Consider the following 544,927-nt stretch of genomic DNA (forward strand, 5'->3'; position numbering starts at 1 on the left):
CTTCTGCTAATCAAGACTGTTTCGAAAGTAACTGATGCCTCAGCACTCGCCTACATCCTGCCTGCCTGTAACTTACTGATTGTGCCTACTCATGGTAAGAGTTATTTACACATAAGCGTACAGCATGTACACCACTGCTCCCTATCCAGACTCTTCACTGGTGGTGTTCTTGCCGTTTCATTTTGTTTGTGAAGCTCTCGCCCAGTTTGTGCTGCCCACTTGATTATCTTTTTTTAATCCTATTGTACCTGCACAACTGTGCCATGTACATATAATTCACCTAAACGTTCTATATTGTAATTCACCCAGGATAATGGATTCATTATCACCATGGATTGTGCAAAACATATAAATATGTACGCTTATTAATCTGAAGCCTTAATTTTTGTCTTCTTTCCTTGCTTGTTACACTATTCTGTCTAGGATAAAATAGTTTAGCACGCTCATGGGTGCAAAGTTTCTACTGTCCTAGTGAGAGACTGACAGAAATGCTCACTGCATGTATTCAGTATTGACTACGAACAAGTAAAGTTGTTTACTTTACTTACTAAAACACAACGTTTCGGCTGTGGGCCTTCTTCGGGTGTGAAGACTTCAAAGCCGAAACATTGAGTTTCTTTTCTTCTCTTTTCAGCATGGAATAAAACTCCACTTGTTCCTTGAAATGTGAACACACTTGCTGTTAGTAGCACTACAGCTAATGATGATGGCACATTTTTTCTGTAACTGGGGGTCGCGTCGCGTGTTAAGTTGCCCGTGAGAATCTTTGGCCCGACAAAAAAAAATGAAAAAACAATTAGGCAGCTATTGCAAAAAACACCATCTTCATTTCAGAAAAAAGATAAATCATAAGGGCAAAAGCCACCTGTGTACAATCATTTTTTCTGCCTTTCATCTTTTGAGAATACTTCTTTTAATGTGTTGAGTAATTGCAAACTGTGCAACAAGGCAAAGAAGGCACATCTTCTGCTCTCATTTGCTCTTCATTTCACTTACCTGATACAGCAAACACCCCTGTCAGACAGCCATGCTTAGTTTAATATCTGAGTCTGGCTTGTAGAGAAACTTCTTCTACGTATCTTGACCACTTTGCACAACCTGTGTAAAAGCTGTTTTTATATATCACAGCCGAGGGCATGCTTGATGTCTTTCTCTTCCAGTCTGACCACCCTCAGCACTTTTTAAAAATGAATCAGGGAAGACTTTCTTGTATGGCTCCTGTTTTCTCTTTATCATCGTTTCTGATGACACCACACAGGGCTGCATTTAATTCTTTCCGACAGGCTGTCAACAGTATTTATCACTGCTGGCAATTTAGCTTTGGAGTTGGTATTAAAAGGAGGGCTAAAGGCCCTTAAAGCAAATTAAAACAACCATTGCATTTAAATCGGGAGAGTAGACTCAGGACCAAACCAGGATAAGCACAGCCGCGTCGGCACACTTCTGAATACCAGGACAAGACAAGTTTAGATGTGTTAATATTGGCAGCAGGTTAAGACTACTAAACAAGTACAGTGCTCACTGTCCTAGCCCACAGGTCCGCAGCCAGAATTGTCAGCCAATCGTTTTCCACTTTGCTTACTTGTGTAACCTGCACATTAGGCTAACCATAACACTTTCGTACGAGAATAACTTTGAAATAGCCTATACGGAAATAAATTCTAACCTCATCAATAAGGTTGGAGCTGCTTGTTAAAAGTAGTATTTCTCTTTCCTTGGTGGGAAACAGACAAAAGACAGGATAGTTGATAACTATCTTTATATCATACAAAAACACTTACCTACTGGAACATCAATGGCCTTTCACTTGAGTCTGCTATTATCTGTACCCGATAAAACACTTATGTCACCAATTAAAACGATTCTCTCCTTTACTATACAATATTCTGTATAACATAAAATGATAATGGTTTTAATCATGTAAAAATATTTATTATGCCGTTTTCTTAATTCAAGATATGACCAGAGTTGTTTCTTCAAAAATGTTTTTAATATTTGTTTAAACAATTGAACTAAAAGACAAATGAAATAGCCATTTATGTTTGTCCAAAAAATGTTTCGGTTGTTATATATGGATTTTCTTATAAACCTATCATAGATACGTACTGACAATAAACCATTTAATAAACAATCATTTTTCTAGATATCGTAGAAAAAAATGCTAAAACACTAGAAAGTTCAAAGTTAAGGTCACACAAACCTGTTTAAAGAATTCTGACTTTTGGGGGATGTGGATACTACCAATACACTCGATTTACTGCTAATACTACTTATGTGTTTTCTACTTTGTTGGATGTTTCAGTAAATGAGCAGGATTGCAGATTACTGTGGCTGCAGTGCACAGGGCCAGTGCTTTTTAAACAGAGTAAAGGACAGAACCTTTCAAGGGTCCAAAACACAAATCGCGACACTATTATAGTAAAGTGTCTGCCTTTGACACCCAGCGTCTCGGTAGTGCAGCTCAGGCAGATACGTGCTGCTCCCCCAGAGCTGGCTATATGGACAGAGAAAAAAGACACTGTTACATAAGAGGATTGTGACAGAGAAGCATGGTGCATGTCAGTTCACCACTAATACACATTGTGTACCACGAGTTCTAAAGGTCACACATTCATCATTTGCTGCTAAGACTTCTCAGGACTGTGAATGTTTCCACCCCACTAGTACATTAATTATTGCATGCAGTGTACATTAGTTTACATTCACAATATAATGGTCAAACTCGAGGCCAAACTAAGTCATTGCTTAGGTTTTTTACAGATCAGAAGGAGACCTAGTTAGCAGATGGTTAAATATAACAAATGAAATGAATGAGTGCCTTGAGACTAAAAAAAGCACTGTGGTCAGTACTGTTCAAGAAGATGTGGTGTTATTGCAGTTTATAAAAGTAATGCGGTCAATCTGATTCTAAAGAAATTCATTCTACCAATGTTTCACAGGAAGATCAAGGTCAAGCCTTTGAGTAGAATTTCCGTATGGTTACATTGGTGAATATTGGTATTTTACAGGTGAAGATTATGTACAGCCTGTTCTTGTTTAGGAGACCGAGTAGAGTAACTGGGAAAAGTGATCCAGTACCTAAAACATAAAAGGATGCCTTGATGCTGCCTGGACCTTTCACTCCGATGTAGGTTGTGTACGTGTGTGGATTTTCAAACCAGGGTCCATTTGTACAAGTGAGCTCCTTCATTAGATTGAATTCAGTGTCATGTTGAGTACTGGCAATTGCAGAGACTGGGGTTAAAGTGATTGGGGAGCCCCAAAGCATTCATTGTTACTACAGTCCGGAACAAACAAAAAAGTGATGCATTAGGCATCATTCGAGTGAGGACTCTTAGTGCACTGTGTTGATGTCAGCTTGCCAACCATTCAGCAACTAAGTATAAAACTTTGTTGGTGGTCTGCTTTGCCGATTCAATAGGAGCAAAAATAGAAAACCATGGCAAACCAGACAGACTCTCCTCCTTGTTGTTATCAGTGATTGTAGTGCAGGGGTCTCAAAGGATACAGTGGAACAGGTTTTCTAGGGCCTGCTTAAATCATTAACAGCTTAAGGACGTAAAGAGAAGGGTTAAACAGGTTCGCATTGGTTTATCGTTTTATAAGGGGTAGAAAACCAGGATTGTATTTCTCAACAGGTTGAGGGACCCTTGCTGTATTGTGTTTAGGTTATGTTAGGAGTTCTCACAATCTTCCAGTATGACCGCTACATTGCATTATCTTCTCAAAGGAGTTACAAACAGATGAATAAAGAAAAAAAAAACACGGTCTAACCAAGGATGATGTGTACCCTAAGAAATATAGCTCTCACAAGCTGCAGCCTGTTCATTTTCACTGCCATTTTTGGAGGAACACCACTGCATTCCAGAGTAACTATGGAGGCAGATTTGTAGCAGAACTGCCTATTTCTCTGAGACACCCCCTGATGCAGAATGACGATACCCAGGGCTCAGGTGTTCCACACAATAAAATTGCAGGAACACCTAAGTCTGAAATGGTTTTGTGCAAATTGACCTTCTGCTATGCACAATGACTTTGGATTTTAAATATAAAACACAAAAAATATATGAACGGGTGATGAAAACATAACCCATGAACTATACCTCTCTGATTATCAAAGTATTCAGTGGTTAAGAATATTGAAATAATGAAAAGGACAGCAAAGCTCCAATGAAAAGTTCATAGTTAAGATATAACAGTGTTAAGCACTTTCTTTCAAAGGCAGTCAGTCTTCTCCATGTCTAATTAAACATTTTTAAAGGAGGAAATACTTCTGATTTAATTAGCAAAATCACTTCTTGGTGTTTTTTGGTCACTTTTCATAGCTAGATCTGCATATTTCAATAGTCACTACTGCAAATCTGTAATAAATTTAGGGGGTTGCTTATTTTTTTACTACATTTGTCATGTATGTCTTTATATTTCCAACGAGAAAATAGTACAGTGCATAGGATTGTTTAGACTTGATATTATTGATTGGGAGCTGGATGGATTGGTTTGGGACACATCTGGGTAGATGCTTAATGTGGACTCTCATGATTACTTATGACCCTGACCTTGTCTCTTTCCCAAATGCTTAATGATGTTTTCTAATTGATAGATTTGTGTGCATAAGCAGCATTGTGAGGAGGCATTGTGAGAAGGGCAGGGCAGAAATCCAAATCCTGGAGGATGGCAGGCAAATGTTTCACCATGTTTACACAAGTTTATTTTGAAAGCTGATTGTAATGAATTGATTCAATTCATCTGTATTCCGCATAATATACCCACCACAGCTGGGCACGTGCATAGAAGCTGGCTGCCTCTTACACTCATGTGATATAGATATTTTTACTGTTTTTTATCATTCACTCCCCTGGGTATGTTTTTGTCTGTCTTCCACGCAATTCTGAAAAAGTGAAGGTTTGTTTGTTTTGTACCATGTGCCTCATTTTGAAATCTCATAGCTAGGGTTCAGGTTTGCTACATCTAAGATTCAGCCAGTCAAAAGTGAACATCCAACTATTTTCTAACCACTTTATCCAATTCAGGGTTGCAGGGGAGCTTGAGCCTATCCTGGCCAGCAATGGGCAAAAGGCATGGTACACCCTGGGCAAGACACCAGTCCATCACAGGGCACCAACACAAACACGAGGGCCAGTTTTTCCAGAAGCTAAATTACCTACCAGTTCGTTTTTTGGCTGTGGGAGGAAACCAGAGCACCCATAGGAAACCCACGAAAACACAGGGAGAACATACAAACTCTACAACAAGTCCTGAATTGAACCCAGGGCCACTGCACTGTGAGGCAGAAATGCTAACCACTGCGACACTTTGCCACCCACAAATGTATTTACTAAATGCATTTAATTTTTTATTTTCACTACATTAAGTCCTGTGGGAGGTCACTCGAATTCTCTTACTTCATTGTAGATTTCAATTAAAAAAGTTTTTTCTATATACAGTACATTGTTTTATGTGCATTTAGAATTTCCTTGTTCTTTATAAACCATTGCAGACACAGCTTTTGGCATGCCTTGTGCTAAAAGGTATTTCACAATTATTTCTTTTGTTAAAAAAATATGGTTTAAAGAGTTTTAATTATCAGTTCTGCAGACTCTATTTCTATGACATTATGGATCATAATAGTCTTCAATATGATTCGTGAGTATAAACCAGTGCTCTATATTTTTAAATAACAATGGTAGGTTTGTGTCATAAACAAGCAGTGCATTTTTAGTAATTATTTTAGATTAATGTTGTTTAAGATTACGTTTTTCAGTTTTTCTAACTGCAATTGTAAATTCAGCCATTTTCTAACCACTTCATTTCAAAAAGCCGATAAAGCCGGAGTCTATCCTGGCAAGCAACGGGCACAAGGCAAGATACACCCTGGACAGGACGCCAGTCCATTGCCAGGCAGACATACATGCATGCATTCACACCAAAAGTGAACTAACCTCCCAGTATATGTTTGGACTGTGGGAGGAAACCTGAGCATGCAGAGCAAATGGACACAAACACGGGAAGTTCATACAGACTATACAGTACATATGCAGATAGCATCCCCAGCCCAGAATTGAGCTCAGAGCTCCTGTGCTGTGTGATTGCCATTCCAACCATTGTACCATCATGCCACCTGCAATTGTAAATCATTGATCAATATTCCCCATTGCACTTAAATATTTTAGTGCAATCTAGATTTGTAGAGAAAAAAGGAATTTGACCCCCTAGGGTTTTGGCTCAGGGATTAGTAGCACAGTGCAGATGGTTTAATTTAATCAATATGATCTCCAAAAGTGGTCAAACAAACATGGTCAAGGATGACCTATAGATATGATCAGCTTTTACAGAGGAACCCACCAGTGCTTTTATGATCTCACTCTGTTCATGTTTGGAGATTTGGACAAATGAATCTATCTTTTACGCTATATTCAAATTTGATGGTGCTCAGCTGCCCACTAAACATAGAAAGTTGAAAGCTCCTTAGTGGAGAAACCTCTTATAAGTTCCTTTCCATGAATAGCATACCTAAAGATACTTAACGAAAATCCTTCTGAGGTATTTAATACTAAATGAGTAATTACTTGAGAGCTAAAGCAACTCTTTCTCTCCCACCAAGCTTCAGATCAGCATAGTCGCCCCAGGACTCTGACAGAGATATACAGCACAGTGCATTTTAGCTTGCTAAGGAGAGTACAATCAAAAGCAGCCAAAATGTGTGACATGGGAGGACTAGATAACTTGATAGCCAACACTGCTTACCTGCAAGCCCGGAAAAGTGGGGATGGTGACACAAAGGAGATGCAAAAAAGGCGGAGGAGCCTGTCTCTTCCCAAGCCCGAGCAGTGTGTGGAGCTGCGGCAGAAGACTGAGATTAATTTTGAAAACCTGTGTGAGCAGCAACCCATAGGGAAAAAGTTATTCCGGCAGTTTACAGCAACCGTTCCTGAGTACCAGGTGGCTATCGATTTCTTGGATGAGCTCAATAACTGGGATCTGGCAGAGAGCACCTCCAAAGACAACCTCCGCCAAAACATCACCACCAGCTTCCTTAAGCCAGACTCCAAAAACTTCATTGCCTACCTGTGTGCAGAGTTGGCCGAGAAGTGCAAAAACGTCACCGAGAAAGATTTTGAAGAAGTCATGGAAAAGGCCAAAGAGGAGACAAGAAACTTCCTCAAGGGAAAAGCATTTGACGAATATCAAAACAGCCCCTTCTTTGAAAGGTTTCTGCGGTGGAAAGTGTTTGAACGCCAGCCCATCACAGAGAAATACTTCTATGAGTTTAGGATTCTGGGAAAAGGTGGTTTTGGTGAGGTAATGATGGTCTATCTTTGTTATCCGCTGTACTTTACACCTTGCACTATCTGCAATATGAAATTCTGGTCTGATGTTTCTTACAAATGACAAATTTTCTACAGATTGCATGTTTCACAGCCAGTGAGTCCTAAATGTATCCCCTTGGGTAGTGGAGAAATTTCCATTTATGATACTCATTGGCAACAATAGATTTTTGTTAAATGCCAAAACATAGAAAGAAGATACTAATTATAATGTAACCTGAAATAAAAGGGCTACTGTATTTCAGGAAATAAATACTCCTGATGTTGGGACCACGTTTCTTTTTCTTTCTTCTGCAGGTCTGTGCTATTCAGGTCAAAGTGTCAGGGCAAATGTATGCCTGTAAGAAACTGGACAAGAAAAGGCTGAAAAAGAAAAAGGGGGAGAAGATGGCACTTCTAGAGAAGGAGATTCTGGAGAAAGTCAACAGCCTCTTCATTGTCAAACTGGCGTACGCGTATGAAACCAAAAGCCACCTGTGTCTAGTGATGAGTCTTATGAATGGAGGGGATCTGAAATACCACATCTACAATATCGGAGAGAGAGGCATAGAGATGAACCGAGCCATCTACTACACAGCCCAGATAACCTGTGGGATCCTGCACCTTCACTCCATAAACATCGTGTACAGGGATATGAAACCAGAAAACGTGCTCTTGGATGACAACGGCCAGTGCAGATTATCTGATTTAGGTCTGGCAGTGGAAATTAAAGAAGGAAAATCAATCAATCAGAAGGTAAGTAGAGAGCAGGCTTCACTCACTCCGACAGTCATCAGTATCAATCTACTTTACTCTTAATGCCAAAGGATTTGTCCTCACTGAGGGCCTTACTAATGGGCACTTCATTACACAACAGATGTGTGCTTACTTATTTTTCATTCTATTTATAGGCTTAAGCCCTTATATATATTTCACTTTTAATGCAATATTTCACTCTTACATATTTTCATTTTCAAATGAGGCTATAGCCTAAACATAGTTTGGTGATGAAGCTGAATGTTTTTGTTTTACAGTAAATTGTGATTTTGAAGATAAAACTGCTAAAACGTAATCTGATTGTGCTGCTCTTGTGTTAACTGGAAAAGGATACAGATTAAACCTACTAAACCATCTTTCCATCCCTAGAGGAACTAGAATTTTTATTTCATTAGTGAATGGTATTGCCCTGCCATACTGTACATTAACTGATACAAATTAAAACTGACAAATGTACTGTATACTCCCACAGCATTAGTACCTGAAGAGCTACTTTACCGTGGTTTTCTGGGCTGCCACACAGATAAAGGATGAAGCTGCTCGACAGGAATGTGCTTTAGTAAATTACATGAGATTACTTTCTTCAGGATAATTAAATTGCTATTGAACATAAACATATACAGTAGAAGTACAAGCACTTCTGCTTCACACATTCACGTAATCAACAGACTACACCCCTCACCAGCTGTGTCATTATGGTTAGAACACTGAAAAGGAAACAATGTTTTTGACAGTTAATCTAATTATCTAATGCTCTCCTATAGCCCAAGCCAAGCAAGTACGACATTGCTGGCTTTGTGAACATAATCTTCTTTAGCAGGCATTGCCTAAATCTGTTTCAATCAGATAATCGTAAAAGCAGGACCTTCATTGTAGTTAGTCTAACTCAAACCAGTTACATTTCTTTAATTAAATCCTAAAGCAATTTAGATTTTCTCTGATGAAATATAAATTTGAGTCATGGTGAAGTAATAAGGCCCTTAACAGCACTTTGCGGCGTCATCTTCTGTAGACGTGCTGCTCTCTTTAGACGGATGAAGATGGGCTCAAACAGACAGGAATCCCTCTAGGAGAATCTGATGCACTCACTGTTGGAAATTGGAGCTCTTTTGCCAATCCCCAGATGTGACCAATCAGTGAGCCCAAATGACACCACACACAGTGGAAAGTGAGGACATTGCAGTCCTTGGCTGGGTCTGAACCCCAGGTAGAGGGAAGAGATATATCTGTTTCTGCTTTGTCAAAGCAGACTACTTGCTTGCCAAAGCTACAGTGACATGGTTCATTCCCCATTCACTACAGTACCACAGCTCTGGCACACTTGGCCAGTCTCTACACAAGAACCCCACGGAGCTATATTGATGGTCCTTCTGTTTTACATTTGTTATCATGACAGAACGTATCCATCCAGTATGTACAGTATGTAATTCTCAGTAATCTCTTGAACAAAGTCCTCAATAATGAAAGATGCACAAGCTGAAAGGCACCCAGCAAATAAAATGCCCTAATCTTTTTTTATTTTTACACAACTTCCTCTTTATTTTTAATGGAGTAGGCTGGCACCAATGGATATATGGCCCCAGAGATCCTGAAGGAAGAAGATTACACCTATTCTGTGGACTGGTTCGCCCTGGGCTGCAGTATTTATGAGATGGTGGCAGGCCGGACTCCTTTTAAAGACTTCAAGGAGAAAATGAACAAGGACGAAGTCAAGAGGAGGACCCTGGAGGAGGAGGTGAAGTATGACCACCCCAAGTTCGATGAGCTCACCAAGGACATATGTAAACAGTTTCTAATGAAGAAAATTGAGGACCGCTTAGGATGCAGGTATGTGCCCTGGAGCCAAAATGGGTGTTTTCCTAAGTTTACTTAACCATCTGATATGTGCATATGTGCAATTCAAATTTTATGTGGCTGAAAAAAAAAGAAATTACTCTTTAAGATGATGAAGATTATGTGGTTTTCATATAAAAACTCACTAACCTCTAAAGCAGATTGAATAGCAGAAGTATTTGACCCACTCTCTGAAAAGTATTGAGTGGGGACGTAGCTCTTAATATTTAGTTATTGATTTTTTTCCAACTTTATAGGGCAATACTTACGTATGTAGAGGGGCTTACTTTTTTACATTACATTTTACACATACTGTATGCTGTCTTTTAGTGCTTCTGGTAAGTAATTTGCCATTTAGAGCTGCCCAGATACCAGCTTGTCTTGGGTGAAGGTACGTGTATTGCAATTGGGGAAGGAGGAGTAGGGGAGTGGGAGAAGATGGGAGAGCTTGTTCCCACTGTGTTCCTGAGGATGAGGAGTTGCTTCTGCCACCCTGGCTTGAGCAAGAGGAGGAAGACTGTAGGCTTTGATGGAACATGAGGAGGCCAGAACCTGAAGTTGGAACTATCTGAAATCCCCTAGCTTGAAGACAGTGATGTCCAAGAGCTGCACCAGGTACCCTAACCAGAAGCATGTCAACCTTAAACCTGGCTTACGCCCACAAGTGGAAACTATGTGGAAGTGCTTTTTAAACCTAGAAAAAGGAGGCACTTCTTTAACTGAAGGGTTGGGGTGTGGGAGTCTGGAACAAACTACGCAGACATGCTGTTGAAGGCCAATGTTGTTGAAGAAATGGCTGGAAGAGATCCTTGAATCAGTTCACCTCTAACTACCAAATGGGCATAATGGGCCAGTGGCATCATCCTCTTGTTTGAACCCGTTCTTATGCTCACTGTGGCCAGCTCACCCCGTTTCCCTGAAGCTGGGAGCCCCTCTCTGTGACGTGGAATGTGAACGCTGGCGGCAGCTCCCACTCGCTCTCACTCATTCTTTCAGCCTGTGCTCCCCCTGCTGGTGTAGTGGTGTAGCTGCAGCAGGGCTCCCCTCACTGGAGCAACAGTCATACAGTACCTCGGCATCATCCTCTTGCAGGGGGGTGGCAACTTCTCCTCCTTCTTCTCATGCCCCTCTTCAAGACTGGGGGCATCTTTGTTTTCTGCCTCCAATCTTCCTCAGGCCAAAGTAGCAGTAGCAACTCCTCTTCCTCCCTTTCTCTCCCAGCGTCTGAAGCAAGGCAACCCTAAACTGTTAAAAAGTCAATTCTTAGAACCAATTAACATTTTTTTGATTTCCCACCTATCAATTACTTTAAAACACTGAAAGAATTAAAGTGGTAATGCTCCATTCTCAAATATGCATGACTGTCCTTCTGCACTAAGCTTTATTTTAAATAAGCTGAATTCAGACATCATAGTGCTCCTGGTTTTACAGAAAGCCAGGTATACTACACCTGTAGGTATACTTTATAATACTTGAATACAAGCCAGGCAACTCATACTTACAATAAGTGTTAGGAAATTATTTTATAAAGTATCTTAAATCAGTTGCAATTTCTTGACTCTGAAACTTCTGTAATCTGTAGTGCAGTGTGGGTCAAGAGGCGTAAAGATTAGTGAAGATTCTCTTCGTGTGTGGTGCAATCACAAAACAATCAAACTGAATTTCTGAACGAGATTCACAAATTGTGAAGTTTTTCGTTTTCTCTTTCAAGTGACAATACGTTATCTCTTTCGCAGTGAACAATGCAAAACATCTGTGAATAAATTCTTGATTTATTTTATTCTTCAGAGGGACACATGATGATCCAAGGAAGCACGCATGGTTTAAGTCTATTGTCTTCCAGCGTCTGGAAGCTGGGCTCATTGACCCGCCCTTTGTGCCAGACCCCTCTGTTGTGTACGCAAAGGAGATCGGAGACATTGCAGACTTCTCCGAAATCCGGGGGATAGAGTTTGACGACAAGGATAAGAAGTTCTTCAAGAGGTTTGCCACTGGGGCAGTTTCAATCCCCTGGCAGGAGGAAATGATAGAAACGGGACTGTTTGACGAGCTCAATGATCCCAGCAGGAAGGAGTCGGCCGCAGGAATAAATAGCGAATCCAGGTCAGGTGTCTGCGCACTTCTCTGAAAGACGTAACGTCAGGAACACACAAAAACGTATCACAGCACTATGTCTCCTCTGGGTTATCTAAAGACTCTGATTAGAATTTAATCAGGCCTGTCTCCTGAGTCTGCCTGGATGGACCCTAAACAAATGCGCAAGGGACTTGTCTAAAGGTGAAACGGGAGCGCCACTTGAGAGCAATGCCCATGAACAGAAAGCCTGCGGAAAGCTTCCAGATGCTGTGTGTTGTGTAGTTCACGAGTCTAACAGCAGAGGGAGACAGAATCTGTGTGTTCTTAATGCTAAAATGCGAAACAAAATGTGGACTCTGAAATGCAGGCACTGCTTTGCAACTCCTTGATGCTCTGTTTGATCTCAATCTCAGATGCTGAAATCTGATAATACACAGCCTGCTCCTGGATAGATGGGCTCTCTGCTCCCTAAAAAGTTAAACTCAATGCAAATATGCTGATAAATGTATGGTATTGGTATGGCATTGTACTGATGATTCAGAAGTGTAGTGCAATGCCAAGACTATACCTGTTATTTTTAACAAAAAGCAATACAGAACTGGAATTTGGTAATTTTATGTTTATGTTTGAAAATGGAATACTTAGAAAATCTTCACCTTCTTCACCATCTTCAACAGTGGTATTTACTAATTTACAAAGTATATCAAATACCACGTTCATTTGAAAATGATAGATCCTGCTTAGAAACCCATGGAACTCCATCCATGGAGCAGTATATACTGTACTGTATATATAAAATAATTGTCCATACCCTTTTTCTGAAATATCTTAATGAACTAGAAAACTATTAACTAACTAGTTTAATGAACTAGAAAAGGTTCCTCACTTGCAGTTATGTGTTTAATAAACACATTACACTTAAGATAAGATTAGATCACTTTTTTAGCCGTATACAATTTCTTGCATTAGGAATTTGTCTTTTCACATACCCCAGCTTGCTCTCCATGAGACACACAGGCAGGGAGAGAGAAGCTTAGGGGCAGGGCACAAGGTCAGCCATTTATACGGCACCCCCAAAGCAGTTGGGGTTAAGGGCCTTGCTCAGGGGCCCAATAGAGTAGGATTCCTGTGCCGGCTGTGGGATTTGAACTTGCAACTTTCTAGCCACAGGTGCAGATCCTTAGCCACAGTGCCACCGCTCTTAAATTACTAAATGGAGAATACAATTTTTGGAGATGGAGACCGTCAGTGTTTACTGTATGTCTACAAATGTATTAATGTTTTAACATATTTAATGCCATTCATTTTATGTGTATTCATGCACCAAGTTATAAATGACAGCTGTACAGTTTTCAGGTATTTAAAATCTGTGTGTGGTTTCCATTCACATTTGAATATTATTAACTTCATGAACGATGAGTTAAAGCACTAGCTCAAGAGCAGGCTGAGCTCTAAGGTCCCGGGTTTGAGCCTGGTCATGCCACTCGCTGACTTTAACCAGGATTCCCCAAGCAGTGACCGAACAACTGTCCCCAGAGGTAGGGTAGGGATTAGTCAGCCAGGTCTCTCCTGGCTCTTGGCCAACCAGCGACCCAAGTGACTTCCTGGGTGCCTACAGGCACATGGTGCTGTCAGTGATGGTATCCCTCTCCTCCAGTAGGAGCTGAAGCTCCTGCATGGGGCTGGGTTACTTGTGAGTTATAAAAGACAAGTGACTGGAAAGTGAACAGGTCAGAGAGTCTCTCTACACTTCTTCATTCTCCTGTGTGTGGAGACAGGGTTTGCAGCTCTGAGCTGAGACTGAAACCACAAATTTATAAAGTGTCTTTTTTACACATTTTTACAACTGACTGTGTGGAATATGCGTAAGCAAAATGTATGGTCTCTGCTCAGCTTATATTGCACTACATTTGTAGACCAGATTAAAGTGAAGCTTGAAAACCTGTCCAAGCTCTGCTCTTGAAGATTTTCTAATGAAGCATGTGTACACATGTACAAACATACACACATTCTGCAGATCAACATTAAATACCTACAGTGTAATTGTGTATGACGAATACTGTTCATAAACCTTTTACTAATTTTCAGACAGTGGTTTTCTGTGGTGTTGAACCAGAAAATTCTGATCAAGTGTAATGGGGCTACTGATCTCTGTTTTGGAAGGAGAGGGTGACTTATTGTATATCAAGAAGTTTGGGATCATTTGTACTGAAAAGTTCCATACAAATACAAAGGATTCTTCTCATCATAAGAGTTAAAACATTGCAAAATTTCTCAAATTTCTAGAATCAAATATTTTTCAGTTGAATTTTTTAGAACTATTTCTCAATTTTGTAACTGTTTTATTCTTCACATTTTATTTTTTAAATAAGAAACACAGTCATAACTGTAGCTCAGGACATAGCGAAGTGGTAGGAATAAACATCTACAATCAGTCAAACTTGGCAAAAACCAATATTTGCAAATCATATCCATTGCTAAATTCTGGAAAAACATACCAGAATCGCTTTACAAAAATAATTTTAAAAAGGTATGTGCTCTTTCCCAAGATTAGTACTACATTGTGTCTTAGAACCAATTAATCACAAATTCCTGGTACATATGCTTGGAGCATTTTCCTGCTTTGTGAACTATATGTATGCATTAAATATTGAAATACAGTACTTACCTAAATTAGTCCTGCAATGAGGTGACACAGTGGCGCAGTGGTTTGTATTGGTGCCTTAAAGCACTGGGGCACTGGTTTAATTCTGGACCTGGGGTGCTATCTGTGTGGAGTTTGTATGTTCTCACTGTGTTCATGTGGGCTTCTGAAGGCAAACTGGTAGGTTAATTGGCTTCTGGGAAAACACTCCAGTGTGAACGTCTGCGTGTCTGTGTCTGTGTGTGGCCTGAGATTGACTGGAGTCCCATCCAGGTTGTATCAGGCCTTGCGTCCGTTGCTTGCCAGGATAGGCTCCGGCTCCTCTGCGACACTTAATTGGAAGAAGCTGTTAGAACATGGATAGATGGATGGTCCCACACTGGAAATCTCCCAGATGGATTCTGTATTTCAGGGCTGGAGGAATAGATTTCTAAAAATAACTTGGGGGTCCTTTTGAATGAAAAGCACTATATGAAGTGCAATAAATGAAATGAATTATTGGAACTCTCACACGGTATTGATGTCGTATTACTAATTTCACATGCTGCTGATAAAACCTGTAAACTACCAGAACAACTTCATTCTGCTGGCTAAAAGGTTTTATGGACAAAACAATTTCGTGAGGTAATGTAATTATCACAGAATTATTCTACAAATCTTTAACTCTCTTCAACTATTTCTATCTAAATATTTTACTTATGGAACCGGTAAATGTACTTTTGAAGAATATAACTGCTAGTTTTTTGATGGATATATTCTCAGCATCGTGGAGCAGCAGTTAGCATTGCTTCCTCGCAGTACTGGTGTTCCTGGGGTACCCTCTGTGGATGTTCTCCCTGTGTTCATGTGGGTTTCCTCCAGGTGTTCTGTGTTTTTCTCACAGTCCAAATACATACCGGTAAGTTAACTGCCTTCCAGGAACACTGGCCCTTGTGCGAGAGTGCACACGTTTGTGCCCCGTCCAGGGTGTGTCCTTTTTGCCTGTTCAGACTCCGGCTCCCCTGTGACCTTCTACTGGATAAAGAAAACAGATAAGTGAATATTCTCAGCATATTTTCAAAGTGCACATTGAGATAAGGTAGTGGTTAAGGAATATCCGTATTTGCAGGACTGTGTCCTGAGAGGTGCCTGCTACATTGTCCTGGTCTTCACTTGTCTTGAGGAGCTAATCACAAGGTTTCCTGTTTATCCGCAAAGCCTTTGTTTCAGGCTTTATTAACTGCTCTACATAACTGTATTAGTCCTGTATCAGCAAGACCCCCTCCATGACATTTGCTCTGTATAACCTCAGAAAGGAGAAGGAGGAGCACAAGTGTGCAGTCTGAGTGGTACAGTCCAGCTGTATTATCTGTAGTCTAACATGCCACAAAACTATTGTTACTCCCTGTGAAACATTGCTCTGTACTCAATCTACACAAGAAATGCTACATCAATATAATTAAAACCTGCAAACCATCTGTGAGGGGGATACTAGCAGAGTTTTACCGGGACTTTTGAAGTCCATTACTAAAGCTGTGTACAATTTCTGAAGTCTCCTCTGAATGTTTTGTAGATTAGAAAGTATTTTTCCTATACCCAAAGAGCTGTGGGTGTATGCAACAAACTACGCAGCCATGTTATTGAAGCTGATTCCATGGGATCAATGGAGAAAAGACTGGACAATATATACAGAGACATGAGATACTAACGCTGAAATGAGCGACAGGGGTCCAAAGGCCCCCTGAAGTTTGCAGACTCTGCTATGTTCTTGTCACTCTACAAACTCTGCTAGCTCTAAACAGTGTTATATTGTCTATCACTTTAACCCCCGTCTCTGCTTCATTCGTTACAAATCCTCGCTCCAACAATGCATCTCATTCCTTATGGCAAAGACATGTAGGACGCATGCATTATTCATGCATGAATTGAGTTCTAAATAATTAACCCTACACCTTATTATTGTTCATATGTAATGATACACTATAATTTACATATATGTAACAAAATATGTATACATTAGAGAGTAAATGCACACTGTTTAGGAGGTTTCCCCTTTGGTAGGTTGTTAATACCGGAAAAGTTATTACAGGACTATTTTACAGCATAGTTGATCCAAGTGAAACTACTGCTTATGTCTGTTTTTAAACATTTCCGAAAGTAAGATCCCTGAAACAGAGACCGACGGAAAGCTGAGGCCTCATATGTTTAAGAAGACCAGTGAATTGGTTAGGTTAAGACGTACAGGAGCTGCTTCTTTTAGTATTCTTGTTACATCATTTAGTATTCTTGCTACACTTGCTGTATCAGCTGCAGAAGTGGGAAAACGCTATCTTTTGTTACTGCCGACATGCAGGGTCTTTGGAAAAACATTGATTCTTATTTTCTGTACAAACAAGTGCAGGATATTCTGACATTTCTCATCATTCGTTGTTCATAATACTTTTGTTTCTGTGGCAGGAAATATTTACATTTTCGGCCCTTTGTTTCACTCTATTGTTATGTGGCTATATAGGAAGATGTGCCAGGGAGCTTTTGACCTGGCTGACAACAAATTCAGCAACTCTGCAATTCCACATCACTCACAGTCCAAATGACTGCTAACAGCTAGAGATTTGTGGCTTTCTTATAAAGGAGACACGGAATCTGCTTAAAGTTGATATACAATTAAGAGAAATTAAAAATATTGTAAAAGTAGTATAAATAACTTTATAGGGAAACTTAATTAGTAGTTTGTAATAATTCAGTGCTCAGCAATATGCAGTTAGTGCCGGGTGCATTCTCTTCTAAAATCCCAAATGAAGAAGAAATGTACAGTAGTATGCTAAACACATAATTGTTTTGCCTTTTCATCTTCAGTGGAATAATGAAAGCTGCTATTCTAATGATGCAGTAGCTATGGAAACAGGGATTGCCTAGCCTGTGGCAGTTTCAGGAATTCCTGGAGATGACCCTATGTGATCATTAAGATGGAATGTTTTCCCTTTTTACAGTATTCCACTGCAGAAAAGAAAGGGAATCCCAGAGGATTCCCTTCACATTCATGCAAACCAACACTGTTATCACAAAGAAGAAGACATTTCAGAATGTGTTCTGCTTTAATTAAGTTTCTCCCATGAATTCATATGGGTCTAAACAGCTGAATATTTTTTAAATATCTTTTTAGCAATTTCATTGCATGGTATACTTAGGACGACCCTTCCTTTGCATTAGTAGTGAAACTAGCTGTTCAGGAATGGAATTATATTGATTTTTCAAATGAAGATGCTGGGTAAGCGCTACTAATTCAAAGAAAAAATAGCAAAACTAGTTTCAAATGTCATTATTAACGACTGGTTATTCTAGTAACTGCATTATCAGAATAAAAACTTTGAGTAGGTGTCTGCTTTAACTTTCCCTGTCCAACCAATAGCATCTCAGAACCAATAGCATGTACACTACGTGCTGATATCCTAGGTTTGAACTCTTCAGTTCTTTCCTTTACAACTATCTTCTTTAATTAGCGGCTTATGGAGTTATAAAAAAGTAATTGAGGTGTGAACGAATTATTAGGATTATCAAAGACATTTAAAAAACCTTTTAACGGATGGGAGAAACGACTGCGTGAATTGAATTGAATCCCCCTTTTAATTGTAGTTTTTAAATGTCTTTCTCCAGCAAAATCCAAACCACGAGTAACTGCCGAATGGTTCATTCTTTTCAAAGAAGAACGAGAAGCCAAGCCACAAAATTATAGTTTTACTACGGTCACTCCAGAAATCTCAAGCTTATACACGACTGTGTGTCTGTCTGCATTATGCGGTGAATGCTGAGGAGGGGTGGGGTGAAAAGTCTCTATAAGGCTAGCCTAGAACTGTGTCTCAACAAAATGCTCCTTGTAATTCTTTCAGACAAGATATGTACACTGTAGCTAAGCCTGGAATTTCTCTCCTGAATGAAAGGGGAAGATCCTGTAGAAGCTGCTCTTGTACAGTACAAGTGGTTCAAGCCCCCAGTGTAGTGTCTCGGATTTCTCTACATGTGACTTCAGAAGGCGCCAAAGGACATAAAGCTACCAAGTCTTTACAACGACCTTTCAATTCCCATCTTCTCCCTTAGATGGACATGCGGTCTTCTGCTACTATTTTACAGAACAGCGATAACTGTAACTAATCACGGGGTGTTGGTATGATCTGTGTATTAAGAGCACAGAAATGCTTACTGTAGAAACAAGATGTTGACTCAAAATCCCTACTTAATAATCTTCTAAATACAGCCCCAAAACACTAGGCCGTTAAACTTGTATATAACCTGGTATGTTGTGTTTTTGGAATCCAAAAATAATCAAGAGACAAAGCGGGGTCATCTTGTTAGAAGGTATGTCGTGTCTAACGTCACAAGCCTCTTTATCTCCAGAAACACGCACTGTACGGTCAAACGCCGATTTGGGGGCATAACCAACAATTGCGTATCTTGAGAGAACAGTTTTCATCTGTCTGAACGCACACGACTACAGTTCTGCTACCAGTTTACAATGTTATTATTAATAATAAATATTTCTCTCACGCAATGAATACGGGGGGAAAAAATGAGAAACAACCTGCAAAGTCGACATTACTTTATTTGAACAATACAATAAAATATGGGGACAGCAATGTAAAAAGATACATAGTGCATGCCCTTCTGGGTGACTGCATTCAACGAAGTGTATTTAATCATTGTCTATTGTATTGCAGTTTTTCGGGTCCATACAATGTTAAGACTGGATTTCGGTCGTGCCTCCACTTTACCTTGTGCTATTTCAAAATCATGTTTCAGAAACTGAGAGGAGGGGGGAATCGCGGCTGAGTTACGGAAACCGATTCTGGCTTCATACATTTACCGATCAAATTTGTCCTGGAATTTGTGGAGAGCGGCAGCATTGCGCTTGCGCTGCCTTTCCTCCAACTCCCTCCCTCAAAGCAGCCCAGCTCTGACTTGGTTCGCTGCTGCGGTGAGGCTGTGGACTTGGGGACAACAGCGGAGCTGCGCCTGTTAAAAAACGTCAGAGAATCTTATTATAAAACATCCCCACTACACAGGCGCCCCCATCATTCGTAATCACACATACACGCTTTATTTCGCTACACTTCATTGACAGCGTTCCCTTTGTAAAACCAAGCCCAGCCATGTCGAACAAGGAGGAGAAGCCCGCAGAACAGAACCAGTCCACCTGGAAGGATTTTATCTACAATCCGCGGAGTGGAGAGTTTATGGGTCGCACCGCCAGCAGCTGGGGTAAGGACCAGACTTTGGGGAAGCTAAAGAATAACGGGAAACGATGATGCATGTGCATAAAAGCGAAATAAATCCTGTATTCCTGCTTTTCTTAACTGTCGCCTCAAAATTCTTCGCTCTTTTTTCCCCGTTTTCGTCATTCATTCATTTCTGACACGGGTAAATACATAGGACGATACTTAAAAATTGAACTGTGCTACGTATTTAGCTTGCAGTTTTGAAATATATGCGGTAATAAATACGTATTTTGCCCCCTTTCGGTCCCCTAGAGATGCATAGAAATTACGTTTTCATTTTCCCCCCTTGGGGAAAATAGCCGTCTCTGGCAGCAGAGACAGCTATAGCTATTCTAGCAATAGATGCTGTTCATTGCAGTTCTTAGTTTTTTAAGTAATATGATCATTAAAACAATTAATGTCTCTAGGGAACGATGTTACGTTTCACATTCCTTCTGTCTTACCTATGCTGTCTTAATTTGTATCCAGATCAGGAAAGCTGGGTGGAATGCATGGTTCGACAGCGTTTATTGAACAGGAATTACATTATTGTGCCGCCGTGAAGTTCAAAATGTACTGTAGGCTATGATTTTATAAAGGCACCACTCTTCATTCTAAAATGGTATTGAAAACACCTGTGAGTAGTCACGTTCTTACAAAAAGATTACTAATCAGCCTCGGTGTTGAGAATTAACACAGTTGTTACCATTATAAATGTGTTGATGAGACATTAATCGAATAGTGACTACCAGGCCAAGGAAAACCGTCGAGGTAGATTTTTTCCCCCCACCTCGTAAAAGGACGACAGTCGGTCCTTTCATCAGTTATAAGTTGAAAAGATTTCTATTCGTCGGTGGCTTTTATTTTAAAATAATGCAAAGCAAATACATGGAATACGGTACAGTACAACGCAGTAGTGAAATACAGTCATTTTTTATCGATTTGTCTTGTGAATCGGCTGTTATCAAGGAATGGGTGATTGAAATATGTTAAACACAATCCTTAATCAGTTTTATAGGTATCGAATTCAGTGACTGTTTTGCCATTTACAAAAATAAACACCGTAAACTCTGAATATTGTCTTCTTTTCCTTGATAGATTTCCTTGTAGATATCCAGATTCCAAAGAACGGTATTTATTTTTTCTTGAAGAACCGAACTACTTCTACTTGATCAAAGGTTCTACACTAGTCACAGGAATTCCTTAGCAATGCCTGCTGCTGGGGCGCTCTCAAAGCTTGTCTTGAGATATCGTGACCGTTCGGAAAGACTTGCTTTTTGCGTTTGCCAGCCTCCTTCTGCTGTCAGTCTGAAGCCACAGCTGTGACGTGGGCTCCATATCCATTTGAAATTTAAATGAGATCTCTGGATCCCACTGTTTGCAGAGGAAATTTCCACTTCTCCGATCGCCTTGGGATTCCAACTACATTCAGTGCAATTAGCGACGAGCGATCAGCAAAGCTGAAACCATATTTTGTGGCACCTCACGGTTACTGTTGAGGTTTCTGATAGCATCGTTGTTTAATTATTCCAAGTGAGCTCTTTGCTTTATTAGGAAAGGAATGGGTAGAAATCATTCCGATGTTAACATGCTAAGGCCATTGCAGTGCGACGTTGTAAAATAAAGATTGATGCAGATAAGATACTGTATATGTTTCGAATTCTGAGTTACAGTTCCTGTGAGTTAGTCTGAATTGACGTCCCATTGCGGTTAGATGTGTTTTGTATTTCTTTATTTTACTCCGTCAACTGATAACTTGACAATCCTACTTATAATGGCGACTCGGAGACCCTTTTTGCAGCAGGGCATTTTCTCGAGTAGTCGTTGAGTGAAGTACCTTGCAAAAGTACATAGCAACAAGGTTTGAACCTGTGACCACTATTCTAAGCAGCTGTTATCTGTTCAAATAGATTTTCTTTAAAAGTGAGATCCTCATTATTTCAAGACCACTTCCCTTTCCCCCTGCAGAATTCTCAATGGGGCTGGTACCACAGTGCTTGTTAAGAGGCATGCTGTGGTTCTTACATAGTACACATTGTGAATATTCTTGTCTTAAGATTTGGTTTGGAAAGGAAGAGAGGAATTGTAACAACTGCCTTTAGCACATGGCTCGGATGTAATGCTATCTGCGTAAAGATGGTTACCCCCAAACGAAATGTCAGTGTGGATACATTCTTCACCAAGGATAAGCTCAAAAAATGAAGAGGCAGTCAGACCAGACTACTGCTACAGGGGAAAAAGTACAGTAGCAGTATATTCTAGTATTTTTCCATGACATTTAGATGCCTTTCTTGAAACAAGTAACGTACAAGGGCAAGACCCTAAGCAAAAGAATGGGAAAACCAGAAAGGAGATAGATGAAACCAAAAGATATAAATAGTTAACAGTGTTTGCCTAGGACAATTTAAGCCATGATTGTTATCGACAACAACCGTCTTGCATTGTTTTGACATGTATAAAACACATACAGTATATGTCTTGAAACATTTTCAAACTGTGTAGCTTCATGAACTGGCATCAAATCAAAGTAGATTGCACATGGAGGATTTCATAAACAGGGAGTATTATACCAGGCATGGGATTTACCACAGGGTATTACATGACTGAAAAGAGCAGTAACTCCAAATAGGTGCAGTCATGTGTCAATGATGCACTTCTTTCACACAACACAATAACCCAGTTATGTGGCATTATCAATGCAAAATGATGGTCTTTTTTTCTTAGTTCCGCTTAATAGACATTGAAGTACTGTAGAAATTAGGATGATATTTTGCTTAGGAGAGAATCAGAATCTTACATTTGAATTGTCTGCTGTAAAACTGTAGAAAGACCAAGTCTGTCTTCTATGATGGTGTTGTACCTTGGGGTTTCAAATGCTGAGGGTGTGACCCAAATTAGGTAATATGAGCATTGAAACATATCAGAATCATACCATTGAAATGACAAATTAACATAAAGGGAAGAAGTGCTGAAAAGATGTAAATGGAAACAAAAGGAAGACTTATATTTAGATAGGAGGTTTATAGAACTGTAAATTTAGCCTTTTACAAATCAAAAATACAGTTTCTACATAATTTCTATAGAACATATTAGAAATTTTGTACTTCTTATTGTTCTTTGCAGTGTTTAGTGCTAAGACTGTTTATGAAAGGCAGTTAGCTATAACAGCAAAAGTGTTTTAAAGGTGTATTCTAAGCTCCAACTCGGTGTTCTTTAAGCTATACGTATGTGTTTATGTGACTGAAGACCACCTCTTTCTAAAACAACACAAGCTAGCAAGTGTCCAGATTCATGAATGACAACTCTATTTTTTTAGAGGTTAAATTTAAGGTTGTGTCATTTACATTCAAGTGCTAAAACATTAAGAACACCAGTCAATTTAATAAATTCTCTTGTTTGGAAGGCAGCTTATGGGTCACATGAGACAATAATCTCCTTTCCTAACCTGAACTATCCCACCCCTCTGTCCTACTGAAAATGGTGAAGTAGGTTTTCCTTATACAGTATCTTACATTGCATTGAAGATGGAAAGCAGGAGACATGACTGTACAGAAAGGGTCATGGGGTTATGGAACAAGACACTCAGCCATCATTCAAGAAATGACTACATGACGTCCACGCATAAATCAGCTACTAACTACCAAATGGCCAGATAACAGGCAAGATGGGCCCAATGGCCTCCTCTCGCTTGTAACCTTTCTTGTTTTCTTAAGACTACTTAAGACTACACTACTGTGTAATGTAAGACATGTAGGAATTGTAGGGCAATTATTCCTTCACATTCTTGGCCTCTCAAGTAAGTTATCAGGCTACAGATATTTCAGAACCTTGTAGGCCGCACACCACAACCTCTTCACGATATTCTGAAGGACAAACATTCTGTGGGCATTCCTAATACTTTGGCCAGTGCACAGGTGTGAAATGTACCCTGTAGCACTCACATGCGTTGCCCTTAGTACAGTTATGAGATATGTTGAAGGCCAAACTGCATTTAGTTGAATGCTCAGTTTTTGCTTTTTTTTAGGGATAATTGACGTATTTCATTATGATCACCGTACAGTCAAAAATAATTTCTGAACTGAATGATTTTCAGCATGGACATTGCACTATAAAGAGAAATTGGTATAATGCCATAAGTTAGACAGTAACACAAGCAATGCAAGATACCACACTTTTAGCAAATAAAACAGTATGATACATTATACTATACTAGATTCGCAGCTGGTGTTAGTGATCATTATATTCTCTGTTAATATGAAATAGGTCTTATAGAACATTATAATAACATTTCCTAACCTTTCTGTGAAGCCCTGTATCATGACTTGTTAAACAGAAAGCTTTAAGAGCAGAAAGGTCTGTTTCTTTACACATTATTCTTCTTGTTCTAATGTGGACTGGGATTTTATCAAGCCTTAATATTTTTACCAGCCCTCCATTTTAGGATTTTGCTTGATAGTTTATCCAGTTATTTTAGTTTTATTTTCACACATCTCTTACTGCCTGAATGCTTTTAGCAAAAGTGGGTAATGTAGTTAACGTACAGTAGAAGTCAAATGTAGTACATTTGCATGCAGTAAAGTGAAGTCTTGGCTTAAGAGACAGGGACAACTGTACATTACTGACTGTAACTGGAGATAAGGCATTCCTTTATCTTAAAACCCAGGCAAAATGCTTTTCCAAAACAGGAGAGACAAAACCATTGCTTTTTTATACTGTAAGTGAGCAGAATGATTAAAAGATTAAAAAAACACACACAAGGATTCCCCTTTTCATTTTCAGTTATGTATTTTCCAATACAAATGCGAATCTGAAGTATTCTGAAGCATGGTATAGTATTATGAATCCACAGATAGCAGATTACAACATCAGTGTCTAATTTAGGCAGTAGTATTGCAGCCAATGAAATTTCCAGGTAGAATGAACAGCTGGGTAGTGCACAAGCAGTTAAGGCCTACTTCTGTAATGTCTGAAAATGAATTCCACCCAGCTTGCTCTTCATCATCTAATACTGTTTACTTCAGTCTCTGATATTTTTAACTTTGATCTTCATCCAATTAGTGTCTGGTACTGTAGAAAAACATTTAATTTTAAATTGAACTTATCTCAGGCTTCTGTGAGCATTTTGTGACTATAAAACCATGTGTGTATTGTCTTGTTAGGTAGCTGAAAAAAGTGTGTTTTTGTGAATATGGTCTTGATGCTATTTTCTGAAGAAAATGAATTTTGTTTTAGAATTTCAACATAAAAACTTGAATCTTAGGAATAAACCCTTTAATCTTAAATATCAAAGCCACAGACTCCATCTCCTGTGAGTTGCAAATGATTAGAAGGCATTGTTATGTTTTTTTGTTGGCGACAGCATCACATATAAGAGGTAATACACAGATATTTATGAAATAGTTTTTTATATTTTTTATATTTAGATTTTTAAAGGATTCTGGGAATAATGGCCCTGCTGTGAGTGTGTCTGCCCTGCGGTAGACTGGCTTCCAGTCCAGGGTGTACCCTGCCTTGCTGCTGTAGCTTGCTGGGGTAGGCTCAGGCTCCCCCAGGGCCCTGAATTGGAGAAAGTGGTTAGAAAATAGTGGAAGATGGAAAAATATTTTTCCTCACTAATATATAACTTGCTTGGTGTAACGACTTCATTCACAGATATAGTCAAACACAGAAATAAATTCAGTTTAGTATAAGCAACTTTGAACAGTTCCTGCAATGGCTGTAGATTGATAAATCTTCAGGCCCAGAGCCCTTTCCCCTGAGGTTGAAGATTTTTCCATGTTTCAGGTTTTCTGAGAGGATGGAGACAGGTTGTATATTTTGCACTCTGTCCAGTTTGGAATGGATAATGATTTGATCGCTTGCAGGCTCATGGCAAGTGCTGTTGTATTGCACGAAGGAAATGAGGAAGTACAGACAGGCTTCTCTAGCCCATCGTTTCATCATTTCACACACTAGGGGCTCCACAGCCACATGCAGGAGGCTCAGGCCTGCCTGGAGGACAGGCGCATCCCTTGCTAACTGCTAGCCCCTGGCAAGCCACAAGGGTCGCTGTTTCGGCGCGAGATCCCAACCCTACTCCCACCAGAGCTGAGCGAGATGTGCTCCACAAAACCCAGTCCCTCTCACATCACGTGACGTGAAAAGCCTCACATTAGAGTTTTTTCTACAAATAAAGGAGTCACTGTGTCCAAGAATTCCTGGGGCTCCAGAAGGGCTCATCCAGTAAAACTGGTCACACATGTGGCTTGAGCTCAGTCTGCGATGACATCAGTTGACAAATCTGGCTGGGATTCCTCACACGAGGCCACCTAATAGAGGTCTCACCGGGTCCTCCTAGTTTTCAGTGAACACACAGCTACTGTGGAGCGGTCTTCTGACTTGCAGTGCCATCTGCCGGAATCACTCAGGACTTCAGGTGAATGGCAAAATGGTACCTAGGTTAGGACTTGAGGCTACAAAGAATAGACTGTACTGACAGGTTTCATTGGTGAAGGTTTGTTTACTGAGTTGTTAATGAGTGTTTTATACCAAAAAAGCCTTTTCAACAGAATATATAGCAATATGCCTGCTTGATATTTAAAATTGACCAGGGAGATTCATAGTGTATTGTTAATGTGTGTTGATATGTGTCAGGTGTGCTAGAAAGATACCTCGTGTTTTGATTTATCTAATAAGCAGTTGCTAAGAGGTAAAGCATGACTTTTACACAACGTAGCATTTGCAAACGTGCTTGAGTTCTGGCTGCATTGTGTAACTCACGACAGCTTGCCTGAGAATAGCCCACGCCTAAATGTTTCATGAAATAATGAATTGCGCGGAAAGGAGGATAGAAGTCCAGGATCTAATAATGAGTAAGACTGGTATGAAAATTGTACATTCCACCATTCCTCTGTTCACCTTTCTGGAAATCAATGGAACAGCAGGCTGTTCAGACTCACATCTCCCACTGCGGAAAAATCTATAGCTTTCTAATCCTACAGGGGAAAAAAAGCCTCTCTAGGCATTCTTTGTGCTGTAACAAAACTGTCCTCCCCCACTTGCTATTTATAGCCACGGTTTACCGTGGAGACTGTAAGAAATGAAAAACGCATCTATAATTAAACTCTCTTTCTCTGAAAAGGCCAACACTTCATGGCTGTCACGTGAGAACAAAGTGTTTCCTCTAGATAATATTATCCTTGTTCTTCAAGTGTCTTTCCTTGGTAACACGGAGAAGGCTGATCGTAATAGCAGTGGACTAAAAGAAGTTTCCATCCATCCATTATCAGATGGCTGTTTATTCCTGGTGAGGGTCATTTGGAGACTATCCCAAAAGCTTAGGCATAAGACAGGACAGCACCCTGGACTGGACAGCCCATTGCAGGGCACTTGTACAAACAATCACGCGTGGACAATATAGAAACACCATTTCACCTTGCTAGCACATCTGGGGAGTAAACGTGAGCACCTGGAGAAACTCCACCCAGAAAGCACTCCAGGCAAGAATTGACTTCAGGACCAAACAGCTTCATCATGGTATCATGCCACCCTAAATGAAGTTCGTTGTTTATTTTGTCTGAAAATATGCTGTGCTCTGATATTTTTCAATCTGTTTAGTGTGTAGATATCACCATGGTGGAAAAAATGTGATATTCAAACACACAGGATGGATCCCAAGATTATATTGAGGACAGTATTTTGAAACGGTTGAAGAGCTGACAAATGAGAATGTGAGTTTTCAGTATTAATACCATTTCTGAGACGGCTGCATACGTGTCACTAGATGTGAATTAGCTTTTCAAGCTGAAGGACTTGTCATAATATTGTGCTTGCATGGGTGCCTTCCTACAAAGGCATTCCTGAGAGCATGTCATTGGAATGTTTTTGTTGTTTTTTAAATAATCCATTACATGTAAATGGTTGCACAAAAAGCATTTGGAATGTGACACACAACCATGTTTTGATTCTGCCAGCCAAAATCTCATATTGTCATCTTGGTTAAAGCGAGTTGGATGGTCGTGTTGGCTGTGTGTATCTAGAGGGTGTGGATGTGTCATTGCCTGTCTCCCCTGTGCCTTTCACGGGAATTCTTTTCCATTCTCAGACATTCTCTTCATTACAGAGATATACAGTAACAAAACAGCCAGGGGACAGGAGTGACTGGTGAGTTTAATGAAGATGACTTTAATAAAAATGGATCAAAAATGTAGATGTAAATTCTGGTTGCATGCAAAGCTGGCGGGTCTGTTCGTGTCACAGTTTTGTGACGGCTGTGCCATGCACATTCCATGGGACGATGGATTTGGGTGTGTGCACGAACAGGAACATAGGGAACAAGCTGCACTGGATAATAACAGTACAAACTGTTGATTTGTACTGCTTGTGGCTGCCATTCATGGCCTTGGTGGTTTTTCTGAAACCTTTGGTATGTGCAGTCTTACCCCTGGTATCGTTTCCATCATGCACAGATTTCCTGATGCAGTTGTTTAAATAGAATAGCTTTCAAAGCATCCTGCTGTACATGTGTGGAGACTGTCCGTTGCGTGAGAAAACTGTTTTTTTTGTGAACTTTGGTTACTGAACTTGGCCAACCTCTACATCTAAATGCCGAATGAAAAACGGGATTCTTTTCATTTGGAACATCTCGGATTTTTCAAGGTCGTGGTACCGCCTAACTTTCCTTTACAATGGAAACAGTATCTACATGAACTCCTAGTTAGAAGAAATGGGAATCTAATAGGTGCTAAAGCCCTCTTTGTGAGTTTTGTAGGCTTTTTTGAGGAGGAGGGAACCAAGGAATACTATATGTTTACTACCACCTACACACATTCATCGCATGTCACCCATCCCCACGATGTGAACTAGTTCTCTTGTTGTAGCTCCGAGGCAGGCCTCTGGTTTCTGCAATGACACTCCTGTGCATATGAGCTCGTATTGGATTATATGCTAGAATGAACACCTGCAGAGATTTACATTCAAGTACAACACAGTCTTGTGTAGACGAAAGATTGTTCTCATTCTGTCCCTTCTAATTGTGAGAGACTTCTAAAATGCTGTTAGAAGAGTGAGCTTCACACAGAATTATGCTGCTGATTAAAACCCAAAGTGTTATATGCCTCTCTGTGTGAAGTGCTTAGACATGCGATAGAATATATATTTTCCTCTTTGCCCTTGTTTTACATGCTTTTGAATGTCCAGATACAAATTCTCCAAATTCTAATACCGAGACCTTCTTTGCATTCTGAATCACCTTGCCTCTGATGTGAATTTCACGCTGCCCAGTAGGCAAGTTATGATAGAAGCTATGATAGAGCAAATCTAAGGTGGCGGCATGTTTAAACATTGAGGTGTCCGGATTTGTCACTGAATGAGCAAAAAAGAGGGTCTATTAAGGCTTTATTTGTTTGTGGCAAATACTGTGAAGGAAGTAAATAAACATTACTACTATGTGTATGTTACAGTCTGGTAAAGAAGTTAAGATGATCAAGCTTGTGGCCAGAAAATGCATTACAGTGCAACAGCTCTCTTTTTATTCTTATCACAGAATTTGTCTATTTTACAAATAGGCAGGACCCTGGTGGCTTCACAGCACGACGTCGGATATAGACTCGTTCATCTGGGTTATTGTGTTACACTCATGGTTCCTCTCTCTCCGAGACGGGCTCTGTCACCGAGCCCTGGCGTGCAGTCTCTCACCGGCCTCTCTGGCTGCCTCACACCCCTGCTGAAAAGGAGCACAGGTTTAAACAGGGAGGATCCCAGCTGTCAGGTTTAGATCAGGATATTAAAGACTGACAGCTGGTTCCTCCTACAGTAGATGGTGATAAGGCTGATACGGTACACCTTTTACTCAGTAGGTTGTGTTTTCAAATTCTTTATCTGGGATTAATTCTTTCCTAACCACTGTTTGGGAGTTATATCTACTCAACTTGGAGTAATACAGGGTATTCACCTTTTAAATGTTTTCCTCACAATACAGTATGTATGTTTCTGCTATGCTGCACTTGGTATGCCTTGAATGTCCTTGGACCTTCAGACAATGAGTGAACCGCAGTATACCATTGTAGACATTCTTTAGACACATTTACTGTCATATACTGTAGATTGGGATTCCCATGGGCCAGGGTAATAAAAAGTAGTTAAGCCAAAGGAAACCGTAGCAAAACTAAGAAAAAGAAACATGATGCAGGTTTGAAAACACTGTCATGAATTTACTTGTATAGCTTTTTATGCATCCAGGACTATGGGATTTAATAAAAGCCTGCACGGACAACCCCCCCAAAAAAACACAGCATAAGGAACATTGCATTTTTTATTTAATCTGTACTGTATAATTGAATATTACCACAACTGGGAGAGAGTTCATCACATTCATTTGTACTGTGGCTTGTGATGACATTTAGAAACAGGGCAGGAATTAAAAGGGAGACAAATGATGATTGTACATGTAATCAGATAACATTTGTTATTTTCAACACCAGCGTGTCTTTTTAATCATGGGCGGGACTCAAAGTAATTTATTCTCTCTTTCTCTTCCCCAGCGCTGATCCTTCTCTTCTATCTAGTCTTCTATGGTTTCCTAGCCGGGCTGTTCACACTCACTATGTGGGTTATGCTTCAGACATTGGATGACTACACTCCAAAGTACCGCGACAGAGTCTCTAATCCAGGTAATGTCTCTTGCACTGTACATGACACAGAACATGCTGGAATGAATGCAGATGTTTTTAATGACCTCTTCACTAAAGCTGCAGAAAGTGATTATTTACCTTTTCAGGGCAGTTTGAATCTAACCAATAGAACATGAATAGTGGGTACAAATGAAAAATGATTGATTTGGGGGAAGGTTTGTATTTTCATTTGGATTTTATTGTCAGGTTCTTGTGTGACGCAACCTTACAGGTAACAGCTGTTAATTTTAGAAGGTGTTTAAGCTGAATTGTGTCCAATGAAACAAACCTGCAAAATTAACCTTTTTTTGCACATAGTGATGTATTGACCATTGCAGAGCTGAGTACTTTTAGCTGCAATCAGAACTTTCAATTAAATGTTTTGGCTGCTACAAGAGATACCTCTATTAGGCATCATCTAGCAAGATCACCATATGCAAACAGGGAACATGTCATGTCATTTGCCAAACCGCTTTATACCCCACTGTGTTGTGGGAATCCAGAGCCTACCCAGCAAGCAATGAGCGCAAGGCAGGGCATCGCAGGGCAAGTGCAAGCCAATCATACATGGGGACAATTTGGAGGCTCCAGTAAAGGCTGAGGGAGGAAATTTGGCTCGGACACCGGGATAACTCCCTGCTCTTATCGAGAAATGCCCGGGGATCTTTAATGACCACTGAGAGTCAGGACCTCGGTTTAACTTCTCATCCGAAAGACAGTGCCCATCTGTATTGTGTCCCCGCCACTATACCGGGGCATTAGGACCCCCGCTGGTCCCACTAACACCACTTCCAGCAGCAACCATAGCTTCCCAGGAGGTCTCCCATGCAGGTACTGGCCAGGCTCAACCCTGCTCAGCTTCAGTGGGTAGCCAGTTTAGAGCTGCAGGGTGATATGGCTGCTGGCTAACAGGGAACATCCCTGTTTTATTTAGAATAATAGACAACCAAAACAATATTTTCTGTAACTTATCATGAATGGCCATTGAGTCGGTTCAAAGCTGTTCCTGCAGCTGTTAAGTGTAAATCACCTCAGTCTGTGTCATGCCACCTTCTAGAAAACACCATCTGAATAGTGAAATTATCATTTCATTCAACTCTGTCTTTCAATGTTAAGCCTATCCCTACAGTCCGTATCTAAAGAATATTGACTCTTCATTTGATATTTTTGATTCCCAACTACTGAGCTGTAAATTTAATTTCTTAGCAAGACTTTCAGTTCTTTATTCAATGGATCCACAGTTGTTTTGTTTCCCTATATTAAGGAGCTGATCGTCACAAAGACCTGTATTGGTAGGCACTGTAAAGTTTCATATTGTTTGAACATGAGAGCCAAAAAGGGGTTTTAAGGACAGGATTAGCAGGTTCTGTGTATCACGTAACAGGGCTCCAAGCAGACCTTGCTGAAAGGCTCAGAGCTCTTTGCCGTGCGAAGACCCTTTCATTGTGCCGCAGTGGTGTGATGTCCCACAGTAGGCCTCTGTCACATTTCAGGCCTAACAAGGCGACGCAGTGGGAGTCTCTTGCTCTGGGGGCCATGGAAACAAGTTCCAACTTGCAAGGGAGAAATCGTCACAGTGTGAAAAACAAAAAAAAAAAGGGTAAAGGGGCTAGCAATTTACAGATGGGAAGAAAAAAAGGCCCTTTCGAACTGAACCGCCTTCGAGAGGAGATAGTTGGTTGATCGCTAGAGAATATATCATGCTTTTGCACTTGCACTTGCACTGCTTTGGTCTTGGAGTCATCGTGAAATACAGCTTTGCCTGTTGTTACTCCCAGACTGAGAATTCCTGTCATCTGATGCTACAAGCTTGGCGCAGGCCTGGCTCTCCGCTGTGATTCAGACATTGCTGCCATGCAGTGATTCACACATGTTAATGAGTCCCGGACTGAGTGGACTAGATGTTTGAAGAAAAGCAACTGTAGGCAACATAATAATATGCCTGCAAGTGCACAAGGGATGTCAGTGGGGCTTCTTGCACTGACATAACAGCAGTTTTAAATGGCCAGCATGTCTTGCAAGGAAAACTTTTTAAATCAGTGTCTATTACAGTGCAACACTCCTTTTTACTTTCCTAGTAGATCAGTTTAGAATCCTGCTCAACAGTGATCTTATTTGGGATAGTAGCTTTCCATTTGACATGATCGTTAAAGAAATTGTTAGGAAGATGACAGTTTATTTTGTAGCATGTGTACTGACATTATATTGAGCAGGCAATCATTATGCTGATGAACATTTGTCATCTGTAGGGGTTTATGTGAAAGTCACAGTCACAGTTTAATAGCACGTGTAGCACCAATGAAAGCAATTAAGATGCATTTGTGATGCTGTATTGTAATTACACCAGGTTGCTGTTCCTGTATTGTGGGTTTCTGTCCCGTTTCTCTCACAGGGCCTGGGCAAGCATGTGCCTGTTCACTGGTCTCTGAGCTCTAGGTGTCACACATCCTCTCATTTTGATCTTGCAAGTAAGCTGCTGTTACACGGGCAGCATGAAGACATGTGTTGTCCTGTTGTAATGTTGTCATGTGAGGCTGAGCCTGCAGGGAAGTGGAGTTCTGTAGTGACTCCTGGCCAGACCACACTTTAGTTGCATGTAAACAGCAATTAGCATTTAGTTCCAAACATCTGCACCACAATCGCATAGCCATCAGGGTAGTCTACAAAAAACCCTGATTCGTCGCTAAAGAGTGAAGTGTCTGTTTTGTCTGAAGTGACAAAATCCAGCCTCAAAAGGGACATTGTTCTCATGCTAAGTAGGGCATGTTGGTTCCTTTCTTTCTGTGTTTTTCTCTCTTTATTTCTGCTAAGTTGAATCACATCGTCACCTGTTTCCAATTAACTCTGTCACTAATGAGATGAGTAAGCGCTTGTATCACGGTCAGTCATCTAATCTATTCATCAAAATGAAGCCAAAATATTAAAACAATTTCTAGAATCTGTATAATTTATTTATTCATGTTTTACTAAGAAAACTAGAGTGATTTTTTTTAATACTCCGTATACAGTTTAGTTTACAAATGTTAAGATGAGAGACCTAAATCTGTTACTTCTGGCCACACGTTGGACATTTGTCTGTTGGCTCTTGACTGTTATTCCATACAGTCTTTGTGTTGTTCAAGCACCTGTAAGAAAACAGTTTTACCCAGATCAAGATGCAGTTTAATAAAAACTAAAATAGCGATAAATCATCTGATGCTTGTAAGCAAAGTGTTCTGTCAGTATTAGTGAGTGTATTTATAAGAACTGCTTCTGTAAAGGTACTAAGAACTAGGGCTTTGTTTTTACTTTTCATTTGAAAGATGTGGAAAGATGAAAGATGAAGTACTACAGACATATCAAGACAATTTTACCACAATTTTTTAAATTCATGACAATATTTTACATTTGTTTCCTTCACTACCAGTGAGCACACAGGAATGGTACTGAGAAACAATAAAAACAGAACAAATGGGATTTGGAACCAGTGACATGGTATATAGCCATAATAAGAATGTTAAATAGATGTGTACAGTAACTTATGTTCAAACATATTTTCTTTTCTCTGATTTAACGATACATGAATGTTGTCTGGTGGCTTGGTGCCGCAGTGGTTAGTATTGCTACCTCTCAGCGCTGGGGGCCTGGGTTTCTCCTGCTCACTCCTGCTGCTGGCACATAAAGGCAGCTGCATGTGGCCCATGTGGGAGCTGTACTTCAAAGGTGCATGAAGTGGCCCACAAGCCAATATGTGTACATGTAAGATGAAAAGCACAAAGATTTACACAATAAAACTTAATTATAATAATAATAATTGCTTACACTTATATAGTGCTTTTCTGGACACTCCACTCAAAGCTCTTTACAGGTAATGGGGACTCCCCTCCACCATCACCACCTATGTGCAGCCCCCCATGATGCGACTGCAGCCATAGTGCGCCTTAACGCTCACCACACATCAGATATCAGTGGGGAGGAGAACAGAGTCATGAAGCCAATTCATAAATGGGGATTATTAGGAGGCCATGATTTAAATGCCAATGGGAATGTGGCCAGGACGCCAGGGTTACACCCCTACTCTTTTCGAGAAACGTCCTGGGATTTTTAATGACCACAGAGAGTCAGGACCTCAGTTTTACATCTCATCCGAAGGACAGCACCTTTTTACAGTATAGTGTCCCAGTCACTGTACTGGGGCATTAGGACCCACATGGACTGCTGGGTGAACATCCCCTGCTGGCCCCATTAACACCTCTTCCAGCAGCAACCCAGCAACAACAGTTTTTCCCAGGAAGTCTCCCATCCAGGTACTGACCAGGCTCACACCTGCTCAGCTTCAGTGGGTTGCCAGTTGTGAGTTGCAGAGTGATATGGCTGCTGGCATTTTAACAAAGTTTAATATCTTGCCACCTATATAGTGAGGTAGCTGCAATTAAACTATATGGCTTTCGAATACATGTTTTTCCTGAAAAATGAAAACTACGGCCTTTGCTTTGTAGCTGACGATATGTCTGTAGAAATTACACAGGAAGTCTTTGTGTCATTTTTACCTCGCCCTCCCCTGTGGCTTTTGAGCCAGTCCCATCACAAAGAATCTCAGGCATGCTTTGACTGGAGTTGGCTTATGGGAAGTCATTTAACACAGGGGGCTCTCTGGATCAGTGATAGTGCTTTGTATCTGACAGCTCTTCAGAGTGATGGTGTCACCTACGTGTTAACTTAAGCACCATGAGGTGAAACTAGAAAAACAAACATACTCCGCTACCTGCAAAATCACTTAGAGGTTCCTCCAGTTTCTCCTTAGGACATTATTTGTTGCAGTGGGAAAAACTGGACTGTCTTCTTGAAATTATTGCTAAGGATATATCCTTCATCTCTTTAATTATCCAGAGGGGTTGCCTTTTGTAAAATTTATGGATAATCTGTTTTGGTAAAGAGACATGTTGCTTGCACAATATATATATAAAGATGAATTACAGTATAAGCCCCTGCTGTAAACATCAGTTAAGTGGGTTTAATTGAAAATGACAAGGCACAAATTTATAAACACTTCTAGGAAAACAAACACAAAGAACTTTATCTGAAGCACCACATCTGTGTGCATGTTCAGTGATTAAGACATGCCGTTCGTTGTATAGTGTCCTGTGGAATGGACTCATAGTCTTTTCATTCACATAGAGTATTTTTGAGTTGTGTGGGTCTGACCTATTTTTTATTTTTACTGTTTCCCTTTTAATTTGTAAGTGGTTAATATATCCATGGGCTAAGCATCAAAGCACATTGAGAGACAAAACATGCATCTTGAAACCAGTGTCTGTGAAGTGTATTCACAGTGTATTTGAATCAGTCTGGATTCTTTACTATTATTTGTTACCATTGTTCTAACTTTTCTACAGCTTTTATGTCTTGCAAAAATATTTTTTCCTTTAAATATAGAACAGTGAAAATGACAAAATGCCTTTTCTTGTTTTTCATAAGGACAAGGAAAATGGACTGTAAAGATGCATACATCTTTGTAATTTCCTATAAACAGAAAATGGGTGGTGATCGATAAGTATTGCAAATCTTAACACATGCATTTCCCCCTTTTAAAACTTGAGTAAAAGAGTAATTTATTTGCAAATGGTGTAAATACATCATTTACAATTATGTATTTTTTTTCAGGTTTGGTTATAAGGCCAAGAGAAATGGATATATTTTTTAACAGATCAGATCCTTTAAACTATCGCCAATATGTCCAGCATCTTGAATCATTCTTACAGCGTAAGTGATCATTCATAGTCTTCTGTTTTTCTCCTTTAAATTCACATTGAATAGGTTCTGTTTTTTAATTGAAATTAAAGATCATTTGCCCTTTGTCGGTAAGGAAATATTCTGTATTTTATGCACATTACTAATTTTTCTTTAGTGTCTATTTTCTGGTTTTTGAAAACAAGTGCATAGCTTTCATTGTTTTTTAACACCTCTAATGTGTAAAATGATGTGTAAAATAATTTAGTTTTAAGATGCAAATGAAACAACCAGCAGGGTTTTTCTCAGATGTTAGGCAAAAGTTTGTAATTAACAGTCATTCTTCTTTATTCTGGTCCTGTTATGAAAGTAATCATACATATTCAAATATCAGTAATAATTAAGTCTTAAAGATAGACATTACCTTAATTACTCTTAAAAACTTGATATTTCTCTTTCACACAAGACAAAATTCATTTGTGATGCAGGAGACAAATGTTGGTCCTTGGACGTACATTATGAAAAGGCACCTTAGATTAAAAAAACACCTGCAATCAACCCGATATTTGCATAATACAGCTTACTGCCTAATTAAAGTGTGTGGTCTTTTGTTTAATTTCCAGAGTATAATGATACAGAACAGGACAAAAATGTTGTCTGTACACCTGGGGTTTATTTTGACCAGGATGACATGGAAACTCAGAAGAAAGTGTGCCAGTTTAAGCGTAGTTCCCTGGGCCTTTGCTCTGGACTGCCGGACACCACCTTTGGGTATGCAGAAGGGAAACCTTGCGTACTGGTGAAAATGAACAGAGTGAGTACCACTGCCCTCCATGGTTCCCTGTCAGCCGTGAGTCTATGACACTGCACCGCGCTGCGGTTTTATAGGCGTCTTCTAGTAGTGGCTAAAGAATAAATCAGTTCACTTACTGAAATGAAGTTGGTTAGAAGGAAAACCTGTTCACCAGCATTATCATTACGTTCATGGGCATCGTAATGATCAATATGAGAACATGTTAAAAAGTAAAAGAAGAAACCCAGGGATGTTTGTCAGATGTTTGTTAGGAGCTGATAAAGAGAATCGCTCTGAGTTAAAGAAACTCAGATGAGATTTTCAGAAGGACTTCAAGCCATCAGTAGCGGGTGCAAGACATTAAAACGCATTTGAGAGTGCTTCATGTTTGAACCGAGGAGCATACTGATCTGTATTTAAACATACCTTTAAACATACCTTTATGCATTTATGAACAGACAGACAATGGTGAACAGACTTGTCCTTTCCAGAAACCACTTTACTACGAGTATTCGAGAAACGTTCGTGGGGCCTGATGTTTTTTAAAGTTTGGATTCACCATTGACTTTTTGCTACCGTTGGGTGGTTTTTGGCTCGGTTCGTGGCTGTGAATTCTGCAGCCTGCAGCCACACAGAGGGAGAATGAGGGAGTGGAGGGAGACGGTGCCGACCTGCCCACTTCCCAGTCACTCGTCTGTTGATACTGTATGTACTGGAGGTTGAGTCCTGCCTGATGGAGAGGCCTGGCCCTTACGTGCTGTATCACCAGCATCTGAGAGGCCCCAGGGGGCACTGTATTGCTAAGTGCCAAGAAAGTCCTGACTCACAAATCACAACCCTTCCTTTGGCGGCACCTAGTATGTAGTGAGCTACTGTTTGGGGAGTCCTGGTCACAGCTGGCCAGTGACGTGACCCAGATTCGTACCCTTGACCACAAACCTTAACCAAATACAAGCGCCGTTACCAGCTGAGCCCCACGAAGGCACCTGATTAATTTTAAACTAACAAAAAGCACAAACATGATGGATTGATGATTTAATTTCTTTTTCAGATTATTGGACTTAAGCCACGAGGGAGTCCTTTCATAAATTGCACTGCTAAGGTAAGTGACTTTGAAAAATCTTGCCGTGGATTTTTTTTTTAATCACGAAGGCATTTATGGCTTCCTGCACAGTAACGCATGAATATTTGGAACTATATTCTAAGAAATTGCAGTAGGCATTAATATGGAACTTGTGTACATCCATAAATGTACACAAGTTTCTTTTTTCACTTATACCTAAGCAAAGGAGCTTAAGATAAGCACCAGCTGACTGTATTCCTCTTTAGATGAAAGTTTTGTAAAACATTGTCTACAGACTTTGAAACAAAAATTGTTTAAACATTAAGTAAAATCGGTATCTTACTATCCAATCTTGTAACCCGTAAAAAAGAACTGCTGGTATGAATATTAATGTGCCCATCATTTGAAATGATCAACATTATGTTCTTTAAAATCATATAACAATAAAAATGGTTTATGTTTTTATATTTAGTATCTTCAAGATCTGTAATCCATATGTGAGGCTGAGGACTGTTTTTTGTGATCAGTTTGACTTAATAGAAAATAGCAGCTGACAGTTTTACTGCACCAGCACCACTGTATTCATTTAATGTGAAAAGAAGTTACTGTCATTTTTTGCAATCCGAATGCCTATGATTAATCTCTAATCAGGCAGACCTTTATGTATATCCAAATATGATTATTATTTCCAGATTGATTTGAGTAAATAAACAATCCCAGGGAACAAGGTATTGTGAATTATTGGATATATCATATGTACAGTCATTTTACATTACAGTTTTGTTTTCAACAGATGATAAAATGATATGCTGTCTCCTGAGCAAATAGATTACCTGGTCTGAGTAAATTACACATCATAGAACTGTTGAGAAAATATGGCAAAATCCATTTAGAGTATCATTGCATTACTTTGCACAAGCTGCTGGTACTGTAATTGGATTTCAGTCAATCAGATGGAAGATAGTGTCAGGCCATGAGTGTGGGCTGGGCGATAGCCAGATATGAACCCAATGGAATGTGTGTGGCTCATTTATCGCTTTTCCTATTGGAAACTGGGAGATAACTCAATCTTTCACTGGGACTCCAATGAATTAGCTCTTTATCAGGTATGGGCTCTGCTAATCACAGGGTTAGAACTCTTTATATTCAGAGAAATGTGAATCACTAGACAGCTAAACCTCACCATACAAAAACACTTAACCTACTCTTTTTTTTTATGCGTGCTAATGCAAAGCAAATGCACTGTACAACATGTGGAGATTTTGAAAAAAAGTGGATTTAAATGTTTGTTTTTTTTATATTAGAAGGTAATTGTTTTGTGTTCTAATTTCTTGTCACACTACTTTTCGTCTTGTGTGTTTTCATGTGTTTGTTGTTTTATTTCTCTTCATGCTGCAAATAGAGCCTTAGCCAGTAGTAAGACTGGTGGGTATGAGGCAAGTGCCATGTGTTCCCCTGGATTTTCCTGGGATTTCCTTAAAGACTTTCCTCCAGCTATGCAATCTCCGCAGTGCTTTCGTAGTCCCTGTGTAATGCAGTGCATTTTTGTTTAAGCTTTAAACAAGCATTCATACTTTATATATTGTATACCTTCAAAACCAAAGCAAATTGAGATGAGTTTTTTTTTATTTAATTTGAGGAGTTGATTGACAGAGGTGTTACCATCTTGTAGCCTGACCTCAGCTGATTTCAGAATATATATACACATATGATAGATATAGCAGTGCTGGGCCTGGCCAGTAATGGGAAGGGAGACCTCTAAGGAGAGCTGTTGTGCTGCTGAAATTGGTGTTGGGAGACCAGTAGGTGGGGATCTTCCCTGTAGAACAGAATTTTTAAACCGATGTCCCAGTATGGAGACAAGAGACCCTGTGCTGTCCTTTCAATAAGACATAAAACCAACATCTGAGCCATTATAGAGCTCATGGCACTGTTCATAAGAGTAGGCTTATACAATCGTGCCACCCTAAAGTGCACCTTTAATTAATTGATGAGGCAATTTCTCTCTTCTTCACCAGATCTGCTGCATAGTGGGGCTGCTGGCGCATAACGGCAGCCGAACATCACCCACATGGGTGCTGCACTTCAGTGGTGATGAAGGTCTCCTCTTATGAATTAATTAGCTTTCTGATTGCAACTTTCAGATGTTCATACAAGAGATTCATTTCATGGGAAGATTTTGTGTTAGAAATAGATTTTTAAGTCTGTGGCACATTGCGAATTGCAATGATTTTGAAGGTATACAATAAATGTCCCTTGCTGTTTCGTCCATTTTCTTCAGAAAACAAATCTAAAACTGCATTTTTTTGCTGTCTCTGTGTTTAAAGATTTTTTTTTCTTTCGTCTTAGTTGTCTTGCCTTTTGTGCTCATTCCAAAACCCATTGTTAATTTAGAGGAGAAGAATACTGCCTAGTTAATTAAGAATCGTCTTTTCTACAGGAGAACAGTCCTGGAAAGCTAGGGGGATTTAGTTCATAACAGGATGACTCATCAACATCAGTTTCTTTTTCTAACTGCACTTTTGTATGGAAATGGCTGCTGCTCTCTACAGGGTTAGCTTTGTACTCTGCTCTCCATGCTGACCTACATTTCAAGCCTCGAATTTCCATGCTGGCTCCAAGTGGGTTTCTTGCATAGACAGCCATGGCAATGGTGAGGACAGGGCGTGCAGAAATCTCGGCTCCAAAAGTGTAGGGAGGGTGACGATTCTCTTCCGTAGGATCTGGCACCTCTCACCAGCGGCTGTTCAGCTATCTGTCGTACAGCTTTCGTCTGCATTATTCCCCACAGCTGAGCTGTAGCGTCTCCTACTGCCATGGGGCCAGCATATTTAAGAAACAAGTGGAAGGAATGTAGGAATATAAATAAAAAACAAACAAGTCCTTTGACTTCTTTAAGGGGGGATCGATGGAGTTTCTGTTTGCTCTTTGACGTGCCTTTTACTGTGTTACTTCATCTTGGCTTAACTGGCAGCTGAGCCAAAGTGGAGTAAATAAATATGTCACTTTGCATCAGTTCTGTATTTTTCCTGATGTATAACCAGCATAATACAACTCGTGACAGGAGCTTGAGTCCATGTTTACAAATGGAAATGCCTCGTGAATGGTGGCTTGGGTTATATTTCCACGTTATAACTGCGTGGCTCATTGTGATAATGTATATGAAATTACATTAAGATGACTGTTAAATATAATACAGAAGCATCATCTGCATTCAGATGCTCTTAAGATGTCAAAAGATCAAATCCAATTCAAAATTATCATTCAGAAGTAACATTGTCCTTTACTTTGTCAGATGCCAAATAGACACAGTTGATCTTCAGCGAGTTTATAGTCTTGTGTATCTAATAATAATAACAATTGCTTACAGTTATATAGTGCTTTTCTGGACACTCCACTCAAAGCGCTTTACAGGTAACGGGGACTCCCCTCCACCACCACCATCTAGTACGTGTTAGGTGAATCTCTATAATGGTCTAAATTAAAACAATGTTTTGGCAGATTGCTTGTCCATTCTATGAAAATGAGAGACAAACACTACTAGTTCTTCAAAGGAATTGTCTTATTTTGGTTAACGTCAAAGCATTTAAATTGGGATTAAGAACTCAGAGAAAAATGTAGGGCTTTAGTTCTCTACATTCCTGATTTCAACAAAATCTGATTAAATGTTTCTCCTAGATTTTTCTGCTATGAATCTCTGTGAGCAGATTACATAATATAGTTAACCACTGTAAATTAATACACTCAGCAGGCAAAGTGATTTGTATAAATAATTCTATATTTGTTCTATGACAGCAATCATTAATCTTCAAATTAGGATTCCTGATGTGTCTGATCTACTTATAAATATAACCAGTGCTGCAAACTAATTTTTTTTTTTTTTTGTTTACTTCAATGCAGAAAGAAAACAGTCTTCAAATGAACTATTTTCCTGTTGAAGGGAAATTTGACTTAATGTACTTTCCTTATTATGGAAAGAAAGCTCATGTAAGTACCCACGCAGGGATTCTTTTTCTGTAAGTGAAAAATGATCTTTATTGTGCAGCATTGATATGACATTGCCGCACTCGTTATAATAGGAAAAAAAACACATTTTGAATCGCACCCAGGTTAATTGAAGAGCACCAGTCCATTTCAGTGACGTATTTCCAAAAACTAAATGAGCGAATCATTTTTGTGGGGTTTTTTCCCTTAGGAAAACTATGTGCAGCCTCTGGTGGCTGTGAAACTCAACCTGACAGGCAGCGACTACAATAAAGAACTGTCCGTGGAGTGCAAGATTGAGGGCTCAGACCTGAGGAATGACGACGAACGTGACAAATTCCTGGGCCGGGTGACCTTCAGGGTGAAGGTCACCGAATAGCGGGTGCAGGAGGCGCGCACGATGCCAACTTTGTGTTGTCACTTAATTTGAATCAGCTGGACCTGCCATTTTGGGACACAAGACCACTTTGTACAAGGGGGTTGGAGCTAGGTGGCATTCATGGTAGCATGATGGTGTGCTTCCAGATCTTAGTTTTAAACCCCTAATGTGTCGCTGCCCACTTTGCCCCTGCCTGCCTCTGTCAAGATCCCCACCCTACCCCACCCCTTCAAGCCCTCTGACCTCTTCACTCCTGCAGTCTGAACAGAACATGAACAGATTAAGACATCGTGCCATACTAGGGACCTGTAAATAGCTGTATTTCAAGCATTTAATTAATGTGGTCTTTTTTCCTTATTGTGATGTGGATTTTATCCCCTGTGAGTGTTGCTTTTTTGTGCTGTTTCTATGTACATATTTAATGGATTAAACACTGGTTTAAAGGTCATGTCACACCATGCCAGACCATTTTAAGGAATCAAAAGACACAAAAAAGATACAATATTCAAACTGAAGCCGGCCAGACTTTTAAAGTGATTTTTTTTTAACCTCTGCAAAAATCATGATTGATGCAGATTCCTTAAAACCTGTATGGAAGAGACCAAGAGAATCTTGAAATAAAGGTGATTTTAAACAAATGTTTTCGTCCATGTTGTAAACATTATTTTAAGACTCTCAAAAGACGAAGAGGTTGGAGGACCCACTTTTCCTGTACCATATTATTGGTGATTTGAACTCTTGCATTTATAATAGAAAACCAAATGGTTACAATTATTTTTAATTATAGGGTAAGACTAAGAATACATGTAAGATGCATTGTTGCTAAGGAGTGTATGCATGGAGACAGAAACTGCCTCTATTGAGCAAATTCATTAAAGGAGAAACAATGTGCCACCGAGGGCTCATCCTCCCAATCTTGATCGATCTAAGCCTAGAAATCAGATAATGTTTCTCCAATTCATCCATTCATTTTCATTATGCCAACACTGCTGATGAGGCTCATGACTCTTTACAGAATGCAAAGTAAATTAGAGCAGATTGCTATTGCTAAAATACATGATATCCAGTATTGAAGACCTAATGGGATTTTGTGTGCCTATTGGAATTATTAGTTTTGCTACTTCCAATTAATGAGCCATGTAGAAAAAAAGTGAGTGAGACAACAGTTGTCCTATAACATGATATTAATATGCAATATTAGTCCTATATGTTGATTAAAATATAACCGATCACTTTTGAGATATGTAACAGGACATTACAGTACCAGAGGCTGTGTAATACAAGTTATAGACTTTGAATAATTCATCATGCTGACTTGATAATATTCTGAAGATTTAGCCTACCCACAAAATATTTTATATTCAAACACAGGGCTGCCCACTGTTATTACAGTCTGGGTTATTTGGTGTCAACACAAACTGCAGTACAAAGCAGACAGAATGGGCCTAAATTCCTGTATACTAATTAAATCAGAGGCTGAACACATGATCATTCTTGAACAAAGAACAATAGAATTCTGTCTCAGAGTGAGAAAATCAACCTTCTGTTGAGGTGGTGGACCCTAGTATGTGCTGAGCAGGGAAGGAGTTTAACATTTTTTTCTTTACCTCCAGAGATGTGGGCTTCAGTTGGCTCAGCTCTTAAGTGAAATTAGTTTATTGTTCAAATTTAGGTTAGTGGTCAGAATACCCCAAGCAAAACAAAGAGCAAGGGACATTGCACACACACACACCTACTCCCTTGAACATGACAACTGCCACTGGGATGGGTAGGTCCCAAATTCTGCTAAATAGCTTTAACATTTTGAGTTTTTGACAAAAATGCAAGGGTGTATGTGTCGATAAGTGTTGAAATCCGTTCATGTCAAAATCTTGTTGATGTAGTGAACCGCAAAGATCACCTTCTCTACGAGTGATTCACCTTTCATGGTGTGACTTTCGAGTACATTTTAGCTTCATGACATCTTTTTCAAGTTCTACTCTCATTTAAGCAGCTTTACATGCTCGGGTATCTCTTGAGACCAGTCAGAATTCCTCTGATTTAAGCAGTCTTTAAAGTTTTTCAGACTTTTCCCTTCCCCCCTGTAATCATTTGTATTGTTCTATTCACTGGACTCATCTCAGAAGTCAATGATATGTTTAACTGTAATAGGCACTCATAGGAATCTAGATTAATTCTGCTACAATCTTGAGATCTTGAGATTGTACTATATTATTTATGATCAGCTATCTTTTATTTTTTTACATTTGCCACTGTCATTTCTCCTCAGATGTAATTTGGCAATTTCCTCCCGTTATTATTTAATGCATTACTTACCTTATGCATTACAAGCTACACTTAGAAGCTACTGACCTTATGTCCAATGTAAATGGGTCTATTAAGTATGCAAGGTATCACAGTATAACACATTATGCTGCATTACATAAATTAAATACTCAATTGCACATTTATTTCAGATGCCTTATTACTCTCAACGCTCAACAAATGATTTATAAGAGGACAACAGAATTAAAAGAATATTAAAAGAAAAAAAGAAACCCCAGTTACCTTAAACTTCCTGCACATTTTCATCAGATGAGGTGGCATGTGTGGGTCAAAGATTGAGCCATTCTATCAAATATTAAAATAACTTGTGCTGAAGGAAGACTGCCATTTTGCAGTTTTTACATTCACTTATTTGTTAAACATTACTTTAAGTGTTAACATGAAACGACTATGCAACTGTGTATGTATTTAATGCTAATACAGATAGTGAAGAATAATAAATCTAACTCGAGTTAAGTGATCCCTGTCATATTAAGTGACAATAAAAAACAACAATACGTGTTATATTATAACTGAACTGACATTTCAGTTATCGATACGCTGGACTGCATAAAAATCTAATGCTCAAGAACACAATTATTGTACAGACCTATACATGTACAGACACTTGTTTCTAATATAAGCTGTGTGCCCTGATTCTGACAAGTCAAAATTTCTGAGGTTTCTGAAGACACGGCTGTGTTTTTATACGACGTAAAAAGTCTTTCTAGAAATTGCTATTTTCAGAAGGAATTTTTTTATGTTTAATGACGACTGCTGATCTAGTGAAGAACCAATAGATTTTACTCAACAGACAACCAAAAACCTTTACGAAGACAATGTTTTCTTTGAGAACATTACAGTGCAATAGGAAAAGGTGACTATCGGGTGACACAATCTGACATTTCCAGCTTCCAAGAAAGCTTAGTTGATGCTTCATTTCCTATCGTTCATTCCACCAAATACAGCACTGTACTTTCTGACTTAATTCTTCTGGGGTTGGTGGTTTTGAAAACGTCTCATACATATTCAAATATGCAATGCTGCTTCCACAGTGCCCTGTGGGCGAGCCGGCCCTCAAAGTAGTTTTCATCCCCGGGCATTTCTGAAATTCGGAGAGTGAGGGAGTGCCAGACGAACGCGGAATGGCAGGTGTGGGTAAATCTCAACACATGCCAGGGCCGAATTACTTGTCAAGGCCGTAGACCAGTTTCAGAAGAGCTGCAACATATCATGTTCGTAAAGAGTTCTCTGCAGCACAGAGCACAACAACTCACCACAGTTCCGTTTTTTGACTGTACCTTTATTTGCTTTGTACAATCTGGATTTCTATTTTCTGGCGACCCCACTGTGAAAGCAGGATGCACACAGAAAGGAACTATGTCAAGGCCACCAAGGTGGATAATGATGAGGAAGAAAGCCCTTGTCTGGCCTGAGATGGCATCCACCAGAGGCCTAACTCTCGCAGAGCAATGAAAAAAAACCTTTGTATTTCAGTATAGTACATGTCCTTATATAGAAAAAAATGCTAAAAAAAAATGTGCCAAAAAAAAACCAGTGGGGTACTATTTACAAAGCATTTCAAGACAATGATGTTTTCTTTCCTACTGAAGCTACAGTCGTGTAATGTACATGAAAGAGAAACAGGTGAAAGACAAGATTAGATTCAAGCCAAGACAAGAACAGCCTGACTTTTCTTTTCACAATGGAAAATTAAAACCACGACTGGTCAGTGAGGAGCTAGACCGCAGTTACAAATTCTTGATCAGTCCTCGGAAGCCATTGAACATCCATAAATGACATGAAAAACACTTCAAATTAGTCTTTTGAACAGTTCTCCACAGTTAAGTTAAAACAACCCATTTAGGTTAAATGAGAAAAGACTGGGCCACATTATTATAAGATTATCATAGCTCAGATATTCCTCCACCTAAAGTTGTAAAGACATGAATCTTCATTTATAAAACTGTATTGAGGAGCACTGCATACAGCAGTAACGCTAAATACAAAAACAGCTTGAACCCAAATATATATACACACATATACACACATATATATAAACGGCATATACAAAAATGAGGAAACTAACACCTTTTTTATTCCTGAAAGTGTGAATTCATGTATTTATGATGAAATATTTTTTTTTAGAAACAAAAAGGTTGTGGTAAAATAGGAAATGTATATATGAAAAATCCTCAGAAGACTCAAATCTGTTATCACCATAAAAGAAGTTAAAGGCCAATAAAAGGATGTGTTTGTGAGCACAGCTGTCAGAACCGCCCTGACACTGAAATGATGTTTCTCTCTTGGCTGAATAATTACAGGGTCATACCCCAGCACCAGCAAGATGTATTAATCTATTAACCCACAGAAATACTGTAAAAGACGCAGAAAGAAAAATGGAGTTTGTTAACTGCCACTGAAGACGATATGTTCAGGGAAGAAAGAGCTCTCTTCAAAGCTTTTCTACAGCTTAGCAGTTTCTGAAAATGTGTTACCTAGGATGTACAGTGATCAAAGAAATGGACAACGTTAAAAAGTAAGATCAGCATTAATCAGCATAAAAATATAACTGAATATTATGGAACAGAATTTACTTGTGACATAATGCAGATTCCTTAAGAAAAAAAAATACTGTTTCATTCAAAAGCAGTGTGGATTGATTTTAGAAGATTGATTTATGATACGGTCTTGTAGCTACGTGGAATTATTCCCTGTTGAGATCGCCCCTTCTACCGCTATTTTCTCCCCCTTTTCTATTCTCCTATTTGATCAGGTGGAGATTGGCATTTCTTATCTTTCCTCACACATCACGTGGTATGCCTTCGCATTCTGCAGAAAAAAGGATGGACAAGGCACGAGAGGGAAACCCAAACTACAGAAACCAGGGGAAAACGGAACAAAGTCTTGTGTCCCGGAGCTTGGCGAGCTCCTCATTCCGGGGAGGAAGCGTCGTTCTCTTCTTCCTCCTCGTTGAAGGAGCAGGGCGTCTCCCCGCGCGACTCCGAGCAGTGCGAGGCGGTGGCGCTGCTGCACCGGCGACTGCGGCGGCTCAGGCAGTGGGCGGTGGTCAAGGCCACTTCCGTGTCCACGCACAGCGCTGGATAGGAGCTGGGAGGCCAAGAAACGCCAGAGTCACAGAGAGAACACTTTTAGAAATTCGCTCCACTCCACTGAGCTTCGCTCAACACTGAATTATAGATAGCAGGTGTTCCAAATCATCCGAAACACTGAAGCCGAGCACAGGCCACTGGGGTCACCACGGCTTATTACTCTTCTCGATGTCGAGAGACTTATCACTTTTACTCACACTTGCTTTTAAAAGATCCCAGCATCTCTGGCTCCACAACGTCTTCCTAATTTATTCCATTAGACGATAACTCTTCTGTAAAACTCTTGCGAGTATCAGTGCAAACCGCTCTTACTATACAGTATGTTATCACCAGTTATGTCTTCTTGTTTAGCTCCCTGAACTTATTTTGAAATAACTGTTGGGGGTCGCCCTTATTTCATCCCTTTAACGTGATCGAATCTCCCCTCAGCATTCCTTTACTGAAACTGAAAATTTCCTTCAACCTGTCTTTATGGCTGGACTTTCGCTATGTGTTCTGTAGTCTTCGTTCGGATATGAAACAGGCAAAAAAAAAGCAATTAACGCGAAATGACATAATAAGTACTGATGCCAACACTGAACCACATACTATAAAATTTTACAAAAAAAGGGGTTTATGTACAGAAGTACAATTCATAGCAACTAAAAAAAAATTCTTTTCATTTTGAATTAATCAGAAAACCTTAAGAGTCAAACAGTGTTTGTGCTTCAACGGGATTATTCAAAAACTGTTTGAAGACTCACCCTATATGAGCTAAGGACATATTGCTTGTGGTATCCAGAGGGGGGTGAGGCTGATCAGTGCTGCTGGTGCAATGATCCTGGTCTAGCCAGGAAGGGCCCTTACCCATGGCTGTTGGAAAGAGCAGATCTGGGTTATACAGGATACAGCTGAGCTTTTCGCCTTAAATCCTGAGTGTTGGAAGGTGAAATACCACCCTGGTGTGATGTTTTGAATGACCTTATAAGGCCTGAAATGCCACAAACTAACACAGTCAATACTAACTGAACCCTTCAGTTGAAACGCTGCTAATTCTTGGCAGCCTGTCGAATACAAATTGACCTCACCTATACGTCAACTTCCCCATTTTGAGGGTGAGATCCAGGTGGACTTTACTAAGGATTATGAGCCTATTAAGTAACTAAATGATGTGCACTAAAAAAAAAGTTTAATGTATTTGTCTCAATATACAATCTGGTAAAAATAAGGGTAGTCTGGTCATTTCACAGTGGTTTCTGTTCCCTTTAAATTGAATCTTTTCAGTTTGTTATGGCAATATGCATAATGATAAAAAATATAGGCTTTCACTATAACTTTTCATGTCTTCTCATGTCCTGTACTAGGCAACTCTCCCTCCTTAACTGTTTACTGCTTTTATCACTTATTCTATCTGCATGAAAAAAAGATAAGGTGTAAACATTCTCTTGGCAAACAAAATTGTACGGTTGTAAAGATGCTTTACAAATAATTTATTGTCTGACACCCGAAGAAGGCTCCACAGCTGAAACACTTTTTCTTTTCTTCTCTTTTCAGCATGGAATAAACCTCTACTTGTTTCTTTGCAGCCTACGCATGCTGACGCAGCTCCCTACTTGACTAATTGATGCTTGGCATTTTTCTGAACAAACCCAGGGCTTCTATGCTGAAAATGGCAGGGTTAACAGTGATGAAACCGAAATCCACCTTCTGGTTCCATTTCAATCAGACTCCCTCTGGCTCTTCTGAAATTGACCCCTACAGGGACACTGGCCCACATCCAGGCTCTCACTCTCCGAACAGCACCTCCTGTAGTGCCTCTGTAAACCTCCAATGCTTAAGACCCTCTTTAAGCACAAGGTTCAGCTGTCCCACAGACCTTTGCCTCTGAATTGTGATATGCAAAACTTTGTTTTGAATTAGATGCTAGATGGGGCGGGAAGCTAGAAGACAGTGGGCTGTTTCTGGAATAAATAACCTCATCTTGAAAGTAATCTTGCTATAAAACTACAATAGTAAGAACAATTCCCCACTGTAGATATTTCTACAATGCAGAAACGTTCCCTAATTGTCACCTCCCTACTACTGGCCTCAAAATACTGCTGCCTCTTTTAATGGGCCTGTTTTCTAGCAGGGGATTTAAAAGCGGATTTTCAGGAACCGCCAAATAAAAGGCAAGTACAGTAACTCACTGTAAGCGATAAATACAATCAACACTGTGTGAGTGGAGAAAAACCCAAAAGGGCTTAACTTGAATGTTAATTAAGTACGTGTTGCTAATGGTGACCATGGCAACCACAAGAAACGCCTCTGCATACTACTAGTCCCCATCAGTGATATTCAGGAGCTGGTCCAAAGGAGATCTGAGGCTGATTTATGAGGCCAGGTGACACCTCATGCCTTTGTAACACCCAAAAGCAGAAGGGCAGTTCTTAAACTGTTTCCCAGCAGGCCATAAAGTCGTCAGCCAACTGGAGAAAGTCTCCTGTTCTTTAAACAGAGAAAACCCTTTAAACAGAGGGTTAAGGATGCTGTGAAATTGAGACTTTACAGGGATCAGCTTTAGAAAAGTTCAATTTAAACACGACATTTTGTTTAGAGGCCGATTCAAAATCAATTGTTAGTTCTAAAGGCCTACCTGTAACGTAACTTTCCAAAGGCTTTGGCACCAAGGACTTTGCCAGTTTTATGTTCTCTGGGGTGCATTTCCCACTCTCCAGGCCCAAAGACATTCCCATCCGTTTGAGCACTTCAATGTCATCGTGGATCTCGAAGGTGTTATCAAAGTTGAAGAGGTATTCACACCTAGAGGGCCATATTGAAGACACATTAAGGAATGGAGACTCTTGTTCTCCACCGGACTTAAAAAGAGCAATGACGAACTGGAGGAGAAAACAACATCCTGATACCAGAAAGATGCTTTTATGTCTTATGTATGTATAGAAATTAAGGTCTATTTGCATCCCTTTAAGCATCTGCATGAATTATTTCTTAACCTCCACAAACCCAAGAAATACATGCAACATTTATGCACTTACATAATCTTTACTTAAACGTATAAATTATACACAAGTTATGTGCATTATAAAGCTGGGTGATGGAATTTTTTTGTGTGTGTCAAGAAGGAACTGTAAAAAGTGGCGTCTTCTCACTTGTCACTGGAGATGCTGCAGTCTATGACTGTGCGCACACTGGTGTTGAGGATGATGAAGGGCAGCTGGATGATGGAGTTGGCTGGGGGAGGACACTGGCTCTGCTCCTCTGCCCGCTGATTCCGCTGCACCAGGTTTTTAAAAGCTATTTGCTGCACAAGAGTAAGACCGAGACAGCTGGGAGGTGAGCAACAGTGAGCAGGGGGTGTTCAGAGCAGTCTACTTCTTTCACACCCTGAGCATTTTTTAGTCCTGTAGGGGCAGCACTCTTATTATGCATACGCTTTATATTTTAGATTTGGTTTATGCGTTTTGATTCCTGGATCCTGACCTGTTCAGCAGAATGATACTGACCTTCTCTAAGATAACTGTGCTCCTTAGCAAGCCACTCTGCCTGTCTGACCGTGGGTTAGAAGCGGCTTGCAGCTTTATGAGATGAAATCGAATTTGAAGAAGTCCACTGAAAGAAGTAAATCTCATCTCTTGACAATGCTGCATAGGCATATTGCATGTTACTTTACATGATCTCAACAAGCCTATGCTCACCGTTTCAATATCAAATGCAAATGGATTACATTTAAAAAGACGAGCCAAAGGAGCTACATGGAAAAAAAAAACTTTTTTTGTTTACTGTAATGGTCTTTCCTATATTATGTATGTGCGTCTCTGGGAAAGAAAGTTTCATTGAGAAATGAAGAGTGTGACAAGGTCCCTGAATTTGAGAGTACTTTCTCACAGGCTGGTGGGATTTAAGATGCACTGTCCCAGTTGGGGTTAAAAGTTTAACTGTTCATATGGTAATCAGCAGCCTGTTCCATTCAGCAGCCTTCTGAATCTCCCAGCTGAAGTGCTTAAGCTTCATGCTTTGTGTTAAAAGGTACCTGCAAAATCAACTCCTGCAGCTGGGCTCTCTTCTGCTTTATCCGTTCTATCCTTTTCTGTTTCTCCAGCTGAAAAACATCAGAAACCATTGACATGCATGTAGTTACAAACACATAATGTACGAAGCCGATTGTTTGTAAGAATTGGTTAGCTAGAAAGCAGCATTTCAGCAGAGTTTAATCAGTTCATCCCAAGGATTAAAAAAATGCCATCTTTCTGAAGGATCAGAGTGATTATTTGAAGGTGTGAGGCAGTCGGTCTGCAGAGCTAATCTCCCCAGCGGAGCAGCCTGCTCTCTCAAGACGACAGAGAGCTCGTGAGGAACGTGGCTCTTGCTCTGGGGAGCTGGACTGCAGATGTGAAGCTGTGCCAGATGTACTTAAGATCACCCTGCTAGTCAGGAAGAAGAATGTTCCACACAAATCCAGATGCCACCACATACCAGGGTCTAAATGGCATTTTTTACAGAAGGATGCAAGCTAAGATTCTGTATCAAGACATACAAAAAATCGTATTACATACGAATGTCCCTACATCCAGTTTGATTGAATATATCTGTCCTAAATACTTAATTCTAAATAGCATACTATTATTGTAACATACTGCTAAAATATTTCTCATGGAAACTGTCAAAACTGGTTCAGAGATTGTGAGCATAATTTATGGACATGGACGTTTTTTCCCCTCAGTCAAATGTCTGCCTAGCAACACACTACAAGCTAGAAATGCAAATGTTCTCAATATGCTGTAACAATTTTAAAACTGATCTTGTGGGATGAATATATACGTAGCGTTAGGTTACGTTACAGGTAGGCCTTTTGAACTAGCAAATGATTTTGAGGTCAGTAAGCCTCACCTCCAGATTCTGACATTCCTGAGCGGAATTGGTTGGAAGCCCAATCCACTTGATTTCCTTCTTTTCTTTTGAGATGATGTTCATCGCCATCAGAACATTCAGGGCGTCGTAGACCCGGCGTCTAATATTCTTCTGATCGTACACCTGCTGGAAAAACCAGAGCGAAGCGCATTAATTCAACTAGCATGCATTAATTCATATAAGGAAAATACAATTTCTCAAGCCATTCATTTCAACTATGATACCCAATCAGTAGGAAACATAGAGATGCTTATTGTATTTCAAAACTTATTAACTCCCCAGTTTATTTCCTGTATCAACAAAAATTTACAAATCCCAAAACATCCTGCATTTCAAGCCACTAATGCTGTACTAATCTGTGCAATTCTGAACAAGATTCAGTGTAAATTTCTTCAGCCACTGGATAGTGGATATTTTATCAAATTTTAAGGAATGCTGGTTGAAAATTTTACAAATCTTATGCAGTGGTGAAACTGTAGTCATTAAAAAAGCATGCACACATAAAGATCTACTGTAGATCTCATTAGCAGATGTCAAGTTGCCTGAAAGCCACTGTAGATAAATTACAAAGCTCAGAAACAGCATATTATCCCACCTATTGTAAATCTTTTTTTAATTATAATTTAAACATTCCGCGGAGAATAATCAGATTAATTATCCACCGAGCTATTTCAGTCATCCTGTCAGAAATAATACTGGAAAGTATTTGTTGGGGGCTTTCCAGAATTTTGTAGGGAGCTCAATAACTGAATCAGTTAACCCTTTCTTTCACAAGAACTATAATTCCCACACAGTGAATACATAATCATTTTGATTTAAAACATTTATAACTTTTTTACTTTTACAATACTGCTACAAAAGCTGTCTAAAAATGCACCTTTCAGATCAGAGATGTGGTTTAAACTACATACAACAAAACACCCCAGCCAGTTTAGCATGGGTCCTTAAACCAACTGCAGAAGATTTCAGAAAAACAGCCAATTCAATTAAGCCTTAATTGGACTAATTTAATCCTCCTGCACAGATATAAAGCTGCTGGTGCCTTTAAGGAGACCTACAAAAGAAAATCAAGCAGGACTTGGTGAGTCCTGTGGTGAAACATCTTTGAAACCCATACAACTGGCCAGAATTTCATAATAAACGTAATGCCCAGTGGATAATTAATCTGATTATTCTGTAGAATGCAGAATTTATCATTCTGTAGAATGATAAAGGCTGAAGCCTAAAGCCGCTTACAGAATCTGCAGCCATCAGACTGCTGGAGTCGGCGAACTCTGTCACAAGCTCGTCTGCCACCTCGTTGTAAGACGTCGTGCCCTTCTTCTGCACCTTCTCACACACCTTCATGGAGAAATGCCGGAGTCCTTTCCCATTCTTGTCACCCTTTCTTAGTCGTTTACTGAATAGAACAGGAATGGGGGGGGGGGGATAAGTCGGTGAAACCTGTTTTATTGTAGTCTTTACCTTTTCACATCCAGCATCCAGGGTTACCACAGGCATGTACCCATACTTGCAGTGCCAAGTAAAAAACACTCTTCAATCGATTGTCATCTGGTTTTCAGCTATTTGGATACTTTATGTGTATTGGTGAACAGCAAAACTACGGTGGCTTGTAGGTTACCCACAAGCACCTCTCATCTTTAAATATTACTAAAAGCTACATCGGCATTAAACCTCCTAATAATACATTCTGATAATGTTGCTTTCACTTTTTCTAAACCCACCCCTGGAGTCTGGAATCGCCAAATGTTTCTTGGCTCAGAACAGTGTCTCTTGTATGGCACGGAGACCTCTTTTAGCCTGACAATCGTGTTGCCCCTCAGTGCCTTACAGGAGAGTTAGCGCAGATTGGATGAGTGGCACATCTCTCAATGATGTCAGCACCACCTAATTTTGTGCTGCCATAATGCTATGTAGAAAAATTGTTTTAAGATGCACCTCTCAACCAATTTCACTAAATCAAGTCATTCAAAACAGCTGTAGCTTTAGGACTGAAACCTTTAAATGCATTAAAGTTGGCCATGCAACTAATTAATTGAAATCTCACTGTATATGGTGCTGCGGAAAAAACGGGTATGAAAAATGTACAAAACAGGCGAGAAAAGCAGCTTAAAGAAAACTGTTTAAAAAAACTCTTTGGAATGAAACAGCAAAGTACAGAAAACTCCAGTATATATATTTCTGTTCATATACATAAACTTATACTTACATATATACACTAATCGCATTTTAAAATGATTCAGAAAATATAATCTCTGGACTGACTTGTACACGCAGTCACCTTCATTGATCACATTTCAATATTAATTAAAATTTGCCGTCTCTGGATAACAGTTATTCTAATCAGTGTTCATGAATATTTAACCTGAGATTGGTGCACTAAAAACGGTACTTACACCCTCCATGAAACAACTGAACTACAGAATGTCATGTCATGCCCACACACAATACTCAAGAGTATTTAACTGTGTGCTTCAGATTGTCTCCAGTGAGAAACCCTGCTACAAAAAGTTAAGCTGCATAAAATGGAATTTTTCTACCTCCTGTATTTAGAAACACAGAAAAAATACAGATCAAAAAGATTTTCAAATGCGGGATGAAATACACTGTTTAGCCAGAAAAGTGTTGCAGAATTGCTCTAAATAGACATTACGTCACGTAGAAGCTGGGAACTCGGTGACAAGAGCTGATCAGGAGATTTCAGAGCAAGGTCACCAAATAATTTAATGAGAACTCTGTCTGAGTTGACAGGCACCCTACATGTACACTCAACACAAGCACAAAAAAAAGAATGAACTTTTTTTTTTAAAAAGATACAACCACTATTCCCGAAATCACAGCATAGTAGTTTTAGTAGCTTTTCAGTACGACTTGGTAGAAAACGTTATGTAACAGGTCAACCCATGATTTATTACAAGCAGCAAAAAAACATACATATATACATAACCAGCACCCGCGGTCACCCCTCAGAGAGATGGATGGAGAAAGGGTCTGCCTTAGTTGGTAGGTGACAGGCAAAGCTTTCCAGTTGTCAGAAAGAATTAGTTCCAGATTCCCAGGCTGGAAAAACTTGGAACTAATGAATGAGGGCAAGCCAAAAACAGAGACTGCGTACAAGGCAGCGTAGGCTGAAGAAGATACAGCTCAGCGTATAGTATAGAACTGCCATGAGGAATAAAAATAGAAACAACAGCAGCAAAAAGCTGTAACAGCAAAACCTTGGCACCATTCTTCAACGTAGTGAAATGTTGAATCATTTTGGCATGTTGGCTTTTCTCTAAAGAAATATGAGCTTTAACTCTGGGGGTTGGCGATTGGTTAGTAGACCGGGGTGGGTTCTGGGATTGCACAGCTGGTTTTAATTTGCATACCCTTATGTATGGAAATTTCCAAGCACCAGGGTGTGCAAAGGTTTATTAGCTTTGCAACCATTTATCTGCCATGGCTGTCTTTTTAGGCATGTTTAAGATGTATTTTCTTTTGCATCTGAATATTTTTTCTACATCTTTTGGTGAAAGAAACTTTTCTTGAAAGGTGCCGTGTGAAATAACTTTGGGGAAAACATTTCAGTCATTGCAGACAGTGAAGAAAGAGAAACGGAGAGGTTATAGCAGAAACTGGAAAAGACAGTGATAACTACATACTCAAATGGGTGAGCTTTGTCTAAAAGTCTAGACTGTACCACTAAATGGACAATCAACCTGTCTTACACTAAATGGATTGAAAATCTCACAAAAAGCACAAAGCACGATCCTCCTAAGATATTAACTACATATTCTACACAGGTATTCCCCCCCTTTGGCATAATGCAGCTATAGAGTCCACAAACATATGAAAATGATCAAATGAAACCAATATCTTTGTTTTAGATGCTTTTGACATTTTGGGTTGGGGTCTTAACAAAAGCACTTAAAAGTCAGGCTGATATTTGCAGCCTGTTATTTGCATTGAAATTTGGAAGCAGCATTGCATGGACTGCCAAACACACAAAGCTTAACCTGAGTCTTCCACGAGTGGCCATAAGGGACTCAAATGAAAAGAAAACTAAAAGACAGGACACCTTGTCTTGAGTCCCTGCCTTTCTGAAAACAGCAAATCTACTGTCACCCCAGGTAGTGTGAAGAAGGGGAAATGCATAAAGGAAATTTGACAGTCGCTCCCTTCCTTCTGAGCACAAAGCGCCAACTGGCTCATCTGCTGCAGGGGGCCTCTGTGTCTCTAGCCCGTGTGAGCACGAGAGAGAAAATGCTTGCTGAGAGAAAGGGAAGCACATGAAATATGGAAAAGCAGCAGCTGAGCTGAAAAGCAGAGAATACGCCAAGGGCTGTCCATAAGCAAAGAGCGCATCACTCTTAATTATTTACACGAAAGTCAAGGAGGGAGGAAACAGGAAAAGCAACCCTGGAAAACAGGCCGACGTTAAATTTTTCATGAGGCTCAGTACTTGCCTGCTTCTGAAAGGCTGGCTATATAGAACACATACCTGAAACCGCAACAGCAGGAGAGATGTATTTGAAAACAGGGGGCAGACAAATGTAGGGAGCTACTTTGTTTAAAGAAGTGTGCAGCAGAAGGTCTGAAAATAGAATGTCTTGTGGAAAACAGAAGTGTTCTGTTAGGGGAAAAAACTTCAAACAGAGCAAGGGTTGAAAAGCAAAGCTCTTTACTTGACATGCTGCTTCTTTTTATAAGTGAATAAATGCTACACAAGATAAAAAATAAGATTTCCAAAACTAAAATCAAGTGGTCCTTGGGTTAATGATATGAAACAAAGTAAGAATCAAGGGCATCATTAATACAATAATGTTTATTAATTTTGAGATGCATTATAAATATGTTCAATTTTAGCATATTAAACCAAGCCTTATACTGTAGGTGAATAAATACTGTGATTTTATTCCTCTTAATTTACACTGAGTAAAATATAATCTGGCTGTGTTTTGAGCCTTCTATGTCTAAAAGGTGATGGCAATAAAATAGAAATTATATCTCTGTTAGAGATGATTTTTTTTTTGGGTCACTTCAACCCCCAACAGCAGCACTGTATAGCATGTGCACTTGCCCTGAAACAGACTTACAACAGGGCTGTGTACTCGCACTATTTCTCTTGGACCCGTCTCTTCTCTGTTCTTGTGCAGTTTGTACTTCCATCACTGTATTTCATTTCCTAGTTCTCATCTTTAACAAACTTCATTAGCTGCTCGGATCTGCGGCACCCGTAGCCTCATCTTAGTTACAGTAGGTGAACATCTAGATTTTAAAACAGGATTTTAAACAATCATAGGTGGGAGTTTTTTAAACAAAAAAAGTTTAAAATCCCTCAGACCCAAAATAATACATCTGACTCTTTTACATCTCCATGCGCAGATGCCACGAAGCCATAAAAACGTGGCTTTATTTAAGGTTGTTCCCCAGTTATTTTAAAAAATGTCTTGTGTAGAAACTGAAACACTGAAATTTGCCTTTTCCCTTTTCAGGTGAGAAGGAAAACTCAAAGTTTCTGTTAATCCTGAATTCAGACCACATTCGCGACCATTGTTTCGTACCACGATGGACCATTTTACAGTACAACCAATTAAATGTTTTTCTTCTTTTTAACCCGGGCCTGATGCCTGACTAGAGGAATTCAGTCCTCAATAAGCCTCACATCAAAGCGCGGTCACCAGCTGAACAAAGACCAGCTTGGCTTGTGTTGCTAGGGTACTCTTGGCCTAACACACTCCAACTCTTCGCCCGTCTCAGGCTGCAGTGGGTAAGGCTAAGCCACGCTTAAAGCCAGACATTACTTCCTTCAAAAGTGCGAGAAAGAATGCAGTGCTCTTTTTAAAATATGTAATTCAACAAAAATCAATCCAAGATGTGTTGTATTATAAAGATACCAAGATTAAAAAAAACATGATAAGTGATAAAGATTTAGATCATTTTTGATCCTCTTGATAATTTTTCTCCAGGAGCTCATGATTTTTTCTCATGACACCGGTGCAGGGGGTTCAACGTTGCACCTCCAGCACTGGTTCTGTATGTGCAGCCGGGTGAGATGTTAAAAGACGAGTGGCTCAAAGGTGGGCTACCCACATTTCCTTAGCACCCCATTGAGAGAGACTGAGACGGCCAAGATGTTAACCATGCACCGGAAAAAAACGGCAAGTCCAAATCAGATGTATTTATTTCGCCAAAAAATATACTCTATGCTTTTAAAAAAAGAGAAAAGAGGGGAACATATTAGTCTAATGAGGTCACAACTTCATACAGCTCTCTTTTGTGATTAGACACCCCAGGGAGTGAACGAACTAATAATTACATTTAACAAATCCTACATTCAAAACAGAACAGAACGTCACAACATATTTCCAGACACCTCCATAATCTTTAAGGAAATTGCAGAAATGTGCAACCAAATTATTAGTGGAGGAATAAATTATTGCTCAGATGTAATGAGTGACTACCGGTTGTCTATGATTATGACTTCTTACTGCGTCAGACTGTGGAAGGAGAAGACCAAACCACAGACACTTCCTATTTTTGACCCAGATCACGGATTACTAACCTCAGGCTGGGATCACCACAAACATCTTAAACCTGCTTACACAACCTCTCCAAAATACACAGTGAGTAAAAAACACATTTTATATTTCAGACTGTTACAAGCCACTCACCTGTCTGAAAAGTCAGATTCCACATCATGCGTCCGTTTTCTGGCCCTAAAAGTAGATAAATACATTTATTCAAAATACAACGGAGATACAAATAAACATAAAAAAAACTATAAAGTGAAAACCTTTGGACCTGTGTCACAAGAAGTTGCTTTTATTCCCCGTGTCAATCAAAATTGTTAGTGAAGGAGAAAAATATGGCAGGTTTGGAGCTTCAATGTTATTATCCTCCAGCTGGGAATTCAACAATTAACCTAAACGTATGTTGTTTACACTGACAAAGTGTAAGGGGAGCCAAATATAACTAACAATGTCTTAAATTGTACTTTCCCACTAGTTTTAATTCTGTTATGGATCAGAACAGCAGGTCAGCCAGCCTAATGAATAGCGGATGTTTCTTAATGGGGGCAGTGAAGATTAAATCAGAGGGTTTGCAGTGGGGGAGAACCCCATTCAAGCAATATGAACACTTCAAAGGTAAGGCAACGCTTCTTCATTCACAAATAAGCAAATGGCTGTGAATTCAAAGACTGATGTTTTATTAAATTAAATCTCAGCATACTTACTTGTGCATGAGTTAGAAAACAGAATGAGGTCAACTAAAAGTTCGGAATTTTTAACAGAAAAATACTGAGAGCAAAATACAGAAACATCAGCCCTGTTTAGGATTAACGAGATTTTAATGTCCGGTGACATACCATGGAAAATCTTTTCTGCTTACATGTGCCACAGCAGGATTCTTCCCCTAATTGCAGGGCACAAGCTCTAGAGTGATATGCTCCTTGACGTACCTGAAGTTTTCAAGTTACAACACATAGCTTTTGCTGACTGCAGGTACAGTAAGAAACCCATTCTTTCTCTTTTCCTGCTGACAGTAGCAGCTGTCCTTTTCTTCCTGTAGATTTCCTTAATGCTTCTAGGGCATGTCATCCACATTTTTTTAAATCTCTTTAATTCAGACTGCCTCCTCCCAGACCTATGTATACACAGTCTAAATAACTTCTAAATTTACTTGTACTGGGGCACTTTGACCACAAAGAAGGGGTCGCCGATTTCAACGAGCATAAAACATTCACTACGTATCCACAGATGATTGTTTTTAGATTTTAGTAACTACACTGTATGATCACTTACACAGATGAGCAACTAACAGCTCACCTGGACAGTCTCGGACAGCCGGAAAATTCTTTTTCAGTATGCGAGGTGTGGTTAAGGCTGGCCATTTCCGTGGCAGTAGTAAACTGTACATTTCAGTCGAGAATAACAGCGCTTGTTTTCTGATCTGAGATCACGCGAAGTGCAAATTCTCACACAAGCATCCACAACGCGAGCCTCGTCTTGCACTGCAGTTTCATCTGCTCCATCCACAATAATAATAATAATAATAATAATAATAATAATAATAATAATAATTGCTTACACTTATATAGCGCTTTTCTGGACACTCCACTCAAAGCGCTTTACAGGTAATGGGGACTCCCCTCCACCACCACCAATGTGCAGCATCCACCTGGATGATGCGACGGCAGCCATAGTGCGCCAGAACGCTCACCACACATCAGCTATCAGTGGGGAGGAGAGCAGAGTAATGTAGCCAATTCATAGATGGGGATTGACAATGACCCGAAGAACGGCCCTGACCTGGCTGGTGAAAAGGGGTTGTCAAAGGGCATTTCCTGGAGTGACAAGATGCCTCCATGAAAGCAGGGAGCTGGCTGGCTGGCTTTGGGGGGTTAGGGGGGGGGGGAGGGGATGGCTGAAGAATTAGCAGAGCTCAAAAAAGGTCTGTCTTCTGTTGCTCCACAAGAACAGGTGATGTCTCTGCGAACGTTCCCAGTCTAAATAAGCTTCATCTTTTTGTTTGCATCGAATAATGATTCTCACTATCAATCACAGGGGAGTGGCCCTTTTAGCACGCCCAAGGAGCGCAAAGAGTAAAGGCACGTACAGTAACTCGGCTTATTTAAGGAACGAATGCTTCTAGGGAGGATTTGTAGAGTCGTGCGGTCCGCTGTGAGGGCTGTGGGACGGAAGACAGCAGAGCCACTCACCCTGAAGCCCATTCCGTCGAGTCCGTCAGCCGGCTCTGGGTGACCATTGCGGGCGTGTGGGGGAACGGACTCCCGATGAGGATGCTCCCTGAGTTAGGTACTCGCTGAGGCGTGCTTATGATCTGCAAAATCCAAGAAAACTCAAGGGATCAAAACGGGAAGAAAAAATGCCTCCCACAGTTCAGCAAAATAACTGGGAAACATTTTCAATCGCCTTCTGACAGAAGCACAGACTTCTCTTTAAAAAGGCCGCGTGTGCTAACACGAAGATCAGAGCCCCTTCCAGTTTATTCACAACACACAGCTGTGTCAGGGGCTCTTTTCTGACAGGGCTCTAGCAGGGAGATTCGAGTTCGTATGTAACAGTTTAATCACGTACACCAGGGACTCTAAGGAGTATTTTGCTGGGGAGAAGGTGCTTCACCAGGCGGTGTTTTTTAAAAGGAAAAAACAAAACTTTACAATAATACATTAAAACTCAATTAAAATTTCAGGTTGAGTCAGTTGATTAGACAAGGCAAAGCACTGAACATCAAGTAATACTTTGCCACCACCTCCGTCTGGATACATATATCTTCCTGCCACCAAAGCGCACTCACTGGCCCCACACACAGGAGGGCAGATTCACACTCCGCTCCTGGCCGCTGCAGCCAGCACCCACAGCGTGCGGTAAAGCAGATTGTGGAAGTGCAGTGGTTGACTGATTTAACCTCTTACATAAGGAGGTGTAAGTTCATCAGCCACTAATGTCATTTCATGTTGCTTAACAGCTTAGTTATAGCTCAAAGGATTTAATTTGGATTAGCACATCATGTCTGCATGTAGGCAATGCTGTCTAGCAGTTAGAAATAGCCAGGGCCTGTACACGTTCTCCACTCCGGTTTTACCTAATAAATCTGTTCTAACATTAAGGTTGTTAAGTTATACAAATGCAGGAGGGGACCTGCTTTATTTGAAGAATACTGCCGGAAGTGTACTTATGTAGCCCCGATCATCAAGAACATCAGGAAGATGAGTGGATGTGGAATCCAGACTCTCCTTTGTACAGAAGCCCTTCTGTGTCTTAATTTGCCAGTCTTGACGGTTTTGAAAAGCTCAGTGCATGGTGCTCATTTTTGTTGCTTAGAAACAGGATAAGAAAAAAAATACCCAGCTATTTAATGCGTTCTGTAGCTTGGGATTTTACATGGTCTGTAAAATAGCTTTGAATAACTTAAATCCGAGGACTCACACTTGACATTTCACTTAAAGGGATTCTAAAATAACTCAGATTTTTGGGCTAACCAAATCACTGAGGCCCTATTGAACAATGCCGTAGCCGAGATTTTCATTGAAAATATACATTCAACCACAACACCTTCATATGCATATCTTTTTTTATTTATAAAATTAGCATGTACATTAGAACAAATTAAAAATGAAGAGGCAATTTTGCAGGTCCAGCACATTTTGGTGGGTAGGATCTAATTGAACCAAGGATGTAATCCAGTTGATTCTTGAAATAAGCCAATGTATCAAGTTCAACAACATGGCTGCTTAGCTTGTTCCATACTCCCACAACCCTTTGCATAAAGTAGTGCTTCCTGTTCTCAATTCTAAATGCTTCTCCACATAGTTTTCCCTTGTTGACATCTACTGCGCTGATTTTCTCAATGCCTTTGAGAAGTTTAAATGCTTTTATCTGGCCCCCTCATTGTGTTCTGTGATCAAGACTAAAAAGGTTTAGTTCCTTCAGTCAGTGCAGGGCATTCCTTTAAGTGCCAGAATGCAACCAGTTGCTTTTCTCTGCACTGATTCCATAGCGGCTATATCTATTCTATAATGTGGTGACCAAAGGTATACACAATATTTACTGAGGCCTTACTAGTACTATACAGTATTTCTGCATGATAAAATTTTAACATAACTTCACTTGATTTAAAATCTACTGTAAGATGACCAGGGGAAGGGTCATTCATAACAGGTCTTTTCGGAATAACCTACTTAATATACTCGATATAGACCTAAGCAAAATGGCCGCCAAGAAGAATCAGCTGACCCGTATATGGAAAGGGTCTACCCTGAGAAACAATGAGACACAGCTGAGCCTCATCAGGAACCGAAATATAAATGCCCCGGAGGCAGTGAACAGGGCGGAAGCCGATAAGGTGAATGCAGTTCGGAGGAAGAGAGAGGAAACAGGATTGTGTTAAAGACTGGATTAAAGAATAACGGACTACTGAAAGGAGATACGGTTTATGGTTTTCGGATTGCGGATTGTGGATAGGATACTGCGCGGATTGGTGTTATTACGGATTTTGGAACTCGGATCGGATCAGGATTAAGAGAACGAATTACGGACTGGATTTGGAAGATAACGTTGCTTTTAAGTCCTGAAAGGCCCTCTCTTCCATTTCTGTCCATTTTATTTTTTCAGGACAGCTTTTTTTTGTCAAGTCATGAAGAGGGGCATATAGCCAGCCACTGTCCTAGCCGGTCTGAACCCAGGCAAGAGGACACCAGAGATGAAGCAAGGTGTGACTACCTCATGAAGTGATCCAACACCACTGTTTCTATCACTTGTCCTGAATTTAGTTCTTCAGGCTGAAGCCATTTCGTTGCCAGATATAACAGGTCAAACATTTGAGATCTAGTGGGCTTGTCCATTTGATATTTCCAGTTATAGAACCGGACTGCTTGTATCGCCATTGTTACCCCTAATCCCGCCAAGATCTCCCCTTTTAAAGTCGCATAGTTCTCAGAGTAGACCCTTTCCATATACGGGTCAGCTGATTCTTCTTGGCGGCCATTTTGCTTAGGTCTATATCGAGTACATTAAGTAGGTCATTCTGAAAATATCTGTTATGAATGACCCTTCCCCTTGTCATCTAACACTACACTATACAGTTTAACATTTTGTTTGCCTCTTCATTGCATCTCCACACTGTCTGTAAATAAACAAAACAACATGGAGACTTTAAGTCATTTTCATAAGAAGTCTCTACTTCATATTTTGCATTACGTTTACATTTAAGGAACATTTAAGAAATATGGCCAGCAGCCATATCACTCGGCAACTCACAACTGGCAACCCACCGAAGCTAAGCAGGTGTGAGCCTGGTCAGTACCTGGATGGAAGACCTCCTAGGAAAAACTAAGGTTGCATCTATGAATTGGCTTCATTACTCTGCTCTCCTCCCCATTGATAACTGATGTGTGGTGAGCATTCTGGCGCACTATGGCTGCCGTCGCATCATCCAGGTGGATGCTGCACATTGGTGGTGGTGGAGGGGATCCCCATTACCTGTAAAGCGCTTTGAGTAGAGTGTCCAGAAAAGCGCTATATAAGTGTAAGCAATTAATTAATTAACACACACAGGATTATAAAGGAAAGAAAAGAGGCACAGAAGAAGGCTTCACAGCCGAAATGTTGTCTCTCTCCTTTTTTCCTTACAGCATGGAATAAACCTTGACCTGTTCCTCTGCAGCCTACACATGATGACACACTTCCAACTTCCTAGTTTTCATTTATACTCCTGTACAAACCCCTGCACTTCATAATGTATACATTAAATATCATCTGCCAGGTGTATGCCCTGGCTTGCATTTTATTCAGAAGTTTTTGAATTTTATCAGCTTCTTCTATTGTATTTGCTTATCCTACTATGTTCTTCTGTATCATCTGCAAACATGACTAGTTTACTAACTGTACCAAAATAATAGACCACTGATGTAAATTAGGAATAAAACTGGTCCTGGTAAAGATCCCTGTGGTACTCCACTAATTACATCACCCCTTCACATTTGGCCTTTAACTGTACTCCTTTTTGCTATTTATTAAACAATTCTCAATATATCTGCACATTTCTCTACTACTAGTAAAAACTACTACCTGTAATTAAGAATTTATCTTTTCTGAGAACTTCATTAGAAGACATCTTAAAATCTAAATACACCACATTATAATTTCTGTGTGTATCTATTACTATTGTTGGTTGTTCAAAGAACTCTCAAAGTGGTCAAGCACAATCTGCCATTTCAAATTCAATTATAGGTTGACTATTTCTTAGAATATTATGTCCAAAGAAGGAATCCCCTACCTTAGTTCTAATAACTGTTTCCATAACATTACATGTAACAAACGTCAGTCAAATGGGTCTGTTAATTACTTCGGTCATTTTTTTCTCTCTTTTAATGGATGGACTCCACCTCTGTGCCTCTATTTTGAGCGACTGCTGGAAGAGCTAGACCAGTGGCCTCTCAATAACATCATTCATTGCCTTGAGCACAACTGGTAAGATACCATCAGGCCCTGGAGATTCATTAATCTTGATTGCATCTAGTAACCGAAACACTTCTGTCTCTTATATGCAAACACTACTTAATAAAAAAATGTGTCATTCTCTTGCTCTAGTTTCAATTCCTAAACCTGAACACTTTTTTGGATATATAGTGCTACATATCCACCTCTTCTGTGTTTCCTGTCTATCTGAACGAGTGTTTATCCCTCAGTGTTACAATCATATCCATCACTTCAGGTTAGCCATGTTTCTGTGACCCCAATTATATCATAATTGTTTGCTGATGTGGTAGCTAAGGTATAAGCATTTAATTTAATCCCTTGTTGTGCCCAGCACTACTTCCTTTTGGATTTTCTTTGGCTTCTCTGCCCTTCCATTCCAGGCTATGTGTCTTTTTCTGTTTTTTTTCTGGATCTTTCCGTCACGGAGACTGGTGTAATTAGGTGTAATCACTCACATTTGTACAGACGGCCTTTGTCAGGGAAAAGGTTCCCAGTAGCCAAATAAGCTGAAGCCACACAATGTCCTCACCCATGTGTCGACGGATTAACATGTTTAACCGTTTACCTTTGCCCAGATTTGGTAGGATTCCTGGGAACTCAACTGATTTAGTCCTGTTCTCTAGCTTGTTGCCAAGTTATTTGAATTTGCTCTGGAGAGAAAGCTTGCAGTTTATACCAATGTCATTTGTGCCCATATGGACGACAACAACTGGGTCATTGACTGCCCTAGTCTAACCAGGAGCCTGCTGACTATAGATGATATTGAGCACCTTAGCTGCAGGGAGAAATGAGAGCACTGTTGTCTCACGGTCTCTGGTGCGCGACTCAGTTACTGTATTCCAGAGAATATAGTCTCCAACAACCATCAATTTTCTTTTTGGATTCTTAGTTGTACTGACATTAGTTGTCATCGAGGCCAGTGACTAAGATTTTGGGTCAGGTCCTGGGGTGAGCTACAGTAGATGTGTCTGGTGTCTGTTTTTTCTACATGCTGTGCTAAGGAGTAAAGTATCTCACCTAATCCATGGTGAGAACTTGTTGTTCTGCAGAGTAAGGTGAAATATACCTGTATACCACCTTTCCGTTAAAAAAACCTCAGTCTTTGGCTTTGACTGCTGTTGTTTGCCTCTAGAATGAAAACCAAGCACCAATACTTTGACCTATCCCCATTTCTCCTGTAAGTGTCAAAATAATATATTCAGGATAGGCTCACACAAACCTGTACACATGCATTTAAACAATTAATTACTAATATACATGTACACTAATGTATGTGTACATAAACAGTATACAGATATAGAAAAAATGTATATTAAAATAACTTTAACTGTATGTCTACAGTACGCAGGGTAAAAGCTGAGAACTGAGAGCAAAGGGCTGCTCATCCTCTGGATCCCATTGCAAGGACAGCTCTGAAAAGCCAGTCACACTTAGTTGAAGTGGGATGTATCTGATGTAGTGAGCTAAACAAATGAATTGCTCAAGCTGGAATTGCACCCAGGACCCCCAGAACTGTGAGCCATCAATGTCAACTAACATGCCCCTATCGTATGTGGGTGTTTATGTATAAACTGTACTCAGTATAGTTTACACATACAGTACATTGTTAGGCTTTTGTACAGGATTGTCTGATATACACACAGAAACATGTCTGCTTTGAATATCAAGCTTTTCTGGAAACATGCAGACAGGCAGATACTGGAGAAGTCTACCTAAACACCACCCCCTGTGTCCAGAGTATTGCAAGAAAGACTCTGCTCATTAAAGTGCCTGTATCCAGGTCAGCATTTCCCATTCTAAAACTGAAGCAGAGGAACCGAGCAACGGCTTCAGGGATGCGACAGAGTATCCGATTATTCACATCACGAAGGAAGAAAACAGAAGACTGTGCACATAATACAATTAACAGCAAACCACCCTGTTTTTTTATTTTTACAGCCACGAGGTGAAAATTTACAGGGTGTAAAAGGACTGATAGTATTCCTGGCAGATTGAATGAAGAGAAGAGCCTAGGAGGAGAACAGTGACTTGGAACAACTGCAGTGAGACTGATTGCACAGTGCCACCATGTTTGCGTCTACATAAATAAATAATTATGGGATCATAAAGTATATGAAGGGTTTTACAGGCATGATTTAGAAAATTCCAGGAATTTAAATATACTGTCCATCATGGCTTGTTATGTTCTATTAAAAACACGTCTGGCCTCGGGTTAAGTTGTTTTGCTGTGTATAGCAGCGTAATGGAGCACACAGGCCATCACTTGAGGTTATATGTCAAAATCGAGAATTTAACAATCCCAGCTGCACATATAGGCCAGGATAATGACAGTGAAGCCAAGTCCCTTTCTGTGCACACTACAGACTAGTCTTCATTCAGCAAAGGTTATGTCAAAATTCTCTTTGCACAAACGGTTCAGGCAACAGACCAAAGCCATCTTTTCTCTGAGGTGAACTGTCAAAGTACTGCTTCTGTGCAGCAGGGGTAATGTACTTACAGGTTCCCTACAGGTGATGTGATCACTCTGTATGAAAGAACACAACAACCTGGCTAAAACCACTTCCCAAACATTTCTCTTTAAATATGCCAAGATTGCTTCATCCAGGAATCTGCAGACTGTTTTCGGTCTTTCAGTTATGAATGATGTGGACAAGGGCTACTCGTGTAACTAGCAGATGTCAATGAATGACGTTGCTGCTAAAAAAAATTAAACCGGCTGTCCGAACACAGGGTTATATAATAAAGCCATTTCCAGGAAAAAACTATAAATGAAAAGATATAATATTGTATAATATCTAACATGTATATGTTTATATAATGTTTGTACAAATATGGCTTATTTAGGCTTGACAGACCCATGTTGAGTAAAGACTCTTCCTATGAAGCACATGAATAATTTAAAGTAAATAATTTTAGAAAATGCATCAAACCTTACTTAAAACATTCTGTAAAACACACTTTTTATGCCTTTTTTAAAAGATTAAGTCAAAGATTTATTTTCAGCACAACAATATTTGAAACCACTAGATTCAAAATCGTTGATAATAGTGAGAAAAATGGTAAAACTAAGAAACAAATGGCAAGACAACCCACCAAATAATAACATTAAGCATGCAAGCAATTTAAATTGTAGTATGCTTTTTTAACAAATTATAATAATGTATTTTAAATGTAAGATAAAGCTGCGGACAATACAATTTTCAGACATGCGGCAAGAAATGAGTTCAATAAGAAAACTCTTGTGTGTCATTCTATTATTTGGGCGGAGACAAGGAAGGTTGCCGGTTCAAATCCCGCGGCCAGCATAGGAATCCTACTCCATTGGGCCCCTGAGCAAGGCCCTAAACCCCAGCTGCTCCAGGGGCACCATATAAATGGCTGACCCTGCGCTCTGACCCCCAGCTTCTCTCCCTGCCTGTGTGTCTCATGGAGAGCAAGCTGAGGCATGCGAAAAGACTAATTCCTAAAGCAAGAAACTGTATATGGCCAATAAAGTGATCTTATCTTTAGTGATAATGAGGTGAAAACAGATAAATTATATTAATTATCTGAAAGGACTAATTTATCCACAACTTCTACAAGTAAACAAAATATTTTGAAGTAACAGGTCATAAAAACAAGATGTCACTGGAAAATGAAAAAAATTAAACGTTATCATCTTAGGTACCCAGTGTGAATAACGCTACCATGCTCTCAAGTCCCATGCTGCCACCTGCTGTTACGTTTTCTGAACTACAGCACCACCTTGTTATTGTCAACAATAATACACAATGTATACAAGAATTAATACTATACACTGAATTTTCCTGAGCGTAAATACGATTGTTAGCTTCAAAAGTGAAAAGATTCAATATCGCTAATTTTATATAGTAATTACTGCAATATACTGAATCTTCCTGAGAGAACTGTGAAATACTCTTTAGCTTCCCCAGTGAAAGAACTTCCATTTTTCCAATCCTTCAGCATGTTAGACAAAAAAAAATCTAAAACAGAAAAGAGGTGATTCTATGCTTTTGCCATCCCCAAGGATCCTAAGAACTTAAAAATGGAGATAAATCTGCTGATTAAAATTAAAGAAACATTAATCATGCCTCATGTGACAAATGAGCCACTGGATCCACAGCTTCTATTTTTGGTAAATTGGCGAGTATGCTCGACAGAGCATGCTATCTGAGGCTGTGGGAAAAGCCCTTGAGAGGAATTATGATTCACTCTGCAAGGGAGAAAACTGAATTTTATAAATCAAGCAGAATGTATGTACACACATTTATTTTTACCCCCGTGCCTGAATGGAATATACCATGCAGGGAATGTTACATCAAGCCAAATTATACTCCGAACAATGTCAGGTCTGTTGAGTGAGTCGAGTGATCCCAACATTAAGAACGTGACATTTATTTACATTTTTCCTTGTCTTTGGTCATCAGCTACCAAAGCTGTCAGTGTGAAGCTTGTGCACATCAGTTTCTTTGCAATAATCCTCAAGACTTGGAGAGGGGGAGAGACAGTGTCACGAGCAGAAAGGTCACAAACTCTCCTTGAAACTGATGTTGTCAATGGAAAAATTGTCAATGGAAATCGATCAGTGACAATACAGGGCCATCCATTAAGAAACAATCAATTAATTAAGCAATTATCAACACAGCTAAAAAATGGCTGTAAGACTACTTCACGTAATTCTCCTTGAACCAGGTTAATTTTAAGTAATTCATTATTATTCTTACTGACAGGTTCTAAAAAAGATGAAGAGAAGGCATCACCAACATTACTCTATTACTGCCATGCTTTCTAATTCTAAAATTTCACCAGAAACAACATAGAGCCTACATTTGATTAAGTATATCCCATTATCACAGGAGGGGAAAGCATTCAACAGAATATTCTAAAGAAAATTAAATGCACTTTCACACTGTTTAAATAGCAATTCTTTTGTTGGTTTCAAACTGTAGCAACTATGTTTAGATTTTTTTTGCAGAAACAATATAAATAAAGATATTAAATCAACTACTATTCCACTATTAATGCAAAATGTGACCTAGGTGTTATAGTATTACAGTACCCTGTGCTTCCAATAGACACCTTGCTATTATGAAGGGGGCTCAATAAGGAACAGTCATCACTGTCAACTACTTAAATTCACACATTATTTACACTTCATAAAGCCGTGAGTTCCTGTATACCAAAGGTGCCAGCACTTGTGTCTGGGCTTGAAGGTTCGAAAATGAGTTCCCACAAACAACCATTACAAAAAAATGATGTTTTATGGTTTATTAAAGTGGCCTCTTAAAATATCTAATATCAATAGCTCCTTGAATAATGTTTCCAGACTTCCAAATTAATACTTACCATTTGGGGTCCCACATTCACGTTTATTGGTCCTAAAGTGATCTTTGATGAGGGACTGAAATTAGAAGCAGCTACCACTGAAATATCACCTGAAAGAAACAATAGAAACTATTAATAACCAGAAGCAGGGGAAGTGGTGGGGATGGGGGGGGTGGTCGTGAAGAAGTCAAAGAAAGATCACTGTTCCATGTCTTCCTGGCCTTTCTAATTGCAGAAGAAACAGTTGGAATATAACATCAGGAAAGAAACTATAAAAAGAAGAAAGAGAGATATCGGTTGATACCCAAAATTGTGTGCTTTGATCACTATCGACACGTTAAGCCTGTGCCTCTAGTCTGTCTGATGTGTGAAGAATTTGACACCTTCATTCTAGTAAAGTCGAACGTGCAAATCTCTGGCTTTGTCTTTGTGATGTCACGTGGGAAAATCCGTCCTAGGGATACAAGCCTTATTTGAAAAAGCATCCTAAGTATCAAATATCATACAATCACACAATTCATATAGATTAAAATGTGAAATGTGTTTCTAAATGTGCACAATCACATTTGTGATTCTTCCAAGTATGCCCGGGGAACACCGGGCATACTTGGCTTTCAAAACAAATACATTTTTGCTTAAAAGACATACAGTAGCACTAGTACTGTATAAATGGGTTTGCTGCCAAAGAACTAAACTGAAGGCAGTATCTGAAATTCATGATTGGAGTTCAATCGACTAATAGACATTTTACATTCTAACAGCTTTGATGCATCACTCACTGTAGCTTATTTTATATTAATAATTCTAATATTTACACTGCTGTGTAAACTGTAAGGCTATCAGGAGTTACAAACTCTATGGTACAAGCAACAACTATTTACACAAAGCCTCCACTAATGATTTCTACTATGATATTAATTTTGGTATTCATGGAGCTTAGTTTGAGTTGTGAAGAAACAAACTGACTCTAATTCACTTGTTTTACCACAAAATACATCTTAATCACGATAAACTGTTAACATATAACACAATGGCTACAAGATCCATAGAAGATCACCACTGTATTTGTGTGCAAGACAGAGAGTAACGACACGAGTTCTGAGTTCGCAGAGTGAAAATAATAACCTTACTGAATTGTGTCATATTCCTTACGATCAAGGTACCACAAGACATAATAATAAAAGTAATAATATACAAATAAAAAATAATTTGCAAAAGCTCGAAGTTAACATCAAAGATTATGCAACTTCCTCAAAAAATATATTCTTTGTCTTTGTTACCACTAGATCTTTATATTTAGCTTGCAGTCTATTAAAGTTCCAAGGTAACTGAATTTTATTTTCTGAAGGACATTTCATTCTGTGAGAGAGCAAAGAAAGGTCAAAGGATATTTATACTAAAAAGGGAATGGGACTGTTTAATTTTATGATGAAGTGCTCATCTGCCCCTACTTCCAACACCCTCTGAGGGATATTGAGATTAAATGTATTTTGCGCATGTCTAATTTAGTCCATTATCTTCATTATTTTCTAGAAAGAATGTAAAACAAACCAAGCACATGTTGCCTTTATACCCCTGCTGCACAATATTGATAAATTTGATTTACTTGATCAATTGAAATGCTTGGATCATCCACCTTGTCTTTCATAGAACAAAATCAAGCTTTGTGTGCAGACCAAATTGTATGGAACAAAATAATATCAAACGATGGGTTACGCATTTCAGAAAATATTTATTATTCAAACCAAGAACCACAATGAAGGTTAAGATTTCTAGCTTCACATTTTGAAGTTAATTTTGAAGAGAAATCCACCCACACCTAAAAATCTAACACCGTGTCAACTATTGCCTACACGGCATGTTCAGTGCAACAGATGCTTAAGTGAAAGGCTTAGTATTGTTGGAATCTGAACAACTGCAGTCAGCCTTCTGTATTACTCATTCACTCTGTGTTGGCACATGACAAATGACATTGATGAGTTCATGAAAGTGGAGTTCAAGCTGGAAAAAAAGCTATGGTGGTCTGTTTGAAAAATAGCTTGGCCGGCACTACATTTTTATGGTGAAAGTGTGTTTCTAGTTGGTTGGAGGAGAGCAGTTCAAGTTCAGGGTTCTGTACTGAAGCACTGAAGTGATTTTTCCTTCCGATGGACACTTGCCACACAGTTCCACCCTCAATGGGATTTGCAGTGCACAGAAACTTCCTTTTTTATCCTGAAGCTAAAAAGAACAGCTGTCTTAAAATGTTCCGCATGGCCTTAAGGAGAAAGCTATAAAAATCTAAAGGCAAACTAGCTAACAAATCAGTCAGCAGGTTTTCCGTTTTGTTTTTTTGGTGAGCTGAGTTTCTTAAATCTCCTTTTCGGGTCAGTCTTATCTAGAATAATGCTACGTCCAAGAGTTAAGAAAAAGTGTTTGCTGCCAGGAGGTTCCTGGTTCTTCAGCTGTTGCTGACTCACTGAATATTGCCATAAGCAAGTTACTTCACCTCCTTGTGGTCTGCCTTTCACGACAGCCATCAAAACAAAGTCCTACAGTAGCTGCTGATGCATTGTTCACCCTCTAGGCTCTGCAAACTACTTTAAGAGAAATTAGCTGATGATTATTTCCCAGTATTTCCCCATTACATACAACACATAGGAGTCTTGCAGGAATGAGAGGAGGTCTCCATCTACAGACACGCACATACTCACAAAATAACCAGTTTTCTTAGACTATCTAATACAGAAGAGGAAACTTCTGTAGACACCAAGGTAAAATTAGATCGATAGCTTGGGGCAAAGGAATTTTATAAAATCTACACTGACAGTTATATATCAAATGGGTGATTGCACTGGTCTGACTAAGGTAAAAACAATAAAAAAGTAAGGGGAATGCCATGGATATTTAAAAAAGAATGATGGGATATGGTGATGAAAACAGTCAAAAACTGGGTTAACCAGCATACAAAGACTGAATGTGTTTACTGAGAGAGAGATACTGTACATGGGGGTTGTTACTGGGAAAACTAGCTTTTCAGAATAGGATGCCAGCTGGTAGTGTAAGACAAAGACACTACAACAGCTTAACACCTCATCACCAAAGTCTTTCCTGCCAGACCACAAGAAAACGTTACACTGAGCCATGCTACAGCCTAGCCAGATGTTGTAAAACAAAACATCAAGAAGTCGAAACCTAAAAGGTTCTAAGTGCATCTTAATGAGAAGAGGAGGGAATATCCATGAAGGAAGGTTCTGCTTCTCAATAAAAAGCATTCTACAATTTCTATTGTTCTATTTTTCAGGTTAATCTCAAGTCACATCTGTTTTATAAATTATCTGCAATATCGATCTGAAGTTTTATGTATCATGTTGGTACAGTCCCACAAAGAAAGAGATCATAGCTGGGAACTTACGGAGGGTTACAGAGGCTTTGAGATACTGGTTATATCAAAAGAAATGGATCTTTGAAGAAATGGAAACAGGACTCTGGAAAAAAAAAATGTTTAGCAAGACGTTGTCACAATGTTATTGATAGGCCTTGAAATCAAATGTAAATGAGGTCTATATAGGCAATGAATAATAATTCACATATTGGTTCCATCAAAATCAAAATATAGGTTCTCAAATCCAAGGAAAAAAACAGTGAATTCCAGAGGGCCTCCAGGTTTTTTTCCTTGGGTTTGAGAACCCATAAGTTCTGTGAAAAACCGACAAACAATAACCTGTTTGCCTTGTCATAGCCCTCATTCTGCAGGAACTGGCAGAACACCCTGTTCAAACTATGAGAGTTCATCCCCATTCCCTGGATGAAAGACAAAACCCATTGGGACATACATGGAAACGACGTGCTGATACTATGTGCCTTGTCCTTTATGCAGTCCCTTATGAGAATGGAAGCGCCTCAAATTCTAGCAAAATTCCTTCACTGTAACTCATCAAAACAACTGGAATCACTGCCAATAATCCCGAGGGCAAACCAAAGACTGCTCTTTGGAACATCACGATGGGCCAGACTGTTCAGCAAACCCAGAGTGCTGCAGCAACACTTATACTCTGGACTTTTCCAGGCAGTACATCACTAGTACAATGGTAGGCTCTACCCCAAGCAGCACACAGTAAATGGTGCCACCCACACTCCTGCAGTGAGCCCGACAGAGAGCCATAAAGCATTGGAATGCACAGCCTCTTCATGAACAAACAATGGCTCAACTTAATTAGAATACAGCTGACCACAGTTCCACTGCACACACTTGCAGACTGGCAGGCAGCGCATGGCATGCCTTCATCAAAAAGAAACACAGGGCAACTCATGTTGAGAGGAGGCAGGTGAAATGTTGCTGCTTTTTACAAGTGTCCTTCTTTATATAAAAAGAGCCTAGCCTACTACAGGTGGCAAGGCTTTAAGATCAGAAGTTTTATTTACACTACACATGGGCCAAAATAAAAATGAAATAGAAAAGCCAAGCAACAAACAACTTATTAAACTCCCAGAAAAGGCAAACACAGGGAATCTTTCCTATGTGGAAATGTAGTAAAGGTTTAGTGTAGGTTACATTTGGACTATTGGACTTCCAGCTTAACTTTTTTTAGAAAAAGTCCTCTTACTATTTATCCTAAAAGGAGAAGAGGCAGAACAAAATTGTTTTCAATGCAAAATATAAGACATATCATCAACATTTTGGTTAAGATGTATAGCTATATGTATTTGACTTTATTTGTCTCATAATCAATATTCATTATAATTGGGAGCCACAATCTTACATCTTTTAACTTTGTTCTACTGTTCAACTTTCAGAAGGTATACCACTTCCAGAATATGATCCTCAGCTTTTTACTGCACAAGAAATATTGGGGAAAAAACACTTTCCTTTTGCAGCAGAGAGAAAGAAAGTGACTCATCTTTTTAAATGAAGTGCTGTTTTTTTTGCAATTATTTTAGCAACAAAGTAAGCTAACTTTGCCCCTCCCCCCCGACAGCATGCAGTTTGTCTCACAGAAACTTCAGAATGGTACAGACCTTACCATGACACACACTTAAAAGAAATCTTGAAGTGTCAAAACAGCCCAGAAGTGACTGGAAATTGGCAGAGAAAATGCAAAGTGATAATCAGGATGGTAAAAAAACAGCTTTCATTTACCTGAACTGAGAAAGCATGCCCCTCACTCACTGCAGCAGCAACCAGACTCTCTCCTGTCTTTGTTACCATTCAATGGAAACTTGAGACTTAGTCAGACATCAAAAGCAGAGCACAGAGGACATTAATCGGCTACCCAAACAAAGTCTGAACAAACACCATTCACAAAGCCCTCCCTTAAGATCAATGTCTCCACAGTTTCACTGTTCTGCCTGCTTCAACACAGCCAGAGGAATGCAGATTTAATGTGTCCAGTGAGAGGATGGAACCTCATGTTGTTTCTTCTATTGCTTGCTTTGGCCTGGCTATGCTGAAGGTAGAGCAGCACTCTTGAAAACAAGCAGGATACTGTACTGTGGTACTTTCAATAAGCCTGAGAGCATGCCTGCAAACTTAAGAGACTTTAAGACAGCCTGATCAAGCACTAATATACCGTTTAATTTAATTACCCTTAAATTTTTTGTATAGTTGTACTTTTAGAAAAAAAACCACAAACTGATAAATGTTAAAATACTTGAATATAATTATTCATTACTGATATCAATGTGATATGAATGATTTCATTTAAAATTAAACAGAATGCTGAACTGAAAGAGATGAACACAGAATGAGAACGGAACCCCACAGTAATAAAATTCAGTTTCTGTAGGTAAAGAAACTATCGCTTTTAATGCACTGGAAACGTTTTTTAATAAGATACGGTAGATCATCACACTGACAGAGCAAATGCCGGCTGCACGCAAAATGCTTCACACTAATACCGCAAAACCTAGACGTGGATTTTTAATTTCCTGGGCATTCATGTAGTACTAGGCATTTTGGCAAGAGATAAAAATGAAGACCTGCATGTGACAGGCCAGGCAGGCATGCACACTGAGGCAACACCAGGCCCCAGCACAGATAGAAATCTTATCCCTCAAGACATGTGCAGCTTTTTCACACACCCAGCTCTGAAGCCCACTTTTCTAGTACGAAGAAGAAACTGCAGCAGGCACATTTTGTTACAGACAAATGAATTAATTTACATACATTACAGATATTTCAGGCCAGCTGTCATTTCATATTATGTGGCATTTGTTTTACATATTAAATGAAGTGCAGTGTGGAGCCCATTTCAACACAAAGTTTATAAAGAAACATTGCTTTTTTTTTTCTTGTTAAATTTAAAGGGTACAAAATTCTGTGTGCCTAAAAAAGCCCTTTGAAACAAAGGGGTAAAAAGGAATTAGAGCAGCACAGAAATCTAATTTTCACCCAAAACTGCTCCATCGCACATCAGGATCAGAGAAGTGAGCAGCAGATTAACTAATAATACTAAAGTATTCCAGGGTCAGTCTCAACTGGTTTGTCAGCTCAAAGATCAGTCTCAGTTGGTTTGTCTGCTTTGGTAAACAGACTGAACTTGCAAAAGAAAAACTAAAGCATCCACTGTGCAGTTTAAAAGTGTAAATGAAAGAAGAAAACCAGGTCAACCTTACATAAATAAGTAGTCATTGACAATTGGACTGCTACATATTGCTATAATAAAACATCTTATACACACAAGTTAACCTTGGACATTTTTCAAGACTACAAACCTGTAATATGAGCCAGTGGCCAGCCCTGTATCCTGGTTTCCATTGGTAATTTGTAAGCATACAGCACAGCTCATATCACAGTGTCAGCAAGACAATCAAATATGTAAGTTAAGGCATCACCATATACTGTACACCAGTCAAATACAAAATACAACTCAGACTTAGTATACAGACTATTAAGTGATTAAAGTGTCAGACGTGTACAGTGTACAGAAAGTGAATAGAAATATACTGTAGAAATGTAGTCTTCACTTTGTATTTGGTGTTACTGTTCTTAATACTAATAAAGCTGATTCACCAGGCTCATATCAAACCCAGGATCATTACAGCTGTAAAACACCAGTGCTAACCACCATGTCATCACACAAGCTGAGGTTCCAGAAGCTGCAACTCATGACACAACACTGTATTGCACACACATGCCAGGAACATAGCCTGTACATGCGAATAGCCTGACACTGAGATATAGAGCTGTACCTGCAGCGAATATTTTATTCTGGCACACTGTTATTGTTTTAAGTGACAAAGCAGACAAATATTGCCTTCCAATTTTTTGCCTAAAAATAGTAAAAGAATTCACCCTTTACATCACATTTTTAGTGATCATGATTTTAACTGCTATTTCCACAATCACAAATTGATGCAGGTTACCCAGCTTTAAAAATGTAACCCATGCTAAACTTCATACTCGTATACTCGTCCTCGCATAACTGCCCTTTTGAAAAGTTAACAAGTTTATCACTTCTGGCACGGACAGCAAAAAGTGTTTCTCCCGACACTGCCCACACCGGCCAAAACAGGCTACTCTGCTGAACCTCAGGGCTGGCCATTATGGGTAACCAACTACGACTGCTCAGACTACTGCTCACATGTATGTACAGTACTATCACACAGGCTTCGCCACACTAATAAAGAAGAAATCCAAAGAAGGACTTCCAGTACAGTACTCCACAATATGAGAATTCAAATAATACACATTCATTTTTAAATTATCTCTAGTTAAAATTGACTCAACCCACACTACAACAATTTTGTTTTACCTCCTCACAGAGGAAGCGAAATCTGAACACAATAGCTACCTAAAATGAAAACTTGTGGAACTGATCACTGGGCACACAGATCGGCAAAACACGAAATACAACATTCATTTTAGAGTTTGTTCCTTTTTATTATCGAACAGTAAATATGCTGCCTTCGGCCTTCAACGTCTTTTTGTACCCATCACTGCAATTTGCCTTAGGGATATACAGCAGACCCGACACAGTATTAAACAACCACACTCAATTACTACTTACTTCTGACAAGGTTCTGATTCGCGTTCAAAAAGGCTTTCATGTCTCCACTGATGCCTGGAGCTCCAACCTAAACAAAACAGTAAAAAGAAAGCATTTCACATGAACCCTGAGGCAATGCACCGTGACTGGAGAAGTACAAATATCTTGAGGTTGTGTTATGTACTTGCTACATTGCACGTGTTTAACCTAAGAAGGAAACTGCAGTCAATGGTGTAACACAAAATTGCACTGGTTACCAATCAAAACGATTTTTACATCTGATGATGTATTTCTGAAATGCTTTAGTCATGGCCAGGGCTGTTCTTTCAGGCTGCCAACTCTTGCTGCCACATGAAGGCTGGGGATAAGACTGCTGGCGCAAGCACAGTTCTTTCTGGAGGAAAAGGCCGACACACAAAAAACAGCACCAAAAACACAGCAGCTCGACCTGCCTGGGGATGACAAAGGCTGGGCTTTCCCAGGCCTGAAGCTGGCTGTTAACTGCTAGCTTCCAGGAGACAGAAAAACACAGGAGTGTCTATAGGGCTTTCCCTTCTCACAGCAAAGCAGGCAGTTAATTAGTGGAGGGCTTTGCAAGCTCTATACTGTACACAGGAAACACAGAGGAAAGCCTATTGCCTAAAATATATATATATATGCAAATACCATGCAGTGACAGTCACTTGCAATGGTATCAGGGGCACTCTATCGCGTTGCAAATTCATTACAGTTTGCCTCCCAATTGTTGTTCAATAAAGCTGGAAAAGGAGTTTTCCTTTCAGAAATTACGTGGAGTGGTCAAGAGAGGCATTTACCAGTTACAGTATATCTTCAACTGGTCTGAATGAGGGGTAAGGGCAACCAGGTAAAAAAAAAAAGCTATGTTCTAGCGCTCTCCAGTGGCACTGTAGTTCAAGACCAATTGCTTGGGTGTTGCCAGTTCCGGGGGTACGTCACTGTCATTAGCTGGCTGTGACAGGGATTCCCCCAAGCTTAGGCTCTCGACTGGCTGAGTGACCCCGGGACTTGCAAGGAGCCTGCGAGTTGCAGTGTGGTCAGCGAGAAGCACATCGGTCTTCCAGGCAGTGACAGTTTTCTTGTAGTGCCTATGAAGCTCTCCCTACGTCAAATGTTGAACATCTCAACAGAGTGCACCTTGGGAGAACATGCATGAACCTATATCCCTCCAACATTGGTACAAAGACACTCAGCAGTGTGACAACCTTCACCAAGTATTTGAGAGTCCAAACCAGAGGGTATATAACCGAAAAATAACTTCCAATAAATCCATATATGGCTCAAATTTTTTTTTAGCACATCTGTACCAAGGTTCAGCACTGACTGGAGGAGAGGAGGCCCTTCATTGACATGAAGTCATGCCGGCAAGTCCTCAGGAAGCCACAGGGATCACTGTGGTACCAAGAGCTGAGACGGCCCTAGCTGACTATGACTACTGGCTGGCTCACCCTAAGCTGGTCAATGCTACTAAGGCATTCCTGGTCATAGTCTACTGTGACCTAAGCCAGACATGAACTCATGATCAAGGAGCATCACCTGCACTTGGGTGGTTGACCCTCTTGGGAGGCCCAAGCCATTCTTCTTTTGACCTGCTCAACAGGTACATCCCTCACTGGAATCCACATCTCTCACTGAAATCCTCATCCCTCACTGGAATCCTCATCCCTCACTGAAATCCTCGTGCATCAAGTTTGAAAGATAAGGAAATAAAGCTTCCAGAAATTTAACAAATCATGAAAAACACCCTGGACACCCACACAGAATGGTGAACTCTTTCCTTATTCTCGCAACCAATATTCACTCACAGTAAAACGTCTTGCTCCAGTGGCCAGTACAGCATTTTAAAATATAAAAAAAAATATTTTACTTACTGCATTTGCCATGATATCCAATTTCCAATTCATCTTCTTGTAATCAATTCAAAGATAAGAAACTTTACAGCGTTGATGACCCCTATGTAAAACAAAGTGGTATAGATATCAGTTAATTGAAAATGCACTGTACATATACAAGCAGAATGTATACTAGGGCTGTGCAACTCTGGTCCTTCAGGGAAACACGATTTACTGGTTTTCATTCCATCCCTCATCCTAATTACCTAGTGGAGCTAATTATTTGAATAAGAAGTCAGATCAACTGTTTTTTTAGTGTCAGTCTGTTGCTATTTGAAAGTTGGTAACACATTCTGTCAGGGGCAGGATTTCCCATTCTCGGTTTATAAATTGAGTCTGAAAAATACTGCAGTGATGTGAGAAGCTGAAAGGGGGAAAGAAATAAAATTAGCTACATTTATGACAAAAGAGGCGAAGGGTTATTTTCTGCAGCTCGTCTGGAGGCTCTCCCATCCTCTCCTCTCCCCTGACACATGAACAATTTTCAGTTTCCTTACAGAAGAATGGAACGTCTGTCCCTTCACATCTCAACATCAATCTGACGCAGAGTGAGGAAGCACCGAAGAGAATATTGTATTGTGTTGCTTGAACTAGGGGCATTTCCCATTTAAAAATAACCAATAGTGAAATGTATAAAAACTGTAGAATAAATCATTACAGATCCTTTAAAATTTAGTACAACTTCTCCAGATCTACAACACTCTAGTTATTGCTCCATTATTACAGCTGCATGGTGAGAGATATTTTTTTTTCAATCTGTTTGCAAAGCTAAAAAAAGAAGGGCTTGTTTAAAACTTCATCACAACTTGTGTTTTAAACGCAAGCTTGATGGTCACAAAGAAATTAACAGTGAATCATCAACATTAAAAAATGATTATTAAAAATGCTGTCTTTATTGTTATCCCATTAACATTCGTGCATTGAATGCCCTAGATAATCCATAAAAGAGACAGCTGGAGTTCCTTAAGAATTTAATATGCAGGAGCTGAATTCAATAGATCAATGGCTTTGAAAACTTCCACAGAATGTTGATGGTGTTCCGAGTATAAGGAGAAAACAGAATAAACATACTTCTAGAAGCTACAATTGGCACAGTTAAAGATTATTTTACACCCTGTTCTCAAATTTTAACCAATGTTTGAACTGGATATTATTAATCAGACCTAAATTTTCATCATAAATATAATTAAATCTGCTTGTGGCATGCAAGACTACTCTACTACCTATTCACCAATGCAAAAATACAGACATACAAACTGTACTGACAGCAAAAGCTGAAAAGTATGTGCTAGTCATTTTTGTAATTCAAAGCATCAGAGAAATTAAAACTAAAAAAACCCATTCCTTATCAGAATTAAAGGAGGCTATATTCCAAACAGCCTAGACAAATAATTTTTAATTTAAAACACCTGAAAAAAACTAGCTTTGACTCATTCTGATGTACTGACACTGAATATAAACATGTGATGCATGATAAAACAGTGCTGTTTCATCACACGTCATGTATGAGACATGTGACCCACGCAGAACACATCTCTAATCTCCAGTGAAATGAAGGGCACTGACCTGGAATGCACAATGCTGAGTTAACAACTACACAATGCTCTCAGTGCTCCCACTAAAGAGGCACTGCTAACAACTGTGGTCTTCATCTCACTTTGTGGACAGTCCTCTTGACAAAAGCTGAGGAAACCACACACACTGACCTCACCATCTGCCATGACCTCCACTTGCTGTGGCTCAGGGAGACAAGCAGATGGTCTGGAGTCTACCACGAGGCTCTGCTCCTCTCGTTACAAATCACCACTGCCTCCAAATCATTGTTCACTCCACACAAAGCAAACAGTGCAGTGCCCTCAAATGAAAAGCCCTTCTCAGTTACCAGCCCATCTAAAAGGAACCTGCTTTATTAAAGCAATTTGAACTAACGCATACACATAAGACAAACAACTTTTAGCATTTCTGCCACGTGCTCACTTTAGAATAGTTTTTAAACTGAAAGAGCTTTAGGCATAACAATAAAAGTATTAATGTTGAGTCAGTGCAGGGAAAGTAATATGGATCAGAAAACTCAAACTGAACTAGAGCAGAAGCCCAGTGAACGACAACCCCCCCCTGCAAACACTTAAGATATTCCCTGCAATTCACTGGTCAGTAATGGAACAGGAATCCTCAATCTTATCAACTCCATCCAACATACAAGCAAGAAAACGATCAGATTTTAGTGTCCCTGACAAGCAATAGAAAAGACTGACAGGCGCATGTCCTAAGAAAAGTGCTATCTGATGAATGTCAGTAGTGTTTATTTCGACTGCCAGAACAACATGTGGGGATAAGACTTGAAATGAGGATGTTCCTAACTAATGAGACAAAACCCCGTAGCAGATTCCCACGGGTTACAGCGGTGAGGCGAAACCTGAATGTTGAGAGCAAAATGGAAAAGAGGAGAAGTCCCACATCTCTGATTGTTTCAACACTCTCTGCATGAGGTCTAGAGGAATTGCATAAGAATACAAAATTAAACGCATGTAGGTTTAAAAGAAAGAAATGAAAGCTACAAGGGTGTCTGGAAAGAAAAAGCCCTGGGCTTGAGTCTGGGTTCCAGTTTTTGGGCCTACACCAGCCAAGAGTGAACTATCAGAAGTACCACAGTGAGTTACCTACCAAGGAGTGACACACTGCTTGAAGCAAAAGGGACAGTCTATAAACACTGACTCAATTATACATGGAAAGGAAAAAGGAGATAATTAGTTCTCCTTAAACAGGGAAAACATTGTTTTATTTCAGCCAGTGTGATCACTGCTGTTTTCACAATGAGCAAAGCTACTGTAGCTCACTGAACTGTCGAGAAATGCTGAAATGGCCGTCCAATTGCTTTTCCACAGGTAAGGATCTTAGACTATGCACAAAGGTTTTACCACAGATCCCTCAGAACGGCGATCCTTTATGTCATCCACTCTCGTACTTAAGAGGCATGCGCCGTGTGTGATAGAGGCAATCAGAACATGGAGAGAACCACTCTGAAAACAATTCAACACTCTGATAACAACTCTGGTCTTTTACAGTTCGAAGTGTATGACTGCAGCAGCTGATGCTGAACTTTCATATTCCCAACCCCACCATTATTTGCTGAAATGCAGGATAGCAAATATCTTAAGACACCTGTCACACACACCACCCCTTCACCCCAGGAGGGTCTCAGTTTTCACAGCCTTGCCACTAAGAGATTATTACTTTAAGCCGTTTGTACAAGCACAACAGATGTCCACCACAAGTATGACAGCTTGTTGTTCTGCACTATGCAAAAACACCAACGAAGCAGCTCTAACAGTCCTGCCTCAACAAATGTAGGTTTAGATTCCCACTTTTCTTCCTGCCAGATATGACATTGTTTGCCATATGCTGTTCAAGTACAATCCATACCTTACAAGGATCTTTGTCCTGAAAAAGTTCTGGTCTCGTAAGGCTGTACTAAATGAAGTGTGGGAACTAAGAAAGGATTTTGAGTGTGTGTGGTTACTTCTTTATCTCACTCTGAGGGACTTCACTGCCTGCACATCTCTGTGAGAAAGCAAGTCTGTGTAAGGCCACTTCTCCAATCTACCATATAATAAAACACTGACGCAACATGAGCTCCTACACTGTATCTCCTTTTAGGACGTTTAATGCAGCCTGAAAGCACCGGAAGAGATCCAATCTTAGCTGCAGGGTGGACATTAAAAAAGGCTTTCATTAAAAAATTACAGAATTCAAATTACAGAAACTCTAAAGGATGAGGCAGTCTTCTAAATGAAGTAAAAAATTCAGAGCAAAAAAAAAAAGGAAGATGATCTCTAAGGCAGAAATAATTCCTTTTTCAGTAAGTGATTCAACCTTAGAGGGTTGTGGTGAGCCAGAGCCTAACCCCATCAGAGCAAGGCTTTAGGTGGGGCTACATCCTGGATGGGACAACAGTTCATCGCAGAGCGCACACATTCACACAGGGAAGCCGTTAGAGACACCCGCTAAGCAAGACAGCTTGAGGGAGGAAACCGGAGGTTCTGGTGAAAAAAAAAAAGGACACGGATAAAACATGCAAACTCCACACAGAAGGTCCCATAGGCCAGATCTGAACCCAGGGCCAAGACCTAAGATTCACTGACACTGACATCACAGTGCTGCCCCCTGCCATCCATAGTACTCACGTCTTTTTAGTGTATGCTTTTAATAAAGAGCGGAAAATGTAAAAGATACCTGTGATTACTGGGTAGAATATTTGGGCTTAACGCTTTTGTGAATAATCTTTTTGTAATCTTTAGGTATCACGCTGGACGAGTTAGGGGTTGCCCACTTTAGATCACGAGTTAACGGAATTGGAAGATGAAAAAGGGACGGCTAATCAGTCCGTTTAAAAATGACAGCAGTTCTGAAACATGAAGGGAGAAATCAAATTCAGCAGAACACACTAAGTCAGAAGCAAGTGAGCAGATGTACAATACTGCCTGGAACTGGACGACTATTCAAAAGGAGGCTCTCTGGCATGAGTGATGTTGATCCCAAAGAGGAATTTGTAGAAGATGGCTGGAATAACTTACTCGGAAATCATACAGGGCCGGTACACTGCGCATGCAAAGCAGGGTGTTAACCATTTTCTGCATTTTTACTCTTGCAAAAATAGCCCAATTCGTCTTGTACAGAATTGGCATTTGATGTTTCCTGTACTGCTCGCGAATTAGTTTGCATCACAAAACTGTACTAAGTTGGACGTAATATATTAATATAATATAGCATTTGCAACATAAAATAAATACTGCACACGGCATTCCAATTATGTACATTTATGTCAATGAAAGCTTGCACATCAGACAATTTAATTACAAACATCTTAGCGTTACTGTAGTATAAACATATTAAACCCTTCACCGTCGGATTATTTGATATTTGTCAAATCCAGAAAGAAATACTAACAGTTAAAGAAAGCAACGATTTTAAAAAGCATAAGTCAAATATACTTACCATTTTGTTTTTTGTAGAAGAATTCACAGTCAAGGGCAAACTTTAGTTTCGTTTTCAGTATGTGCGATTTCTTAACCGCATTCATCGGTCGACTAAAATTCTTATAAACTAAATAAGCTAAAAATGTGCACAAAGTGATGTGTACGATTCGACACTCAAAGCGAGCTTTAGACCTTAGAATACGAGCTTTAAATTCTACGAAGAGATAAACTCGCTTTCAAATCAAGTGATATACAGTACTGTAGGTCGCTAGACTGTAAAGTTGCAATTTTGGAAAGACTACAGTCTAAAGTGCAGAAAATAGACTTCAATAAAAAATCTCGAGCACAACTTGATTTTTGCAGCTTCCGACATCCAAGCAATTTCCAGTGAATCGATGCGCTGTAGTATCCTACCCTGCGGGCTGTGTCTTTCGGGAGTTTTTTGTTTGCTTGTTGTAATGATCAGCTCAGCCTTTTTTAAAAGAAATACACCGCAGCTTAAAACTACCGAAAGGCGCCAGGCTGGTTGCTATCCTGACGCTAGGCGTCTTGCGGGTGTTGCGCGAAATTGCCCCCCGCACAGTTTTGAAAGTGGGGGTGAACGTCAATGGTCTTTGCCCGAGTTGCACTAACAGAAGGGAAACAAGCTGCAAAGCAACTGTCGTCCGCTTCCTGTCAGAACAGACTCCGCACACAAGCTTGGCGGCGGCTGCAGCTGTTCGCTCTGATTGGACACGCATGTCTGTGATGCTCGACACCAGATGAAAGGAGATTGGACAACCGCCCCCCTCCTTACCGGAGCTGTCATCGGGCTTTTTACAAAGAGGACAGGCCGATATGTAAACAGTACGGATCTAAGAAACCCATCATTTTGATATATTTCTTGTTAATGAATTAGATATTCATATTTCAGGATGTCTTTTATATCATTTAAAGAAACCTAAACTTTAGGGGACACCTCAAAGTACTTTATGAGACTTCTGGAAATATCCTTGCAAATATGTGAACGGTAATTTACTCTCCGATCCCTTACAGTTCAGATTTGTATGCCTGTAAATCATTGAAAGAGATATCAAAATAGTTTGTTTCCATTTTGCACCAACAAACAGGGAGTCGTTCCAACTTATCTCTAAATGATTAGTCATCTCTGCATATGCTGGTATCTTTAAAAACGAAAACAAAGGAAATGTGTCTGAGATACCTCAAATTATAATAATGATAATTAATGATTTATCTAGACTTAATAAAGGGGTGTCCGTTTTTGTTCACTGTAACCCTTCACGTAAGAGACATGGGGAAAGAATATCTTTATTTCGTGCGCAGGACAGATCGTGCAAGCAAGAAAAGTAGTGGGGATGACATTACGTAAATCTCTACTGCACGACCATCAGGGTTGTGCTTTTACTTCATCTACATCGTTGAGAATGGTTTGGTCACGAGGTATATCTTCTTCGCACGACATTATTATCTCACAGTCACGACATAAGAAGTCGTGCGTCAGAGAAAAAAAAATATTCCCCCTTTTCGCCTCCTAGGCTCCATAAAATAATAACAGTTCATCTAATTAAATGAGAAGGAAGCCTTCCCAGTATTCCGTGTCTTAACAGCAGAGACTTCTCTGTTGCAGGGTTTCTCCAACCAAGAGACTGGACTAAATGCGTCTTAACCTGGAACTACTGCTTATAAATGTTTTCAAATTCAGAGTAAGGTCATGTAGAGGGATTTTGTAGACTTCCGTTTGATTAGATTTTTACATTGGGGGACCTCATCAGGAAAAACGTCTTGTTCATCGGTTATGCAGCCAGAAAAATGTAGAAATCCCACCTTTGTTGTACCCTACACAAACCAGCACCTTCAGAAACACTGTTGTATAAAGGCCCACCCACAGACTTTTACAATTTTACAAAGGTATAACCTCCAGAGATAAAGCCACTGGGTTGCAATAAAGCCAATTTGGGAATTTCAACATTCAAGTTCTTGGATTCTATGTGGCCTATTGCAGTTATTTGCTCTCCAAGACAGATAATCTACCCTTTTACTCCCCATTCCCTCCAAGTTTGGATGAAGAGCACAATTCAATTCCATACCTGCTGTACCAGTGAACATTTGGACATGGTGTTGGTAAGGGACACCAGGGACAATTTGGGAATATTTATTTTCAATGGCTTTGGTATGGTGAAATAACACACACAATAAATCTGTGAATGGTGCAAGTTAAAGTAGTTCTGTTCATTATACGATTGACATTGAAGTAAAGACCTTAGTTTTCTTTGATGATGATCTTGGAAAGCTAAAATCACCTTTTAATATACTGCAGACCTGAAAGGGACTCATTGCCTATTCTAGAAAGGTTGCTTAAAGATGTTGCAGCATCCTTCGTTTATAATGTGAGTGAAAATAATTTTCAAAGCAAACAGCTTAAATTAAACTCAACAACCAGTTTCAAGATCTTTAAAATTGCATTTTGTCCCTGCCAGGACATTCCTGCTTCAAAAGGTTGGGTGATACATAGTGTATTCAACTAACTTGCACAGTTATGATGCAAACATGGAACCAACAACAGAATCATATTAGCTCTAATGCAAAGACAGTACACACGGATAGTTTATGTTGAGGTACAGCTATTCTGTGCTTTGGTGATGGTGTTGATTTTAAAGTGTCTGTGCATAACACTTCACCATCACCGCCTGTTAGTTAAACAGAGAAGGGTGTGCATGTGTGTGTAGGTATGAGGGTAGGGTGGGGCACATTCCATTTTCATGCCAGTTCATGTAAGTGGTATGCAGTGGTGTATACCAGGGTTTGACTTTCCAGCATACAAAAGTGAGGTCTGGTACTGTACCTATCTAGTTTACTTCACCACAATTCTGTTAGTAATGGCTGATTTCTTAAACCAACCAGTAGACGTGCTGGGATTGGGGCCTATCGGGCCTGGCACAGAGTCCGACTAATCTAAGTCATAAAAACTTAATGCCAAGTTCGATACTCTGTAAATTATGCATCCCTTTTCAGTAACACTCTAGATTAGGAGTTCTATTTCTAAATATTTTATAATTGAAACATAATAACAACATTAAGTCAGCAAACTTTGATCATTTCCAAACTTTAGTTTAGATTAATTACGTTTGTAAAAAAAAACCTACTTCTGATTACACCCCTAGGATTAGAGGTGTGTAATTTAAGAACTCTTTATAAAATCATTAAATACATGTTAATAGACCTTTAGTACAGAGAGTTAAACTTAAGTGAGACCCTTTAGAAAGTATCACTTATAACTCCTAAACCAAACAAATAATTGACCATCTATTTTCTAACTGGTTAATCCAATTCAGGGTTGTGGGGTGAGCCAGAGCCTATCACTGCAAACAGCAGGTGCAAGGCCAGGTCACCCTAGATGGGATCTGGGTAACGAATCCATCGCAGGTTACTAAAGTTTCCTTTAACCATTTATATACTGTATGAGAACAAACTGACTTTAGTCCATAAATGTACAATTTGTCAGTAAAGGTGAATTCCTAACAGCTTATTAATACTCTGTTAATGCTCTCTTGATATAGTAAAGATGATGAAAATGTATAATACATGAAATTTGCAACTTCTTATCTGAATTTCACTCGTCAGTACTGTTTTTTCCCCTCTGCGAAAATCATGGACAAACTGTTCACTCCAAAGTTAATGAGTAAGACAGGTCACATGCCAAAGGTTTGCCCATGAGGAAAATCAGACACTTTGTTATAAATCATAAAACAGAGCAAAATAATTATTAACACAACCTGAAAGACACCGTTTGTACAATCTAATTAACAAACAGTGCTATGTGATATGAACAAGAATACTGGAGTAAACCTCCATGCCTCAATGTAGTCAAAACAGAACACAATCTTATACAGAGGTCATTTATAATTACTTTAAATATACAGTATATTAATGGTTTTAATGCATAAAGTCTTGATGATGTCATATTTTAGCAGCTGTAGAAAACAAAAACAATTTGAAATACATTTCTACAGTGATGTAATCAGGTAGCAACCCCTCTCCCCCAAATTAAATGACATTAACCTTGCTATACAAGATTGTCATTTCTATAAAAACTGAAGCCTCCAGAAATTTGGGATCATAAAGTAATAGTCATGGCAAATACAAGTCTTGATGTTAGTGAAAAAACAGCAAAATGCAGTACAGAGGTAGTACTATAAAAGTGCAGTTTAAAAATGCATGATTTGGAATTAAAAAACATTCAATTTCAAAATTAAACATGTAAATACTCCAGTTAAAAATATGCTATTTTTAAAAAGGAGTACATTTTCACAGTTTAATTATACCCAGTGTTTGTGTTCAATTAGATCCTGTAAACATTGAATTTATTATTTAACAAATTCTAGGAAATGGATGGTTATACATATTGGCACATAAGCCTGAGCCTGAAATAAAATGCATCTATAAACTGCTCTATAACAGACAATACCTTTGGTGAGACAAAGAGCAAAGACAACTACTACTATAGCGAAGGAAGAAGAAAAAGCAGCCCATGAAATAATATCTCCTCTGTGTGTGGCAGCTGCCCCTCTTTCACAAGCAAAGCAGTATTCCAGCCTGTTACAACCTGTTGGACAAGTTCAGGAAGCTGCCGTTTGAAAGTTATGCATATTTCCCTCATCAAAACAATAAACAAAGCAGTTTGGTTTAGATACTATGCATCTAATGCACCCAGCTCTGTAAACCTCAGAAATACAAAAAGGCACACTTCCAGATTAAGGACCAAGAAAGACCCACACTTCTACACAGGAACAGAAGAGACTGCTTTCCACAGGGAGGTATACAGAGTGAAAATGTGTTTTTTTTAAATTAAATGACAGCACAGACCTGACATTAACTCATCGGGAAAGTGCAGGCCTCATTTTGGCCAGTAAGTCACAGTTAAAAATCATTTTTGATCATCATTAAAGAGAGAAGCATTTGGAATTATTATGACACCTAATTTCTGCATAAATATAAAAATACATCATATTACCTACAGTATATTAGGCAAAAGGGCAAATCTTTCTGTTAAGGACTAGCTGGTCTGTTTACATTCAAAAGGGATACTCATTCTTCATATCACTCCCATTAACAAATACATTGCAAAGAGTGTATAGTTAGTTATGCTCCCCAATATAAAAGTAACGCAGATCAGAACAGGTCGAGAAAATAAACAGGATATGTAAAGAAAATATGTTGACGTCTTTTGAATCAGCCATGAAATAAAGCTTTTATAACTTACTTTTTTGTTCGCATGAAATCATGTACCCTGGCATTCTTCAGAAGAGCTTCATGTAATATTCCCTTGTAATCACTCAATACATAATCTTTTTACACCCAATGTATTGTAATACTTGGGAACCTTCATGAGAATAATACATATTGAATCATTTTACTTTAATGCCCGCAGTAAAATCATGCAGCAGCACATTTTGTTTTGGTGATAGGTTTGTTCTGTGGCCTGATACCTTGAACAAGGTGTTGTGACAGGCTCTGTCAGGAATTTGACAGGAATTAATTTGTAGGACAGCTTAATATCTGTACCCCACGCCCTGCCAGTTCAGGTCTGGACGATATCATTAGCTGATTGTGACAGGGATTCTCCAAGAGGTGATGCATAACTGAGCAAGTCCTAGAGTGTCTGGCCATGTACAAGTCCACTCGGTTTGTCTCATAAAAGTGCCCAGCAAAAACTCCTCCGTCCATCATCAGGAAGCTGTTCTCATCCAGATGATAGCCATGGAAAGCCAGAGCCTATTCTAGCAGCCTAGAAGGCAGGACAGAGAGAGATGAACCTCTCTCCCCCTGCAGTGGATCCCTGTCTATCACAGGTCCACAGATAAAGCAACTGTTTAGAATAGTCTATCAAATCTAGCCAGTGTGTGTTTGGCAAGTGGAAGGGACCTGCAGCACTCCGCAAAACCCCACATGGCCACATGAGAACATGCAAGCTCCACACAGACAGATGATCCAGGTCCCTGGAGCTGCGAGGACAGCAGCATTACTGTAATTAACTGCCACCCCCCCGTTACCCCATCACTTCTCCAACCAACGCTAACTCTCTTGTTAAGGCACTGTTGAACATGCACTCTGAAACACAGCGGATGGCTCTGACATGTTCATGCTGGAAGTAAAGCACACAAACAGCCTTCATTCCAGCACATGCTGGCAAGAGGAATGTAGAAGAAAACCTGAGCTGATTAACAATTGGAGGTTCCAAACTGGGGGAGTTGGGGTGGGCGTGAATGAAATTAACAAATGACTAAGGCTTTTTTTAGGAAGGAATATTAAACTAAGATTAGTGGTCATCAGGTGCCAAAGGCTGAGGTTGTCTCATCTGTGGATTTAAGTTCCAAGTTGATTATAGACTTAAAACCGAAGGCTCCCCGGTTATTAATTATCGTTTGCTGTACCAGTGCATTGATCGCATCAGAGCTTTCTCCCAGTTTTCCATGATGGGATTATAGTCCTGAGAAACATTCCGAGGGACAAAGACCTTTTCCAAGCATTTCAGATTCTTCAAGTCTTCCTTGCTCTTCCAGAAACCTTGAAAGAACAAGAAACATTTTTGTAAAATTATTCCTGACAATTATTCCTGACTCCCTCTTGCAAGTAATTTCCAAGATTGCATTCTGTATTACCCCTAGAAGGAAACATCAAACCTTTCCAAGCTTTAATAGTTTTTAATACGTTTGAAATAGCAAAACTAAGTGACGGTTTCACTCTGCTCAGTTCCAAAATGGACTTGGAGAGGATTTTCTTGTGAAAATGTTCCTATTCAGGGTCTATTCAGCCATAGGCGCATGGCAGGGTACACCCTGGATGGGACACCAGTCCACTGCAGGGCACACACAGACACAGACATTCACACCAGGGTGATTCTTCCAGAAGCAATTAACCTGCTAGTATGTTTTTTCAGACTGTGGTAGGTCCAGTTTCCTAAGAGGAAACCCACACCAACGAGAGGGGAACATATAAACTCCATGCAGATAGCACGCCAGGTCCAATATTAAACCCAGGGCCCCAGCGCTGCGAGGCAGAAATGCTAACCACTGTGCCACCGTTTTACAGTACTGTTAAACTTATTTTCACCTGACGATGATGCCCTTTGCTTTGTAGGGGGGTGAAAACTGTACGGTGAGCTGTGGTATGTACTTTTCTGGAATAACAGAAACCGTGGGAAATGACAAATTACAGAATGTAGAAATGTAGCCTTTTTTATTCTGTGTCACATAAGCTCCCCACATACCAATTCCAAGCCCGGCAATGTATGCGGCCCCGAGACTGGACATATCGATGTGTCTGGGCCTGCCAATCTTCTTGCAAATGAGGTCTGCTGTCAGCTGTATGATAAAGTTGTTGCTGGACACACCTCCGTCCACCCTGTGAGAATGGAGTAAACTGGGCTGATTAAAGGAGCTGATCTTTAGGACGGCTGAGGAAGAGAAGAACAACTCTGGACAGCGGTTCAGAGAGGTCATCCTCCAGAAGCCTCAGGCATTACAAAACAACAGCAGCAGCTTTACGAAGAACAAATAATAATAATCCTTACACTTATATAATGCTTTTCTGGACACTCCACTCAAAGCGCTTTACAGGTAAGGGGGCCTCCCCTCCACCACCACCAATGTGCAGCCCCACCTGGATGACGCGACGGCAGCTGTAGTGCTCCAGTACACTTCTAACACATCAGATATCAGTGGGGAGGAGAACAGAGTGATGAACCCAGGTTATAGATGGGGATTATTATGAGGCCATGACTGGCAAAGTCCAGGTGGAAATTCGGCCAGGATGCTGGAATAACACCCCTATTCAGTTCGAGAAACACCCTGGGATTTTTAATGGCCACAGAGAGTCAGAACCTCGATTTTACATCTCATCTGAAGGACGGCGTCTTTTTACAGTATAGTGTCACCATCACTATACTGGGGCATTAGGAAACACACAGACTACAGATGTGCAATATTTAAAATGAAATATTTTACAAATTATACCAGAAAAACATTGTAAAACATATAGCCAATACTTTTGATCAACTTTTTTATCCATTGAGCTTCTTGTTCATAACAGCTATGAAGAAAGGAATGCATTTGGGTGAGTCACAGCATACTCTTTATGAATATTTTCTTAACATTTTCAGTAAGTTCCTACTTATACTTTAGTATATCCTATGGTTGTTGTGGTTCTTTTCTTTGGTTTGCTAATAAAATAAGTATACTAGTTAATATTATACTTAATATTATATTTATTATTAACAATATGAATTCTGTGCACCTGGGAAGCACATCTCATTATTATGGATTTCAAAGAGCCACTACACTCCAGCAACCCCTCTATACAGCACATCAGGTAGATACATAACTTCACCAATTTAAGAGGAAACTTTAGGAGGACTAAATTGCACAAACAGATGGACACCGTGGGTTAACACACTCCCCCTTTGGAAAAGTGCCTTAAAGACTTCAAGAAGTCAGGATCTAATTTTAACATCTTATCTGAAGGATGATCCCTCCTACAGCACTGTCTTGGCCACACTGAGACATTGGCTTGGAATTTGTGATCCAGAGGGAAGAGTGCCACCTACTGGTGAGGTGCACATTTAGAATTTAAGATCCAGTTTTAATGTTACTGTAAAATATGTACATACTGTATGTTTAATCTACAGGTACAGATTTGGTCTCGATACTAGATTAAAAAAAGATATATGATTGGAAAATTGGAAAGGAAAACAGGAAAACTGGGAGGGATTTACTAAGACCATAATGTAAGAGTGACATGGTACAGTTATAATTACTTATAAGACAAAAAAATACCTTATATTTGTAATTGGAATGTGCATCTCTTGTAGCATAACATCATAGAGTTGCTTGTTCCTAAAGACAAAATGTTTTGTTGACATTAGACACAGAACAAGGCAAATCTGCAGAAAACACACGTTGCAAGATCACATCATTGGTGGAGGAACCAAAAAGGAAAGTTGTTCTATTTTTGACGATGAGTTAAAGATTAAATTTTGCTCATTTTAAGCTTAATTTTTAATTCTTAACCCATTTGCAGTTTTGAGCAGTTGGTTGTTGCAACCTAGCATGGAAACACACACACATCCCACCTTTAGCGCAGTTTGAAAATGCAAAGGTCATCTCACCTGAAGGCTATGGATTCCAGTATAGCTCGGACGAGATGGCTTTTAGTTGTTGACGGTTTCAAGCCCATGAAAGAGGCACATGCTTTGGGGTCGTTAATGGGAGCCTGAAAACAGCCCAACAGAAAATTCTAAATATGTAATTAAATGTATATTGGATCTCTCTTTTTAGTGGTAACATTTACAAAAGCAAAATCAAATGAACGATTAAAGAAACTTATAAGGCACAGATACATGAAGCAATAAAAGCAGGAGGAAGAGAAGAATTTGTCATACTAAGTCATGTGTTCTGTCCACCCCTGTACTAAAAACACTGCCCAATCTTCTGCTTTTAGAGGCAACCCTGAGTCAGTCCAGTGTAATACTGCCAAAAATGCAGATTAAAACTGCTTCTGTTGTTTCCACTACGGGGCCCTTCTGCTGAGTCTTACCTGCAAGCCACTGAAGGATGGAACAAAACACACTCCGTCAGAGTCCTCTACACTGTTTGCCATTGCGTCTGTTGCCGTCACATCAGAGAACAGCTCTGCGGAAATCATTTTTTGTCATTAACTGGCCTCAATCAAACACATTTATGCTGCTATTTTTCTATACGGTAAATCCTTTCTAGTTTGAAATGATCAGTTGTTAGTCGGCTTGGTTTGCTGTATCAGGAAACCCAGCACCTGTGGGTATACACTCCTTCGACACACCCACGTCAATGCCATCTGCCACTTGACAAGTGGTGAGCTTTGCCATGCATAGCACCAACTGGAGGGGTGATGCATTTCTCATTGACAGAAATGCAAACTGCAGGCATCTCAGATCACAGTTATGTGCCAATGAAAAACAATTCAGTTCCACCCAAGGCCACAATCTGAGCAATCCCAGTTACCATCAAATAATGGCATAACCTGGGTTTTAACCAACAATGTCTGGATAACACAATCCAGCAATCCCAATAAACCCATCCCAGCCTTGCTTTATATTTAAAAAATGAAATAAGTGTATACTGATGGAATTCAGAGCTAGAATGAATTACAATACCAGAGAAATTTCAGCACTTCTTACCCAGCTCTAGTGCCCATTTAATGGCACTTCCTGTGTCGGCTGCATTTCCCTCAGCTAAATAGATCAATTCTGGGCCAATTTTCCAACCCACTAATGGATACAGTCCTGAACAGAAACAGAGATGAAAGATGTCAAACAGGTTTAAGAAGGAACAGGCAACAACTTGGTACAATTCAGAGAATGGCTGCACTTTTGAATTCCTGTAACACACGCAGTCAGACCTCAGAATGCAAGTTATGCCTATGCCTCAGCTGCATAATACAGAGAAAAAACAAAGCGTTGTGAGAAAAATATGTTCTCACTGAGGGACAGGCAATGCTCCCGAGAATCTATATGCTCACTGTAACTGGGCGGCTCCTGTACCTACACCTGGAGGGACAAAGCTAACACAGGTCTGGTACTGTAATTACCACTGGAGCTACAGCTGTTACACGTGTCGACAGCGGTTCTTTAATCACCACCATTGAGAGCTGCTGCTTTGCTACCTCTACACTGTGACTCTTTCTCATTTCAGCAGTCACATGGCAACTCGTGAGATAACATTGCCCAACCCTGCTGAAAACTGAACTAAAGCTGGACCACAGACTTCTCGGTTAGCGTGCTTTAATGATCTTACAACGCTGCCTTGAAAAAAAGGGACTGAAGACTACTGCAGAAGAAGAATTCATTCGCATTATTTTGGGAATTGACTGAAAGTTAAAGCCCCACATGGCTTTTAAGTAACAAGTGTTAGACAGGTTATTTTTTCATTCATTTGTGTGCTTAAATTTCTATTTTCCCCCCAAGGGTATCTTTTCGCAGTCAGCATAACAAGTTAATTGCATTTTACAAGCCCCATTACACAAAGGCCTAAACAAAGTGTCTAGTTGAAAACAACTAGAAAGTTCTGGAAAATCCTCCTCTGAGTTTACCAGCCATGGAGGCATGAGGCTTGTTCCCAGTGTTGATGTCCATAAATGTTCCTGTTCCCATGGTGATCTTCACATCACCTCTGTCAAAACAGCATTCACCGAACATCGCAGCCTGTTGATCTGCCACCTAGAAAATACTCGCGCATTAGGTTTTAAAACGACCAAGAAATTATCAGAGATTTTCTTTTTGAATCTGAGGGGCCACTTCATTTTGCCCTCTATTTAAGAAATGTAAAACCCTCTTCAATTTTTGTTCTATCAAACCATTAAATTAGCCAGAAAAGGTCAATTTCCTTGACGTCAGAAGAATGAAAACTAAATGCTGTAAACTGAATATTTTTTCTCTGCATTCTGCTCTGAAAACAAGAAATACCTGAGCTGGTCCCCCTCCCCAGTTAAAACACAAATCCCCAAAAAAGTTTTGTATATATTTTTTAGAGATCCATACTCACAATAGACATTATAGGTATTGGAACACCAAAGATGCTGGGATCAGCTGAGCCGAATCTGTGACTGAGGGAAGAGAAAGATTAGTTCTACTCACGACTAATTTTACATGCAAGAACTTCAAAAATACTGAAGCTTCAGCATTAGAAATTTCTGTGGGTTATTTGCAAAAAATTTTTTCACTGAATAGTACTTGAAATTGTATCTGGGCAGAAATCTAACTGAAGTCTGTTTAGCATTTATGGTAGGGCTTTTTTGCATTGTACAATTAAATTAATTTAATCTCTTCTTTACCGTTACGCCCCTTGTTCCCCTCATACAAGCAAGTTGTTATTGTAATGGACGCCGTTTAAAAAGGAAGTTCCCATCACTGACACTGAAGCTTCAAGAACTGAATTGTACTCCTACCCAGTATTCTCGACGGTGGGGAAGATGGAGACCGGCAAGGAAACGAGAGAGCAGAGAAAGCGACTCCAGCACATCTGAAAGCAAAACACACCTCCTCGGTCAGAACTGCGTATCTCAGTGACTTGCAACATGGAGCAAAGGGCAAGCATCTGTCCCTTTGAATAAAGACATTCAGAAAGCTTCTTACCTGATAAGAATCAAACATTCCTGTGCTACTTGCATTGGAATAATCTGTAGCATGAACAGCACCTAAAGTTGAAATACAAATGGATTCAACATATTAAAATAGTACTGGAAGTAACTGGCACTGTTTTAATTCTCGGTATGTGAAAATCCACATTTAAAAGGATGGCAGTGTCACAGGCATTTCTTTCATTTCTGGACTACAGTAATTCAGCATATTTTACAAACAAGTTTTGAATGCTACTTGGAACTGGTCTCCTTGCACTAGCATGCAATGCTTGGAGCTGTGTTACACACACATATGAAAGAAAGCTTTCTTTCAATTGTTTTACCTTACAAAAAGTACTCAAATTAAGATTTTCAGCTCTTTTCCTTCCCAAACAGAATTTGTTCTTAATTGTATTAAGTTATATAAATCCAGTATAATTTGCCGTATTTGTAGCCTGTACCAAACCAGGCTAGAAGAGAATATGGGTGTGAAAACCAAAAATGTTCTTTTAATAAAAAGTTCAAATGCATTTCATTTATCTTAGTTTGAACATTTTGAAGGGGCTCTTTGTGGCAAAAGATGATCTGCTTTTTCTCTATCCATGAAGTCAGAAAATTGTCCTTCTGAGCTATATGCGTATGCTTAGATTTCACAAAGAGGTTTCCCAGACAAAGGGACAGTACAAAGATGAACAATTGTGTCCAGCTGCAGAGCCGCCGTGATTCTCTGCATGACTTCAGCTCACCTTTGGTAAGTCTGTACAGCAGCCAGGTGTCAATTGTCCCAAAGAAGCAATCGTCTTCTTCAACGGCTTCTTGTAACTAAGTAAAAATCACCAAACAAGAGTAAGGCACTTTTTTCTTTCCATCAAGTGTAAATACATTTATCTGGGCATTGGAATGCAGGACCTAAGGCAGATGACGACTGTAATGAAATGTATGTACGTAGCACACCCAGGGGATTCAGAGTTTCATCTCATGCAGTTTGGTCTTCGTGCTATCCATTTTACTTCCTCTGGAAATACACTCACTGTAGCTAGCGCAGTCCTGGTCTGACCGGTTTTGCTTCTCACCTCTTTTATGTTTTGGAGAACCCAGGCCAAGCGGAATGTGACGTGTTGTGTAGAAAACACGACAAGGCTTGCAGCCAGGAAACGCTTCTGCCTGGTGAGGAAGTGTAACATTTTCGTCACCCCATGGACTGCCTGGATACAGAACACACACAAGCAGTGTCACTCACTGATTTCATAGACCACAAAAGGGATGCTAAAAAATATGCATTATACACCATGCAAGCTGGGGTCTTAGGTTTTAGACTTTAAAGCTCGTTAAAAGAAACCATTCTTTTAGGATGCGTCAGCTTGTCATTGCAATCCTGGGGCAACCTGATTATCAGTTTATCTGTAAATAAATTCTGACTGATTTCTGGCGATTGGTTTTCCCTCATGTGAGTTTTTGTATCCACAGTATTTGTAAGCATTTTGGCTGGGTTCTGGCTGGGGATGCAAGAAATATTTAGGCTTCCTCATGTTCATTAGTATTGTCTGGCATGAAAACTGCTGTTTTTTGAAGGATTTTCCTTTGTTCATAAATACTGAGAAATGTCTGGGATAAGTTTATTTTTTTAATTAAATGGGTTATTCTGTCATGTTGGTACTGAAGGTTTTTTTTTCAAATTTCCTTATGTTTTGCCTTGGGATGTTATTTTTTATAAGTGTCATGGATGTGTGCTGCATTACGCAATTCATAGAATAATATTTATAGTACAGTATATAGGACAAATGGACTGCTTGTTCCTAGGTTTGCGTTGAACATAATTCTACCACTTCTGAAGATTGTCCTGATGGTATGCTAAACAAGCAGTCTTGTGATAGCTTTACTAATTAACATTTGTTTTCATAGTTTTTACGTTTTATATGTTGACTAATAAGTGGCAGAATAGAAAAAAATGCTTTCCAGTGCCATGAACAAAATTAAAATCAACACTGCTTCTAAAAGAAACTTAAAATCTTTGCGTCATTATTTACTTGGCCATACAGTTCTCATGGCAACACCTTGGCTAGCATTTTATATTCTGTGGAAAATGGTATTTGATAACCATGTCGGGAGTATGACAAAAAAATAAAAATCAGTTAATTTAACCTTATTTACTCACTACCTTTTCACACTGACACTCTGACCTGGGTCTTGGCTTGAACTTAGAAAGTTTCTGCTAGAATGAAACCACATAAATGGCGCTGTAACCAGTCTGTAACCTAGCTTGGGCAAGAAAAGGACATGATGTGCGCTTGTAAGCGGCTCACAGGACACACACACCCACGCCACAATTAAGGCACCACTTCCTCAAAAGAGCTTCCACGCTTTTTTAAATGCTGTAGAAATGGCACTGAGCAAGGCAGTTATCTCTGCTCTTCAATATTCAGGCTTGATGAAGGCACCTAAAATGTTTGAGTATGTACGTATACATCAGCTAAGGCAGGGTTTCAAAGACTACCGGTTGGTTGCAAGGCCTTGACTTTGCACAATGTCTTGAAATGTATTGCTCCTTCTGGCGTGTGGACTATCTTACTGCCTCAATGAACGGACTGTAGGTCAGAGGTTCCCAACTTAGGTTCTGAAGCACCGCAGTGTCTTCTGATTTTATGTTCCAAATGAGTTCCAAGTTACCTGTGGAAACTAATGAATTTAATCAGATTACCTGTTCAGATTTTTGGTTTATTTTTTAAATTCGCTAGTCATAATCCTCAGTTTGAAAAATGCCCATCAAACTGTATTGTTTCCAACACCCATTGCGGGTATCAGCAACCTATGGCACAGGTGCCGTTATTGGTGCGCAAAGGGATTTTTAACGGCATCTGCAGTGAAAGCGGCACATGCCGTGTAAGTCTAATTAGCCATGAAAAAAAAAACTATAAAAGCTATGCTTGATTTTTCTGTAATCATGTAGAACATGCTACCCAATGAAAGCTTGTTGGTGTAGAAAAAATGATTCACTTGGTTTATTTGCTACATTCTTTTTGGCGGGGTTAGCCTATTATTTTCTCAAGAAAGCTCAAAATCCATTTTTCACACTTAAGTTTAAAATCAAACATTTTGAACAAAATGGTGGTTGTTAAAAAGCAAAATTAGATGTTGGCTCAATTCAGCCCTTCTAGAGAGATGAATATGGATTTGTTCAACATAAAGACGATGCTGTTTATATTCTATGTTACTTATAGAGCTCAAAGTTCTGGGATCTGCAAAATGAAAATAATCACAGTGCCGCTATCATGCAAAGGGACAAGTAAAGGTTTATTCGGCTGTGGAGCCTTCTTCTGATGTGCCTCTATCATGACCTCAGCATTAATCAAATTTAACTTGTAAAGAAAGGACACATGGAAATGACTCAAGAAATGTGCTTTTGTCTCTCATTCCTCAGTGACCTAAATGTGTCAGGGAACACATCTGAATGAAGGAATTTCTAATACCAATTCAATCCTGTTGTCTTCTTCAGAATGAGCAGTGAATCACAAACCAGAAGACACAAGTGGAATTCAACACTGATAACTTCACAAAGGGGCACTTCTTTACACCAAGGGTGGTAGGAGAATATTGAAGCTGATACCCTCGGTTCCCTCACGAAACAGCTGGATAATATGTATGAATTTCATGCCAATTACCAAGTGGGCTGGACAGGGCAAATTGCCTCCTCATGTTTGTAACTGTTCTGATGTTATAATTAAAAATCACATTCAACGATTTAAGAACAAATTTAAAAGTATGACCCAAATAGGAAACTGAATTAAATATATGACGAAGACCCTGGAGAGAACACAACTCAGAGTCACTACAATTTAGCTGAAGCACGTGACACGGGGTTTCTGACCTCGATCAGGTGGAACCTGGGAAGAGAATATCAGTGCGAGAAAGACTGTAGAGAAATGATACATCCTGCTGAGCTTCTTAGGTGTTCTTCCTAGTAACGCAGTTACACGCACCTTCATAACATAAGACTGGTTCCACATCCTGACGAGTTCCGTGGCCCTCATGTCTTGCCAGGTGATAAAATTGTGAAATGGCACTCCCGTTTTCCTGCAAAATCCCATTGGAAAGCTTCAGACAGGTTAAAGCCCGTGCTTGTGGTCTACGCAGGCTTAGCATCACAACTTGGCAGTGATGTTGAGAAACAAGAAAACAGGAAAGAAGTACAGGCATGAGAAGAGGTGCCTCACACCCTAAGGCTGGAAGAGTGTACCTTGGTACTGGGTACCAAGTGTACTTGGGAGTTTCCGTCTACTTGGAGTTAACCTCTACTTCTTCCTTTCCAGAAGACTTTCGATATTCTAATGTAACAGGCTCATTGAAGTATATACTTAATATGAATAATGTAATTATATTGAAAATATACAGTGGTGTGAAAAAGTGTTTGCCCCCTTGCTGATTTCTTATTTTTTTGCATGTTTGTCACACTGAAATGTTCCAGATCATCAAACAAATTGAAATATTAGACAAAGATAACACAAGTAAACACAAAATGCAGTTTTTAAATGAAGGTTTTTATTATTAAGGGGAAAAAAAAATCCAAACCTACATGTGTAAAAAAGTGATTGCCCCCTAAACCTAATAACCGGTTGGGCCACCCTAAGCAGCAACAACTGCAATCAAGTGTTTGCGATAACTGGCAATGAGTCTTTTACAGCACTGTGGAGGAATTTTGGCCCACTCATCTTTGCAGAATTGTTGTAATTCAGCCACATTGGAGGGTTATCGAGCCTTAACCGCTTTTTTAAGGTCATGCCACAACATCTCAATTGGATTCAGGTCAGGACTTTGACTAGACCACTCCAAAGTCTTCATTTTGTTTTTAAGCCATTCAGAGGTGGACTTGCTGGTGTGTTTTGGATCATTGTCCTGCTGCAGAACCCAAGTGCGCTTCAGCTTGAGGTCACGAACAGATGGCCGGACATTCTCCTTCAGGATTTTTTGGTAGACACCAGAATTCATGGTTCCATTTACCACAGCAAGTTTTCCAGGTCCTGAAGCAGCAAAACAGCCCCAGACCATCACACTACCACCACCATATTTTACTGTTGGTATGATGTTCCTTTTCTGAAATGCTGTGTTACTTTTATGCCAGATGTAATGGGACACACACCTTCCAAAAAGTTCAACTTTTTTCTCGTTAGTCCACAGAGTATTTTCCCAAAAGTCTTGGGGATCATCAAGATGTTTTCTGGCAAAACTGAGACGAGCCTTTATGTTCTTTTTGCTCAGCAGTGGTTTTCGTCTTGGAACTCTGCCATGCAGGCCATTTTTGCCCAGTCTCTTTCTTATGGTGGTGTCATGAAAACTGACATTAACTGAGGCAAGTGAAGCCTGCAGTTTTTTGGATGTTGTCATCGCTGCGCTCTTGGGGTAATTTTGATCAGCCAGCCACTCCTGGGAAGGTTCACCACTGTTCCATGTTTTCGCCATTTGTGGATAACGGCTCTCACTTTGGTTCGTTGGAGTCCCAAAGCTTTAGAAATGGCTTTATAACCTTTTCCAGACTGATAAATCTCAATTACTCTGTTTCTCATTTGTTCCTGAATTTCTTTGGATCGCAGCATGATGTCTAGCTTTTGAGGATCTTTTGGTCTACTTCACTTTGTCAGGCAGGTCCTATTTAAGTGATTTCTTGATTGAGAACAGGTGTGGCAGTAATCAGGCCTGGGTGTGGCTAGAGAAATTGAACTCAGCTTTCCAAAGATGTGATAAACCACAGTTGATTTATGTTTTAACAGGGGGGGCAATCACTTTTTCACACAGGGCCATGTAGGTTTGGATTTTTTTCCCCTTAATAATAAAAACCTTCATTTAAAAACTGCATTTTGTGTTTACATGTGTTATCTTTGTCTAATATTTCAATTTGTTTGATGATCTGGAACATTTCAGTGTGACAAACATGCAAAAAAATGCAAACACTTTTTCACACCACTGTATTTGCATTTCACAAGATGTTGCACTAATCTAGCTTAATCCTGGAACTTCCCTAACATCTGGTGTTTAAGTGATAGACAGGTCTTATTCTGTCTGATGCTCCTATATGACTGTAACAGACCTCCCCCTCAGACTGTAGTGTGATAGGGAAATCTGTACCTATAGGACTCACCGATGCAGGGTAACCGAATATGGGCCCCAACCTTGTCCAACTAGTATCAGTGGAAACCCACACACATTCAAACCTGTTTGGCCAGTCCTCCAAATACCGTCTATTTATTTTACCAGTGGCTGACAAGGCCACGACTGAATCTGTTATTCAGCACTCAGTTTTATATTAATCTGAATTGGTTCTTTTTTGTTTTAGGACTGTGTGAAATTTCACCCTGGCATTTTCATAATTCTCTTCAACTAACTGCTGAACAGACACCCCCTCTGTTTCTCTGAATGGCTTTTATGGGAGAGGCTGTGCACAGGTGCAGCTAATTCCCAGATTCCCTCGTGCAAATCCAGTGTAAGGAACATCTCATCGCTGCCCCTCCCCCCCCCCCCCAGGTTCCCTCCTCTTTCCACTAATTCACTCTTCTCTCTCTTTTCTCAATTTCCCCCATGTGCCTTCACTCTTCTCTTTCTGTCTGCTCCCCTCTGTCCTTGCTGTCCTTTTGTTGTTGAAAATCAAACATACAGTACTACATTGGATACAGAAATGTACATTCGTATATGTGTAAAAATGTGTATGATTTTTGGGAAAACTCTAAATCAAATACGAGTAAGAGTGGGCAGAATCAGATGAAGAGCATGTTGAAGTTAAGACTAGGAATTGTAAGAAGTGTTGATTATAGGAAGCAAAGCTTTATATATATCATTACCCTTAAAGTTCTTGGTCTACAGTAGTTCTGCCTTCTTGTTTGTTGATAAACAAGCTTCAAATTTAAAAGCCCAAAACATCAACATATTAACAAAATACATTCAGCAACTATGCAACTATTTAGAACACAGGCAGCACGGTGGTGCACTGGTCATCACCGCTGTCTTATAAAGTTGGGCCCTGGATTCTACCTGTGTGGAGTTTGTATGTCCCATCCGCCCTGGGATTTACGTCTTATTCGAAGGACGATACCTCTTTATAGAATAGTGTTCCCGTCACTATACTGGGGCATTAGAACCCACACAGACCACAGGGTGAGGTCTTCCAGCAGGAGGTCTCCCATTGAGGTACTGGCCAGGCTCAGACATGCTGAGCTTCAGCGGGCTACCAGTTGTGAGCGGCAGGGTGATGTACTGTAGCTGCTGGCTGCCCTGTGGGTCAGGTGAGGAGGGTCTGACAAGAGTTTCTGAGCTGTTGGCAAATACAGCAGCAGCCTCTGCAGCCTCCCACGTGCTGCAGCCGGGGATGGGGGGGAGACGGGCAGGTCGGTGGAACCTGCCCACACTTGCTCACTCTCTGTTGTGTGAGGCTCGCATTGTTCACGAGCTGTGAAAAACACGTGACTAGTTAACCCAAGGTCTGGTGGTTATACACATAGAAAAATATCTAATTTGACTGCTGTCATGAAGTCAAGTGGATTTCAGTGAGAGATCGCTGTAGTTTTCAACAACAAACCCAGCAATGTCTCGCTTTCCCAAAGGAGACCCTCATTCCACGAGTGACCAAGCGACCAGTGGCTTCCGCATGGCCCTCGTCGTGACGCGCTTTTTTACACTACCTGCTCCATGTGGTGAAGGTCGCTCTCTGTGTCGAAATCCCCAGGGCTGAGATCTGACTCATCTGTAAACCTGCATCTACACAGGGAGAGCAAAAAAATGGCGTGCACTCAGAAAAAAGATAAAACCAACCAGAAGCCCTTCCCCTCAGGTATGCATCTAAAGGTATCATCGAGGAGGATGCTGCACATTGGTGGTGGTGGAAGAGAGTCCCCGTTACCTGTAATGCGCTTTGAGTGGAGTGTCCAGAAAAGCGTTATCTAAGTGTAAGCAATTATTATTAATATTATTATAAAGGAACCACGTGCAACAGTGGTCCTGAAACAGGGGTGGGTGTTAAGTTACTGTATGTTTCTCAGGGTGAGTTGTTAAGAGAATGGCACTAACTGTCCACAGCTCCTTGTACCACAGCGACAAACTGCTCCCAGAGCTCCTCAGGTTCCATCTCCACCCATCCGGGATTGGGGTAAAGAAGGCTGACCTGCAAAAGGGGAAAAGGAGACGGCACGATAATAACAAAAAAAAAATGCAGGAAGGAGATGAAACGGAGTAGCGTATAGATTTTTCTTTTGAAATCCAATTCCTTCTATTTCAACACAGCTTGGGAACTCGCCTACATCCAACAGAATCCGGGTCTCCCATTCTCACAAAGCGTTTTATTCCCGGTAAACAGAGCGGATTTATAGGATTACGCCCTATAAACTGGGCAAAACACCAGGGCAGAATAATGTATCCCCATGTAGCAAATGACTAAGTCTGTATAGACCCTTAATTATTTAAATCTATGTAGAATTGCTGTGCTAGCGGCTTTGTATTGTGAAGTTTTAACAACCGATCACAAACTTTAAATCAAATGCTCTGCCAACTTCTAAGGACCACTGACTAGGACCTCCTCTAAAAGAACAACTTCAGAAATACATAGATGACACAGCATCGGCACTAGTCATTAAACAACTCTTTAATTTATTTTGCTCAGATGCAATATACAACGCAATAAACGGGAATTTCTTCTTCAAAGTTACAACAGTTTTTAACCAAATTACAAAACATATGTCATTTTGCAGCGTTTAATCAGCTCGTTTTATGTAGCAATAATTTCCGGAATGTTATTAATTCATATTGTGGCTAGAAGTGTCTTGAATTGTCATCTTAAAATGAGGACGTAAATGTATGAGGGCATTAAAAGTCCCTCAGTTAACAGACTGCGCTGTAGTCTGTGTTTTGGAATGCAGTAAGAGAGACTTTTCCACCTCCATTTTCGTAATTCTCAAAACTAGAACTTCTTGTAATGCCTGTTTCGAGAATTGAATGGGCCAATCTATTGCGATGAATGTTCCCTCACCACTTTCATAGTATGGCGTTTACAAAGCAACATCCATTTAATTTGCTTTAATACACATGAACATGAAAGAGTGACTACCGGTGCCTCCAGCTAAAAACTCATGAAACAACCAAAGCATTTTACCTTTTTCCTGCAGGAACCTTGTATGTGCGCTTTTTTGTCGTAGACATGCCCTCGGATAGTCGTTGTACCCACATCCACTGAAAGAACGTACATTTCCTTCTTAAAACCGTTTCTTTGAGATCCCATTCTGCTTCATATATTGCAATAAATCGTTTACATCGCCGCAGAACAATCGGAAACGTCTCAGAGGTCTGACCAGCGAAACAACCTGTGAATCCCAGTTCTCACTGGCATGCGTTTCAGTGTTTTACTTCTCCAGCGTCTCTCTATTTTGCCAGTTTTCCATACAAAAGTCATGTCTTGAACATAGTCTCTTTACATAAACCCATGAAAACAAATAATCTTAAAATTTGACAGAGCAAAGCTCGATGCATAGATTCTCCACCATCTGCTGTAGAACGTAATCTTTCAGGAAACGTCAAATCCCAATTGCACTTGGCTTCAAATATTTTTCCAACCTTTAGTCCTTTTACAGCCCCGTTGACCCACTATTGATACCCTCTCGAGCTTCGAATCAACCCCTCCTTCCATCCAACAGGCCGAAGTCCTTAAGGTCCGATTTCGAGATTTATTTCTTGCTTTTGGATTCCTCCGTCAAAACACTGTATGCACGGCAAGTTACACTTTCCACTTTCACAACAGCGCTTCCTACAACTCCCTCCCATTTTCTTACCACGCTTTCTTTCCAAATATCATCATCAAAGCATTTAAAACGATCGTCATGCGACAATGAATCCAAAAGCTGAAGAAATATGAATTTGCACGTATTTAATACTCGAGCATCTTTCTGTTACTACAGTCCGCTGCGGGCTTTGTGGGTTAAATGAAGTTAGCGAGACGTCACGGATCAGTCGATAAATGGGAGGGGACATTTCTTAAAGGCAAGATACCGTTTTTTAGATTTGAAGATGCATGTATTGCTAGTAAAAGCGGAAAAAATATGCCCAACTTTAAATTGAAATTATTTAGAATCCACGGAAAAATACTATTTATCCACCTTTGGTTTCTGAGAATTGTTAATGAGCGACGTGAATTAAGCTGGAATGTTCTAAAGAACTGTATAATATTCCTGGGAAAGAATTAGGTTTAAAACAGGAGCTCAATATGTTTTGTTAAACCATAATTATTCTTAAATAACGAACTTAAGATACATCTTTGGTACAGGTGTAGCTATCATTATATTTATATTTTCATGCTTTCCCTGAGTTTAATTGCTGTTCTCTTGAGGAAAAAGAGATGAAGTCAAAGGATTTCCTATAAACCAATATTGTGAACACAAAGCTGAAGTCCGTATCAATATTTAGGAAATGGGATACTTCTGGAGAAACACACAACAACTGAAAAGGTGCCAATGTTAAATTTCAAAATACCTATCATATCGGAAAGAGAAAGGTGTCAGTTCAGAAAACAAGCCTTGAGCTGTTTTCCCTTTTGAACTCGACCGTGTCCTATTGAACAGTGGGGTTATGAGTGTACCCATGTTATCTCTGTTATGTACTTATCTCTATTCTGTATTTTTTCTCATTACTTCTGGAGCTTGTGAACCAAAACTGTATTCACCACATGAATGCGTAAAAGAATAATTTTCCTTAACTTTTTTCAGTGCTGTTTTTAAAGGTCAACATTTCTCTTTAGTTTTTCTACAGTGGCATTCATATTTCACGGTATATTAAAAAAATACTCTCACCGAACTGTTAAAAGAAACTGAAGCACTCGGCATAAATTTTGAAAATACACCCATCATAAAAATCTGCATCTATTAGAGCCGACCCTCTTCATATAGGCACAAACAAACGTGCAAATTACGACTAGCCCACCACAAACTACAATAATTGAAAAGGGGATGCATTCTTAACTTTCACCGTAAGGCTAAATGAACTATTTTCTCCCTTTTTAGAAGTCAACGCAAAAAGGTTGCAGAAAAGCCACTGATGATACTAATCTAAGAGTTGCTAAAATTCATTTAAATGTATGTTTACTTCTGTCTTAGAAAAAGTGATTTTCAATTGTTACAAGTGGGAAAAATAACGAATGGTAAAATTGCAATAGCGCTCATGTGCAAATACACGAGGGTCATTGAAGGTGATAAAACCTACCAATATCTCATCTATGAAATCTTTATTTTTTAATCAAACAAAATGAGTAACAAAAGATTGGTAACTTTGATGTACATTAAATTCCAATGGAAAGTGCTTTGTTACCATATTTTATTAACATACGATTTACATAGATTTTATTTAGAAATGCACATCTCAAAACAGGAATCCCTGCCTTTTCTGGACTGTGCATTCCCTAAAGCAGCATTTATTTTAGGAGGTGAAGAGTACTGGTGCAGAAATCTAAAGCAAAAACAAAAAACTTCTCCGCAACAAAAGAAGTTTAAAGAAATCATTTCATAAGAATATTTTAAAAACATATTCCAAATATAATTCATTGCCTCTATCACACACAAAGGATTTTAAAATGACCAATTACAAAATTGGGATTTTATTAAAAACAGGAGGCATTCAAAAAACTCTCCCAGTTTTACTCCAGCGTGATATTAAAAATGACAGCATTTAACATACACGATAAAAATAATGATAAACTACTGAAAGCAATATGTAAGCATAATTAAATTTGGTTATGGGTTAAGATAGAGGGCACAGGGAAACTAAACCAAACACTTCTTAATGCACACCTTGTATGAACCATGTCTGAACCTTTCCTTTTAATACATTAAGGAAACGTTTCTTTACAATTACACATGCAGATTGCGACAGAGAAGGGGAGACCCTAATGCTTCCTGTTCCTGCTATACATATGTCTAAACAAAATTCTGAATTTAAGTTACGTCTGAGACCAACTGATCAACAGCGATCAAGTTTCTGTCAGCTTATTTTTTTATACAGACCTAGCCATGACTCCTCACTTGGATGAGCCAAACGAACACACGTCCACTTAAAATAAAAACTTTAAAAGTCAGACCATGAGGAGAAATCTTTAACTGAAGATGGTAACTGTCATTTTGCCAGTATTGCCTTAACATTATTAAGGGTTAATCTTGTACAGTGCCATTTAAAATCTTATTGCACTGGGAGAGTAAATAATAAAACAGATATTGTAAAAATCAGTAACAGTACACACAGCTGGTGACCTGGTGCAAAAAGAGACCACTTCTAAAATATTGTTCTTTTTGCTGCCCTGAATCAAATAAAGCGTACTACAAAGAAAAGTGAATGGCTTGTAAATAGAAAGTCATACAAATAATATAGAGCTTTTGTCAAAATAGCCTGGGTGGAGTTCATTTTTCTTCCTCTTGGATAGAATGAAGATTTGTGAAAGATCAATTCAGGTGCTTGAAATTCTCAGTCAGAAACCTTAGCTGCATCGAAGTTTACAGCCAGTTTCCTAGGTTTCCGTTTTGCAGAAGAGCCGGTAGCCTGGGGATTGGGGTTCTGTTTCAGGGTAGAGGAAGTGGATCTTTCTTGGGGCTCCTGGGAGGTTTGAGGGGTCTGACTAGGCGTCACAGTGGCAGGTGGAGCCGTGATCCGCTGGAAAGAAGTGTCACACGCTTCAGGTTTGACGGTCTGCTCGCTCTTCTGAGATCTTACGTACTGAGAGTTGTAATACTCCCTGGCTTCAAGATTCTTCTTGCCGGCGGCTCTTTTCTTAGTGACCTGGAAAAGAACATTGCATCATGGTTTCAGAGAAGCGGGGGAAACCTGTATCGGGGTCATTAAATCTGATAGTGGCGTGTGTAGCAGCTAGAGATTTAAAAGAAAAAAAAACCAATGTGAAAGTCCAAAACATCTTTCCAGGCACAGATCTTTTCTCCATTTTGGTTTTGCACTTTGTTATGGTTGACACTTACTGTTTGCACTTAATTTACAGTGCATTTACAGTTTCATTATTATTTAAATTTTCATGCATACATAAACAACCAACCATCCTTAAGGTTAATCGTTTTTCAAAGAGCATTTCTAGTCACGTTTATCTGTGGGTTCGCATGACCATAAAGTGCGATTTAGTCAACAACACAACTGCTATTTACTGCTTTGTCTATTTACTAAGAGGCCGAGGTCTTTAGTAGCGCCACGATAAGACTGAAAAACCTGTTAACTCAAAAATTAATGCAAACCCCAACACTTCAGAATTACATTATTTAATGAAGACAAGTCTAATTGGTTTCCAGACTCGGTGACTGAAGAGAAATCCTTCTGCCATATTCTACCTGAAGTGGCACAAACTGGTTATGTGTCCCAATGGGAACGGCAGGAGCTGGTGGTCTTGCCCCAGGATACGTGCCCTGATAGAAGGCTTGCCCCTGCATCTGAACCGGAGCCCCCCAGTGCAGGGGTCCGTATCCATGAGCAGGAGGATGCATCAACAGATTCCCTAAAAAGAGTCGTTTTAAACAGCCATTAGCAGCGACCACATAAACCAGGTGTTGCACAAGACTCTATAACAGATCGGCACCTTTGACTCCAAGAAAATTCTAAGTGATGTTTTAGCTTGTATATATTAACCTGAAAAAATCGTTTTAATCCTGTACAAATTGATCCAACTAGAAATCTGCTGGTAATTCTGTTACAAACATGTAAGTAATTTATAAAGCTGTGGATGCCAGAGAAGAAAAACTACACTATAATTACTTTCTAGCAGTCTTAAAAAATAACAAAAAACAGGTCTACTTCCCTGTCGATGATGTTGCCCTTGTGTAAAAAACAAAATGTTGGTTTGGAGTGCTCATTAATACACCAGTCCAAGCGTCACAATCTTGCAATGGACTGGGCAAATACCACAGGAGTCCATCCCTATGGCCCATGTTTACTATCCTGCAAAGCAGTCCCTGTAAACACATTTCCTGGAACACTATAATATACTGTAGGTGTTATACCAGGAAAGGACTGCGATCCTGCAGGTCAGGACTGCTGATCTCATCCAGTGAATATGCAAGCACACCACTCTCTTGCATAATGCAATTGCTGGCACCACAATACAGCAATTTTCCCAAAACAGATGAGTTGTCCAAACTCAGACATTTACTTAGTACAACATGGTGAAAAACAAATACTTCTAACTCAGTACTTCACCTTTCCTACAGAACTGCAGAACTTGCCCAGTGAATACAATGCCAAACGTGCATAGTACAATCTTACTAAAACAGAAAGGGTACAAAGTCCTAGGACACTGCAGAGCCCCATATGAACACACACTCACCTGGGGGCTGGCCGAACACAGAGTGAACAGGTCCAGATGGGAGAGTTGCTCTCATCTGTTGCATACCGGAGAACATGGGCTGTGCCAAAGGGAAACCTGAACCAACAGAGTTCTAGATGGAGGAAGAGAACAAAAAACAAAAATCACATAATTAAGAGGCTCAGTCTGATTCACTCTCAGTTGCTTTGTACAGTGATAATGAAGGATTATCAGTAGAAACAGAAGCAGTTTTAACATTTTAACAGCAGCTATACTAGAATGCGCAAACCCCAAAAAATTAATAATTTGTGGTCTGAAAGAAATTCTACACTTTTTTACTATCACAAATGGATATAGTTTAACAGGTCAGGATAGCAGCATGAAACCTCCCACCCACCTACACTTCATCCCTTTTGAAGTTCATTGTTTCCCACTTTTCTTAACTGCGTGCAAATTTTATGAAATTCTCTTCTCTTACCAGTCGTTGCAAGGCAAACAAGGCCGCTTTTTCCTTGGCTTCGCTTTCAGACTGACACTGAGGCCCATGTACAAGAAGCCCATTAGACAGCTTCACCTGACAGATTGTCATTCCCTGAGAGAGAAATAATACAGCTGTTACACAGACCTGTCAAGAGAGTCATTTCAAGAAAGTGTATAAAAGTAAAAACAGCACATAACAAATTAAAAAAATATATATATACTTTAATGCAATAGTTATTTGGAACCCCATTTCTGCTGATAATATTCCAGTAGGATTTCATGCTGTAGTGTAGTAACATTTGCTTGACAAATTGTTAGATCACACTATTACATTTCACATACAAAAAGCTCAATGTTTTCTATTAATGCTAAGTGCTTTATTTCTAATTTTCCACAAATATGCACGGCATATCCTGCAGTTAGGAAACTGAATTAATCTAGAAACTGAATAAACTATGTACTGCACATTCAAATGACGCCTACAGAAAATTAAACAAATACTTCTGTCGTATCTTAAAGAAATGTAAGGTTAGTTTCAAAACATCCCAGCCCCTTAAAACAGTGTCCTGAAGCTCCAGAGCCTTTCTTACTCAAAGAAAACCTTAACCTGTTGTTGGTAGAGCAGGGAGAACACATTCACTTTGTTTTTAAAGGAAATGTTTTAGTCTCTTGGCCAAAACTATCATCATTACTGGTAAAACGTCAGGGTCCAGTTGTCTTAGTGACTTAATCCCTGACTCCAGATATAAAGGAGCTGACAGTGTTTGCTAAAAAGACAGTCTTATTTCACCTGTGGTGTTCTGAGGAAGGCGAACTCTGGCACTGACATTCCCAAGCCCAGACAAATGCGGGAGAGCTCAGAGGCCACAGTAGGAATCAGGGGCTGATGAGGAGGCAGGCACTGTCCGGGCTTATCTGCTCCAGGGCCATGCTGTGCAACACCAGGGACATTTGGCTTGTTGATGTGTGCAGCTGTGAACAACAGCACATATACAAATTGATACTTTATTTAGCTATGTAAAAATATATGCTACATAAGCCATTTAAGATCATGGCTCATATGTGTATATCAACTCTGAGGTAGAACCCCAGCTCATTCTAATGAATGAAAAGAATGGTTATCTGAAAGATTGCAGGTTATACCTAGCTTTTTACTTGGCCTCCTCCTAGGCTGGTAGCTGGTAGTGGTGGCTGAGGCTACAGGCTCAACGGGTGAGGGCTTGACCTTCTCAGAATCAGCAGAGCTGGAGCCGTCAATCTTTAACATCTCCTTCAGCATCAGCGTTCCCTTCTGCAAAAGGAAACATGACATTTCCTCTCACATCTGTGTCTTTCATAGCAATTTACTTACTGCAGAGGCCCTGAGGTGCCACACGTCTCAATTTCCTGGAGAAACGTTCCCACTTACCATTGCAAATGATTGTGGAGACAGAGGCTCTTCAGTGGTGTGGATCTGGTCTTTGGTCTGAGATGGCAGAGTCCCACCTCCTTTGGAGATCTTCAAATTAGCTATTAACTCTTCAAATTCAGTAGAAACCTGGCATAAATTACATCAATTAGCTCCTGCAAGAACAGTATATTACATATACGCTATTTCAGTTTGCCTTTGTCCTTGCACTCAGATAGGGAAGTTTTATCTTTACCTTATTTGAAGTGTCCTGTGAAGAGCTGTGTGGCTGAGCTGAATCCACTGCATTAAAGTCTTCGTTCCTTTTCAAGACTCGTATACTTGCTTTTGTTCTACCAGCACCAGATGAAACCTGAAAAACAGTTATAATAACATACTGTTGCTATGCAGCTGGTTTATGGCATCTTCTCTCCTAACCAATGGTAGATTTGGATTGACTAGTAAAATGTTATGACTTTGAAAACACTGGAGCTATAAAACTAATTAATTATTCTAATTTATTTTAAATGGTAATACACATTTTACATCCATTCTGGAGGAATGGAGATTGCCTGAAATTTATATAAATTCAGCATAGCACATTATATAACATAGTACAGTGTTTTATTGCTTACAATATACACAGTTAAGGCATAGAAAGGTATGTCCTATTAAAGGCCCTGTTATGAATTCTAGTGGATGAATATAAAAATACTGGGATCAAATTAAATTAATGTGGGGTGTATGGCTTGATAAAATCAATTTTCCCCACCACATTCCATCTCATGACAAACTGACAACATTCATTCATTTGCCATTTGCACTGTGGTCCTGGGGCAAGTGTCTGATGAGTGTTTAATAGTGGTAAAATGCTATCTGACAAATTCTGAAAGCCCAGGGACAAACTGTCTACCCTACTTACTGACAACTGCCTAAACAAAACTCTTTTTGAACACAGTTTTTAAAGCAGGGATTTGGAAGTATGTTCCAAAAGTATCCAAGGTAGGGTTAGGGTTAGTGTTGGAACAACACCTACACATCTTCTAATGCATTTGCTGTGCTTTAGGATGTATTTCCAAGAAAGCAACACAGTGCGCCAATGTAACACCACTCCAGAAAACATAACTTATAAAAAATTACAAATTGAAATAGTCAAATACGTAGAAACAAAAACAGGAAAAATAGCAAATACAGAAAAAGCTACAACCGAATTACAAAAAACAAAGTCTTTGGTGGGGCAGGCATTTGGCAAATTTAATCTAAGATCAATTATAATGCAAAGTGTTCCAAACAGGTAGTAGAAAGATACACGTTTCATACTGTATATGTGATTCTGAGCTGCAGGGCATGATCTGGGTTCTTATATCAGCTCTGCTATGTCCTAATTAAAAATGTGGGGAAGCAAAAGAAAAAAGCACAATGCCTGGGTATGTAGCAAAAGGTGTGAAATTTAAGCCCAGGCATGTTCTACTCAAGCCTCACAAAGGACAAATAAGACCATTTACAATACCGTTTGCAGCTTTTATAGAACTGCAACAAAAATGATTTCTGGTCTCAGGGGACTGTCATATACAAACAGGTCAAGAGAGTTCTCACAAAGGAGTCTGAGTGAAGGTCAGATCAAAATTAAAGTATATAAGATCAAGAGAATCAACAAGGGACTATTTCATACTCAGCAGTGAAACAAGAACACACTTTAAGACAAAGCATTATGCTTTTTTACACAAGGCATTGTAGTTTCTCTGACATACAAGCCTAGTGGTTGAGGGCTCTTTTAAAAAAAGTCAGATAAAATTTTAGATTCACTGTTACTAAAGTGGTAAAGGAGCTAGGTTTTTCTAAATTACTTCATCATGTTTGCAACCTTTCTTATGTTATTACAGGACGTAATTGGGAGCATGTGTGCCAACAACAGAACTTTGATTAAGGATGAATTTGAAATGCTCTGTCCAATGAGCAAATGAAAGAAATTCTTCAATTTAACATACCTGATAAATTCATCTTTAGCCGCCCACCCATAAAATGTATATTCATAAAGAAGATCACTAAACTAAGAAATGTAAAAGCCCCAAAAACTGAAGAATGAATTCGCTAGGTGCTGCATCTACCAACAGTTAAATATTTATAGATATTTTTCTGCTTACAGGTTTGTTCTGAGCTCTGGAGGCTTGCTGTGTGTCATTTCGCTGGTTGCGGTCTTCCTCCTTTGTCCTCCTAGCCTGTCCCTGCTGGTGAAGGCCGTCATCTCTTTGTCTGTGCTGCCCCTTTACAGCAGCCTGGCTCTGGGATCCTGCTCCCCAGCCTGACTTAGTGGGCTAAAACACACAACCACACCCACCATCACTTCCAACACAAACTCCTACTAACAAGAGCTTTACAAGCAGTGAAAAGTCAGAATCGTTTTCATTGTCTAGGATTACACATCACTGACCCAATACTCAACAGTTGCTTGACATGCAACATGAGTAACCAACAAATCAAAACAAATCTCAAAAGACAGGAGGGTTGCAGAAATAAAGTTACTCATGATACACAAACATACCTAAACCCTTATTTTTACACTATGATGGTAAGGAGCACAATTCTAATCTTGAAAAAGGAAGCACTTAAATACATCTAACAACCCTATAAACAAATGCAAGCGCTAAATCATCAAGAAAAATGTACTTCTTCAATAGTTGGTTTTAAATTTTATACAGCCAAAATACTGTCACAGAAATCTGAAGCGTGTCAGTGCTTGGTAGATGCTGGAACATAAATGCAATAATCATAAAACTGAACTTCAGTTCACCAAACTGCGGTTTCTGCAAATGTTTAAATTCCAAGCAAGGAACCTCTGTTCTACAACACTAAGGAGACAAAATACAACTGAACTGAAAATGAAAGAAGAGAGCAGGAGCCGCCCAGCTGGCTTACCGAGTTCTGCCAGAGCGCGGGGGGATTCTGTGGTGCTCCAGAGCCCTGCAGTGACTGCCACACACTCGAGAACTCGTCCTCCTTGGCATGGCTCTGAGGACAGGAACCAACAGTCATTTATTCACACGACGCCTTTACACACCAGGGGACATTCATTCAAAACAAAATAACAGAGCAGGAAACATTACACAAACATTCACCAACAAAATGCACCCAGCAACAATTATAATATAATAACAAAATTATTTTTTGGGGGCGCTCACCCTGCGGTCCATGTGGGTCCTAATGCCCCAGTATAGTGACGGGGACGCTATACTGTAAACAGGCGCCGTCCTTCGGATGAGACGTAAAACCGAGGTCCTGACTCTCTGTGGTCATTAAAAATCCCAGGGGGTTTCTCATAAAGAGTAGGGGTGTAACCTTGGCGTCCTGGCCAAATTTCCCATTGGCCCTTACCAATCATGGCCTCCTAATAATCCCCCTCTATGAATTGGCTTCATTACTCTCTGCTCTCCTCCCCACTGATAGCTGGTGTGTGGTGAGTGTTCTGGCGCACTATGGCTGCCGTCGCATCATCCAGGTGGATGCTGCACATTGGTGGTGGTGGAGGGGAGTCCCCATTACCTGTAAAGCGCTTTGAGTGGAGTGTCCAGAAAAGCGCTATATAAGTGTAAGCAATTATTATTATTATTATTATAAAATGTGAATTGTGAGTTTTTAGAACGTAAATCACACTATGGCATATGTCCAATTTTTCCGCCTCTACCAATGCATCCACCTGCACCCAGTCAAAAGAGCACAGGGGTTACAAGGTAAAACACAATGGCCAGGGATTTTTTTTCTTTTAAATTAAGGGGATAAATCCTAAACCAAGCATCCATAATTAAAGGGAAAACAAACTATATGTATATTGACTTGAAGTGGACTACCTTCTGAGTGTTTTTCTGATTGAACGTCTTCTGAGAATGCCAGTTCCCCTGATTGTCCGCCCTGAGATTGTACACCTGCCTCCCGTTTAGTTGCTAACAAGAAATGGAAAAATGATGTGAAGACAAAAAGCCAAAGACCACTGCCTTTTACATCTCTTCACCATGTACGACAGTTTTCAATTACAATTTACATCAATTTCCCTTCGGGATCAATAAAGTCTTATCTATCTTTCCTTACCTGCGTGGGTACAAAAGGAGAGCAGGGGGAGTGATTGAGGCCTCCGATCTGCACTTTGTGAGGGTTAAGTGAAGAAGCAGGAAAGTAGGAGTTTTGGTGGGAAGCAGATGCTGGCTGGGGTTTCACAATGGCAGTCAGTTTCTGAGCACCATATTCCAGGCGAATGCCATGTGTCAGGTTGATTAAGGCACTTGGTGGAAGCCTATAGCCCTTTCCTGAAGAGCATCTAGGGGTATGAAAAAATAGAGCAAGATTTTACACAGGAACAATCACAATCATTTCACCCTAAACACCACCAGAATTCATTTTCAACAGTCAGAGGTCATAGGTTTAAGACCACTGTATCAGAATATACAACGTTCATCTAATATCCAACTTACGGCCTCCCCTTTAACCTCAATCACCTTTATTTTTGGACATAAACACAGCATTCATTTCTGAGGAACAAACCTTATTGTTAGGCCTCCTACAAATTCTTCATCAAAGACCACTTCATACAGGATTTCATCTTCTCTATCAGCTGTAGATGGATACAAAAACATTAAAAACGTAAGAAAAACATACATTTAAAAAATGTCCATCCTGACTTGCATTTTGCTTTCCCACAAAGATGGAACTTAAATTGTTCATCTGCACTTCCACCTCCTCATTTCATGATACATACAGGAGATAAAAAGTTCATTTATGCTGTGGTCTGCTATTCAAATGACTTTCTCCTATCCATCCAAAAAATCTAAATACAGTCAATTTCAAATGTTAGCCCTGCTAACATCAAACCTCTTCTTACTGTTCTTTATATTTAAATGTCCTGACTGGCATATAAGCAGAAACACAAACTCCTGACATTATCACTATGGATATTGTCCCATCAATACCAATCAATTTTCTTGAGTCACAAGATTTAAGGACAAAGAAACAATGTTATTACATTTTCCACCGGTCATCATTCAGAAATATTCATAAAAAGCAGGAATTCTGCATTCTGAAAGCTTCCCAGAATGTCCCAATTCACGATGTATAGTAAGACAAGGTCTTAAGAAACTACTTGCTAAATTAAAAGAACACTTTAAAATCGATTAACTCATCTGAACTATGACTGATTATCACCTGAAAATTTCAGGCACTACTTCTCATTAAAGTCCCACAGATGTGGGTTATAATATTTACAATTGGATAGTAAAAAAAAGCCTGAAACAGGTGCTTTGCTAGGTTATTTGATAACTCCTGCAGAGGGCAGGAGTCAACCATGCCTCCTTAATGTCACCATTTCTGCAGTCCCCTTTAAGTGATAGTAAGACGGTTTCATAGGAATTGAATTAAAGGTGATAGGAAATGTATATAACAAGCATTTTGGAGAGCATCTCTTTACCTCCTTTGATTCCAATGACAGTTCCTCTAAGTCCGAGGGGGACAGAGAAGTTCTCCCTGACATTGACAACGCGGTCAAACAGATGATAATCTGCATCTTTGTCGGGAATGATTCCATGTTGCTGCTCCAATGGCTGCCAGAGAACAGAAAAGCCTTGGTCACACTGGAGACACGTATTGAGAGCAACAGGCCATAAAGAACTGTCGCTGCCCTCATGGATACACAGCAAACATACTGGGGACACACTGCTTATACTGTATGTCACCAGGCTGAGAGCTCTTATTAAAGAAATAATAAAAACCATTATGATGAAAAATGATTAAAAAATGATGAAAGGTTAATTTGATTTACACTCAAGAAGGTTTGGACTCATTTTTAGAATAGGGAGATAGGTTCCCATTCACTTTGTAGCATCCTGAATTATAGAGAAATTTAACTGAATGACATTTATTGTTTGGCTTAGAAGGCACATTTTTCTCTTCCTGTTGGTCTGTGTAGGTGTAGGATTTCAATACTTGTTAGCAGGCTAGGGATCTCTGGTTGGTCAGGATATAGGCCCCGGAGACACCTTGTTTGTAAATAATGTAACTTGTATTTTGCATGTTTATGTTGCCTGTTATTTCGTGTGTTTGTTGTCATACTGACCGCTAGCGTATATTCTTGGAGAAATCTTTACAACTTGAGGTTATGACTTTTTTTGCTTATTGACTAGCCTGCTTGCTAGTTGTAATAATATACCTTAAATGTCAGATTTTATTTGATAATTTTATTACAGCAGCTAAGTGATTTGATTTAAACGTTGGTCAGTACCTGGATGGGAGACCTCCTGGGAAAAACTAAGGTTGCTGCTGGAAGTGGCGTTAGTGGGGCCAGTAGGGGGCGCTCAGACAGTGGTCTATGCCGGTCCTAATGCCCCAGTATAGTGATGGGGACACTATACTGTAAAAAGGTGCCGTCCTTCGGATGAGACGTAAAACCGAGGTTCTGATTCCCAGGGTGTTTCTCGAAAAGAGTAGGAGTGTAACCCCAGTGTCCTGACCAAATTTCCCATTGGCCCTTACCAATCATTGCCTCCTAATAATCCCCATCTATAAATTGGCTTCATCACTCTCTTCTCCTCCCCACTAATAGCTGATGTGTGGTGAGCGTTCTGGCACACCAGGGCGCCGATGCACCATCCAGGTGGGGCTGCACACTGGTGGTGGTGGAGAAGATCTCCATTACCTCTAAAGCGCTTTGATTGTAGTGTCCAGAAAAGTGCTATATAAGTGTAACCAGTTATTATTAATTAAAGGCAAAAGAAGGGGAATTAGCACTTGGGCATGCTGTGATTTATGGACTTTTGAACATTTATTCTTCAGATAAAATGAAAAACTATCCACGCACAAAAATGCCTTGAATAATCGGTTGAAGAGTAAAACTTACTCTGTACAAAAGATGTGGCTTCACAGTGACTCGTACTTTCTTGGTGCTCCTTTTTTGCTGCAAAACAGAAAATGTAGTGAGAATGGGGGGAAAACATTTTCACATGAAAACTGTGACCCTAATTTTGCTAAAACAATTTCTAACTCACTAAGTACAGTAAGTGATGGTATATTAGCACTTTGAAGTGCAGCACTCTGGTTAATTATGCTGTGTTAAGTCAACTGTTCTGCATTACCTTGCACTTGTCCACCTCCTCTTCAATCTTCTCCACAATCGCAGTGTCCAGGATCTGGAGATCACAGGAAGCACGCGAAGAGGAGCTCACTGGATGAGTCTTCAGCCAAGATGTTATTTCCTGAACTTTCTCAGCTCTGGTTTTGAAATTTGAAAGATGTAAGGTAATTACAGCAGCCATATCACCCGGCAACTCACAACTGGCAACCCACTGAAGCTAAGCAGGTGTGAGCCTGGTCAGTACCTGGATGGGAGACCTCATGGGAAAAACTAAGGTTGCTGCTGGAAGAGGTGTTAGTTCAACACCTAAACAGGGGGCGCTCACCCTGCGGTCCATGTGGGTCCTAATGCCCCAGTATAGTGACGGGGACACTATACTGTAAACAGGCGCCGTCCTTCGGATGAGCCGTAAAACCGAGGTCCTGACTCTCTGTGGTCATTAAAAATCCCAGGGTGTTTCTCGAAAAGAGTAGGGGTGTAACCCCGGCGTCCTGGCCAAATTTCCCATTGGCCCTTACCAATCATGGCCTCCTAATAATCCCCATCTATGAATTGGCTACATTACTCTGCTCTCCTCCCCACTGATAGCTGATGTGTGGTGAGCGTTCTGGCGCACTATGGCTGCCGTAGCATCATCCAGGTGGATGCTGCACATTGGTGGTGGTGGAGGGGAGTCCCCATTACCTGTAAAGCGCTTTGAGTGGAGTGTCCAGAAAAGCGCTATATAAGTGTAAGCAATAAATTAATTAAAATTAATTCCATTTAGTTATCCACACCATAGTGATTCTGATGACTTTTTAGCTTGCAGCTTCTGTTCTTTTTGCATTTGATGTTACTTGCATTAGCTCTGGAATTTCATGTCCTTTCACGTGACCTGAATTTGGACTCAGTAATTAACCAACATAGCTCACTGCTACAAACCTCTACCAGACCAGATAGATGGACAACGTTTTACTACGCTGCACAGTCAAGCCATCATATTACGCCTACTGCAAGCTGACTCCATCAAAGGTTTGGCAAACAAAAGGAGGACAGATGCAGAATTGTCTGATAACCTGCACGATCACAGATTACGTGGCAAGCAGAAACTTGAGAATACCTGGCCAGTTACAAACCCAGCCAGAACAAACAGCACATGGCCACTTCTGCAGTGCTACCTAGGGAAGCATGGTTAGTAGGTTAACGACATTACTCTGGAACCTCTGAACTACAGGACCCAGCATGCACTCCAAATGAGCAATTGGACTGACCGCAATTACAATGCAGGAGCTCAAGCAGAAATGTAGGAAAGAACGGTAAATTCTAACCATACCCATTTTCATCTTCTCCAGGCCAGACATCATCTTCATAAAAGACATCTTCATGGCTATTTCTTGAAACATAGCTGAAAATCTCAGAAAACCTAAAATGCACATAAAAAGCAGAGACATGTTTTTCAATAATAAAAGTGCAGGACTAAAATCAAATGTTAAAATCCTGAAAGTACATTTAATCGTGGCAATAGAATTTAACTGGTTACAAACCTTTCCAGATACTCTGCAAGAAGTTCTTCCACAGCAACAGAATACAGCCATTCATTCCCAGATTTTTTTGTGTACCCCGGCACCTCTTCATTTTTCTTATTGAATTTCAGATTGAGCCCTACATTGACTTTCTGCTCTCCATGTGGGCTAAAGAAAAAGTATAAGCACAATAATTGGTCAAATATATGGATGAATACATCACATTTCTCAATGTCAAGGAAAAATGTCATAACCAGGGCTTCAAGCAATCTTAATTATAAGCTTCTCCAATGAGTATCGGCAAAAACGGATTGGCTTTCTTGGCTGTTGTTGCCAAATGTCTTTATTTTACATCACAACACACGATCGAGGGGTCAGTTGTGGTTCTCAAATAATTTTGTCACATATCAGCTTGATAAAAAATGTTGCTACAGAAAAAGGGGTTTTGCGTTGCCCGTCTCATCTCATGCAACGTTTTGGCTGTGGAGCCTTCACCTGAAGTACTTTATACACCCGGTGTATAAAGATAAAAGGTAGAAAAATTAATAGCTTACTTTTGTTTGGAACCTCTTCCAATAAATATACTTCCCGAAAACCTAGAGACAAGGTATGTGGTTATTCCGAGTCGACTAGCCAAAACATAGCCAGGGCTGTACTTCACTGAGTATTTCTGAGAAAAAAAAAGAACAACAAAACAAAGAGAAAAATATTAAAAAAGGAATCTGCTTCACAAATGTAAAATTACCACCTCTGCACATCTTTGAAGATTAGTACTAACTGGTCTCTTAGCTTTTGTACTCAGCATTAGAACTTTGTTCAAATTGCACTTACGTGCTGATTGTGTATTAAGGCATCCAGCTGAGGTTCACAGGGAACAGTGAAGAGAACCCTGAACCGACCTTCACTGATGACATCGGAGGAATCCAGTACCTGTAAGTGATCATACAAAGGGACTGATCTATCACAACAGTGCAGGTGAATTTATTATACAGGCACGGCTACCCACAAAAACAAGTTTGAAGCTCTGCTGTTGAACTTCTCTCCAAAGTACCTTCATTGTAATTAGAGCCATTTATGAATGCTCTGGGGATCCAAACAAAGGTCAAAGATGACCATTTTACATGTACAAAAATACTGGGGATATTAAAATACATAACTTTTATGTTCAATGGGATCTGCCAGTTAAGTTTTTTTTTTCAAATCTATTTCAAACTGAAAGGATGCCTGCAATACCAACCTCGCCCACTGAGCCATAGTAGGGATTTCCCAGCATGAATACTGTAGTTCCAGGAGTGAAAAGCTCTTCCAATGTTTTAAAACAAGAGACAGAGGAATCGAAGGTTTTAAGATCCTGTTGAATAAAAAACACAAAGCAAATATATTTAAAAACCTTTTCCCCACAAGAATTCACAACTAAAATGTTTTTTTGATTACCAATTTGACAATTTAAAAGAACTAAATCTCTTCAGTCATGGACAGACAAGAAGTGAAGTCTTCCAAATCCTGAAATATGTGGTCAAAATTCACCCCGTGTATTTCTTCAGCACCAACAGTGAAAAACTAACCCCAGGACACAGGTGGAAACTACAATTTACAATTGAGAATATGTGGGAGTCTCAAACAAGCCACCCAGCCACATCCATGCAGTGGATACTATCGAAACCCTCAAGAAATGGATGAATGAGTTCAGTAATTCAATTAGGTTCAAGCAACCAGAAGGGATGGAAAGGCTTCCTCTTGTTTACAATCACATATTCCTTCAATATTTTTAAGTCAAATTTTATTGGAATTTTATTCCATTGCATTCTTTCAAGATTTAAACAATTTCTTAAAATTGAGACATTACCTGAACAATTGTTTGATAAGCAAATGGAATTATCTGCTTGGCCCACTGTTTCTCCAGGTGAACTCCACCTTTCTGATCTAAGACATATTTGCGTCCAGTCATTAACTGGCCGTAGAGCAACACAGCAGTCTCATTTATAATGATGCCCTTTCTTCTGTTGTAGCTGTGGATGAAAGCAATAGGATTTCATTTAACCCATCAAAAATACACAGAATTCATGGTAAATATAAAAGCTTTTAGATATTTCTTCTGATTACAGTTATTACAGAAAATAATCAGTCTTGATGGTAGTATGAATACATTACGTACAACTCTACAATGCTTTGTACTTCTTTCAGCCATATGCTTTGTTCTTTGTCACTCAAGTAAACCACTTTTGTTGGTGGCACCGTTTTGCCTGAATAAAGTTTCTGTACACCAGGGGGCTCTTCCAAATAAAATCTGAAATAAAGAAGTTAGATTCAGAGAAAAAAGTGTCATTTGTTTGAAAGGTACAGACACAACTGTACTCAAATTTCTTAGCTAACACTGAACATCTGCTACCCAATATACAGTAGGTACGAAAGTCTATCAAACGTGAAGAGCTTTTTTACCTTTAAATCAGTATTTTATTTATAAAAGACTCTTCCAATATAAACCTTCTACTTCACAGAGAAAAAAAGTAAGTTGCAGATGCCTAATTCTTTATAAAGGAGCTCCTGACCTAGAAGGACGCACACAAAAGTGGTCTCAATTATTTTCAAAACATTCAGGTTTGAAGTTCAGATCTTCCAACGCTTTCCAAGTAATCTTACTTTGTTTCTCCATCGGACACGGCAACAATCCGAGCTTCTTCCAAATGAGGCCAGTTCACAAAGACTGATTTGTCCAGCACCGATGATGCAACATCAGCACATTCCTAAGGGGTTAAATGGACACAACAGAGCTCACTTAAAACTGACGCCTTGGATCCTAAGAAAATAAAGAGTGCCCAGATGAATGGGGACATATCTCTTAAGCGTCTTCCATTCTGTAGTTTTGATTTTTTTTCGGTTCCCCAGACAAGAGTCTACCCTTCGCAGGACACTGGACAGTCCTCCAGCACTAAGTGTCATCTCTAAACACTCACGGGCTCAACATTATCCTCCGGGATGATCTCCAGAATCATGTTTTCCCCTCGACTGCTCTGCTGAAACACTTGCACACCATTCTTCTTTTTGTAAAACTGAGGAAATAAGTAAAGCATTGCCCATTAATCTTAATACTGTACGTACACATATACAGCACATATAAACTGCACATACATTTTCGGCAGATCTTGCACTGGATTTTTTTGATTGGCCATTCCAATGACATTTCCTTTTATAATCTCCCATTTCAGCGTCACAAATCATTCATCAACATGGTTCATCAACATCCAGCAGATTTCAGCCAAGCCCTCCGTCACTTCCTGTGCAGTCTTGGTTATAAGTCATCTAATGACCCCCAACAGCTTTCTTTACTGCTTTAGCCAGTAAGGCCATTTAGCCTTTGCAAACTGCTGAATCACTGACTCACCTTGTGTCTGATGTGCTTTAGTGTGGGGAAGCCACAGAAATACAGAGCACCAGGGTCCACTTTACGACGCGTGTAGCTGGGATCTACACGCCAGGCATCCATGGAAATTAATTCATGCCTGGAAACAAACATTTATATTTATTTAAAAGTACAGCAGACCTGAGTACAGGAAACAAAGGTAAGGGTTCCAATAAATCGCAACAAAAAAAAACTCATCCTGAACAAGAAACACAAACTGTGGGCTCCTTTGGTTCAGTTAGCAAATACTAGCTTATTCAACTCAGTGGTGATTGGTACTCAGGTTCATACCAATAAATGTCAACAAAGAAGAAAAACTGGAAAACTACCTCAAGACACAGCACGAGATTAGCTTTACTTTTTCAAAAATGGATTAAAGCAATAATTAAGTTTAATTTTATTACTAGGTTTTCTATTACCATCATAAACTCATCAGATTTTTTTCCCCACAGATGGGTAAAAAACACCCTGGAGTATCTATCTGCTCTCTGGCACAGTTTTTATGTCTCTTAAACAATGCAATGATCTGTCGATTCAAAAAGTATCTTATCTATATACTTCTGAGTAAGAAATGAATTACCTGACGTGGCATTTTACGATGTCAGGAAATTTGCCAGGTAACGGTGAAGGGTATTGGAAATCCGTGTCTTTGTCATACCAGTACACAGCACACTCGCTGTGGCAATTTCTCTCCTGCTCACTTTTTGTCAGGAACGCGTTATAGGGCTCCATTGCTGACAGCAAACGTTTCTGGAAAACATTGCATTTGTTTTGTTATTCTATCGTAGTAGAGCAGCATTCGGCACAAAGATGAGCACAAACTAGGCCAACCGCCTTAAGAACAAAGCTGTTGTGTTACAGGCTGACAGACACAGTTACCATCTTCAAAAAATATCTGCGTACTTGCTGGATTTCAACATGAAGAAGTTTTACAAAATTACATTATTTGTATCTGAACTTCATCTAATACATTCGTAGGAAAAAATGTCACAGCTAAAAAAATAAAAATATACAAAAACAACGTTCAAAAAGTAATGAAACTACAATATAAGAGGCAGTTAACACTTTTAGGGTGCTTACATTCATTACAGAAACGTGGCTTATTTGAAAGTTTATTTCTTAAGAGGTGCACAGAGAAACAATTCTCTTTTTTTTCTTGGTCAGAGGACAAATGAGTTGAATCGGGCCTGATCACTATAAACATGAATTTACAGCACTAAAACAAACTTATTGTTCCCAGTAAATCAATGCAGAAAATCTACTGAATTGTACTACAAATAAATGATCTGTAGCGGGAAAGAGATCCCCCGATACTTTTTGCCAACAGTTCAGCAGAGGTCAAAAGTGTGCATGAAGGTTAACAGGAGGTCCAAGAGCCTCAGGTTGTCATGCATGACATGACTGCCTATATCAAGACCTAAGAGCTGGTGAAAAGGAACATCTAGATGAATGAGGTTACCCAGAGGTTGGCATCTGGCTTTGGAATAGTTTCAGAAATTATTCACACATATGTTGAATGCATGTGCAAGATACAGGTGACTGCCAAAATAAAGGAAGCGCCAACATAAAGTGGCATTAGGCCACCACGTACCACCAGACCAGCTTCACCTCTTCACAGCTTCAGATATAGATTCTACAAGTGTCTGGAACTCTATTGGAGAAATTCCATCTTTTGGTGTTTGGTTAGTTGTGGTGGGAAATGCTGCTCAAGCGCCACTTTAGAATCCCCTAAGTGCTCAAATAGGTTGAGATCTGGTGACTGGAACTGCCATAGCACATGGTTTACACTGTCTTCATACTCATCTAACCATTCAGTGACCACTCTTGCCCTGTGAATGGGGACATTGTCTTCCTGGAAGATTCCACTTCCACCAGGATAGACATTCTACACCACAGGATGAACATGATCACTCAGAATGGCTTTGTATTTATTGGCACGTGCCTTGCCCTTTGATCAGCTGAGTGGACCTAAACCACTGCAGGAAAATGCTCCCCACACCTTAAGAGAGCCGCCAGAACCCTTCGCTGCAGTCAACAAGCACTCGAGCCTGTAGGCTTCTTCTGGCATACGTTGTGGAGAGCAGGATGAAAGACAACTCATTTGACCATATGACTTTTTTTCCACTGCTTAGTAGGCCACTGCCTGTGTTCTTTGCACCTGTGTACTGGTAAAAGTGCATTTTTAGGTGTAATAAGGGGTTTATGCACTGCAACCCAACCACAGCATACAGTGGTGCTAGAAAGCCTATGAACTTTCTGAATTTCTGCATAAATTCGACCTAAAATGTGATCAGATCTTCATCTTAGTCAAAACAAATAGATAAAGAGAACCCAATAAAACAAATAACACACAAAAGAATGTACTTTTTCATTCATTTATTGATCAAAATGATCCAACATTAAATGTATTTGTTGGAAAAAGTATGTGAACCTCTAGAATTATCAGTTCAGTTAAGGGGATCAGGAGTGTCAATCAATGTGATGACAATCAGGTGTGAGCTTGGGTGGCTCTGCCCTATTAAAAAAACATAAACCTGAGTCTTCACTACCAAAGTCTGGTCTTCACCATACAGGTTTGTGAATGCATGCCATGCCTCGATCAAAGGAGATTTCTGAGGACCTCAGAAAAAGACTTGTCTATGCTCATCAGGCTGGAAAAGGTTACAAAAAGACTTTGGACTTCACCAATCCACTGTCAGGCAGATAGTGTACAAATGAAGAAAATTATACACCATTGTAACTCCCCAGGAGTGGTCGTCCAACAAAATCACTCCAAGAGCAAGGCATATAATATTCCGGGAGATCACAAAGAACCCCAGGGTAATGTCTAAGGATCTGTAGGTCTCTCTTACACTGGCTACCGAGTCCACCGTCAGGCAAACACTGAACAAGAATAGTTTTCATGGGAGGATAGCAAGGAGGAAGCCACTACTCTCCAAGAAGAACATTGCTGCCTGTTTAAAGTTCGCTAAAGACCACTTGGATAAGCCAGAAGACTACTGGAAGAATGTTCTGTGGACGGATGAGTTGAAAATATAACTTTTTGGCATAAATAAGAAACGTTATGTTTGGCAAAAACCAAACGCTGCATTCCAACATAAGAACCTCACCCCAGCTGTGAAACACGGTGGTGGCAGTATCATGGTTTGGGGCTGTTTCGCAGCCACGGGACCAGGATGGCTTGCCATCATCGACGGAACTATGAATTCTGGATTGTACCAGCAAATTCTAGAGGAGAATGTCAGAGCATCCATCCGTGAACTGAAATTCAACAGAAGGTGGGTCTTGCAGCAAGACAACGACCCTAAACACACAAGTCAGGCTACCAAAGAATGGTTGAAGCAGAAGACATTTTGCGTTTTGGAATGGCCGAGTCAAAGTCCAGACCTTAATCCAATAGAAATATTGTGGCAGGACCTGAAGCAGGGAGTTCATGCAAGATAGCCCATCAACATCACCGAGTCAAAGCAGTTCTATAAGGAGGAATGGGCCAAAGTTCCTCCAAGCCGATGTGCAGGACTGATCAACAGTTACCGGAAACGTTTGGTTGAAGTCACTGCTGCTCAAGGGGGTCACACCAGTTATTGTAAGCATAGGTTCACATAATTTTTCCGTCAAAAAAGACATTTAAAGTTGGATCATTTTGATCAATAAATGAATGAAAAAGTATATCCTTTTGTGTGTTGTTTGTTTTATTGGGTTCTCGTTATCTATTTGTTTTCCAAAGGGTTCACAAACTTTCTAGCACCACTGTACCTCTCTGCGAAGTACTCGACAGACTGTACCTGATGCAACTGCCTGTTCATGCCTTAGATTGACATTTACAGGCAAATGATTCAGACTTACTCATCTGTTTTGACTTGCATCTCGAACCAATGCACAGGCATCACGGTCAAGGATTATGCACTTTTGGCCACAGTTAACCATACTTTAATTATGTCTTTCCCTCGGACCTCCATGCCAACATCACTTTAGCTGCAGTTCCTCATGAAACATCAGCAAGTTGAGTTTTGTCACTGAAGCTCCTGCCAAATGTCCTGCAACAATCACTCCTCTCTCAAAGTCACCGAGATATTTTCTTCTAGCCATGATAGCCAACATAATGGGCAATCGGGCCTGCCCAGCATTTTTATACATGACCTAAGCATAATGGGATGTTGCTTAATAAACTCACAAACCACACCTGGGTGGAACCACCTGCTTTCAATATACTTTGTACCCCTCATTTACTCAAGTGTTTCCTTTATTTTGGCAGCTACCTGTTTGCGCTCATAAACCTAGGTGGTCAGGTTTTACCCTAGTGAAATGACATCAGCTCCAAAAACCATTAGTGAAGATCCATGCCGTCAATTTTCATGGTTTACAGCTCATATAAATTCACTGCCATGTGCATGAGACCAAAATAATGCTCATGCTAGTCCCATCACCCACTGGACTCTAAAAATCTAACAGTGTTTTTCATATTCAAAATGAGTGCTGGTGATTCAGTACATGCCACCAAACTTCTAGATGGGGATACACCAGCTTATGACCATGCACCTGGGGCCCTTGTCGCTCAAGGATGTACAAATACAATTTTAATCTGATGAATCGCCCACCCAACAGACCTGCCCTGATACCAAATTATAACAATTTCCAAAATACAAAAGCTCACCCGGGCAATATGAAGCCTAAAGATAATGAGAGCCTTGAGACTCCACCAAGGCTAGAGATGCATTTTTAATTAAAACTGACAGCTGTATGATTAGAAATAAGCGTGTTATGCGATGCAATGTGTTTTTTTTCTAAGTTAAGTAAAGCCTTATTTAGGAATACATTTACCTCATCGATGAATGGAATCAGAACAACGGCCTCCCATTCTTGTTGTTTACCATTCAGGTCAGTTTTGAAATCAAGTGGATAGTATTCTATAATTGCAGATCCTTCTGATGTCATTAAATGCTGCAAGAGGGAAGAAAAACTCTTTTTATACATCATTCACAGATATGTATTTTTACAGCATTAAGAACACATCTGTGGAACTGCACCAAGTTACACCTGTAATCCAAGTTTAAAAAATCACAAACCCGGTAGCACTCTGGCAGCAGGTCTTTACTGGCAGCTGGAAGGACAGCAAGCAGCTGTTCAAATGGCATAAAAGGCTTTGCCATCTCAAACCGCATCTCCAATTTGCTGATGTTACGGATATCAGACAGGAAAGGAGCATAGTGGTAAGGATAGTACCTAAAATAAGGAGGAGACAAAAGTAAGAGTATGCATTAATGAAGTGCAACATGGTTTATTAGAAACAAATCAGTCATTTATGCCTGCTAAAAGCAGACGTCCTTTACTAATTCAAGTTTAAATCAATTGGTGCATATACCAATCTTTTCCCTTGGCACTCTGAAGGAAAAACACGTGCTCCACAATTCTGACTTCAGAAGTGTCCAAACAACAATACGTCTCACAAACTGCCAGTGAAACTCCAATTCATTTTCAGCTTCTTCCTCATCAGCCAATCGATTGCCTATGAGCTTGAGTGATGCCCTGCCTCCAACAGCCTCCTAAGTACTACACACACTATTCAGCAATTGCACTGCACCTTCTCTGGTGATATTCACACCCAAAACAATGAGAAACAGAAAACCTCTGTATTAACAAATATATGCATATACTTTAATCAAATATTGTAATAATGTTTTATTATAATCTAATTACCATTTAGGTAATTTCCTCATTGTTCTGAAGATTCACTTTGTGTTTTTTTAAATATTCTAATTGCAATAGAGACCCCCTCAATAAAAGCTTTCATTTGTATCCTCGTTCTTTTGCATAGGACGTATTACTCAGGCATCTGCTGAAAGGATGAAGCTCTCATCGAGAAGATCACATTGATTTATAATCTTAAAAATGTATAAAAATAGAATGCTGAGAAGGTTACATGATTACTGAAGCCTTACCAACTCCAAGACTGAACTCCATGGTAATAGTAGTGCAAGATCCATTGTATTGCTCTGACATAACACTCTGCCTGACCAGCCAGGAATTCACTAGGAAAGAAAAACAGTGGTAACATCTTGCATCTACACATGACCCTCAAACAACTAATTTTTCAAAAACAAAAGCAGCTCCAATTAAGAATGCAGTGACAGATATCTGTAAATCTTTTCCAGAAATTAGCTCTTAAATTAGTATAATTTATGTTAAAACTTCTTATCAGCAATTTAAAGCCACAATGATCACGTTTACAATTATTTAGGAGCTCCCTCACAAAGCGATCGTTGTAGCACAAAGCAAACATGACTTACTCCGATACTACTTCCACTTCCATTTTGGTCATGTAATACGTTCTTTTGTACTGTCTGAATTCTGTCTCAAACATGTCATCATCTTCACCGTCCTCTTCAACGCAATCTAAGGTTAAAGCAACAGGAGGACATGCTAAAAGATGTTTATTTATATTAGGCACAAAGTGTAATTCGATTATGTGTCTTGTCACGGGGATTTACCTTTGGTAGGGAGCCCTTCAGTGTCTTTATTCTCATCCAGAGCAGCTAAACACAGGGAGTCCTCCAGCATCTTAACACGTATAATACAAGAACTCGTGAGCATACAGTCAGTGATAATTGCAATACACAAACAAACACCCTGAAAAATGTAGGTAACATTTAAGACCTTCAACTTTACAATTCACTTTACAAATTTTTACATATTTATTTACAACTGTTTATATAAATGGTCACGATTTATCATATTTTTTCATTCTATTCCCAGAAAACTCCGACTATAGCAATATAAAAAAGTAATATAAACTAGGAATGTCTAGGTTTTCTCACCAATTATGTTAACTGCATAACCAGACATATTTCTATTAAAGACAAAAGTACTTTAATATAAAGTAATGGGACCAAAATTAAACTTTGGCCATCAAAGAAGAGAGAACCACTGGTATGTAGTAGTTTTTCAGAAATGAAATTCAACTGCCAAATCAGTCAAGAGTGAAAAATGGGTCTACACTGCTATGTTCTTGGTATAATGTAGTTCTATGTACCAACCCAAGTTGGAATTGCCAACAGTGTCTCAATGCACGACCTCATTCCTTGTGCCCAAAGGGAAGAATAAGGCACTGCGAGCAGGCCCCTCTGGCAAGATATTGAGCCAATGATACACTACAAAATCAGGAGGCCCAGCTCTGGTTGGAGGAGAGGCATGTCCCCTCATGAAAGTGAGGGACATCACGGAGGTCACCGGGAACTGAGAAGGATTAGTGTGGTCAGAAGTCTACCTGGGAAGTGCCATTCTGGGCATCCTAGTCACAGTCGTGATGTAATTTCTTGATGAAGGTTTGTTCTTGTTAAAACACCGTGGGTCACAGTCACGGAAACAGTGCACACCAGGGCCAGGCTTAAATGGGAAAATGAACATATAAGATAACTGCAGTTGAATTAGGAATATTCTCCTACCTTGTTTCTCTTTCCTTCACGACTCTTGGCTTCTTCTGCCGCTATACCTGCTGCCTCGTTTAGGTACTTATTCCCCACCTTGCTTTCAAACCACTTCAGATCCACAAAAACTTCACTGAAATGTTCACGGTCAAACTGATTATAGGAGAAGAAGAACATAAGGTTACAGGAGAAATCAATTTAAACTTGCTCTGTTGGTTGTTAATAGCTAACCAGGCTCAGCATCCTAACCCACTCAGCAGTACTACCCCAAAAATATCCTATTCCAATCTAAAGTGTGTTTTCAAAAAGAGTTGGCTACACTCCTCCTTGCTCACAATAAAAGCCTAGAAAACAAAATGTTTTCAAGAAAACTACACATTTATTTTTTACATTGGTTTACACAGATATTTCCCAATGCAGTTATCAATATATGCAAATAAATCTCGTAAAACACTCAAGATTCATTTTCAACGGTCATTTTTCCCCCCTTAATTTGAGAATTTCACTTCAAGAACATTTTGATGATAATGTTCATGGCACAAAATTATTTTGGTGGATAGCTTTGTCTCAAATTAAATGATGTGTTACCTCAGATAGCTTTTCAAGGTACTTCTCAAAGTTGGCAAGGTTTAGGTTTCCATTTTCATTAATGTAGCCTGATGAGAAACAAAAAAGTCAAATAACCTGACAAAAACATTCCTTTGTTTTCGGCTATAGGTAAAAAACAATACTGTTTCAACACACATACTGTTCATGAGGCAAATGGATCAATCTTATCGAAATAGTAACAAAATAGTCCAATTGTTTTGATTCAGTTATTAAGGGTATTTTTTCAAGGTTGTTAAGGCCCTGTTGAAAGCTGAAAAGAACAGACTGTGCAAGGGACACAGAAGATACGCGGCCAACTTTAAAATAATGCAAAACAATTATTTGTTAAGTAGACTCAGTAACTTCAGTCATTATCAAGTAATGAAACATCAGCATGCAAAAATGAAAGCGCCTGCTTACAGAATAAATGAAGCTAAATGCTTTATTCTATGACAATCTGCTTCAGCAAATTGGGTTAGAAAGACTTTCGATTACATCTGGTCGTTCATATATGCTTACCTCCTAGTTTTGGCAAAACACTAATGTAGGTTCTATAGAGCAGAGGCAGTGCATCATGGTTGATGTGCAAGTGAGGTAGATGAGGTATAAAATCATTGCCCACCAAGAAACCCATCAATATCCAGTCATCAATTATCCGCTCAAGGTTGTACTCAAAAGATATTTTGTCCTTCAAAAGAGTGCATAAACCAATATTAAAGGAGGTCTGAAGAATTTAGCACAACAGAAAATAAAAGAAGGTATAGTAGCACAAAACTTCAAAGGTTGCCACAATAGATTGCATCTGATACTTTGGTATTTAAGAACATTCATAACATTTAATTCCATGTTCTTATGTAGTTTGTCACATTCAAAAACTTCACACAGATACACACAATGAATAAGACCTGTTTTTCACCAGTTTAAACTTAACGATTAACTAAAAATAGTTTTTCACAATCATATAATTAATGCAGAGATGCATAAGCCAGCAGCCATATCACCCTGCAACTCACAACTGGCAACCCACTGAAGCTAAGCAGGTGTGAGCCTGGTCAGTACCTGGATGGGAGACCTCCTGGGAAAAACTAAGGTTGCTGCTGGAAGAGGTGTCAGTGGGGCCACCAGGGGTCGCTCACCCTGCGGTCCATGTGGGTCCTAATTCCCCAGTATAGTGATGGGGACAATATACCCTAAACAGGCGCCGTCCTTCGGATGAGATGTAAAACCGAGGTCCTGACTCTCTGTGGTCATTAAAAATCCCAGGGCGTTTCTCGAAAAGAGTAGGGGTGTAACCCCGGCGTCCTGGCCAAATTTCCCATTGGCCCTAACCCTAACCTCCTAATAACCCCCCTCTATGAATTGGCTACATTACTCTCTGCTCTCCTCCCCACTGATAGCTGATGTGTGGTGAGTGTTCTGGCGCACTATGGCTGCCGTCACATCATCCAGGTGGATGCTGCACATTGGTGGTGGTGGAGGGGAGTCCCCATTACCTGTAAAGTGCTTTGAGTGGAGTGTCCAGAAAAGCGCTATATAAGTGTAAGCAATTATTAATTAATTATTATAAGAGAAAGCACTGCAACAGTTTACAACTTTATTCAAATTTATTAACTAACTGTGGTCTCAAAGCCTGTGACTCGTGCAGGCCACTGTTTTTTTCTAAAGCCACGTATTTCTTTTAATTTCCCAAAAGGAATTACAAGGCTCCAGACTGGAACCTGTGACCCCATCTATCTTATATTAAAAATTGATTTTACAATGGCCACCACAGACACACATTTTAAGACGTAAAGCTCAGTTGAAATATTCTAAAACTGAAAAGGGATAACAGCATATGAGAACAGTGACAGCATGCAAGAGATAATGAAAACATCTCTCTGATACAGTTGGGTCTGCAACCACATCTGTCATTTACCTATTCCTAACCCCTGTTCCAAGAGGAGGATACAAACAGTTAATTCACATGCCATAGCACATGAAAGGTACTGACGTAACTGATATATTAGCAGTGTTATTAGATATATTATCTTGAACTTGGAAAATGTTCAAGATAAAAAATCCTTGCCTTTTCGCCCCAAAAGATCCCAAAGCATTTTACACATCATGAGGTGATACACTTCACGCACCACAGATGTGTACCATCTACCTCTCTGATGCAAGGCAGCATCGCTACATTCCAGACCAGTTGAGGAATTAAGAAATTACTTCACCAGTTAAATTAAAGGGAGGCCTTCAGGTAGGCCAGACTGGAGTAAACGACTCACCCCTGTGAACAGCGCCATGGGATTTTATTTTAAGTAGCCAGGACTTTGGTTTAACGTCTCATCAAAAGGACAACTGATCAATATAATTGTAAACTGGTTTGGAATATTCTGGCCAAATGGATGGATTTAGACCCTGCCTTGTTTACCCTCCATACTTATGAGACCAGAATACAGAGTGGCAAGACTGCTGTCAAAGATATCCTTAAATAAACTTTTGCAATTCCAGTTTCCAATAAAAAAAATAAATGAAGCTCTTCTAAATATGGTATGGAAATGCATCACAACGAGCAACCAATATTTTAAAATAATATACTGTAATAATATACTGGAAATGTATATTTCCAAGGTGAAAATAGCAGTCTGCTTTGCCTAATGAGTTTATTATTACTTACTCGCAGCTCTGAAAATTCATAGTCGATGTACTCTCTCATCAGGGACAAGTGCAACAAGTGAAATGTTGTCTCTTCAGGTGTACTTATTCTGTATAAAACAAAACACGCATAAGTGTCAAAAAGAGAAGGAGCAACATGAAATTCAAATAATAAATGGCACTGACTTATGCACTTGCCTTTTCTGTGACTTTTTACCACCAAAACGAACTTCTTCTCTCAAAAGAGAGAAGTGAGGTTCATGGCTTGTCAACCCAAGCATTATCTACATGGAAGAAGAAAAAAGAAAATGATATAAATATTTAGCCAGCAGGTAAGAAAAAGTTACTTTAATTCTACTGGAAACTTTATTATTATTTTGCTCTGACATTTCATAACAGCTCTTAGGTTTACATTTTGGGAAGACCTTATACTACAATCTCAGTCTGTTAATGAGGGAGGTTTAGTGACGGCTAAAGGTACTCATGATAGTTTTATTAGCATCCTAAAATTATTTAATAAGCACTTTTATAACGAAAGTTGTTCAATCCCGTAGTTCAATTTTTTTTAAAGGCAACACCTTTAAATGCTTAAAAGTCATGTACAATCAAATGAAATGCATGCATTTTTCAAACTAAAAAATACATACCAGATCAGCATCCAAACCATAAAGACAGTGCCTGGTATTGGGGTCATGGTCTGGCCTGGCATTTTCTGACCGAATGAATTCCATGATTTTGTGTTCTCCTTCTCCAGGTGTCTGTAAAGTAAATAAATAGCAGATTTGTGATCATAATACCTAGCATGGAAAACTCTCGAGACTGCAGAAGTACACCGGAACATAAATCACATCATGTATCGAATAACTCTGTTTTTATATTTAATTATATACCTCATGACCGGAGAGGTAAACTCGCACCCCCTGCCATGATTTTTCTGTAGATATTTTGTTATGCACAAAATACTCCAGCTGCTCCTGGAGTCTGGCCATAAATTCTGTTCCTGAAAAAAAAAAGAGAAAAGGCATTTGAGGGGTACAGTACAAACATGTCAGAAAACAAGGCAAAAGATTAGCGAGGTGTCAACATAGCCCCAGCTGTGTAGTAGCTACCTGGAGTAATGCAGTTGGAGTCAAATCTAGCCTCTGTAGGAAGAACTTCTCCTTTCTCTAGGGCCTTCTTAATTTTATCTTCAGCTTCTTTTGCTGACCTTCAAATAAAACAAAAAAATAAAAACACTGCCCACAAAGTATCAACCTCCCAGACAGACTACCTTTGAATCCGTGATACACGAAACAAACCGTGTTGTTACCTAAAGCGCCTTCCGCGCTGTTGGTTCATTTTTGCGCGAGGAGCCACTCCATCCACGGCCATGAAGAAGACCTTTCTCGGCTTAATGATACGAAACAGCACTTCCAGATAGTGAAAAATGTCGGCAAATATTTTCTCTTCTGAGATTCGGAAGTGCACGTCTTCATCATTGGGGTGGGAGCACTGATGAATAATGCCATTCATGTCCAAGTACAGGTTGTCAAATTCAGGAATCTGAAGCAAGGGACAGAAACAGACTGCCTTCAGCCTCTACCGGGCAATAAAGCAACATTAAGTCGGTCGCCTGCGCCTCAAAGTGAACTGCAACAATGTCGCTGTTTCGGCTGTAAAGTCTACGAGAGTGCGCTCTTAAATGAAGCTTTAAATATAAAAACTAATTTACAATATTTCCCAAAGCAAAATAAACCAACGTGTTAGCCGCCCTGGATAGAAGCTAAAAATAATAAATACATAGAAAAGGCGACCTCTGTAACGAGAGAAAGAGATAAGAAGATCGTTTAGATGTATTGACTACAAATGCAACTTATGAGGATTATTACTGGTTCTGTTCGCAGCAACAGGACAAAATTACATATTGAGCATGTTTTTACAAATCAAGTAAAACTGCTGTTGTCAGGGAGATACTAAAACCAAAATGTCTTATCTTTATTGTATCTACTGTATTCAATTGCAGATGTTTCCGCTCATAAAACAACTTTAAAAAACAATTGCTTCTTAATGACAACAGTCATTTATGCGGTCTAAAATAAACAGAAAATGAAAACTAATACTGAAGCTCAATTATTTTATAGAAAAAATAAACAGACAGAGCTATGCAATTAAATCAGAATCAGAAGGAAGGGTTGTATGGTGTAACTCGTAAGGCCTATATATTCTTACCTGATGTTCCTTAACAACTTCACTCAAACAAGGGTATCTCTCCGAAATCCATCGGTAAAATTTCGGTACACCCATCCTTACCACAACCTCGTCCCGAGAGATTTAAAAAAAATGAATTGCAGTGTTGCAGTAAAAGTTTATATTCCTACGGAGGCCAGTTTTTATTTTTGCTTCTATGCCAGCGGGGAAGTGCGGACGGTCAATTCGAAATTGCTGTGACGTAAGACTGATATGGATACAGTACAATGCTAAAATAACAATTCATCAATTTCCACTAAAAGACTTGTAACGAAATTTCAATTTTTTCCTAATCTTTCGCCAAGATTAAATAAAGCAAGTGCTTTTTGTTCAAACGTTAAATTGTTTCCCTTTCTTATTATTTGTGCGACAAATAATCAGTCCCGGACTGCTTCGACTCACAGTAAAGGTTCCTATTGACTTTAAAACTGTCAATTACTGCCGTTGTGAGATTGTTAAATCTGCGGCGGCGGAGGAATAATAAATAAAAGTAATAAAACCAGTGCTAAATAAAATAAAATAAATATTAAGGTCATATTTAATCAAACACGGTGGATTAACACTCCTTAAAACCGCAGACGACAATACAGTGGCTAGAATTGTCCACATTAGGACAAATAAAACTGCTGATGCGTGTCAGATGATGGGGTAAAGTAAGGCATTCAACAGAGAATCTAGAAAATCTAGAACCCCTTAGAATTCTAACCCATGTTAGAATGACAAAGGGCAACACCTGCACTATTCCGGAAAAGACGGCTCAACCTCGCCATCTCATCAAAAAGATTGTGTGATACTGTTCGGTTAACTGAAAGTGAACTTTATTACACATACTTTGACCAATTGGGCTAGTATTTTGCCCGCACCAGTTCAACACAACGATGCCGAGTGATTAGCGATTTAACTGTATTTTTGTTCGTGATTGAAGTTTTGCCATGTTCAACAAAGTGGATGTCAGTTGAATAGTGACTTTTTAGTGTTTCTGTTAAAGGAACGCGGATGTCAGTTGAATGATGACTTTTTAAAGAATGTTTCTGTTAAATGAATTAAAATTATAGTAACACTATACCTAAAGCTCATCTCGGTAATGCATTTTGAGATAAAAATTTAAGATTCCTTTTTAGTATTTCATTTTTGGACCTTCACTGGAGAATAGAAAATCTGTTACATAACTGGAATAAGAAGGCCAGAATTAAACTGCACTTAGTCAAACGTCGTGTCTGTATAATAACAGAACTTATCCAGGAGATACGGGATATTTCATGAAGTCCTTCAAAAAATGATGAGGGGGAAATTCATTCAGGAAGGCTTTGGAGGGACAAAAAAGAACAGGTTTTCGGTAAATAAAATCAAAAGATAATGTTACTTTTCTGCTAAAAGATTTTTTAAACATGTACATCTCTCAAGAAGTTCACCACAAGAATCCAAGACAGTGTTTACAACTTGTTGAGATTTTTCAATGTCTCTCTGAGCTACAGTATGTCTCAAACCCAGGCAATACTTCAAAAGAAAGAGCTAAAGATCTTAGTTAAGAAATCAGATCTGAAATTAAGGGAGGTGCTTTGAAAATTTTTATAGAACTCTTTTATTATTGTGGTTATAATGTAACACGTGAATTTACATAACAGAAATAATGTCAATAATTTCCAAACAGATTTGAACACCGCAAAGAAATGAACACGCCAGTAGAAACATAAATGTTTTTAATAAAAGAAAGTGAGGAATGAATTTGCCCTGAATAATAAGTGCTTATTTGAGACACCAAACATGGTCACAGGTAGGGAGCCCAGCCCAGGTACATGAGACAAAGCAGTTTCTCATTTGTGGCTTCATCGATGAGGTAGTGAACATGGCCTTCAATGGATAAGGGCAAACCCATCACCTTGTTCCTGTTCTTGATAACCCCCTGCAGCCTCTGCTCTATATCAAGGACATGGGTCTTCGCCTACAGAAAACAAAGAGCAAATGTCAACAGTGCAGGTATTTCCAAGATGCTACCACTCGACAATTCTGTCAGAGAAAGTTCAGTTTTGCTGTGTACAGGAAATACAATAGACAATTCAGTGATTGCGTTTGACACCTGTCAAATTCATTCACCCTGGCTTGAAACAGGAATTCAGAATACAACATCACATCACAGTTGTCTGTGAAACGGCATACCTTTTCATTAAGGATTTCTCCGGATTCATTGACGTGGGCTTTTGTACCTCCCTTAACAGGTTTACTCCACTCCACCAACGGATCATGAAGGAAGGTCTTCAAGACACTAAGAAGTTGGAAAGAAACGAGCACAAAGTTCAAATACTGTACCTCATGAAAGGAGATTACTCAATGTGTGTAAACCCACAGAGGGAGGAGGTTCCTACCTCATTAATGGCTCCCTCTGATCCCGCATTAGTCGGAGGGTGACCTCACAGGCTTGGCGGAACAGACCCTCAGTTCCCATGGGGCCCATGGCGTGAACCATATTCTGTGTCAGTCTAAAAGGCACTACTTCTGGGACTTCAAATGTTTCACCCTATCACGGAAAAGAAAAGGCTCAAAATTCCCTGCATGCACAAAATGAGCACCTAAAACACGGTTATTCATTGATGTCATTCCTTTTTTCCTTATTGTATAGGGGTTCCCAACCTCCCAATAAGGACAAGCAACATTAGCAGTAAATCAGATTGAAACAGAGAATATAAATTATTCCCTGAAATATATTAGCTGAAAGAAACTGGTCTTAATAACACCTTAAAAACCTTTATAACAAACCTATGCAAAGGACCTATGTCTTTAAGGCCTTTGAAGGGTTTAATAATAGAGGAATATGGCTCAGGTGTCACCACTTGATTGTAACAGAATTCCAATTGGAACATACTTCACAAATGAGGGGAGACCATATAGCTCGGTTGGTTTTCTATCACTAGGGGGTTTGAGGATGTTTTGGTGAAAGAAACTTCGGTACTATCTTTGACAGCCCATCTGGGTAGTTTGTTGCAGATGTCTAGCGTATGCACTCCATTTTAAAAGCAATTCCCTTATTTTGTCTGTGCAGCATTCAGAGGTTGAAGTCATGAGCCAAGTCTTACAAGGCAGGTGCCAGATTGGGCGGGTATATGATAAAAACACACCTGAGGTAATATGCGCACACACCTTATTAAAGAGACAGTTGAAGTCCACATGCACACATTCTCCTGTTAAAGAGTCAAACAGGATGTTTTCTCCATGTCGATCCCCAAGTCCCAGGATGTAGCCCACCATTGACATCACAGCAATGGAGCGGCAATATGCAGATCTACTGCTGTACCTGCAACGAGACACCGTTCCAGGAACTTGCGTTACATTAAAGTGATACGGTTTCCCTCAAATTGTTTGAACAATTTAAACAGATGGAATGGTACAAACCATGAAGTAGGATCAGGGAACGTTCTAAGGAACCACTCATAAAAGACTGGAGGGTGTCGGGGAACGAGAACGTTTTTGTGCAGTTTCAATTTTTCCATAAAGGGGGCAGATTTTGGCAACATGTACTTGCGTAACTCCTTTCCACTTAAGTAAATGCCTGAGGAAAAGCAGATCATTAAAATATTTAAGTGAGAAAGAAGAAAATAAGTTAAGGTGAAAGTCTATCATCATTCACATGGGTACTAATAAACTGCAAAATCATATATGTCATAATATGAAGACCATAAAGATTTTCAAGTCTAAATGTCAATGGTGGTTTACTCATTAGTTTCTCTTCTCAATACATATTTCAGAATTTCCCCTTTAAAAATGTTTGACTGACAGATATTGTTTAAAATGAGATAATTTTCCTGACACACCCAAATGCCTTTTTTTCAATTCTAGCTTCAGAATAAAATATTTTCTCTTCCCATTTAGTCCCATCTAACTATATAACAATGTAAATATGCAACCATCTAACCATGCACCATGTAATAGCATGACTTTTTAAAATAGTGTTATGTTACACAGATCTAATCATATACACAAACATCACAGTGTTATGTACAGGTTATTGATGCAAACTGACTTCTGAAATTATAAGTGTATTCCATGAATTGGCACAATTATAGTCTGCATTTATTTTAAATCACTTACAGTATGTGTCAGTTTCCACAATCTAAATTTAAGCATCACTTTTGATTTGCATTACTTCTGAAATAACACATGACTGAGCACGTTCTCACTAATGCCTTTTGATTAAGACTTTTTGCGCTTGTTTTTGTCCTTGTTTAATACCACTAATAGACAATTAGTGAATAGACTTCAGTGAATTTAATTTAAGTTTGTGTACATCCACAAATAACACCTACTTTATTTGTAGGTGTACTGTACAGTATATTTACTGCCTTCTTATGAATACTGCCTTCTTCAGCAAACAACAGCTTTTCATATGATTCAAATTTAAAATTGCAACAGTTTAGAAATGAATGACATGCACCTTTTTCTTTGTACAATTTGTTGAGGATGTGCCTCAGCCCTGCTGTATTGTTCACCCACTCAATAATCCCACATTCCTCGTTCAAGGGGATGACAGCATAGGTCCTGATGTGCAGCTCTCTCCTCCTGGACTCTGCATCTTTCCTCAGACACTGTAACACAGGGGTCGTGTTTTGAAAAAATCAGCTTACATTTCCCAGCCGTAAACACACATTTTCTGCTTAGAGAAAATTAATCAACAGCTTTAGAAACAAGCATGCTTACTTCTATACCTCTTTGACAAATTCTATCTATAATACAGTTCACGCAGGATAATATGCAAGCCAATTCTTATCATCAGTGTTACATACTTTAAATGCTGAACACAGAGAAATTTGCAGTGAAATTTGTATAAAAAGTGCACGTATTTATATATTTTTCTGGCCTCCTTTGTTATCAGTGTTAACAATGAGAAAGTAAATCAAACCAGTTATTTAATCAAGAAGCTCTTGACTGAAGTGAAATATTACAGACACTACTAGTCCAATAACAAAGGCTGACTGAATCAATTTTGCCAAATCCTGCCCAACCTTGTTAATGAGGCAATTGAACTCCATAAGCCTGCAGTCCTTCCTCAGATCATCTTTGGGTTTGCACATCATTGTGTAGAACTTCCCATCTGAGCCTTTCAGTGAGATCTTCTTTGGCTTCTGGAGAGAGGCCAGGATCTCGACCTACGGGGAGCAGAAACATTTGTACACCCCATTTAAAAAAATTGCAACGTTAAAAGCATAAATGAGGGTGGCACAGTGGCACAGCGTATAGTATTGATGCCTCATAGCACTGGATCCTGGGTTGAGTTCCTGCGGTGCTATCTGTGTGGAGTTTGTATATTCACGTGGGTTTCGTCTGGGTGCTCCGTTTTCCTTCCATGATCTAAAGACCTACCGGTATAATTGGCTTCTGGAAAAATGAACCCAGGTGTGAGTGTGTGCATGTTTGTGTCAGTGTGTGCCCTGTAATGGACCAGCATCTGTCCAGGGTGTATCCCTCTTTGCACCTGTTGCTCACTGGGATAGGCTCCAGCTCCTATGTGACCCTGAATTGGATGAAGCAGCTGGAAAATAGATGGATGGAAAAGTGTAAATGAATTTAGGACCAGCATAGCCACAGGAGAAGGGGGAGAAAGCCACTTCACTGAATTCGTCTGTGGTTTAAGAAAACTGGACTGGAGCGCAGGTGGTCCCGACTCTCTCCTACCCTTCTACCCTTACCGTATCATCGAAGCCTGCAAGGTACACCCAGTGGCCGGGGAAAGGGTCATGTTCTGCGTTGGCCCCAGCAGTCGATGGCAGAGTGGGCATCATCACAGACTGTAGCGGAATAAGGATCTCGCTGAACGTGGGCTCCTCCACCAGCCTCTTCAGCATTTTGAAGTGGATGCCCATGCTGAGGGTGGTGCTGTTGCCATCAACCTGAAACACAGCAGAAGGACATCTTCTTCATTCTGACCCACCTCACACATGGGGGGGGGGGAGCCACGAGATGCTGAATAGCCATCACTGGATAAAAGCATACGGACAGTGGATGACAACTGGGGAAAAACATAGTGGTCTGCTTGTTCACTTTACACAGTAGTAGTTATTCACAAGACCCAGACAAAAGCAGTAGTAATTATCAACATTTGTACTCGGACTGCTAACACTGTTGTATGACTACAGTGAGGAAGACCAGACAGGATTCTAAATGATAAAAGGACGATACCGGTTTGTTGCTTAGCTCCACCAGTTTGTCAGTCAGCTTAGTGGCATCTTCTATAAATTTCTCCAGGGAGTCCTTCAAGACAATCGCCTTTCTGAAGATTTCTTTGCATCTGGTGACACGCATTGGAAAAGAAGACTGCGAAAGAGAAACGGGGACGTTTATGTGAAACACAGTGAAACAATGTGGGCTTTGATTTGTTTTTGACCACTTCACTAACCTTAGAAACCGCAGTCATCATCCACATGGCCTGCTGTGGGTAAGCCAGAAACACTTTGACAATGATGTCCAACAGCACCGTGAAGACGTCGTTATTGGAGTGGCAGATGCGGGAAATCAGCTGAGAGAAGGCAGTCAGAAACTGGTACGGTGCCAGTTTCTTGGTGTGTTCTGTGATCACCGAGTTAATCTGTGCGAGTTCGGAGCACATTTGGTTGCGGTCGGCACGGCCAGCTGCTCAAAAGAAACCAAACACCTTGTCAAATATATTAAAAAAATACATTACAGGTCTGTAGCTACCCAGTAACTGTTACAGCGTACAGCTTTAGAGTAAGAGTAACAATCTTACCTTTCACCCATTCGGAAACCTTTGCACCGAAGTCTAGCCATAGGGAAAGCATTCTTGGCATTGCTTGGTAGATGTACTGATTCCCGAACTGCAAAGCCCTGCAACACAGCAGTTAGATTGGAGAAAGCAATGCATGAATTTATTTTCTGTTGCAGTGTATGTTTGTTATCCACAGTAATTTTCCTCATTAAGCAGAGACTTTTGTTTTGTTCTCGGCATGAAGAATGGGATATTCTGGGACAAAGTCAGACCGCCCTGAATACGTCCGTAATAACCTCTATACATAAAGAGGAAGGAAAATTCTTCAGTTGTATTTACCTGTAGAACGTTATTTTCTGAAAAGACTGTCAGTCCCAATGCAGGGAGGATCCAAGGTACACTTTAAAAGCTAGCTACTTACTTGCCAAAAAAGGTGACAATGTAACGTATCACATTTCCTTGCTTCTCCATTTTGTTGTCTGTAATCATTGGCATCAGTTTATCGTAGTATTTCGCCAGATAGAAATTCCCATCTTCCCATTCTGGCAAAAGAGTGGTAACATCCTAGAACAGGTAGAATAAATATCACTACACAACTGACTGTTTCCTTATTCCTTTTCTGCAAAGCTAGAAACAAGGCAAAAGAGCAACAATCAACTTGGCATAAGAATGGGAATCACAAGTAGTATCATATGTTGTATATAAAAGCGGCTTCACAAAATGAAATTACTCTTTAGCTATTAATAGCTACTTCAGATTATTAATGTTGTATTTCATCCATAAGAATGAATACTAAAAGGATGTCAGCCAGTAAAAATTAAATAAATTTAAACTGATGTCATCTGTAAATGTTGCCAATACCAAAGGTTCAAACCTTTGCTTGTAATCTGTTATGAATTACTGAAGATCAGAATCTACAATTTGCTGTTACTTTGAGATGCTTCCCAGCATTTTCTATTACCTTAAATACTTTCATAATTGCATTGCTTTCGAAGTTGGCCGTTTCCTCCATGAACCGTCCCACCAGAAGCATTGCCTTGCCCTTGATCTGTGTGCTTTTTGAATCAAGCGCTGATTCATCGTCACCTTCAGGAAAACACTGCTGTACTCCCTTCTGCAAAACGATCAGGGCTAGATGGACATCACCCTACAATGAAATATAAACTTGCTAAAGAATCTGTAACCTGGACGCCAGTCCATCTCAGAGCACACACAGTAACAGACATGCACGCACTCACAGCAGGGCCAGTTTTCCCAGAAGCCAATTTTTACCTACCAGGATGTTTTTGGACTGTGAGAGGAAACCACAAGTCCACAAGTTAATGACTAATAATCCAGTACCTGGCGTTAGGTTTTCATTGTGGAAAACATAATCCCTTCCTAACATGAACCTTTCATCATGTACAGTGCCTTGCGAAAGTAATTGGCCCCCTTGAACTTTTCAACCTTTTGCCACATTTCAGGCTTCAAACATAAAGATATAATTTTTTTATTTTATGTGAAGAATCACCAACAAGTGGGACACAATTGTGAAGTGGAACAAAATCTATTGGATTTTTGAAACTTTTTTAACTAATAAAAAAATGAAAAGTGGGGCGTGCAAAATTATTCGGCCCCCTTGCGTTAATACTTTGTAGAGCCACCTTTTGCTGCGATTACAGCTGCAAGTCGCTTGGGGTATGTCTCTATCAGTTTTGCACATCGAGAGACTGAAATTCTTGCCCATTCTTCCTTGCAAAACAGCTCGAGCTCAGTGAGGTTGGATGGAGAGCGTTTGTGAACAGCAGTTTTCAGCTCTTTCCACAGATTCTCGATTGGATTCAGGTCTGGACTTTGACTTGGCCATTCAAACACCTGGATACGTTTATTTGTGAACCATTCCTTTGTAGATTTTGCTGTATGTTTGGGATCATTGTCTTGTTGGAAGATAAATCTCCGTCCCAGTTTCAGGTCTTTTGCAGACTCCAACAGGTTTTCATCCAGAATGGTCCTGTATTTGGCTGCATCCATCTTCCCCTCAATTTTAACCATCTTCCCTGTCCCTGCTGAAGAAAAGCAGGCCCAAACCATGATGCTGCCACCACCATGTTTGACAGTGGGGATGGTGTGTTGAGGGTGATGAGCTGTGTTGCTTTTACGCCAAACATATCGTTTTGCATTGTGGCCAAAAAGTTCGATTTTGGTTTCATCTGACCAGAGCACCTTCTTCCACATGTTTGGGGTGTCTCCCAGGTGGCTTGTGGCAAACTTTAGACGAGACTTTTTATGGATATCTTTGAGAAATGGCTTTCTTCTTGCCACTCTTCCATAAAGGCCAGATTTGTGCAGTGTAAGACTGATTGTTGTCCTATGGACAGACTCTCCCACCTCAGCTGTAGTTCTCTGCAGTTCATCCAGAGTGATCATGGGCCTCTTGGCTGCATCTCTGATCAGTCTTCTGCTTGTCTGAGCTGAAAGTTTAGAGGGACGGCCAGGTCTTGGTAGATTTGCAGTGGTCTGATACTCCTTCCATTTCAAGATGATCGCTTGCACAGTGCTCCTTGGGATGTTTGAAGCTTGGGAAATCTTTTTGTCTTTTTGTTTTGTAAAGTTTTGCTTTAAACTTCTCCACAACAGTATTACGGACCTGCCTGGTGTGTTCCTTGGTCTTCATGATGCTCTCTGCGCTTTCAACAGAACCTTGAGACTATCACAGAGCAGGTGCATTTATACAGAGACTTGATTACACACAGGTGGATTCTATTTATCACCATCAGTCATTTAGGACAACATTGGATCATTCAGAGATCCTCGCTGAACTTCTGGAGTGAGTTTGCTGCACTGAAAGTAAAGGGGCCGAATAATTTTGCACGCCCCACTTTTCATTTTTTTATTAGTTAAAAAAGTTTCAAAAATCCAATAGATTTTGTTCCACTTCACAATTGTGTCCCACTTGTTGGTGATTCTTCACATAAAATAAAAAAATTATATCTTTATGTTTGAAGCCTGAAATGTGGCAAAAGGTTGAAAAGTTCAAGGGGGCCGAATACTTTCGCAAGGCACTGTATGTGGTTGATAACCCAGAAATAAATTATTTCTTAAATAATGGAGCAAACTGTTCTTTTCTGAAGATGTGTAAGTCAGGTAATATTCAGTTTACCTTGGACCAATGACATTTTGCTTTCTCCATGTAGAACTCTGATAGTCTAGAGTGTTCAGCATTGAGGAGAGCATTGTAGGCCGTCTGGTGACGCCCTGCTTTCCTGGCCACTCGGGCGCTCTGTAGCCAGCACTCTCCTACCAGTTCCTCATAACCGCGCCTGTAAAAAAAAAGGGTACATACTGTACTGCCATTGAGTTAATTTAATCACATTATATTGCATTGGCATACCACATACACTGCAATAGGAAAGCATTAATATAAAAACACCAGTGTTGTGCAATTTATTTTAAGAGAAACAGAGATTAGAGGCAGTGTGCAGGATAGTATTAGCGCAAAACGTACTGCTTATTGAAGCTGAGCAGGGCTCGACGCAGAGCAATGATTGGCTCCTTGGCCCGGAAGGAATTCTGGGTCATCTCCAGACGGGCCTGCCAGTTGAGTGTGTGATCCTTCTGCTTGGAACTGTCTTTCTGCTGCTCCATGAAAGCATGCTCCAGTTCACACAGCATATGTAACCTGTTTAAGAAAAAAAAGTCTACCTAAATTAACTCTTTGCTTCTGTTCTTTGATGTTACAAAGGACTGTCTCCAACCACTTTTTTTCAAACACCAAAATCACTCTAGCAATCAGTTCATTAAACAGTTTCATAATGTTCTAAAATGTTTAAATGTCACCTGAGCCACAGTACCTAATAATATACTCGTATCCCCTCTGATACGTCCCGCATTCAAAGCTTGCTGCAGACAATGGAACAACCTGCTCTCTTCTGACTATTTTGAGCTTTTCATAAAATGTTTCAGCATCCTGTTTTTTGGCTGCAAGCAACAACTGACCAAATCTCACACTCCAAGTGCTGGATTTCTGATCTGGAAAGAAAAAATACAACTAATCAGAACAACTGATTATAGAACTGATAAAACATGACAACATATTACAGCACGGTTTATGCATCCCTGTAGTCCATGATGATATTTTTTTTTAGCTTATAAGTTACTTGCAAATATCAGTCTTGGCTCATCTTACCTGAAGCCAGATAATCCTCCAGCAAATCCCACTGTGTTAGTTTCCAGGCTGCTTCAACTCTGTATTGGTTCAGCTCAGACTTCCACTGAGGTCTAAAAGCAAAAGTCAAATTTTTCTGCAATAGTTCATTTTTCAATGCGTACAGTTTCTTACTTCAAGGCATGCAATGCTCTTGGTTACGCATGTTAAATTGCAGTCGGTAAAAACAAGATTTGTTACCAAGGACATAATGTCACATTACAATGTGAATAAATGACTTATTTTTATGGTTACCTGTTAGCAAGCACTCCATTGACTTGAGTAATAGCTGTAGATAGCTGCCCCAGTCCAAGCATAGACTTCATTACCCCATGATAATGAACTATCTGCAAAAAAGGAACAGAACTTAGTAAAAACATTTTAAATGGTGTCTTTTGAGCTGTTTTTTATACAAATTATACAAATCAAAAACATTTTGTCTAAACTGTATCATGCTTTATGACTGTCTTTGACACTTAATCCTGTTGCTTTAGCTCAGCCATAAGCACCATCATCATTAAACATGCCTATCCCAAATTTCACACAATTCTGTTGCTGTATGTGCTGAAAAAGCAACCAGCAGAAGGATAAACACAAGAAAAGAAAGTAATTTGATACACAACCCTTGAGAAGACATTTACTGGATTATTTCATGATCAAACTGGTCCAACTACAAAATGCAAAACTATTCATGCAGGTAGATAAAACAAACTATAAATACAGTACATGATGGGAAACTGAGCTAGAAGAATCTCTTAGCTCTTTGTGTAGGAAAAGTAAATGATGTGTCAACACAATGAGGCAAAGTAATTAAAAAGATAAACAAAATGTTAAGTTAAAATCATATTTAATCAAGAGACGTTACGTTAAAAATCTATAAAGTGTCACATTTAGAATATTATGTATAATTTTGGTCACCCATGTTATGAAAAAGATTTTACTGCTCCGCCATCAGTCCAGAGAACAGCAAACGGATAAATTCCAGGGCTTAATCAAATGTCCTACACTGACAGGCTGAAAGAGCCGCACCTTTTTAGTCCTGAACAGAGAAGATTACAGGGGACTAGATTCAAGTATTCCAACCCTCAAGGACACTGTTAAAATACCCCATCCAGCGAATTTCTTCAGAATAAACAATTAAAAAGGAGCCGGAGGGCACAAGTGGAAACTACATGCAAATGCATTTAAAACTGTGAACAAGAGGCTCTTCTTTACCGAAAGTGTCATGGGAGTAAACTACCCAGCCACAAGTCAATACCCAGTCACCTTTTAAAAAAAAGCTGTATGAGATCTTTGGATCAATCAACTACTCACGACCAACCAGTCTAGATGGGCTGATTGGTCTCCTCTCGTTTTGAAGTGTTCTTCTGTTCTATTCTGAGGCAGTGCAGGAAGAAACAGTTCCTACCTGGTCCGGCTCCAGCTGAATTGCTCTGTCGTAGCAGGCAGTGGCATCATGCAGGAGCCCGATGCTCTCGTGCTCGAGAATCTGCTCTCTCAGAGAAGGCTCCTCTTTCCGAAGGGCATTCACTCCTCTCACCCCGTCAGGCTCATGCATAGCTGCATAGAGTGTCTGACCAATGGCCCAGCAGAAGAAAAGAACGTGAATTAATGTGAATTAACCCGATACCCTAGAACTGTTAAAGATACACAAGGACTATATGCTCAGAACAATTACCTGCTAGCAATCAAATAAGCACTATGGCCTAGGTGGCCTCCTATCATTTGTGAGCTTTACAAAGCAAGATCCTGAACTGGCAAAAAGATCAAACTTACTTAGATGTAAAAAATCCCCAACATGTCCATGTTTGTGATATACAGTGGTCACATAATTCATTCTATTGTATTTTACCTGCAGGAAGGTAAGATGATTGTGTATATTTTCCTTCTTCTCGATGATGAAGGACTCGAAGTACATGACAGCCCGAGTGTAGGCTTTTGAGCGGAAAGCAGCTTTAGCCAGGACGTCCTGAGGTATACGGTTTAAGAAGGAAACCACATTCTCATACTCTCGGTTCTCTGTGTCAGACACTGGAGGAGGGTGTAAAAAGAGATGTTCAAGGTAATCTGATAACCAGCTTTGTAGGAATTTTCAAGGCTTTGAACAGCTGACCATAAATGTCAGGATACAGTTTGGGGGAAAAGTAAACATCAGAGTGATCAGTGTTGGAAAAAGAAATAAAAAGTTTTAGATTTGTACCACGAATGTTTATCAGAAGAGAAAAGCACAGATACTTTCACAATGTCTTTTCCCTGTTGTTTTTTCCAAGGATAAAAAATTAACAAATAAATACACATGAAAGAAGCTTCCAAAGATTAGGATCGTCGCAAGAGCAGGAAGGACAGAAGTGGACTCACCACTTAGCTGTCCATGGTCTCTGCTGGAATGTCCAGCAGACTTTTTGGGGTTCAGAGCCTGGGACTTGTGTCTGGCCCATTGTGTGAGGTGGTCAAGCATGGAGAACACTGTCTGAGTGCTCAGCTGACTTAACCCCGAATCATTCTCCTGCAGCTGGGCAATGCGAGAATCACCTTCATCCAGAACTGCCATTATTTCATCATACACCTTAAAAAACACAGAGAAGAAGTCACCAAGTGCAGATACCTGTATTAGATGTATTCTGAGGCCAGACAGGGAAAGTGCAAAGCAGAACACCATTTCAGGCGAGAAAATTCAGAAAGTTTAAGAGAAAGATAAGAGATGCTATGATTTTAATGCAAGTCTGCTCAAGGTTTCTGCTAAACCAGTAAAGGCAACAGACTTCAAGTTGAGACTGAACTACATGGCCTAGATTGGAGTTCAAGTATGGGTCATGTCGTTAGCTGACCAGTGCGATTCCCGAAGAAGAACCATACAATTGGCAACGTACTGCAAAGGTAGGGTTGTGATTAGTCAGCCAGAGTACTTGGGACTGTCCTGCAAAGCACAGCTCCTGTGATTTGCTGTGTGCCTATTGGCTTCCAGTGATTTTAATTAGAAAGTGGCATCCTCTCCAATCTGTGCTTCCTCTCCTGTGAGGTACTGTACAACATGTCAAATAATCAATGGACATGCACATGATCATTTTGTGCCTTGCATGTGTGCAATACCCTGTGTTACTTCTGTCCCTATGAGATGTCAAAGCAAGGTGGCCTTTGACAGTAAGAAAGGGAGGCAGTGCTTTCAAGAACCTTGAAGAGCTAGACACATGGTCTCTCGTCATACCTCCTGCTGCTCCTCCTGCGAGCACTGCAGAAGCACGTACACCAATATGTGTGGAAGGAGGTATATGGTCATTGTGTAGTCATACTTGATCACATAACCGCAACAACTGAAAATCTTGCTTGCACGTCCATGCTTGATCTGCAAGCAAAAACAGTCCATAGTTAATTGCAAAAAATCTGTCAATTACGATATTAGACAAAATGAATATAGCACCATACATGTTAAGATGCCAATTTATTTTTCACAGAAATCTCCACATGTAATCACTAGCACAAATAAAATGTAGATGTTCTAAAAGCAAGGGTCACAAAGTGAAAAATACCTAGTAGCCACTGATCCAAGTTTTAAACCTGGAATTTTATGTTGCACAGACAAAGACTGGCTGCAAATTTTGTAAATACAAACTCCAGTCTGGGATTCAGCTGGATGCTCCTACTGAGACTAAAAACTCCAAATGGATGTTTTAGGGGCAAGGCCTTAGTCTTTCATCCATTTTCACATGTTAAACACAGATGAAAGTGTGCCAATTGTGTCCAGATTCACAGCACAGCAGATCTATACATTCATAATGTAGAATAAGGAATCCTTTGCAACTCCACAGCCACCTGGTGATGTTATAGGCACGAGGAAAATGAAAACCAATGGCTGCAAAAGATGAATGTATTTTCCTCTTCGATTACACATAGCTTGAGGCAATGTTATGAATAACCACACACGGTGGACTCACTGGCATCAGACACTGATGACTTTCTGTAACGATTCTCAGAGAAAACAAAATCTCAACCATCAAAGGGAAAGATTTGGTGTCATTTGTGGTAGTTTCATGGCCTTTATTATTATTTTTATTACATTGAAGATCTTATTTGAATATTTATGTGCATAACTGAAAAAAAAAACAATTCGAGTTTCAAATCATGATCTACACAATCCGTCCTTAATATATTAACTTATGAACGCATTCAACCAGCAAACCCTGTATGTTGCCTCACCTTTGATATCAGATAATCTGCCCATGTCGCAGACCACTGTGCAAAGCTGTTCCCACGCTTACTTAAGTAGATAGGCTTGTCCAATTTGAATTTCAGCTCCTTCTCACAACCTTTATATCTGCAAATTCAAACAATTTACAAATAGGAAGTGCAGTTCAGTCCTTCTATACAGACACATGAGTCAGTCAGACCAATATCTAAAAACAGCAACGTTGTAAAGACCTGGTGTTGAGATGTGGTTCCAATATTTCTTGAACCTGCTCTGGAAAACGCCTCCAGAGTCTTCTTCCTGGACTGTCACTTGCACCTTCTTGGCATTCATATATGGCAAGGAGCTCCTGCAAAAACATTTCCAATACTTGAGAAGGAATGAAAACTCTGGACTGGAGAGTCCCGATACAGCCATTGCAGTCTTTGCTTTAATCTCACTTGAGCTTTTGACTGCTGAGATCTTAAAAAATCCTGGCAAGGTGAAACAAAGGCCACTGTAACTCTCTGGTTGTAAACTGCACAATGTAAAATAATTTGACAACCAAGAAGTTATTGTTGTGTTTCTTTTTCTTCCATGAATTACCTGCATAGCGTAGGCTGCTGCGTCCTGGGCCTCAGATTCACCTGATTTTGCAAGAAAGAAACCAGTCAGGTCTCTCAGCAGCTCAAAAGCAAAATTGGGATCATCCACTCCACTCTGCAACAGTGAAAACATAATAGGTAAATGCTGTGATAAACACTAACTTTGCACTGTTAAACATGAAAATAACTCAGTCTTTTAAGAGTCTTACAATTTATGTTGTCATGTAATATCTATTATTTACTTTGCTATGGTCTTTAAAAAAAAATAAATAAACGCATTTCTCCCTTCAGATCTAAGAGTTAAAAATGACATTTTGCACTCTGGTACAGCATTACAGTACCACGAAGGTGGAGCCCTTGCGCTGCGTCTCGGCGGTAGACAGGTCCAGGCGCCCGGGGTCGATGGCCCCGAGCTCCCCCAGGCACTCCCCGCACAGCAGCTGGGCCTGCGGGCAGACATCCTGGCAGCTCCTCAGCAGCACCGTCACCAGCGAGGAGATGATGGGCTCCACCGTCTCGCTGTCCATCACGTACTTCAGCAGCTTCTCCTGTTGGGCAACGCCAGCGCGGCGAACAGCGGCGGGTCAGGCTCCGTTCGTTTGACAAGCAAAGAGGAAGCACTGTTTCACACAGGTTTACCCGACTTACACAATAATGTTTCTTTAGTAGCCCTATACAATTTCTTGCATTAGGAATTCGTCTTTTCGCATACCCCAGCTTTTCTCCATGGAGACCCAGACACACAGACAGGGAGAGAAGCTTGGGGTCAGAGTGCAGGGTCTGCCATTGTACGGCGCCCCTAGAGCAGTTAGTATTAAGGGCCTTGCTCAGGGGCCCAACAGAGTAGGATTCCTCTGCCGGCCGCGGGATTTGAACCGGCAACCTTCCAGTCACAGGCCCCATTACACTCACCATATTTTTTTGGGGGGAACAAAATTAAACTCAGCTGGCCATTACCTGGTTCTTGTACATCATCTCCTTCAGACTGGTGAGAGCGTGAATGCGCACATCAACATTTTCATGCTGGATGGCTCTCATAGAGAGTTTAAGAGCAGTCTGCAAGTCTGTACTCTTTAAGGTTTGCTGAAAAAAGATGCAGTAACACATTCATTTTCTGTACTGTGCCGTAAAAGAAACTTTAACTGAAGTATTACGGTTTTATTCGAATAGCTACCTATATAGGTGACAATCACTAACCTCCCTGTAGTCCTGTAGAACTTTATGGATCTCTTTCAATTCCGGATGGTCGGGCAAAAAATATATCTCATGCAGAAAATCTTGTACCTCATCCCTATTGGAGCAAAAAGGTGAAAGGTACAAGGAGCAGCATTCTCAGGGTGATAAACATTGTAAGTCTTATAAATGTAGAAATGTAACAGAAAATCAAAATGATTCTCTTCTCAACCTTTTGAGCAGTTTCCTGACTTCATATACTTTTGCATGCCAGGAATTCTGCTATATTGGACAGAAGAATATATATAAATTGATAGAAAAATGTACTATGATGCATTATCTCAAACAGGTAAAGCTCAAACTGCATGCTAAGATTATTTTAAAGTGCACACTCTCACAAAAAGTAGGTGTCCACACAATTGACTCCATATGACGTACCTGTTTTCAACAATAAGATAATGAAGTATTACAGCTGCCTCTTTGGGCTGAATGGGGATGAGAGGCAGCAGAGCCACAATCACGTGGCTGAGAAGAGGTCCCAAATAGGACTTTTCCAAGCAGTGGACAAAGCAGTCCCAGGACCTCAGAAGGGAAACGACAAAATATGATAAAACACATTTCCTACTATGAAAAAGCACTAAGAATTCATTTTTAATTAGTGCCTGTGACTTGTAAATAACAGGACAAGAGATGAATAATGGAGCATTAGATCTTTTCTTTGCATGTTTCAGAGGAAGGTTGATACAGCACACAAAATTACTATTAACCACATCAAATGCAATGTACACTAATATACTCTTTGGTGTCAAGAGTAAGCTTAAGAAAGTAATAGTGTGTAGTAGTGTAAGCTTAAGAAACAATAATAACATTTTACAGATTTAAATATCACAAAGTCTTACTGGCAACAGAGCTCTGGAAAATCATCTTTGTATCTCAGGCCTGTCCTCAGAGTGGTCATCATCTTCACCCTCACTGAGCCAATGTGCTTGGGCCCCATCAGCTTCATCAATGCCACCAAACTCTTTAAAGCCTGGACAAGTGACCACACGCATTTTGTTAGAAGGAGCTACAATTCAGCACTCACATATATTAAGGCTCCAGAGCACAGAAGTCATTATGTTCCAAGAAAATTATTTTTATTCATATATAATTTGGCTAGACATGGGCTAACACCCTTACTCTTTTCAAGAAATGACCTGGAATTTTGAATGACCACAGAGAGTCAGGACCATGTCTCATCAAAGGACAGTGCCTTTCTACAGCATAGTGTCCCCATCACTATACTGGGGTATTAGGACCCACACAGATGTCGGGTTGAGTGCCCCCTACTGGCCCCACTAATATCTCTTCCAGCAGCAACCTTAGCTTTCACAGGCTAACACCTGCTTTGCATCAGTGGGTTGCACTCTCTGAAGAGACTGTACCTGAACATTTCCCCATTAATATACTTGCCAAGCTGTATATGTACTGTATTTGTACAATAATTAGAAAATACATTAACATTTTAGAGTACAGTGTCTCTATATACAGTATGTATTCACAATAGTGTCACCTCTATAGCGTATACAGTATGTATTTACAATATTTTTCTTTCTTTAGTTGCACTTAAAAGTTTCACTTTTATTAGGTCTTATAGGCTGTTGCAGATGAAATATGAAACTGGAAACACATTAAATTTCCACAAATTCTAAACATCCACCCTGACCAGTGTACAGCTGTACGTACCATCTTCTTCTTCACATTCTCCCCCAGATTGGACCTCAGTAGCTGTCTGTTGAAGAAGGCCAGGATGCCCAACAGCTTGGGCTGTAAATAGTCTGCCTGCACAGGAGACAGATTAACATATTAAAAAAAGACCATAAAAGAAACGTGAAGTCCCAACAGACTGAGAAAGTCTGAGAAATGCCAAAGCAAAATCTACCTGTGCAGTGCTTGTGTATTGGACTGTATTTTATTGCTGTCCTGTTTTTTTTCTGTTCTCTTTCACTTCATTTCTTTTTGGGAGGGGGAGATCACGAGAGCAATTCAATCCCTTTGTGCTGACGAAGGACAAAAGCAAGTTGACCTCTGCCCCAAGATAAAATATGAAGTGCTAACCAGTAATCAGGGATTCATCTAATCTTAATAATAAAACTCCTCAAGTTTATTCCGAAAATGCTCCTTTAAACGACGTACGGGTGTGTAAACTGCATTTTGCTTACTTGAGAAATGCTGTGAAGTACGTTCACAGGTTAGACGATGGCTATTAAAACGTCTGACTGCGGTTCCATGTAAACTTTAAGAGCCTGCGGGGTTTCGCAGCCCCTTTCACCCTCAGGTTTACCATAAGCTCCGCTGTGGTAATATCCCGTGGTCCCTGGTAGGGGTCATCACTGGAGGCGAAGGAGGCCAGGATAGCCAGTCCATTGAAGACCTGCTGGTAGTGGTCCCCAAGCCGCAGCAGCAACTCGTTGTGCAGACCCTGGAAATCCTGTCTCAGCAGACTTCCCAGCTCTATCTCCGTCTCGTTCTTCAACACAAGGAGGAGCAGCGCTGTGACTGCCAGCCACTTTCACTTTCAGTCTGATGCGATTTAAATTGTCTGACTTAAACACGTTACATAACAGTAAAACCCAAACCAACATTAGCCATATTTCCATGAAGGCGGAGGCATTTGAAAAATCCAATGGACTTCAATGCTAGAGGCACCATTCAAAATGAGAAAACTCATTTAAAAATCAGCTGAGCGGATGCCGTTACCTTGAGATAGTGGAAAGCCCGTTCCAGCTCGTCCTTAGCACAGGAACAGACCAGGTGGGAGAAGATGAACTTGAAGTTGTTGATGAGGATCTCCCTGCGGTTGACCTTCAGCTGCTTGGCGATGGTGCGGATCAGCGCGGAGGCCGTCAGACTGGCTTTGGCAGCCAGGTAAGGCAGCAGCTCCTGCACTGTGTCCTGCAAGAACAGAGCTGCCTCAGATCGCCAGTATACAAGAAATACAAACCGGTGCCGCAGACATACTGCAAAGAAAGGAAAACCATCTACAGCTACTTTAATTTAAAAAAAAACACTATTTTCCACGGATTAAAACTTTAATCTGAGAATAACTTCTTCGTTGCATAACATTCTCTAACATACTAATGAAACTCTTTGTAGAATGAGTGTATAATCAGAATAAAACCCTGTATATTATATAAGTTTAGTGGGTCACTCCCTAACAAGTTCCTTACAGAGCAGCTCCTGGGAAAGTGGATTAGCCAACTACTTAGAATGTTCAGTAAATGTATTAAAACATGTTCAATCATGTCAAACTAGAAAAGGGTCACCAGTAACCAAAGAATAACAAGCCACTATTCACTTACACTGAGGAAGTGATTGAGATCAGGGAAGTCAAACACATGGGCCACCTGAGAGAGGATGTCAAGAGCCAGCTCTCTCTGACGGGAGGCCTCTTGCTGCAGAGACTCGCTGCTCTGGTCCGGTGTGCTGCTGAGAGCTGTTGCATGTCTGGAGTGCAGAGACTCCACCAGGAACTGCCAACACAGGAGAGGAAAGATATTGTTGTGTCTTTAAAATCCACTGCAGGGGTCTCCAACCCTGAGGCTGGTGGGAACCAATTCAATTAGAGGTCGTCCTACATCACCTGCTATTTAATTATTAGGAACACTTACTTAAGCAATTAATCAACTATTGTTTCAATGAAGTGAACATTGATCTTTGAGGGGTGATATTCTGGTTTTTGTTCTAACTGATCTCTAAATTACTTAACTGAACATACCACCTGTTTAATTGATCATGGCTAGCTTATTCCAGGCTTTTAGAAATTGACCATTTAAAGGCTATCTATTGAACTGAAGTGGGACTCACCAGGACCAGGGATGGAGACCCCTGCTCCAATCATAAAAATGTTTTCAAAAGAAACAGCTTTCAGGAAAGCATAACACGGCAATCGATCATTCAGTAACATGAAGTGCTCTGTTTCAGTATCTGCAAAACCCATCTCCAAATAAACCTTGGTTTCCATCATGCTGCAGTAGTAAAGAAGCAATAAAGTAGCTACATTCAACACTTGAATGTGAGCTCATATGTTCTCAAGACCTTACCTTGCAGACAGGGTTTTGGTATTGCCTGAAGAAGAGCTTGAGCTTCAGGCCCTTGGAGGCAGCCAGGGCTCTGATCTCAGTGTATGCCATCAGCGAGATGAGAGTGGACTTGGACAAGAGGCAATGCAGGAGATGCAGTAAAGCAAAAGATACAAGATCTCCTTTGGCAGCTCTGCAACACACCAACAGAATAACATAGCGTGTTTAAAATTACACAGACCACCGGCATGTTTAAATCTGATGTCTTCTTACCCAGTTGTCTGAGCAAAAGGTCAATCGCATTGTGAACAAAACTGAGAATCCTGCAAGGACGTGGGGTGGTTTATATTGGCAAACTGCGCTTTTAACAGCTTTCGAACTCTTCCGTTTTGAAACATTAAAATGGGGGAAACCAAGCTGCCAGCCCACGTCTTCGATTCACTCACTTAAAACGAAATATATCTGAATACTACACTCAATTAGTAGTGCTCTCCTTTAACAAAGGGAAACAAAAAATACCTTCCGATTTCTCCCGTGGTGAATATCAGCGTTTTCTTCAAATCATTATTTCTTGAAGTTTTGGAGTTTGTATAAGCTTCTTTTATTTGGGATACAAGCAGCTAAAATTAAAACATATTGAAGTCAGTCATGAACATTAATGAGCTGATAACGAGCAATGTCATGCAATGTTGTCCAGCCAAGCCACATACACCAGTTTCTTGTTTTACTTTTAAGGAAAGCAGGACTTCAATTACAAATAAATGTCTTCTCACAACCCAACATATTTAAGATTACTTTAAGGCTATGAAAGTTTCTTTTTAACTGCTGTCAAATAAAGTAAATTTTTAAGCACATTAGGCCCAACTAGATCATACTATGCGATACACAGCAGGGGTCTGTATTCTCCTGCTTTTCCAATTTGTATAACCTTTCAGCAATGTTTAAAAATCAATATTTTAAAACCGTTCAAAAAGCCAAATGAATTTACCTCTTTGAGACAGCCCTCGCTGGACCAGGATTCCAACATGTATTTGATTTTTTTAGCAAACAGCATCCTAACCTCTTCCTCTGGATCCTGTATAAGGTTGACAAGAGCGCTTAGGAGGGCCTTTGTGTCCGGATCGCAGTTTCCGAGGTTCACATGCCTGCACAGGTGGGGAATGTTTTCTGTAAAAGCTGAATGGGGGGGAAAAAAAATTGACCCACACCGCCAGAAAACATACTAGCACAGGAGAAGAAAAGAAAACAGAATTCCGAGTAAATATAACTTTAAAAGCTACTGTACCAATTCATCTAAAACATACCTAACGAGTCATAACTTTTACTAGAAAAACTAACAGACCACTGAAATCAACTGCTCCAGAAATCATCAGCCCTCAGAGTGGGGCAGTGTTGTCCATGATGAGCATTTATTGGCAACACCTTTTGAGGTAACTCCAGTAAATGGGTGAACAAGTAGAGGATGCACACATGAATATTTTTAACATCCCGGAAACATTTTGTAACAAGCTGAGAAACAGCTATATTCCACAAACCTAATTTCACTGTACTGTCCATCTCAGGCTTCAGAAGTGCTGGGAATGGAGTGAAAATGGAAGCACTGATTGTGGTCACGTTCCTGGAATGGGCCGAGTTCATAGTAATGCAGCTACAGAGGAGGGTCTGGCCAGTGGGTTCCTTATGCGGGATCCTGAGCTGTGATGCTTCTGAAAGACAGCATGCCAGATGGCCAGTGATTCCAGCCAGTTCTTTCTTCACCAGTACGGAGTTATCCTGGAGTTTACTTCTGCACCAGAAACAAATCAGAAATGATTAATTGGAAACAAACACACAGTTTTGGCTTGTCAAATCAGGATAATCACTGCAATTTCACCCTAAAGTGTTTTTATTTTTAAAAAACAAGGCATTGCATGATATCTAGATCTAGTGCTTTTGAAATGATAATACATACAGCAAAACCTCATGTATGAGGCTATATGACTTCATGCCCAGGTGATGGAGCAGGAAAGGAAATCCTTTCACTGCACTGGCACGGACATCATCACTTTTACTTTGCAGGGCCCAGCGGTACACTGATGACCTCCAGTCACTACATGTCTTCTTCGGCAGTAAAGACAACAGATACACACAATGTGCCTGTGCCTGAAATGCTGTAAAAAAAGTTCAAAATTAATTCAATACTTGTAAAGAATATTTACACCTAGGGTATTTCCAACAGGAGCTTAACCAGATAAGGTTGTTGATTGGAGAGCCTGTTAAGATAAAATGAGATAAGATCACTTTATTGGCCATATACAATTTCTTGTACTAGGAATTTGTCTTTTCACATACCCCAGCTTGCTCTCCATGAGACATACAGACAGGGAGAGAAGCTTGGGGTCAGAGCGCAGGGTCAGCCATTTATGGCCATTTATACAGCGCCCCCGGAACAGTTGGGGTTAAAGGCCTTGCTCAGGGGCCCAATGGAGTAGGATTCCTCTGCTGGCCACGGGATACGAACCGGCAACCTTCTAGCCACAGGCGCAGATCCTTAGCCACAGAGCCACCGCCCTTATTAAGACCTCGTCCAGAGTTCTCTTGTTTGAGTTTGGATTACATCATTCAGCATGGTTGCATGCAAGTGATGGGATACAGTTTTCTGCAGTTGGGTCACCTAGAGTGTCCTGGCTTGCCATGTTGCCAGCGAGAGATGTAGACTGCCCTGTAGCTCCGCTAAGTGATACTAACTCTCCCACGGCATGGTTTTGCTGAATGGAAAATGAATGGTATATAGCTCTGACTGAGCACATTTCAGATGAGAAGCATACAGTCTTCGTCCCTTCCATTAGGACACGCAGATAGCAGTGGAAAGCCGAGCTAAATAGCTAAGTAATAAAATGAGATCCCAAATCTCTAGTAAATTGAGACAGAATTTCGCATTTCAAAATTAAAAAAAGAAAGGTCTATATCAAGATTCATTTAAAAAAATCCATTCATTGAACTACTTTACACAGTGTTTATTCAGGCAACAAAATTCAACTCGTAACCGTAACTTCTTTCAGAGCATTACGAAATCCCTTAATTCTTGAGAAAAAATCGCAAAACAAAACTACCCACTGCACTCACAAAAACTGCTGGACAGCTTCTGACTTAAGCCAATGAGGTTGGAGGAAAAGCCCGCTGATTGAAATACAGGCTGTGCGGAGTACTCCCATATCCATGGCAATGACAGCAGAGCGCAGAGGCTCTTATAAAGACCCCCGTCACCCTGGCTGCTCACTACAATACAAGAACAAAGGATGGAAACGTTATTTCATTGTATTTAGAGCAGGCATTTTGAGAGCGAAGAATGAAGAGAATTACAGCTAAAAGTCTGGGCGCCCTCATAGGCTCTAAAATGACTTTTCATTGTTTGAAGATAGTAAAAAAAAAAACATTGTAGTAAAAGTATGAAAATCCCTCTCTTGCACTAATACATCTTCGTAATCTTTCAGCGGTAATAGGCCAAACTGGGCTCTGTTACTGTACCATTCATGTAGAGGATGGCGTCAATGATCTGTACAACTCTGTCTGCTGCCAGCCCCAGTTCATCTGAACTGCTGGCACCTCCCAGCATGGCCCTGCAAGCCTCTACAACCTGGAACATCATCTTAGGATGGACCCAGATCAGTTGTGCTTTAGATGATGGATTGAGAGTCCCCGACGTCGCACTGCTGTAGCCGTTGGCCTTCGCACCTCTGTAAAACACGGACACACATGCAGATAATTACTGAGCCAGTTAGTTAGTAGTAGTTAGTATTCGCTGATGTTTCATTAAACTTTTAAGTAATTCAGGTAAATAACTGATACAGACACATAAACGAAATAGGGAGATCTTTCATTTTGTCAATTCAAATTTGTATCGCACCCCTATCTCTGACTCCAAAGGAGTTTTACACAGAAACCTGATATTGGACTGGGGCCCAGCCATCAAATCATAGCACGGGGGCACAAGACAATCTGCTCTTCACAAATCACCTCGAGTTTCATTGCATGCTTTTGCATGGAAAGTCTAGGAAATGGACTCCTGCTACCTTCCCCAGCTGCAAGCCGATTTACAAGTGTCCAGTGTACCTGATTGCGGTGTGAGAGAAGCAGTGACAAGAGCAAAGGGCAGCCAGATGTAGTATGACAGCTACGCCCTCCAAGGTGCTGAGTGGGTCGGGTCTGGACTGGTCCTTCAGTAAGGATACCATTGCCACCAGCTTTCTGTCAATGGCAGCCCAGATCTCGCTCTTCCCCTTCATCTCCACCAGGTCACAGCTGAGCACAGACACAAACATCAGAACACGGCAAGTGGTACTAAAAGCAGCAAGACAATCAGATCCTCATCCAAGTGAGATTACAGTATGTCACTAATACATGCATTCCTCAAATACATGACTCCTGAATAGTGTAGTCCTTGGCTTAGCAAGTTGTAGTTTTTGAGTTTATTAAACGGCACATTGATTCAATGACTTGGAAGGACCCATACATCAGTCTACGTTTCACTCATCTAATACCCCACTGTGTACTATAAGCTAAACTGTGCCAAACCCACCACCACAGGACCACTGCTTGCATTTCAAACAACACCTGTTGGACCAGTGGGTTTCAGCATTGTTCAAGAGGACACTTCTGGTTTTCATTCCCAGAGAGCTCCCAGGTCTGAAATTCATTTTTCAGGTAAAAAGAATGAAAAAGGTCAAAGTTCTCACTTCAGTTTTAGTCCAGTCCTGACAAATAAGAGCTCAGCTGGAACAAAGACCAAAAGATAGGTGTCCTCCAGTATTAAACAAACTTTGATCAGAGATACAGTAATTATATCAAAACATATAGTTGGAATACTATAGAAACTTACAGAGACTGCTAGCCTATTCTGTACTTAGCTTCAAGCCAACAGAAAGTTTATAAATGCTGTATTAGTAGAACAAATGAGTGTTTTACACAAAACAATAGCTATAATCACATTAAGTACAATACCAACAGACTATGGGATACAAATTCTGAATTTTTGTATTCATGATGGGCTTATTAGATTCCATACTTGAATCACGCATTTGTAATAATGGATAAAAACCTTAACACTACTGTATCTGACTGTGTCCTTTTGATTCTAATGATTCTTGCAGGTTGCGAAAGGATACTTTTAATTATTTTCATCACAGATAAACCCTGAAGTAGCCAACATCTGAATGTCTGCTTTTTTCACCGCAGATTAAGAAACCAAAAAACAACTGATGGAGATTCACAGTTGTGGGTATTTACCATAAAAGGGCTTCTTTCTGAAGGACTGACAATAGGATGTAATTATCAAAGTAAATAAAAGCAACACTAAAACAGTGGAGCTGTCTTACACCAGTGAATTGTGGGGATTTTTGGCAGGTAGTGGAGAAAATGATAAGCATGGCCTCTTGGCTGGTTTCTCACTGCCGCTTTGACAATTTTCATCCGAGTCAGAAGAGGCGTACTGGTTTTCCAAAACAGTGTTCATTTCCTCCATCTTCAATGCGACATACAAATAGCTCACCAGGAACTGAACAAAGTACACAATAGAAAATAAGAATTAATATGCTTTATTTTGTCAAATATCAAATTACCCCCTCCCTAACATCTGTTTAACCCTCCTATGGAAAAAAACAGGTTGAGCTGTCTACCTCTATCTGAAAACTCCTTCATCAACTACAGGGCAGTTTTCACTACCCCCTAGGTTTGTGGTACATAGGCAGGGATGTAAGGAAATTGTAATCCAGAATTAGGACTGAAAACATATTTCTCTTACTTTGAATTACCCTGTACATTATTTGTAGATTCATTTAATGTAAAAACTCTGAATACAACAACATTTCAAGCAGTGAAGGCATAGTTTAAAAAAGAAAACCAAGTTGCCAAAGTTAGGGAATTGTGCTTTATCCTGCTTTAAAAAATGTGAAAAACAAGTCACCATTCACAGCTTTACGTATTAATGATAAATGATGGACATTTTAAAGTACTGAATTTCATTTACTTGGAGTAACGCACCTATGTATTCTAACGTAGTTCAGGTGGGTAGCTGCGTCAGCATGCGTAGGCTGCAAAGGAACAAGTTATAGGTTTATTCCATGCTGAAAAAAAGAAGAAAGAGAACACAACGTTTCGGCCGTGGAGCCTTCTTCAGGTGTGCCTTCTTCAGCACACCTGAAGAAGGCTCCACGGCCGAAACGTTGTGTCCTCTTTCTTCTTTTTTTCAGCATGGAATAAACCTATAACTTGTTCCTATGTATTCTAACACCCACACAAAAATGTACACATGCAAAGTGTGACATTCTAACTTGCTGAAATATATAAGCAGGATCAAAAAGTCAAATTACAAACAGTGCCTCACTAACCTCCTGGTGCCTCCGAGCTCCAATCATCTCGATCAGGGTTTTGCAGATGTCATGAACGCGTTCTTTTCTGATCTGCTCTGCCGACTCGTATCCAGGGGGAACAAACTCCAGAACGAACCGAAATATTTCGAGGAACGCCGTCTGGATTTCCTCCGACTCAAACCTTTCCAGCAGCCCGTTCACAACGAGCTCGTGGAGCTTCTCCAACACCACGTTCAGGTAAACCCGCTCTAGCTTTCGGTACGTCTCCGGTTCGTGTACAAACACTAACCGGGTCAGCCTGGCAAACTGCTTCTCAAACAGCTTCAAGGCCGATTTGTCAGCCGTACTGAAGGAATGCAACACCTGGAGAAAAGCCGCGAAGAAAAAATGTGCGTTTTCTTCGGGGAAACCACCGAGCTCCACAACGCGAGAGATCAGTTCCATGGCTCCCCCCTTTAATTTAGGGCTTCCATACTGCATAACAGAACAGCTCAGCTCCCAAATAATGCTGACCTCTCTTCTAAAAAAAAAGCCATGAAGGATGTCTGCCAGAACGGTGAGCACGGTGCCTTCGAGCATTTCAGCAGAAATCACTGATGACAGCTGAAAGACTGTAGGCGTCAAATAGGTGGCGCAACCTTCTGGGATCACTGAAAATCTCTCAATAGCAAAAGGCCACATAGGAGGCTTTCTGCCGCAAGTACTTCGTGCATTTCGCTTATTCAAACAAATCAGATCCTGGAGAAGCGCTAAAAGTTCCTTTGACAACATTCCAAATATAACAGGGCATTTAACTTTAAACAGTTGCAGTAAAGAACAGATGACGCTGGCTATCTTCTGATGCAAGGTCTCACACTTAGGGGCTGCAGCAATCCTCAGAAGTCGAGTAATAATCCACTTACTGAAATCTTTAAAACAAAAAGAGAACACTGACTGAAACCACAGAAATCACCGAACTGTAGTTTCATTTAACACAAAAATAGCTGCAGCTAAACTTTACTGTCACGTGTTTTCAATTACAGACATACTGGAAGTACAGGAACTCAAATCTGGCTGTCTGAACCCTGGAATTCACAGGATGTCTTAATCACTTCTTAATTAAGTAAATGAGTGTTCAATATATCCAGAAGCAGCAAATCAAAGAAGTGCAGTTTAACCAGCACTGTTAACTGCCATCAATAAGTAAGTGACTTTATTGGGTGGAGATAGAGGGGACCAATGATGATGTCTGTGACAATACATTCCAAGGTTCATTCTTTTTGACATTAAAGTTAATATATTCATTCCAACAAAACACAAAACTCACCATTGGAACTGTTTTCCATATCCTTGAATTGGCAGGCAGGGTTTCCAAACATCAGTGGGGATGACTTTATGATGTGTTGTATGAAGTCAAGCAACATCATGCAGGCGGTCTGTGGAACATTCTTTTTTGTCAATTCTAAGGCAACTGAAAGAAGAAAGGTTGTACGATTACTCATTAAATTGTATTGTTTCCTTCTTCTATTAATTTAAATGGCTAATGATGCTGCAGGGATCTTATGTTTTGAACACTGTAACGTGTTCCTCAGGATTTAAACTCTAATGTGCAAAAATGAGTGCAGTGCAGGAGGTTTAAAGAACTGAGCTTCAGAGCAAAGACAATGTTTGTGTGACTTGACCTCTGAATTATTGGAATAAAAGAGTTATTGTTACAATTAAACTAACAGTATCTGCTGATTACTTTAAAGATTCATTAAAGGATTTTTTGCGATTTTACATTTTTTATACTTCAATCCGAAATAAAAGTCAACTGACAAATCTCATTATCTAACGCAGACAGGATGTATTTCTGCAACAAAAAATTAGAAGAGGGTATTTTTGGGATTAGCACCTCATCTTAGGTCCTCAACATGATTTTAGACTGGAGTGACCTCGGTGTGGAATTTGCATGTTCTCCACAAACCCACACTGCTTTTTGCCAGCGGCTCCAGTTTCCTCTCATCTTCCAAAGACCTGCTGCTTTGTTGTCACAGGGTACACAAGCACAGGAACAATTCAAATGCACCATTTTAGGTAGGTGCCTCTAAATTGTCCCCAAGTATGTGGACTGTACAACTATCTGGCGACCTATCCAAGAGTTAGATCCGGCTTTGCTTCAGAGACAGCTGACACTAGCCAGGAACGAGAAATATTTTCTGAAAAACTTCAATAACTATATTTTCGATTTTTAACACTTTCAGGATTTTAAAACGGAAAGCTACGTGCGTGTTGTTTAACCTAATGAGGAGGCAAACACATTTTCCACTTACCCAGATTTACGTCTGTCAATATCCTGTCAATAAACTGGCAGAGTATTTGTCTGGGTTTCTGGACAACACTGTTGTACTCCTCCGGGGGAGCGCTACAGACAAAAAGAAGCATAATTTATTTATTAGCTAAAATACGTGGCTCGTTAAAAAGGATTGTCATATAATGCAGTGTATAAACTAAAAACCAGGTAGTTCACGAAGTTAAAGTTATTTTGTTAGACGTCAGATCTCACAGAATTAACTATATTTCCAAGATGAGTTAAGAACACTTACCTCCCAAGTTCCTGCAAAGCAGGAATCATGGCTGCCATTTCTAAGCCTTGGTCCATCTTTGGTTTTTTTTAATAATGTACATTCAAAGTGGACGTAGATATATTGTCTGCACTCTTTTGTACATTAAGTCAGCAGCATTTCATGACCACACGCATATCTCAAAACTTTCGCTCCCTCGCTGTAACGCAGCGGTACGGCATCCAGCGAGGGACAAATGTCTTCCCAGCAAGAGCAGAAGTGAACTTGAAGCAGTCGTCTGGGACACAAAGCGTGTGAGTTCCGTGTGAGCTCGCATAAGCTTAAACCTAAAACTGTGCAATTTTTGGCTTGTTTTAAGCAGCTTTAGATCATGACTGGCAAGTGGAAAAATGTTAGCCTGCTAAAAAGTAACGGACTGATCTGTTTTATTTCGAAGGCACCGAGAGAGCTGTGGCATTTTGTTTTATCATTAAACGTCATACTACCACAACATTCTTACTTTCACCGATACCTGCATCATTGGTATACTGTACAGTTCTTTACTAATATGATCCACAGACATGACAGATAAAAAATAACATTTTATATTTAAGAGAATGCATACAAAATACTGCAGTAGGTTTTATAGGCTGAATCATTTGCATACCTGTATACAGTATGAGTACAAACATTTCAAACTAAATGTAACACACATTCCTACAAACAAGTCTTGTTATGTGTTTCTCATCAAACATTTATAACCCTAATGTCCTTAGGATGACACTTTAAACCAAGGTCCTGACTAATTCTGGTCAACACATTGTACTGTTAGTAAGAGCTGGAGTGTTAAAACCGGGGTCTCAAGCTGAATTCCTCTCTGGGCTTCCTCATTCTAATTTACTCCAACAAGTGCAGCTAGTCTGGGCAGAATGGCTGCCGTACATCACCCAGGTTCTGGGTGGTGGGAAGTCGTAAGAGTCTTATACACATTATCCAGCCGCGTTGCTGAAGCCGACACCCTAGCTTCTTTCATAAACTGCTGGATCAGATCCCTGACTAACCACAGACTGAATGGCCTCTTCTTATTTGTAACCTATCTTGTGTCCTTAGGTCAGTGCTGTAATTCAGTAGTCGATGAGGACGTGGAAATCAATGAATAACAGATCAGTGGGTGGTTAGTGTCACACAACGTCCTCATGTTTTGTTTCTTATGTCTCTTACGTGTCTAATATGCTTCAGGAAACATGACAAGTGCAGCAGAGAACTGACATGGACCTGAGTTGTGCTGATATTTAAGTGTACTGTCAGAGTCATGTATTTTTTAAAATGCAAATAACTGAGGCAAAGACCGTGTATATAACCAGTAGGAGTGGTGTATGATCATAACTTTGATGTAGAGTTCCTGGTTGTAATTAATTAACATTTCTTCACGCTTTGATAAAAAGCAGGTTGTTAGAATAGTTGCCTACACAACTGAAAGAAAAGTTTACCTTATAAGGATACTGATTTTGATGACAGGATAACTACTAACCTTTGAAACCCTTTAGCATGTACTTCACATTCTGTTTAGTATTGCACTAATCAAGCAATATGAAATTACTGAGATTGTCTAACATTTTCTCTTAATATCTTAACAGTCCACTTGTTTTACTTTGTTTTGAGTTTCAGTTGTCTTTGTGTTTGCCCAGGCCCATATGTGAATACAGTCATATCACTTTTCAGTTACTTGGTTTCTCAACTGGCCAACAGGTGTCTTTTCTTTCAGACATTTGCAGTACTGTATATTGCTGAATCTGTGGGAGGAGGTGTCGTCTTCTTAACAAACATTTAGGCTTCTGCAGAATATGCAGAGACAGAATGATCCTTCAAATTATGGATTTTGTCATTGTCAGCTGTCCATGCCCTATCTCAGTATGCAATGGAGCACATTTATTGATCATTTAAGCCACTTAATTTTACCTTTTGCTGCATGTTAGAAACCCACGTGGATTATGACAGTGTTCCTGTACAGACAGTAAAAGAGCATTTTCTATTTTTTACCCACAGTCCTTTCCATTCTAATCAGTGAGAGACAGAGTATATACCTGTTGTTTGGACACGTGTACAGAGCATAAAGTATACACATGTTTCTGTTTAGTAGGTTAGTTAGGAAGAATCCACAGAGAAATGATTAAGTCTTTACAAAGATGTTTAAAAAGTGGTCACTAATAAATCAAGAAGGAAATCTAAAATGCTTCAGTGCAAATGTTTGGAGTTATCAAATAGAAAATGTTGTGGTTTGGAAAATAACATGTATACTTCACATTTTAATGTAACTCTTTATTAGTTTATGCATTTCTGTAGACAATTCCATTAACTGACATCAATGCAATGTCTACCACACCTTTGTTAATTTAAAATACATCTGATAGTGTTTTCTTATTCTGTGGGAAATTAAGTATCACATCATTATTAAACACCAACTGTTAAGGCAACTTCACCTAAGACCAGGTGCACTATGCAAATATACTGAATTGTACATTTAGTTTTTTCAATCGCTGGCGATAAGTCCTAATAGTGGATCAGAGATAAATAATTTGACATTGCATCAACCAATTCAACAGGTAACTAAGTGCTAGCTGATATTACAAAATGCTTTATTGCTGACCAGAGAGTAGAAATATTAAGCACAAATATAAAAATATTATTAGCTCAGAAAATGAAAACAACATTCAGACATTGGATTATAGCCACCGTTGTAATACTGTACATCAACTTTCTTCCAAATAGGTTATCAGCCTAAATGTTATTATGTTGTTTTATGGCCTATGGTGTAAAATGGATTATTTTACTTATGAAATTCATGACTTGATCCATAAGTTATGTTTAGTATGTTGCCAGAATATTGGGATACCAGAAATATTTGAAATTATAGGCAGGAATGTACATTAGTAGCAAAGCCCATTGATGCATTGAAAGAATATATCTAGCCATCCATCCTTTTCCTCACCTCTTTGTCCAATACTGTGTCCTGGGGGAGCCGAGTCATATTGCAATCTCCCAGATTTCCACATCTTTATCTTTTCACAAAACAATCACATGGCCATAGCTATGACAAAACTATTGAGACAGTCAGATCATGATAGCCTCCTTGGCTGGGTTTCTTTCTTGTTCCTGTGAGATTAGTGATATAGCCATGTGATGGCTTACAAGGGTGATATACAGTAGCAGCAGCACTCATCCTGTGGTCTGTGTGGGTCCTGATACCCCAGTATAGTTATGGGGACTATATTGTGCCTGCTTTTTACACTCTACTGTAAAATGGCGTTCTCCTTTGGATAAAACATAAAACCAAGGTCCTAACTCCCTGTGGTGGTTAAAAATCCTAGACACTTTTCGAAAAAAGTAGGAGTGTTACCCTGGCCAAATTTTCCCCTGGATTTTACTTATCATGGCCTCCCAATGATCCCGATCTTATTGGGAGGATTGGATCCACCAGGATCATCCTGGTGGCGATACACATTGGTGGTGGAGGGGAGTCCCCATTACCTGTAAATTGTTTGCAGTGAAGTGTCCAGAAAAAAAGGGTAAGGATTATTATTAGTAGTAGTAATAGGAGTAGTAGTAGTGGGAGAACAGACTTGATTTCTGATACATACATGATGTGTTTCAATTGGCTGGAGTAATACAGTGCAGTGTGCCTGTCCGATGTTGATCTTCTCTTGAAAAGCACAGAAAGGTGGCTCTGTGAGAGACTCATGGGCAGGTCTTCATGCCAGGTGTCAATCTGTCAGACTCTGTCCACAGTTACAGTAAGTCTTGGCACTTTTATATATACAGTGTAGTCTCTTCACCTTCAGAGAAGTGAATGAGGCATGGGTTGTGTATCCATGGAATGTGTTCAGCATAAGCTTGTGGACTAAACCAAGTGGCTAGTCTGTGAAAACTATTTTACCTACATTAATTGTGCTGGGGAAGGAAGAGAATTTCTGTAATTCCTATAATAGGAATTCCTATAATAGGAAATCACAGTATGTTCCAAACAAATTAATTGAAAACAGTGACAAATGGTGTTGTGTTTTATGTTTCATTCAAGAAATATAATTATGTAGTACTACTTTATATTAGGGGATGCAAATAATACTTTATATGCACATACGAAGGTGATGCAAATGCGTATGGAAGTATTTTGTATTTATTATATTTTATTTATGCATGCATTTTTGTATTTGTATTTATTCATTGTATTTTATTTGGATTTGGATGCGTTTTGAGGTATTTGGATTCAAAACATGCCATGTACAGTAAATATTTCTGCTGAATTTATGTGTTAATGGCTCCATCAGGGCCACAAATGGCCAAAGGCAGAGGAAACATTTGGTGTGCATTGTGTGATTATACTGTATTCTGAAGGGAAGCCGTAGGTAACTGATCTGCTCCACAACCAATTAATAATGCATGCTGTCTATAAAGTTTACTACCAGCATCAAATAGCCAAAACCTTCAGTACTTCTTTTCAAAAAGTGAACTTGCTCAGGATTAAATAACCGAGCACATGCACAGCTACTTTGGTGTTTAGCAAGAGCCAGAAAGAAAAAGCTTGTTCATTGAATTAGATGATTTCAAAGGGATTGCTAACGAGGAGGTTGTGGCAGCTATGCTGTGCCTGTACAAGCTAGAGTTGCCAAGATAAGATGCCATATTCCAGTCCTTTGTTCCTGAAACACAAGCAAGACCTCAATGCTCTTTAAAGACCTATTCACGGACTTTAACTTTTTGGTAAGCAGATTTTTTTGTAAGCACTTAAAAGAAAAACATGTACTGAACGATGTTATCTGGTTTTCCATGTTCTTTCTTCCTTTTATCTGTCACCTTACAAACCTAAAATAACACCAACAAAGACAAAATTCTAATCTGTATCAAGTGGTGAATTGCACAAAGTTGTAATTAAAGCTGCTAAAGCCGATTTCTAACAGCGATATCCTTAGCTGAACTTTGGTGTTTAAAATTTGGCTTGTACAGGTCACATCATACAGTATGAACTAACCTATCTGTGTGTAATTGTTTTTCTGATAAGATAAGAGAGTAAAGTGGCCAGCTGAAGTTTTAATAGTTTCTTTCCTTTTGCATCATAAGCCTATATTAGCAATTGTTTGACCACAAGGCTCTTTGTGTGTGTGTTCATAATTGTTTGCGTTCTCTTAAAATGTTCCTATGGTAGTTAATTCTGTTTCACTTTCTCCATTTTGCATTAGATTTATTGTCTGTGACTTCTGTTAATTGTCCTTAAATGTCCTTATTTTTTCAGATCTTATTCTGTGCATTGGTTGTGCTGTAATTCATGCTATTTAATTTGAACTGTATTCCCAAAGCAGCGTGGTGCATTGTTCACACAACAAGTGTGTGTTTGTCTTTCTTTAGTGTCGTATAAGGTTACATTTTTTTTTCTTTAAATAGAACAATGGTGGACAAGTAGTGCTTCTACTTATGAATTATGGATTATGAAGAGAAAGGTTTTTTATTTTAGTTTCTCTTCATTTTCACTCAAAGCAGAAGTGGAAAACTTTTATGCTCAGATCAAGAGCACATTACAGCAGGGGTACAGCTCTGGTCCCAGAGAAGCCAGTGCAGCTGCCTGTAGCAAAAGTAAGAAGGGGTTGGTTCCCCACACCGTGAAAACGCATACAGAGCCATCTTATTGTGTCAAGTAGGTTTAATACTATAGATGGACTTTAAATCAACATATGTGGAACAATTTAATTGTCACTGGCTCACCATGTGATGAGAGCTTCTTTAGAAATAAATTTGAATATCTTTCAGTATCTGTGGATTTTGATAGATTAGTTGCTCAATAATATATACAGTACTGTAGTTATAGGGGTTGTCTTTCTTTAGAAATAGCTGATTTGGGGTGATCTATAAAACCTCCTGGATTAGAGCCATGGATTCCGGTTCACACATCACCACAATAACTTGAGACTTGAATGTTGGATTTAAGTTTCTTGGAAAACACTTACTACTTTGATGGAACAATAAATCTAGCCAAGAATAGAGTTTGACTCTAGGGCTGGCCTGTCTTTAGCTTGAAACTTTGGTGTGATCCTGTTCTGAGCTTCTGGCTCTAGTTTGGCCTAACATGTTCTATAGCTAAATACAGTAACTAAGAATACTCTTAATACAAGTGCAGACAAAAACTCAAAGTAGGCTCCAGATACCACTCAAGTTGCATAAGATATCCTACTTTAAACATCTCAATTGAAAGTTTTTTTTTAACTGATTGTATGCTCTTCCAAAAAATATTTTCTTTGGTGCTAATACATCACATAAGTTTCTAAACATAACTTAACAGAAGGAAATAATTAAACAACAACATCCATTCTCAGTTATGTATGTAAAAATGGTCAGTAAATGGCACATGTACTGTATATGCTTTTGTCATATTTAGTGTTTACCTGAATTAAAATACACATAGAGGAAATGAAGAAGCATCAAAAATGAGCCAGATATATCCTTTTTTCTCTTAGTTAATCTTTCCAGTTTCAGAATCCAGCACCATCTAGTGCTCGTCTAGAAGACAATACACCTCTGCAGTAGTGGAGGTGAGATATTGTAAATCATGATTCTCTAAAACAGCCATTCATTTTCTGAACTGTTTTTCCAGTAAGGATCTGAGCCCATCCCAGCAAGCAACAGGCACAAGGCGGGATACGCCCTGGATAGGACACCAGTCCATCACAGGGCACGTAGGGACAGAAACACCAGGGCCAAATTTCCCAGAAACCAATTAAACTACCAGCATGTCTTTGGATTGTGGGAGGAACCCAGAGCACCTGGAGGAAACCCACACAAGCACAGGGAGAACATACAAACTCCACGCACATAGCAGCCCGGGTGCGCAATTAATCCAAGGGCCCCAGCGCTCTGAGACAGAGCTGATAACCACTATGTCACAATACCTCCCGAATCTCTGGAACAGTTATATTAAAATTTAAATGAACAAGTGTAGTCTCATTCTTGGGCATTTCATGTCAGGAAAGTTTGTGTTTTTCTGTCTATTAATCAGCTTACTTTACTATTGTGGGTAAGAGTGTAGACTCTTTATTTGCTTCTGCAGACTGCCAGAACACATGATTTCAATGTGCAGTAAACGGTGCCCTTTAAAGCTGTACCGTGGCAGACCCTGCTGACTTAGCGTTAAAAGTTAACTCTTATGACTCCTGCGCTGTTAATGGTGTGTCAGTGCCACACCTCCAAGGTCCAGCGGGACAAAGTTCCTCCCCCTCTCCTGCCTGGCACCGTACCTTCCTGATCAGCAGGCTGATTTAGCGCAGCTCTCTCAGGAGTCGCAGCTAATCCCTCGCCCACTGATTCCCTGCTTTGCTCTATGTAATCTGGACTTTCTTGTCTCTGGATGTTAATTGGGATCACCAAACAGAACTAGAAGGAAGAAATCATCCCTCACTGTGTAGGAAAGTGGTGTTGCCTGCCGTGGCTTTCTCTGAATACCAAGGGTATGTATGAAAGTTGTGCTTCTGCTGATCATTTCACACACCGTTTCACCTGACGCTCTGTTCTTACTGTGCAGATGTTATGGGCTATCAGCATCCATAAATCAGGGGAATAACCGAGATTTCATGATTGATTAGGTCAAGGCAAGTGAACGAACCATGAAACGTCTTCCAGGCTGCATTCCCTGAAAGATTAGCATTATTGTGTCCTTTGTAACGTCAGTTTCAGTTCTTGTTCTATGGCAAACAAAAGCGAAGTTCAGCAGTAAGATAAGACAGTGGAGTGGCACCAAAAAAGTGAATCAAAGTACATTTTTATGGCTCTCTTTCTCTTTCTCTTTCAAGTGGAAAGTCATCTGAAACTTTTGTTTTCTGTAAGCAAGTGTAAATTCACACTGAAATCCTACATGCAGTTTAACTCAATACACTAACTCAGGAACTCAGGAAACTGTGGAAATAAACAATTCAGGTCCCCTTTGTGATAGTTGAATAATTTATTTTATAATCTTTACAAATATTTTTTTTAAATGTTAATCTCAGTGGATAAACAGCATAATAATTTATTGTCTGTAAGAAAAGCAAACAAGAACATAATCTGATTTTGTTTGGCAAAACCTATTGCAGTCACTCCCTATGAGATGTGTTTTTCAATTCATGTGCCAAAGACAATTTTTTCCACCACAAACTTCCATCTCCATTTCACATTGTGGTTGTTTATTGAACTCATTGCAATTTTCTGCTTCAGGATTATTAAACGGTGAGGGAAACACTTGGGCTGCTGGAAGATGGAGAACAATGTAACACAAATCTCACGGGAGGACCTGGAGGAATTAAGAGAAGCTTTCAATAAGATAGGTGTGTTAGCTACTGTATTAGAATACTGAAAGCCAGAATACTGGATAAAAAACACAGGCTTGTCAGTACCTTATAATTTTCACTGTTCATTTGCAGTAATATCTTTGTGCATCACATAATTGCTGAATTTACTGCTGTTCAGGAGAGGATATCGAACCTTCCTTAGCACAGTTGCACAGATGTATTTCTTAGTTTGCTTTTCTTGAATCTAAATAGCCATCTATTCATTGGCGAAGAACATCAGCTGTTGCACCGTAACCAATGTATTTTTTTGCTGCCTTTGTCTTTGACTTCAAACATGTCAATATATGCAACCTTATGTGCTATATTTCCTCCACAGACATTGATAACAGCGGCTATGTCAGTGACTTTGAACTCCAGGAGTTGTTCAAAGAAGCCAGGTTCTCTCTTCCAGGGTTCAAAGTTCGAGAAATTGTGGAGAAAATGATGGGGGCTGGGGACCACAATAAGGATGATAGGTTATCTTTTGAAGAGTTTGTATCGGTAATCTCTTTTTAATTGTTCTCCATTTTGTAGTGCAGTGTCTTCTGTTGTATTCCTTGTAGCTTTCTTACTCATAGCTATTGTGGTGCATGGTGCTACAGTATGTATAAGATTAATAGATTGCCAGCAGCCATATCACCCTGCAACTCACAACTGGCAACCCACTGAAGCTAAGCAGGTGTTAGTGGGGCCAGCAGGGGGCGCTCACCCTGCGGTCTGTGTGGGTCCTAATGCCCCAGGATAGTGACGGGGACACTATACTGTAAACAGGCGCCGTCCTTCAGATGAGACGTAAAACCGAGGTCCTGACTCTCTGTGGTCATTAAAAATCCCAGGGCGCTTCTCGAAAAGAGTAGGAGTGTAACCCCCGTGTCCTGGCCAAATTTCCAATTGGCCTTACCAATCATGGCCTCCTAATAATCCCCCTCTATGAATTGGCTACATTACGCTGCTTAGGGAGTTTTAAACTTAAAATTTGACAGGCCTTCTGATTCTGTGTTTCTTTTCATTTTCAAACTAATTTTCTTGCTGAAACAAAGTTCTAGAACATGACTGTGAGAGGTAAGACTCTCCTCTCTTAGTCCACTGCAGTGCTCAGAGGCTGTGAGTAACATAAGAAACATAAGAACTGTTACAAACGGGAAGAGGCCATATAGCCCATCTAAACTCCTCAGTAGTTAGTAGCTAATTGATCTAAGATTCTCATTGTGCTGCTTATTGGAAGACATAATGCAGTGATTCCCTGTGAGATGTGTTTTTTTTTTTCAAATTACAGTATGTGCCAAAACTATTTTTTTCCCACTAGCATCAGAACACAACACAGAATGCACAATCTTAAGTTTACTGAGGTAGCACTACCAATATCTTTCACATAGTATCTTGGAAATGTGTCTACAAGACTTCTTCTGATATGTGCTCAACATTTAGGCAAAAGAAAATGGTAAAATCCTGTCTAATATGTTGATATGTGAAAGTAAAAATTGCTCAAATATCTATTGCATTGACTTTTGTCATTCTTGTTTTTCACACAGATCTACCAGGAGCTTAAAAGCAAAGAGGTCAGAGAGTCATTTCGTAAAGCCATTAACAAAAAGGATGGAATTAGGTCATTTGGAGGGACCTCTGGTATATCCAGTGAAGGAACACAACACTCGTATTCTGGTAATGACGAGTGAAGAGTGCAAATTTGCTTATGTCTGCGTGTGGGTGTTTGAGTTAAATGCAAGGTCAAGCATGAAGAAGTGTTTCTGGAGTAACCTGTAATTGAGAGCTGAGGTGGAAAAAGTCATTAGGTTGCACCGTGTCATTTGTTACCATTGGAATAATGATGTCCCTTGGGTCTGCTCGTACACTGAATTCAAAGTCATTTTCCTCTGTAGTGTTCTCCTGTGGATTTTTCCAATAGGTTCATTTCATGGTGTGTGATACTTTGTTTTCATATTATCCAGTATTTACAGCATGACCATGCTGATTTTTACTCATGGTCTTTTTTCTTTTAGATGAAGAAAAAGTTGCCTTTGTGAATTGGATTAACAAAGCTTTGGCAGATGATCCAGATTGCAAACATTTATTGCCTATGGACCCAGAAAATGAGAGTCTTTTTAAGTCTGTGAGGGATGGCATACTTCTTTGGTAATTATACCAGAAATGTTCATACTAAAATAACTTACAGTATAAACCATGTGTAACATAATGAGCACTGGAAACTTACACTTCAAATACGCATGCTGTTTATGAGAGAGATTAGTCTTCCTTGTGTTCCATCTTCTTGTACCTTAAAATCCTTTGAAAAAATTAAAGATGATTTATGATCGCTTCCTGGTGGCATCTCTAAAAATATTATAATTCCATGGTATTAAATTCTCTGTACATTAGGGTCAGCGGAGACCGAATTCTTTGTCCAATTGCATTGTACTAAATTATAGAACCTTCTTGACTATTTTAATCTTTTTCTCATATCAGACATAATATCAAGGTTTATCATTTATACTTTTCACTGCACTTAAGTATTATGGTGTTCTCCTTTTAGCAAAATGATAAACTTTTCTCAACCTGATACCATTGATGAGAGGGTTATAAATATGAAGAAACTAACAACATTTACCATTACTGTAAGTATTCAGTTTCACAATCTTGGATAATATAATTTTATCCTAACAATTGAACACACATTAATCTTTTAAATATGTCACTTTTTAAATATGTACAGTTTTACAAATGTACAGTATCTGTTAAATAAGGCATAAACAGATACAGTGACTCTATTATTACTGCATTCTACTGTATTTCAACTTAATTAATATGTAAACTATGCAAATTGATGTGTTTGCTCATTCTCCATTCTCCATACCTTTACTGATATAATTTCATCTCTTTTTCTGCTATTAATATATCATTCATTGTCCCACACCAACCAGACTGTGCTCTAGTTTCATCTGGGCAGTGAATTAAAGAACCCCCATTTGTGTTACAGGAAAATTTGGTACTCGCTTTGAATTCAGCTTCTGCCATTGGCTGTACTGTGGTCAATATTGATGCCCAGGACCTGATGGCAGGAAAACCTCACTTGGCGCTGGGTCTTCTGTGGCAGATAATCAAAATTGGCCTGTTTGCTGACATCGAGATATCCAGAAATGAAGGTGAGGCCAGTTTTTTCCTGGCTCATTCACAGTAATTAGGAACACAACTACTCTCGATCAGACCTTCTGAATACCAGACAGAAGAGGCAGCTTGGGAAAATTACCATATGTTTATCAGCAGGTCTCATTAGTCACTTGCTAATGACTAATGTTGGGGGGTGACATCATCAGACCCATTGCCTGTCCGCTCAGTGCCCCATCACTGCCTGACGGGGGCGCTACAATAGCACGCCACTATGTGTATTTAGAAGGGATGTCATTGAGTAAAAACTCTAATATTTTGGTCCAGTCATGTTGGACGTGGCAATCTGTCTCATCCATACCTCTGCTTGTCCCCAGCTCTCATTGCTCTGCTGGGAGAGGGAGAGGAGCTGGACCAATTGCTGTCCATGTCCCCAGAGGAGCTGCTCCTGCGCTGGTTTAACTACCACCTGGCCAATGCTGGCTGGGAACCCATCAGAAACTTCAGCGATGACATCAAGGTGCTGCCTGCAGGCTTTTGAACTGATTCCACTTCCAGCTCTTTAATTGTCTAGGACTGGCAAGGACTCACACTTTGTCTCTTCTTTTTCACTTTTTCTAAGAAAAAAGATACATAAAAAGTCTGTTTTGTATTCTTGAACTCCTCCGTTGTTCTCCTCTTATGTGTGTTGAATTTTGTCACCTTCAGCTTGTGCTTTTGTCTCTCTCTAGCCATCTTTCTGTCTGTTAGGAAAAAATTGTCCCCCCTCCACCAGTGAAAATATATACATACTTAGCACTTAACCAGGAGTGATCTAGGGCTTTGGAATCAACTAACCTGATTTAATGTACCTTATCAGTCTTGTCCTTCCTTTCAGATTCAGCACATTGCACTCAGCAACTAGGTTCACTTAAGTGTAAGTTGTTTCACATAACAGTACCGTGTTAGTTAGTGTGAAATATATTATTCTTTAGAAATTGTCAGTTTGCTATAAAAATGCTTCTCCCATTTAGTCATCAGCAGAGCCAACCTGTGGTTTATCTTGTCTTTGTCAACTAGTGTGCATGTGTATTTTAGGATTCCAAAGCCTACTTTCACCTACTGAATCAAATAGCACCCAAAGGAAACCATGACGATGAAATCAGGATTGATATTGACATGTCGGGATTTAATGTAAGTGAAGGAAGAATATTTTTCATATGTATCGACAATGTATCGCAGTGAAATATGTAATCTCCTAATAAACTAAACCACAGAAAGAAAACAGGAGACTATAATAATTCAGGAGACTTTTGACTTAGGTGATTTGACACCAGTCCTTGGTGCAGAGAGTACTCTTTGCCTTTGTTGTTTCAGTTCTGTGCTGGAACATACATGATACTACAATAAATTCACCTTGGTCAAGTTCCACAAGTATTAACTCCTCAATTCTCTTAATCAATCCACTTAATGCCTCCACTGGATAAATGTAATATTTTAGGAGGATGTAAAGAAGCTCTCATTGTGATACTTTCATTTGCTAGACTTGGGAGAGTGTTTAGTCTAGGTGAAGGAGGTGGAAGGAATAGTAGAAGATAGTGCAGTGATTAGGGAGCTCTCTGACGCAGCAAATACTGCTCCTTACAAGCAGATTGACTGAGATTGACTGAGAACTGTTATGTATATAACAAAACAGGGTGCCTTTTTGGACTATAGGTGCAGGTGTGGTATGTGATTCTCTTTAGTTAGCTCCCCTGTATCTGAAACAATTACCCTGTCTGTTCCAGAATATACAGCTGCTTAGGGAGCAAATCTTGCCAGGGGATATAACGACATGTCCCACCACACACTATGTCCATTTTCTGAAGTTCACAGTGGACAATGTGTGTGGTGGATGTGTACTGTATCTTTATCACTTTTTCTTCTGCCAGTGCACAGTAAATAGATGGGTGGCTGGATACTGTACATTGTAAAGAAGCCTTTACTATTGATAAGTAATTGTTGATATGCTCAACAATCTTAGAACGTAACATACGACTAATAAGACATTTAAGACTAACTTTAACCAACAGCATTATGCAAAATCACTTTTTAAAAAAAGACAATAGGCCAGCCAAGCATCCATATCATTTTATGGAAGGAAGGAATCGGAAATAAAATTTCAGGGGGAAAACCATACATGTCATGTCATTTGCCAAACCACTTTAAACCACACGGTGTTGCGGGAAGCCAGAACCTAACCAGCAAGCAACAAGCTCAAGGCAGGGTACGCCCTGGAAAGAGCGCCAGTCCATCACAGGGCAAGTGCAAGCCAATCATACATGGGGACAATTTTGGAGGCCACAGTAAAGGGGGAAATTTGGCCTTTGACAACGGGATAACTCCCTGCTCTTATCGAGAAAGAAAACCATACATATTAAACAGAATTCACATATATTTATTAAGAGTATTTTTATCACATAATTGTAATGTATTTGGAAAAAAATATACACAACTTGAATCTGAAACCGTTTGCATATGTAAAAAAATCTCCTCCCTCCCTTCTCCCTTACCCTGTCAACACGCAGTTCAAAAATAAAAATAATAATTGCTTACACTTATATAGCGCTTTTCTGGACACTCCACTCAAAGCGCTTTACAGGTAATGGGGACCCCCCTCCACCACCACCAATGTTCAGCATCCACAGTAAATAATCTGAAAGATTGATTGGAAGGCAGGTTCACTGCCACATTCTGACAGGGTCACCTGCTGTAACTCTTTTCTTCCCTTCAGGAGAGAGATGAGACTCAGAGGGCAGAGCTCATGCTTCAGCAGGCAGCCAGGCTGGACTGCAGACAGTTCGTCACCCCAGCAGACGTCGTTAATGGGAACCAAAAGCTTAACATGGCCTTTGTGGCCAACCTGTTCAACACCCACCCTGCTCTAAACAAGCCACTCAACAGCGGCATCGATTATACTTTGTTGGAAGGTAGGGGGATCCAACCATTCACACTACAATGGTCTATTTCTGCTAACTTTTGTTTCTCAGACGTTTCCTGTCATAACACAGCAAACCACAAGAGGTCACACACCACTAGATTAACCTGCACATTAAACCCTCCTTTACAGTACTGTATGTAAACGTAAAGAAAACCAAGAGCATTTTGCTGCAAAGGATAGATTTCTTTCTGCTCAGATTCTTGTTCTTAAATGATTACCACCTGATTGAGCTGTCTTGTGTGCTTGAATGCTGCATGCCCATTGGAGTTTCAAACAGCCCCTCTGATTGAGAAAATCATTCCTGATAAAATAAAGGGATGCAGATTACTTTTGGCAGGCTATTAAAACTGGACTGTTTAACTCGACTGCTGTTAAGATTATGTGCATGAAAAGTACTATGCCATTAGATACTGCATGTTGTTGCAAAGTAGTTTTCTGTAAGGAAACTAAGTCTTTACAGCTTTTTCAAAGTCTTCATAGCTTTTAAAGTCCTGAGTCTAGCTGTAGTGGTATGTTGACATAGACCATATGTTTTAGAATGACTTTTCAAGTGGAGCTCAGTGATATTGGTTTTCATGTTTGCAGAAGTAGAGAGTTTGTCCAATAGCTCAAATGTATTTGTTTGTCTTTGTTTTTTACCTTGTGCTTTACATCTCCAGAGCTGACCCCTCCCATTGTAGGTACTGTGTTTAGTCGTGGTCTGAACTGATCTTCTCTTCTACTCCTCTTTTCCTTTTCCATTACTATTTTCACAGAGTGAAACCCCATTGGTAGCACAGAGGTAACTCCAAACTGTTAAGGTTTAGGGTTAATATCATGTAAGCATCTAATATTATTTCCAATTTGTCAGGAAAACATACTCTTTGCTCACTGATGGGATATTTCTGATTGGATACTCTGTATACTCTAAGCTTTTACACTTAAGTGTTATTATGTTGGCACTATATAATATACTTAGAGCTATTTTGCAGCTCAAGATGTCAAATTAATATGGTAGTAGATAAACATGCTGTACTGACTGCCAAATAGAGCTTACTGTGTCACATCTATCTTACAGCAGAGGCTGAGACATTTTAGGTTGTTGTTAATGAATCTTAAACTTCCATCATCACTGAGTGGCTCTTCAGTAAAAGATTTGCAAACATCACATTCAGTATACACGGACCTGCCAAAAATGTAAGAGAAGGCTTGTGTATGTGTAGTGCTGTATAATCACTACACTGCCATGGGAAACATCAGAGGTTGCCTTGAAATGCTCCCTAATAATGCTCACACAGACCATTTTGCAAAATAATTATAATTTTACTTTACCGTGACTATATCAATATACAAAATACCAAAAGCTGATGACCATACTGTATATCTTTCCCTTTAGCATGTTAACATGAGATTTCTGAAGCCTGGTGATTTTAGTTTGAAGAAAGTCCTGTTTTCTTTTAGGTTTGTACTAAGCATGAAACAAGGACGTTTTGTATTTTCTGTGTGAGTTGTGGAAACAAGCCGGCCTCTTCTATGACTCAGTTATATCTTGCTCTTGCAGATATTCCACTGCTGTTCTTAATTGGTTTGTACCAGCAAGGGTAAAGGCTCATTAAATATCAATTGAGGCTGTAGTTCTGCTAATCTGCAAAGAGTTCACCATACAGAGAACTTCAAGTGTGGGGTTTTAATAAATAGCCAAGGACTATTTGAAGCTTTGAAGCACTATTCTTTAAAAGTCCTTGTCAACACAGGACTGTTCTTTATGCATGTGCACATTCATCTCTCAAACAGTTAGCAAAGGTACTGTAGGTCAAGGCATGTCATCCCACAAGTGTGCTTTGCAATCTACTTCAGATACTTTATTTCATCAGCCAGTCACGTATACTCTCATGGGTATAATAATTTTTATTGCATGCCCTGGAACATTTTGTTGCTTTAAAAAGGATATTGATTTCTGGTCTGATTTTATTTGATGATGTTCCCGGCATCAATTGTGTGTCAACCACAATCTCTTTATCACACCCTGGCATGGGTTTTAAAAAGACGACTACAGTATGTGATACTGTAATTCAGAATTCAAGTAAACTGCAAATCACAACAGCATAACAAGTCCTTATACAAACTAAAAATATGTATTTCTGTAATAGATATGCTAAATGCGGAATTACAAATGAAAGGTGTACACTTATTAGCTCGTTTTTTTATTAGCACAATTAATGTAAAAGAATTACAGAATTTAGATACTTATTATAATTTGAAAGACACATGGGCATGTAAAATAGAAACTGAAGTCTTTCTTAAAAAAGACATCTGCATTTGTTTTAGATTTGTTTTAATGTCTTACTTTGTACTTACAATTTTAGAATGTGCTTGTGTGCTCTATACTGTAAATTATTAACGTGGTCAGGTGTTGAAACATTGTCATCTAGAGGTGAAAATTATAATCAGGATTCCCCAACCTATTTTTATGGTTACTTTCTTTGGCTCTCTAATTGAGGGCACATCACATCCTTTTGTAATTTGTAATGCCCATCCCTGCATCATGGTATACAGCTGCATACGGAAAGATTGTTTTCTTAACACCAGTGGAGGTCAAACACAGAGAACTGGAGGTCTTTAAAATAACAGCTGTTTCAGAGAGCATATCAGGTTAAACCACAAATCTTACCTTTATTTAATTCCTACGGGCCTTAGTTATAATACATCTTCTTTAATGAAACCTTGCTTTAGTAGTGTTAAGTTCACATGACTAGAACATCAAATATCTGCAAAACATACTCCATCTAAAAGCAATGGATTGAAGACTCAAAGCAAGCAGTGGACAGTAGCTGTCCTGGAGAAAAATGCATGTAACAGACCTGTGTATGTTACACTCCAGGTTTCTTGCTGTAGCTACATTTGGTGAACCTTCCCAGTTGAGACACATATGAATTTGCTTTGAAGCTCTACAAAAGTAGTACCATTTTCCAACCACATAAAAACACACAACATACATTTGAAGAGAAAGAAAATAAAGGCAGTGACTGAAAATGAGGCAGGACGTGCTAAATTGTTCAGAAACAAGGCCAATACAGTTAAACTCAATTTCAGTCCTGTGGAAAAAAAGAACATTCCCTCTTTCCTATAGTACAATGAATATCAAAGTACTGTTATCAAATATTTCAGTAGGTGAAGCATAACAAGTTTTCACCTGGTATAATACACAAATACACAGTTTGTCAAATCAAAGGCTAAGAAGGCCAAAATGTAACAGAAATTGCTAGCAGGAACAACCGACTTTGATTTGCTCTGGCCTAGCATTCTTCGAGCATTCAGTTTTTCTTTACTCGATGAGCCCACTCCATTCTGAATGTAATACTTGGTGTGTGTCATCGCAGGGGAGACGAGAGAGGAAAGAACATTCCGGAACTGGATGAATTCCTTAGGGGTGAGCCCCCATGTCAACCACCTGTATCGGTATGTTATTGCTCTTCTTACAAGCATGAATAAGTCACACATTTATTCATATACAGTATATAGCAGAGGTGTTGACACACTAAATTATCTAACCGCCCATTGCTGTGTCTGCAATGTTTCCTGACACATCGCAGCGATCTCACGGATGCCTTAGTGATCCTCCAGCTCTATGAAAAAATCGAGATTCCTATGGACCTGCGCAAAGTGAACAGGCCTCCTTACCCTGCGATAGGAAGCCATATGAGAAAGGTGGGCACAGAACTAAGCTAAGTGAGCCATTACCTCTTAACTGCTTTCCATACCTTTTCTCTCCAGATCTGCAGGTCTTTAAAATTACAGCTGTTTCAGGGAGCACACCAAGATCATTTACTAATCTTCCTATGGGCCTTGGGCCTTCCTTTGGGTCTAATGCATCATGTGGTTAATACAACTTTTACATATTTTAACTCCTTTCCTTGATACTGATTGTGTGAACAGTATACATTTTGAATTTGTCTATCCTGCACTGGCTGTTACAAACAGTTGATGCTTAACATATTAATTCTACTTATTTCCTGGTTTGAGTGCAATGGCCGATAATAAGAGGAGGCCTTCTTATGATATGAGATGTTATTTTTTAATGTTATGTTTGGCAGGAGAAGCCATTGATCTTTGAAAGCACATTAGAAAAGGCTTACAACTCGCCTCCTTGTTCTGAGTTAATGTAGTTAATTCTGTCCAGAATCCAAGACCTGTAACGATACATGTTGAAACTGTAGAGCTACTAGAAAAGAAAACATGTTATACAGGCAAAACCATTGATTGTATTAAATTAGCTTACATGTTTATTTACATACTTTTGCATAGTCATAAGAGCTGTATTGCTACTTAAACATGTGCCCTGTATTATTGACACTGGTGGTTTTTTCATTTTGTGAAATGATTCAGATCTTTATTTTAGTTTCATCTGTTGATATTCTGAAGAATCCATGATCTGAAAATCTTCGTTTGGATTAATGTATTTCTTTTGTATTATTTTTTAGCTTGAAAACTGTAACTATGCAGTTGACCTTGGGAAAAGAGAAGCTAAGTTCTCTCTGGTTGGGATTGGGGGAGAAAACATTAATGAAGGCAATAAAACTCATACTTTGGCTTTGGTCTGGCAAATCATGAGAAGGTATTTTTAATCATTCCTTATAAAATGCAGCTTATTAACTCATTGTAATGTCGCACAAAGGAAAAAAAGCTCAAATAAACTCTCATGAGGCGATATGCTGAAAGAGAGCAGTAAAAATACATATTCAGAATTTGTGTGTAATATGATGTCTCAGACATCAAATTAATGATTTTCAAAAAGATGAAAATTAATAATCTGAGATATTTTGTTTTTCTAACTCATATCTATTGCATTCCCAAATTCAGAATTAAGATATTACTGATATTACTGACTAGAATCAGGCTGGGGAAGTGCAGCCAGACACATTTTCATGCTACACTGAAAGGCTAAAAATTGAATATTTTTGGTGTTGAACGGAAAAGATTGCAAGGGAACTCTTTTACCAGGGTTTCAAAATCCTCAGATCTCTGACAAACTTAAACTAGTGGACTTCCTCAGAATTCAGAGAGAAACATGAATCACAGGATACAAGTGGAAACTATGGTGATCTCTATTTAAGATGAAAAAGGGAGACAATATTTGCACAAAGAGTTGTGGGAGTCTGGAAGGAGCTATTCAGTCATGTGGATAAAGCAGACAGGCTGGCATCTTTCAGGAAGTGGCTGAATGAGAGCCATCACTTCACTTGAATGGCTTCACAGCTAGCAACCAAATGAGCTGGAAGGCTGAAAGGCCTCCTTTCTTTTGAAACATTTCTTATGTCCTTGTGGAGTAGTCAGTTGTTCAGGCTCATGGTTACCACTCTTGTACTGAACAAGGGAGAATGCGTATGTGCAGCCCATCGATCAGAGCTATTAATCTTTTAATACTTTGCAATCTCCGGAGCTGCAAAGGAGAGGCTAAATCCACCAGCATCACTGCAAGTGTTGTTGCAGGGCAAAATGAGTCTAGTAGTAAAAGAATGACTCTAAGGACAATAGGAATAGGATCATTTTGTCCAGATGTATTTACTGCAGCTGCTTCAAAGACAGCTCAGCTGGCTTTCACCCTCCCAGCTTCAATGGGAGGGATTGAGACCCAGTAGAATTGTCTTCAAACCTGTATCTTTAACAGCGTGTTGGACCAATGCAGGAGACAGATACAGAATGCAAGTTTTCAACACCTTATAAACAAGTAAAAAAGTTACATTTCTCAGTGTAGATAAGGGGAAACGGCACATAGTCAGTCATTTTCCAGCTTCTCTGACCTTGATTTTCTGACTAATGTTTTGATGCCCAAGCTTCCTGCTATCTAGCTTCTTCCAGTGCTCCTTTATTTTTTCTTGCCCCCCTGTCGTTAATTTGCACCATATCCTCCAGTGTCCTCCTCTGACTGCTCTACCTTCAAGAACCCCTTCACTGGAGGAGAAATGATTGCCTAATAATTCGTAAAACTAGAAAGGAGTCATGTTAGCATTACACAGCAAGCAAAAATAAGGTTACCACATAATCCAGGTGAATAAAACCAAATTCACATGTATATTGTATTGTAATTATCAACCAAAATATATATTTTAGAAGCCAAGATGCAGACCAGTTTAATGGCAATGATTAAACTAGTACATAAAACAGCAGATATAATTCAGTAATGTTTTGTGGAGAAGTAAGTTGCTGATCTTGGTTCTTAAATGTTAAATTAAATGTAATCATCATTATAATGATTTATTTTTTATTTTAGGTATACTTTGAAAGTTCTTTCTGATCTTGGGGATGGAGCAAAAGTCACCGATGAAATAATCATTAACTGGGTGAATGCAACTTTACAAGAAGGCAAAAAGGAGACCTTTATTACAAGCTTTAAGGTAAATGGATACCTGTGAACCTGGAACCTCTCAAAAGTAATAAATAAAAAAAAATCATTTGCTCATGATAGTGCTACATTTACATACCAGGAGTCTAACATAATGAATCATTTGTTTTTAGGACAAGTCCATCAGCACTAGCTTGCCTGTGATAGATTTAATAGACACCATTGCCCCCAGTGCTATCCGGGAGGAAATGGTGAAGAGAGGGAATTTTTCTGATGAAGACAAGCTCAACAATGCAAAGTAAGAGTTGTCACTCACAAGCCTTGCTACATCCTGTACAACATCTCTGAAAAACAAAACAATTTCTTGAGATTTAACTCCTACCGTGGGCAGAGAGTGAGGGTGTGAATTACCAGTTTATTTATTGTTTCTTTTTGTTAGCAAGGTATCTTTAAGCTTTAAGAACAATAGTATTATTTTTTTCATGTTCATTATTTCTGTTGCCAAACTTTTTACATTCATTGCTTATAAATCCACATTTACATGTTTCCATACTGAGCACTATACATATATATTTTAGGATTGTATTAATATAGAAAAGCTGAATATATACTGCTTATACAGCTGAATTGGTGGTGGTGGAGGGGAGTCCCCATTACCTGTAAAGCGCTTTGAGTGGAGTGTCCAGAAAAGCGCTACATAAGTGTAAGCAATTATTATTATTATTATTATTATTATTATTATTATTATTATACTGTACCATGAGCAGTATATCTTTGGCTATGTTTTTTTCTTTGTGTGCCCTGAAATGATTTCTCCAATTTTTTAAAATTCTGCTTTTCCTCGTCGTCTCTTAATTCACTAGATGGTTTTACTCTTTTGGCACAGGTATGCAATTTCTGTTTCTCGGAAGATTGGAGCCCAAGTGTACGCGCTGCCGGATGACTTGGTGGAAGTGAAGCCAACGATGGTGATGACGGTGTTTGCCTGTTTGATGGGGAGAGCCCTGAAGAGTGTCAGAAAGTGAACTGAACGTGCTTTACTCTTTTACTGCCACTCGAAGCCCACTCAAGCATAGGGCCTTTACAGTTTCCTTCACTTTATCACAAACAATTTGCATCTCTCCATCGCAATATTAAAAACACTGACCACAGCAAATCCGTTTTCTGTGTTTGAAAAGAAATCCTATTTTCCATTTGTTTTTCAACTGAAATCTTATTTTCTTAATGAGTCAATATAAGGAACTACTGTATATCATGAAACTGCCACTGATAAAAACAATATATTAAATACTGTATATCCTGCTTTAAATTTTTTATATTTCATGTTGCTTTTGCTCATTAATTAGAGCTCATTAAAATTTAATTTACAGAATGATATAATCTCTTACATGTTCTCTTTTTGAAAGCAGACAAATACCCTAATCCAGGAGTGTCAGAATCACATCCTGGAGGGTCCAGTGTCTGCTGTTTTTCCTTCCAGCCTGAGTAATCAATTGAACAATTAACATGATTTTTGTCTTAGTCAGATATAAACATGATATTACTAAAGATATTTTACAGTTAATGACTCAAACCACACTTCATTAAATGCACAATTACCTATAAAACACCATGGGGCCTAGTTAGACACATTGCAATTAAGCTGCAAATTCGATTATTATTCCAACAATGTAACTCAGAGCTCAGGTGGAACAAAAACCAGAAAACAAGAAAACACTGTGCCCTCAAGGAATTGAGCCTGAGACCTCTGGTTTACAAGACAGTTCACAGTCCTGGACAGGATTTGTTTGTACAGTAAGTAGATCCTTAACTGTCTCATTGATATTATCTGTTTTCCAAATAAAGTAGTTAGGGGATTGTTTATACCATGGATACGCATATTAAATGTGCTTGAAAGGGAGGCATTTTTTTCTGTAGCCTCAATTAGTAACTGTAACTGGCGAAATTAACAGCTTCTAATATGATAATATAATCAATTGTTTGTAGTTGTAGTTGAAACATATCTATAGAGGCAGTGAGCATTCCCACTCTTTGAGAGCTTCCACATCAAATAGTCTTCTCCAAAGCCCATCCCTTGCTTCATAGTTATCATTAACTCCTCAATTGTACAGGCAACAGATCAAGTGCGGTCACAGATGAAAAGAAAATAGAAAAACCCATACATCTCTTGAGGCCCAGACAGTCACAGGTCCCTCACAGCACTTTGATATGCTTAGACAAATGATGGCTGGCTCCAGTCTTTCTAAGAGTGTCCTAATACTGTCTCACAGGAGGTTATATACAGAAATTCTCCTCAGATCATCAGGTACTACAGATCTTGGAAGAACAGGTGTTAATTATTAATTAGCTCAAGTAATTACCCTCAGAACAAAAAACAGAAAACACTACAATGCCTGAGAATTGGACACATGTAAAACTATCCCTCCCTCCCTCGACTAAAAGAAACAAAATCCTATTATTAAACTACGAGCTATTGTATGTTCTACATTATATTCTTACATAATCACACTATCTTTCAACACGGCCAGCTGCGCTACACTGTTTACATCTTTTACAGAGATTAAGAAGTGCCGTCTTGAAAAAAAACATTTTTTTAATCATTAAACCTTGCGTACCACACACAATCTTTGGTTTTGATCTTATTTTATTCAGTGCAGATTAACCAAAGTTATCGTGAGGGTCTAATGAAATAATTTTAAAATATTTTCTACATGGCTCCCTATTCTTCGTGTTGTTGTTTTTTTAGTCCACTAACTTCCCTGAGTTCAAGCCTTGAATCGCGTCCGCAATTCAACCCTTTTACCACAAGAATGAAACAAGATGGTTATCATTTCATTATCAAGGCCAGCATCCATACATGTGGTGGTTCTCTGATTTTGAAAATATGTCTAGCCACGAAAATGATATTAGATTTTATATAACATAATAGATACAAATATTTAAAAACAATTTATAATCGAATCCTTTACACAGATCAGCTGGATCTGTTAGCAGCAGTGACGCTTATCGCCGATATTATATAATAGTCCGTCTCTCAAGATGTTGCACCCTCAACATGAAAAAGCAGGTGAACAATACACATGCGCAGAACACTGCAGTACCACCATCAGGACCAGTACGTCGCCAGTTCCATAGAGAGAAGTTGCTCGTATCATTTCTTTATCTTGCGCCGTTATATAATAACATACGCATTTTCAAAGGTAGATTTAAGGTTTTGGTCAAAAACCAAAAAACAGTACCTGCACTGCGAACATCGCCGTGAGGATGAAAACGAATTTCACAAATAAGAACAATTACAAAGCCTGAAGCGTGGATATCTTAATTCTCTTCAAACGGTGTCTTATAACACTGCAACTCCTGATGCTAAATAAGGAGCGTCGTGCTTAAGAGGTGTTTTTCTATATTTTTTTCTTACAACAAAATCTGAAGGGGTTCTTCATTTAATGGACGTTACTGTTTAGTGTGTGATGCACATCAATGTATTGCCGTACTCGTTTTCTGTCATAATGGCTGCTCTGTACCAGAGCACGGATTCTTCCTCTCCGGATAAATATCTCGCACTCAAGGATGTGAGAGAGGTAAAAGAGGAGACGACCCTGGACGAAAAGCTGTTCCTCCTTGCTTGTGAAAAAGGTAGGAAACGTCCTTAACGCAGGTGCGGTTATTTGAAAGATACTGGAGTGTATAAACAAACGACAACTTTAAATTATTAAAATATTATTGATGTGCAGTCAGTGACTAGCCTAAAGCTTTGGTTAACAATTTTTACCGCACGGGACTTTTAACATACAGTACGGGGTGACACTAAGCAGATCAACCTGCATGGACCATTAAAACACTGCAATGCGTTTAAGGTAATTTTTTATTCCCTTTAATATTTGTCCATCCCGAAGTTCATTGCTTATAAGCTTTTGCTTATTTTTGTAATCATAACATACAAGAGTCGGCTTGATTTTGCGTTGTTTTAACGACACAACCACTGTGCGATCCTGATGCTAACTATAAAGTCGAGAAGAATCAACAGAAGTAATTTATTTAAAGGCCATATGTAAAATAGTTCAGCTCTTCACTTCGGAAGCTAATGGTTCTTAATAAAGAGCTCAGCCTTTTCTTTTCAAAATATCTTTGTACACCTCAAAGGAAAGAAAACAACAACTCCTCCTGTAGTTCTGGGGGTATACTACAGTGATTTACGGTATACTGTATAGTGAAGCGGCTGCTATGCATTTTATTATTTATTTATTTCCAAGTGAACTAAAGAATATGATAAAATATTGTGATAAGAATGGACATACTGTATGAAAGTCAGGGTATGTCAATTTTAATCACTGCATCCCATTCTAAAGCAATGAAAGTAGTCTATTTGTAGATGAAAAAGTACCTGAATACATTTAAAGCAACTGCACAATATCTATGTTTAAAGTGCATCTTTGTTTACATCTTTATTGCTAATGTTTCTGCACGTGTGTACAGTATGTGTGCAATTCATCTGCCACGTCCAGCTGGTAAACTACTGTGCTGTAGTGAAATTTACCCTAGGGTTAAATGTTCCATGTTTTCCTCACTTTCCATTCAAAATATAGTTTTTGGACGTCTTCAAATAATTCTTTGTACCCATGCATATCCATGACATTCAGATATCAGGGCACATTGGACTGTGCTCCTGGTATCAATATTTCAAGGTAGGTTTGTCAGCAAACCTGCTAGATGAGTTGACTGACCAAAAAAGTGGCTGTTGCGATAAATATTGGACGTCTCCTCTTTTGGAGCCTTGTGAGTGAGTGAGAGAGAAGGTAGGGCCGACTTTAAGGAATAATAGCTGTTGGGTTGTTCTATAATGTTGTTATTGTAGTCTAGCATATTTATATCTAGGAAGTCCTCAGCCAAATGAAGGATAATGACAGAGGGTTTTACAGTAAAACATAATCAGTTTAGGAAGATTAAATTTGGAGACTGACCTCAGTAATGTCTCAATGCTGGGTACTTGCTGCCTATATAAGGGCAGAGTGGAGCACACACAGTGAAACCAGCATGGTTACCGGTACTGTCACTTATCGTAACAGCGGCAGGACTTCTCAAGCCCCTGTAGGTCATCACTGACCCTTCTGTTCTTTCTGTGAAGGTGACTATTACATGGTGAAAAAGCTCCTAGAGGAGAAGAGACATGGCGATTTTAACATAAACTGCGTGGACGTGCTGGGGAGAAACGCGGTGACGATATCAATAGAGAATGAGAACCTGGACATACTGCAGCTGCTTCTGGATCATGGCTGTCAGGTAAAAAGAGAAAAAAATGACAACAGTATGTGTTTATAGCCTGTGGAGACATAGCAAACTGTTTAACAGCCTTTCATTTTGAGTAAAAAAAATCTTACTGTGAAGATTGTGGCAGATATCCCCCGAGTGGCCCAGAAAAGGAATTCATAAACAACCTTTTTTAAAGTGCAGGTAAGCCTGACCCTGGCGCGTCATATACAGGTCTGGTTTTTGTTCGTCTTAACATTTAAAGTAATGTGACTCTCTTGCCCAGACCTATTTCAGAGGGTAGACAAAGAAATGTGGTTCAGCAGTCGGAGTATGCCGCATTTGAAAAGAGACATGTTGGAAACTCAAAGGGAGCTTCTTTTATTTAAGTTCAAGGCTTGGTTGGAAGAGAAGTGTGGATTGGGAAATGGACTCTGAAGAGTGGATCTCCTGTCCATTTTCTGGGAAGCTACAGGGAATTTCAATTTCATCCCAGCTGAGCTCTTACGTCACAGTTGATGGTTTCAATTAAGTCAAGATTAAAGTGATTTTTAGCTCCTGATTGAAAATCTGTGTGATGAGTGCCCTCTAGTGGTCAATGGTAAAGGGTCCTGTTCTAAGAGTCGGCTAGGCCCTTGTCCAGAGGTTGCTGGTTCCCACATTAGACAAATGCCACTGAGGAGGAGGGGTGGATTAGACATTGACCACCCAGCAATTTGCCAGATATATGCAAGGTTAGTCACATTACTGAAAGCTGCACACGCCACACTTGACTATACGCACATGGATTCTTTTTTGTGTGATTTTGCTTTGTGCGTGCCCTTTGTTGACAGTAATTTCTTTGTTTTTTTTGTTGTTGTTTCTCTTCTTCTTTTTTTTTGGTAGACAACAGATGCACTGCTCGTCGCTATTGACTCAGAAGTGGTGGGAGCCGTTGATATCCTGCTCAATCATAGACCACGGAGGTCCTCCAAACCGTCGATAGCAGTTAGTGCTTTCTGTCCTGTTTTGATCTAAGGGGTTTAAAAAAAAAACATTTGTGATCATTATGCAGTAGAGTTATCATCTTAGCAAGTATGCAATGGAAATTGCAGAAACCCTTAACATGGAAAGCAAGGTATTTTCATTAAAGAATACAGTTTAATCAATTACCCCAGCACTGTGATCAATTGTTTTTTCTCTATATATATTGTTTTGTTTAAACCATCTGTGTGTGAGCAAGGAAAGGCGCCTGGACAGAGTTGACATTTTCCTATGTTCCTCTCCAGTGGTGAGCAGTCAGAAATAAATCAGCCATCTGGTCTTCATTTGATTCAACTGGAAAGAAAACGGCTCTAATCAGATCATCTGAAATCAGGCCCTATGTCAGAGTTTGTTTGCTACGCTGGGCTCCACCTTAACAACTGGAACAGGCAGATCGTACTGTTAGCCGAGTTAAGAGGAGAATACAGATATGAAAGTGTGTAGGGAAACTGCCAAGATATCCTTAGTAATACTACCATACTCAAGGAAGGAAGATTAGGCATAGTTCATTACCGATGTGGGTTGCTCTTAACACTGTTCTGGTATTCTTCATTTCACAGAAACTGATCCACCGAATTCAGAACCCAGAATACTCCACGACAATGGATGTCGCCCCTGTCATTCTAGCAGCTCATCGAAACAACTATGAGATCCTCACCATGCTGCTCAAACAGGACATCTCCCTTCCAAGGCCTCATGCAGTCGGCTGTGAGTGCACGCTGTGCAATGTCAAAAACAAGAAGGACAGTCTCCGCCACTCCAGGTGCGTAGACAGTCCCCGGGACTGTGATGTCTGTAGGGGTGGTGGTTTTCAAGCTCGGCACACGCAAAGCTTCAACCCAGTTACCAGTCACAAAATATACACTCAAAAAGTATGTAAAAGGAAGTCTGTTGTATTTCCCATGTGATACAATCACTGGCCACCTTACAGCCATGGGCTAGATGATAAGGAGCAAATGCTAATGCAGTAGTTGTTGCAGTACAGCTGGTGTAATCCCTTAAGGAAGTTTGGGTATTTAAGGGTTCCAATAGGACCTGGTGGATGCCTTTTGTTTGCAGGAGACAGCCTTCTTCTTCTACTCAAAGGAAATCTGTCACTAAACAATGGATTTTGTCATTTGCTATCTGGGGGTAGGTCAAAGTTATAATTGGGTCCAGGCTTCGATCTCAAAAGCAGCTTATCAATTGATTTCCAATGTCATTTTTCAAAACAGGAAACACACAGCAGAGATACCTCAGTAAAAGCACCTGTATCTACTGTCTGACTGACTAGTGTTCCATTATTTTTAGTCTGTTTTCCTTTCCAGATCAGATTTGCAATAGCCTTCTTAAATAGTAGATTACAGTTATATTGTATGAGGTTTTTGCCAGTTATGACACACTGAAACTAGTTAAATATAAAGGAAATTGTGAAAACAATTAACAGAGAATATCCAAAGTAGAGAAGTTTCAATAAACATTGTGTCCTTAAAGGAAATTTGACATTTATTCTTATTATTCCTTGGCTGAAAAGGTGCTTCCTTTCTATAAAATTGTACTGCTCTTCAAAAGTACACAAGTGTCATAAAAACTGAATTAAACCAGAAGGCTTCACAGGATTACAGTAGCTCTTAAGTCTTTGGAAGAATTTGTTTACCTTCCACCAAAAAGGCTTTCCATCAGCACTTCTTTCAGAGCAACAATGGATTCAATTACTAGATACAGTATGTATGCTTTACTTTCAGCTCTATTCCCCTTCACTTCAAAAGGTAAAGTGAATTATTTACTTCTTTATAATAGACTGTGTTTTAACATGCCTTAGATCATTCATAATGATGAAAACCCTTCTGTTGTTAAAACCATGAAAGAAGATGGCTTAATTAAGCATAGGTCTTTTAAATGTGTCTCTAAGTGTTGCTGAAGTGTGTCCTTTAAGGATTTGATTAAATATCAGTCAGGATACTGTCCAGTTAGATAATGAAATCACTTTTCAAGCACAAGGGAAACACAAATGGCCTTGGTAGAGATTAGATCGAACTTCAGTGTTTATCGTTTCTTGAATTTAATTACTAGTTAAGTATCATGTTATTGTGTATAGAATATGATTTTTTTCCATTTTAGTTTAGAAGAAATGTTCAGAAGTGCAGGGTTGCAGTAAGGTTTATACTGGTAGAGACAGGCAGAAACCTTCATAAACATCTACCTTTTTTAGCATTGTGTTTTTGAAACCATGTATACACACAGAGTCCATACTCTGAGGCTAAAGGTTTTTCTGAGGGAATCTTATCTTAATTTCCCTGAATAGTGAAGTGGACAGAGAGCATGTGATACTCATCCCGTTGAGAGAATGCCAGACCATTGCAGGGTGACTTCCTGAAAATGTTTGTATCCATCTGTGTCTCTGGGTAGATTGGAGCAATTATAGCTAAGGGAGCAACAACAGTGACCATAGCCAGGACATGACCCCGTGACCTTGCAGTTATGAGCCCAGTACTATGCTACCCCTCAGTACTAAATACACTGAGGAACACGTGGAGAACAAAGCTGGATAAGTGATTTGTGTGCTCTTAATGTTGACTTTTCTTCAGGTTTGCTAGATATTAGAAAGTTAAAGTGCTACTGTAGTCTGCTCTCACATCTGAGGAGCATAATAGATTGATTACACAGTTGAGGGTGCAAAAAGGTAAAATTTATTGTCCACCATATCCCAAACCAAAAAAGGGTTTCTAGAGAACCTGGAATATGTTTGCAATGCCTGGTTATCTTTTCAGGTCCAAAAGTATTGTTTACTATGGATCTTGAAGTTCTTAAATGAAATTAATCAATATTAGCAAATGTTAATCAGTAACAAACTTTTAACCTCACAGCTATCTTATCTTTAAATATTTAAGAAACATTTTCATTATAGTTAAAAATGAAAATGTTATTGTCATTCATTTGGATCCTTTCAAAATGTATTTTGATTATGATTAAAGAGAAGGCTTCATTAGTGTTGTAACAGTTTTTAATGACATTTATAAAAGTATCTGTTTCTTAATTAAAGTCATGCTTGTATTATTTATGACATTTTGTTTATGGTTTTATAATGGACCTCATTAGAACTTTATGATTAATAATAATTTTTAGCCCCTCTAAAATAGCAAGACAGAAGGCAGTCTCTTCCTGTAGTAAATCAAACACAAACAGTTTACAAGCATCTTCAGTCTGACTGCTAGAATGGCTTTAAGCCAAATAGTAATAATGGCTTCCACTTACAAAGTATGCTGTTATTCCACAACACAACAGTTATACCCAAAGAATTTAAGCCATTACCAAGGCATAATGTCAGAGCCTGTTTTTAAGAATTTCATTATGAAGCTAGAATACAAAATGGAGGACAGTGTGAGTCATCTATCCACTCTGAGTTGCTGTTAACCATAGCAAATATACTGACTTGCAGCGACAGTACCTGATTTACTTGTTGTAATGCTACGTTTAGACAAGTGAACAAAGAATTTGTTGCTTTGGGATTTATTCTCACAAACGCTCTGTCACATGAGATTAGAAGCTGTGGATATCTTATATATTTTTTATCTATGTTTTGCCTTTATTAGGTTTCGTCTGGATATCTATCGTTGCCTGGCAAGCCCCTCTTTGATAATGCTCACTGAGGAAGACCCAATACTGAGAGCCTTCGAGCTTAGTGCTGACCTGAAAGAGCTCAGTCTTGTGGAAGTGGAGTTCAGGTACTTGTGATTACAACAGCAGTGGCAGTTTGCTAGGGAAACACTGCAGGATGGCATGAAAGGGAAATGAAATATATTGAATTTGCACATGGATGGTGGACTTCTAAAAAATTGTAAACTGCATTTTTCATTAGTATGTTAATTTAAGGTTATACTGTGTGGTGACACAGTGGTTAGCATTGCTGCCTCACAGTGATGGGGCCCAGGATTCAATTTCAGATTTGGGTTGCTATTTGCATGGAGTTTGTACTGTATGTTCTTCCTGTGTTTGCATGGGTTTCCTTCAGATGTACCAGTTTCTTCCCATAGTTCAAAGACAAACTGGTAGGTTAATTGACTTCTGGGAAAATTGTCCATAGTGTGTGTGTGTGTGTGTGTGTGTGTGTGTGTGTGTGTGTGTGTGTGTTGGTGTTTATGTCTATGTGTGCCCTGTAATCTGGACTGGCGATCTGTGCAGGGTGTTTACTGCCTTGCACCCATTGCTTGCGGGTACCAGGTTAAATTCCAAACGAGTACCAGGGGTTAATCCTTCTGGGGGTAATAGGTTGGCTGGAGTGTGAGGCTGACCACATCACCTCCACCTACAGTGTTGGATGGTCAAGCAAAACGGTGGGCAAAGGCCCCATGGGCCCTGATGGCCTGAAAAGGGACTTATCTGCTTTTTATGTGCAAGTAGTAACCACAGTTGTATCTTTTTTTTTTCTTGATTAAATATACAATATAGGACGTTTCTGGATTACCTTAAAAATATCTTTCAGCATTGGTCTGTCCTTTAGTGAAAGTGTATTGAGGGAATGTGGAAAACATACATTATGCAAATTTACGTGATGCTGGCAGCATATTAAACAGACATTAACACTGTATTCATGTACATTTCCCACTTTGAAACTGATGCGGCAGTTATTACATTCAAAAGTCCCAAACCCCCTAACTGAAACACTGCTTGTGACTTCTCTCAAAATCAGTCTGGGCTGACAGGATGTAACCACTAAGGGTTGTCCCTGTGATTTTGGTGACAGGAATGACTACGAGGAGCTGGCGAAGCAGTGTAAGATGTTCGCCAAAGACCTGCTGGCTCAGGCCCGCAACTCTCGAGAACTGGAGGTGATCCTGAACCACACGTCCAGCGACGAGCACGTGGACAAGCGGGGCCTCCTGGAGGAGCGAATGAACCTCAGTCGTCTCAAACTGGCCATCAAGTACAACCAGAAAGAGGTGTGTTCTCCATGAGATAGCCCACCTTGACCTCTGCTGACAGAAAACACAGGCAGAAGGTTACAAGTGTTATCATTGAGATGATTTGGAGATTATCATGGTGTTATATAAAAGATACATGAAACAACAATCCTTCGCTTCAGAGCAGCACACTGCAGAGCAGTATTGTAGAAGGCAGTACAAGTGCTCAAATAACAGACATGGGAAAAGAAAGGATGATTTCAAACAATGCTAAACCCCACCTGAACCACATGCCGAGAAATGGGATCTACAGTACGTTGATCAACTAACCATCCACCTGTGGAAAAACAGCAAACGGCAGGGCCTAAGTTTAAATACAGAAGATGAAAAAACAATGTGTCACAGGGAAAAAAATAATCTGAGCCAAAATAAATCAGCTGGCTTGCCCTGACTCCGTGGAAGAGTCATTTGCTTTCTGTAAGACAGGATAGTGTGGTATTTTGTTAAAAAACTTAATAGGAAGTATTGCTTCCTGCTCTTAATACCCCAAAGCACTGTAAAAATAAATAAAAAAAGCTGTGTTGAGATTGTTTTTCTTTCATGAGGATCATCTTTGGTGCCTAGTGATAATTTATGGATGACCCTCTTTGTTTCGGTGTGTTGTAGTAATATATCACACTGTTGTAAGCACAGTTCAGTTGCCTGCTGAGAGACAGATGCTGCCATGATCAGGTTTTCTATTCGGTTTATGACTACACACATACAAGAATCTCAGCAAAGCCCTTGCAGTAAGAATATTTACCTTAGTTCATCAGTTCAGAGTGTTCAGTTCATGCTGTCTTTGGTAGTTACGAAGATTTGTTGCTCCGGAAGCACTTTTGGTTTTGCACAGAAGTTTTTGTAACAATGGTTTACTGCTTTTCACTGCTTTTCTTCTCCATAACACTGTAGGATAATGAGAGTATTGATATGTGCACATAATTATTTGGTATGTGAAAATATTCCATTTTTTAAAAGGGTGAGGAAAATCTAAACATTTTACACATAATTTAAGAAACCGTGAAATGGCACTGCACGTGTTATAAGACATCTCTTCTAGTTCTGTTTATGCAGGAATCTGAATTACTGCAAAGTTATGAGTAGAGAAATTATGTAGCGTTTTCTACAATCCAAGGAATGTTTCTAACAGCCTGCCTCTCCCACACTCTCTTCCCTTTTTCCCCTCTGTCGGTCCATCCCCTCCAGTTTGTGGCCCAGTCAAACTGTCAGCAGTTCCTCAACACAGTGTGGTTCGGGCAGACGGCCAGCTACCGCCGCAAACACACGTGCCTGAAGATCCTGACAGTGCTGACTGTGGCTGTGCTCTGGCCCATCCTGTCTGTCTGTTACCTGCTGGTGCCCAGGTCCCGCGTGGGGCAGGTCATCCACACGCCCTTCATGAAGTTCATTATCCATATGGCGTCTTACTTCACCTTCCTGCTCCTTCTCAACCTCTACTCCCTGGTGTACAACGAGGGCAAAAAGAACACCATGGGCCCAGCCCTGGAAATGATCGACTACCTGCTGATTTTGTGGATTATCGGTGAGGCACTGGTAACGCGTCTTTTCTCCAGGGCTGAGGGGTTGAATAGTTTGTGATCAGGGAAGGCTGTATTCTCAAGTGTTGAGTACCCTGCAGAATAGGCAGTCTTAGAAATCTTCTACTTTGCAGTCCCCTGTAAGACACCAGTATCCGTTACTGTTTTTTGTTTTCTTAACTTGCGAGTTCCAGTGCATATCCCGAGCTCAATGAAATCCCAAATTGTTTGCATTCCCCTTTGCAAAAACCATAATAGGAAACCAAAACTACCCCACATACCTAGAAGGAGAACTTTTGGTTGCTCATGCCCTGTGCAGCCTCACAGTGGTATGTGCCAGATGGGAGAGATTTCCACTTCAAGGGCTCTTCTTACTAGAGCTGTTGTGGCAGCCTTCCATTCGTGTTAGATGTCAGCTAAAATATAAGGTTCAAGTCCTGTGGTGGTGTTCTGAAAAGGAATGGGAAACTAATGCTTTGGGAGTTTAAAGCATAACTATGCAACAGTCTGCCCAGCTGGAGATGCTTATGTATTGTGAACATTCCCACTAGACTCAGTGCATAGTATAAAAACAATAATGTGAAGCTAAACCTGCATGAATATTTTTGGATCAAGGTGTGCATTGTTGAAGTGGATATTATTAAACTCAGGTGAATATCTGAATAATTATCTTATTAAAAGGGACTGCACGATAGCAGTCACACTTTATGTCTAAAATTCTATATATATAAACCTATATATGAATTAGGGTGCAGTACCTCACATAAGGTTCAATAGCAGTGTCTGCATGGACTTACTATGCTATGATTTCCCCAAATCAATATATAGTTACAAATGTATGTATATATTCTATATGCTATATATAATAATATATTATATGCTATAAAAATAACCAGAAAGCATCAGATGATTCTTTCAAAGTTAGTTTTTAATAATATGTAAACATCTAATTTCACAGTTTTGAGTGATGATAACACTGACACATACATTTTCCAAATGGCTGTGACTATGGCCCCCAAGGTATCATTAGGGAAATTACTTATAGCAAAGGAAGGAATCAGGAAACGATTGCAAAATTTCCCAAATTAAAGCAGCGTTGTGAGAAAGTTGTCTTTCGTCATTCTGTAGTATGTGGAAAATGTGTACTTCTCCCTCAGGAATGGTGTGGTCGGATGTGAAAAGACTGTGGTATGAAGGCCTGGAAGATTTTTTGGAAGAGTCTCGCAATCAGCTCAGCTTTGTCATGAACTCCCTCTATTTGTCAACTTTCGCCCTCAAAGTGGTAGCACACCACAAGGTGAGTTAATCTCAGTCTGTCTGAAAGGAGCTCAGGGGATTCATAGACCATTACACCTTCTGATGCTTTACACTCAATGTAAAGCCATGCAGGAGCAGTATTCCACAAAATGCAGCATTCTTGCACTTGATTTTTTGTGAAGTTTTTTTTTGTGAAGTTCACACGTATCTGTTTTTAAAGAAACAGCACTCAATGGCTACAATAACAGCTTTTACATTTGAACATTTCTAATGAAAAATTAGGAAAGTTGTAGGAATGCGCAGCAGCTGAAAAATGTATGGAAGAATATATAATAATTGTTATTGTTTGGAAAATGGATAGATGGATGTTATAAGGAAATGGATTAAATGTAATATACATTTCTGAATAAAAGTCTTAAAACGTACAATAGGTAATTCCAGATAAAGAGAGTATAATATAATTGATTGGCAATTCCAATATCGGTAAATAAAAATGTGTTTAACAAAAGCAGAAAGTAAAAGAAAGGATAGATATTCCATGATTAATAGGTAGCATAGTAAAGAGCAGTTTTCAAAAACCCCTCCAGTACAAGCAAAAAACAAGGTGCCACATTTTGTTATGACCTTTCTTACTCAGATATGCACAGGAACACAGCTGGGTAGACTATCTGCTGTGATAGAGAATTAAGAATAAAATCAGCACACTCTGTAAATGTACTTCTCTTTATTAGGCAGTTTAGATGTTTTGCCAAAGTGCCAGATATGCCAAAACCTGTTTTGGTTTAGTCAACACGCAACATTGTTCTGTTGATTTGAGAAAATAAAATAAGTCAAGTCATATTGATTGTAAGGCTGATTATTTGCTGGAAACATATCCAGTTTTTCCTGAGGAAATCTCAGGAATGTCTGCATTTTTTAAAGGCCTCCCATCTTTTCTCTTAGTTCAAAAACATACAAAACACAGAAGACAGGAAGAACTGGGATGCCTTCCACCCTATTCTGGTGGCAGAAGGACTGTTTGCCTTTGCCAATGTCCTGAGTTACCTTCGCCTCTTCTTCATGTATACAACCAGCTCAATCCTAGGGCCCTTACAGGTAAGGCATTTCCAAATCACAACATGTACGTTATACTTTAACTGGGATAATAAAAACCGTATAATGTAAAAAAAGCTTTTAGAAAAGAATTTTTTATGAACTTTTCACGCCATGATGGTGATAAACTGTAAGTCTCTCTGTCTTCAGCTCTCATAGACAACACATTACACTTGTTGACCTTTCATGAAGGTTTTACTCAAGAATTGATTGAAATGTAACATAATATGTAGAGCAGAAAATAACTATTATTTTGGCGGTCTTAAACTCGTTTGTTTTGAAGTCGAGAGTTGTGTGCCAGGTATATTAATGTACAAAGTCCCTGGCTAGAATAACACTGTCTGGCTTCTTTGGACAGATAACAGATTTACAGGGCAGAGACCCAGAGAGGCAATTATTTCACAAAACTGGTGATTTTTATATTCCTAGTGCTGCTGTAGCAGAGACAATTTGCAGTTATTAAATATTTTAAGTGTTGCTTCTTGTCTAAAGAATCACACAAACGCCCCGCCATCGAGAGAACAATTTTTTCCCAGACATGGTCAAAATGTCTGGACTGGGTGTTTTAGGTGAACTTGTGTGATGTGAGTTAGGATCATGGAGAGCTTCAGGGTTACAGGGAGAGAGAGGCCTTGTATGTGATGAAGACTTAATTCTTGTGTGCAGGATTTGAGAGGAAACTTAAAACCCACAGCTGTAAGAATACTCAGAAAGACTGAATCATTCCATTCTGCATCAATGCACTGCACCTAGGGATTTTTCTTGTGACCCCTACATTCCTTCAATATTTTTTACAGTGGAAAAAAAAAGATCTGTTATTGAAGACTGGCAATGACTATAGCTGCAAGAGTATTATTTTTAAAAATCCAACAGAAAGATTTGGTTTGTTAAACTCTATGCTGAGTTAGAACTGATGCCTTTTTGAATGCATGAATTGTGGAGCGAATATTTTAGAATCAGAAGGCAAATAGAAGGTCTTTGTAGCCTTAGTCAAGATTTTTATTAAAAAAAGAGCAAACCATCTTTGGATTCATACACATGGCTGTTTTAATATAAATTTGTTGAGGCTTCTCATCAGTTAACCTTGTGGGCCTTTCATTGGTTCTTTTAAGCCAGTACGAGCGAGTAACCGCCCCTGTCTCTGACGGGTAAATCGTACCATTCAGAGCTGCACAGTGAAGCTTGTGTTTCTTGAATCCTGCATCTACCCCAGTCAAGCGTTTATGGTCTTTTCCACAAACAAAAAAGTCATGATGCTGTACTTTTCCTACGCTTTATAGTGATTTGTACCAGGAATCTAGAACACAAACTACGGTCCACTGGCTTTTCAGATGGTGCTTTGTGTTTTGCTTGAACAGTCTACATTGCATAAGAGTCTTAAGACAGACTAAAAAAGAAACTTAAATGATGACTTCAGTGATTTTTGGAGACATGTCATGGTTACCAAAATCAGATGCTAACAATATTAGTTTATTAATAACATTAAAAACTACGTTCTCATGTAATATAGCATGTTTCTCTTTTTCAGTTTGTTCAGTGGCATAACTTCACTATAAAACAGCCATTGAGAAACAGCTCTTTGCATTATCTTTTATTCTATTCTCTCTCACATTTGTGCTTCTTAGTCTAAAATCAACAGTGCAAATGTAAGCCTGTTTTAGCCAAGATATTAATACTAGTCAGAAATTCAGTCTAAATGGTTGCTTGTGTTTTAAAATAGATAGTTGGAGACTATAATGTGCATTGTGTATTATTGGTTACATACCATTTGCTACTGGGTTGTGATGACTTTTTTCTTTGGTTATAATCTTCAATAGATTTCAATGGGACAGATGCTGCAAGAGTTTGGCAAGTTCCTGGGTCTGTTTCTTCTTGTGCTCTTCTCCTTTACCATTGGTTTGACGCAGCTATATGGCAAAGACCAGAAGGACCCCAGCAAAATTGGAGGGAAAGACTGTGAGGGCATTTTCTGTGAGCAACAGAGCAACGACACATTCTACTCGTAAGATGGGATTTCTTTTTATGAAGAAACATATTTATGTTGAATGGAAAAGCTTCATAATATTGCATTACTACTTAAATCCCCAGGGTCCATATAGGTGCTCAGGATACACAAAACCACACGATATACATATTGTATCTGTTGTATTTGGAAATATTAAGAAAAAGTCCATCCTTCAATGTCTCTGTAAGTGTTTTTTGAAGCGTGAGAATGTGTTTAAGATTATTTTAAAATGTCGCTTCATATTCAACACTAAAGCACCTCTTGATTTCCTCTTCCAGGTTCATAGGGACCTGCTATGCCTTGTTCTGGTATATCTTTTCACTGGCGCATGTTGCACTGTTTGTAACGAGGATCAGCTATACTGAGGAGTTACGGTCATTTGTTGGTGCCTTGATTGTTGGCACATACAACATAGTGGTTGTGATTGTCCTGACCAAGCTTCTTGTGGCTATGCTCCACAAAAGTTTTCAACAGATTGCGGTAAGTGAAACAACAGGCCCTAAACGCACATGCACTGCCTCATGTAACGGAAGCTCACTTCATTGTCTCCTGTTCATAAAAGACATCAGGAAGCAGACCAGAAAACAGCAACAAGATACATTCCAGGTTTTAAGGAGACGATAATGAGAAAATAAGATTTTCAGTCTTAGTGGATGACATTTAAGGAGATGCAAATGACAACTCCAAAATATTGCAGGGTCAATAAGCTTGATCCTAATTATCACTTTTTTCAACATAGAGAACATGCAATGTATGAATTGTCAGGGCACATGGTGAAGACAGAGACACTAGGAAATTTCAAGTCAAGACCTGATACGGTGATTGAGTGGCACAATGATGAGCACTGATAGCCTGAATAGTCTGTTCTTGTCATTAGCTTTTAAGTCTTCACAATGCCTGTGAAAGTATAGTATTAGCCAGCTTGCGCCTCTGTGTAATTGCTTTCACCTGTTAGGAATTCAATCATGTTTTGAAGACAGCATTTGAAAACTAGTGATTAGGTAGCACTTGGGTTATCTGTTACAAAGGATTTCAGCCAACTGCTTTCAGAGGACACCACCCCTCATCCTGGAGAGACCCAACCCAGCAATTCATAAACATCACCCTGATTTCTTTTTTAAAAAATGTAGCTTTTTTAAAGATTAGGAACACTTGTAAGTTATTGATCAATTAAGCAACTAATTGATTTAATTAAGGGAATTGTGGTCCTTTAGGGCTGAAGGGTATACTGATTTTTACCACTTATTATCTCATACAGTAATTGTAAAAATCACACTTTAAATTTTTTTAATTGTTAGAGGGCTTCAGAAATTGATGATTTAATGGCTACCCATACAATCTGCTGGGCTGGAGCTCCCTAGGAGCTGAAGTATAGATTTCCTGATCTAGCTACTTGCAACACAGGAGCCTGAAGTGTCCAGATATTAAGCATCTCATAGATCCAATATCAAATCATTTTGTCCAGAGGACCTGTCATGTAGTAGACAAGGTGTTATTATGTTATGCTGCCTCGGAGCTGTAAGATGTGGTTACTGAAGAGGGATGAATATTTCTTGCTTTCAAGCCATGCGTAGGCACAGCGTTTATTTTTCTTGGTAAGAAGAATACTGTACGTCAAAAGGCTAATGGATTTTGTTTAGCAGTATCAATTTTTAAAGTCAAAACATATTTAGCTTTTTGAAAGCCAAGGATGGAAATAATGACACATTCAGAACCGTCTGAAGGAGTTACTGTCCTTTATGGGAAATTGGTACATTTTCTGCTTTAAGAAAAAACCTGTGTTCTGGTCATAGATCAGTGCTGAATGACCCAGCTCTTGAGAGATCTTTGTACTATTTTTTGTATATTTGTTTGCTACTTTGAAGATTTTGAACACATCCAGTAGACTCACAAGAGGTCTAGACAAGGAATGTACCAAAAGCAATATGAATAGTGGATTGTGGATTTATTTTTTCAGTACGAATCACAACTGCTTTCATGTGTGCAGCACACAAGATGCAAAGTAAAAAGTGGTCTGGTTGAAATGCTATGCAGCTGATGTTAATAAGCCAGTTAAAAGGAGTAATGACAATGCTGTGGTTCATTATAACCTAACTAGTGCTCCCTTGTCCTGTTCTAATGCTTCAGAACCACGAAGACAAGGAGTGGAAATTTGCCAGGGCCAAGTTGTGGCTGAGCTACTTTGATGACAAGTGTACACTGCCTCCTCCCTTCAACATCATACCTTCCCCCAAGACCGTCTGCTATCTCGTCACCAGTCTCAGCAAATGGATCTGCTCTCACACCACGGCGGGCAAGGTCAAAAGACAAAACAGCCTGAAAGTAAGTGTGTGTGTGTGTATGGAAGGCCCTAATTGCACGTCTGTGCCTTGCCGCCACCTCCTTAGTGCAGCAAGCTGGAAAATCCCATTTCATTTAAAAATCAATGGGGCTTGGTATTTTTCAACAACTTTAGCAAGCCTCTAGCTCCCCAAGTCCCTCCCCTTCCCCCTCTATTTCCTTTGCAGTGGTGAAGATATGATAGAAAACTTTCTGCATTTATCGGTTTCTTTCGTTCATACAACAGCAGAGATTTCATTATTTTCACATTACTGTATATTGTAACGTACTGTACTGTACTACCAAAAACCACTGGATACAATGGAATTCCAAAATCTTTTTAAAAATTCCACGTCAAACACAGTGAACTACACAAAATTGCATCATAAAAGCACATATTGAACTTTAAAATCTGTAACTAACATAACTACTCATCATTAAGAAGAGATGAGTGGGAGTATTGGAAAGTACCTAAATAATTTGATTCTTCAGTAATTTGCGGAAGACAAATCCGCAAGCACAGTTAAAATACGACACCAGACAAGATTTTTTAGATATTTGCTGACCTCCTTATGTAGTTTTCGCTGTGTTAAGAGGTTAATGAATAAAAACTAATACATTTTATTTGTGTCTAGGAGTGGAGGACCCTGAAACAGAAACGAGATGAAAATTATCAGAAGATCATGTGCTGCCTTGTGCACCGATACCTGACTTCCACCAGGCAGAAGCTGCAGAGTACAGATCAGGCCACGGTGGAGAATCTCAATGACCTCAGGCAGGACCTTTCCAAATTTCGAAATGAAATGAGAGACCTCCTTGGCTTCCGAACCTCCAAGTATGCTATGTTTTATCCCAGAAGCTAATTCCTTTCTTAGTCCTCGGTGAGATTAAAGCCAGATTGTCAGAAGATGTCTCTTTGTGCTGGACAGCAGAGAACGTTGAACTTTACCTGGAACTCACTGGAGCATCTTTCTTATAAAGCCTCTGAAGATGCCTTCCTTGTATGACATGCTCGTGTTCCTTGGGCTTTTTTTTAACTCCTACTCTTTTCAACGAAAAGATCAAATAAAAATTTCAGAAAACACTCTTTTCCCACAACTTAGTCTTTGCTCTTTTTTTATTTGCAGGCTTTGGTAGTTATTCTGAAAGAGGGATGGAACATTGATTGTTATTAAGGAAAGAGCAAAAAAGAAACCCCAAAAAACACAAAGGAAGTTTGTGTGGAGTTTAATTAAACATTGTAGAGGTGTTCAAAACTACGTTATTGATTTCATGTGGTTAAACACTGACACTCTGTTGTAAATAAAATATGTTGGCATCCCTATACAGCTTTGAACAACCAGACATTTGTTATTTCCACAGACAACACACATTTACAAACTTCTAAGTCTTTAAAACAAAATCTTAAATATTCTAATTATAATATTCAGGTAATGGAGTAAACTGCAGTAGGTGAAGATTAAGACAATAAAGAGAAAACACTTCTTGTCAAAATGAACATTGTGAGTGTTATTGTCAATAACAGCTATTTTAAATAAAAAAATAAAAGCTTTAACAGTTATCTGTATAGGAAAATATTTAATTCATTCTACTAGTCTTATTACAAAAACTTAAAAATAGGTCCTATTGCTGCACACCCCAAAGATGACTTGATGTCTTTGTGTACCTAATAAAACAAAAAGCTTTTTGCTCTGACTGAAACTATAAAATTGCTTTTTTATTCAGCAAGATATGGCAGACGTGATGTTTTTTTTAAAAGAATAATACACCTGTAGAGAAAACATTGAAATATCTTATATTATTGCACTTTTCATCACCACATAGAATACTTCCCACACAGTGTTCTTTAAAATATCCTGCAGGGAGACTGAGGGAGAATAGCTTGTAAATGTTGCTTCATAAAATACATACAGTATGTATACAGTACTTATAGGCCTGAAACACACTGGTAGAGGCCCTGGCAGTGAAAGAAAGCATAGCTTATGTTTCTTGTTCCAATGCAGCACATCTGGACTCCAGGTTTCCCCAAACAAACAAATTCATTAGGGAAACTGCTTTACTTTCAGAAAAAAAAATTCATACAGTGTGAACAAGAAGATGACTCAGGGCTTCTTTTGTCTTTTTTAGATTGCTGAGTGAACGTGTTCTTTGAATGTGGCTAAAACCATAGGGACAAGCTCACAGCAGGAGTTATGGTAAAGCTCTGTGAGAGAGGTTTTCAGGGCAGTCTCAGTTACACCACTGGACACCGTTTGTTCTTCAGGTTATTCAGAAGCCTCTGGTTCTTAGCTTTGAATGCCACGACAAAGTTATTCGGTGCAATTTTACCGTATCCTTCCTCATCTGCTTGGCCCATGAAGAGGTAATTCAAACCTGGTGAGACAAAGCGTAAAATCAAAGACGCGCTTGCTGCATTATAAATGCATAACTGCCTGATTAAAACAGCGTTGTGAAAACTGGAAATGTTGTACAAAGAAATTTCCTATTGTGTGCTATTTTAATTAAATTATAGGAAAACAATTTCTCCTGTCCTTATCCTAGTTAAGAATTTTACATTAGCACATTTTAGACTAGTTGGTGTCACAAGGAGGCTGTTTACGATATTTTCTTTTTACATATCCCAGCTTACTCTGGGTTTACTCTTCAATGCCTGCAACAGCTCTGAGATGAGATACACAGAATTTGTACATTTTTCCAGCATATGAAACAGGTTGTGGGCATTATGGGCAGGAGTTTTCCTCAACCTGAAGCTTCTAGCCATTTTAGGGTTGCGGAATGGAATGTTTAAACATTCAGATATTTGACATATGCCTGAGAGCTATTTCTATTTTTATATTCATATATATAGGTATAAATGTATGCATATGGAAGTACAGTATTTACACCCACATTTTAAATGGATTCACTGAAACAACATACCTACCACATCACAAGATGAATGAGTGGCCCAACACACTTGGAAGAAGTATTAATACAGTGAAACAAACTGTATTCATTGTAATAAAATACTGAGTAACCTTGTTCCAGATACTTGGCCTAGCTAAATCTGCAACTGTACATAAAATGTAAACCTTGCCCAAAATGTTTTTGGCTACAATGTCTTAACCTGGGGTTTTACAGCAGTTACATCTGTTGCCAGCCTTTGAAATTGAATCAATTTCTCATTGGGTCCAGCTGGATAAAAACAGCAATGAAGAGAAAATTTTCAAAAAGCCACACACAGAAACATCAGAAACATGAGGTTCTCCACTCCAGCCTGAGGGCTTGTATTGGCAAGCTCTAGTTAGCTCATCTCCACGTATTCAATATAAGCGCACAACTATTACAAGCATCTTTCCTTTTGTTGTATTTTACTGTTTCTCATCATACAGTAGGCGCAAAAACAGGAGACATTTCACTTGTGACTGAAGCACATTCAGACAAAGCAGCTCAGGTCAGTCTTAATTATCAAGAAGGCAAACTCCATCCAAACTCCAAACTCCATCTTGAGAAGACTCCATCTTCTCAATGTCACTTTTGAATGTTAGTAAGAATAAAATGACTTCCACAGGCCCCTGTACTGCTATATATTCATTTATGCTCGGTTATTTTCTGTCCTATTTTTACCCTCGTTCACGCTCATGCATTATTTACCTGAAGACTAAAAACAAACCTTTGTATGATTGGATTCTGCACTCAGGACATTCTGAAAGTGCCTCAGATTCACTGTGCTGCTGTAATATATTTTAGGGGCTATTAGTCAGAAATAAGCAAGCGTAATTTTTCTTTTTTTTTTGGTTCTCGTAGTTTGTGGCTTAGAAGACAGACAAATGACCTCACTGAATCCTGTAAAAATAACACCGCTGTTTTCCGAAATGTCTGGGCTTCATTGGGTGACTAAGAGACATAAAAAAATAAGTTCACAGAGACTGTGGGATTCATCAGAGCACCATGCACCATGACGCCGCACCAACACGCGTACCATCCCATAATAAAGGAAAAAGAGAGACACCATATGCTTTGCGTCTAGTCTCAGCTCACCCCGTCTGACGAAGGGACACTTCTTGCACAGAATGTGAATTTTGGTGCTCATGTTCTTGCCAGCCTGCTGAATCGCCAGGTTCCCCTCTTTGTAAACATTAATGATGGACACAGTGGCGAACATGCTGCCCCCTCGTGTCACTGCTGTTATGACTGTGCCTGTGATAACTACAAAAAAAGAATAAAGCAGACAACAACTTGGGTGAAAACAAAGATTTTCTGTTGGTTGTTTCTTCAATCCGAATTCTCACTTCACGTGATCACAAATGGTTTTCAGTCTACCAAGTGTGTGGAGGACACTGACAATGGGTTCCAGTCTTGGCTGAAATGTTGCTAACATTTACTGTAAGCTGTAAAATTACTGCTACAGGCAGATATTGAGATAGAAAAGTCAAAAATAATCGGTGTGAATAAGTAATGAAGGACACCCAAGCGTTAAAACATTTTCCATATGCAAATCCAAGAAAACACTCTCAGAAACGGCAATTACGTATCTAGCACATTTGATAAACATACCCTGGAGACAAAAATATAAACTGTTCCAAGATGAACACTGGCCAGTGTAGTAACTGAATAAACACCTTCATTTACCAACAGTTTACCCACAGTTTAGCAGTCCTTGTTTACAGTAAGGAACTGTGTCTGATATATAAATCCACTGTTCCCACTCGAAGTCCTCAAGGAATCTTTTGAGACGCACAGAAGCAAACTGGAGGGCCAAAGATAGTAATGCATGAAAACATGCTCTTGTTCCATATAGAGAAAACCTGTGTACTTTCTCACACATGGACATGCGCTGTCCCGACTTGCCTATCTGGCTGGAAAAGTAGACGTTTCTTACCAAAGCTGCTGGAACAGTAATTGCTCTCAGGGGTACCACTCCTTTTGCATTTTTGCTGGCAGAGTGCTACAGAGTACTTTAATGCTGTGGAGAATCACACACATACATGTAAAGATATTTAGATATATACAAAAAGAAAACAACAACATGTTCTTTTGCTCCATTCTCACCTTGTACATTGTAATCTGCTCTTTTTAATGTTGACTCCCCTGCTATAATAATTAAAAATACAACATATTTACCAAAGTTGCCATTCTTTATTTCTGCTGATTGGGTACTATCAGATTGTTACATGTTTGTATATTTTAAAGGTTGCAAAAATAATTCTGTTATTGCTTGTGGATAAGCAATTTTGTATATTGTATTGTATTTCTTATTGATACAAGGTTGAGCTGCAGAAAAAACAATTGGGATGCTAAATGGAGATTCTGACTTAAAACAGACCCAAAGCATTAAAAAATTATTAAGATAATAAATGGCAGCATTAGTACAGAATGACATCATTTAAGTGGCTGCCAAACTAATGGTATTAATTTGATATGGTACAGTAGGTTTTGGTTTGTACACATGAAAACAAAAGTCATGGGCCAATTTACTCTTCACTGTGATTTACATCAGTCATTCCATTCCAGTGCTGTTGTCCATCATTTTACTGGAGATAGGGCAGACAGACACGGACACGTCCCACACATTATCAGAATAAACTCCAGCTGAAATACAGTCACTAGTCACATGGGTCAAAGTTTTCAATAAGTAGCTCTCCTCTTGAGATATAAAATCTTAATAAGCAATTTAGATTACATAGAAGAGCTTAACACTAAAATATAGCCTAAAATCCTTAGCTGCTGCCATTAAATAAAATTTAATTAATCTGTCTTTCCATGTCAGGCACAAAAAAGGACCTAAATAATAGTGTGATAGAGCATAACATCTTAATAACTTCTACATACTATCTAGGCTCAAGAAACATTGTACACTTTTTACATTTACCAAGAATTCTGTATTTAGAATTCATCCTAGTAAACAAAATTTATCCCTCAGCCTGACTTGGTCACTTAGAAATATTGTTTAGAAAGATTTTTCTTTCCACATTCATAGCAGCAACTGAGATTAAAGGACCATCAGGCATTCCAGCTACATTGTTTTAATTTGCTTGATTAAACAGAACCCTAGCATATCCACTTTATGAAAGTGGATGAAAAGAAAGGATTTTGGAAATTATTTAAGACTTTCTGTTAAATTACATTTTTTTTTAACTTTTTGACTCTTTATGGGACCTGACTACTAACTCCCAGAGTAAGATCTTAAGTAGCAAGAAAAATAACCGAACAGAGATGTGGAAGAGCAAAATGAAAACCATAGTACCTACGTGTTGCTCTTGTAGTGGCCAGCGTAGTTGTCATGACAGGAGGTGCTGTCGTTGTGGGATATTTCTTGGGCCTGAATTTGTAGTAGCCGATGAATCCATCAGCTGTTAAACTCAAATCTGACAGGAACTGGATTAGCAGCTCGTTTCCATCTGAGAAAATTGGTCTGATAGACAAAACAAAATTTCAGAAGATGAAATGAAATGTACAAATTGTTTTCCTGTTGCAGGCTAACGTTTGATCTTATGGGGATTTGAAAAATATTAATCAGTGTATCACAAGAGAATTGAGATTGATAACGTATGTTTAATAACTGGAGATATTTTAGCATGCACCACAGCTTTAACAAGGAGACTGGAGAAACAGGTGCAGTACAGCTGGAGCAATGCTTGTAGGTCCTTACTTTAATCTTTACTTTAGACGCTAAACATACACAACTGGCACAAAATGTGGTTAAAATACTACTTGTTAACCTGACTCCATATATTATACTCAGCAAAATTGCAAGGAAATGCAGGTGCAGTAACACTGTTTAGCAATTTACTTCAACCCAGGATTTATTGTAATGAGCACTGTAATCTCTGTCCTAGAGCACTTTTTTGTCTTGTCTGCGCAGGTGAGTACAACTCAGAGGAGTTGGGTTTGAAAAATAACAGAATATAGTAGGCTGCAAGCTGCATAAAAGGCACAGTGACAGGCTAAACCTTAGGCTATAATATTTCTACCATACAGAGCATTTTATAGAGCTAAGCAAAAACTATTGTAATAAACAAAAGGCAGTCTACAATCCACAAAGCAGCTAATTAATGGAGAAGTGAGCAGATACTTAGAAAGGGGTGTTTGAGGGCTCTGCTGCTTGGGTTGAGCGTGATGTTATTTGACCAGTTTAGTTTGTTGGTGTCATAGGGATCTTCTAGGTAACCAGACTGACCCACCATATTTCAAGTACAAAAACTGGACCTACGGTGGAGGGCTGTCTCCGCAATACTTCCCGATTCTTCTGGCATCGTTGATTTCTCCACCATTGAAAACTGCAACATAGTCGTAGCGGCAGTAGTTGTCTCTCTCCACATCGAATTTTTCAAACTTCACTTCAATAATCTGCGCAAATGGAGAGGAATCATCGGGACAAGTGCAATTTGCAGATGCTATTCAGAACAACTAGCAATGAGAGAGGAACTTACAAAAAGAGAGGAGCCTCACAAGTTAAATAAACAGACCTACAGTTTATACAGTAAGTTAACAGGAACTCAGTTCCTGGCTCTGGTTTTCTGTACGTGTGAATATAAAAAGAACATATCTTTCCCATAATCCCCCACACATAATAACATAGTTCAGCCCAGTCAGTCTGATATCTCCACAATCTCTAACTGGCTGATACAATATGTCAATGCAAATTTTATAACACTACTACTTTATAACACTACACTTCAAACAAACAGAAAGTCAGAAAACATCAGACCAGCACTCGTCTATGAACTTTGGTTGCCTTTTTTAACATTTGGTTGAAACCAATACATTGCTTTCATTCAAGAAATGGCTGGGTAAGATCCTTGGATGAAAAAAACGACTAACTACCAAACAAGCTAGATGGGCAACTTACCTTCTTCCACTTGTATGCTTTCATATGTTCTTATGTTTTACTTAGCTGTTAACTCTAAGACTGCTTAGGTAATATTTCTAAAAGTACCACATGTTCCTTATTATAACCTCCCAATTTTCAAACATAGCTCCTCAGATTCAGGAGCTGTTCTTAAAATACTGATACCAGAGTTTGTTCAATACTTCCTATTGGATATCTATTTATATTTCTATTAATAAATTCTGCTACTGCATTCAAAAAGTTGCATTTCGATTATATGGTTATAATTCATGCAATCAACCATAGTGTAGCTATTTTACCTGGTTTTTTGGTGCCACAATGTGCCAGGAACAGGAAACCCCTGCTGGGTAATCCTTATCTGGCCAGTTTGGTGTTTTAAAAGACCCAGAAGGTTTGTATAAGTGACCTCCACAGTACTGATCCCCTGGAATTAGAAATAAAACAAGAATCTTCTCTGATACATGAAAAACAAATCTGCCAGAATGTTCCTGATGTATGGTATTCTTTTAACCACGGAACCACTGAGACAATGCAATCGGTAGTGGAAAGAATAATGCTAAATTTAAGATTTTCTAGTTCTGCATAAGAGGCCTACTGTAGAAACACACCTGTAAAAATGTCATTTCAGCAGGACAGGTGGACACAAAAAAAAATCAACACTGTATAGAAATCTTGTGTACAGTGGCAGATTTTTGGATACCCCATAAAATAAGTTCACTGGTGAAAACTCCAATTAAACAAGAAAAGAAAGATCTAATTTTGCAGAAAACAAGCACAGTGCAAGAAATCATTTTTATCTCACTCATCTCTATAAACAGTGACAATGAAAGAAAATAGGCTGGATTTCAGTAAACCTCTCCACAAGACCAAGAAAGTAACCACATATAATTTTTGCAGAAGGCGGATCTCTCAGACTCCTAAAAATAACCTTGGGTTCTTCTGGCAAAGACAGTAATTTTTAAAACTATTGAAATACCTCATCTTTCCACAATTTTACAAAAACAAACACTTCTATTCCTTGTGGATTTCTGCACAACTCAGAACATGTCTCAAAATAGGCAAAGACATAAGTAAAGAACATTGTGTAAAATGTTTATAGAAGATGGATTTAGGTTCCATGACACTCTAAAAAGGCCAGGGTCATAAAAGGAAACAGACCTTCTGTTTGTTGCTGAATAATCTGGACCGTAAAGTCTGTACTACTATCAGATGGGCACCAAGCTGTCTGAGCTGTCTACATACCGAGCAAATACCCTGGTATTAAAGTTGCTGCAAGCACTGTGAGAAACTGACCAAATTTCCCTGCCCAATGCACATCAGCTTGGCACCAGTGTGCCTCTACAGTTCTCTGAAAATGAATGTGAGAAATTCCAAGTGATATAGTGAAGGGTTTGGCCACAGAGTCTTTGCCAGCCACAAACCTCTAAATGAACAGCTTAGGGACAATTTTTTTAACATGTACCTGTTCCAATCATCTCCTGCACCATCAGCTTCCTTTTACAAAAAATCTGTGCAAATCATTTAATTTGTGCAGTAACTCCACTGGGTGGTATGGTGGCATAGCAGTTATCATTGCTGCCTCACGGTAGTGGGGCTTCGGGTTTAATTCCAGATCTGGGGTGCTGATCTGTGTGGAGTTTGCATGTTCTGTTAGCGTTCACGTGGGCTTCCTCCAGGTGCTCAGGTTTCCCCCGGACTCTAAAGACAGACCAGTAGGTTGATTGCCTTCTGGAAAAACTGGTCCTGATGTGAGCGTGTGCATGTCTGTGTGCCTGCCCTGCGATGGACTGGCATCCCATCCAAGTTGCATCCTTGTACCCGTTGCCTGCTGGGATAGGCCCTGGCTACCCCACAACCCTGTATTGGATGAAGTGGCTAGAAAATGGATGAATGTAAAACCACCTGTGATCGTCTGCAGCCTTGTGATGACAACCCATGACACTTCACGAGGTTTAACGCTGCAGGATCCCCAGCCATTATTACATTTTGTGCTAAAACATGACCCCTGCTACAAAGTTTCCTTACCTATGAGCTATTACCATATTGCTCACATGAACTTGTTGTTGAAATACTTCTCGTTCGCTTTCATATGCTTAATTGAAATAGTAAGCCCACTTACAGAGGCTGCAGAAAGGGAGGCTGAATGAACCGTAGTAGCAGTAGCTGTTGTCTCGCTGTCTCCGAACTGCCACAATCGCCAGCGGCTGCTCTCACCTCTTTCGTTAGGCTCAGCAGAGGAATACATGGCAATAAAGCCACTGCCAGCTGTGTTGGCGTCAGAGACCATCTGGACCAACATTTTGTTGTTGCTGGAAACAAGGGCCCCCGGCCTGAAGGTCCCACAGAATCTGCCAAGGCGATGGCCGCTTGAGTGCCCGCTGTACACATCCACATAGTCGTAGCGGCACAGACTGTCACTTTCCAGGTCAATGAAACCGAATCTCAGGACAGCTACCTTCCCTTCAGGGACCTGCACGGGACAAGTATAAAAAGGTATGATAAAGCAAAGCAGGGCTCTAAAAACCAGCAGGCCCTTTTTTTAAGGAGTGCCCTCTTTAAAACTGACAAACCAACAAAAACTCCAGGATCCAACACATTGTCAGTACGGTCGGGAAATGTATAGAAACGTATGCAGGGTTTTATGTACACTATATATCTCCCCAATTAATAGAATGGATATTATGATCAATCCTGATGTTTAATTGAAGAATTCCATAACCTGCTATTAATTCGCATAAACATGACCTGGTGAAGATTGATCACCCAAGCAAAATCTTGTACTCGTGGACAAGTAATGGGTATAAAAATTGAAACGCTCAAACTTCATTTTCATTCAGAATGATAAGAAATACGACCTCAAAAATGTGTAATGCCTAAAGCTTTAGTTCTTATTCTGCAGGATGCCATTTTTAACTGAGGTTGTAAGTCTACAGCACTTAACGACGTTAAAAGTTTAATCACATAAACCTCAAAAATGTCCTCGGGGAAAGAAGGTTTTGCAGCTGGCAACTAACAGCACTTAAAATTACAAAGATATTACAGAAGCCGTGAGAGTTCGCTGGTTCAATCCACCACTAGACGACAAAGCTGCCCTGACATTGCACAGTTGCACATTGCACAGTACTCTGAGGACGACAGGTACAGAAGGATACAATGTTAAAGAGGTGAAGTGGTTACGTTTTTTCATTCTTCACATAAAGAATGAAGAACCTTCGAACTGCGAGACAGAAGAGATTTCAAGAAACAGATTCTGGGGAGCGTTACCCTTTAAAAAAACTGGAACTCTGCCATCATATCATTAAGGCAATGCATTTAGTTTTCATTTAATTTAGAACCCCTTGATAAATATCCCATGAAGACCGTACAAAGGCCGCATACACTGAATTTACCTTAAGGCACAAAATACCTCAACTTCAAGCTCACTGGAGAGTTCACGGGTAGCTATTGCCTTTTAAAAGTGACTAAATGCCAGATCAGCACATACTGTACAGTATCATATGATGAATTAGCTTCACCCATTATAACGCAAGTCCGTAAACTCCACGTTTTAACATTTCAATCTTAGATACTTTAAAGTACTAAAAGAGCAAGTACTTGTGTTGTGTATGGAATGGTAAACGAACAGTCAAGTCTTGCTCACCGTAATTTTCCAAACGCATTTTGTATTTGGTGGGTATACACCGGGGTATCCCTCGCTACCAATGAGTCCCGAATCCGCTGTTACATTTCCACCACATGTGAAAGAAGGCCTGCAAAACAATTTTAAATGTGTTAAGTTGACCAAAAGTCGCATTAAAATGACATCTAAGTACTGAATGAAATGTTATACGAGGTAAGAAGCTATATCGGACTAAAAAAGGATAAGATGTAAAAATCGAACACATTTTTTAACATAACTTCAAGGGACATAACTTCAATGTTGGCAAAATGAAACTGGGATTCCCTGTGCATAGGCTGTACATTACCTGCCAGAATATCGAATAATATCACCAACGTCCCGTAAAACGTTTTGCCAATTTCAAATCATACAACTCGGCTCAAACTCGCTTAACTGCCCGTCATGCCAAGCTATGCCCTTTGAAGCTCTCACCATTTGTATAGCTCATCCAGTCTCGTCCGCTTATTTTTCACCTAATAAACTGTTCGTTCCTTCTAGCAAGTGGCAGGAGACCGAAACGCAAAGACGTTCTAATTCAGCTGAAAAAGCTTTTGTATACAAATTACCTCCGAGGTTGAGACTGCGCAGAGACCCGCGTATGCAGAAGCAGCATTAAAACGCACCAAATGATTCTCTTCATTCTTGGTGAGCTGGAGCAGGCAGCTATAGGTAGGTAGGGTTTAAGCTGCTTGAAGTCCGACTACTGTAAAGAAAATTGTAGCCAGCTCCACTGTGAACACGAGTATTAAAAAGTTCCTTGGGGGAGTTTCTGCGGCTGCAAACTGGTGTGGATGAATATAGCGTTTGTTCCTAGGAGCAGGAGGGAACAGTCTCCTCACGAAACAGCTGCCTCCGCTTTCCAAAACCTCGGATCAAAGACTGATCGAGACAGAGTCTGAAGAGGACACCCAATACTGTCATTGATGGAAGGACACCTGACCCTATAAAATGAATGAACACATTGCGCTCTGCCCTCTTAAAAAAACACCGCCGGCCTGTTACCGCGTCCCGGCTTGAGGTAATCTTTCTTTGTTATGGAACCGAAGAGCAAGACAGATTGTCGAAACTCTCTTCTTAGTGCCCTTTGTATTATCAATGTCAAAAATGGACACACTATCATCTGAAGAAAAAATATACACTTACAGCTTTATATTTCTGACACTATTAACACAAATGCTGTCCCCTCCAGAAATTCCAAGTAAGCTATTCAGAAAATTGTTCATCTTGAAAATAATCGTTGAATACTTTGTGTTCTGACACCGAAATTCAATTAAAACTGTCGTTTTAGGTGCTTAGGTTTAATTACCTCGCTTCCTCGTGGACACAGTTCTCCTAAGTAGATATTTGCGAATAGATCTATTCCAGAGGTAGCATATCTGTCCTGGATAAAAAGTGTATAGGCAAAACCCAACGTGAGCGTAGTATACTGTAGAATCAGGTGTTTTGCTTCGTGAAAGGCAAGCCGTGTGTTTGCGGGACATGGTACAGAAGATGTTTTCAGGCACTTTAACAATCATCTCGGCATGTGCTGAAAACAGGAAAACTGACTATCCTTAATATTTTGCTGAAGAGAAGTGAATGAAACCCAAGCGTTTTATGTTTAATTTGTAAACTATGACCTCAGAATAAAAAAATAACATTCAACCATACACCTGCTTGATTATTTATATTTATATTTTAAACTTTACATAATATTTCAGTGGTATTTGCATGATAATATGCAATTACGACTGATTTATTTTACATTATTAAGCAAACCTGAATATGGGTAAAATAAACATTGGTAGCGTATAAGTTCTTTTCGGAATGGTACTGTATGTATTTATAGCTATTTTGCAAAGGCAAACTAACTTGTTTTTCCAGTATCAAACATATTAAGTTGTTAATTGTAATACAAATGGCTCCACCTGGTGGTAGCATACCATAATAACAAGTATAAGCTTTGTGCCAACTTAGTTTCTAAAATTGGTCCTGGAGCCAGTCACAAACCAGTGAGTATGATTGCTGAGTATGATCTTCCGGGCTTATTAAAATTAGAAACACTTGGAAGGTACTGATCAATTAAGCAACTATTTCTGTCTATTTTAACTATTAAAACTATTTTAAAGACTCTGATCCGTGAGATCAAAAGGTTCTTCAGATTTTTTTCCTTAATGATCACCATCCATCCATCCATCCATTTTTTAACCACTTCATCCAATTCAAAGTCGTTGGGGGTCAGAGCCTATCCCAGCGAGCAATAGGCACAAGGAGGGGTACACCATGGACAGACCTACTCATACTAGGGCCAGTTTTTCCATCAGCCAAGTTAACCTACCAGCCAGTCTCTGGACTGTGGGAGGAAACCAGAGCACCTGTTGGAAACCCATGCAAGAACAGGGAGAACACAAACTCCACACAGCCCTAATGATCACTTTATTGCTTCGTTAAAAAAATGCCTTTTCAGCTGATAGGAGTTAAGTTGTCTTTAGAAAATAACAATTGAATAGTTCACTATAAAACCTACACACAAACCTCTACAGACTGGAGTGTAAACAAAGTGTAAACAGCCTTAGGTGTAAACAAAGAATTACCCAGCCACAGGTCAGTGGACGCTCACATTTGGAATGAAGAGCCCCTCTGTGCGTTCTGGAAAATACTCCTGCACTGGTTCAGCAGGAGAGGAGTTACTGTTTTGCGCTGGTGACCTTTGCCTTGGGGAAAAGCCACAGGCTGTTTACAACCCTTTTGGTCGGCCTTTAATTTGACCCACGGGATGCATGGTGGTCAGGGCAGCCAGAGACAGTACCTTTGCCAAGACAGATCTTTTTTCAGCCTGTTTACACCAGAGGCCAGCTGTTGAAAGAGGGACGTTTTTACTATGGAAGATGGTGCCTCAGCTCACACTTTTACCACCGGCTTACAGCAAAATATTTAAAAAAAACTTCCATCTCAGAGCTTTTCAACAGCCTTGCAATACTGCCAATAGATTTGTATTGATTATTATGATCCCTATACAATCATCCCCTAAACACACTGTATGAAATTGTCTCACCTGGGATCTTACAGGCATGGGCTGCAGATGTACCATTTAGGATTCCTGATCTTATTTCAATTTACTCAATGTCTCTAGAAATGTCACATCCTGCCAAGGGTGATATTAAAGTATTCACCCAATTCATACTATGTGAGATTCAGAGAAATGTCAGACCACAGTCCTTGAAGGTCACTGTTCTGTGGGTTTTCATAAACATTTTTATATAATCAACTGCATAGGATGCATATGTGCTTACTTTGTCAAAATGGAGCACATGACCTGATCAACACATACTGTACCCTGCCAAAGATGTAGGTGGAAAATTTAACAACAGATTGGGACTTTTTTAACTGTTCGACTTCATATGTGATATGCCAGTGTCTTATCTGCAGCACTTTGTGGCTGAGAAAAAAATGAGACAACTTAAATTCCTGATGGGAAACAAATAGCTTTTAAGAGAAAACACTTTCGAATTCCATTCCATAACCTTCTCTGAGAAGATAAGCGGGAGGGGGGATACTTATACAGAAAAATCCATCAGCTCAGTCGTATAGCTTTATTTCAGTATTATTTTATTCATACTTATTTACTAAGTATTTCTTGATTTATTTCAGTAAAGATAAATTATCATTACCACGATTACCTGATTGTACCATTACCAGCACTGCTCTCTTATGAACGTGCGAAATGGTGTATCCGTCATTGTTCTGTGCCCTTCTCTGCTGGGTAGCAATACGTTTTTAATAGTAAAATCAGGTAAAGCGTCTGATTTTTAAACATAGCTGTACGGATTTTTATCAATTTGATTCGAGGTCTTAAGACATTAATGCCACGTGTTATGTTATAATGTATCCTATCAGATTAAAATAAAGTATACATTATTGCTTTTCGTCGTTCTTGGCAACAGTGGCCTATATTATAAATAAAGGTACCGGGTGTATCGTTAAGGCGCTTGACTCCTCCATGTCAACACTTTGCCCGTCCTCTCACCCATCTATATATCGGCAATCGACTCATTGAAAAAAGCCTCCGCTCCGCCGCGCTGTGATCAAGTATTCGGTGATAGATTACGCGAGTGAAGGAGGAAGGAAGATGGCGGACAAAACGCCTGGCGGTGCGCAGAAAGCTAGCGCAAAGGTAAGTTAATTTCCTGGGGGATATATTTAAAATAAGATGGCAAAGACGAGTCTGAATACTAGTTCAGCAGTGTTTGAATGTCGTATTTTGCCATAGTTGTATTTGATGTTTGTGTTCGTTGGCCTGGTATGTGACAGTCCTGGGACGAGCATTGTGCGGTCGTGCAGGAAGATGGAAGGCCGAGGGGTTTCTTTACGGCCCAAGCAGTAGTAAACGTGCGTCTTTGACCAAGGTGTCCTTGGAAAAAAATATTTTCTGTACAGTTTGCGTAACGCTTTCCAAACACTTTTCTGAAACTAAATAATGTGCGCCTGACTGCTGGAAGATCTCCTTTGCAATCTTAGCCCGTATGCTTACCCCATGCCTGTGTTATGTACAGTATGTACAAACGTCTACCTTAATAGTCTCCCATGAATTGATAGTGGGTCTCAATTGCGTCGTGCAATTTAATTTAAGGATCCGGTCGAACTGCCATACTTTGTTAATTTCAGATTATTTGTTGTGCGATCTTTATTCAAATTTAGCGCCAGGACGCTGGCTGTTCCGTCTTTCTAGATTGAGTTAATTAAGCTGTTTGCCAGGCTTTACCGTGCATTTAAGGGCTTATGTTTATGTAGCCAAAGGAGTAGTAAACCGGTCTCTCGATACGAGGCCTTACTTATATTGTTTTTCTACGATTTCCTTAAAAAAGTTTTGAGTTTCCGATGTCGTGAAGTGCCGCTCATTATAGAGGGAAGCTCGGTTGAGCGGCACTGCATGTTCAGGTATGTCCGTAGTGACGTTTCTGCATTAGAGCTATATGTGAGGATGATTATTTCTGCGGTTTTGGCTTGGAAACTCTTACCTTTTTTTTTCCTTTAAGTTTTCAAACTTAGGTTTGTGGTATTACGCGCGAACACAAATTAGAATGGGTCTTTTTCAGCACTTTTTTCAGCACATTTTTTACTTGCGAGCTGCTGCACTTTGAAAACGAACTTTGCGCTGCCCCCATTTGTTTCCCTGTCGAAACTGCGCGTTTGTGACATCTGCACTGGTCTTTTTAACACTTTTTTTCATTTTAAAATGCTATAACCGTGGAAACCACGATTTGGAGTTGTTTGAAGGAAATTGATGAGTGTTTGTTTCACTCAACATACTGATAGAATATTAATGTTTGAAATATAACGAACAGAAATATTTGAGACGTTCCTACTACCATTAATGCATAATAAGCTTGTTTTAATTTTTGGGGGTAAATATTTTTTTTAACTGCTCAAAACTCTACCTTCTGTCGACCCAAAATGGTTGGGGATGGATTCAGTCTGAAATGATTTTCATAAGTATTGCAATTAAACTTAATATTGGTTATAACAAAGATTTATTCGATTGTACTAGAGCGACTTTTTGTCAGATATGACCATTTGTGGGTCATGAGTATTTAAATCTATTTCAGACTCTATTGGAGAGCAAGTTAAAGTCCTTCAGTATTGGCAAGATGTCTGCTGCTAAGAGAACTCTCAGTAAGAAGGAACAAGAAGAAATTAAAAAGAAGGTAAAAGTTGCAAAGAATGGCCTCCACGTTACTTTCAAACACTAGATGTTTTTGCCATTTTTTAATGTAGAAATATTTTGTAAATTCATCTTTTTTTAATGAGCAATTAAAGATTAGTAATTTAGTGGGGCACTTACTGGTCAGAAGTTTGTTCTGTTTTTTTTTCATTACTGTAATTTAAAAGTTTGTGGCACGTATATTATCACCCCTTATTGTGTTGGAGTTGGTGATGTTCCTGGTATAGCTAGTTCAAACCACCTTCAGATGAACCCTTTTGTAAAAATCTCTCATAACTTTTCATTAAAACATGTATTGATATTTATGAGTTACATAGTGTGGAATGTATGCCAACTTCTGATTTGGCCCGTTTTTTAAGCACTCCAGTATTTTGCAGTGAGGTATCACGTGTAATTACACGATGAAGCATGTAATTGCAGATGGTATTAAAGGGATGTAATTTACATTTGTTTCTGCTGCAGCATGAAAAGAAACCTTAGAACATGTTTCTGATAAAAAGCATTCTGTCCCATTCCATAGACGATTGTACCTTCGCTATTTTTATAGTCCAGCATGGGCTTTATCCGTTTAATTTTCAATAAAATAAACTTCATTGTATGAAATGCATTTTGTTTTTCTTTCATTCAAAATTCTGACGCTGGGAAAAGCGTCTTTGGAATCTCTGTAGAAGCTTTCATCACGAACTTTCATGTGTTTCAAATTTCTGTTCTAAGGTAGCTGCAGTGGGTGTCTGATTGTAGTAAAGTATGTTTACTTGGGACAATGTCGTCTTACACTTGTCTCTTGTTTTAGGAGGATGAGCGAGCAGCAGCAGAGATATATGAAGAATTTCTTGCTGCGTTTGAAGGAGGAGATGGAAGTAAAGTGAAAGCTTTCGTTAGAGGAGGCATTGCAAATGCATCAAAAGGTACGGCTAATATTTCATGCTCTATGTGTCTATTTGTAGAATGTTGTGCACCTCATGCTTAACAAGAGCAAGGTGCATTTTTTAATCTTTTAGCTTGTTACTTTAGAAAGGGATTTAAAAGTATTGCTTTTGGGACCTCATTTTGTGAAATAGTTTTGGTAACTATGATTAGTATTGCTTGGTTATAGAGGATATGTTAAGTTTCTTATTGTGTATGGATAATAAAAAATTATATGATTTTTTTTTCCTTTGCAGAAGAATCTGAAGCAGATGAGAAGAAAGGGAAACTGTACAAACCAACATCTCGTTTTGTGGAGCCCAAAAGTTCTATGCCTGTTGAAAAACCTCCGCAATTTTTTGTACACGATAAAAGGCCTGTAAGTACCTTGTAATGCTGCTGCTTTGTTTCTAATTTAGTTTGAACCCATTAAAAAAAAAGAAATATTTTGTAAGCCGCTGGATAGACTATAAAAAGAAATATGCTTTTCTTTCATAGTCATTAAAGAAGGGAGAAAAGGAAAAAAAGAAGAGCAATTTGGAACTCTTCAAAGAAGAATTAAAACAGTAAGTGTGTTCTCTTCTTTAGAGCTCAAATTTATCTGAGGTGTTTCGTTTGACATTCTCTTTAAAATGTCTTTTGGTTTCATTCTTTGCAAAGTTTCCCTTGTCATATCTTAAATCTTCCATAAACTAGCTTATTAAATAAGGTGTTTTTTGGGGTCACTGATCTGAACTGGCATTGACCATAAATTGTTGCAGATGCCTTACATGTGATGTAAAATAAATAACTTGATTGTTTGATTTCAGTTGTAGTTACTATTTTTAACAAGATATTTAAACTGTTTGATACCAGTGGATATCAATTAAAAGAACATCTTGTTGAATTACATCAAGAATATTGTTTAATGGGAAAAGATGGTGGTTACTTGCCATATTGTGAGCCCCTTCATGTCCCTGATGATTTTATTTTTAGATGCAATTCGATTCTTACAGCAAGAATTGCAGAGTCGATGATATTGACTCTTACTTTATAAACTTGTTAAACTGAGAAACATCTGAAAGACTTCAAACTCTCAGTGTGGAACAGAACCATACCAACATTGTATCTGAGGAAGTTACTGCTATTACAGATTACTCAATCATCAAGCTGGTGCTTTTATTCAGTGTAATTTTTAATACTATTGTACAGCACAATACAACGTTATATAAAATAGTTAGCAGAGCTGTTTTGTACCTTTTAAAATTACAAATTAAAAAACTGACACTACAAAAATTGTAAAATAAATGGGCTGTTTCCTGGTCACCCACAGAAGGTTTCTCTTCCCTGTTATACACAACATATACAAATAGCACAACTTGTTTCAGGCTTTCTTAACTAATTCACACTGACTAATTATAAGATGTGATCAAAGTAAAGTTCAGGTTTAAGCTTATTTGTTGGAATGCAGCACCTGGTCATTTGAAATTGCAGTTTACTATTCTTATAAGAGAAATATTTAAACATAAGAATGAAATTTGGATTAGTGAGTTTGATTACTGTGTGCTCTTTGTTCTTATTTAAATTATAGCATATTTAATAACTTGTTTTTTTGTAATTAGAATTCAGGAAGAGCGTGATGAGCGACATAAGATGAAGGGCCGAATCAGCAGATTTGAACCTCTGTCTAGTATGGATGCGAGACGATCTTGTGAGTAGCATTTTTTAAAATACTATTGAGTCTCCTTATTTCTGTTAGCTGTTGGCCTTCCCTGTAGTACCGTAGTGTCCTCGCTGTCGTTATATTGAAACAAAATTTTTACTGCTTTTCTGCTTCTTTTAGCGGATGGTTCTTCAAGAAGAAACCGTCCGTCCAGTGGTAATTTAATTTTACTTTGTGGCATGCTTTTCGTTTGATATCATTTGATCATGTGGCACTCTCAACTCTAAAGAAATAAATTGCTTTGTTCTTGTTTTGTAGTTCTCGATGACTCCGCGCCCGGTTCGCATGATGTTGGGGATCCTTCTACCACTAATTTATATCTTGGGAATATAAACCCTCAGGTAACTGAAATGCTCTTGACTGCCTTTGAAATGGATGTCTGAGGACGTTACCCCGATAAGTGAGAGAACGCATGCAAAAGTGCGATTCTCGGTTGCCGGAAGAGTTCGATCAGTTGAGGTTTTTCTTTCCTAGATGAATGAAGAGATGCTGTGTCAGGAGTTTGGCCGCTTTGGTCCTTTAGCCAGTGTGAAGATCATGTGGCCAAGAACCGATGAAGAGCGTGCTAGGGAACGGAACTGCGGCTTTGTGGCGTTTATGAGTAGAAGAGATGCGGAAAGAGCATTAAAACATTTAAACGGTAAGAAACTAGTGTACCGCGTAGGAAACAGTATCCTTGATTTTCATGGGAATGTTCTGATCTTTTAGTGATGTAGTCTGAAAAATCTCTGCGTGAGAACAGGTTTTGAAACGTTGGATATTGGTCACGATTACGTGTCGTTCGAGTGAAGAGCTAAAAATGAGTTGTTTCCGAGTAGTGAAGACTCTGACTTGAGTGCTGGTTGAGCTCTATGGCCTTGGCTTGATGGGTTTGAGCCTGGGTTCCCTGGGTGGGAAAGTTGATGTATGGCCAAAGCTGCCTTGGCTTTCTGACCAACGATAGCCTCTGTGGCACCACTTCTCCTCTCTGGCACGGAGGAGTTTGCACCATGCGAGGTCACGAGTGGGAGGAGCAGTTGGTACTTCCAAACAGGTTGCGCATATAGAACAATAATTGGCCTTAGCGTGTTGAAATGATTTGATGACAGGCCGTCATAAAAGTCTTTTGTTTTATTCATTCCAGGAAAGATGATTATGAATTTTGAAATGAAGCTGGGATGGGGGAAAGCTGTACCAATCCCCCCTCACCCCATATACATTCCACCTTCCATGATGGAGCACACCCTTCCACCACCTCCATCAGGGCTTCCTTTCAATGCACAGCCAAGAGAGAGGTTGAAGAATCCCAATGCCGCATTGCTCCCCCCTCCCAAAAACAAAGAGGAGTTCGATAAGGTAATTTAGTACGTTATGCATGGGCAACTTAAGTTATTGTTTAATTTTTTCTTTAAGCAAGTGAAATCTGGTAAGATTGTAAAGCCTTGCTTTTCAGAAATCCTATGTTTATCTAAATAGAAAAAAATCCCTCTTTCATAATAGTCATTTACGTAGTGCACTATTTGTACATATATAACATTATGTTCCCAAACATAATGAATACAAGTAAACAGCTGTACACTGCATTTTTTTTAAATCTGATTTTTCAAAATTTAAAATAAGAAAAATAAAATTGATATCATTGCTAGTATGGTCTAGTATGTAAGGTTAAATGTTCTGTGATTTTTTAAAAAAGGTAAGTATGGAGGTCATATTTTTTATGTAGTTATTTATGTGTCTTAGGTTGTTGTGCTTATTTCAGTATGTATTGATTTATGTACATAGTATTTTGTACTGTACAGTAGCACTTAAATTATTATGGTGAAACACTTCTGTAGCCTTAAAGAGGCATTTCAAGGAGCTGAAGTAGTTTTCTAATGCTAGTGAAATTGATCAGTTAATCTGTAAATTGAAGTCTAGGCATTTGCATTATAACTGAAGTAGTTTTCTTACATTTTCTGTTGATTGAAATATGCAGTGCAGGGAGAAGTTAGCATTTTCTTATGTGAAAACTGACAGCAGTAAAGGAACGTTTGTTATAATATGCAATTTTTAATGCATTTTATATTTTGCTTGTTGCTTGTTAACAATACTCACATATTCTATGTTTATTATCTGATGTGACTTCATATACAGACTCTGTCGCAAGCCATAGTCAAAGTGGTTATCCCAACAGAAAGGTACATGTTTTTCTTTTTTTTAAATTGATGTAAATTGTAGAAAAACAAGTCCCATATAACTAAAAAAACTTGGATTAATTGGGCGTTGCATGCTACTGGAGGTTAGTTTGAGTGAGCAATAGTTCAGGTTCAACACCCCACCCCTGCCAGATATATGTCCTGATAGTTCCTGTGGGCAAGCTAGGGGCTGTGAACTCCACCAGTTTTTTAATAAGGATTGTCCAGTTTATTCATAAATGGAACACAAGGAAAACAAAGCTTGAAATTGAACAGGAATATATTTGTAATGTTTTCCACTGTTATATAGCCTTTTCGGGCCCACTTTGAAATTAGTATCTAAAATGCAAAAATAGTATATATCGTATTATATTGTTATAATATCAGTGACTTAATAATTGTATGCACTAGATGCTTAACGTAGCAGTGAGTTCACAGTTGACAGAGCAGAAATAAGTCAGATATCATTTAAGCATAAATAGCACAAGATCCCTCTTAGAACTAAGGCTAGTTTATCTCAGCCGTTCTCTGGTGTTTCTTCGTATTTAATTCACATGCATAAAATCAGGATTTACACCTTATTTTTACACTAATGGTCCAAGTTATTTGTTTGCTGTACCTAATTGCAGTGCTGTCTTAGCTTATATTGAAAAGAGTCCTTTCCCTTTTATACTATTGCTCACTCTTAACTAAAATCCTCCTGGCCTCTGTCAGCCAAGCATGGGTAAAATCAAATTACCTATGCAGATAAATCCAATCCCCTTATTCTGTATGACCTTTGACATTGGCCTTGGTGAGCAGCACAAGTTGAACTGTCTGCAGCAGCGAGGGACCAGAAAAGCGTCATGGGATGGATTGGGAAAGTATACAGAATTTTACCTGACATTGGTACGATCAGCTCCAATAAATGTGATTGTGTTGTAAATGAAAGGCATCGTATGTTGTTTTGTTGGCCACTTTAGGCTAATTTGTACATTTTACCTAAATTAATTTAAATAGCACATTATTTTTCTTGCTCGTCATCCACCTTTATTCACTTCCATGCATTCTTAAATCCTGTACATTTTATTAGTCACATTTCAAGAAGCCGCAGCTGTCACTGTAGAAAGTCTTCATTTAAAATTTAGCCTATTAAGGCCAACAATTCTATATTTTTTAAATTTAAAATCAGAAAAATTGCATTGAATGATACTGGGTTTTTAGTTTATACTGCAACAGTTTTAATTGCTACAGAAGAGCATTTGTTGTAGTTATTTCCTGCTTTTTTTTCACTGAAGTTCTACATTTAAATTAGTTCTACGTTTGCACATTTATAAATTAGTACCTTTTCACCACACAATGTAAAACAGTGGTCAGACAGACAGACAATTTAATGCTTGTAGCTTTATACTACAATTTGTGAAGAGTTAAAATGAAGTTCCACCTGTTGAAATAGTTATTAAAGGTCATGCTTTATTACTTATGAATAAATTCTTTAATATTGATTTAAATAAATATCTTTTTAAGTAGGTATTGGGTTCAGAAGGATTAACGTTTGAGACATTAAGATTTTCTTTAATGTCCTTTTTTGCTCTTCAAGTATTAAAATTTGAAAATGTGTAGTTTCTATTTGTGGTTTGGATATTATACCATCATGGAAATAATTCAAGCAAAGTTGGATTTTATTTCTTTTAAAAGACTGGCCCCTGCTAGTCATGTTTTATGCATAATGCGTATGTTTGCTACCTATTCTCAAAAATGTGGTTTGCAGTTGTTTCACGTCAATAAATTTACACAATTTTACCTCTTAGTGTTTTGTGCTTCCAATGTCGATTACGTTGCAAAACTGCAAATTTTAGAATACTGAAGTCCGAAACATTATGATCTTGGCTGTCTTTGTTTTTTAAGCATTAAGCTTTGTTAGTAAGTTCACCCTAAAATGTTACATAGAAATGGCTTGGAAAATGAAAATTGGCTTTTAATTAGTTTAAAACAATTTGGTCTGACCTGAATTAATCTAGTAACACGATGCTTAAATTTCTAAAAGGTCTTATATATATTAACATTTCACATAATATATACTCAGAAAATGAATTTGAAAGTAAATGTTTATCCATCCTAATTTTGCTTAAATTTGGAAGATAGCCAGAACTGTTCCATTAGTGTGGTAGAAATGTGGAGTGGAGAGAGTGCTTTGGATAGAGATTAAGATTCTGAATGTGTTTGCTTTAACTGTGTTTTTCTTATAGGAATTTGCTCTCTCTGATACATCGAATGATCGAGTTTGTGGTGCGTGAAGGACCTATGTTTGAAGCTATGATCATGAACCGAGAGATTAACAACCCAATGTTTAGGTTTGTACTCTTTTTTTTAAATACTTTTTTTGTCCTACATCTGCGTAGGACCATTCATTCATTTTACAATAGAATCGTTGGCTTGAATTTTCAGTTTTTGTAGACTTCACGTGAGCCTTGGGTACCATTTAGCCAGAAAAATAATCCATTTCAATTGAGAAAAGCGTTGCACCAAACATTAGTCTTTATGTCCTTTTATTTTGTTCCCCTCTTTAAAACAGGTTTCTTTTTGAGAATCAAAGCCCGGCTCATGTTTACTACAGGTGGAAGTTATACTCCATCTTGCAGGTAAGTTGTTTAATTGATCTGGTTTCTGTTTTGAATTTTTTTGACCAGACATTTTTAATTTTTTGAGAGGATGTTTGTACTGAACTGGTTGCAATGTTTTTTTACAGGGAGACTCTCCAACTAAATGGAAGACGGAAGACTTCAGAATGTTTAAGAATGGGTCAATGTGGCGTCCGCCTCCCCTGAACCCATATCTGCATGGGTCGCTTGATGATGAGGATAAGGAGTCTGAGGAAGAGACAACCAAAAAAGGCTCTCTAAAAGAAGAGTAAGGATTTCTCAAGGACGTATGGCCCTTGTACAGTCTGCAACAATTTACTGGTTAATCGAAAGCTTTTGAATTTTTTTCCATTATGTCATTGCCCATAATCTTTGTCAAATGATAGGTTCTGCCAGATGAGCAGTTTCCCAGGCATTCACACATTTTTTTAAACATTGCTTAATAGTCCTAGCAATAAGTATACCCGGGTTCAATTTAAGGTAATTTAAATCGTGATGAAAATGTTTTCCCTTACTGGTGATTACTAAAATGAAGCTTGCCTAAATTAGCTTCACAAAACATAACACTTCACAGAGATTCACGTTCAAGAAACATTGTGTCAGTGAAGACGCAGATAATTAACTTCACAACTTTAAACCTAACTTAATTTGTTTCTCATTCTGTAGACAAAGAGACAAATTGGAGGAGATGTTGCGTGGCCTGACACCGCGGAAGAATGATATAGCTGATGCGATGCTATTCTGTCTGAACCATGCAGAAGCTGCTGAAGAAATAGTGGAGTGTATTGCTGAATCATTGTCTATACTGAAGACTCCACTGCCAAAAAAGGTGTGTTTTAATACCGTTATGCTTCCACTTGCTGTGTAAGAGGCTTTTAAACTAGTCTTAAATTATTCCTTAGAGTGTTATTTGGGATTTTTGTGTTTTTTATTAATGCACGTTGTGTTTTTTGTAAATTCTTCACTTTGGGACAGGTATTCATTCTTTTTTTCTTTTTCAGATTGCACGGTTATATTTGGTATCGGACGTGTTGTACAATTCATCTGCAAAAGTTGCCAATGCTTCTTATTATAGAAAATAGTAAGTGTGCACTGAAGTCTACAAACTAAAATGTCACCCTTGGTTTTAAAAACATAAGGGGTAAAAGTTTACATTTTTTCTTGCAGCTTTGAATCTAAGCTCTGCCAGATATTTTCAGACCTCAATGCCACATACAAGACGATACAGGGCCATTTGCAATCTGAAAACTTCAAGGTATTTGTTTTTCTTCAGGATTAGTGAATGTATACGTAGATAAGGTGATAAACTGATTATGTAGAACTAACTTTTCTGATCTAGGATTCTTTCATTGATCTGTGATTTCATACTGAGTAATATGAGTAGTGTCATAGAGAAGCATTAGTAGTTAAGCTCAGCTATGGAATATATGACATTAAGAAGCCATTCTTTCTGTAGTTCATTAGAATCATTGACACTTCAGCTAATTTCAAGTTTTTCTTTTCCCACACCAAACACAGCAAAGAGTTATGTCCTGCTTCAGAGCATGGGAGGACTGGACTGTTTATCCTGAGCCGTTTCTAATCAAACTCCAGAACATCTTCCTTGGTCTGGTCAACCTCAGTGGGGAGAAAGATGTCGCTCCATCTGTTGTCGTAGAGGTAGAAAATTAGAAGAAACACATTTCGTTGTTCTTTTGTGTGTGTATGTGTGAAGAGAAGTCGTTTGCACTCTTTATGATTGCCTATTTGCTAAAAAGCATTGCCTTCTTTTTGCATCTTGCAGCCTGAAGTTGCCGAAGATCTTGACGGGGCTCCTATTGAAGAAGAGCTCGATGGGGCTCCACTGGATGATGTGGATGGTGTACCTATTGACACTGCGCCCATAGACGGTGCTCCTTTAGATGACCTAGATGGAGTTCCAATAAAGACAGTAGATGATGACCTTGATGGTATTCCTTGTAAGTCATGTTTTTGCTGCCGAACCTTTTGAAAGAAGTCATCCCTCTGCTTATTGTTTAATGTTTTTTTGTCACCTTTAAATACATTCTTTACTGTTGTTGGTCATGAATTTGAAATTGTGTCTGCTGTGAATTTTTAATGTAAATAAAACGCAGACATTTGAAATGGAGCCATCTACAATAAATGAATAAGTAGTGAATTTATGATTTTCCTAATACAACTAACAGCTGAACACAGCACTGCTGTTACAGTGACTTTAGGTGTCTAGCTAAACTAATCGTAAGAAGTACTTTCTAAAATATTTTTTTAAAGTTATCGGAATTGAATTTTGGTCGTGGTTGCATTTGTAATAGAAATTTAAGAACGTAAGGTTGCAAATGAGAGGAGGCCTTTTGCCCCATCCTGCCTGATTGCTAGTAGCTAATTGGTCCAAGGATCTCATCCAGCCATTTCTTTAAAAAAGGTGGGTTTGCCGCTTCATGTTGCATACTTTGACAACCCTTTGCATAAAAAGTGCACCCTGCTCTCAGGAATAAGTGCCTCTACAGATCATTTCTTTTGTTTGAATTAATTAGTGGAAGCTCCTAGCCAGTCAAAGGAACCTGCTTTTAAAATGGCGCCATCTAAATGGGAAGCAGTAGATGAGTCCGAACTCGAAGCACAAGGTAAGACTTTAGCTTGAAAGTTACTTTCTGAATCAGATGGACTTCATATCTGAACCTACAGTCCTTGTTCACACTGAGAAATAGGAAGCATTGTTTTCCTTTGCATCTGATTTGTATAGCATTGGTTGCAGGTATTAAAAATGTAGTGTTATTCTGAAAAGGTTTTGCTCTTTAGAAGCATTTTCTCTTCATGTGTTTTTTTAGTTGTTACAATAATGTAACGATAATATGAACATAATACTGTATTTAGAATTTGGAGGGAAAGTGCCATAGTGTGACAATACTCTGGCTTTTATGGTTTCTGTTGAAAATGTCCAATGAATGTTTATTTAAAAGACTGGTGAGGCATCATAGATTTGTGAAATGTAAGTAAACTTTATATATGCTCACTGTTGAAATTAGCAGAGCAAATTACTGAGCCATTCTTTTCTTTTGTGAAAGATCTGACTTAATAGTCACTTGTAAGTTATTGGGTACATATGTTCTTTACATCTGAAACAAGCTGACTCGCACAAGTTTTCATTAAACCGTTAATTAACCTCCAATTTATAACTACTCTATTTTAGTTTAGGCACCTAATTTTTTTCAACAGTTCTGCGTAGGTAAGGGGGAAGCATGTTATCGGTGCCCATTAGCTTGTTGCCAGCCTTGCCAATCACCAGTTTGATGAAAGGATCCTGTCTTGAATCAAACGGATTGATGTAGGCTGGCAACAACTAAAAAAACAGATGAAGAGTACTTTAGTTGTAATACCTCCTTTACTAAAAAAACATCTTTGCATCAATACACATTATCACCCCAGGTTTTGCTCATCGATTCATTTTTTTTCTGGAATAAAAATTAATTAGCTTGAGTTGGTCCTTTGTTTCCTCAGCGGTTACAACATCAAAGTGGGAAATATTTGATCAGCCCGAAGAATCTGAAGAAGAACAGAAAAAGTAAGTGAAAATTATCCTTCTGTGAAATCTGATTAAAAAAACTAATTGAATCTGTAGGCAAAGTTATTAATTTCCATTATCATTGCATCCTGCATTCTAATTTGCAGTTGTGCGAAAGCAGGCTTATCAGGAGATTGTCTTGGATACATTACAGTGTTGAAAAGTATTGTATTTCGTTTCCAAATTTCTAGAACAGTATTTTATGCCCTCAAATGACCCTAAAATGTCTTTTCTTATTTAATTTCTTATGAAAAATTAATTTCTTATCAGCACTAGACTGTATAATTTGCAAGGTGATATTTAAAGATATTTCTCATCTTCCCACTCACATTATTGTGAACATAATCTGTGCCAATTATATACCTTTTCATAATCACAAGGGTAATGTTTTCCAATGTTTTCATTTTGCTTTGCTTCTTTTAGTGAATTTTTATTGTTCACTTTTCTTCCATAGGGAAGAAGAAGAAACTGACGATGATGATGATACCAGGAGTTCTCGATCAGAAGAGCAGTCGCTCTTTTCAAACCCAATAAAAGAGGAATCCTCCGACTCCAAATTTTCTGCAAAGTACTCTGAAATGAGTGAAGAGAAGCGTGCCAAACTAAGAGAAATTGAGGTAAAGGCGGAGACCATGCCTCTCAGGTTTCATTCTGTTAGTTTGTCACATCAGCACTGCTTGGATTTTCACAACTTTCTATTTTCATACAGCTAAAAGTTATGAAGTTTCAAGATGAATTGGAGTCTGGGAAACGACCCAAGAAATCTGGACAGAGTATTCAGGAGCAAGTGGAACATTATCGTGATAAACTATTGCAAAGGGTTGGTAAAGCAATTTTAATAATAAAATAAATAAACATTTTTACAGTTGTAATACTCCATTTGTTCCTACCCCTGTTTTGTAATCGACAGTAGTCAGATCTAAATTATCACATTTACAGTTCATCACCATATAATTTCTGTTGTAGGATTTTCTGGATTGCCCACCACAAGGGGGCACTGATACTGTATTTCTAAAAACCTTTTTTTGTAACTGCAATGCCCTATTATATTGTTATATCAGATTGTGGAGGACTGCATGAGTAACAATGTTAAGCTGCACAAATATTGCAACCCCCAGTCCCGAATCATTACAAAGGGAAATATTGTCTTATTCTTCTTCATTGGAATTTCAGGTGTAAGATTTTAATTGACTGAATAAGTAAAACACAGGTGGATTAACTAAAGTGAGACTGAAGCCAGTGAAAAGGGATTAAAAATAACTTAATGTCAAATTTCAGCTGTGCGGGGACCAAAGGTCGCACAAGAGGAAGCTCCCTAAGCTTCTGAAGGACGGTTTTCGGCCCGTGAGATCAGTACTTAGAAACCTGAAATTATACAGTAGTATTAAAACAAGGTTCTCCCCTCTCCCGTAATGTATTAAAAATTAAATAGGAAAACTCACATTTTTTTTATTTTTGCATATTCTGCTTTGATTTGCATTCCAGGAAAAAGAAAAAGAAGTGGAAAGAGAAAAAGAGCGGGACAAAAAAGATAAAGACAAATCAGAAGTTCGTTGTAAAGAAAAGAAGGAAAAAGATGATTCAACGCCAACCAGAAAGGAGAGGTTAGTTGGTTTCGGAAATACTTAAAGAATTTAAGTATACTTGTTCAACAGACAGTTGGACTAATTAAAAATATTAATAGGCAAATTTAAGTAGTCTACATTCTTCTGAAATTGTATAATTATTTTTCTCATGGCTTCCGCATCACTCACGTTTTACTCTTAATTCACAGTATTTCGTGTATTCACATCCTCATAAATTATGTATTCGGGTTACTTAAGCAATAAAAACATTGGAGATGATAACCTTTTAAATCTATCTTGGAATGATTCAGGGATTACATTTTAGACTTCGAAATAACCCTGCACTAACACAAGTTATTTTGCCCTATGTTAGTTAACATTGTTGACCGTTTGAATACCTCCAGTCTTTGTTTTCATTTCTGAGGATTGCAGATGATTGGAGGCACAAGTTGTGTATGACACAACTTTGTAGCACAAACATGTTTATCCCAGTATGTTTTATACATTTAAACTGACATTATGAATATTCAAAGTAAATGCCGAATACATTGCACCTTTTTGGTTACATCCCATTATGATACCGGGGACTGGTCTGGACAGTTTTCCTACATTACTGTGGTATGTAATGATCATAACATGCAAGACTGTAATGTTGGATTGCTGAAGACAGTGATGGCTTAGAGGGAGACTCGATGTCACCTGTAGTTAGAATGTGCTATCTTACCACAACCGCCTGTTGCTTGTTTTTCTGACTCTTTAGATGTTTTCAGTGTTTTTCCTTTTTCTCTGGATCATGGAACAAAGCAGAGATTACATTTTTGGGATGCACTGGAGTCTGGATCTTTCCCTTAAACCAAAATGATGAGCTTTATGCAGACATGAAATTTAATTGTAACAAAATTGCTCACTTTTACGTCTCGATATCCGGTTAAATTTAAAGCAGTCCTTTAATCTGAATCTGTTCCATTTTTAAATTGAAAGTGGGGTTAAAGGGGCTCCCAATTTAGATTGACTGGTAGAGCTGTTGTGAGTCTGACAGGTGGTGTCTTGAGCTGGGAGTGACAGGGATCGCCTAGTTGGCAGAGCATCACTAGGGCACAAGGCTCTACGACTACACAGGTGCCTACTTACTTTCAGGCTTGTGGTGATATCAGTGAGGTCTGTGCCTTTCCTCCCATCTGTGTCCATCTCCAGTTGGTGCATGTCTGGCCTTCCTGGTTCTCTCCATACATAAAGGAGCCATTGCTCTGACCCAAAATGTGAAGGGACTGTTGGCATTTCCAAATCAAAAGTAGTTAACTGCAAAATGCAAAAAAAAAAATACAATGATAGAAGTGGGGTCACGAGTTCTTACGAATTATAACTGAAATTATCCCAGACGAGAAGAGTCCTGGATTCTCATAGCATGTCTCCTGCTTTTTTCAGGAAACGAAAGCACAGTGGGTCTCCCAGTCCTTCCCGGAGCAGCAGAAGGGGGAAGTCCCCGTCCCCTCGGTCTGAGCGATCGGACAGGTCATATGTAAAGGAGAGCTCTCGGTCTAGGTCCTCACATAAAGATTCTCCAAGAGACACTAGTAAAAAGTCTTCAAAAAGGTATATGACTAATGTAGTTCTTGCACACAAGAAACAATCTCTGAGGTGTTACTTTTGATAAATTATTTTGCTGCTATATGTATACCCTGTATTTTCTCACCACTGTGTAATGAATAGAAACAAAAATTAGTGTTCTGCTCCAATGCATACTCAACAGTGCATCACATCCTGTCTCCACTGCCTGAGGGAATAGTATAAGCTGTGAGGTGCAGTAATGTAGTTTCTCTCAGGTTATTTGTTTTTTATAGTTATTGCATTTGTGTCACATTTCTGATGGTGGTGGACCTAACAGTTTTCATCCGAGGCTTAATGTAACTTGAAGCCAAACTTTTAATGCATTCGTTAGTCATCTTTGTATTTTTTTTAATTTACATCAGTATTGATAAGAGGGTCTAAAACCTTTTGCTACTACAGATTAATCATTCGGCAGTTTGTTTAAAACGCTGAGTATTTGCTCAAGAATATTTTAGATAAAATTGTGGTTTCTTATTCAGAAGCAACATTTTACATTTTCTGTCCTAACCCTACTTATTAACCTCACAGACATTTTGGTTGTTGGTTAATGAGATCAAAGGACTATTTTTTTTTCTATAAATCCAAAAATAATCTCCTCCCCCCCCTTCATTTAGGTCACCTTCAGCACCCAGGACACCCAAGAGGTCTCGGCGGTCTCGTTCTAGGACACCCAAAAAATCAGGCAAGAAATCCAGGTCATCATCCAGATCTCCACATCGGTCTCATAAGAAATCAAAGAAAAGCAAGCACTGACGAACAGTGTGCCACCCTCACCCCCACCCTTAGCTGTGATGTAAAAAGTTAATGGAGTTGCAGTTTTGTTACGTGCCTGGGAAAATTGTAAAAATAAAAATAAAGCATTCCTTCCCCCCACTCCTTCCTTTTTTTATGCACGTATAACCATGCCGTGAGCCCTCCCTTTCTGTAGAGCCAACGATGTTTTATATTGTAAAATAATGAACTTACCTTGTGTTGAATTTCCTACATGAGATAGATTTAATCATCCTTGTTATGGATTGAACTTGTGTATCTGGTCTCCTGACAGTAGTTTTATTTTCATGATTGTCAGTTTTTTCTTTTTTTGTAGTTGACATGAACAGGATTTAAAATAAAACATGAAAACCATTTGTTTTAATTGTGAACTTTTCCCTTTTTTATCAAAAATAAGATTATAAGTGTCTTCTGTTCATAACCATTTCACTACAGTATCAAAGTGTAGTTTTTCAGATTTATTTTTTTGGTAATTTGGTTTTTGCATGTTGCTGATAGTGAAGTTGGACAGATGGAGAATACATGGGGTAAAACAGTTTATGACGAGAGAAACATCTGGTAATTGATAAAAATCCTGTAGTGAAATTCACTCAGTCTAAAACTTTTACTTCAGTTCAAAACCTTTAATCAATCATCATTATAGAACTCATTTTGGTAAGGTGTATGATTAATTGTGAAGAACAATTCCCATGAATATCGCAAGGTGAGGTATTGTGTTTAATAGATGCAGTAATGCCTTTAGACAATTGGAAAGGGGAAACCAGATTACTGACTGTTATGGTTAGAATTTATTTTTCTAAAATGGATAGAATCTACACTATATAAAGGTAAAGCTAATAAAATTAGCTTGATTGTTGAAATTTTTTGCACTGGTATTTTTAGAATGCATAATATAAAACGTCTGCTTTGGCTTATTCTTTCTGTCTTTAAGGAGCAAATATGAAGTCACATTGTTTCATAAGATTAGTTTTTTAGCTGTTTCAGCAAAACAAGATAATGTTAACATAACTATCCATTCTACCCAAAGGAATCTGAGTGTGCTTCTTGTGGGACACATGAGCCAATTACTGCATATTAAAGCTACCTATATATTGCACTTAAATTGATGTACTTAGAATTAGTGGTTTGCCAGTAAATGCATCCTCTTATTAAACTGGCAATGATGCAGAAAGGATTGTTTTGCATATTATAAAATGCATTTCTTATGTGGGACTTTAAAGTTAAATGTTGTGCTTTGAAGAATACAATGTTTCTTCAATTAAATATTAAGTGTTATTTCAAATGTGACTTGGCTCTATCAAGGCAGCCAAAAAGTGCAATTGCACCTTGGTTCCAAACTTCTTCCGGAGATCCAGAGATTTAACACAACAAACGCACTATTAGCTGCAAAGTTTTTAATTGATCTGTTGTGTAGCAGTTTGTGGTCATGCTGAAGGTAAGGGGCTCATTAGAAAGGAAAATAAACAGCAGTAGCTTAATTGCAGACATGACTGGTTGAAAAACTGCTGTTGTGATTTTGATTGCTGAAAAATGACCTGCATGGTTCCTCCAATAACCACCCGTACTATAGTGTTCTTTACAAATGGAGAAGAAGAGAAAAGTTAAGTAACAGTAAAGAGATGCTACCATAGAAACAAAAACTGTAGTAATGGACAGAAGATGCTTAACCACATAATGTGAAATGATAGAAAGGCTGAAACACCCTGTTAGTGTTGAGTGGCTCATCATACTTGAGTTGTACTGCATATCGGTGATAATGTCACTCCTTGGTGATGTTTGATTCCATCTGCATCACAGCATATAGGTCAATGGTCTCCCAAAAGACAAAGCCAGAAAACCAGCTTCAAATCTGGAGACTTGAGTGCTATGCTGTTGTTAACAATTTAACAACACAAAGATATAATGTATCATCACATCAGTAAACAGCTGTTGTGTTAACTGTACTGATTTGATGTCAACACTGCAAACAAGATAATCAGAATAAAATAGTTTTTACAACTCTCAATCTGTTTGCCTACATTGCCTTTCCATCAGTTGTTTTTGAAAGGGATTTTAAGCACCTTGTTACTCTCATCTTGGCTTTTAGATGACACACGGCTTTTCTTGGTTTCATATTTCATGTTACTTCAAGCTCAGTTTTTCTCAGGAATTTCTTTTGTTTTTTGCATCCCGTGGACACAAAAGCCCCTGTCTGTAATATCACACAATCTCAGTGAGATTGGACACTAATACAACCCTACTGGAAAGGAAAGCAGTCATGTGAAGATGAGAAAGCCTGCTTATTTTATAAACCCATGCACTGTATGTGAGAGACTTGACATCCATCAACTGTCAGGAAACAAAAAAGAAGTGGAAAATTTTGTCTGGTTTCATTTCTGAGTGTGAATGTTCAGGTAACTCTCGAACCTACCCTTTTCATAGAGCACAAACAGCTCCCCCAATTACTAATGCAGTGCATAGTAATGGCCATATTCTCTGTGATGGCAATCAAAATCCAAAAACAATCATTTAGATAGAAATTTCAAATATTAATATTTTGCCTACTTTCATCTTGGTCTCCCCATCCATAAGCTCATATAGCATTAAGTATTCACTGCTGCATTCTCCACTGGAGGCTTTAACCTAGTACTTCTACAGTACATGTTACTATATTTAAGCTTTGGATGTTGCTTTCGGCAGCACAAGAAACTTAGCTAGTCTGGAAGTGGATTTGCTAAACAAAACAAACTCCTTATGTGTACAAAAAACTGCATGATCAAAATTATTTCAGAAGATCCTGTCATACCTAAATCCACAATAAAATCTGCTCTGCCAAATTGTTTCTCTTCTGGTGATTCCAGGATAGGCTTTGGGTTGCTGTATCAGGAATGGATGGGTTTGACAACTTGTGTGATAAGATTTGATTTCCAAAAAACTCCACAAAACAATAAAAGAAACTTGTCAATATTTATGCATGTTTTTAGAAAAATAAGGTATGGGTTTTGGATAATTGTGGCATAGTGGTTAGCACTGCTGCTTTGCGGTGCTGGGGCCCAGGGTTCAATTTCATGTGTGGGGTGCTATCTGCATGGAGTTTGTATGTTTTCCCTGTGTTTGAGTGGGTTTCCTCCAAGTCCTCCAGTTTCCTCCGGTAGTTCAAAGACTTATTGGTACTGTAAAACCAGTAAGTTCCGCAGGTGACCAGGCCTCCCAGAGCGACGATCGTGAAAAAAACTCAAGTCCCGTGGGTGTAGGTTAATTAGCTTCTGGGAAAATTGTCCCTGGCATGAATGTGTGTGTTTGTGTCTGTCCTGCAATGGACTGGGGTCACAACGAGGGTGTACCTTGACTTCCCCCATTGCTTGCAGGGATAGGTTTAGGCTCCTGTGCAACCCTGAACTGGATGAAGCACTCTTAGAAAATGGATGGATGGAATTTGGACACAGATTAAATTTTTTCGGTGTCAATTTGATCAACTTGTCATTAATGACTAATCAGGAATGCTTAAGCACCTTTCACCTTATTAGTGAAAGACATCTTTGATGATAACGGAATTTAGCCTGTTTAATGTCAGTCCTTAAATAAACAGAACGAACAACACAAAAAGGAATATATCTTGGTTTTCAAGAGAGCAATGCCTTTGTTCAATGGTAGGTTAGTGAGTTTCACTGTGGGGTGTTCATTGCCAGTAATTTTTTAACCTGTTAAGACTTTATATTTAGGCATCCCCTGAAAGATAAGCCATGACCAGGGAGACAAATCACAACAGCTCTTCAAGTTCGATATATCATCATCCAATTATGATGGCCTGAACAGGAGTGTCAAGAGAGACTGCTAGTCTAATCGCTTGAAATAATTGATGGCCACCTGAATGCCCGGCACTACATTGGTCAATTCCTGGTTATCACACTTTTGTCATTCGTGAGGACTGATCATGACGACAACATTCCAGCAGGAATGTTCTGCAATGCATGTTTCTTATTGTTTGTGTATCAATGGCTTGTGATATAAGAATTTGACAGTTATACCACAAGATAGCATCTGCAACCTGGAGAGAAGCGTGTCCAGTAGTGGGCACATGCTGTACACTACTGGCCTGTAACTTTCACAGTAGATGCCCTGTTGAAGACAAATGTTATTCAGAATAATTCATTTACCTATATCATATCTGTTCAATACAATGTCAGTGCACAGCCAGGAATGCTGACTGCTCATTGAAAAACCCTGTTGAATGCCCCACAGCTGCTCTTAATGAATAATTACCTCTGAAAGGAAGATATATTCATTACATATATCATATTAACACCTGAAGAAGGCTCCACGGCTGAAACTTTGTGTTTTCTTTCTTCTTTTTTGTCAGCATGGAATAAACCTGTTCCTTTGCAGCATACGCATGCTGACGCAGCTACCCACCTGAACTTCATTACATATATCATTACAGGTGTCCCTGGCCAAACAGGATCAGCTGGTAGAGCAAGTCATGGGAGAACGTTAATCTTGGTGCTTGCTGATGAATGGCAAGTGCTTGGACTAGGCCATAAGACTAGGAGGCTTTAGCCCTATTCAGAGTGATTGAACCAAGAGGTATCTGCAAGGTGGAGTAGGGATGCTTGAGACAATTGTGAAGGCAGGTGTTTGGCTTCAGTATACTGTACTGTATGTAGCTAGTTTCACAATAATGGTAATTAGGTAGAGCTGTGTAAGATTGACTGTTGCTATCCCTCCTCATAACTACCACATTTAAGGGTTAAAGTGAGTTCAAAGTTCCATTATCTCATTGCAAAAGGGAACCGTGCTTATTAAAGTGAATATTGAAAACTGGTTGTGTAACATTAAATTGTTAGTTCAATGCATCACTGTCCTTGTGTAAAAGACAATTCTACTTGGTTTCAATAGTAAACTGATTCTGCGCTTATTGACTTAGATGACTGATTTATTTAAGGGGATCCATGGAGACTTGAGTGAATATGAAGTTGAGTATGCAGTCTTTACTGAGAGGGGACCATCCTTAGATCTAAGATCCTGAAGGATGTCTGAAAGAGAAGGATTGACCACTTATATATGTGAAAAACTGGTGTCACATTACCAGTGAATCGGCTGGTACTGAGCCTGCTAGTGTGGGTATCTGCTACAAAAATGATGTTATAATGATGCATTTCTGAAAATGAGTATTCTACACAATGTTATTGTATTTCTTATACACAACACAATAAAATCTTTCAGGATATAAAGCAAACAAAATTTAGGTTGATAAAGACTGTCTGAGACCGATTTTCCAGATTCATGTGAGCTATTAACTGTTCTTGTAAGGATAACTTTCAAGGAATTTTCTTACTGCTTTCCCAGTCTTGGCCGCACTCTAATTGGCATTTAAGAGTTATTTCATCAGTTATGTTGTTTCATAGCTCTTGGCTATGCAGATTTAAAAAACTGATGACTTTTCATTTTCCAGCATTGAGGTCTGAATGTAATTACAATCTGACTTGCTTTTGTCGTGCAGCAAGTTTCTTATATCCCACAGCAATTATATGGCAACTGCCATAACAGGTTATTGCCATAACATATGGAAATTGTTAACAGTTCTTTACAATCCTGAATCTTTAATGTATTCCTACTTTTATGCGACAAATTGTTTAGGTCACTTCATGTAAGAAAATAAGGTGGTACTGCTGATACAAGAGATTTAAACACTGATGCGAAGCTAGAGAAGAGATGATATCATAAAAAATGATGTATCCTGTTAAACATGTGGCTACAATCACTTTGCCCATGAATAGACACCCTGAAGATATCAAAAGAGGCCCATAAGAATCAAAGTAGATGAGAATGATAGGACTGATTCAATATGTATTGTCTCACATGAAATCTTAAATAAATGTGTAGAACTTAATTATTTTTATTGTATTTAAATATTTTTTCTTAAATATAAAAAAAAACTGCATGACATACTCACTATAAAAATAGTTTTTGACACCTGTGGAAGGAATTACAGAATGAGGGAAGCTGCAAAACTGAAGTTTCTAAGCTGACTGACAAGTCAGCGCAAACACCTGGCATTCCCCAGAGGTGCCGATAAGGACTGAGCCCACAGGGTGTTTATACAGGACACAGCTGAAAGTTTCAGCATGGGAGGACATTACTAATTTGGATGACACTTTTATCGAAAGCCATTTGTGCCCATTTACAGCACACACCTCGGTATTTTACTGGAACAATTTGAGTGAAGCACCTTGCTCAAGGCTCCAAGGGCGGTGTCTTATGTAGGATTTGACCACATTCCAGGTCTATGTCCAGAATCCTAACTGTTGCTCCACACTGCTGCCTGTAGATATGCTTCTGATTTGCTGCTTTCAGATTGGGGACATGCAACAGAGCCACTCGGTTTTTTGGCAAGGTCTGACAACCACAAATCTCTGGCTCTCCCTCCAAGTCCCAGTTGATGCTTCACTGGATTTTTGGAACTGAATGTAAGAGATCTCGTCAAAAGTGACAGAGGCCAGGATTGTTTTCTACAATGGCTGTTAGTTAAGGTTATTCCTCATTGTTTTGTCTTACTTCCTTAATCCTCAATGTTTTTTTTTCTTTTCCTGCCATTGATCCCAACTTTAGAAAAAGGAACCATACAAAAGCTTCCTCATAGATCAAGGCCTTTTCTTCTCTAGATTATATAAATGTCTAAACACCTGTGTAGCAAAACATCACCACATCTCCCAAAAGAACAATAACTGACATGGCTGTTGTTCTACAGATCTGTTGTTTTTTGTTTTAGCAAATATTTGTCCTGAAGGCATTTCCTTCTGCATCCAATTTCTACCGAGTGGGAAGGCAGTCCTTTGGGTGAGTGTTTAAGGGGGGAAAAAAAATTAAAAAACTTTGAACATCTCTTACTAAAAGCGCAGAACTATTCTAAACAAATCTGGCTTGCTATGTATGTGTGGCGGGTTGTTCCCACAAGCGTTCATTAGGGAATCAATGTGAAACATGAAAAACAAGGGTCACATCATCATAATTTCTTGCATTGAGATATCGTCTTTCATCCCCAAAGATCCCAAATTGTTTTACATGTACAGTGCCTTGCGAAAGTATTCGGCCCCCTTGAACTTTTCAACCTTTTGCCACATTTCAGGCTTCAAACATAAAGATATAAATTTTTTATTTTATGTGAAGAATCACCAACAAGTGGGACACAATTGTGAAGTGGAACGAAATCTATTGGATTTTTGAAACTTTTTTAACTAATAAAAAAATGAAAAGTGGGGCGTGCAAAATTATTCGGCCCCCTTGCGTTAATACTTTGTAGAGCCACCTTTTGCTGCGATTACAGCTGCAAGTCGCTTGGGGTATGTCTCTATCAGTTTTGCACATCGAGAGACTGAAATTCTTGCCCATTCTTCCTTGCAAAACAGCTCGAGCTCAGTGAGGTTGGATGGAGAGCGTTTGTGAACAGCAGTTTCAGCTCTTTCCACAGATTCTCGATTGGATTCAGGTCTGGACTTTGACTTGGCCATTCAAACACCTGGATACGTTTATTTGTGAACCATTCCTTTGTAGATTTTGCTGTATGTTTGGGGTCATTGTCTTGTTGGAAGATAAATCTCCGTCCCAGTTTCAGGTCTTTTGCAGACTCCAACAGGTTTTCATCCAGAATGGTCCTGTATTTGGCTGCATCCATCTTCCCCTCAATTTTAACCATCTTCCCTGTCCCTGCTGAAGAAAAGCAGGCCCAAACCATGATGCTGCCACCACCATGTTTGACAGTGGGGATGGTGTGTTGAGGGTGATGAGCTGTGTTGCTTTTACGCCAAACATATCGTTTTGCATTGTGGCCAAAAAGTTCGATTTTGGTTTCATCTGACCAGAGCACCTTCTTCCACATGTTTGGGGTGTCTCCCAGGTGGCTTGTGGCAAACTTTAGACAAGACTTTTTATGGATATCTTTGAGAAATGGCTTTCTTCTTGCCACTCTTCCATAAAGGCCAGATTTGTGCAGTGTAAGACTGATTGTTGTCCTATGGACAGACTCTCCCACCTCAGCTGTAGTTCTCTGCAGTTCATCCAGAGTGATCATGGGCCTCTTGGCTGCATCTCTGATCAGTCTTCTCCTTGTCTGAGCTGAAAGTTTAGAGGGACGGCCAGGTCTTGGTAGATTTGCAGTGGTCTGATACTCCTTCCATTTCAAGATGATCGCTTGCACAGTGCTCCTTGGGATGTTTGAAGCTTGGGAAATCTTTTTGTATCCAAATCCGGCTTTAAACTTCTCCACAACAGTATTACGGACCTGCCTGGTGTGTTCCTTGGTCTTCATGATGCTCTCTGCGCTTTCAACAGAACCTTGAGACTATCACAGAGCAGGTGCATTTATACAGAGACTTGATTACACACAGGTGGATTCTATTTATCACCATCAGTCATTTAGGACAACATTGGATCATTCAGAGATCCTCGCTGAACTTCTGGAGTGAGTTTGCTGCACTGAAAGTAAAGGGGCCGAATAATTTTGCACGCCCCACTTTTCATTTTTTTATTAGTTAAAAAAGTTTCAAAAATCCAATAGATTTCGTTCCACTTCACAATTGTGTCCCACTTGTTGGTGATTCTTCACATAAAATAAAAAATTTATATCTTTATGTTTGAAGCCTGAAATGTGGCAAAAGGTTGAAAAGTTCAAGGGGGCCGAATACTTTCGCAAGGCACTGTAGGAGGGGACTCACTGTGTCCACCACTGAAGTGCAACACCCATCCGGGTGACACACAGCAGCCATTGTGCGCCAGGACTACTGCACAGAAGGTTACGTAGAGAAGTAAGCACTGCACCCAATACAAGTACTTACAACTACTTTCATGTCAAATACAAGTGAAGTACAACTGCTTCACCAATTGAGTAAAGGGGCAAGTTTAAGAAGCCCATATTGTTCCAGCCCAGAATGAAATTTTGCTGGGATACCTGAGTTCAAACCCCAATAATGAGCAGTGTGCTGAGATCTTCAATGACCATGACACTCTCAATTATTGTCACCTCCTCTAACACCGTGCCTCCAGTCACTCACTTGGGCAATGGTTTGGAATGCCTGTTGCCAGAAGAAAAAAAAGCCACCTACTGGTGTGTGAACACTACACAGCAAGTATCAAACTAGTTTCTTTAGAGGTCTGTCATCTGAGATCTAACAGGGTTCAGTCTTGTTTAGCTGTGGATATATGATGAAATAAGGCTGCAAACTAAATGCAAATTAACTTTATGTGAACTGATGTAAATATGTCTCACAGTATTGTAGGCAGATGAGTTTGTAATCTCATCACAATAGCCTGACCATTTTTAATAGAAACTTGTGCAGCTTTTGCTACTGTCCAAAATATTTGATTATGGTGGTGGAATGAGCTGAATTATTAACTAGTAGCACTGTTTATATTTTGATAAATTTGCGTTCTTTCTTTAAATTTAGGGCAGCACATATTTAGTTATATCCTAGAACTGTCAATGCCAGTGGTATGTGTGTTACATACACAATCTATCACTACAGATTTCACATACTGTTTTTATTGAAATATTAAGGAATTGTGTTACTCTGGTTACACACTGTATATATGTTACTATGCAAATGTATCATTAATGGTATTGTCACAGTAAGGTGAACCCTCTGGGCGAGGAATATTCCTGCCTCGTGCACAACTACGCCACCTAGCAAATCGGACAGGGTGCTAGGCCCCCCTTATTTCTCCACAGGTTCGGATTATCTCCCAGAATAACCAATGCACTCACAGACCAGCAAATAGTCATTAGTATCAGTTAAGTTCCCTTTTTATTTTCTACAGACATCAACTCAATCTGTTATTCTAAGAAGCATAAAAAAGTAACATCCACAACAACAAGAGAATAGTTCAAAGGGGCACAATGAAATCCAGAGGGACAGCAGTCCTTTTTTTTTCGTAAAGTACTGAAGGGAGGCCACTACCACTGTTCTTCTTAATATCGGTGGAAGTCGTTGATGGCTTGTAGACGAACAACCACTTTAAGGAGAGGGGTATCACCCAGTTCAATTTCCCGATCTCCGTTCAGGTTACACTCGAAATCCTCCCACGAGCTCTTCTCTGTTTCTGCTCTGTTTGTATCCGTTAGCTGGGCCGGGTTCTTTGTCCTTTGCCTTCAGGTATTAAAAAGTCTCTGTACAGTACCTTTGTTACAATGCCAATGTCTCCCGTAGTTGTCACTTCCTGGATTAATAGGTCCTTGCCTCCATGGTCTCGCACTCTGCAGCTTCTCTGGCGCTGCCTGTGTCGTCTCCTTGGTCCAGTGGGAGTGCCAAGGCCCCTCTGTCCTGTCTCAGGTGTTTTTATCCCTCTGCTTAGCCGATCCCTTTCAGGGGATTTTCCACAGTCCCTGGAAGAATAGGGTTTGCCCAGTATTTTTCCAGGAGGAAGCTTGTGTTGATGGAGGACTGAGGAGGTGCCGAGCTAGGTGTCATGGGACCTTACCAGTTCACTGTTCACTCTCCGGCTCTCTCTCCTCCTCCCTTTGTCTGGCTAAACTGGCTCAACAACTCATCACACCTCCAAGTCTCGATACCTAATTGTTCCTATTCATTGGGACAACTGCAGTCGCCCCCCCTCCCCCCGAGTGAGAGGCAACATTGACACCAACCTGGAAATCAACATAACCTAATCACTCCCAGCCTTTTACTGCCTCAGTGGACCACGTCCTGCAACACTATCCCGGAAACTCAGCAAGTACAAACATGAATACTCATAAAGATTTCTGTCAAGTGCAATGATACAGATGATTAAACTTTAATTTCTGTTAATTTAGTGCGTTTTGCCATTATTTCTTTATTAGAATTTTTAAAACTAAATTCTGTTGTTATACATACAGTCAAACATTATTTAATACCCATAAATCATCAAAGTGGTTTTAGTTCTGCATCAGCAAACTAAAGCTCGACTGAGCTGTGGGACAAGCACATTGAAACAAAACAAGATTGTATTGAAAAGAAGCACTGAAGGCATATGGCTCCACAGCCATTGCAGTTGCAGTGAAGGCATTTAAGATTTTTTCGGATTTTAGTCTGCCCATGTTATACATATTTACAAAATATATAACTCTTATAATAAGAGACATGTATTGAAGACGAACTTAGTAGTAGCAAAATGCAAGTCAAAAAACAATAACATAATAAGGAAGGGTAGCAATAATAAAATGGTTTTGGTTTTCCTGGGTATTCTTATTGTTTTACAATTCTGTGATGACTTTTGAAAAACAACTGACGTTCTCCTTCTAAAAAAATCGAATAAACTATTCAGAAAAACGAAAAAAAAAAACCACAACAAACGACGTTAGAGATTCGTGGATCCGTTACTTTTGTGAGATGTCAGCACAATACCTCCAAATGTGCTTAATAAAACATCAGGAATTAAAAAATATTTTTGATAATCAACCTTCTGTGCCCAGCAACCACCACAAGGTTCACCAACTGCAGTTTTACTAACCCGGGGCTCTGGTGTGCGAGTAGGAAGGGGACCGACAGACGTGGCGGGCAACCAATTGGCTGCTAGACTAAAACGAGAATCCTGTTCTCTGCAGCAATTGAAACAGAGCAGGGGAGGGACTTTGCTTCTCAGATCCCGATTCAATCAGTCCAGTTTCAATTAGTTACAGAGCTAAAGCACAAAAGAACGGGCAAATAGCAGATATTTTGCAACAGAAATGGTACGGCTTGAGGCTACGCGCCGCACGCAGGCGGTCGTTTTTCAAGGATGAGTTGAACATACTCCGCGTTGGAAGCTGATGTACGTAGCCATAATAAACATTCTTTCTACATTAAGCGATTGGTCTTGATCCGTTTTCATATATCTGACTCTCTCGGCTGCGCACAAGGGGCAGCAAATTGCTGGTAAGGAGGGCGCTAATGTATCTTGAAGACAGGCCGTTTTAGTCTTTTCTTAAGAAAGCAGCAGTAACTTGCACTTTAATGGATGCATTCTTGTTTTATTTTCATGTTGAATGAGGAGCCTTGCGCACTGCAGTAAACCAGTCGCTTTGCATTGTATTTGGATGGTAAATCTGGCGTTGAATAAGCTTTTCTGGATTATCTAACCTGCGGGCTTTCGAATTTTTCATGTGGAGACGCGCTGTGCCCCCACCTTAAACATAACATGCTTTAAATATTGAAAGCAGAATTGGAATGTAACGGCCCGCCTTTTGATTTCATAAATGAAAAGCAAACACTATCAACAATTTAAGTTTGCACCCTGGGAAAAGGATGCAAGCTTCGGGAGAAAGCTCAAAACCTACCGAAATCGCACCAAAATAATTGCTCATCCAGGTCTCGTGATGAAAGTATTACGCAGAAAAAGGATTGTTTTGTTTATAGCCTACTTTTTACTGCTCATTTTAACCATGCTGAACCTGGCGAACTACAAATGGACTAAAGAACCGCAGCAGTGCAACCACCAGATGAGAAGCACTCCGTATCAGAGCAGATCCGATATCCGCTTTTTGTACAGACCATCCGTGGTGAAGAAGAGACAGCTCGTCTATGTCCTCACTACTTGGCGGTCTGGATCTTCTTTTTTTGGAGAACTGTTTAACCAAAACCCAGAAGTTTTCTTCTTGTACGAGCCCATGTGGCACATCTGGCAGAAATTGTACCCGGGGGATGCGGTTTCTCTACAAGGGGCAGCCAGGGATATGCTTAGCTCCCTGTACCGGTGTGATCTTTCCGTTTTTCAGCTGTACAACACTCCCGGGGGCAAGAATGTTACTTCTCTCGGGCTTTTCGGTGCAACCCTCAACAAGGTAATCTGCTCTTATCCTCTTTGTTCCGCATTTAGGAAGGATGTCGTGGGCATGGTGGACGACAAAGTGTGTAAAAAGTGCCCCCCGCAGAGCCTGAGGATACTAGAGGACGAGTGCCTCAAGTATAGTACTGTGGTGATAAAGGGGGTTCGCATTTTGGATGTCAATGTCTTGGCACCACTGATGGAAGACCCCTCTTTAGATCTGAAGGTGATTCACCTGGTCAGAGATCCGAGGGCGGTGGCAAATTCGAGGATCAAATCGAGGCACGGGTTGATCCGTGAAAATTTACAAGTGGTGAGGAGCAGGGACCCCAAACTTCGTAGGATACCATTTGTGGACCCCAATCACAAAGTAAACAAAAAAGAAGGGTCCGATTACCACTCGATCGGGGCGATGGAAGTTATTTGCGATCGGACCTCCAAGACATTACGAACTGCTTTGAACCCACCCCACTGGCTCAAGGGGAAATATATGACAGTGCGTTATGAAGATTTAGTTGAAGATCCCGTTAAAACGGTTCGGAATGTTTACCGTTTCGTAAATCTGTCTGCTAACCACGACATAGAGTCGTTTGCCCTCAACATGACGAGCGGTACTAGCTCATCTTCAAAGCCATTCATCGTTTCCTCTAGGAATGCCACACAGGCGGCCAGTGCATGGAGAACTGTGTTAAGTTTTCAACAGATAAAACAAGTGGAGGACTACTGTCATCATTCAATGGCCATGCTAGGGTACGAACGTGTAAGAACAGCTGGAGAGGTAAAAGACCTGAGCAAATCTTTACTGACAGTTCCCAGGCTGTGAACACAAATCCACCAAAGACAATGCGGTGCATAGACGTTTTAAGTTTAACAGAGCACTGCTTTTCGTGGAACTCAAAAATTGAAGCTTTATTTAAAAAATAAACCGTTAAATGCATCTGCGAATCACACGGGAATGTATTGTTTTTTTATTAACTCAAGAACTGCGGTGTTATGGGACCACTACGCATTTAGTTTGACAGTGAGAACCCTGTTTAAATGGTAACTTTAATCTTAAATCACAATATTTGTTTGAAATACAGGAAAATGATCAGATATGTACTGTATGTATATTATTAGCACTAAGGAGTGGATGTTTTGGTTCACCCTTAAAACCGCTTTCTTTAAATGTTTCAAAATGTTGCCCGAAACACAAAACAAAACAAATGACTATCGGTAGGTTTTACATCCATACCGTCTGTAATAGTGCAAGTTGTGAAAGAATTGTTTGAATACAAAAAAGATAAAGTTTTCAGCTGTTTGTTTCTATTTGTAAGTACGCCGGGTCACTCCTAACAGAGACAATCATTAAAGCCGTCTGCAATTATTTTGTTGTGCAATAACTTGGCCTTAAAACGTGCGTTTCTTAGTGTGCATCCAGATCAGAGTCATGGCAAGTTGAATCCGTTTTTTATGCTTGCTAAGATACATTATAAATGGGAAAAAAAACAATATGAAAACGTTTTTAAAATAATTTAATAGTAAATAATATGCCATGTCGTCCCTCCCATTTCGGTTTTCCGTTTTTGTATTTTTGTAGTCGAGTCAGTTTATTCCTTCACGTTCCTGTCAAATGCGCTTTGTTTGACAAATACATTACGTTTGCAATCGTTAGTAAAGTTGCTTCTTTTTAGGCTATGAGATATCAAACCAATTTTAAAATGCTTTGCGTTTTTATCCCTTGGAAAGCTAATTTTAAAAAGCCCATAACCGAAAAGAAACCAATGAGTGTAAAGCTTATCGAATAAGAGCGATTATTCATAAATGTAAGCAGATGCGTTTTGACGTTGAAAAAAGCCGTCGTTTTGTTTATGTTGAGTGCTCCTGTTAAATCGGACAAATATACTTAATAGTAGTAGATCTATGTATTTTAATACATGTATTAGATCGCACAGCAACATTTTTTTTTACCTTGGTTTACTCATTTTTATGTTACTCGTTCCCAAGAATTCCAACCACGCCATACACTTAATAAAGAATCCTAAAACGGGGTCTTTTTAGTAACTCATCTGAAAGACGCGTTCTGTTTTTTTTTTGGGACTCAAAATTTAAATGAGAATCTTTTTGATATAAACCTCCTTTTAAAACACATGAAAATACAACAGGTCTTGTAGTGCTGTGTTGCACTGACATAATGAGTCATGCCAAAAGCAATGCGCCGTGGAATGAACATACACAAGAAATTTAACTATTGGTGTTGTTAATGTGGGTGTGTTGTGACAGGCATTGGAGGAGTTTATTCCTTTTTTTTTTACTTCTGCCTGTTCAGCACAGATAATACTGCTCTCCATCTTGCCTCTTTATAAATAAAACTAATTTGGTGAGACGGTGCTGCTTTTCTGGTGTTTGTGACATACGTGAACTGGAATGCAGGATACTGCTTGTGTGCTGTACTTTTGTACGTGCAGGCCAGAGCGTTAAGAGCTCACTGTGAAGGATCTCGGAAATACAAGTTTAACGTGATAGAACAAGTAGGGCTGTGCTCTTGAGTCAGTTGTTCTAATAGTTTTAACTGCAGTTAATGTTCTGCATTATATTATTAACAGTCTGTATTTATGTACTTTATCCCACCTCTTTAACCATCTAGATATGTTAATATGAGAAAGATGCAGGGAATGCAATTTGCACAGTAATGTGGTACATCAACAGCCTGCTGTGGTATGCATGTTGAATTGTCTGTGACGTTATTTCACAACAAAGCATGGATTTTCCATGTAAAAAGCATGATCCTTAAGAACAACTCTTTGGTGTGTAATGTTTCCAGTAACATTAATTAGGCTGTTGTGACAATTAGGTCAAGCAGAGCTTGACTTTGAACACTGCTGCCAGTGTATACATCTTTATTAGCCACCAATCCGTTTAAAAGCAATTACTAAACCCTCTTAACGTTTTGTCTGCCAGCTCACTGGGCTGGGCAGAGGCAGATGAGCTCTAGGGTAGCATTCCTTGAATGAGAAATTAGGACATCTCTTATTTCTACACAAGTGGTGGTATCAGGAATCTGTAACTTGCTTGTCATCTGGCTTTCTCATGTGACTGTTGAGGAGGAGTTATGACAGACAATGCAAGGTTTTGCCTTTTTTTCTGGATCACAAAGGCTGATCCACAGTTGGATAAGCAGCTGCATAATTATGCATGTAAACAAGCACTTTAAGTACCTGAGGATTGTTTTCTCTTGACATTGACATTTTTTAAATAACAAACTGCAGTACTATACAGAGGTATGGCCCAGAAAAAAAATCTTTATAATAAAAAAAACAAATATTTCAGAGGGTTGTTAAATATTTCAGAGGGTAGAGGCCAGGCTCACAGTTTTTCACAGGAATGTTTCACAGAAAGCTCTTGGTGACAGTTATTTAAATTGTGTATCACACCCTTCACAGGATGTTCACTTGTCTCTAAGATAAAAGCAGAATTCACAGTGACATTAAAACTCTTCCTCCCCACCCTCTAGCATAGGTGAGTTTTTAATCTTTTCCTGAAATAGATATAAGATGCTACAATGTCATATCAGACAGACTATCTCATACAATCCTATCACATTCTGCACCTCCTTTGTTCTTTACCAATTACAGTCTAGTGCTGTGAGGCCGTTCCATACAGTGCATCAGAATGCAAATGTACTTGTTTTTACATTATTGGGTCACATTTCCTTTTGTTCCCATTTTGGTGTTAAGACACTTGCCTTCAAATCAGCATACAAATTAAATATTTACCTTTAACAAGGAACACAAGACAACTGGGAGTGTATGGATGTACTGTAAGTCACATTGTTTGTACAGCTCTGATTTCAGGACTGCATGCACAGAGTGACGAAATACATTCCCGTGCTGCATACACATTGTATATAATGCCATAAAAGCACATGTGCTCAATGTACCAAAAGAAATATTTAGAAATTTATTTATTGAAATACATATTTTGATTATTCAGTACAGCATCTGAAAAAATAAAAAAACAAGATTAAAAGTATTCTATTACAAAAACATTTTTTACCTTCTTGTATAAACTTCTAAGGCAAAATCAGTTACAGTTCTGCAGGTTTTTCCTATTAAATGACAAAATGTGTATTTTGTAGATTCATGAAGAGGTCAACACTGGCAGTATTTCAAAATAACAACCAAAGTTAAAAAACAAACAGGATTTTTAATTTCAAGTACTCATGCTTTGCCTGGTCCAGGGGCGCCGTACAATGGCAGACCCTGCGCTCTGACCCCAAGCTTTTCTCCCTGTCTGTGTGTCTGTGTCTCCATGGAGAAAAAGCTGGGGTATGCGAAAAGACGAATTCCTAATGCAAGAAATTGTATAGGGCTAATAAAGAAACATTATAATTAAAAAACATTATAACTTATAATTTAAGAAAGTACCAAGAAAACATTTTAAAAAGCATGTTAAAAAACTTTACATTTCCATACATGTTTTTAGAACTTCAATTCTGGAATAATAAAACTTTTTGCTTTCTGGTGTCAAAAACCACTTTTATTTTTTTTGAAAATCTATACCTGAGTAAGGTGTTTTGGTATGGGTTAAAAAATGTTTATCTGCTTGATTCGGTTTTGACTTTGAGAACGTCAGACATGTATTTCACATTTAAGTCAACGAAAATGTTAAACACAAAAGGCTAGATTCTGCTAAAATCACCAGTAATTCTCTATTATTCACTGTAGTATGTTTTGCACCTTGATCGGCAGACAACAAAAGGAATGGAACTGACAACAGCAGTCACCATTTTACAAGTTGGTTGACATAAGAAACCAAACAGAAGGTGATAATCTGTTTTTTTTTATAATTAGGAATAACGTTTAATGGGGGAAACAATGTTTAATGTGAAATGTTCTGGGTTGGTAACTTCACCATGGGCATTTTTATGTTTCTTCTCCAACGTAGTACCTCTTGAGAGAAAAGAGATTTGAAGCTGAGATGATATAGCACATTTCCATTGTGGTATACCATAGGAAAGACCAAAGAACATTGTGCACTTAAAGCATGAAATTTAAATTTTGAATACAGGCTACAAAAGATAATATAACAAGAATAGCATAAAAAAAATTCACAAGAAAGAATTGATGAGGATTTAACAGAGCAACAATATGAAGGGAATTATTCAATTCTGGATTTAGTAACCTTAATGCAAATACTTTCCTAATACAGTACATTGTATGCTGTGAGCCTGAATGCATACATTGTGTGTATGCATGTTGCATGTCTCAAATTTGGAATAATCAGCACTGACTAGACAAATCTGTGACCCCTCCCAGCCCTAAATCGCCCTCCAGCATGTTTTCAAGACTTGTGGATGCTGAGATCTTCTCGGTATCAGTATTTCTTTTCTGGTCAGGAGAAGCTGGCATGCCTTTATTTTCCCCATTCAGCCCAACAGAGCTGAAGTCTGTCTCTGTGTTTTGTAACTGCTCTTGGTTCTGTGTCAAAATGGAAAAGAAAAAAATCTTTATGCAGACTTTCAAGTATAGTTAATATTGAAACAATTAACTCTGATTCAGCACACTTATGTAGAGAAAAACATTATGTGAACATTTATGTTATGCAAACGTGGTGAGAAACTGGCACGCCATCACAATGCCTTAATGTGGTTATCATTTTTATAATTCCTTAGGGATCTTAAGGATGTCTGTTTCAGTACTCGGAGGTGTTCTGAAGCCTGTTTGGAAATGACAGACAAATAAGTTAGCTGCCACTCAAAATAATCACTCAAGTTTGATTGTAGACCATATGGCCGGTGAGTGCTAAATTTTTTGTTATGAATGAACAAACCAAAAATCCACTTTTAGACTAATCACTGACTAAGACATATAGAAGATATACTGATATAAATGTATAAAATGCGCTTTTTTAATACATAGAGTCTTCTGAAATCCTAAAGTGATTTGGAGCCCTGCTCTATCTCATTTTCCACACAGAAAGGCACCTTCTTTCTGTTGTAGGTGTTACTTATTCTAGGTTGTGTCTTTAGAAGGTATTCAATTAAGGAAGAACACAATGCGATGGATGAAGATCTTACCTCATATGCGTGTGGGCTGGTCAGGAGTTTGGCAAGAGGTCCACACCACAGGGGCAGAGTGGAGGTCAGAGGAGGTCCAGAGTGGGTCAGCAGCGGCTTCAGATATCTATTGTTCTGTTAAGATTTGTTTTAATTAAATGCACTGTCTGGAGCTGTCAGGATTTTTGATAGGCATTCTAAACAGATCCTACTAGTTGATCAATTCATAATGAACAGACGCAGGTGAGAATGACACTATCAGACATGCCAAGAGTGAATGGTTTTGCTTCAGTGCAACTGAATGATTGCAGCACCTAAATTTGGAAATTTCTCCAGGTTTAATACCAATTACAAATCCTATTTGACCTTTAAGAGCTGAAAGCAAATGTACAAATATGTTCTCAATAGAAAACTGAAATGATTTAGCCAGTGATTAAGAGCTCAGCCAGAGCAAAAACCAGAGAACAAAGTGTTCTTCCAGGACTAGGGCTAGAAAACTACGGTTCTGTATGTTGTTGTTGGTTGATGTTTTCTTCCTGTTATCCAGTCATTATAACAAATTACTGCGTGAACAAGGGTACCGGATTAAGGTTAGATAATGTTCTGATGAAAGATCCAAAGATGGAACAACTTGGCTGATAACAAGGTTAAAAAATAAACACCACGTTAAAAAAACATTTCTCTCTACGATGCTTACAGTACATAGAAGAATGATCATGAAAAACATTTCAGAAATGTTACTTGTTGATGTCATTATTTTTTAGTATTAGTATACCCTATTTATAATATGCGCAGAGCAGCACAGGTTAAAACTATAAGAGAGATGGACAATATTGAAATGAGTTTATTTTTCAAATTAATATTTGAAAGCCTTTGACCTTGACTCTTAAGGCCTCACATCAGTAGTTTTAATTCTGTGGTGCTGAGCATAGGTAGTAAACATTTCATGAAACACTGATTCCTTGGGATTCTTCAAAAAATGTTTGTATGAGATCCACAGAGCAGTAAGCTACCAATAACCAAATAACCAAGATATGCATCCTCTGCTTTGTCCCTATTCTATCTAAAGTACTTATTCTCAGGAATGTTTGACCTCTTATCTTCTAATGATTCAAACTACTTTTGATTTTACTGGCAGGACCTTTAATTAAAAGATCAGATCGTCTGAGTGTTTCTTGGAGAAAAACTCCAAATTCCATCTAAAATGTTAGCTTTTCTTAAATTTTTATTGTATGCTTCAGAGTTATACTATTCATGCCAATTAAAGTTCTGAAGAAGGAAACCTGAAGTATAAAGACAAATATTATTTCTGTAACTGAGACTTAAAAAACTACAAAAATATTTGTTGAATTGAGGGAGTGAAAGTACCAATATTTCTGTTATAACTGAGGTAGCTGGGCTTCCTCTAGAGAAACAAAACATAATAAAGAAAAAAGAAAGAAGAATAAAAAAATTGGAAGTATCCATCCATGGGAAGATGAATGAATGCAGAGTCAAAAAATAAAAGACAGAATCATGTATAGTAAAGTAAAATAAGCAACAGATTTTCAACCTGATCATGAAAGTTTAAAGGCAGGGTTTTAGGTCAACAAAACCTGATTGTCTAAAAACACAATGTAATTATAGCTGGTGTAAGTAAAGTCGTTTTGATTTCATGCCTTCAGCTTTTAACACTGTTTCATAAAGGCTGATTAAAAGGAGATGTTTTAAATTACTGATTCTACCCTATCCATGTGCAATTTAATATAAATGGCATAATCTGACCTGGATCAATGACATATTATCAGTCTTTTACAATCAACATTACAATATGTTTATATGTGCTCCCAGCAAGCCTTTATTGACCTAGCTGTCGAATAGGCAGATGCTAAACCTTACTGAATGTGCTGATGCTGAATAAATCTTGTATGTTAATTCACTGTAAATTTTCATAGGGGCAGCAATGAAAGAGAGGGATCAGTGAAAGCGACCACAGAAAAACGTCTTGCAGTGTATAAGAATGAGGGTGAGCAAGAAAGCACATTATTCCTGCAGATTTTTTTTCATTTTAGTCTGTGGCATTTTATTGAACAAATATTCTGTTAGTTTATTAGTTAATGTTAGCTAGGGAACTGTATGACATCCCGAAACATAGAAAAGTAATAGTTTTGCCATTCGACTTTCAGTTTGGAATGCTGAATATTCTTAATCCAGTTAGCACTCATAAGAGACAGCCTGTGGTTCTGTGTTACACAGTACACCAGCCATAAGAGTGTGACTTTAATCTGTGTACAGTTTTATAACAGATAGTAATGCAGTACAGGAAGTCATGCTGACGCTACTACATGAGTCAAAGACATTATGTCTCCAAGAAATGTGTGTGGAGAGGATGGGGGCTTAGGGTACTGTTCAAGTGATACAGTAAAGAAAAAATACGACTTGCATGTTATATGAAATAAGTATTCAATGAGTTAGCTGACACCTTGCAAGGGCAAGGACAAGGAAACTCACTTTCTCCATGTTTTTGTGTATTTTTATATAAGTGTATAACTTATTTTTATATCTAGAAAAGTTAGAAACACCAAGCGTATCGAGTTGGCTTTAAGGCATACCACAGGAGAGAACGAGACATGCTTCCCTGACTCCCTCCTGCCATCAGGTACACTGCAGGCTCCACAGAGGCTGACAGGAGAGTCACTGTGGATCATTGCTGACATCACTGCAAGCCTGCAGGTGCCCAGCAAGTCGCAGTGTCATAGTGCACTACTGCTGAAGAAACTCGGTCACAGCTGGTCAGTGTCATGACCCAGAATGGATGACCAATAGTGTATCTACACTAAATTATGGATTAATCGCTGTTTTCATTTCACCACACTAGGCCACTCATGGATTCTGGTTATACAATCCCTATCCATGGACGTCACTGCTGACATCCTAGACAATCACGATGCATGACTTGCCCTTCTGGACGACAGATTTACTGACTGAAACATTTTAGCGAAGCACAAACAATAACACTACAGTGACATTTACAACCATTTAGATTTTTGTTTGTATGGAAAGTGCAGAGAACAAAGCACAATGATTAAGTTACCATGGTATCCTGGAGCTCATATTCTCTCCTGCCTGGGGCAGAACATAATTTCCTCATCACTTGTGCAGTTAAACATATCGGCAGCTGAGAAATCACTTGGGTTCGACCAAAGCACTGCCAAGATTTTTTTGCATAGGCTCAGATATTTTAAATAATGGGCTAATTGAATAAACTTTCTTTAGATTCAGAGAAAAACTGTGAAAAGCGTTCTTCCTAGCAGCGAGTCATCCACCCAAGGTAGCAGTATTCCCAAATGAATGGTATGAAAGACAAGTGATCAACAGTTACACTGTTTGTACTGCTGACAAGTATACAACAGCGCAGCCGAGGCTGTAATTATGGATATCCTTGCAGAAAAATAAACTGTTAGACTAAAGGCTGTTAAACTGAAGGCTGAAATCTACTTGCTTCAGTCAGTTCAGTGCCTTATATACATAGATTGACCTCCACAGTCTTCTCAGGACTCCATCTCTTCAACGGTGCTACTGGTTGCAATAATTAAAAATAACTTCATCGGCTGCTTTGCTTTATATATAATACTTGTGGCTCTTAAGTGTATGTTTATTTTGCAGTCTGGACTAGTCCGGTATGAACAAAATGCTGCAAAGCAGAAGCAATCATCATTTTGGCACTATCACACATCTACTGTAGCTTAATCTGCAAAAGAATGAGCTCTTAGCCATTTCAGCTGCTATCAATAAATATCTAAGGGATTTGGGAAGTGGAATATCAGCCACCTTTGTCAGTTTCCAACCCAGCCCTCGTTATCTGCCAGTGAAATAAAACTCCTGCCCCTCTTTTTTTCCCGGTTTACTCCTCCCCTCTTTGTTCCCTCTAGGATTCTTTGGAGCTTCTTATTCCAGGAAGCCTACCTGATCTAGATTCTTTCTAGTGTGGGGGAGCTGCAGTTCCAATTTCTCAGACTGGTTATTAAATCTAAGTGAAAAAATAAATGAATTGGTGTTATATAAACTTTTAACAAATTTCGAATTAAGCACAGAATCCTGAACTTTGTGAAAGGACTGTAAGTCGCCATGTTGTTGAAAACCCCTGGTCTCGCCATGAGTGAGAGTGAGAGTTTGTGTGAATTGTGATGTTAAATGGCCCTTCCTGCTCACTAGTCACTGTAATGACCAATGAAATTAGATGTACAAGTGAAGAAGTACAGGTGGTGCAGGAGATATTTTACCACAGAAATGTTTCTATGTGTTATGCACTGAAAGTTAACGAGTTCCATTTATTGGCAAAACCATGTTTCATCGGATTAAAAGATGAATTGGCAAGCCTGATACTTTACAATGTCATTGGGCCACATCACTCGAAGTTTTGTTGCCTTGTTCTGAGTCGCAGAACATGGTGCTGTGCATACCTGAAAATTTCATTTATTTTGTGATGTAAATTGGAAGTTTTACAAGTTACTGTGTACATTTGCACTGTGAAATGCACTCATCAATGTTCATTCTTTCTAAAGCCAAAACATAAAAACACCATTGCAGTTCCCCTTTAAGAGAACATCTAGACTACAGCCTTACCACAATTGGTCACACTGTTATATACAAAACAACACAGTTTTACCCCAGTTGTTTTGTTGCAGAGGAACAATTTACATTTTGAATATTTTTGTCAAGCGACAGATTACAATCTAAAAATATTTGTCCAGCTCAGGAACATTAGGGATTATTCACTTCAGAACATGCAGTATAGTTTCTTCAGATCCTTGGGGGAAAAAAAAAACCTCACAGTGTTACAGGAAAATAAAGTGGGTCAAATCCCATGTTCAACACTTTTGCACAGCTTTAATTTTTTCAGTGAAAAACAGGAATGAATAGCTCAATTCCCCCTTAATTTGTTTCTCTTGCAGCAGGCACACAGAATACCTCTCCTTTTGAAGAGAAGCAATACAAATCCAAGACAAGCTGCTCTAAACCAATATATTCAACAAACCTCTTTCTTAATCTGTCAGTAACCAGGCTACAATTATACATTGACTTATTTCTAGAGAAGAATGTTGCACAATTTCCTAAAGTTTCAATATGCCTATTTCAAATAATTGCTTAATTTCTGTAATAACTGTGACAAACATTTTATTTTCTTGATGGATCTCTAAAGAGGGGGTGTTATGAAAACATACTCTGTATAAGGATTTGAATAGAAGCCCAGAAGACTTCTACACCTTACTACAGTATGTACATGTGACTCTTACAGTATGTCACTCAGATTAATTAGCTTTCAAATTTCAGAACAACTTCTTCGGAAAAGGGATAGAAACATACACAAGGCTGTGAAGCAATATTCATTTCAAGAAACTATGAAGTTTACCAGAAGCGTATGAGACAACAGAAACGAAAAAATCACAGGAACATGAAGACACATGTTTATCTTTTAAATTCAAATGAATTTTAGATTGTAAAAGTCACAATGAAACACATCTCTCTTGCTCACTTACATTGGGGTCTCTAGCTGTGCCATTGTTTCAAGATTAAAAGCTATAATACTCGCACACCATCATTTTACTTTGGTAGGTGTTCCTTCAAATTCTATTTAACCAGAAAAGAAAAACAGAAAAAATAACGAGAGTAAAAGCAATACAGTCCTTATCGGAACTAGAATAAAAATTATAGGGTTGTTTTTTGGGAAATTATGGGTTTATCTGCACAATAGAACAATAGACTATTAGAAGAACCTTCTACAGCAGAATACTGTGCACAAAAGCTGCTGAAATCAAACCTATAATTTAAAAGTTATTACTGACACCTAGGATACATTACCTAAGTTTTCTATTTTTGGTTGTTTTAATCTTCTTGATTTTAAGGTTTTATTTTATTTTAAGCTAAAACGGTGTCAAATTTCTGCAAGTAGGAGTAACTCTGAAGAATAACTGTGTATAAAATATTCAAAACATAATCAGATGAACAGCTTCCAGTGTATGTCTATATTATATACTGTATTATGAAGGGGTTAAATAAAATAAACATAACCATAAGCCTAAAGTATAAATGTTAGTTCTGAATTTCCTGATAATTGGAAATTGCATGTTTTTAAACAGTTTACATATTCTGCACTAAAGCCTTGGATGTCAGTCCTCTCATTGAACCAGTGCTTGCTGCAGTTACTATGGTAACTCAGGACAAGATGCCCTAGAATATGAATGGGGCCAGACCAACTGGGACAGATGGTGTTAATCAAAACCTTCTGGGAGATGAAAAAAGGGAGAAGTGAACACTTATCTTAAGCCTGTATGTTACCAGAGGAATGAACAGTGGTACATTCTGTTTTCCCCTAAGAAAAAAAACATTGGTTCTATGCAGACAATGGTCTTGGTGCAAATACTTGACCCTCTGTCTTGCTTAACTGAGAAATAATTCACACACATCTGAAAGTTATACTCCCTGTAATATTGGCATCTGTAGTTAAGTGTGGTTTGGGACAGACACAAAATCTTCTTTAAACAAGGTCAGTGGAGGCTGTTTGTACAATAATATGAAATTTAAGAAAGGGGCTGAGTGTTCGACTATAAGATTCTGACCAAACTGGTATATACTGTATCTGTTCTTGCATTTCCCATCAGATATCGGCTTTCGGATTTATGGGCACCTGTAGTTCCTTTTCTGAGAGGTGGAGGAAGGACAGTAATAGTAATTGCACCTGTAATATAACTGACAAAAACTGATAGCTCCAAACTCCAGTGCTGTGGTGCTCACCAATTTCTCAGGATCACTTATTCATTGGATGTCTAGGGCATTCACTGTTAGCTTTGTAAAGATTTATAAAAAGACAACATATGTTTGAAATTAAAAATCCCAAATTTACAAAGTATGATAATCTAGCAAAAAAAGACTAATTAACACAGGATAATATTTTTTTTTTGCTTCTCTGTTTCTAGAGCAGGTGTGGCATATGCAATATAGAAAGGAGGGCACATGACAAGAATGGTTATATACTGCAGGTTAGTCAGAAGCAGAGAAATACCACTAATTTTTCTTCTTTAAAACTGAAATATGCCTTTTTTTCTTAGCACTCAATTAGCACTGAATGGGAGAATATGTTGTCCTTGTCATTAAAAATGCATGACATTTCTGCAGAATATAAGACATAATTTCTAGGTAATTTGAATTTTTCATCGCAGTTCAAGCAGATGCAAATTACATACCATAAAGATTCTTCCTGCAGCTTCAATGTGAAATATTATACCACATTCAGAGGAAAAATGGTGTGATCCTAATGTCATTACTTCACTGATTTTATTTTTTTCTTTATAGGGACGTAAGAATATGTAGAGTACAGTTTCATCTGTTGTTTTACTTTATCAATGGTGCATAGTAGAGTTATTCAGTCAGCTGAAGTGAGATTCCACTCCAGTCACTCCAGCTCAGCTCGCTGAGACGTCTTAGTTCAACAATAGTAATGGGCTCTGCGAACGAGCTGTGTGATGCTCTCTCTACAGCAGACGGTGTGAAGTGTGAAAACAAATTAAATTCTTGGAAGACATTAAAAAAAGAAAAGATATATTTCTACATACCATCGGACCTGTAGCAACCGATGGTAGATACTGTATGTTCTTGGCGCGGGCAAAGCAGAGACTAAAACAGAATGTATATCCTGGCAGATCAAGAGTGAGAGACAGACAGAAACCTGACCTGGTGTGATCAGGCAAGTCATCCTTTGAGAGTATTTATCTTAACATCAGAACAGATAGCCTTATAAAATGTAGCAACCAGTTTAATTACTAATGCTTGAAGGTACAATGCCTTCATTATCTTACTAGTAAATTATCTTACCTAAATAAAATAAACGGGAATATACTGTGCAATACTGTTTTACTATGAGTCTATCCCTATTGTTCTACTGTGTCCTTATTAACTTCCATAACCCCCGATTGCTGAAAACCACAAAGAACCTCCTGTGCATTTGGGTTTCACCTTTTTATATCTTATATATCCAGCCAAGCAACTCAACTTTTGAAAATGTCCAGGAATTGAGAATGAAGACCCCAGTCTCCAATTCCTGAAATTCTGTCATGGAAAGCAATAGGGTTATGAGGGTGGCTGCCCCCTGCCCTGGAAATTAGAGACATTGGGAGACCCACTTATGATAAGACACAATTGTGGGAATTCATAGTGGACAAGATGCCGAGACAGCCCTGTATATGAGTGCTCCATAGCAACAAGATGCCATCACGTTTGTTGAATTTCATCATAACAACAACACTAAGCTACTTTGAAGCATTGGTTGATGTTCTTTTTCTTCACTAATTACCTCTTACATATGTATAAACAAAGACACAATATAAGGATACTTATGATCTAAGTTGTTCCATATTCTCTGAAGCCAGGGGTTGTCTGGCTGTGTGGTTGGTGCATCCAGTCCCTCAGTGGCTGTCTGAAAAAAAAAATGTATAAAAGGGCTGTTAGGAGACGTAGACAAAGACTAACTGCTCTGAGCAGTGAGTCAGGAATGGAAATGAGTGTAAAGTATACCTGACTTCAATAAGTGATATCTAATGACCTTTGCTGAGATACCCTGGTTGTTTCATGAATAAGAAAGCCCAATTCAGGACAGGTACTTTGGTGGCACAAGTGGCCTATGTGCAGTCTGTCTCAGAGAAGGAATACGCGTGAACCCTCAGAGGAAGCCTTTCAATGCACTATTGCACTTTACATTAGCATTTGAAAAGTCTGTGGACTCAACTCAATAGATTTCATCTCCCTTCATCAAGATATCATACTTTGCTGTCTCCACTGATAAAGCCATTAAGACATAAAAGCTAGCAGAATAGTTTATGCTGCTCTGCAGATAATGATCGAATCAAGGTCAAACAGGCGGATGAAACAGAACAGAGGCTCAAAAACCCCTAACAATTTAGACAGGAATCTCCGCTACTGGAAGGACAACAGGACAACTGAGAGGACAACATTTAAAACCAAACAGACAGCATTTGCAGTGATACTTCAATTGAGCGTTAGGACTTCTTTCATTTTTTACATAATGACAATATGTCATGTTCAGAACATTTCTCAAATTACAATAAACAGAAAGCCAAATTCATCCAATGTATATACACACTTATGTTCACTCACTAAAATACATATGAATTCCACTTTTTAAGCTGAAATATTTACCATATTGGTATGAGGTCACATATTACAAATGTTCTAAAAACATATATACAGTATGACCCATATTTTACCTGATAAGAAAACTCCACTTTCATATCTTCATCAGGATCAACATCCACCCTTTTAAAAATAAAATGTAGACAGGTCAGTTGTGAACCCATACATATACTCATACCTGTAGGTCAACTGAAGGATTTTTGAAAAAAACAGCAAAATAAAACACTCACAATATTGTGTTTTATGTCAGAAAGGTATTCAAGATTGGTGGCTTACTCAATAGTATTATGGAAACTGCATGATATGGAGTCAATTTTGTGAATTAGACCTGGGTGGCATGTTAGCACAGTGGTTAGCATTGCTGCTTTGCAGTGCTGGGGCCCTGGGTTAGATTCCTGGGGTGCTATATGTATGGAGTGTGTATGTTCTTCTTTGGTTTGCGTGGGTTTCCTCCAGGTGCTCCAGCTTCCTCCCACAGTTCAAAGACATACTGGTAGATTAACTGGCTTCTGGGAAAATTGGCCTTGGATATGAGTTTGTGTCTGCTCTGTGATAGATTGGCGTCCCCTCCTGGGTGTACCCTGCCTTGCACCCATTGCTTGCCAGCACTGGCTCTGGCTCCCCCGCAACCCTGGAGTGGAAGAAGCTGTTAGAAAACGGATGGAAGAATGAATTAGCCCCCGGAGAGCAGACCTCCATGGCCAAGTTCATTAGACACCAACCTGCTTCAAGCAGCTGTGTCCTTTTAGCACACAAGCCGCCTTGGGCACACACTTCTATATAGACCACATGTAGAAGCCATTCTCCACCCGTATCTGTTACCCGGATCCCTTTTGCATGTGTGACAAATATGATTGTTTTACAGCGCAGTTTTCATTAATTATTTGAATAGGCACTTTGAATATGCTGGTTCTCCCAGTCAATAAATATAATACTAGAAAACTGCAAGCAGTTTCAAAAGCTTCCAAGTAAGAAACAGTATCATGAAATACTATAGAACCACGTGATCATAACAGGTATTGTACAGTACCAGTTTGCAGTGTAATTGTACTGAACTGTCTGTATTGTAATTGCAACTATAATGACTCCAAGTTTAGAGTAAACTGTTTTGAAAAAGAGAAGTTAGCACTACGGGGTACATTTTGCTAAGCAGGTGATGTCCCGTTGCAGGTGTACAATGTGCTTTAATGTGATTGAGTGTTCCAGGTTTCAATTCAATTGGTGCTGTGACTCCCAAAGCATACATGGTTTGATAGCAAAATTGCATCCAGGCTAACATCTTGGTTTCAGCAGGAATCTGTAATTGCCACTATAATGATATATACCAAATATTGAGTTAATTCACCCAACAGATTTTGCTCAGGAGTATCAATAACTAGAGAAGAAAACTGGTCAGGTGGTAATCCTGCGTTAAACAGGAACCCTATTTTGCTACAGTGTAATTGCATGGTTATTAGAATGATACCAACCAGGCTTGGGGCTGACTGGCCACTTTGTGCAAAACAGCTTTACAGGTGGATTTCTGCCCTGCGCAGGCTGGAGCCAGGTCTAGCATGGTTAACACAAATATTGATCTGCTCATTCTCTCAAGCAGCAGCTATCCCTTAACAAGCACCTGTAATCAGCTCTTCTTCCTGAGACGTCAGTAAGCTTTTTCATAGGTGGTAGTCAATTAGAGCACAGCTGATTACATACAAATTTCGGTGGTATGTTTCTGCACACAAAATTGAGTACAAGAGTATAGGGTGAAGGATTGTGTAATTATTGCTATCCAGCTCAAGAAGTTAAAAAAATGTTCTTTGGGGTCATTTAGTTATTTGTTGTTCCAGTATTTGCAATTTGGAGTATCGGTAACACTCAACCAAGAAGACCTATAATGAAAATGTGACCACTTAAATGTAATGTCAGTGTGTGTCGGATTTTAACAATTTAGAGCAAGGCAACGTGTCAGTGTGAGAGCTGCAAATGAACAAGTAGAGGTTAATTTCATGCTGAAAAGTTCAAGAAACAAGAAAGAAGACAAGAAGTCTGCACTGCTGAAATGAGCATGGCAGTAAACTCTGCTGGTGATTGCAATTGATTTAAACAATTTCAGGATAAGAAAGCCTTTTCTCAAAGCTTGTCTTTTTAGCTTAATGTCTTCTGGAACTTATGGAAAATCACAGCTTAATACATTTGTTCTAAGATGTCTGCCTAACTTGTGTGGAAGTGTGCCTTTGTGACAGGAAGTGGAAACAAGAATGCAGTAAGTTTTTTAATATTAGCGAGTGTGAGTGTGGGGAGGGAGTGGAACGCAGAAGGCACTGTCCCCTGAGTTCAGATTATTTGGATACATTCCAGGAAAAGCATATGAATTTAACATTTCAAAAATAAAAAGGTGCTTTTTCACTGCTCTGAGGGTGGTTTTCTACAAAAACCATTCAACATAAATACTACAGCACAGCTGTGTGAAGGTGCTGAATGAACATATACTGCAGATATTTGAATACCTTTTTTGCTTATTGATTCTGAACTAAAAATTAATTGAATGTTTAAAAAGATAAATTAAGAGTGGCTAATACAGAAACAAAAAAGTAGTTATACATTTTGTTCCACAGGAAGTAGGGGATTTTGTTTTGTTCCAGGAGGGATTATGGGTGTTTAAACACAGAATCATAATTAAATCGACTCCAGCGTGTTATGCAACTAAGATATAAGATATACCAAGTGATGAAAAATAAATACCCTGCACAATTCTGCAGTCTGAACTGTGGAGGAGGATCGAGCCAAGTGTCATTCTTAGCTTGGAACATTAGCTGCTTGTTTAGACAATGCATCTGTATAGCAATTATACTGTTTTGAGCATCACTTAAAAACATGTGCAGGCAGAGAGTGCTGGGGCTTCTCAGATTGCTTCTAGCTATTCTATCAGCTGCGGGTCTAAGTTTACTTCCAGTGAGGGGCCGAGTGATGAATCTTTGATCAAAACCCTGCTTAGAGAGTGTTTTCATTTAGGAACAAGGAGGCACCAACAAGAAAAACACAAGCACCTCCCTCACTGGAAAGGTTCTCTCTCAACAGGAAGGAAACCAGGGCTCATGTACCCAAACAGAGTTTTCATGTATCCAACAACATCTCTTGATAGGTCTGTGTGCAAACACTGACCGAAACAAAAACGTTCAATGTCTTCACATATTAAGCTAATCAAGAAAAAAGGTGTCCAATAATAATTCTTGTTTTAGAATTACATCTCAATAGTGAACTATTTATTTTTTTACAGAAAAAAGCAGCTTATTTTGGGGGATGCTTGGCAAAACAGGACTAACTCTCTCTCCATTTTCTGTGGTAAAAATGAAGACAAACTGTGTGAAAATACAGTTTATAGCTACTGCTCTCTTGTGTGGCTCTGGCTGGCAGCCATCTGTAACTGTGTTTTGTGTCACAACAGAGAAAACTCTCTCCTCAGATATTAAATATTTTATTGTGTTTTTTAATAGATGTGTCACTCTTACATTAAACAGGCCTTTGAGATTAAGCCAGCAATTTAAAACAGGGTTGCAAAATTTAAATTATGTACAAAGATATCTGTTTATGTGTAGCAATAAACCTGAACCATAATCATGAAAACCAGTGATGTGGACTTAGACTCCTTTCACTTTTAAAATGCTATATATCTTACCCATCTCCTTCAATGCACCCTCATTATAGAAAAATATTCATCATTCCATCCATCTCATTTAGAATACCACAAAAAGCACTGCTTAGTGTACTTTAGTAAAAACTCAGATCATGTAACCCCTTTGCAGAAATCATCTGTTAATTATATTCTGTCTCAGACATTAATGTCTCTTCTTTCTTTTCCATTTTTGCAGATGGTCTGCTAGAACCTCCAGTACTTGTTTTTTAAATGTGACCAATCACAGAATGCCTGGGAGTGGGAAACAGCTGTGTGTTTCTTGTGGTGTATATAATGAAAGTACACACTGAGAAATAAGACGGGATAATGCACAAGGCAGGATGTTAACTACACTGACAAACCTGCAATAAATGATGTAGCATTGGCAATAGGTTTTGTTTAGCGCGAGATAAGAGGCAGACTTTTTAAATCACAATAACTGTTCTTGTGTAATTGCTACGAGCAGCGATTCAGTTTTGAAAACCCTCCCATCAATTCCCAAAGCTGTTTGTGCTGTGAAAAGCGATGTGTGTCAGCCTTCTAGTGTGTGGAATCAGGTTGGAGCCAGGGGTTATGCCACCAGCTGACTGTGACCAAGGCTGCCCAAGCACAAGCACACAACTGGCAGAGTGCCCTCAGGCCAGAGAAGGGATTAGTCAGTCAGGGCTCTCCCTGGCGAAACAGCGACCCATGTGACTTCTTGGGTGCCTATAGGTTTGTAGCTACTGTACCTCAGTCCAGGACTCTCCTGAGATTGGTGCCAACACTCCACTAAGGCACTGCAGAGCTGGCAGTGTGTCATTTTCCCTGTGTAAAGCAGGAGTTGTTGCTGTGATGAGCTGAGACGCAAAGAAAGATTCCAAAATCGAGTGAGTATAAAATTAAAAACAGAAAAAAAAACAGTTAAAGGGAGTATGTCTCACTGGTATTTTTTCACTTTTTCTCTTCTCGAATTATTCAACCTAGCTCTGTGCCATTGCTTAATCTCTTCAGCATGTTTCTCAGTACTGGTGCAGCAGGCAGCCATTTCAGGTTCAGAAGATGTGTGAAAAGTAAGAAGCTTTGTTCTTTCTCTCATTCCTCAAAGGTTCAGACCAGTTACAGCTGATTACAAACACTGACTAAAATTACTAGTTCTGCTTTTTACAATCTGTACTTTGCAAATGAAATTGTAATTAATTCACCTTGCTGCTGGCTGAATGAAAGACCCTTTAGTCCCATAGGGACAAAACACAATTACTTATATATCTGGCCTCCCGTTTTATGTTAGAAACACTTGTGGAAGCTTTGTATAAACCGGTGATCCTTATATCATACATAAATCGTGTCAGATGGGTAAGACTTTTGCACCTTACAACAGACTGCTTCGTCTACATATGATACAAGCACGTGTGCATAGTAATTTTAATTACAAGATTAAGAAAGTCCCACTACCAACCCCAAAAAGCAAAAAGTCACCAAGTAGCTCATGAAAAAAAGCAAACACTGAACATTGGAATGTAGGTTAAATTTGACTAACGTGAAACAAAAAGACTAAAAAATCCTTAGAATTTACTGGTTTATGGTGTGTAAATGATTTAATGGGCAAACTCACTAACACATTTGTTTGTTTTTTTCTAGAAATCCTTTCTGAATAAATGAAGGATATTCTGAATATTAAGTTATAGGCTGGCCTCTGATACCTGCACAATTAAACAGCAGAGCTACCACGGGATCTTGTGTCTTTCTGACACTTGTACCCTGGCAGGAGTTCAGTATGCAGTACACTGCTTGTTGACACAAGCTGTGCCAGAGCAAGCTACTGTTAGTTATCAGGCTCTGTGCTTGTATGTGAATAATTAAGATAGGGTTATGTACTTATGCATTTTTTTCAAGATGAAATAAACTGGACTTGGAAACACAGAGGATAAATTAATTTGAGAGACTGAGACTGATATTTCATTTTTCCATGGCTAGAAAACCTCCACATCCTTATTCAAATAAAAGTCTTCCTCTGCTTTTATTTATACTACTTCTGTCTTTAGAAAAGCTGTGGTGCAAGTTGAGAGCGCCTTCATTTAAGTGAAATATATTTTCCCCATCAAATAAAGACATTTTTAGAATATAAAATACCAATACATGCATTCTTTAGCATTATTCATTACCTTCATGTTAATCTTTTTACTTGAATTTTACTTGTAGTAATGAATGAGTTTTGTATGTATTAATTTTCTTTAAACAGAAGTCTTTACAAAGTCATGCATTTTGTATCATACAGTACCTTAAGTAAATTCCTGCTTCCCATTCACATTCTTAAATGAAAGAGTGTTCAATACATGCAGAGAAATAGCAAATAGACATAAGCATGGTTAAATATACAACATACGTACAGTAATAGTTATTATATTAGTGAATAAACTAGTTTTAGAAACAGGGTTATTCTGCTAGTAGAAGATTCTGATTTTCTCAGCATCATGCTATGTGACATCTTAGATAAAAAAAGTTCAACTTGGTTGAGTGTGTGCAGGTTCTTCATGCAAGAAAGTATGTAAGACCATGTTTTTTTCTTTTTGTATCACCAGGATGATGACATACGATTCTAAACCACACAAATTATACAGCACTGATGCTTGTTTAACAGAAATTCTGGGAAAGCCATGAATTATTTAGATAAGCATCAACTTCTGTTTTAAAATGTTCAGACTGGACACAAAGCAGCAGTTTGGTGTTCAAACTTAGACTATGTATCACAGCAATAACAACAAGATGCTGTATATGGCATGACAAACTAAGGCTTGACGTATTAAGGAATTTTGGCTGATATATTACCAACAATCTCTGAACATATTCCTAGATACGACTGCTGTCAAAATGAAAATAGCAAAAAATTTGAAAGGTAGAATAAGTACATGCTAAAACCACAGCTCAGAAACCTGCTAAGCCTTCAGGCAAAAAGGAATTTGTATTGTTTTTATGACAAATGTATATTGCATTTTTAAATTAAATTGTTGTAAAGGAAGATTGCACTGTGTCAGATAAATAAATCACAAAATATTTTGTTATATCCTACACTGGAATAAAAACCCCAACAAAAGCTGTTATGTCAGACACACTTAAAAATAATGTGAATAATTTCTCCCTACAGTACCTAGTGGGCATGTTACTTAGGTAGTGTGCAGCAGTGGCTAAGGGTCTGGGCTCATAACTGGAAAGCTGTGGGTTCAACTCTCCAGTGGGACACTGCTGTTGTACCCTTAAGCAGGGTACTTCACTCAGACTGCTCCAAAATACACTGCTGTACAGTTGGGGACAATTGTATGTTGCTTTGGATAAAGGGGTCAGCCAAATAAACCAAATATATTCTTTAACATTCCTGCTACAGCTTGAATATTCAATGCAAAGCCACCGGCTTGTGGAATCTGCACTGGCAGTTCTACAAATCTTGAACAGCTCAACCAAAAATTATACAGTACACCTTAGAAGGAAAAATACACAATGTCTGTTTCTCTGCCGGATCACTCCTGTTTACCTGTGTCATGAAATGGGAGAGCAAAAAGGAAGAAACTATGAAGGGTGTGTTAAACCGGTCATTACACTTAATCTGGATGTCACCACTGGTTTTGATTACTCTACAAGCTCAATAGTGTCAATAACGGGACAGAATGTTTCTATGGGGGGGAATCTACAGAAAAGAAGACTGAAACCGGCATTACCTGTCGGCTTGGGTGTCAGGTAGTCACAATAGTGGAGATGAGGTGCCCCAGGCAGAGAGTGAGTATTTGCCTTCGCTCTCATGCTATTTGTGTCTTTTTTTTCCTCGAAGTTGCTGTGAAACTAATAGGCTCTATTCACTGGAGGGTCAGGGGTAATTACTAGCGCACCAGAGCTTGGCGATATAGAAGCCTTCTGCCTGTTGTCAGCTTCCTCACGGGAGCTTGTTACCCACCCCTTTGTGATTTAACAATCCAAAAAAAGAGAGATGAACAAAATGGAGAAAACCATATGGAACAAATCCACTATAACTGCTGAGTAAAAGCAGTTTATACGGTTCACATCATAAGATTCTAGGATAGAATTAATTTAGGTTGGTGAGCAGAAGAGAAAATGCAGCTGCTGCCTTTATTTTTGCAGGACGATATCACATTTGCAATCTGCTTTCACGTGCAAACTCAGAATTCTCAGAAACAACATTACAATCTGATGAGGTTTAAAACATTCAAGGCATAGTGTGTAGATGAGTTCACCCTACTGGCCTTCTTATAAGGCCTTCTTGGCATGACACCATTTCTTTTAATATACCTTTTTTTTCAATAAAAACTCTAAAACTACCAAAAAAGGCACTAAATAAAATGTGACATCAGCTTACAACAGGAAAGGAGTCAGAACTTTGAACAATGAGTGTCAGAGAAATGAGCGCCTTAGACACGAGACGAAGCCACAATAACTGTTTACCTTTCCATGTTGTCAAGGCAGGGTTAACCCTGGGGGCTTACAGTCACCAACATACTGTAGAAGCCATACGCTGCTGTTTTGAGTCAAAGCTTTGATAAAAAAAATACGGTATTGGTATAAATCAAATATGAAATGTAATGTTTCAAAAGATCAGTACCCTGACATTGGGTATTTGAATGCTTTGTAGTCAACCAAGGGGAAGTGACGCTACTGTTAAAGCCTGTTGTCACATATTGCTTATTGTATTGCTCTATTGTACTCCCGGCTTTTAAACTCTGCAACTACCTCAGCATCTAGTAGGCGTTAACCTGCTGAATCCAAGTGACGGCACCACTGGAGCACCACATATTGGAACTGTGGGTGTGTACGGACATCTCAAAGCACCAGAGCCTGCATGAAAGGCAAACCAACACTAGCAAAAGACCTTTTAACAACAAGGTGTTTAACACGACACTGTTACACCTTAACTTTACACCACAGATGTTGGCACAGAACCATGTAAGCAGTATAATAGTTCTTTGCTTAAATAAAATATATTATTTTTGATGCGCAGTGCGCAATCCAATAACCATCATAACTTGTCCTTCTCTTGCATACTGTATAACCTTAATTTGCTATTACAGTCGTCTTGAACCTTAAAAATGCGGAAGTTGGTAGTTTCTTTATATGTGTGCCATCCATTTTGCGATACTGTATCAGTCATGCTTCTGCACTGCAGCAACTTACATTTCTTCTGTAATGTCCATTGTGATACAATTGTGATACTTCAACGGGGGTGAAAAAATAGATTTACTTTTACAATTATACCAACCCCTGATGACTTTTCTAAGCTAGGCAGTATATGTTTATGAACTAACTCATCACCAAAGCACCAGACACTAGTCTACAATATATGCTTAAGTCCTCATTGATGAATGTATGGAACAACAGTTTAACTGCTTTATCATAGTTCAATATCTACAAGCTTAGAAACCTGCATGGGAAAAACATTTTTTTTTACACATGAAAACATAACACTGTCCTAGATACAGTACTGTATGTATTTTTGATGTTGGTTTTCACTACTGAAAAACAATGTGTCCGATTATCATTTTGAATGCTATTTTTTAATAAAATGACCATAGTAGGTAACATCACAATATTCTAATAATTGTAAACCTTTCATAGCCAGTTTTCTTTGTTTGCATTTATAGTTGAAGCAAAAACATAGTAACATTCAGCCCCATTTTACAGGTCCATTCTATTCTGACTTGTTTATTCTAAACAGATATGACGGGGCAGAACGTTTTGACTAATTCAGATGCCTTTTCTATATTTATTTCTATCTTTCATAGCTAATTTGCCAACAGTAAAGCATCATGGATGTCCAGCTGGTAAATGAACCTGACACCATCTCAGTCAGAGACAATAAAGGTAATTTTTTTCACACGAAATTCAGATCAAATTAACCACTCCTGCCACACCTATAATATTCTTTTTAATCCCCAGGAAGTTGTACTATCGTTTGCCCCCTGAGCCCAAGGCAAGGAGCTTCATCTCTGGGGAGAAACCAGTGACTCAGCTCTGTTTGTTTCTTGAATTCTCAGCCCTGTGTCTTGTATTACTTACCAGCACCTTTCTGTTCCTTCCTGACCTCTTAACCAGTGCATCAACTATCTGATACACAGCCGATAAAAAATTAAAGATACACATTAATTATTAAGAACTGGAGATATTAAATTGATTTTAATGCACTGTTTAAGGGCTGGGATCACTGCTTTGCTCAAGGCTAACCTGCCTGTCTGAGGTGCATGCCCCACTGGGCTTTAAAAACAAATCAGGTCCATCTGCTCCTCTTTCGCTGACCTCCAACATTCTCTGGCCAATGCATAAGGCTGGAGTCAGAGCCAAGTTTAAACCAAAGAGGAGTCAGAAACTTTCTGTATGCGATTCCAGACTGTACGCAGAAGAGCAGATGTCCACAGACAGGCCTGCCAATTAGTTTTCATTGCCCGTGAGACATTGTATTCCTGGTTGCTAAAGCACACAAAGAATCAATGGACAGACTGCTCATCAGGAAGTTGGACTTCATGGGGAAACTGCTGTAGTTTGGTGATACATGAGATTAATGAATATATGGATGATATAATAAAATTCAGAAACTGTGATTGTTTTTCTTGACTACTGCTGACTTATGCTCATGATGCAAAATGTTGATACCAATACAAAAATATTACAAAAGCACTGAGAATCAGTCCAAATATATTTGTTAACTGTAATCTGAAGTCCCTTACTGATAGATTTTTAACGAACCAAGATTTTAAATAGAATGTATTTATAGAGCTGGGCGATGGTTAACATGAGACTTACGTTTCAAACCTAACGCTGTTTATTTCATGCCATAACAAATGAAATCAATAGCCAGAAACAGCAACCAAATTAAACCCTGCATAAGAAAAAAGATGAATCAGACTAGAGACAGGGGAATCACACTGAATAAGGGAAAATTGAAGCACAAATTAGAGTAAAACAATCCAGTTTTGTTTGCCCTGTATTTTTGGAGCCTGCAGCCTGAAGATTTTCCAAGTCCAAATCTTTCATTTCCTAATAACAAAAAAAATGTTAGAAGGTTTAGATGTCAGGGGGAAATTAAAGATAAAAAGGTCAATATAGTTCATGTAAAGAGCAACCTTCATTATTGACATTTGTTACTTAAGGAGAGGAAAGCACAGGCTGTTGTGGCTATTGTTATTATGTGAAGTGAGCTATTGATGCTGAATAAACTGATTAATTTATTCAGTAATACAGCCTGTAACCATTATTAACTCGAGAGTAAAGGAAAATTATCCAAGTATACTGTATATCAGCAGTTCTAAGTCTGCTAATTAGGCTGATTTTGGCTGCTTCTAATTTAGGCATGCATTTGTGGAATATACTGTAGACTTTAGGAAAAAAAACAAATATTGCCAAATATAAACAAATACAAAGAATGGTTCAGAGGTGGACTGGTATTTCTGATTTGAAGGCCACAGACAGCAGTGATACTGAAAAAGTTTGAAAACTGAATTTAAATAACTAAATTCTCCACTTAAAAACCTCAAATTGAATGGTGTTGTATATTTGTTTAAATTAAATACATTGGAATTTCTAGAAAAATAAAGGACTATTTTAAAAAATCTTTATCCAATAATAAGACTATGAAGATACTTGCATGGCAACCGTATATATTTGTGTATTAACAAGTTCAAGTGGAAAGCTACGTACTTGGCAAAATGCTCTAACATCTTCTGGCTCAGTCTCTAAAGAGTGCCTTTTAATTGCTGCTGAATTGCATTCAAGTGAAAGGCATTCATGCTGGATTTTATTAGCACTTAAGAATTTCACTGTGATTTCTCATGTTTTCCTTTCTTCTTGTGTGAAATGCAGCAGTAATAAAATGCAGCTATTTTAGATGCATCTAATGCCACCCCCATCTGTTATGGAGACACAATGGTGTCACTGAAGACGCACAAGGAACTTTGACCTTTAGATAAAATCCAGTGGTTACCAAGAGACAAGTTTAATTTGGTAATTCATTATGGCAGCTCAATTTCACCTTTATACAGGAAAAGCAATGAGACAAAATGAGTTTCTTAAATGTGAATATCTTGAACACACATATGATATAAAAAGAAATAATATTCAGAAGCTTTTATGTGTAGTGACTGCTGTAACTTGGAGTGATGTTGTCTCATGGTTCTTAGTACAATGCCTTTACACAAAGATGTCTGATGGAAAATTTAGCCTTCTTAAGTCCTAAAGAAATTGTTATACTGTATAGTATAATATAGTATTTCACTGTCTAGTACATTGTCACGAATTGTGTTCCCATAACATGCAAGAAAATAAGCAGAGTGGATCTTCTGCTGCTCAGAAATGAGAGATTTTTATTCCTAAGATGAGAGATGTGGAAACGAGGTGAAGGTGAACATCTCTGAAACCAACGGCACTCATGCTGTGCTTCTCAAGACTCACTTACAAAACCTGGAAGAATTACCTTGCGTTGTTTGCTAGCTGAGACATGAACATATACAAAATCACTCTCACAAAGTCAATTAGAGATTACACTGGGCAAGTACAGTAAAAGTAATGTTTGAGGACAAAACAGATGGCATGAAGATGCAAACAAATATGGTTGGTTTGGTCAAAAAATATTATTTTGTTTCTAAAGGAGAGTCTGTTGGTAAGGTGATCAACAGAGGTCTCCCATCCCAAACAGCGGTTTATTCGATATGACCTTCTTCTTCTAAATCTTGGGATTTAATAAAAATCTCCTTCTCAGACATCACAATGTTGCTCTGATTAATAGTGTTAATTTAAGAAGCTCTTCTGTTAAGAGTGTCGGTGTCAGAGGAGGAGCCAGTGTCCCAGGTGCACACACTCTTCGTGGTTAAAAAACCCAGATGCTTGTTTCGACACTGCACGCAATTCAGGCATTTAGCAAATGGGTTTGTTCTCTTTCTTTCCAGAGATGCACATTTGTTATTAATTTATAAGGATTCTACAGAAAAGGAGTCAGTAGATTGAAATAACAGAACCAAAAAGGAAAAAAAAAACCTGTTGGCACTAAGGGTTACCACAGCTTCGCAGTTCATGCAGGGTGAAGGTACAAGAAATGCTTGGAGCCAAATGGCAAATAGAATCAGGTCTTAAAAATGGGAGAAATTAATATGTCCAGAAATATAAACAGGCGTAATAAAAACACTAATGAATAAGGGAATGGAATGAGTGGAAGGTTTATAAAGATACCTCACACAGAACAAATGAACGAGTCACAGAGACTAACAAAAAAACACTGTGGATTTTATTTGCAAGTGGAACATCACTTTAAGGGAAACTGACAATGAAAGGCGAGAAGTGCTATTATAAGCCCCTTTCTAAAGTAAGAGAGGAATGTTTCTTGTGAGGGGAAAAAACATTAACAATGCAGAGCTATCGTGAAACACCTTGAAATGCTTCTAAAGCCTTGTGCTAGGTTGATCTGCTTTCTAGTTTTCTGACATTGTTCTTTCCAAGACTCCCAATCAATGGAAACCTCATCCTCAGAATCATGCCAAATATTTCAGATAAAAGGTCAGATAATAAAAGTCTTCCCTTTATTTCCAGTAATCTGAATTAGTTTCAAAAAGCTTATTGGGTGCTAAAATGTTTATTAGACCAGCCCTGAACAGCACAAAAAAAAGCACAATATTATTGTAAAATCCCATTTTGCAATAAAAAAGCAAAATTGTCAACAGAAGTACCATTGTTTTCAAAACCCTAATATATGTATGTATTTATTTGACAATAATTTACCTATCTACTGAAGCTCTCTGTTACTTGTTTTTGTATTTGTTTGTACAAATTCCTCATTCTATTTAAAAAAAAATCTTTCTCATTTCACTGTCAGGGTCTCTGGAGCTCTGCAGCCCTTCTTTTCCTCCTCTGTTAGGAGGCAATTTTATGTATAAAACACATTTTAAAAAATGAAAGTATCGAGATTTTATATCTAAAAATAGAAGAGCTAAAATTAAAGGTGCCTACGAAGACAGAAACCTGACAGAAAAAAATAAAAATCTAGGTGATGAACATAATTTGAAATCAAAATTCTCAGAAGACTTTTAATTTCCTTTCCTCCAGGTCTCAACTTTCTGTGTTCCTTTTTATTGCTTAAGCTGTAGAGCCGTGGGTGAGAGCTACTTGTTTCAGAGGTATGCGAAATAACGATCTCATCCAGCCATTTCTTGAAAGCAGCCAGGGTACTGGCTTTGGCAACATGCTGGGTAGTTTCTTCCAGACTCTTAAAAAAAAAAAGTAGCTCCTGATCTTGGGTATAAATACCCTTCCCTGGAGTGTTTCACTATTGTTTTCTGAAGAGGTCCAATGGGTTATCTCAATGGCCATGAGGGTTGTGAATACATAAATAAGGTCATTTTAGCCCTCATTGTAGAAAGCTTAGATTCAGCAGAACTACTCTGCCAATAGGCTACCACGGACTTAACCACACCACCTTCAAAATTAATTCTGTGGACTGTATAGATACTCTCACAAAACACATTCAATTTCAATATACAGGATCAGCTACATTAGTGGCCTCAGAGATAGCTGATAGAGAAGCAAACATCTAGAGGATATTAAAACAAAATATTAACAGTGGCTCTACGCCTCATATGCTAATCTCCCCTAATAATTATTTATGGAGCTATCCCTTCCTGAGAATGTGTTTGGGTAGTCTCCTCTAAACTGATTCCAGACCAGGAAATTCTTTTGTAACAGGGTGATTCAAATTGTACATAACATATTAGATAAAGCTTTACTTCTGCCTGCACAAATATTACTCCCCATGATCTAAATTCTAAACTTTTAACTATATATACTAAATTTCTGTTTAACTTTCTTATTGGTTCCCTGCATAGTGTAGAAGAAAATTATGTGTCAACATAATCACCTCAGTCTCTTTCATAGCTTCTTGATTCTCTGTTTCACATTTTATAGTTATTATTTAGCTATATTCATGTAATATGTGTTAAATTTAATCTGTCAGGTGTTAGCTCAATCTTAAATCTTAAAATCCATAGTTTCTGCATTTCTTTTGCAGCTTCTACAGTGTTTGTTAATCCCGCTATTCTGATATCAACAGTGAACTTGACTAGTTTACTAACAAAAACAGTTGTTTGACATCAAACTCCATTGGTGCCAGTGATTAATCCCAATCTCTGCAAGGAAAATTATAATCCAATCTCCCATGATAACAATTTATTCCTTTATACATATATTTGTGATTTCCTAATTTAAGTCTGCATTCTAATTGATAGCTGAATTTGCACACAGCATACTGCTAACACTATGTCCTTTGAATTTATGTCAGACCCATACAGATTCTGAGATCCCAGATTCATCTAGATTAAAGTCCTTGTGCCTGAATGCTCTTCTTGATGTAAAGTGCCTCATCGCCAACTCTCCTCTTTCCTGTCTCACTGGAACATTGTGTATCCGCTAATGTTGTATTCTTCACCATCACTCTCTATTAACTATGTTTCTGCTATTTCAATCACATTATAATCCAATACAGTGGTTTGTATTTCTTGCAGCATTCCTTATACTCCTGGCATTTAAATATAGGCACTTAATTACACGGTTCTTTGATGTTTAATTTTTCCCCTGGGGTTCTTTTTTTGTTTCTACTCTATGTGTATCCCCTTTGCAGATTTTCTTTGGTTTCTCTCCCCTTTTATTTTACTTTAAATCCTTTTGAATATTGAGTACACGAATGTTTGAAAATTGAATGCAGTTTGAACGTCATATGGCAATATTTTTTATGTAAAAAAAACATTGTCTTCATAATTAATATGTACCCAGGCCAGGGATCTAAGCATTTATATGAGAAGAAATACAGGTTTATGTTTTTGTCCCCATGCAGTCTTTCACAACCATTAAGAAGTTAAACAAGAAAACATTTTTTCCATGTATAGAGCCATCTCTGGCTCTATTCCACTGAATAGTGGATAGTAACGTTTTCAATTACAAAGAAAACCAAGATGGTTTTATACTTTGAAATTGTCCTGGAAAGTTTTAACAGCTTACGGACACTAGAGAGTCACAAAGAAGTGCATAATTTTTTTTAACCCACCTCCACCCCCCCAACTTTGGAAGACTTCTTTTTTTTTTCACTCTCATTTTAAGAAGTGCATACTTACAAAATCGCAAACATTCTTAGATATCTCCAGCTTTTGTCAGTACCCTAGCAATAAATTAAGAATAAAAGTCCTCTGATGCCAGTACTCTCTAAATATCAGATTATCAAGCATACAGTACATGTAGTACAGCTAAAAAAACGTATCTGTAAATTTTCTATCTTGGTTACACAGCCTGTTAGCATGCAGTGCCACTTTAAAAAAAAATTACTGCTAAAACAAAAAGCACTTTGGCCTTATCAAGTGCTCCCACTTAAATACATAGATGATTCAGTAAAATTTATCTAAATGAAAGCAACCACACAACTCACCGAAAGCATCAGCAACTCATAAACTCACAAAGTCACCAGGATAAAGAGTTTATCACTGAATTAATCCTTTGACCACCTTTTAGTTCTTATGCCGTTTCCTAGATTACTGTACATATCTGTCTCGGAGTTGTAATCATAAAATGAACAAACATCAGCTTTGTTAAAAGTTATAGTTGTTACACTCGTTTTACCACAGTTCACAATAATAAATGGCAAAATGCTTACTGAGGGTACACAGGCTTGTTAAGCAAGGCTTTATAAAAGCTAGATAGTGCAGCCTTTAAATTTAGAAGTTATTTACTATCCACAGTGGACTATTTAGATGGTTGGGAAATAATAACGTGGCTGCAAGTTTTATGTTTCAAACAAATTAATACCACAAGATGAGATAAACTGCACTGACTGAAGCATATTGCAGATATTAGCAAAAAATAATAGAGTACATTAATTCTTACATAATTGTAATCGATACTGACTTTTTGATAGTTGATATTAACTTCTTTTGTGACTTATTGTTGAACTGACTTACCTACGCTCTACTGAATCAATGTTTGCACAAATTGATTAAATGATAAATTGAGGCAGAATGCAGAATGTGCAGAAAGCAAAATGCTTTGATGAAATTGAAATTCTGGAGGTTCATAGTATTATTAGCACTATAAAAAATCAGCAGCCTGAAGGATAAATAACAATCTAAGCTTCAGCAAAGCCAAATAACATAATAATGATTTGAATAATAAATAACAATTTTAAGTTACTGCTGCTATAAGTTCTCCTCATAAACAGAGAGTTTCTATATGGGATTATGAAACCCACTGTGGCAGACTAAAAAATGTCGTTAATTTTCATAATATTCATGTTCAAACCCATGAAAGATATTATTGAACAAAATAGCTTTGAAAAACTCATTAACCTACACAGCACACCCCTCAAGCTACAGTGCTTTTCACCATATCAAAGCGACCAGAATCAGAAATTGCTTTTTCGATGCATGGCTTTCCAAAATTTCTGGAAACCAGTTTTTCCAAGTAGCCAAAATGAAATCTAAACACCTTATACATTTGATGGAATCCAGTGATTTTGAACTTTTCAAGCAAGGGTTCCTGTTTTTCATATTTATTTTTCATTTGTATTGCATGTTTTTGCATTATTTCCGTTGTTATAACCAATGGTTTGTCTTGCTCTCCAGCTTTAATTGCTACACCTGGTTGTGTAAATAAACAAATTGTATCTGGAATTTGTAAGAGCCGTTTGAATGTGCAGTGCTGTAGTTTTTATGTAGCCGTTTGGGTGTATTGCAAAATATGTAGTTTGTATTTAGGACCTGTGAAAAGATGGTCAGTTGTAAAATGCAGAGATTTGTTGCTAGACACAATGTGGAATTAAAAAAAAAACAGTAGACCAGGGATGACCAACCAAATGCAATCCACACGTTTTATAGATCACCCTCAAATCATCACATTACAACCACTGATATCTTCTCCTGGTTTTGTAGAGCTTTCTGGTTTTCTTGATGATTTGATTTGAATCAAAGTTTCACTTAATTGGCGATAATTACCACTGCATCCAGGTTTTTCCTCATTGACAATTGTAAATGACTGTGGTCCTCCAGGACTGGGAGGAAATATCACTGTTTAAACGTATTACTTTTGTTTTGACCCTTAAACCAGTGATTATATGGTCAAGTTGTTTACAGATTATTTAAAGTGAAATACCAATGTACCGCAGCTCTATTTACCACAGCTTGTCATCCCTGACTTAAATGATTTGATCAATTTACTAAACTGATTAAAACTCACATGTGTTCTAATTGTTACAAATTAATGATTTCAGGCTAACTTGTAACATTTGCTGAATTGTGGCTTTCTAGGACTAGGACTGGTTAGCCTTGTATTAGACATATGAGAGTTAGTGGTCAAATGTGAAAAAAAATATGGACAAAAAAAGAAATATGGACAAAGAAGAGTTCATGTTAAAAACATGTGCAAAGTCAAGATTGTCTTCAAGAGCATCATAAGTTGATCCTTGTCTGTCAGTGCATTTATGGTGTTTTACAGGGCCAATAAAAAGCCCATTTCAAAATGTTCACCTTTTGTTGCCTTAGAGCTTGGAATTCAAAGTGCATTAAAGCATTAAAATATATTTTCACGTTTATCTACACCTCATGTCCAACAACCTCAAAGTAAAAAACATTCTAGAATGTTTTAAAAAGTAAAAGCAATACAAATTTAAATAGTAGCTTGGTTGGATAAGAGTCCACCCCCCTCTTGTAAGAGCAATCCTTAATTACTTCAGGTGTAATCAATTGCCTTCAAAATCATACCCCAAGTTAATTGGCTTCCACCTGTGTTAAACTGTAGTGATTTTAATGATTTCAGGATAAAACCAGTAGTTTGTGGAGGGTTCCTCTGTCTGGAAGTGTATTTCAGAGCAGAGATAAAATTGTGGAAAGGCAGAGATCGTCTGGATGGGTATTGAATTTCTTGAATATCGCTTGGGGCATGGTCAAGGTGATTATAAAGAAGCAGAAGGTGTATGACACCACCCAGTCCCTGCCTTAATCACACCCTCCACACTTGATGACAGAGCAAGAAGGAAACAGATCAGAGAGATCCGGAAGAAGTTATATTCGCTATATTAAGGAAAATGAGGAATCGGTTTCAGAGGTAAAAATGCCACAGTGGTGTTGTAGGGCATTGTGCTGTATAGAATGTTTCTACTGTATTTTGATGTTAGGACCCTACACATAGGCATTAGACAATAAATTATAATGGGGAAAAAAGCAATAAACGAGTCCTGCAGGTATCCTTCAGAGGGAATCAGAAATTTACTAGTTAGAACTGAACGATTTTCCTTGGGGCAGATGATGTGCTTGTCAGAGCTTTTACAGCCTGAAGTTACTATGTCCAAAGGATGCCACTATGTCGCTTGGTTTAAAAGGCACTGTGTTGGAACTGGTATATCATCACGTTATGCAATGCAAAAGAGCTACTGAGGCATGAAGGAAAGAGATAACATGACTAGACGCCAAACCATCTGTCCATGCAGATAGGAGAATGCACACTGGCCCTGTTAATTATGCAGCTGCTACCGAAAGTGAAACAAGGTGATCTGGGCAAAGTCCGACTGTCTGAAATAAAGAAATTGAACTAAACACATTCCACATGAAAGCAATCAAACATTGAAAGTCAAATTCACAAAATTCACTAAAAAGAGAAACAAATGGAAGCTTTACTGAGGCCACTCTTCTGCGGTTGAAATCCAAATAATTGCCTTCTTCAAGGTGCTGTTCATGCCCCCAGTACTTCTCAACTCTTTTTTTTTTTAATACTGCCTTTTGTGTTTCCATGGAAATCTGATCATCACAGCCACCGCAGCAAAGAAAGCCGTGGAAAAAAAAGTTCTCTTTCAAAAAAGTTTCTGAAGTTTGTCAGGAGGAAGCTGTCTCTCCGAGCAGCATAAAGTAGAACAGAAGACAAATATTTTAACAAGTACATTTTTTCTTCAGTTTTAATGAATGTTCTTGTTTATAAATAGACAAAGACAACTACTGAGTAAAAACAGCAAAGTGTTTACAGTGTAAAAATTATCCCCAAAAAGGCACAGTCCAGGGGGATTAGCTTGCCTCTGATACAGAAAAGGCTATTTTATTTTTCTCCATAATAACATAGACTGCAGGGCTTTCAGCATTTTGATAAGAGATGACTCGATAATGAATAATCAGTAATTACGCTTTGTGCTGCTGAAAAGGCCACTGTTCTGCAGTTATACTCTAGATATATAAATGGTATCAATAAGAATGAGGCATGCAGTCCAGGCTTTCCCAAATATAAAAACCTAAGTAACTTATAGTTGAATGAAGGAGGGTTATATCTCTTTATTAGTATTGTGGGGATAAGAAGAATCCACCTTAACTGATGTTGAGGGAAGTGATAAAAAAGTAGCAACATTTAGTTAACTACAGTACTACATTTTTCAACGAGAGGAGGAAAAATACTGCATATTCTTTTATGAATAAAGGCAGTAACTCTACTAATATGGATTTAGACAAGAGGAGAAAAGGAACATGCGGAAAACTATTTGCTGTGATATGATACTTATTTTCACAAAAATATGACAGTATCAGTGCAGTATCAGCTGCTGCAACACCAAATTTTGTTTAATTTCAGAAAGAAGTGATGAAAGATTAATAAAATTGATTCGGATTTGAACATGTTCTTCATCATAACATCTAACATAATGAAACATTACCTTAACCCATCTGTCTCTGAAGCACACCATGAAAAAAATGGTCCTCAAACCAAGAAGTATGAGCCTAAAACAATCAAAACCATTGAAAGAGGCACTTGGAAACTGATTATCTTCAAGAATGCGCTTTCTTATGCAAATTTTCAATCAGCTGAAAAATGCTGTAAAAATATTTTTTTTTCTCAATGAGTGGGTATTCAGGCCAGTGTAGGGTTTCGGTTCCAAGAACCATGAAATGTTGACTCCAGTTATAGATTTAGTTGACTTTAAATGACAAAATTTAGAAAGTGTACCCAATAGAAAAGGTTTTCTACCAACTTTTGATCTGACTCAATTTTAGAAAACATAGGCAGCAAAAAAAGTTGCAGATAGGAACAAGTTATCAGTCGTCCTTAAAGTTCCCTTGGGACCCAAAATCCAGTACTGAGCATAGAAAATGTCTAAGTACTGTGGGAATGCCAACCCTAACCCTAGCTGGGATTTCAGCTGAGCAATCCTGAAATCTGTCTCTGAGGCCCACCAGTCATCAGATTTGAAAAAATCGTCCTCAAACCAAAAGGAAAAGTATGAGCCCAAAACAATCAAAACCATTGACAAAAACTCCTTGAAACTGATCGACATCAAGAATGCGTCTTCTTCAGGCAAATTTTCAATCACCTGAAAAATGCTGTAAAAATAGTATTGAAATGAGCGGGTATTCAGGTCAGTGTAAGGTTTTGGTTATAAGAACTGTTAAATGTTGACTCCAGTTATCCATCTAATTGCACTTTACATGACAAAATTAAGAGAGTGTACCCAGTAGAACAGGTTTTCTTACAACTTTTGATCTGACTCAATTTTGGAATAAATCTAGAGCTGAGCTTAAAAATTGTTTAAGTAGAGAGTGAATGTTAACCCTAACCCTAGCTGGGGTGTCAACTGAGCAGTTTTGCAATTGATATGTGAATTCCTCTGGCATCCGATTTTGACATGTTCCCCCAACCAAACACTTTGAATGTGAAATAATCAAAAGCATTGATAAAAGCAGTTCCAAATGTACAGTATTAGATTCTATAATATTTGCTTGCAGTTTTTGATCCCACCGACAGTTTTGGGTTAAAATTATCGAGCGGTGCTCCTCGTCATCCAGGCACCAAAAAGTTTCAGTCAAAAACATTTTCAGATAAGAGCAAAACAACACCAGTCCTAAAGCTGACTTGGGCCCCAAAATTCAGCTCTGAGTTTAAAAATGCTTTAAGTAGAGAGTGAATGTTAACCCTAACCCTAGCTGGGTTGTAAACTGAGCAGTTCTGCAATCAATATGTGAATTCCTCCAGCATCAAATTCTGACATGTTCCCCAAACCAAACACTTTGAATGTGAAAAACTCAAAAGGATTGATAAAAGCTGTTCCAATGTAATTTGATTTTATCATGTTTCCTTGCAGTTTTTGATCCCTCTGACAGTTTTGGGTTAAAATTATTGAGTGGTGCACTTCGTCATCCAGGCACCGAAAAGTTTCAGACAAAAACTTTTTCAGATAAGAGCAAAAAATCATCTGTCCTAAAGGTGACTTGGGCCTCAAAATCCAGCTCTGAGCTTAAAAATGCTCTAAGCAGAGTCTTAATGTTAACCCTAACCCTAGCTGGGTTGTCAACTGAGCAGTTCCGCAATCAATATGTGAATTCCTCTGGTATCGGATTTTGACATGTTCCCCCATCCAAACACATTGAATGTGTAAAGCTGTTGCCCATGTATTAGAATCTATAAATTTTGGTTGCAACTTTTGATCAGACTGAATCAGTTTTGGGATACAATTACAGAGCGGTTCACCGTGCCATTCATGCACCGAAAAGTTTGAGACTAAAACATTTCTTAGATGGGAGCAAAAAATCATTTGTCCTAAAGCTGACTTGGGCCCAAAAATCCAGAGCTAAGAGTAAAAATTGTCTACGTGCTTTATATAAGTTTTCTGAAAAAATCAGTGGAAATAATCCGTGGATCTGCCTAAAAGTCTCAACTAATGCAATGTAACTCAAACGTCACACACTAAAGCCAGGCAAAACGAGAAAAAAAACAGAAATCATTTGCAACACAAGGGACTTTTTAATCAAGAGTTCTCTTACCCTGATAATTTTTGTATGGGTAAAGTTTTGCCCCAAGGTTAGACACAATTGTTATAAACCTAAAAAACACATTTTTTGTTATGCAAAAAGTTCTGTAGATATATAATCTTTCTGTATGCAAACTGTATGCATCTATTTATATCTAAATACAGATAAATGATTGTAAAAAACTAGGGAAGAATGTTAAAAAGAAACTACTTTCACAATGTAGAGAAAGAAAGCACTTAAGAATGATATTTTTTCTGAGTATTTTTAAAAGCAGCAGTGCTGTTACACGGAATTCGTGCATTACCAACTAAAAATGAGAATCTAAAAATGCAGGTAGTTTCTTTTTCAATGAGGGCACTCCTTTAATATTCTGTTCTACTGCAGGTATACAGAGTGATGCTCATGCCAAGCTTGTCAATATAGATACTAATCCTGAAGAAAGCAGTAGGAACCATCCTCGTTGTTGGCTTGTTCAGAGCTTTAAAACGCGAAACAGAACTATCTGTGGTGTGTGTCGTGTTGCCGACTGCAGCCAAGAAAACAAAAAGACCTGGTGAGACGCTGCATAGCCAACTACAGTATGTGATGTTGCAAAAGCAAGCCCTCAGAGACATTGGTTTTCACTGTCAGGATTTCAGTGTTGTCTAATTTGTGGGATACTGGAGCCCTTAAAGTCCTTCCAGAAATCTTAACACACAATATGCTGTTCGTGTGTGGCTATATGTCCTGTGTTTGGGAATTCAGCTCAACAAATGGTTTCGAACTTTATCTGCTACATTTTCAATGCCGCTCTGTATTTTTCCAGTGAAAGAGACAAAACAGTCTTTTCAGTTGCTAAATACATGCTGTAGAATATATTTTTAGAAATCAGACCTGATGTGCAGACAACAATACCTAAGTTTTTTTTCATAAGCTACTTCTTCAAATTCAGTGTTTCACATTTAATATTTGAATATTATGGTTTTGCTACATGTGTGTAATTCTCTGTACTTGTTTGCATTAAACATTATCTGCAAGATGTATGCCCACTCTTGGTTTTTAGTTAAATCTAATTTTACAGTGTTTGCTAATCCTCTTAATTTGGTACTGTATCATTTGAAAATTTTACTTGTACACATTATTTGCCAGAATCTAGATTACTGAAATGAATTTGAAAGAGCAGTTTTCCTAATACAGATCCCCATAGTACTTCACTAATTACATCAACCCGAGTCTGAGCATTATCTGTAATTAACCAGTTCATAATCCAATTATGTACATTTCCTTTAATTCCAAAAACAGGTATTGTGAGAATTAATATTTTATGAAGAAAATTCCTACTGAAAATCTAAATTTGTAATATCATGTCTTTAGTTTGTGTCCATTACTGTTGCTGCCTGTTCAAAGAACTCAAGTAAAACCAGACCTGTTCTAAATCCACATTGCACTGACCCTTAGGATCCTATTTTCCTAGAATCTTATTTCCATTAGTTCTCATTATTGTTTCTAAAACTGTAAATGTACTAGATGTAAGACTTATTAGTCTGCAATTACTACTGCAGCTTCAGTTTCGTTACCCATATGCTACAACATTAGCAATTATTCAACAATGGTTGCTGCACCTGTCTTGAGTGAGTGCTGAAAGGGTTTTGCTATGGACCTATGAACAATGCCCTGTTTCCTTTTTTAAATGGAAGAAAGCCATCTGGACCTGGAGATCTGTCTTAAGCTCTTCAAGTACTGGTACTGTATGTTCACGCCTCTATGTTATTTCTACATATGACAGAACTTTGTCTTTCTTCGGGATGAGGCATGTTGTTGACTCATTTCTTCGTGAAGACCTGAGTGAAAGAGTCACATCAGCTGTTTCCTCTTCATCATCTAACAGTTTTCCACAAAGCATCTCTGATACTGACACTTCATGGTTTGCTTTTCTATTGTTGATATAATAATGAAGAAACTTTTATCTGTTTTATCTTCCACTGAAATATAAATTTCTAATTCTCTTGGCCCTTCTAACAGTCATTTGTACCTGTGCTTGCAGTTCATTAAACATGGTGTAAATTTTTCCAAATTAAATAAGCCATTTGAATTATTTGGGATTTTATCCTTTCATTTCTGTCCTTTTGGGACGAACCTGTTCTGCCCGTCAGGCTTTTTTAAACTGCTGGCATCAATGATCTGCTCATTCTCTACTTCTGCTTCTTTAAAATTCTCATTCCTTCATAGTCTGTAAACTATGAGCTGTTAAACTTTGTTTTGGACTCTATTTGTACTGTTTCAAAATAGATTTCAAGGCATAGAGCCTCTTATGATTGCCTATTGGATCTCTCACCTCCATTTTTCTCACTCTGTCTAGATTCTTTGAAAAAACCAGATCAATGCGTTTTTTTGGGGGGGGTTCACACACGGGTTTACAATAGAAAAAAGATCCATTCACAGATCATTTCATTCTCCCCTTCTAGCACAATATGTGACCAGGTCTCTTTAACATCTGAAGTGTTCTCATTATTCCTTGTCTGTAACCAGCTCTCTCATGGGTGTTGTGCTAATCCACTGCTGCTTCTTCATGCCCTGTGGTTCCTCTTGTTATTCTAATCATTATAACCTGGCTCACACTGTGACAATAAACATGGGGCACAGAGTGATGCTTTTTGGCTTTGGTTTAAATTGAATTCAGGGAGAAAGTCACAGAGACATTCAATAGTTTTGGAGCTACAGAGTAATTTCTACTCATGTATTTTTACTGAAGTAAAAATACATGAGTGAGAGACTTTTTTTAACAACTTAAAATAAGTCCAACTATCTTAGGTGTATTGATACTGTACTTGTCAGCTCAACTAGAAAGTAACTGGCACAAGCTACCCGTTAATGCTGCTGAAGCAGATTAGCTAGATCTTTCAGAAAAGAGCTAGAGGTTTCATAAGCTACTAACAAGAAAATGAGCAGAGTAGTTTGTATGGCCTCCTACTATTTTTCTATTTTTTCTATTTAAGCATGCTTAGTTTGTGTCCCTTACTGCTGCTGCCTGTCCAAAGAACTTAAATAAGCAAAACAAGACCTCTTCTAAATCCACATTGCACTGACTCTAAGAATCTTATTTTCCTAGAATCTTATTTGGTTTAGTTCTCATTATTGTTTCTATAGCTGTAAATGTACTAGATGTAAGACTTATTAGTCTTTCTAATTCTCTTGGCCCTTCTAACACTCATTTTTAAACTCTGAAACTTTTATTGGCTTAATACTGATTACAAATCCAATTTGACCTTTTAAAGAACTATGAAAGAACTCATGCTTATTTACAAATATGCCCCAAATAGAAAAACTGAAATCAATCAGCCCGTGATTAATAACACAGCTGGAGCAAAAATCAGAAGATGTAGTATTCCACCACTGATCTAAACACTAAGATAGATGATAGATGGGTATACAGTATGTAATCCTCTCAACTGTTTGCTATTTCTGCACTTGTGTAATATGCAAAATTACAGCCTCTAGATATATTTCTTTAATAATAATAATACTTTTATAAAACAAAATAGTGAAGTATAGGGAAGTAATCACTCCATCCAAGTGATTTCTTTAAAAAACACAGCTAGAAAAATAGTTGAGCTTCCTGTCATCAGGCAACCCCGTTTTAATTTATAAATAGCCATGATTTACCAATTGTAATAACTATTTTTTAGACAGGCACAGTAGACAGCAAATAGCCAAACTGTGGTACACGTACTGTAGTCATGCAAACTTGGAAAAAAAAACTGTTTTAAAACAGGAAAACTCTGGACTCTGTCCAGTCAAGGAGAAGCCCAAAGTAGACACTGTACCCTGTAATGTAAAACACTCTGCTCCCCCAGGCTACTCAGGAGTGAGACTGGGCATAAGATAAATACCTGGCTCAAAGAGAAGTAGTCAATCATAGAGAGCTCACTGGTGCTGCATTTTCAACTCAATACCTCTCAGCACGTTAGATGCTTTAATCCACAATCAGAGCTTGGCGTTTTACAGTGAGCTACCTTTTTTCAAAGACAAGCAATAATGAGTCCCATGTGATACCTTTTTGTTCTTATAAAGTGTTAGGAGCAGAAAGACAGGTACATTTCCTTTTTAAGCCTGGAGTTTGTGGTGAGAGAGCTCTGATATTATTTTTTTAAATTCCAGGTTAGGCATCTCAATGAATATGAATAAAATGAAGTACTGAAAATAACATTTGTCAGACTTGTAAAATCTCTGTTAAAATAGTTTTGTCCATGTTTTTTGTAAGAAATCTACTTTAACATCATTCACATAAGGAAATAATTTATGCAAGCATGCTAGATTACGACTTCTTATGAATAATCATGTATTTTTTGTTGGTCAATTAAAAGGGGTTCATTCACCAGCCAGGTTTGAAATTAACAGTTTTTAATTTTTGTTTTGCACACTTTGTATTTGCATGAAGCCATGCCCCAATAGAAAATAAAGTATTTTTAGTTCTTTTCTGATTTTCTTTTACTTTGGAGAGCTAAGTGAATTCTTCTATGATGACAAAGCACATGTCAACCACAGCCAGCCAGTGACAGTTTAATCATGAGATTCTACTCTCATTTAACTTTGTTTCTTTTGAAAACATTTCTTGTATGTCATCTTTTATTTATTAGGTTATTCCTGTAGCACAGCACGGTAACCTCCAAACAGAATAGAAAAGGAGCTGAGAATGTGAGCATGGGCATAAAATAACAACAAACAAAAAATAAAACAACACTGTTGTGGTTCAGATATCAGATATTCAGCTGTTTGAGGACTAAGAGTACTCACATTATAAATAACAGCATGAGGAATGCAGATATTCTCACAGGACCACGATAAAAGAAGAACAATTATTTTGTCTCATAATAACTAGCACCTGGCACAACTTGATTGCAGCTATTGTTTGAGAAAGCAACATTTACAGATAAAGAAAGAGAAAAATATGATAGTGCCAATGTTGAGTCTGGTAGCCCCTTCATCACTGGTTTGAATCTGGGCTCTGTCATTAGTCAACAGCAGCCACTGTTTTCTCAGCAGAGGAACACAATAGGGTGAATGAAGGGAAAAGGGTGGTTTGGTGGGTTAAAAACTGCTCAGGATATCATTGGCTTGCTGTGCAACAGCAAAATCCTTGGCTTGATGGGAAACTGTAAATTGACAATGTTGCAGGTGATAGTAACCCTGCCGTAGTTACTGTTGGATTCGAAGTGTGAAAGCTCTTGACAGAGTGTTTCAGAGGACATTGTGCAAGTCCATCTTTCCACAGTGACTAGCAACCCGTCTACAATCACTGCTAACTGCTAATCACTGTTACGAGTTGCTGTGTGTCATTTAGTGTGAAAAATGGCAAATGGCTCTGACAATGCATGAAGTTACTGTGCAAGTCCTCATTCCTACCAGTTTCAATCTGACAGAATTCCAATCTTTGTGAGAGGGCTCTCCCTTTATTCTGTAGAGTTAGAAGTTTGCCCAGAGGACCCCTGCTCAGTGGGGGGTTGCTATGAGGTCTGCAATTGCTAGTGGTTTACTGGACCCACAGGGGAAAACAGCTGAACAGATGCTAAGGAAAAGGGGTGAAGAAGTAGCAAAGAAAATTCCTGAGTGAAAGCTAAACATGTGGTAATATCTCAGACTTACATTAAGTGCTATAATGTAATATAAAGTTATTTTCTAAAATAAAGGGCCTCTAGTCGAAAGAAGTAACCCTATAGTAGTGCTTTAAAAGTAAGAGGTTTAAAGAAAGAAGAAACAAAATGAGTGTAGTTTGCTTCTCTGATCATTTCTAACAAGACAGCAATATATCAACAGAATTATTTAGACATCAATCACATCTGCTTTCCCTTGTATTCCAATGTTACCGTTTTCTTATTGTGCACTACACTTGTAAGCCTAGTAGAAAAAGAAATGACATGAAAGCAAAAAACAAATTACTTTATGTGTTCTGCCATTCCCCATGGCAAAGAACACACACCTACTGTAATATTGTGACTAAGTGGATCAAGACAACACACAAGCTCATTCTTTTTAAATGGCAACAGCCTACTAAGTGGATTAAAAATTTGTGTCTGTGGCACATTAGTCTTTTGGGGTCATGTGTTAAAAAATATTAAAACTATATGTAAAAGGCAGTAAAATGATGCATCTAAATGTGAAGAGAACTTAAAAATGGAATACAAATCCCACAAAAACAATGACATATAGTATTATGTCATTGTGGCAACAGCTGTTGCCAAGAAACCTAGAGTAATATTGACTAGCTGCGAGCCACACATTTCAATTGCAATTAATTAAAAAGTACGTATATACTTAGAAATCATATGCAAAAAGTATGTTGAAAACTAGTTTGTCTTGTTCAAACTATATAAACAACATACTGTACATTCTCCATAAAATGCAATATCCATTGCTCACATATGGTGTACAGCTCACATCCTTGACAACAGCATTCCCAAAAGTTTTGATTTTCTTAATAAGTACCTGAACAGTTTCCTGAATTTTTGACACAATGTGCAAACTACAGGGTCATTAATATCTGGAGGTATCTAGGTTTTCATTAGATCATTGTCCCAGATAACTAAATAAAACTTGTTTAACTCTCATGCATACAGTATTTGTAACAGGTGCCTTGAGGGTTTGTACTGGAATTATTCTGACCATGATTTTTATAAAAATACCAAAGTATAAAAAATATAATAATATTATATATTAAAACATACATTTTTTAGATTTTTAGCTTATATTTCACCCATATCACCCTGCAACTCACAACTGGCAACCCAGTGAAGCTAAGCAGGTGTGAGCCTGGTGAGATCCTGGATGGGAGACCTCCTGAAAAAACTGAGGTTGCTGCTGGAAGAGGTGTTAGTGGGGCCAGCAGGGGGCGCTCACCCTCCGGACCATATGGGTCCTTATGCCCCAGTATAGTGACGGGGACACTATACTGTAAACAGGCGCCGTCCTTTGGATGAGACGTAAAACCGAGGTCCTGACTCTCTGTGGTCATTAAAAATCCAAGGGCGTTTCTCGAAAAGAGTAGGGGTGTAATCCCGGTGTCCTGGCCTAATTTCCCATTGGCCCTTACCAATCATGGCCTCCTAATAATCCCCATCTATGAATTGGCTTCATTACTCTGCTCTCCTCCCCACTGATAGCTGATGTGTGGTGAGCGTTCTGGGGCACTATGGCTGCCGTCGCATCATCCAGGTGGGGCTGCACATTGGTGGTGGTGGAGAGGAGTCCCCATTACCTGTAAAGCGCTTTGAGTGGAGTGTCCAGAAAAGCGCTATGTAAGTATAAGCAATTATTAATTATTATTATTATTATATTTCACAAAGTCATCATGAACAATACCAACATTCCTTCTGTAGCAACACATTTTATTGAACATCCTTGATTCCGATATTTACTTAATCTACTTATTGTCAAATCATCAGCTGTTTCTTTCCAGACAGCAATAACGCTAAAAGGCTACTTTTTTACAATTAAGTACGTATCTATCTTCATTATCTTTCAGCCTAAAACAAAAGGTTTAATTGCTGTAGAAGATCACAGACCTGAACTCCAGCATAAAGAAAGAATAAGATCAGAACAATGCAAAATGTATAAGACCTAGACACGGCGGTTTCTATAAACTAGACATACCATTTCTCTTGTAGACATTAGATTATTAGTAGTAGCTACTTGTAAGGGTTGTGGACAACTACGTACAAAGTATGGATAGTAACAAAGATAAAATGCACAGACTTCAAAATCAGCTCTCAATCTTAGATCCCAAAAAACATCAATGGTCATTTTGAGCAGTCAGCTCCCATCCTCATCCACCTGTGTCCTACGAATCGAATCACATAAAGCTCTAAACTCTACATCTGCAGATTTCCAATACTGCTATTTGTGATTCACAGGAGAATCTGAGAGAAACCCAGGCAGATATTGATGATGCTATTGAAATATTTCAGGCCAGTAATGGGTAATCTGGCAGCCTTTTATTTCAAAGAAAGATTGTATTATCAGTATTCCCAGGGGAAAATATGCAATTGGTTGGATAAACATGTCTCCCATACAGTAAATGAAACATAAATGCATTACAGAAAGCATTACCAAACCAAATTGCTTTACTTAACAGTAAATTGTGAAGGCTAGATTAAATATAAAATTGTGATTTTATACAAATTACCAGTGCATACAATACATTTTAAAAGACTTCTCCTTTGACGTCTAAAGGAAATACTGACACCACTTGGCTTTATTGCAATTGAATCATTTAATGCTCATAATATTACACTGCCACAGCACAATTCTAAGATGTGCCACTCAAACCGTATTTTAATCATCTTCAGGAAATAAGCTCCATATACTTTTTTGCCTTTTTCAAACGGCAGACTAAGATGAAATATCTTCAACTCTGCTGTAGATAGCAAGTCTTCCTTTTTGTCAGCATTACTTAAAAGTTCCACCCAGAATAAACTCAGATAATCATTTTCATTCCTATTCCTTAATGAGCAAACATAGTTATTCAGACAGGCTGTAGTGAGTACCACATGTCAGTGCCTGTCTAATGTACTTTAAATTAAATGCAACATTTTCCCCCAGCTTATACTTACTAGATGAACACTGACACCAATTAAGAATTGTTTGGATAAATGTTTACACTACAGTTAGGTCTAAAGATCCAATGGTAATAAAATTATGTTCATCTTCCTCTTTAAACCAAAGACCAAACAAAATGGAAATTTCACAGAGAAAGGCAGCATTAGCGCTCCGGGTTTGTACTTTGTTGTTTGTTTGCAAATGTCAACTAATAATCATTACATATATCACTGATGTCTATTGTTAGCTATTTTATTTATAGTTTGGATGTTATGAATGTTTGGTCTCATGAGAGGTACTGTATATTCAGTTGCGCACATCTGACCTGGTCTGATGATAATATACAGAACCTCTGATGTTTCAGATGAATGTTTTTTAAGTATTATGTGGGAGTTTTCCACACTTGAGCTTTCTGGAACTGCAGCTGTTGTTACATTTTATTTTATTGTACATCCCCCCATGAAGATCACAACCTTAAATGACACACAGGACATGATGCTAATATTAGACTCCCATCAAGCAATTGCATTATTCATTATTGCTTCTGAAACATTCAGATGTTTCAATATATTTGGAGGAGGACTGTGGGAGGAACAGAAACTTCTGACTGAGGAAAAAGCTTTTAACGGTTTGATACAGGGCTCCGACAACAGCTGTGTGTAAACTATTCGATAAAATCCACAAATTAGCAAGGGAGGTGTGATTTGCAAGATTATAAGCCTTTATCAAGACATTAAATGAGATTTCTTTTATGGAAATGAGTCCCCTCATATCCATAAACGAAACAAAATCAGATGCTATTAAACATCGTCAAGCATCAATTGTAATACAGCCACAAAACCTTTTTTTTCATCGGACTTGCCTATTTAGGTCCCTTTTGTAGTGACACAGTAAACTCCCTTGTATCTGGAAGAAATGGGGTTGAAGGGGTCCCAGCATCAACGATTTTGTGGGTAGATGAGTTTTAAGAAAACTGATATGCAATGACAGCCCACCTAAATCATAATGATTAGGACAACACCACAATGATAAAAAAATCTGAAATTAAGTCTTGTAATATAATAATGTAATGAAAATATGGTAAAACAAAAATCACCATCACCATCCCCTGACGAAGCTTCAGTAATGTAATAAATAATCATGGGCACTTAAGTATAAATTCACTTTTAATTGTTATACCTAACATGAGAGTGAAAAACCAATTTCTTAACATAACAGTCCTTAACACTAAGTCTTTGCACATATATACTTCAGAGCACTCAGGTTTGACCTTGTCAGAGTTGTCAACAGAAGAAAAACCTGAAGGCTAAAGGAGAAGAGCGTTCAGCAGGTGTCGGTGGAGGAGAAGGCTGAGTGGAGGTTGAGGGATCAAATAATGGATGCAGGATCAAATACTGTTACCAAGCAAAGCACTGCGATACCTGCAGGATTCCAACTTGAGCCAAGATTTTTTTATTCATTTATTGTGATGTTCTTATTTATCATTAATTTCTTTCATTTTGTTTCCTGGGTGCTTGAGGTTTTGGGTGCATGATTATCAGATACAAGAGAGTTTACTGTACTTAAGTTGTCTATATCAAAGTGTACATACTGTACAAGAGATAGAGGATGCAGTGCAGAACAGATGCCAAAGGACTACATTTTCTGATTCAATTAATTGTTAATTCACATTATTATGTATAACAAAACGTTCAACAGGCCTAGCTTCGTCCTGTACATATACGTCATTTTAGTGTTTCTGCAAATGCATAAAATTGCCCGGTAATAACCTTTTAGATGTTGAGCATCTCAAGCAAATTTTATCTTCCCCAAGACTGAAAATAAACCATGTAACTGTTAAATCAACGGGCAAGCTGACATTATTTAAACCCTTTTGTATCTCCTCTACAAAGCCAGAACAAACTAACCTGATATTCAACACCGTCAACATCGGATAGGTGCCGCCACCTAAGATCCAGACTGTGAAGAACACAATGAGCAGTGTTGTGGTGAGCATGATCTGTCTTGCTTCAGTGGAGGTGTCCCGGATCGCCAGAGCAAAGGCCACTGCTCCCCGGAGGCCTTTGGGAAGTCACAAGATTGGGAAATGTAAACATGGGCTTCCTGTGTTGCTTTCTTAGTTTAAATCAAATAAAAAAAACCACTTTTGTCCCTAAGACTTGGCTCTCCAGCAGAAGCCCCTGCAATTACTCAGCACAGAATGAGAAAGGTGGAAGAGCTCTTCCAACAGAAGCCCCTTGAAAAGAGCCCTACAGTACATCATTTAACAGTGTATCTCAGGCCTTAAAATGATCAAAACACTATCAGCAAAATTGCCTTCTTCAGACACAGACACATACTTATGTCCTCCCATCAAATTGCTTGAAGTCCCAGAAACGGAAAATTACTCCACAGCGTACCTGAGAACATCATCATGTGTTGGACTTTCGGGGTGATCTTGTTTGCTCTTCCCAGATTGAGCAGGAAGGAAAGTGGGTATATATTGCAGGCTCTGGCAACAAATATAGACAGCTGTAGGATTTACAACTTAAGGAAAACTTAAGGAACATTCTTGCTGGCCATATTATAACAAAAACAATTCATGTAACAAGCAATGTTTTAGCTCTGAAGCCTCTAGCCTATGTTTAGTATACAGTGGAACAGAACGAAAGTGCTGTGTGTATTATACATGCATGTACAGTCTATGCTTGAAAAAAAGGAATGTTTAATAATGCCACTGCAGGTCCCTCATGCTTAAAGCCAGAGACATGTTGTATAAAGCTCTAGAAATATAGAACAATTTAAGTATTAAATACAGTACGCTTTCTCTCCACATAAATGGGCTATTGATTTAAATGTGTTAAGATGCTGTGTAACACTTTTAACCTTAAGGAACACTTAGTGGAACAAGTAGAGGGGATATTTAAGTTAAAATATTTCATGTAACTATCTCCTACTGCTTTAATATGTAACAGCCTGTTTTATTAAAATATCTAAGGAAAAAGCTGAACACAAATTCTGTAGTTTTATTCCTAGATTCGGAAGTACTTTCTGTTGAGAATCCTGGCTACATGAGTTAGATTTAAACTTTTTTTTGAGTACTATTTCCCTTCCTGACATGCTTATCCAGTTCTTGGAGTCCTGGTGCCTTCTGATATCACTTTTAAAGCCTAGTGAAGTTATCTTCATCAAACGTGAGTCAGATTATAAATTTGTCAGGTGTTACTATGGAGTACACACTGTGGATTCATAAGAAATGTATTTAATAAGATACAGTACATATATAAATATATGTAATGAGAAATGTACAGGGAAAAGTAATGTTTTGTATTTAAAACAGTGGATACTGAAGTGAATCTGCAGTGAATCTCAAACCCGAAAGCATTCCTGTCCTTTTCATAAATCAGTCTACATCTAACTTAGCTGCATAGTGTACCTTAAATTCTAAACACTGTATAGCTTGAACATCTATTCATAGTTGAAACAGGACTGGCTGGAATATCTGTAGTTTTGTACTTAGATCAAACTGTTTCTATCTTCACTTCATGGTTTAAGCTCGACAGTAAATAATCTTTTGGGGCACAAAAATATATTTAATTTAATTTAAACTAATTTCCTCTCATTCTGACTCATTTCACCTATAATTTTGACTGCCATTATTTTAGATAAAAGCTCTTCATCTCAAAAAGATAAAGGATTTTATTGATCTACATAGCCCACAGTGTATGCATATCTATAATCGGATATGTATTTTCTAAATCCAGCAAGAAAAACATCTCTAAATACAATTTAAGGTTACTCTTACACAAAAGGAAAATCTTTAAATGATATCAAATATTTACCTTAAATCCAAAGACAAATAGATAGGATCAGCATGGCTGTCAAAAATGATTTTTATTTTGGCTTTACAAAAGGCATTTGGAATAATAATTACTGACCATCTGGGTATTAGTCTTGCAAAGAAAACCTTTTTGGATGGTTGCCATATCAGACTGTCAGGAAACTAAAGTAATATATTGTACAAATACAACAGCAATAAAAGCCACATGAACCAAGAATCATTTTCTTTCCCTCAGTCAAATTAAGTTTGGCCTTCCAGATTGGGATGTCAAAATACCAGAGTAATAATCTTAGTGTTGTTCAATCTGAAACTAATGTAAAAGCCAATATCCTCATCTGAAAATGACAAATAATAATTAAATGTCTTGTGTAAAAAAGAGACCTGCTCTATAGACACAGTCACAGGAGAAAAAAACACTAATTAACTTTAACAGATTTTGTCAATACTGATGTACAGTACCAACCTGAAATTGATTTAAAAAAAATTATTAACTGTTATAAACTTCTTTATGAAGTTAGCCTGATAGCCTGAGGAATGGCATTGCTACCTTATAGCTCTGTGTGTCCTGTATTAGTGGTCTGGGACTCCTAAAAATAACATCTTTCTATTCTCCCTGTGTAAATGTAGGTTCTTTCTAGGCACTTTGGTTTCCTTACAGTGACATTCTGACCGCGATTAATTGGTTTTCTAAATGATGCTCATAGGCTTTTAATGGGCTCGTGTCCCACCCAGAGGAACAGCAGTCAGCCTCTGTCTCAGCCTCTGTCTTGCAACATAGGCTTCAGTAGGCTGTAAGCCTTACCAGCGTCTCCTCCTGATCATAGATAATAGATTATACACATTAGAGAATGTCCGCACATCCACAGATGAAGTCGAACTCACAAATACTGTCAACATCTGTCAAAAATTACTTAATTCTCCTTGAAATGTTACTACATTTTACTAGGATGAGTAGGTCAGCAATGCTCATTAAAATAAAACATAATTGATTTACAAGTTATGCTAAATAAACACTATTTATTAATCTAAATAAATTAGTGAATACCACTAATTAGTGTTTCAATCTAAGGGCATGAATGATTTTGTGTGTAATTGTAAAAATGCCCCCCATTCAAAAAACTCACATACTGTATGGAAATGGAGTGCACTGACTCAAATCAATATTTTATTTTCGACAGGGAAGACAGGGAAATTGACACAGCAGAGAAAAAGGATTTCTGCAGGGAGAAAGGATCAGCCTGTAGAGATGTTTTGGAAAGGAAACTCTGTCTTGGTCTGTCTGGATCTGGAAATCTGGACTGATGATTGGGTAATTCTAAGCATAAAACTATAACCATTAATACCGTAAAGCTTTGTGGTAAGAAAGGAATATTAGAAACAAGCAAAATTACTTGTTTTAATTAGATTTAGTTAAATCTAATTAGATTGAATTAGAAACCACTTAAAACACCTTAAGCTTGGTTCCTATGAAAATTGCCCTTCGGTTTTCTGTAGGTTTAAGGGTGTTCACATAGAGCAACCTATGTAATACATTGAAATCAATGGTGTCATTAAATGGAAAGTATCCATGTATAACACTGAAGGCATTTAATACTCAAGTTGTTTTGCATTTGCAGATTCAAGCACCATGATTCCAAATTATGATTTTAAAGTGCAATAAGACAAATACAAACAACATGAAATACTTAATAGTACAATATCACAGCTTAATGGAATAATAGTCTCTCTCTAAATTATCAATACAGCTTTATATTAAGAGCCAAATATCAAAGTCCACTATTTTAATTTTACATGCTTCAAATATATATTTATATACAGTAAGTGTTTGTATTTTCCTATATTCTCTTTATAAACACTAGCATTGGGGAATGTGATCAACAACTCAAAAAGCCACAGAAAGGATACAAAGGCACCTGTGATGAAGATTGAATTGAACCCGTGGTTTTGAAATGTAAACAGGGACAATCCCATGTAACAGAAAATGAAGTTCTCTCCGATGAAGTTCATGAATTCAAACAGCTGTGAACAATAACCATTATTCACATATTATTTAATTATTAATAATTAAGTCTATAAATAATGAAAATAATACACGAGAAAGGCAATGGTAATGAAGGAGAAAAAACATATAACAAGCATGCGCATACCAGGAAAAAACTGACCAGTTTATGTCTGAAAATATCCTGAAAAGGGGATAAGTATTAATAAAAAATCATAAATTCATAATGACTAGAAGTGTTTTGCGTATTCCTAATAAAGATGGTTTACATGTCAGAACCAAAATGAAGTGCAAGAGAACAATAATGATATGTCTGGTACTTAGAGCTTTACAGGAGTCAGTAAAGTTGACTCGTTACTTATATGACGGTTAAGAATTTTGGGTAGCGTGTAAAGCCAATATTAAATATACTTGTAAGTTTAAAAACAGTAAATAAAAGTAAATAAGACAACTGGATATGCTCACTAACCAGTTCACACAGGTGTGCTAGACACACTTTCAGAGATTAAAATATTTTGTCAATATTTTTTATTTTCTGAACCGACTGCGTAAATCGACAGTGCGTAAATTGAGAGTCGACTGTAATTTGCTGTTGTTGGATCTCTGACTAAACTTTTTCTTGTTTCTCTCCATCATCCGATTCTCTCCTTGGTCATGTTCTATAACTCTTCGGGGTGTAAGGTGTACAACAGTTTGAAGGAGGAGAACTCCTTCAAATGGTTCAAGGTCCATCCATGTGTCTCAACTAAGTGTGCTCTTCCATTTTCTATTGAACCTTTTCACCAGCCCGGTTGCTTTCAGGATGATGTGCTTAAGTTTCTTTAGCTTCTTTACTACCAACAGGAAGCGCATCATGGATAGCTGTACCGTATGTCTATGGTACAAATAGGTTTTAACTCTACAGTATCTCTGTGAATGCAGGGGATGTTGAGTGCTACAAATGGACAATGGAATGGCATTACCATTCATCTTTTCTGGTGACTGACTGATCATAATAGTGCCTGAATTTTGTAACCCCTTTATGCTATGGGAAGGTAATCTGTAGCCACTGAAGTGCAGTGCCTCGTGAAGTATCTGGACATCTGCCTTTATTTCTCCAACGGCAGTTGATAAATTCCTTGTTGCCACTGGCCGGCCTCTTGTAGCCATTATTTGACCTCATGTTGTTGGCTGTTTGTTGGTTTTGTCTTGGCTGGATTGGCTGGAAACAGCTGTTTCAATAATTTCTTCAATGTTATTTTTTCCCAGCCTGCACAACCTATGCCCACATTCCACAGTTTAAATCGTGCAGGGAAGTGGTAATATGTGTGACTTTTAATAGGCAGGGTGTTACAACATAAGACATTTCAACTGACAGAATCCAGTCTTTTATGCACTGTTGCACAAGTCCTTTTTCATATCGGAGGCGTCTTGTCAGTTTCAACTGGTTGAATAACAGTCAACATAAACAATATTATTATAAGAGAAAAAAAAATCTCTCTGCTGGAGCACTGAGCTCCCTCTGTCACCTGGGTAGCTAAGCTGCTTAACGACTATTACAAAAAAATCACAGAAGTTACTTGTAGTCCAAAAAAAAGTCCTGTACTGTCAGTCTTTTCCTTCTTAAGCCAAAAGTCTGATCATTCAAATAAAAAAAATTGATAATTCCCTCAAGTTTCTGCCTTTCAAGGCAGAACAAAAAACTACCCTCCTTTTCCTGCTGTGTATCCCTGTCCTACAGGTCACTTCTCTGAGGTCATAGCTGAGTTTTCCTGGACCACTTCTCTGTGCCTATCTTACTCCTCCATGCTTCCATAGCTACAGAATTCCTGCACTGATTAAGCAGCTGTCAACAAACTTTGTCTTCAAGGAACAGGATAACATCCTGTACATACTTGTAAATATGCTTCCTGGCAAAGAAAATGTTAAACTAGGATTAAGCGTTTTTTAGATATAAGATAAAGAAAAATCCCTAAAAACTCTTAACAGGAAGTATTTCTGAAGGTTAATTCAGGCTAATTAACCAAAATCAAAGCTAATTCGGCTACATACAGTAAATAGGTTTCTTCCTCTGAAAATGTAGTACTGCATGCTTTCAAACTGTGCTAGGTCATTTTAATGCCAATAAACATATTTCACTTTGCATTTTACATAAATAATAGTAATGATTTTTTAGGTAACATATATCAGATGCTTCTCAAAGTCACTTCTAGATCCTCAACTGCAGTATTTTGCTTTCCACAGTGAATTTCAGATGTCCTTGTGTAGTCAATAGTCATAAGGTGCTTTTATCTATTGGTGTCTGTCAGATGAAGACTTTAAAGGAGTGGATTTTTACATTGATGTGCCTTCTTCAGTTCAAGGAAATTGTACATAATAATTTGAGATTTAAAATGTTATTTTCCAGTTGCCATAGCTGCCATTAAAACTGTTAAAAATTATTAACACACAAGTATTTCAGTAGATGGAACTTTTAATTTATGCTATTTTTTTCTCTCCTGAATAGAAACTATAATAAATACAGTGTATTTAATATATTTAATATTCCATGTAAATCCTCTGTATGTGTTACCATCATATCTATAGTGTGATCTATAGTGTAATCAGATACTGTATTTGGATAGGGGCTCCTGGCACTCATTTCTTTGTATTTCAAAGCTTACCCCACACGTTATGAAAGCAAAATAAATCTCTTAAGCTTTAAAAGTAATGAGTGCAGAAAGAATATGGCTTAAGAAAAAGCCAGACTTCTATTTGTTATTAATGAGCATTACCGCAAGAAGTGAAAACCACATCATGTCGCACACTTTTCTCCATTTGCCAGTATAGTTATACACAAATACATAGCAAAATTGATTAACAAAGAAACAATGCAGCATTTACATGTATATAACTCAGCTGTTATAAAACAGCCAGCAACAACTTTTCTATTTTAGACCAATTACTAATGTAGTTTAGTACAGTTTAAATTACAAATGTAGTGCAAGAGTTAAAATGCTTTCTTATATAAAGGGAGTCTGGATCAAGTTTGGAACAAAACAAAAAGAGCTAGATCCATTGATTTTGAACCTTTCCTATGTTCTTATATACACAGCTTAAATCAACAATATTCTTATCTGGCCAAGACCAGTGTCTTTATCCTTTATTGAGTAAATCGCACTGACAGCAAAATCAGTAACTTTGCACCACTCTGCAGAACCTTGAAATTGTCTGTTTGGCAAACAAAGGCACTTCTTTTTAATGTGCTGAACACACACTGCTATCAAAGATTAATGAAACGCTAATCCTTGACAAAAGAGCATCTTAAATCTATTGAGTCAACATCTCTGTCTTGTCACACATGAAAACTGACATTCCCCTCTCCAACAAACACTGATGGATGCAGTTCGGTTGTTCATACAGTATGATAATGGTTACAATGAAATGAAGTTAGATATCTGATGGGCTTAACTCTCTTAACCCTCCTTGGCTGATCTAAACATAAAGCAAGAGCTGAAGCTGACAGAGAACAAAGCTCATTTTGGAACCTCTTGTCACAGTATCTGTCACTCTTCCTTTTTCATTTCTTAATTTTCAAAAATAGAAGAAATGGAAAAAAGCAACAACAGATGCAAAATACAACCACATCCAGAAAACAGGAGTGCACAGAAAAAAAGTAGAAAATAGAGATCATTAAGGAGGCTGTAAAGGTAAGAAAAAGTGACTGACCATGGTGTCAAAATTTATGAAAATAGTACATTCATTGGGTATCTTTGCTTCAACCATGCAGATACTGTAGACACCTCTGTGACAGAGTGTAGCGAGCAATCTTCAACTGGAAACCCTGGAATGGATTGACTATGTGCAAGTCTAGAACGGATTAGCTGGTGTGCTAGATTTTTAGAAGAAAATATTTTGCCAGACACCATCCCAATCAGCACCACCATCCATCTTGTGCTGTTCTCTAGTTTAGATGAGAGAATGAAGTCATAGAATAAAACTAGACTACTTACAGTGACCATTGAAACAATTTGATCAGCTACTGATATTCGGGAGATGTGATTCTTTGTAACTCAGTGATGAGGAAATGCTGATTTTTTGGAGATAGTCTCAATCTCTCTCCATTTAATAATTAGAGTATAATGTGGTTTTCTAAAACTAAATACATCAAGTACTTTGAATGCCCTAAAGATCATGTGCTGATGATTCTTTTCCCCCACATTTAATTATTAATGTAGAATTAGTATGTCCATTACTGCTGAAAAACATTTCCCTAATAAACTGAAAAGGCAGCATAGTTAAAAAAATAGCATTCTAGATACTCTTTGAAGTGAAGAAGGCTGAATTCAGCCTACACATAGCCTGAAGTCAGTGTAAAATAAATGAGCTTTTTCTTGTGATTCAGTCAATTGGTGAAGAAGATTGTGTGCTACTTTTCTCTCCATCTGCTGTGACCATTTTAAGTAAGGTACAGTACACTGCAACACACCACAAGGGCAAAGTAACTGAGTGAAAGTATGCACAGTGAAACTTTCTTAATATCAGACTTAGAACTGGTAATTAAATCTCCTTTGAATCCACTAGAAAATAATAACTAAGAAAACATGAGCTGAGCAAGACAGATAACATGCAAAATTTAATTTTCAGAACAGGAAAGCAATATACGTCTTAAATTAGTTTCCTCTCAGTATCATTTCATGAACACCAATCCTCATTTGTATAATTTATTTAGATATGTTTTACACATACATATTACCACAAATCATTTCAAAAGTAATTTTAAAGTTAATAAATAGGGAATCATTTTTTAGATTTAAATTAATAATTAAATTTAGATATTGTCTACAGCATCAGAGCCCTTCTGTCTGGTTAAAATGCTGGTGGTGGGCAGGCAGATGTGGACCATGACATCTTCGCCCTGAATGACATTTCATGAGATTCACATACACCTGTCAGAAACAACACTGACAAAATCTTTCTCCAAACAGCGAAACATTGCTTAAGCATCTATTTTAATTCAGGTTGGGAACAGAAGTTACTGGATTATTTATTAAACTGTTTCTTTTAAGGCAACATTTTGCATTTTTATTGCGTTTCCGTGTAAGTGGTTTGTATCACAACACTTTGGGGACAATCAAGCTTTCTCAACTGCCTGTGTTAACATTTTTTTTAAAGTGCACATTAGAGGTAGAAAAGTGACATACAGAATGAAAGAAGACTCCATACACTAGCAGTAAAGGTATTTGAAACACCTTTGATTGATCCGTGTGCCATGTTTAAGAATTCTCTCACCTGCTTTGTTCTTCCTTTGGCTTCAGTAGATAGATTGTAGTAAGTGTAGCGAGCTTGAGTAATACCACAGGAAAGAACTGCAACAATTCCTACAGAAGAAAGAATGGAAGTTTATTTAAACACAAGGTTGAAACATTAATAGGCCTGAACTGTGGTACAAATATTGTATTTATAAATATTGTATTTACATATAAACATCATTTGCTGCAAATCAAGTTTCATTGTGATTTATTTTCTCTGTACTAAAGTTTTTAGTTTATTTTCAACTACAGCACCAAACGCGAACGATCCACTGCTATAAAACTCATGCACATCTTTAAGACCAGTATCAAGTGTAAGAAACTTAATTTTATAAGTGACACTATAACCGGAGTGGCTTATAACCTCAGAAGGTGTTAAATTTTAACTTCCCAGATTGCAACACATAACACAATTTGGATTTTCATCACAATTTGTTCAACTTATACATTTGGAGCACAAAAACTTATTACTGAGATTCTGGTGCTTTGAAGCATGATCATCACATTAAGGGATTTCAATACCCAAACTGAAACTGGGAGAGATAAACAAGTTCAACAATATTCTGATTAATTATGATCAACTTCATATCTTATTAGACTATATGCAAATTAAGGGACTTCAAAATAGATAAACTCCATTTACACAAATCACCTTCTAAAGCCAATGTTGGAAGAATAACTGTGGGAAAGTTTGTATAAATGTCTGTTACATGAATATATTATTAGGTCTGAAATAGTCTATTAACACTCCTGATTGTGTTTAATGAAAAGTACACTGAAGAAGAATGAAGTCACATCACCCAGCTAATTACTGTTTTAGTTCAATTGTGTGTTTCTTTACATTAAAATGTGCCTTTCAGAACAAGAAAATTCCATCATGACAGATTTACTACTCTACAAGAATTTTGACACAATTAAGATTTACAATTTAATTTTAGCATTTACTAACTTACACATAGCCTACATTGGTGTGTTCTACCATCATATCAGCCTGATGGTAAAAACCTGATCACAGCTATTCTTGTATAGTTTACCTTGAGGTGTTAATACTGTATATGGTAAATACTGTCTCTAAACACATTTACTAATCAAACTGCACTGATTCATAGTCAGGTTGTCCCTGTTATTAACATCATTTGATCCTCTCTTCACAGCCATAGAGCTACAGTAAAAGCTCTCTTTAGCACTATAATAGTGTATACTGATTTATCTGGATTAACTATTAGCTTAAATGAAATGGATAAAATTTCAACAGAATATCACCACAGAATTGTTTCTATATAAAGAAGAGTAGAACAATGCAAAAATGTCTAAGACTTTTGCAACTTTGTGAATTTTAATAATTTGAACTCGTTTATAGCTAATTCCTAATGAAAAGTAGATCCAAGATCTTCACAAAAAAGAAATAAAGCAAATAAGATTTATTATCCAAGACTTCAATTAGTGAAATTCATTTAATACATGTGTTCATTTTGTAGCTTAGAGGACTCCTACTGACAGTAATAACCTAATTAAAAGTATGCTTGTGCTGTCTTGCAAATATTATAGATAACCTCAAACATCCATAATTGGAATTGAACCTAGTAGAAAAGCACTTAAGCAGTCTTATGATGTTTTGACTTACATGGTTTTCTTAAAGTCTGAAAGGAATTTAATAGATGAACTAATGTTTCTTGGAGATGTCTAAAGCCCAGACGTTAATATTAAAGGTCATATTGCAAAGAATACTTCAATATTGTTGTTATCCCGACTAATTTTTTAACACAGTAGCTAAAACGCATACTACCGTATATATAAAAGACTGAACAGAAGGGTTTCATCTTGTGTTTGTACCAAGAAAATGAATGATTTTCTAGCTGGACATTTTGTAAAGTGACCTGAATAATGTTTATTTGCTAACATTACTTTTCATTTATGATTTGAACTAGGAAATACCACAGGTATTTGATTTGAACAATGAGTTGTTTTACAGCCCAATGTATACAAGAAAGGCCAAAGTAGGACAAAGCTTTGAGTTACTTTATTGACTAGAACATTGGTGAGGAAAAATCAAAATGAAGAAAAGTACCCCGCAATATGCCTTTAGTTAAGCCATTAGAACCACTTGGGCTACATGTTTAAAATTAAATGTGACTGAATGCCCTTGCAAAACCTCAAAAGAGTTTCCTGTTAAGTACTGTAAGTAATACAGACTTCCAGAGAGGTGATTCCTTCAAAGCAGGTGTTACCTTTTTAAGCCTGCAGTTCTAAGTGTGATCAAATTATAGAAATAGTTCAGGCTCCTGAGACAAGCATTGGGTTAATATGTCGTGATCCCAGAGCCAAACTTGAACTGACTGTAAGCTACTTACCACTCAATCCACAGGCCTCAGCTGAGAGAAACGCACTCCAGGACAGCAGGAAGAAGAGGCCAGTTTCCAGCATTGGGTATTCATACAGTCTCGTAAACTTAGTCAGGTAAGCATGAGAGGTTAAAGAAAACAATAAATATCCGCACATTCCAACTTGAATACATAACTGAATCTTTTCACTGGGAAAAGTTTAATATGATGCTTCTTCAGTTAATGCATTATGCAGTTTCTCTAGAGAGGCAAAGTTAATTAATTCCAATAATTACCAAACTTACTCTTCTGTCACACAGTTGTCTTTAATTCATTTAGTTTTAGTCTGTTCGCAAATCTCATTCACATTCTGCAGCATTACTCTCACAAGAATGTGCATTTGTACAAATATTCAAGTCTTTTCTTTTAATTATCTTTTTTTTGTTTTATTTGCAAAAAAAGCATTTTATTTGCACATTGTTATTGATGATATTGGTAAGTGAATCAATCAGTAAACGACTGATTGATGTTGATTGCCTGAGTTATGGACTTCAACATTACCTACAGTATTTAATGGATGGACAAATCCAATGGTTCATTCCTCTAATTCTTATAGGCATCCTTCAGGAAGCAAATGACTGAGACCTAGAAAAAAAGCCTTTAGGATGTCTTATCCAAGCAATATGTTCAAATAAGCACAATATGATATAGATTTAAGTCTAAAAGCCATTTCAAATAAATTACAAATGGAAAATTGAAAGATTCCCAGTACAATTTGTCTCCTCAGATCAATGACAAGGAACCTGACTGCTTAAAGGCTGTCCACTCATAGCAGTAAAATAAGACTGTATTTTGCCATGTATTCAAGCTACAAGATCTTAACATCATCTCTCACAATTTGCAACACGTTTTAGGATAAAATGCCCTCCTTATATAAACAACATGAGATTATATTTAACAATAGAAACACAACATCTAAATGACATAAAGTTTGAACCAGCCACATTAAGACAGTACAGAGAATGGTAGGTCAAAACATTGAGCAATCTGAAAAAAATAAATCATAAGCCTTTCTGGGAATAAACATTTCTATCAAAACTGTAAAAAAAACACTGGGCCCATCACTTAGGAATTTGCATAAATTCATACTACTGACAACAACAAATGTTTGTTATACTGAATTTATGTGTCTTATCAAACATTGTAAAATTGTATCAAGATGAGAAATAAAAAAGTACCAAATGTTAAATATCAAAGAAAAAATAATCAGCGATGAGCTGATTTCTGCAGAAGGAAGAAGTATGGTCCTTTGAAAAGTTACTAAACAATTTCATAAGAACTGAATTCAGCTTTTCAGGCTTCGATCGCTTCATCAATTTAATTTTTCACAGGATTCTATTTACAAAGAAAACAAAAGCGAAGCAAGGTTACACAGCTGATCGAAACCTACTCAGGGACGCATTCTGAGTTATTACTTTTCTTAACACAGAAAATACAGAAATAAACTATTACCAAACTATTACCAATCTAGAAAATGATCGTATATTATTTCACCGCCACTATATAACAGATCGTCATATTTAATTCATATTCTAAACAATTAAACATGTTTAACATGAAACGTCATATAAACACCATAAAAATGCAACATTATATTCACATATAGCCAGTTGTGGTGGTTCAGACATCTGGTGAATATGCCCCCCAGTTGCCTTGCTGGTGATGTACTGGGCACAAGTCAATGGGAAGAGACCCGAGGGCAGACCCAGGAGATGCTGGAGGGATTACACTATATCCCACAGCTGGCCTGGCAGCACCTGGGATTCCTCCAGGAGGAGGAGTCAGCTGTTAGAAAATGGGATGGGCTGGCACATCATATTCCAGATGTATATTAGGCAGCATTACTTTATTTTGTATGTTTTCGCTTTGCCATCATTTCTGTGAACCAATTCAATCACAAACATTCAACTAGCTATGCTCCTCCATCCAATCTTTAAAGCAAATGGAAAATGGTCAATATGGTGGTAGCTCATGTTCACATAACAGTACACACCTATTGAACTCAATCCACAGGTGCTCAAATGATAAAGTCCCTTAAGCAGATATTAAGACTACAAGTCACTTTGTTTTGTAAATTATCCCGTAATTGAAGAAAGTATCCTACTGTTAGATTTTATACTACACACTTACTACTTTTTGGAAATGATCTTTAAGCTGAAGAAAATGGTCCTCGTGTTATCTTTTTACTTCATACTTGCTACTTTTTGTAAATGATCCCTCAGATGAAGAAAATTACTTGATTGTTGGATTTTAACAGGTGCTTCCAGTCAGTATGAGGCACTGCTGGAGTTTAATGACAGTTGGAACAGCCAAAGCCTCACGAGGCAACATTCCCTGCTTTCTTGTTCACCGAGCTGTGAGATTGCTGCATCGTTGACGTGCAAATCTGCCTTTTCATCACCTTCATGCGTGCAGATTCGCAAGCATACATTTCTTACTACGTGTGCATTGTCACACTTTGTTACAATTCACCTTCAGAAGTCAGGGAATACTGAAAGAATGGCAGAGGAATATCAAAATCTGTTACAATGGCATGCTCATCATTCAGCATCTCATAGTTAATAATTAGCGTAAAAAATATGTAGAGTTTCTACAACGCTATAATAAATATAATTCTAATTCTGAAACCTGATGGCGGAAAGACAGATGAAAAGGATATCAAAGCTGTAATAATGGTAAAAGCTGATCCAATGGCGAAAGAGCCAGAAACAATTCCAATGAATTGGCCAATGGAATGGAAGAATGCACTTCCATCAAAGGCATAACGGTCTCCTCTTGGGCTGTAGGCTGATATTGAACTGAAAAACATTGAAAATACATAATGAAATACTTAAAAAGTGACACCTTTTTTGCAGTAGACTTTTGGAAAAAGAAAATGTACTGTAGGGATGAAAATTCAGGAAAACAAGTGAGGTAATGCACTGCACCCTATTTCTTGCCATGCTGATTCAAACTAATGTGGTTTGAATAAAACAAAAATCAAAGAAAAAAATATTCAACAAAGCCAATATTTTTTACCAGATGTTCTTTCCTGGACACCTTTTTTGCTTTTGCTTTTCTCTCACAGAAAACGGGGGAAAAAAGTTGCACAGAATTCTGGAATACAAGAATTTTATTTAAAGCCTCATAAATATTTGCTTTTCAGAAATGAGTATTTGCCACTTAGAAGCACAGATGCTGTTCAGGGATGTACAGTATGTGGTATCTCAGATGGAAAAATGAAAGAAGGCTTGTTGTAAAATGTTTTAACGCTACAAGTGACATTCATTGAACTGTAAGAGAGCTCTCCCTGGTGAAAAGCCAGGAGCTGTTTAAAATAACTTTGTCTGTGATTCCACTTGTTTTAAACTTTACATATGCTAAACTGCTCAGTCTGTGAATGTGACAATTACAACTCCATATCTATCATGTCATCAGCTTTTCCTTTCCCTGAAAACCTGAAAGGAACAAAGTTATTGAACTGGAAGGATTCTTCTGTAGTTTCAGTGGAACAAAGCACTTAAGTTATTTCTAAACCAAAGATATTTACCCTTAACATATTTTAGAGACGTAATTATTTTCTTTGTGAATTTTGAACTCAATTATAAAAAATAAACCTTAGGATTTTGGATTACCTTCGAACTACTAGCAGATTAGATTTTAAATTACTAAAAGTGAACACAGGAGGTCAATACAGTAGGTGTTACCTGAAGGCAGTGTACTCAGAATTAAATAAAGACTTCTGTTAGTTCAATAAACTGAGTTTTTAAAAGGTGATGTTTAAAGGGTTTATCGGGATTCTTATATCTTCTAAGCTGAACATCATTATTACCAATTTTCTTTCCATAGCTTTTCCACTGTAAATTACAGGCTGTTTGGCTTCTGCTGATTTTGATAAATGCCGAGAAAGGCCAGCAGCAGCAGCTCCAAAGATAGCCTTGCTTTTCCTCACCGTAGCGGAGTACCAACACTTTATCTTGTAGACAGGTATGGTCAAGGAATTATCTTTCTCTGCCACACAGAATTCCTGTATTGCAACAGCTTCAAAGCACAAATGTGGTTTGTTGTAACAACAGAGAGTTCATGCTGAGTATACATAAACAGTCTGAATGCTTGATTCTGCTTTCCTTTGATTCTGCTTTGTATCTTATCTTCTGGAGGTACACCACGAAGGAAGCTGAAAGTCACACATCATGACATCGGGAAAATTAGGAGCAAATTCTGAATGTGTTCTCTAGCATCCAAATAAATTAGCAACTTGATATTCGACTTCTCCTTTTGATTTTTTTTGGGATTCAATATGGTTTGTAAGAAATGTACAAACGTAAATAAAAAACAAATGAAACCTATTTTTCGTGCCTTGAGCCTTGAGCAATAAACTGAGTGTATTGTAGTTTTTCTATTGCTTTGGCAGCATTTATGGTACTTTTCCTTAAACAGTTGGGGCTCTTATTCAAGGGTGGGATTCATGACATTAGGGGTCTTGTGGTTTCTGAGTCATCTTGCTTAGGAACAAGAGCATGAATGTTGGGATTCTTTTTCTGGAAATTCTGAGCTAATAAATTAAAATCCTAATATCAAATGTTGGGCTGAACATTGCTTTTCAGGCTACTTCATTAAGTTTGGGCAGCAGCTTAACATTTGCATCCTATTATTCCCTGAACATACAGTATCCCAGGGTCCTTTTCATCATGTTTTCTTAATTAAAAGGAGAGATGCAAATGAAATTTGAGTTCAATTGTTTTTGTTCAACGTAGATGAGATGGCAATGAACAGATCAAGCATCGTACATGCGATGGAAATATCTACAGAATTTAGATACTACTAAATATCTACAGAATATCTTCTGTTTAACACACTGTTAGCTGTGAGCACTTTGTAATGCTAGGTAACAGTCTGAAGAGCTGCATCGCCAGGAGTGTTGGTCAGTGGACCATTCCTGTATCGTAAACTGTCCTATTGTCCATCCATCTTCTGACTGCTTTATCCAATACAGGTTTAGAGGCAGTCTGAGCCTATTCTGGCAAGCATCAGGAGCAAGGAGGGATAAACCCTGGACAGGACGCTAATAAATCGCAGGGCACACAAAGACACAAACACTCACACTTACACCAGGGCCAGTTTTCCCACAAGCCAATTAACGTACCAGTATGCCTTTGGACTGTGGGAGGAAACTGGAGCACCCAGAGGGAACCCGTGCAAATATAGGGAGAACATACAAACTTTATGCAGATAGCACACCAGGTCTGTATATGAACCCAAGGCAGGAGTGCAAACCACTGCCCCCCCCGTCCTATTATTTCATTTTTAATTGATTCAAATAAACAGAAAAATATAGACTGTTTCTAAACCAATAACAGATTGCCATCTTCAATCTGTTATTGGTGATGGCCTGAAATACTTCATTTTAAGAATCAAAAAGGAAAGTGAAAAGATGGGTCTCCACCTCAACATCAAAAAGACGAAGATCATGACAACAGCTGGAAATGGAGCAGTCAAAATAACCATCAATAATGAAGAGATCGAATGCGTCAAAGTTTTCTGCTTCCTGGGATCCGTGATCGACCGAACTGGAGACTGCAGCCCTGAAATCAGGCGACGAATAGCGTTAGGCCATAGTGCGATGCTGAGCATGCACCAAATCTGGAAGAGCAAAGACATCAGCCTAACAACCAAATGCAAAATGGTCCATGCTATTGTGTTCCCCATATCAATGTATGGGTGTGAAAGCTGGACCCTGAAAAAAGCTGACCGAAAGAGGATGGATGCTTTCGAGCTATGGTGCTGGAGAAGACTGGTACGGATACCATGGACAGCAAGGGTCACCAATAAAGAGGTTCTGGAGCTCATCAAGCCAGAAATTTCGCTTGAGGGAAAGATCACCAGACTCCGGCTCACTTATTTTGGTCACGTGATGCGATCAGATCCATTGGAGAAAGCAATGATGCTTGGAAGGATCAGTGGAACAAGAAGATGAGGCCGCCAAAAAACGCGGTGGCTCGACGCCATCAAAACAGACACTTGCTTAGGCATAGAACAGCTGAAAGAGAAAGTCCAAGACCGGAAAGCGTGGCGAGAGATGGCCTATAGAATCGCCGAGAGTCAGATCCGACTGACTGGATAACATCATCAAACCAGTAGATCTACACCTTAAATTTCTGGACAGGCCAGCATAAGATGTTTCTTTTTTTACTATGGTCTAAAAGCACTGGTCCACAATTTATGCCTTTTAAATGTGAGGTTTATTTAAGTATGTCTCCGATTTTGAAACCTGGCTGAAAATGCAGTATTTATTCAAGACTGGCATTATATTATGGGAGGTGTTAATTTAAGGCAATATCCTATTAACAGCCACACCTCTGCTGAACACTCAGAATTTTTTAAACCACTCATGAATGTGTCCATGATAGATAGGACAGTCAATTTGTCTCTAATATTCACCTGAAAAAATTGTTCTGCCTTACTCATGGGCTTAAAAAAGGCAATAGTACCTAGTCTCAATTCAAGCTCTCCCTAGGGAGATATTTATAGGGTAATACATTTTAAAACAGTTGCTGCACATTTTCATTTAAAAAGCTGTAAGACTGAGTAAGAAAACAGTGTTAGTCCCAGACAGCCTGAGTTATTTTTAGGCTTGTTAGCATTTCCAGAACCACCAGTGTACTCATTAATAAGGCAGTATATTGGGCATAAGGCCAGTCCAAAGAAAATATCAGTCAATCAAATGAGAGGAGAGCAACAAAAAGTAACTCCCTTCTTGGTTCTCAGTACTGGCTCTTTTTTTAAATTCTTTTTAAGGGTTTCATGTGGATCTCCTTGCTTTCTCTTTCCTTGTTTTCTGTTATTGCCGTGGCCTTGTGCTGAGGATGTGAGGAAATACTTGCTGAACTGACCTCCCTGTTCTTTGATACAATACCAGTTCTGCTACAAAAAGATCCATCTTGATCAGATTTTCAGATGATTAAAAGAAGCCAGCCAGCCAGCAATTGCATTTAGTCATGCTATTCAAAGTTTTACCCTTCCAGCCCAAAAGAAAACAACCATAATATATTCAATTAACCTTTATCATTGTACATTGTTCACATTTCCTCTAATATAATGTGACAAGCTTTTGTACTCACTATGTTAAGACGATGGCAACAGCATCATTCAGCACACTCTCTCCAAACAGCATTGTGTACAAATTTCTGTCCACACGAAGCTCAGAGAAGATGGCTAGAACAGTCACTGGGGAAAAAAAAAAGATTTTTAAGCATTTATTTTTTCAAATACCATAGTTAGTGTGAAAGTTTTTATTTTTATTTTGCAAATATAGATATATGATGACAGAAATCAAGCTTTATACAGATGAGAAGTTTTAGCCAAATGCTTATTGCAAGCTCATGACTACATTAAAAAGAAATAAATGAAACACAAGAAAGCAGTGATCCATACATAATGCAACTTTCAATTTGTATTCTGTTAAATATGGGCAGAACTGGAGATTATTAAACATGTGTCTGAATTTTCAAAAAGATTTAGGTGTTTATGCTGACTCCTGTTAAGTTCAAGAGACGTGAACTGTTCAAATTGAACAATGCATTAGTAAGACTTCATTTTGTAACCATGTAACAAAAATATATTGCAACTGCAATCATTTCAGAGTTGAACCATCAGGTTAGTTTCTGCATTTCAAATAATTTTCCATTCATAGCTAGGTGATTACAGTTATAACAATTTCATTTATGAGTTCAATAAAGTCTAATGTAAATATAAAATACTGTAGCATGCATCTAACAGAGCAGAAGCAAAAAAAAAAAGAAGGAGAAAGCACAGGAAACTGATTTAGTGAAAGTAAGAGTAAAAGTAAAATATATATTACAATTTTTCATAAAAAGACAGGTTAAACTGAATTTCTTAACAGTTGCAGAGGCTCCTACTGGTATGGGCAATGAGTTCAACAGACATATTGCCGATAACCCACTGCATGGTGATCAGAAGCAGAAGACCTGAATCTCAGATTAAGGGTTGGATTGTAATCATGTAAAATGTCCTTAAAATAATTTAACATTTAAAGAGAACAGACATTAAAGTATGCACTGATGTAGAGTGCGTTTTGTTAGCACACAAGCTATATAATACTCGACATACTGAAGGTACTCCAGTAAGTAAGGGATAATAGTAATCTGATCCTGGGGAAAAAATAGATCAGTAATTTCAACATCAGATAAGGTATTAACTAAACAGTACTACTCAGGTGGAAGATAAATACCCATGTGTCCCTAGGACGTACTTTAATGATAAGACTAAGGTTTCTAGCTTCCATCTAGGGTTTGATTTCAGTACCATTAACAGCTACACTGAAATTACCATCTAGGGGAAAATGATGTTGGGTGCCTACGGTATATGCATAACATCAGTCTTGTCAAAGTTTAGCTACAGAAATTTATCTTGTTTTTATATCTTAATGCAGGACAGATGCTGGTGCAGAAACTGCAGCACGAGTATCTAATTTGGTCTGCAAATAAAATTGGGTGTCACACAGCATAGCAGGGAAGCACAAGTCTTGGATGGCGAATGATCTGCCCAAGAAATAACATACTGTACCAGCATATGAGGCTACATACTACTTTAAATACTAAAAGGTAAGCACAGAGCCTTATGGAACACCCTGAGCAAGCAAGACAATAACCCATTAAAAACAATCAAGATTTTTATGAATTGTCTGGTAGGAATAAAATTAGATCTGTATAATTTTACAGAACTACTGCAGGCAGATTTTTTTCTGTGTGAACTTCCTGGAGGAAGCACTTAAACCCAGAAGGAGAGGAATATTAAGTGACCTTGAGTCAGAAGCCATCAGCGAATCACTAACTACCTTCACTACCTTAACAAGGGCCTTTTCAGTGCTGTGTCTCTGTCTGACTGAAACACTGACTGAAAAGACACAATGATCTGCTTTGCAGAAAGGTAATTATGGAGGAACTTGACACAGAAGTACTCAAAATCCTTTGGAAGAGCTTTAAAGACTGTGAACTAGAGGCACTTCCGTACACCACAGTATGTGGGAGTCTGGAACACGTTACTCAGCTGTGTAATTAAAGCTAATACCCTAGGATCACTGAAGAAATGGCTGGATCAGATGTTTAGTATAATGATTAGCTTCTTGCCAAATGACATGTTCTCATGTGTGACCTTTGCTATGTACTCAAGGTCAGAAATATCTGTGCATCTGTTAAACTGCTGGAGTAGTCTGAGACTCAGTCAAGATACATTTACTTGAATTGCAATTCTTTAATTCTCAGGAATCTGTGTTAATAATTTGGGGTTTCAAGCATCTTAAATTTCTCTTAAAAATGTTAAATACAGTTCATTATATATTATTATATTAAACTATTATTATAATTTATTTTTTAACATTTATTGCACTGATGAGGACAGAATTCTGGCAATGTTTATCATAATGATAATGTAACTATATGTTATTTTTAATCAGTTGAAAATGTGTAAATAAGGCATTGGATTTACTACAAAATCACATTTTGTTTTCTGTAATGTGCTTTCTCTGTCCCTCTAGCTATACCACAGCAGTTATATTGAATAATTACAGAATACACATCTTTTCACAGAAACATCTACAGAATAATGTGTCTTCTTTATGAAAGTGTCAGGTTCTGCTGGTTGCTACAAAGACACAAATGACAGGCCAATCAGTTCATACCAGCATTACAAAGCAAACTTATTTTATATGAGATTTTGTGTCCCCAGTTACATATTTTTCAGTATTTGGTGTTATATTACATCTGCAACTGGGATTCTTTACAGTTTTTTAATGTTGTGCTCACTATGATTTATAGGATAAAAACAGTCTTTTGTCATATTTGTTTAAAAGTGACTAATAGTTCTCATATTTTTAATACAATAAATACTGGGCATCAGAAAAACACTAGAATTAAGGAAAACTTTTGAGAGAGACAGGTTTGTGGCTTAGATTTTCTGGATTTTTCTTGGAAATAATTATAAGAGAACTGTTTCCATTCTGTTGCACAAAATACTATTTTTAAGCTTCAACAGTACATTAATCTTGATATTAAAAGAGAAGTTTCATGGATGAGCCATGGCCTGTTGAGTGCAGTAAAGTTAGATCTAGCAGAATAAGTAATGTGTTAATTTTTCAAACATTTCTAAATAAAATATCAAATTATGTGTTTGAGGCACAGTCCAGATTCAAAACACTCTACATACAGTGTATATCCTGTAGTAGCTAGTAAGCAAATGTTGTGGGCTGTGATTTCTGAATGCTGGTTAATTTCAGGAAGAAGCTTCTTGCTTTTCCCCATGTTTTTATACCGCATCTCTTATTTCAGCACCAGTCATTGACAGGCACAAAGTTGTTTTTAAAATCTGGCATCTACAGGAATGGCAGCAAGAATAGTAGATTAATCTTTTCAGATCTCAGTTAAGCAAGGCTGCGGCTGGTCAGTACTTACTTAGATCAGAGACCTCTAAGGAATAGGAGGTTGCTGCTTGAAGTGGTGTTGCTAGATTAGTAGTTGTTGCACCTGCCTCAGGTACATTTTAAACCAATGCCCCAGTCTGGTGAACACTGTGCTGTAGGAAATGCTGTCCTTTGGCTATGATGTTTAATGATGTTAACGATCATTAACATCGATTTGGCTATGATGTCCTGGCTATTTGATTGTTAAAGATCTCATGGGACTATTCCTAAGAATATGTGTGTTAACTGCAGTGTCCTGGCTAAATGCCACTGTCCCCCCTTAATTCAGTTTGGTGACACAATTACTCATATCTCTATCTAACCTGCTCTGTAGTTGTGGGGGATGCACATCAGCGGTGGATGAAGTTTGTCTCTTCTTATACTGTATGAAAAGAACTTTGTGATCCTTTGAAACTAAAGTCATAATCTAAAGTATATAAACACAAGGGGTTACTGTTATTAAGTCGCATTTTAGGGTCACTAGCTAATCAGACCTAACAAATGATAAACTCCATGATGATGTGCTGCTGGGTTAACATACTGTACATCAATTAAAAAAATAGCAAAAATATTAGCCTATGAAATGCACAGATATGTTTAACCCATATGTTGCAGATTATGCTTATGATTGCCTATCAGGAATTGATTCTGAAAAAAGATTGACATGAAATATGTTCAAAGAGAGGGCATACAGTATTTGAAATCCATTATAACTACATTTTGCCTTCCATAGCCAATCAGCACTGCAGTACTCTGTGAAGATCAAGCAGTGGCATCCCAATCACACTTCTCTCATGACTAGAATGCATGCGAAGTAAAGTACCTTCTCTCTACAGCACAAATACCACAAGAGACTCTCTGATAGGAAAAAACACACAGCAGAGCAGGCTGCTGGTATCCACAGGGACCTGAAGGTACATACAACTACATTTTTAATTCTCAAATTTAACCTGCAGAAAAAAAATCAGTGTGAAAAATGATACTATGAAAGTTTAGTATTTTTATGCCATTCTTGAAACCATGACTTTGTGGTCCCCGGTGGTGAACGTCCAAAGCATACTGTCAGCTGTTTGATGTTCACGTCTCCATAGCAACGAGATCTAGCTGTCTACAAATCATCAGTTTCCACAGTAACACCATAAGGGAAAAGGATCGTTATTTGAGAAATTTTACATAAAAAGTGTTTAGACAGGACTGCGTTATGCTTTTATTTACTCAATGTCTAATTACAGTCAATCTGGCCACACTAATATTCACACATTGTTTTTGTTATATAACTTTTATTAATACCAGATTTTATCTACTGTCCCTGAGGAGAACACAGAATATGATGCAAGAATATAAAAACCCTACAGCATAAAATTCAAAAAAAGACTTGACAAATATACATATTCTATGCATTATAAATCTATATTAAGAATTATTTCAAGGTACCAACTGAAATAATAATAATTATAACAGTAATAATTGATAAATATCTTAATTATGTAAATTAGTAGATATTTTTCTGATTTATTAGTTGTTGATAACCCCTTGGCAATCACATCAGAACATGCTAGTGGAACTAATCATGGTTCAGGTTACTGAACATACTGTATGTAACAGTCAGATTATCATCCCCCACTATTATTTCCAAAATATTGGTTAATAACCTTGAATATGACTCTAGGGCTTAGACATATATACCCGAACTATAATGCCTGTCATGCCCTTACCAATATGGACATGTCTCTTCATGCCATGTAGTTAAAATCAATGCCTCCTCCTCTATTTTCAATAAAATCAATGCTTCGCACCTCCATTTTCGAAGCGTCAGTGAGTCAGCACATATCAAAACTGATCCAAGGCTTATTTTTATTCAGACATGAACATAATGGACACTGAAATAATAATAATTCATTTTAGGATTGACTTATTTTTCGTAAATTCACAATATATGTTTCCCCACAACTGTCTGATATAATTATTTTGCCCTGTCAAGGGTAACAGACGAGAAGAATAGTGTTTTGCTTGATATTGAGTCAAATATATTAGTGTAGCAGCACATCCCTATATCCTGTAACTCCCACTGATCTGTATGGAATTCAGGAAGTGGGCAAATGCCGTTCCCAGGGATTAATTAGATTCAAGAGCCAAGAGACAAATGAGTGGCTTCTTTCAGCAGTTTGCTTTTAACAGTAGCTAAAGTAAGGCTTGATGAGTCTCACTAGGTTGTGTAGGATCTATTGAAACAGTTCATTTCAGCTCTTGCTCAGAAGAAGGATCTAGACGTTTCTGCTTTTCTTCACTTGTCATTTGAAGGTGCATCTCTCTAATACATATGGTATTCAAACTTCAACAGATGATCTGAGCTTGAATATGATTAGTGAATAGAATTTTAGATTGATGGCAACATCTATGATGATAGGTTACATTGAATGCAATATTCATGTCAAACTTTTAGATGTTCTTCAACAGAATTGTTTAATGAAAGGATTTACCAAATCAAGAAACATTATTTAAGCAGGCAATAAGGGAGCCTGTTTTGGGATATGATATTGGTTGGCAGCTTGACTAAATCCATTATTGGTCCTGGATGTAAATTTACAGCTAAATGCCAATGCACACAAAACATAAAGCTAACTATTCTAGACAGAATCAGCAATTCAATCTTCATAGTGGCATTACAAATATACCACAAAGCTTACATAAACAAGACTCTGGCCTTCATATATCAGAGCTGTCGGATGCTGCACACAAAATAAAAGCAAAAAAAGTTTTGCTGTGACTTACTGAGAATAAACATTAGCTGGGATGTATGATTTCTGAACAATCTTAGAAGATAATCCTCTGGTAAACTCTGTTTTAATCTTAAATCTCCATGGTAAGGCACAGATATTTTTTTTATTCTCACAGACACACGCAAGTTGGTTTAATACTTATTGTATAGAAATGATCTGGATAGCTACACAGCTGCTATATTTGGCATTGCTATGAAGGTGCCTAAAAATAAAAAGCAGGTCTCCTTGATATCTCAACATGAGATCGAATCAGCATGCTCAAGTATTCCTCTCATCTGCTGGGGTTCATTGTAGGAGTACAACTGCGACTAAAAAGGTGCAATATTCTTTATTTCTAGAGGCCATGGATCTGAAATTAACAAAGTTCATTCTTTCATAAATCTGCTAGAAAGCTGTGTATTAAAATGTATTTGTTGATATAAACTTAAAATAGGAAAATAGTAATAACTGGTTCTACCACATTTAATGTCAATACACTAGAAGTGAAACCATAGGTCCTACAGCACATAGCAGCTGAAACCAGAAAGCATTGCTGCTAATTAGTTAACATTCGAATCAGACTGACTTTGCATCTCATATTTATTAGATGACCGGGCATGTACAGAGTATAAAACATCGGAGTTGCTGTATTGGAGCGAAATCAAATGCAAGAAATGCAATATCTATGTTCACATTCTACAGAACTATTTTGGCTTAGAGGAAGCGTTAGCAGATCCCGTTTAGAGTAGACTGCTAAATAGCAAACAAGACAATGGTGCCATTATAATTGCTCTGACAAATTAGAGAGATATGATCAGTTCTGCCTCGTGCTACATGCTGTCAGGATAGCTTACGCAGGTTACCCTAACCCTCAGTAAGATCAGTGGCGTTCTGATAAGTATCATTTTCACTTTAGGGATTTGAGTTTATGCCTAAGCGCTCTAATACTAAACCTGCCATGTCTGTCTGTAGAGAACTTATGAGTTTCGAGAAGGATTGTAAGAATTGAGAAGTACGATGCAATTCCTGCAGATCAAGACCATTCAAAAGGGAAGAAGAAGCTCAAGGACTTAATCAGTTCAACTATTACAAAATTAATTAACCCCTCCTCAGGTGCCCTTTAAAGCTCCACTGCAAAAGTACATTTTACTCTGCCCAGCAACAGAGCTACATAATTATAAAATATTAATTTAAGTATCTTATAAGTATGACCTGATTCAAAGAGTCTAGCATACTAGACAGCCATTCATGATTAACTGTATGAGTTGGTGAACAATGTTAAACATATGGCAATTAAAAGCAAAGGAAGCAAAATGAAACTAAAATATAATTTCTGCTTTCTAGGAGGATCAGGGCAAACATAGATGTTAGGTATTTTAAAACAGTGTACCTGGATCAGTAGCGGACATCAATGCTCCAAAGAAGAGGCAGTCTGTAAGATGGAAATCCCCTTCTTTAATCTGGCCAGCATGCACCATGAGTTTAACAAAGCCGTACATACTACCCCTGTTAAGAATGATATAGTCAGTTCAAGTTGGATTGAAAAAGAAGTGTCTTTCATTTGTCTTTTCATCACATTGTGATGAAAGATTATCACAATACAGCAAACTGAACTAACTCATTTATGTTATAGAATGTTACAGTAAGCTCTGTACTATTGTAATTGAAAACAGGATTGGTCATTTTATTTGGTAATTATTTGGTTAATTGGTCTCAATGGCCAACTGTTTTTTAATTGCAAAACGGCAATCTTACATTAGTTATGACTTAGTTGTTATATAGTAATAAAATATACAATTGTGTATCTGTATTGCTTCACTTTAAACAGAATTGATTTTGTGCTCAATTGTGCACTTTCGATGATCAAATCACAGTCCCATGGGTGAATTTCAGTAGAATTTCATTTCATCACAAGAAGGATGAGACGTGTCAGTATGACTGTTTCCTTTTTCTATGTAGTTCTAGGAATAGCACTGACACACATGATCCTATCACAGCATAAAGGTCTCTTCTGTTTTAAAGGGTATTTTAAGAAAAGTAAACTGTGACTTTCAAATGATTAACAGGTTTAATTAAACATTCACCAGCAATTCTAAAATAATGTTTTTTCCTCGAAATGCAAAAGCTGTAATCTATCCTTTAAAATGGAAATCCTACCGAAATGTCCTATGCTTGAGTGGTTTTAATAAAATCTCATTAAGTGATTCTGACCCCCTGGTTAGTTGGTATATTAAATGTTTACTAACTGGAACTGGGAGATAGATATTTCTGATAATAAGATAATTATATATATATATGTTAATTGGAAACCTAATTTTATAAGAAGTTTCGTGCTACAAATGTAAAAAAGAATTCTCCATACATCATAAGTGCATAGCTGAGACCACATTAACTATATTTCCATACGCACATAATTTAATATGCGGAAACCTGCAGTCTTGTTTCGAACTAATTTCTATGTTAATTCAAGCAAACATACACAAAATCCACACACTCAAAGGTAGATATAACAAACATAGAAGTGTTGTTATGTTTTGAATGATTCAAACTTATTAATATGGAACAAATGAAAACATTTCTTGCAACATAACATTTTTTAATCATTCCCCTCTTGAGGATATGAGCTTACTAAGAAGGGTGCACTGACATTATTAATTAGCACAAGTGGAAATCTGAGAGGAGGTCAAACACTAATCACACACACACACACATCTGTGCTACCTATATGATCATAGATAACCCACCTATATATAAATATCCTGCTTCTTGCTGATGTGCTTGTGTCTTGTTTTTGCATCCCTCCCTCCGCCCCACCACTGCCCCTGCTGCAGCTCCCTGGCTGATCCCTCACTTAAGGAAAGGGGGGTTCGGACCACCCCATCATTACAAATGGGTTGTCGTTCTCCTCATCGAGATGAGTCACCCCAATGCAGCTCGCTGTTTAGATCACGCCTCTTCTTAAGCTTAATTAGGGGTTTACCAAGCTGCTGTTGCTCATTGTGGTGATCACTGCTCAAGCACGGAATACAGGCAATGCTTTGTCTAAAATAGTATTTAATCATCATTCAATGACAGCATTTTCTGCATAAGAGTTAGAATTAAGATTTACAACTAAAGCCATCGGCTGTTTAGGAGTTTCGGACCTACAGTAGAAGGATCAAACCACGCCATATTTCTGGGTTTCTGAGCCAGACTTTTGAGACTGTCTCCATAATGACAGTATTGATGTGTATTATGTTGGAAATTCAAGCAATACAAAATACAGCTTTGATGAATATTTCATGGGTTTGAAGTGAGATGGAAAGAATAGGTATTTATAATACATGAAGGCTTAATTTCCATATATTTCCAAGGGTTGTCCCAATGCCTGCTTTGAAACTTCAGAACTTAACAAAGAGATCTTTGACGGGTTGCATGTCTAATTGGCTGAAAGGATGGCTTTATCCAAGAATTGTCCAGCGCCCCAAATAAAGTGCACAGCTGTTATTGTGTCCACTTTGGTGGGAAACACAAGCATTTGCCAGTGCCCGTACAGATCTATGTGTTAGTATGTGGGATACGCATGTACACATCATCTTTTTATTTAAATATATTGATGTATGTTTGGAGTAAGAAGAAGCAATAAAAACAAGAAATGAAAGCGGAATCAAGGCCCACTAATATAAATTGCAGGGAAAGGCACCTAGTAAGAAGAACAGACCTTCACTGGACCAAGGCAATTACTGAACTGGAATCCACAAGATCAAAAAACGATCAAGACGAAGGCCTCCTGTAAGATGGCAAGGTGATATCGCTGAGCCTGCAGGTCATAGTTAAGTGTTCACAGAAAGAAGAAAAATCACAGAGATGACTGCATTGTGTAAACTGACCCCTCACACAGTGAAACCTGAATTTGTTAGAATTTATTATAAATATGACTAACCAACCAGTCAAACAAGCGCTCAAAGATGTGATAACTATGGCCATGCATTTCACTTTCTAAACCTATCTGTTAGGCTTCACATGCTGAATCACTGTGGAAAGTAGTGTCAGTGTAGATAAGAACAGATTAGAGAGGAACGCCAGCTGACATTCCACAGTGAGTGAAATCGTGAGCACCAATGGGAAGCTGCAACTAGGAACTATAAGAGAGGGACAGCACTGGCAGACATATTGGCAGTACTCATACTGGCAGAGCTTATTTAAAAAAATAACCAAGACTTCAAAGAAAATGAAGTACTAATCCAATAACCTAACTAAACTGTAATGGGTGTCTGTCGTTTTAACACGTTACTTCCTATTTCTTAAAGTTATTTACTTCCTAAAGTATTTTAAGAAGCTTAAGCATATCATTAAAAAAATGTTTTCACCTAAGATGCTCTAGTGGCATAATTGTTTACACAAGAGGTGTAATATTACTTTATTGTATATCTCAACTGTGTGATATACAATAAGTTTATACAACATGGGCAGTATTATGGTATGAGAAGTACCACTTTGCACACTTTGTCTTGTTAGAAACAGACAGCACTGCTACAGTATGTGGTGATCTTGATCAGAACACATGAGATGACATCTCTTACACCTTGAAGTAATAAAAACATTATGTTGGTGTCTTGAAGATCTGCAATATCCTCATTTGTAATTAAAGAGTAGGCTGTGCACACAACTGATAAATTCCAGAACCAATTTTGTTTATGAAATGAGTCAAAGTAATGACTCATTAATCCGAGGCAGACATGTAAATTAATCTGGGTTGGGTTTCCACTACTGTATGTGGGAAACACATTCCCTTCTAGATCCTGCTGCCACAAACAATCCCTCCCATTCCTCTGGGCCTTAAAACTGATGTTGGAACTTTGTGCTGAATTTAACTCAGGCTGAGGGATGAGATTCATAATAACAAAGCATAGGGGAATTTTAATATTCCTGTAATTTATTCCTTACTGTTTATCTTCATACCTTCTCCGCTTTCTAAAAGACCACAGCTAAAACTGACAGAACATTCAGATATAGGTGCATACACAGTATTTTAAAATGTCACTTATCATAATAGTTTTTACCATATACACAGAGCTGCTCTACCAAGTGGCTGGTGGGTACTGCAGGATTAGTAAATCCCAGAGTTTCTTTCTTTCAATGTGGTGGCCTTCATAAGAAAGCAGAGCAATATTTGCATTAAAAGCCTCATTTTATTATATTATTGCTAATAAAATAAATATACAACACTAAATCGAAAGACCTACCTTGTGTAGACTGTGTATATGTACACATACAAATACTAGGTACTGTATATATGTGCATGTATGTGTGTGTTTATCCATAAAACTGTAAGCAGAGACCTAATTTAGGATATCTGGTAAGCAGAGAGCAGACTGCTGGCTTTGACTACGCACCTGCAGTCAATTAACTGGTTCCTGCCCTGTATTTCTCTATAAACTATAAATAGAGACATTTAAAGGCTCTGAAGGTTTGTTTGGCTGTAATTCATGGAGCTAGTGTCTTTGTTTTCTTTTTATTATTACATTTGATCCTGATATTATCGGGTTATACTTTCTCTTGTCAATAAATTCTCTTGACATACGTATACTAATCAGTAGCCCATTTTTCAGTATCCACATAATATCTTTTGCCTTTGCGAAAAATACTGAAGGAAAAGAAAATCCAAAATTCACAGCAACAGTTCTTTATTAATCTGTAGCAGTGAAACAAATAACAGCTGCATCAAGTGCCAGACCAGATGCATCAACTGTAAGATCTGGAGAAGCAAAAATCAAAATAATAAAACAAGGAAATCTGCCCATATAGATAAGGGATCAATTTCCTGGCTCTACTCCCCCCCCCCCACCACTACCACCACAACACCGGAACCAATGACACTGTCTGGGATATTCATGTTTTGGAAACGAAAATGATCAAACAAAATTCAGAAATATGGTACCTCTCCACCAATTTGCATGAGCAGGTTGTCTGGATGTGTAAAAATAAATCTGGTGCCTGGCAGAGTACAAGTCTGAGGCTGCAACTGAAAAGCAGCACTGCAGTGAATTCAGCATAGTAATTAGCAGCTCTCTATTGATGTGTTTCAGGAAACAGCTGACCTGCATCAAACAGCGAGTGTTGTGTGGTTCATGAGCGCCACCTAGTGTGCCAAAGAGAAACACACTGAAACTGATGTGCATGTAGTGATGAGAAGTGCTACTTTCATTTCTTTGTTCAAATAATTATCTCCTTAGACACAAGCAACAGGAAGGAAAACCTTTGAAAAAAATAGACTAAGAGAGAGTTGATTGAAAATATGAAATTTTAAACCGAACTGTTGTTAAACCAAACTGGTAAACCAATAAATATTCTAAAAAAGTTATTGTCAGCTCAAATACATCACATCAATTGTAGCCTTTTATTTGCTAAATGGTCATAAACGTTTCTTAATGGGACATGAAATCTGCTGTTTATCCACCTTTTTAAATGCACATCAACGCTGTGAATGTTTTTTCAACATAAATATAAATATGATCACCACAGTGATTAGGGGAAACTGGAGACAGCAATAGTAGAATGTGGTATTCTTATTTTTCTGAAAAGAAAATGAGAAATTTGAAAATTGTTTTGAGTGAAAAAGATGAAAACACAATATTAATATTAATAACCAGAACATTCTACTACAGTTAAATACTACATTAACTGCAATTATTACTATTTTTTTGTCTCCTCGTTGTTTTAACAGGTCTTCAATATTGACTCAACCCCTCTAAGGCTGTGATTTGTCTTGACACGTGAAAGGCAGAAAATGACTGAGCTCACCAGGAGCACTACTGTAATTACATTTGTCTAGCACTTTTCATCCCAAAGGATTTCTTCACCTGCAGCTCACCAGGAGGAGGAAGAAGGAGGAGACCCACTTCCTCAGCATCTCCTAGGGGACGCGTGGCAGCCATGATGCTCCAGCAGCCTGCCTCACCACACAGCAGATGAGGCGGAGAAGTGAGAAACTACTTCCAGAACTGAATTAGGGGAACTTCAAGAAGGCCAGATTTTATAATCCCCGAGTAGAATTCAGCCAGGATACCAGGGTTAGCACTCCTACATGTACACTCCCACTCTTCAGTAACATGAGGTGCTGGACTTTCTTACTGTAGGTCTGATCCAACCCAGGAGGCTCAGAAGGCTTTAAGCTGAGGCACAACCTACAGCAAAAAGATCACACCTGCTGAGCAATTAATATCAGTCCTCCAGAGGCATGCTTCTGTGCCAGAGGCATGCTTCTCACACTATAACATAATTTTTATAGCAGATGGGGTTAAGGCTGGAATAAGCTATGCGATTATCAAATCGAGCAGTGAATGATTTTAACTCAGAACTGAAACTGGAAAATTCTACGATGGTTTACAACCTGAACGGCTAAACCCCTGTGGCCTGAATAAATATACATGTATGATGATGGAGTTTTGTGTTTTCACACAGGTGGACTGTCCAGTTTTTCATTTGGAATCTTTCGCACTGCTTTCCTTAAAAATCCAATGAAATCCACTAAGCAGCCATTTCACCCTGCAGCCCACAACTGACAACCCACTGAAGCTCAACAGGTGTGAACCTGGTCAGAACCTGGATGGGAGACCTCCTGGAAAAGCTAAGGTTGCTGCTGGAAGTGGTGTTAATGGAGCCAGCAGGGGGTGCTCATCCTCTGGTCTGTGTGGATCCTAATGCCCCAGTACAGTGAGGGGGACACTATACTGTACAAAAGGCACTGTCCGTCAGATGAGATGTAAAACTGAGGTCCTGATTCACTGTGGCCCAGGGTGTTTCTTGAAAAGAGTGAAGGTGTTACCTCGGTGTTCTGGCCAAATTTCCCATTGGCCCTTACCAATCATGGCCTCCGAGCAATCCCCATCTATGAATTGGCTTCAACACCCTGTGCTCTTCCCCATTAATAGCTGATGTGTGGTGAGCGTTAAGGTGCACTATGGCTGCCGTCGCATCATCCAGGTGGGGGCTGCACATTGGTGGTGGTGGAGGGGAATCCCCATTACCTGTAAAGAGCTTTGAGTGGAATGTCCAGAAAAGCACTATATAAATATAAGCAATTATTATTAAGTATTATTATTCATGTGAAACAAAAATAAAACATAAACAGACCAAGCTGTAGCTCAGAATCTGTCAGGTCATTGTATAATTATAATGATTATCCATCCATTCATTTTATAACCATTTCTTTCAATTGTGGGCTGTTGGGGAGCTGGAGCCTCTCCCAGCAAGCAACAGGCACAATGCAGAGTACACCCTGGACAGGACACTAGTTCATCACAGAGAAGACACACAGACACACACCACCAGGGCCAATTCGCCCAGAAGCCAATTGACCTACCAGTATGTTTTCAGACTGTGGGGGACACCCACACAAACAAGATCCAAACTCCACTCAGACCACAGATAGCACCCCAAGTCTGGAATTGAACCTAGGGCCTGAGTGCCGCCAGGCAGAAAAGCTGACCACTGCACCACCATGCAGACCTATAGTCTTTGTGTTCCAAAATAATTCATAATAATAATAATAATAATAATAATAATAATAATAATAATTGCTTACACTTATATAGCGCTTTTCTGGACACTCCACTCAAAGCGCTTTACAGGTAATGGGGACTCCCCTCCATCACCACCAATGTGCAGCATCCACCTAGATGATGCGACGGCAGCCAAAGTGCGCCAGAATGCTCACCACACACCAGCTATCAGTGGGGAGGAGAGCAGAGTAATGAAGCCAATTCATAGATGGGGATTATTAGGAGGCCATGATCGGTAAGGACCAATGGGAAATTTGGCCAGGACGCCGGGGTTACATCCCTACTCTTTTAATGCCACTTTGCCTATCTCAATAACTGCTCCTCTCAGTGCAGCTTCCTATATGCAGTAAACAACCTCCTTCCTCTTGTACCAGAAGGCAAGGCAATTCTACTAACATTTTCTGACACATGCACAATACAGGAGGATCCACTATAACGCCTGTGCTGAAACACTAGCTTTGGGCTCTTAAAAATACAGGGAAAAAGCAGTCTCTTGCTAATCACTGGACTGCAATATTTTACATTCTGAAATGCCAGTTTAGCTCTTCTGTCCATGATTGCTTGGGAGACCTTTGAACTTTAATTAAGTTGAGGCTAACTGAACCCTATAATTGAATTGCTTGCTTGATTAGGCCTGATTGGGTCTGAATCTCCACTCAATCCATGCTTTAAAAACCCTGGCCATCTGTGTATTGGTGCCTGGAAATGTAACAAGCAGAACTCTGTTTAGTCTCCCCAACTTACTTATTTCATGGTTGCTTCCTTATTCCAGACTAAACAACTGCTAATACAGTAGGTGTCGAATGACCAAACATATAAAGGAAACAAGGTGTTGTTCTGCAGAATACTGTATTTCACCAAGTTACAATTTAATGCCCCCATGACCCTGTATTTCGTAAAGCAGTTACAAAGCAGATGGATGGACAGTTAAATGCCTCCTTTAGAAGACTGGTTCTGTACTGTCCACTTTCCATGGCTTTTCCTCAAAGGAGATGTGCTGTCTGCACATGCAGCATGAAGTGTAAATTGCTACTGACTGTGTCCAGGCTACATTTTCTCAGGCGTAGCTGAATCTATCCATCTTTTCCATAGTATCACTGAAAATCTGGCACAACAATGCACGATTTTATATCTTTTATTATTACACGAGGATAAACTGAGACACAGCTGCAATACCCTACAGCTGCCACCCACCTCGGAAAGCAGTGAATTTATTATGAAATGTCATACAGTAACTTACAATGGAAAGGACGAGTAGCAAAACATGAATCTATAAATTAAAAATAGAACATAAAATATAACAAAACACTTGGATTATTTCCAAATATTTTTCTCAGGAATACACTAAAGCATACAACCAAAATTTGAAGCAGCATTCAATCTTTTACTAATTAAAAGGCTTTTATTTGTAATTTGTCACATACCATACTTCCCTGAAAATAATTTAGAAATGAAGGAATACTCCTACACATTTCATACTTCTTTCTGGAGACTTATTTATTTTTATAACCCATTACAATCTGGATTCCTGGTTTAAAGCCTACAGCTGTGATTATGATATTATGGAAAATATCGTTTAACTTAATAATAACATTTTACGCTAATCTAATTAATTTGTTTTGAATGTGTGAGAAGAATCAAGCATAAAACCTATGAATTTGTTAAATAAATATTGTATTGTTTCATAAATAAACTGTCAACCAATGAATATGTTTGAGTTATCTTAGTGAACAATACTGCCAATGTTGGAACAATAACTATAACATGTTTCCTCACATTTTGAATATTCTGGTCAATCTAAATAGACATCCCAGTTAAAACTGGAAACAAAATATAGAATCAGATCAGAAAAGAAGATGCTTCATGTGAATATCACAAGAACTAGAAGTAAGAAACAGCCAAGTTTTGCTGTGCTTGGTGAAATTAAAGGCTCTTGATTTACTTCAGGTAGAAAAAAAGGTTTTGCATCACTCTAAACTCAAATAATTTAACACTGTATAACCTTCAATTTCTTGCATGTGAAGATGAGGTGTTGCTGTACATGATCTCTACAGCTGCAGATCACTTTCACAATCTGTGGTAATTTTCACAGCTACACAGCACTCACAGCTCTTTCCTTTAGCTGACTAAATAAAATACTACCCCCTCGAGAGCTATTCTAAGCAACAGTCATTTCACGTAATTATTTCTGCATGTTACACATGAAAGTAGTTTAGAAATATTCTGCTAGTGGCATTGTGGGGAAAAAAAAACGGTTCTTTGGTGCTGTCAAAATTACACATCAAAAAAGAAATACTGGTAGCAGTGCGAGTGGCAGAGTGGTATCCTGATGCCTTACTGTATGTGCCCACGCTATCCTGTCACTGTCACTCTAATCCCTAAGTGGGAGATATTGGGGGGGGAAAAAGGTGGAAGAGCAGCAGTTCGATCATTTTCTGATTTTTCCACAACAGTGACTTCTTGTAGTCAGCTGTGTTGACACTGTCAGCTGAGTGCGCCCTCACCTCGTACCACACATCCACTTCCTGTCTTCGCTCCTTATTATCGCCCAGCAGGGAGCACTTCATCGGCGTAGTGTCACCCTGTTGCTGTTTGTCACGAGCACATGCCTTCTGACGCGAGCTGTCACTACTACTCACTGATTTTGGCGTGATTTTCTGTTGCCCGTCATTTTCATTCCTCTCCTTATACAGACTGCCGCAATTTATCTGTCTAAACAATCATTCCTGCATTTACCTGTTGACTCACTGCACCATATTTTAAAGTCCCTCTTCGCCTGCCTTGCTCACACTTTGCCAATTTTAGAAACCTCTCATACCCATGTAATCTGGCCCAGTGAATACAATTGATTGTGCTGTTAATTGTCCAGAACCCAGATCAACAATTTGGGTTTCTGAAATGATCAGCATTTGCACATTCTTGACTTTACTTTTACTCCAGCTACAAGTTCTTTATTATTAGAAATGCAAATCCCCAATCATTAGAAAATGTCACACAGTGGAAAGAAACTGCATACTTTAATTAAACACCAAAGCCGTTACTTGCCATGTCCTGCATATTGTTTTTAGTAATTGATGTTTGCAGTGAAGACTGTCTTTTATTACAAGTTTAGAGAGGAAAAGTGACCATCCAAAGTTTCTTTCCAGGGGGTGAGCAGAGAGACAATTCAATCCTTGTAGCTCAATAAGGAACAGATTCCTTCAGACACACAAAACTGCTCAACAGGGACCTGGATCCCAGTGTTCTGGCAGACAACAGGAGGCCTTTTCAGTCTATGGGAGTTAAATTGCCTTGACTGTTTGCAAAGATAATATTAGTTCACTAGGGGATGAAAAAAGCTTTCCCACAGAATATGTTTCAGCCCTGTATTTAAATAACCAGAGAAAGCTGACCTCCAGTTTGAGTCACTGGAATCTAATTCTGCGTTATGTGATTTCACTCATTTTTTATTTGGTGAAATGAACATCAAATCACGTGTAGCACTCATAATTGAATGCAACTGTAATATACTTGTATGTATAGTAAGTAGGATAAAGTTAAACACAATTCCTGATTGACATAAATATCAGAAAAGGAATCAAGTCATATATTGTTATAAGATTTAATTTCAGGGTAGTATTGGATAGTATTTTTTTATTACAACACTGAAAAAAAGAGCTTTTAATATGTTTTCTAAGCGAGTATGGTATGTTTTTAGGCAGTGTAGGTGATTTGGTAGTATTTAGTTTTGCAAATATGTAGCAACCCATTTTTAGTGAAACACAAAGCATTCTACTTTAGTGAATCTAACAGTTTGATGCATTCACTATTGTGCAATACTGTGAAAGGATTTAACGCCCATAGTGCCTCATTCCAAATCGGTTTCATTGCAATTCAATTTTATTTACGACAGTTTTCTTTGTGACCATAGCTATAATTCTGAATTGAAGGCTAAAATAACGCTTCAGGTAAAGCTGTACAGCTAATAATTTTCCCTAGAAGTATAAATCTGCAGAAATAAACAATGTTAGTAGCAAATGGCACTTACATATAAAGAGCATTGCTTTAAAACCTAACTGTTAAGCATGGATACTCACCCAATAACAGCACAGCTGATCAGAGTCCCCAGAAAGGCATATGTTAACACTGAGCCAAAGTTGTGGAAAAAAAACTTCTGGAAAGAACAATAAGAACCATGATGAATTGACCTGTGGGCTGAGCCATCTGTTGGCCTGTGCTCTGTGTGGTATCGCACAGCACTCAAAGACGGCTCACTCCAAATAAAAACATTTAATTTACCCAACTGTTAGAGCCCACCCCTTGGTTTTCTTCCAACAAGACATGTCCAACATGTAAGCCATGAAGAACAGTTCTGGTAAATGCTCAAGAGGGAATCTGCCTCAACTACAAAGTAGATCAAAACAATTTGCTCTTTTGTGTATTGTATTTTGTATATGCATATAAAATAGTCACTTGACAGCAAATGTAAAAAGAAAACCTTACTTACTTGATTTAAACTATATGCCCCATAAAATATGATTGGTGGTAGCAACAGATTGAAGAAAACTTCAGGGTCAAATATCATCTGCCAAGAGAAAAACAGTCACATGACTTCAACGCTGTGACACAGCTGCAAGATCTGTATGTTTTAACCCAGGTAAAGTATGAAGCTTTACAAATGACCTTCAGTGTGCAAGGCAATGCTAATAGCTGCACAGAAAAATGTACACAACTGATAACTATCCTACAGGCATTTTTAGAACATAAGGTTTCACTTACATTGCAAAAACGTAATGCTTTGAGCTTAAGAAAACATTCTTACTTTAATGTACACTATCCGACAAACAATTTTGCTCCTGAAGCTAAAGATAAAAGATCTCCAGAGCTTAAAACTGAAATTTAGATTTTGACAATGTAAAATAATGTTCTGAAATTAAACTCAAAAGGAAAAAATACATATGTATGAAAATATATCTTTGTTTGATTGATTTTTCTGCTTTTGTTTTGAATATTGGTAATGCAGACACCAATAGCATCTTCTTAAAACACCATTATAGTAATGGACTCCCGAAGATCTAACAGTATTGCTTGAGACTGTAACCCCATTAGTACAGGAAAACAATATCATCTAGACAACATTGTTTTAGATGAGTGTTCTGTGCATTTGACAGCTGGATTATAGACTATGTAACCAAAGAATGTGCAAAAAGCAGTTATGCTTACTTTCATTAACCGTGAATGATCTACTGTAAGAACAACAAGGTATATACAGGTATCTCCATATAACACCTTAGCTCAAGTAAAAAGAATCATATCATTACATGCTACAGAGAATTATGATGTAAACTGGATAGCCGGATATTCAATTAAAAAGTGTAATAAAAGTGAACAATGTCTCCACACAACAACAAAAATAGGATTTTGACTAACACAATGAAAATGTCTGTGTTCTCAAAGACGGTTTTCCGAACTCATACATCAGAAAGACCACTGAAACCAAAATTATTCTGCAGCTAGCATCACACATTCTCCCTTCTCTTAACGACAGACTACTGTTCTTTTAATTTTTTTCCATTCATTGGAAGTTTCATTTCACACCTCTCTACACCTATTCTGACTTCACACCTCTTGATTGGCCTCTCTTCTGTCCCCTGCTCCCGCCTCTCACTCCTCCTCCCTCCCAACCTTTGTTGTCCCGCTACATTACCTTTGCCTACTGCCCTGTCTCTCTCACACCTGAAGAAGGCTCCACGGCCGAAACGTGTTCTCATTCTCCTTTTTTTTCAGCATGGAATAAACCTATTACTTGTTCCTTTCCAGCCTACACATGCTGACGCAGCTTCCCACCTGAACTACATTCATTTGAAATTTTTGTATTACACTTGTGCTATTGTACAGCACTTTTACTTTCTTAAAAGGCACTTACAAATAAAATCATGTTATTCTGTTGATGATAATAATAGTGATCAGGAAGCTTCTGGAGATTACAATTCATTTATTAAGATATATCCCCAGATTCATTCCATCCACTTTATACATTGAACTGTAACTTTGTCACAGTTACTCACATCTATTGTTAATATTGTATGTACTGTATGTCACCTTAACTAAAGGCATTATCTTAATATCATTAATGCTGATTTCTGTCACATTGGTACACAGGTACAGTATGTGAACTAACACCTAGCTCACAAGTCCACATACAATTAGTAACACGATATAATAATCATGCAGTAAAGAACTGCTGCACTGTGCAAATTTACACAATCTGTTACTTCCCTTCGTCAGGGCCATTGCCATGGATCAGGAGAAACACATTTCACCACACAGCAGATTTTTTTTTGAAAGGTGGAAAAAGGCTGGTGGACAATATGAATACGCAATGTGTTCAGAAATTGCGAATGCCCTCTCGCTATTGCTAAATGTAACAGTCGTTTTTAAAACAAAATTCAATCCAGAGGAGCAATGCCAAGCAAAACCACATTGCTGTTCAGCATCTCACGTCACTTTTCTTCAGTACCTAGACAGGCAAAATAAAATAACCTCCATACAGTATATCTAATTTAGTCGCACAATCTGTTAATGCTATGTCAAATGTCACAATTGGACACACTACTGTTCAGTATGTCCACATGATCCCATTTATTGCTATCTGATCATTCTGGGTGTGCACTGACTTTGACATGTTCACCAAGAAGTCACCAAAGAACTGCTCTCAGCACATCTGCTGTATATGCTCAGTAATATTTTAAATACCATTTGTGTTTTTGTGTGTGAAATCCTGCTTAGTTACATTGAACATTCATCATTTAAAAATACAAAGTGTTTCTACTTATACCAAGTGAACATTTAAACATTGAAGTTTAAAATTAAAAACTACCATTACATCTGCATTATATAACTATACAGACAAATCCTATTCTGATTACACTACAACCATGCACACACTGCTTGAGAGTGGACAGTGTTTGGGACACTTGAAAAATCATTTACACATCAAAGCATAGTTGACGACTATAGGCTTTGCATGAAAAGCGCTCAGGCTTGAGCATGAAATGACAGCTAAGGATTAAAATTTAAATCAAATTCCCCTGGGCAATCTATGCTGTAGCAACATAGCATTAATACATACAGTATGATAAAAGGATTCACTGCTGACACTATATCAGTGTCACACTTCTGAAAGACTGAGGAATCTACAGGCTATCACAGGCTAGTAGCTACAATGGACAGCATGGGGGTGGAATACTATTTCGATTGAAGTCACAATCCCTAAACTTATATTTAGCTAACCGATTTGAACTCTAGTTTACAATATCCAGAAAGGCAGAAAACAACACTGATATTTCCATTGTTTTATTCCAGTCCCAGTATACCTTTGATGAAACTACAGAAAATGCTGCCTTAAATGTGCATTTAAGCATTTTTATTCTATTAAATAAGATACACATATGGATTGATCAGACCTCCTTCCCAACTTTTTTTCTGGGCAAGTAATTAGGTTTACTATGATGTAATTTTAATCTTTCAGACTTACATACTATTATCATTAATCAGATATAACTACAGTAGGCCACCAGGTTGTCTAGTGGTTAAGAAAACAAGATTAAAAGCAGATAACTCCTGTTTCACATTCTGGGTCTGCCACTTTTGTATTATGCTAAGCAAGTTCTGCTCTTTGGAGAAATAAAAGTGAGGTCCTATGTGATTCAACAGCAGCAATCACTGGCACAATGTCCACCTAATAACAGATCTCGTTAACTGCCTTGGGAAAAAACATCCCTAATGTTAAATGATTGATCTACAGTATTTTACAATTCACACAGAATATCTAAACAACTGCCCTTAATGACAGAACATTTAAAATATCAAAATCTCCCCCTGACAGGAAACCTAAGGTCCAAAAGGCAATTGGATGATATATATTTATAATGCAGATCTCAAAAAACAAACCACCTACAAACCATAAAAGGAAAAAGCCATTTAGAAGTTGTTAAGCCACTAAAACACAGAATGTGTATTACATCTGTTAAAAATGCATGGAACTTAAAATAAAACCCTTAATTGTCTGCTTTATTACTTGTAGGAAAATCAATAAGATAATGTGTGGTGCCATTAAACAGAAATATGTATATCTGGGCCACCAACATTTAAAAGTCTATTTTAATTTGGTAACAATATGCTCAGTTAATTGCAGAGACAAAGTAGTCAGTAATGTCTTCCATTACCATGCCTGCATTAGTCAATAGGATATAAATTGCTGGTAGTGACAAGAAGTATCCACATGGAAAAAATATATTACAGATTTTAATAACCTTTGCCAAATAAATGAAACCCTTTATAACAGAAACTAATAAAAGGAAAGTAAGTTATGCATATTTAAGTGATTTTATTTTTGCAGGGGTTTAACAATACAGAGTATGGGGTATACTGCACTAATTACCACTTCACCAGAATGGCTGTAAAGTAAATCAGACTACAAAATTTAGTATCCTATTCCCAACAGGCCACAATCTAATGGACTCAGTAATGCAACGAAATCCTTATCTTTCAAAGTGATGCCCATCTGGAACACTGCTTAATGACATTTACGGTGTCCCGGACTCAGCAGCACATGAAATGGCCTTTGAAGAAGTCTCAACTGGATTGTTAATAAGACCACTCCATCGAATGTGGATGACGAGCTCAGGCTATTAAGGAGAACATAAGCTTTCCTGAGGGAACCGTGAAGTTCATTTTCTTCGGGCCCCCTGCTGCAACTGTAATTAATAAATGAAAGATGCTCACTGGAGCAAAGAAATAGTTGGGATAAATCTCAGTGTGCCAGGTCATATGGTGAGATGCAAATTTGTATATCTACCCCACTCCCGCCTGCAAAAGATGGCCACAGATGATTAAACACTGAAACTTCCGCTATCAAGCTCAATGCTAACTCAGATCACATTGAAAATGAGTTTGGTGGCCTCCAGAAGATGTCAGATAAAATTTCAGAAGTGCTACATAGTTGGAAGAGCCCATTGTTTACAAAAGAGGTCAGGTATGTGGGAAGGGCATGGAAGTCGTACTGCAGTTCCACTAAACCTGAACTGGCAGGAACATGACGAGGGCATCAGCAGTATTTCTGTTTGAGTTGGTACTCCAATGTAGAAATATTAAGCACCCCCGTTTCTGGAGTTATCGGTTTTTATGCATTAATTTGCACAAATATGGTCAACGGTGAAACATATGGTATGAATGTAAAAGATACAAAGATGCAGACATGTAGAAACCCAACAGAAAATTAAGCTCCAGGTCTTTAATGTAACAACATGTTTATGGTAATGCTCTTAATTTGAGCTCAAAAGAAAAAAAATCCAGGCCATATCCTTCTTCAACTAGTAATGTGATGAACTAGCACTAGTTTTGACTGTGGATAATTCAGTTGAAGCTTTACATAAATAGGAGGCGATATAGCAAGGGAGTTTCCTCTGTCAAGGCCCAAAGTTCTTCTCTGTCATAAACAGGATGCTAGGCTGATAAAAGTGCTTGTGATGTAATTTCGCCTGGTGAATGTCTGTCTTACAGTGCCACCAGCCATACTTTCCCACCATTTATGTTCTTGTTCTAACTTGTCCCCTCTGCCCTGAGGAAACGTAACACTTAAAGACACCCCAAAAGGCATGGATATAAAGGCAGTAAGCAAATGTGAATGTCTTACCTTCTGGAGTATTGGGCTTGCATAGAAGCCTTCAACCTTGTGCTGGCTGACCTCTCCTATGTATTTATACTGGTGTATCTGAGCTGTTACATTAACCATAAGGGAGAGAGGTGTACTGTTCAGGCTCCTGCACTCGTGCACCTTAGCAACTTCATGGCTTGATGGAGAGACAGCGTATCGAAGAATCAGTCCCATTATTAAACCTTTAAAAGAATAAACAATGGAATAAAAACATGAACCAACTTCTATTTCCTTTAAAGAAGAAATCAAAAGGCAATCTAAACATATATTTTTATAACAGTCAATGAGTATGCAGGACAGTACAATTTCCATTATAATTTGTAATATATCATAGTTAGATTAATATACATTTTCCAAAGATACAGAAAATAGATAAATATATCAGGTAGAAGTGGATTAAGTATCACAAAGAGAATAAATGTTGCACATTCCTCACTGAGGAAGTGAATGCTATTTTGTTCAGGAAAAAAAGACAGACAAGGTAATTGTATACTAAAAGCTTTTAAAACTAATGTTTGAAAATTATGGTTTTGTTCAAAAGAGAACACTGTATTTCATCTCACGAAGATTTATATCTGAGATAAAAGAAGATTACTCAGAGCATTCAGAGTCTAGGACACAGGTGATGTGTAACAGTATAATTTGCTACTGGACTTCATTGTACTGTACATATCACACTGAGCAGACTGTGGGGGAATACAGCAAAAGTCGTTGTCTGAAGCACTGAAGAAACTTTAGGATCACTGAGTCTATCATTATGTATTTCATTCCCTCCAAAATGAACTGCTTCACACTGATCTAGGCTCTGCTGGCACACAGACAAGCCTATGATTTCCGTTATTTCAGTGAGTGAAAGACTCTTGTAATTTTCCTCTGCCATATGAAAGGAGGCAGGCAGATGCAGGGGATAATGGAAGTTAATACTGATGAAATGCCATTTTGATTTCCCTATGGGAGAATCATCTACAGGTCTGAATGTTCAGGCAAGGCCTAGCAAATTACAGCTTCCATTAGCACTCATAATATATGTATCTTATAACAGCAATCACAGTAACAATCAGGGTAAAATACTACTTATGAAAAAAAAACTGTACTTGACTTTCATTTTTTTTTATTTTCTGAAATTTTGGAAAAGCCAACCATCTCCTTTATAATTTGAAAAAAGTATATAAACCCAAATATACTTATAGAATATACAATACAATACAATCCTACAGCGGAGATGGGCAATGCCAATCCATAAGGTACCTCAGCTGCTTTACTGAATTAATTATTTGGCTAGGATGTTTTTTATGTCTTAATCATTTTAGAACTGCAGGCTTGCAGTATCCTGTCTGGAGACACCCACACCTGCTGTGCAATACATTTGCCTTAGAAAAGGCATTACTACTGATGCACAGAAATGTATAAAGACTTCTGAGACTTTTCTCTTACTAATAATTATACCCAGTAGTTTTGTCCATTATGATCCTGGAAACATAGACAAAAAACAATGAAAAGCTGCTTTCTCTTCAAAACTTTTTGTTTGAAAAACAGAATGCCTTGCACCCTTGAAAGTAATACCTTGACCATGTAAGTAAATGGATATTATAAATGATTTACTTACTGTATTTCATATAGAAATACAGTTTTATACCATGCAGAAACATCAGCTCAACAGGCACCCAAAAAGAGGCTCAAGAAATCCTAGTGCATTACACTGTCCATTGTCATTACAGAATGACAAAGACACTCGCTGACCATTAGAAACATTTCAATTCATTCTTCTAAAATGAAACTATGATATTAATTTGTGACAGATGGCTAAAGTACTTTATTGTGATTGTTGTACTAGCAATGCACACAGTGTTTTTAGGCCTCGGCCTCTAGGTGAGTTTATGACACCTGTACAGGATTTTTTTCAAAATTTAATTAATTCAAAACAAAATAAACAGACGAAATCCCATGAAAGTAAAAAATCGTTTAGTTACAAACATACTACCTTCATTCTAATTAAACACATTAGAATAAAATTAAACGTGTATCATATTAAATAACAGTTGCAAACAATGGAGAAATAGTTTTGAGAACTAGTAAACACTAGTTTCACTAGTTTTTAGTAAATACTTATCTGGAAGAATAAAGAACGACATTACTAAAAGCAAAGGCACCGTCAGTAAATACACTAATACAATTTATTTTCAAGGGTAAGAGTATTTCCTTTATATCTTACATACCTTTATACGTCATTAGTTGTACAGACGTGAACTTGAACAAGTGCAATTTTTAGTCTACTGAACGTTGAACATTACTTTGTAAAAAAAACAAATGGCATAATTTGGAAGTCTGTAAATCGTATAAGATGCGAAGGACTTAACATAAATTGAATAAAAGACATCTACTTTTTAAATGTAATTAATCTTTCTGCATTACTTACCATAAAACATTGCTCCGCCAGTTTCGTGCAGAAACCTAACTTGACGTTGCCTAAATAACCACATCGTTAAAATTGTAAGTATCAGTAAGAAATTCAATGCAAGCAGTTCTGCGCTCTCTTGGCGATGACTTTTCTCTGTTATAATCATTTTGATACCCTTGGTGAGGAAAAAAAAAGATGAAATCGACAAAAACAATTAAACAGTGCCGAACAATATAGTAGGAGGCAATACATCCGTATTTTGAGGTACACACTGTCAATCAGACATATTGCATAAAGATGAACCAGGATGCAAGCACTCTGTTCGGATAAGCAAACCTGCACCATGCAGAGAGGCTGCAAAGGCTTCTGGTATCTGTAGTCCTTAACGCGGCACTGTACTTTTTATGCAAAGACTCAAAACTACCATTCTCTGGGAAGTGTTTGTTAAAATTTTTTTGAGTTTTTTTTTTTATTCAGCGCCAGTCCGGCTTCTGGAGAACCGTAGCAGTGAGTTACAAAATAAATGCACTCCAACACTTCTATGCCCATGTTAAATATGACTTTATACAAATTTTACGGGGGAGGGAAACTGGGGAGGGGGCAGGGGGTTGTGCGCTAATCGTTCGAATAATACTACTGTTGAAAAAGACCAAATATCAGGCATAATAATAGTTGAAATGCCAAATACTGTATAAATCTTGCAGAAATAAATGTAATCCTATTAACACAAAAAATTGTGCATAACTCTTTGCATGCGTAACTTTTTACATACTTAAAAACGTAACGTCAAAAAAATATTTCTTTTTTATCGTGGCACTTATTAATCCTAATATATTCTTGAAGTTACGAGCTATGGTCAAATTCAAAGACAGCTGGAAGTACTTGGGATGTGCATTTAAAAAGCAGGCTATAGAAAGCAGAAGCTAAATATGTAACTGGCTGGGTTATAAATAGGAAGTGAATCAATTTCCTCTTTCCAAAACTACAGAATGATGAGTCACGCAGGGTGAATAAATAACCCCTGTTTTAATTTGTTATAATCAAATCATTTAACTTCAGACACGTAGTGCAATACATAAACATCAACTGTATCAGTGCAATATTTACATGCATTAACCTGAAACTGCTGACCTTTTTATGTCTGCCTGCCTTTTTTGTATATATTTTAACAGCGTGTGCTTCTTAAAGCACAATGCTTACTAAATTAAATTCCCCACTTCTCATAAAACAAAAGCAAAAACATAATTGAGGGCTGTGAAGCTATGACTCCAGCACGGTAGCTGTCTAGCTGTCTGGAACAATGCAGTAACGTTGTGCTTACAGTGGAAATAAAATTAATGGTCAAATATACTTTTTTATGAAAGGATGACTTCAGTAGATCTTTTTGTAGGTGGGGGTATTCTGATAAACCCACTAATACCTTAAGTGGATAAACTGATAATAGGACAGGTATACTGGATTTATAATTCTGAATCCTGTTTTTTTTAAATACCAATTGCATCCCGTTAGTTCTTATCAAGAAGTGCATTTAATTATGTAACGCTAAAACAGACTCCATTGGACATTCAATATTCTTTCAAAAAAGAGGCTCACAGATACTGGCACTTGAAATGAACGCCTTTTTAATGTCTTTCTGCAAAAAAGGCTGTTGCTCAACTGTAGCACATGCCCTCCGGGCCTCCAGTATAGATTGGGTCTCCTCTATTTCTCAGTGCCTTTTAGGTGCCTTTTACTCTTGTTACACTTTTATATTTCTATCTCATCTGTCATCACCACACACTCATGACAAGCAGACCTCTGGCATTTCTGTCTCAAGAGCGTGCCTAATTAAAAATGCTCTAACTGGCAGTAGGACCTTACAAATGCAACAGCAGAATAGCTCAGCAGAGAAGCACTGCACTGGTATATTTAGAAACTTGTAGTCCTTCATACATCACTGCTAGTTACTCTTGCCCTTAAGCGCTGGATGTTTTCAAGCTGTTAGGTGACATTACAGCAGATAGAGCAGATATCTGGCTTCATGCTGTTTGGGTTCTGTTTTTCAAGACCAAGAGCAAGAGGTCATCTGTGAATCTCTCCATTTCTGCTAATAGAAAAAGCAAAAACACTTAATCTTGCAAGAAAAAAAAAGATTTAAATCAGTATTCAGAAGTTTGTAAAACTGAAGCAACTGCAAAATGGATCTATTTTTAGGTCTCAGTTACAATTTCTTTTCACTTTATTCATTGGAAACATGCACTGGATTTCTAAAGTGAGAATCCGCCCACATACCCAGCATGGCAGACTTTGTCTGGAGGGAAGGTGGCCTTGATTACCACCTGTCATGCCCGCTGGCATTACTGTAGTCATTAAATTTCCATTACTTAGTCATCATATTCCTTCCCAACATCGGAACAGCCTACAGGTTTCTGTGCACAAGGCTGTACATTATGTGCCAAAATAAACACAATAAGAAATCAATGTGAAGAAATTGCCCAATGTTTCAATAAACTGCTCATAAAACATTTAATTTTCAATTTATATAAGTGATTTGGAGATTATATAGGCACAACAACACTGACCTTCTACTATTTGCATTGTATGTAGAAATCTAGAAGTGTGTTTTTTAGATGTGCTTTATAATTTATTGCAGCTGTTGTACGCGTTATCGTACACAGGGTGTGAGTCTGCCAATGTGCAGACTGGGAAAATGGCAGCAAAAACTCCTTGCTTTGGCCCACAGTATAAAACAAATATAGATCTGGACAATATGAATGCTTATTTAGTTCAGAAGCCACGTGGCTGCAGTAACTATAACATTTACTGTGTGTTTCAAGTGCAGTCATTCAATAAATAAGAATAAGCTTAAGCAGAAGTTCTGCAGTTGAGCACAAAGAAGTAGAGCAGTTGCACTCTTTAAGTCAAGGTGTACAATGTGACAGACGTGTATCACTTTGAAGTTCAACATTGTCTTTTACTGTTTCTAGTGAGTGCAAAAATGTGTGCTTTGCCATGTGTTATCAAAAGCTGTGGGAGGAGAACTAGGAGGATTTACAGTGACATTACAGTGCCATTGGAAATGAGTTCATTTGTTTACATTTCCTTAAGCCACTGAGATTTGCATGTTAATTCAAAAATATTTGAATCCGGTGCTTTTTCCTGTTCATTTTTAGATGCTTTCTGTCTTTGGTTTTAAGACCAAGCCTTATTATACAGTCTGACATTTTAGTGTATGTAGAATTAAGCCAGGTGAAGTCTGTATCAGTGATCCATTCATTTAATAAACTTTAAATGCTTTAAAATGTCAACTTGAAGTTGAGCTTTGAAGTTGGCAATATTATGTCCAGAATTCTGCAGCTCTAAAATTACTCTGTATCACCACATAACACTCATCCTCTGTGAATTACACAGGCTTCCTGTTAAGTGTAGAGTGGACTTTAAAGTTCATTTGCTCACCTACAGCATGAGGCACTGAATAGTCCAGCTCCAGGCTATCTTAAGGACTTATTATAGGAGCTTAGTGCAGTTCTTAGTGAGAGATCTGCTGATTCATGCTTGGTCAACTCTACTGAAGACCAGGCTCACAGGGCACACGAATGAAGCATGAAGATGGCCAGAGATGGTCTTCTCATGCTCTGCACCTCATGTGTGGAATTCATTGCCCAAACAGATACCCTGCGACTGCTGATATTTTTAAAATGTGCTTAAAGACCCATCTTTCCACATTCCACATCAGTGGTTTTCTTTATTTTTTACTTATATGTATTATTTGTGTACTGGTTTACAGCACTTTGAGTTTTCTTGAAAAGCTCGCAGAAATGAACTTACATTCATATTATTTTTAAACAGAATTTAGACATCATGTAATTGCCTCAATAAAGCACTTTAGTATGTTGTACTAATATACACTTATAAATACTTTTTCTTGGAATTATAATAACCAAAGAACCAGATAACCCACCTATATAACATGTATATCAGAAAATGTAAATATATATTGATTCTTCTAAATTTTAATCATAATAGTCCAGGGAATGTTAAGATTTTACATTCTTTATTCATTGCGATCATTTGTAATACACCAAGAGTACCACTAGAGGTCACTAAATGCCTATGCGTTAAAATGTTTTTTCATTTACCTAAGTATTTTGTACGAATTTAATTTACTTTTAGTTACAATTTCATGACTACCGCCTAAATAGTGACTAGACAGCTTACTAACAACTTAGATATCCTAATTGAATTGTGTCCTTTTTTGTGTTAGAAAATATTTTTTTAAAGTATTAGGGGTATGACTCGTCCAATCAGTTGCAGAAACGTGACATTTTAATGTATTTATTAACCCTTTAAGAAAGCAATTTTATTTTTTGTTCCAGACTTACATGCCTTTTATTGAAAATCACCTGCAGTACCATGCTTTAATGCAATACAAATACTCATGTTTATTTATGCAGCAGTGGTACTGCTTTATAGCCAGATCTGTACTGGAATGATCAATATCATTCCAGATCAATACTGGAATGGGAGATCACTTAGAAAAATTCAGGTTGCTGCTACAAGTGGTGTTGGTGGACCAGTAGGTGGCGGTTTTTCCTGTAGATCAGAATTACAAAATCAAGTATGATAATAAGGGCCATGAGTTTTGTCCTTTAGATGAGGTATTCTAATTCTGAAGGGTCATTAATGATCCTATAGAACTTTTCAAAAGAGTAGAGGTGTTAAGCATGGTGTCCTCGATAAAGACTGCTCTGGCCTTGTACAGTCGGGCTCTCCTAGTTACCCCTTACTTCAACTGATGAAGCATTGTTGCCTTATAGCACTGGAGATGGGTTTAATTCCAGACCTTGGGTGCTATCTTTCTGGAATTTGTACTGTATATGTTCCCTGTGTTTGCGTGTTGCTTGGGTTTCTCCAGGTGCTCCGGTTTCCTCCCACAGTCCAAAGACAGACTGGTAGAGTATGGCCAGCAAGGCCAGAGTGGTCTTTATCAAGGACGCCAAGCTTAAGTGGCTTCTGGGAAAATTGGCCCTGGTGTGAGTGTGTGTGTTTGCGTCTGTGTTGCTGCTCCTACGATAGACTGGCTTCCCATTCTGCATGTATCCTGCCTTCTGCCCTTTGCTTGTCAGGACAGGCTCAGGTTCCCCTGCAACCCTGAATTGGAAGGAGTAGCTACAAAATGTTTGGATGGCTGATTGCTAAATCTGTTGTTAGTGGTTAGCTTTACCCTGCTGATGATGTGTTGTTGCAATAGCAATCCTACTCAGTACAAGAGGGACCACAGGTTCAGACATTTCATGTCTCTGCTTGGCTGAGGAGCCAATGGTGTGAAGCTGCCATCTGTGGGATTATAACTGAACACCTCTCAGTCAGATTCGCTCTGAAAAGTTTTTGGTGGATAATGGCTACCATGCATAACCCACTTCGGAGGTGGATGAAGAGGGTCTTATTCTATGTGTGAAGTACTTTGGGAGCCTCTGGGTTAATAAGTACTACATAAATACAGGTATTATTATTATTATTTTTAATAATAATGTACAATGTTTTTACTAAGGTGTTGCTGTGTTTTCTTATTTGTATGCTTTTTTGATCATGGAACAATAAAAATAAATTGTAGATAAAATACTGTTAGTAAATCAGTTTAATTTCCAGTTATGACAATTGTATGCTTTTTAAAAATGAGCTCAAATAGTCAGTCAGCTCTAATAGTCAGTTCATGTTGGGTCTCAGGGTGATGACAACTTCAATGTGCCCAAAAAACCCTTTAAGTGAGATGTAAAGCCTGATCAAGTCATTTGTCTATCCATTACTAGAGTGGTCTTGTTTGAGTCAGTGTGACAGCTGATGTTTTTTTAAAACGTGTTAGCTGAGGTGTTTTACTAATTGTTTAAGAAGTGTGGCCTTAAGAATAACTTTGACCAAAAAGTATTTTGGAACAACAATAAAAAAACTGATAGAGCGTCTCACTTTCCCTTGCTTCTGTCCTTTCTTTATAACTTTATCATATAATGTATGTTGTCTATGTTGCTTCTTTAGCTTTAATTTGTCAGGTTGACAAAAAATTATTTTAACAGATTTATTTTTTTGAACACTTAGAAAAGCAAAATAACTTTTTTAGAAGTGTTGCATTTCTCTTACAGATTCATACAAATCCAATATACAGTGAAGTTGGGATATTATTATTATGTAAATGGTGCTTTAAACCCATCCAAGTATTGATAATACTAGGCAAATATCTAATCTTTCCTCAGCCAAAGCATTAATAAGACCTAATGGGTTTCTGAAGCACTACAAGCTATTGTTACAGATTCATACGAATCCAATATACAGTGAAGTTAGGATATTATTATTATTATGTAAATGGTGCTTTACACCCATCCGAGTATTGATAATACTAGGCAAATATCTAATCTTTCCTCAGTCAAAGCATTAATAAGACCTTTTCTGAAACACTGCAATCTATAGTTTTACTTTAGACAGAAAATTATGAGAAGGAAAGTTTATTGGTCCTAATTTCTCTAACATTCTAAAATCAGATTTGCCTCAGGGTGCAATCTGACCAAATATTCATAGGTGACTTTCTAAATTGGGACATTACAATGCACAGTACATTGTTTAGGGGATAGTTTTTTATATAAGACAATAGCATCCATTTTGTTCGATAAGCTGTCCAACTTAGCTCTTAAATGCATGTGATTCTGGTCCAATTTCAGCTTCACACAAGAACACCATACTCCCATAGAATGTATTTGGGGAATGATATCTGATGTTAGCAAAACAAATTCCACTCTTCCCTTTGTCTTGTCTCAGCTCACTAGGTCAAGCTAACTTCTAAATGTCCCTTGGAAGTCTCCCCCAACCTTTTTGGCAAACAGTCCAAAAGAAACTTCCTCTTTCAGAATTCTTCTATACATAGTACAGTATGTGTTGGTTTGCACAATGAATACAAAAGTTTTGCCACTGTTGAATCAGCTATGCAGTGAAATAAGAATACACCACCTATTATTTATGATTAATATGAAGTTTAAAATTAATAATAATTGCTAATATTTGAAAATTAAAAGTGTGTTAATTTACAAGAGTATTCCTAAATAATTCCTCTAACACTCATGCATTACTATATACGGTCGCTCATACAGTGCTGTATGTACGATATGTAAGGACTACCTCAGTTAATATCAAATAAAGTTGTTGATAGCGTTACTTTAAGTCCCTGGTTTCAAGATTCGAAATCTTCATTGCTCAATCAGAAAAGACTCATGATCTCATGAAAGAAAATAAACCGTTGATATACTGTAACTCGCAGGATTGTAAACGTACAGGCACTTATATTGTAATGATAAGGTTATGATATTGTCCAAAACAGTCATTAACCTTCTTTCCATTCCATGCAGGAATATCACAATAGAGTTTCTGGCACCATCAGAATAAGAAACTGCCAATATTTGTGCGTGGGTGGTTAGGGGCACCCGAGGTTCAACGACATTATGGAAAAAATCTTCTTTAGGAGATATTCCACATAGGATTTAACCTTTAAAGAGCTTTTCAGTAGCGATTTACCAACCAATGACCAGCCAATTTTACTGAGGGAGGAGGAGTTGTGCCTTAGCAACGGTAAACCGATCTCCTGGAAACCAGTAACGTAAAGGGGCAAGGAGGGTCGTAAATGCTAATCGTGTACTGTTGGAAAAGTCGGGATAGGATCCATTGTGGTGCTTGTGTGAGTCTGAGTGAGATAGGAGCAGAAACAAGCTATACCGGTAGCAGCAATACGAAATCGGAATAAAGAGGGGAAGCTGCAATGTGCGAAATAAGATCATCTATTAAAAAGGACAAAAGCGACTCATGGTAAACATTAATCAGAGGGAGAGTTAAGAAGCGACCTCAAAACCGTTTATTTCTTTACAAACCAGCTGTTATCTGGAGGGATTTTTGAGTTTGTTTTCGCGAGTAACGCTGGGCATGCATATTATATCTACTTTAGTCCTTTTATTTTCGTCTTAAGTGCTCCAAGGTGTCAAGTCAAAATATTCAGCTGCAGTTTGGAGAATAAGCCTCGCGTTTGAGTGTTGATTTGAAACTACAGTACTTCTATATACAGCAGAGAGTCAAGAAAAGTCGAATGCAGGTTTGTTTTTACTATTTCTTTCATGCACTGATGCTAAGAACAATAATAATTGTGTAAACAGTACAACTTTCGTGCAAAGCAATGGAAAAGTAAAAACGTTTTAAGATATCGGTAAAAAGGCTAGATGTCTTTTGCACTGCACACCTCAGAATTTAGTTGAAACACGATATGCCTTGCTAGCGACCGTGACGAAATCAGAATGAACTGCTCACAGTATTGTTCTTGGGGGCGAAAAGTCTAAAACATATGTTGCAAAGCATGTTTGTTTCAATAAAAAAGACGATGAGTGATGTGGCTAGTTCTGTTCCAACTTCACAAACCCTTTATTAAAGTTCGGTTTTGCGTTGGAACAACGCATCTCGAAAAGGACAAATCCTAGAAAAGGGGGAGAGGATGTTGCATTTGGGACTAGGTTAAAATACAGTAGCGAACATGCTAAGTGAAGTTAAACTAAAGTTGCCGTTCAGAATGATCAAAGCGGTAAATTCTCATCCTCCGCTGTTGGTTAATGCAGATTAGGTTTTGAAACGGAAGATTTTCGCTTTACAAAAAAAAAACGGGGTGCTCACGGAATTTGATATGAAAATGTTTTGTGAATTCACCCGGCAAATGAATGGACTACAGTTTAGTAAGAAGCAGCTTGAACTGGATTTGAATTCTAAAGTAGACTTAAATTTTGTTATTTTCCTGAAAAGTCTTTGGGAGCTTTGCCTATTTAAACCTGCTCTTACACATTTCGGGGTTTCCGAAGCTGAGATAATATTAGTTGATTTTGTTTGAATGGAAAATCGCATATAGCGTGCGGGTATCACAGGCCTGCTGTTTTTTTGGTAATGATTCCTGTCCTTTGATGTAATGATTTACAGCGTGATGGTTTTAGACAAGGGTTTGTATATGCATGTGAAGACTTGAAGTTTTTTCAGCGTGCGTTGTACAGGTTGTTTTTCATCTGCGGGTGATATTGACAGATGGTGTTTTAACCATAACACTGAACGGAACAAACAGTTCTCTGTTTTGGTTTTATTTTGAAAACAATATGTGAGCAGTTTGAAAATAACATCCGCACAGTGTAACAGTTTCAGATTTCGCTCCATGGTTCTGAGAAGCTTAAAATATGAGGTAAGGGTAAGAAAAAAGTCAGCTATGCACTGAATCCAGGAAGGGACCCATGCCAGTAATTCCTCAACAAGGTGACAAATCCTGCCGTCCGCTTTAGGACAGATTTTTGACTCATGTTTGCCAGTTTGTGTTGGAAACTTTGTGGCAGCTTGAGCCAGGCTACAGTTGCAATTAGCACTTCTGCGCCACATCATAAGTTTACTCTGAAAAAGCGCGGGTTTTCCGCAGGGAAATGCACCTTCGCGAACTGTACCGAAGTTCATAGACAATTCAAGTCGTTTCTAAAGAATTGCACTGTGAAATATCGTTCCCTCGTCTCGAATAGGTTATTTGGATCAATTCAAGAACAAGAACTTGACTTTAAATTTAGTGCAGCTCCTACTTGAGTCTTTGTTTTTCCGTAACGCATAGAGGAATACTCGGAGCTCGAGTGCTTTTCTATACAAAACGAAAACATTTCTAATTATAATTATAAAAGAAAATTTATAAGCACAACAGAACAACCCCCCCCCAAGAGTTTCTCTTAATGATCTGGATGGTATTTGTGGTAAAAAATGGGGGCAGATGTCAGAAACAATTCCATCACACTTTTGATTTCTTTTTTTAAAACTTGAGGAGTTTCTTATCTCTGTGTGCTACTGCATATGAACTCGAAGCGATGAATAAAACTGTTCTTTTGTATAGGAACGCCTGGTGAACCTTTTAAAAGGGTAAGAATGAAGCAGAAATTGTTTTTATTTCAGGCTTCATTAAATATCTTCCCATTATTAAAAAAAAATAAAAAGTCTTCTTTGATTTTGAATGTGGTGCATACCATTTTCACCAGACAATCCAAGAATGAATGTTTCTGAAATATTTTTACAAGATGTCACAGAATTGCCTTGTGAAACAGTGCATATTACATTGTCAGAAGAGACAAGATTTACTTAGTGTTACCACTGCAAAGTAGTTCTATACTGTATTCCAATAAATCATTAAGATTCTAATAGAAATGTATGGCATTTTAATTATTTTCCAAGTTAGGAAGTATTGAATTGCTATAATTAGTATTGTTAGAAATAATTTGACAGTTTTAAAAAACATTTCCGGCACTTTGGGTAATTACTGGCAATTACTGAAGGGAAATATTTCTGGCAATAACTGATAAATGGAAAGTAAAGAAAACTTTAGATCACAGGTGTATTTGAACAATTCTTTATATGAAACAAAAAAAAACTGACCAATGTCCTGTCCATTGCCACTTTCAGTAGTGCTGCAAGTCATTTATAGAGTTATTTTATAAAGCATTATCGGAAAAGGTAAGTTAATGGGAATAAGTTAGAGACAGGACTGCCACATTTTAAGTTTGGTTCTTTTAGCTTAGGAATGATCTTTGTGTTTTAAAACCTGTTTCCAGACTTCTCAGTTGTTTCATGTACAATTGTTTATTTCTATCAACTCCTGAACGTCCACAGTTTTGTGCCTAAGCTTGTGAAAGGGAGTGACAGGACAAGAATCAATAAAACTGCATCGAGCAGTGGGTAAAATGAATTTTTAGCTTAATTTTGTACTTCTTAAAAGTTGCATGACTTTAATTTTTAATTTTATCATTGCAGCTGAATCAAATTGTAAGATATTGGGGCAGTGGTTTAATTCGCTCAGCTCCTCCCTTTGTAGATTCAGCTAATGTGCACAGCATAGAGTTAGAAACATTTAATTTCGTAATTAAGGTTTGAATTGACTGATAATCTAGAAGCTGTGTGCTGCTTTTTTTAGTATTTAAATAACATTGTCAATCAGATCCATGTATCTCTATCACAGCAAATGTTTGGAAAATCCTGTGAGATTCTTTAAATTCAAAATACAGTGATAATGTTTTATGCAATGCTTGAATCTGTTTATCCATTTACAGTACTTGGATGTGGTGTGTTTAGAAACGCATATACCGTAGACATCCCTATCAACAATAATTCAAAGCACTGCAGTCAATTTTTGAAAAATGCTGGATGTTTTCAGCTATTCAGCATTTTATTTTTAATATATGGTTTTGCCAATTAGGTATGCTTGTGAGTTACAGGTCTGTTCTTTGTATATGGCTCACAATGTCTGCCATCTACGTTAAGCTTAACAATGCGAAACCCATGTATCTGGTTTAAAATAGCTAAACTTAAAATGTGTACTCTTAATATGAATTGTTTAGAAATAAAACATTTGATAGTGTTTCAATGTACAGATAATTGTGGTGTTAGTTTCTTTATACCTGTAGTGACAAATATGAATGAATCTGACGTTTGTTACATTTTTCTAGCATGCAGACACCAGTGTTGATTCTGAGACCGAGTTAGTCGCAAATAATGTGCATTATTTTACAGTATTGGAAACCTTTGCATCTCATGATGTAGTGCAAGACTTGGAAATATAGTAGTTGATTCTCTACCTACAGTATCTGCCTATCTCCTTGGCATTCATTTAGTTATCTTTTTTTGTTGTTTGTTCTATTCTATGTACTGCTGTTGTGCGTTTTAGGGAAACAGGGCCATTTGCAAGAGAGAGACTGAAATGATGGGTACAGTACATGTATCATCTACACTGAAAACTATCTATTTACTCGAATAAAGGAGCCAAAGTTGTGGCAATACTGGCTTTTTGGCCTTTAATATAAATCTTAGTGTTTTTGACTATTTGCTTTTTATTCGGCATGCTTTACATGTTATCACTGAGTCATTTTTTGTCATTTCCATCTGCTGGTTAAGTCCTACTGTAGTCTGTGTGGCCAGATGTTGATTTGGAAAATGTGTACTTCGAAGAAGCTTTCATGAACTAGTTTTTGCTCTGTTTTGTGGACAATGTGCAAGCATATGGTATGTTAAGCATGTTTAGGAACTGATTTGCACTTGGCAGATTTGCTATGATGAAAATTGATTTGGCTCTTTCTTCAGAAACTGTAATAAACATTAATATAACAGGGACCTTGGAGTTTTGTAAACCTGGGTTTGTCCATGCTGTGAGGTTTGATGAAAGTGAAGTTTACATTGCTTGATGGCCAATGGCGAAACATAAAAAAAAAAAAAAAACAAGACAAAGCCAGGTTATATAAAGAAACAATTTTTAGTTTTGTCTGCTTTTTGATTTGAGATAGTACAATAGTCTAACCAACAGCTGAAATGTTTTTTCTCTGTTCTTCGGTTTTGAATGCATTCATGGTACAGTATGTACAGAGACTGGCAATTTTATGTTTAATGTGCCCCAAGATGACCTTCAAGTTGTTTGAGCATTTCTAGACCTGCATTGTATTGGAGCTCTAGAAATTAAATTATGTATTTGGGCTCCGTATATATAGCGTTATATAAATGAAACTTTTACAGTTATTAAATGTTTTTTTTCACAGGAGGCAAACCTACGCAGTACCTCTATTGTGAATCCCTATTTCCCTATTAACCGCAAAAGAAGCAGATACAAGTGAAACAGCTTTAATTGAAGACTGATAGTCTCTGTAGGGGACTCCTAATGTCTCCTTGTATTTGACCTAGTGAAAGTTCTGTGTTGCACTTAACACCAACTGTCTCCTACAGCAAATGTCTAATAGCAACCCATAGCAATCGTGATTACATTTTTGTAAATGTTCGCATTACCTTTGTAGATAAGTTTAAAAAATACAACTTGTCTTACATGTTCAAGGCATGTGCTATGTTCAGTTGATAGTATGTGTAGACTTGGGGTTAATGTTCTTAATTGGCTTCTGAAGACGCCTAATGTCCTGTTAGACAAGGAAAAGCAGTATAAAATCTGCTGGGAGGTCACTGTATTTTCTGAAATGAAGGTTAGCATATAAATGGAAATGCAGAGCAGTACGAATTTCCATGCTTTTGCTTGGATAGCTGGAATTCTGGATTGCCGCTAGGGACATGGTGTTGTACAGTATGCAAACTAATAGCCAAATAATTCATAACGCTCTCATTCTGATTTACAGTGGGCTGTTCAGCCGGTCACAGCTTGTGCATCTCACCTGAAGTGACTTGAAATATCTGGAAGTATACCTTAAATATATTGCCAATTCAGCTGTCTGTTTTCTGTGCCTGTTGATTGCTTTAAAGTTAACAGGTTTAAAGATTGTGTGCAAACAGTGCCCATCTCAAATGCTAAATACTGCAAGATAAGGTATGGTGCTTGGGGCATTTCAAGCAATCATATTTTCTAATCTCCAGTTCGAGGCTCAACACTAGTGGAAGTGTCTCATTAGTGGTATTCTTTTTGTATTATGAATGTGCCATTACTTAAAAAGATTTGTTCAAAATGCAGAGCTTTATAAAATTTAGAACTGTACATTTATTATAAAAATGTACCACTGTCAGTAGGGAAGGCTTAAGTAATAGGAGGCTTTTCTTAATCCACTTATACGTACATCTTCAGTAAAATCTGAAAAGTATCTGAGCAGTCCATTGTTCAGATATTCTACTGACCTTCAGATGCCTTGACTATTTCACAAATCATTTTCGTGAGTAAAATAGGCTTCTCCTTGAAGATTTCTGAAATAAGGTTGTAATAGGCATGTTGGGCTTCAATTTGTGTGTTGATTCGAATTAGTAGCCAAACGTAAGCTGCTAGGTGTGATGCGCTTTGTGGAAAAGCAAGTAGAAGACCTGGGGGGGATCAAACTTTTTAAACAATCTTTCCAAGCTCATTAAATTCCTTCCTGCAATCTGCACTTTTCAAAGTGCTTAAGGCTTAGATTGCCAGAGAAGCATGCGCGTTAGGACGTGTGATAACGGCAGGTCTCAGTTGGAATGGCAGCTCCTGAAGTCAATAACTCTTGTTTGGTCATGCTTCTTGTTGCCTGTAAGCAGCTTCACTTCTGTTCTGGTGGAAATTAATTAGGCCGTCAACACTGAAATTCCTGCAGAAACACATGTAGACCTGCCTCTGAAGGAAAGATTAGAGATGAACGCACTCGGTTTTCTCATTTGGATCGCTTTGGAAGTGTGAATAATAAAGTAGTGGCGATTTGTCTGGTAATATACGGGATCTTTACTGACTTACCGTTTTTTGCCAACACTGCACATCTGTGCTGTTTTTCACTGTCTCCAGTACCTTGAATGCCTGCCTCACAAAGTTTAAGACAGTGATAGGCAGTGTATTAAAATCACTTATTATTGCCAGGTGCTTCTGGGATCATTTAGGTAGCCTGTTGAAGGCTTCCCCTGCCCTTTCTCTAGTACAGTATCTTAACTGCTGGAATAATTTTTTTGGCAATAAATGTCTGTAAAAAATATCCTTTGCAGCTGTTGGTGTTAACATAGCATTATTCATCTCTGTGATAACACCCTGATCAAAGATCAGTTAGTTCTTTGAACCTTCTGCAGTAACAAAATATAAACGTCTGCATTCATAGTAATTGCTTAGATAGACCTTACTTTGTTCCATGGGTGAGTCGGAACAATCCAGCTAATGTATACGAGATGTCTCCCGCAAAACCTCTAATGAATATTGATGCCATCAACCCAATCTGAGCGTCTATAATGTGGGCATTTTGTGTTGTAAGGGGGTATGGCCATTCTGCAGTTGATAAGGAATGGCTAGTGCACGACTGAGGCTTAACTGGATGTACCTAGAAAAACAAAACCTTTTCTTCATAAAGATAATGTTCAGCAACACCAGTCTCATGTTTTGCACACTAACGGAAGTAGCCAGCAGTTTCAGTACTGTTCCAAAAAGACAGATACGCCAGCCTTTAATATTATGGTACACGAAAAGCTAATATTCAGACCCCAGGCTATTGTCTTCATAAAACATCTGTTTCAGTGTTTTTAAAATTCTTTTAAATGTGAGCTTTCACACCCTGTTTATTTGTTGTATACTGTATTATTTTTCAAAAAAGTAGCATCAAACAAATTTTCATTAGTATGTAGTGCCTACTGTCAAGATTGTTTGATAAAGCCAAGCTGCAGTTTAGTACTGTGCTCTGTCATGTTCCTCTCAATTCTGAGGAAACGAGATTTAATTCCTGATTAGTTTTTGTTGTACCTTTAACACATAGCACAACATTAAATTGCGCGTACAGTATGTATTGTGCATGAATTGTGAATTGGATACTGTTTTAAGGACATGGACTCCAGTACACATACATATTACAAGTTTGGAGATGTCATGAAACTGCTGCTGAAGAGTGTCCAGTAACATAGTCAATGCAGTAATTAAGGTTGTAAGACCTGTAATTCCAGGGGCAGGGTGCATTTTGGGATCTGGTTTCAGCTCACAAACCAGTCTAGTGAGTTTTCTTGAATTACCCAAGAAATGCCATTTGTAAAAAATAATCCCCCAGAAAGCGGATATATAACAAGAGCACACAGCAAAGAACATTTTATAAAGCAAGATGTGCACAGGAAGTGAAACTTGATGTAGCTGTTGGATTTCAGTAAATGTTGAGTTTAAGTTCATTATGCCGTATTAAGTCAGGTTGTAGCATGGTGTTTTTTTGTTTTCTATGGATTTAATATTTTTCTTTTTCTTTTCTTCTAGGCTGCTGTTGAGTTTTCATATGGCGGGCTTGCTAAACGTCTGAAAATATGGGGCACATAGTTCTCGCTGCAATACGACTCCAGCATTGCTTCCTAAATAAAGAGCTGTAGACTATGAACAAGAAGAAATCTGGGCCTGATTAGACATGATGGTGAAGCTCTAAGGCATCATCAGACCTTCCCTTAGTACCATATAGTGTTATGTGAGACCATGCTGCGCCTCCTTTCCCTCAAGTTCGGCCGTCTGTACCGATGCCTGAAGTTCCTGTTCGTCATTGGTTTGTTCGTCATCCTGCTGATGAACACTCACAACTTGTTTGCCTCTTTCCAAAAAAATGAACTCACGGACCGTCGCTTCATCAACCTCAACAAGTGCCCCGCTTGTTTTGGCACAAGTTGGTGCCGCAAGTTCATGAATGGGCAGATCTCGTTTGAGACATGGGGACGATTGAGATTCCTTGACTTTTTCAACGTGAAAAATGTCTATTTTGCACAGTATGGGGAACCAAGGGAGGGGACCAGGAGGATTGTTCTCAAACGCCTGGGGTCCAATCAGGAGCTGGCGGAGATCGACCAGAAAATCTGTAAACGAGCCACAGGTCGACCACGCTGCGACCTGATACAAGCAATGTACAAGACTGAATTTGCTCGCCTAAACGGGGATGTTCGGTTGCTAACTCCGGAGGTTGTAGAGGGGTGGTCAGATCTTGTGCACTGTCCATCTCAAAGACTGCTGGACAGAATAGTAAGGCGGTATGCTGAGACTAAAGATTCAGGGAGTTTTCTGCTTAAGAATTTGAAGGACACTGAACGTATGCAACTGTTGATGACCTTGGCATTCAATCCAGAACCCCTGGTTCTTCAGGTATGTCCTCTGTGTTGTCTTATTTGCTCTGTTTGTTTGACATAAGGCTGTTTACTTTGATCTATGGCCAGTAGTATTCTAAAACCTAATCATAAGATTTGTGCTTGCTTTGCCCTAGATAGTAGAGCAAGTAGAGCAGAATCTATCATTTTTTGTTCTGCAAATAGACCTTCTCCGGAAGAGCACCTGGAAAATAAGGGGTATTTTTTTTCCTTTTGTTTTCTTGTTCATACCATTTTTTAGGGTTTTAAGGCCAGCCAGTAATCCATTCCTGCACAATTATTTATTTCCTGTGTTGACTCTTAAGTGGTGATGTCTCCTTTAAGTGAAGTCATTTTATCTTGCAGCACTGCATATTTAACAATGCATTTATAGCACTTTTAATTATTTAGGCTGTGCATCTGTTAATGGTAGCTAAGAATTTCTGTGTCTCAGCCATGAGATCTGTAGTATGAGAAAAAATAACCACAAGCTCTGAAGGATATGGAGGAGCTTTGTTTATTGGAATGTCTGTATTTCATCTTAAAGGTTAGTCCTTTTCCAGAAAAAAGGAAGTTGTACACCTCCTATTGAAGGAGACTGGGATAGGTTCATGGTGCTTTACAAGATGGAGAAGGGCAAATCGCAGGCTGATTATTGAGTGCCTCTGCACCTTTAGCTGTTTTTTCGGCTTAAAGTGTTTTTTCTGTTTATGACAAGAAACACAGGGATTCATGCCAGGGTATTTAGAATTGCCTTTAGAAACTGAATAAAGGATCGTCTAACTGTGTAATAGCCAGTGGCGTTCTTAGTTATGCCAGTTTTCTTTGCATTTGTTTTTCTTAAATGATCCATTTTTGTGCTGTTCTCAATTTTGAAAGACTAGAGTTCTGCATTGTTTGCACAAGAGGAAAAACCAAATTCTCTCATATGAATGAAAAGTGTTTAAAGGAATAATATTAATCGCAAGCACAGGTTAAAAGGATATAAGACCAAGTGAGGTTGAAGATAAAATTGCAATGGCGGTTGCGTTACTTAATAAAAGGTTTTTTCAGTATTATTAAAGCAAAAGAACAGTAAAGGATGACGTAAAATGGATCCAGGATAGTGACAGGGAAACTTTTAGGTAACAAAAAAGAAATAACTGATATACCAAATTAGTCTTTATCTTGGTGTTTACCAAAGTAGAAGTCAACAACATGTCTCAGACTGAGAAAGGACTAATAAATTATTTTAGTAAAGAAGCAGCAAACGTTCTGCAGCTACTAGAAGCTTGTAAGATGTGAAGATGAATAATTTGCCAAGACCTGATTGTCTTGTTTCCTTAAATACATGCTATTCATAGACCATTATCATAACACTCCCAGCAGCCGCTCAAGACAAAGGTGGTGCTCATGGACTGGAAAATTGCTAATGCAGTGGCCACCTGTAAAAAGGGTGACAAAACTGAGCCAAGTAATGGATTTAATTTTTGTTTTTACTTCTGACTTTTAAAGTTATTGAAATGGAAACAATTGGAATTAAACCAGAGTATCATTATAATGGAAATAAGATCCTAGGGGATAGTGTGTTTAGGTTGGTCTTGCTTTATTTATGAAAAAGGAACAGTAGTAATAAACCATATGGTATGATCATTCATTAATGATTTTCAGAAGGCCTTTGATAGAATGGCTATTAACATTCTCAAATTACAAGCTGTATGCATTCATGGTAATGTGTGCTTGGATTGCAACAAGTCATTGGATAAACAAGTAGACATAAGGGGTGAAGGTCCTGGTTTGGGTGAAGTGGAGCAGGAATCTGCACTAGGACACCTGCTCTTCCTAATCCATTCCAAAGATCTAGGTTCTGGTATAGTTTGTACACTAGACGAGTTTCCCGATCACGCCAAAAGGGAAGTTTTACAAACGCTGTAAAAGTTGCAAAGGAAAATTAAAATGCTTGACAAAATTCAAGACTGGTCAAACCTGCCGGATAACATTTAATGCTGACAAAAGAAGAATATATACTAAACTACAGGTACCGAATGGAAATAAACTGCCCTTAATGAAGCTTTATATGAATATAGGTGTCTTTATTGCTTCCATAGTAACATCTAATTTAGAGAGATGTGCACAATTTTGGTAATCACTCTACAACATATTGCTGTTCTAGAATTAGTCTAACAAAGAGCAACCAGATACATTTTTAGGTTTAAAGGAATGTACTAAAGTACCGTAAAGTCTTTTTAGTGTTCAACAGAGAAGTCTACAATGCGAACTGATTTAAGTACTCAGTCTTCAAAGACGCACATAAAACATAATTGATGGCACATTTTTACACGGAGGGTTGTGGGAGTATGAAACAAGCTACCCAGCTATGGTTTTGAGACTGATACCCTGCCATCTTTCAAGGAAATGCTGGATAAGAGATTGGGCTAAAAAATGTATCTGTACCCTTCTGTACCATCTATTGTATACTACATCAAGTGAAATGTCTGCCATATTACATTTTAAATTACTTATTACTTTACACACAATAGGCATAAATAACATCATGCCATTTACATTTAACCAATTTTCTTGCAAACTAATATTTAATGGTGAGCCAAAAATGCAGCAAGATTGGATTAGTTCAAAACAACTTACATTCACTTGGAGGCCACAATTAGTGGCAACAACTTTTTTTGTATAAGAAACCAGACTCCCTTTGTCAGCTGAAAAAAATTCTTTGTGATATAGTAGGCTTGGCAGACAGTGGGGACTGTGTGCTCAGACGAACTGGAGTACAATTTCCCTGCTTGTAAAGTCATGAGTAGGCTTGGCTGCTTGGCTTTGAGGGGGAAAATATTTTTGCAAAAAAAAATAATGACAGAACAACTGAAGCCTTTTGAAATGTAAATCTCTAAATGCAGTGTATTTTTTTTTAAACCAGATATGCCGAATACTGTTAATGAGCAGTTATTTTAAAGTCTTTACAGGCCTAAATCCCCCATCCCAACCACCACCAAAACATATTCCAAAACTTGAATAAAACTCCTGCCCTGCACAGAAACATTAACAACATTACCCGTTTATTTGACAGGATACCTTAACTGGCAGAAATTCCTCAATTTGAAAGAGCTCCTATAATCGGTGTATGTTGACTGTTACCTTCTTCCTTTTTCAGAGTCTTCAGGCCCATCTGTTCAGTCATGCTGAGAATAGTACATGACATGCTTTTGCGGTTACGTCAGTCAAATGCATTCGTTTTCTACAGACGAAAACAGAACATTTCGGGTCAGCTGTGATGTTCTGCTTTGAAGTTATATTGAGATTAGTATCTCAAAACAAGTAGGTGTATTGGAAAAAAAGCTCTAGGGTCTTAATTTAAGAACTACAAAATCAGGAGTTGTCAAAAACCTAGTTCAGTTTTTCATGTAATATCTTTCTGTGCCCTATATTAAATGTTAAAGTACTGTATGTACTGTAACTGACTAATAGTTCTACTTTTGAAATCGCACAATATACCACAGACTTTCATGAATATCCATATATTCTGAAACAAGCATATTTTTTTTACAGGCACGTACATGTTCAGTTTTAGAAAACTGAATTTGGTGCAGTCAGAAGGGAATTTTAATCATTTTTAGAAAACTCGAAATCCACTGAAAAATTAAATGTAACACATATGGTTCTTCATGTTGATTAATCCTTTTTTTCCATTTCTGAATTAACTCTAACCATTAAGGTGGTTGATTTATCCTCATGACTGCTATCACAATAGCATGTATTAACTAAATCAGTGGACAAATACTGATAAATGACAAAAAAAAGGCTTTCTTGCTATCAGTCTTGAGATTTTTAGTAATCAAAATAACTTCACTAAGTTTAACATCAGCACTTAGGCCTTTTTTACCATTACATGCTAACCACTTGCACACCTGTGGCAGGTAGATATCGGTACATCGGAGCACTTGTTTTTTTAGCAGTAGATCTTGTCGCTGAGCTGTTTAGATGTATGCTTACTAGCAGTCAGTGGTGACACTATAAATTGGATTGGTTTAATTTTGACTGTAAGTATATAATGTGAGTTAGGCTTCATATATACAGCACTACGCCAGTGGTTCTAACACTCATCCTGGGAGATTCTTGTACCATCTGTTTTTTTGTTCCAGCTGAGCTCTTAATCACAGGCTGTTTGATTTCAATTGTCTATCTAAGGTATATTTTTAAACTTGCTTACAGCTCTTAAAAAGTTGAATGGAATTTATAATTGGTCCCCATCCTGTACCAATTTGAGTCTCATAACTTGTTCAGATATGTTGCCAGGAAAACACTCACTGTGGTTTTCTGATGCATTGTCATTCCCACCTGCTATTATAATCCAAATGCCTATTAAGAGCTGTTCAGACAGAAATAAGAGAGCAAACTTATTTAATAAAGTGGCTGAGGAGAAATTGGATAAAGGTCTGTATGTGGAACAATGTACTTGTGGCAAGGTATTTTTGATACCAGGGACAGAGTGTAAAAACAGTTAAGCAGAAGTCTAAGTGATCCACTTGCTAGTTTTCTTGCTAAAAACATCAGCCAGCAAAGGTGAAACACGAGATGTATGTGAAATGGTTTGTGCACTGTAGCTTAATGTCCCCAAATGCTTAAAGGCGTTTTATTATTCTAGAGAGGTTTTTGATTTCGGACTAAAGCCAGTTGATGTGAGATGGGGAAATATCTGAGACCGTTTTCCAGCTGCTTAAAAACTTTGGTTTGTCTCCCTGGATGATGGTGTAGAGAAAACTGATTGCCTGCTGCCTGGTGGTCCCAGGGACTTCTCTTTGAATAGATTCTACTGCCTGTGAACCAACCTACTCTGCATTTAGATGCTAGCTGTTTGGTTAGATTAACAACGAGTAACTTCTAAGGAGTTTTCTGTTTGGGTGTTCTTTTGCATCTTTTGATATTTACAACCAGCCATGTGTTGGTCAGTGTGATAATTACTTAATCTCAGAGCCTGAAGACACCTGTCTACCCCACCCCATCTCCCCCCAAGAGACATACTTTACCACTTATTTCCTAATTAAAGGGTTTGTAAACATATTGAAGGTTGAGGTCAAAAACCAGATGGAGGCTTGCGGAGCTGCAGCAAAGGGAGATAAAAGAATGTCTTAATGACAGATTTTTTTTCCCTCCCCTTCTTGGTTGCAGACCTTATACAGGAGTGTCATTTATCCTTAACAGCTTACCTGGCACAACAAATACTGACTGAATATAATTTGCACAGAGCATTACAGTTTGCAGTTAAGAGGCTTACACTTTCTGGTTTATTCTTTAACATTGTGAACGTGATGATTTAGGAATACTGGGTACAGCTTAATCTTAGTTTTCTTGTTTTTGAACAAGTCTTGAAAAAGATCTTTCAGAAATTGCGTCCAGGTCTTCTGTGCACTTCTGTCCTTCAACACTTCTCTTGCTCTCTGCAAGCATGATTCAGTCCTTTTGCAACAGTGTGCATGTTTTCCTAAATGTGTATGCTTTCTTTGTACTCTGAAGTGTAGCAGAGTTGCAGGCAAGTGCACGTTTTTGTGTTCGCCAGACAAGCCCAGGCAGCGTGTAGTGAGTGGAGCGTGCCAGCAAGTGGGTTTTGAGAAGTTTCCACTGGGGCACTCCATTCGTTCTGGGCTGGTTGTGGTTACATTTTTAGTAGGTAAGAAAACGCCACAGTAAAGGTGGCTATTATACCCCCCATAAATGGAAGGTCAAGCCAGTAAATTCAAGTCCGGGTAAGAGATTTTAAAAAATGGTTATTTTGCACAAGTGGAGCAGCTGTAGAAGAGACGATTTCTTCCTGTAGGGATGTGTGGCGAGAAACCTGGGATGTTAAATGAATGTTTGGTGTGCAAGACCAAATAAAAATTCTTTCTGGAATATATATAGCATATTTATGTATAGCGGTTTTTATCCCGAAGCAGATTACATGTAATTAATGTAATAAATTATATATATGTTACTAAATATATAGCCTATATTTTTATTCCTCTCCAAAGTTCAGGACCTGCCAGTGTTCCACCCATATCTAGTAACAATACCTTTTCATTTCTACAGTATCGGATGCCCCTATGAGGGAGTCAGGACAACACATGCTTTTGTTGTTCTCTAGCCTAGTCTCAAGTAGTTTTTCATCATCACTTTTGCACTGTTTTTTGGAGGTTCATTGTTTTACAGCAGCTTACTTGTGTTTGTATAGATTATTTTGGATCCAATAATTACTGAATACATGCACAAAAATGTGCGCTGAATGGTAATTGTGAGTTATCCAGGAAGTTCAATCATTTTATTTGCTATTTCCCACCATTTTTTCCACTTAGGGGGAAACAAAAGCTACGTTCACATTCAGACCTGTAATTGTTGAAAGCTGTATGTAGTCTGGCCTTCTTTAAAGCCATGTGCTTTTAATAAAACCTTTTCTTCTCAGTGTATTTCACCTAAATGTCACAGCATGTGAAGCTATTACACTCAAGGACATCATGAAAAAGAGGCTCAAGGGGTGTTTGTCTGTGGTTTGGAGAACTTTTCAAATGATTACTAAAAGTTTAAGGTTTCATTTAGAAATCTTTTACTGTAAGAGGTTGCGATAGACTTCAAGGAGGGAAGGGAAATAACATTCTCAATGCAGCTTTAATGGGTAGGTAGGATTTGGTACAGGAGTAGTAGAGAAATAGACCAAGCCTATTGCAAGAAATTTGCACCAGAAAATCAGAATCTTTAGATGGGAAACTTCATTTAAGGGTTTCTTTGTAATTCTCAGGCTAAATCCAATATATGAACCTGACAGTCTTAGGCACCATTTTCATAAATTGATTAAAATTATTCTCGATTTGCTATGTGTCTCCCCAGAATAAAGGCTTCTTCTGCAATGGAAGATTTAAGTTCTGCCATTGAGCTCATTTTTTATTGATTGCTGTTTATGACAGACAGGAAATATTGATGTAGCCTGTGTGGCGCTGCAAGATGTTCTCCTGATTGAGATTTTGAATTCCAGGAAATTACTTGGATAATTGAGCCTAGTACAGTTCATGCAGTTATTTACATTTTGGACATGGATCACACCTTTGAGATGCAAGATCTCAGTTCAAAAGACTTCTTGTGAAGACAGTTGATGTACAGTATACATCCGATTGTGCTTGCTGTGTATAATACCATTTAATCTACCACATGCCTTCTCTCACAAATAATCTAAAGTTGTTTTCCGGTTTCAGCTTGCATAAAATGAAAAAACCCAATAATAGTATGTCAGCTTCCTGGTTGTGTGCCTCCAGTACATTTTCAGGAGTTGCGTTTTGCTGGGTTTCTTTTAATTGCCAGTTGAATCTTGCTTGTTGTCCCTGAGGTATGCTTTGCGTCTCTTTTAACAGGAGACCTCGGATAAACAGTGAATTAATATCTTTCAAAGATCAGGCAAAGTTTCAGGGTCAGTGGTTAACTTCATGTTCAGAATTTTCAGAATACCTAAGAGAATGAGCTTCATGTTGCTCTTGTAGGAGCGTGAATGTCGGCAGAAAGTTCTGTACAACTGTGCCTGAACCTGACACTCCACTGAAGAAGGAAAGAAATAAACTGACTTTACTGGATAACAGCTGTTACCGGTTGATGAGTGAGAGAAAAAGAATTGCATGTTTTTAATTTTTTGAGGCTCCTTATGACATTTTAATGAAAGCAGCCATTAATATTTAAGGCCACTCATGAAATTAAAGCATGCCCAACATTGAGTTTGATTTCTATAAGCTCTAAAAGAATATTATAAAGACTTGGTTGATGAAAAGTAACACCTTTTCATTTTTTTGGCTTGTGCTTTTATTTAAAACAACTTTCATTTGCATCCCTTTATACAACTGGCTATTTTACTGGAGCAGTTCCGTTGAATAACCTTGGTTAAATGTGCAAAGATGGTACCTTACCTGAGATTTGAACCTGCCACCTTCCAGTGGTGTGTGTCCAGAACACGAATTACTTCTACTCATTCCCTGCACTGAACTGCTGCATGTGTCTCAGGAAGGGCTGGAGTCTTATTTCCACAATCGGATGGCTCAGGTGTAAAGAAATTCAACAATATCATCATTAGAGAAATGGGATAGTATAGCTTTAAATTTTAAGGTAGGATGTTTCTGTTTTTTTATAAAGTTTTTGCTTTCATCTTTAATTGGTTTGGTTTCACAACAACTTGGTATTAAAGCGTGAAAAAGCAATGAAGTGAAAGCTCTGGAGGCACTCTGGAATGCGTTGAATTAAACTAATTCAGGTTACTTTGGAGTAAGCTTGTTAATATCGAGCGAGAACGTTTGTGTGCTTATTTATATTGCGTTGTGGGGTATCTGAAAGATCTAACTTTAAAGGTATTTGTCACTCACTACTGGTGTTATTTCTTTGTTGCCAATGCCCCCATAATGTTTACAGGAGTAATAAAAATTCCTTCTTTTTAAAAGCATTTTTATTTTAAAACTTTTTATGGTATTACTCATAGAGCTCACTGTGCTGTATTTTACAAACCAAATGTTTAAAATAAATTTATCCAGGACATTCCAGTAAAGCCTTCCTCTTAATTACTTGATGTGTCACTTGATTTTGTGTGTGCTTTAAACCTGATTATATATTCAGTTTTTTTCTTAAACCTTGTAGGCTTCATGTAGTGTCTTTTGTATTGTATATAAATGAAGCCCTTGTTTATGCAGCAGAAAGGCTGGGATTTGTGTAAGACTCATGTCGGATGTTTGTGCTTTCTGCATACATGCTAATTTTAAATTGGCAATGAATTATTTTTTTCCACAGAGTTTCCCTTCAGATGAGGGCTGGCCTTTTGCAAAGTACCTTGGAGCATGTGGGAGAATGGTGGCAGTGAACTATGTGGGAGAAGAGCTCTGGAGCTTCTACAATGCCCCCTGGGAAAAACGGGTAGACCTGGCCACACAGCTGATGGAAATTGCAGAACAGCTCACAAATAACGATTTTGACTTTGCACTCTATCTCCTTGATGTGAGCTTCGACAACTTTGCAGTTGGACCCAGAGATGGGAAAGTCATTGTTGTGGATGCCGAGAATGTTTTAGTAGCGGATAAAAGATTAATAAAACAAAGTAAGTTCTCAGGTTATTTTTATACTTGTAGATACTTTGTCACAGCTGCCTTTTGGTGCCTCTCTGAGATAGCTGAGTTAAACGTTTCCTTATTTAACATAAAACTATAACTTTAAGGATGAGTCCTCTTCGTGTAGACTATTATGCCAGAAGAGATTCTGCTAGTACTGGGACATCATACTCTAAAATGTCCATTTAGAAATACTTTGGGCTTGGATCTCACACAAAAATAATTGGCAGTATTCTCTGGTCTCAAATTATTTTTTTGTCTTTCCTTGATTGATAAGTGTAACGTTTCCTTTACATAAGGGGGTTGGGGGTATATAATTACATGTAATGGAATGAGCGAGGCGAAATGCCAATCTGTTAGGAATATATTCGGGAAAAGCACACACCAAGCCTCTCAAATTGGTACATTTTCTTCTTACTGCAGTGCAGTGAAATATTGGTGCTGGGACTGTCACACATCACGTTATTAGGATGTAAATGTTATTAGTTTAATACTAATTTAAAGTATAGTAATAGTAAATGTTATTTGTATATAACCGGCATTATTTTTGGCGTTTTGGGCAGACTTAGATCTAAGTTAGGCATTTATTTCATAGATGCCAGCCTTATTAATAATGCCAACAACAGAAAGGAGAGCCAGTCTGAAATCATTAAATACCTAGGCAGTGTATCATGAAATGGCTCTCTACCCAACACATCAATTGAAGAAATTAGCGAGTTACTTTACAAGTCTGAGTGACTATGAAAGGGTTTGGTGTACCAGGCAAAATATCATCTTGTGCCAACGTCTAGTATGCCTGGCAGGGGTTGCCTGCCAATTAAGGATGGTTAAACATTCCAAAACTGAGAGGTTGCAGACAGCATATGGAAGGAATTACATGGTTCCGTTTTTAATTTGAGTTTAATATTGTAGTGTCTGAGTATTCATATTTATAGATATTGTCTTTAAAAACTGAAGTACAGTAACTTAACTCTTCTTTTGTCATTTGTTGTTGTAGCTTGCTTAATGTATAGCTCTAAATTAATTCACGGCACTGTGTTTTATGTAATATGTGCTAACAAAACACGATCGTGCCGTCTGTGCTTTGATATGGTCATATTTTGATGTATTTTGTAACCACCATTCTGTACAATACATTAATAGAAATCGAATGCATAATTTAGCTGCCAGTATTTTATGTATTCATTTCACTATAGTACACAATTGTATACACCAGCCCCCTAAATTAAAGGTAAATCTACTGTATTTAACAGTCTAGGGAACAAATATTATTTATCAGTATTGCTAACTGTTTTTTAAGACTGCTTTTATTCCCAGAATTTATACCCAGTGTGTTTTGGACATTGCCTTGGGTATGATGTCTGCAGTTTTTTTGTACATTATAGGAAGGCATCTTTTCATTCTCAGGAGCCTCCACTGTGAGGACAGGTTGAAGATCTTGGCAGTGTAGCATTGTGGCGGTGTTATGGATTGTGCGATTATTACAAAGGGTCATATTGCGTTATGAACTCCTGTTCAGTTTTTGTTTTTGTTTCATTCCAGAGTTCCCCTTTTAAGTATCGAAGAAAAATACACTGATTTAACAAATCGCAAGAGGCTTTCCGTTATTGAGCACTGTGTTCTGCTGTCCAAAATCATTAGAATTACAAATATTCACATATTGGCCAAAGTACAAGGTTTGTAATCCTGACAGCAGATGGACATTATGTATCTCACATGTGCAGAGGCTGCTGTTCCAGTGAGTAGCACATGTGGGCTTTCCTCAAGATGTGCTCTACTGACAAAATTGGCAGCATTATCGTTTAAAGTTCACTTGAAAGAAGACTATGACAAAGTAAAAAAAAAAAAAGATTTGAATATCTTTGTAGTAGTAATGCAGTTATTGTTTGAGAACTTCTGTTGCAAATGCTGTCCATTTAAGGTTTTAAGCACAAAATGAAAGAGTTACAAAATGACACCGTAGAACAGCTATATAAATGTTTGCATTTTATTTATGGGAAATGCTATGAATGTTTAATTTAAAATGTTAAGTATTTAAAGTATTTCATGCTGCACATGAAATTGCCCCAGATCAAAATCTGACTTTGTTTTTTATCTCGGTGTGCAAGGGTTTGAGATGTTTATTACATTCCATTGGAAATACAAAAAAGACCTAAACATTGTGATTTTCTTTGTTTAGTGGTTCTCATAACGGAGTAGTAAACTGGAAATTTAAGGTTGTCTTGTTGCGGTGTAATGAAAGCTATTTTCGAATGACTTAGGAGGGTTTCTCAGGAGATTTGGGTAAGTCTTTTGAGTCAAACAAATTAAAGCCATGTGAAGAGCATACAAATTCATTGAAGTCCTTTTCATTTACTTTAAGGGATGTTTGTATATCTCTGGGATTCAACTAAAGTATGTCTCTTAAATTAATTCTGTAACCCAGTATGTTTTGCTTGACTGGTTTAAATACATAAAAGCCTACATTTCCTTAGCTAGTAAATTTGAACTCTGACTAGAGTAAGTAGTTTGGTGTTTAGGCTCTATGGGTGGTCTTTCACGAATGCACAGGAATACGTCCTGTGGAAAGTTGTGCCTTTTTCAAGTCCAACCTTTATTAATGCTAAGAAAAGTGTTATATGTGGGTTTTTAGCATTTAACCTGTTAAGTTGTATGTATACAGTAGAACGTCTTGTTCTTTGAGGTTTGTTGAACTAGACCATAGAGACTTTTTTTGTATTCCATGCCTCTTTAAAAAACTTTTTTGCACTCATACAGAAAATTCTAGAATGTATTTTAAAAATGTGATTTACAAGATGGTTTGAAAACCGCAAATGAAACTCAAGGCGTTTTTGCAAATTTATGTTTTGGGGAAGATGGGAGCAGTTGCGGACCTCTGCGGCATTCATTAACAGCTCACGGTGTACAAGAAAGCAGCTGAGTTGGTATTTTTGGCAGCTGTTGCATTTTCTGAAGGCAACCGTCATCAGATTTTTATGGCTAGAGTAGGAAGGAAGACAATTGTGGTATTCTGTTGACACGGCACTGTCAATTTCAGGATATGAATTGCTTGTGAGAGTGTGGTTGCAGTAAAAGATTAATTGGATTCACCCCTGCAACTTTGACAAAATGTTTAGAAATCTGTCTCCATCAGTGCTCTTCGTTGCTATTGATTGACTTGAAACAAGACAGCATGGCTGCACGGTGTCTGCGGAAAAGCAAGACAAATTGTGATTTTGTCCAGATTGAAATGGAGGATTGCTATAGGACAACATGTGATGGGAGATTTTTATTGATTTTTGTGTTACTTTAAACCGTTTGGAGTTATTTAAATTGAATTCCTTCTAAGTTCAGAACTGTATGCAAGCCTTTCTGCCCCATTTCCTCCAAAATTTACAACTGCGAAAAGGGTTTTTTAAAGCATAGCAATGGAGCAATTTATTTGATTATACTAGTGCCATGTAAAATACTGTAAACGGCCATCCCTTCTATTGATTATTTCTAATATGGGTACTCTCTGGTTTTTGTAAATCCGCTTTGGTGTAAAAAGTGGGGCATGTAGCTCAGCCTTATTCGGTAATGCCTCATATGTGTGTCTTCTCTCACTTGTGCGGTGTCTGGAAAAATTACCGCAGTGTGTTCACAGTGTTGCCCCATTAGTTGTGGCTTAAAGTCGGTCTTCTAATGTGAATGATGTTGACGATGTGATAAAGTGCCACATGAGTACTCTGCGAGGGTACAGTTTTATTATTAGAGTACTGGACGGTATGCTACAATAAGATTGTAATAGTGATCTTGTATTACAGTTCAATGATATGTTGTAAATGATAATATACCATATAAGAGTGCATATGGGTACACATGCAGGTATGATAACTGGCAGTTTAAGCTCTTTGTGTACTAACTTGCTCCGGCCTCTTAATAATGTTTGTCTTTTATGTATTCAGTTTTGTCACTTTGACCTAAAGTGTCCCGTTTTGTAGCTTATTGAATGGTGGTATTTACAAAGTCAGTTGCTATGAATTGTGTGAAAGTAACACATCCTTCACCACTGTTGCATGGTTGTGTGAGGTTCAGGGTCATAGACATGCTTTCAGGCTTAATGAATCCTATCCTTAGCTTCTCAGTCACATTAAGAGAATGACCACCAATGAATGTTATGGCGTGGTCATGAAATATAGGTTTGAATTTTTTTTGTTTGTAACCCAACACTCGCACAAATACTGTTCGTCATGCCTACAACTGGAAGAATCTTTGTATTTTGTAGGGAGGTGCTGATTTTCCAAATTACTCAAACATGCAGGTCTGGAAGTAAGTGTATATATACAGATTTTTACAAACACTTGCCTATGCTGTATTATGTGCTTATGGTCCATAACTTTTATTTCTGTCTCTCCCTACAGATAAACCAGAAAACTGGGATGTTTGGTATGAGAGTAAATTCGAGGACTGTGACAAAGAGGCCTGTCTTTCTTTCTCAAAGGACATTCTCTGCTCGCGCGTCACAGTGGACCACAACTACTATGCCATCTGCCAAAACCTACTTTCTAAGCATGCCATGTGGCGTGGCACCACTGGGGGACTGCTTCATGACCCTCCAGCAGAAATAGCCAAAGATGGACGACTCGAAGCCCTGTTGGACGAGTGTGCCAACCCCAAAAAACGCTACGGGCGATTTCAGGCAGCTAAAGAACTACACGATTACCTTGCGCAACTTGGCAATAAAGCGAGGTAGTGAATGGAGCTGTTGGGCTTTGTGGAGGCTCTGTTTTGAGTTGTCTTTTTTTTTGTGGTTCTAAACTGGGCAGCATTGCACAGTCTTTTCCCCCCTCATAAGTCAGCTGTTTTTTTTTCAGTTTCTTCTTTTGTTGTTGTTATAAGAATTGAGTTTTTGTATTTAAAGGATGACTATTATGAAGTGATTAAAGTTTGCACTTATCCTGAGTGTTTGCATTTTTTTTAACTGGAGGGTGAGTGGAAGTTCAGTGTACAGCTGGATAAAATGCTGAAGGCTTTATAAATGCCACGCATATTAGAGGGAAGTCACAGTTATTATAGTGCTCAATTTTGAATTTGATTCCTCTTATAGGCGTATCTTAGCTGGTGGTCCCTTTTTCTGGTGGGCTACTCTAGATAAAACACTCATTTCTTTTAATCTCCACTGGTTTCGTCTGTAGAACTTATTGAACCTTTTGTATTTTTTTGTATCTGTGTGTAAAATGAGTTTACATTACTGTCTGTGTGGCCTAGATGGATTCTACTGGTAAATCCTCTGGCATTTGACACCTCTGGGTTATTTAAACAGTCCTCCCAATACTTGAGACAAGGATAATTGTGTGTCGTGTCACTTGACCTTTCCACCTATGGATGGCTGGAAGTGGTTTTTATTCAATATTGTACAGTAGATCTGTGTTTACTTCTAGTGTCCTGGAATGTGGCAATCAAAAAATATGTTGGCGACAGAGAGCATTTGAAAAATTGTACATAAGGGGGATGAAATGCTTACGGGACTGTGAATTCCCATGTATCACAACATTTGTGCATATACCAAAGATTCTGGTTATATGTATCATAGATCCCAGTCTTGCTTAAAAATGCCTTTTTATTTTGTGCTCCCTAATGACTCAAGTGTAACTTATGTAGGAAACGGGGTATGAGCATGTAGTGAAGAAATTCATCAGTACAAGAAACTCCTTGTGCTTTACCTATTAATATTTGATTCAGATGGTTTCACTTGTATGTACTGACTGAAAGCCAGAGGAAGTGAATATGATGAATTTAAATGGTGCGTTTCTATTGCAGTTGACCTGCACTAGGCTTTAATTAGCTTTGATAAATGGCTGGCATTATACAGCTTTCCTCTGGTCCAATAAGTAGTAACCCAAGACTGTTGTCTTAAAAGGGAATTTATACCTGACCACTTTTTTTAATGGGTCTAGCAACATTTGTTATTTTGCTCCTTTTATTTAAAACAAAAAGTATGTATCGATAAATATGTTTATGATTTTCTTCGGGTAGCAAACAGTTTAAGAAGTTACAGAGGTTTGGAAATAAAGGTTGTGGATTTTCACAGGTGTTCTAGCATGATTTATTTCACCTTCCTACTCTTTTCTTGTTGGACCAGTAATTTACAACTCTATTTTTTGATGGATGTTCCATCATCCAGTTTATACTTTATAAATAAGCAAACTTATTTTGTTGCTACTGTAAATTCCTGTGTGTATTGGATGTAAGTAAAGCGGAAATAATTGTTTGCTTAATGGCTTAAATACACTAAACACTGTCATGTAAAATGGCATTGGAGGTAAAACCATTCCCCTTCTAAAATAATGGATTTACTTTTTTTTAATACAGGGGGAAAAAAATGCTGTTTATATGGAAAAGCAATAAAGCACATTTTTAAGTAACCGTTTAGTATAAGTGCAGTTTGCTTAGTTTACCGTTTCAGATGCCAGTTTATATTATCAATTCTTAATCCAGTTTTTGCCCCATAAGGATGTGGTAGAGGACATATTTTCCAGTGTGAGTTTGGGAAATTTGTATGTGCATAAATAACTGTCTGCTTTTGTACTGTAATTTTTCATTTGAGTATTACATCAGCAATGTCTGATTTTACTGTGCCTTTCATTAAAAAGTTGTATTTACAACTTTTAGTGGGTTTAAATATTAAAAATATATATACATATCTTAAGTGTATGGACTTTTTTTTACTCCATTTTTGTGATATGGAGTTTAATGTGCGACAGTTCGTCTTTTCTAGGTGTTAAAAAAAAGTTTTTAAAAAGTTTAGCGCTATTTAAATAGATATTTTATATTTCTGGCTTTCGTGAAATATGAGTCCTGTTCAGGAGGCTTCTACTGATAGAGTGGTCTTAAGTTCAAGTATTCAGCGAATCATCTGTGAACATGAATATTGACTGCTGGGTGAGTATTGAATAAAATTACAATTTTGTAAAAATAATAACACAGCTTTTGTGATTAGGGATTTTGGTATTTTCTCTTGTTACTATAGTTAAAATGAGAGGTAATAAACTTGTTCCCAGCAATTAATCTTATATACTATCTGCAAAATATATATTGGGCAAATAGGAAGTTGACCTATCGCTTTGTTAATAAAAACTTGCATTTTAACCTTGTTTGAACATTTAAAAAAAACCATTACAAATATTAGATGTTAAAGCAGAGACAAATCAGCTTGTGTTGACTACAGATTATGAAACAGTGTTTATTTTAGAATTAAGACACTATCAGTAGGAGCAGAACAACCTTTCTTGTAATTTCCTGTATGTCTCTGTGTCAATGTGCGTTAATGTTAAAAAATAGATTTTTACTGAAAAGGATCAGCATGATAACGAAGCTTGTCTGCACAGTCTGAATTGCAAGTCCTGTAGTTACATACTTTTTGAAACTGTGAATGTACAGTAGGTGGGGATGAGAGGCTTTGGCTGAATCCATTGACTTTTTGTAGAGTTTCATTCAGTCTGCAGCCTGCAAGTGGGTTTTGATAAGGAGGGATAAACGTGTTGAGTACATTTTTCGAGTTTGCAAAAAAGTGTTATTTCTCGCTAAAGAGAGCAGCCATAGCATTACGCTTGTCAGATTGAGGTGCCTCTAACAGAGGTCTCAGCTGTTGCCATAAATGACCTTGGTCCCATTTCTGAGATTGTATCAGTGCTATCTGACACAATTGAAAGCAGTTCATCCACTTTCTTACAACAGCTCTAAATACGTCCTTGGTAAACTTGGTGTTTGTCGAGAGTCCAGAAATGAATAAGTGGTTGCTATTTTATGTGGTTTTCTGTTTCTGAAAGTGCCAAGCAGTGCTTTAGAGATCCAGACAGCAGTTTTGAAGTCCAGAAATGATGAGATGTTCTCCAGTTAACCATTGGACTTTGAAGCATACAGTCCTAGAAAAGAAATATGTACCCCTTCCTGTAAATCATTATTGTTCTGGTAATTAGTGGTGGATCATATAATTCCCCAATTACAACTACTGAGCAAGTTTGTGTAGTTGTTTTTCAAATCAGTATTCAAATGCTTATCTTGGCATCTAAATTTTCATTTGAATGTTCATGTGCATGATGGGCTTATTTAACAGCTGTGATCATGATTAGATTAAATTTGACAAGTTTTTTCAGCATGTTCCTGAATATTGATCAATCTTTAACTACACATAGACAAGTCTTTGTTTTAGAAGGATCTAATCAGACTACTGCTGTCAGGTTCAAGGTGAAGGCTGAAACAAAACTGAATAAAATCAGTTTGTGACAGCACATTTGAAAAGGTTATGAAAGGGAAGTTTACTGAAATTCATATTTAAGGTAATTGGATTTGCTTTATTTCAAATGCTATTTATTGGGTGTCATTTTAGGATGAGCAGCACTGGAAAGTGTTTTACAGTGATTTACTGTATATTACTGTTTTGTAGATAAGATCTAAAACTGGATTTGATATGTTTTTAAATGGCACTCCTATGGTTCCTCAATGAAATTGGAACAACCAGTATTTTCCACTTGACTTGTTTCCAACCTGTTGAACAGGTTTGTGAGAACAGACCCTTCCTCTGCGAAGTCATAGCTTCTGGATTTTATCCTGCTACTGATTGCTAACTGTCGGTGTATGTAGCCAGTATAGTACCTTACTAAGTTTTCAATGTCAGAAATGTGAAAACTATGTTTAAGCATTCAAGAAGCTTTTATTTTTATCAAAACACCAGGCTTGAATGGCTTCCTTGCATGACCTTATGTTCTCACATACGGTAAAATTCTAAAAATGCAGTTTCCTTAAGAACAAAAATTTAAGATTTAAGATACAAGATGTATTTTTTTTTCAGAAAAACTCTAAAACATGCTGTGTATGAATAGCCTATACAGTATAAAGCTTGCAGTAGCTTATAGCCTGTGAACAAAAATTTAGCAAACCATGTCTTTGGCATGATTATTTCAGCACTTACTGAAAATGAAAACAGTCATGTGCATTCATCAAACACAGCTCAAAAATAATTAATTGTAGTCATTTTCATGCTTTTGGTTTTTTACCTTTTTTACCTTTGGTTTGATGCTGACCATTTTAAAAGAAGGGATGGGCTTCTGGAGCTGCCAGAATGGGTTCTGCTATCCAACTTTGCACAGTTTAAATGAAAGCCTTGAAAGAAACCGAGGCTACTTCCAAGTCAGCCCTGTGGCTGATCCTAATTTTAAAACTTTTCAGAAGCCGTTTGTATAAATCATTTTTTTTAATGTATGTGCTGCACTTTACTAAGTTGTTCAAAAATGCACACATTCTGTTTTACGGTAGACATTTAAGTCAAAATTAGGAGTTTGCTGTAAGGTTTCTTGCAAAAACTTTTTGTCTTTAAGACCTTATAAGTTCCATTCTACTGTAATACGCCTATGCATGTTTTGAAACTCCAGCTTTAAGATCACCGCATTTTACTTTAAAGTTTACCTTCACATTTCTTCTTATACTGCAGCATGCAAACTTAAAGAACAGACCTTAATACAGTACTTTGCAAACAGGTGTTTTAGTTCTTACAAGGAGAATGATAAATTGATGGGATTGTAATTAAAGACTGCAGGTCAATTTATTATCAGTTCTACAAATACTGACGTTACAAGGTTTCTATCGGAAGATAAATGGCCTGGACTGAAACATTCATTGAATCTTTTTTTTTTTGGTAGCTGTCATTTACCCTTGCTGCACAAATGCAAAAACAACTGAATCATAAAACAGAGATATACATCTTCAAAGGCATTGGCATTGTTACCCCGATGGACTTTTTAAAATCAACAGTTAAGCAATGAAACAACATAGGTGGAAACTACAGGGAAAGGAGTTTAGATCTTAAAACAGGAGACACTTTGGGTGTGTGAAACAAGCTACCTAGTCAAACAAGCTACCTAGTTCTTGAGGGTAATAACCTGATTTTGTTCAAGAAGTAGCTGTATGAAATTCTTGAATCACTTGAAACTGAAACGAGCTGAATTCTCTCATCTCGTTTGTAACCTTTATGTTCTTTAAATAACAGGATGACTGAAAGAAAATACACAGCAGGCTTTTCAAATAGATTTATGCATTCCGTTTATCGCCAGGAAGGGCTTTAATAAAAGTAGAATATCATACAGCGTAGCACAGTATCGGAAAACTAATGTTTGAAGCAGCTGCTGTTCCATAAACCTGTCCCAAGTATACCAGTCTCCTGTCGATATCTTATTCTGGGCATAAGGATCATATCTCCCCGTTCTCGATTACTGAAGAGAAAAGAAAAATGAGCAATGATAAAGTAAACCTTCCTGAGTGCTACATTCGTGCTTACTTGATGTAAAGTCTATTTCATGGTCTGTCAGGTCCTGCAGAAGAAAGACATTTTTAGAAAGGGAATAACCCATTTTTTGAGGGAAATAAATCTGGCCACTGTTGCATATGGTTTATAAATAACAATATGTGGATCTATTCTAGTGTTTGCAATATATTATTTTTGTGATGGGGTTTTCTAGTTTGCTTTGGTAATGTATGGGAATAGAGAGTGCAATGTCAGAGGGAATCTGAGGAAGCAGTGATGGGAAAATTACTTGATGGAAACTAAGGGAAGGAGGAGAATAGCTTTTTTTTCCTTGACTGGGTGAAAAAAAAACAGAAAAGTGAAAAGAAAATGGCTGAAAGCATTACAGGAACAGGCCATTTTACAGAGTTAATGTAGGTTTAGAGCTCCAAAAGCTCTTTGAAGATGCCCTAAATAAATGTTCAAAATTGTTGATCATTGATCAACTCATTGATGACTATCTGTTTTAAAAATTGTCTTCAAACTAGAGACGAAGCATTTGAATTTTTACACATCATTTTCTTCTGAACTGCATGTGTGAATGTGTAGCATTGCATTCAGTTGTAGTCAACTGTCTTTTATTTATTTTTTAAAATGTTTTAACTGATCAGTGATTTAGAAATAATGGTTACCCTGCAGGATAGTGATTCTCACAAAATCACAAAATCATTAATATATAAAAGATGTAAACTTTCAATGTCTCATTAAGGTTAAAATAGCCTTAGGTTAAAGTGGACTGGTTGCTCACTGTCAAACCCTGTAATCTCACACTCTTCCTGTTAAGTGCACAGTATCATTATTTTCTAGACACTACCTTGAATCAATTAAATAGCAAAGATCTTTCAAAGTATTAAGCTCCAGTGAATATTTATATTTCAATTGTCTTTTGGCTTTAAGGTGATGCATTATGACTGGATCATATTTATTATCGTATTTCATTTCATGTTGAAAGTGTATTGTCTTCCTACCCATCCATTTGCATGTCAGCTAAAAAGTATTCATTAGGAAGACACAATACAGATTTTACATTTCCATGTGTCATTTTCTGGCATTGTGCCTCAGCCTTCGTAAAATTTTGTGGAAATTTTGTTCTTCTCTGTATTAGCAGCCAACTTGACTAATGTCAGCTGCAGCACAAATATTAATTAAATGTACTTCTTTTATTTCACTGCATCAATCAGATGCTACTACATATGATATATTCTCTTTTGATGTAAGAATTCAGGTTTATGCAGCGCCAGCAACAGTGACATAAAGTACATATTATGAGAGGGGAAAATGTTTGCCAAACATTGTTTCATATTTATACCTGTCAGGCAAATAGTTGAAATGCTTCATTTAATTGGAATATATTTATTCATGATATTTTTTTTCAGGTGCCAGGAGTGCTCTATTTAACGTGCTTCACCAGGGAACACAATACGTTTTTGAAGAAAATCTGAAAAGTGGATCTTGGTACAGTATATTAGTTTTGGGGTTCTTTGTGATCTTTAGCAGTATCATAAGGTCTCATCTTGGGGTGAATTTTCTGGGATGCCAAGCCCTGAATAGGGCCACAGTCTTCAACTTACTCTATTTGTAAATTATCTTTCTTACTGTGAAATGACAGACTTCATATTGTTTGGAAATGCCCTTATAGCCCTTAATAGACTGATGAGACGGTCACAGATATATTTTGACCTAGGCATGATGTGTTACCACAAACCTAAATTCTCTAGACCAAACTGACAAAGTTTCTAATTTTATAAACAGGTAGAAGCACTTCCCGATGATAAACTATGTGCCCTTGTTAAGCAGCACCTAATTTCACACAAGGCTTTTGAATGCTGACTGATTTTATTGTTAATAAATAATGAAATTTGTGTTATTTGTCACCTGAGTTTTATTTAGATTTATCTACTGTTAAGGATTAGGTGAAGGTCAGATATGTCTTAATACAGTGTGTAAAACCATTGACGGTGTACATTCGTTTTCACATCACTGTATCTATATCAATACTGATCAATCAGTTTATACATGCAAAACATGCATAACATACAGAGTCCCCTATAAAACATGTCTCATGCTTCCTGTGGACTGTAAACTAGGAGCAGACCAGACCAATTCCTTGTTGTTATAAGAAAGAAGGCTGACAATCCCTCCAAACATGGCTTTAGGTGCACATGCCTTAACTGCATGGCTGAAGGTAACAATATACCTGCCTAATGCATCTCTTCAGGTCAAGGTCACAGTGAATGGATAAACTAATAACGGACAGGATGTGCAATTCAGGCTGTAAGAAGCTATTGGACTGCTGCCCTGACTACATCTCACATAGGCTTGAATAAACTGCTGTTGATTGAATAGTCCTACAGTATATCTACATGGACATCTGTGAACATCTGGAATTGGTTCTCAGACATGTTGTACAGTAGTTGTAATTGCTATTGGGCATTTTCTAATACTTTGTTGAGGCAGTATTTGTGGAAAAGAACTATTTTGTAAGAGAACTACTGAGCTAACACATTTTAACTGACACTGATAATGAGATTTTGAAACAGCTTTAGCTATAGCTAATGTTGTGTTAAAAACAGCAGCGACAGCATTCATCCATGATCTTCCGTGTTATGAACTATGCAAAATTTAGTTACTGTAGATTCTGAGAATGAAAGCATAGGTAATTATGCCCACATCCCTCTCTAAAATGAGATTGTTAAAATCAATATTAGTAGTATATTTAATAAGACTGAAGAGCAACCTTTTTTAACTGTTCAGATTATGATTATGTATAATGACTACTAGCAACAGATAACCTGTACAATGATCGCCCACACAGGCTACAATCCCCACTACATTTGAGGATGTTTAAGAGAGAAAGCAGAGAAGACTGGCACTGAGAAGGGATGTCCCTTTTCAACAGCAATACGCTGCAATGCAATACCTCTGAAAGGTATTTGTACAAAAATGTCGCTTATTACTAATGTAGACCCACACTAAAAAAAAAAGACTGGAAAGAAAATCTCCATATTGTCATCGCTACACTGCAAGTGGCTTTACAGTGGATGACGGGGAAAAAACACTTTGTAAAAGCTTACTGTTTTTATATATGAAAGCTAGAAAAGTTTTGTTTCATGAAATATTTCAATGCAAGGTTGTATATGAGTACTGTATGCCACAGTTTCCATGGCAGTTCATTCTTAAATATCGGACTTTATTCACAAAATGACAGATTTTGCAAATGTCATGTTCAAAGTTGTATTTTTTAATATAAAACAATCAGTGCCATACTCTTTAGTGGACTCTGGTATAGCAGTGTTAAAAGGCAAAATACAAAACAGTTTATTTGGCAATATACACTGTATAGTACATAAACTGATAGAATTTGTGCAGCAGGTTTAATCCCCATGGCCTAGTGGATTAAACACTATTTATGCAATACATTGTACAGCCTTCTTTACAAGTACAGCAGGGCAAGAGGTTTGCAGAAAAAAGAATTTATGAAGGCACTTAATCAAAACACTTATTTCAACAGATTGACCATGGTTGCAGATTAATCTTGAGACCTTTGCTAAAGATCAAGAACTACTGTTTAATTTCTAATGTCAGCAGCAGCACTCTGACTGTGTTTTATAATCCTGAGACAAATTGAACAAATGAACTAAAATGATAACATAAACATAAGGCTGATTGATTTTTACCCTTCCCTCTGTGTGTGCTGCCTAAACAAATGTCAGTGACATGTCAGTAGTAAAATTCAATTTGTGTTCGGTGAATTAGTTTTGTGAATGCTAAGAGAAATGGCACAGAAATGGAAGTTCTTAACTGAAGTTCAGAATGGATAACGACATACTGTACAAGTCATTCTTACTCAGCTGTTTTAAATCACAATCATTACCGGCTTTTGCTGTAGACTGAGTGTTTATCTCTTGCACACACCTCTTCTCACATTTTTTTTTCATTAATTCTAAACATGGACTGTGCTCTTAACTATAAGCAGGATAGCTAAATCAGATACAGTAGAACAAAAGAGAAACCATAAAACATGCTTCTTGTCTCACATTTTGCATGCCTAATATGTGGACCTTGTGTTTTTCTGTGTTCTCTTCTGCTTCTGTTCCCCAGTGTATAATTCAGCCCCAAGTCCCCCCCCCCCTCTTTGCCCCTGCTGCTCCCGATGCCATCTTCTTGACCCCGGGTCTTTCCTGAGTCCTGTCTCTGGTTCAGACAGCAGGCGTCCTACAGTTTATTCTATCTCTGGTGTCCAATTCAGCCCATCTTCCTCCATCTCAGCTCCTGCTGTTGCTTATGATATCTCCTTGGCCATGGATCTGTCCGGCATCCTACCATTGGCCCAGCCAGCAGGTGTCCTACAGCTTTTAAGCTTGTAGTCTGCTTTTCCTTTTTATTAATGTTCACATTTCCATACCATGACTAGTGCCTTTCCATCTCTATTTCTACATTGCTGGTTTTGGGATTGACGTTTTATCTGGGGGGATCAAGCCTTCTTGTCCTATAGGCAGGAGACTACCTCTTAGACAAAACATTATGCCAAATCCTACTAAAATTCTCAAATAGTAGCAAAGCATCTGATTCTTGGATGTTGTTATTCCCCATGAAATGGAAGGTAGTAGGGTAAGTATATGATCATTGTGGTTTCTATGGAGTTCGTGCATAAGGTTTTGCACAGAAATTGGAAAAAATCCAATTTTTTATATATAATGTAATTGGCAATACATGTGAAAAACAAGTAAATTGAGAATGTATTATGGTGCGTAGCATTAAGGGCACAGGCATTATTTAGGGAAGTTATAAGTTTAACAATGCTGAAAACCCAAAGGAGCTAATATTACATTGAATTACTGCATGTAATAATTGATCTCTCAAAGGAAAATACTGTACTATCGCCATTTCACACAACAGTAAGCAAAGCTTTGAGATACAGAAGAAAGGTTATATATCACTCCTGCTCTATAGACAGTGCTGTCTTGGGACTTCTTCTTCAGATTTCAGTTGTTGCATTATACTCATAACATTTTAATGATGTCCCATTACAATGACAGCTAAGATATTTAGCTAGCTTGGATTCAAAATCTGAAAGAAGCATGCATTTACTCAGATCACAACAGTTCCAAAAGGGCAAAATGATTACAATTTCCTTTTTGTTGTTTATTTTGTTACTTTTGTTGTTTCTTTGGTAATTCAGTAGTATTTTACATAAATGGGAATTCTGTTTTTCATAAGTATGTGTCCAACTGAGACATGAACAATAACGATATAATTGAGACCTGGACAGCACATACAAAACTTTCAAAGAGCTTGTGATATTGTGACTATCAAGAGTGCCTAGGTATTAGGGTTAGTGTAAGCCTACGTTGTCTGTGATGCTGAAGATAATTTACAGTCTTCTTACAATGCAAATTGGTAAAGATATTCATATTCACAGCCTGTGGAAATTGAACATCAATTTCAATTGAAAATCATATAAATGCAGTATTGTGCACTAGAGGTCATTATAACATGTGGTGGTGTTCTATAGTAAACCTCGGTGTTATTCTTTAAAGACAAGTTAGAGGGCAATGGGAAAATGTAAAAAAAAAGTGTTTTTATAATAATATAGAAGTGAATAGCCTAAGGTGCTGATAGAGCGAGCTGTGCTATTTAATTTGCTTTAAATTATGCAGAGTCATTTTGATCTCAGAGATGGTTATTGTAGTGATTTCACTGCACAACATTTTCATTTGAAAGATTGTAATTTTAAAGACTTGCCTTCATTACAGGCTTCCCAGAAAATGGTTTGAAAGTGAATGGAAACCTTTGAAGAGGCACAGTTGTGCACCTTTTTTTAATGTTCCATAAATAATAATTTTCCATATGACAGGGGAATTGATTTTATAAGGTTGCAGTTTTAAAACAGCCACAGAGTTTCTGAATCTGAAAACTGTGTAATGCATGCTTTGAAAATATATGTATTTAAAAAGTACCTACTGTAGTTCTGGATTTCAGGGTGGAAAGCATAGTAAACAGTATCATATGAGTGATGAAATACAATTCTAGACTTTTCCATTTGTGCTCATTAGTAGTTTTGTGAAATCAAACACAATACATGTATAAATTATGAGGTAGTATTGATTTGAATTCCAGTTGCTGCTACTTTGTGCTTAGTGCTATGCTGGTCTAATTGCATTAAGGTTATCGTGGGATTTTTAGAGCTAAACATAGTGTCACAAATGATACCTGCGTCATGTATCTTAGACTTCTTGTCTAATTAATTTGATAATCCTAGATAGTCTGCATTGACTTTACTGTACCTTTGAGACACCATAGGGAGCCAAGACTAAAGACAGCATTTCCTTTTTATCTCACCACTACATTTGAATTTGTGGAGAGATCTTAAGAAGAGAAGCAACAGTATCCCCAAAATGAAATAATGAGATGTAGTGTTATGAATTAATTGTATCAATTGCTGTTTTTTACTGGCAACAGATTGGAGTGTATTTGTCATGGATATATACTATATCATGTAGTGTCAGTGTGATCTGACATTAATGTCAGTAAAATAACAATTTAAAAAAATATATGAAACCCTACAGCTGTCGGAATTCATGTAGGATGTTGCAGGAGATTCTTGACAAACAAGCTGCATTTAAGTACATCAGTCCTTCTTTTTAGATAAAAGATATGTGGTTATTGCACATTACGTCCACAGTAGACTTTCAGTCATTTGTTGAATGCTGTCTCTAGAATGTGTGTCTGGATACAGTTAGATGTAGTTACTGTCTCTAGCTGAGTGCAATGTTTAGTGATAAGCAAATGTGATCACAGGACATGGTACACCTGTTTTAAGTTCATTCAAATCAAAAAGAGAAATGTATGTTTGGGTTAAGTAGATCATTTTCTTGGCTACTCACTTCAGTAAAATGTAAAATTTAAATTGCTTTTCAGTTAATATGCTGCAAGTTGCATATACTGTAGCTCTTAATGAATCTGGATGGTAGTGCCAAATATTGCCCGCTACTGAGACCCTGAAGGCGCGAAGGCCAGCTCTTTCTACCCAGGCACTGACAGCTTGTCAGAACCAGGCAGTGCAATCTTGTGATGGGCGTGGAGGTGACAGATGGACACTACTGTAAGATATTATGAACTTACTTGCCTAATCAGAAGAACGGAGGGGGAAGATAGGGCATTCAGGATAAGAGGCTTATTGAGAGAGCTGTGGCTTATTTATGGGAAAGGCAAAAAATACCCTCAAGGGTTCTTTAATCCACAGAGGGAGTTGTTACACTGAGACACTAAATCTGACAAGACACATTAGGAGAGAGCTGCCTCCTTTTTAAAAGAATGACGAGCTTTTGACATGTGACAGAAAAAGATTTCTCTTAAAACCAGTAATCATCACGCAATGATGGAAAAATGGCGCAAAGCTTTGCCACATACATCATGTTCTGTGGCAATTTTCTTCCCACTGCCGTCTTGAAGATTAATAATCACAGTTGATCAGACTGGAAAAACAAGCATTACTTATGACGAACAAAAATAGCTCTCCCTGTCACCTCCTCAACCTTGTCTTTATATTTTAACTTGCATGCAGAGACAATTACATCCTTTCTTTTAAGCAGGCAACCTTAAAGACTTACAGAGTTACACCCTTAAATGAGTAGGTAAACATATACACCTTTAGTAGTTCAGGTGGGTAGCTGCGTCAGCATGCGTAGGCTGCAAAGGAACAAGTAATAGGTTTATTCCATGCTGAAAAAAAGAAGAAAGAAAACACAACGTTTCGGCCGTGGAGCCTTCTTCGGGTGTGAAGAAGGCTCCACGGCTGAAACGTTTTTTTTCTTTCTTCTTTTTTTCAGTATGGAATAAACCTATAACTTGTTCATATACACTTTTAGTCTTGGTTAACTGTGCACAGACTGTTTTTTTAAAAACAACTTTTTAATAGTTTAGCCAAATAGATGTTGGGTGGGAAACAGTATTATACAATCACCAGTGACTTCAGTTATTCAGCCGAGCTGTATGTGCCTCAATTAACAAAACTATTTTAGGTACCTTTCGAAGGTTCAAGTTTCATACAGATTGGGAAACAGATCTTGTCATGGACAAGTCGATGACCCTTTAGTGTGATTATGTAAGATGACACAGGACCTTGAACAAAGAAGATGAAGGACTGCAATTGAAGAGCACTTTATGGTACAATATTGCATAAAACCAGCATGTTTCGACTTTCAAACTTAGAGGCTTCTAGTGTTTGTCAAGTACTAATTTAACTGAATCTTGACAGATCTCATTGGCACCCAAACCTGCTCATCTTATAAAAATCAGTATCTCAGCAAAAACACTACTTGCATGCAAATCCATGCAATGGCAATGTATTACTTCCTACCCATTCTTCACTGCTGCGGTTTTACTAAAAAATCTCCCCAGCATTTCACTGTGTCTCCAGTTCTGTCATCCTGACGAGGACCTCTTTGCTCCCTGCCCGCCATGCCCATCCTATACTTCATTCTCTCTTGTTCATTTTGCAGTCTCTTTTCTGTCTGCCCTTTCATTTTTCTCTTTCTGTCTCTTCAATTTCAGGCATCCTACCTATGTAACAGCATGTTCTTTTACTTCTCTTCTCTTCCCCTTCCCTTGTCCTCCTCTTCCAGTGAATGTTTTGCCACCCTTTTGTGAAACCAAATGCACACCACGGCTGTCAGGTTTTCATCAACTCAGGTCTCAAGTCCAGGCGTCTCATTCACAGTCCTTGCTGTCCCCACTCATCCAAATACAGTCCTTACTCCTTCAAGTATCCTGGGCAGCAGCAGTGATGTGTTCCCTTCTATTATGGCATCCTACCTGGAGCAGTGTCAGTCTCCTACTCTCTACCTCCCTGTCGTCCTCTTTGTCTGTCCCATTCTCAATGTAGGGAATCCAACCAGCCATGACTTTAACCCCAGTGAACCTGATGTGGTGTCAGCCAACTTCCTGGCCCAGCTCTTCAGACATCTGCCTTCCTTCTGTGACTCCTTATCTTGCTCCACACCCACTTTCCCAGCTTATGCTATTTCTCGCTATAGGGTCTATATCCCCCTACGTCTACGTCAACAGATAATTGAGAAACTGGACCCTTTCAAAAGAGTCTATCTGAACCAGAAGCCTTCATCCTTGACATTGCCCTTCACTTGGCAGCTCTGCTTTTTCCATTACTACAGTGTTAAACTTGTGTCACAGTCCACCTTCAGCAGTGGATCCATTACCTACATGCCAGACTGCTAAATATTGACTTCTGTAATCGGTTTTGCTTACTTTACACCACATTGCCTGCATTATTTGCAACCCCTACTTTCACACCTCCCTGCACTCAACCTCTGTGATTTCTCTGCCTCATTGACCTCTTTCTCTTGTTTTCTGTCCCTCACTTCCTCTCTCTCCCTGACCCTCATCCCTCTTTCATGTCATAGGATGCTCGAAGTTGCTTCATCACCTTCTCAGGGGGATATCAAAGTCATACCAACTTTAACTCCATTGGAGTTTAATTCCTCATCACGTCCTCCAGCTGTTGTATTCTTACCTCGGCTCCCAGCTTCTACTTCAAATCAGTCAGCCTGTCAGTCAGTCTACCTAAATGACAATGCTCTGCATTGTGCAATCATTGACCACACCATGTATTTTATCAAGGTGGCAAGGCGAAATACCTGTCTTGAGATGGCCAACGCTAATGCCTTTAAGCTAATGCCACTGACCAAAATCTCTGTCATGTCTTTGGAGAGAGGATGATAAAACTGAGGGATCAAACATTTATTTCTCTTATTTCGCTAGTTTGCTTTTACTGTGTAAATAGTTTACTAACATTGTTTTACTAACTGTCCTGCAAGAATAATGGAAAAGTGCTAACTGAAACTTAAGTGTGAGCTGGCTATGCGCCTGGAACGTGAAGGGCAGAGCCACATCCGGGCAGCCTGAACAGAACTGAGAGCCCGATATCTGTTTAAGCCATGATTAACAAAATTTCAAAGTACATACAGTCTGCTTAAACAATGATTAAAAGGACCCAAAAACATTCTTACAATTTTTACAGTTTATCACGTACCAAGGCTAGCCGACTTGGCTTTACACCATATATGCCATGGAATTGTACTGAACCTGTTCTGGGTGGGCTTTCTGTTTGTGATTTTGTATAAAAAGCCTCCTTTTGTATCAAGAAGTTGAGTCAGTGCTTCATCGACTTTGGCTCCCGTATGAATACGTAATAAAGGTAATGTCTGCTTCATACACACCCGGATTGTGTCTCCTTTGTTGTGCAAAACAGTTTTGGTGCTGCGAGCAGGGTACCCCCGACTGAAGGGACTCCAGTGGATGGTGGAGAGACAAAGATAGGCGTCACTTATGAAGAGGTAAGGACTCCTCTTTTAGAAAAGTCCCTTCTTCTCTCCATATCGTACTGCGGGGATTTCCTGAAGTTGAAGCGGGTACAACAAAAAGTTGAGGTGATCCAGATGGGCAAGCAGCGGGGGTAGAGGAAGAGGAATTGCTGAAGGTATAGCATTCCGCCCACCGCTTGGTGTTGCGTTAAGACCAGGATTTAGCCCACCTGGCACGTGGTATGCAGTACAGTTCCAAGTGTTGACTGGATTGTGACTGTCGGCGAGCTGTAGTTGTTGCACAGTTCGGGAAAGCTGGGATTTGGAACCCAGTTCGCGTTACCGAATTGATTAGTCCGTCAGGTTGTCTCGACTGGGGATTCTGTGTGGCGCGTGGGAGATGTGAAAATGGGTTGGTGTCAGGAAAAAGAGATGGAAGAGTCTGACTGGATGTCAAAGAAAAAGAAGCTTGGCGAATGTGAGCATAAGCTCAAAGAGAAGTATGGATTGTCAGATGGAGCTTAAGGCTGTGGCTGGAAGCAATGAGGTTTTATTTGCTGAAAAATTAGAGAAATAGAAATAATAAAGCAGGAGTTAGTAAAGTGCCATAATGTGCAAGAACAGAAAACGCTTAGATTATAAACCCAATCACAACAAAACAAACAGTATTGTACAGTCTGTTTTGTTAGATATAGTTTTGCACCTCCTACAGTGTGAAAGGCTTGAGGCTGCAGGCCATACAGGTTTTCTCCATTTGGAATCCTTTGCAGTGTTTGGGAACCGCACCACATCATTATTATTGCTCCTTTGGGGCGTCCATACACAGAAGAAAATCACTCCTCGTTTATATTATAAATAAGGACACTTCAAATTCCCACACATTGTAAACCTTGTAAATCTGTAAACCCCTCGACAACCAATTCATGCTGCTCATATTTCCAGTTACTCACCCAAACTGACAATTTCCAAAGTATAAGGTCTTGCTATTCTTCGAGAAAGGTGATCAGTGTTTATTTTTTTTTCAAAATTGTAATCCTAAATTCTGCAGAAGTGGTTTGAGGTACCTCTTTGTTCTTTTTAGGTTCTAATTTCCTAGTTTTACAGTCATATGGTTGTCCCTCAGCCAAGCACATCACAGGTAAGCAAAAACACTTCATGCCCAACTACTCAATAAACAATCTATTTTCTTATTGGGCTCACTGGACTTCAGTTTAACGTCTTGTCTAGCTCATCCTGATCTCCACATTGTGGCATTGGTTATAAAAAAATTCAGATTGAAGAGTCTTTCCTGCTGCTGTATCAACACCACTTACCCCATCACTTCCCAGTTGTTTTCCTTGGAGGATTCCCATACCAGTACTGACCAAGCCCAGCATTGTCGATCTCATTAGAGATCAAGCTACAACATGCTAAGAACAGTTTTTAAGCTTTTTAAATTCTGTTACACCCTTGTATTTTTGAATGTCTTGGTAAGAGGTACTGTAGGTAGCTGTAAATGATTAATCCAGATGATCTTTGTGTTAATGGCTGTCAAAGCTAAAATAAAGCAGGTGTGAATTTTATTATTTTTCTGTGTCATACCCATGCACACAGCTGCTCTCATTCAGAAATTAATATAATCAGTGTTTATATAAATCTCTGCTGTATGACTATATGCATTGTTATGTAGCCTCAAGGGTAAAATCTGCTTATTGATAATAAATCAATAGTGTAGCTCAACTTTTCTGAAAAATTTATATAGGAACTTTATTTAAAAAAAAAAGAAATGTTTCACAAAAAATTGGGTAGCAAATACTTCGAAGTATTCGCTCTTCACTTTTTCTGGGCTTATAAACAAGAGTTTAATTTATATGATTTATTATTTTCCAAGTGAGCATATCTTTTCTTAAATGTGCACTTTTTTTTCCTTTAGGAAACAGAGCAATTGTATTTGTTAAGCCTACTTTTTTTGATATTCGATTCTATCTACCCATTTCTGTTGGGAATACGATTACAATGCCTGTGATCTGCTCATGCATTGTTGGAAGAAAGTATCCATTGCTGGATCAGACAAAACAGGAGCTCAGGTTTGCCAGTAAATTAGGTCTCAAAATCAGTCACAAGCATGACAGCACTCTTATGCATTTAGAGATGCTGGAGAAAAACAGTTCTACAGGATTTTGTCTGTGGTTCTTTGTATAATAATAATAATAATTTATAAGAATTGCTTACACTTATATATATAGGGCTTTTCTGGACACTCCACTCAAAGCGCTTTACAGGGACTCCCCTCCACCACCACCAATGTGCAGCATCCACCTGGATGATGCGACGGCAGCCATAGTGCGCCAGAACGCTCACCACACATCAGCTATCAGTGAGGAGGAGAGCAGAGTAATGTAGCCAATTCATAGATGGGGATTATTAGGAGGCCATGATTGGTAAGGGCAAATGGGAAATTTGGCCAGGATGCCAGGGTTACAGCTCTACTCTTTTCGAGAAATGCCCTGGGATTTTATAATGACCACAGAGAGTCAGGACTTCGGTTTTACATCTCATCAGAAGGACGGCACCTGTTTACAGTATAGTGTCCCGGTCACTATACTGGGGTATTAGGACCCACATGGACCGCAGGGTGAGCGCCCCCTTTTGGCCCCACTAATACCTCTTCCAGCAGCAACCTTAGTTTTTCCCAGGAGGTCTCCCATCCAGGATACTGACCAGGCTCACACCTGCTTAGCTTCAGTGGGTTGCCAGTTGTGAGTTGCAGAGCGATATGGCTGCATATGTCAGAAGCATTAGATTGAATGCGATCAAATTTGATCTCAGGACATGTCTTTGATGTTTTTGCTTTGTTTTTAAAGACAATTACTGATTGTTAACCTTGGTCAGCTCTGACTTCCCAAATATAACACTTGTAGACCATGACAAACCAATTCAAAAGACCCAGAAAGACAGCTTTAAATGTGTGATAGCTTCCCTGAATTGAACATACTGAAAATCATTACCTTATTTGTTGAAAAGCATGTCACATTTTGCATAAGGTTTAATTCCAAGAGTTATATTTTATTTAAGGACTGAATTTTTAGTACAGAAATATTAAAGGACAAATATTGTAGATGCACATACAGTATGCAATATTTTCGTTTGCTTTGTTTTAGCTAAAACTTGGCCAGAGATCAAGATGTTTCATAAGCAGATAATGTCTGCAATTTCAGCCTGGAATACTGATGTTTCTACATTAATACTAATTTAATTTATATAAATTTCGTTAATTACGCTGATAATGATGTTCATTTGAGATTTTATCACTCATTAATTTTACCATCTGTCAATCTTAGAAGCTTGACTAAGAGACTGTCAGTATAATGCATTAAGTAAACAGATTACATACCAGTGAGATATTACACTTCCTTTAATTTCCTTTTATTAACTGATTGTATCTTACCCCTCTGTTGGTATTAGATAATGATTTCATCCTATCCATATATATTAAATGATAGCTTCATCGGGCTTTGTGATTACTGTTTTAAATGAAAGTAACAACCGAAATGCTTAGACGCAATCCTATTTAACACTAAACTTTCTGTACTAGGACAGCCAGTTCTTACTTTGAAGAATTATGAAGCCGCTTAGTCTGGGGTTGGGAGCTGTGTGTGCAGTAGGGCAAACCCCACTGATCGAAGAGCACCCTGTCAATGAAGGGTTGTCACAACCGTTTCTGGATTGTTTTGTTTGTCACCAGGCCTTGAACTCTCAAGCAGTTTTAGGCCAAATGAACAAAGTGTTCCTTTGTCTTGACAGACTGGTTTCCTGATCCCAAGAGGTTAATGCACGCTTCTTAATTAGGATGAATAGTACACGGGATAGGTTTATTGGACTGGAGGGAATTGAACTTTCTCTCCTCTGCTGTTTTGCAGACATACAGCACATGTTATTTGAGATGACAGAGTTCTATGCAGTGTGCTTCTGCTATTCCCTTTGTACTATATTTTTTTTTGTAGGCAAAAACTACCAGCACTCCTTCTGAAATGGTAATGAATTCCTATTAAAGCAACCACAGTCTGTAGGTTAGAGTTAGATTTATGGAAAAATATCCGTAATATATGGCACTTAAAATAAGGTAAAAAAAAACAATAAATGTTGCACTTTACAAAATTCTTGAAAGTGGGAAGAAATAATGCCATTATCAATGGTTTCTGGAAATTTAAATACAGTTTGAAACCATCACTGTGGGGCACCTTTTCAAGTTGTGACAGACAATGCATTTGGGAGATAATTGCTTCAAACAATTTGCTTTCTGCTCAACACAAAGACATTAACATAATGCACCTAGTAGTTTTCTACAGACAGATGCCATTCATGGTATTATGGAGAAGATGTTTATTGTTGAGATACTGTATTTATGATAACCTACACTGTAAGTATGGCAAATGGCTGCAGCAAATGATGTTTCCTTTCTCTTTAAATATTAAACAGTTGCATCCTGCGGTGCACAATTGGGAATTAAACCTATAATCACTTAACAATTAAATTAAATGAGCCTTTGGAATAGGAGTGCTGCATAAAATTACCTATGAAAATGAAGGTCTTCCAGAAATGTGGTCTTATTGTGTTAATGAAGAAAGGACTTCCTTTCTTCATTAAGTACAATGTTAAGGATATTGTAATCAAGTCATCCCATAGTGAGAAGAGAAATCCATTTTGGCACTCTTGACTAGATTTAATAGGAAATGTGAATAGAATTATCTATCTATATGTAAGGACCCAATGAAAATTGAATAGTTAATTAAGATATTGGAAGACCACTCGTTTAAACACAGCACATAAATTTACTACAATTTCTTCACGTAAATAACAATTGAAAGATTACAATTGTTTTTTTTCTGATAAATTATATATACTGTACAAGAACTCAACCTTAATCTCAGTTGCAATGAAACATTAAAGAAAAGCTCTGTGCTATTGCCACTGCATGGTACCAAATTGAAGAAATAATAAATAATCCTTATAGTTAATCCTTTCTGGACACTCAACTAAAAGCACTTTACAGGTAATGAAGACTACCCTCCACCACCACCAATGTGCAGCACCCATCTGGATCATACGATGGCAGCCAAAGTGTGCCAGTATGCTCCCCACACACCACCTATCAGTGGGGAGGAGAACAGAGTAATGAAGAAAGTTTGTAGATGGGGATTATTGTTGGTATGGCATGATTGGTAAAGGCCAAAAGGAAACTTGGCCAGGACCGGGTTTGACACGCCTGCTCTTTTCAAGATATGACCTTGGATTTTTAATGACCACAGACCAGAAACTTGGTTTTACATCTCATCTGAAGGACGGTGCTTTTTTCCAATTTAGTGTCCCCATCACTATACTGGGACATTAGTACCCCACATAGACCACAGGGTGAGCGCTTCCTGTTTGTCCCCGTCACACTTCTTCCAGCAGCAACCTTAGCTTTCCCAGGAGGTCTCCCATCTAGGTACTGGCCAGGCTCACACCTGATTAGCTTCAGTGGATTGCCGGTTGTGAGACACGAGGCAATACACTGACAGGTTGCTGTGCATGTGAAAGGTCAATAAATATTTTTTCTACCACGTTGCAGGTTTATCAAAAGCAGTGACTCAGATGTTAAAAGAGTAAATATAATCAACCATTTCAATGTTGTGAATACTCCCACAGATTAGAAATCTGTTCCTGAAAGAAGATACAGTTGTGTTGTGCTCCAATTTCACAGATGAATAGAAATTCAATATTGTATATGTGGTCAGCATCATAAACTCAAAGCATGAGCAACTAAACAAAAACATTGTTTAAAATGTGATGCATATTATACGAATAAAGTCGCTTAGGTTATTGTGTGTAATGAGGTATTCACTGTATAACACATCATTAACACATCTTAAAAGATCGGTTCTCAAACAACAGATAAAAAAAAAACAGAAAAGCTGACTTTTCCCATCATTGCAGTGCAAAGAATACCTGCTGCACTACTGCAGCCAAACATGATTCTGTGATTTTAAAGACAATACATACTGTATGTGATACTGGATCTGCTGTTATTATTTAAGTATTCAGCTAGTGTTGTTATTTCTGTGCCCAAGAGAACTATTCATTTACTGCTCCCATGAGTATTGCAATGCATATTTACAAAGCAAATTATTGATATTGTAAGTTTTAAAAATAAAAATATTTAATATGAAGAACTCATCACTGATACATACATGCATGATGCATATATTTAAATGTGTATATATACATTTTTGATTGCACTTGTGTTACCCACAGATCAGCTACTTAATTAAGAGATGAAAAAGAAAGACATGAGAGCTGTCTGTGTGGTGCTTATGAGGAACATTTCACGGCAGGATGTATTGACAATGTACTATGGTCTTATTTAACAGAAGTTCGAGAGGAGTTCAAATTCTAAACTTACACTTCTGCAGTCCCATGTATAAATACTTGCTGGCTGCCCACAACCTTTTGTGCATCTTTTCTGACACATGACTTTTTGGTCTTTTTGAAGACGGACATCTATTGCACTAGGTGTTGCTGAGACCTTATCTTTGTTGAGCTCACCCAGACTTAAGATGCTTTATGACCTCCTCTCAAACAAGCAGCTAGCTCTTCAACCGCACATTCTCTATTGAAAATAATTGTTTTTTTTCACTTGTCATGCTGTGTGTGCTTTTCCTTGAGTTCTCCTGATGTCCAAACAACCACAGCTGTTTTGTCTTTGTTTCCCCTCATTCTGTTTCCCTAATCCTGCTCTCGCCCATCCCCCACACCTCCTGCTCTCTGTTTCTGGTCAATCATGCCTACGTCCCCAATCTATACTTGTTGGTTCATCTCTTGTCTTTCCCCAGTCCTCTTTTTCTCTGTACCCATGGGAACCCTGCTGGTTGTTTACACTCAGTTTGCTGTAAGGGTGTGAACACACAGCCTCAGTCCGCACTGTCTCGGTTGCAGCCCTGGAATCTACTGGTGATGGGCCCCCCGCCACTCTGTTGGTGTCCAACTGGTGTCAGCCCTCAACTCTTTCTCCTCCCCAAGCTTCCACCTGTGAATGTCTCTCATTTTTCTTCTTCTGTTGGGTGTTCTGATAGGCATCCATCCTCATCGATTCATTTCTTGCAAACAGCAGCAAGTGATAAATCACTACTGGCTCCTGTCCTGCGTCGGCACAGTTCACCTCCGGCTGCTCTTCTGGATCGCTGCAGTGTCTTCCGCTGCCCAGCACTGAGTTCCAATCTCTAGCGAGCTAGGCTTTAGCAGCTGTACGACCTCCACTGACGTGTGTTCCATCACCTGCATCATATGTGCTTCTTTTAAAACTTTTCTTCATCAGTGTTTCACTGAAACATTGCATATCCGAATCTACTTGATCCAACAAAACTGAAACCTGCATCATATGCACTTCTCCTTCACTCTGCACTAAATTGTACTTTTTCTGATCTGTTCCTGTGAAACTTGCAGCCGAATAGGCTCTGAGCTCCATGTTTGATGAAATCTGCATTAGTATTTTGGGGATCCTTTCGGGAGTTGTGACATGTTCAGCCAGTGCTCCTACTGTACTGTATGTCCTCAGCCATGCGAGTTAATGCCAAAGTATTCAATGTTTTGCTTCATTGTAATTAAAACTGCTAAAATGTTATTAATTGTAATGTGGTACAATGGAACTGGAATAACTGTTTCACAGGGGCTTTATAACTTAGTTATAATAACAATAATAACAATTTTTAACACTTTAAACCATTTTTAAAAGACTCCAGCCGTAACCTAAACATTACTTGTAACCTTAATGCTAACTGCAATGCGACCAATAACCCTAACCTCAACTATTACCGAATATACCGTATACTATACTATTATCCTGAATACTTACACAACTGTTGTTATGTCTTTTTCATCAGTTATAAAAGATAATCAGAACACATAATAGTGTCCTTTATTAAAATATAGTATACTGTATGTCCATTTTACTGGTCAAAGTTGGCTATGTCCCACTGATGTGCCCTCATAAGTGCAAAACTGCAATCTGTGGTTGCTATGTTTGACTTTATGAGAAACAAAATTACTGCTGTTGGTTTCAGTATTCATTTGTTGTGATTTTAATGGCTTTCAGTGTATATGTGAAGTGGAATTAAAGTTTGTTTAGGTGGTTTTGTTTTCTAATGTTATGGAAAAGAGCTAATTATAATGCACATTCCCATAGTTTATCATGACTGCTTGGTCTTGTAAAAAAAAAAAAACATAATCCAGTAGGACTACCTTTGTTGTTAACTTTGTTAGATAGTCATATACTTAAGTAGATAGACAGACTGACAGGAGGACAATGTGGTTAGGGTGCATTTTTTGTGCCGAAAATTGCATTGTTATGATTGCACTGTTTCTTCAAATAAAACAACTCAAAACAGGGAACTGAAAGCCTTTCCTTAGAAGGCTATAATTAGCTAGACATCAGCACTATGCTTTGTGCTAGCTTTACAGATCTGCCTTAACATATTTAATGTTTTTGGCCCATTTTTCAAAGCGACTGGTGATTCCAAGTGGCTAGCCCACATTTGTAAACAATATGTACCTTCAGGAAAAGGTTACCACGGAAACACACTGGCATTGGCAAGAATAAGTGATGCTATTTGCCATAACAATGCTATTACTTCGCATAGCATGATTCTTGCGGCTTAAAAAACTATTCCCTGAGTGAAAGGCGCAGTGAGAAATAATGTAAGCTGCATCTTTTGGTCACTCCATTAAGGAAATATTTTTAAGCTATAGGAATCACGAACAACTCAGATGGTTATTTTGGTGTGATAACATTCCCTGAACAATTGTTCAACATAGAAGCCAATCATGAATACAGACCTGATTCAAAAAGATTTCTAATGTGTCAAATTAAATGTGAGTTTTTGAATATTTAGAAGTACATGGATGATTTTGTTTTCACATGGTAGGAAGGCAAGCTATTAAAAGAGAGGACATCCACATAATCCAAAGGCCTCTCTGAGGGCTCCAGAGCATTTCTTAGTAAACAAAAAGCTTCTCAGTTTGAGAGTGGGATAAATAAAAATTGCTTTGTTCTCCCGAAATGTCCATTTTCAATGATTTCAAACACAAGATGACATAATCTTTGAGGACAGACTTTTTTCTTTATAGAGCCACTGAAACAGCTGTTAAACTAATTATGAATGAGCCACATTTTAACTAGCATTTTAATTAACATCACTGTCAGGCTTCAGCAAAATGGAAAATAAAAAGGAGAGAGGCTTCCAGAATGGAATGTTTTGAATTATATCTCATTTTCACTTTTTTTTGACGGCTAATTATATATATAAAAATGTTAATGCTAGGAAACAATAAGCAGAGCTTCAGCTTTCACAGTAAGCCATGAATTTCTGCAAACAAAAATGTCACAACATTTATTTAAAATAAGGAAGAAAAAAGGTGTGTGGGAATGTTCTTTTATGAAGCATTTTCAAGTTTTTAATGTCAAATCTCAGTCAAAGCCTCCTCTAAGAGTACAGAATTAAGCTCTATAGTCTATAGTCTTCTGGGGCTCTGGAGTTTTATGTTAAAATCTGCATGATATCAGTTCTCAGTTGTGGCCAGATTTTCCTTGTTGTGAAGTAAACGGACTGAACACTGACAGGGCTAGGTGGGCAGGACATAATCAGAAGGGTTTAGAGCTATAAGGGCTCGTAGCAGGTTCATTTCAGGCCTTTGTGACAGAGTGTTGAAAGCCAAGGCTGTTTCCATCTGCAGATTTGCACCAAAATTCTGATCTTTTTCCTTCCTCGACCTTAGTGAAAAAAGAAGAAAAAGCACATGGCCTAGATGAAGCTCATTTTTTGGGAAAATGCATTTGCTATCTTGCTATTTTGTATTTTGTTATGTATTATTTTAAATTACATAGCATAATTAATATTTAATTGATATGGAGTTACAAAACAAAGTCAGCCTTTTAAATCAGGGCTAATTAAATTAGGATTAATGGCATATTCAGCAACAGGACAGCACGTCTTACAAGAAAATGTGTAACAGAAAAATAGTCTATAATTCAGCACCTGTATTAAAAGGTATTTTGAGAGGAGCAATGTGCTTTCAGCTGTCGTCAAAACACATCATGTACCGTGACAGTTATAACCCTGAATCAAATTAAGATTTATGTTTATGTAAGATTTATATTTGGAAAACATGAAGTATGGTACTGCTTACCTGAAAAATTATAAAAAATATAAATCAGAACAGCATTCAGATTTGGACAGCATTATTAGTATTTAAGTGTTCTTATTTTAATTAATTAATTAATTAATTAATTAATTAATTAATATATTCTACCTCAGTTATCTTCCATATTACAAGATGGTGCTCACTGACTTAAATAAAATAAAATAAATACGGAACATTCTGGGGGATGATAAGGCCCAGTTCCCATCAATTGTCTGCTCTGCACTATAAATACAGGCCTCTAGACTACTATTTCCAGGTGGTGTCATTCTAGCACCAATTTGCCAGTCAATTCACCACTTCACTTTTAACTGCTGCTTAAAACTGCTTTTAGGTAGTTGCCTTCAAAATTAGCCTTTACACTGCACTTATTTTAAAGGCCTAACCTTTGTAGTGGATTTATCTAGATGATCAGGTTATTAGGAAACCTAATAAATAAAATACATTTTAGCCATGATCTCCTTCCTATCCCTGCCTGGTTATTCACCTGTCTTCAAGATTAGGGCCTTCAATTGCAGGACTGTTCCTCAACCCAGTCCTGTAGCGTTTAATTTCAGCAAAGTTAAAGACTGTCAATCTTTAAATGGAACCATGGGTTTTTGAAAAACTTTTCTGTACTGTAACCATGATTGTTTCTTTTGTCACTATGCCAGTAACAATACAATGCACCATTTTAATAGATGAAAAACATGATGAAGAAGTATTATTGACTGAGTAAAATCTCCTGCAGGGTCTGACATACAGTACATGATTTTTCATTAGAAAAGGATTACATCTATTGGACTAACACCAGCAGCCTTTCAACTGATTGGGTTGCTTAACGTTTAGTTTCATTGTGCTGAATGTACAGAATTCTTACTTTTAAAAACATCAATAATCTGTTCATCAAGCCATATTTGAATATAACTGCCTTCATATTAATGAATTCTGTTGCTGTTGACAAACATTCATGTTTAAACTGAATAAAATAAAAAATGTAGGATGTATTTTATACAATTTAGCTTTACAGGAAAACAAATTAAGATTAAAGTTAAAGATTTACCTTAGCAAAATTAGAATTGTTCTTGAACATTTTTTAATAATGTTTGCATGTATAAAGTGGTATTTTTGGTTGATTTAGTTGGGTTGTGGCAATACTGTCAAAAAAGGAAAACTGTCTGCTGACAGAGAATTACGCATTTTTAATTGGGACTATTAAATGGGACTACCACCCCTTTTGATTCAAGTCTTTCTGACTCTGGCCTTGCTTATTCTCATTTGCATTTTAAGGGATTTTATTTTTGTTAAAAACTCTATATTAAGTTGCAGTCATTGAATTGTATCTCTGAGCTGTATAGATTTGCATAAGTACTTAAACTTTAAACTCTCATATCTTCCTAAATGAGAAATTCATATTACTGTAGCCACAGCACTGACTTAAGGAGATTTTCCGGAGGCATAATCCTTTCAACTCTATCTTTCTCAGAGAACATCTACTCCAAAAAAAGAAACAAATTCAGAAGAGATTAGTATGTAGGACAAATAATGAGCCTTTGTGAAGTAATTGCAGGTCAAACAAGATCTGCATAAGATTTGTGTGCCACCAGAGCTTAGCCAGGGAAAACAAATTTCAACAAGAAAGAGTTTGATTGGATATTATTGATGAACTACTGTTTACAATAATATTAACCCGAAGATAGTTATACACAGCAATATTAAAGTGCACATCACCAGAAAGGGCAACACCTTTAATGTAGATCAGTAAAAGTTATCTGGTCCTTTAATTTGAAAGACTAAGATTAGGCTGTTTAAATCATTATTTTTCAGCAATTATACCCAGGAAATAATTGATCATCAAAGTCAGGGCCAGGTGAAATCTGTATGGCTTTTGACTGTGTACAGTATAAAAGAAAATAAAATTAATATCAATCTTAAAATATGAAACTGGCACAAATTAAAAATTAATTAACATTCTTTGTATTTGTGATTTTGTAATTATGTTAATTTAAATTGTATTTCTGTTATACATTGAATCAATCGACATTAAGTTCTGTATCTGCAATAGCTGCCATGGCCCAAAGCATAACTTTGTGGAGCTCTTTTCTTTTACTGTAAACTTTAAAGAGGATGTGAATGTTTAGCCAAACCAAACCTGAGCAGTGGAACTTCATTTTGGTGTGGATAAAAAGTAAATCATTTTATTGTCTGCATTTGAAAGAAGGTAAAATGAAATACATTTTGAACCTTCTGTACATGTCTATATGCGAATCTACTCAAATATGGTAAAAGAAAAAAAGGTTTAGGAGAAGGTATCGTAAAAATATAAAAAGGGCAACTAAATGCACATCCTTCATAAATTCAATATTAATTTCAGGGAAAGTAGTTCTGTGAGTGGGGAAATGAAGACTAAAAGCTTTTTAAAATGCTGCTCAAGGTGATGTACTGTAAAGAGATGACAGTCTATTTCCTTTCATGTCTTACGATGAAGTCCTGATACACTTGAAAGAAAAGTGATATTACATTTACTGACAAATTACCACAGAGTAATGGTCCAGATTTGAATCTTTAGATTAACAAATTTGTATTTTTTCTATAATGTAAAGATTTTTGCGTGCAGGAGATTAGTTTTCCTTTACTTTACCCTTTTTGGCTGGAGGAGAGAGTATGATTGTTGAAGAATCTGATAATGAATAGACTGTAAAAAAATCTTAAAACTGAATGCTAATCTTGTGAAATCCTACATGAATGCAATACATTTTCTTTAGTATTTTCAAAGAATGCATTCACATTGTCACTTTTGTGTTTTTTTCCTTTTAGCTGTTTCAGTATATAAATTATTTCATAGGATAACAACTGCAAAAATGTCTGATGCCTATTTTCTTAGAAATTGTCTGACAGAATTATAGTTTATTATCAGCTGTTAACTGGATGAACAATTAAGTAACAGCTGTTTATAACAATCTTTGAAAATTGCCCAAAAGAATAATTTTAGTGTTTAAAATTGTTGCTAGCAGTCTGGTGGAAAATTACTTGATGTGACACAGAGAGAGCAAGATTACACTAATATGAGATTTGGAAAAACTATTAAGCACATTGTGTAGGTACACTATTTAAGATCGTCATAATTGTTTCTGGTCTGATGATTGGAAGGTAAAACTGGAAATACTGTATGCAAACCTCCCTTATCCATCTAAAAACAAACCTTTCCAAAGATAAATTAAGTGCAAATTTGAAAAATGGTTGTACATGAATTGCTTATTATTATTATTATTATTATTATTATTATTATTATTATTATTATTATTATTATTATTATTGTTATTATTATTATTATTATTGTTTACACTTATATAGTGTTTTTCTGGACACTCCACTCAAAGCACTTTACAGGTAATGGGGACTCCCCTCCACCACCACCAATGTGCAGCATCCACCTGGATGATGCTACGGCAGCCATAGTGCACCAGTACACTCACCACACACCAGCTATCAGTGGGGAGGAGAGCAGGGTAATGTAGCCAATTCATAGATGGAGATTATTAGGAGGCCATGATTGGTAAGGGCGAATGGGATATTTGGCCAGGATGCTGGGGTTACACCCCTACTCTTTTGGATGAACACCTTGGGATTTTTAATGACTACACAGAGTCAGGACCTCAGTTTTGCGTCTCATCCTAAGGACGGCACCTGTTTACAGTATAGTGTCCCCGTCACTATACTGGGGCATTAGGACCCACATGGACTGCAGGGTGAGCACCCCCTGCTGGCCCCACTAACACCTCTTCCAGCAGCAACCTTAGCTTTTCCCAGGAGGTCTCCTATCCAGGTACTGGATGTTGTGAGTTGCAGAGTGATATGGCTGCTGGCTAAAACCCATATTAATATTAATAAATGCTAGGTGTGAAACCACACTTAAGTTGTAATAACTTTTAATAAATTAATGTAATTAATTAGTCCTTTAATGTCATATTCTGTGAAGAAAACGATAAAGGAAGAAAAATCTTGCTAGTACAATTGTTGTCCTTTTTTAATATTATTATAATTTTATGCTCTGCGATGTGATTTAACTACCCTGCTGGCAAGTAAGGTTATTGAGAATGATTGAGATTTTGTCAAAAATGACTCATTTTGAGAAAGACAACACCTTTCACACCAAAGGCATCATACATTCACAGATAAATAGGGGGTGATGTGTGTTTTTTGCCTCAAATGTTATTATGAGGCAGATAATAGGAGGCAGAGCATAATGTGAAAATGAATACAAATATTCTGGAATGAGTACTGGGCTTCACGTAATTAAGATAAAAAAATCCCCTTGGATCTTTGACTTAAAACTGTTATAGTATGTTATGAACAGTTTGAACCTTCGGGCCAGATCACTGAACTGGATCAGTCAAACGTCTGAGTGAATGTGCAGGAGAAAATCACATAAGATATAATGTGTAGCAACAGAGAAAAATCAAGACCAAAAGCAGTACTGTAGGGTATTAGTATACATTTTTTGATCTCCACAGCTTGATCGTTTGTGATGGAGAGGAAAGATTCTTGGGCTTCATGAAGGCCAAGTATAATCTGAAAAGTGTGACATCCAACATAAAATGTACTCTGATAATTTATCTACTGTATATATTAGGGTGTGTTTTTCACAACCTATGTTTTTATCCAATGATGCAGTCAGTCAGTTACAGAGAATCAATATAGAGCCTCATAGTGAGTGATCATTAAATAATCATTCCATTGTCTTACTTTAATCATATCAGTTAGCCTTTCTGGTCATTACCACAAAGTATGTGATTAACAGATTAATTAATTGTGCTACAGTTAGCTACAGGCATTTATTTACCCTTCACATTCTTATAATTATCTACAGTATAACAGGATATAAACAGATGTTTGAGTGGTTCTATTTCTTTCCAGTAGTATGACAGACATTGTTTCAATGCGCTTATTAATCCATTGTAAAAGACATTGTACAAATAAATACATTTCTTTGATAGTTGAATTTTGGCTTCTAGGCATATGTAATTTATCAAAAGAAGAGGAAATTTACTATAATTACAGTATAATTGGTAAGTTTCTATTTTTTTGCACATCATAGTTCAGGAAATAATAAAATGTACAGCAAATGATAACTTTTTACCATAGGATTTCGAAATTTAGCTTTTTATTAGATTTTATAGAATTATGATTGAAATATTAAAACATCATAAAGAGGCTTTATTACTTATTTATAAGATTAATTATTGCATATAATTTGTTAATATCTTTATATGTTAAAATATATATTAACAAATGTATTATTTGTTAACATATATGTTAACTTTAACATATATATTTTTGTTTATTTCCCTTTCAATTAAAAATCCAGCCATTAGATGCCATCTGACGCAACATCCTCCTCTTACAATGCAGTGGTGATATGGTTGCCCATCACGATTTTTCTCCCCACTGCTGATGCATCAACACATCTTTTGGATCCTCTGCTGTACTGTATATACAGTTCTTTGAACTACACTGATTATAAGTAAACAGCAGGAGTCTCATCCTTGACCTCCATCCTCTTCAGTGCTTTGATCTGTGATGTTGCTCTCAATGCACATTGGAACTTGGTGCAGTAGTTCAGTGCTTGGTGCATAAAGACACATGGTGTTGATACCTATGATGCGTGGCACATACAGTATCAAAGCTTGACGTGACACATGACACTGCCTTCAATGTGATTGATGAATATCTTTGACACCTGGCAATTGGTAAATCGTGTTGCCAATGGCTTAACCCACGACTCCTCCCAACACAATCATCGATGTTTTACACGCCAGACACATCAGTGCACCATGTCAACACTTTGACACTCAACACTGTGACAGTGGAACACACCTCCCCACTGCCCTTCCTACTCCGCGGCGCGTGGGAATGTGCAGCGTCCACACCTGACGCTAATCAGGGTTGCACTTTAAGATCCCCGCCGTAGACCGCATTCACGGTAGAACTGAATGTGTTCCTCTCTGATCAGAAAAGGATTTCTCTCCTATACCAGAAAACCGAAACTTCTGCAGACCGCAGGGAAGATAACACGCGCTCTGCTGGTGTTCAGGCAGCCTCCTAACACTACCGACACTATCACAACCGCTATAAAAGTGCATCAGCTCTTGATAAGGGGCTTTTAAGCGTAGCACTAAAATTTCTTAAACAATACAACATGCAGTAATTTTTCAGGCTGTACTGGAGAAGTCGCAGTAAGTATTTTAAATAGTGAATTATTTGTGGAAAGCCATTTACAGTTCCTGTTTACAGTAACTACCTGTGGTATACCTTTGGGACAGTGCCTGCCTCCAAACGTTCTTGAAATGCATTGAGTGCTCTTTACACACCCTGCTTGTGTGGCATCCACGTATTGGGCAGTCTGGTGCGCATGAAGAGTGGATTCAGATCGAAATTGAATGCTGGGTTATTCTCATCTTGGGTTTTCTTAAAGAGAAAGTTGTCGTTGATCTCGGAGATTCTGAAAAATAGTGATGGGGCTACTGATCTTGCAGGAGGAGAATGGGCTGGGTGATGTGCCATGGTCTGACTAGATAATGTCAGTATACATGTTCAGTGGAAAGGCATTTTAATTAGTGGTATTTGTGATTAGTTAATCAGTGCATTTCCATTTCAGGGAGTTAAAATTATAATACCCAATGTTTCCTTTCATGGACTGACACTGCTGTGTTAATTTTTCTGTATGTACACTATAAAAATCACAATTGAGCATTACAATTGCCAATAACGTTTGGCTAAATTTGTTCTTTCCTTTCAATTTAAATGGAGAAAGTTTAGCCTGTTGAAAGTGTGGTATCAGAATTATGATTTTCAACCATTATTGACAGGCTTAGCAAAATGCAAAATTGGGCCAAATCTGTTTTTTGAGGAAATGGCAAAAACAACACCTGTCCTGCACTGCAAATACATCCTAAAGCACAGCAAATGCATTAGAAAATGTGTAGGTGTTCCGGCACTAACCCTATCTCTGAGACTTTTGGAACATACTTCCAAATCGCTGCTTTTAAAACTGTTTAAAAAAAAATGTCCACAAATGACTCAGAATTAGTTAGAATCATGTCAAGTACCAGTTAACAGGTATTTTCAATGCATCTAGTGTGAAAGGGTTTCAATTTTGTGGCATTGATTTTTTTTTTTTTTTTTTTTATACCTGCTCCTGAAAATATGAAAAGATTGAGTTGTTTTCATGTGTGCATTGCAATTACCAGTAAACTTTGGCTGAACTTTCTTTCCTTTTAGTTTTAAACACCAAAAAGGGCCAAATCTGTTTTTTGAGGAAACGGCGAAACAACACCTTTCCTGCACTGCAAATGCATTAGACAAATGTGTAGGTGTTGGTCCAACACTAACCCTAACTCGGACACTTTTGGGACATACACTACTGTATGAACACAGTTGATTAACTTGTTATATTGGGGGGGGGGGGGAAGTTTCTCCAAAGTTGCTTCAGGGAAGTTCCCATCATACATTTTGCATTCCTGTTTCTAATTTACATTAAGTAGCAAAACCTGGTATAGACGGTTACGGATCCTGACAATACTGAAGGACCAATGCTAAATATGTGTTCCCTGCTACAGTATGACTTTACTTCTTCTGATAAAACCACCCATAACACTTGATTTTAATTTTAATGTTTCTTTATTAGCCCTATACAATTTCTTGCATTAGGAATTTGTCTTTTTGCAGACCCCAGCTTTTCTCCATGGAGACACAGACAGGGAGAGAAGCTTGGGGTCAGAGCACAGGGTCAGCCATTGTACGGCGCCCCTGGAGCAGTTGGGGTTAAGGGCCTTGCTCAGGGGCCCAACGGAGTAGGATTCCTCGGCCGGCCACAGTTGAACCGGCAACCTTCCAGTCACAAATGCAGATACTTAGCCACAGAGCCAAATTAACAGGCAAGAATATAATTACAACAAAATGGGCTGGAAGCAAAATAAAATTTCTCTTTACATGGCTAAAGTTGCTCCTTGTAATTTGGATATTTCCAATGAGTCTGTTTCATGTACAGATTGCACAACTATGATTATGCAGAAATGTACTGTAACTGCCTATAAAAGCTGGAGGTATAACACTGTACCACATTATAAAACAAAGATATGAAAAATTCACAGCCCCATTCTAAACAATTCAGCATGACTTCACTGGATATACACCATGATAATGTGCTATATGACTTATTGTAGATACTCTATAGCCTATATGATTATGCTTTTATGTATCCTTGATTGTTTTCTTTTCTAAGTAAAACATAACTTTCACATGAAGAGCATTGCAGTGTAAATGCTTTATACACAGCATTTAAACCTTCAATAGAATTGTAAATCAGAATTGATAAATTAAATATATATATGGAATCTTAGACAACTTTGTACAAAGAATGTGAACTATCCATTCTCATGATTTTTAAATGTCTAAATTAGCGCATGTAAATTGTATTAGTTAAGTATAGAATGCAAATTAATTTCTTTACATCAACATATGTACACATCTTTTATGTGATTTGTTTTTGTAAAATCTAGCATTTACAGTTGTCATTTGATGAACAGTTGTATGTTTAAATGTATCTTTTTAAGAAGTTACAATAAACATTATGCACTATCAGTTAACAGTAACATATTACCTAAACACTAAAAATACATTTTATATGGAATTCAGGATGTCAGTATAATTTACTATTAAAGGTGGTAGAATGTTATCTATTTTACAAGTCAATTAATTCTGTTTTAATAAAATATTTAAACAAAGCAACGTCTTTTGAAAGATTACTTATTCAAACATCTAGTAGCAGAGGTCATGAAGTCCACTGTTTTTAGTTATGTATTTACAGTAACATTGTTTTAAATAAAATTATTTCAGAAAAAACTCATGCATGCATAAAATGATTTGCAGTAATTTGTTTTGTTGCACATCTTTATTGAAGTTATTAACAGATTTTCCACAGTTATATAGAACAGGAGCACTGTTCTGTGGCCATGCCTTCATTAGTTTTTATGTTGCTAAATAATGAAACTCTAGTGTGTGATTAACTATATCTGTAGGGAGCCAAAAAACATTCTGAAATAATTTACATAAGCTTCATTAAGGCTATGTGCTCTTTTTAAAATCAAGGTTACAGTACTTCAGCAAAATTTACTGCACTGCCTTACGATCAGCATGGTTTGACATTTATATGTTGCTGCTTGATCAAATAGTGATGTAAGTTCTCTATAAAGCAATCAATCTATCAAAACCCTCAGTGCAGGACGAATCCATCCCAAGTGTGAGGCTATTTTTACTTAAAACAGAGCTTAAGCTATTTTTTAACATTGCACACAGTCCAGAGACTTTTATGTACACTGTATATATGTTACATATATCTACTGTATCCAAAGGTGAAATATTTTGTGTATTTTAAATCATTGCATACTTTTTCATGAGAGCATGTACTGTAGTCAGCGGTGTCTTGCACTAGGACAAGGAGTACATACTGTACTCATCACAATGTCATGAGCTACTTGCAGTGGAAACGAGAGCTAATTCTAACATCTTCATAGGGCAGGGAGAGGAGATGTTTATGAGTCATCCCCTATCACAGTGGATGCCAAAGGCTATAACTCCAGCTTTCTGTGGCAAGGCCAGTTTATCTCCTCCCAGCCTATTTGTTCTTGTCAGTTAGTGGTGTTCTTAAGATTTTCTGCTTCCAGCTTCTTGTCTTTTCAGACCCTAACCTCTAAACATCTGACAGAAGAAACCAACAACCATTGCTGAGCAGCCAGGACTCTGTGGTCTAATCCCACTAGTACGGCTACATGTGAAAATGGTTGCTGTGTATGAATTAAATAGCTATTTCTGCAATTAAACAGTATTGCACATTGCTGTATGTATGTGGTGAGAGATGATAGTGACCCGTTTAACAATAACTGTGTATTTAGTAGATGCATTTCACGAATCCAGTGAATTGTGTATCATACTGTAGTTACAAAGCCTCCTAAATTCCCACCACCTAGATGCAAGTAGATAATGACAACTGGGTTGCTTTGAAGGACAGGCATTTGTTCATAATTTTTAGGAAGAAGATGATTTGAAGCAGCTGTAACACCTACTGTATTTATCTTGAGTCCTTTTTATTTTTAGTGGTTTGGAAATCAACAGGCAATATAAATTAAGAGAAATGTTCTTTAGAGAAAAGTACTACAATAATCCACAGCCCTCACCATAAAGTAAAGGGCTCCACACAGATTTGAATATAGCTAGTGGAACAATTAGTTGTTTGACCTGACATTTCATTTAAAGCAAATCCGTTTTTCACTCTTTACTTTTCAATTTGGAATACATATACAATTCTATTCTTCTTAAATGGGATACCTCATTAGTGTTCTGTATTTTGTATCAACTAATTAGGAACCATCAGGTGTTAATTATCTCAGTTTGCTGCCACAATATTTAAATGGCTCAGGGGATAAGAATGCAACACATTTTCCTCCAGAAAGGTGTCCTTGTTAGAAACGTATATAATTTCTACATTTTTTTTCTGCACTTAGTAAACTCCTGTGCCATACTATGTGAAAATCATATACTTTGATTCTGATTAGTCACTACTATACCTTTTGTTTTAAATAGTTTCCCTTTGTTCAATGAATTGTAGTGTCATATTGTTGCCCGGGATAAATCTTCCCATAACACATTGAGAGAATTCCTACAAATGTATCAGTTTATCACTTTAGCCAATCTAACCACTCCAATCCATCAGTTATCAGTTGATACTCATATACTGTACAGTACCAGAATCTAAGCAAACTGTGCACACCATCAAATGCATTTTGCTTCTTCTATCTCACTCTTATTAAGAGGTATTAGTGGGGCCAGCAGGGGGCGCTCACCCTGTGGTCCATGTGGGTCCTAATGCCCCAGTATAGTGATGGGGACACTATACTGTAAACAGGTGCCGTCCTTCGGATGAGACGTAAAACTGAGGTCCTGACTCTGTGTAGTCATTAAAAATCCCAAGGTGTTCCTCCAAAAGAGTAGGGGTGTAACCCCAGCATCCTGGCCAAATTTCCCATTCGCCCTTACCAATCATGGCCTCCTAATAATCTCCATCTATGAATTGGCTACATTACTCTGCTCTGCTCCCCACTGAGAGCTGGTGTGTGGTGAGTGTACTGGTGCACTATGGCTGCCGTCGCATCATCCAGGTGGATGCTGCACATTGGTGGTGGTGGAGGGGAGTCCCCATTACCTGTAAAGTGCTTTGAGTGGAGTGTCCAGAAAAGCACTATATAAGTGTAAACAATAATAACAATAATAATAATAATAATAATAATAATAATAAGCAATTCATGTACAACCATTTTTCAAATTTGCACTTAATTTATCTTTGGAAAGGTTTGGACAGGTGCCGTCCTTCGGATGAGACGTAAAACCGAGGTCCTGACTCTCTGTGGTCATTAAAAATCCAGGGGTGTTTTTCGAAAAGAGTAGGGGTGTAACCCCGGCGTCCTGGCCAAATTTCCCATTGGCCCTTACCAATCATGGTCTCCTAATAATCCCCCTCTATGAATTGGCTTCATTACTCTCTGCTCTCTTTTCCACTGATAGCTGATGTGTGGTGAGTGTACTGGTGCACTATGGCTGCCGTCGCATCATCCAGGTGGATGCTGCACATTGGTGGTGGTGGAGGGGAGTCCCCATTACCTGTAAAGCGCTTTGAGTGGAGTGTCCAGAAAAGTGCTATATAAGTGTAAGCAATTATTATTATTATCTGTTAAAAATAGTAGAAGGAGTGAAGAGATACATTCAATTATCAGTTTCTAAAATCATGGGGAAAAACTGTTGCATTTGGAAATTAACAGTTGGTTGATCACAAAAATCAGTTTATCCTGTCCAAGTGCTGGAAGATGTTACTGTTAGTCAGGTTGGGATACCATGAAGATTAAAAAAATATGAACATACTGTATTTCACTACAGATTGAGATTGTCAGGAAACTATTTCTTTAGACAAAGTTCAAACAAAGTCAGGATCCAAAGCAAGCATCTAACTTAATAGTCTAGGTCAAAATATTATGATATACTGTAATAATCTTTCCTTCTCAAATATTAAAAAAATTAACTGCTGTCAACAGAGTCACAACTTGTTTTGTCTCATCTGAAGAATAGAACGCAAGGGAGGTTAAGTATCTTGCATTGGGTGGCAGAATCAGGGCTTGAGCCTTGTAATAAGTCTTTTTTCCTGAATCCTTGGAATAGCTGGACTTTTATACACCTATCCATTACCTACGAGTATTGTTTACAAGTGACATAAAGCATGTACAACCCTTATCCTGGCTTGTGTCATTTCATTATCTTGAAGCTGAGTTGTGCTGAGGAGTTAATTACCAAAATATATAAATGTGTCAAAAGTAATAAAGTCAATGTCTTCTCAGTGTAGATCCATACTAAATCAATTATAGGACTGGAAAAAGGACTATGAACATGACCCATTAAGCAAAGATTTATTATTACACCACAGATTTGTGGAGAATGACCTTGAACGAGATGGGACAATTTTTACGTTGGATATTCTACTCCTCATGATGTGTTTGCTGATTCTGGCAGTGTGGATTTTGACATTATTCCTGCCTCAATATGGAATTTCATACATTTCAGAGTTTCTTTTCTGCAACTCAATCCATTCTGATGTATCACTTGTTAGGTCAGCTTCCCATTACATTGTTTCCTGGAACATTTCATCAACATTTTGGGAGCTATTTTGTCACATTCTGACATAGTTCCTAGAAATCTGTCTTTTATACACACCCACATCAAATACACCTGTAAATGTAAGGAACTGTATTTCTTTTTTCTTCCAAACTTCACTATGAAACTGAACAATGGCCATCAGAAGAATTTGCAGCAGTCTCTGTTCCCAATGTTGAACATGAAAGTGTCTGGGTCTTTATGGGAGGGTCAGGTGATGGAAAAAGTGCACGTAGCACTGGTGAAGTGTAAATGGGTGTGACAGGCCATCTGCTGCTGTGCCTTTAAGAACACACAGCTGTGAGGAGCTGGTGCTTCACAGAGCTACAGCTGTAGGCGGTGCTACTAAAATGGATTCCTTGCTCCTCTTGCAGGAGAGGAAGGTGGTACAGTATGAATGTGCTGTAACTGCGGTGTTGCTGTAAGTAGGATCGCCTGGCACATCAGGTCTAGCCATCCCCGAGCTACGGAGGTACGGGTATGTGTGAGAAGTGGGTTGGCCTTGCCATCTGGGACACTGTTGGCCTGTGAATGCTACAGAGGTGATAATAGTGTATATGGCGTGAAGGAGTCTGTGCCAGTGCTCTGTAAGACAATGGTATCCATCAAAAGGTTGGTGGCATGATTTTTGCCTGAGATGTGGCAGGGCTGGACAGCAGGGTGCCATGGACTGTGCAAATCTATTGGAGTGCATGGTGTCAAGAGACCTGCGTCTGTGACAGTGGGTCAGGAGTTTAAATACTGTACAAGAAACAGCAGCAGTGAACGGGTATCAATATCATCGTCAGCACTTCTTTAAAATATAGCAAAATTAGGATTAATTACTCAGTGCTAATTTTTTTTAATAGGAAAAGACGAGACATCTTTAGTACGAAATAGTTCCCAGTCCTTTGTTTGGTATGAATTTTTCCCTTATCCCCTCATTTATAGTGACCTTAAATTATACCAAACTAAAATGACAGAATAGTACCAATTGCTTCAATCACATTTCTCTCTTTTGACCTGAATCATGTAGATGCATAGTAGTTTTGAATAAAAATATGATTTGCTAATCCCAGCTAGTCAAAGAAAATAAGCATAAACTTTGCAATTTAAATTTATTAAACCTGTTGAATTTGATCGGTGCCAACAGCATCAGTTTTTCAGATTTTTTTAAAATCCCACTTGCTTTCAACAACAAAAAGGTAGATAAAATGTTAAAAATGTCTTTATACTTAATGCAGGAACAACATTTGAGTAACTGTAACATATAGTACTAGATAAAGAAATATTCTATTCCCTGGCAAATGGATCTTTTGTAACCCAGTTACAATTCATGGAGATAAATGCGACATCTTTGTCAGTTGGGTGGAAGAATATTTCTTCTGCTTCTGTATTGGATTTGTACAGGACTTCCACAAGCACTGCACTGATGATCATCTCAGTATTGCCACCTGCTCCTGCAGTCAGTTGCAGCAGTTCTGCATCAATTCACCAACTTCCTTCCGTCTCTCAAATTCACTGTCAATGCATCCTTTACCATTATTCCTTTTCTAGACATTAACTCCTTTATTAGCTCCATTATTATTGTACCTGGGACCAAAAAACTTCGGTGTATCACACACCCACTGTTATTTCCTATACAAGAACTCGCATCGAAAACACACTAAAAAACCCTTGTCCTTTCTCTCCATACTTCTGAATGATGCTACGCAGTCATGATACAGATTTTCTAAACCAGGCCCTTAAAAAGCAATGTTCTTTTTTGTCACAGGCAGAGGTTATCTCTTAGACTGCACTGACAGGGTGCTGACACGTGCCAGAAACAGCCCATGGAACAGCAGGGAATTTCCACACCCAGAACTGCTTTCCGCAAGTGCTTCTGTTCCACCCCATGATATTTTCTATTACCAAGGTCAGCAAAGGAAATTTCTCAATTTTACAGGATGGCTCTTTGACTGGAACCATTGTTTTTCCAGGCCCAGGAAGCATCTAATACCACTGACCTATGTTACTGTATCTTCTTATCTAAAATTCCCTTAACCACACAGAGCAGCCATCCACACCATACACTTTTTGCAGCATCAGAAGCCACTGCATCGCCTGCCAATACAGTACATATCAAGTTGCAGTCACATACATGGCTCCTCTGGCCATTTAAAGATCACCCAGAATCAGATTGATTACATCTCTTGCAAAAAGTGCCCTTCCATTTCATTGGTGAAACAGGAAAAGACTGTACAACTATTTTGGGCAACAAGTAAGAGCAATGAGGATCAAAGATCTGTCTGTGGTTCTAGGACTCTTAGGGCTCTAGGATAGATATCATACCTCTAAGTCAAGATAATCCTGAGACTGGGACCACAACATCCACTCGCTCTCAATGATAGACTGTGCACAAACGTGTTTTCTGAATTGATTCTGAATATATACTGTATATTACACCCATTTCTTCTGTAATGCAATAGTTGTGTTCCTGAAAACAACTTTAGAGTTTTCGGAGTTCAGAGTCTTTCTGGCTCAACAAGAATTAAAGGGTTAGGGTAGTATTTTTATCACTAATGTTTGAGAAACTGTTGAAGACTTTTTTTAACCAAAACACCCTACCAAGCCCAATAGCGCGAATAATGTCATGTGTAATTTAGTTTCTCTCATCGTTTTGTCACATTAAGCTTTTGTTCCAAAGTCGTAGCTTTCCTTTTTTCACTTACACCACATGCACTAGCAGAACACTTCATACCCTTGCCAGTCATTGTAACAGCGATATTTATATCCATGTTTCCAAGCTTTGATGTACATAAGCCCATTGCTGCCATCAAGGAAAAAAAACCCTCACCCTTATTTCGTAATTACGAGATAGTAATTATCATGTCCTTTGTGTGATCACGTGAAAGCACAATTGTCATATAATACCAACAGTATATTGCTATGTGCAGACTTGCAGTTTTAAGCAGTGGAACTGATTGCACTATTAACTGTTCAGAACGGAACCATCGTTGCTTTGATGTCTAAGTCCCATAAAACTTGACCTCATGCTTATAAATTATTCTGTTTATATTTGCTAAAAAATGCAAGATCTCATTATGACTAAACCCTAGTCAAAAGTAAATCCATACAAATTCTTCAGCGTTAAACATGGACACGATCATTAAACCGAAGTGCCATCCAAGTTCACGATAGCTTCTAGATGCGTTCAGTGCACAAGGTAACAAGTTGTACATACACTGAAGTAATCATTGCTACAGTATCTCGCAATTACGAGATATGGGGGTGTTTTTTTCCCTTAGTGGCAGCAAGTATTCCATATTGATGCATATGCCGCTGCCAATGGAAATAGTGGCGCCAATGAGAATCTGCCAGCAGCACAAGCATGCGTTGGCTATGATGAGCCTGCTGCGGAAACAGTTTTTACTTTTACGCGTACACTGTATTTGATTTGTTATACAGTCAACATGCACTTGCATGTTATGGAATGAACGTTCTGTAAAAAAATTATAATAATAAATTTGAGTCATGAAAACTCGCGTTATAGCAGAAATGACTTGGTGACCTCTTTTGTACAATGCACATTTGGCGGATAGATTTATGGTACTGAAATATTGCCTTAGATGTCAGGAGATTATTTTAGGAGCTAACAATTATGCATTAGTGAAGCTTTAATAATCCCTTGTGGTAACCACAAGCTTTATTTTCAAATAGTATCCCACTTTTCTATTCAAGAGATTGCAAGATTCATAAAACTGAGTAAAACCAATCACATTACCTCTGGGCATCTAATTGGACACAGCCGCACAGAATATGCGAGTTTTATGGAGAAGTGCTTCAAGTGGCACTAACATCTAAATCACTTTAGTGCTAATGCCAGGGTTGCTTTCAACGTTTTAAACAGCTTCTTTCCTCATATTCTACTTACAAAAACTCTGCTCTGTTAATACTCCTAAAACCATTTTAAAGAAAAAAGAACAGCATTATCAAGAGCACCATTACCCAGTGGTTGCCAAAACAAGCAAAGCATTTTTCTTTTATTCTCACAATACAATCAGCACTTTTAAAGCTAAACATAAAAATCACCCTCATTCTCACCCTGCCATTAAAACCTTCAATGAAAAAGTAATATTTTAAACAGCTGAACGTCTTGTGCCTGAAATTACATGACTCTAGTTTGAAACATTTTTTAAATGTGTTTTATAATGGGAAGGATACATTTTTAAAAAGTAAATAGTACAGTGGAATGTAAAAAGCCATGCAAAGTCAGAAAGATTTGAAGATAAAATTAGAAGTGACAAAAACTGTTTCCTCTACATTCCTTGAGCAGGAAATATTCAACAATAATGTTATGGAGTAACAGCACATGACAGAAAATGTAAACTGAGAGGAATCTCAGGTTAATTTAGCTTCAAATGAGAAACTTGAGCATCTTGTCTCCAAGCATGATTACAACCCATTCAACCTATTGTCATGTGTTGCTGTGAAGTGGCTGGTTTGGACCCTATGGGAGGCAGTAGTAGGTCCTTTCCTGAAAGGGTTCCGTTAAGTACAAAAGTATCCAAGTCCGAAAAACGATAAGTGAAACCATAATCGACGTATAGAGCAAGAGTTTCAAGAGCCAAAAAGTAAATCAGAAGAAGAGTGTCTTTCCAAAAAGGTAGGATGCAGGTTGAGTTCGGGAGAAGGTACCTCAATAGTGAGCGGAGACTGAGTGGAGTGAGAGGGTATAAATAGGGAAGAGTGTGTGGAATGATAATTGATTAATTAGTGCGTGACTGTCTACGGTGAGAGGTGCTCATGGGTATGCGGTGACGTCTAAGTGCTTGTGTGTGGTTTGTGACATCTATAATATAAAGCATATGTTGGGCCTTTAATTTTCTAATTAATATTTAATTTTCAACTAGAAAATACAAACTGTGAATGTTACCAAAACACTAAAGAAGCTTTTATGTCTTTTAGCAGTTTGTTATTGTTAAGGTTTTTGTAATATCCCATCTTCTTGTGTTGTATTCCTATCATAAAACAGGTGTTAAAGATGAATACGTCCTATGAATTATGAATAATACTATAGTCTTATGAATATGACCCCTTGTGCTTTTTATTGATTATTTCTGCATTATACTGCATGCTGGTCTGTGTCAAAAAGTGTCAGCTAGTCTCTTTTTGTTTTAAATAAAAGGCACTACATGAATCCTTATTCATTAATGACCATTCCCGTCTCTCTACTCCCAAGATATTTGTTTTCCATGTATAGATTTGTGTTTAATTTTCAAGACAATGTGAATATCATCACACTGCAATAAATCATTAAAAATATCTGCTTGTATACTCTAGTGAATATCTGAATATAATCCCTGAGCTGTCTGACAAATTGCATTGGCAGTCTTGTCAAAGTATATTAACAAATCACTTCACTATGCCTATAGTATGGACAAGAATATCTGTTAGCTTCATATTGTGTCTGTACAGAATATTCACATAGTAATTGCTTACTAATTACATATGTACCTCAAGATATGGCTCTTGACTTTTAAGGCTATGAAATCTGCCTCCCTTATATTTCTGACCTCGTTACAAATTACACCCCTTGTCATATGCTCTGGTGCTCTGATCAATCTGTGGGTGATAGAGCCTTACTCTGCTCTGCACCTGGGCTGTGTAATACTCATCCCTATGAGACCAGGAATGCTGAGACTCCATCTGTTTTCAAATCTCGCCTTAATACTTAACTATTTAAACTGGACTGTTCCTATAATTTTTATTAGATGTATTGATGTGATTTGTTTGTTTATATTTAAGTTTTCTTTTCCTGGGTTTTAATTATACAGGACTTTGACCTATCTTTATTATGAAAGGGACTTTCTAAACTGAAATTTAAAGAAAATACAAATCAATTGCATTGAAACAATGCCTAACAGGACTATTATTATTTATAAGCACTTACATATTTAGTAGGTAATTTTATACTTAATGTGGAGAGTTAGGGCAGCACAGTGGAACAGTTGTAAGCATTGCTGCCTTGCAGAGCTGGGGTCCTGGGTTTGAATCCTGGGGTGCATGGAGTTTGTTCTCCCTGTGTTCGCATAGGTTTCCTCTGTGTGCTTTGGTTTCCTCCCACAGTCCAAAGATGTACAGTACTACTAGGTTAATTGGCTTCTGGGAAAGCTGGCCCTGGCATATGCAATTGTGATGCCTGCATGTCTGTCATGTGATGGACTAGTGTCCCATCTAGTGTGTATTCAGCCTTGTGCCCACTGCTTGCTGGGACTGGATCCCTTGCAACCCTGAATTGGATAAAGTGGTTAGAAAATGGATGGATGTGGAGACACTAAACATTCAGTTTAAGGGGGGCACAAGACAGTGGACCATTTCCACTCCCCTATTTGCACATAAAGAAATGCCGTAGCATTAACAGAATGCTATAAGTAAATAGAATATTTGTCTCTGGCATTTTGAAAGCATGGACAGAAAATACTTGACTCTATAATATTCCAATGTTTATAACACTGCAGAGACATTGAGGATTTAATTATGAGCTAGCATTGATTTTTAAATCTTATCCACCACAGGAACAAATGTATTTGTGTTGTTTATTTTTTTAGATTCTAGACTTCACTCATACAAAATAAGTTGTCATTGCTGTCTATAAACCTTTTTTTTCCCAATAATTACCCCAGGGAGTTATATAAAAAGCTCTTACATTTGCATGAAGTTCTTTTTTTTAATTTAATTTCAACATTTTTTTCAGTAGTACTGACTATTTTAACTATCTTAATTTCTCCATGTTTGACAGATGAGCTGTATGTGAAGGAAGCGTTTGGCACTATTAAGCTTCGACGCCTTGAGGCAGATGGTGGCAATATCTACTCTGAAATGTCTTAACTATTATAAGCATAATGAAGATGAGTATCTAGAGCTTTTTTTCACTTCAGTATAAACTTTAGAAAAAAAATAAATGTAGATTTTCTTCCTGATTCCAATATGGTAACTGTCATTAACCACAATCAAAATGACAAATAATCAACAAATGACTAGATAAAGACAAGCTCGAAGGTTTATCTTTTTCTAATCTTGTGAGAGTTCAGAGTAGATATCACTGTTCACATTCAAATTTGTTTTAGTTTCTAAAATGTCAAAATTCCTTATTTAGCCCTCAGAATTTCAACAAGTATTTGAACAAGGCAAATCTAATTGTGCAAAATATATTTAATGTAATTGAAACAATGATACAGTCATCTTGGTGTGAGAAAGTACTCTGTGCAATTAAAAATTGATTGAATTGGATAGATACTCATGAGAATATTTTCCAGAGCCTTATAGGTTATAAGGAGCACACATATAATTTAATTTCAAATTTATCACCTCTCACAATCCTGTGGAACCTATACATCAAATGCGGGAGACTGATGTGAAAATCTGAAAACAATTCAAAAGGTGCTATTTTAATAGCTGGAAAATTTAATTAAACACATGCATTACACTCTTAATGGCACTACGATATAAGAACATCCTTTTAAATCCCATTTAAGCCAATAGAAATGGAAGAGATTTAATCAAGCAATTAACTTGAGAAGAACCCAAACAAGCCAGGTACAATGTTTTTAATCTCTGATTTCTAAAATTCTCATTTTAATGAAAATATTTTTTTCTTAACGTTTGTATTATTAAATACCAGTAAAATATCATTTCTTGGATGCTATTAAGAAAGAGAAATAGTAAAAACATTTTTCTGGATTAAAAAAGTATTTAGAAATGAAAAACATTATGATTTCATAATGTGGTTGAGCATGTTAAGAGACAGCTTCTATTGTCAAGAATGAAAGAAACTAAAAACTCCCTCAAGCCATAGCATTTGTTCTCTGTTATTCCCTGTTCTCAATTCCAACAGGGAAAGAGTTGAAAGTACTTTCAAACCGTCCCCCTTTCGTCTCCATGAACCCCTGAGCAATATGAAAGCACACTGCACTCAGGCTGGCAGCACGATTCTTCATCTCACACCGAGAGAAATTGGTCCAGCCTGGTCACTTTGGGGGAGGGAGGAATGAGCACAAATCGAATGCAACTGGATGTTTTCTTCTCCAGGGACTGTTTCCTACCTTCCTCTCTGTCAGCCCTCTCCACCATTTTGATCACTTATTACAGCTTTTTCCTTCTCTCACTTCTGTGTTCTCATCCTCCATTGTAATGCTGTGTTGCAGCTTCCACTTCTGTCTCCTCCTGCCTCTGCTTTCTTTCGACTTTCCCTTAATGACTCATTCTGTGAATGTATTACCAACTCTTTCCTCCACTCTTTTCTCTGCTTTTAACTACTCACTCGTCTACTCACTCCCCACCCTGCACGCTTGTCTGATCCCTCGCTCTCCTCTGTTCTCTGTGTGGCCAGAACCACGTAGTGCCCCTCTGAAAACCGATGGAAGAGATCAAATTTGCAATTTAATTTCTACCTCCCCAGGTTTTGCCTTCTCTTCCTTCTTGCACCCTTTTCTGACGTCCTCCTGGCCCCATGGTCAAAAATATACCAGTTATATCGAGCACTTGTCATAGAGGGGCAACAGCAACACTCAAGAGGCGCATAAAGGTGCTGCTCAGGAGAAAATGTGACAGTGTGCTCCAAGAAGGGAAGGTCTTCATTCATGCCAGTAGAGAAGAAGGAGTAGCAATGCCCTGGAGCATCACTGAGAGAGAGAGAGTAATGCCAAGTTGCCAATCACCACTGCATGCACACCTGTGCTAGGGAGGACAAGAAGGGAGACCAGGGAATGCACACGGAAAGGCCTCTCATGAAAGAACATCAGGGATGGTAGAGGGAAATATTCAAGCAGAAAGGGAAGTGAGAAGTCTGATTCTGTTTCTTTTTGTCCTCTCAAAGGATAGGGAATATGGTGAAGGGAAGAACCTTCTCAAGGGTTTCTGAGAAGAAAACTCAATTATAACAAACAGCATATCCCATAGAGGAGGAAGTCTGGATCCTTCTGGAGGGAATGTGACCCGTTATACAGTAGATCTAGGGAAGTAGGACCAGGATATACACTGCACTATATAAAATTAGGTACTCTATACTGTATAGAAACATCCATTTTCTGACCACTTCATTCAATGCAGTGTTTTAGGGGAGCCAGAGCTTATCCCAGTAAGCAAAGGTAGGATACATAGTGGATGGGACACACAGGGGACATGCAGACAGACACACACTCACACTAGGGACATTTTCTTCGAAGCCAAATAATCTGCTGTACCAGCATGTCTTTGGACTGAGTACAGAAAATGGGGAGAACATACAAACTCCTCACAGATTGCACCCCAGGTCCAGAATTGAACTTGGGGCCCCTGCTCTGCAGGGTAGTAAAGGTAACCACTGCGTCACTGTGTCACCCCTAAAATAAATTATATATACAGTACTGTATACTGTGCATTTGAATATAAAAATGCAAATGATTAATTCAAAATAATCAGTGATTAAAGAAGAAAATTTAACCACAGTTCAGCAACATTATTACAATGATACCATGAGCCATGGGCTGCAAGGCAGAGAGATAAAGTGTTATTCACACACACCTGCTGTGGTGTGTTGATGTTGCGACAATTGATATAAACAGAAATGGGAGCAGCAGTTTGTATTAATCGAAAGTGAGCCTGAATGGTTTTTCAGAATGTGCCTGAGGAAGCATAATCCGTCCAAAGAAATGGGTTTACAATGTTTTTTTTATTTGAAGGTTTTGGTAACAGGGAACAGTTAAGTTTATGATCACATCAACTCTGTTTTGTGTAAAAATGGAATTAAATGACATTCAAAAAAGATCACAGACTTCATAAAGCGCTTTCTAATTCCACATTCTACTTCCTTTCATGTGAGAGAGTGTAGCTGATGAGCCACACCTGGACTTGGCTAGACAGCATGTTCAGGAGACTTGACTGGGTTACTGACCCACATGAGAATGTGGCTGCATGGCTTGCACTTGTTGCTTAGGCAATTACTCAGTCACTGGCCCGTGGGATGCCTGTTAAAGACAGGAGACTTGGATCTGGTCTCCACAGCAGCAGCATGTCTTGAGGCAAGCCTGTGAACTTTGCATTATCTTTCCTGGTCACCTCAAGGTCTGCACATTCAGACTTTTATCTACAAGCAGTGTGGAAGACAGCAGATAAAAGAATGATCTGTCCCAAAATTAACAAACGGGAGACTTACAAGGAAGACTTTGTTTTAGAAGTATAAAAGAGATTAGAATGAAGACTGAATACCAGCGATGTGAAAGTACACTCTTTTGTTCTGATAAAGCAGAATTAGCTGTTAATTACCAGGTTGCAAGACAGGTTACTTTTTACATAAGGCTCTCTTAGAGAACAGAGTTCCTGCCGCTAGGCTTACTTTTTTTAATACATACATAGTACAGTTGTGGATGCCAAGAGTAGAAGCAGCTAATTTACTCTGGTGTGATTATATTATCTCAACTTCATGGTGAAAACAGGAGCACTAAACAATTAAGTGAGGACAAACAGATTCAGCACCCTTCTGGGTATACTGTTTGCAAATCAGCTGATCAAAAAAGGCAGAAGCATTCACAGGATGTCAGCTTTTTTCACAAAAGGCCTTTATTCATTTTAAGTAGTCCATGGTATGAATTTTATTATTATGAAAATGTGCTGAGAGGAGCTGGGATACATAGCAGAGGTGCTGTAATAAACTTTAAAAGGCAATGAAAATATACTTGCATAACACGCTTGATTCACCTTTAACTAAAAATGGTGAAGTAGTTCTCAGTAAGAAGCAGATGGAAGACAGGTCTGTTTACATGCCTGAGCAATGTAATATTTTCACAACAGAGTGCTGGCAAAGCTGGACAAAAAAGTGATCAAAAATAAGGTTAAAAAACCATGAACTGTGAATAAGAAACGGAATTTAACTATCCTTTTTTCCAATTCTGTTTATTAAATATCACAGCAGATAGATCAATTTTTAAACTTTTACATTTTTTAAGAGAATAACCATGAATATAAAAAAAGAAATGAAGAATGGAGTTAAGGGAAAAAAATAAGAGTGAAAGAGGAAAGAAGAAAACAGACAGAAAAAATAAATTAAAAACAAAAATAAGGTACAGTCGCAGCTATATCAGAGTTTACTATTTAAAGGCATAAAGGCTATAGCATAGTTATATACTGTATAATGGGTTTGGAATATATATACTGAGCTCCTCTTTTAAACCTAATGCTCTCAAAGGCTTATCCCACAAATCTTTAAAACAGCCCAGCTCACCTTTTAGGATGAATCTTAACTTTTCCAAAGAGATCAAGTCTCTTATTAGTAATTCCCAGAGAGCTAGAGAGGGAGGCTCATCACCCACCCACCTGGTCATGATTGCCTTTCTTGCCAGCATCAGGGCAGGCTGGACTACTTCTCTATGGTTCAGCAGCTGAACAGGCAAGACTCCCAAAATGCAGATGAGAGGATGAGGATCTAACTGTATTACACAGATCAAAGATATTTTTTACATACCTCCCACCAGAACCTCTGGACATATGTACATTCCCATAGACAGTGAAACAGTGTTCCAACTTGGGTTTTACATTTAGGGCAGTTAGGTGATGTGCCTGTGCTAAATTTGCTATAGATCTATAACTACCCTTTTTAATTTGTAAGCCTCATTCCTGATTGCATATGGAAGGTGGTAATTTAAATGATTGCTGTATATCTCAAATTCTCGATGATGATGTTTGAAATATATTAATTTGAAGCATCTGTAAAATCAAATGTTTCATTTTTGTATCTGAAACAGAAATTAAAGTGAGGCATTGAATTTTGTTTCTCAAAAGTAAGAGATCCGTTTCTTTAAAAAAAGGATTGTTTTTAAATTTACAAGTAAGGGGACATTCTGAATGACTCAAAAATGATAAAACAAATTCCAGACAATCCAAGGATTGAATTGTGGCTATACACACTGAACTATCCAGTGTATTGATGACTGTTTATGATTATTTACCCCACACATTATTTTTAAAAGTAGTTCCCTGCATAAGAAAGTTTTAACTGCAGTGCTTTACTTTATAAAGTGTCATCATTGTTTATTGAACACAGCTGGAAGAAGGCCACCCCAAGTGTCCTCCTCAAATTAATGTGTCCAGCTGTCCACATCCAGAATGCTCCTGCTCACATCTTGAGTTCATCTTGCCATGTTCTGAGAGGAATTCTTCTTTGCCATTTCTTGCCTCTTGGGATCACCTCCCTTATACCATTGGCTTAATGATTACTCATCCTTCTTGCAGTGCACTCTGCCCCTTTGAGACTTAAATGTCTTTATTTTTATAACGATGCCAAAGACTCTTGTTCCTGACCTTACTAATTTATCACTTTATTTGCTATTAATTACCTTAATAAATGCATTAATTTAATAAAATTAATAAAAGCACATGTTCCGTGCTTCCTTGGATTATGTGGAATTTTCGTATCATTTTTTAATCATTCAAAATCAAGCACATATGGATTCTAAACACTCACATCCATGAATCCATTCATATATACTGTTTAACAAAGGAAACTTATCACTGTGTTCAATAACACAGCTTCTGGGAAAATGACAATCTTTTTGCGGCTGGTGCACTGGTAACTTATTAAAAAAAACATGCAATAGGCACATTTGTTGTGCTGAGTAACATTTTTGTCATCAGCATGGTTGATCAGCAAGTATTCTGCAGTGGAAGTCACAAAGTGGCAACACAAACACACTACAAATGTCAAAATTTTGACCAATGTCGAAAGCACTACAAGCTGTACAGATGGATGGAGATGTTGGTTGTGGGATTTTCTACAATTCCTGCAGTATGGCAGTACCTGTTCACTGGACTAAAGTCTGAAGAGTCTGGCATAATTTATTCTCATCTCACAAGAAAGACATTGTTACACAACAAGCTCGGAGGCATATATTGCCCTGCTGAAGAGTTAGTGTCAGGATGAGTCCTCATCAACGAACATATTGTTTTATATCTGGGACACTCACTGACTCCCATCAGGGCATATAGACAAAACCTTGATTCATCACTCAAGGAAACTCCACTGCTAGAGTGTTCACCTGACCTGTTGTTCTTCATTCTGTTCTGTAAATGAACATTGTGAGTGCTGGCTTATCTGGCCTGGAAATGAGGGCCCCTTGCTGATGTGCAAGCTGTTGTGACCTGGTGTTCCTAATGCAGTGGGATCTGGCAGTGCAAAAACAGTTCCAAAGTTGGATCACGATGAAGTGTTAATCAACAAGGTGTGTGCCTCATGGTTTCCAGACCATAGCCTACAACTGACAGACTGTGTTTAACTGTAACATCCTAGCAGGTTATAAATTGCTGGCTGTAAACTCCCCAGAGGGTGAACAACATACCCAGAATTGTGAAGCTGTTACTTTCTTGTTATTCACCAGGCTTGTCACTCAATAGGTTCAATCACTTCATTATCTGTGCCCAATCAATTGTCTCACTAAAGAGGTGATTTAGTGCTTATGCAACAAAGTCACTTGAGGGTTTCGCAGTCTATCATGAATTATCAATTGAGCAAAATCACACCAAAAACATAAAGTCATTAACCAAAATCTCTTTTCTTTATTTTGGTAAAAACGAATATTCATAAATAGTGATAATTTTCTTTTGATGCACAGTATATGAAACATTGGGTTGAAGCTTTTATACTGTATATAATAACTATCTGGAAAGCTTGGCACACATAGAAACAAAGAAGCAGAAGGACACCAATGCCTTCAAAAATAATGCAAACAGCACACCAACATAGCAAACAGAACTTGTTTTGTAATTAGACAAGCTTATAAAAAAGACAATATTTTATCATCTTCAAAAGCACAACTATTAAAATTTGTACAGCCTGTGGCAGAGATGCTTTAGAGCTTTATTTAAGGCGACTGAGCTTAAAACAACCAATGACCCCTAACAAAATTAATGAAATGCAGTAATTCATAATCTAGTGTAGTATAAACAAAATAAATGAATTCAATACATAATAAAACATGATAAAAGTCCAAAACAATACAGCACATATGACAGAAATGATGGTAACAGAGGCTAAAGAAGGTACAGTACCTCCTATTTTGTTCTCAAAGAGTGACAGTCCATTTATAAAAACTTGGACAATTTTACTTATGGTCAATTGCAATTGGTTTGTTAAATTAAGTAATTCAGAATTAATTCCCAACCAAAATTGTCAACCGCCCAGGACCTGAGATCCTATGAGTGAGCATATTAATTGATCAATAACTTACAAGTGTTCTCATTCTTTAGAAATGAGTGGCATGAAGTGACCTATAAAACATGCTGTAAAGCTACCAGTTCAACAGATGGATATAAACTGCTCCTAGTTTGAGTGCTACATTAAGACCAAAATCCCGTCTGCAATAACCAAATTCTTTGACAGAGATACAGTCTATAACCTACTGAGTAGAAGGAACACATGATTACATGATGGCAAAAAAAATCATTCGAATTAATGGAAACAAATAAAATGTAGTCATTTATTATTAACATCATATCATATTGTACTATATCTTATACAGGTAATTCTGATTTTATTTTAGTCCAAGGAAGTATACTGAGAAAAAATAGGCATGCCCTGGGCTTTGGACTTCCAGATAACCCTTTTTTTGATGCTGCTTTGTTTTTTCCCCCATCAAGATGCATTACATGTGCAAAGAGTGGGTTTTTGTATGAAGACCCCAATCAGATGTACTGTTTAACTGTGAGGCCTTGTTGGAGCATTAAAGATGAGAGTGGTACTGGAGGCATTTTTCTCTCTGTCTCAGCAATTACTTGCTGAAGCCATAAAAATGTGGCTTTAAGGGATGAAAAAAGATCATTTTCAGGACATATTAGATAAAACATGGCTGATGAAAAGGGCCAATGTAACCATCCAGAAGGAAGATTTAAAAACAAGATTTAAATGGTGATTTAAACACAAATATTCTGTATTCGTAATAGAGACCGAGAGTAAGAAACATGTTTATAATACAGATGGAAGGCTCTAATAATAGAATAAGCCCAGAAATTTTGGATTCATTTCAAAAGCAACCAGTTTATGAAAATATCATCTGAAATTATCCAGATTTTCTCTTGGGGTGTGTGATTACTATATGGATGCACTTTCTACATAAATAATGCAAAGGATACTAGTGATGATTTTTAGGAGCTAGGCTCCTTTACACATATTTATGGTACAGTATACTGTATGTGTAGGTGGGTTCTTTCATTTTTTTCAGTCTGAGAATAGTAAGGCAACCTGCTTCTGTAATTTATTCAAATAATTCTCTTGTAGTCTCCACTAATTAAAATCTTGGGAAATACAGTATAGCTTAGCTGGAGTAAAAATTCCAGAACTGCAAAAACATTAAATACAACTGGAACATAAACACATTAATATGTCAAAATCACTGTATAGAGACTACTGTATACATGAAGAAAATACAAAATGAAATAGCCTTTGCAGTGATAGGCTATTAAAGATTATTTGACCCCAAGCACACTTTAGAATGGATGACTTCCTCCTCATATATTTAACAATTAATTTTGCAGCACCTTTTCCTGGTTAGTGTCTTGCGCCTTTCTAGATCAAAGTTATTATAAGTCAGACGAGCTCCAGTAGATATGAAGAGCTATCAGTTTCGCCACAGAACAGTGCTTCTGTGTGTACTTCCTAGAGCTTCGTCATGCCACTTAACAAGATCTTGAGGAATAAGTAGCCTGTCTGATAGATTTAAGACATTAAATCAAAAGAGTTAAGTTTGTATTGAAAAAGTAATTTGCCCAAAGAAAGCTTATTTTACACCTTGGATTTGGTAAGGTGAATTTCACTATTATTTAAACTTCACAGTCAAGTATGCTATGATTGTAAGTCTGATTTTTTCTCAGGGAATAAAACAACTGTCCATCCATTCCAGTGGAAGATTAGCTGCATTAAATATTTCACATCTAGACAAAGATTTGTGTGGGGTTGTAGAAACAATAAAATGGTGACGCAAGAGACTGTGTGTATGACAGAATCTGAGACAGCAATAACATAAAATATGTTGATAATATATTATTATAGACTGCATACTCCTTTAACTTCAGAATATCTTACATATGAAGAACACATTTCACTCTTTCATTCTTAATCTTATTTTTGAAAACAGTTTTGCCATTGCTTTGACTACAGTGCCATGAAAAGTTTTGTGAACCCCATAGGATGGCCATATTTTTTGTATTTTTTAGACGTCAAACATAATTAGATCTTCCTGAAAGCAATAACCTGATTAAATGAATAACACAGGCATATGATATAATTGGATTATTTAATTAACAAAATGATGCACCAGTCAGTGTCTACATGTGATTCTATGAACTGTTAGATTCAACAAATGGAAGCACCTTCTTGAGTTGCAAGATAGTGCCACTTTCATCTTGACTGAAACTACAGTAGATGTTTCCCTTAACTGTTTGTTCCTGTATTAAATATTTGCTTTTGGGAATTCTTTAGTCTCATTCTTCTTCAGAGAACTGCTTCAATTCTATTTGAGGGGTTCCTTTCATGAGTACCTTGCTTCTGGTGCTGCCATGATATCTCAATGCAGTTTAAGTCTGGGTTTTGGATTGACCATTTCAAAATGGGATATTTCATTTTCTTCATCAATTTTGTTATAGATCTATTGTTATGTTTTGTTACAATTGTTGTCTTGCTCCACTTTCAGCTTAGCTTCAGCTGACGATTGGATGGTGTGACATTCTCCTCTGGAAATGGGCTATATAATGCCAAAATCATGTTACTTAGCAGAATGAGGTGGTCCAGGGCAGAGTCACCATGGTTTTGAATATCTGCCATTTGTAGACCTGACAGTGAATGGATGGAGTTCCAAATGTCTAACAATGTTTTTGTAACTCTCTCCAGATTGATCTCCTCTTTTTCTGAGGTTGTCCGAAATCTGTTTAAATCATGGCATGATTTCCAAACTGTTTGGTGAAGACCAACCTGACAAAGTTTCTGAGCATTATATAGGACAGGGCCATCCAAACACAGTCCTTGTTTAATTGATGTCCATTTATTTAGCCAACAAAATTTGATTCTAAACTCCCCATTAATTCTGCTAAGTAAACTTATGATTCACTTGTAAGCTCACATACAATAAACTGATTCATAATTATTTTTTACCTCATACATCACTGTGCCCCGAAAACATTGAATGGATAAACATAAACCGTTTTGATTTGAAGATAACAACTAAAGTAGATATTTTGGTAAGAAATTATAATTCACATAATTATACTGTGAATTATACATTTATACACTGTTTATGGAAATTAATCTGATAAAAGTATTATTAAAGAAGCAATAATTTAAATTTAAATTTGTTTTGTTTTGAAGAAAACAACTTTGATATGCTGTAATAATTCAGTATATGTAGTGCCAAAAGCATATCAATGGAATTGTTGTGGTGCTGTTTACTCTAATGACTTTGCCACCCAATGCACAAGCAATAACAAAAGGCTTTGTCTTGTTTGTACCAATAGTAATTAATCTTGTGCAATGTCCTTAGTGACCAGCTTTCTTTCAAAGAATGTCACATCAATGTTTGCCACTAGTTAAAATTCAGAGTGGCTGGGGGACAGCTACCATGAGAGCAAATATTAAAGATTCATTAAAGAGGTGACAACATTATATACTAATTTATTTTAATTAGAAAAGCACATTTCACCAATAACTTTATTTAATCATCACATTCATTTGGGTTGAAGCACTTTTGTAAAGAATTTTGTGACAGTAAAAACTTTTTTCAAGGTGTTAATTCATTTTTTCAAACAAGTTTAAAAAAAAAAACGTAAAACATATACTTCTCACCCTCACTGCTCAAGGATATGGAAATATAGGGTGTAACATGGATTTTTAGTTTCTTCCCACTTTACTGACGACAGCACTTACACAACTGTTAATTAGTGAATATGGCAGTGAGAATAGAATTAGTTTGATAAAAGTTAGTTCTGAGCACTTGTGTCACATGGATATTTAACAGTATCACAATGGCTTGCAAAACTGCTATACTTGCATGTATTAAATCAATAAATAGCTTTTAATCATATACAGTAAATAACAAGCCAAAAGTGGTTTATTCCTTAAGGTGTGACATATTAGATATTCTGTGTGAATGATAGCTGAATACATCTTAGAAAAAATAGAAGTTCTCGAAGTTCTTCAGTGAAAAGAATGCTCAAGTTTTACCTTTAACTTGCACAGTTCAGCTCGTTGTCAGAGATGCCTCACAAACCAGCAAACACCAATAGACACAGTGTGCCATTTTCACAATGCTGTCAGACACATCTGAAATTTACTTAGCACAACTGCTGCTGTGCCATTAAATTCCCTTTTAAAAAGACTCCGTTATAATGGCAGTTAACACTGTTACTAAACCTTTTGTCCTTTTAAATAATATGTATTGCTACTGTGCATCTGTGGGGTCAAAATACATACCACTCTTCCAAGCAAAAGCATGGGAGAGTATAATGGAAATTGGTAAAGAAACCTCGGAGGTGTGAGATATATCAAACTGAATAATTGGAACACTTCAAATTAAAAATAACACGATGAGTCACCAAGCGATTACCAGAAGGTTTTATTTTGTGCTTTGCAGGCTTTATAAATGTATGATAAAGCAAACAACATGGCAGTTTGTATCTGCAGGCTTGCCAAAAAACTCAATTTCACACTTAAAACAGAAAGAGATATTTTTTTTGTGATCTAAAGTTAATAATGCCCTGTTTATCACTATCTTGCAGAAGCAAAGTTGCAAAATTTACAAGACATGAAAGCTTCAATTAATTGAAGAATGAAATGCAACATATTATATGGTACAGAGGAACAAGTAATAGGCTTATTCCATGCTGAAAAGAGAAGAAAGAAAACACAACATTACGGCCGTGGAGCCTTCTTCAGGTTTCTTTCTTCTCTTTTCAGCATAGAATAAACCTTTTCTTGTTCCTTTGTAGCCTACGCATGCTGACGCAGCTACCCACCTAAACTACTTCATATTATATGCGATCTTGTCCTTTCAACTTATAGATTTACATTCAGAACAAAGGCTGACATGCTTGTTAAAATAATTCTTGATCCCTCCAGTGAAGCAATGTCTGTGAGAAGAATCAGCAAAAATTTAAATGATTTCGGAAAAAGCATAAACAAGGGTATAATGTTACAAGTTGTGTTCAACTCCATCTTGGACAGGACAAAAAGTAGCAGTGTTTAAATGGCAACTGGAAATTAAAGCCAATGAAGGAGATAAGAGCGAAAGACAAAATAAAATCGCCTTGAAATCTTATAGACCATCTCCGGAATGTTTAGGGTACAGCCAGAACTTTCTGTTCCTTTTCCTAATTAACTGAGCCAAACAAACATGGCTCCAAGCAACCAGGCGAGAGACTCGTGGGGAATAGCAAAGGAAGTCACGGAAGGGGTACATTATCAAGTCAGCACAAGACCACAAAGGCTGCATGCAGCTTCTTTCAAGATCTACACCCAAGACCAAGAGTCTGTGGCAAACTGGGAAAAACCAAACGCAGAAAAAAAGGACAGACCTGTTCTCCTATTTGCTTATTGTTAAGTGAATATTTTTGAGAGCTGGGGACTAGGTGTGTATTTACTGTATGTTGAATTAAGCAAGAGAAATAAGGATTTTCAACAGGGCTGTCATTGTTCAGGATTGTATCTGGTAGCTGCAGTGCAAGGTCCTAATGTATAATGTGATCTAGTGGTATAGATTACAAAGTGCCAGCTCCTAACTTTGTGATAGGAGAACTGCAAAACTATATGTACGGTACATAAAGCTTGCATTCAGATTGCCTCTGTTTTTTGGGGGGATGAGTGGTAGGGTTATAAAGAGAAGTTTTACAGAGAGGCTGTAAAAGGTTCATAGAGTGAGGAGTGCAAATCAAAAATTGCTTTCTGTTCATTATGGGAGGATTTTGATGAATTCCTATTGGAATTTGGTTGTCAAGAAAATTATTACATTTTACCAATTCACACATTTAAAGCGTGTGCATCATTGCTTTAAGCAATTATATACTGTAGGGGTGTTGAAACTCTACTCACATGTACTACTGTTAGCTTTTTGTCTCTAAGGAGACAAGTTAGGTCATCAGCATTTTTAACTTGTGTTGTATAACATAACCATGAAGATACAGCAACTTATATACCATTAAAAGTAAACGTTTCATGTTGTTGTCGATGAACAGGCATCGACAGATTTCTTTGCTTTATAGGTTTTGCAAGGAACTCATTTGTGGTTGATCTGTATTCACTGCTAAATAAAATCCATCTGGAGCAGGTCCGAATATATTAGATGCAAGTGTGAGATTGTCTGAGAAAAAAGTGTCTTGTTAGAAGGTGACAAGATTCATGTCCAGCTAAACCTTTTAATTTTCTACTTCATTAACGCCTCAAATGTGAATATTGCTGCAGGCTAGAGTACAGTGTTTCTAGTAAGTTATATAGTATATTTAGAGCAAGTTAGAAAAACAGAACAAAAGCAAAAACAATAATTATTAACAGCTGAATAGCTTAAATGACTCAGGAGAGCCTTCAGGAGAGAATGGCTTAATAAGAGAGTTTTCAGACAGTTTCACCTTATTAGCAATACTTCAACCAAAAGCTGAATATCTTTTAAATAAATTTGACATCCAAAACTGCTTCAGAATGGTTCACTTCAGAAGTGAAGATTCTGCACTTTTAAAAGATTCTGAAACATTCATTTATTGGGCACAATTTTAAAATGTGTATTTTAAAAGAGCATTAGCTGATAACTGTTTTTGTACAGTGATTTTCATGCCAAAGGATCCCAAAGCATCTCATATCCATCGTTTATGTGCAGCAACCACTTGGGTAACACGAGGTGCTCATTATGCAACAACAGCCCCACTACACAGCAGGTCTGGAGAGAAGTCAGTAATTGTTTTACTAATTTAATCAGCAGGAAATTTAGCAAGGTCAAATTGTACAGGCCCACAGTGAAATTGAGCTAGGACACTGGAGGTATCAGCCCTTTTTTCTTTAGGACTTTTAATGATGAAGTAGTTAGGATCTCAGTTTAACATCTCGACAAAAAAATAGCACTTCCTAAAGCACAGTGTGGTCTGTCACCATATTGTGACTTTGGTTTGAAATTTCTGGACCACATAGAACAGTCCCACCAACTGTTCGACAAATACTACTTACTGTACATCAGCAACATAGTTTTCTTCACATTTCTGCCATCCAGAGTACTGATTAGGTCATGCCTTGTTTAGCTTCTAAGATCTGATGAGATCGTACTACTGTACAAGGGTATGTTCTGCATTGTTCTGCATTGTAAAACATTGCTCAGCTCTAATCCCAGTCAGGCTCTTTAAAGATCAATTTATAAACTTTATAGATTCATTTATGTTTATGTTAAAGATGGAAAACCTTGTTCAATTTAGCTCTGTCCCCATGTGAAACTTTTTTTTGTTTCTCCAACTACACAGTGTGGTAAAACATAACACTAAAATGCTTTTCCCTGATCCTGAAAACACTATCCACTTTCTGATGAGTGACCTTTACCCATGATGAGCTCTAATGTAGGTGTGTGAGACTTACCTTGAATTCAAGCCCTGAACCAGGCCCATACTGTCTATACTTTCTAAGGTAATGCAAGATGTTTAAGTGCACATTCATTCCAGGCAGAAATGGCCTCTGGGGGAGGGGGGGTATCATTAAGAGGGAAGAAGGAGTTTATTGTGTTTCTATTTGTATGCTAAATTAAAGAGAATGAAATAGTTTCCTAAAGGAATTAGATTATTATAAACATCCATTCATTTTCTGACTACTTTATCCACTAAAGGGTGGCGGTTGAGCTGGAGTCTATCCAGGTAAGCAACTTATGTAAGGCAGGGTACACCCTGGATGGGACGCCAGTCCATTACAGAGCACACACTGACACAAACACAAACAGTCACACTGGGGCCAATTTGTCTTTGGACTGTGGGATGAAACCAGAACACACGAAGAAAAATCACATGAACATGGGGACCAACATTCAAACTCCACACAGATAGCATCCTAGAAGTGTAACCCAGTGCCCCACCACTGCAAGCCAGCAATGTTAAGAACTGTGCCACACTGCCACCCTTCTTATAGTCCTAATATATACAAATAGTCCTTAAAATACCTCTTTAATATATAAAATAATCCAATAGGCAGATTAAATACAAAATTATTACATTATAATAGCTAGTATAAACTACAGCTATTGCATTGCAATACCTTTTTATTTTAGATTTCTTAATCTGTTAATGGAAGAGTGATTTAGCTTTAGCATTTGTAAGGTGATGAAATACAAGTAATGTCTAAGCAGCATCTATAAAAAAGGAAAAAATGACATTAAAATGTATTATTTTCCATAGTCATATTTTGCATAGAAATAACAAGAATCTCATTAATCAATAATGTTAAAGGTCCTCTAGAGGAATGAATTCTAAAAGAAAAAAATGAAGACATTGAGTGGTTTTCTTATATTCAAATAATTTCTAAAGCTTTAGAGGTGCTTTAAAATTAATGGAAAAAACAACAATGGAAGACATTAATGGCATTGTTTCACATGTAGTTTGAAATGGTTATGGGAGCTAATTAAAATTCACTGAATGTCCAACGTGATCTTTGGTACATTCTGTTATCCAAATGATACTGATAAGAAAATGTCACACCATTCACAATTCTTTTTAGTAGATGATCTGCTGATGTTTCATCCTGACATTTATTTTATTGAACAAGATTTTATCCTCATAGACTATGTATGAAGCAGTACTGACCTTTTTGATCTTAACATTGTCAGTCTCAGATTGATGTTGATGTCATGTTCAGTAACGTGAATACTGAGCAATGTCATACGCACTTCAGCCATTTAAAGTTAATGTTTTTAATAAATCAGATATTTATCTCTAGTACCCACTGTCTACAATGTACAACATCCGAAGAGAGAATTTGACATTATGATTTAACTGAAGGCATTCAAAATGAACAAAGTACATTATTTCAGGCTGTCATATTTAAGACATCGTTTTCTATTTACTTTTCCCTCTCCATCGTGTCCCAAAAGACCATTTTAGGTGTCTAGAAATATATTTGCCAGCTGAAAACTGATGAAAAGGCTTTAGGTTAGAATGTTTTGTAAATCTGTAAAGTAAAGCACCGCTACAATAGTGAGTCTAACCTTCAGGCAACCCTAAAATAATCTACACTTATCCAGTGTTGGGGTATGAAAGAGTCAGTAAAGCAATGTTATATATTTGCTCAGAAAAGATTGATCCTCTTGCAACTACAGTATTTCTGACATGAGAGTGAATGTCTACATCTTATGACAAACACGAGTGGCTCCTTGGGCCCAATATTCAAAATACTTAGGTGCATAAATCCCCAAAGAAAGAGCAAATAGGCCTATTGTGTTTAATGAAAAGGAAAGCATATGTAAAATGTACAATAATATGTCTAAGACAATAGTAAAATGGGTATCTCCCCTGCCAGAGTATCAGACAGACATAAGTAATGACATTTCTTAATAATCCAGAATCAAACAGGATTCTTTCTTCTAATGATTTCCACTTTTAAATAGTTTATCAACTTAAACGCATTGTGTCTGGAAGTCTTGAAGACTTGTCTTAAAGCCCAACTTGAAGCACTGATATCATATCCGCTTTATAGGGCTCGACTTGTGCTACAGATGAGTACTTCTACTGTCTTCTGCGCTGAGGAACCTTAATATCTTCCCACATAGCAAAAATTACAATAAATACAGAAACTATTTCAAAAAATAATGTGCCTACAAGAATAGGATATATATTTACAGTATATTCATTACTCCTCAATATTAGTGCTGGGTCTCTTTAACTCAGTGCACTAACTTATGAGCAAGATAATCTTTTACCTTCAGTATTAGTTTATGGACCTTTATGAAAATGAGATAATGGATCTCATATGACTGTTTTTCGGCAAGGAAAACAAATTTGTTTCATATGTGGTTCCAATGAAATTAAAATAGATACGGCTTAAAGTTTTATCATAGGTCAGAAGCAACATAAACACACGTGTTTCTAACTATAATTCCGTTTGTCATGAGTTCATGTTGTAAAACCAGCCTTGCAGCTGTACTCAGTTTGCAACATCTGATTGTTCAGAATTGGGATGCCCTTGCCAAGCCTGAAGAGAAATTCTCTCCTATCTCTAGAGTCTAGAAAACATGGGGAAGGTTGCAAAATAAGGAATTAAAAATTTGACCTCTGCTTACTGTTTAAAACTCTCTTGTGATGAGAGCTATTGAAAAATGTTTTCAATGCTAATATTAATCTTTTTGAATTTGAGAGACCAAAAACAAAAAAATAAAACTGCATTTCGCGTTTTAATTGTGGTTTGTTCTACAGCAGAAGCGGCATGTACTGTACTGTATTGGCCTTACAGAGCATTTCACCTTAGGCAAGTTGTCAGAAGATTTTATATGGAGAGTTTTTCAGAATTATTCATAAAAACTGACCGGCAGAATGCAGCTTTCTAATTAAGAATGTGGGATATTAAAACCAACAGGCATCCTGATTAGTAGATAACGATAATTTATATAGGCTCATGAGGTTTATATGTGCTCTTCAAGGTCCTTTGAAGTACACTGATGAAAAAGATGTCTTATACTTTTGTATCCATCTGTCTTCCACCAGGCAGTGGAATGTAAGCTTCTTTGTGCTGTTCACACAATCTGTTTCCTCGTAGAACTTAATTTCTGAATTTGGACTTTAAATAAGAGATTGACCTCCACTACCCAGCTACCTGTCCGATGTCTTTATGTGTCCCACTAGTTCCGTCCTGTGGATCTTGTAGATATCTTCAATTTGCACATTGTGTGGCTGTGTGCCTCAATCATTCTTTTATCAGTATATCAGTTGCTGTCTGCAAAAAATAAAATGTTAAATTACACAGCAAGATCTAGTGACCTGAATATGAAGTCAGCCGTCTTGAAAAAAAAACATTTTTGTGTGTACTTTCATTTTAATTTAATTGGTTTTCCATATATTTCTAATTTAAGTACTCCTCACACAATCTGGCAGAGAATCACTTCTGAATCATCAAGTAAATGCCACAGAGAGTTTTCCCACTGGGCAGTCCTGTTGCCTTTTGTAGGTGTGCCAAGTCATAGCTCTATGTGCTTTGCTTCCTAAAATTAGGAGTTGTACAGGCCCTCATACCCCTTGTGTACATATGATTTTTAAATTGTGCCACACCAGGCCCTATGTGCAGATTGTCTTGGTAAAACTCAGTGTATATTCTGAGATATCCAAGTAAGTCATCAAATGTGATTTATTTTCTGTGAAACAAATCCTGTTGTATTGAGCTGGATCATGTGTATTACTGTATGATGAGCATGCAGTACATACCAGTGCTATTATAATATATAATTCATCAAATTAGCTGTTTTTTCATCTTTAGAAATAGTATTGCATTATTCTTATTTTTTAAATTTACATTATTTTTCAAACAATAGAGTATGCAAAAACAATATACATAAAATAAGAACCTGTTTAAAATAATGACAGGGATAAGATTATTTTAAATCTTATTCTACTGTATGTATTCAATTGTAACACATTCTAGAAGAAAAAAACCCTGAAATACGTAAGGCCCTGAACCCCTCCCTCCCACATTTCCAATTCATTTCCCCTTTAAGAAGCAAACATCATAAAAAATGAGGTTAAATTAGCCTCAATAGTATTTGGAAATCCCACATTTTAAAACTAGTACTCACAATTTGTATTGTTCTCCACAAGCTGACCTGTTTCACTTAAAACCATTACTCACTCCAAGCCTGGACAGTCCAATCTTCTACTAATTTCATTTTTTGACCACAAGTGTGGACTTGTCTGGAAGTCGCTTGTCTTTTCTATTATAAATCAAGCCAGGCGTTCCTTCATATAAAAAGAGAGGGGAAAGAAAAAGAAAATCAATATTTTTCCTTGTCTTGTTCTTCACTCCTCCCTGCATTATTAACAAAGAGAAAAAAGAATCTCAAGGTCAATGGAAATGGTAGCATTGCAGTCTTCATCTCTTTAATTCTGAACTCTGTTCCCTAAATGCATTTTTAATTTACTTCTTGGTGTTAGTTTACAAACACTGGTGTTCTTAAAACCATAAATTAAATCTTCCCCGAAAGTTCCTTTTAGGCATTTGCAGTACCTAAATCATTTTCTTTGTACTGTGCTAATTATACAGCATATTCCAGCACATGGCTATGTTTAATATATCCTTCAATGTGTGTAGCAGAGTTTCTACTGTAGGTTCTTTGTAAGTATTTTATGATTGTATTTTATGACCAAAGTTGTGGTGCCAAAGAGAGCAGATGTGAAGCCTGTAGCACAATAATATCCATATTGTATATATTTATAAATTGCCATGACTTTTCGTGATACTCCAAAATTTATCAGTTATCATGTCTATAATACCTGATTCTTTTATCGTTATCCTGAATGTCTTATTGTAATTCCCAGCATTTTTCATGACATGCTGGGTCCCTGGCCATGTCCATTCTAATGTTATGTTATAAATTATAAATACATTGTGACTTGTTTAGGATTTCTACTGTAGTTCTAATCACAGAAATGGTCAGGGCTACAGTCAATGATTAGAGACAATTTAAGGTATACTTATATTTTGCATTTGAACAAAGCATGGAGTGGCACTCAATAGTATATGCACTTCAGTTTATATTGCTACATTTGCACAGTACACTCTATTGTCTTTCCCACTTGCTACGGTACGTATATGTTTTATGGATCATACCAACTTATTCTATGCCTCATTGATCCTATCGTGCACAAAATCATTTTTTAATGAAATCTTATTCAGATCCAGAATGTAAAAATGTCCTTTTCTCCCTCAGTTTCTAAATCTATTTTAAATTGCCTGAATATTTCTCCTTGCATTACAAACCTTTTTTTCGTATGTGGTCATAGCAAATGATACAAATAGATCACTGGATTCACTTCTTCTCTGTCGCAGTCGCAGGGAACAGTTTCATGTTGCACAGTCTCCCAGTCTGCGTGGACATGACTGCAAACCTGAGTGTGCGACTGACACTGGCTGAGCGTCCGAATTACAGCGATCACCTGTGGTGTGGACCTGTTCTGCCAGCTGGCTTTTACAAAAGTAATGATTTGGTCATCTTAGTGCTTCCCAAAAACACATCTCATATTGCACATAAAATCTTGTCATTTTATGAAATAAGAAAATAAGAAAAGTTACAAACAAGAAGAGACGATTTTTTCCATCTAGCCTGTTTGGTATTAAGTCATTAAGTGATACCAGGATCTCATCTTACCATTTTGTGAAAGAAGGTGTTGACTTCAATAACAGGGCTGGGTAGCTTGTTCCATACACTCACAACCCTTTGTATAAAGATGTGCCCTCTGTTCTCACATTTCCATGTAGCTTCCACCTTTGCCCACCTTTGTGTTTTCACTTTTCATTCTGAAGCAACCTACTGTCTTAACTTTGGGCGGCAATGGCTTGGAGGATTTTCAATTGTTTTATGAGGTCCCCTCATAATCGTTACTGTTCAAGACTAAACAGCTTCTGTTCTTTCAGCCTGTCAGTGTAGGACAGTGTAGGGCATTCCCTTAAGTCTTGGAGTGTATCTGGTTGCTCTTCTCTGAACGCATACAAAACTACAACTGTCAAATGCAAAAAATAAATGCAGAATTTAATGCTGGGTTTTCATTGGGTGAAAAAGAAGAAGCCTTTGGAAAAACAAAAAGCCTCCACTGAGTAATGTTAATAATTAATATCTGATAGTTTGATTAATATACATGTTTTATTTAAGTAAGTTCTATGACATGCAGCTCTTTTATAAAACTATGCCACACTGAGCAGTGGAATTCATTAATGGAAACATTTTTTTTGTCACAATATTTGCATCAGCCTTTTTCCATTTGAATGATCCAAGAACAATCCGATGGTGTCTTGGTCTCCACCCCACCTCAGAAGATTTTTTAGCTGTAGTTATAACCACCTGGAAGAGTAGTTTTGTCTGAAGTTCGGTTGATAATTAACAAATGTAATCATTTTAATCACTGAAGTTGTCTGAATTATTCCAATTATTACAATACTTGAACAATATGGCTCTTCCACCCCTCCAGAATGATCAAATGCAAAGCAAACAGTAAAAATGACCTTCGATTCCTGAGCGGTGCTTAGCCTTACTTGGCTAAATACTTCTGATCAGAATTCATTCATTTCCCTGTGCTCTGTGGAATGTAAGGAGCTTATCCAATTATGGAGTATATACAGTATCATATTATGCCAATTTAGTGATATGCATACCTACATACAGTATAAACATGAGTTTTCACATTCTGATTTTGTTTTGCCTCCATATTTTTCCTTTCACGCTAAGAACTTCAAATTAAACATTAAGTACACAGTAAACCATGTACAGTTCTATAACCCTACCTTGTTAACACTAAGTTAATGCATAATGTAATAACACCTATTTGGGAATGACCAATTATGTAGGAATAAAAATCTGTGTTCTGTATTTAATATTCAGTTATATATAAATTACTGAAATGACATTGTAGTCTCTTTAAATAAATTATTTAGTTTCCTATTGTGCACTATACTGTATATGAATAGAATAGTATTATTATTATTATTATTCAGAAATGTCTTGATTCATTGTATAGTTTATAGTATATCAGAGAGAACCCGTGTTTATCCATTAGTATTAGTTTTTTTAGACTATGATATCACTTTTTTAATAGGCGGTGTATTTTTCTTTCTATGGCTTTTTATTTAAAGCCTAAAAGTCTTCAAAAACATCATCGAAAAGATTCTTATGGCCTTCCTGGATAATTGAACTTTTCTTTTTATATTATGTATTGTGTACATACCATCCATCTCATTCAATAATATAATATAACTTCCCTCAATATTTTCATTTCTCTTCTAAATTAAAATTTTAGGACTCTAATGAATTCTGTCTCAATAAATATTTTTCTTTTTACTTTTTTCATTTCTTTCCCTTTTTATGCACTCGCAGTTTCTTCCTCAGAACTGTACATTTCATTCTGCACTTCTGAAAGACATTTTTAAAGAAAGTTTAGAATTGTATTAGAGCATTATCTGTTATAAAACCTGCTTATTTCGTGAGTTTATTTTCTATGCTGTTTTTAATGTCTTGTTTCCAAGAAGAGTCAGTCAATGCGGGTATGCCACATTTTACTTTGGATTTTAAACAGTTGTTTTGATATTGTTTATGTTTGTTCTCTTCATAGAGGTTTTCCATTTTTATTATAGGAATAAGAAAGAGCATTTCATGTCAACGTCTGTATCCCCTGGTGATCATTTAGTTCTTGGGACCTCTTCTTGGAACATTTCATTAAAATAATGTGCCAACTTTTTTTGTTTTGAGCTCCTAAATAGCTGTAAATATCAATTTACACACGATACTGCAAGGGGAATTTGAAAAGACCTACAGTTTCAAAACTATTGTCTACAAGGAAGGCCAAGTCCTAAAGTGCCCCATTGTGTTACATTTTGTATGAGTAATTAATCACAAATGAGAAAGAATACAGGCTGGGGTCAATATTGATAGTGGGTGCAGCTCTGCTGTGCCCTGGCTGGGATTTAGACACAGTAGCTCATGGGCTCAGCCCAGAGAATATACTCCCTAAACAGTAGCAAATCCATACGCCAAAATACTAGATCTTCTGCTGTAGGATAATTCTTCACTGTTTGACATCACTTCTGTAACATGCTTAGAGCCCCTGAGTCCTTACATATGCATAGGAGTTTAACTGAAATACAGACCTTGCAGTACTGCCATTTTAAACTGGCATATATTTCTTTAGTTCCTATAGGTGAAACCTCAAAGGGAAATTTAACAAACAATGCTTTAGGCCATAACCAGTTCAGTGGATGATTTAGATTTAAAATTTTAAAGTATGCAATGCATAAAGCTAATGCTAATGCTTACTGCTAATGAATTTAGACAGAAGCTACAGTACAGTATACACTATAGGGCCAGGTTACATAGAGGTGGATCCTACAATCAGGCTTGTTAATATTGAAGGAACAAGTAATACTGTAGGTTTATTCCATGCTGAAAAGAGAAGAAAGAAAATGCAATGTTTCGGCTGTGGAGCCTTCTTCAGGTGTAAGTATGGGTGAGTAAGTATCTCTTTTCAGCATGGAATAAACCTATTTCTTGTGCCTTTGCAGCCTATGCATGCTGACGCAGCTATCCACCTAAACTACTTGTTAATATTGATATGAACAATATTGTTAATGCTAAATGTGATGATTTATTTACCCTAAAATATTTTCTTCCATCTGAGATCATTACTCTTTTTAGTTTAGTAATTTTGGCTCAACCACAAAAAAAAAGTCTGGAATAAGCCCAGACTCTCATCCCATTCTGAAGTACTCACATAATGGTAGCTGTCCCTTTTCTGCTTCTGTCAACCACTCAGACATTGTATCAGGAATATGTAATTGCAATGAATTTGATTTACAAGTTTTCCTCTGTTTGTAAAGCTTAGGTTCATTTACACATCTTTGTGATGCCAATTAAGGAACCTAAACTGAGACCTCATGTTGCCTCAGGTAAGTGTGGTAACTGTTACCTCTGGCATAACATCCAATTGATTGACAGAGCCCTTGATACAGCTGAAATGACAAAATCATTTAAAATAAGTACATAAGACAGATGCCAATAAAATGTGGTAAAAAATTGACTGTGAAGGCTTTGAAGTCATGTTGGATTGCTGGATTATTGAGACCGTTTATCGATATTCAGGCTGACCTTATAGATTTTGCTTATTGATTTTTTTTTATTTTCAAGCTAATGAACTGTGCAGAGTGCATTGTTTCATTGTTTCATAGCTCACAAAGGCTCACATACTGTAATCTGCTTGGTAATAGTTTAATTTTAAGCTCTCAATGCTAAATATAAAAATATCAACAAATATTGTTTTTTAAAGGAAATCACCATGCACCATGCATGTCAACTAATTCCACCCTGCCTCTTGAGGAATCTTGTTCACAGTTGACTAATGACTTGACCCAGGTTCAGATCTGTGATCATAGAATTCACTTTGTGCTTGGTGAGTGTGTTTACTGGTTGAACCACTGTAAAATATTGGTGTTGGAGTGTTTGGTGGTCTAAACCAGGAACTGGCAACTCCAGACCTCAGGTCCAGCACATTTACAGGCATTTACAGTATTAAGACCCGAACCAAGTGGAATGCATATCTGAGCTTTTTTTTGTCAGTCTCTGGTTTCAGGCCAGGGAACCCTCCTTTGAGGGGAATGACAGAAATCTGCAATTATCCTGGATTTTTAAAAAAGAGTTAATATATTCCAGTGTTTATTTTGAAAACTTCATACTGTGTTTACTTACATACAGTATATGAAGACCCAACCAATCATTATGCTTCATAGCTGTTTAAAGTTCAAATTATTCATTAACAGAAAGCAGCATTTATCTGGTAAGGGTAGCAACAACGTCCTCCTGTCCATTTTGGCAGCACAGGGCACAAGAACTCAAGCAGCGCAGCTCCCTACCTCAGCTTATTAAAGGGCACATACACAAAGGGACAATTTGGAGACATCACTAAGCCTAGCATACAGTATCTCTGGAAGCTGGGAGGAAACTGGAGCACCTGGAGAAAATCCAGGTAAGTCAATACGAGGAGTACATTTATACATTGAATTTTTATAATTCTGTTGAATATATAGGTATACAAAACATACAGAGTACATAAGAATGTGTTTGAAAAACAGAAAACTGTCTGGGATAGCAAATGCCCTTTTTCTACTATGAAAAGGACTACCATAATTCTAAGAGTAATGCAATGTTTCTGCCATCAAGTGAAAATTCCTTTAGCTGTCTTTATGACTTATGCTTAATGAATTCTATTTGCTTCAGTTCAAACTTTCAAATTGCTGTTGAGCGATGCCATTGCTCATTCATAAGTTCAAAATTACCTCATACTCCTTCAGAAGGAGCCATTGACTCAATTAGCAGTTTAAAGAAGCTGCCTTGATTGTCAGATTAATGCTTTTCTGTCACTCTGTTTTACGTAATTTTCTTAACTACTACTTTGCCTTAATTAATTAAATGTCTAAATCTTACTACAATCCCTCGTACAGGATGCATGCTGATGTGTACCTTGTTCAAGAGCAATCAATAAAATGCACGCTTAGATAAATGAAATAGGATCTTTTTTGCTGGGGCAGAGGACAATCTCCCATTCCCTAATTACATACTGAAATAAACATTAGGCAAAAGCGTACTCTAACAGCTTTCACAGAAACCCTACATGTGGAAGGAAATTAATGTACATGAAGGCCAAAGAGGGAATTCATTATGATTAAAGAAATTTGCCAAGAAGCAGGGAGGAAGCAAAAGGTTGCACAGAGAGAGCAACAGGAAAATAATCTATCCACTTATAGACCAAGAGTACTCAAGTGGAAGAATATAAATACATTATGCAGAAGAAACGAGAAAGATATACAGTAATCAAACTGGTTTCTGTAGAAAATCTTTCTTTTTTATTTGCATTACCATAACCTAAAACTAAGAGCAGTTTTGTAATAATTCTAGGCCACATCTTACCTACACATTAGATACTACTAGTCTGGGATCAAAGATAATTAAAGTTTGAGGTACCAGGTATGTGATAAATAATTATTTTAATCCAGTATTAAAATCAGAAATACTCTGAATTACATCATGTACTGTAGCAAGGAAAGAAAATAAAATACCTCTAAACAGTAAAGAATTTCAGCACTAGACTACTGAAAAGACCTTCTATTTCCTACAAGTTTCTCCTGGCTAAGAAAATTCAGACAGCATTGCTGTTTGGAGCTGTTTCAGGAGAGAGATATTAAATGTGCAGTTTTTGAGGTTGACATTAATCTAATCTATCCTCGCGTTCCCAAAGAATACATCTGCTGTTGCAAAGACACAAATGCTGTATGAGGAAAGGTTAGTTTTCCTAAAATAACTCTCTGTACCACCAATGACTATTATTAATAAAGTAGTGTTAAATGTTGCTTTTTTAAACCTCATTGCTCTAGTTTTTGTTAATGAGAGAAATTAAGAATTTGAAATGGCATCATTTTAATGCAGTGTTTTACTCTTGTATGACAATGAAATTGACCTGTAATGTAAGATTGCTCAACGATATTCAGAACTGTATTATCTGTATCATGGATGCAAGCAATAGCTACAGCATGCCCTAATTATGTAGGAAAGTACAACAGCAGGAGTGGCCATGGGTTCATCTCCTATGTTTATGCAGACATTCTAAATTATTTTGTTCTGCTTCACTAATCTCTTTAATGAAAGTGTAAATAGTTTTGGAAGAGAGAAATCAGCTGGGTCACAGGGATTAGTACTGAGTTTCCACAGCCTTGATGTTTAATTACTGTAAGTTTTCATTATTACTTTTACTTAAGATGGTTAGTGTTGCCTTGTCCTCTGGGAAACAATACAATCTCACTTGGCTGATATGAGACCAACATGAACTCTTTTGTTGGAAGTTCCAGAGAGGCTGTGAAAGGGAAGTGAATACTGAAGGCAGTTTTGTACAACAGCTGACTGCATTTTGCATGTTGTAAGCCGGAGGCTTTCTAAGTCTGCAGTCATTTTTTACACCTTGATGATTATCAGGGGATTAATGATGAGGGTTTTTCTCAAAATGCATACAAATCACAGGTACGTATTTGTACTATTTAAATGACGGTGTTCATTTGTGAAAATAGGTTTGTGGTTTAAAAAATATTAGCAACTCCATTTACAAAATGGTCACAACACTAACAAAATTAATGATTTTTTTTATGTGAGAAGGGTATGCTCATATGACAGTTGTGGTCAGAGCTGCCATTCAAATTGTATATTGTCTCGTCTGAGCCCTGAAGGCAAACTCACACAACAAGAGTTAAATCTGCTAAGAAAAAATACCAATCCCCTGAAACAAGAGGTTTGGAAAGGCTTTCAAACTGCAGTAGACTCATATATTGATCCTACTTTTTAATCCTGTCAAGCATTACTGTTTTGGATTTTGTAAGAAAGTACTGTATATAGACACTTTCCACTAAAAGGGACTGTACACAAATTCTTGTCTTTAATTTATAGTTACTTATCTCTTAGTTTTGGTATAATGGGGTGGCTCTGTGGCTGAGGATCTGCGCCTGTGGCTGGAAGGTTGCTAGTTCAAATCCTGTGGCCGGCAGGGGAATCCTACTCTATTGGGCCCCTGAGCAAGGCCCTTAACCCCAGCTGCTCCAGGGGTGCTGTACAATGGCAGACCCTGTGCTCTGACCCCAGGCTCTCTCCCTGTTTGTGTGTCTCATGGAGAGCAAGCTGGGGTATGTGAAAAGACAAATTCCTAATGCAAGGAATTGTATAGGGTTAATAAAGTGATGCTATTACTTTTATAATGTAATTTTATAGGAAAAATATTTTCTCCTTCTTTTGAAATTAAATGTAATTCTTGCTGTTGGAACATGTGTTACAGTACCTAGAACATGTCAGGTGAATGAATGTCAGTATCAGGTGTCACCCCTTCCAGCAATGACAGTGTTGCATTGACTATTCATTGACCTCATGAAAGTTTCAGTCTGTCCTTGGGAACATGGCAGTCCATGCTCTAATGAACGTCTGCTTACCTTGGCTATTTTAGCAGTTTTCTTTGAAGGGCAGAGACCTGATGATCACTAAAGTGTCAGAGATGCAAAATAGTATATAAATCTTTTTTTTTGGAGGAAACATCTATAGCTGGAGAAATGGTTAGCCTACTGAACTCAAATTTGTGTCTGGGAGAAATATGTGATTGTTAATGTTGACGTGCTTAGATTCCACTTTCATGTAGACATGCAGATACTGACAAGCAGTAATGGAATTACTGTTAGGTCCAGGGAGTCCTCCTGCTGTGAATTTCGAAAGTGATTGTGAAGATGCATCAGTTTAATAATAATAATAATAATAATAATAATAATAATAATAATAATTTCTTACATTTATATAGCGCTTTTCTGGACACTCCACTCAAAGCGCTTTCCACCACCACCAATGTGCAGCATCCACCGACGGCAGCCATAGTGCGCCAGAATGCTCACCACACATCAGCTATCAGTGGGGAGGAGAGCAGAGTAATGAAGCCAATACATAGATTGTATAATAGATTATTAGGAGGCCATGATTGGTAAGGGCCAATGGGAAATTTGACCAGGATGCCGGGGTTAATCCTGGGGGAAATCACAGGATGCCCTACTCTTTACAAGAAATGCCCTGGGATTTTTAATGACCACAGAGAGTCAGGACCTCGGTTTTACGTCTCATCTGAAGGATGGCGCCTGTTTACAGTATAGTGTCCCCGTCACTACACTGGGGCATTAGGACCCACATGAGCCACAGGGTTAGCGCCCCCTGCTGGCCCCACTAACGCCTCTTCCAGCAGCAACCTTAGTTTTTCCCAGGAGGTCTCCCATCCAGGTACTGGCCAGGCTCACACCTGCTTAGCTTCAGTGGGTTGCCAGTTGTGAGTTGCAGGGTGATATGGCTGCTGGCCATAATGTTGCAGGGTGATATGGCTGCTGTTTCATAATGTTAATGAAACAGTCCTGGCCAGGTGTTACAACTGTAACACAGCAAGTTACATACTGTATAGTCTCGCTTGCCAGCATCTTATGAGACCATAAACCATTGCACTACACCCACAGAAAAGTCTTGCAACACAAAATCGAGGAATCTGCCTGTGGGTGTTCTAGGATTTGATTTCTTTCAGCTCCCAGTAGCTGTGGAATCACAATGGGACAGCTGAGCTGTTTTCCTCTTCTCACACATTACGTATGCAATCCCGGCTGAGTGAAGAGGGCATGATTGCATGCATTAAGCTCGATGAAGTGATTCCTGATCTCTGGAAGATGGAAAATATTCTATCAGTTATTTACAAGTATTTTTAACCCTTTGATTGATCCACAGTGTATTTAGGGTACGGGTGCTTGTTCACAAGTACTGTAGACTATATTTTCTTTCTCTGAAGTGCATATTGTTGATTTGATTGTCTTGCTGTGTTAAAATCATAGACAGACAGAAAACCCCTGAGTGATTCATATTTGTAAGATTAATCCCCTTTCCACGAACCACACTAAATGTATGTGTAATGAGCCATGAGTTGTATATCATGTGATAATAGATCAAAGTAATCTTTAGTGAAGAGCTATCACTGTTACTGTTACTGCACTAAGAGTTACAGTAAGTTAGCTGTTTAGTAAATAGCAGGACAGCAGAGTAATATCAAGCTGTGCAGGATAACTGTTTGCTGCTATTGTGTGCTCTGCTGTTGTGAAATTTCCATTTTGTCATTGCACAGCCTTACCCATAATTTTAAATTAAAAAACATATTTCTTGAGGAAGCAAAGGAAGGAAGATCTTCTCTCTTAATCAAACCATAGTTTTATGCATCTTGTATTGCATCCACATTAGTGCTGTTCTTCATAGAAATAGTTAATGTCTTTGTTCAATCACTGCATGAATAGAAACAAAAAACTTCTCTTAGATAAAGGGCTCTAAGTGTGATTCTGTAATCTTTTTTCAATTGTCATTCAACTATCATATAAGCAAATGAATCCTCTTTCACTCAATGATTTATAATATTTGACATGTACAGTTATTATAAAGTAAGGGACACAAGACCTGTTACTATGCCATCTTCATCATTAGAAAAAGCTATTAAATAAAACTTCAGTGGACAGGAAAAACAAGGTTTCAAAGAATGATTGGTGTTGAGATCTGAAAGTAACTTTGTTTTTGCCTTTAGAGATGATTAAATTATCAAAGACAGTCAACTAGGAATCCTAACATCTACTTAATGTGTTTTGCTGTTCCCCACAGCTTGTTCCTGCACTTCATTTTAATGAAAGTAGTAAAAAAATAAACACATTACTATCCCAATTAAAAGGGGGCACTCACCCATGGATAGAATGTGTCTTACAGTCTGCAACAAGCATCCTGAGACGTTCACAATGGTTTACATTCAGAAATCCAAACACTCTGTGCATCCGTAAAGCTGAATGACTTGAATGAGTTCCAATTTTGTTGCTGGAAAAAGATCCAGATCAAACACAGCCTGCGTTAATGTGCTTTATGAATAGGCCTCAGTGTTTGTTGTTTTATTATTTTTACTCTTCTGTTGCACTAATATATACTATACATATGAATAGTGGAAATCTGCTTCTGTGTGTGAACGCTGCATATAAATTAAATAATGTATTTAAATGTTACCGTTTTAGACAATTCTTAAAATAAAAGAAATGCTGAAAATGTTTTGCGTTTTGCAAATGTTTTTAGGACTTCATTCACAATAGAAGACTCTTAATAAACGGTGAATGTGCACAGTCTGAGCTCTTTCCTGTACACTATGCCAAGTTGGATATTATCTGCTATATATCGCATTTAAATCATCAGGGAGCTGTGACCTGCATTTAGCATTTTAAAACAGGTTCTGCTTTTCTATGATCTCATTACCCAGTCATCTGCATATGTTTGATGTAGAACTGTGGTATTATTAAAGATTGCCCCACTCTACAGAAAAAAAAGGCAAACAGAGCAGGTGATTTACTGCAGCTGCGTGAATGAAATCACAAGATTATATTATTATATTGTAGGTCTGATTGTCTGTTGGCACTGAGCTAAAATTGATCTTCTTGCGAAGGAGAGGTCTGAGTTTAATCAAAACATAGGTTAATGCATATTGCCATAGAAGCTAGCCCGGTGGTTCCGTAATTAAATATTGATTTACATAAATGCTACACAGATATTGACGTAGTATATTATGTATCTCTGAAAACAATGAATTGAGTTGTGTACAAACTGTTCAAGCAAAACAGACTATTAATAATTTCAAGCTACATCTTGCCATCCTTACAGTGCAACTCACATTTTGCAGCTTGCCTGTGAGTACCATTCGCAGCAGTAGCTATCTGCCTTCACTCTCATTTATTATACTGGGCCCTTAGTCATAAATAAAAATAATATAGATATAGCCCAGTTTAGGTTTTTATCAGTTTCTCGCACTGGAGAGCTTGAAGGTCACAGCAGGTCCCTTGGTTTACTATTGCAGAAAACAGATATGAACCTGAATTAAGACAGAACCTTTTTAATGCATTTTTAAGAACCCTCATTCTTTTCAAAGTCTCCTGCTCATTGTTCCTCAAAACACAAAGTCTCATTAAACATTTAAAAGCCTGTTGAAAACCAGGCTCAGTTGTTTCAAATGCTGGCACCCATGTTCGGGGCACTTGAATATTAAATGCAGCTGGCGAAACGCCTGAACACTTCTCTTTCCATAATCTCAGGTCATTCTGCTAGGATTAAATATTTATTTTCAAGACAAAACCACTGTACTTAATGGTATTTTTATTCTTTTGTGCAAGAACATGACTGCTTTGTTACTGTATGCATGTTTTATTTTCAGATAAACTTCAATATTAAAGAAAAAACAGTTTGGAGAGATCCTCAGGGCTGGGAATGGACAGAATACAAGTGTATTTCTCATTTTTAGAATTAAATCCAGAGTTCTACAGAAGACGGTTGACAAAAATGATGAAAAATTAAGTCACAAAAATTATTTCCAAAGGTAGTGAAGCTGAATGTCACCATTAGACAAAAAAAACCTAATCCTCATCCAATTCATTGTCTTTTAGTATTTCTGCGGGTTTTACGTTTTCATGCCAAGGTTGGCCCCCAGCTGGTGAAGCACAATGCAAAAGCGGAAATACGATGATATTATGCAAGAAAAGAACTGTGTTGAGCAAACAGACCTGATCAATTCATCAGCAACAAGACTTTATTGATCCCCCCGCTATGGGAATTTAAACTTCAACAAACAGAAAATCTACTGAAAGCTCTATAAGCTTCTCTCATAGCACTTTAGATAATTTTACTGTCTTCATCATAGCTATAGCAGAGACCCTGGTGGACGCAAATCAATGGAATGAGTGGAGACTTACTTATTCTCTGTCAATAACCAGGCTTAGACAAAACTCTTTCAGTAACTGCAGTTAAGTGAAACACCAGTCATGCACAAGAGAGGTGACAACCTGTAAAATCACTGTAGATTCACACATTGTATAAGACCTCGTTATGAAATTATTTTAGCTTAATTAGGAAGTATAAAAAAAAAACCCGACTGCAAATCGGCTTCACACACAGGAGCCATTTATTTCCCAAGCCAGGTAGTTTTTTTTTTCTCTCCATACTGTAAAGATAAGCTGTGAATTGTTTGTAAGCTTATTTTAGTTTAATAGAATTCCATAAATTCCTTAAATGGAAATGTATTGAGAGCCAGTATTGTACCATAACCTTCTGTTGCCTTATGCTTTCTATTGCTTAATTTCTAATGAATTGCAGTGTAGACATACAGTAGTTTGCTACCTCAGAGAACACATTTTTGTTTCATATTAAAGAATGAAACTTAGATTTTTCCAATGTTTATTTGAGAGTTGTTTGAATATTATGGAGTGCAAATCCCACTGTGTAGTATAATAATAATAATATTAATAATAATAATAATAATAATAATAATAATAATAATAATAATAATAATAATAATAATGTTACTTTATTAGCCCTATACAATTTCTTGCATTAGGAATTCGTCTTTTCGCATACCCCAGCTTTTCTCCATGGAGACACAGACACACAGACAGGGAGAGAAGCTTGGGGTCAGAGCGCAGGGTCTGCCATAAATTGTTGCAATATTTGTTGGGTTGCAAAAAAGAGACCTACAGTAGGATCCCAGAGGAGATCTAAACAGTCTTATAGCAATGACCACCCACTAAAATTTTCTAAAACAACATGCGACATGTAGTGTTGAGTGATGGTACAGTAGGTGAACTAGCTCTGGTGTCACAACAAACTAAAATGAAATTTCTAGAACTAAGAATGACATGTCTTGCATAGGCTAATAAAACCTTTACATTAAACCAATATCATTCTAAACCCCTTTCTGACATTTGCTTGGGAGTTCAAAAGTGGAAGTACATTTAAAACTGACAACAGGAGGCATTTCTGTACACAAAAGGCTGTGGGAATATGAAATAAGATATCCAGCCATATTGTTGACGCCGCTTCCTTTAAGAAATAACTGGAAGAGATCCTCGGATCAATAAGTTACTAACGACCAAAAAGCTTAGAGGGGCTTTATGGCTTTCTCTCATTTGTAACCACTCCTATGTTTTTGAAGAATTCATCATTAAAATATTGAACTATGGGACAGAATCTGAATGAAAATTATGTTATTTCGTTTGAAATGTGTTGCAGACTGCATAAGTCACAAGTGTTTTCACACTCTGACCAGAGCTAATGCAGTGGTTGTAACAATATGCTCTCTGTGACACAAATGGTTTCTAATTACAGTACATGTAGTCGAGAAACTTATCTTTTCCTATTCTTTTTTATTTAACTGGACTGTTGTTACAACCTTTTTTTACAAACTACTGTAATCAATTTTATATACTATTTAAATAGAATTGATCTTGAAACTGGAAGCCTGCCTTTCTCACTCAGAGCCTGAGCCTCAGCATGCAAACCAAATTGTAGCCACACACTGTATTGTTTATGGGGAATAAAATTTGGTGTAGGAAATTGAGAAGGCATACTTTATGAAAGGATTTATTTGATGTAAAACCAAACTTCTGCTTATTCATTCTGTTGGGATATTTTGAGAAACAAAATATGGGATACTTTGAGACACATGAATGTAGAGAAAAGTGCTATATGAAAAAACTGTATTTTGCCTCACCAGAATATTTTTTTCTGGCAAGTTAGATGCACAGTGTCCTTTCTGTCTATTGTGTGTACTTATTACATATTTAAATATAAATAGATGTCTTTATTTTTCAAAGAAAAAAGGCTGCAGCTTCATGACCTTGATTCCACACAGCCTGGAGGTTCTTTCAATTGTTGACAATGCAAGAATACAGGAGATCTGGGTCATGGAGACTGACTCATTCATTTCCAATGCAGCCACATCCAAAGCCATAATTCATGATGCCCTGTCCCATTTCTTTGCAAATCCATAGTTGCTTTAGGATTAGAAGGAGACATATATGGGCAAATCAACCTGTTTCAGAGTGCTTCTCAATGAAAGGGTGATTGTAAGGATGAAAGGATGTTCAGTATACCAGGGAAAACTGTTTAGGCTTAGGGTAGATTTGTAGAAGTGCTGGGACTTATCCACAAATATACTGTAGATGAAAGCCTCATGAGATTTCAGTCTGGTATAGACTATGCCAGAAAGTTGCATATTCAAGTTCCCACTGCAGACACTGCTGTTGTACTTTTATGTAATTGATTCATTGTTCCTGTACACCCTTCGGAATACTGTATATTGGTCCATATTTACAGAATATATACCTGAAATGGACCATATATTGTCTGTTTAATACTACTCATACCATTATAAACTCTAGGCTTGCATAAACGCCTTAAACTTATATACTTAAATTCCTTGTCGGCGATAGGCCTTTTTCAAGTTATATCATAGCAATCATCATCAAAACAAAACAGAAAAAGGCATAAATCTGTAGCTGTTTTGATTTTTGTTCAAAACGATTATATGTAACTAAAATATCAATATTGATAACCTAGTAAATCTGAGACGTTATTCAATACATATTACAAATACCTTTGTCCATAGCTGTAGGTCATAACACAGAACAAAAAGTTCAAGTATAATGTGAATGTCCTTTAGATTTTCAGTATGACTTAAATTTGTGTATTGATTTATGTTCAGTGAAATGGTCTTTGTAGATTCATGATGGTCTTGTTAGAGAGCCAATCCTGATTCAAAGTTTGTTGTGAAGTAGTTTGTGTGGACTGTTGTTTTGGTGGGTTAGGAGTGATGCATAATGTGAATTCATGTAATTAATTACATAACTGACTACCTCTGAAATTGGTATATTCACAGGTAGGTGTATTGTTGTATTCTAAAGCGACTGCCCTTAACAGTAAATCAGGTCTACTAGTGTACATTTGTTCTTATATTTTTGGTAACTATTAACTGAATGCTTTTCATGAGTATTCTTTGTTGTCTCAGCGGACCCGTTAATTTTAAAATAAACTAGGATTGAAAGTAAAACCTTTAAATAGAAAGTAAAACCTTCAAATACACTACTTCAATGACCAACATTCTGTGGACTGACAGAACCAGAATATACTAGATTTTAGGTAAGATACCATTACGTTATCACAGAAATAAGTTGGGAAAACAGGTGACAGATGAAAGAAAGAGAATGAAATGGACTCGTTATGGGGTGCATTGTCTGCTGGATGTTCAAATATGTCACTCACTGAAAATGAGGTCATGCTGGCAGCTTGTAAATAATGAGGCCATTGTGGCAGTAGTGATTTTCTAGTTCTGGTTGTTCAATGAGAGCTTTTTTCCAACTTACTTTGCTTTATATTGGCACAAATGTTTTTTAAAACTACAAGAAATATCTAACTAAAATACAAAATCTAAAATACTAAAATCTAATTTAAAATACAGTTAAAATAAATTAACTCTCTCTGTACTTATTTGGTGTATACACACACTTCGCAGAAATTATAAGAAAAGGAGTGTATTTCATAAAGTGAAAAAAATAAAAAAATGTCCTATAGTGCTCATATTGAAATACATAAGAGGCCATTAAAGTAAGAGACCACTTATGTTCCCTTTGGTACATCTAATGGTGTCTTAAGTTCCCACCTCGATGTTAAAAGGACTTTGTAAAGAATGCACAATTGAATGAACAACCTGATGCAATATATTTTATTCATTTTCCCACTAGCTGAGTTTAATTTGTAATTATATTATTTCTTCATGTCTCTTCATTATTTCAATAAACATCTCCTGCTTGTTTAAGAACCTTCTGAGGGAGAGGAAAATGAAATCTCTAGAACAGCTGTGGAATGTGGACTAATGGGCTTAACATTCTCATAAGAGACTAGCTCCAAGCAGTTCTATGCTCTGCTTTTGAGTGGTGTAGACATAATGAATCCTAACACTGCCTAGTGGTTTCAGCTTCTGAGCCTCTTCTCCTAGGGTGTCTATTCACAGGTCAAAACAACTTACAGTATCTGTGCAAAGAAATTCCCATTTTGCGGCTCTTCTGACGGTTACACTCTCAACTTAAAACAGTGCCGCCCAGTATTCTCCTCTGCTGTTTATTTACAGATTGTCTCATCATTTTTAAAAATGTATTTTGTTTTGCAAAACTCCTACATTAAAACAGACATACCCTTTCCTGTAACATTTTCATTTTACAATCTTTTCTCAAAGTGAACTGGTTGTGTCTTTAACAGAAAGAAAAAAAAACGAACATGGCCATCCATTACTGACTTGTGTGACCTTCACTTGGGCTATCAAGCAGACTGAGACAGGATGTTAAGCCAATAGAGAAAGGAAATGGTAACTTCATTATACCCAGTCACCTCCATCTAAAAGTAGGATATAATAAATCTGTCACCTTTCCCGCTCATTTATTATAGTCCACCAAACAAAAGCTCTATTCATCACAGAAGAAAATGTCAACATTTATATTGTGTCATGAAGCAGCAGTTTATGATACTTAATTCCTGCATCATCTTTTCAATAGCACATTTGTGTTGCAAGCATTGTAATTAGCTTCTTTAGGCAGGAGTAAGAGGCTAGGTGTTCCCTTCATTTTCAACACTGTGGTCAAACTACACTTAATGGGGTTGTGTTTAGGAAACCGCAAGAATATGTATTACAGAAGTCTTCAAGTCTAATTCATTTTAAAGTCAGGGATCGGCATGGGGAATGTCAAATACAAAAGTTTGAGCTTGAAATATAGAAGCATGTGTTTAAAATAATATTTGAATAGACAACAAATTATTAATAATGTAGGGAACATGCATTTTCATGTACAAAGAGCTTTTTGCATTCCAAAACACAGATCTCCAATCCACTAAATAGCCATTGCTTCAAACTGGCTTAAACAAATTCTAACAGCTTGTGACAACAAGAAAACCCATAAAGTGTAAATGGAATTGAAATGAAATATGAAGAGATGGACTCTAGCATTTAATATACATCACATATTACCAGTTAAAGATTATTCCACTCAAAATGTCATTGTAGCCTCGCATTTGTACATTTATTATACAATAATAATCTGCTTACAGTTCAAATAGCCAAGAAGTCTTGGAGTTGTCCTAGTCAGCTTCTCCTTTTTTAAAATATTTTTCTCCTGCTTTCATTGGAAGTCTGTCAAGTGTTTAATAAAAGTAATCACGCCTTTATTCTTGAAAACAAAAGTTCTTGATATGAGCTGGGGCTTTCTAATGGTGCACAGCTGCATTTCTTTTCTTTACTTAAGACTTGCTTGTATAATTACAGAGCAGTGAAAACAATATGGTCTGCTACAGATTTTTAAAAGTGCTCATTGTGAGGGTACGTATTCCCATTATTTCAGCAAGTAATTATCATGCTTATGTCTCATTGTTTAATATGCAATTAACACATATTCTACCCAGAGATTTTATGGTGAATAACAATGAAGAAGTAATTACATGAGGGTCATACTATCCAGGCATCTTCCATTAAATCAGGATGCACTGAATATCATTAAGGACATTTTTTTTAAGTTAATGGAATAGGAAATATTTTAATTTACTCAGCATGCTTTTTAACTGGAATGTATGTGAGGACTTCTTCTTCATTGGTGGGTATTGTTAATGGGAATGGGAATCACAGATAAAAACAATTGTTCATGTCAGCAGGACAGTCACAATCCCCACAGGTGTCTCAAGTATTTAGAACTTTATTCCTTGTGTATGGCAGAATTGCACAAACATATATGCTGTGAATGTATGTTTAAACAGCAATCAAAAGGTAACATGGAACGATGAGCAGATGAAAAGTGGAGTGTAATGGAAGTATTGTATGAAGAAACCACAAAGAAGGGCTTATCATCAGCACAGAATGAATCAATGAATGCCTTCTTTGTATTTCTTAGTGCCATGGCTATTCACTGGGATGTTATAGAAAGCTGTAGATATCAAACCTCAAGATTATAAAGATGCTTTCTGTTAAACATTTATTTAATTAGTTGTTTAGTTTTGTTGTTCTGATTTCAATGACATGAAAGCCATTGAATGAACATTTCATAATGTTAGAGAAAGCGAGTGAAAACAGATACAAAATTTTGCTTTTTGAAATATACATTAATGTATAAAAAAATTCAGTGAGAGTTAAAAAAACTTGAGTGTTACTGACTGGGATTACAGGGGGGAGTGTGAAATTAAAAAAAGCTCTCACATAGGCACGGTATTTTTATTTGTATCTTTCAAAAATCTTCCAGAAAATGAAAGAATGTAGAAGAGGAAAACAACATGGAATTGTAGCCATTCATTTCTCAAATAACCATGCACCAAAATAAAAAAGTTATTTCTTTAATGTTACATAATCTATCTGTCTTGAATCACAGGGCATAATAAAATGGCCAAATACCAGGTGCTGATTCAAATTCCAGTGCCAAAGTCTGCGCACCCTGGCTCAAAACAGTATAGTATAGTTTCAACATAGAGATACAGTATATGCCATGTGCCATACAGGTCAATGGGAGAACTGAAAATTGTCTTTTTTTTGCATGTTAACTCTATTTAAATTTCTATCTTCTGAGCACTTCTTTTGTATGTAGTTTACAGAATGCTAGATTTTTACACAACTGGTAATTTGTGTAAAATAACTATTTTCTTGACTCCAGACTTTGTCACAGGTTCAACTGGTGGAAGAGAAGTACTGTAGATGTGGCCCCTGACAATTTAAATTAAGTCGAACAATGGACCGAACCTCATCAACCAAAAGATGAGACTTTATTTAGATTTGCTAAATTAGGTTTTAAACCCACATATGCTTTTGAAAAGCACAACATATTAAATACATTTCAATAATTTATTTTCCTATCCAAACAACAAAGAAAAAAAGGCTTCAGATGTTACAGTTTTAAAATGCTCGACAATTAGATGGTTTGCTAATCATCTTATGTTGTATGGAACATGTACAGTACAGCAAAGCTTTAGAATATCTGCATATTGAATGCTAGTGTGTTGCTTTGCCATCTGGTAATGACCTACAGTATGCTATGACAGATGTTCTTTAAAATCTTAAAAAGATTTTTGATAACTTGTTAAATATAATGCAGAAGGAAAGAAGGCATGAAAAGGCAAATTGATAAGCAACAAATAGCATTGATAAAGAGGAACAGAATGAGTTGGCTGTTGTTAACAAGGAATATTGTGTAATGTAAATTCTTGAGCAATAAGTACTATATTGTATTTACTGAAGGGTGAATTTGTAAAGGATAATACAATTTTGTAAAACACAGCGAGAAAAAAGGAGTTAAACATGATTGCTCAGGCTTTTACTGAAACCATAGAATGGATATGTAATACTGTAATATAATCTGAAATAGTGCAAGTTTATATTTTCTGTCTACAGTATGTAGTCTCTAAAGCAATTTGGTTTTCATTTACAACACAATATCTGCACATCGCCCTGATGTGCAAAATAATATAAAGTACCTGGATTTTAATTAACAGAAGAAATCATGCCAATTTTAGAATGGGAAAATGCACCTTTTATCAAAGGTGGGATATAAAATAAACAAATTTAAACATTAAAATATAAGGTAGATACTAATATTGAAAATAATACAATTTCTAATACTTAAAGATGTTTAGTTTATTTTTTATTAGCTTAAATGCCCTTAAACGTTAATTAGCAGTCACTTAGTTGCCAAGTAAGTGAAAAATGTTCCTTGCCTTCTAAGTTTTGGGCAATGTATAATTATTAACTGCAGTAATTTAATCATTGTGCTTGTGATTGTGGCATGTTCAATATATTTTATTTTGCTGAAAATAATTATTATTAATAATAACAATAATAATATTAATATGAACAAGTACAGTATGTGCATATTTTCTGGACCATTTCAACTGCATGCAAACATTAATAGTCTAAACCATAAAAAACACTCCCTGGCAAAAGTATGTAAGAGCATGGCTGAAGTGCAGCTTTGGAACTGGTGATCAACATCACCTGTAAGCGTAACCTGTAGTCCTGCTGGAGGGATTGATGAGGCAGAACAGCGCCCAGCAGATGTGATGTTAAGTAAAAGGCAGGTTGTCTTGTTTTGTAATTAATGGGGTTTTACTGTTTTTAACAGGGAAACAGAAATGGCCCATGGCAAATCTAAAGTGATGTTGTGTGATTCAAAATAAACACAAAAACCAATACAAAACTGTATCTTTATTATTGTGGGGTCCTAATATCACTCACTCTAATTCTTTAGCAACCCAGTTATAATGACTAATGAAGGTTTATGCCTAACTATCTAATAATAATAATAATAATAATAATAATAATAATAATAATAATAATTCCTTACATGCATATAGAACTTTTCTGAACACTCTACTCAGAGCACTTTACAGGTAATGGGGACTCCCTCAACCACCACCAATGTGCAGCCCTACCTGGATGATGTGACGGCAGCCATTGTGCACCAGAACACTCACCACACAGCTATTAGTAGGGAGGAGAACAGAGTAATGAAGCCAATTCATAGATGGGGATTTTTAGGAGGCCATGATTGGTAAAGCCAATGGGAAATTAGGTAGGATAACAACCCTACTTCGAATAACCACAGAGAGTCAGGACCACAGTTTTACGTCCCATCCGAAGGATGGCGCCTTTTTACAGTATAGTGTCCCCTTCACAATACTGGAGAATTAGGATCAACACAGACTGCAGGGTGAGCACCCCCCTACTGCTCCCTCTAATACCTATTCCAGCAGCAACCTTAGTATTTCCCAGGAGGTCTCCCACCAGCTTAGCTTCACTGGTTTGCCAGCTGTGAGCTGCAGGGTGATATGGCTGAGTGGGAATAATCTCTACTCTGTGATGTTCAGGTACTGGTATCTTGGTACATAATGTACAGTACACCAAGGATGGGATACAGCAGTCCTCACAGGCCTGAGGGACCTGTGACTTTCTTTGCACTTCTGATTTTCATTGTTTAATTGAACTAATCATTTGAATAAAGTGATATCTCTCCTTATCCAGATAATTAGTTCTTAGTGATTGAGCAATTGAATAGGACCTGTAAAACCAGCAGCACTCTGACTGGAGGTATACAATTGTCTTTATATTTGGTATTAAACCCATAATTACAATTGCATTCAACCCATAGCAGAAGGGGACCCAGTACTGGCTCTCAGGTTGAAATACAATTATTTTGTTCGCTGTGGCAAAGGTTTCCAACTGAAACCCTGTTAACCTGGAAAACAACCACCATGCTCTATCGATGAAATGAGAGACGTCAACAAAAAGTTCATATTGTAGTAGTTAAAGGATTTTATTGTGAATTAATATAACATATACTGACTAGAAGTATCATTACTTGTCAAATTAAATGGAATTTCTGTGTAATTCATGTATTTCTATTATTAAATACTTTTCAATACTATTAAATGACCTGGTTGCAATTTGACAAGGCCCAACTATGAATTCTCATGGATTTTTGTTGTCTTTTAAAAAATAAAAAAGTATGTTCCTTATCTGGCATAACACATTGAAGAATATATCTCCACACTATCAAGATAATAGTGTTTCTTGATTTCTAACTAGGTCTTACTAGATTTTCCACCCCCTTCCCCCACATTAGCATCAGGACTATTGAATCTAAATTATCAGAAAATATTACTGTACAATAAAAAAAAAGTTTTACAGCTTTACAACTTCAAAAAAACATTATCGGGTGTTTGTATGAGGAAGAGGATTTTTAAAAACCCTTTATTGGATTACAGACAAAGCAACGTACAGTGCAGAGAAATAGACTGCTGTCTGATTCAGAGTTTACATCAACTAATTATATGTTATTGAATGTGTTCAAGCTGAAGGAAGGGTGGAAGTAATTAGTAGTTAAGCCTATCTGGTATTTATGACCTTTATAAAATACTGATTAATTACTTTGTTGCTGGTCTCTAAATTACACTCCACATTCTCCTTTTCTTTAAAAACAAAACCTCATTCCAAAAAGAACAGGTTCTAACACATCAATATAATTAATTCAGTAGATTATAGCAGTTGCTGAGAACATGCAAAGAAGACATTGAAGCAATTTCTAGAGATTGTGTTCGCACTCCTACTGTATGTGGATTTGTTCTACTTTCAATTTACAAGCCTTGTACATTCATGGGAGGGATAGTCAGCCATCTTTTAGAGCCAGCAGCCATATCACCCTGCAACTCACAACTGGCAGCCCTCTGAAGCTAAGCAGGTGTGAGCCTGGTCAGTACCTGGATGGGAGACCTCCTGGGAAAAACTAAGGTTGCTGCTGGAAGAGGTGTTAGGCCAGCAGGGGGCGCTCACCCTACGGTCCATGTGGGTCCAGTATAGTCCATAAATACTATACTGTAAACAGGCGCCGTCCTTCGGATGAGATGTAAAACTGAGGTCCTGACTCTCTGTGGTCATTAAAAATCCCAGGGCGTTTCTCATAAAGTGTAGGGGTTTATTCCCATTGGCCCTTACCAATCATGGCCTCCTAATAATCTCCATCTATGAATTGGTTTCATTACTCTGCTCTCCTCCCCACTGATAGCTGATGTGTGGTGAGTGTTCTGGTGCACTATGGCTGCCGTCACATCATCCAGGTGGATGCTGCACATTGGTGGTGGTGGAGGGGAGTCCCCATTACCTGTAAAGCGCTTTGAGTGGAGTGTCCAGAAAAGCGCTATATAAATGTAAGTAATTATTATTATTATTATCTTTTTCCGGCTTACAACAGAAGATTAAGCGTCAAGCAGAGCACTATTGCAGCCCTCTCTGACAATCTGAGGTGACAGCAGCTTCTTGCTTGGGCTTGGGGAGGTGAGTTGAAGGAAGTATTGCATCCTTCCTTTGGATGAGGTTGGAAGCTTCTCCCCTCACACTATTTGCTTTCCAAAAGGAAGGTCCCTTTGTAGTCTGTTACTTTCAAGGCCCAAAATTAAGCCCTCATGTCAGGTACTTGTGGAACCCCTCCAAAAGCTCTGCTTCCATTGCTTTCATGCTGATGAAATCTCAAGAGCGTAATGCAAAATCAGGGTTTGTAAGAGGATGCATGTTTTAATGATGCAGCAGAGAAATAAATGCTTTTAATATACTAATATACTACCTCTGAAAAAGTAAATAAGACTTTTTTCTTTAAAATATGATATTGAGCAACTACTTAAACTATTGGCAAAAATACCATGGTGGTGTTACTTAGTTTTACTGAAAGATCTACAGTATAATTATCCCTGAAGCTTTTGACATACTGTATACTCACTGCTTCATATCCTACAGTACAAAGTACATCTTAACAAATATGGTGCTTATGTTTCTGGAGCTCATAGCTCCTTATTATTCCCTTTCTATTATTCTGTCTCTTGGGTGATAGCATAGAGTTCTAGAAATGAGAATATACTGTACATCATAGAAGAGCATGACTTTTCTTGTAGCTCCTGTACGTTGTTGTATTTAATGAAAAATTAACACTTGGTCTTTAAACTCCATGAATGTTTCAGCAAGATAGACCTTGGCTTGACATAAACTTTAATTAGTTTCTTTGCTCTTGCATATTTTTTGAATGAGAGCTGTTAATGTAGTGTTTGCTGAATTATTGTGTGCTACATTAATAAACTATAATGATGGCAAAATAAAAAAAAAGATTACATAAGGTAACCAAGACAGAAGATTTAGAAATATATTCTCCATTTATGCACTTGCAAACAAAAATACAGACCTCAATTGTTTTTAAAATTAATCATTCCTTGCTCATTCGTGAAATGATCTACCGTATCATGTTTTCCCAATGTTCCTATTTTCAGTTTGGGATTGAAGGAGTTTTGTAATTTTCACTAATATTGTGATACTATAGGTTCTTGCATTTTAGACACAGCACGTTGCTTTGAAATCTGCATTTCATGAATATTGCTGTTGAATAATGTTTCTAGTCAAATAAAGGTTACTATATGGTGTTCCTAATAAATCCTGGTATGAGTTGTCCTGGCTTTAGTTCATGTCTTAATAAGCAGCTCTCAACATGTGCTGTTGATGCACATCATTGCAGAGCAGCCCAGCATTTGCAGCAACCTGAGCATACCTGCAGTCATACTGTATACAGTATACAGTATGACTGCAATCAAAGACTCCTGTGCCTTGGTGGACATTCACTTTTTCTCTTGTATGCAAAACTGTCAATAAAATCTGTGCACTTAATCACCTTGGCTGCTTTGCTTCACCTCTTCATTTTTTTAAAGGATGCTTTAGGAACCCCAGAAATTCTCAATGACCAACATGAGCGCGCGCGCACACACTCACACACACATATAATAAATATTATAATAATAAACTTTATTTAATATAGCGCCTTTAAAGGTGGCTTCTCAAAGTGTTTTACAGAAAAAAAAATTAACAACAGCTAATACAAAAGCACCATTTCAGTGAGAGGGGTGAGCCTGTTTAGTTGAGCAAAGCAGATGTGAATTAATTTTTTGAGCCTTGATACAATTCACAACAGAGTCTAACAGATATTAAATCATTAGGCATTTTCTTGACGGCAAAGGTCTCGCGGTGGATGTTGTAATGCGTACATTAATTTCTGGAGCAACCTCCTAATTCGTGCAACTACACCGTTATGTCGGCTTGTCATTGCTCTAGCACCGTCTGTACAAACTCCCACACATTTTATCCAGTCGATGCCATTCTCTTCGATAAATTTGTTTGTAGCACGTATTTCTATGCATTCCTGTGTTTACAACCTTGGCATTGTTCCAAAATCAAGCACATTCTCCTTTCTCCCTATTTGCTGGAGATACAGTAGCTTTTTTTAAAATACAATTGGTCACTTGCATCCGTAGCACGCATTCCTATAGAGTGGTATAGAATTACAGAGTATCTCTTGTGTCCACTGAAGTATTAGCGCGCACTGTATCGTAGTACGTAGGCTGCGTATTCGACACGTATTAAAATACAAAATATGAAAATCCGTCCCGATTTTTCAACGCACATGACACAGTTCCAGGGTCATTTGGCGTACCACCTGGCGGCACTCCACGTACCACTGCCGGTACGCGTACCACAGTTTGAGAACCACTGCCCTAGTGAAACATTTACTGTCCTTTATTAAAGATTACTTAGGACAAGAAGCTCATATCCATCCATTTATTTTCCAACTACTTCATTCAATTCAGGGTCATGATTCTTTGCAGTGCTAGGGCCCTGGGTTCAATGCTGGATCTGGGGTGCTAGGTGTGTAGAGTTTGTAAGTTCTCCCTGTGTGGATTTTCTTCTGGTTATCCGGTTTCCTCCCACATGTATGTTATGGTATGTTAATTGGCTTCTGGGAAAACTGGTCCTGGTGTGAGTTTGTGCGTGTTTGTATCTGCATGTGCCCTGCCATGGACTGGCATGCCATCCAGGGTGTTTCGTGCCTTGAACCCATTGGTCGCTTGGATAGGCTCCGGCTGCCCCACGACACTGAATTATTTTGGTTGGTTTTGTGATTTGTAGAGAATGCTTAAAGAAAAGCGTACCGTGAAGCATGTGCTTCAAAGAAAACTGAAGACGCAGTTTAGAAAAGTGGCAAGCTGAGAGCATAACATATCAGAATTCATTTTCTTTTTAATGTAATCCTTGTACTGAATGTGAAAGGTTAGAACTTTCCCATCAGTAAAACATTGCCTACCTCCATGATTGATGCTTCATGTCACCTTCAGTACTGCTTTAGTACTTTCTCAAATACGCAGCCAGTTTGTATAACCACTTTCCCGTATTATCATTTTAATGTTTAAACAGCCGTGGGGATAAAATTTGACTGTATTATTGAAAACGTGCACAATCTAGGACAATGGCAGCAATTTGTTACTCCATATCAAAGGCTCTTTGTATCCTAGTTTCTCCATAGGAGGGCAAATAGTGATTCCAATGCTGCGTTATCTTGCTCTATTAGATGTAAATATATTGAGGTCATGAAAAGCAATGTCATGGGCCATTTATTTTATGTGCAATAAATAGAATATATACTGCAAAACCACCAAGTAAGAATAAGAATGAAATAATCCGACTCCTTCTGCATAATTGAACAACATTAGTGAACTGTAATGTGATAGTGCTGACATCTGCTTATTGAGATGGCTCACAAAGCCAGAAATTTACATTTGTTATCCCCCTGTCCTCCGGTATAGAATTAATACACAAAATTAAGTTTCTAACCACAGATGGATTAGCAAAGTGTTAGAGAACAGTAACAAATTTTCATTAAAGTGGAAACACCAAAATTCTGTGCACAGCTCTGATTATTGTTTTTCTTATTCCTATTTACAAAATTGTAGGGCACGGATGAGAGTCGTGGATGAATTATTCACAAGAGGTGCTTCTTTTGGGTTTAAAAAATGTACAAGGAGAAAGAGGAAAACTGACAAAACTGAATGGTCAGGTACAGTATATTTCTGTGTATGAGCCAGCAATAATTAGACCCATAGTAAAATTCATTTCGTTGCATTGGTCATAACTTCCTTATAGGCTTTTAAAAATGTCATTCTTGGGTGTGACTAGCACTGTACTAAGCTAGAAAACCATCTTATTATACACAAAGCTATTTTAGATCTGACATGTCAAAACACATCTAAAAAACACTACATAAACAAAGCCTGTCTGATACGCATCATCCTAACAATGTACCAGTTCAGTTACAATACAAACCATTTACAGCATTATCCTTGTTTACCAATTCAGAAGAAGAGTTCCAATTGCACTTAAGTGAAACAGCAAAGCTGCTTTTCTAATAATACCTTGGGTCCTCTATTCTACATTTTAATTTAGCTTTAATCCTTTTTCACCAGAATTTCTCCTGACACTAATAGCTCTGCACATTATTGTTTTTATTTTTTAGATCTCAAAAAGGCTACAGTGCCTTGCAAAAGTAGTCAGACCCTTGTACTGTTTTCACATTTTGCTGCTTTATAACTTGCAGCCATAACTCTTTTGAATAGCAATTAATTTCTGTTATATACAGTACACAACCTACTCCACGCATTCACAGTAAAAAAACAAAAAAGAAAACAGATAATTATTAGGAAAGAGAAATGGAAAAGTGATGATTGCTTAATTTTTCAAACCCTTGGTTGTGACAAACCTACAGTAAATTAATTTAGGTGCACATGATTACCTTAATGAGTCACACAATTGGTTGATTGGCCTCTGTCTCTGTGCAATAATAGTAGCACTCATTATTGTATAATAAAAACACCTGCCTCTCTGAGGGGTTTTGGTTAGGTAGTGAATTTAAAGCTAGTTAGAAAGAGCTGCAGTGCTTAATGGCTGAGGTGGGAGAAAATGTGCTTCCTATAACAATATACTGGTCAGCCTGCAAGCCTGCCTGTCTTAAATCCCACATGTACATGTAGCTTTAAACAAATAATTTACGTGGTACTGCAAATGTGCAAAAGTGCTTTTTTGTGAGACTAGGCAAAATTCTTGGTGGAATTGCAAAGGGACTGGAAAGCTCATTGGGACTGAAGGAAAAATGGACTGAGCAAAAGAGCAAATACTAGAGTAAAACATATTTCTGTCTGCTAAAGACCCTTCAGCAGAACAATGATCCAAAGGACACAACTAAAGCTACAGTGGAAAAGCTTAAAAATAAGAAAGTAAATGTCAATGAGTGGCTTAGTTAAAGGGTCCACTGAAGGATATCGCCTCAGTCTGTGGCAAGATGAAGGCTGAACGCTGATGTCCCAAGCAACTTTAGAGAGCTTGAGCATATCTGCCAAAAACAATGTGCACAGTTGGTAGAGATGTACCCTAAAAGACTTGCAGCTGTAATTGCTGGCAAACGTTCATTACCCAGATATTGAGTTCAAAGTTCTAAACACTTATGCCTTGGTGATATTATTTGAATTGAAAGTTAAGCTTGTATTTTAAGATCATTTGATCAGGCCTCTGTCCTTCAGCTGATCATGACAAAGTTGGCTGTCTTCTTTAAAAGCTTAATAGGAGATAAACTAAAAACATATTTACTTTATGTAGAAAAGTAAACTATAGCACCATAGAATATTAAGGTAATACTGTAGAAAAACTGAGACGTAATTGTAAGCACATACAATATCCCTAAAAATCCCTTGGTTATTGTTTGGGCCAGCAAAGTCTGGCTTTATTATAAGTTGATTTTTCTATTTACTTAAAATCAGTCTTACATCCATCTATGGTGTTGTTTCCCTGCAAGCCATGTGTCCATTTTATTTACTGTTATGTAACAGATTTTTCTTTCTCTCATTTGTTCAGGAAAAATAAAATTGATGAGTGTAGATTGTTAAACAGTAACGGATGTGATAGCCATCTGTCTCTGTATTAGCTTTAAGAATTGCTGATATTTTTCAGCTTCTTCTCAAGTACAAATGACAAAAGTGAAGATGACAACATCCATTACTTTCCACATCTTTTTCACACTCTTCACTTCCATTATTTATGTAAACAACATTTTCTTCATTTACAGAGCATGTGATCATTTCTCATGGTGTTAAGAGGAAGCTTATTTTCTCACCACATCAAAGTAGTGGATGTCATTTCTTTGCAGCAAAACCTTAAGACTTAGTTCACTGTTTCATTAATGTAGCCATGCTTTAGATTTGTACACAACAGCTTACAGTACAAAACATGTACTGTACAAAACAATGTGCAATAAGAGCAGATGCAGCTCCTTTGAATGTTAAATGTGCGTTGTCTATAAAGATTTAATTTCCACTAACAGAAAAAGTAAATATAGAATATGCCAAACATGATTAGACAGCCCTGCTGAATAGTATGTGTTCCATATGAAACGATGAAAAACAGCCCCTTCAATGAGTCATATTCCTGTTAGCTCAAAGATTACGTTTGTGTTCTTTTGCCATTGACTACTTTTCAACACACAAAGGACAGATGATTTTACTTCAAGTTTATATAATTATTAATTACTTCAGTGGAAGTGTTATTAACTATCAATAATATTACATTTGTAAATTAGCTGGTTCTGTGAAAATAATTATTTTATCTTGAGTTGATATGTGACTCATTTATTTGTTTTTAACATTTGTTACCTATGTAATAGTCATGTTATTTTTAATCAATGGAAATAAGAAGATGGACAACTTATTTCGTAAAAAGAAGGAGAAACTGCCATTCCTTTATTTATTATTGATTTTAGAAACAGAAACCTATTCCTGGGCTGTGCTTTAAAAACTTTTCTTCAGCAGGATTTTAATTCTGGGTGAAACAGCTGTTCAAATACTTACTGTTATTACGTTTGGAGCACTTGAAGAACAAACTGCATTACATTAAATAATGAGGGAGACTGACAGAAGAATCCATAACTAATTAGAGCAGCTGGCTTTTAAGCCAGACAGTTTGACAAGAACATTACAAACTATGTTCCCTGCATATAAATGGCATTTCTGTTGCACACCCTATATTCTATCAAGACCAAATCATTCTTGAAGTTTAACATATTTTGCACAGATAGGCCATATGCAATTAAGGGGTCTGTACAGTAGCATGTAAAAACAAAATAGCAGTGGAACAGAAATGAAAATAGAATAAAACCATCATTATAATTATAATTACTGTAGCAATACAGTAGATGCAACACATCCTGGGCAATCATTTTTTTGTTAAGGTATTTGCACTGTGTTATATAGTGATTACATTAGCCGATTTTCTATTAAATAATGATAGGTTATTCTTTTTATGATGAAGTATTACAATCTACACATTTTCCAAACTAATCATAAAATATGACCACAAATCTTAAACAAACGTCAGCTTTATAGTGCATTGTATCGAGTGCTTTAAAGGTGGCTTTGTGGTTTTCTGCAACAGATTCATTGAATAGATTACATGTTGCTGACATAATTCACAATAATCAGTTTTCTATATCATACCCTTTGTAAAGCACAGAGGTGATCCCCAACATGAGGAGGTTTCTCCATGGAAACAAAATTTGATTTTTACTCAGTATGTATCAGACAAAATGGCAGGTGAAAAAAATTAAAAAGTTAAAATCTGTTACAAAAGCTCTTGGCTCTTCCAATGCATTGTACAGTAGCGCTACTGTGTACAACTCCATTTCAGTTATGGTGCTAGATGACTTGATAATGTGGCATCAATTAAAATTCGGTGAAACAACACTCTTCCTCCCTGCTTAGACATGTATTAATTAGGTGTTTAAGTATTTATTGACTACATTTCAGATGATAAATGTTCTTTGGAACAAAAAAGTAATCTATGTTTTGACAATGCAGGTTGAGAATAGGCTTTTGTGCTTTATCCATTGAGCTACTTACTGTTTATCAATAGAAATGTAGTAAGTGATTAATACTCACTGGTCATCACTCGACCTGCACTACTGGGTCCCTGGGCTGAATTCCCGACCTGGGGTGCTATCTGTGTGGTTTTAGTTTATTCTCCCTGTGTTGGCGTGGGTTTCCCTCCCACAGTCCGCAGACACACTGGTACTGTAGGTTACTTGGCTTCTGGGAAAATTGGCCCAGGTGCTAGCATGTGCATGTCTGTGTCTGCCCTGCGAAAGGAATGCTATGCCATCCAGAGCATATCCCGCCTTGTGGCTGTTGCTTACCGGGATAAGTACTGGCTCTCCTACGAACCTGAACTGGATAAAGCAGTTTAAAAAATGGATAGATGGAAGTGTAGAATGAGATATCTGTAAGGACATTGACATTTTTAATACAGAAATTTAATATAACAACCTTTCCTTAGTAACAAATTAAACAGCTTTTTTCAGAGACTTCTGTATTAAGTAAAGGAGAGCCGAGGCTCATTTAACTATCATGTTAAAGCCAAGTTGCAGCTTCTTTAAACTGATTTTCTTCCTCTTTCAGATATATCTTCTAGTTGGCTCTGGCTGCCCTGCTGTTTCACGTCTCAAAGAAGCTGCTCACTAAGTATCATAAAGTGAGCTTAACCTATCAAATCCTCATCAAATTCTGTAAGGATAGATTTGGCTCCTTACATGGTATTGCACAATTAAGGAACTGTACTTCAAAAATGAATTAAATTAAAAGTGTTAGGAAAATACATTGTATTGAGTAAACTCTCTCAGTTTTGTTATTTAAAGTGGAAATAGAAGAAAACTTGGTGTCAAATTTGGATGGGTTTTCCAACCCTAACCCTAGTCAGGCCTGAAATACATGCTCATTTAAATACAACTGTAACTGAATTATTCATGGGAATGATTTTTTTCTCTAAAAGGTACAAGATTCAAGAAGATGAATTTTCAAGAGTTTTTACGAATGGATTGAATTGTTTTAGTTTCCTATTTTTGGTTCCAGCAAAGATTTTTGAATTCTAATGAATGGAGGGCTTCAGAATCAGACTGAAAAATTGCTCAGTTTAAACCCCAGCTAGGGATAGGGTTAGGACTCTCATAGTACTTCGACATTTTTTAACCTCATGGCCTCTTTTTGCGGGCCAGAGTAAACTTCAGGAAAGGTCATACTTTTCACCAACGTGCATTTTTATTTTTCAAATAGATTTGGCTCCTTACTGTCACGATCGCTAACCCCTCCTCTTAAGGGAGCTCCAGCCCTTCCTCGTTCCTTCCCATTGTCTGCACCTGTTCCCTATTCCCGTTCCCCCTTAAAAGCCAGACGCTGACCTCACTCCTGGCTTCTCATTGATTTCCGTGTCGTGAGAGCCCGGGGTCCTGCTGCGTCTGGCTCCGTTATGGTTTTAGTTTCATGTTCCTGATTCCTTGTCCCGCCGGTCCCGACCCGGTTCTGGTTTTTAACTACGGATGGATCCCCTGGTCTTGGACTTAACCTCTCGTCTTGGATTCCTCCTCTGGATTTACCCTTGGATTGTTCGCCCTGGATTCACTCCCCCCGGACACTAGCACTGCATGGACACGTCCCCCTGTCTCCTGACCGATTCCTGCATGATATTTTTCCCCTTGTGTCTTCACTATTCTGGATTGCGTCGTCCGCATAGGGCCCGGAAAGAACTGTTCGTGACAGAATGAGAAGCCAACACCCGGGCCCCGCGGACGGCGTATTGGTACCTGGACTCCATCCTTTTTATTTTTTTTGTTTAGGGCTTCGGAGCCGCCCTGGAAAGGAGGGGCGTACTGTCACGATCGCTAACCCCTCCTCTTAAGGGAGCTCCAGCCCTTCCTCGTTCCTTCCCATTGTCTGCACCTGTTCCCTATTCCCGTTCCCCCTTAAAAGCCAGACGCTGACCTCACTCCTGGCTTCTCATTGATTTCCGTGTCGTGAGAGCCCGGGGTCCTGCTGCGTCTGGCTCCGTTATGGTTTTAGTTTCATGTTCCTGATTCCTTGTCCCGCCGGTCCCGACCCGGTTCTGGTTTTTAACTACGGATGGATCCCCTGGTCTTGGACTTAACCTCTCGTCTTGGATTCCTCCTCTGGATTTACCCTTGGATTGTTCGCCCTGGATTCACTCCCCCCGGACACTAGCACTGCATGGACACGTCCCCCTGTCTCCTGACCGATTCCTGCATGATATTTTTCCCCTTGTGTCTTCACTATTCTGGATTGCGTCGTCCGCATAGGGCCCGGAAAGAACTGTTCGTGACAGAATGAGAAGCCAACACCCGGGCCCCGCGGACGGCGTATTGGTACCTGGACTCCATCCTTTTTATTTTTTTTGTTTAGGGCTTCGGAGCCGCCCTGGAAAGGAGGGGCGTACTGTCACGATCGCTAACCCCTCCTCTTAAGGGAGCTCCAGCCCTTCCTCGTTCCTTCCCATTGTCTGCACCTGTTCCCTATTCCCGTTCCCCCTTAAAAGCCAGACGCTGACCTCACTCCTGGCTTCTCATTGATTTCCGTGTCGTGAGAGCCCGGGGTCCTGCTGCGTCTGGCTCCGTTATGGTTTTAGTTTCATGTTCCTGATTCCTTGTCCCGCCGGTCCCGACCCGGTTCTGGTTTTTAACTACGGATGGATCCCCTGGTCTTGGACTTAACCTCTCGTCTTGGATTCCTCCTCTGGATTTACCCTTGGATTGTTCGCCCTGGATTCACTCCCCCCGGACACTAGCACTGCATGGACACGTCCCCCTGTCTCCTGACCGATTCCTGCATGATATTTTTCCCCTTGTGTCTTCACTATTCTGGATTGCGTCGTCCGCATAGGGCCCGGAAAGAACTGTTCGTGACACTTACACGGTATAGCACAATTCAGGAACTGTACTTCAATACTGAGTGAAATTAAAAGTGTTAGGAAAACACATTGCATTGAGTAAACTCTCTCAGTTTTGTTATTTAAAGTGGAAATAGAGGAAAACATGGTGTCAGATTTGGATGTGTCCTCCAACCCTAACCCTAGTTAGTCCCGTAATGCATTCACATTTAAATACCATCGTAACTGAATTATCCATGGGAGTTCATGGGGAGTTTTTAGGAATGGATTGAATTGTTTTAGTGTCCTATTTTTGGTTTGTGCAAAGATTTTTGAATTCTGATGAATGGAGGGCTTCAACTACAGACTGAATCAGACTGACAATTTGCTCAGTTTAAACCCCAGCTAGGGTTAGGGTTAGGACTCTCATAATACTTCCACATATTTTAACCTCATGGCTGTATTTTCGGGCTAGAGTAACCTTGAGGAAAAGTCATACTTTTCACTGACATGCATTTTTATTTTTCAGATAGATTTGGGTCCTTTCATGGTATACAGTATGATGCACAAAATTCTTAGCAGTTCTCGTTATGTCTATATGCTATGTGCTCAGTTTTGTTTGTGTTAACTTTTTTCTGTCACTATATCCAATTTATTACCATGCGATGACGGATTTGTAAGACTTTAAATGGAATATCAGCCAATAGTGAATGTCATTTCCTTGACATTCATTCTATTCTTTTCTGGAGTAAAATCAGCAGAGGTGTGTTGCAAAAGCTAAACCATGACATTCAACATTGAATCTGTCAAGGCGCCATCTTTTCTCAGCATCTGTGAAAAGTCTACCCAGCAGACTATCCCATTCTTTATTTTACTTTTAATGGCAACAAAATGGATCGCCAAAGCATGAGATATGTCCATTATGAAGAGTCCGTTCAGTCTTTAATTAATTATTAATTAAAGATCTGTTTTATCTAAGTTACTGTATTTACTATGGACTGAACAGCATCTATAACAATTAATAGAATCCAAACGCCTATGTGTTTCTAGACTACAGGGATGATACTAGAAATCTCCTCATATTTAGCTGTGCAGCAGTTACAACATGCATTCTTCAGTTGTGAATATTAATTAAAATATGACTTTCTGTTGCCAGGGGTTACAAAGTGCGTCTTTTTTATTATTTTTTTTGCATTCTCTGTGAATGAAAGGAGCATTTTCAATGTAATAAGCACTGTAGTGTCTCATTGTTTTTTGACAACACCTTTGTTTTCCATTAAATCATTCTGACATATTCATTGGAAATAAAGCTTCTCAATATAGCTGTTAGGCAGCAAGCCAGGGATGTCTAGACTGAAAGAAATCTGGCTCTTAAGGCTTTGCTTTGTAGAGTACTTTGCTTTGGGCTGCATTCCCATGGAAGTTAAAGCACAAAGTTTAAGGCAAAATTCTGCAATATCAGCTCTGCACATCTGCTTTTTTATCTAGTATGACTGTTTTATATGGGGAAAATCAGGAAAACAGACTTGAGAATACTTGTCATGATAAAACAATCTAAAGAACACATGTACCACAGTGAACAGTGTTAATGTATCCAAATAATTCTGTATTCTATTTCAGTTGACATGCGTGCTAATTTCCATATGTAGTTTATTTATACTATTTATTATTCTTGTCACTTATTTTGCTGTAAGTAGAATAAAAATGTATTATTTCTATAATGGACAGATTCCCATTGCTAAGCGTTTTGGTCAAATGCAGGCTTTGAGAGATGCATGCATGAAGTTTAAAACAAATGCCTTTTCTAGCATCTGTTTTCTTGTATGACATTCATGTAATCTGAACAATATCCTGTAGTTCATAACACTTGCAATAGATCAAACAGCAATGCAATAGATCTCCTGTGTTTTCCTTTTTCTGCGCAACAGACAGAAAACAGAAAAAGAAAACAAATGACTTGTGTAAAGTATTGCCTCATTGGGATTTTTGTTTTCAGAATTTATCCATGACAGCCTGCCGATATGACATGGGAAATCATAATTCGTAGAGGACCTTATGTCTTCAATTCCCATAATTGTGAATTTTAGAACATGATATATCTTGGAATACTGGAGAGAGGCATCCATCTGTCTATGTTACTTGATCCAATTCCATTGTTATTTACTTCAAAAGTCTGAGTAAGTCTTAACAATATTGATTCTGACGGTGAAGGAGCCTTGCTAATTAAAAACACCTATGTAGATGATGACAAACATAGTTTACGGCTATATATGGAGGGCTTCCACATGTTTAAAGTTTAAAGTTTAACATTCAAAGTGCCAGTAGTCAATACATTTTGAGTTTCTAAAGCCTTTTAATAATGTTTTGAGATTTGTTGATCAATTTATGGTGATTCGACTCATAACTGATAATGTTATGTGCATAAATTTAAGAAGCATTCCAGTCGATGACTGGGAGTTTTTAGGCTTACTGTTAAGCTGAAGCTCTTTAATTTGTTTCTGATAAACTATCAGAAAGGTGAGGTGAAGTTCATTCAGACTAACTTTAGAGGTTTGGATTATATTTAATGGTTATAATGGATGCACAAAGAAGAATGCTTCTAATGAATTAGCAATACTATTATCTATACCTTTTTACAAGAACAATTGAGGTTCTGCTGAGCCATTCAGATGATATTGGGTTGGCATAGATCACAGTGTAGAAAACTAATTGTCTAAGATCTTTGGACCAATAACTCATTCTCAGCCTAATGAGCAGACCAGGTCCAATGTTTTCCTCTAATGCTCAAAATAAATTATAAATTCAATATAATTGAACAGTATTAAAAAATAAATCATAAATATCAGTAACACTTCAGATTACAGGTTGTGAATGACACATACATGCTCAAATGTCAATCTATTAACATACAAACATCAGTGGGTTGCTGACACTTTGTTAATGTTCTCTTTATACTTTTCAAGTTAGCATTTATAAATGTAACTTGTACCCCCTACTCTATTTTTTTACATAAAAACCTTAATGAAGCATCACTGTCCTTATTCCAGCCTGAAAAGCCCCAGAGAGCACTTAGTGTAACATGTATCAAAGGAAATCATACACCAGAGATCACCCTAAAGGTATGGCCTTGAAGATTTTTTAATTTTATTTAATGGATAATTTAATGAACTCTTTTTTCTCATTGATTGGAAAAAGTAATTTGCAAAACATCTATGTACTGCTGCACAGTTAAGAAATTCATAAAGCAACAGAAGAAATAAAATGTATGTTTGGAAATCGTGGGGTGAATAACCTTAAAATGATTTCAAAATGATATGATGTTTTATTAAAACTGCTGTCCGTGATTAAGAAAACATATTTAGGTAAAAAAGAAACAGGAAGATTTAACATTCAATAAAACATTCAACCAAGATGGCTGTCTTTATCTCCGGCTTTCCTGAAATGTGAAATTCTCTATCAACAAAAAGATGCATACAAAAGAGACATTGTTATGCATTTACACAAACAAAAACATGAGTTATGCCAAATTAGTACTCTAAACTGGAGTATAAAATGAAAAACAATATCATGCTAAATGGTGCTCCAGATAAATGTGAATAGCTTTTAAGATTTATGTTGAGTGTTTAAAGAGATTACAAAGATCTACAATTGCTGATGCAGTGCTTAAGTGTCATAGCCTAAAGATTTGTGAGTTGAGTATGATGATACTAATAAACTATGCTCTACCAGGATTATCTTTGTCTCGTTTCACCCTCAAATTGTCTGTGAATGATATTGTACAGAATCATAAATATAGTTAAATATAGTAAAGCATTCACAGACAATTGGAACACAAATAAATGAATTCATTTTTAAAGCTGTATTGCTCCAGCTTAAATGGCAAAGAAAAGAACTGGAGTTTTAAATAATCTAACAGTCTGAAAAATATAAAGCACAGCAGTTGTCAGTGTTTGCTGTAATTACTAGGCTCCCTGCTAGGCAGTAACCTAGACATCTCCATTTTCACCATCAAAGGTGGGAGCAGAACACATTTCATTAACTAACAGTATCAACTCTGTCAATTGTCAACCAGGGGAAAACATAAGGAACTGTGACTAGAATAGAATTAGAATAGTGAGGAAACTTTATTTTGATAATGCAATTTTCATTGTTGTGCTTTCACTTGAACAAAAATACCAGATAAAAAAATTATAAAAAGGCCTGACCCAATATAACCTTGTATCTTTAATGTCTGGTCAGTTAAAAGGTTCAATCAAGTAAAAGTTTAAAAAAACTGAAGATTTCCTTATAACACTAATTCAACAGAATGAAATTATTTATCGAACGAGTGTGTTATCGGCTTAACGGGTTAAGGCATATTTTATAAATTGGGCACTAATGGAATCATTCATTTGACTGCGGCTTTTATCCAAAGTGACCTATACAGCCTGGTATTTTACTGGATCATTTTAGGTGAAGTACCTTGCTGAAGGGTTCAGCAGTGTCTCACCTGGGATTTATTCCACTTATGAGTTCAGAATCCTGTGTGCCGCTCCACACTGCTGCCATTAAGGGGCAGACTGGGTGGCAATATAACAAAAATATCAAGATGTGCATAGGAACTGCAGCAAGGGGAAAAGTACAAAGTGCTTATGACATTGCAGTAGTTGGTTTACTCAAACATCTGTTTCAGGAAACTAATAGCAATGGGAATAGAATAATGGGATCTTGGATAATGTATTCGAATAATATGGTTTGGGTAACACATTCTTACACATGGTAGTGGTTGATGATGTGGGCCAAAATTAACAAAATAGTTTCCATTGCTCGATAGTAAGCTGTCTGAGCTGTTAAACTATTTCTATAATGAAGATGAAGAGAAACATAACCAGGGAACTTTCAGTTTTTTTACACTTCAGCATGCAGTGTACTTCCCAGTATTTACTATTGTCCACCTCAAGAAGTTGTCATGGAAATTTAACTATCAAGGAAGCCACAAGAGAGAGTTCTCACCTGAGTAAGGTCTTTATTTCAATATTGCAATATTGGGAGCCCTGCTGCCACTTCGCAAAGTGCATCAGAGACTCCATTTGTTACAAGCAGTACAGGGTTTTTATAAGACGTTGCACTGTAAAAAAGTTCAGCACTTGGTCCCTTCTAAAACTTCCCCTTTCTCTAAGAGAAAACAGATTACATCATAGAGCGAGAGAAGAAAACTAGATTTGTTATTCAAAGCTTATCAGTTACTTTCAGCTAATTCTAATGACCCAGACAGCATATATTATTTTGGTACATTGTCTTCTAAACTAACCTAAACAGTGTACTTTGTTGACGAACTGTTTTCTAAAATTCTGCACGTACTGTAGCATAGCAGTTATATCCTTGAAATATTATCTAAAAGCACCAATATATTTTTTTGCAAAGCTCTCTACATTTTTAAGAATCAATTAACTCATTAGATTTCCACTACAAAGTGCACAAAACTTTCCAGGAAGTTTAATAAATATTAGCTTCAGAATAGCAAATATTCCACATAAACTATAGGAAATATAGGAAAAGCACATTCAAACCAAAAATAAAGTTTTAATACTTTAATAAGGGTGTGTTACAGATGAGTATGTTAAAAAAGACTGATTCATATTCAAAGAGCTGTGTTTTGTATTTACATCAAATGTGAGACATAAATGCGAGGCATGGAGGGCTTAACAGATAAATAGATATATGAATGAGTTTCTGTTGCAGGAATAATTTCCTAAAATGTTAGCTTTTCTCTATCAAATTGTTTGAACTTACCAATGAAGCTAAATAAAACTGAAGTAATACCCTTTCTCAGCTTTGCAATATAATCCTTACCGTTCATGCCAAAACCCATGCCAAAAACTCATAAATAATAAATATGCAAAGATGAGCTAAGATATCTTTGCTGCTGCTTTTGCTTTTACATTTGACCTTTAAACTTCATCCTGTGACATAAGGCAGTATTATGTTTTCTCTTGAATTTATGCTGGAGCTCCTCAGCTGAATAACTCAATATTCAGTAGATGGAGGCATCATTCAACACATGCTAATTTATTGTGTTTGTTGACAGCCGTGCTTTTGTCAACACGCTATTACTCTGTTTCATGTAGGAATATAATAGAAACGACGGTATTTGTACAACAATTGCATCTGATCAATATCAGATTACATTAAGGGCAAGGGCAGAGGATAGTATAAGCAGTACATTTTGATCAAGTCAAGCCCATAAGTGAATCAATACCAGTGGCAATGCTCCATGCACTATCAGTCTTGCAGCAAAGACTTTCTCATCAGCTCATTTGTTCAGCCACAATAAATAACGGTGACCTCTAAAAGTGGATTGTAGTGGTTTGTGCCATACCACTGTCACTCATTATTCAGACACTTCCAGAAGAAAAATGACCCATGAGAAATTGACTCAAAAAAAGAGTTTGAGAGTCAGGATATAATTGTAGGTTATGTAAATATAAAATCAACAGATGTGAAAGGGAAGTAATAGCTTCATTTACATGGTATTGACCAAGGTCAGTTACCATATTTCTCAAACATCAGTACCAATATTCTTCCACTACTAAGACTGTGGTAGGTTATGCCATGTTTCATTATTTATTGTACAGTTGGGTTTTGCTCCAGCCTTGAGTGTTAAGGGCACATGGATTTGAATAGACGTGGCTAATATAGTATGTGTAATTAGTTCAATTCACTGACAAAGCTGTTTTATGTGTGTTGATTTGGAGTGTTTTTTTTTCTTATTTTCTGTCAAATAAGACGAAAGGAAAAAATATTCTGTATGTTTAGATTTTACTGTCAAATTGGCCTGATGGTTATTCTAACATTCATGAACAATTGAAATCTTTAAATATTATTAATATAGTAATTTGTTTATTCATAATTACTGGAAATGGTTTAGGAAATAAGCTGTTGATTTTCAGTGCAACAGCCCTGAAACATTTTGGGCAGTGATATCACTTGTTTGGTATCTTTAGTCCTGTTTCATGACCTGCTGGTGTTCCTAAGTATTCATTTGCACTTAAAGCCTAGAAGGAGCGACAATTCAGTGAAAGGCAAAGAAGTTGTTCTCAGCTGATTTCTCCCCTCTCTCAGACGATAATTATCTCTGACTAACAGAAAAGCATCTGACTTTATGACGAGTTTCCAAAACACCAGTCGTTCAAGTGTTGAGCTGTTCTACTTTTGCACTGCAAGAAAACATGTCTTCTGACAGGAGTTCAGAAAAAAGAAGAAAAGACCAGCTAAGAACTTAATGAAAAGTTTTTTTTTTCCTTCCAATGTAGAGTCAACATGTAATTTTCTCGGAGCCACGGCTAATCTATAATATCAAGGAGGCCCTGCCAGTGTTGCATTTCTGGAATGTTTTGAAATGGCAAATCAGCACAGGACAGATACGAGTGACACTGTGGCATTCTTCATTCTTTCAGTTCTCCAGTCCTCGGGTAGCAGCTTCAAAAGCTTCGGTACCAACTTTGCTGACTCAACTCAAGAACACCAAACATGATGGATAAGCCCTGAACACTGAGGGCTGCAGATTAAGCCCTTTGAAAATATTTTTCATTGCAAAAAGTGTAGAATTACATACAGTATTGATTACTTTTCAACTCAGTGTCTCTCCTGCTCTTTAATTTTAGGATTTGGCATGTGTGAGCAGCTGAATTTCTTTATAGTATATTTCTGATGCTTCAAGGTCTCCTTGTACTGTACATGTGATCAATAATATTATATACTCTCCCATCTACTTGTATCAATTCATTAGCAAGTTTTTAATGTTCAAAAACTGATCACCCTAAAGGTATTAATACCAGCTTACAGTACGCATTATACACTTTATGACAAATTTATGGCTTTATTTTCATAGTAAGCAAATTAAAACGCACTAAAATGGGCCCGCATTTATTTTAATCTTTAACCACAAAGTCTATCTGTTATCTTTTAATAACCATTGTTCCAGTGATAATATAGTTGACATGCTACTTCTAATTTTAGACAGTTTTCCCTCAAGCTAACTAGATGAGCTATGCAAGATGGAAGACATAGTGATGCTTTTTAACCTCTGTCCGATTGCATTGTATGTAAAAGTACAATAATTGTTCTTGTTTTACTTTAGTAATTCAGACCGTTAATCAGATCTGCAATTGTCAAAAACATGACATTAAAACTAAATTACAGGTACTGCCATAATTCTGTTGTACAGTATGTACCACACATTTCAAGTAATTATATATAGATTACCTTGCCATTTGTCACCTTAGGACATACTGTGGTTTCTCCCTCTGCACAATAATACAGTATGTTACAGTAGTACCATATTAGGAATATTAAATATATACTGCAACAGATAGTATGTAACAGTATTCTTTAAGAATGTCACTCCTTTAGAAAACAAACCACAGCCTTCTCTTTGAAATAGTTTATTCTCAAGACAAAATAAGTATTATGGACTATATTTGGAGTATATTCAAAAGAAAGTGCTATGACCATAGAGCAAGCTTCAGGGTATCATGTAATCTTGTTTCTTTCTGGGTTATTCAAAGGACAACTAATCTCTCCAGATTGTGTAACTTACCTTGACATCCACCTTGAGTACAATCCATTAATCAAATCAAGTACTTTCAAATTATTGAATATATTCCTGAGTGCATGCAAACCAAATCAGCATAACCTGAATACATATTACAGAATCCATTGATCCAATATCCATTTATTCTGTATTATAGTATTCCCAAGTCAACTGCTCACTATAAAAGTGCAAGCAAATGGCTTGTTCTTAAAGTACTGCCAACATATCTCTATAACCCTGTATCTCATAAATCATTGTTACACAGTATCTGTATTTGAACCATTGTTTGCTGTGATGAAAAGTTAGACTCTCAGAGATGGTTCTAGAATACATTTCAGCAACTTTCAAGAGGCTCATTTTGCAAGGACAGCTATATTGCTGTTACATCATTCTACAATCAGTGGAATCAGGATTAAAGAAGCTCTTTTGATTTCAAGAGGCAAAACATTACAAAATTTTAGCACTTCATTTCAGTAGAAAGTAACCTACTGTATGAGATACAGTCACATTTGCTTCCACATTAAATAAATCATATACAGTGCAGTGGAAAGATACACCCCCTTAAGATTTAATGGTTTAACATGCTTAGGTATATTTGACCTTCACCAATTCCTCACCAAGTCCTAAAAGTACACAAAACTAATATCACTTGATAAATAACACATAAATAACACACAAAAATGTAGTTTGTCATTAGTTATTTTTGTAAAAAAAAAATCAGCCAACATTCTTCACACATTTTTGTGTGAAAAGATAATACACTTAGGATGAGTGCTCATAAAAGATGAAGTTGTATCGAGGACAAAATGTACAGTTTATTAAGAAATATTTGTATACTTAAAGCAGTCCAAAATCTCACCTTAGATAGCAGGTGCAGATACCTATGTTTTCAACCACATTTTTCATAAACAAAAGACAAAAAATCCATCAACCTGCTATTGTCAATTAGTACAAGACCAAGTGCTGTCCAAAAATGTGTAGTTTTTACATTTTCCATAAGCTGTTGGTCAATTACAGCACTTTGCATGCAGATGTGAGACTTAAGACTCATATAGACAGCTAGTCTGTGCTTATTAAGTGTATTATTTGATCTTACAGTATATAAAATGCCTACAAAACATCAAGTGCAAAAGAAAATAGTCCTTTGAATAAAGTTCTCAGCAGTCAACATAATTACAAAAAATAGTTACAGTATAGTGATGATTTCCTATGTGTGTTAGATGGCTTATTAAGCACTGGAGTAAAATTATTTTTCTGATGTTAAGAATATTATTTGAACTGTGTTTCTCTAATGATTCCTCCTAATGCATTTATTATGAAGTGCATCAGAGAATGCCAGAGTTGTTTGTGTAAGGAAAATAAAACACAGCTGAGAGACTAACACTTGTAGTCACTAGAGAGTAGTTTGTTTTAAAATATTTATTACTAACCAAGAGCAAACAGAAAATATCCAGCATTTATATTTCTGTAATCTATCATACTATTAAACAAAGATTTTGATTTATTTTCTTCATTAAGAAATCAGCAGTTGATCTTTTTATTTCAAGAGACAAGAGAACTAAAAACAGACAGAGAGTTTAGCTAGCAGTTTTGCCAGCTGCAGGAAACTTCAGAAAGCAGAATGGCCACAATTTCCCTTCGGGATCAATAAAGTCTTATCTATTAACTAAAGCTTCCCAGGTTTAAGTTAGTTATTTTTTTTAGAATCCAAACCCCACAATCCAGATAAACACATATAGTAGCACATACAGTATAGCTCATATACAGTAGATAAACACATATAGCCAGCAGCCATATCACCCTGCAACTCACAACTGACATCCTGCTGAAGCTAAGCAGGTGTGAGTCTGGTCCATACCAGGATGGGAGACAAGAGTCTAGAGTTTCTACAAGAAAGTAGAAAAAGTAAGGTTGCTGCTGGAAAAGGTATTGGTGGGGCCAGCAGGTGGTGTTCATCCTGCGGTCTGTGTTGGTTCTAATGCCCCAGTATTAAAAATTGAATAGAGTAGGGGTATTACACTGACATCCTAGACAGATTTTCCATTGGCCTTTACCAATCATGGCCTCCTAATAATCCCCATCTTTGAACTGGCTTCATCACTCTGCTCTCCTCCCACTGAGAGCATACTCACACACTATGGCTGCCGTCACATCATTCAGGGGGATGCTGCATATTGGTGGTGGTAGAGGGGAAATGTATATTATTATATGGTACATTTTAGGCACAATAAGGGGGTGGTAATTTCAATTTTTCTGTGAAACTTTTTTGGACATTTTATTGCTTTCTGTGTCACCTCAATGAACCAAATGTGGTCATGGTTTTGAGAAACTTTACTATACTGTATGTGCAGAGTGTCTTTGAACACACAGACTTTGCTAGACCATTTCAAAATCTACCTATAGCAAGGAGTCTGTATCCATCAATAGATATAAATTGCTTGGAACAGTCACATTCAGCATAAGTATTAGATTGCTGTCTGATAGCTGACTTTTTAGGATGTGTAATGAACTTCAGCTAACAGTTCTTGGTCTATTGCCACACTGTGCATTCAATTGTGACACATGGGCTGCTAGCCATTATCAATAGAGTGGACAAGCCAATTGAAGGAATCAAATACAAATTACTCAAAGCATGAGTGTAATATGCAAATCCAAAGCAAATGATTTTGTTAAAAAAACACTGCTTAATTTGATTAGTACAGGAAGAATGTAAGGCGGGAAAAGTCCTTATAATTGTGAGTTTTTTTTTCCTTTCCAGTGATGTAATTCTGCAATGTTTTAGGGTCCTTATGCAAAGCAGACTCCAGTGCTATCAGATATGTTCAGTTTTATCCACTTTTCAATATCTCTTTATTGTGCCTCCAGTGCTGCATTAGTGGTTTTAAATCAGGACTGTTGGAGTGAAACTATTTTGTGTTGCTGCCTTTTTATAAACTTTCTAAAGGTCTATACTGAACACAATTTAACTTAAGCAACCATCATAAGATACAAATTACTAAAGTTTAAATCATAAGACAATCATTAGATAAGAAGAAAATTGATCTGAGGATATCATCTGGTCATTTTTTTGAAAGATGCCAATAATATGAGTTTCAACAGAGTTGGGTACAGTTGACTTTATCATTGTTTCTGAGGATTTTGAATGCTTGAGTTAGGCCCCCACATAGTCTTCTCTGTTCAAGACTAAAAGTTCTCTTCTTCATTATCTGTCAGTGCAGGACATTCACTTGTTCACTTGGGCCTGGAAATCTATTTGGTTGCTGTTATCTGAACTGATTACTGAGCAGCAATGTGATGCAATGTGGTCACCAAAATTGCACAGAATAGTCCAGATGAAGCCTTAAAAGTGTAATTTTATAACTTTGTACTATTGTAACACTACAGCCCTTGATTAAAATTCTACACATTTACAGTACATACTGTAGAGTCTGGACCAGGGTAGCATAGAGGCACAGTGGCTAGCATTGGTGGCTTGCAACGCTGGGGCCATTAGTTCAGTTCCAGGCCTAGGGAGCTGTCTATTGTGGAGTTTGTGTTTTCCTCGAGCTTGTGTGGGTTTCCTCTGGGTGTTTTGCACGGAGTTTTTCATGCCACAGTCAAAAAATTGGTGTCCTGTCCAGGGTGTACCCCATCTTTCGCCCATTGCTAGCTGGGATAGGCTGTGGCTCCCCTGCAACACAGTATTGGATAAAGCACTTAGGAAATGGATGTATGAATGCACATATACTATATACAGTGTACTGTATATATACAGTCACTATACATACTAACACTGTTTGCTGATTTATTGTCTACAAGATCCCTACATTGTCTACAAGATGTAAATATCTCATCAACATTACCTCATAAGTCTTTTTCAAAGTGTATACTTGTCCTAGTCCCCCAGATCTAATATGTCTCCAGTAGCAAGTCCAATTACAAGATAGTGTTCTTCTTCATAACTAACCTTGGAAACTGATTACATTCTTCATTGTAGATACGCGACAAGACAAGGAGAAAAAAAATCACATGGAGGGCAGCTTTGTCTTCTTATATGAGAAATGTGCAGTTGTCACTATTTGAATAAAATCTCCTGGGTGCATAAAAGAGATATGGAGTTCATAAAAACCATCACTGTGGTTTGCTCTTCCTTTGTCCCAGTATGTCTGTGTTAAATGATATGACCTGTTCTGGGGGGATTTTTAACTAACTTGGCCAACTTACTGCAAAATTCCATTGTACATCACACATTAAAAATTAATGATAATAAATGTTGGAAAGAAACTTTAATTTTGTCAGCACACCTTTTAAGCATAGCATCCAATCAATCTTGACATGCAGTCTTATTAATATTTAGATTATTTAATAACTACATCATCTCTGTAGGTCAAACAATTCTAAGATGGAGCAAAATTCGTTAATATCTAGAGAGAATGCTGCTCCAAGGACATCACACATACAGCAGCAATAAAATGGGAAATTAAATTTATTACAAATGAAGATAATAACTATGCAAGCCCTGATGACATCTTTCTGCCATCGCTTTTCATAGTGAGATTTAACTTAAGCTAATTGATCCATAGATAATGATCTTATTTTTTCTTTTCTATTACAACTTCTCCTCTTAATATACAGTACTGTTATTTCTCTGTTTAATTTTACACAATACTTTTTGTTAATTTAAAAAGGAGCATTATTATCATAATAATTGTTGAAGCAGATATTTTAAAATCTTATTGATTAATGTAGCCTTTCTGAGAGCTTTCCCCTAATATTGACAAAAGCATTAAGCAACTGAAATGCTGACATCAGATATTTTATCCAATCTGACTGGAAAAATTAGGCATATACAGTAACTTACACTATATGTGGGGATTTCTGGCATCAAAAACAAAAAATATCACTAAGGTTTTGTCCTTTCCAGAGACAAAACATGTTCTATGTAAAATGTTTCATGTGATATCCCAACTCACACTAGAGAAGAGAAGCCCAGCTTGCTCCAAATATTCTTTGCATTTAACAGAATAACAGCAGTGTATCATAATTTATATGTTTTTAATTTGTTTTATTTATTGGATAAGAAGCTGTGTAACCAACTGTCTTCTCATATCTTACAGTCTAGATACTGTAGCTATTATCTCTTAGCAGTTATTGTGTCTTCTTAAGGCATTATTTATTTCTTACTACAACACAAGATCAGAGCATATCTTTAAGCCTGTCAGGGGTTATGATGAATTTTTAAGTCTTAAGTGCATTTCTAATGTAGTCTTTGTAGTCTCTATCAATCTTATTTTCCTTCTTGGGCATAGCACACTGTTTATTTAACCCTTAGTGGAATTTGTCAAGCACGATTATCTTTCATGTTCATTTTATTGAATGTAGTAGTTCAGGTGGGTAGCTGCGTCAGCATGCGTAGGCTGGAAAGGAACAAGTAATAGGTTTGTTCCATGCTGAAAAAAAGAAGAAAGAAAACACAACGTTTCGGCCGTGGAGCCTTCTTCAGGTGTGAGAGAGACAATTCAATTTTATTGAATGTCAGTCATCAGCACCAATAAAAACTCTAGATTGTTATTTTCCAGTGTTTGTCACACTAACACACTTTCACCCAACACCACCTCTATAACAGCAAACCTTTGGTTTATTGTAGGGGGATTTTTACTTCCTTATCCGTGTTGCCAGACTGTCATCCCTCAGACTAGAGGTGTTAAAGACAAATATATCAATGATTGTGTTTTCTTTCTCATAGGCACACCATTGGGACTTGACTGGATCTCCTGAAGTAAAGCTCATGGCACTTCATGTCAGACATTTAACAAGGCCAAGTGATACAAGCTATACGAAACTATTTCTACATGATTAGTTCAATTAATAAGAAAGTAAAAATTACAACACGACAACATTGCTACTTCTACTAGCCTGATGCCAATAGTCTAAAATAAATCTTATTGACTATGCAACCTTAGAATATCAAAGATTTAAATAATATATAATGGTCTTATGTTAAGGCTTGTGTTTAGGAACCAGGCTAAAGAAGAAAAGTCAACATTGAAATACAAGAGGCTTTATCTTGTCAAGTCCCGTCAGTACAGACTTTTAGAAATAAAGTGGGATTTGACTTATTCCCAGTGACACAAGGATATGCTTTGAAACAAGGCTGGAAAGTTTTACTTCACTATGAAGATGCTTGAACAAAGCCAAAGAATAATAATTGAAGAGCTGCATTAGAACTCCAGTCAATACAGTTACACTGAGGAATAGCAGTGTATGCTCTGAGAAATGGGAGCCATTCGTTTTAAGGTACCTTATGTCATTTGCTTTATCATGTATTGGAGCTCAATTTATTAATGAATAATGAGCACAAAATAGTACAAAGTCATCTTACTGATGGCAAGATCTGCCTAACGCCAGAGTGACATCAGTCTCTAGACCCCGTAAAAACAGCATATTCCCAAGTGCTTTAGTGTTTAGTGTTTAGTTGACATGCTTCCCTATAAAAGGTAAATAAAAGTCTTTGTGTCTGCACTAGGGTGAGCATGGAGGTACAGAGGTTAGGAGTGCTGCCCTGCAATGTTGAGGCCTTGAGTCCAGCTTAGGATCCGTGTGCTATCTGTGTGGAGTTTGTACAGTATATTCTCCCCAGGTTTATGTGGCTTTCCTTCGGTTTCCTCCCGCAGTCCAGACGTACGAGTAGTTTAATTAGATTCTGGGAAAATAGGAAGCCCTGTTAGTACTGTATGTGCATGTCTGTGTGTCCGTCCTGCAATAGACTGGCGTCCTGTCCAGGGTGTATCCAGCCTTGCACCCATTGCTTTCTGGATTGCTTGCACCCATTACACCGAGTGCTTAGTGGATTGCTTGCACCCATTACACCCATTACTTTACTGGTCCCCTCGTGACCCTGAATGGAAAGAAATGGTTAGAAAATGGATCCTTGAATGTGTCTGCACTAGAGCCCTATTTACAGTAGCTGCTGTACTTTTTCATTGTCCTTTGGGTGTAGGATGTTTTTTTTATTGCCGTTCAGCATAATTATTTAAATAGTTTGGTTCTGTTTATTTTATGCTAGATACATCACTATTATGCTGAAAAGGATTGGTTTCTGACCCCTAGTTCCACACCTAGCAAAAATACATGTACTGTACTCCCACTCAACACCAAAAAATAAACTTTTATTAATTGGTAAAGTGCAGGACTGCAATGCAAGTTAAACGTTCTCTGGGATTAGTGACCCACCTGCAAACTGTGCTTGTGGGATTGATGAGGCAAAACACTCAGCAGCTGACCTGCTAAAGAAAGGAGAATAGCAAATCACCTTGTTTCATAATTAGCTGAATTTCTGTTTTTTTAACTGGGAAATAAAACAGGCCTAAGGTAGAATAAAAGGATGTTACAGGATTAAACATAAACATCAAACATAAAATGCTATGTGTTATTAATAGCATAACTTATAATCAGGCTCTAACATTATATTAATGAATCATTAAAAGCAGATCTAAGGATGATACAAAGTGACAGACTACAAGTGTTAGTAAAGTTTCAGAGTTTTATCGTATATGCACACTGCTTTGTTATGCTTACTTAGTGGTGCATTAAGGGTTTCATCTGAATATTTTGGAGGTACATATACCACAGAACTCTTAATCCTATGCGCACACATTAATTCAATTTTAGAACATTGTATCCAACCGTGTCCTCACTGCACATCTTCCAGACTCACAAAACTTTGCCTTGCTGCATCTCATCACAACTAGCGTATACAATCACCTTACAATAAAGCTATCCCTCTGCCAGCAGCTACAGTACATACTGTAATTAAGTACTGCCACCTGTGTACCAGCCAGTACTGCACCAGCAAAAAAGGAGGAACAGCTTCCAGCTCTCTTTTTTAGTCATTTTCCCCAATTTCCAGTGCAGTAAGTTTGTAGAAAAAAAAGGTAAATATAATTTGAAAGCATTTCATAAGTAACAAGAGAGAGTTATATATAAAAAGTAATTTCAGTTCCACATTGTTCACAAACATTTCCCATGTTGAGAGCCTTTTCACAATGCTGACACTTATACTGTTATTTAAACTGACTCTAGAGCAGCTTCAATTTCTTCTGTTTCTACGGTAAGACATTGGAAGCATTTCAGTGTGAATTAAAAAAAAGTGTGAAAGAACTCATGGCTCTCCTGGCAAAACATTTGGCAAAAGGCAAACACATACTGTAACTCAGAAAATTAAGAAAAAAAAAACATAAAATGTGCATGTTGTTAGAAATCTCAACTGGAGAAAATCATTGAAAAAATTTGAAACTATAATTCAGATCAGTTACATTGTATTAAGGTAATAAAGAAATTTGGAATTTTATAATTAACATTACTTTAAATTAAAATGGTAGGTTTATCCAATTCAGGGTCCACCTAAAATAGATGGACAGAAAAAATGTAGGTAGCTTTTGTTTTAATCAAAAACTGTACAGTGTAAAAACATACTTCAAGAAAAGAAGAATATTATTTTTTATTATGCTGTTTATAATGTTCATTCATAATGGTGCCTTAATATTTTCCTTTAAATTTTTAAAAGAAATATTTTACTTTAAGACCTTTTAACTTTATTTTTGTGCTTTTTGTATTTACATCTGAAGAACACAGTGACCAAGGTCAACTATGACCAGAGTTTCCTGTATTATGGTTTGAAATCACTTAAAACCTTAAAAACCTTGATTTGACAGCTTGATAAAACTTCTAGTGTTTATTGTTCCAGTGGTGCCAACCCCTCACTTGTTAGAACTCTCTTAATATAATAAAAACAACTATGATTCCTTTCTTGAGGGGCTAGTATTTTCTCATTAAAACAGTTTGATTTGCTAGGATGTAAGTTATGAAATATTAAGTAATGTTCAGAAATTAACCAGAAACTTAATAAAGGGCTTCCATAATTCTATGCTGTATTGCAAAATAAAGATGAAATAACAGTGGTGTTGTCTGACTTTGCCTTGTTTGACCTTCAAACCACTTGTGGCTCAATGCTGTCTCTTCTTTATTAACCAATTGCTTTGGGATAAGAGTAACTATTGGGAGTTCATTTTGAATGTACCCTTTTAACACTAAAGTAGCAACACCAGTCAATATATACACTGTATATTGATTGTAATGCTGAGTTTTCTCCATGTAACATGTCCTGCTTTCTGTGGGTTTCTGCTGTTGTTGCTGTTTAGGTTTTATCTTGCCATGGCTACTGTCTATTGTGGCAGAAATAGCTTCAGAAAAGTCTTCCCAAAGTGGCTTTAGAAGAAGTGGGAGAGAAAGCAAGCACTATCTGAAGTTAATGAGTGAAGCATTGTGCACTGAACCCTGCATGACACTTCGTCAAATTCAACCTAAAGGAATATTTTTAGCAGTTCATCTTTTTTCTTTTTCCAAGATTAGGTGGCTAGCATGACACAAAGAATATGTAGCAGACAGCAAAAGGATAACAAAGAGTTTAGCTGAATATACATCATAACGCACGAGACAAGTTGATATAAATTACACTTCACACAGACTGTAAAAGCTTAATATGGTCAACAGAAAGGTCTGAATTACAGGGCTTTCTTCTCCTACTGTATAAACAAATTATTTTAGTAAAAGAAAATAATCCCACTAGCACCATCACTATCACTATCAAAGCACTAGATAGAATAATATTAACATTTTTAAATACTGCCTTTATTTAAACTTGGAATAATAAATACTGTTTTCCTTTTATGAACATAGGAAAATGACCTGTTGCAGAGCTGCTTTCTACAGTATGTGATCTGTTTCAATTTGTACAAGCTCCATAGCTAATTTTATCAGTTCTTCTGTGGGTTTTGATTAGATTACAACATGGTTTAAGCTGCAACTCATCCCAAAAACAACACAAAAAGATGAAAATCAATGAGACAAAGGGGAAAATAATTACCTTAATGTAAAATATCTGCTAGAAATATACACACACAATGAAGCCTGTTAGAAGTCCTGCTATAACACGTATTGTATATAAATAGTTATTTTTATATTAAGCTATACACTGCATTTCTTCTAATATATGATGTTTCATTATTTGTTCTTGTACATTTTGACTACAGGAGATATGCTGATCTGCTTTTGTATTTGTTATACTTGATATCTTCCAAAATACATATAAAATTGCTTTTCACTCAAGGTACTGTATGAAACATGGTAAAATATGAATGTTCGAGGGGAGAAGCAAGGGTTAGTAAACTAGAGAAAACAGCACCCGGACTGCACAGGGGAACCCAGGTGGTCGACTGGGTTGGCTGACTAGGCAGCCTCTGGGGCATGAAAACATGAACAAGCCTGACTTGCGGAGAGTCGGTAGAGAGGCGCTGCGTCATGACTGGGAGCAAGGCTCTCGGGGGCAGGGAAGGAAGAGAGAGACTACCCTGACTCCTTGAGGGTCACTTTGAGAGGCACTGTCTCACGACCAGGCTATGCCCTCATGGGATAGAAAGGAGGAGCTAGCCCCTTGACTCGCTGAGAGTCGCATGAGAGGCGCTGCCTTGCGACTGGGAACGAATCCCTCAAGGGGGAAGAGAAAGAACCTCTGACTGGAGGAATCACTTTGAGAGGTGCTGCTCGAACGGTTGAGAATGAAGAGAAAGCTGCTCGAGAAGGAAGTGAAAGAAATCCCCTGACTCGCCAAGAGTCGATTTGAGGTGCTGCCTCGCAACTGGCATAAACCCTCAGGGGACCGAGGGAACAAGAATTAGTAAGTTAGAGTTCCTGAGAATAATGTGGCCATGGGTCCCCTCTGGCTTGCACTTGAGAACCTCCCCAGAAAGGGTCAAGGTGGCGCTGCTTCACTTACCCCCCAAGAGATGGACCGCGGACCAACACTTTCTCTCCAAACACCCATGAGGACAAATGAAGTGTGTGCAAATGCATAATGAAACAAGAGAAAATAACAGGAGAGGAAGGTAAAGAGGCTATGTGTGAGCCTGACCATACAGTGGAAAGGATAAAAACCCCTACATGCCAATTCAGGGGAAAACCTCTGGTGGCCCTGGAAGAACTGACGCCCCCACTCCAGGTATACTAGCAATAGATAATGAGTAGCTGAAATGCCTGAGAGAGTGGTGTTGATGTAAAGGTGGGCTGCAGAGGAGGATGACTGGCCTGTTGTTTAAATAAGCTGAAAATCCAGGATAGCTCGGGAAGTGGAGATGGCAGCTCCAATTCTGAAGAAACAAGGAGAGTACTAAACGGAGGGATGAGACCAAAGTTGGAAATTGAAACTGGTACTGAAGTATCCACAATGAAGTGGATCAGGCTAGAAGAGCATAGAAAAAGCAAGAGGCTGGAATACAAGTCAGGTCACTCAATTCTGGAAAATGGAATACAGACTAACTGGTGAATCGTGGCTCTTAAAATCTGCAGGAGTGATTGGATCTATAAGAGCATCCTTGAAGGGGTAAAATGGCCTTGTCTTGGGTGGAAAAAAAACAGAGGATGTTGGAGGAGATAGGTTTCCTGGAAGGAACGTTTAGAGGTGCTGTCTCTGGATTCCATGAAGTGCAAGATGGAGTGCTGGAATAGAAAGCAGTGAGTGCAGTAACATGTCCATTGAAGCTGTGTGGAGATTTGATTCTAGACGACAAAAGAATGCGGAACTCGGAACTTGAAGAGGAAAAGAGCTGAGATGGGCATGAGGATGCAGGATTTGGGTAACTGCAAACGGTAAAAAGCATTGGTTGTAGCATTGGAAAGGCTAGGGAGTTGATCCTCGCTAGAGCTGAAGAAAATCCAGGTGAGATGGTGAAGGAAACTTGAAATTAGGGGAAGAGGATCTTCCTTTATCAGTAATTGAAGTAGTGGATTTGATATCAGAAATAAGATTGATCACTGGTCCTGAGGTGTCACAGAGATGGGTGGAAGCAGCAATAGGGTAGAGCTCTAGAAGGGCTGAAGAGCATTGAATATTACTGAACGACTGACAGAAGCATTAGAGAAAAGGGGGAGATCCACAGTCTGATATCCTTCAAAGCATCAGCTGATATAGTAACGTGGGCATTGAGAGATGACAGTTGTAGAAAGCGAGAAGATGGGAGAAAGATTTGGCTTGAGGTATAATGCAGATGTCATAATTTTAATGCACCAACTAGAATAGCAAGTCACAATTTCAAAATCTGAAATGAAAACAGAGACAGCTGTCAGGAGGAAGGTGAGCTGCAAATTTAACCACATCTAAAGTGATAGGGCTTTTCTGCTGAATGCAGAAAAGCACGCTGAAAAGCAATACCAAAAGGGGTGATCCAGAATGACGACGAGAAGCCAATGAGAAAACCTTTCGGAGCTCAGCTGGAATCAATGCAGCAATCATCTCAGGCTCAGGAGTAGAGAAAGGAAGATTGGGACACAAATAAGATGGAATTGAAAACAGGCCAGTAGAAACATTTTGAAGAACATCTAGAAGGTAGTTAACAAGAAGGGAGAGAGACCCTGAAGGGTGCGTTTCAGGGTGGGAATACAAATGAGTGTATGAACTTAGAAGAATGAAGAGAATCATTTTGGAGCAGCAGGATGGATCAGTCTAAAGAGGACAAGACCGCTAGGTTATTAATATTCAATTAGGGGTGTGCCTTACAACAGGAAGAGTGGATAACTTACAAATCAGTTCGAACTGAAATTTTATGGCAAAATAAAGAATCACCTTAACAAACAAAGATAAGCAGAAATAGTCCACTCCTGGTGCCGCGAAGGGTGGAAAGAACAGATGGTATCCCTGAAAATAGAGAAATTCCGAATAAATTTGCAGAGAGTGAAACTTAGGAAGATGTTGATCCCACGATTTAGAGTAACTAGAGATTTCCAGATTCCACTACTCAGTAATTGTGATAAAAAAGTGTCTAATATTACGCTGGGCAAACGTTCCAAGGTCAAATTCTCCACAAGGGAGGTACCTTTAAAGCGGAGACGATGGCACCCAAAATGTTTGGCGTGCCCTCTCTTTAAACCCCTGGCCAAATACGAAGACAGTATGTATAGTTATAATTCAAACTGAATTAAAAACTACACATCCCAGTTAACATGGAGGTGTTTGTAATCCTTGTGTTTAGGGTTAGGGTTAGGGTCAGGGTGGCCTGAGAGCAGCATAGAGTCTGAGGCTTCAGCTCTACTGAGGGTGGGAAAAAAAGAAAAGACTGGAGATGGGCGGAGCTGAAAGAAGGGAATTTTCAAGCTTGAGCAGAGGAGAGTTAATATCGTCTACAGAGCGAGAAAGTGGTTCGAGAGTTTGAGAAAGCTGCTGGGAAATCTGCAGAGAAAGAGAATCTGCTAGAGAGCTGGGCAGCTGTGGAAAAGGCGAAACTGGAGAGTTGAGAGAAAGAGGAGGGGCTGTCCGATTTGCAGAAGGCGGAGCTGCAGGTACTGCTGTAGAGAGGGAAGGATGGTGGACTGGTTGAGCTGAAACGAAATCACATAAAAGTAAAAAAAATAACGGGGCTAAACGATCAGAGTGAGGTGGAATAGGAATACATCTGTCGAACAGTGATTTGAGTTGCCTTGGAAGAGGCCAGTCCTTGTAAAAGAGACGAGTTGGCATGTCAGAGGTGGTGTGGCAGCGTTTTGAACGGCATCATGTGGGAGACTGTATGGGAGAAGCAGAAGCTTCGGCGACAGGGGAGAGGAGGATTAGGTTGGAAATTAAAAGGTTAAAAAGTGGAAACGAAGGATGTGCAGAATCTTCAAGGTGCTGGAGGAGAGAAAGGCGGTCTGGAGATGACCAAGAATTAGGCCTGCGAGCCATTGTACAGTAGGTTCAAGTTAGTTGAATTAAAAAACTCTAGACGTGTGTGTTAGTAGGGTTAGGGTTTAAATAGAAAAGAGCCACTTAATTGATAGAGGAAGGGGCAGAGCATCCCCTGGTTCTCCCCTAGAACTCCACCTATCGGTTTCCATTTCCACACAGATATCTTCCTTGTATGTTGACATAAGAGATGAAAGTGGCTTGTGCAAAAATAATGCAATTAAGAAATTAATTTTAAAAATTGGTAAGTACTGTTAAGTGATGTTTGACTGTTTCTCCCCAACTAGCAACCCAATGAAAGCTCTTTAGCATAGAAAAAAATGTTTCACTACATTATTTTTGAGCATGACTTGCATATTGTTTTTACAGGAAAGCATTCCGTGCCGATAATAACATTTTTCACTCTTAAGTGTAAAGTCAAACATTTTGGACAAAATGACGGTTGCTAAGAAAGCGAAGTTAGATGTTCAGTCATTTTAGCCCTTTTTTAGAGATGAATATGGACTTGTTCCATATAAATACCATGCTGTCTTACTCTTGAATTCCCTTCTGAAAGGGTACTGACCTTGTTGTACAGCAACCCCTGACCTATGTATCACCATTGATTGGCTGCAGTGACTGATTTCTTTGATGGAGAGAAAAAGCAAGATGAGGAGTTATTACAAAGGTTGTATCAAGCCATACCACTTTACCAGACAGATACTGTCAATATATTATTTTCACAAAGTCTTATTCCTTAAGCGCTGTAGACAGCTCATCAGGCATATGAAATTAGCACTAAATATGCTACAATTTGCTTCAAGGTTTGAGCCATCTTGTTAATTAGAGTATTTCAAGCAATGTGCAGAATACAGACGATGGTAGGAATCAGGTGTACTTGCACCTCAAAAAAAACACACCTCAAAAGCCTGATAAGTTAAACATGCCTGAAAAAATTCTAGGATGGTTTAAATAGAATAAAAAAACACCCCTGACTTCATTCTAAAGTAAAACCTTAATGCAGCAAAACAGTACACATTCAGATGGCTACTTTTCTATTTCCTGTAACAAATTAGACTGAAATTTTGTGTCAAATCGTAAGTACAAATAAAATAATGATTCGCAAGTCTGTGTCCTACATTTTAACTGCTAATATTGAGGCTTTCAGAAGATTTCTTTGGAATCCAAACAGGAGGAGTGTCCCTCTTGAGCACTGCAAGTATAATCCCGACCCAGGCAGCATGGGACTCTCTAGCCAGCAGATTGCAGCTGCAGGAAACACAATTTTGAAACCGCAGGGAGGGAGAAGGATCTGCAGGATTTGTAAGGCTTTTTCAGAGAACTTCAGAATATTGCATACTAGCATGTCAAAAAAGGGGATGGTCACCTCTCTTTTTATAATTCAAGATCAAAATAGGACCACAGCTAGAGAATATGTAAAAAAGAAAATAGAAATGATCCTTGAAAACCAAGGCTCAGTTTGGCCTCGCTAACAAATGGACTCAAGATCCTTAAGCTCGAAGGCTCTTAAGGGAATAGTGACATGTCTCAGATTTGGCCTTAAGGTTGGCCTCAGAGTTGGCCTCCTGATTCCTTGGGCTGAGGTTGTGGTAGAGATACAGGGATCAAAGTTCACGATAACAATGCACTTGACCTACAGTAGGCTGCATGTCTCCTGTCGACACTGAAGTGCACAAGTCAGCTTTGCGAGCCTGAGGTCAGTGGAAGCCGTTGTCATCTGAGATTATTGTTACCAGTTCTTAGAAGGATCCTGAAGTAACAAGCAAGGCAAGAAACAGCGAGAAAGAAGGAATGAACAGAGCTAGGAGGATAAGAAGGAAGGAAAGACTTCTAACACTACACACCAAGGAATAGAGAGAGGTGAAGAAGGAAAAGTAATTTAATTGCAGAATCTGAACCCAGAGACTGGCTGGACTTATCAATCTGGACAGAACCTCTGTCCCGCATTCGTGCATTTAAAGAGAACTGACCTATTAAGACAAAAGTGAGGCAAAAAATAGCAATAGGTCATCATTGCTGCTAATAATGGGGAAAACATGGGCGTGGCTGGGAGTGATGACGGGTTTTGATTGAACATTCTTGGTCTAGGGGCTCAATAATTAGACAATCTTAATAAGACTATATTCCACAGGAAATGCCTATCTGTATAACATATCCATATATCACACTTTTCAGTAATTCTAGAGTTAGAAATAGTGTAACGTTTAAGAAGAAATTAAAGGTCAGAAGTCCTTTTCTACATGCTGTAGCTCTTTAACACTTTTGCAATTGAATTTCTATACTGTATGTATGCTTGAATAGTTGACATTTGCATTGTTATATATTTCTTTTATATGTTTTATTTCTTTTCACTTCACGGGCCATGCCTCCAGCCCTGCAATGCATGACCATTCTGTCTGTTGTAGTGTCTGTGCAGGAGTGTGGAGACAATAAGAAGCTGTGCTCTACACATACAGAGATTGAGACCAAATGTTCACGGTCCATATTTGTGAAGAAAATCATTGAAAATACCATTGACCTTGATTAATTAAAGAAACTGGTTTCAATATACATTACTTTTTTCAGTTGAATTTCTTTATTACTGTTTCAGATAATACATTTACATTACACAGACAATATACAATATATGTATATATATGTGAAACTCTCAGTAGTTTCCTCACCTTAGGCATTCACTGCCATTGTCCATCTGCCAATTTGGTCATTACATGTACATCTATAGCAGGGTAGAACCATAATCAATGAAAAATTGTTGTATTTTAGTGTGTCTTTTGTAAGTCATAAAGGCCAAGTTAAAAGGAACAGTCCTATATAGTGTGGTACTAAAATATTACAGAAGATAATGAAGTGTGAACATCCCGCATAATACATCTTTACCGTAAGCTACAGAAGGAGGTCTATTCCATTATAAGAAGATTGCAGGCAATCTTTGGGCTATCAAAAGTAAAATTTTTCAAATCAAACTTGTGAGCTGAGGGATTCTACAAAACATTATTGTAAAGACTGTTGTAAGGGACTAGTTGAGCAAATAAATTAGGAGATATGAATCCTTTATAGTCATTTCATTCAAATGGTCCCTGCTCCTTCTGCAGATGAAAAATGGTTAGTAGAGAAGCAGGAGACTGATGACTTGCATTTAACCCTTGGCAATGGTCTCTTTTCAACATGTTTGCTTATATTCTTTTCTTTAGAAATCATTGGTATACTAGGCTTTTCAGGGATTATTATATATAAAATTACACACATTTATATTGGCTTCATGCCTGTAGTTCTTATTAGCACATTTTTCTCAGTATTTGTAAGACTGTTGACATGAAGTAGTGATTTGCTTGTCTCTGTATTGATGATAATCTTCTACAATTATACAATAACAATACCAATAGTAAAATTTGTGTTGATTAGTGTAGAATTCAAGTAATCTGATTAATTAAATTCAAATAGTCAAAATTAGTGATTAATGTTACTTCAGTAGTTTAATTTATTTGAAACACTCAGATTAGATTTGCTTTTGCATGTTTTTTTTTTATTTGAAACTCAACTTGAATAAGAATATGCAGAAATAAATAAAACAAAAGTCATTCCATTGTTAGTTTCTACTCTATTTAGAAGATATATACTGTATTTAGAAGATATTCTTTATAATTTTTTTGAATGATATGATGTGCATGTACAGTAGTCTGCGTAGCAAAACAAAATGACATGACCATTTATTCTACTGTATAGGTGATCTTATAGTGATAGAAAAAAAATTCTACTTTGAGATTTACTTGGATAATAATGCACCTTAAAATGTATATGGTCATCTATTTTATGGTAAATTAATCTTGCAACTTTATGACTACAAATATATTGCAGGAAACCACATTCATATTTAGAAAGCATTTGTTTTTAGTGTGTACAGACATATTAAATTATGTCAAAAACTCAAGCTATTCAGATGAGAATGTCATTCTTAAATATTTTACTCTGCTACTGACTACAATTCATTGACGGTAATTATTCCCTTAGATAAACTACTCATCTTCAATATTTGTAACTCCCAAACGTCAGACAGCATAGCCTTTGACAAGTTCTAATCAGCTGTACACTGATGCATAACAGTAGCTGGACTGCTGCTACACACCATGGCATGAAGATAAACAATTGACTTTTGTTCTATATATAGGGATTCAAAAGAACACTGGAGGTTGCAGCTTCTGACCCTTAACAGAATGTTTCAGAGAATATGCCTGGTGGAATTTCACTAGCTAGTATTGTTATTAGGTATTTAAATATTTTAAAGTTTTCACTGTCACTGCAAATGAATGCTTCAGAATTTGTCAGAATTCACTTTATATAGTATATATATATAAGGATATGCATGACTTAGAAACCGTCAATAAAATCTGAATGTGGCCTTGACCAAGATAAGGAGGAAATACTTTCTGCATGAGAAGTAGTGCTGGCATGTCAAGTCTGTCTTATGGAATATAAAATATACTGGAATATTTAACATGTGGTCTAAAGAAATATTTGCAGTATGAGTTAAAGTGGCGGTCAGTGTATTAAGACAATAATAATCTCTTTAAACCTGCATCCTATGAAATAACAAATCTTCTGCTTAAGACATTTGGCTGCCAACGTTTCTGCCACTGATGATTAATGGCAGAGTGAATCGATTATCTGAGAGCTGGTATGCTGTTTGTTGTCACCACAAGTCAATAAGACAATGCTATGGGTGACTGCATGATAGATCACTGCAGCAAACACAATGTTCTATTATTGAAAACAAATTCAGAAATCAACATCCTCTTGTTAGGATTACTACATTTACAGCATTGTGATATGTTTTTGATTTTGAGAGGAGATGCCTGTGGGCTCCAGACCCAAACTGAAAGTCAGTTTACATCACATACTGCACATACTTCTTATCAACCTGGTAAAGTGAAATGTGGTTTTGTGTGACTCGACGCTATTAAGAAAAAATGCACACAAGAGAAATGAAATGGGTGGATAGTGTTAAAAGATTGCCGAAAGAAGCTTTGTAATAATGCTCATTAAAATGTAAGGCTGACATGTCCTTTTCATTTCAATAAAAGACTGCACAATATTCCCTCTCAAAATAAAAGGGTTCTATGAAGACAGGATGTATACTCATTAATACTTGGACGAAATAATATACTATGATGGCTTCATTAATGTCTTATGCTACAAGCACATTTTGTTAATTCCACAAAATTTTAATCAGACATTATAGGTTTTCTTCTGTACCAAATATGAGAACTTCTGCTTTAAATGTAATGCTTATGCCACAGGCCCTTGGAATGAAAACAGGATTTTTTTCATTCTAAAACATAAATCTCTTCTCTGTGTCACAAGATGCTTCTTTGCTGTTTCCTACTTACTGTATCTTTTTCTGTGGAAAGCTCTTAAGGTCTCTCTAAAAGTTTATATGTATCCATGTACAAAATAGGGGAAAATATTAACATATGAAAAGAAATGTGACATTTCCCCTACTGCTTCATTTTTTCTCCTTCTAAGGCTTTGAATTGTAACAGAAGAAAATCCACAATATTTTAAAGACATTCTTTTAATTTTTAGAGCTCTCTTCTGATTTGTGATATCCATTTGTGGTTTCTACTATTTTTTTGTTTAATGATCCTCATTTACTATTCAACATGTCTCTCTTTTACAGACAGAGGCAGAAGCGCTAAAGTAATAAAAATGCAAGTCTTTTCTAAGTATTTTCACTACAACTGGAGTTGTCAAGGAGACTCTGCTATGTTAGCATGTCTGATTGCTTTACATTGAACTTAGTCCCTTTGTTTTACTGGCAGAAGTTGTTATTTAATTCTTTTAGATTGGAAGCTGGTGGTAGAGAGGGGGAAACATTGCATTATCTTTCAATATAAAGATTTCAAAGAAGTTTGCCTACGAATAGATGTTTTCACAAAGTTCTAAAACATTTTTTCACCTTGTTTATTGCTACAACTAGAAATCAGGTTTAGCAAATGTATTTGCTAATGACAATTTTTGTTCAGCGCAAAATATACATTAATTTACATTTAATTGGTGTTCTAAAAATAATGTATTTGTTATAATACCTCATTCCATTTAAAATATACAGAAAACTTCAGTTGGATTTAAGACCTCATATTTTTGCCATTGATTTAATATTCCTTTTTACTGCCACACATTTAGTGTCTTGAGTGCAGTTTTCAGCAATATTTCCTTCTAGGATGAAATAGGACATTTCCCTTTACAGACAATACCTCTGAAAAGGCCCACTTCAGAGACAACGATAAAACTTGTGCAGTCCATTGGTTATTTTAAATGACTTGGATATAGTCAATCTTCACCATAATACTATGTTAGAAATAGTCTGATGGCCCTTGGGGTACGTTCATTTTGGTATTGACTTATAAGGATTGTGAAAAATTCTGTGATAAAATAATCAAAATATTTGATTATTTCCTACTTTTAAAAGCAATAGATTGTTAAAAGAAAGACCATGATGGATGAAGAGGTCAATGAGAAGTAAATAAAGTATAGTTTATGAATATAATGATGGATGGTACTGTATACTATTTTTTAAAATGACTGTGGTATGTGTGAAAAATATTTTCTCACATAATAGTAATCATGTGGCTGGTGAGAATAACAACATGGTAAGAAGCGGTTGCTATCTTGGGTTTATGTGCATAGATAAATTACGCACAGTGATGCTGATGTCATAGGAGCCCTGAAACAGAAAAACCTGAAGCTCAAAACTCAATCGTTCAGACACATAATGACGTGGTTTGATTCTGATGAAGTAATAATGCTAAGGCATAGGTTCAGCATTATATACAGGTGCACACAAACTTCACAAATATCACCTCACAATCAATGTGTGTCTCTAATCCGAATTCAACAGAAAAATACAGTTAACCAGCATTAATTATTAAAACTTCTCAAGAGAGTGTTAGTTTTTACTCTTCTAAAAATGAAGTGAATCATGATAGTAACTCTAGGTAAATATTTCCAGAAAAAAGGCATAGTAATTAAACCTCTCAAAGAACTTTTGTGAAGCTTATTTCTCCTCCATTATTTTGGAAAATGATATGAGAATATGATCAGATTAACAGATAACCATGTTTTACTGAAGAGTCTGTTTTTTTATACTGCACAGCTAAAAATAAATACCCTTTAATCACAAAGATTGCTTTCCATCACACAAGCTTAGCAACGATTTTCTGAGAAATAGCAGCCACTAAGGTACACGGACTGAAGAGTGGGTTTGAATTAACTAAGTGGTACACAATTTGTTCTTTTGTGAGTCATCCATTAAAAGAAAAAAAAAAGATTTCCAGACCAGAAGGATCAGTTAATGAGATTTTATGGTTTGGCCTCATTCTAACACATCACTGAGCTATATAATTGTTTCCTCTGATTTGCCTCATCTATCACTGCTAAGGAACTTTCTCTACTAGGAAGGAACATTGTCCACAGCAGGAAGTAATAATATGACAATGAGGTAAAGCCATGCAGTAATCCAGCTATGCAGATGATTGTTGTGTTAATTGACTCATTTCCACATCATAACCTTCACATGAAAACATTGTAACAGGTATTTAAAGATCATCGCTAATGGACCAATTTTAAACTCAAGATTTCATATGCACATACAGTATCAGCATATTATATACCAAATGATTAAAGATTATATTTTCCCAAAAATCTGCATTCTGGTGGCAAATTTAAAACATTTATATATGTTGACATACACCTGCCATTTTGTAGGTAACATATACTGGTTCTTCCTGACATAAACAAACATTATATGCTCAAAGTGTGATCTTATGACCTCTTCTTCTCACAGTTTATTTTCATGTGATCATTATGGTCACAGGTCCTTCCATATACCATTATAAACAAGGCCATTTAAATTATACAGCCATTAAGAAAATATGCATTCTGAAAAATAAAACAGATGAAAATAATAGGGTTTCAATCTGTGCACATAACTGGGTGTACTGAGATAAACTACATATAAAATGTTTGTTGCTTTCTTTCAATAATATTTGTGTTTAACTAACAGCTACATCAAGGTAATATCTGCTATGTGGCTTGGTCTTTTAAGACAAGTAAAATTGAAATGACAGATTATGTTACATTACCCCTTAGATACATATTTTTAGATCAAAATTTAATTTGCAAGCATTATTTGAGGAAATATACTATTTAAGTTCTGAATTTTTATCACTTGCTTTTTCTATTTGAAAAGTTATTTGAACACTAGTTCAACGCTGAACAATTTATTTCCTTAACTGTACATGAAAACTTTATACCTATAGAAAATAGGTCTAATCGGCTAAAATACATTATGTTATGCTATAACATCCTTAGACCAGTTTACCCTTTTGATATGCTCTCAGTATATTAAGAAATGTACCAAAATGAAAGTACTGTATTCTCTAACTTTTTAAAATGCATCTGTTGTTCATTCATGATGTCACTAAGTGCTTAATAGAAACACACATTTCATTTGAATGTTACTTTTGCTTTGTTTTCATGTGGGCCTCTAATTAACCCTTGTCAAAAACCAAGCACAGGCCTGACATGAATTACCACTACTGCTAGAATATATTTAAAAACAAAAAGTGGACTGCAGATTTAAGCACACTGTTTGACTGAAATATTTAAATTGCTGTGCTTGTTTCAATTCACATTTACTGAGCTTCCTACACAGTGATTGATTGACCACAGTGAATGAATTGCCCCAGGATGTGTTAAATAAGCGTGTTACACTAACAACAAGAAAAATATCTTCGCTTACCATCCATTTAACAGTCTGCTGGCACAAATGACACAAAAAATATTAAGAACATTTCTCAATGTTACTCTGTTCAAAACTGTCCCATTTCAAACGTGCTTTACTTGTTATGAGAGAATCCAGCTAAATTCTCATAATTAGAGTAAACAACATGAACAATGAATACCATCCATTTTCTAACTGCTTCATCCAATTTAGAGTCACAAGGGAGCTGGAGCCTATCCCAGCAAGCAATGGGCTCAAGGCAGGATACACCGTAGACAGGATGCCAGTCCATTGTAGGACACGCACAGTGTCTTCAGAGTGTGGGGGGAACCTCCACCCGGAGGAAACCAATGGGAACATAGGAAGAACATATAAACTCCACGCAGATAGCAAGTTACAACAGTTGTAAGGGTGGAATGCTATCCACTGTGCCACTGTCACCCACGATGAGTACATTTGTTAACAGTAACAGTATCAAAGAGAGTGCCCTGGGATTGATACATTTCAGATCTGTATAACTCAGATTACCATTTGAAGGAACTGAACCTTTGACTGTGAAGTGGCCTGATACAAGTCTTCAAAATCTTCAAAGGTGCTGACAAACCCTGCAGATAACTTCAGAATGAACGGTGAAACATGTAGCAGAAGGAGCAAGTGGTAACTACATGGAATACCTTAGCTTCTTTCATGAAACAGCTGGATGAGATCATGGAATCAATTCATGTCTAATTACCAAATAAGATGGACTGTTAGATGGACTGAGTGGCCTCCTCTCAGTTCCACCTTTTTACGCTTTTATGTTCTTATTCAATGCATGTATTTCCTCATGCTTACATAAATGTAAAGGAGTTTGCCTATAGTATGAAAATGAATGTCTGCTGCCCACAATTGTTAATCTTCTTTTTGATTGCTAGAAAAAATAAAGCTTCTTACATTCAATCAACAAACTTCTGAATGCCATAGTAAATGCCATGAAGCTTTTGTGTATTTTATCCCTTCAGGTAACACAAAGTTCTAGTTCAAAGACTCACAAGTGCTTCTTTCTCCCGCTGATGCGATTCACTTCAGTTTAGTATCTACATCTTTTCCCTTGTAGGCTCTGGCAAGCCTAATGTCGTAAATAAGTTATATGTCCTTTTAAAAAAAAGCAATGCATTCTAATTATATAAACACAATCAATGTTTCATATGTAAATCCATTTGAAAATGCAGTGGTAATAAAGTGAGCAAGAAAGGCCAGATGTGTTTCTTTCTCTTGCAACTAGGACAGGAACCCTAACCATAGAATAAATGTGATGATGTTCTTCTCTTAATCAAGAAAATTCTTCTTAATAAGAAGTGGTCTAGACTGACTGGATTTATGGGTGTTTTTTAGTTTTTTTTAATTTGCTCTCATTTCCAAGGGCTTACTTTTTCAAAAAAGAATTTTAAAAATAATATTTTGCCTTGTCCTTATCCCTGTTAAAGTAAATGTAGAGAAACATCAAATGATGAGTATACAGTGTAGTTTCTTAATGATCACTTTCATTTTTTATTATATACTGTATCTACCCTATTTGGAATTCACAGCTGTTTAAGCTCTCCACAACAGGTCACATTGTCTCTTGAGATAGAGGGAGACACATATAGATATAGAGTTCCACCATACCTACAGTACCTGCAGAGCTATTAATCATTTGGCACATTACAAACTCCAAAAGCCCTGGCGGCAGGGCTAGCGCTGACTGGAGGAGCTGTTTGTCAATTATGTCACTGCAAACTGCTAAGTCCCTGGTAAGACGCAAGACATGCTGTGTCCGAGGACCCCTGGCTGCCTGATCCAAGCCTTACTTTGGAAGGGCTAAGCTACTGTAGATCTTCCAATGCTTTTGGAATATGCAAATCTCAGTGAACATCAGGTGGTGACATGGTAACACTCTTGCTCAAAGTAATGACCGCGTGAATCATATCAATCATAGGGTATAGATAGGGTCAACCCAAATTACCTATTCAGTTTCAGTAATACTACAAGAGCATGGGAAACTTAAAGGGCATTAATTTAGGACAGAGAACAATACAAATGTTTGGATGTCTGAAAGAGAATTCCCAGCCAGCTCAGTTCTAAATTCTGGTCACCGTTAAGAAGCGGCTGTCTGAGATTTTAGATTCACTTTAGCTACTAAAAAGCCAAATGTGCTACATGTTGGCACAGTGGAGCTTTTGTTAATTGGGTTATTTAGAGACCCCTTTAAATCGCCAACACCTTACAAACCGAGAAAGAGACTGTTAAACGTGTCCAATTTAGCCAATAATTATTCAAATGCGACAGCCAAGAGCTGTGTTGGAGTCAAAAGCTGCAGAAAAACATGCTGTTTGGTCTGGAGAACCCTTGATTAAGGTAGAAAAAAGTTAACCTAATCTTACATAAATTTGATGTAATGGTTCTTGGGGTTTCCGCTCTTGCCACTCTTGCCCTGCCAGTTCGTTCCTCACTGCCTTGGCACGAACCCGGGTCTCCAGCGTCACCCAACAGAGAAATTGCCAGCTGAGCTAAAGGAGAACTCCCTTAGCCCGGGCGGCTGAGATCCCTGCTATACGCAGGGGCATATTCGTTACACTTACAATAAAATAGGAATAAAAAATAGGAGTTGTATAACTATAACTGAACAGGCTGGACTGCTAGTCCACTAAGTTGACTGAGGAACAGCAGACACAGGTCTCATTCTTATTGCATATGCAATCAGCCACTCACAGTGTAGCTTCCAGTTACATAAGGTTCTCCACCCTGAAAGTGAAAGCATTCTGTGGGACGTTCACCATAATATTCCTGACATCATCCTTGTTGTATTCATCTTTTCGTAGGCCTGTGATTAAAGACGTACTGTACAACCCAATTTAAAACACTAACTTTCACTGTGATTCAAAAATCCTCAATGTAACTCTGTTGTAGCACAGTAACATATTTTAACACAATAACATTACAGAAGACAATATTTTGCTGCATTAATACAGCTCTTCAGGGAGCCTTTATGGTGTTTGACTGAATATTTCTTTAGAAATCATACCAATAGGAAGGGTTATCACCCTCCTGACATTACAAATGATCACCTTTCCTTCCCATTACCTCTACTTCTCTACAGCTTCCCTGAAGGAACTTTAGGCTTTGCTAAACACTATCTGTCTCTTAAAAATCCATTGTGGTCTAAAGGTTAAGATGATTTCAGCTGTATTTTGAAATCCATCATTTAATCTAAAAAAAACAGCAATTTGCTAAAAAGTATTTTCTGTCTGGCTTCTTTTAAATCTCATCACATTTTCTCTGTTTATGATGTAATGTGTTATGTTGGAGTATTACAGCATTTAAAGGGTTTTCCTTTTAGATGGCATTTTTATTGCTGAAAGGCATTCTAATATAAATGCAAATGGTTACTGAAATGAATAGTGAAACACAATTTATGTTTTAGGAACTGATATGAAATAGTAATTTTAAAGATTTTTCTCCTACTATAGTGTAACATTTTTACTGCATCTTAAATTACACAATATTGTCGGTGTATGGCATATGGTGAACAATAAATAATATATAACCTTAGTGTCTTTAAGGTCTTTTAGGAGTTAATTAATCCAAGGAGCTCATCCTGCCACTTCTTAAAAGAGGTCAGGGTTTTGGCTTTAACAAGATAGCTGGAAAGTTTGTCCCAGACTCCCACAACCCTTTTTGTAAACAAATGTCAGACAAACACGACATCCTTTCAATTAAGGAATATATATCAAAGCCATTTTCTTGTATTGAAAACCATTTAATAACACATCCATATGCTAATATTCAACTGAAATGCTTTCTCTTGACCTCCTTTTTAACAATCATTTATGCAAATCAAATTTAAATTATATCATGTATAAAGTACATGGTAACATATGGTTCTTTTCTAAAGACTTTGGAATTAATAATAAGTCTAACCAAAACTAAAGTTTTACACAATCACTTTTTAAACTTACTGTTAGAAAATACATGCTCATACAACTTTGTAGACTTTTCTTAAAGAAGGTTCTTACAGATAATTAAAATGTTTAACTTAGCTCTCATTAGGGCTTGTTAGGGCTGTGAAGATTAAAGATTTCACCAAGCCCATAGTTTATCATTTCAACTCAGATGGCCATGATCACACTGATCTCTCTGTCTCTGTTCAAAAAGAAGGGTTTCTCAATTCCCATAGCAGAAAAACAACAGAAACAAAACTCATCCTGAAACTAGGTTCACACCATTCCCTCAATGACTGACTTATTTTCATGTAATCTCTATTCTCATGCAGGTTTTGACTTCACACCTTTCTTCACCCCTCTCCACTTTGCCACTTCCTGAGTGGCCTCTCTGCCTCTCTGCCCCTCCTGCCTCCTCCCCTCTCCCAGCTTTTGTTCTTCTGTGCTATTTAATCTTTGCTGTCTGCCCTGTCTTTCTCACACCTGAAGAAGGCTTCACAGCTGAAACGTTGTTTTTTCTCTCTTCTCTTTTCAGCATAGAATAAACCTATTACTTGTTCCTTTGCAGACTACATATGCTGACGCAGCTACCCACCTGAACTACTTAGCTCTCATTATACTTATAATAAGAGGTGAGAGGCGTCAGCACCTGGAGGGCTAGGTGATTGTTTGGTATGGTAGCAGCAAACCTTCTCCCTACAAACTGAGAGGGAGTCTAGATGATACCGTGTTGTGTACTCTCTGTACCATATCAGCCAACTGACAGGTGGTCTCAGAGTGTTAGATAAGAGAAAGGGCAGACCTGTTGCTTCTGTGTCAGGGACGCAAGTATTTTTCTACAGAAGCATCCCTGGCCAAACAGGATCAGTCTATTAAGTTTTTTGTTATGGAATATCAGATGCTTGAAGAGCTGAGTTGAAGTAGAGATTGAGAATTGTTGGAGTCAATTGAGTTGAATACTCAGTGCCTGATGATTAATGAAGACAGAGTGAGGAAATGTGAGTACAGCCAAGAGAAGAGCAGTCTAAAAGGAAGAGGACTGTATGGACATCCCTGAAAGGGGCACAATGTGAAGAGCTAGGATAGCTCAGAGCAATCAAAAGACAGAGACAGACTACTTTCAGTACATACAAACTAAGGTGATGTTTTGAGATTCAGGAATGTGCTGAAGAGTGTGCTGGAAGCAGTCGCATCATGTCTTAAATACAGTATGTCTGAATGTTTTAAACCATATCTAAAATACTTGTTATTTAATGTCTGGACCAAGTATTTTATATATGCTTTCTTCTAAAAAAAAACTGTATTTACCGAAAAAAGATGGGTAAATGATATTTTCCTCAGGGGCTTAAATAGTCCCCTGTCAAAGAGAGAGCACCTGGTTGTTAAATCTTTCATTTTCAGAATCTTCCAAACTTCCTGTAAGACAAAACTAAATTAGTCTCTTTCTATTTACATGATAAATGAGACTGCTTTTTTGGACCGATATTCACTGATATGTAAAAATTGAATCCGTATCATGCAACATAATGATTTGCGGCAGGCCTGGTTTCAGTACTAATTTGAAAGCTTTTCCATTATTGAATAAATTAAATTCTGATTTGGTGTGTATCTGACTTTTGAAAAAAGTTTCCTACCTCTATGCAATTAAGACAGAAATTAACAAACAGCATATAAAAGACTCCATGATGGCATGATGGTAGATTGTTTCCAATTGCCAATTTCTTCTTTACAAACTGTATGCAGTGACAAGCTGCAATTTTTTAATGAATGTGAACAACAATCTCAGACTGAAACATTAGCCCATTTCTTTGTGTTTAATCAACATCTTACAGAAAGCCAAACATTTTATGTTTGGGCTGGTGGTAGTATCAGAGTATCTCTTTTGTAATTTAAGATTTCAATCTATTTGTATGCAGCTGAGTACAGTGGGCCAAAGCTAACATGATCCATTTTCAATAAAATCTTCTACAGTCTGTTTGATTTTCTTTAGTGGATTGCTAAAGGGTCTTTTACTACCTATGGCTCAATGATCCTGGAACTGTCCGTAAAGAAAGTAGACCTGCAATTACCACGATCAGTCTATTATACGATGCACCTTCTCATAGAAGCTATCTAATATTTATTGTTAGAAGGCAGACTGTTATTCTGAGAATTGCTTTCCAAACTCTTGTTAATTCTGATCTGTGGATAATGGCACATTGTGATATTTTAACTATATTACACTAAGAAGATGCTATTGTGTTATACATTTTAATCCCAGCATGATTTATCATTTATCAATTATCAATTTTCTATTGTGTCATTTAAAGTGACATCCCAAAAGAGAGATTACATTCTACATGTACATTTACATGTGTATTTGAGCAAGGCTCAGCGTGGTCTGTTTTGAATAACCAGATTTATTTATCATTCTTTTGACATTCCTTGATTTGGGACTTAATGTTTGTCCTTGAATATCAATAAGGGATGTACATGTTATTAAAAATTCCCTATATCTCATTAAAATATATAAACTCATTTATATATTTTAAAATACTCTATAGTATTGCTTTTTAACAAAATAGGGCCCCTGATTAAAAAAGCAATACTGTTATGGTGCTAGTAAATGTCTTAATAAAATATAAGACTTTTGCATTGGCCTTTGGAAGTGACACTCTTTGCATAGACTCATCCTTCATTTGATAATAAAATTACTGTAGACATTTTAAAATATTTTGGGAAATTTGTAGCTGGCTGACCTTTGCAATAACCAGTTAATATTTTCTTAAGGTGTCTGACAGTTAATTAAGAATGAGCAGGCAGTGGTGTTTTAGTCTGCTTTTCAAGTATTCAGTTTTTATGAAAAACAAATGCTTTGTTCTCTTTACTTTTTTTACAAAGTTTGAGGGTTTCAAAAACTGCCATTTTAGGAAGCTTAAACCTCTTATCTGACTTCTTCTCCTTTTTCAGTTTTTTGGCTGATGCCCAGACAGTGAGAGAATGCTGACCCAGCACCTTGCTGAGAGATTTGTAAATTTTGACAATCCTTGCCAGTTTTGCAAAGGAAAATCAATGTAGGGCAAAAAAGATTATTCTCCCAATCAGTCTGAGAAAATTGCTGCTTTTTTTTACACTGAACACGTCAATGAATACATTGAACCTGTTATCATAAAAGTAGGATTCATCTTTTACTTTTGTTTTTGCTTTAAAATCTCATTTCTTATACTTCTTGAAGTTTAAAGCTGAAGATCTTTCCCTTTGTCAGCACTATCTATGAATGTGCGCCTTCATTACTGTATATGGGGAAAATTTAAGCTTTTGCTTCTTCTTAAAGGATTTCCAGTGATAGAAGATTCAAAATTGCCTAATGCTTAAAGTGGTCTTCGTTCATTATCAACTACTTCTATACATGTGCGAGCAAAATAAAAAAAACAACAATAAAAATAAATCAGTTCTGAACTGCCTACTGCATCACCTGCGTATTATATTTCATTAAAATGACGAACACAAGGTTTAATTGTATTTTCCCTCTTTCCTAAACATATGTAAATATATTGAACAACATAATAACTTTGTGCATACTTTCAGAAACTTGGTTGGTCCAAACAGCCTTTCTGGTGTGTAAACAAACTTTCTGTAAAAGCACCACAGTCCAGCAGGTCATATACAGTAGGCCACTGTCCAATCATCATTTATACAGATTTGGACCACTTGCAAAACTTTTATTATGAGTTTTAACAACATATAATTCTGATTGTGATTTTCAGTTATTTTTTTCATTTACACAGAAGAACTGGGTTAAAGGTCAATGTTAATAAACACATAACAAAAATATCGGAAACTTGGTGTATTTATAGCAGGGTCCTGTCCTAAATTAAAACTGATTACATAAAAATGAAAAAATAAATAAAATTAAAAAAGACTGAAGCTGAATGCGTAGTACTGAAAAGACAAGAAATAAAAAAACATACATATCCCAATATAAGAGAATATCAGAAGTTCTCCCTTGTAGCTTCATCCATCCATTTTCTAACCACGTCTTCCACTTCGAGGACATGGAGGAGCCAAAGCCTAACCCGGCAAGCAACAGGCTCAAGCCAAGATACATCCTGGACAGCATACACACTCAATTGCAGGGCACACACTCACATCAGGGCCAGTTTTCACAGAAGCCAATTATCCTACCAGTGTGTCTTTAGACTGTGGGAGGAACCATAGCACCCGGCAATAATCTACAAAAACACCAGCACCCCAGGGCCCCAACACTCATTCCAGATGAGCTTAATTATCGAAATGAAGCCTTAATTGAACTATTAAGTTGCTTGGGACATTCGCAAGTTTATTTTTTTCTTCTCGGAAGTTTGGAAATGTTATGCTGCTTATGAAATGCAATAAGGGACAGCTTCCAATGTGTTTAAGAGCTGAAAACAACTTAACCCGATTATTGAGAAACGTAAGTGTCCAATTGCATAACTGAGAGCTTGGCTGGAACAAAACCCAGCTGGTGTGTGGAACTCCAGGACCTGGATTGGAAACCCATGGTGTCTCCAGCTCTAGTTTGTGAATGACAATCGATTACAGATAGGTGGGAGAAGAAGGTTAGAGACATATACTCCAAATGTCAGATCAAACATCCTGAAGGAGGTGCTACAGTGGAAAGTCCAAGAGCACGTTCACCAATTAACTGTGTGTGTACGTTTTTTAAGCTTAATAACTGTACTAGCTAGTCTTGAGTAGTAAGGGATAGCATTAGTAAGAAGCATGAAATGCTTAATAAAGTAATAGCATTTCCAGAAGATGTTGTAAAGTTTAAAATGACTGCTTGTTACGTCCCCAATATGGCTCAGTCTAGGGGCGAATAGGGACTAACACATGAGCCAGGGCTCAAACACAAACAAAAAAAACACTAATAACACTATTCTACAACCCAATACCCTCTAAACCTGTCTACTGAGAAAGGGGCGGCAAAGCCAAAGCAAAGTCTTCCGCAACATATCTGTCAACTCTTTTTATATATCTGTCAACAAAAAAAAACCCACAGATGCCACAACGGTCCCAAAACTACACCACTGCCAAGAAACCAAATCCGATATGTCTCGCATTTCTTCTTCCAACACCTCCCTTCCACACCACTCTCTGGACGCCCCGTACCGGCATTTAAAACCAGACCGCTCTCTTCAACCAATCCAGAGAGAGACCCAATTTAGGGATGCACCCACCTCCAAAAATAGACGTCCACACAGGAGGGGAGCAAAAAACAAAAACTAGAGCGTAACACTGCTTATTACCATTCATTTAATTTTAGTCACAAGCGTCTTTTTATATTATCTCTCTGTAAGTGAGAAGGAATCAAATATGAGACCATATGTAGATTGTAACTGGTTTGTTGTTGATTATATGTACTGGGGTTAGTGAATATTTTATTTTTAAAATATACCAGTTTTTATTATTTTTTTATTATTAATAATAATATAATATTTATATAATGGTGGTTTGAATTTGACCAAATGTCAGAGGAAATGAGAGTTAAGTCTACGATTGACCAGTTTGTGTTTGCTCAGCATACACACTTATCCAGGGCAAATTACAGTTTTAACAATATTTTATTTGTAAGGGATTTTGTGTGCTGAGGTAAACGTTTTTATTTATAATTTTGAAATGTTAATATCAGTAAAAAACTGGTTCACTGTAGAAAAAAAAAGAAGCTGGATGAAACTTCAGATTCAAGGCTTCAAAACTACGAGACTATACAGTAGATGGGTCAAATGGTCTCCTCATTTGCAGCCTTCCCTATATTCTTATGATCACTATAGCAGTGTCTCTATGGCAACGTTTAATTCAGTAGTAAATTCTATGAAAAAGAATCTGGCAGATTTAACATAGAGTAATAATATTTGGTTCTGTATGTGAAGTCTGTGGACATGCTGCATGGTGTAAGCAGCATAGCAAACAGAAGGTCCACTCAAGAATACTTTCATTACAAACATGCTGTTATTACCTTAGAAAAAAGGTACAATAGTTTAAACTAAATTTTAAGCAGTAGCTTCAGTGGAAAAACTATTGAAAATATTGTTTCATCATCAAACTAGTCAAGAAATCTCTGTCACTATAAAACATTCCTTTGAGCCCAGGAATATACCTGGTTGCTTTTGTTTGAATTGATTCCAGAACCACAATATCTAACTAGTGCTTTGTACAATTGTAACATAACATCTGTTAATTAAGTTCTACTTTTAATTAGATATCATAATATTTTTTGCCTTTATGTTGCTTTTTCACATTATCTGGAAAACATAAATGATGTGTCAACATAAATACGTAAGTCTTTTTAAAAAGTAGCATTTTCAAGTTCAGTGATTCAACTATGAATAACATCTGTTTATTTAAGTACAATCGGTAGAACACCATGTGGCCCTGGAGATCTGTTTATATGAAGTGCAATCAGAAAAGGCTTATTTAACTTTATTTATGGTTCCTTTTGGGTATACATGTTTGACTCATGACAAGGAGATGGGAAGTAAGGTTGTTTTTCACTTATTTGTGTAGCCCTCAGAGGAGCTAATTAGATGATCAAAAATGTTGAACTATTGAAAAGGCACAGCTATATACAATGCTAGTAACAATAATGTTGTGTAAAAACAGCTGTCTAGGGCAAAGGAAACATTTGTTTATTTAACATAGCATAAAATAAACTACATCCTAACATAGATGGTTACGAATGCCAAGCTAGTAAAAGTAAAGCATATAAAATTAGAATTGTCAAATTATGCAAGGCTACAAGTGTGCCCTTTTTTTCATTTATTCAATCTTAAACCCAGACATATTAAACCTGGCTTCAAAATCTAAACAAGAATAGGAGAAGTGAAGCAGACATTCATTTGTTTTAGAATATTCTTTTTAATCCACTCCACTAAAGCTTTACAAAGAAGGTGCACAGATTACACGTAATTGCAAAAGCAATTCCACTTTGGCCTTAACCTGCCTCTTCACAGGGCTTTATTCTCTTTTGCTGTATTTTCGTGCTAGCATCTTTGTGGTGACAGACTTTATTTACAGTAGCACCTGATTATGACCACCATACAGAAATTCTAAATGTAGTAACTTGTACTGTTGCAGTTAAGCTTCACCAGATATGAAGATTGCATTACTAATGACAGGCACTAGTAGTATCTGGCTGTCAAAATGCAGGGCATGCATGCAGTTAGCTGGGCTCTATCTTGATACTGGAGCAACAGAATTTCCATTTATACGGTAGATGAAAGTAGAAATAAGTTGAATGCCTATAAAATCACAAGAAGGGCATCTGCATTGTTTCAATGTAACCATAAATGGTTCCCATGATGATTTCTCACGGTTCAAGTTGATAACATTGCCTCCTTTTAAATATCTCAGTCAAATTTAGTAGCACTTTACTACTGTATGGAATATCTGAAATTGAAGCTTGTAGAAGTGTATTTAAAACAGAGAACAGAAGGCAATGCTTTACTCATAGGTTTGTGGGAGTCTGGAACAAGCTATTCAGCCACATTGTTGAAACTGATGCCCTGAATTCCTTCACGAAATGGCTGGATAAGGTCCTTTGATCAATACGTTACTAACTATCAAATGGGCCAAAGCTGTTAGGATAGGCTCTTTTTGGAATTAGCCACACCTCTGAGTAAATGAGATGCTTGTAAAACCTGTTGGGAAGATAGACATGTACAGACGCAGCCATCTAGAATGTGCAAGGTATCCGGATGCAGCTGCAGTATATTTAAGCTCTTCCTAATCACAATTGGTCGAACGACGTTGTCCATAAACCTTTTTCAATTTTCCCACTGACTATTCCAAACACGATTTATAGGAGTTTTCTAAGATTTACGTTCTGTATACAATAATTAATAATTACTGTATCCATACAGCATAGTAATTAGAAAATCGGTAATTATGTTGTGTGTTTTATTACTGTATATTATCAAGAATTCAGTACCAAATTAACCAAATATGATAATACAATGGCAAATATAAATATTATATACATTTCTACTGTTTTCACAATAAACATTTTTCTTCGCACTTACATTACACATTACTGTAGTGTTGCACATACACTCTGATTGTATGAATAACTGTATGGGACAGTGGGAAATGTAGTTTCTTAGTTCATGTATTTAGTTCCATAAGCTATAAGCTATAAATAAAAACAATAAGCATTGCTTAGTGATGGGCTCATTATGCAGTTTCATTTTCCATTACACTGCAAAGAAACATTATATATACAACAAATAATTATGATTATTGACGTTATAATTGCTTGCAGAAAAGGGAAACCAAATAAACCTTAAGTGTTTTAAAAACAAAATGATACAAATAAAAAACACTGAATGAAAACTCAACAACATTACTGGGAATCACAGAAAAAAAAACCCAGCATATTATAAATCAAACATGTTTAGTTGTACATTTTGTGGCACTGTGGTGAAAAGCTCCTTGAAAAGAAGCTGTGGTGATCGTTGAATCTTTATGGACTGGGCAAAACCCGGAATGGCAGAACACTGGAACAGATACAGAAACTGAACAGACTTTAATATCTTCTGAAACTGATCTATTTTTATATATTTCTGTATTGTTTACTTAAGAGTAATGCCGAACCCTCTAGGGGAAAGGAATCAACACACTGTTACCATGTTTACAAGAGATCTGAGGACTTTGCCCCAGAAGTCTAAAAAACACCCCCAAAACAATTTGTTTTCTGATGAGAACAGGTATCCTCAATTGAAATACAATAGTTTTGTGTAGGGGCACAATTCCAGGGAAAAAGGAATCACCCCACAAAGTACCCTCCCCCCCCTTTCATTTGTTGTATTCCCTTTTAAAGTTCTAAGTGCTTTGCCCCAGTATTTAAAACAAGTGCCTGTCACAGTTCTGTCCTTCAACAGTTGAGAAGCGCAGATGGGATGCAGCAATAACACATTGGCACAGCCAGAACTGCATAGAAGATGTTCATTGTGAGCAGCTGTGTTCCAAAGTCCACACAAAAAAAAACCCACTCTGAAACATACAAATTAGCCAAAGGGGGGGACACAAAACTATAGTTACACGAATAAACACATTAATTTCTTTAAAAAATAAATTGCTCTAGATAGCTCTCACTCAGTACTATAAGCTTTCTCCTGTCTTGTTCTGTTTTTCTCTTCCTAGAGGAGTTCCTTTTCTAGGTATAACTCCTTCCCCTAGATTCCACTACAAACCAAAACGGAATTTGATAATGATAATGATCAGAATGCCGATTTAAACCTTTCTCCAATAAATACACAATTTAACAATGAACATATTATTGATAAAATAAAATTCCATTAATCTTATGTACATTATATTACAATTATGTACCTTTATGTCCATAATAGTTTATGTGAAAATACTGACCCCACATAATGGTATCTTCCCACAAATGGAACCACGCATGCGCGGCTCTAGGACACACACTACTAAGTCAGCCCCTGTTGCCGCCTTATGGTTGTGGTCCTACGGGTAGCGGGAGAAACCATTTTGGCAGTGAGAAACAAAACAAAACATTTATTAGAAACATGTAAGTTAACTTACTACAGTATATACAGCTAAGCTGTTGTTTTATTTCATTTCACTTTTAAAATAAAGGAAACCGGTGTATGGTTTGAGTTAACGTTTTTTTTTTTTTACAGTCCTTGAATGACCTTACTTTGCTCTGTGTGAACACCCACAAAGCAAGCAAAGCTACGTCCGCGATTTCAGACTAGTTCAAGTTTGTTTGCGTTTGAAACCAGTTTTATCACCTTTGTTTAGACGGTGAACTGTTTGCGTATGTGTGGATACCTCACGTGTGTCACGGAGTCTCCAGTCACAGTGCCCCAAAACATTTTCACTTGCATCCTCTTCCTGCTCAATGTTTCTCATTTTGTATTTGTAGTTTACATTCTTACTAACCTGCATGCAAAACCCTGCTCTTATCTATATTAAACATCTCCTGCCAGCTGTTTGCCCAGATGTGAGCTTTTGTCAAAATATTTTTTAATTTAGTTTTCTGTACCTACATAGTTTGTTAATCCCTCTGAACTGGCATGATTTTCAAACTTGACTAGATTACTAGCTTTCATTTACTTTTGAATTTCAGAAAGGTTAAGGATGTTTACAGTTCAGGGGTTGCCTGAATCTCAATTGGAATTGTAGGGATGCAAAAAGTCACAGAGCAGTTCAGTGAAGGTTCGAAAAGTTTACGCCTAAGGATACAGAGACATCTCCCAGATGGGAGTAGTGTCAATTCTCAGTAGAGGGGTGTGTCACACACTCCATCATGCTCTTGGCCTTCTTTAAAACCCTCTGTTTGTAGCGGGCATTTAGGTTTGATTTGCTTGATTTTGCTGGTTATTTTTATAACATTTCTCGATTAGAACAACTAAGAGTAATGATGTTGCCAAACCAACAAGTAAGGAAGTATATTAAAACACTTTTGAAAAGTATTAAAATAATGTTTGCTTATCTTAAAAAAGCTGGGTTTTTGAAAAAAAAACTAGTCTGTCAGCCTTTTCTTATAAATAACTTCACAGCATTTTTCCCTGTTGTTAATTGACAAAAAACAACAATGGATCAATTTACATGATAAAGACACCTCTCATGCAATTTAATTGTTTTCTGTCAACTGTTGCCAATGTTTTGAGCGGGGGCAGGGAAATGAATGCAAATACTCTCTCTTTGAACTGCTGGGTGATTCTACCAGCCATACAATTGCCATATATTTTGTAACGTGCAAAGTTTAAAATAGTAGACAATATTTTTTCAAGGCTTTTTAGTTTTGCGTTAATAAGGTTTCAAATCTGTAGAAAAAGCAGTTGGTGCACCTTAATGGGAAAACCAAGTAGTGTTATTTGCTACAACCATGAATGAAAACAATATTTGTTTTCAAATCTGTTACAGACATACTGTACGCACATAATTTAGAAATATAATTAGGTTGCTAAAAACCATGGATATACAGCACTTAATAAGTTTGTTTTTATCTAAAGAGATACTTAGATTAAGTATGAAATCATAAAAAAACATTGTGGAGCAACCCTTTTCTCACACAACTCACATAAAATGAAAATGTTCCTTGATTTCAGCAAAGTTAATATAATTAACCATAGACTTTTATTTGACTGTTTATTTTAGACCAATTATATATAAGTAACATATTATAAGTAATAAAGTTGAGATGAGAGTAACAGTTGCCAACAGCAAGAAATTATTTTAAATTAATTAAAATTGGTGAATATTATTGAATTATAAAATATGAAAAGGAAAAACAAATTTTCAGATTTGAGGGAATATGTAATAAAGAAGTTAATCAATCAGAGAAGGAACAAATATTTCCATAATAACACGTGGCTCTGGAGAAGGCTGTGTAGAAAAGATCTGATTGGAAAAGATGAAGCAATCACTGCCAGCAAAAACGACACCTCCCACAAATCCATGGTTCTGCTTCCTTAGGTCCTACAGGTCCAGTCCAGCCTGGATGTTTCATAAGTACTTATATATCTTATGTTTGTTTAATCATATGTTGTTAATTGTTTTGGATTTGAACCTTGCAGGTGTTCATGGGAAATGTAGTTAAAACAAGCCTGTTAATAATTTCCTAGCATAACCACAGCAGTATGAACAGGTTAAAGAATTTAATGGAGAAAGTGTTTATGAAGAAGGTGTTTATGAAGAAGAATACTGTATTGTACCATATTTTTTATGTTCAGCTACACCTACAAGGTATATACAGTGGATATATTAGAAGGAACAAGTAATAGGTTTATTCCGTGCTGGAAAGAGAAGAAAGAAAACATAATGTTCCAGCTCTGGAGCCTACTTCGGGTGTAAGGATATATTATAATGATATTAATAAATTAATATTGCTAAAAACATTAAGGAACTTTATTATATTTTATTTATTTTTATTTTCAACTACCAAAATTTCCCTTAAGTTATATGTTTACATATTAACTTGATTTAAAGAAGTAGGCTTCTGTACATGAGTGTTAGTGGTCTAGCAAGAGCTTTTAATGGATCCAGCCACATTACATTTTAAAATGATAGCTAGTCTGTGTATTTTGTAAGTTTATATAAGATATTAAATATGATGTATTTTGTAAAAATATGATTATAAATGAAGAAAAAAAGACAGATTAAATGAAGCTACCATTTCAGTGACATCTATGCAACACAAGTGCCACCTGTTGATCTTCTTTGAGCATTGAAGGGATGAATTTGGCGTGCTGAACAAAACTGTAGTATGCCCCAGTGTGCTGTCTGCTATTGCAAATTTTAATGGGCATCTGTAGTGTGCATGTAGGCTCCAGCCAGGTAGGAAAGGAAATCAGGGCTCCATAAGTGAGGGTTCTTACTAGAATTTGATTGGGATGGTTAATAGGCATGTGGGACCCATACGATATCTTAAAGAAGATACAGTGATTGATGTACCTTAGAGGTGATTCACAGAAATTGTTATGGAAAAGCATCCCTGGCCAAACAGGGTCAGATAGGAGGGCAGAGGATGGACATGAGAAAATGTGAAGGACTTTAAGACAGAAGAATGGTACACTTAATGTAGTGAGGGGAAAAGTAGTGATGTAAAAATATTGATGAAGTGAAAGAGAACTGGGTACTCTAAAGTAAAGTGGATCAACTATCAAATACACTAGTGACTAGTGAAAGAAATAGAGAAAAATGGGTTTCTGTTGTGAAGTGAGAAGGACTTGATGCTCCATTGCCTAGTGTAAAGATAGTGTGTGAAAGGATAAGGAAAGAGGGCAAGGAAGATCTGAAGGTGGAAGAGTCTGCTCAGTCTTAACATAAGAGACAAAGAATCCCAAAGGGAGTGCAAACAAAATAGTAGAGCAAGGGCACTTAAAATGCCTTAAAGACAAGGTGATGCACTACAAACTGTTAGTGTAGTTGAGGAATGTGAGAGAATAAGGCCAGCACAGGGCCCTAGATTTGATTGCAGTGCACTTACAGCAGGACCACATGCTATTTCTAGCACAGGTCTCTAGGTAATCAACAGTACAAGAAAACTATTCAAACCGATCTGAAATAACAACTCCAAGTTTCTTTTCCCTTTTCATAACTGTAAAAGAAGATTTAAAAATAATATGTGACTTAACCAGCAATCCTTGGTTTCCAGCCAAGTCATGGGTATAGACGCATTGTTTTTGTTTCCAGTGTCTGAATTGATCTCTATGGTTCAAGTGTATTTTTGTTTTTAATTATTAAAACAATACACAGAAAGAAACCCAACAGGAGCATTTACATCTGCAGTGATGCTGAAGTTCTTGAATTGTTCACTTTGCAGCCTAGTAATTACACCCAGGGCCCATGTATTTTTAATCTCATCTACTAGGTGAAGCAGAAAACGCACACAGATGTACTGTATTCACTTTATCCACAGCAATAACCTCCATTTTAGTTCTAAACTTCACATTTATCCAACTATATCTATGGTGTGATTGACACAGGCAACATTCCATTAGACTGTGTAATAGTACTATTACAGCACTGAAACAACATAAAAACACTGTATTACATCTAGTGTGAAAATATGTAGGGTAAAACAATTAAGCTTCCCATATATGCTTTTTATGCTGGAAATATTGACTGAACAATTAGGAAAATATCATAAAGTGGTCAATAAAATTATGTTCATATCTGATTTTTATTTATGTCTTTTTAAAATTCATTTTGAAAAACAAGGTTATTTTTCATATTTTGTCTCAATAAGATATTTGGACGAATCTTTGTATACATTTTCAATTTGATGGATGCTTTGACATTTAACAAAATAGCACAAAGAGGGAATTGCTTTGAAATTGCTTTAGTCAACCTGTTGATCATACTTACATCATACACAGTTAATACGTTAGAAATATTTAGGGTTCTGAAGAATTTGTAAGAACATTGTACATTTTTCGCTTGTCTGAGCTCCAGCTGTACCTGGATTGCACAGAAAATCATTTTGTATTTTGCCTCTTCTGTTTGGTGAGAGGTTCATCCCTTGACAATTCCAGTAGGTCAGTGTAATTATGTGCAATTTCAGGTTGTCAGAGAAGAAATTGACATCTGACGAAATATTACCTTATTAAGAGAAATGGAAAGTGCGTCAGTGCTGACTTGCCTCCTCGATGGCATGCACGCTATTTTGGATATTTTCTGTGGATATTTGATGTTAGTATGGCTTTCAAAATGTCACCCCTGACATATGCATAAATGAGCTAACTCTACCATTCCATTCCTCCAGTGCTACATGATAAATGCCATTCTTTGAGACCAAGAGAGTACAATCACATTTCTACAGAAACTGTGGTATGGCAAGCCTACAGAATCTGCACATAGCCCTATTACTTCATCCTCAGTGGCAGCTTCTTGGACTCTATATAAAAGCTGAACCTGTGCCAACAAGGTCAGATTGGCAATATTTATTTTGGTCTAAATGGGTCCATGCAAGAAAGTGATTTCAAGCTATTGTTAATGTGGCAAATAAGCTTTCTAATACTTATTTGATTATTGTGTTACGTAACTTGGATGTTTATTCTATACTGAATGTATTTCCAGGAATCTTTAAATATTACTGACACATCAGGTTCTACAGAATTAGGAATTGTATTCTTATGGACTTTTTTTACATTCTGAACTTGACTATTTAGTCTTCCTGATTTTAAATTTAAACTGTTCAAAGTAAATGGGATATTTTCCAAACATTAAAATAAGGCTGAAATCAGAAAAAAACAAACAAAAAAAGACTTTAGCAATACACATATTTTATACAGACGTCTGTATAAACCAAGTTTTCTGTGCTTGTAGAAATTGTATGCACAATGGTATTTTTACAATTTGAGATGAAAGCTTACTTTTTGATGATCTGAAGACTACTGAGGAAAGACCCCTTTTTTTTTTAATTATATACAGTACAGGTATAATAAGCCCGGTGTATTTTCAAATAATACCCTGATTTACCCTGTCTTTGAACTTTATTTTTAACTACTGAATTTCAAAATATATATGGAGTAACATAGGACCTCAAACCTATTAAGGTCTGATTTGTGCAGTCCCATAATCGAGGCACTGAAGCAAAGCTACCTAGTCCAGATCTTATATTGATGCCTCATCTCAAGCTGAAGTCCTTATGTCTCACTCATACAAAACTCACCAAATTTTGCAAGGGGTGACCCTCCACACTTCAGACAGCAAAAAAGAGCAGACTCTTTGGCCTTGAGTCTCAATGTTTGGTGCAACTATACAATACCTGGGCAACTATTCCAAAGACTCTGCAGCTGATACAGTGGAGTCTTCAGGCACCTTCCTCCTAAGAAGTTAGCCTAGGACACTTTAGAATCAAACTTCACCAGCAGGGAAGTAAAATGGAACTCCCTGCAAAAACCCAGGTCTAACACAAAACAGACCCTGGAGCTGTGAAGAAACCAATTTGACATTTAGTATTTTACATTTATAAAGACATTTTATAAGACAGTTAACTTGGAACTTGGAATGTGTTAAATGAGTAGGCTGTGACTGTGATAGAATGTGACATTCTGCTTCTCCAAAAGAATCATATTTTAAGTGGCTGTGTAATTGTGGATCATACTGCCCTAAAAAGATGAATCACCATGCAAATGTACCAACTTCCATTTATAGCCAGGTCTTGTTTTCTGAGTTTTATTTTCAACAACAAGAAAATTAAACACTTGCAGTATTTGAGTCCTTAAAATAAAGCCCCATGGGCAACAAATTGTTTACTTCTCTAGACTGAGCAGCAATCAATAAAAGACTCAGGACCTGTTAACCCTCTTGGACTGCTTAACTAGAGTTGGCCCCATTACCTGAACAGTCAATAATATTTGTCAGTTTAATAAGATTAGCAATATTTGCCCACTAAGACCATCATGTTCATTGCTGTGCAAACATCTTAGCATTGTTCTACTCTTTTGACTCAGTGCTTTGTCATCTTAATGCAGAAATACAGTTCTATGGAAATCATCTGTCAAAATTTGAAACGTTGTCTTTTAAGGTGCGTTTATCCTAACAGGTCTGTATTTTTTAGTGTAAAGGACATTTTTTAAGCTTTATAGATATGTCAACAAACAAAGCAAATGACAAGGAACACCTGACAATAAGTTAATGAGACTTGATTGGTAAATGTTTCAACACTTAATATTGGTTGTTACTGTAGAGATTAACTTGAGTTGTTGTGACAACTTTATTGAAGGTTCTGATATTAATTAAAGCCAGCTAAATGACAAACTTGATTTATTTTCACCCATACTAAGCTACAAAAAATGAAGTTGTTGTAATAGTAGAAAATAAGTTGTAAGTTACAACTTAAAAGTAAGTTGTAAATAATCATTGCATACATACATTATATATCCTGATTGTATCTAAGACCTTTGCACAGCATAGTATATTTTCCTTTTCAGTTTCTGTGGTTTAGTGAGAGAAACCACCTTATCAGTTCTCTTCTCTTCTGGTATCATTGGGAATTGGGGTCTGATTCAACACCAGATTCCACAATACACAAAGTAAGTTCACATCAGCACAACTTGAAATATCATTATTGAAATACAGTATCTTCTAATATAACAAGTGATAGTCTGTGTTCTTGCACATTTTTCACATTGTAAATATTGTTTTCATGATGTATGGATGTATCCTTTTCAGAAGTGGTGCTCTGACAGTTTAAGCTATATTACCATATCAACTCTGGTTTTTAAAGAATATTCCTTCATTTGTATTATACATAAGTAGTGATTATGTTTTTCAACATTTTATGATACAACACATGCCTCCAACCTCTAATCCACACATCTAACCTCTCCATTTTAGGAAACCCACTAATGCATTTGATTCTGTCAGCAATTGTTGTAATTGCTTCTATTGTCTGCAGTTTTTTATAATCTAAATTTGTTTATTCATATTTTTATGAATTAGAGGACATCAGCTTCCTCAACTGACCTCGATTGCATACCCATTCATGAAGACAATTTAACCTAGGTCTACAATTGAGGAAGGCCTTGATCTATTTTCCTCTAAAACATCCTTGGTTTGCATATGCAAATATGCTGACTTTTAAGTAATTAAAAACTTAGACTTCCCTTAGAGAGAGATGGAGGTAGGGATGTTTATTATTCCTAGTTCTAGTGCATTTGTGCTGAGATTAACGTCTTCGTAGAATAATAGGAAAATACATAATTTTACTTTCAAAACTATTTTAATGCATTATTTAATAAGGAAGGGGAAACACTTATTGTACAGTATATAGTTAGAAGTTGGTATATATGGATTTCAGTACTAATAATGTGAAATAGGGGCTAAGTAGGAAGAGGTGTTATTGAAGGATTTACATGTGTAGTTACATACAGTAGCTTAGTTAAAACTGTAATGTATAGTTCTACAACAGTTCAAACATTGGTACTAACTCTGACTTTATGACAAAACAGACAACCTCTTCTGACACTAACCAGCTGAAACGCATGGTAAAACTACATAAGTAGTAAATCAAAATCTTTGTGTTTTGAACCATTTAAATTGTAATTACAGAAAAAAATATCAGATCCTTAAAAGTATTTTTTCGAAATCAGGATCATGTTGTGGGTTAAAGATTCTGTCCAGCGCCATTGTGGTATTTGAAGTGAAATACAGTACACTTCCAAAGCTCCTTTCTGGATGTTTAATCAGCAAATGAAAGACAACACATTAACAAGGTCCCATCAAGGAGCTTGACCTTTGCAATAATTCTTTTTTTATGGAATGTAGGCTTGCTAAGCATCCTCAACTATCCACTAGAATGAGAAATCACAATAATTGAGTATGTAATAAGAATTATTACACACTCATTAATAATAGGTAATATGGGACTGTAAGAAATAAGATCTAGTATTATGAAAAATTCTCCAGTTTACACCCATGGATGGGGAGTGTTTTTCTTGACAGACTACAGATTGAAAATAATCTGAAGGGTAAAAGAGAGTATGCATCAGAGCACAGCAGGACTATTGGTATCTTTTTTAAAGAGCCTGAAGAAAATTAAATGCTCTGCAGGCATTTGAACCTGAGGGTGTCTGTGGAGTCAGAGCTAGAAAGACAGCAATGACTTCAGCAAACCTAAGTGACAAAGTGCACATCAGAAATTTTCTGGGAATCAAATGGGATTAGTCCACATTTATATCAGAGTTGTAGAAGGTTCTAAGACTCTAGTACTTTTTAGGCAGGTAAAATAGAGCACATGCTCTGTATTGGGATTGTAAACTAGGGAGCTGGAGTTGATCAGTGAGAAGCTGAAATGAAGTGGACAACCCAATCGCCTGGAAACCTAGGAATAGACACTAATCTTTTTTTTATTATTGCAGTGTAGTGCTGGGCCTCTGGGAACACAGATTGCAAGGAAAGCAGGCTGACATCAAGTATGTTGAGACCAGGAGGCGTTTGCTGCAGTGTGAGATCAAGAAAAAGAAACCTTTTCAAAGCCTCAGTATGCACCTTACGAGTCAGTCATTTAGCTTTAGAAGTTATAAGTACCGCCCAGCTTACCTTTCATAGATTTAAAAAAGGTAATGTTACTGAAATGTTTGCTCTTAAAAAGACAATAGTGAAGTTCCGAAAATTACTAGCTCATACTTTATATTCAGGGCTGTGATTGCAATTTCTAAACTATATCTGAAGTATTTTATCAAACTGGCAGAGATGTGTTATAACCAACAAATACTGCACTAACTGGATATTAGTAACCAAAACTTTTCTAAACCTGACCATAGTGAGGAGCATACCCCTAACAACATTATTCAGAACAAATGAATAGATTGTCTGTAGGCAGTTGTAGCGGCGAGGCTTATTAATAAGAAAGAATTAAGTGTTCTGAGCTTTCCCAAATGGTCCCATCTCTGTTCATCTCTGTGGTGCAGCCACAGAGAAACTATTCATGCAGGCTGATTTAAGGTTTCCTTTGATAAGGGACAGCTCCCAAAGGGGGATGCACTTAGCTAAGCCTGGCTTTCATGATCAATGGTCATCCATTGGCGCCTATCTGTCTAGGGAGTGCCAGATGGACATCTGGACTGCATTCCTAAGTGTCAGGAGTAAGTGACTCATATCTCACCTTGATCAACCAATCAGGGACTGGTAGGGCCGAGTAACCCACGTGGGACTCTGATGCCCATGGAACTTTCAGCCAATCAACGAGCTGAAGTTCCTCCAGGTAAAAACAGGCAACACAGAGAGCCTGGGAGATTCAGTGAGATTCAGGTGGAATTCTGTGCACTTTTCTAAAGGGAATTCAAAGGAGAATTCCAGGGCAGGACGGCCCAGGAGCAGAAGGCTCCCAAGGGCAGGACATTCTCGCAGCGCGCCTCCTGACCATCCTGAGACTCAGCCCGGACAACCACGGAACGGCCAGTGTGTCCGAGTGCCAGAACTTTCCTTTGTTCTAAGAGTCTAGAGCGGAGGTTGCCAGAGAGTAACCAGAGGATCCACCCGAGGCTAGCACCAGCAGCAGGCCTCGTGAACAGGTCAGAACTGTGGACAGCTGAATCACTATTCAGAACTAGCTCTTCACCAGGAACGAACCAGTCCTCTTCCTGACTTGCTGGGACCCACAGTCATCTTTTCTCCTGTGCACAAACTTTGCTAGTTAAAGCCAACACTAACTAGCAGGCCAGTGAGCATCTGCAGCGCACCGTCGCAAACCGCACAGCACAGCCTGGCACCGAGCCAGAGAGTGCGGATTGGACAGCAACAGCCTGCAACTGTTTCTTTGTGCCCTCAGGAGATCGGAATCCCCAGAGATTGGATGAGTATTCAACTTCACTGCATTACTGCTCGAGAATTCAATAGTTATCCCAACCAGTTGATATAAATTTAATTCCTAAGAGTTATGTACTTGTTTTGAGTATCTAATGTAGAAGTTATAACCAAGTTCATTTATGAAACGGTCTTAATGAATGATATACTGAACGTATGTCCTCTTGATATGTGTAACACTTTGTAACTGACTGAATATATACCTTTTGTATTCTGATAACCCTCTCGATAAGATCTGTTAGGTTTATATGCATATTCTATGTATTAATAAATGTATCCTCGTGTATTAGTACCTGTGTGTGTGCGTTGTTTGAGTTATATTGCATGGTTGGATTCTAAAGCCATCAAAAGAATCAATTTTGTGATTTACTGCTACAATTAATAATTGTCCCAGTAAATGCCCAAACCCTACAGAACTGGTGCCTTCAGAGAGCACACTACACAGTTATAATGGTGACCTAAACTGAATTGTTTAATTTGTACTTATTTATTGTCCTGAAACAACCTTTTTCCTGGTTAAATTCTCCATACATCCCAAAAGCACATTAATAAGTACTGCAGAAAAAAATAAAACCATCCTTTACAGAGGTCTGTCTAGCTAGAGATGTGATTTTGTAGGTTTGGAATCCTGGAGAGGGGGATCTTCAAAAATGACGTTCTGACAAGTGTATACTAAATGATTCATGTAGAGCAATAAAAAGCTTGATGTTCAAATAGTCTAAACCGATTTTGATTCTGTGGTAAAAACAGACAGGCCAAATCGCCAACCCTGTTTTTCAAAAATCTAGAAGCCTTCCATGCTGTCACTTTCCTTCTTATTTCTCTTAGAATCTCTATAGCTTAAGTCCTGTTTGCTTGGTAATACACCACTGGGTTGCAGTTCACTTTCTTGTTACCACATAATGGATGTAATAATTTACTTTTCACCTCCAAGTCCTTTCTGCCAAATCACTGTTAAATACTTTCTCGCACCATTTTTTGTTTTACGCAGTTAAACCCTTAGGACAAACTCTGTATGTGTTGCAACGTAACCTAGTGACATTAGTATTAGTATTAAAGCTGAGAAATGTTACATATGTTAATTAACATGAAGCATAACACTCATGAAGCGTTACACTCATGTATGTATAACAAGCACTATTTTAACTAATTTATTGTATATACCTTGGATGAAAGAAGATTGTGCTGAATGCTTTAGGACATACTTGAAAGAAAAAAAAAGGCTTTGTATGCACAACATTTTGTGCAGATGTGCAGAAAGATTAGATGAAGGTGCCTTGTTTTCAAGAGACTCAGCATATCATGCTGAAATTACCCACTTTTACACTTGCATAGAAAGGCACTCCTTTGGTCCCTACAGACCTCAGGATTCATCATCAGTTTCTTACATTTTCAAACAAATGTAATTTAATAGATTTGGGCAAACTGTTTAGTGAAAGTCACAAGAAATATATCATGGCTACGTAAAATAAAAATGAAAGATCCCATTCCAGCAACCTCTCACTTCTCATTCTAATTGGCTATGAATTGCAGGGATTTCGGATTTTTTTATTGACTTGGAAAAACTGCTGTGTACCACGTACTTGTCAGTGGAACTGCTGTATAGTGCTGCAGATTGAAAGATCTTATTAAAAGTTAGCATGTAGAGCTGGCAGTGTAGGGAAAAAGGGTGAAATATCGCTTTTTGGAGGCATTTCCTTCTTTAAAACATACTTGAAACAAGATTGCATAAGAAACACAATCATTCTAAATTGTTTACAAGCTCACATACTCATGATGAGATTGTATTTTCTGTAACTGGGATACTGACCAAACGAAGCATTCAAAACTGAATTTTTAATGGATGCCAGTAGTTGCTATTTTGTTGCTCTGAGCACAAAGAATTCAATATGTAGGAGTTGGAAGACAAAAACAAACAGATTCTTCAGGCAGAGCTGTTAAATACCAGCATTAAGAAAGACATTAAAAATAGATGTTTAAGCCAGCAGGGGCTTTGTCCTTCTGAAGACTGTAAAGTTGCATTTCTGGTTGTCAATCATTGAAAAAGTGCTACTCTTACATAAGCATCATGACAGACTTTTTTTTTCCTTTTCAAGCACCACACGCTTCAGGGATGTTCGATATGTTGAGCACTTTTAAAATATCATATCTAAACCTTCTTTTGTTCTGTGTTTCCAACAGAAGGATTAATTTGCAACAGTCTCAGACAGGTAGAGTATATACAGTAAGTGCAGTATTTTCAAAGCAGTAGTTTCACTTTAATAGCTGTTCTACAGATAGTCAGTGTCAGGTCCTGCCATTCAACAACAGACCAGATGTTATTGAAGAAGGTAATTGGTGGTTGGATTCGCATCTTGGGGGGTGGGAAGTTCTGTGGGTTATAACAGCTGCCGTAGGATGAGTACACAAAATTAATCTGCGCCAAGATAAAAGCAGGAGCTTATGTCTCCGTCAGCACGTTTTTTTACCTTTTCTTCAACTGACAGAAAAATCCATACCTAATCAAATTGCCTACAGTGTTTTTTTTTCCTCCTTCCTCAGATATGACAGCTAACCAGAACATCAAGCTAATTGGCTTAATTCTAAAACCATATTCAAGTAGGGAGGTATCCATGTGGCTTAAATACCAATTGTGGGGTATTTCAAAACTGTCTTCACCCATTAATATTTTTTTTTCTGGGAACATATGGCAAATGTTGAATTCTCTTGCTTGTTAGCTTGAATCCTGATTTTGAAGAGTAGCTTTGTTTGACTGGGATTCCTCTGGGAATACATTTCACTCTGAACCTTGACATACACTGCCTCAACAGGAAAAAAACTGGGTTAAGTTGCTTTATTCCTTAGCCTCACAGTGAAGTTCTGTTAACCATGTCTTTATCATTATATTATCTGAATCCTCAGTTTAGGATTCTTCTTATTGACAAAGGAGCATTGTAGCACTGAGACAGGTCAGAAACATTCAAGTAAGTTCAATTCCAGGGCCGAGAATATGTGACCTAAAATGACTTAACGTATTTAAGCTTCTTTAACGCTTGTACTACTGGGCTCATAAGCACAAAAATGAAAATTGAATTGTAAATGAAATTGTTATTATGCATGGTTCTCCAGAATCAACACAAAATACAAAAATATGCTAAATTAGTGAAAGTTTAAAAAAAATTGTAAATAAAAGCAAATAGACTGGAGGATTTCAGTTTTCACTTCAAGCTATTTGTATGATTTACAGATTTGAGAAGAGATTTCACCCAACAGGAAAAAGTCCCTGACAACCACATAATTTATAAGGCCTACAAGCGAAATAGAAAAAAAAAAACTACTAACGGGCTTCAGAGTGTGCTACTTGATTAAAAATGTAATCAAACTGAAACCCATAGAATATCTAGGAAAAATGATTATAGCTCAGTTTCCTTTCAATTCAGTGTTTCATACTGCAACAGTTCCTAATGCTATGTGGGTTTATATACTACTTTGCAAGTCAATAAGGCGATAATTGTAGATCCCATTCACAGGTCAGGACAGGGAAATCATTTCGTGGCTATTTCACAGTACAGATTGCTTTGGGATAGCATACAGAATACCAAAATTGTCGCTTTTGTTAACATGCAATAAGAGTGAAATTCCAGAAGCTGTTATTACCTCCCGTGAGTATCAGATCTAATTTGCCTCACCGTCTCATCTTCTCTTGGGAGAGGTTAGGCAGAAAAAAAGTGATTTAATAAAAACATTACAAAAGTCTAATTCATGGGAGTGAATTATAGGGACACTTGCAGAATATAAATGCAATGGACTTCCATCATCATTACTAATTACTTGCTACGGTGTTCCAATTATAAGTTAAATGGAGCAGGAATGCATTTCCATGTGGGTTTGTGCATGTGTGGGTGGAAGAAATATTGTTTAAGTGAGATTCCTTTCATTTTGCTTCCACTAAGACCCACATATCTTTTTGAGTAAGTTTTATTTTTCCTTTTAATGAGGGCCCAAATGCCTCAGTGTGTGACATTATCAATGGCTACCTATGACATTCGCTAGAGAAGCCACATGCACACGATATTATATTTATTACTTTCACTAATATGAAATTGCCTTCCAGCAAGGTGTGGACTATAATTCAAGTCATTAAAAACTTATTCCTGGCTATCAGTTCTACCAAGAAAAGGCGGAAGACCATATAAATGTGAGAAAAAATGGGCACTGTTCAATATTAACTGTATCATTTTGAAAAAACACTGCTGTCACAAAGTTGATTATTCATTTTGTCTTGTTTGCATGCACACATTGCCATGTCCTTTTAAGTATCGATCTACCTTCAAGTGAATGAGTAATGGCATGGGGGTAATACATACAAATTTCCACATATAATTGAATGCTGATAAGCTAAAGCTGACACCATTGATGGATACACTTGCTATCTCCCTTGAGCACTGCAGATGTCTAGGAAAACAGACTTGACAGTGACTTCATTATTGATAGACTTCAGCTTTTTGGCTTTCACTTTTGTTTACCTAACCTCTTTCAAATTTGTAAGGGATATCTACTAAGGTGACACACATTCTGCTTAAGAGGAGATTAATTTGTTAAAATGCTGCACAGAGTTTTAAAGGCCGGACAGGGATGCAGTAGACAGCTCCACCACGGTGTCTGGTATGGCCACATACTTTTCACACTAAGAGCCTCATATTTAAAACATTTAGGCATTTGAATCCAGAAAAAAAGGCAATGATTATAGTTTGTTGCTACACATCTAAATTTCTGATTTCCACTTCACAGACTAGATTGGTATCTACTAATTTTATTTGTGACCATGGCAACGCGATGCTACTAAGATAATGAAGAAGATGCAGTATTTAGTTTTTGCTTCGAATGGTAGTCTACTAAAGGAAAGAAGGCTTATTTAACTATCATCCTTACTTACAATAAGAATGTTATCAAAAATCTGGTGAAGCCTGCAAGTTGACAGGACTCATGTGTCCATAGTGCTGTCCTATAACCAGTTCATGTAACAAGAGATTGAGCCAACAGAGGACTTGGTCTTAGAGATGGGTAATGAGATACCCTAGAATCCAGCTGCCTTCCTTACTGGGACCAGCACTCTAAGTCTTAATGGTATCAGCACCACCTAAAAAAAACATTTGTCCCAAAGTCCCCAAACTGCTATGTCACTGTCCCTTGTTTGGTTTTAAGATTAGGCAATCTGGGACACACTGCACAAGTAACAAAATATCTCCAACTTTCCAAACAGATATTGCAAGCAAGGGAAATAGGGGTCACAGAAGACATCATGGCACTTAAAAGCACCAAAGCTCTATAAAAATAGAAATTGCAAAACAAAACCTTCAAAGGTATTTACTGTGTCTAATAAATCTCACTGGTTTAGGGTCACTTTACTGACTTATGTGTTTCAAGCAATCAAATTAAAGATCACTTTTATATTTCATTGTCTTGTCGTCAGACACCTGTTGACTGTTTTGCAAGGGGTTTACTCCAGGCAGTGACAGTTTCCAGACTGACCTTATTTAATGCTATTGAAAAAATCTACATGTATGTAGTTTTTGATACATTAATTGCCAATTATTACATTAAATGCTTAGGTTTCATGCTTTAGAATTAAGTTTTGCTATTAATTATTTTAACAGGCGACAACAAGTTTGTGATTTGAGTGCCGAGTGTAGTTAATGACTTCAAATAAGCAATTAAAAAGAAACCCCTCAAATTTAATAGGTAATTTTTTAAGTATGATATGTGACAAAGAAGTCATGGCACTTCAGAGCACACAAGCACAATTAAAATTAGAAATTGCAGTTCTTGATTTCAAAAGAGGAAAATGCTAAATGTGATATACTAGCAATTATGGTAAAGCTTTATCATGTGGCTACATTTTACACTATAATATACAGTATAATCAGTTGCCCCAAAAACATAACAGATGCATAAGTATTCATTATGGCCTTAACCCAAACCCAAGTCTAACTCTAACCCTTAGATGTGCTATGGTCTGATACAGTTTTCTGCATTATCTACTGTTATTTTAAAAACATATGTTCCTGTTATGTCTTTTGGATCACTAGATATACTGTATAACTGTAATGTTATAACAGTAATTTTGATTTTACTTTACATGAAGATGCTATACTGACCACATACAAATACAGCACGAACAAAATGATTTTGCATCTATGCCTGTGCATCTCTAAATACTATATTTTCAATTTTAATTTCACATTCTTTTCTTATTGAGCTGGTTGTAATTGTATTTAGAGGATGTGCACTTGATATCTTACTTAGCTAAACATTAGTATTGACCTCTTGTGAAAACGACTGGGCAAGACAGCTAATAATATCTCTCTTCTAAGTACTTTGAAAACCAATGACCAGAACTAGCTCTGTAAAACACTGAATCCATCAAAAGACAGAATCGCAGGTGTCTATTAAAGCAGAATAATCTGAAGTCCACTTGATAATAATTTAATAAAATCCAAAGTTAATTAGCCTATTAACTGAAAAACAAATCCCCCCTCCCCCCCCCACACTCACATACTAGGGTTATAAAGTATTCATTTCATACACACTGCATTTACTTTCCAAAATTTGTTACTTTATTGCATGAATAGTCATCATAGTGCCAATGTCATACTATAAGCATTACATATCATTTAATTTAAATAATAATTGTGGCCTTTTTTCTTACCACAGGTAAAGTAGATCATTCTTAACATATTCCTTTCAAAATAAAGTGTTTTGTGAAAGTATTCACCTGCTTGCAATGATGTTCTATTTTGATTAATTACAAACGATGTATACACATTAAAGTGGTTTTTATTGCTCTGTCTTTCACTCATGAAATTGTTCAATATAAGTTTGATTACAATATTCACATATAAATGTACAGTATATACATTATTTATAATTCAATTAAAATAGGACATCATTGGAAGGGGTAATACTTTTGCAAGGCACAAAGTATTACATCCATCCAGTATTTCATGATTTATGGCGCAAGCCATTTCTTGAAGACATATTTAACAGAGACTAATTATTGCAAACAATGCTCATTACTGTTTTCTTATATCAGTGTCAGTTAATCTGTTGCGTGAGCTATGTCAAATCCACTAAAGCCATTTCACATACAAATTCAGACCCAGGATTCTGAACAATAATTCACAGCACATTAACCATACCTAATGTACCATGAGTTGAAAACAAAAATAGCTCATTGCACAGCTCCTCAATCTGGATTGAAGCTGCACTGAAATGGAAATGTGAAGATGTTTAATGAATGCTTCCATTCTATGCTTTGCAGATTTAGCTGTATTTGAAATTTAATGCTGGGTGTAGCTGGTGACGAACAAGACAGCCCTGGTATTAACGTTAAATTTCATTTAAAAACAGTACAAAAATATAATTTAACAGATTAAAAGTTGTTTAACACTAATCATGTTCATTTTTATTTACAAACAATTCATTGCTTACTAGAGCGCTCTAACAGGATGCCTTTATTACTAGGAGGCCTAACTTGTCTGCAACATGATTGCCTTCCTTTAAAGGTCCAGAGCCATAAATCCTATTGATATCCATTGTATCTTAATCCCCCAGGACACAGAAGTTTCCCCTTTTGTCTTTTATTGAGCGTTTATTTATGATGACAGGATTTCTGTGTGTTTTGAAACACCATATTTGAAAAGCTGTTCATTATCTCCAATTTGGGAAAAGGAGTAAAAAGACTGTATTTACACAAGATGATGAGTGATGCAGAATGTTTTGCCCAAAATAAATAAAATGATATGTTAAACAAAACCTTCAAAGGTATTTATCTAATAAATCTTACAGGCTTAAGGAACTTTACAGACTTATTTTTTAAGCAAACAAATTAAAGATATAAAATTTCCATATTTCATTTTCTTGTTGTAGACACCTGTTGACTGTTCTGCAAGGTGTTTACTCCATACAGTGATAGTTTCCAGACTGACCTCATTTAATGCTATTGAGAAAGTCTACATACAGTTTGTGTAGTTTTTGATACATTATTCTGGTACTAATCATTAAATTAAATGCTCGGGTTTTTATGCTTCAGAATTCAGTTTTGCTGTGAAACAGATGACAACTAAATTGTTATTTAGGTACCCAATGTAATTAATGTAGTTAAGGTGGGTAGCTGCAAAGGTACTATACAAGTAAAGGTTAATTCCATGGTGAAAAGAGAAGAAAGAAAACACAACGTTTTGGCTGTGGAGGCCGGAGAAGGCTGCATAGCCAAAACTCGAAGAAGGCTCCACAGCCGAAACGTTGTGTTTTCTTTCATCCCTTTCAGCAGGGAATAAACCTATTACTTGTTCCAGCGTAGACTTCACATGAGTAATTAAAAGGAAACCACTCAAATTTCATAGGTGATTTTATTAGTATGATATGTGGTGAATATCTGAAAAATAAGTGTAAAGAGGTTCAAGTCAAAGTACTTAAAATTCATTGTTGTAAATTGAATCCAAACGTGTTCTCAAGAACATGTGAACTAATTTTGCATTATTTACATTCCTAAAACATTTGCTTAAACATTAACTATTGCAATAAAGAAACTTTTGGCTATTGAAAATGTCTATGATTCCTTTAACTTTTTCGCCTGTATAATCTAATTTTGGTTTCATAGAAACTTTACTAATATATCTTCTAAACGGAACTGGGGTCAAATAATGTCATTATAAGACTTTCTTTTTGTGTGCGCACCCCAATTCTTCCCATCCTTCCCATACAACCCATTATAATTATAACTTCACTAGGCATAACAACACCCAAGAATTAAATGGACTGAAAGGATTATGGAGTGTTTGGTCAAAATTTGGCTTAGCCCACTTGGCTGAGTGCTGACCTCCTGGCCAAAGGACAAGGACGCCCATGCAGGGTGACCAAGGGGGTAGCTGCAGAGGTGGAGATGGGATGCAAAAAGATGTACTGTATTTGAGGGAGAAAAGGGATCAAAAAAGTTTTTATAGTGTTTCTGGAGAGAAAATGACGTAAGGTGTGACTGCAAATTACTGACAGCCGAGTGTGATTGAACTTGATTGTTGTCATCCCTCCCGAACTTTCATTATAAACTCCAAATTGTGATGTGTCAAGGAAGACTTTTCTATTTCTTGACAAAAAGCGCAGAAAGATCATTTTTTTACTTCTTTTTTCACATCAGGTGGGTAAGAATGTCCTAGTAGGAGCTATAATGATACAGAAGATTGGATAAGAAATGCAGAAATCATGACTGATGGACAGAATTCCCTATTTATCATCATTTGCACTGCTGGCAGAGCACCTGTGAGCATAATGCAAGTCCGAGTAATCACGACAGCACAGCCCACCAGCAGCATTCCTGTATTATGAAGGTGATCTCCAGTAGAGTGCCTAGAAGACAAGTATCATTTATAATACATTGATACACCTTCAGCTGGGCTGGGTATAATTTCAAATTTTACATTACTGTAAGAACTGTGCTATTGTCTGAGATGTGTGAAAAATTTGACTTAAAAGCTGAAAACCTGCAATGCATTGTTAATGAACCTCATCAATAAAGTATTTTATTTGACAAAGGTGGCCAAATGTTAGAGAGAACATTCACGTACTTGAATATAAATTTGGTGTCTAAACTCTACATTTTATTCTAAGTATTTTTCAATAAAATAAATTCAAAGCACTATACAGTAAATGTTTTGTTCTTAAACTGTTATTAATAATTGAAGAATGGAAAGCTTCTTAGAATGACTTTGTTTTTCTCAGCATCATAAAAATGTGGGCTGGATTTGGGAGATTCCAGAACTGTATGTTTTTTTTATTTTATTAGAAAATAAACATCAGTACAAATTTTAATAATTGATTTTCTAAACATACAGTACTTCTAACAAAGCCCCATAAATTGCTTTTTCCTCTTTGGTAACAACTTTAATTTTCAGAAAAAAATTAAATACAAATTTACTGCCAACATCCTGCCCCAAATACAATTTGTATTGTACATTACAAAATACAATATGTGTTCTAAGAATAAAAAGCAGGCATTTTAACTTTCAGATGTATCAGATTTTTAAAGAAAACACTAAATTCAATGCAGGCTATCTTAAATAGAGGTTCCTTTGTTGTTTTCTGATGACATTTTAATGAATTGGCATCCTTTTTTAAAAATATTTGCTTTTAGCTGATGAAAAATATATAGTCTTAGGTGTTTCTAACAAGACTGAATAATGTATTTTTTTCCAATTATTTTAGTTATATACTCAATACATTTGAATTCACTTTGGAAAATTTTTGAAAACAATTGTGTGTTTTCAAGTCTTGGCTCACAGATATAGGGAAAATCTTTGTATTAACAATTTACTGGCTTCACAGCCCTGTATGGTAGGATCAGTGCTGATTAAAAGACTGCTAACAGTGCTGCAGGACTGTGGGTACTCAGGAGGGCACAGGGGCTGCTGTTTCTCAAGGAGCTGAGACAGCACTGGTCAGCTAATCCCAGCTCTGCCAATACTTGGCAGCATTCTGACAATTGTGCGTGGCCACATGAGGAATCTGGGTCACAGTCATTTAGTACCATGAACCCTCACTGAACCCATGATGTTTGGATCATAGAGCTCAATCTGTACTTGAGTGAGCACCTTTAAAGGTTGAAGCCCTTGCCTGCTCCACTAATGCAGGCAAGTTATGAATATGTTTGTTTTCATTCTGTTTTGTGTTAACGGACAATTAAATGCTTTCACTTTTTCTAAAGGCTAGCGCTCATTGTAGGTTGTATATTTTTATGTCGGAAGAGACTGAATCTTAATGTACTTATCCAGTACATTTTTGAAGTGAGAATACTAACAGATGACACAATCCTCCTATGCCGTATAGTAACCTATGCCCTCAGGGAGCAGACGTGGGGCGCCCTAGTGCTAGGCGGGTCTCAGGACATCCGAACATCAATGCTGAGCGAGGACAGAGAGCAAGACCCGGAAATATATAGCCCAAGGGAAAGAGAGGGACCAGAAGGACAGCAGACCGGAAACTAGGGACAGGACAGAGAAGGAGCGCCCTCTGGCTGCAGAGGGCGTGACAGTTTTCTGTTCTGTACCCCGGCATCCTGGCCATATTTCCCATTGGCCCTTACCAATCATGGCCTCCTAATAATCCCCATCTATGAATTGGCTTCATTACCCTGCTCTCCTCCCCACTAATAGCTGATGTGTGGTGAGTATACTGGCACACTATGGCTGCTGTCACATCATAAAGGTGGATGCTGCACATTGGTGTTGGTGGAGGGGAGTCCCCATTACCTGTGAAGCACTTTGAGTGGAGTGTCCAGAAAAGTGTTATATAAGTGTAAGCAATTATTATTATTATTAGTCATTTCTTCACCTCCTAAAAGGAGAAACAATTCCTAAAGCTACCGATGTAAAGATAAAGTCTGCTTTGTTGAGACTTCTCCGTATGTTTATTTGTCTTGCCAGTTACAATCCTATATTCTTTTTGGAAAAGTGAAGACTAGCCTTTGCCTAAAGTCTCATGTCAGTTAAACGAAGCGTTTCTGAACTGCAAGCAATATTGAGGGCTAAGGCATCTCATTCGTTCCTCAGCCCTCAAATTTAAAGCTGTTGCTTACCTTTTAGATAATGCATTCAAGCACTGATCTCATATGGTTGAGATCAGTAATAGTGTGTTTCAGTAATAGATTTCTCTTTTGGTGCACATTAAAACTGTGCCCTTATGAGGCAAAGCCCTGAACTCACTCTGTGCAATTCTTTTCAGCCAAACTCTGCAATATACCATTTGTCTCATAAAGTTCTTGGATATGAATCTATTGTAGCTGTATTGCACTTTACACCTCTGTTATAAATCAAGAGCCAAGGCAATTATTTGTATTCATCCAACTGTACTTGCAACAGAGCTATCACTAAGAATGCAGGATGTGCACATTTCTAAAATGGCATATTTTGTATTCAGCCTCATTTCGCAAAGACCAGTTTGTTATTAAACTAAATGTTCCTTTTTGGTAGACAAATGTTTGGCATATTTAAACTATTGAAAGAAAAAAATACATTGTTTAAATCAAAATGAATGAGGCCACTGATTCATATTTAGAGGTAAGTAGAGAGTTAACATGAACTGTAAAGGAGCATCTTGTGAAAAGGAAAGAAAAAAGTTTAAATCACTGGGTGAAAAAGTACACTGAGACAGAAAATTACAAGAAGTGTCACGGTTTGCTGATGCTATTGTCACTGTAGCAAAATGTTGAGAGACAATAAAGCTGGGAAATAGAATTTTTGTGCAAGTTTCATTTCAGTTTAATTTAGCAAAAGGTTTAGATTTTCTATGGGAAAGCTAATAATTTCCTGGATGATTAATTTTGTTTCTTTCTTTTTTGTGTGTGCTTTTATATCTAAGGACATCAGAGGGGAGTGATAAATATTTCGCATTATTTCAAAAGCAAATGAAATGTAGCTCTGTAGAAGTACATCTTTTTGTAATAGGTTTCCGTGCTATCTTTTAAGCCTTTCTTTGAAAAAAATATAAGCTTGGAAAAATTTTTTAGTTCTTTTGAAAATAAATATTGCCTTCTGTGATAGCTGGTTGTGAAGAAAAATATTATAATTACTTTGTTTTGTTCTTCTGAGGTAGCTTAATTGAAAAACTAGGTAAGGGTCATCAATATTTCAGTAACTGCTGTTTTTGAGAAGCCAGATCTTTCTATTTCTCCTTTGATTGCAGTTTTCTAATATTGGGACTGCATCATATCTCTGACAATCTTTGGAATACTTCTTCTGAAACTGCCTTTTCTACACTAACCTGTAGAAGCTGCCATCTATATCTCTGCCTTGTAGCTTTGTAAGTAATCACCAGTACTGCAATCGGGACATCAGATCACAGGTTCCTAGTTGACCTCTTTAAACAATAAATCAACACCTGCTCTTCAAACTGTTTGTTCTTAAAGCTTGAATCTTGGTTGCCGAGATGACTTATTCTCATTTTATATACTCTACTTTTTGCTTCAATGTGTAACATAAAGCTTCTGCTCCATCCTGCATGTGGTTAGACCATTTTTCTTATTAATTAACTACTTTCCTTCAATTACTATTTCTTGTGAATATAATATTAGGAACACAGTAATTGTTACAAATGATAGGAGGCCATTTGGCCCATCTGGAATGTTTGCTTTCTAGTAGTTAATTGATCCACATATCTCATCTAGTCACTTCCTGACATAAGTCAGGATA

General features: G+C 37.8%; 13 protein-coding genes and 1 long non-coding RNA gene across 24 annotated transcripts; 8 read left to right on the top strand and 6 right to left on the bottom strand.

The window, feature by feature from the left end:
- The first annotated feature begins 6,471 nt into the window (after positions 1-6,471).
- On the top strand, positions 6,472-13,935 carry grk7a (G protein-coupled receptor kinase 7a). The gene is made up of 4 exons (XM_088613373.1): positions 6,472-7,299; positions 7,623-8,060; positions 9,637-9,908; positions 11,703-13,935. The coding sequence occupies exons 1-4, from the start codon at positions 6,697-6,699 to the stop codon at positions 12,040-12,042; spliced, it is 1,653 nt and encodes a 550-aa protein (XP_088469499.1). The 5' UTR covers positions 6,472-6,696; the 3' UTR covers positions 12,043-13,935.
- A 5,607-nt stretch (positions 13,936-19,542) lies between these two features.
- atp1b3a (ATPase Na+/K+ transporting subunit beta 3a) lies at positions 19,543-43,077 on the top strand. Its single transcript, XM_088613388.1, has 7 exons — positions 19,543-19,866; positions 30,383-30,511; positions 36,155-36,253; positions 36,844-37,034; positions 38,065-38,115; positions 41,977-42,063; positions 42,272-43,077. Exons 1-7 carry the CDS (start codon positions 19,758-19,760, stop codon positions 42,437-42,439), a joined length of 834 nt encoding a protein of 277 aa, XP_088469514.1. The 5' UTR covers positions 19,543-19,757; the 3' UTR covers positions 42,440-43,077.
- A 3,619-nt stretch (positions 43,078-46,696) lies between these two features.
- Positions 46,697-86,600, bottom strand: tfdp2 (transcription factor Dp-2). Of its 4 annotated transcripts, none has more exons than XM_088613407.1 (13): positions 85,927-86,600; positions 80,911-80,992; positions 79,043-79,109; positions 71,076-71,164; positions 61,448-61,569; positions 59,400-59,444; positions 53,980-54,142; positions 52,723-52,866; positions 51,866-51,934; positions 50,985-51,136; positions 50,471-50,637; positions 48,600-48,708; positions 46,697-47,854 (listed from the first exon to the last, which is right to left on the bottom strand). In XM_088613407.1, the coding sequence occupies exons 2-13, from the start codon at positions 80,941-80,943 to the stop codon at positions 47,677-47,679; spliced, it is 1,338 nt and encodes a 445-aa protein (XP_088469533.1). In that variant the 5' UTR covers positions 80,944-80,992; positions 85,927-86,600; the 3' UTR covers positions 46,697-47,676. The 4 variants fall into 4 exon arrangements, with proteins under 4 accessions (XP_088469533.1, XP_088469526.1, XP_088469543.1 ...); XM_088613400.1 differs by having other exon boundaries at positions 52,723-52,869; positions 85,927-86,599; XM_088613417.1 differs by lacking the exons at positions 80,911-80,992; positions 85,927-86,600 and adding an exon at positions 80,576-80,714 and having other exon boundaries at positions 52,723-52,869.
- Positions 86,601-89,789: 3,189 nt separating this feature from the next.
- Positions 89,790-108,011, bottom strand: gk5 (glycerol kinase 5). The gene is made up of 16 exons (XM_088613435.1): positions 107,182-108,011; positions 106,104-106,197; positions 105,719-105,794; positions 102,032-102,125; positions 99,128-99,259; positions 98,801-98,876; positions 98,071-98,132; positions 97,884-97,957; positions 97,481-97,541; positions 97,029-97,155; positions 96,118-96,222; positions 95,499-95,593; positions 95,071-95,174; positions 94,739-94,798; positions 93,175-93,308; positions 89,790-92,471 (listed from the first exon to the last, which is right to left on the bottom strand). The coding sequence occupies exons 1-16, from the start codon at positions 107,305-107,307 to the stop codon at positions 92,323-92,325; spliced, it is 1,569 nt and encodes a 522-aa protein (XP_088469561.1). The 5' UTR covers positions 107,308-108,011; the 3' UTR covers positions 89,790-92,322.
- Positions 108,012-109,284: 1,273 nt separating this feature from the next.
- Positions 109,285-139,489, bottom strand: xrn1 (5'-3' exoribonuclease 1). Of its 2 annotated transcripts, XM_088613449.1 has the most exons (42): positions 139,097-139,488; positions 138,198-138,430; positions 137,998-138,095; positions 137,779-137,888; positions 137,536-137,646; positions 137,087-137,172; positions 136,911-136,998; positions 134,774-134,942; positions 134,255-134,322; positions 133,685-133,819; positions 132,731-132,800; positions 132,530-132,635; positions 132,182-132,271; positions 131,309-131,465; positions 131,064-131,183; positions 126,823-126,992; positions 126,225-126,342; positions 125,797-125,892; positions 125,483-125,586; positions 124,998-125,129; positions 124,689-124,851; positions 124,080-124,193; positions 123,674-123,772; positions 123,397-123,512; positions 122,864-123,010; positions 122,653-122,742; positions 121,342-121,477; positions 121,107-121,163; positions 119,682-119,814; positions 118,763-118,832; positions 118,313-118,538; positions 118,075-118,167; positions 117,146-117,238; positions 116,374-116,544; positions 114,486-114,602; positions 114,251-114,379; positions 113,986-114,133; positions 113,633-113,814; positions 112,841-112,954; positions 112,384-112,495; positions 111,395-111,558; positions 109,285-110,840 (listed from the first exon to the last, which is right to left on the bottom strand). In XM_088613449.1, the coding sequence occupies exons 1-42, from the start codon at positions 139,169-139,171 to the stop codon at positions 110,529-110,531; spliced, it is 5,322 nt and encodes a 1,773-aa protein (XP_088469575.1). In that variant the 5' UTR covers positions 139,172-139,488; the 3' UTR covers positions 109,285-110,528. The 2 variants fall into 2 exon arrangements, with proteins under 2 accessions (XP_088469575.1, XP_088469577.1); XM_088613451.1 differs by lacking the exon at positions 111,395-111,558 and having other exon boundaries at positions 110,697-110,840; positions 139,097-139,489.
- Positions 139,490-140,680: 1,191 nt separating this feature from the next.
- atr (ATR checkpoint kinase) lies at positions 140,681-169,116 on the bottom strand. 2 transcript variants are annotated; one of them, XM_088613469.1, is made up of 47 exons: positions 168,922-169,116; positions 168,649-168,740; positions 167,664-167,807; positions 166,376-167,265; positions 165,365-165,543; positions 164,103-164,291; positions 163,518-163,726; positions 163,116-163,268; positions 161,962-162,160; positions 161,546-161,793; positions 160,999-161,186; positions 160,530-160,630; positions 160,032-160,203; positions 159,291-159,461; positions 158,689-158,883; positions 158,273-158,458; positions 157,675-157,770; positions 156,849-156,979; positions 156,388-156,531; positions 155,974-156,067; positions 155,734-155,859; positions 155,118-155,324; positions 154,778-154,891; positions 154,426-154,541; positions 154,204-154,321; positions 153,215-153,352; positions 152,368-152,575; positions 151,862-152,040; positions 151,418-151,582; positions 150,265-150,356; positions 149,992-150,083; positions 149,657-149,834; positions 149,311-149,484; positions 148,966-149,125; positions 146,788-146,973; positions 146,248-146,390; positions 145,848-145,945; positions 145,500-145,732; positions 145,283-145,417; positions 144,793-144,993; positions 144,109-144,252; positions 143,541-143,691; positions 142,502-142,658; positions 142,250-142,403; positions 141,478-141,629; positions 141,272-141,377; positions 140,681-141,056 (listed from the first exon to the last, which is right to left on the bottom strand). In XM_088613469.1, the coding sequence occupies exons 1-47, from the start codon at positions 168,975-168,977 to the stop codon at positions 140,883-140,885; spliced, it is 7,938 nt and encodes a 2,645-aa protein (XP_088469595.1). In that variant the 5' UTR covers positions 168,978-169,116; the 3' UTR covers positions 140,681-140,882. The 2 variants fall into 2 exon arrangements, with proteins under 2 accessions (XP_088469595.1, XP_088469587.1); XM_088613461.1 differs by having other exon boundaries at positions 161,546-161,796.
- Positions 169,117-169,134: 18 nt separating this feature from the next.
- On the top strand, positions 169,135-190,902 carry LOC148676807 (plastin-1-like). Of its 2 annotated transcripts, none has more exons than XM_088613490.1 (16): positions 169,135-169,193; positions 177,112-177,221; positions 177,562-177,725; positions 178,757-178,886; positions 179,225-179,357; positions 179,755-179,836; positions 180,199-180,364; positions 180,704-180,846; positions 181,404-181,499; positions 183,079-183,274; positions 186,645-186,723; positions 186,858-186,972; positions 187,746-187,879; positions 189,536-189,659; positions 189,781-189,905; positions 190,494-190,902. In XM_088613490.1, exons 2-16 carry the CDS (start codon positions 177,152-177,154, stop codon positions 190,630-190,632), a joined length of 1,896 nt encoding a protein of 631 aa, XP_088469616.1. In that variant the 5' UTR covers positions 169,135-169,193; positions 177,112-177,151; the 3' UTR covers positions 190,633-190,902. The 2 variants fall into 2 exon arrangements, with proteins under 2 accessions (XP_088469616.1, XP_088469607.1); XM_088613481.1 differs by lacking the exon at positions 169,135-169,193 and adding an exon at positions 176,133-176,369.
- A 1,772-nt stretch (positions 190,903-192,674) lies between these two features.
- On the top strand, positions 192,675-210,102 carry trpc1 (transient receptor potential cation channel, subfamily C, member 1). Its single transcript, XM_088613503.1, has 13 exons — positions 192,675-193,240; positions 194,730-194,884; positions 195,737-195,838; positions 196,435-196,637; positions 199,447-199,578; positions 200,598-200,793; positions 202,000-202,336; positions 203,489-203,628; positions 204,531-204,683; positions 206,498-206,682; positions 206,964-207,165; positions 208,813-209,007; positions 209,640-210,102. Exons 1-13 carry the CDS (start codon positions 193,075-193,077, stop codon positions 209,865-209,867), a joined length of 2,394 nt encoding a protein of 797 aa, XP_088469629.1. The 5' UTR covers positions 192,675-193,074; the 3' UTR covers positions 209,868-210,102.
- Positions 210,103-210,215: 113 nt separating this feature from the next.
- Positions 210,216-221,391, bottom strand: pcolce2b (procollagen C-endopeptidase enhancer 2b). The gene is made up of 9 exons (XM_088613516.1): positions 221,060-221,391; positions 220,476-220,584; positions 219,050-219,305; positions 217,135-217,259; positions 216,197-216,333; positions 215,235-215,398; positions 213,866-213,949; positions 213,025-213,192; positions 210,216-211,377 (listed from the first exon to the last, which is right to left on the bottom strand). The coding sequence occupies exons 1-9, from the start codon at positions 221,131-221,133 to the stop codon at positions 211,238-211,240; spliced, it is 1,257 nt and encodes a 418-aa protein (XP_088469642.1). The 5' UTR covers positions 221,134-221,391; the 3' UTR covers positions 210,216-211,237.
- Positions 221,392-224,488: 3,097 nt separating this feature from the next.
- u2surp (U2 snRNP-associated SURP domain containing) lies at positions 224,489-241,446 on the top strand. Of its 2 annotated transcripts, XM_088613528.1 has the most exons (26): positions 224,489-224,646; positions 226,079-226,177; positions 226,988-227,102; positions 227,358-227,479; positions 227,599-227,666; positions 228,702-228,790; positions 228,923-228,958; positions 229,061-229,143; positions 229,277-229,442; positions 229,926-230,137; positions 230,915-230,958; positions 233,184-233,288; positions 233,510-233,576; positions 233,684-233,844; positions 234,243-234,405; positions 234,578-234,657; positions 234,744-234,831; positions 235,095-235,235; positions 235,360-235,534; positions 236,111-236,200; positions 237,075-237,138; positions 237,593-237,755; positions 237,848-237,958; positions 238,624-238,742; positions 240,129-240,296; positions 240,926-241,446. In XM_088613528.1, exons 1-26 carry the CDS (start codon positions 224,602-224,604, stop codon positions 241,062-241,064), a joined length of 2,913 nt encoding a protein of 970 aa, XP_088469654.1. In that variant the 5' UTR covers positions 224,489-224,601; the 3' UTR covers positions 241,065-241,446. The 2 variants fall into 2 exon arrangements, with proteins under 2 accessions (XP_088469654.1, XP_088469662.1); XM_088613536.1 differs by lacking the exon at positions 228,923-228,958.
- Positions 241,447-252,630: 11,184 nt separating this feature from the next.
- Positions 252,631-256,197, top strand: chst2b (carbohydrate (N-acetylglucosamine-6-O) sulfotransferase 2b). The gene has a single exon (XM_088613570.1). It carries the CDS (start codon positions 253,264-253,266, stop codon positions 254,653-254,655), a length of 1,392 nt encoding a protein of 463 aa, XP_088469696.1. The 5' UTR covers positions 252,631-253,263; the 3' UTR covers positions 254,656-256,197.
- Positions 256,198-257,760: 1,563 nt separating this feature from the next.
- LOC148676812 (sodium/hydrogen exchanger 9-like) lies at positions 257,761-347,710 on the bottom strand. 2 transcript variants are annotated; one of them, XM_088613547.1, is made up of 17 exons: positions 347,396-347,710; positions 344,959-345,161; positions 339,769-339,846; positions 339,359-339,435; positions 328,130-328,245; positions 320,625-320,730; positions 316,184-316,322; positions 313,495-313,600; positions 311,124-311,212; positions 305,780-305,893; positions 302,454-302,565; positions 301,962-302,115; positions 269,636-269,701; positions 269,130-269,178; positions 268,239-268,321; positions 259,891-259,996; positions 257,761-259,291 (listed from the first exon to the last, which is right to left on the bottom strand). In XM_088613547.1, the coding sequence occupies exons 1-17, from the start codon at positions 347,541-347,543 to the stop codon at positions 259,094-259,096; spliced, it is 1,944 nt and encodes a 647-aa protein (XP_088469673.1). In that variant the 5' UTR covers positions 347,544-347,710; the 3' UTR covers positions 257,761-259,093. The 2 variants fall into 2 exon arrangements, with proteins under 2 accessions (XP_088469673.1, XP_088469682.1); XM_088613556.1 differs by lacking the exon at positions 269,636-269,701 and having other exon boundaries at positions 347,396-347,708.
- On the top strand, positions 261,786-280,123 carry LOC148676813 (uncharacterized). Its single transcript, XR_015928634.1, has 3 exons — positions 261,786-261,874; positions 265,052-265,124; positions 278,476-280,123. It is a non-coding gene; the product is annotated as an uncharacterized LOC148676813 (long non-coding RNA).
- Positions 347,711-352,565: 4,855 nt separating the features above from the next.
- dipk2ab (divergent protein kinase domain 2Ab) lies at positions 352,566-379,081 on the top strand. Of its 3 annotated transcripts, none has more exons than XM_088613597.1 (4): positions 352,566-352,859; positions 363,096-363,959; positions 372,719-373,022; positions 377,415-379,081. In XM_088613597.1, the coding sequence occupies exons 2-4, from the start codon at positions 363,306-363,308 to the stop codon at positions 377,744-377,746; spliced, it is 1,290 nt and encodes a 429-aa protein (XP_088469723.1). In that variant the 5' UTR covers positions 352,566-352,859; positions 363,096-363,305; the 3' UTR covers positions 377,747-379,081. The 3 variants fall into 3 exon arrangements, with proteins under 3 accessions (XP_088469723.1, XP_088469714.1, XP_088469732.1); XM_088613588.1 differs by lacking the exon at positions 352,566-352,859 and adding an exon at positions 355,019-355,481; XM_088613606.1 differs by lacking the exon at positions 352,566-352,859 and adding an exon at positions 356,649-356,671.
- The last annotated feature ends 165,846 nt before the right edge of the window (positions 379,082-544,927 follow it).

Source organism: Lepisosteus platostomus, chromosome 2 (assembly GCF_059453375.1).
Source record: "Lepisosteus platostomus isolate fLepPlt1 chromosome 2, fLepPlt1.hap1, whole genome shotgun sequence".
Classification (NCBI taxonomy): Eukaryota; Metazoa; Chordata; class Actinopteri; order Semionotiformes; family Lepisosteidae; genus Lepisosteus; species Lepisosteus platostomus.

Excerpts from the sequence above, each read along its gene's own strand:
- grk7a (XM_088613373.1), top strand. The coding sequence starts at position 6,697 with ATGTGTGACATGGGAGGACTAGATAACTTGATAGCCAACACTGCTTAC. Across the intron at positions 8,061-9,636 it reads GAAAATCAATCAATCAGAAG|GCTGGCACCAATGGATATAT; the intron begins GTAAGTAGAGAG and ends TTAATGGAGTAG. Across the intron at positions 9,909-11,702 it reads GAGGACCGCTTAGGATGCAG|AGGGACACATGATGATCCAA; the intron begins GTATGTGCCCTG and ends TTTATTCTTCAG.
- atp1b3a (XM_088613388.1), top strand. The coding sequence starts at position 19,758 with ATGTCGAACAAGGAGGAGAAGCCCGCAGAACAGAACCAGTCCACCTGG. Across the intron at positions 30,512-36,154 it reads CGACAGAGTCTCTAATCCAG|GTTTGGTTATAAGGCCAAGA; the intron begins GTAATGTCTCTT and ends ATTTTTTTTCAG. Across the intron at positions 36,254-36,843 it reads TCTTGAATCATTCTTACAGC|AGTATAATGATACAGAACAG; the intron begins GTAAGTGATCAT and ends TTTAATTTCCAG.
- tfdp2 (XM_088613400.1), bottom strand. The coding sequence starts at position 80,943 with ATGAATTGGAAATTGGATATCATGGCAAATGCA. Across the intron at positions 51,935-52,722 it reads AGGAATGTCAGAATCTGGAG|CTGGAGAAACAGAAAAGGAT; the intron begins GTGAGGCTTACT and ends GATGTTTTTCAG. Across the intron at positions 47,855-48,599 it reads ATGTCCTTAGCTCATATAGG|CTCCTATCCAGCGCTGTGCG; the intron begins GTGAGTCTTCAA and ends TTGGCCTCCCAG.
- gk5 (XM_088613435.1), bottom strand. The coding sequence starts at position 107,307 with ATGGGATCTCAAAGAAACGGTTTTAAGAAGGAAATGTACGTTCTTTCA. Across the intron at positions 99,260-102,031 it reads ACCAGTCTTATGTTATGAAG|GCAGTCCATGGGGTGACGAA; the intron begins GTGCGTGTAACT and ends TTCTGTATCCAG. Across the intron at positions 97,156-97,480 it reads CAATACCTATAATGTCTATT|GTGGCAGATCAACAGGCTGC; the intron begins GTGAGTATGGAT and ends AGTATTTTCTAG.
- xrn1 (XM_088613449.1), bottom strand. The coding sequence starts at position 139,171 with ATGGGTGTACCGAAATTTTACCGATGGATTTCGGAGAGATACCCTTGT. Across the intron at positions 118,833-119,681 it reads TGTCATTGGAATCAAAGGAG|CTGATAGAGAAGATGAAATC; the intron begins GTAAAGAGATGC and ends ATCCATCTACAG. Across the intron at positions 114,380-114,485 it reads CACAGGACACTTCAAATAAG|GTTTCTACTGAATTTGAAGA; the intron begins GTAAAGATAAAA and ends AATTTATGCCAG.
- atr (XM_088613461.1), bottom strand. The coding sequence starts at position 168,977 with ATGGACCAAGGCTTAGAAATGGCAGCCATGATTCCTGCTTTGCAGGAA. Across the intron at positions 168,741-168,921 it reads GCTTTGCAGGAACTTGGGAG|CGCTCCCCCGGAGGAGTACA; the intron begins GTAAGTGTTCTT and ends TTTTGTCTGTAG. Across the intron at positions 156,980-157,674 it reads AGAATGTGAAGAAGAAGATG|GCTTTAAAGAGTTTGGTGGC; the intron begins GTACGTACAGCT and ends TCACTTGTCCAG.
- LOC148676807 (XM_088613490.1), top strand. The coding sequence starts at position 177,152 with ATGGAGAACAATGTAACACAAATCTCACGGGAGGACCTGGAGGAATTA. Across the intron at positions 178,887-179,224 it reads AACACAACACTCGTATTCTG|ATGAAGAAAAAGTTGCCTTT; the intron begins GTAATGACGAGT and ends TTTTTCTTTTAG. Across the intron at positions 180,365-180,703 it reads CGAGATATCCAGAAATGAAG|CTCTCATTGCTCTGCTGGGA; the intron begins GTGAGGCCAGTT and ends GCTTGTCCCCAG.
- trpc1 (XM_088613503.1), top strand. The coding sequence starts at position 193,075 with ATGCACATCAATGTATTGCCGTACTCGTTTTCTGTCATAATGGCTGCT. Across the intron at positions 204,684-206,497 it reads CAATCCTAGGGCCCTTACAG|ATTTCAATGGGACAGATGCT; the intron begins GTAAGGCATTTC and ends AATCTTCAATAG. Across the intron at positions 209,008-209,639 it reads AAAGACAAAACAGCCTGAAA|GAGTGGAGGACCCTGAAACA; the intron begins GTAAGTGTGTGT and ends ATTTGTGTCTAG.
- pcolce2b (XM_088613516.1), bottom strand. The coding sequence starts at position 221,133 with ATGAAGAGAATCATTTGGTGCGTTTTAATGCTGCTTCTGCATACGCGG. Across the intron at positions 217,260-219,049 it reads TGCTGAGCCTAACGAAAGAG|GGGATCAGTACTGTGGAGGT; the intron begins GTGAGAGCAGCC and ends TTCTAATTCCAG. Across the intron at positions 213,950-215,234 it reads GGCCACTACAAGAGCAACAC|CATTAAAGTACTCTGTAGCA; the intron begins GTAGGTACTATG and ends GATTCTCCACAG.
- u2surp (XM_088613528.1), top strand. The coding sequence starts at position 224,602 with ATGGCGGACAAAACGCCTGGCGGTGCGCAGAAAGCTAGCGCAAAG. Across the intron at positions 233,577-233,683 it reads AGTTATACTCCATCTTGCAG|GGAGACTCTCCAACTAAATG; the intron begins GTAAGTTGTTTA and ends GTTTTTTTACAG. Across the intron at positions 238,743-240,128 it reads ACGCCAACCAGAAAGGAGAG|GAAACGAAAGCACAGTGGGT; the intron begins GTTAGTTGGTTT and ends TGCTTTTTTCAG.
- chst2b (XM_088613570.1), top strand. The coding sequence starts at position 253,264 with ATGAAAAGCAAACACTATCAACAATTTAAGTTTGCACCCTGGGAAAAG.
- LOC148676812 (XM_088613547.1), bottom strand. The coding sequence starts at position 347,543 with ATGATTATAACAGAGAAAAGTCATCGCCAAGAGAGCGCAGAACTGCTT. Across the intron at positions 311,213-313,494 it reads TGAGGCCTGTGGATTGAGTG|GAATTGTTGCAGTTCTTTCC; the intron begins GTAAGTAGCTTA and ends TTTCTTCTGTAG. Across the intron at positions 305,894-311,123 it reads CCAAAGGAAGAACAAAGCAG|CTGTTTGAATTCATGAACTT; the intron begins GTGAGAGAATTC and ends TATTGTTCACAG.
- dipk2ab (XM_088613597.1), top strand. The coding sequence starts at position 363,306 with ATGCTGCGCCTCCTTTCCCTCAAGTTCGGCCGTCTGTACCGATGCCTG. Across the intron at positions 363,960-372,718 it reads CAGAACCCCTGGTTCTTCAG|AGTTTCCCTTCAGATGAGGG; the intron begins GTATGTCCTCTG and ends TTTTTTCCACAG. Across the intron at positions 373,023-377,414 it reads TAAAAGATTAATAAAACAAA|ATAAACCAGAAAACTGGGAT; the intron begins GTAAGTTCTCAG and ends CTCTCCCTACAG.